At 36.7% G+C, this 576,668-nt stretch overlaps 4 protein-coding genes and 2 pseudogenes across 16 annotated transcripts in view; 5 read left to right on the plus strand and 1 right to left on the minus strand.

Annotated features, from left to right (window-relative positions):
- Positions 1–17,609, plus strand: part of EHBP1 (EH domain binding protein 1) — a 323,665-nt gene extending 306,056 nt beyond the window's left edge. For all 8 annotated transcript variants that reach the window (XM_045549705.1, XM_045549702.1, XM_045549704.1 and 5 more), the window contains 4 exons: positions 8,556–8,655; positions 9,791–9,864; positions 16,224–16,338; positions 16,561–17,609. In XM_045549705.1, the coding sequence (XP_045405661.1) occupies positions 8,556–8,655; positions 9,791–9,864; positions 16,224–16,338; positions 16,561–16,651 (380 nt within the window). In that variant the 3' untranslated portion in view covers positions 16,652–17,609. The remainder of the gene's footprint in view (positions 1–8,555; positions 8,656–9,790; positions 9,865–16,223; positions 16,339–16,560) is intronic.
- A 4,380-nt stretch (positions 17,610–21,989) lies between these two features.
- On the plus strand, positions 21,990–29,110 carry OTX1 (orthodenticle homeobox 1). 2 transcript variants are annotated; one of them, XM_045548876.1, is made up of 5 exons: positions 21,990–22,057; positions 22,410–22,478; positions 24,103–24,310; positions 25,216–25,367; positions 26,823–29,110. In XM_045548876.1, exons 3-5 carry the CDS (start codon positions 24,214–24,216, stop codon positions 27,639–27,641), a joined length of 1,068 nt encoding a protein of 355 aa, XP_045404832.1. In that variant the 5' UTR covers positions 21,990–22,057; positions 22,410–22,478; positions 24,103–24,213; the 3' UTR covers positions 27,642–29,110. The 2 variants fall into 2 exon arrangements, with proteins under 2 accessions (XP_045404832.1, XP_045404833.1); XM_045548877.1 differs by lacking the exons at positions 21,990–22,057; positions 22,410–22,478 and having other exon boundaries at positions 24,214–24,310; positions 26,823–26,998; positions 27,083–27,148; positions 27,179–27,641.
- Positions 29,111–81,830: 52,720 nt separating this feature from the next.
- Positions 81,831–397,949, minus strand: LOC123636962 (WD repeat containing planar cell polarity effector). 4 transcript variants are annotated; one of them, XM_045549710.1, is made up of 18 exons: positions 397,445–397,949; positions 320,769–320,853; positions 314,960–315,007; positions 314,066–314,110; positions 312,458–312,528; positions 312,146–312,205; positions 285,015–285,129; positions 282,545–282,678; positions 278,869–279,060; positions 264,053–264,662; positions 254,775–254,963; positions 251,229–251,352; positions 222,113–222,176; positions 183,908–184,010; positions 116,535–116,697; positions 94,351–94,430; positions 88,454–88,485; positions 81,831–82,437 (listed from the first exon to the last, which is right to left on the minus strand). In XM_045549710.1, the coding sequence occupies exons 2-18, from the start codon at positions 320,827–320,829 to the stop codon at positions 82,387–82,389; spliced, it is 2,142 nt and encodes a 713-aa protein (XP_045405666.1). In that variant the 5' UTR covers positions 320,830–320,853; positions 397,445–397,949; the 3' UTR covers positions 81,831–82,386. The 4 variants fall into 4 exon arrangements, with proteins under 4 accessions (XP_045405666.1, XP_045405665.1, XP_045405668.1 ...); XM_045549709.1 differs by lacking the exon at positions 397,445–397,949 and adding an exon at positions 373,024–373,102; XM_045549712.1 differs by lacking the exon at positions 397,445–397,949 and adding an exon at positions 322,386–322,394.
- LOC123636964 lies at positions 134,604–135,664 on the plus strand (annotated as a pseudogene). The gene has a single exon (XR_006734712.1). The product of XR_006734712.1 is annotated as a protein tyrosine phosphatase type IVA 1-like (transcript).
- On the plus strand, positions 397,861–415,527 carry MDH1 (malate dehydrogenase 1). Its single transcript, XM_045549714.1, has 9 exons — positions 397,861–398,297; positions 403,756–403,854; positions 404,668–404,764; positions 406,588–406,763; positions 408,579–408,701; positions 413,177–413,353; positions 413,840–413,953; positions 414,504–414,593; positions 415,190–415,527. The coding sequence occupies exons 1-9, from the start codon at positions 398,295–398,297 to the stop codon at positions 415,313–415,315; spliced, it is 1,005 nt and encodes a 334-aa protein (XP_045405670.1). The 5' UTR covers positions 397,861–398,294; the 3' UTR covers positions 415,316–415,527.
- Positions 415,528–479,228: 63,701 nt separating this feature from the next.
- Positions 479,229–480,009, plus strand: LOC123637433 (annotated as a pseudogene).
- Positions 480,010–576,668: the final 96,659 nt, after the last annotated feature.

Consider the following 576,668-nt stretch of genomic DNA (forward strand, 5'->3'; position numbering starts at 1 on the left):
CTGGCACAGAAAGACAAATACTGCATGATCTTACTTATATGTGGAATCCAAAAAAGTTGAACTCGTGGAAGTAGACAGTAGAATGGTAGTTACGAGGGGCTGGGGCAGTGGGAGTGGTCGTGGTAAGGTTGGGGAGATGTTGGTCAAAGTTTACAGAATTTCAGTTACATAGGAGGAATAAGTTCAAGAGCTGTATTGTGCAACATGGTGACTATAGTTTAAAATAATATATTGTACTCTTGAAAATTATAAAAAATTGATTTTAAATGTTCTCACAACAAAAAAAGATGAGAACATCTTTTGTGAGGTGATTCATTTGTTAATTAGCTCAGTGTAGACATTCCACAATGTATACATATTTCAAAACAACATGTTGTACATGGTAAATGTATATAATGTTTATTGGTCAATTTAAAGAAACATAAATGCATAAGAAGGATATATCCCAGTGTTATCTGGTTAACTGAACCCAAGCATGACCAAAGCAGGTATAGAGTAGAAGAGAAAGTTACTGTGCAGGTGGCACATTGGGAATTGAACTCATGAACTTGTCCTTTATTGGAAACTGGAGGCTCTGGAGATACCCTGGGTGTGATATTGTAAGGACTTTTAAAGACTTTATGCAACACTGGGGAGGGGGTTACCTAGAAGAGTAGCTGATTGACTGCATAATGCTTCTTTGGAGAAACTCTTTATTAGAAAGGAACCTATCTGGAGCACATTTAGAGTATATCTGCCTGAGTTTGTACTGCTATATTTTAAAAATTATTTGTATTTAATTTTCCATACTTTCAACAGAATCTAATCTCATTCACACTGGGCACTTAGTAAATCAGCTATTTCATCTACATTGACAATTTTGCAAGCTGATTTTAAAGGTGCTGTGCTTTTAACATCAAAATCTCTTCCTGTAAAAATCATGAAAACTTACTTTCCCAATGAAGCTTTTGCTTTATAAATATTTGATTTTTCCTGTTGAGGGCTTTCTTTTCTTCATATGACACAAATTTGTACTTCAAATTGTAATTTTCATTTTTTAACTATATTTTCATAACCAATAAACTTTTAGATGTGTTCCATTAACCCATAACCTGCAATTTTAAAATTTACCTTTCTGAGTCTTTGATATTAAGCGGTATTCCATGAATTGCTTTGTTCTTAAGTCTCTAAAACCCACTACCAATAACTAGACTGTCATTACTTGGAGTACACATTGTTGGGTCACCATAGCTATGGCTATCTTTTGTATGCAGCAGTGACACTGCTGACCCAGTAGGGCATTCACTTTGTTTTTCCAGCTACAGAGATGGGTTTGCACTGATTTACCCACATTTTTTACCTATCCTGCTTAGGGCCAATGACATACTAACTTATAGACTTTGTTATAATAGCAAAGATTAAAAATATAATTTATGTCCATGAAATCGTTTAGAAATTTACTCTCACTCCAGCTATCACTGGTTGTATGTTTGTGTCATACTAGATTATGGTCCCTTTTGAGGGGCGGCGATCACATCTTCATTATCTTTGTATCACCCGTTCCTGGCTCAGTGCTGTAGGCCCCATCATCACCCTCTTCAATATCATCTTCATAGCTTGCAGTTTGGGGTACTGTGTTAATTACTTTACATGGATTTCCTCATTTAATTCCTGTAACAACCATATGAAGTAAAAGTATTAGGATTAAATATCCTTATAGAGATGAAGAAACTGAGGTTTAGAGAGGTTCAGTAATTAGTCTAAGATCAAGGAGCTCAATTTTTTTTTAAACCAAACTGAACAAAAGCCATAATGGATGTGGATACAGCGTTCATCATATTTTCATCATATTCAAAATGACTGATCTAAACAGCCACAGAAATTATGGACAGTATATAATTATATATTATACTTGTCCCTGCTAGAATTTATAGCTTTATTCACAGAAGTTTCTCAGAATTAGTGTAAGTAAACATTCATAAAGGTGTTCCTTAATTTATAAGAGGTCTTTAAAGTTCATTTATGAGCCAAGTGATTTTCCATAAAATAGTTAAATTATGGATTGGGTTCTGAGGCCACCCTACAAAAAACTACCACATGTGCCCAAGTGACCTAAGATGAACCCCATCTCCCAATGAGAGTATCCCCCACAAATTTTGACCAACTTGAATATATAGAAGTTTGTGAATATCTCAATATTTAATTTAGCTGTATACACATACTTATTTAAAATCACATATCTTAAACTACATTAACCTAGAAATATTGCTTTTCTCCACTCTCACTTTTCAAGAAATAATTTTATTGAACTCTTTATGTTCATCTTGGACATTAATATCTCAGTTACTTCTAGAGCCACTTTTGTGTCATTCCTGTGACATGACTATGAGAATGCTAGAGGACAGGGAGTGAGTAGAAGGGAGTCTGGCAGGTGCAGTTCAAACAAAAGGGGCTCCAGGAGAAGGGAGAACTGTCGGGGAAGCTATCCATCCTTATGGGACTCTCACAATTCAAGTTTTCCCCTTGTTGGAGGGTGCTTAATTAATTCTCCAAGTAGACTACTATCTTTCTGGTGGAATGCTTTCTATAAAAGTGACTCATTGTATTTTATCCTATTTTACAAAATATGTTAAATGTACTTTAAAAAGTAAATACAGCTTCAGAGTTCTGAGTGTTTTAAGCCAAATGCCCATCTGTAAATAGCCAAGATAGTCATGCATAACCTGAAATGTGGGTCATATTAGTATCTTTAAAGGCTCTTAACTATGAAAAGTTATGGGTGCAACCCCATCCCATATGTAATATTTTTGAAATGCTAAACTTTAAGTAAATGTAAAGAATTTCATCAGCTATAATTTTTTCCATGATGACTATTTTGTTGCTTTTTTGTTTCTTTGTTTATTTCTGTCCTAAATTTATGCTTAGCTTATTACCTTTTGAGAAATCCAGTGCTGACCTTCAGCATAAAAAAAGGCTATTAAGGAGTAAGGAGTTACTTAATAATAATAAGACAGCTATTAATTTCCAACCTTTAGAAATAGCTTCTTTTATGTATAAATTTACTGAGGAAGAACTTTGGTGAAATTGTCCATGCCTCATCCTATAGAAAATCCATACATAGAAGTCTGAAGTCTGTCAGAAGTTGTGTGTAGAGAGATACTGCTGCAAATCTCTCCCCATATTCTATTTTACCAAGTAGGTAAATAAAAAGTGTGTTTATTTTGAGAGATTGTGTTAGTTTTTATTTTACTTCAGCAAAAGGAGACAGGCTTTTCTCCAGAGTTTATATTCTTAACACTATAACAAATATATCATGCTGAGCAAATAATTTTAAGACAATTACTGCTAAAAATATCAATAAAGATTATGAGATTCTTCTTTTATGTTGATGCTGTTTGAGGACATTCTTGGAGCAGAAACATTGGCTTATATGGTAAAATTTATTTTCATAATACAGCTCTATTTCCTAAGTTTAAATATTTTCTAAAACTGGGGCACTGGAGTCTTGTAATAATGTTGGCTTAGGAATTAATATTTCCATGATTCTACATAAATGCAGCAAATTCGTCTTTTTCATCCATTAAATAAACTATGTTTCTCCAGCACCACTTAGTTGGACACCTTCATGTCTCTCTCTTTCGAAGGTCATCATATTTTTGTAATGACCATCAGGACAATTTGTAATGGCAGCTTTTTTGTTTTTATGTTTGTTTTAGCTTTGCTGTGCTGTGTCCTTTAAGGGCTGTCACTAGTCAGGCATCCATCCCCACTATGGGGTATAGCAAGATTTCAGCATTCTTTAATGTTTTCATGGTGGAAAATCTTGAATTTGTACACATGTACAAGAGCAGCCAATATTTATGTGTATTTGCTCTTTCTCATTGAATTTATCTTCTATTTAGCTAAAATTATATTGTTCCTCACTTTGCATTTATGTAAGAATTCACTGCCTAAAAAATTCACTATCTTTCTAAATAGATAATAATTTTATGGTGAAATATTAATTAGGAAAAGTTAATTAGAAGATAGTTTTTAAAATTGATTCATAATTTCAGAGGTTTGGTATCACTTTTATTCATTTTAAAATTTACATTAAAACAAGTACTTCTGAAAAAATAAATAAAAACAACATACAAATTCTTTTTTCTTTTTTTTTTTTTTTGATATGGTCTCACTCTGTTGCCCTGACTAGAGTACAGTGGTGTCATCAGAGCTCACAGCAACCTCAAACTCCTAGGCTCAAGCGATCCTCCTACCTCAGCCTGCCAAGTAGCGAGGACTATAGGTGTGTGCAGAAAGATGCTGGGCAAAGTACAAATTCTTAAATGAATGAATGACTGAAATGTTAACTTTATATCATTGGCTGGGTGCAGTGTGTCACACCTGTAATCCTAACACTCTGGGAGGCTGAGGCAGGATTGCTTGAGGTAAGGAGTTCAAGACCAGCTGAGCAAGAGCAAGACCCCATCTCTACAAAAAATAGAAAAATTAGCAAGACCCTGTCTCTACGAAAAATAGAAAAAATTAGCTGAGAAACTAAAAATAGAAACAAAAAATTAGTCAGGCATGGTGGTGAGTGCCTGTAGTCCCAGCTACTTGGGAGGCTGAGGCAGAAGGATTGCTTGAACCCAGGAGTTTGAGGTTGCTGTGAGCTAGGCTGACACCAGGGCACTCTAGCCCATGCAACAGAGTGAGACTCTGTCTCAAACAAACAAACAAAGAAACAAACAAACAAACAAAAACTTTACATCATTTTTTTGGAGAAGATAGAATATAAAAGTCATTGATATAGTCAACTAACATTTAGGTATTTATACTACATGTCATGCTGTGCATTATATGCTATTTTCTATTAAGTAGTTTTTATTAACTGTGATAGGAAGAATGATTTGAAGTTATGTTTACAGGTAGTTGCTTTTCCTGCCATTATTATTATCCTTGATTATTTCATAATTTTTACAAATCATACTCTGTTTCAAAATAATTGATTAAAAAAACCCTGACGTTCAGAGATTGTGGTATCAGAAAAGATGTTACATTCCTGGAGCAAAATAAAAGGCAGAAGCCTTGAGGAAATGAAATAGAAAAAAATATTACCAGAGATTATATTCACTAGTCCAGTGCTTTAAAATGTTAAAGTAAAGCCACTTAAGTAGTTTTTATGATGTTTTTATTGGCAATGTGTTCTTAATAAACATGAGGTACTATGTTTTAAAATGTAGTGTAATAACTGAGCCATACTTTCACATTTTAGTAACCATATACTGAACTGTAATATATTGTCATATTTTATTTCAAAATGGCCTTCAATTGTATATACCTTGAATTTTTCAGGGCATGAAACTGAAAAGAAATTAAGATTTAAAAAAGTATTGGCTCTAAGATGACAAAAATGTGGTTGTAATTACAAATTAAGGATAATTTTGAAAAAGAGGTAGTTAACCAGGTGAGGTTAAACAGGATTAAATGATTTATGGCCATTTTATAAAATAATGACAGTCTTCATTTTAAGCTACAATGTAAAGTGCTTTATTCTGAGATTAGGTATTGTGGCAGAAGCTAAAACTGCCTTTTTTCTAACAGTGCCAGAATACAACCTCTTTTTCTTTTTGCACTAACAAGACTGCTTTACCACCACGGCCCACTCTAAGTAATTAAATCAATCCTTTGTACTTACCGTATTCTCCTCTAGTGACGGTACTAGATCTGATTATATGCTTCATGCATATTCAAAGTACCGCACTGACAGCTCTTTAATGAGCTCTTACTTAATCAGTATGAACAATGTTCATCTTGTTCTTTTTTTCCTCATGCATTAGAGCTAGGAACAGTTGGGAAAAATGAAACATCCAGCATTCATTTGAAAAATATATTGTACTTTGAAAAGTGTCTAAGCTGAGGAAGTTGCATTCTGCCCTTTAAAAGTCTGATGGACAAATTGGATTACTAGTATTGGATTAAATAACAAATGGTTAGAGGAGAAATGAGAAAAGCTCACTGTGATCACAGGCTTTAATATTTTTTGTTACTTATAAAGCTAAAGGGGTCTTTAACCAGTTATTAAAGTCAGGATTAATTTGTAATGGTTCAACTTACTGGCTTTTAAAAGCTTTTTAAATTTTAAAAATTTAAAATCCCTTAAAAACAATAGTGTAATGATGTATTAGAAGAAATTTTAATTTTTTATTCCTAGGCTAAGTATAGATTTCCATCATTGTGTACTATCTCAGATAAGGATTTAGTGATATAAAATGTTTTTTCAGTTAATTTAAATAATCTATGTAGCAATCTGTAATATGTCTTTAAATATTTCTTATTGTTAGGCTTATTTCCTTTTGAAACGTAAGATTCTTTTATTATTAGTCATTTCCTAACAATCAGGGGAGGAGGATCTTTTATTCTTACCCAGAAATCATAGGCATGAGTTAAACTGAAAATAACACAGTACCACATCAATATTGTTATTCTCAAGGAAGCAGTCTTCCATTGAAGAAAATAATGCTAATTTAAGAGTAGGCTGGTTGCTTCTAGTATTGCCTGAAAGCCTCAATTACAGGTTAAGTTAAACTCAAAGTTTTAATATGTCTATATTTTTAGAAGACATTTAGGTTATGAACACAAGAATTAAGTCTTTAATCAGAAAATAAAATATCATAAAATCTACACCTATTAATATTGCACACATGTGGCATTTCACTGATCAAAAAGGCCTTCACCAGGGTACAATTGGCCTTTTTCCAAATTGCAAGCTTTTTCTCAGCTTTTTCTTTTTACTCTTTCTTCTTTTGTTGCTGCCCAGGGATTTGTGCCTATCGCAGCCTATATCACATGACCAGTGTCAAGACATCACATGGTCCAAAGTGAATACAAAACCAGCTACCCTAAAAGAGAGATTAAAAATACTGTAAAACAATAAAGACTTTTGTTCAGACTCCAAAAGAATCTATCCTAAGTCGGCTTCATACCATTAGTTTTAACAACATTTAATGAAGGCATATGTCCTCCCTATTCTCCCTAATGATGAACAACAAATATCTATTTTACAAGGATGCTCCAAAAATACATGTTTAATCTTTTACACACAGATCAGCTTTTTATATTCTATTTTCATCCTAAAAATGTGTTTAAATTTATATTAAAGTGGAAATATTTAAATAAAATATGGTATGTCCATAATTTATGCAAGTATTAAAAAGAATGAGGTAGGTATTTGGACAGCATAACAAAACAAATCATAGGCTAGTACTTAATATGATCTCATTTATCATAAAGGAAAGAAACCTATAGTTGTCTATAGATAAAATATATACATGTGTGATAGACATAGCTATCTATGCAGTCTGGAAGGAGACAGGCTAAACTGTAATAGTACTTCTGGAGAGGGGGAAATGGGGAGTGTGGGGTTGGTGAAAGAGGACTAGACTTGACTTTTTACTCAATTATACCTTTGTATTGTTTGAATTTTTTAAGTGGACTTCTAGTGTGTTTAAAAGTTAAAAGGAAATATCTCATTTAAAATGAAAATAAAACTTAGGGATTAATAATCTTACCTGAGATATTTGATTTTTTATTAGTTATTTAAATTAACCCTATGAGTGCTGTACAGAAGTTGGACTGTATTAAATAGTAACTTAGCAAAGCAATAAACCAATCATGGGGGAAATTCAGGAAAAAAATCAAAAGTTGTAAATTTGACTAGGTATCCTGAGTATAATTGTGGCCTACTTCTACATGAATAATGCCAAATATGTACTGTGCCTTATTATAATCCTTAATATACTGGCCTTTGTTGGGGGGTATAAGAGTGGTATAGATGATAGAATGGGTATTAGGGATAGTGAATTTTAAATATCTCCTGTATGTAGTCAGTGACTTTGTAATCTAAAATGTTAGATTATCTCTGTGCTCAAATGTTTCCTGAACATTATGTTCATTGTAACCTTTTACTTTTTTGTAGCCTGGTCATTTACAATGTATTTAATAATTTATAAGTGGTTTACCCTACTAAGGATGATGCATTCCAGAATGGCAATTGTGTGTATATCTTTAGTTTACCTTTCGGGAGGTAAATAAGAAAAAAAGCAAGTGGTTACAGTGGAAGCTTTCACATAGTCTGTGGACTTCTCTGATCTTCCTGTTAGTCTTATGATTCTCATAATGATTTTTTAATGTTACAGGGTTCTTTTTTTTTTTTTTTCTCTTTATCATGACTATGTGTCTGTCAGCTCCATGAGTTCCTCACTGAAACATAAGAGCAAGTCAGCCTCTGGGGAGGATTTAAAAGGTGGAACATTTTGTTTACTGTACTTAGTGTTAATATGATCTATAGGTATGTTCAGGGGGACTAAAAATACACATGCCGAATAATATCGGCTTTAGAAGATTGGCTTGTGAGTTTTTAAATATTGATTTTGTTTTTTCAGGCCTTGGACTGTAATCTTATATTATTGTAAGTAGTTTAATATGTAGTATTGAAGTGGCTAAAATATTTTTCCATGTTAAAAAAAATCTTGTGCTAAACTATTATTTGGCTGTATAATGTCATATAATAAGAGGTAACTCTTCCTGGATTGTAGGAAGGAACACAGAAGAAGAAGAAGCTATGATGCAGGAATGGTTTATGTTAGTTAATAAGAAAAATGCCTTAATAAGGAGAATGAACCAGCTCTCTCTTCTGTAAGTACTCATGATTATGCTTGTTTTTCCTACAACATTGGTAAGTCTTAGGTTTTTGGTATTGCCTTCTTTGGAGTTTCATATTTATTAGGACTAATTTTTTTTCTTTCCTTAGAGATTACAGTAAGTTTTTATAAAAATTAAAAATAATATATAACAGTTTTTATTTGAATAATAAGACTTTCTAAATGGAATGATAGACACTGAAAAAAGGTGTTTATTATACAGAAGGCCAAGGAATAAAACAGTTTTCGTGTTTAAGAAATAAATCACTTGTGTGAAAAGGGAGATTTTGGTTTATATTGAGGGTTAGAGGGGAAGAGAAATAAAATTGAAGTTTATTTAATAACAAATTCTAAGGTAAAAAATAAAAATAAGCCTGAATAAGGACAAAAGCACATTTATAGTCTACAAGTGATGTTACTCTAAATTTTGGGATAAGAGATTAATTACTAAAACAGAAGTGACCTTTTAATGATTGCAAGTACAGTAAAATGGAGACTAAATTAAATGTAAGCATTCTTAGTCTTTAGCATTTAGTTCACTATAGGACTTAATGATTGTTCCTTTTTGCTCACTAGTAGTGTTCTTATAGTATGCCACCTAGTGTGGGAAGGAGCAGGCTTACATGTTTTATTTTAGTGAAAAACTCTAATTTTATAATTTCAGCTATGCCTAAACTTGAAAAAAGAATTATGATGAAGCACAAAATTTAAACTAATCCTGAATCTTTGTCTCTATGATATATTTGCACTGGTAGTACTTTCATGTTTCTTGTATTCTTTTCACATGGAGTTTTGGACAAAAGAATCTTCATTATGAACTGTGAAAAAAAATATGTTAGAAAGTAGCCTTATATCTGGTACTTAACACAAGAAGCATTAAAGAATGAAACCACTTATCCTCAGATTAAAATATACCTCTGTGCCTATTCAAAATTGAAAGAGGAAAATAATAGGACTAGTAAATAGTTGACTGAGGAAGGTTTTGGGTTTGTGTATCATTTGTTTAGAGTGGCTTAAAGTTAAAGAGAAAAGTCAGTTATGAGTCCTAAAATCAATGTAACCTAAAGGTTCTTTTAAGTGTTTAATGATTTAGTAATTAGCATATTGATGAACTTTTGCAACTTGCCTAGGGAAAAAGAACATGATTTAGAACGAAGGTATGAGCTGCTGAACCGGGAATTGCGGGCAATGCTAGCCATTGAAGGTAAGAAATGTTGTGGTGTGGTGAGGTATGGGAGATGTCAGTTGTCAAAAATATTTAAAGAGTGTGATACACATCTGGTCTTACTAGGTCTGGTCTACTAGGGACCTGCAGGAATTGCAAATAAATGCCTTAGAGGCAGAAAGCAGTATCCATATAAACCCAAGGACTCTAATTCAGATAGATAATCATTATGTTTGCTATTAATAATAGTAGAAAAATATCTTAACTTTTGATCCATTAAGCTTAAACATCCATAAAATAGAAAATATAAGGAGTTAGTTGATTTAATTACATTTTACTTATGTGCAATTTAAAGTTGTTTCCACAGGGGAGGTTTGGAAAAGATTTATCATTTTGATTGTTCACAGACTCTAAATTTTACCTTAATATTTAATTGATGTCAACACTGAAATATGTCATTGTCCAGTTTACTGTAGTTCTTAAGATTCCAACTTCTATTAAGTAAATGTTCAGGCAAAGATTGGCGTAAGAGATAAATAAAACACTTCCACACTTTTCATAAAGCTTTTAAATGAATTATATAGTAATTCTACACATGGTTCATTATATCAGCAAACATCAGCTAGCTTAACTATGGCATTTACTATAAATGATTAATTTAAAAAATTTTTAGGTTTTTTATAACGCTGTTCTCCTTATACCTCTCAGTTGAAAATGTCTTATAGTTCAAAGATGTCTGCTTAAAAGCTAATCCTTTGGGCTCGGTAAAATGGACCTTTTGTCTAATCAATGCAAATTGATTTTCCTATTCTATATTGACCTCTTAACCCATTGACTGTCCATGGTAATTTCATTCTTCACCTGATAAGGTACCTGATCCATAATAAGTCAATTCTAATTAGTTTAGAAACTAGAAATTTAAGTTTGTAAGGGAAAGCCAATTGAAACCTTATATTCTTAAACTATTTTAATAGCTATTAAAATGTATGCTGTCTATCTAAATAATATCATATATTTTTATAGAAGTTTTATTTTTAATTACTTTTATATCCATAATCTCATTTAATAAATATCACTGGCGACATTTGTATATCATCATTTAGAAATCTGATTTGCTTTATTTTAAAAGGTTTCAGTTTTCCAACTTCCTTCAACTGGCTATTCAAATGTATCAAATTATACCATTGATAATGACAGTAAAATTTGTCAAAATTATTTAAAAGTTGTATGAAATTTGCCATTGAAATAAAGTATGTAAGTATACTAAATGATATTTTTCCTCTCAATATAATTTTTGTAGTCATGGTATAATAGTTATTAAAAGAGACTGGAAAGCTGATCAGTTGAAAGGCAGGTATAGCAAATACTATTTATATAGTGTGTATATATATGTGTGTGTAATATATACTATGTATAATATATAACCCATTATACAGTTTGTTCTTTATAGATTTATTTTATATTACACTCAACACAGAGTATTCTTTACTTTTTTTAATCTACCCTTTCATATGCAGAAAGATAAATTGTCCCTGAAATATAGCTTGATACAATGCAGTTGACTTTCAATATAGATAATTGGTTCTATCCCCCAAACCAGTATTATTACCAAATATCCATCTTAAAAAGAGAGCCATGACACATATAAATAATCCCAGTTTCATTGGCAGTCCTATCCCTGCATACCAGATTTACAATCTTAAACAATCTAACATTTTATCTGTCTGACTTTTCTTAGACATAAGAGAAAACCAGTAGAAAGTCATATTTTTTAAGCAGAGAGAAAAATAATATTTTGCTTTTTAAAATACTTTAATACAATTGTTAGTTTTTTGAGTTATCATTCTGTTTTGATTTTTAATGACATTGTTCCATATCTCACTGTGCCTTGACTCTCTCCTCCAGTTTCCCTTGCTGGTTGAGGGAAAAAAGAGACTTGAAGAAAGGAACAGCCTGTTGATTACAAATAAAGATACTTTCTTAGAGAGAGGCCTGTCCCACTTGCCTGGGCTGAGCTGTCCTAGAAAGGTTCTGATCATGGTAAAGATCAGCTCTGTGAAGACAATGTCCTCTGAGCTAACCCTTAAAATGGACACACATGCAGTTCCATAGCCTTTTTGCGTGTTAAAACACCATGGAAAACCATATGAATAGGCAACATTAGTTGTTTTTGTTTTGCTTTCCTTTGTTTTAAAGTTCATTCCTCTTTTTTCCCCCATCTCTTCTACTTAGTAACCTTAAGATAGTTTAAGTAATAAATAAACTAAAATCTTTTGAAATAAATTTGCTGAAACCATTTACTGGGAGAAAAGCACAGAATAATAATAGCCATAGCACATTGAAAGAAATATTAACAGCTTGGTTTGAGAGCAAAAAAATAATATTCAATATGTCTATTCTTCTGAGAATACATAATCACTTTGGCCTGTTTTTTTACCCTTTTGTCCTGAGGTGTTTTTCATAGCAGGAGTTTCACTCTACTGAGCTAAGTTGTAGGATCCCTCAAGCTAACAAACATCTTTTAGATACTTTTCCTATAGTTTTTTTTTTCTTTGTTCCAGATTATTTAATGCCCCCTCAGGAAAGATAAATTCATTTCTGCACACATTGGGGTGGGCTTTTAGAAAGTGGTATGTTCATTTTCTGCACAAGAAATGGATCTTCTCTAGGATTTTGTACATCTTGATTTATTCTTGGCTTAGAGTTTGAAGTGGGTGCTCTTCTAAAGGGATTTATGCATAGGTTCACTATTTTTGTAGTTATGGTTTATATGATAAGCTTTTTATATTTAAAATCAATATGTAATCCCGTGGAGGAGCTTATCCCCTAAAACCCCATTTGTAAATCTATTTTAGCTTTGTTACACAGCACAGCCACAGTCTTCCATAGATTGATTAGGTACAGCGGTAGAATCCTATCAAATGGCCTGTTCTGATGATGATGCAAACTCTTTCAGGATTGCTAGTTGACTGGAACTAAAGATAAGACTTGACTGCAATCCCCCAATGTGCTCTTTACAAAACTAGTGTTAATTTTCATCAAAGTGCCAGGCTTATTTATAGTGGCAAGGTTGAAGGTTTACTACAAGAACTTTAGGTCCTTTCTGTTAAAGTGTTTATAGGTATTTCTCTTGCCTGTTTTCAAGGTAATTATCAACTTCAGCAAATAAACTGAATCGGGGAATGAATAATTGGCCCTATATATAAAAAAGAGTTTTTTAAATTAACAAAACAGTTCAGTGCAGATGGACATAAACAGAATCTCTTTATTTCAACACTTTGGCTCAAATGCAGCATCAAAACTTAATCCTATTTGTTGTGAGAGGATATGGCTTTTGTAGCAAAAGTGCACTGGAATCTTTAAATTAATCAGAACCCACATTGTAGTCTGTCCAAGCCAAAGTCAGTGCAGCTAGCTAGCTGTGACTGGTGTTATAGGTGAGTAATCCTTTCTTAAAATGCATAACAGGTAACAGATAAACTTACATGCAGGCTTTTTAAACATAACATGTCTAGGTGAAGCTATTTAAAATGGGATTTTAAAAAATTTAAGCTTGAACATACAAATGTGAATCTTGATCAATTTTAAATGTAATATTAAATTTTTAAAAAATGATCAAAATAGTTTACGTAATTTCTCAAATGAGCATTCAAATATATATGTATGTATAAACATATGTATGTGTATGTTTGCATTTGTGTACATATGTAATTTATTCCCATTATGAGAAAGTAAATGCAAAGTAAAAGTATAGTTTTGTTAATGTAAAATCTATTTACTGCACATAGCTATTTCTCTACAATTGACAAATATCTTGTAGATAGATATCAAGGTAGTATTCTAATGACAGATTTAATATAAAAAACCCTATAAATTTATGCTGGGATATTTAAAACTCTTATATCAGTTGAATTTGACTTAGAAATGATGAAAATTATTTAACTATTCTTAAGTTTAAAATACTTTTATTATAATTATGGGAAATGCCATTATTGACCTAGGAAAAAGTTAAGATTTTAAAAATTACTCAATACTTCAGGTGTTAAAATTTTTTTACAAATTCTTCTTTTATCCTTAAAAGTCCTAACTTTTTCAATATTAAAAGAAATCCTGATGTTTTTAATTACTAATTAAAGCCTTAAAAATTACTGATCAAGTTCAGAGAGGGAATAATTAAGAAAATAATGTGTGTTGTTAAAATTTTTTTTTGTTTAAAACAATTTTTTAATTTTTAATTTAATTCTATTTTTTGTGTATGGCAGAGAAAATTTTCCAGTTGTAAAGCTCTTATCAAAATGTTTTAGAAGAATTATAAATCAAAGTGTATAATCAGAATGATTTATTGAGGTTGGAAATAGATATAGTATTCATCAAACCTAGTAATCTTAATAATTACAAAGTAGTTCCAGGTCTTTTACAAATTTAGCAGATTTTTTTTCTGGAATTAATATTTCTAGAACTACAGTTACCTCAAATTAGACTAGATGGATGACCTTTAAGATCTTTCCAGCCTGGAGAGTCTATTAATTTACCTGCTGTGTAGAATAAGACTGATTCAAGAACAAGAACCAGATTAGAAAATTTTCCAACATTCCTGTTCCTCAGTTGCATTTAAATCCAAAGGCTAAAATTGTGATAGATATGGCTTCTCTTCAATTTTGTTGTTTATTATTTTTAAAATTCTCATATTTAGAAAAAAGCTTTCCATAATAGTTTCTTTATTCCTCTCTATGCTATAGAATATTTCACTTTTTTATAAGACTATAATAGTGATCACTTATTTAATGAATTTATTTGTGTGATATTTTGTATTGAATGTGGATAATTAACATATAGCATGTTTCTCATATATATGTATGTATGTGTTTGAGCTTATAATGAAAAGAATAGTGATAAAATTGAATAGGCCGTTCTAGCTTTTTGCTGCTATTCTAACCTTTATTGCATGATGATGCATCTAATTTTTAATTTGTAAATACAAGATAGAATTCCCTCTAGCACCATTTGCTTTCATAAAGCTGCTGAGCAGTTTGCTGTCTTGAATAAATTTTGCTTTGGAGGGGGTCGGGGGGATTTGAACCAGCACATTCTTGTGTGGTTTGTGAAGATTCACATGGTAACCAGCGGTGTGCATTGTTAGGTTTATCTGAATAAGCACCAGCCATGTGAGTTTTAACATGATTGCCCAGGGCAATGGAGAGAGAAGAGAGAAACCCGAAAGGATTGCACTCCTCTGTTTTTTGGAAAGTGCATTCGTTGGGGGAAGGGGGCTGCAGGAGTCAGTGGCCATGGTTTTTTTTTTTCCCCCCCTTTTTTTTTAAGCTGGTGTCCTGTTTCCCTATAGGTCCTCATTTGTTCTGCTATCTGCCTCATCATCTACTTCTTCTTTTCATTGTTTACCTTCCTAATGAGGGAGGCGGGGTAGACTGGGGGTTGATTGACAGCTACAAGCCCTTACAGTCTGGCCAGAGAGCAGTTGGCTTTGGTTTCAAAAGTGTTTTAAATGTTCGATTTGGTCCTGTTTTTATTAAATGAAACTGCTGCTCATCTTAGGGAAACTATCAGAGCAGCAAAAATTAGGAACTATATTATTGGGACCCAAAACCTTAAAAAAACCCGCTCCTACCCATGGAAAGAGCACTGCCCATCGGATTTTCCAGCCTTTAACATGGGATTTCAAAAAGAAATATGTAATTTTTCCTTTGCGAAAGTGCTTTGATTTGAAACCACCCAGCAAACATCTCCAAAAGAAAACTGGCTGTGATGCGATCGAGAGCTGCAGTGTAATATTGCAGAGCAAATTTATTTTTTACTTCAAAGAAAAATGCTAATTAGCCGATTCACTACTTTTAAAGTTATTGTGAAGCATATGGCGCCCAGTGTGAGATACATCCAACTGCTAAAATAGAGCGAGGAGGAAATTAGCGAAGAATGGGCTGTTTGGGGTGAGAGTGGGGGTGGGGGAAGAGGCTAGGTTCACAGGCAGATTCTCTAGCCTTTTCGGAATGATTTTATCGCCCATCGCTGTTTCCCGCCTCCTCTTTTACCCACTTCCCCCACCACCAACCCCAGGGCCAACCTCTTCTGGGCCTCCAGCTCCCCTCCCCCTCTTTGGCTGGATTCAGGTGCGCACCTCAGGCTAGCCAAGGGCTCACACCTGGTTTTAAGCAGGTTCCCACCCTGCCGTAGCTATCTCCATCTGCGGGAAATACTAACATTTGGAAAGCAGGGTTTTAGCAGTGAAACCCTCACCGCGATAGCCAACCCCTCCCCAGAAAACACTTAGTGGCTCTTTAACGTGGTTTGCCGAGAAATCTGAGGAAAAGGCGGGAAGGGGGGGGCGGGGGCCGGGTGTGCGGAGGCCCTGCCGGTGGTAACCAGCCTCCTGTCCCCTGCAGACTGGCAGAAGACCGAGGCCCAGAAGCGACGCGAACAGCTCCTGCTAGATGAGCTGGTGGCCCTGGTGAACAAGCGCGATGCGCTCGTCAGGGACTTGGACGCTCAGGAGAAGCAGTGAGTGGGCCGTGGGATCGGGGTCGAGGCCGGGCCACCTGCCGAGGTGCCGAGAAGTGTGCGGAAAGTTCAGTCCAGAGGTCGCTGCAGGGCCGGGGCAGCTTCCCACTGGCCCGGTGCTCCCCACTCCTGCTGGGGAGCCAAAATACCGGGCAAGAGGCGAGTGCTGCTCTACCCTCCACGAAGAAAAATAATTTTGTTTCCTGTTTGTCTGATATCCAGGGCCGAAGAAGAAGATGAGCATTTGGAGCGAACTCTGGAGCAAAACAAAGGCAAGATGGCCAAGAAAGAGGAGAAATGTGTTCTTCAGTAGCCGTCAGACCAGAATCTCTCCCAACATTTTAGAGTCTTGGTTCCCCAGACCAGAAAAAGTCAGACTCATCGATTTAAAACTTTTAACATTTTGTTTGACTGGATTGTACTTCTTTACCACCACCACCCTTTTTCTTCCCTCATTTCCAGATAATATACAGAACTCCAGAATAGCTTTAAGGATTTTTTTGTGAGTTAATCATTTCCTTGAAATCATGTGAAATAGATTTGCACAAACACCTTGTGAGTGATTGGTATTGGAGGTGTTCAAGAAGCTGTTCAAAAAAAAAAAAGCTTGTCATTATTTTCCCTCATTTTTTGATGGAAGGAAAATTTAAAACATTTTTGTTGTTGTTGGTAATAGCATAATGACAGTGGGAGGGGGGTAACAAGGGGATAAGAAAAATGTCATGATTTTTTTTCCGGTCCTGCCATATGTAACATTTACTCTGTTACCTAAATTTTATAGTTAGATCATATTCAGTCTGCTTATTAACCTGTGTTCTATTTACCAGTGGAGTTTTCTGCAGTTGTTTACGTTTCACTGTAAGGATAATAGAGTTCCTCTTCTCCCTCTGCTTTCCTCAGAGGATGGCCCTTTAACATAGCCAGAGACAAGCCCTGTGGTTTGAAGGTGAGCTGTGAGGATGGGACTAATTGACATGCATCAGTTTATAAAGGCAGTCCTTATCTGAGAATGCACCATCTTTTTCTCTGGATAATTATTTATTACATCTTGCTTGGTTCCTACATTTTGTTGCGTCTCAACATTGACTCAAGAATGCTGTTAATATTTATTCTGTATTGATAATAGTCTGTCTTGCCACTACAAGTAAATCCCCTCATTTAATATTTTCTTCTCTAGCATAGCACTGTCATTCTTTTTGTGAAAATGGTTGTTTATTTATTACAATACTGAGTCATAAATTTTCAATAAAAGCAAAAACTTTCTTACCTTAGACACTGCTGCTACTTTCTTGCAATAAAACTGGACATTGGTTTGAGTGGAAGTTTGTGTATCCATAGACTTTTCACGTAGAAAATGGTCCTGTGGAACGCAGGGCAGAATACAGGGCTGTATTTGGAGCTGAATAGGTTTACACCATCCCAGAGGGGCCCTGCTGACACACAAATGCGAATTGAAAAGTAATTAGTCATATTCTTAGACAGTGTAATTATCATCTTTATTGTAAAGGGTCATCTTTCTTAAAGATTTGAGGAAATTTGTGATTCTACACCACTGGAAAAATTCTAATATCTTGATGAATTTTCCATGTCATTGCTTTTAATTGTTATAGTTTTGCAGTCATATGAGGGAGAACTGTGTATTCTGATAACCAGCAAGTGTATAGGTACTGAAGTGAAAGAAGGGGGTTATTGTTGGGGGAGAGGGGAGTGTGTGCAGGTATGTGAGTATGAGATGAGGGAAAGAGGGTTTTTAACAAGAAGTTCTAGGCTACAGAAAACACTGGTGATACTATGGTAGTTTCCTTCACTCCTCTACAGGAGTGTCCAAACAAAGAAAGCTTGTTCAACAAGTCCGGAAATTTAGAGGAAACAGTCAACTAGCATTTATACTTTAGTCTAGATCATACATACATATGCGCGCGTATACACACACACACAACACACCGATTTCGTTCAGAAAGCATGCAAGCCACCTCCAGCTGCCACTCTTTCAAAATGATAAACACTTGCTATGGTAGAATTCCTTCATGACAAGGGGTTTTGTTTTTTTTTTCCTTAAGTTATTGAAAAGTTGCTAAAACTCATTGAAATCGGGTATTTGCCCTCTTTATTCGAGCAGGAGAGCAGAGAGAGCTGCTGTTCTCTGGGGAGAGCTCTCAGAATCCTGTTCTAACCCCCGGGAAACCGGCAGACGGAAATCGCCTGCCCCAAGCAGCCGGGGGCTTCGGCGGCCAGCAGCACCCACTACATTTATGCTGGATTCGAGGAACCTTCCCTTCCGAGGGGCTTCGCCCAGAGGCTGCTCTCCTCCGCCCTCCAAGCCGCTCCCCTTCTGCCAAGTGACAAACCTTCCCTTGCCCCAGATTTACCAGGGTGTTTAGGGGCCGCCGGCCGGCCCCTCTACCTGCCCCTCTAGATTCAGTCTCGAGCCTCTCAGGGTTTCAATTTGGGCTGCTGGGTGGCGCCCGAACGCCCCTCAGCGGCAGTGGAACGTGGACCTGGGGGACTGGCGGGGTCAGGCCTGAGGTTAGAGTGCTGCGTCCCGACTTCGCTGGGTGGTGCCCAGGGGCTAGCTCCCAAGAGCGGGGGCGAACCCAGCACGCCTGGGGACCCGGCACCCGAAAGCCGCGCTGCCGAAAAAGAGGCTATGGGCCTGGGGGTCGCGAAAGATCAAGAGCGTTGGCGGCAGGCTAGCTTGGGCAAAGTCTGCGGGCCAGTGCAGAACTTCCGGCCCTGGCCAGGATCCCTAATCCCCGGAGCCAAACCCCTCCCCCTGTTCCAAGTGTCCTCCAGAGTCTGGCCCGGCCTTGAGGTCACCTGGATGCTGGATCCGGGTCTCGGGGCCCATTTCCCTCGCTCCCTCCCCGGCTCGGGGGCCTTAAGCTGGGAAAGCTTCACCTCCTCCGGCGCTGTCCCCACTTTCCCTCCTAGCGCTGCGGCGGAGGCTGGAACGGTCGCGGCTTCTGGCCCAGCGTCTCCCACCTGGACATTTGCCTAGCGACGGCCGCCTCAGTCCTCTGCGCCGCTTTCAAGAAACTTTCATCCCAGTGTCTCTCCCTCTCTACTCTCCTCCCTCTCCCCCTCTCCTCTCTTTTTCTTCTCTTAATCCCGGGGTTTTATGGGCTGAGCATTAAGAAAATTCGCTTGCAATTTGGGATTAGATAAATACTCTCATTAGGGAAAAAAAAAAATCCGTGCTACTTGATACCTCCCGACTTCCCCGAGACTGGTGGCAGCATCTGGAGCCGAGAGCGCCGAACTCCCGTGCGGCGGGCCCTGGGGACCGCGCGGGCACATTCCAATGCGCACGGCCGTCCCACCTCGCTGCGCCGGACCCAGGACGGGTGCTGCGGCTGCAAGCGAAACTGGGCCTGGAGGAGGCAGGAATGCGTGAGGCTCACGGACGGGGCAAGGGCACGCGCCCGGGCACTGGAGGGCCAACCCAGGCACACAGGGCGCTGGCCAGGACTCTAGCAGCGCGGGCTTACGGACGCCGACGTCCTGGACGCGCACCCTAGAACGTCCACATACTCTTCCCCCACAAACTAGTGCGCTCCCGCCGGCGCCTTTTCCCAGAACCCGGGGTGGGCGTATATTTCGTTTCTTTCTTTAAACCTCAGTACCAGCACTGTGGCTCCGAGCCGCGGGCGGCTAAATCGCGGGCCTCGCGGGCTGTTCGCTCTGCCCCAGCATAAGGTGCGTCCCGCCTGGGTTAGTGCTGCGCTCTGCGCTGTTTCTTTTCCTCTTAAAGCTTCTCTCACTTTTTCTCTCCCTCCCTTCTTCTCTTTCATTTTTTCCCCCTTTTCTCTCGTTCTTTTATTCTGCTTTCTCTTTTTCTCTCCCTTTTGTGAATGGGCCGCGGTGTCTTTGTTCTGGAGAGAAGCGCCCGTGTCTCTGACTTTTGTGAACCAGAGAAGGATCTTGTAAAACCTCCTTTTCTCCTTCGTACTCCCCCATTCCCACCCCTCCTTCCCTGCCCCTTTGATTAGATGTTCCTTCATCGTCCAAAAAAAAAAAATGTAATTTCGTTGGTCTGGCGGCCACTTTCTTTGAACATTAGCTCGCTTTCAGCTCCAACTTCAATTAGAAGGAGTTGATTTTGAGAGATCAACAAAAGAACCGACCAAAGCCTTATTAAAGGTCCTAAGAAGATCTCCCGGGTCCTTTGAGAAGCAGTTAAGGAAACAGTGTGCCCTCCATCATATTCTGTTACCGTATTTTATTCGGACTCCAAAGGAAAGTGTCGCTTGGGGGAGGGGGAAGCACTTTGATGAGCGGCGGCCGCGGCCCCTTTTCACTCAGCGGGCTCCCCCTTCCTTCTCCTCCTCCTCCTCGCCCCTCGCCCGGTCCTCTCCCGGCGCCGGGCCCCGCAGCCGGGGCAGAGCGGGCGCTCCCCGCCGAGATGCGCCTGGCGGCTCCTTGACTCGCACTTACACTTACTTTTGTGCAAACTTTTTACTCCGCCTGTTGGGATGAGGGTGAGGGGAGATTAGATAGAAGGGGTAGGAATTCTTCGAAAGGGAGTAAAGTGCCTAATTTTCAGGAGGTGCCATTTAAAAGAATTGCCTTGCTCAGCGTTGGAACGAAAATACTTTTTTTGCGCTTTCCAAAGTCCCAGGTATAAGTGTTTGGGAAGTTTGTTCTGCTGGGAAAGGCTGCGTCAGTACGAACAATCCGGGGAAATCGCCCTAAGGCCCCTCCGCAGCCTGTGGAGAAATTGCAAGCAGGGGTCTGTGGCCACATTTTCCAGCAGACTGTCCCTGGTAGATGGAGACCGGGAAGGAGAGAGAGAAGAAAGAGAGACAGAGAGAGAGAGCGAGAGAGAGAAAGTTTCCTATCAAAATGTTTGAATTGAGAAGTAGGGTGTACGTGTGAGGGGAAAGGGATGCTGGACTCCAACGTTTTAGAAGAATCGCTTAAGACTTGCAAACACTTTTGGTGGGGACCGGGAACCCCAGGAGACGCCGAAAGAACAGGTAAGCGGCGGCGCCTCCCCTGCGGGCGCTCTTCTCAGGCGCAGAAGTCTGGAGGCGCCGAAGAGAGATCCGCGCGCCCGGAGCTGCCCCCGCCCGACACAGTAGCCTGCGCCGGCACGAGCCGCCCGCGGCGGCGGGCTCAGGTGGCAGCACAGAGGAAGGAAATGCTGGGGCCCGCGGAGCCGCATGAGGGGCCGGGGCCCGGGCTCCTCCCGCGGGCCGCCCCGAGTCCTCACGCTCTCAGCCGGGCACCTGAGCCCGCTGGCGCGCGGGAGAGCGAAGGAACCGGTTCTCCAGCACCTCGCCTCCTCTCTGCCACTCCCTTGGGAGCGCCGAGAGCGCGGGAGAAGGGCGGGGGGCCCCGGGTCAGGCTTAAGGACTCGCGGCCCCCTCCGCAGCCGGGACTAGGGCGCTCTGTTCGCCTCCCTTGCCCAGTTCTGCGCCGCGTTTGCCAGCCGAGCCCCAGAGTTAGCGCGCGACCGGGGCGGGGCAGGCAGGCGGGGAGGGCGGGGTGGAGGGGCGGGGGAGGGCGGGGGCGCGCGGAGGTAACCCCCAGCTCGCGCTGCCATTGCCCGGCTCCCTGTCACTCAGCCCTCGCGGGGCCCCCGATTGGCGGCCTAGCCCGGTTACGCACTCGCCTTGCGTTCACATACCCAGGGAGGGCAGTAGAAAGGTGATCAATCTTCATCAGGCTACATTTCCAATCACCTAAACAACCGAGCAAGACAAGCCACTCCGACAAGGTAAATCGCTTGATTTATTTAGTTTGCAAAGTGACTCTGCAGGACTTCCCAGTCCCCACCGCCTCCACGTTACACCCGGAGGGCTGAGGCAACGGCGAGCCACCTCCCAACTCTGTCCCCTCGAATTCCCCCCGTTGCGGCCCCTTGGCGCGATCCCGGGCAAGACAATGTCCTGAGAGAGTGTGGGGCTTTGCAAACAAAGTGTCTGTGCAATAAAAGTGAAACCTAGAGGGACACTCACAAAGCCACTGGAAAAAAGATAGAGACGGGAGGGAGGAAGTTGGAAAAAGAAAGAAACCCGGGGGTCCTAGACCAGCCGCCCGGGTAATTCTTGTGCCGCTCTGTTTTGCAGGTTGGCTGCCCGGCGGGGCTCTGTGGGGGCTCAAGGTAGATGGTGAGCGGCTCTGGCAGCTGAGGGCAGGTAAGGAGAAAGCCGCGGGGCCCGCTCGGGACTTCGGGAGCGCACTGGTTACTCTTGCCTCCCGCTACTCAAATGGATCCCCTCTTCCCGGGTCCTCGGCAGGTGGGCGGGGCTGGGGGAGAGGCCTGACTCCCCTCTTGAAGCGGGGAGGACCCCCGAGCGCTGCTGCGGCCGGGTGCCCCCTCCCCCGCCTCCTCCGAAGTAATCGAGCTGAAGTGCTAAGTTTGGAGAAAGTCTTTGAAAACTCGCGTTGCAGCCTAGCAGAACCGTCGCAGCTTGAGTTCCATTTTTTTTCGGCCCACGAGCCCTAGCTATTTCCTTTCTCATCCCCTTCTCTGCAAGCTGGGCTCTCCCAGGCCAGGCTTTGGGTCCCAGAGGACTGGAGCGGGAGCCGGGGATAGGAGAGCGTATATAGCTCTAACTTCTCTCCCTGAATTCCCTAGCCCGAGTTCCTGGCGTGTGGTACAGAGAACCGCTGAAGCCGGGTGTAGCGAAAGGCCCTCTGGGGCCCCAGTCCCACTCCCGGCTCCCCTTTCTGACTCCTGATAGTAGCAACTCGGGTTCGGGCATCCGCGGAAGCGAGGCTTCGACCTTCCAGCGCGGGTGTGCGTGGGCTGTGCTGCTGAGGCCTAGTTCTCTATTCTCGACCGGGACTTGCTTGGGGCTTAGCTAGTAGGTGTAGCTAGTTTAGCTGGGGTTTAGCTAGTGCAGGGAGCGCACGCGACTCGCTGCACTCAGGCTTTCCAAATCCCGGAGACTCCTTGGGGAGCTCGGCCGGTCACCCTTCACCCCCTGTCGGGACCCGCTTGTCCACAGTCCGGACTTGGGAGAAAGAAGGCCAGGACTGCTCGGGCGATGAAGGGCCCTGGCCCTGGCCGCCGCTGCGGCGCCCCTGACTTCAGGCTGAGACCTGGAACCACCACCTCTACAGTGGCCTCTTAGGCGTCCTTTGGCCGCCTCTGCGGGACTGCAATTGAGATTTGGGGGGATTCCGGGTAAGCGATCTTTCAGTGTCTGGGCACAGAGATCAGCTGGAATGGTGATTGTGGGCTCTGGGGCAGGGCACAGCCGTGGAGACCTTGGAAGGAACGCAGTCTCCTTAAGTAAGCAGTGCGTACCTGAGAGGCCAGGGTGAAGCTAGCCCTCCACATTGCCTCACCTTGGACCTCTGTAGTCTGTACCTTTTGTTACCTCTTTCAAAAACAGTTGAAACAATCCCTCATGTTCTGAACGCCGTCCGGGCACCAAGTGAACGTTTGCTTGGGCAACATGAAGCTGGCTTCCGCTGGGCTCACATTTTTGCCTAGACTTTGGAATCTTGCACACTCAGCGGTTCTGGCTCTGACTTCCCTGCCAGGCCCCTCTTTTAACTTCTCATTCCTAAAGACACCCTACGAGTGTCTTTAGCCCATTTCAAGCCCCCAAAGAGGCAGACGATCCAGAAAAGTTTACTTTTCAAAGAAACTGTGGTCTCTGGTCTAAGGCCTTGTGGAGCCGAGTTGACCGCCCTGCGCAGTTCTTTAGCATGTGCCCTCACCCCATCTAGGGCTCCATAACTCGGACAAGACCTGGAAGCCAACGGTGGCTCCGACTGACGGTTTCCGTGTGTCTCGTGTCTCCATAGGCCAGGCCCCCAGAGGCAACAGAACTTGAAGGACCGCGCGGTGGGAGCCCTGCACCGCTCCTGGCCCCAGGCCCCCTGGATCCGTCGGGGCGCCTCCACCCAGCTGTTAGCATGATGTCTTACCTCAAACAACCCCCATACGGCATGAACGGGCTGGGCCTGGCCGGGCCCGCCATGGACCTCCTGCACCCCTCCGTGGGCTATCCGGGTGAGCACCGGCCCTCTCGCCCATCCCCTCAGCCCCTGCAAATGTTGGGGACCCCCAGCGTCTTGGGTTTGAGTGCACGCTTTGTTGCCGAGCAGGCCCAGGGAGCCGGTTGCCTAGTCTGCTTACAACACAGGGCCACGCAGGCGCACGGGGCAGAGTCGCGGGTCGGAGAGGTGGTCAGGGCTGAGAAAACGTGCAATGTGCGCCTTACAGACCGGGTCACACCAGCAACCTTTATCCTGTTATGGTCCCACCGCGAGCGCGGAGTGCATTTACCTACGGTTTCGTTTCCCACGGGCGGCTATTAGTTTTTTGTGAATCTGCTCCTTTCCTCCCAACATTGAATAAGTAATCTGGACACTCGCTGGGCCCTGACATAATGAGCCAAACTTCCCTTGTGCGGCGGGCTGGACTGAAGAAGGAGGATTTTCCCTCCCTATTTAAATTATCCTCTAGATCAATGGCCAACACCAATTTTTGCACAGCTGTAGTGGACGACTTGAGCCAAACCCTGGGTTTCTTTTCTAGCTCCCACTCCTTCACCCCCATTCCCTTGGAGAGTATTTTCCAGGTCGTGTTTCTTATCCCCCACAGCCTGAAAGTGTGTGTGTGGGGGGGGCCGGGGGGTGATGTGGAGGAAGGGAGATGTATGACTTCCCTTAATCTCTGAAAGGCAGGTAGGGGGGCAGCCCCGAAGTCTTGGAGTCCTAGTGGCACACAGGCACTTTCTCCCACCTGTGGCCTCTCAGGCTCCCACCCCTCCGTCCCGGGGGAGTTTCTTTTGCTCCGGTTCCGCTTTCTCTAGCGACGGTCAGGCTCCGGGCCTACCAGGGCCCTGCGAGAGTCATATGGCGCTCGTCTGCGTGGCCACCGCTGACCCGAGACGCCCCCGCGTGTTCCCGCAGCTACCCCGCGGAAGCAGCGGCGGGAGCGCACCACCTTCACGCGCTCGCAGCTGGACGTGCTGGAGGCGCTCTTTGCCAAGACTCGCTACCCTGACATCTTTATGCGCGAGGAGGTGGCGCTTAAGATCAACCTGCCAGAGTCCAGAGTCCAGGTGCACACACTCGGGGCTCCAGGGTCGGTGTAAGGGGAGCTGCGGCGGGTCGGAGAAAGTATGGGAAGGGTGGATTGATGTGGGGGAGAGTTTATAGACTGGGCAGCCCCTCTCGGACTCCCTCTAGCGCTGGGCCTGGGCCAGGAAAAGGGGCAAAGTTAAAGGAAGTGGTTTAGAGCCCAGGATGCGGCCCTTGGCCCTGGGGCGCGATCGATACCGGTATAGAAAGTCCATTTGAGGAATTACAAGAGAATGAGCTAGGCTCCCGAAGATAAAGTGCCGTAAGAGCTCTACACTTGCCCCTGATTTTTTTGTTTTTGTTTTTTTTTTAAATTAGAGACGGGGTCTCACTATGTTTCCCAGGCTGGATTTGAATTCCTGGGTTCGAGTGATCCTCCCACCTCAGCCTCCCGAGTAGCTGGGACTGCATGCGCGCCCCTGCGCCCAGCGCCTCTGTTTCTTCAGCTTACCCAGGATTTGGCAATTTCCCTCAGAGGCCTGAATTCTCCTTCCACCCTGGTCTTACATTCCGGGGATCCTGGAAATGGAATGAGGGAGATTGCCTGGTGCTCTGCCTGGGAGTGCACTCCACCGGTGGTGCCAGTCTGATTAGACACTTCCTCTGCCTGGAGAGGACGCCAAGCTCAAAACGCGGCTGTTGGCTTTACTATTTCTGTTTTTGAGATGAAAGGGCTCCGAAAATACTGTTCCGATTCTAACTAAGAACTCTCCTCAAGAGCCTTTTGTCTCACCTTCTTTACAGGAAGGCTCGAGAAAGGACCAGGGTTGCAGTGCCAGGTGTCAGGGTCCTCCAAGAGGAGTTAGAACTTTATGACAGACCGTCTCATTTGGTTCCCTACCCAGAGCCAAGAGCCCAACGAAATCCCACCCAAGCTTCCTTCCCAAGTGCTCGAGTACTGCCTGTGTTCAGCCCCGGCTCTTGCTCCTGCTTCCAGCCAAACATTCACCCAGCCCAATTCTGGCCTCCAGGAGCCGACTTGGTGAAACGGCTGCGGCCCCAGACTTGGTGTCCCGCACTCCGTTGCTCTGTATCTCTCCTTTGTTGCCTGAGCTGTGTTCATAGAAAATAGGGCCTCCAAACATACATGTGGCTGTGGGGAAGCAGCCAACAGCAGCAATTTAGAGATGGCAGAACTTCTGGCTGGACAGACGCAAACGTTCCGCCCGAGGGCAGAGTTGCACCAAGGGTGGGGAGGTGCGCCTCTCTGCTCTGGAGCCAGCTGAGGAGGGCTTTGAGCAGGAGGGTGGAGGAGGGTAGAGGAGCTGGAAACGGAGGTGGGGGGCAGGGTCTGGCCTGGCCGGGAACCGGGAGGGGCGGAGGCCGCAGTGGGAAGGGATTCGAGATCCTGGGCGAGGAGGTGGGTCCAAGGGGCGGGGGAGCAGCAAGCTCCACTCGCCCTGCTGACCCGCTCTCCCCCATCCGGCCCACTGCAGGTCTGGTTCAAGAATCGCCGGGCCAAATGCCGCCAACAGCAGCAGAGCGGGAGCGGAACCAAGAGCCGCCCGGCCAAGAAGAAGTCGTCTCCCGTGCGGGAGAGCTCGGGCTCCGAAAGCAGCGGCCAATTCACGCCGCCAGCTGTGTCCAGCTCCGCCTCGTCCTCTAGCTCGGTGTCCAGCTCCTCAGCCAATCCAGCGGCTGCGGCCGCTGCAGGCCTAGGCGGGAACCCGGCGGTGGCAGCCGCGTCGTCTCTGAGTACACCGGCTGCCTCATCCATCTGGAGCCCTGCCTCCATCTCGCCAGGCTCCGCGCCCGCTTCGGTGTCAGTACCCGAGCCACTGGCCGCCCCGAGCAACGCCTCGTGTATGCAGCGCTCGGTAGCTGCAGGCGCCGCCACAGCGGCAGCCTCCTACCCCATGTCCTACGGCCAGGGTGGCAGCTATGGCCAGGGCTACCCCACGCCCTCCTCTTCCTACTTTGGCGGAGTGGACTGCAGTTCATACCTAGCGCCCATGCACTCGCATCACCACCCGCACCAGCTCAGTCCTATGGCACCCTCCTCCATGGCAGGCCACCATCACCACCACCCCCACGCGCACCACCCGTTGAGCCAGTCCTCAGGCCACCACCACCACCATCACCACCACCACCACCAAGGCTACGGTGGCTCGGGGCTTGCGTTCAATTCTGCCGACTGCTTGGATTACAAGGAGCCGGGCGCAGCCACTGCTTCCTCCGCCTGGAAACTCAACTTCAACTCCCCCGACTGTCTGGACTATAAGGACCAAGCCTCATGGCGGTTCCAGGTTTTGTGAGCCCAGGAGTGAAAGAGAAGAAACTCAACTACCTGCGCCCTCTCTGGTCCCCATCCTGTTGCTGCTGCTGCACCGCCCGCCTTTGCCTCGGCTTCTCCAAAACTGAATTTTCACACCCCCAAAAGATGCCCATTACCTGCACTGCCGCCCCCATTTTTGTGCCACTTGCTTGGGGGAATGTGCAAACCCTCCTACTCCTTGGATGGGGGTCCCGGTGCTTTGGCTTGGCCCACACATTCTATACAGGAGAGCTGTGTGTTCTTCTCCCAAACCCCACCAAACTTCTAAGTCACCCCGGTCTTTCAGGACAGCTATTATGCACTTGCAGCCTTCGGAGGCTCTTTGCTCTGACCCGCTGTTTGAGCCCAACACTTTTATTTATTCTTTCTGGACACTGGAGTCACTAACTGACGCGTTTCTGCCTATTGGAGTGCAGCCCCACACAACTCCAAATCAAAACAACCACTAAGTGTTTGTCCCGCACGGACTGCCGCCCCTTCAGCTGCCCTCGATCCCGCTCCACGCTTGCAGGCCAGAGTTTCCCGGCGTTCTTTCATCCCCAGAGGAGTGCGCTGGGGCGGGGTCCGCAGGAGGATCGCGCCCCCAGCCTCCCGCGCACAGAGTCGCGTCCTGTCCTACCCTGCGCTGGACTGGTTCAAGCTTCCGCCTCGGCGGGAATGCTGTACATAGTCAGGTCCGTTCGAAGGACCTCTTAAACTTTTTAGTTGCTGTTGGTTGAACTGAACATATCTCGTCTTAGCTCCCAGGAAACAGAACTTTAAGATATATACAGCACATATATATATATACACATATATATAAAACAAAAGCAAAAAATATTTCCCCTTTGTTCCCCTTCCTCTCTTCCTCAAACGATGGCGCTTTTTCTTTTTCAGTTGTTGCAAAGCTGTCCTGCCCTCTTCACATCGCCCTCTGTGTATTTATTAAAGAGAACCGCTTCATTCCAGGAAGCTGGGCGCGGAGGACCAGGAGTGTGGAGGAAACCGCCAAGTCAGGGTGCAGAGGTGGGGTTAGGCTGGACAGGGGCGCAGGACTGAGCCCCTCACCCCGTCTAAGCAGAGGGTCACAGTTCCGGTTTAGAGACCAAAAAACAAAACAAAACAAAACAAACCCCCAAAAACAAAAAACGGTTCAAAATACAGCATTACGGAAAAACAAACCCAGGCCCAAAACCTCAGTTCCAATTCCTCTGTCGACTTTTCTCTCTTTAAACATCCTTGTTTTGTCTAGTGAGTTTTTAGTGCACCTTCATTCTCCGAAATCTGCGGAGAGCCCGCGCGCCTGTGTATCAATTTTGGCTTTGGCCGCTTCGTCCAGTAGGTGGGAAAGTAATTTGTAAATTTGATTTGTCTGATGTGAAGATCACAAATTACTTGTTGAAATGTATGGCAGTCCCCCTCCTCCTCTTTATCTACATTATTTCCCGAAAATAAATGCAAATTAATGAACGACTTGTCAGTGTTGCTCTTCTGATTCCAGTCCCGGGTCCCAGTCTGGGGGGGGCGGTGCTAAAAGCGAGGGACACTCGGTGTCAATGACCCGCGTGTTAATGACCTGCGTGAAGCTGGAGGCCAAAGGATGGGGCGGGAAGATTTGGCAAGAGGAGCCCCCAGTAACTTGCTCTTAGGGAGTGTCTCCCCCTACCCCTATCCCTCCAAGTCTGCCTGGCCTCTTCCCCCAGGCGTTTTGACCCCGCATCCCCCCTCGCCATCCAGGACAGAGACAGGTGTCAGGACTCAATTCCCGAAGCAATTCCTTTCTCTTCAGAGGCAGGAGCCTGGCACTGATTTCTTCACCCTAATTGCCTGCACCAAAAAGAGGAGGGGGAGGGGAAGAGGGTCTGGAGGCGGGAAAGGATAGCTCTGTAATGCTCTCAGAGCTGAGCCAAAAAGGAAAAGAAAGCAAAACGACAAAAAACCGATCCGTGTCCTGCATGTTGACAGCAGACAACCTTCCTTTCTGCTGAGCTGTCCCGGGTGGCTTCACCGCAGCTGGGGGATCCGAGTCATTCCTGCCACGTGCTGAGAAGTCCCTCTAAACCCTCAGCCCCTACCAGAAGTAGCCCGATTATCTTTGTTCGTATTGTAAAGTTTCTTTAAAACATACAAACACATAACCTGGAAAAATGGACAAGCACGCGTTTCACTTTGGTAGGGGAGGAAGACGCCCGGCTTGCAGCTGGGGGTCGGGAAGGGCAATTCCATCTCCCTCTGAGGGAAGACGGGGGTCGGGGAGGTTGCTCTCCCAGGAAATCCAGAGCCTGCCACTGTCCGGACTGTTTGGCCTGAAACCTCCCGAGTGTAAGACCGAGAAGCTGCTCAACTTGTCCACAGGCGGGAAGGAACTAAGGAAACAACGAAAAGTTTCCTGCGAAGTGACCAACGCCCCCTATTCTTTAAATTCCGTGTGAGACCTGAGAACACACTGTGAGGCGGGGTTCCGAGAACGACCCCTCCCCCAGGGTCCGCGCCCAGCAAGGTCGCATGGCTGCAAGCCCTGGCTGTGGAAAAGCTTCCTTGGCCGCGTCCTCCCTCCGGATTCGGTAGGCCCAGCTGCGGCACAGCCTTCCCACGCCAACAAACCCAGCATCTTAGACTCCACAAAGGCCCACAGGAGGGCGCAAACGCCGCCCCGCCGCCCCCGGCCCAGCGGCGCCGCCCCCGGCACGCGGGCCCTGAAGGCAGGGCCGGCCCGCGCAGGCTCCCCCTTAGGCGGCGCCTCCCGCGGAACGCCGGGTCAAGCCCGACCTGCCCGGGTACGGGACCCGCACGTGCCGGGGAGGCCGGGCGGGCGGCAGGGGCGAGGAGGCTTTCAGCCTGCACCGCACCGGCCCGGGCACCCCGGCTGCCGAACCTCCTGGGCGTTCCCCTCAGCAGACCCTGTGCTGCCTCGGGGCCACTCTGGCTCGAGGAGCAGCTGCTGGTGCCGCTCGAGGCCCAGGTGCTGAGCTGCCTCCACCTGCAGCTCCCTGAGGCAAGTTCTGCGGGGCTCAGCGGTCCTCTAGGCCACTAGACGGAACGAAATCAGGAGACCCGGCTTTACACTCGCTTGGACAACCGTGTGGCCTCCGGAGCAAGGTACTCAAATCCCTGGGCCTCGGTTTCGTAGCAGTTTTTATTTGGCCCCACTTGGCCTGGGACTTGCCAGAACTTCACACTTTAGGCTGAAACTAGGGGCGGGAAGGTCAGACATCACCCCGTGACCTGGCAGGGCGTCTCGGGGGCGTCTAGAAGCTTCAGCGCCTGCGTACTAGGCAGGAGGCGGCCGGGCGGGAGTTCTCGCCCCAGGGACTAGGCTTCGAGAAGAGGCACGTGCTTCCCCCAGGGCCTCCCGGCTGGTGCCAAAGCCCTGTGGGCGCCGAGTGGCAATCAGGAGCGGGAAGGCGCCAGGGCCTCATGGGCCGCCGCGCCACCTCTGGGCTCCGGGACGTTGGCGCGTGGGGGATCGGGGTGAGTGCGTGGTCCGGCCCGGGGGAGGCGGGGGCGGCTGGAGGGGGCCCGGCAGGGCGAGGGCGCCTGCGCTGGCCGAAAGCCTCCGGGCAGCAGTGGCGGCGGGAACGCGGAAGGTCCCTCCCGGCCGGCCCGGCCACCTGTTAACAGACAGGTTGTCTGAGAACCGTCCTCAGCTTGTCTTCTGTCTGTGGAGGGAGGAAGTTTGGTCTGTTTGGGTTTTGGTGTTCCTGACATGAAGCAACTAGAACTGAAGCAACTTCAGGAGCTTTAGCAACCTCAGAAAATTTAGCAGCGGAAGATGTCAAGTTTTCTTTCTTTGAGTGCTCAACGAAATCTTCACGCTTTCTACTCATACCTTGTATTCTCTGCCCATACTGTGGGGGCAAAAATGTCTACCCTTAGATGAACGTGTGTGAGGTTCTTTAGGAGTAAAGGATAGGTCATATTTGTAATTTTTAAAGATTGTTTTTTAATCTCAAAACTGTCTCAAGGGCACTGCATTAATTTGCTGAAGCTATGAAAGGATTCGGAGGAGTAAACTCATTTGTTGAGCTTTTCTTTAATCTTTTATACCAGCTAGTGAGGGTATATAGAGACAACGTTTCTCTAAATCGTGGAATTTTTTTTTTTTTTGAGAGAAAAATCCTTAAAGCTATAGGGTATTAAACGTGAGGGGGATATATGATTGAGAAGAAAAATAGGTAAAAACTTACTGAATGTCAGCAAATGCTGGTCTGCCAAATTACGGCGACCAAAAAACTGAGTAGTCCCATTTCTTGGTCAAAAGAAAGTTACCAGTTTTTTCATGTATTTTGTGCAAAATAGCAATTACCACAACTAAATTGTGATTTTTGTAAATTGTGAAAATAAAAGATAAATTCACTACTCTGGCAGAATTAATTAATGTTAATTATGTCATTAGTGCCTGATGACAGGCACAAAGTTTTTCTTTAGAGGCACAGAAATAAAGTGTATCTGATATACAAATGTAGTTAATATATACATTATTGATAAAGAGAATCTGTATCATTACTATTCAAGACAGAAAAATCACTTGGCTTCTTATGCAGAATTAATTTAAGAACAGCAACAAGATATCTTTATAAAATTCCCCAATTAAAAACAGAATAAGTTCTCAACAAGTTATTCTATATTTTCTACACTTTCTCTCCCTTCCCCCATACATTTTAACATTTAAAATGAAAACATATCTCATTTAAACTAAAGAATATTTATATCCAACAATACTTTAATTAAAACCCACCAATTTAAAAATGAATACTAAATATAATAATAATGCATTGCTTATTTGACAACAAGAAAACATTTTCATTATCTTAAGGAATCTGTTTAAATAAATGTTTGGGTGTCTGGACTGTCCTTTTTGAAAACCAGAAGCTTTTAGGCTGTGTTAGTAGAGGGTTCCTGAGAAAGCAATTATGCCTTTTAATTATCCTGTTGATATTTACTGATATCTAAAAAAGAATTTTTTCATGAAGGAGGAGAACATCCCATTTTGATCTAATGATTCTTTAATCATGTGTTAAGACTAAGTTAGATTTTATTTACATTAGGTGCAGTTCTTCAAAAGTTTTAGAAAGTCAAAAATATTTGCTAAAAACTTCAGTAATTTAGGTGAAATGGCAGTTATACCACATAGCCAAAGTTGAAATTGCTTTTAAATATATCCAATTTTTTCTTAGGAAAAAAAAAAGCAAAGAAGTGTATGGTATGCTTGGAACTAAAATGCATATCACTCTAACTTATGAAATTATACACCTTATGTTTCTACAACTATTATTTGAAAGATAAGGATATGCCTAAAATAGTTTGGAATTCTTTCTAATCAAATAGGACTTAGGCTCCATTTAATCAATGATGAACCCATCAAAATTTAAACATTGAAAATCCATTGTGTTTACAAAAATTGTGCTGCTTTTCCCCCCTTTGGATCCCTTACTTGGTGGCTAATATAATCAAAGGGACAAAATTGCATTCCATTCCAAAGGTCACAAATACTTTTTTAAAAAGGTTAATCTTTATTGAATAGCTTATGAAAAGGATTTTAGAAAATTTTAGAAATTCTTTTAAAGTGGATTCTAAAACTAGGATTTAAGGAAATTGCGTCAAAAAATTTGGGGGGATTGAAGTGGAGTATAAATAAATCACAACTACTTTAGACACTTGGGGTAAAAACTAAAATGTAAGAATAAATGGTCTCTGATTGAACAGCTTGGTGTCTAAAGAGTCTATAAAATATTTTTAGTACACAAATATTCTTATGTATGTTCAAAGCTGTAAATGCTTGTTAAGATATACCATCATCTGTCATAGCTATTTCAATATGGGAATCATAATATCTTTTGAAAATTTATTTTAAATAAATTATAAAAAGAAATTATGAAACAGATTTATACACTTTAAAGAATAACAAAATATACATGGAGCAACAAGTTTTTAACAAATACTGAAAAGTAGATTTGCAGTTGGTTACAATATCAGTGTTTAAATTTGATGTTGCATAAAATGTATCTATTTATATTTCAGGGATTTTGTTAAATCCTTTAGTAACTATTACTATATAGGGATACTTTTTAAGGGAGAAAAACACTTTAAATCATGGGATATAAAAGATCTGTAGGCCTTTGTAAATTCATAGGGTTTCTTTCTTGGTGGAAGAAATGTGCTCTATTTCTGTTTATGTTTTTAATGAAAGGAAATCAAGAGAAACTGTCTTCTTGTTTCTCAAGGATGAATATTAGACCTCATCTAAAGCTAAAGCTTCAATCTCAGTTTCATTGCTGGTGGCTCCCAAATTCATATTTGTAGCCTTCGACTTCTCTGTTGGACTTCATATACCATACCTGCACATCCACTGAAAAGAGGCCATTGGATTTTAGCCCTTAGAAAGTTAATGTTATGATGTCTGTAACTTGCTTCAAAATAATCAAGGAGAGAGAGAGGGTCGAGTATAGATAAAACAAGGTTAGCTTTGAGTTGATAATGGTTGAAACTGAGGGAAAGTGTATAAGACTTTATTATACTCTTACAGCTTTACATTTTTTCCATAATAAGTGAATTAAAAAGGTATTTATTAGTTTATAGAAAGTAGTCTTTGCAATGGGTTAAGGAAATTGAGTTTCCCATGATTTGGAGTTTATACGGTAGTATTCACATCTGTTGTTTTCTTTAATTTGCTCAAGTCTTGTGAAAATGGTGGTGGTAAAGTGAGGCTGAGTGGTTTGGTTACTTATTCAAGGTTATATAGTTGACAAGTAGCAGATCTTAATACTCAGTCTTCAGATTTCATGTTCTTTTGCTATAAGAGCTACCTAAATTTCTTAGTTTGTTCACAAATATTAATTTAAAAATACATACCATATCATTTGAGAATCATCTTACCAGAGCAACATCAACAAAACATGCTTTAACTAAACTCAAGCTGTAAAATTTGAGTTTTGGTAATTGAAATTTACTTGCTGGGGCGTTCTTACTTTTTTGTTTCTGGGCATGACTTAAGTCTCATTTTAATGAGTTGTCAGATATTAATAGAGCATTAAATGAGGGGACTAGTCTGATACCAAGTCTCGTCTTTCCATTTGCTTTATTAATTCCTTATCAATATTAATTCCTTACTAATTTTAATTTGTAACTAATTAAAAAATTCCTTATTGGTTGGTTCATGTTTATGAATAGTGTGTCCTGTTCCTGATTGAGCATTTTTGTTCTTTAGAACATTGCTTTGCTACATTATAGGAGTTCTAATTCAGGGAAAATTTTGTAAATCAGAAATGGAGTTCGGATTAGATTAATGGGTCTGTATATGAGGCTTAATTTATTTGTAAGCAAACACTGAGAATTTTTTTCTAACTACACTCAGCTGGAAACTACTCTTTTTGAGTTTTGAAGCTTGTAGCTTAATTTAAAAAAAAAAATCACTGATGGCAAATCCTTGTCTTTTTAGGATAAATTTTATATTTCAGATCTAAGTTTGGAAATTTAAAAATGGGTTAACAAGTCGGTTAATAGAAATTACACCACTTCATAGGTTTCCTTTATTGACATGCAAAGAGAAGAAATCTTGTTTAAATTACACCTTTATTTCTTCAGGTTTTTAAATCCTCATTTCAGGATTTCATCCTGTTAGTGACCTCTTCAATCTTCCTCTTACCTGATGTAAAAAATAAAGGTTGTCTGTTCATGTTTATTATGTTTGGAGAAAACAAGTAGCACCTATTTTCTCCCTGTATTTTCTCAGTGAGGCATAAACTTTATCATGTTCTCAGATCAGCACTTGATAATCTTGCATACCTTTTTATTTGAACTTTTTATTAGGAACTGAGGTTTTTCTTTACCCTGAGATTGTATTATAATCAATAAGTTAGCTAAATCTTTTATCCCAAGAGAGACTGGAAATCAGTGGGGGTCCTAATGCTAGGAGAAGTGTAAGAGGTTAGACTAAGTTTTTCTGTATTCTCAGCTCTTGGCACAGTGCCAGACACAAGGTAGGACTCAACAGCATTTGTTGAGTGAATTAAAGAAGTCCATCATCACCCTTGACATAGATTTATATGTAATTCTTCTCAGATACAGAATTACCTTTTTTCTTTGTGGTATTCAAAGTTAGTTTTGAATGGATTCGATAACATGCTTTCTTAATCTCTTTTAATCATCCTTAGAATCAAAACTTTTTGATTACTTCCCCACTGTCACATCTCTAATTAAATGTAAAACCTTTCCAAAAATTTAGTTCATTAAAGTTTTGAGTTATAAAATTATTTAAAAGTTCATAAAATTTATATGTACATTTTATCCAATCTTAACGACATGTAATCACTACCCCTAGGTCTAGAAATAGAATATTATTGGGACCACAGACTTTCCCTAGGTATCTCTTACCCATCATAATCTCTTCTGTTTCCCCAGAGGTAACTGCTATCCTCAGATGCTTCTCAACTTGTCATGGGGGTTATGTCTTGATAAACCCCTCATAAGTTGAAAATATTGTAAGTCTAAAACATACTTAATACACCTAACCTACTGAGCATCATAGCTTAGCCTAGCCTACCTTAAACATGCTCCAAACACTTACATTAGCCCACAGTTTGGCAAAATCATCTAAGACAAAGCCTATTATATACTAAACTGTTGTATGTCTCATGTAATTTATTGCATGCTGTACTGAAAGTGAAAAACAGAATGATTGTATGGGTGCTTGAAGTATGGTTTCTACTGAATGTGTATTGCTTTTGCATGATCATCAAATCCAAGAATCCTAAGTTGAACCATTCATTATAAGTTGGGGACCATTTATAATTGTTTTCTTGCATTTCTTTTCTAACTCAACCACCTGTGTATGTATTCCTAAACAATATGGATTGATTTGCCTGTTTTGAATCTTATACAAATAAAATTATGTTGTATTTTTCAACTGTTTTCACTTAGATTATGTTTATGCTATTTAAAATTACATATCTGTAGCATGTTCATTTTTATTGTCATACACTGTATAGTATTCCATTGCATGACTATACCACAATTTTCTGTTTTACTGTTGCTAGGCATTTGGGTTATTTCCAGTTTGGGACAATTAGAATGGTGCCTCTCTGAACATTCTTTCATATATATCCTGATTGTACATAAGAATGAAAATCTGTAGGGTATATTCTGGGAGTAAAATTTTTGAGCCATAAGAGGTGTGTGTTTTCAACTTGACTAGAGACTGGCATAATTTTCCAAATTAGTTCTGTTAGTTTACATTCTCAAATAGTGAATGAGAATTCTAGTTGCTCCATGTCTTTGCCAAAGCTTAGTATTGTTAGACTTTTAAAATTTTGTCAATCTGTTGGATGTGTAGGGATATCTCATTGTGGTTTTAGTTTGTATTTTCTTGATTACTGGTGAGATTGAACCCTTTTTCTTACATTCATTGTCTATTTGTATTTTCTTCTGTGAAGAGCCTATTCTTATATTTGCCTTCTTTATATTAGATTGTCTGCCTTTTCTCCGATTTATAAGAGCTCCTAATATATTCTGCATACCATTCTTTTGTCAGTTATATGTGTTACAGATATTTTTCCCATGTTGTGGATTATACTTTCATTCTCAGCTGAATTTGTTTAACTTTTTCTGATTGATGTTTTTTGTGTCTTGTTTAGAAAGTCCTTTCTTACCTCTTAATCATGGAAATATTTCCCCATATTTTCCTATAAAGGGTTTCTTTTAAAAGTTTTGCCTTAAATATTTATCATCTGACTTTTTTGTGTGTGCAATATTTGGCAGTGGTTCCTCCTCTTCTTAAAATTTCATCTCTAATGACTGCGAATGTTATCTTTATGTTGCTAATTCCAAAAGTCTATATTTTTGGTATTGACTGCACTCCTTAGCTGAGACCCTTATTTCCAGCTGCCTCCTGGATCTCTCCACTTGAATGTAGAGATTGAAAATATCTGCTCCTTTTTATCCTTATTTTATTTTTAGATTAAATCATCATGTAAACCCAAATATATAGTAGATTCTCTCTTTTCCTCTTTCCTTCTCCGTCTGAACAGCCATTGTGTCCAGGTGATTCTACTTCTAACATGCGTCTCAAATCCATTCTTTCCCTTATTTCTAGTCCTACAATTACTATTCAGAATTCCACCTTATCTGGTACAATAGTTTTCTAATTGGTTTTCCTGCCTTCCTTCTATCCCCCTTCTGTAGTCAGTCATTCACACTGCCACAGAACTTTCTTTCTAAGACATAAATCCTATCTCTTTCTTGCTTTTATGGCTTTTCACTGACTTCATTATAAAAAAAAAAAGTTTAAATCTTTCACATGGCTTCTACCATTACTCTGCAGGAATCTCATGTTTTAGCCACACCAGGCTACTTATTGTTTCCTAAAGAAACTATGTTGTTTCATTGTGCCTTTTTACATGTTGTTCCCTCTGTTTGGAAAATAGTTTTCCTTCCACCTCTTCCCACTGGGAAAATCCTATTTCTTCCACCACTATTCCCAGACGGAATTAATCCTTCCTGCTTCTGAGCTTCCCTAGCACTTTGTTCATACTTTTATTGCAGTACTTATCATACTGCTTTATGGTCATTAGTTTATGTACCTGTCTTCCATGCTAGATTATGAGGTCTTTGAAGACAGAAAGTGTTTTATTAATCTTTTCATTCTTAATACCTAACAGTGCTCGATACTTAATAGTACTCAAAAATATGTGAATTAAATTTAAAAATTGTGCTAACCTTAGAAAGTGAAATGTATGCATTGACTAAAAAGCCATGAGAAGGGAAAAATGCTGATGAAAGAGTACAATATCAATATTTCTAAACTGTTTTAGAAAAGATTCATATCTATTACCTATCCTGAAATCAAGTGAAGCTGTTGTGTTTTGCTATACCGTAATCACAGCTTAATTAGTTATCTGGGCTGTTTCATGTCTAATCTAAAAAGATTAGAGCGTACTGCTCTGGCTCAATGCTAACTGAAGTGGCAAAAATAATCTTAAAAAATAAAATTGAACTCTATTTTTAAAAGGGTGACTTTTATTTCAGACAGACTTACAATAAAAAGTTAGATAAAATTAGTTTTAAAAAAGTAAGAAATTCACAATACTGCTGAAGAAAAGTGTACATTGCAGAGAAGACTTTAATGAGCATAGTCTAACAAGTTTCATAATACTGATGGATATATCTGTTTTGATAGTGCTTGATAACTTCTAGTCTGGAAGGTGCTGGTGAATCAGGTACCCCTTAGGTTTAATCAGAACAGTGATAGGTTAACAGTTTCTGCATATTTTCTGCTAATTTTGCATACTCTCATAAAAAATAAAACCTCTGGTGACTGGAGACCAAATATTTACTTAAAGCTCACAAAGCATATGTACAACACAATCAAATTATGGCTAGATGATTTTTTGCAGTTCATCTGAAGGAAGCAGAGTTAGTGTTCAATAACATTATGTTTCTCTTTTTTCATGTTAACTTATTAATCATTGCACAAGAGTATTCAGAATACAAAATGTTCTTAACAGAAAATTTAAGAGCAAATTGATTTTTCATTAAGATATAATATTTATATTTAGAATTCTGATTGAAGTAAATCTTTACAGAAGCTTGGAAAGGTTTATCTAGTATGTTTGCAGATAAGTTATCTTCTGATGATAAATTTATAGATTTTGAAATAAATCAGCCCCTAATCATAAAAGCAACTTCTAGATAAACATGGTCAATTGAATACATATGTTTATTTTTATTCTCTCTCAAAAACCAGTAAAATGAAAGTCAAGAATAAAAAAGGCATAAACTCTATAAGAACAATAAGAACACGAGAGGAGATAGCAGATTTTTGAAGCTGGAATGTTGGTGGATGAGTAATAACTGGCTTCATAAAGAAAGCTGAACCCCAACCAGAGTAGCTGCCTTCTACCTGTTGCAACTATCCAGTACAACGTCAGCCCATGCCTAGCAGATATCAGCCAATGGCTGTGCAGATATTGATGGTTCCCAAGCAAGTGGTCAGCATGAACTCTGTGGGGAACCCGAGCTCTGTCTTGGGATGATCTTATTGCACTATATATGTCTTGACTTTTGAGCCTGGGAATAACTGAACATCATAGATGAAATATGTTATGCAAGCATGTATTATGAATTATTTTTGATTACAGGAGTAGGATGATGGTGTCTAAGGAAGAACCTCAGTGGCTCTGTTAATTCAGCAAGGGTGACTATAGAAACAGAACATCTGGAGCTACACTGTCAGTATGGCAGCCACTAGCCACATGTGGCTTTTGAGCACTTGAAACGTGACTAGTCTGGATTGAGATGTAATATAAGTATAAAGTTCATCCTGGTTTTTAAAGACAGTATAAAAAAAGAATGTGAAATATCTCATTAGTACTTTTGTATTTCTTATTAAAATATTTTGGATTATTGGTTAAACCATATATCTTATTAAAAATAATTGTACCAGTTTTTTAGTTTTCTAATGTATATTCTAGAAAATTTTAAATTACATATGTGGATCCCATTATTTTTCTTTAACTCAGCTCCAAATTAGAGGTTTTGATCCCTAGGGATGGCTGATATGGCTCTCTGGTCTGTCTCTTATGGGGATTATTTAGAAAGAAGGAAGTCTAAATGGGGATGTCATCCATACTCTGTGATACCTCTCAGTAACACCTAAAGTACTGCAATATATACCTCTGGTGAACTGCAAAACTAATAGCATTGTAAGTTGGGAGTCTGTTCAGTGAATAAAAGGGACTTGCCTAAAGTACTCAATAGACCTCTTGCTAAAATTTTCTTGAGTGTTATCTATCCATCATGCCTCTTCAGCACAAACTTCTCCCCTGAATCTATACAACTTCCATACCTGATTACTGAATGCCATAAGAGAAAACCACACAACTAAGCTGATTGAGAATGCAATAGAGTCATGGTTGCCAACCTGGCCTTGGGTTCGCAAGCTTTTTAATAATCTTTCTGTGTTTTCCTAATCATCTCTTTAACCTAGTCTTCATAGTGGCCATTTAAAACCTCATTTACTCTTCTCATACCTTCTATCCTTGTTCTCAGCAGATGACCTTACCTCCTTCTTTACTGAGAAAACAGAATGCATAAGAGAGGAATGCCCTTTACTCTCAGTTACCATATCTACAGTCTTACACTCACAATCATTCCTTTACTTCTGTCCTGTACTAGACATAGTGATTCTCTTCTGTCTGAGGCTAATCTCTGTTTATGTGTTCTTGATCTTATTATCCCCTTAGGTTTCCTCAGAGGCCTCTTTTGGCAAACTCAGTTTCTTTCTTGTTTCATATTGGCTTCATCCCAACAGTACTTAAATATGCACTAACCTCTGCCATCTTAAAAAGTCCTCGCTTGTACCTTTGTCCTCCTATACCTACCATTAGGTCTTCCTCTTCTTAACAATTGAGATTCTTGAAGAAATTGTCTACTCATTGTTTCTAATATCATCACTTTCTATTTACTTCCTAATTCACTGCAATAAAGCTTCTACCCCTGAGATTGCTTTTGCCAAAATCATGTATGTGTCTAAGATCCAAGGGGACAATTTTTAGTCTTAATCATGTTTAACCTCTCTATAGCATTTGATACTAGTAGTCATTTTGTCTTCTATTAAACAATTTTTCTCCTGGTTTTGGTGATATTCTGCTCTTTGAGCTTTTCCTCATAGTCTCATTAGTGAATACTCCTTTTCTGCTTACCCATTAAATACTGGTTTTCCTCAAGACTCTTGTCTTCTCACTTTACATATTCTCCATGGGTAATTCATGTGCTGCTGTGTTTTCAGTTGCTCTAAATATTATTTTCAGCCTCAATCTCTAGACCCTTCTATCTGCCTGGTTCACATATCACAGTACCTATGCTGTTCCTCATACTTTATGTCCAGGAATAACAACTGTCAACCCCTCAGCCCAAGAAGAAAACCAGAGTCATCTACATTCCATCCACCTTGGTCATTCCTCAATTCCCATTGTCAGTTACTTACCACATTCAGTTTATTTCATTACTTTACAGTTCTTACTTCTATATACCTGCCTATATTCCAAATAAAATGCAAAATACCACTATAATATCTTATCTAGTCTACTCCAATAATTTCCTAACTGGCAGCTCTTTCCTCAGTCTTGCTCCTGTACATAAAACCTGTGGTAGTTAGTTACCAAAGATGTTTCCCCAATGAACCATATGTCCCAGGATTTATGCCCTTCTGTAGTCTCCTCCCATATTAAGTTTGAGCTGACCCTGTCACTCACTTTAATGAAATGTGTCAGAAGTGATGCTGTTCCAGTTCCGGACCTCAGCCTTAAAAATGCCTTATAGCGCACCTAAAGTGCCTCATAATAAGTCCAGCTACCCTGCTGGAGGACTACATGGAAAGAGAGTGCCTGAGACTAAATGGAGAGAGAAAGGTCCAGACATCTCAGCATCCCAGGTGAATTCAGCCTTCCAGATGTCCTTGATAAGGTGCCATACTTATGAGAGGGCCATCTTTGATGTTTCAAATCAGGAAAATCCCCAGATTACTTCAGCCCCAGGCAGCATCAGATGGAGCTATAGAACTGTCTAACTGAGCCTGGTCAATCCACAGAACAATGAGAGATAACAAAATGATAATTGTTGTAAACCACTAAACTTTGTGGTGGTTTATTTCACAGTAGATAAAGTCTAAACAAAGCCTCCATCTGTTCTACTTACTACTCCAGTCTCTTCTCTGACAACTCATCTTTGACACTTTAAGGTCCACCTCCACTAAGCTGGTTGAAGTTCCTCAGATGCCCTCTGCTTTTTCTTCTAGGCTTTTTGCTCCCATTGTTAGAAACATTTTCTTCTTTAACTTATAACCGTTCTCCTACCAAATTCCTATTCAACTTTTAGGTCTCGGCTTAGACATCCCTAAAATCCTGGATGACTAAGTTAATTGTATTGCTTATGTACTCTCATAGTAGCAAATATACCTACTGGCAGAATAATGTTTGAGATTATAGAGTTGAGCAGTGTGATCTTTTGCAAGTTGCTTATTCTCTGTAAGCCTCTGTTTCTTTATCAGTATAATGAGGAAAACAATTACCTCATAGATTTGTTAGGAGCATGTAGGAGTATGTAAAAGCTGTTAGCTGTTACTAATGTTATTAAAATATTATTGTAAGTGTCTGTTTACCACTTTATGCCTAGAATCTAGCAAAGTACCTGGCATATAGTATGTGCTATATAAAAAGTCAATGAGTGACTGAATGGATGAATGAATTCAGATCATTTGGATTTTATCATATCAATCCAAATAAAAGCCTAATTTCATGTGTATTTTTTTATTTTTCTGTTGTGAAATGTACATAACATAAATTCACTATTGTAACCATTTTAAAGTGTAGAATTCAGTGGCATTAATTCCATTCACAATGTTATACAACCATCACCACTGTCTATTTCCAACATTTTTTCATCACTCCAAATAGAACTTCTGTTTCATTAATAAATTCCCATTCCCCCCCCCAATCTAGTAAACTTCTAATCTACTTTCTCTATGAATTTGCCTATTTTAGATTCTCATGTAAGTGAAATCATATAATATTTGTCTTTTTGTGTCTGGTTTATTTCTCTTAGCATGATGTCTTCAAGGTTCATTCATGTTGCAGCCTATATCAAAATTTTCTTCCTTTTTAAGGCCGAATATTCCGTTGTATGTATATACCACATTTTGTTTATTCATTCATCCTTTGTTGGACACTTTGGTTGTTTCTACCTTTTGGCTATTGTGAATAATGTTGCTATGAACATGGGTATACAAATGTCTGTTTAAATCCCTGGTTTGAATTCTTTTGGGTATGTACCCAGAAGTGGAATTGCTGGATCATATGGTAGTTCCGTTTTTAATTTTTCGAGGGACCATCATATTGTTTTCCATAGCAACTGTACCATTTTACAGCAGTAATGCATGTGTTCCAATTTCTCCATATCCTTGCTAACCCTTGTAATTTTCTGTTTTTTTTGTTTTTGTTTTTGTTTTAAATAATAGTCATTCTAATGGGTAGGAAGTGGCAGCTCATTGTGATTTTGGTTTGCATCTCCTTTAGTGAGATGCAAATGATAGTGATGGTGAGCATCTTTTCATATGCCTGTTGGCCATTTGTATATCTTCTTTGGAGAAATGTCTATTTAAGTCCTGTGCCCATTTTTAAAATCAGGTTGGTTGTTTTTTGTTGTTGAGTTGTAGGAATTCTTTATATATTCTGGATACTAAGTCTTTATCAGATACATGATTTGCAGATATCTTCTCCCATTCTGTAGGTTGCCTTTTTACTCTGCTGATAGTGTCTTTTGATATATAGAAGTTTTTAATTTTGATGAAGCCCAATTTATTTTTTTTTGTTGTCTGTGCTTTTGGTATCATAGCCAAGAAATCATTGCTAAATTTAGTATCATGAAGATTTCCCTGTTTTTTATAGTTTTAGGTCTTATGTTTAGGTCTTTGATCCATTTTGAGTTAATTTTTGTATATGGTGTAAGATAAGGATCTAACTTCATTCTTTTGGATGTGGTTATTGTAGCTTTTTAAAAAATATTTTTGTTGTATATATTTACGGTATACTTGTAGCTTTGTAGCAGATTTTGAAATTGAATGTGTGAGTCCTCCAATTTTGAATGTTCTTTTTCAAGATTGTTTTTGCACTTCTAGATCCCTTGGAATTTCATATGAATTTTGGAATGGACTTTTCTATATCTGCAAAAAATGATGTTGGGATTTTGTACTGAATCTGTATATTGCTTTGGGTCGTATTATCATATTAACAATATTAAGTCTTCCAACTCATGAACAGGGGATATCTTTCCATTTATTTATGTTTTCCTTAATTTCTTTCAGTGATGTTTTGTAGTTTTCAGTGTATAAGTCTTAGACCTCCTTGGCTAAATTCATACCCAAGTATTTTATTCTTTTAAAACAAATATTAATTATGGTAAAATATATATAACATTTACCATCCTAACCATATTTAAGTGTATAGTTAGTATTAAGTACATTCATAGTGTTGTACAACCGATCTCTAGTACTCTTTTCATCTGGCAAAACAAACTATACCCATTAAGCAACAACTCATTTTCCATCCCCCCAGCCTGTGGCAACCACCTTTGTACTTTCTGTCTCAAGCATTTCACTACTCTAATTACCTTATATAAGTGGGATCATACAATATTTGTCTTTTTGTGATGGGCTTATTTCACTTAGCGTAACTTACCTCAAGGTTCATCTGTGTAGTAGCATGTGTCAGAATTTTATTCTTTTAAAGCTGAATAATATTCCATTGTATATGTAGCATATTTTGTTTATCTTTTCATCTATCAGCAGACACTTGGGCTGTTTTTACCTTTCAGCTATTCTGAATAATCCTCCTCTGAGCATGAATGTACATATGTACTAGTTTGCTAGGAATGCCATAACAAAATGCCACAGTCTGGGTGGCTTAAACAACAGTAATTTATTTTCTCACAGTTCTAGAAGTTAGATGTCCAAGATCAAGGTGTTGGCAGGGTTGTTCTTTCCTGATTCCTCTCTCCTTGGCTTGCAAATGGCCAGCTTCTCACTGTGTGGCCTGTGTGTACACATGCCTGGTGTCTCTTCCTCTTCTTATAAGGGCCCCAGTCATATTGGATTAGATGCCACCCATGTGACCTCATTTAACCTTAATTACCTTTTAAAATGTACTGTCTCCAAATATATTCATATTCTAAGGTACACTGGGGGGTTAGGACTTCAACATATGACTTTCATGGGGGGCACAATTAAGTCTATAACAATGAATATCTGTGCAATACTCTGCCTTTAGTTTTTTTGTGTATGTATCGAGAATTAGAATTGCTGGATCATATGTAATAGTAATTTAATATTTTTTTGAGGAAGCACTATATTGTTACCTGTAGCAGCTATACCATTTTACATTCCCACCAACAGTGCACAGGGTTCTAGTTTCTCCACATCCTTTCCAATACTTGTTATTTTCTGGTTTTTTTATAATAACCATCCTAATGGTTGTATTTTATTTTACTCTTTTTAATAGTATTATAAATGAAATTGTTTTCTTCTTTCTTGGATTGTTCATTGCTGATGTATAGAAATACAACTGATTTTTTTTCTGTGTTGATTTTGTATCCTACAACTTTGCAGAATTTGTTTATTTTAACAGTTTTTATGTGGATTCTTTATACAGTTTTTCACATACATGATCATGTCATCTGTGAATAGAGATAATGTTACTTCTTCCTTTCTAATTTGAATACATTTTATTTTCTTTTTCTTCCCTAACTGCTCTGGCTAGTGCTTCCAGTATGTTGAACTTCCAGTACTATGTTGAATAGAAGTGGCAAGAGTAGGAACTCTTGTCTTGTTCTTGATCTTAAGGGAAATCAAACCTGTTTTTTCTGTACAGTAAAGTTTTCTATATATGGAGAATAGTCTTTCATATTTGGAATACACTTCTCATTAGCTTGATTTGAATGAGGAAACACAAGAGCTTATTAAGCACAAGAAGAAAAAGTATGGGATGGAAAGAGTGGGATGAAGCTGATAGGTAGGTAAGGGAGAATGTCACCAGGCTTGACAAGTTGTTTAAAACAGAGGTGGAGTCTGGAACATCCAAGAATCACCCCACCACTAGGAGGCAGTCACTAGCTATCTCAGGGCTAGATCCTGAAAGTATGAGCATGATTCTGCAAGTTATTAGCAACTATAATGGATGTAGAATATGACGTATGTTTATGAAATAGGAATAAACATAAAATAGAAAATAAGCATAGTTTATAAAAGTTTCCTATGTGTTTGGCTTTATTGATATTGGGCCCATTTTAATTTATCATCCACACTTTAAGAATTAAAGAAGGTGCTATTAATGATCCTGCCTGAAAAGCAGGTATAAACTGACTGTCCCAAGCAAACTGGGACATAGGTTATCCTATTCGTAGACTTCTTCATGTTCATAGATGGCAACTGTAGTCTGCATTTAATCTTGGGAATCTTTAGGCATGATGGCATATTAATTAATTTCTGTGAAGAATAAACTAGTAAAACAATCTAGAGATGGATTCATAAGGTTGGGAAATTTAATGTAAATAGCTTCAGTTTACACATAAATATAGATAATAAAGGATAATTTATGAGCAATGTAGAGATCTCTGCTGCTGTTACCTCTACTATTGCATATAACTAAATTTATTCTCAAAGCTGGACTACCCTTTAGGCAACTTCTTTGCTTATTAGATTGAGTCAGAGTAATCTGTATGGTAATGCAACTTTCTGTGATGATTGATGATGAGTTTATAGCTCAATTCTGCTTACTGTTATTTTCTGAAAGTTTATAATAGCATCTGAATCGGTTGACTCATCTGTATATAAGTGAATCTGTATTCTGTAAGTAGTATGTCTGTCTTTTAGAATGGCCTTTTTCGTGGAAGAATGTATATGTTACTTATATACAGGGATGTAATCTTTCCTAGCAACATAAAAGTTTAAGAATTTCTGTCATAACATATTAGTCAACTCTTATGACTCTGTTGTCCATACATAAACTTTCTTAAATCTTAAAAATAATTGGTTTATATTTTTCACTTCTGCCACCCACATGGTAAGAGTAAAGCTTTCCATAGTTTTATTATTTGAATGTAAAGTAATAATCTTTTTCTTTGGCTCTTTGCTGGCTCTTCTGGTCCTCTAACCTGTGGGTGTTTCCCAAGTCCGTGTCATCCACCTCTTGTCTTCTCTATATTCATTCTCTCCATGAGTTCTTTCATTCTGGTGATGAGAGATTCAGCTATTACTTATGTGTTGACTTTTAAAGCTGTCTGTTCAGACTGATCATCTCAATGCTCCTTTTCCCAACTAGCTGAGGTCATTTATGTTGATCTTTCTCTCCATAAGTCTATCTGTCCAGCCTGTTTTTTCTATAAAGTAAAATTTTCCATATATGGAGAATAGTCTTTCATATTTGGGATGCACTTCTCATTAGCTTGATTTGAATGAGGAAACACAAGACCTTATTAAGCACAAGAAGAAAAAGTATGGGATGGAAAGAGTGGGATGAAGCTGATAGGTAGGAAAGGGAGAACATCACCAGGCTTGACAAGATGTTTGAAACAGAGGTGGGGTCAGGAACATCCAAGAAGTGATCCCCAACCTTTTTGGCACCAAGAACTGGTTTCATGGAAGACAAATTTTCCACGGATGGGGGTAAGAGGAGAGTGGATGTGGAGCTCAGGCAGTGAAGCAAGCGATGGGGAGCTGCTTGCCCCTGCTCACTTCCTGCTGTGTGACCCCCAAGTTCCTAAGTTTCATGGAAGACAATTTTGCCATGGATGGGGGCTGGGCGGTGGTGGCAGAGCTCTGCAGCCCAGTCCCTAACAGGCCACGGATCGGTCGATACCAGTCCGCAGTCTGGGGATTGGGGACTGCAACTCTGTATTACTATCAGTCTTATCATCCTAAGTAATTAATCTTTACTACTTTCTCTAGGAGATTATAGAGGCTTCATTTTGTCCGTTGCTTTAAGTACAGGCTCCTATGCCTTTTAAGGCTTTTTATAATCTAATTCCATGATATCTCTCTCGCTGGCCTTTCCCAGGATCTAACCTTGCCCTTCCCCAGTCCCCTTGGCAGTTAGGCTAGTCTCCTCTTTGTCATGGTGAACACACCTTGCTGATGCTGTTCAGTTAATTTTGGAATGCACAGCTGAAGGTCCACCTTATCCTGAGCCTTTCTTGACTACCCCAGGATGCTAAGACTATTGTGTAATTATGAATATTTGTTTCACAAGTGTTCAGAAAGTGAGTGACATTTAGCTCCTTAATTGTTTCTCTTGTTGTTTTGTTTTCCTCACTTTCCTGTAAGTTCCATGAAGGCCGTCAGACCTATGTTATACCTCTTTGTGCTTCAGTGTAATTAAATGCTAGGCACATAGTAGGGGTTTGCTGATAAATTATATTATCTTAAACATACCATATCTTCCAATATATACCTTAACCATACCATTTTTATGGTTTGATTTAATTTAATTGTGTTTTTTGTTCAGTTATAAGTTGTCCTACTTCAAATCCTCATCTTTAGGGACCCAAACCTTATAAAACAGTGGTTCTCAGTTTCAAGGAACTAAACAACCCCCCCTTTAAAAAATAAATATTTTCTAACATCCACTTTTTTATCCTGAAAAAAATGTGTAGCCTATTTATACATCTAATATAAAAAGGCAATATAATAATGTCTGAAATTATATCAAGATGCAATAAAGGAAATTGATTTATAATAAAATATTAGATATTTCACTATGTAAATGCTTAGGTATGACGACACTGGAAGTCCTGATGAAGTAGTCAGATGCTTGTATTTATACACAAAATCACTGTGAAATAGACAACTATGTCTTCAAACTGATTGAGGTGAATTGTATTGATGTTTAAAATACCATGAGTGGTGTTTCTTTCTGTAATGTGCTTTTCTGAAATGATGAACAACTCTTGACAAAGTTCCAAACTTTGCATTCCTGAAAAATTCAGTACCTGTCAATACTATGTGAGAATATGTTGTGTTTATATGTAATATGCGGTTAGAGTCTAGGCTCACATAATTATAAACAAGTTTTTCCTTTATGGGACTATTCATCAGGAGTTGAAAGTATGAGAAAATTCTTTGTTCTGTGTAACTGTCCTACTTCCTGCCCACTTGCTTCCTGCCTGCTAAATATCAGTAGCACCGTACCCACCCCAATAATTACAGTAACCAGCAGTGCCCCCACCAAATTTCTAATACAATTTAAAACTTTTTGAATTTCCACAAATTAAAAAAACTCTTAGGGGACGTTGCCCCATTGAGAATAATGTTAAAAATGATTTTGGGCCTAGCTTGGTGGCTCACGCCTATAATCCCAGCATTTTGGGAGGCTAAGGTATGAGGATCACTTGAGGCCAGGAGTTCAAAACCAGACTGGGCAACATAGAAAGACCCTGTCTCTACAAAAAAAATCTAAAAATTAGCTGAGCATAGTGGCGAGCACCTGTAGTCCTAGCTGCTCAGGAGGCTGAGGCAGGAGGATCACTTGAGCCTACCATTTCAGTGTTGCAGTGAGCTGTGATGATGCCACTGCACTCCTGCCTGGGCAACAGAGTGAGACCCTTTCTCTTAAAAAAATTTTTTTTTTTTTTGCTTTTCAAATAAAATCATCACTTCCCCGATTGTGTTTTGTGATAAACTAGTTTTAGACATGTTAACAGAATACCCATGGTGGGGGAAAATAGTCTAAGGTCAAAGTAAAGTAGTTTTTTTTTTTTTCCCCTGAAACTACCTGAGTTTTTATAGCCTTTAATGTGTCAATGGGTATTGTCAATCTACTAGAGGAAGATGGCATTATTTCCTCCAAATTATTCCATTGTGGAGCCCTTTGGAAATTACTAAATTCAATTGTTTAAAAATATAGCCCTTTTAGGCCAGGCATGGTGGCTCATGCTTGTAATCCTAGCAGTCTGGGAGGCCAAGGCGGGAAGATCGCTTGAGGTCAGCAGTTTGAGACCAGCCTGAGCAAGAGCGAGACCCTGTCTCTACTAAAAATAGAAAAAAATTAGCCGGGCCTGGTGGTGCATGCCTGTAGTCCCAGCTATTTGGGAGGCTAAGGCAGGAGGACTGCTTAAGCCCAGGAGTTGGAGGTTGCAGTAAGCTATGATGATGCTACTGTACTCTAACCCAGGTGACAGAGCAAGACTCTGTCTCAAAAAACAAAAAAGAAAAAAAATAGCCCCTTTAGCCATATTAGACTCTGTGGGTGGCACTTTGAAGATAAAGACAAGAATGTCCTACATTTTCTTCTAGAATTCTAATCGTTTCCCATTTAAGGTTTAAATCTGTTATCCACCGTGATTTGATTTTTGTGAGAGGTGAAATCTGTGGGTCCTGTTTCAGTCTTCCACATGTGGCTATCCAGTTTTCCCAGCACCATTTATTGAATAGGGATTTTTGTCCCCAGAGTATGTTTTTGTCTATTTTGTCAAAGATTAGATGGCTATATGAGGATGGTTTTGTATTTGGATTTTCTGTTCTGTTCCACTGGTCTGTGTCCCTGCCCTTGTGCCAATACCAGGCAGTTTTAAGAACCACAGCCTTGTAGTATAGTTTGAATTCTGGCAAATTAATACCTCCCATTTTGTTTTTATTACTTAAAATTGCTTTTGCTATACGGGGTCTTCTCTGATTCCACACAGACATTGGTCTAGGCAAAGAATTTATGAAGAAAACCCCTAAGGCAATCACAGCAACAACAAAAATAAACGAATGGGACCTGATTAAATTAAAAAGCTTCTGCACAGCCAAAGAAACAGTCACGAAAATAAACAGACAGCCTACAGAATGGGAAAAAATTTTCGCATACTACACATCAGATAAAGGACTGATAACGAGAATCTATTTAGAACTCAGGAAAATCAGCAAGAAAAAAATCAAACAACCCTATCAAAAAGTGGGCAAACGACATGAATAGAAATTTTTCAAAAGAAGATATAAGAATGGCTAACAAACATAGGAAAAAATGCTCAACATCCCTAATCATCAGGGAAATGCAAATCAAAACCACAATGAGATACCACTTAACTCCGGTGAGAATGGCCTTTATCAAAAAGTCCCAAAACAACACATGTTGGAATGGATGCGGAGAGACAGGAACACTCATACACTGCTGGTGGGACTGCAAACTAGTGCAACCCCTGTGGAAAGCATTATGGAGATACCTTAAACAGATTCAAGTAGATCTACCATTCGATCCAGCAATCCCATTATTGGGCATCTACCCAGAAGAACAAAAGTCATTCTATAACAAAGACACCTGTACCCGAATGTTTATAGCAGCACAATTCACAATTGCAAAGATGTGGAAACAACCCAAATGCCCATCAATCCACGAATGGATTAGTAAACTGTGGTATATGTATACCATGGAGTATTACTCAGCTATAAGAAATAACGGTGATACGACATCTCTTTGGTTCTCCTGGAGAGAGTTGGAACCCATTATATTAAGTGATGTATCCAAAGAATGGAAAAACAAGCATCACATGTACTCACCAGAAAATTGATTTCCCTGATCATCACCTAAATGCACATCGGGGAAGGATACCAATTGGATATCAGACTGAGACGGGGGGTGGGGGGAGGGGATGGGTGTATGCCTACATGATGAGTGCGTTGCGCACCGTCTGGGGAATGGTCATGCTTGAAGGTGCTGACTCTGGGAGGTCGGGGGGTGGGGGAAGGGGATGGAGGTATGACTACATGGTGAGTGCCAGGCACACTGTCTGGAGAATGGACACGCTTGAGGCTCTGACTCAGGGGGATGGGCGGGACATGGACAATGTATATAACCTGAGCTTTTGTACCCCCATGAAGAGCTGAAATAATAATAAAAAAAAAGACAAGAATGTCTATAATATGCTCTATTTATAGTAGGATTTAGGCAGCCTTTGTCCATCTAGAGAACTTTGAGTTGTGTATGTCTGCTACATGTAAGCACTTGTATTCTACCAGAATATTATGGAACAATTCAGTCCTGAGCTGTGAAATTTAATAAACACAGGAAAAGTTATGAAAAAAATTATAAAAAACTATTACTTCACAACAGTGTCTGACATCAACCTACAAGTGGCAGAAAGATGGAGTGGCCAAAATTGGAGTGGCCAAAATAGGTCAACACCGGGTCTCCTATGTCAATTATACTGGTCTGAAATCTGGTATAGATTGTTAAAAGTTTGTCTTTGTTAATAGCTCAAAAAAATTTATGAAAGGGTTACATGAAAATTAGAGGAGACAGCATTCAATGTAAGATAATATGAATGCATCTTTCTTTGCCCAAACTGGACAAAGAAATAAGTTAGATTTGTGGAAAATTCTGGCACAAAATTGAAGTCCACGTGGAAAAGTTGAAGAGAATGAAATGCACAAGAGAATACAAAGAGCACAAATAAATTATGTGGAAACTGTTACTGCTTGCTCAAGTGAAGTCTAGAAGTTTATTACAGAAGTTTTCAAAGAGGCTGTACTTGAAGAGAACAGGTGATTCTGTGTTTTGGCTGACAAACGTTGCAATTTTATAAAGTATATACATTATTATCACACAAGTGTGCAATGCAGAATTACTTAATTTTAAAGTGCCTAGGTGGCATAAAATCTGTGGCGATGGTACCAAAGTATCAGAGAAAATATTGAATATGATAGAAGAAATATAGACTCCAGTCTCTATCTCAAAATCTGGAACACCTCAGCTTTCGTCAATGATAGAAGCAACGTGGTTAGATCAAAAAGTGGACTACACATTTGAGTCCACCCCACCTCTCCATTAAAATGCCCCTAGCTCCTTTAGCCAGAACATGTACCAGCCCTTTGATTGATATTTTGAATAGAACATTAACAGTTCCAGAGAGTTGAGGTAGGATAAATAATCCATAAATACTTCAGATGGTCCTAGGTGACAACAATTGGTTTCTGTTGTAAGTAGACTGAACACAATGAAAAAGAAAACCAAAAACTATTTTTACACATACTGCTGACAAGATCTTACTTAACTTATATAGGGAGACATCATCATCACACTTTCCCTGAGGAAAAAGGGGGCTGACTTTGTGGAGAACTTTGACACCAAAACATAGGGGTTGGTTACCATAGTCATATACAAATTTGATGGAAGAAAATGAAGAGGAAACAGTGTCTACAGCAACTCCATGCCCTGCACCCATTAGCATGGTGAATTTATTTGAGAAAAGTAGAGTTGTTTGCCTCATTGAATTATTTGGAATGTTTGTCAATAAGAGCAGCTGCAGATATGATAGTAGATGTTTCTGAAGATGCTTGTACTTTTAAAGCACCAGTATCCAAACTAAAAATCATATCTCCTAATGATATAAATGTAGCAAAACTGCCTAAGTGGAAAAAACTCCTAGTTTGCTACTATGAAATTCTGATAATCAATGGCAAATGATCCACAACACCAATAATATGGTGGAAAAGAAATCCTTGAAGTTTATCAAGATCAAATGCAGGTAAAGCAGTGTGAGTGTGAACATTTCAGGCTGTTGGTCCTAGGATCTTTTTTTTTTTAATTCAGGATATTATGGGGGTACAAACATTTTGGTTACATGAAATACATTTGCCTCACCCATGCCAGAGCTATAAGCATGTCCTTCCCCAATACAGTGTGCCCCATTTCCATTAACTGTGGGTTTACCCTCCATCCCTGCCACCTGACCAGTGTCCAGTGAGTATTACTACCATGTGAGCACCTTAGTGTTGATCAGTTATTACCCATTTGATGGTGACTACATGTGGTGCTTATTTTTCCATCTTTGTGATACCTCACTTCAAAGGATGGGCTCAATCTCTATCCAGTATATCAGAGGTGCTAGATCACCATTGTTTTTTGTAGTTAAGTAGTATTCCATGGTATACATATACCACAATTTATTAATCCACTCATGTATTGGTGGGCATTTGGGTTGTTTCCACATCTTTGCAATTGTGAATTGTGCTGCTATAAACATTCGAGTACAAATGTCTTTATTATAGAATGCCTTTTTTTCCTTTGGATAGATGCCTAGTAGTGGGATTGCTGGATCAAATGGTATTTCTATTTTTAGCTCTTTGAAGTATCTCCAAATTACTTTCCACAGAGGTTGTACTAATTTGCAGTCCCACCAGCAGTGTAAGAGTGTTCCAATCTCTCCACATCCACGCCAGCATTTGTTATTTTGGGACTTTTTGATAGAGGCCATTCTCACTGGAGTTAGGTGATATCTCATTGTTGTTTTGATTTGCATTTCCCTAATGATTAGAGATGTTGAGCACTTTTCTATGTTTGCTGGCCATTAGTTTGTCTTCTTTTGAAAAGTTTCTGTTCATGTCCTTTGCCCATTTATTGATGGGGGTGTTTAATTTTTTCTTGTTGATTTTCTTAAGTTCTATATAGATTCTTGTTAGATCTTTCCTTCTGGATATAGCAAAGTCATAGCTTGTCTCCCCTAGGATGGCAAAGTAGGTGACTCTACCAAGTGTTAATGACAGGACTATGTTATTACTACTCCAGGACCCACAAAGGGGAGTACAAGGTTTGATCTATCTTAAATTCAATTGTCACGGAGCATCACCTGTTTTGAGGGGAGATGCTCCAGCCAGGAAAGGAACTGCAAATGTGTTTATTTAAATGGCTAAATGCATCTCTCACTGTTTAAGAGTTGAGGAATCTTTGTTTTCTTAAGACAAAACAGAAATCCCAAAGGGAGACAGGAAGATGGATAGGAAGGTGCCCACGTTGTTAAAAGAATCTTCCAAAACCCTCATTCTGTCTGATCAGGACCAGCACTGGAGATGAAGACCTGACATGGTGTCCCATTGTGCTAGATGACTCGGAACCCTTTCTCTCACACCAAAGAAGTAATTTGCTTACCTACCCTTGGACTAAAAGGAACAAGTGGTGAGTCAGGGTGAACAGTTTACAATTACACACAGATACCTGGCAATTTATAGTGCAGTATTGCTTGAAAAAGCAGTCTTTGTCCCTCCCTCAGTAACAGAATTCCTCCACTTAAGGAGAACCGCAAGAATTCTGTTTGCATTTGTCAGTTTACAAAGTGAATGGTGTACTACTGATATTTAATTGCTACATATAAAATTGGAAGAAAAAATTTCAGAAAGAGAGGAAGAAGATAAATTACTTGAGTGGTATCATTTATGACTTAAAAAGGCAAGTGTATAAACATTCAGTTGTCATGCAGTCTGCCTTATATTTTCTCCCAGGTTACCTAAGGTACAAAATTAAGGAGGAACAAGAAATAAATGCTAGTTACCATAAAAATTCCTGCATCTCTATAAATCCAAGTTGGGCTCCCAACTAAAATGTGGTCAAATGCTTTTAGGGTATTTCTTTCAATATTGATATGTAAGTATTCACTTCCAAATAAAAAGGGAAAAGTTTTAGATTTTCTTCCCTCCCCCATGGGGAAATTCTAATAAAGTAATAAACCGGAGATTTAGAGTTTTGTTTGGGTCTTTTTTATTTGTTGAAAATTTTAGTGAAAGACATATGTTTATATCAGCTGTGTTCATATTATGTCTAGAAAGCCACCTGTCTTGGGAAATTTAATCTCAAAGCTGTTGCTTCAAAATGAAAGCATCAAATAAAAGTATATGTAGCACTCACCAGAAAACTGGTTTCCCTGATCATCACCTAAATGTACATCGGGGAAGGATACCAATTGGATATCAGACTGGGATGGGGGGGTGGGGGGAGGGGATGGGTGTATGCCTACATGACGAGTGCGTTGCGCACCCTCTGGGGAATGGTCATGCTTGAAGGTGCAGACCCGGGGAGGTGGTGGGGGGAGGGGATGGAGGTATGAATACATGATGAGTGCCAGGCGCACTGTCTGGAGAATGAGAATGGACGCGCTTGGGACTCTGACTCGGGGGGATGGGCAGGACAAGGACAATGTATATGACCTGAACTTATGTACCCCCATGATGAGCTGAAATAAAAAATAAATAAATAAATAAAAAAATAAAAGTATATGTAGTCCCTTTTAATGTGATGCTAATATAGATATCTTATTAAAGTGCGTGAGTCATTAAACTGTAAACCATAAATTGTTCTCATTTAAGCTAGTATGACTTTTTCTTTTTCCTCTTGAGTATCCTAGACACTGGAGCTAGTAGAATTTAGTTCTTAAGGCAAGGCAACCTGAGAAGTACTCTTAGGGCTGCAAGGCAATGCATCTAACCCTTATTAAATGTCCATATGTTCTAGGCACTGAGATAGATTCTTTATATTTAATTTACTTAACCCCCATATGAGTTTATGTATTTTTATTCTTCTTTTACAAATAATAGAAATCGAGATCAACAGAAGTTAAATAACTTGTCCAAGATCATTCAACTGTTAAGTACTTGAACTCAGGTATTAATCCTAGTCAATCTGATACCAAACCAGTAATTTTACATAGTCTAAAAAGCAGTGTTAATACAAATTATTTCTATTTGTCAAAAGGCAAAACACTTTTTTTTTAACTGGGTAGGTCATTTTTTGAAAGTGACTATACATTCCATTCCCAAGTTTTGCTCAGAACCCTTCATTTTGGCATTCTCTTTCACTCATTGTAGAGCCAGTGTTTCTGTAGTGGCCTACAAATCCCTACTTAAGCCCTACTCCACCCCTCTCTCATATTGTCTCTCTAACCTCCTTTTCTACTATTTTTCTTCTTGATCATTATGCTCTAGCCACTCTGTCATTCTTGCTATTTCTTGAATATATGAGGCAGAGTTCTGCCTCAGGCCTGTTGCACTGGCTGTCCTCTCTGTCTGGAATATTCTTCCTCCAGATATCCACAGGCCTTTCTTTTCTCTTCAAGTCTTTGCTCAGATGTCATCTTCTCAGAAAGGGCCACCCTGAAAACCTTACTTAAAATTGCCACATCTCCTACTTCGATGCTGTACCTTGCTGTATTTTTTCAATAGCACTTATCACTTTCCAATATACTATATAATTTATTTATTTTTATTATCTGTTTACTCCATCCCCACTACACTGTAAACTCTATAGGGATTTTTAGCTGTTTTATTTACTGATGCAACCCCAGTACTTAGAACAGTGCCATGCACAGAGTAAGTGCTTAATAAATTGTTTTTGAATAGTGAGCTCTTCCTCATTTCTTCAGAGGTTTTCTGACATCTACAGCAAGAAGACAGTAGAGGCTGGGCGCGGTGGCTCACACTTCTAATCCTAGCACTCTGGGAGGCCGAGCAGGGTGGATTGTTTGAGCTCAGGAGTTCGAGACCAGCCTGAGCAAGAGCGAGACCCCGTCTCTACTAAAAAAATAGAAAGAAATTATTTGGATAGCTAAAAAAATATATATAGAAAAAATTTGCTGGGCATGGTGGCACATGCCTGTAGTCCCAGCTACTTGGGAGGCTGAGGCAAAAGGATTGCTTGAGCCCAGGAGTTTGAGGTTGCTGTGAGCTAGGCTGACGTCATGGCACTCTAGCCCGGGCAACAGAGTGAGACTCTGTCTCAAAAAAAAAAAAAAAAAAGAAGACAGTAGAATCCCTCAGTGTTTTATCATTGGGTGGTGGCCCTGGTAGATAGTGGATAGATCCTGGTTTATATGAGTGACAATACAGTCAGTCTATTTTGGATAGTGTGACTTCACTATGGTGATTTTTGAATTAAGAGATATGAAAAATAAGCCTTGATTTTTCTGTTTCAGCTTGTATATTTTTAGATTTTGGGGTAAATTTTTCTTTTCATTCTAGAGATTTTTAGATATAAACTGAAGTGGAGAAATATTATAATGAATCCTCATATACCCATCATACAGCTTCAATAGTTATCAACACATGGCTAACTTTACTCATCATTGCTCATGGCCCTGTCCCCAAGATTATTTTGAGGCAAAATACTATGATGGGAAGATAACATATCATTTCATTTGTAAATTATCTGAAAGATTTTTGATAAAGTTGAATATTATTAAAACTCTTAACATGGCAGCTCATGATTTGTTTCAAAATATAATTAAATCCTGCTAACACAAGTCACTCATATTCTAGAATTTTACTATGTATTTTTTTCCATCTAAGATCTGAACCAATTTTCCAGTTTACATTTGATTTAAATGTGATTTCTTCCCTTTCAGCTATAAGGTTCAATGTATTTTTTTTTTTTTTCCTTTTGGTCTCACTGTGTGGCCCATTATGGACTCTAATTGCTGGGCTCAAGCCATCCTCCTGCCTCAGCCTCCTGAGTAGCTGTCAATGTATTTTTTAAAAAAACTTCCCCTAAGGTATCTGCTTTTCATAGAGACAGCCTTTTATATAAAGTGATTGGATACTTAAAAAGAAGAACTAGGCCGGGCACGGTGGCTCACGCCTGTAATCCTAGCACTCTGGGAGGCCAAGGCGGGTGGATCGCTCGAGGTCAGGAGTTCGAGACCAGCCTGAGCAAGAGCGAGACCCTCGTCTCTACTAAAAATAGAAAGAAATTATCTGGCCAACTAAACTATATATAGAAAAAAAAAATGAGCCGGGCATGGTGGCACATGCCTGTAGTCCCAGCTACTCGGGAGGCTGAGGCAGTAGGATTGCTTAAGCCCAGGAGTTTGAGGTTGCTGTGAGCTAGGCTGACGCCACGGCACTCACTCTAGCCCGGGCAACAAAGCAAGACTCTGCCTCAAAAAAAAAAAAGAAGAGCTATTTGTTTTTAGGGTAGTAGGATTATGGGTAATATCTAATTTTTCCAAAATTGGACTATCTTTACTATTAAAAATAAAAAACATTTTGTAATTGAGGGTTCTCTACTTATCTTTAGAATATGAGATGACCAAAGCAGTGATGCACGAGAAGGGTCAATTTTGTTGAACAAAAGGCTGAAGAAGAGCTGGATAAAACACTTTGTTCAGAGCAAATGAGCTGTGATTTTTATCTGGAAGGCCATTGCTTATTTTTCAAGCCTAAATTCTCTCTCTGCTATGGGGTTGCTTCAGGTAGTCTCAAAGCATGACCAAAGTCAAAGTGTTTAATTTGCTGAAAATTGTTACAGGCCCCTATAATCTGTAAATATTTTTTTGGATTGGGGAGAGAAAGGGAAGCAAGCAATTTATATGACTATCACAATTTGTGCATTATTAAAACAATAAAAATGCCCTAAATAAGAGAATACATCTTAAATGTGAATTTTAATATCTTATTAGACCATTAAATTTAGTCTTAATTGTTGTCTTTGGTTACCAGTTGTGAAGGTGTAATAAAAAATTGGCCATTTGCTGTTACTAAATTATATAGTCCATGTGAAAGAACCTATTCTGCTTAGAAACATTTGAAAGTTTTAAGTGCTGACTAGGAAATTTTAAAATGTTATATTATCTTAAAAAGATTTTCTTGACAGACAAATCAGCATCTCTGCCAGTTTTTGCATCATTATTTTTGGCAGGATAATTAGCTGTAATGCCAGGATTCAGATATATGGTAGTTGGAGTTAAAGATGATCCAAAAATTCATTCTCAAACTGTGATATATCTCACACCCATAGGAAGTAGGGTGTAGATTACAAATAACTAGGTGTATATATGTTTTTAAAGTACCCAAATAAAAATAAGTGGTTTCTAATAAAGGGATGAGAGCTTTTGAACTATTATAACTTTGATTATTTATTTCAAGTTAACAAAACATTCAAAGCCTTAGCACTCTGTCAGGCTTTTGGCAGTACATAATGGTAGATACACAGTACAGTAATGCTCAGCATTTCTCGAAGGGAAAGGCATAACTTTGGACCATTTCTGACATATATGCCCTTTACCCATGAGGGAGTAGTTGAAGTTATATCAGAAAGGGGTTAATTGATGGAATTAGGATTTCTGAGGAGGTGGTTGGTAAGGCCATCTTAAATGGTTGTGTGTAAGGAAGTTGGGCCAAGTGGGTGAGGAGGGACTGAAATCTTGTGCTTTGTCTGCTGAGCTTGTGCCCTCGTGCACAGATTGTATACCTAGAGTTGATGCTTTTCCCTTACACAGTGTAACTGCATGAGCTATCAGAGGCTCTGGTGAGCAGAGATGAGTTCCAGAGGCCACAAGTGATTCTTATTCCTTAATGACAGGAATGTGGAAAGGAAAACCTAAACAGAGACTCCTTCAAACATTTGTTCAATATTTTATTCAGGATAGGAATATATTAACTTTCTAGTAAAAAAATTACATACCTCTTTATGTTCATAATAAAAGTTTTACTACTTGCATAGAACATAGCTTAACATTTTAACTTGTATTTAAAAATTCACTGTTTTCCTATCACTTAAAATTAGGTAGCATTGTGTATTTTATGCTCATTAAGGATTTGAGGTAGTGGCTCATACTTGATCTGACTCCTCCCTACCTTTCTGAAGTCTCTTTGTATGGGGACTACAATGGAGAAATTTTGTAATGAATATTTTTTACAAAAAAGGTGTGTTTAGCTACAATTTCCCATTTTTCCTATGCATGGCGACTTTTGGGACATACTGTATTTCAGCCACAGAGAAGTCTTTTTTTCCGTTCTTCAAAGGCCAGGCTTGTTTCTGTTTTAGGGACTTGTTATTCCCTCTGCTCAGAATGTTCTGTTCTCCACATTGCCCTATCTTTGCATGGCTGGTTCCTTTTTACACTTTAGGTCTTTTGTGCCTCCGTGTGGCTTTTCCTTACTTTCAATCTATATTAGCAGCTTCTTCAGCCCCAGTCTTCTCTATTATATCACCCTGGCTTTTAAAAACATAATATTTATAACTATATAACATCTTCATTTATATGTTTAGTATCTGATCCTCCTAGAATGTAAATCCCCCAAGAGCAGGCGCCTTGTCTTTACCATTGTGTCCTTTGTTTCCCAGAACAGTACCTGGCGCATAATTGGTACTCAATAATGTTGTTGAATAAATTATTAAAGTCAGAAGTCTCGTTCAAAATATGTTTTCAAGTTATTTTTCTGGTTTTTATATTGGTAACATGCTTCTCATTTTTCTTTATTTTGTTCTATAATCAGCTTTCTTGTGCTGTTTTCTGAACCAGGGAGCTTCCTGTGAGGCATATTAAAGGTTTCAAGTTTAAATTAAAAAAGATAAATTACTTGTTCCTAGTAAATAGCACCATGCAATGCATGGTTTCATTTCAAATTTTCTGCAGATTGTGACAGTCAGTTTCAAGTGCCTGTTAGCCATCTGGATCAGGATTGGTGGTATAACCTTCAGTAGCACTGTACAATCTAGTAAGTAGATACAATTTGCAAAAATATTTGATGGAGATAGGTTGGTGTTGGCAAGAAGTATTTTAAATTTTTTTTTGTCAAATGCTGTCAATTTTGGGGACTTGGGGGCTTAGGGACCAGTGCACATTTGCCCAGTTATGAAGCAGTTGCGTTAAACGGTCCCTTATTATCAATTTATTCCAGTGATGGTATAGTGCCTCTTGAAGACAGGCACTCAGGCAGCTATTTAATATTTGGGCAGTCCACCCTTTAATCTAGCTCTGGGAAATGGATAGGAATGGGTATAGGTCAGTTGAAGTGTGGTAGCAAGAATGTGACAAGTTCTTGACTGATGCCTTTTTTTTTTATTCAGTGAATTAGGAGGCAAGATCATTTGCTGAGACTAAGGGGAGAAATAGCAGGATGGGAGGTTTGAGGAAAGTAATGATGAGTGGGAGGGAACTGACTAGGGAAGTGAAGAAGGATTATTGGGTAGAGCTGAGGAGCAAACTGAGATTGGTACCATTGAAAATGCATAGTTACCTATCTGTTCTTTTCTGTGAACAGCTAGAATGGTAAATAGGTAAATAGACAATTCTTTATTTTTTTTTTGAGTTCTCTAGTGTATATTTGACACTTGAAATAAAAAATAATACCATCTAATGGGGTTCTCAATGTATGTATAGATGTACTATATGAGATAACTACAACATAAAGGGGTAAAATAAAAGGACATATACGATGGTAATGTTTCTGTAGTCTGCTTGGATTGTTAAAATAGTGATTCTAAGAAGACTATTAAAAGTTTATTGTAATCCCTAGAGCAACCATTAAAAAAAGATACAAAGTATATAATAGTAACATAATAGATAAATTAAAATGGAATATTAAAAAATATTCTAATTATCAAAAAGGCTGGAAATGGGAAACAGGAAAACAGGAGACAAACAGAAAACAATAAAATGGTAGTCCTAAATCCAAACACATCTCTCTCTATATACAAAAAGTAAATGGTCTAAATACAATAATAAAAAGACAGCAATTATCAGATTCAATAATCATAAAAAAAGACCCCATTATATCTGTCTATGGGAAACTCTAAGTATAATGATACAAGAAGGATAAAAGGATGGAAAAAGATATGCCATGTAAATACTAATCAAAAAATATTTGAAGTAGCTATATTAATATCATACAAAATAGACTTCAGAGCAAGGAAAATTTCTAGGAACATTACGTAATGATAAAGAGGTCTATTCTCCAAGAACACTTACCATTTTTAAATATCTATGCACCTAACAACATAGCTTCAAAATACATGAAATTGCTAGAGGCGAAAGGAAAACTGGAAAAATACACTTGAAGGTGGAGATTTCCACACTCCTCTCAGTAAATAATAAAGAAGAGAGACAATCAATGATTGACTAACACCAACAACCAACTGGATCTAACTGAATTTAGAGAACACACCACTCAACAGATTAAAATATGTATTCTATTCAAATGTTTGTGAAACATACACCAAGATCAGGGGTCATCGAACATTTTGTGTAAAGGGCCAGATAGTAAATATTTTAGACATTGTAAACCAAATGGTCTCTGTCACAACTACTCAGTTCTGTTATTGTAGTGCAAAAGCAACCTTAGAAAATTCATAGATAAATGAATATGGCTATGTTCCAATAAGTTTATCTATGGACACGAAATTTGAATTTCACGTGATTTTTCATGTTATGAAATATCTTTTGGTATTTACAGCCATTTAAAATATAAAATTAATTCCTATAATAGTTCATAGGCAAAAATAGTTCATACAAAAATCAATAGGGGCTGACTTGGTGCAAAAGGCAGTTTGCTCTCCTCTGATCAAGATAAATCATATCCTAGGCTACGTGTGGTGGCTCACAACTATAATTCTAGTACTTTGGGAGGCCTGGAGGATTGCTTGAGGCCACAAGTTTGAGACTGCCTGAGCAACGTAGTGAGACCCTATCTCTATAAAAATTAAAAAATTAGCCAGGTGTGGTAGCATGTGCCTGTAGTCCCAGCTACTCAGGAAGCTAAGGTGGGAGGATCTCTTGAGCTCATGCAGTTGAGGTTGCAATGAGCTATGATCATGCCACTGCACTCCAGCCTGGGCGAAAGAGTATGAGACCCTGTCTCCAAAAAACAAAAACCAGGAAATTGACATTGGTACGTTGCTATTCTTTATTACTGTCTCAAAAACAAGACAAAAGCATATCTTGGTTCATAAAACAAACCTTAACACATTTTAAAAAATTAAAATCATACAAAATCTTTTATCTGACAATAATGGAATTAAACTAGACACAGTATCAAAAAGGTATCTGGAAGTCCACAAATACTTGGAAATTATGCAACATAGGTCTAAATAACCCATGGGTCAAAAAAGTCTCAAGGGAAATTATAACATAGTTTGAATTGAATGGAAATGAAAATACAACATATCAGAATTTGTGGGATACAGAAATAGAAGGAAATTGTAGCACTAAAAATAGAAGGACATTTGTAGCACTAAATACTTAGAAAAGAAGAAAGATCTCAACTCAATAATCTAAGCTTCTAGTTTTGGATTTTCTATATAGATAATTTTTTTCATTATGCTGTTATTTGATTTTCTAGTTGACTAGGTATTTCTTTTATCTTGCCCATACTTAAGGTCTGGATCCATGCCCCTGACTTTCTATTTGTTCTAATCTAATCTGAGTGAATTCTCCTAGACTTCTTTGTGACCAGTTTGTCTTCTCTGAGCTAGTTTGGTGGTTGAGTCATGCCTTATACCTGCTATCTATACCCCTACACTGGGGAGTGTGAGGGGACTCTAGGGAGGGTAATTCAGCTGGGGTTTGTGTAGCCTTTTCCAAAGGATATGGGTTTTGTTTTCTCTTTGAGAGTTTATTAAGTGTCCTGGACCAGGGTTCATTCCTCCTAACCAAGGGGGTGTCCTTTTCCTGTGTAGTACACTTTCAGGGTTGAGATGGTTTCCTTCAACTTAATGTGTGATCCTAGTGCCTCTTCTTCCACTAGGGAAAAACATCCTACCCCATTTTACTTTACTTAGTCATTTCCAGTTCAACACTTAGAGTTTGTAATAGTTCACATTCCTTTTAGTTTTTGGTTTTTGCTACATTCCTGTTTATTGTTGTGGATAGTTAGCTCTGCTTGTGCTTTAAATGATGGGCCTGAGGGTTCATTTCCTCACTGGAATCTAGCTACTTTATGTAGAGTTTGTCTGCTCTGAAGATCTTTTCAGATTCTTTTCCCTGAGCCACCTGCTCACTTCCTTAGTCTGTTTTTTTCAAAATTGGGGCACTAGTGAGAAACCTCATGATTTTTCTGAAGCCACTTCTTTCCTTAAGAACCTCTTCTTTGGGGTGAGGATTTGGGGGAAGGGGAAAGATTATAGCTCTTCCACACAATTCCTTAGTTACCGATTTTTGAATATTTCTGGCATATGGCTGTTCCTCTTTTATTATTTGGTTTCTTTGGCCTTTAAAGTATTTTTAAGTTGCCTTTGTTAGGTTTTGACAAAGAGAATCTGTGATATGCTTTTACTCTGCCTTCCACTCAGCACTCAGAAGACCTGTAATTTTTGTAGTCAGCAAGATTAATAAAGATATTTACATTTTAGAGACAGTTTACATTCTGAAGCCCTGTTCTCTTGAAAAAAAAAAAAGGAATCAATTTATAACACAAGAAGTGAAATGGTCAGACATATTTGAGAAATTATTCAAAATATAAGAAGTTCAATGAAAGCAACTTGTCAAATTCACAAAAACTAAACCAATATATTTGAGGATGCACTAAAAAAAGAAATATCAGATTCAAATATGTTTTCCTGAGAATTCATTAAACTTTGTGGAAAACAATGTGGTAGTATGTTTCACAATTGTTTTCTTTTACACAACATTCCAATTTGTCCTAAGGAAATAATCAGAATATGTATATAAAAATAATATAAAGATATTAAAGATATTTCCTAAACTGGAAACTGATCTAAGTATTGATCAATAGATAAATGTTTATGTATGAATAGAAAATGCTCGTTAAAAAAAGGATACTAAACTATATATGTTATGTGATTCTAATTTTGTAAGAAAAATATGTTTATAGAAAAGAATGAAAGGAAATACACATTTAAAATTTTATTCTTTATAATTTTTTCATATTTTTTCAAATATTCCATAATGAATATATATTCTTAAATTCACAGGAAAAATAAATAAGGTTAAGAGAAACCTATTCTGTGATGGGTTACCAGAAGCTGGGAAGCAGGGGAGGTTAAAGAGAGATTGATTAATGGGTACAAAAATACATTTAGAGTTTGAGAGAATAAGTTCTAGTGTTCTATAGCACAGTATTGTGACTATAGTTAACAAGAATCTTCTTTAGAGAAGATTTTTAATGTTCCCAACACAAAGAAATGATAAACGTTTGAGGTGACAGATATTCCAGTTACCCTGATTTGATCATTATATCTTGTATGCATGTATCAAAATATCACATGTACCCCATAAGTATGCACAGTTATTATGCATCAAATTTAAAAAGGTGGCTATTCTAGATGAAAAAAATATAAAGAAAATACTTGAATGCAAATTTATGAAGTATTAAATATGTAAGAGGATAATAATGAGTTTCAAGTGATAAGATGGCAAAAATGGTAAGATAATATTTGGAATAATAAATAACAGTAGTAAGACAATAAAGCTAAGAATAATCAATATAAACCAAGTAAAACCAGAAGGTAAAAGATTAAATAATAAAATGATAAAATATGCTTAAATGATACAATGAATAAAATAATCTGATTAATGAATTTTTTTTTCATATAATATGGTTTTTCTAACAGTTCATTTTTTATTTATTTTTTTCATTTCAGCTCATGATGGGGGTACAAAAGTTCAGGTTATATACATTGTCTATGTCCCGCCCATCCCCCTGAGTCAGAGCCTCAAGCGTGTCCATTCTCCAGACAGTGCGCCTGGCACTCACCATGTAGTCATACCTCCATCCCCTCCCCCCCACCCCCCGACCTCCCAGAGTCAGCACCTTCAAGCATGACCATTCCCCAGACAGTGCGCAACGCACTCATCATATAGGCATACACCCATCCCCTCCCCCCACCCCCCGTCTCAGTCTGATATCCAATTGGTATCCTTCCCCGATGTGCATTTAGGTGATGATCAGGGAAACCAATTTTCTGGTGAGTACATGTGATGCTTGTTTTTCCATTCTTTGGATACATCACTTAATATAATGGGTTCCAACTCTCTCCAGGAGAACCAAAGAGATGTCGTATCACCGTTATTTCTTATAGCTGAGTAATACTCCATGGTATACATATACCACAGTTTACTAATCCATTCGTGGATTGATGGGCATTTGGGTTGTTTCCACATCTTTGCAATTGTGAATTGTGCTGCTATAAACATTCGGGTACAGGTGTCTTTGTTATAGAATGACTTTTGTTCTTCTGGGTAGATGGCCAATAATGGGATTGCTGGATCGAATGGTAGGTCTACTTGAATCTGTTTGAGGTATCTCCATAATGCTTTCCACAGGGGTTGCACTAGTTTGCAGTCCCACCAGCAGTGTATGAGTGTTCCTGTCTCTCCGCATCCACGCCAACATGTGTTGTTTTGGGACTTTTTGATAAAGGCCATTCTCACCGGAGTTAAGTGGTATCTCATTGTGGTTTTGATTTGCATTTCCCTGATGATTAGGGATGTTGAGCATTTTTTCCTATGTTTGTTAGCCATTCTTATATCTTCTTTTGAAAAATTTCTATTCATGTCGTTTGGCCACTTTTTGATAGGGTTGTTTGATTTTTTTCTTGCTGATTTTCCTGAGTTCTAAATAGATTCTCGTTATCAGTCCTTTATCTGATGTGTAGTATGCGAAAATTTTTTCCCATTCTGTAGGCTGTCTGTTTATTTTCGTGACTGTTTCTTTGGCTGTGCAGAAGCTTTTTAATTTAATCAGGTCCCATTCGTTTATTTTTGTTGTTGCTGTGATTGCCTTAGAGGTTTTCTTCATAAATTCTTTGCCTAGACCAATGTCTGTAAGAGTCTTTCCTACATTTTCTTCTAGAATTCTAATAGTTTTCCACCTCAGATTTAAGTCTGTTATCCACCGTGATTTGATTTTTGTGAGAGGTGAAAGCTGTGGGTCCTGTTTCAGTCTTCTACATGTGGCTATCCAGTTTTCCCAGCACCATTTATTAAATAAGGAATCTTTTCCCCAGAGTATGTTTTTGTCTGCTTTGTCAAAGATTAGATGGCTATATGAGGATGGTTTTATATTTGGATTTTCTGTGCTGTTCCATTGGTCTGTGTCCCTGCACTTGTGCCAATACCAAGCCGTTTAAATAATCACAGCTTTGTAGTATAGTTTGAAGTCTGGCAAATTAATACCTCCCATTTTGTTTTTGTTGCTTAAAATTGCTTTTGCTAAACGGGGTCTTCTCTGGTTCCACACAAAGCATAAAATTATTCTTTCTATATCTGTGAAAAATGATGTTGGTAATTTAATAGGGATTGCATTGAATCTGTAGATAACTTTGGGCAGTATAGTCATTTTAACAGTGTTGATTCTTCTGATCCATGAGCATGGTATGGTTTTCCACCTATTTACATGTTCTGCGATTGATTTCCTTCCTCAGTGTTTCGTAGTTCTCCCTATAGAGGTCCTTTACCTCCTTAGTTAAATATATTCCTAGGTATTTTATTTTCTTTGTTGCTATTTTGAAGGGTATTGAGTCCTTAATTTGGTTCTCCGTTTGACTGTTATTGGCATATATGAATGCCTCTGATTTGTGTGTATTGATTTTGTGTCCCGAGACTTTACTGAATTCATTGATCAATTCCAGGGGTCTCTTGGTTGAATCCTTGGGGTTTTCTAGATATAACATCATATCATCAGCAAAGATTAAGAGTTTGATCTCTTCTTTCCCTATTTGGACTCCCTTGATTCTGCTCTCTTGCCTGATAGCTCTCGCAAGGACTTCCAATACTATGTTGAAAAGTAATGGGGACAGTGGGCAGCCTTGTCTGGTTCCAGTTCAAAGTGGGAATGCTTTCAATTTTTCCCCATTCAGTATGATGGTGGCTGTGGGTTTGTCATATATGGCTTGTATCATTTTTAGATAGGCCCCGTCTATGCCTATTTTGTTAAGTGTTCTTGTCATAAAAGGGTGTTGAATTTTGTCAAATGCTTTTTCTGCATCTATTGAGAGGATCATATGATCTTTATTTTTGCTTCTATTTATGTGGTGAATTACATTTATAGATATGCGTATGTTAAACCATCCCTGCATCTCTGGGATGAAGCCCACTTGGTCGTGATGGATTATTTTTTTGATAAGCACTTGGATTCGATTTGCTAGGATTTTATTGAGAATTTTTGCATCTATATTCATAAGGGATATTGGTTTGTAGTTTTCTTTTTTTGTTGCATCCTTTCCTGGTTTTGGTATTAAAATTATGTTGGCTTGGTAAAATATGTTGGGGAGAATTCCATCCTTCTTGATATTGGAGAATAGTTTATGTAGGATGGGCACCAGTTCTTCTTTGTAGGTGTGGTAAAATTCAGGTGTGAACCCCTTTGGTCCAGGGCTTTTCTTTTTGGGAAGGTTTTTTATTGCTGTTTCAATTTCAGATCTAGATATTGGTCTATTCAGGAATTCTGTTTCTTCCTGGTTGAGCCTGGGAAGGCTGTGTGTTTCTAAAAATTTGTCCGTTTCCTCCTCATTTTCTAATTTGTGTGCATAAAGATTTTTGTAAAATTCATAGATGATGTCATGTATCTCTGTGGCATCGGTCGTGATTTCTCCTTTCATGTTCCTGATGGAGGTTATTAGAGTTTTTTCTTTTCTGCTCTTGGTTAGCCTAGCCAGAGGTGTGTCAATCTTGTTTATATTTTCAAAGAATCAACTTTTTGTTTTATTAATCTCCCTTATAGTTTGTTTGTTGTCCTTTTCATTCAGTTCTGATTTGATCTTAATAATTTCTCTCCTTCTGCTGGGTTTGGGGTCAGTCTGTTCTTCCTCCTCCAGCTCTTTGAGTCTATTCATTAGATTGTCTATTTGTAAGTTTTCTGTCTTTTTGATATCGGCATTTATGGAAATAAATTTTCCTCTCAGGACTGCTTTAGCTGTATCCCACAGATTTTGATAAGTTGTGTCTCCATTGTCGTTTAATTCGAAGAATCTTTTGATTTCCGTCTTGATTTCTTCATTTATAAAATAATCGTTCAGGAGAAGGTTGTTTAGCTCCCATGACTTTGAGTAGGAATGAGAATTTCTGTTAGGGTTCATTATTACTTTTATTCTGCTGAAGATGCATGGTATAATTTCTATTTTTTTAAATTTTTTAAGACATGTTTTATATCCTAGGATATGGTCAATCTTGGAGAATGTCCCATGGGCTGATGAGAAGAAAGTATATTCAGTGGATTTGGGGTAGAATGCCCTGTACCAGTCAGGCCCATTTGTTCTAGCATTCTCTTTAAGTCCATTATTTCTTTGTTTATTTTTTGTTTGGAGGACCTGTCCTGTACTGTCAGAGGTGTGTTAAAGTCTCCGACTATCAACGTGCTGTTATCTATCATTTTGTTCAAATCAAGTAGGGTTTGCTTTATGAATCTGGGTGCACCTAAGTTGGGTGCATATATATTATGTATAGTTATGTCTTCTTGTTGAGTTGTACCCTTCACCAGTATATAGTAACCATCTTTATCTTTCATTACTTTTATTGATTTAAAAACTAAGTTATTGGAGATTAAAACTGCCACGCCAGCTTTCTTTTGGCTTCCATTTGCTTGAAATATCGATTTCCACCCTTTTATTTTCAGTCTAAATGCATCCTTGCAGGTTAGATGAGTTTCCTGAAGACAGCAGATACTTGGCTTGTATTTTTTTAACCATTGGGCCAGTCTATGTCTCTTGAGTGGGGAATTCAATCCATTCACATTTAATGAGAGAATTGATAAGTGAGACTGATTTCTGTTCCTCATGTTGGCTTGAATTTCATTATTATGTTTTCTCACTTGAGCCATTGTGATAACTGAGTTTTTATCTTCTCTTGAGTAGTTTTATATTCATGGGTCTTTCTTTTGCTGGTCCATGTGTAGCCCTGTTTTGAGTACTTCTTGGAGAGCTGGTCTTGTCTTGAATTCTCTGAGTTTTTGTTTATCTGAGAATATCTTAATTTCACCTTCATATATAAAGCTGAGCTTAGCTGGGTATAAGATTCTAGGCTGGCCATTATTTTGTTTCAGAAGAGTGAGAATGGGGCCCCAGTCTCTTTTTGCTTGTAAGGTTTCAGTTGAGAAATCTGGTGTAATTTGGATGGATTTTCCTTTGTATGTAACTTGCTTCTTTCTCCTAACAGCTCATAGAGTGGCCTCTTTAGTGGAAGTTTTGGTCAGTCTGATAACTGCATGATGTGGTGTCTTCCTATTTGGTATGAATCTCCCAGGGGTTCTTTGAGCTTCTTGAACCTGTATATCTAGGGTTTTGGAAAGGCCTGGGAAATTTTCCTCAATTATGTCTTCAAATAGCTTATCTAACTCTTGCTTATTGTCTTCTTCACCCTCAGGAATGCCGATAACTCTCACATTAGGCTTCTTCACATAATCCCACATTTCTTGTAGACTCTGGTCTTTACTCTTATTTCTTTGCTCCATCTCTGTGACTGACTTATTTAATTGGAAAGTGTTATCTTTGATTTCTGAGATTCTTTCTTCTGTTTGATCTACCCTGCTCTTGAGACTTTCCACTGTGTTTTGTAGCTCCCTGAATAAATTCTTCATTTCCAGGAGTTCAGTTTGATTTTTCTTCAATATTTTGATTTCTTAAGTGAATTTTTCTTCCAAGTCCTGGATCTTTTTTGTGGTATCTTTGTTTTGGTTATCCATTTTTTCTTGCATAATATTCAGCTTATTTATGATCCATGATTGAAATTCTTCCTGTGACATATTGCTATTTCGAGTTTGGTTTGTGTCAATTGGTGGAGAATTAGTAATCTTCTTTGAAGGCAAGGTTTCAGCTTGATTCTTTATACTCCCAGAGTTCTTTCGCTGAAGCCTTCCCATCTGGATCAATCCTTAGGTCCCTTCTTTCAGCTAGCTTTAGGCTGGACAGAGGCTCTCCGTGCGTGCTGATCTTGGGCTGTGCAGCAGCCCAGGTGAGCTGCCTCCTCTGTCACTAGGGGAAGCCCTTCGCGTGTTGTTCAGGATTTTGCAGCCTCAGCTGGGGGGCTGCTTCTGTTGGGTCCAGCCCCAGAGAATTAATTTGGCCCGAAACTGATTTGAGAGTCCCGTCACTGGGCTGATTTAATTGCAGATGGAAAGCGACTTTTTCCTTGCCTCTTCCTCTCCCGAGGTGGTTTCTGCCTCTCTCTGCGCAAAAGCCAGCGGCTGAGGGGAGGGATGTGCCCGCGTTCGCCCAGTGCCCCGGCTGCTGCAGCTCCTGGGGGCGATGTTCCTGCCACCCCAATGTCTGCAAGGTCCACGCTCTGCTCCCTCGCGACTGGGGAAGCACTCAGTGTTCACGCAAATGCGGAACCCCTAGTGGGGGACTGTGGACTAGGGGATGGAGCCGCCCGGTTCCCAATTGTTCCACAGCGGCTAGGCTGTGGACCCCGACAATGGCGGCCGCCCACCCACCGGTCGCTGGCGCTGGGGGTGAATGTTCAGGGTCCGGCAGGGGCCGGAGGAGCCGGGCATTGAGGGAACCCAGCCCCCCGCGTAAAGGAGCCAGTTCGGCGTTCCCCCCCCCCCGGGGGGGGGTGTCTTTTGCTGCAGCCCCACGTGAACCCTCTCCCACGGGTTGCAGTCCACCCACAGGGCTCCGGGGTCCGAAATGCCTCCCGCTATTGTCTCCTCTCCACAGAGCCCCGTGTCTCGTGCGGTGATTCTGCATCGGCTTCAGGCAGATCCCTAACTGAGTGGGAGTGGGTGAGGCGGGTACAGCCGTCCCACGCTCCCCTCTCTATTGTCCGTCCGGCACTCTCCAGATTTTCACGATCTGATTTCCCGTTCACCTCAGTCTTTTCTTGCTCTCTGTGTCCCACGCTGATTCTCCGTGGATTCACACCACTGTTTTTGTGGGGCAGCGATCCTCTAGAGTTGTGGCAGACTGAGATCCATGCCTTCCTCTCCAGGAGCACGAATCCAGGAGGTCACCACCACTCCGCCATCTTTCAGTGCCGGAGGATTAATGAATTTTAAAAATAAAATCACACTAAGCTGGAAGAAGTAGATGAAGTAGATACCCAAATTGAATCTTGATGTTAACATCCTGTAAAATGAGACTAAAAAGGGTTTTCTGGGCTGAGGAAGTTCGCCATTTGAGTACCTTCTGCAGATTGGTAAGGGATAGAAGACAATATCTATTTAATGGTGCCTTTTCCTCACCTTTCTTCTCGTGTTTGAAAAAGCAGCAGTTCTTAGAAATTTTAAAGGAGATATGAAAGAGTTTTGTTTGTTTCTTTATTCTGTCATGTTTTTGGAAGTCCTTAGTTATTTGGTGAAACTCTCTGTGTGAAATGTTTTACAAATAAATCATTGTCATAATCAAGAAGTGTTTGGTTGTAAAAGAAGAAAGCCATTCAAAAAGGCTCAAGTAAAAGGGTAGGAGATATCTTACAAGGACATTTTACTTCAATTCATTGCCAGCAGCCTTATGGAAACAGCTCCTGGAACCAGCTGGTTTGTTGACATTTCTCTGCATGTTTGCTGCTTTCTTTTCATTCATTTTAATCTCACTTTCCTGCTCACACATTCACTTGCACATGGCCTCATCGTGACCATCTCAAAGTGACAGACTCAGACCTAGAATCTACATGACTTCTGGGTCTTCTGTGCACAAGTGTTCATGTTCTAATTCCAAATCCCCAGAAGAGAGTCTTTTTTTTTTTTTTTTTTTGAGACAGAGTCTCACTCTGTTCCCTGGGGTAGAGTGCCATGGGATTAGCCTAGCTCACAGCAACCTCAAACTCCTGGGTTCCAGTGATCCTACTGCCTCAGCCTCCCAAGTAGCTGGGACTACAGGCATGTGCCACCATGCCCAGCTAATTTTTTTTTAAATATATTTTTAGTTGTCCAGATCATTTATTGCTATTTATTTTAGTAAAGACGGGGTCGCTCTTGCTCAGGCTGGTCTCGAACTCCTGACCTCAAATGAACGATCCACCCACCTTGGCCTCCCAGAGTGCTAGGATTACAGGTGTGAGCCACTGCGCCCAGCCCAGAAGAGAGTATCTAATTGCTTCAATCATTTGTGTTCTGAGACTAGGGTTGGGAGTAAAGGAACAGGGTCCAATAGTACAAAGGATCTGTCCCTTACAGGGTTATGAGCCGGGCAGGTTCTCAAAGAAGAAATTATTGGTAACTCTGGTGTACATTGTGAATAATTTAATTTTTATAAATAATGTGAATAATTACAGAGTAAAGCAATCTTTTTTTTTTGGTCTGATAGTGTCTTCCACTCTCACATAATTCACTTCCATGTGAGTTATATGAGCCCATTGCTTTTGTTAGTAGCTTCATAGAGTGACTATGAGAACATGCCAACTTCTAGATAGAACTCCCTTAAATGAATCTCTGTATGTAAGATTTCATTTTTTATTTTATGTAAAACGTTATCAAATGATGACTTTAATTCTATCCCTTAACAATTAAATAAATATTATATTTCACATTTTAAAATAAGTCCATTCATGCTATATAGACATTAAAAACTAATATTTTAGGAAAATTGCTCTTATTCTATATATATTTATAACATCACTTCCTGTATAATTTTAAAATCTGAAATCCTTTTAGCATGCAGAGTAAATAGATTATGATATACTGAAGGATTAAACTTCACTGTCTTGTGTCAGATTAATCCCTCATATATAGCGCATCACTTGACCTGACAGAAATATGGCTGCCATTCAGCAAAACTCAAAGTAACACATTTCATTATTTTATGTAGGATGAATGCTATGCTTCTTGACTGGTTGTTTTAAAGTCCTCCAAATTAAATTTAAATAAACCTAAAAAACACATTTTTCTCAGTTTCATAGGAATTCTTGGGAAAGGTATCTTGGTTTATGTGGTGAAATAGAACAATTAAATATTCAGTGATGATTCTTCCCACTTTATTGGGGTAATGAGCTAAAGGTAATTTTTTATTTTTATATAAATGTTTTTACATTATTTTAAACTTTAATTTTCTCATCATGCAAATACAGATAAATTTCTGCATTTAAACAAAATAGTCCTATGAGAACATTGTTCCACTTACATGTTTTGAATGAAATAGGTAAAATTATATGCATATAGATGAGTGTTAAAATGGAGTGTGAAAAATGAAGATAGCTGTGGGGATTATGGTTTGAAATTAATGTATATTTAAGAAATAGTTAAAGGAAATTTAAATAAATTAAAGCATAGGTTTTTTTTTTCCCCTAACAGGAGGTTGTATGAAAGAATTTAAATGTATCACTTCAGTCAAATAGTTCAGTAAGTACAGCAGAAATATTGACTTTAAATTTATCTTAATAAAAAAATAAAAAGTTAAAAAACAGAAGTTTTAGTAAACATTTACATAACACATGAGAAATATTTATGTGTAATTTTTTTTTAAAGAGACAGGGTCTTGCTATGTTGCCCAGGCTGGTCTTGAACTCCTGGGCTTAAGCAATCCTCCCACCTCAGCCTCCCCAAATTTTGGGATCATAGGCATGAGCCACTGCACCTGGCCTATTTATGTGTAATTTATGTTAGAATAATTGTAAAGGAATAATGCTTTCTTTGAAGGGTTGAGAACAGAAGTAGAATATTGAAGTAGATTATTAGCAGAACAAAATTAAAATCTGGATTTTTTATGAATTGTATTTTAAGTTCTGTGACTTTTTTTCAATAAGATTTTATATTTATATATAAACAGTTTTAGGTTCACTACAAAATTGAGAGGAAAGCACAGAGCTTTCCCATATACTTCCTGTTCTTACACGTGTAATAGCCTCTCCTGCTATTAACATCTCCCACCAGAGTGGTACATTTGTTACGGCTGATGACTCTACTACATTGACACATCATCCACCCAAAGTCCATAGTTTATATTAGGGTTCATTCTTGGTGTATATTCTATGGGTTTTGACAAATGTACAATGACATATATCTACTATTACAGTATCATACACAATACTTTCACTGCCCTAAAAATCTGTGCTCCACCTGTTCATCCCTCCTCTTCCCCAAACCCTTGTAAACCACTGATCTTTTTACTGTGTCTATAGTTTGCTTTTTCCAGAATGTCATACAGTTGGAATCATACAGTAATTAGCCTTTTAATATTGGCTTCTTTCAGTTAGTAATAGATATTTAAGATTCTTCCATGTCTTTTCATGGCTTAATAGCTCATTTATTTTTAGTGTTGAATAATATTCCATTATCTGATGTACCACAACTTATCCGTTCTTCTACTGAAGGCATCTTGATTGCTTCCCAGGTTTGGTGATTATGAATTAAGTTGTGATAAACATCTGTGTGCAGATTTTTGTGTGGACATAAATTTTCAGTTCTTTTGGATAAATACCAAGGAGCTCAACTGCAGGATCATATGGTAAGAGTATGTCTAGTTTTTTAAGAAACTGCCAAAGTTTCTTCCAAAGTGGCTGTACCATTTTGTATTCCCACATACAATGAGTGAGGGTTCTTGTTCCACATCCTTTTCAGCATTTGGTGCAATCAGTGTCCTGGATTTTGGCCATTCTAATAGTTGTGTAATGGTATTTGATAACTTTAATTTGCATTTCCCTGATGACAAATGATGTGGAGCATCTTTTTTTATGGTTCTTTTCATTGGTATATCTTGTTTGGTGAAGTGTCTATTAAGGTATTTGTCCCATTTTTTAGTTGGGTTGTTTAATTTATTGTTGAGTTTTAGGAATTCTTTGTATATTTTGGGTAACAGTCCTTTATGAGATATGCAAATATTTTCTCTTAGTCAATAGCTGGTGTTTTCATTCTCTTGAACAGTGTCTTTTGTAGAGCAAAAATTCTTAATGTTGATGATGAAAATCAGCTTAATGATTTTTTTCTTTTGGGAGTCATGCCTTTGGTATCTAAAAGTCATCACCAAACCCAAGGTCACCTAGATTTTCTCCTATGTTATTGTCTAGGAGTTTTGTAGTTTTGTGTTTTACATTTAGGTCTGTGATCCATTTTGAGTTAATTTTTGTGGAGAGTATAAGGTCTTTGGATTAATTTTTCTTGCATGTAGATGTCCAATTGTTCCACCATCACTTATTGAAAAGACTATCTTTTTCTCCAGTGTATTTCCTTTGCTCCTTTGTTAAAGATCAGTTGACTATATTTAGTGGGTCTATTTCTGTGCCTCCATTCTGTTCCATTGATTAAGTTGTTATTCCTTCACCACCAACACACTATCTTGATTATTGTAGCTTTATATTAAGTCTTGAAGTTGGGTAGTGTCAGTTCTTCTCCTTCAATATGGTGTTGGTTGTTCTGGGTCTTTTGCCTCTCCAAACATTAATATCAGTTTGTTGATATTTACAAAATAATTTGCTGGGATTTTGATTGGGATGACATTGAATCTATAGATCAAGTTGGGAAGAATTGATATCTTGACAATATTGAGTTTTCCTATCCACGAACATGAAATATCTTTCATTTATTTAGTTCATTGATCAGAGTTTTATAGTTTTCCTCATATAGATCTTATAAATATTTTGTTAGATTTATACCTAAGTATTTCAGTTTTGGGGGTGCTAATATAATGTGTTTTTAATTTCACTTGGAATTAAAGGCCGAGAAGCAATGTGTTTTTAATATCAAACTCCTCTTGTTCATTGCTGGTATATAGGAAAGTTATTAACCTTGGTATATTAGCCTTGTATCCTGCAACCTTGCTATAATTGCTTATTAGTTCCAGGAATTTTCTTGTCAATTCTTTCACATTTTTTTCCCATGACTTTTAAAAAAAAAGCAAATTGGTAGTTATTTAACTAGGGTTATAGTTTTTAGATTATCAACGTATAGAAATATGCTTAGCAAAATCTTGTTACTTCTGAAAGTCAGCTCTTTTTTGGAGTTATTTTAGGAGATAGCAGATCTCAATGAATTTTTTTCATCATATAATAAGGCAAAACTAAAATCGTTGTAAATACACATAACATAAAATTTACCATCTTACTACTATTTTTAAGTGTGCCGTTCAGTAGGCTTAAGTATATTCACATTGTTGTACAACCAACCTCCAGAACTTTTTATTATGTAAAACTGAAACTATATATCCATTAAATAACAACTCCCAATGCTTTCCTCCCCTCAGCCTCAGGTGACCACCATTCTTTCTGTTTCTATGAATTTGACTACTTTAGCCAGATCATATAAGTGGAATCATTCAATATTTGTCTTTTTGTGACTAACTTATTTCACTCAGTATAATGTCTTCAAGCTTCATCTATGTTGTAGCATTGTCAAATTTTGTTCCTTTTTAAGGCTAAATGTTCCATTGTGTATATATATATGCACCATGTTTTGTTTAATTGATTTACCTGTCAATAGACATTTGGGTTTTTTCACTTTTTGGCTATTGTGAGTAATACTGCTACTAATATGAGTATACACATGTCTGTTTGAGTCACTGCTTTCAATTCTTTTGGGTATTCTGAAGTGCAATGGCTGGATCCATATGACAATTCTGTTTTCAATTTTTTGAGTAGCCACCATACTGTTTTTCACTGGGGCTGTACCATTTTACATTTCCACTGACAGTATACAATTTCTTCACATTGCCAACACTGTTTTCTTTTGAGACAGGGTCTTGCTCTGTCACCCAGGCTGGAGTGCAATAACATCATCATAGCTCACTGCAACCTCAAACTCCAGGGCTCAAGCGATCCTCCTGTGTCATCCTCCCAAGTAGCTGGGGCTACAGGTGCATGCCACCACATTGAGCCAAATTTTTCTATTTTTCATAGAGATGAGGTCTCGCTGTGTTGCTCGGGCTAATCTTGAACTCCTGGCTTCAAGCAGTCCTCCAGCCTTGGCCTCACAAAGTGCTAAGACTACAGGTGTGAGCAATTGTGCCCAGTCCCAATGCTTATTTTCTTTCTTTCTTTCTTTTTTTTTTTTTAATGTAATGGACATCCTAATGTGTGTAAAGTGGTATGTCATTGTGGTTTTGATTTTTATTTCCCTAATAATTATTGATGTTGAGCATGATTTCATGTGCTCGTTGGCCATTTGTATATCTTCTGTAGAGAAATGCTTATAGTCAATTTCTTTGCCCATTTTTTGATTCATTACTTTTGTTGTTGAGTTGTAGGAGTTCTTTATATATTCTAGCTATTAAGTCCTTATCAGATATGATTTGCAAATGTTTCTCCCATTCCATAGGTTGCTTATTTCCCCGTTTTTCCTATTTATTTATTCATTTATTAGTTCAAAGAGACAAAGTCTCACTTTGTCGCCCAAGCTAGAGTGCAGTGGCATGATCATAGTTCACTGTAGTCTTTAATTCCTGGGCTCAAGCAATCCTGCTGCCTCAGCTTCCTGAGTAAGTGGGCGTACAGATGTGCACCACCATGCCTGGCTAATTTTTAAATTTCTTGTAGAGATGGGATCTTGCTTTGTTGTTCAGGCTGGTCTTGAACTCTTGGCCTCAAGCAGTCCTCCTGCCTTGGCCTCTCAAAGTGCTGGGATTACAGGCATGAGCCACCACTCCTGGCTTTATAGTTCCTTTTTCACTGTGATGATAGTGTCCTTTGATGTATAGAAATTTTCAATTTTAATTTATCTATTTTTATATCTGTTGCTGTGCTTTGTGTCATATCTAAGAAATCATTGCCAAGTCTAATGTAATGAAGCTTTCCCCATGTTTTCTTCTGAGAGTTTTATAGTTTTAGGTCTTACATGGGAGTTTTTGATCAATTTTGAGTTAATTTTTGTATATGGTATAACATAAGGGTCCCATTTTATTCTTTTAAAAAATGTTATTTATTTATTTAAGAGACAGCTTCTTGCTCTTTTGCCTGGGCTAGAGTGCAGTGGTGTGATCACAGCTCACTGCAGCCTTGAACTCCTGGGCTCAAGCAGTCCTCCTGCTTCAACCTCCCAAGTAGCTGGGGTCATAGGCATGTGCCACCATGCCTGGTTAATTTTTTAAAAAATGTTTTTGGTAGAGATGGGGTCTTGCTATGTTGTCCTGGCTTGTCTTGAACTCCTGGCCTCAAGTGATCCTTCCACCTCGGCCTCCCAAGGTGTTGGGATTACAGGGGTGAGCCACTGTGCCTGGCCACATGCATACAATATTTTTAAAGAATGTAATTGGTATGGTTTTAAAGTAAAACTGTAGTTGTAAGTTTGATAGCCTTAGTCTTTACTAATGGAGGGGTACAAAACTTCATGTCCATCCTCTTAAGATCCTGGTTGGGCCCAAGAATTAAAGTGACATAAGAGAGATAAACAGGAGAGAAGTATACACTTTTATTTGATACAAGTTTTATGTGTTAGGGAAGTCCTCAAAGAAATGAAGACCTAAAGAAGCAGTTAGAGTCACTTATTTACTGGATTGGACAAAGAATAGTAAATTGGGAAAATGGGATAAGGTAAAATGAGATTGGGATAGACTAGAATAGTTAACTGGGTAGAGAAGAAGCTAAGAAGATAAGGGTTAGTAAAACTAGATTTGTTTGTACAACTTTGGCTTCAACTTTTTGACTTTTATGGTAAGAATGTTGCATCTTTTATATGGAAATTTCATTTCTTTTAAGAAACAGCGGGAAGGTCATAGTGATCTTTTTTTTACCTGCTGTTTTTCAAGTGCCTTTAACTTAATTAGTCAATATGCCAGAGTGGCATAATTTTAACTCCTTCATTAACATTTAGATACTTGGTAAGAAAAAAAGTATATCATAGTTTTGATTGGCCTTCTAATGAATGAAAAACATTTAGATCTTAGCATTCCAAACACAGTTTATTCCAGTAGTAAGGCACAGTAAAATAGCTAATATGAATTATTGTGGAAATAAGTTCAGATCTAAGAATTTTCAAGAATAGTTGAAAAAGCTCATGGATCTATTCCTGAAGGACAAGCTGTGAACCTGTCAGTCCTAGCACAGATGCTACCTAGCTGTTCCTGCCCATACCACTCCTCTTTCTTTAGAGCTGTGGTAACCCATTCATAATCCTTCCAGGATCTAACAGAGCAGGAACATCAATTTACAATTTAATAAACATCCTTAGAGTCACAGCATTTGAAAAATATAGCATTTATTAATCATGGAAATTATAGAAGATCTCATTCATAATATATTCTTATTGCTGTCTAAATTTGGATTTCTATACATTTGAGTTAATGTTTTAGAGGCATGTAAAGTGGGGAAAATGGGAAATTTGCCTAAGAGCCAAGATTTGTTTAATTTTCACCTAGATAACTGGCAAACTTATCATTATGAATATTATCATCACTATATAGAAAAACATAGATGTATTAATATCCATATTTTATCTTTAACATTTCATTTAAATTTTACTTTTTAACATAGACTATGGTCTTCTCACATAGAACTAGAAGCAGTATTGAACTTTTCTACCAGCCTCTCATCTAGTTGCAAAGACAGTGGTCAAATGAGTAAAAGGATATGGTAGATCAGGAAATGTGGTTTGTATTTTTGAGTTAGTGACTATTTACCAGAAAATTTGGAGAAAATGTTGTAATAATCTTTTCAATACATTTTTTCCTTAAAATATTAGTTGACTTTTGATTATCTGTGTGATAAACAAGGATGGGAATAGTAAAATGAAAATTTGCTGGTAACTCTCTCTTCTTAGTATGGCTCACATATTTGTTACTAAAATTTCAGTGCAGTAGCAAAAGGAAAAATCTAATTTGAGTTTCACCTTTTTTCTTTGTCATATCCTCTGGTACAGGTACAGATGAATAGGAAGTAGAAAGAAAAATTTGAAGTATAAAAGCCTTCAGTCTAATTAAGTTTTACTATAAGATTTAATTATATAATTTGTATACAGTATTTCAGAAAAATGTTGATTATTATAGTGATCTGCAGTTGTAAAATATCTACTATCTGCTAACAAAAGAGTGTTAAGAACTGTGAAAAGTCTGAGATTTTACCCTACTTACAAGCTAACAAGTTATTGAACTACAGTTTTATGGATGCAGGTAGAAGACGTGAGACTCCTAGGTCAGAGACAAAGGATAGTTTTTACTCACAGCAATAGTAGCCAAAGTATGAGCATTTTTTTCTTTCTTTTTTTTTTTTTTTTTTGCGTTTGATTTCCTGAACCTTATTCCCATAGGACAATGTGAAGAGGGCCAGATGACACCTCCACACTTCATGGGCTGTGTAAAGGAGAGGAACCATGAACTTAAAGAACTCAAATCTTTTATTAATATAATGGGTAGTAAGTATGCCTGCCCTTTGCTCTAGAAGGGAGACAGTATCTCTGTGTTCCAAGGGGCAGTCAGGGGAAAAAAGTCATAGCAGTAATTTGAGAGATCCATGAAGAATTGTCTACCAACAGTGGGTCTGGCTGAATTTTTTGCTTACTAAATACTTTATTTGTAATGTAAATTAATGATGTATATAAGATCAAAAGAGGATAAATACTTGGGAGAATAAAGTTTATATTTTCTACCGAATGTACAATTTAAGTTACTTTCAAAATTTGTACATCATTGAAAATGAATAGGTTAAAGATTTTTTATAACATTTAGGATCACTTTGCTGTTGTTATGCTACATATTTTTGAAACTAATAAAACTTTATTTTGAAAACACTCTGAATTTAAACCTCTTAACTAATTCAGATTGTCTTTCGTTTTTAAAAATTCATACAGAGAGATTTTAATCTGTATCAGGCCATGAAAAAGAGTAGATGAGAAAAAGGCAGCTTTCTTTTTGAAGTTAAAAAAAAGTTTCTAATTACACCAAACCGAAGTGAATCATTCGGAGAGAACCACCATCTCCAATTTCCTGCAAATAAATAAATAAAAATAATTAAAATCATGTTTAAACAGAGTAAAAAGTAATTGACTTAACATTTATATTTTTAATATTTTAAACTTAAGTATTCAAATATAGTGAAACAAAATAAAATAGTTTAAAATGCACTGTACATATGTAAATGAGAGAACTGTATATTTATCATATTTAATTATTAAAATTTTGATATAGTATTCATAAAAATTAGTTGAGAGGTAATATATGAAAAATAAAAAGGCAAAGAAATAAAGAGAGGATATTAGTTGAAATTTCAAAGCATTTCAGGGCTCCTACAATGAAACATTACAAACTGTGGGTCATCATTTGTATTCTACCTATTTGATTTTAAAATACTGTGTGTTCTAAAAGGTGTTCTATATAATGCAAATTTCTTAATTGTGGTGTTTTACTGAGTGAGAGTGACTCTTGAGGTAATGCTTCACAAAATAGAAAAGATCATGGTTTAATAAGCCTTTTATAAAATTTTAAGAAGCTGCAAAGAAATATTAACAAGAACTTCATCTATTAATATTTCCATTTGTTACTCTTTCCATCATTCTTTCACCCCCTCCCCACCTCCTGCCAACCCCATCAGGTACAGAAACACAAAAGATTTTATGGGATTCTGAAATTGGAGGATGTTTGAAGATAAGACTAAAGATGAGTGTTATTATTTGAAAAATAATACAGTGGGGGCATTTTTGAGAACTTGAAGATAACCTACTTCGAGTTGAAAGGGTAAAGGTGAAAGATAGAGTAGGGATGACAGCACAGACACTACTGTGTCATAATTGGAGACAGTTTTCTTAAAGTGTAGGTGAAAATAATTTATTTAAAAATAATTTAGTTTAAGGTTATTCCTTAAGTTATATCTTAAAATTTCTTTTTACTAAGAGAAGCCTTTCAGAAAGCCTGCATTTACATTATTTTAAGTAGTCACATCTCAAAGAAAACAGGTATGAGGCTGGAAAGTAAGAGCAACATATGTATGTATGAATGTGCCTGTGGATCCTGATATATACAAAATTAAAAAAAAAAACAACAAAAAACCAAACCTGGAAAAACAGGTAACAAGAAGAATGAGTAATTTAATACTGCCTGAGGCGTGTTTGTGTGTGTATGTGTGTGTGTGTGGGGGGGAGTTCCAAGATTTTAGGTAGCTTTCAATTTAAAAACAAAATATAAGCACTGTAATTTTTAAAATGTAAGCTTCAACTCTTGGCTTATAAACTACCATGCCAAAATCTATTTTCTACACCACTAGAATGGTCATTGAGAAACCTGGAGTTAGGTTTTTGATCTCATTCACTAACTGGCAGAGATCCTAGGTAAATTATTTTATTGTCCTAATATTTGGATATACTTGTTGCTAGAAGGCCAGACTGCATACCAAAGAAGTATCATGTATTTCAGCCATTTTCCTGATGTTCTGTAGTGTTTTTATTCTAGGCCTTAATACCTCTCTTATATTAGGAATTACATTTTAAAAAATAGGAATCATAGGATCAACTTCTCAAGGATCTCCTAGGATTTAAAAAAAACAAAACTCTTCCTCTGAAAGATTTCCTTTAAAATCTATTGTGTTTTCAAAAGACTTACTTCAGGGCATTTCCAAGGTTTCAAGGATATCTTATTCTATGCTAAATAACCTTGACTTGTACCCTATTTCTCTTAGATGAGTATTTTGAAGACTAATGAAATAATGTATTTTATATTCAGTATATAATCATTATTAAAAGTAAAGCATATTCATTAAATAAAATTTAGAAAACAGAAAAGTATAAAAATTTACCCACAGTCCCACTAGTCATATAAAACTATGGTTAACATGTATTTGCTTCCTGTCTTTTCCCCCACATGTTTTATTTATTTATTTTAAACGTAGCTGAAATCATATGGTACATACAATTCTGTATCTTTTCTTTGGCCTCAATTTGAACACTTTTCAATGCTCTCACACAGTCTGTTTTTAATGGCTAAATTTTATTTCATTAAATGCTACAGCTTTATTTAACCATTCCTTTTTTTGCTTAAATTTATGTTTTTCCAGTTTCTTCCTCTTCTTTTTTTTTTCTATAAATAACCCTATGATGGACATTCTTAGGCATGAAGTTTTTTTTCCTGTATATAGGATTATTTCCTTGATATACAACTATAGAAATAGAAGTATTAGACCAAAGTTTATGAAATTTTAGGCATCTGGATACACTGTAGAATTGGTAGTTTTGCTTTGTTTCTTTCCTAGTTTGGGAGGAGGTGATTTTGTTAGGTAATAGGAAGTTGTGATTCTAAGGGAGACTGATCTTCATTTTTTTGTGTGCTGTAATTGTGCTCACCCTTTACTGACGCTACATGTTAATTCCCGTGGTAATTTACAGCAACAAAAGGGTTTTCCCCAATCCCTCATTTGATTTCTACATGTGGTTAAGTGCATTTTCCGAGCCACACCCTATTGCTGTTACCTAACATTGGGTGATACCAGGTCACTTTATTTTAAAGGTACACAGACTTTTGTAAGCAAATTCAGCAGACAAGTTAAGGTGTGCTTTGCTACAAACTGGATTTTGGCCTCTTGCTCACTTAATACAGATTGTTTTTTTTTAAAAAAAATATACTAATTGATTATCTCATTATTTTATGTTAGGTTTCCTCTGTGGTACCAATGGTCTCTCATGCAGTTTCTGATGTAACAATAATTAAATCATAGAAGTGTAATAGTTTAGAGATAGAAGAAACTGTAAAACCTAATCTGAAATCCTTTTATTTTATAGATGAACAATTTGAGGCTCATATGGGTTAAATGTTTTGTCAAAAGTGACTTAGTGGCAGAGTTGAGATTAGAATTTATTTCTCCGTGAGGTGTTTTTTCCACTTACGTTTTTTTTGTTTTTTGTTTTTACTAACAACATGTGTTCCACAGGCTTCGTGATTAACTCCTGTGACTCCCTATTCCTGTCATTTAAGACCATTGCTTATAAGCATGCCAGTAGCCCACTCTCTGTAGCAGGGGGTTTCTTGAGCAAATTAACCAGCTATTTAAGTTTCACTATTAAATATTAATTCTGCTTCTTACATATTTGGTATCATACAGAGATTTCTTTTTAATCAACAATACAGAGTTTTGGTGCTTGATGTTTTTTGTAGAAAATGCAAACTGATTATACTTTAGACCTTGCCGAAGATTGGCTTAAGGCTTCCAGTGCTTATGAGAGGTTAATTGATAAGCTAACTTTTTTTTTTGCTTTTTTGAACTGAGTGTATTCACTTGGGTCCTTGTCCACAATTCCTTTTTTTTTTTTTTATTTCAGCATATTATGGGGCTACAAAAGTTTAAGTTACATATATTGCCCTTGCCCCCCCCCAATCAGAGCTTCAAGTGTGTCCATTCCCTAGACGGTGTGCATCGCACTCATTATGTATGTATACACCCACCCCCTCACTCTCCCCCATATCTGCCCAATACCCGATTAATGTTATTCCTAAATGTGCTCTTAGGTGATGATCAGTGAAACCAATTTGATGGTGAGTACATGTGGTGCTTATTTTTTCATTCTTGGGATGCTTCACTTAGTAGAATGGGTTCCAGCTCTATCCAGGAAAATACAAGAGGTGATAAGCTAACTTTCTATTTAACATTCTAACTTCTGTGTTAAGTATACCATCAGAAAGGAATGTACTTAGAACATGTCATGTCACCTTTTCACAGAAATGCCTTCACTGAATTATGATTTAATATAATTCCTTTAGGTTTTATAGAAGAGTTATAAGAAGCATCTTTGTGAATAGGATTTCTGTCTTTTTCTTCTCCTTTTTTTTTTTTTTTCTTGAGACAGGGTCTCACTCTGTAACCTGGGCTAGAGTGCAGTGGCATCATCATAGTTCACTGCAACCTAAAACTCCTGGGCTCAAGTGATCCTCCTGCCTCAGCCTCCCAAGTAACTAGGAGTATAGGCACATGCCACCATGACCAGCTGATTTTTCATATTTTTTTTCATAGAGATGGGTCTCACTGTGTTGCCCAGGCTGGTCTTAAACTCCTGGCCTCAAGTGATTCTCTCGCCTTAGCCTCCCAAAGTGTTTGGACTATATACATGAGCCACTGCACCCGGTATTTACAAACTGATGTTTCCCTTATTCTGTATAAAAACCCTTCCAGAAAGATCTTTGGGAAGTGAGTTTCTTGATTAGATCTCATGTACACATGTTTCTCTAAATGAATATGTCTGTAAAGTTTTGATAGGATGCTATTGTTTATTTTTAACAAGTATTAAAAAAAGCTATTTAAAATATATAAAATTTAAGGTAAAGTTTCCATAAGCTTTAGAAAATTAAATGAAAATTATTATGCATGTATATTCAATTGAATATGGAATATTTGCTGCCAAGACAATCAAGATTATTATTTTTATTTTCAATAGAGATATGTCCATAAAGAAGTTGATTAAAGCAATGATGCTGATAATTAGTATAATTAGTATAGTTCCATATAAAAGTTCCATATGAAGTCCTACCACATTCATGTTTACAACAGAGCTTTATAAAAATCCTTTGGGATACGTGGAATTATCTCTCTTTTACAGATGAAGAAGTTGAGGCTAAAAGAGATGAAATGATTTGTTCAAAGTTGTAATGGTAGTAATTGTGGAACTGTCATTCAAACTCAAGTCTCATAAGAAATCAGTTTCTATGGTAATCCACTGTGGGCTATATGGGCGATTAATAAAATTATGGGGATTCTCTGATTTATACCTAACCTTTTTGAAATTGGTATAATAGGGAAATTTTTGTTTGTTTGTTTTGTTTTTGAGACAGAGTTTCACTCTGTTGCCTGGGCTAGAGTGCCGTGGCGTCAGCCTAGCTCACAGTAACCTCAAACTCCTGGGCTCAAGCAATCCTTCTGCCTCAGCCTCCTGAGTAGCTGGGACTACAGGCATGTGCCATGATGTCTGGCTAATTTTTTTTATATATATATTTTTAGTTGTCCAGCTAATTTCTTCCTATTTTTTAGTAGAGACGGGGTCTCGCTCTTGCTCAGGCTGGTCTTGAACTCCTGAGCTCAAACGATCTACCCGCCTTGGCCTCCCAGAGAGCTAGGATTACAAGTGTGAGCCACCATGCCCGCCTATAATAGGGAATTGATATCTCTTCTCAGAAACTAGGAACTTAGATGTGATGTCTCTCTGGGAACTTAAATGTGATGTCAGGGACAGAATATAAAGAGGGGTTCATCAGATGTGACTCTTTTTTTTAAGAGATGGGGTCTCACTGGCACCTAGGATGGCATGCAGTGGTGTGATCATAGCTCACTGTAACATCAAACTACTGGCCTCAGGAGATCCTCCCACCTCCACCTCCTGAAAGCTGAGACTGCTGGTGTGTGCCACCTTGTCCAGCTAATTCTTTCTATTAATATTTTTTGTAGAGATAGGGTTTTGCTATGTTGCTCAGGTTGGTCTCAAACTCCTGGCTTCAAGCAGTCCTCTCACCTTGGCCTCCCAAAGTACTGGGATTACAGGCATAAGCCCAGATGTGATTTTTTAAAATATGTATTAATTATAAAAATTATACCTAAATGTAACAAAAATGTATTGGATTATTTCATCATTATTACAAACCTTTTATTTTAAATTTTTTATTTTGGATAATTTCAAATATATACCAAAGAGAGAATGATAATTGTAAATTGTTATATTTCCGGGTTCATCAATTATCAATTCCTGGTGATGCTTAATTCATCTATATCCCTTCTACTTCCTCTCCACTGGATTATTTTGAATCTAATTCAAGATACATAGTTTTATCTGCACATATTCCATTAGGAATAATTTTATATTAAAAATAACTATTTTAATACCACTTGGAAATACCAAAAAGCAAAATAGTTTTCTAGAAACTATTAATGTAGTTAATGTAGACCAATATGCAGCATTTCCTGAGTTCAAAATAATCAAAACATACATATAGTATTTAAATTCTAAGAGAAAAACAGTAAGAGAAAGTGTTTTACCTGTCCTCTGCAGTCTTCTCTCTGTTCTGCTTCTACAATAAAAGATGACAACGTTAATTATCTTAAACCCTAATAAAGGACTGTAATAAAAATTAACAAAACTTTTAAGTTTCCTCACTAAAAAGATAAATACCTAAAATAATCATAAATTAAATAAATTAAAATGTTGAAAACTCTAGAGAAAATAAAAACCAAACCTTAACATAGTTTGAAAATACCAGTTATTCTCATACATACACATATGGCTAATATCTGCACTGAAATCAAGTGAGTAGACTATGCCTATATTGTTCTTTGTGCTTTTAAAATGATACCTTAAAACTAGCATGGCAAGTAAGTTCCATCTAAATGCCAATTCTGGTTGATTAGTGGTGGTTACCTAGGGAACTGTGTAGAGTTTTATGAGGCTTTTGGTTTTCTTGGCTCAGTGGGAAAGAAAGCTGTAATTGATTAGTTGTTATCTGCTCTAATAGAAGCACTGTACCTGCTGACTTTGGCTTATTTAGCACATCAAAATGATTCTTTTAAAAGAGGTATTCTTACTTAACTTTATATGCTGAGAGAAAAGAACTGTCATAACTGCCACAATCTAATTTTTCATTATTGGTGGATATTAATAGGTAAACATTAATTTACATATTCTCATCCGTGAAACAAGTAATTGTGTGTAATTGATGGTATTTATAAATCCCAATTATGTTTCTCTTATAGCACTTAGTGCTTACATATACCACTCATTTGGCACTACTAGGCTTATGCTAACTTATTAATTTCCTTTAGTTAGTTCACCTTCCCAAGTAGATTATATTAATATATTTACTGAAGCTTATTGGCAGCATCTAATTCCTCCTTATAGTCCTAATACTAATTAATGCCTTGATGATGATTTATATATACATACATATGTATGTATATATAAATAAAAAACTTATATGTCATTGACTCAAAATTACTTGGCTATTGGGGGGTATTTTTTGTATAGTTTGGGATGTTTTGTTTAGCTATAGTTCAAAAATTTCATAACATTTCTAACATGATGTGGCTCCATGCCATAAAATCTGGATTGTAATGTTTTCATAGGACATTGGAATTTTTTAAAAAAATGGATTGGCTCTTGCTTTCAGGTAGATAAATGTTTAAATCCTACAATAAGATAGTTATCTCTTCTTGAAGATCTCTAGGAGTACAAAATTAATAATCTCTCTTAGAAACTGGTTCAACATTTTGTCTTTTCAGTGGTCAATAAGTTCTTCTTATGACTAAACAAAACTACACTGTTTTAATTTGGTATGTTTTTAAAAGTCTTCCATAAACCATAAAACAATGCAGTGTAGTTTGTATAATTTTACACAATAATTATTACTTCTGTAATGCTGACATTTTTGAGCTAAACAACTTCATTTTTAAAAACTTTTTAAAAACATAAGTTTTTTCATGTTAGTCATTGTCAATCTTCCTTGAATCCATGCCAATTTTTTTTCATATAAAGGAAAATTAACTTTCACAGCAGAAGTTTTAAGATCTGTAATCTAGATTCTAGATGGACATGTAAAGAGATTGGTATAGCAAAGTGATTACTTCTAACTCTGGTATGTTATAGACTGTTAAATATATACCAATTCTGTTTATTTTTCTCATAAAAGCCAGTGTTAACTGCTTCATTTAGTTTCTTGTTGACTATGACAGTCCTCATCCCTTAACTATATTTGTCTTAGTCTAGACAAGGGGCCCACATCATGTAAAGGGCCAGACTGTAAATATTTTAGGCTTTGTGGGGTCGGAGGCAAAATTGAAGATACTATTATAGTACTTACATAACAAGACAGAAACATTCCACAAAATTGTTATTGAGAAAATTCAAAGTATAATAATAATAACTGAGTATAATTTTTTAAAAAAAATCTTTAATGAGAATAGGAAAATAGCATTTAATTTAATTAGGGTTCAATTTAGTGTTCTTTCTCATCAAACTCAACTGCAAATGTTTATGTTAATGCTTATCTGATGAGATTTTTATGTATTTCATCTCTGAAAATGCCTTTCCAAATAGTTAAGTACTACCAAATACTGATAACAATCCATGAACAGCATCTTATTTTATAGAACTCTATTAGATTCTTCTCTTGATATTTGTTTTATAGCATGTCATTACATTGCAGAGTAATCACTTCCAATTGAAGGTTAGATAGAAGCTCCTCAGTAGCACAGCTGATGGATTTTGAAATATGGAAATTTCCTTTGCACTTTAATCCAGGTCAAAAACACGATGCCAGAATTAGGGAGACTAGTTGTTCTGGTTTTCTGGGACTAAGTGGTTTCTCAGGACTTGGGGACTTTTAAGTGCTAAAACTGGGATAGTTTCTTCTTCTTCTTTTTTTTTTTTGAGACAGAGTCTCATTCTGTTGCCTGGGCTAGAGTGCTGTGGCGTCAGCCTAGCTCACAGTAACCTCGGACCCCTGGGCTCAAGTAATCCTCTTGCCCCAGCCTTCTGAGTAGCTGGGACTACAGGCATGCACCACCGCACTCCACCCAGCTAATTTTTACTATTTTTAGTAGAGACAGAGTTCACACTCTTGCTCAGGCTGGTCTCAAACTCTTGGCCTCAAGCAATCCTCCCCTCTTGGCCTTCCAGAGTGCTAGGATTACAGGCATAAGCCACTGTGCCCGGCCAACAGTTTCTTTTTCTTTTTTTTTTTTTACCTTAGCTGGAACCACAGTCTCAGCTCAGAAAATATATCTACTTCAAATTTGTGTGGGAAAATATAGATATTATTTCTTGTTTTTACTCTTGATAGCACAACGTTGACATTACTTATGATTCAGACAACCTCAATCAACATTAACATAGCTTTACTTCAGTATATATTTCACATATAAGCAGTGTTTTAGGTTAAAATCATTAAGAAATATTATCAATTTTGCAGCAAAAACTAATTTCCAAAGCCATTCAGTTTGATAATACTGGTTAATGGTGCTGCCTCTCATTCAGAAAAATTTCAGTCTCAGCATGGAAATTATAACCTTGACTAATACAACCTATATTCATTAATTTGCTCTTACTGCATTCATCTTTTGGTACTTAAGTTTTGCAGCTTACACATAGGCAGAAAGAGAGGACCTAATGTGTTACCTAGCCACCTATATTAGAATAGGTAGTTTAAAAAATTCTTTTTAACTTGTTTATTATTTCTAAAATGTTTATTGGAGTTGGATCAAGATCTAAATAGGTAAAAAGAGGATTCAATGGGCTAGAATACAAAGAATGCAAAGATAAGAGTATTTCAAGGGAGAGTAGTCAGTAATGTCAAATGCTACTAGGGGTCATGTGGAGGAAATCTGGACAATGATCATTAAAATAAGTCAGTAGGAAACTATTAATCATTTCTAAAGTGAATATTTTTAGAATTTTGGGTGGAAGGAATCATACAGGTATTGGGCAATGAGGAAGTAGATGCAGTTAAAAATTGTGGAGTAGTGGAAAATAAGATTGGGTAGAGATGGTGTGGACAGATTATAAAAATGTCTAAACAGTTTAAGGTTGGTCACTGTCTTAGTCTATTTCCTGTTGCTTATAATGGAATATCTTACAGTTATGGAGGCTTAGAAATCCAAGGTTGAGGGGCCACGTCTGGCAAAAGCCTTCTTGCTGGTTGGGACTCTGAAGAGTACACGGTGGCACAGGGTATCACATGGCAAAGCGGCTGAGTATGCTGATGCTCAGATCTCTCTTCCTCTTCTTATAAAGCCACTAGTTCCCTTAGCATATAACCTATTAATCCATTAACCCCACTATTCCATGAATGTATTAATGGTCCTCTCTTAGACCCACCTGTCAATACTGCCACATTGGGAATTAAATTTCAGCATGAATTTTGGAGGGGATAGATACTCAAACCACAGCAGTCACTTTAATGGCAGGTTGGAGAATGCATCAAAGTATTTGGCTATACTTCTACCACAGTTCTTTACTATGAATACCTTATAAGCATGATTATGTCTTTTGCTTCTATTTCTGCTGCTAACATAGTTTCTGGCATGTAACAGCACTTTATAAATATTTGTTTGCTTGCCGGATAAAGGAATCCAAGTCATGTTAAGTTTTTTTTTTTATCATAAGGTCTCTCAAATTTATCTTTTTCTTTTCCCACTATCAATATTTTCACTCAGGCTTACTTAACTCTCAAATTACTATAATCTTGCTATTTGGTGTTTCCCGTGTCATTTCTCCTTTTTGGATGAGGCCACCAGATTAATATTCTTACACCATGCTTTTAATTATCTCACTCACCTGCTTGACTACTTTCAAAGCCATACCATTACCAACTGAAATAAATGTAAACTCCTTACACTGAAGTCTGTCCATAATCTGGCTGATACCTACCTTTCAATCCTTACCCTCCACTACTCTTTACACCTTAGCATCATTGGCCTTATGAAGCATATAAAGCCATGATCTACTACTTTAGTGCAATCACTGTCACTGTCAAAATGACAAACGTAGTTTAGAAATAACTCAAGTTCTTCAATTACATTTCTTAAAATACCATCAAGGAAACTATATCATCCGCAGGGATACTTTTTTCTTTGAAAGTAGTAATTTTTGTTTTATTTGTAATAACCATTACTTTTAATTTCAACTTTCCTTCTGGCCTTGTTGAATACTGTTAACTCCATATTTTCCTCCAAATTCAAGGGAAAACAGAAACTTAGAGGAAAATGCCATTTTTTTCTCCACTAAGAATCATGTGTTTTTAAACTATTAATACCAAAAGAATTGTTTTAATTGTTTATTCACCTGCTTGTCCTGTGTGAGAATCATTTTATTAAAATTTTTATTGCATAGGAGAGGACAACCAAAGAGTCGAAGTGATAGTATTTTGGATCAGCGCTGGCACTATATTAAAATATGTAGGCTTTCTGACATACAGTCAGTTGAACTCAGTTTAACAACAACAAAAAAATTATATGCTTGGTACTATGTGATACTTCTTAAAAATTCATTTTCTCTGCTATCCACCTTTATCACATGTTGAAGTTGCTCTCACGCATTTCCTTCTCTAAGCTCTCCAGAAGAAAAATTCCATTTAAAGGCTCTTTACTTGCCTCTCTGTCTTTACCTTTCTTCTACATTTTGCATTTTAGAGTCTCAAAGGCATTTCAGGAGAATTGACCTCTTCTCAGAGGGAAAGGGAATAGAATGAGTGGGCCAAGTTAGATTCATCTTTAGAAGAGAGTGAGAAGGGGACATAGTGAGAACACTCAAATGTTAATTACTTTTGTCCCTTCACAGACAGTCATCTGTATTATTTGTGCTTTCTATATTTGGAATTTCTTCTGTGTGGTGAAAGTCTACTTATCTTTGCAGGCTACCTGTTCAGCTGGGCATCTTGGCTGGCAGTGATTTCTATTACTTTGTCATGCTATTTTTTTGGTACCACTTTTAGGGAGTATATTATGTGGCTGCCCTGTGTTATGGTACTTACTATGTACATTTCTTTCTTTTCTACTAAACTGGGCAAGATTTATAGCATTTTTCTCAGTGACCCTCAGAGCTTGGCTACTCAAAGTGTAGTCTCCAAGATAGCAGCTTATCAATTGAGAACTTGTTAGAAATGCAGAATCATGGGTCCTACCCCAGACCTACTGAATCAGAATCAATATTTTAACAAGATCCCCAAATTTATCTGTATTTATTTATATGATCATTAAAATTTAGCCTTATTATAATCAGGTGACTTGATATTTTACATTACATCAACCAAGAACAGTTTCATAACACATCAATTAGAAATGCTCAGGGTTTTCTAATTTTTATTCATTTGCTGAAAGTTCTTGAAAGCTATAGCATTGTTTTTCTGTTTTACTTTGAATACTTTGGGTACCTTGAATACCATTACCTTCTGCATTACAGGTATTAGTTGTCAAAGATCCAGCACAGATGTCTTTTTCAGGCTCATTTCTTCTGTCAATTACTTGTCTGTAGTGTATGAGTTTTTTAATTGGGAAGAGGATGAAAAAAAAATTTTAAGGTTAGGCATAAGTTACAGATTTTAAAGTATTGAATATTTTCAAATTTCAGAGTTTTTAAAAAATATAATTTAAAGAAATTTCTCTGGACACTTTCAACAACATAATCATTTAAATACAACATAAAAATGATGCATTTTACATACACAGTTTTTGTTTTTTACTTTCTTTCTTTATTTGTTTTTAAGAGACAGGATCTCACTCTGTTGCCCAGGCTGGAGTGCAGAGGTGTAATGATAGCTCACTGCAGCCTTGAACTCTTGGCCTCAAGCATTCCTCCCTCCTCAGCATCAGCCTCCTGAGTAGCTGAGACTACAGGAATGAGCCACGATGCTTGGTTAATTTTTAAAAAATTTTTTGTAGAGACGGGTCTCACTGTGTTGCCCAGGCTGCTTGCAAACCATATACAGTATTTAGGAGAAATAATCATGGAAAGCAAATGTGATGTGCTGAACTCCTGGTTATTACAAAAATAAAATGAATGGTAAAAATGTGATATTAAATAGACCGTATTTTCCTAATTTTAAAAGTAATCCACTATTAGTACAGAAAAACCCCCCAAAGCATAGAAAAAGAATACTAACATAATCCATATCTCCTTTGGATATTTAGCTCCTGTACTTAATATTTATGCATCTTTTAAAAAAATAAAGCTGAGATAATATAAAGTTTTACGTCCTCTTTCACTTACTATATATTTTTGTTTTACAGTTTTTATTGTTTAAATTATTATATATTAAAATTGACTTTCTTCAGATGTAGAGTTCTATGAATTTTAACAAATGTTTAGATTTATGCTATTACCACCATGATCAGAATGCAGAACAGTTTCATCAGCCAAAAAAAACTCCCTTATATGTTTTATAATCATACTGTCCCTTACCCATAATCCCTGGCATCACTGAAATCTCCATCACTATATAGTTTTTACTTCAAGAATGTCATATGATTGGAATCATATGCTATGAACTTCTATGACTGGCTTTTGTCTCTGAATATATGCCTTGATATTCATATCAAATTGTTATGTGTATCAGTAGTTTGTTATTTTTTATTGTTGAGCAGTATTCCATTGTATAGATGTACTAATTTACTTATTCACCTGTTGAAAGATATTTCTTTTCTCAGTTTTTGAAAATTGTGACTAAAATAGCTATAAGCATTCACATACAAGTTCTTGTGTGAACATGTTTTCATTTCTCTAGGATAAATACTTAAGAATAGAATTGCTGGATTATATGGTAAATATGTTTAACTTTATAAAACTGCCAAACTGTTTCCCAGAATAGCTGTACCATTTTGTATTCTCACCAACAATGCATGAAAGTTCCAATTATTTTGCAACCTTACTAGCTTGGGATTTGTCAGTATTTTTAAAAATTATAGACATTCTGATAGGTATGCAGGGATATCTCATCATGGCTTTAATTGTCATCTCCCTAATGGCCAATGATGTTGAATATTTTTGTGTGCTTATTTGCCATTCATACATTTTCTTATTGAAGTTTCTGTTCAGGTCTTTTGCTCATTTTTAAAATTTGTATAAATTTAAGTGGTACAAGTACAATTTTATTACATGGATATATTGCATAGTCTGGGCTTTTAGTGTATCCATCATTCAAATAATGTACATTGTACACATTAAGTAATTTCTTATCATCCACTCCCTCCCAACCCACCTAAGTGTCCAGTGTCTATCATTCTACACTCAAATGTCCATGTGTACACATTATTTAGCTCTCACTTATAAGTGAGAACATGCAATATTTGACTTTCTGTGGACTGTTTTCTTATTATTGAACTTGGAGAGGTTATTTTTTGTTTTGTTTTGTTTTGCGGCAGAGTCTCACTCTGTTGCCTGGGCTAGAATACAGTGGTGTCATCATAGCTCACTGCAACCTCAAACTCCCGGGCTCAGGCGATCCTCCTACCTCAGCCCTCCAAGTAGCTGGGACTACAGACACGCACCACTACACCCAGCTAAGTTTTTTTTTTTTCTTCTTCAAAACATTAAGGAGGTACAAATGTTTTAGGTTATATGGATTGTTTTTGTAATGCTTGAATCTTGGCTATAGGCATGCCCGTCACCCAAATAGTGTTCATAGCACCCATTAGGTTTGTTTATTCCCCTTCCCTGCCCCCCAGTTGCTTTCCACTGAGTTTTACTTCCCTCTGTGCACTTCTGTGCTTATCAGTTCCAGTTTAATAGTGAGAACATGTGATGTTTATTTTTCCATTCTTGTGACACTTCACTTATGAGAATGGTCTCCAGTTCCATCCAGATTGTTGCAAAAGGCCTTAATTCATCTTATTAAGGCTGTGTAGTGCTCCATGTTATACATATACCACATTTTATTAACCCATTCATGAATTGATGGGCACTTGGGTTGATTCCACATCTTTGCAATTGTGAATTATGCTGCAATAAACATTCAGGTGCAGGTGTCTTTCTGATGAAATGACTTCTTTTCCTTTGGGTAAATACCCAGTAGTGGAATTGATGGATCGAATGGTAGGTTTACTTTTTTGGTTCTTTGAGTAACCTCCATACTGTTTTCCATAGAGGTTGTACTAATTTGCATTCCCACTGATGGTATATAAGCATTCTTTTCTCTCTGCATCCATACCAGCATCTACTGTGTTTGGACATTTTAATAAAAGCCATTCTGATTGGGGTAAGGTGATATCTCATTGTGGTTTTAATTTGCATTTCCCTGATGATTAGTGACATTGAGCATTTTTTCATTTTCTTGGCCATTTGTCTTTCTTCTTTTGAGAAGCAGCTATTCATGTCTTTTGGCCACTTTTTAATGGAGTTGTTTTTTTATTGCTGATTTGCCTGAGTTCTTTGTAGATTCTGGTTATTAACCCTTTATTGGATGTGTAGCTTGCAAAAATTTTCTCCCATTGTGTAGGTTGTGTATTTGCTCTGTTGATTATTTCTTTAGCTATGCAGAAGCTTTTTAGTTTAATGAAATACCATTTATTAATTTTTGTTGTTGCCATGATTGCCTTTGGGTTCTTTTTCATGAATTGTTTGCCTAGGCCAATATGTAGAAGAGTTTGCCCTACATTTTCCTCTAGAATTATTATAGTTTCATGCCTTATCTTTAAGTTTTTTTATCCATCCTGAATTAATTTTTGTGAGTGGTGAGAGGTAGGGGTCCTGTTTCATTCTTCTGCATGTTTTTATCTGATTTTCCCAGCACCATTTATTGAATAGGTTTTCCCCAGTGTATGTTGTCTGCTTTGTCAAAGATCAGTTGGTTGTAGGTAGATGGTTTTATATCTGGGCTCTCTGTTCTGTTCCATTGGTCTATGTCTCTTTTTTTTGTACCAGTAACATGCTGTTTTGGTTACTATAGCCTTGTAGTATCTTTTATTTTATTTTATTTATTTATTTATTTATTTATTATTTATTTATTTTTTATTTATTTTTTATTTATTTATTTATTTATTTATTTAGAGACAGAGTCTCGCTTTGTTGCCTGGGCTAGAGTGAGTGCCGTGGCGTCAGCCTAGCTCACAGCAACCTCAAACTCCTGGGCTTAAACGATCCTACTGCCTCAGCCTCCCGAGTAGCTGGGACTACAGGCATGCGCCACCATGCCTGGCTAATTTTTTCTATATATATATTTTAGTTGGCCAGATAATTTCTTTCTATTTTTAGTAGAGATGGGGTCTTACTCTTGCTCAGGCTGGTCTTGAACTCCTGAGCTCAAACAATCCACCCGCCTCAGCCTCCCAGAGTGCTAGGATTACAGGCATGAGCCACCGTGCCCAGCCTATCATTTAAATTCTGATAATACAATGTCTCCAGATTTGTTCTTTTTGTTTAATGTTGCTTTGGGCTATCCGGGCTTTTTTCTGGTTCTAAATGAAGTGTAGAATTATTTTTTCTAGATCTGTGAAGTATGACTTTGGTAACTTGATTGTGTTGAATTTGTAAATCACTTTGAGTAGGATGGACATTTTAACAATGTTGATTCTACCTATCAATGAGCATGATATGTTTTTCCATTTGTTTGTATCCTCTGCAATGTCTTTCCCCAGAGTTTTGTAGTTCTTGGAGAGATCCTTTATTTTCCTGGTTAAGTAGATTCCTAGGTATTTTATTTTCTTTGTAGCTATTGTGAAATGGTATTGAGTCTTTGATTTGACTCTTGGCTTGATTGTTATTAGTATATAAAAATGCTACTGATTTATGTACACTGATTTTGTATCCTGAGACTTTGCTGAATTTATTTATTAATTTCAGGAAACTCTTGGAATCTTTGTGTTTTTCTAGATGTAAGATCATATCGTCAGTGAAGAGTGATAGTTTGACCTCCTCATTCCTGATTTGGATGCCCTATATTGCTTTCTTTTGCTTGATTGCCCTGGCTAGGACTTCCAGCACTATGTTGAATAGGAGTGGTGACAGTGGGCCTCCTTGTCTTGTTCCAGCTCTTAAGTGGAATGCTTTCAACTTTTATTCATTTACTATGATGTTGGCTGTGTGTGCATCATATATGGCTTTTATAATTCTGAGATATGTTCCTCCTATGCCTAGTTTATTGAGGGTTTTTATCATGATAAAGTGCTGCATTTTGTGGAATGCTTTTTCTGTATCAATTGACATGACCATATGGTCTTTGTTTTTGCTTTTGTTTATGTGGTGAATCACATTTATTGATTTACATATGTTGAACCATCCTTGCATCCCTGGGATGAAGCCCATTTGGTTATGGTGGATTATTTTTTTGATGTGCTGTTGAATTTGGTTTGCTAGTAGTTTATTGAGGATTTTTGCATCTATGTCCATAGGGGATATTGGAGTGTAGTTATTTTTTTTTTGTGTGTGTGTATGTGTGTGTGTGTATCCTTTCCTGGCTTTGGTATCAAAGTGATGCTGGCTTCATAGAATGAGTTGGGGAGGATTCCCTCCTTCTTAATATTATGGAATAATTTCAGTATTATGGGTATCAGTTCTTCTTTGTAGGTCTGTTAGGATTTGGCTGTGAATCCATCTGGTCCAGGGGATTTTTTTTTTTATTGGGATTATTACTGATTCAATCTTATTGATTGTTATTGGTATGTTCAGGAGTTCTGGTTTTTCCTGGTTGGGTCTTCGGAGGTTGTGTAAGTTTTGTATTTTTTTGTAGAGACTGGGCCTTGCTATGTTGCTCAGGCTGTTCTTAAACTTCTGGCCTCAAGCAGTCCTCCCACATTGGCCTCCCAAAGTGCTGCGATTAGAAGTATAAACCACCACGCCCAGCTGCTAAGTTTTTTTTAAAACCAGGAATGGGTATTAAATTTTGTCAAGTGTCCTTTTTGTAGCAGTTGATCTGATCAACTGATTTTTCTTCTTTAGACTGTTAAAATAGTAGCTTACATTAATTTCTGAATATTGAATGAGCCTTGCTTTCCCAAGATAAACCCCACTTGATTGTGGCATATTGTTCTTTTTATAGATTATCAAATTCGATTTTATAATCTTTTGTTGAGGATTTTTGCTTCTGTAGCTATGAGAGATGCTGGTCTATAGTTTTCTTTTTTGTGTTGTTGTTTTTGGGGTAATGGTAACCTCAGAAAATGAGCTGGGATATGTTGCTTTATCTTTTATTTTCTGGAGGAGATGGGCACAGTTGATGGTATTTTTTTCTTTGTTAGCATTCACCCATTCACCAGTGAAATCATTTGGACCTGGAGATATCTTTTTCAGAGTTGGTTTTTAAAAGTATATATTTAATTCCTTTACTAGTCATAGGAGTATTGAGGTTATCTGGTTCATTTTCGGCAAGTTTGGTAGTTTGTGATTTTTAAGGAATTATTCCATAAAAACTATGTTGTCAAACTTATTTGCATAGAGTAGTTCACAACATTATTACATATTTAATGTCTGTGAGGTTTATTATGATATCCTCTTTTTCACTCCTTATATCAATAACCCATGTCTTCTTTCTTTTTATTTTTTTGACTAGCTTTATCAATTTTATTGGTCTTTTCAAACAACAAGCTTTTGATTTCCTTAATTGTCTTTATTGTTTTTCTATTTTCAACTTCAGTGATGTTTGCACTTATTTTTATTATTTCCTTTCTTCTGCTTGCTTTGAGTTTATTTTGCATTTCTTTTTCTAGTTTCTTGAGATGAAAGCTTAGATTATTGATTATGACATTTCTTCTTTTCTAATATAAGCATTTAATGACAAAATTTCTACTACTGTTTAAGCTACATTGGACAAATGATATGTTGTAATTTATTTTTTAGTTTATAATGTTTTCTGATTTCCTTGAGACTGTCTCTTTGATCTATGGATTATTTGGAAGTGTGTTGTCTTAATTTCCAAGTATTTCTATATTTTTCTATTACTCGTTCTTACTTTAATTCCATTATGGTCAAAGAACCACTTTGTATGTTCTTTTAAATTTTAGGTTTGTTTTATGACCCAGGATATGGTCTGTCTTGGTGAATGTTCTTGTGTACTATAAAAGAATGTGTGTTCTGTTGTTGGGTGGAATGATTTTCTATCTATTAGTTCTGTCAGTTTTTGAGAGGAGTGATGCAGTCTCTAACTATGAGTGTGGATTTGTCTATTCCTATTGTGACTTCTATAATTTTTTGCTTCATGTATTATGACATTCTGTTGTCAGATACATGCACATTTAGGACTGTTATGCCTTCTTGATAAACTGACTCCTTTATCATCATTTAATGTCCTCCTTTATTTCTAGTAATTTTCTTTGCTCTGAAATCTACTTTGTCTGATATTAATGTGGTCATTTCAGTTTTCTTTTGATTAGGGTTTTCATAATACATCTTTTTCCATCTTTTAACTTTTAACCTAGGAATATCATTATATTTGAAGTGAGTTCCTTGTGGACAGCATGTAGTTGGATCATGAGTTTTTAAATCTCTTCTGACAGTCTCTTTCAATTAATCGGTATGTTTAGACCATTTATATTTAACGCAAGAGTTAACCTGTTGGATTGGAATCTATTTTATTATTTGTTTTCTTTTGCTCCATATTTTTCTTCTGTTTCCTCTTTGCTGCCTTCTTTTGGGCTGTTAGAACTTTTTTTAATATTCTAATTTATCTGTTGTGTTTTTTATGTTTGTGTAGTTTTTTAAAATGGTTGATCTAGGGATTACAATATATATACTTAACTTTTACAGTCTATTTAGAATTAGTATTTTATCACCTCAAGTGGAATGTAGCATCCTTTCCATCACTTCTGTCCCTTTATCCTTTGTACTTTTTGTTGTAGCATTTTTAATATATATTAAATTTACATACATTGAAAAATCCCACCAGACAATGTTATTCATTTTTGCATTCAACCTCCACACATAAAGGACTCAAGAAAAATAGTCTATTTTATTTTTATTTATTTATGTATATATATATATATATATATACACACACACACATATATATATATATATACACATATATATATATATATTTTATTAGAGATGGAGTCTCACTCTGCGGCCCAGGCTGGAATCATAGTTCACTGCAGTCTAGAACTCCTGGGCTCATACAATCCTCCTGCCTCATGCTCTCAAGTATTTGCGACTACAGTTGCATGCCATTGTGCTCAGCTTGTTTCAAGAGTTTTAATGATTGTTGGAGCTCCTTAAAGTTTTGTCAGATAATTCCAACATCTCTCATCTCAGTGTTGTCTTTTGATTATCTTTTCTCACACAAGTTGAGCTTTTCCTGCTTCTTTCTATACCAAGTAATTTTAGGTATCTTGGACATTTTGAATATTATTAAGACTTGATTTTTCTTTTTAGCAATCAGACAAATGTTTATTAAAATCACAAAGAAATACTATTCACACCCATTAGATTACTAAATTAAAAATTTGGAAAATATCAAGGGCTGGTGAGGATATAGTAAAAAAAACCCAAAAACTCATATACTGTTAGTGGAGGAGTAAATTAGGAAAATTACTTGGGAGCACAATTTGACAATATCAAGTAAATTTAAAAATGCCATACCCTATGACTCAGAAATTCCATTTCTAGGAATATTCCTTAGAGAAATCTTCAGATATCTACATGAAGAAATATGTACAAGAATGATCACTATGACAGAGTTAATAAGACTAAAGTTGGGGTAATTACATCCTTCAAAGGAAACTGGATATATAAACAGTGAAATTCTAGGTGGCAACTAAATAAATGAACTTTATCTTCATGTAAGACTTGATCTTGTTGAAATCCTGTGATGAATGTTGATATTTTTGTATTAGCAGGCAATTAACTTATTAGCTTTAGGCTTCAAGTTGCAGTGCACCTCTGTGAGCTGTGGGCTGTGGTTTTAGTGTCAGTTCAGTTTTCAAAGTCTTTGCAGGCCTGTTTGTAGTGCTATTAGGTGCTATTTGGAGTGCCATCAGTGTGTGCACTGCTCAGTGGCCTATATGTGACCTGGCTGATAGTTTATCTGTTAAAACATCTCAGTCTTTTATATCCTGGTTAGGATCATATCCACACATGCATAGCTTGGGGTAAGCCCTGGAATTTATGAACAACTTCATGGGATTACTTTCTTAAGCTCCTTCCTGTCTCCAATCTCCTATGATTCTTTCTGGATCCAGGAAACTGTGGCTTTAGTTACTCCATGCTGCCATATACCTCTATGGCTGCACCTGCCTCCAGGCCCAAGTGGTGGTGAACTGAAGGAAAAACACTGGTAAACTCACCACAAGTTCAGAGTTACTTCAAATTCTGGTCTTTTTACTCAATTCATCTGCCATTGTTTACTTTTCAGAGTTATCAAATAGCTGTTCCAATGCATTGTGTCTAGGAATTTTAGCTTCATTCAATGGGAAAGACAGGGAGGAATATGCTTATTCCATCTTACCTGGAACCAGAACCTGATAATCATGATTTTAAGTGAGTTTATAGTATTCATTATTTGGATATACTGTAGTTTACTCAGTAATTTCCCAAATAGATATTTAGGTTCACTTTTATTATAACAATGTGATGAACATTTCTATGTATATATTACAAAAATGAAATTTAAAGTTATGGCATTTTTAGGTTTTTGATATATGCTGGTAAAATTACTTTCTGAAAATTTATGCTGATTTACAAAACTTGAACATCATAAAGAATATTGATCACAATAGATTGAAACACATCAAATGTCATATAAAAATCCATGTGATCTTCCCCTACCCCATTCCCTTCCCCTAAATAGTGGCAACTACTGGAAGTTGATGGGTAAGTTTATTACTCTGAAAACTAATAAATCTAAGGAAATTAACAGGAATTTACTCTTTCAGGGTAATTGATAGTTGATAGGCAAACTCTTTTTTTCCTGTATAGAAGAATTCTAGCTTATAAATGCAGAAAGAATAACAGAAAATCATCATTTCATAACCCCTAATAAAATAATAATATAGACAACTTTTATCAGTGAATTCCAAAACATTAGGTATAATGTTGATGGGGGAACTTTATAGTGGAGAATTCCATTCATCAGTCTTTGCCTCATAAAAGATATTATGTACCTCATGTTATGATGTGTAATAGGAAGTCCACAGCACCATCTACTATGCATTATTTGGGACCAAAGCAACAATTTCCCCAAATTTGCTTATAAGAACATATGTAAGAAAAGTGAAATGATAGTAATTTATAAATATAGGGGATTTGCAAATTATATGTGCAAACTATATGCAAATGATATGCAGCTTATCTCTGGAAAGAGGAATACAAGTTTGGTGTATCTTGAACCGTAGTTAATAGATACGGTCTGTAAGGAAAAAGTATTACTTGGTGGTGTCAGGCTGTCTCAGGCCCCATTTAAAGGATCTTTCTGGGGATCTGCCGTATCTACAAAAGGCAAATCAGCACCCTTGTCCAGCTCTGTTTTCAGTTGTGCATGAAACAGCAATGCCAAAGCATCTATTATTTAGTGATAATTTTTGTGTGTATATATAAATGGCCCCATGTTTCTTAGGTTGTTTTCTGCTTTCCAAAATTCCTTCCCTGAAAGTTTTAATTTCTTAACTTTTTCCTCTCTCTTTGTTGATGCAGAAAGGTATGTGAACCTAGATTCAAAGAATGTAGCCTACAGATAAAAATGAGACACAAAGAAATAATGAAGAACAGTAAAGGCAGATAGACATTTTGCCTGATCCACAATAGCAGCATTTCATGATTTTGAAACTGCACATTACAGTATTTTAACAAAGCTACAGGAGGGCCATATCTGAGGAAAATTGCTTTTAGAAAGAAAAAAAAAATCCCCTTAAAGTGAATCCATTTAAAATGGGGTTGAAAATCATAGTAAATACTGATAATATAATTTTTACTAAAAAATAAAAGGTAAAAACATATAGAGAAGCTTATTTTATCTTATATTAATAAAATATATGTTATCATTTCAACTCTGCACAAATTCTTACCTGGGACAAAGAGTAAGTCAATTTGATTTGGAAGGAACAGTTCTAGTTTTTCTGACCAAATTTTCTTACAGTATGATATGGCATCTTTAATTTTCACAGCATACATGATCAGAAAGAGGGCCATATTTTCAAAAAATATTCAAGGACTTCATCATTTTTCCTGAGAACTTCTATTAATATTTTGATAATAAACTCATTTGTACTTCTTTTTGTTATCCTTATTGAATCTCTCTTTTTCAGTTAATGGGTTTAAGTGCCATTTCCTCATTTATCAGTGGTTTTACATGAGATCTGAACATATCTCCAACATCTCTTTCGTTGACTTCATGAAATATTCTTTTTGAAAGATTTTTAGTTTTGAAATATGCTTATATTGCTCTGTTGGGTGTTTAAGTAGCTGACAATCAGTGAAAATAGTGATGAACTAACACTTCATAGGTGGAGATAAATGCTAGTATTCACTGGGTATCCATCTCAGATTTGATGGGAAGGAACTGAGTTTATGACTAGTTAACTCATTATTAAATATTTCATGTTAGAAGAACTATTATTATATGTATACTTATAACTGCAGGGTCTCAGATAATGAATATTTGGATAATAAGAACCACATGTAACTGAAATTTTATATCTTTGGATGCAACTTATGAAGTTCAAATGCTCTGAGCTTTGTGGAAGAAAAGTGCTATGCAAACAGTAAATGTCACATGAAGTTCACTAATAAAGGTTAAGAGTTTCAAAATATATAAATAAGGCTTTATACATGAAATTATACTTTCATGGCTTTCATTTGACTTAATTAATAAAAAGAAAACAAAGTGTTCCAAGCCAAAACACTACTCTTTAAAATACATAAATTTTGGAGCAGTAGATTTTCTAAGATTTTTGTTTTTCTAGTTCAGGTACTGGAGAACTAACTGCAATTCCATAAAAGTGGTATGAATCTGTAAAGCAGCTCATTTCTTCAACAGCTTTTCTTGAGACATACTAAAGCCACAATAAAATGTAACTTCTCGTTCATAGTACTGTGGGTCAGAAAAAGAAATTAATAGACCAGATTAAGCTGGAGAGAAGATGGGACTATCCTTTTTGTTCTTCAACTCACATTGTCTTTCTCATATTATCAGCTTTCTTAAACATAGCTACAGAGCCAGTGAAAACCTGTAAACACCTTTCAGTTGCCAAATTGCTGATACCCTTTCATTTTAATGTTTTAAAGAGCTTAAGATTGTTTTCTTTGGAAATATGTTTAAAATTAGTCAGTTTTTGTCATATACTGAGGCTTAGAAAAAGGTCTCTCTTGAGAGTTCCGAGTTTTTACAGGCAGCAAACATAAAACACCTGGTGGGCATAGTATGAACTTAACCAGTTTTATCTAATATACATTAAAGCTACCTTAAGAGCCCAACACAGTGGAAATGCTTAGAATAGTCTACATTTATTTCAGTTTAAGATGCAGAAATGGACTTCATAGACATATGCCATATGTTCTCCTCTCATGCCAAGTTAACAAGAATTAAAAGACGGAGATGAATAAACAAGGTCAACTTAGGCTGAGCCAAATTAGACAACGGAATAATTGTCAGATTTTCTGTTGGCAGGGACACTTTGTTTTGAGCCAATCTTCATGAATTATAGGCTGTAATTTTTTTTTTCCTGGTAAGTCTACTGCCAGGCATTCTGTTGACAATTTCTTTGTTTTGTAAACACTGAAAATTTTCATCAGTTATATTGTTTATAGGCACACACCAGGATTCTGAATAGATGGGTATTTTTTGGTTTGTTCCAACTTAAAGGAAAACTGCTTAGATATGAATCAAATAAAATCAAGCCAAAATTTAACAACTTTTAACAGGATAGATTGCATTTGGAATTTCTTAGGTATGAATTCAGATTTAATAAATAGCAGGAAACTAACCAGTACTTCAATTAATTTGTAACATTAAATATCAAAGTAGATAAATTTGCTGCAAATACAAGGCTTATGTGTTCTACAATACATAATTTTAGACCTTGAAAGGGATAATCTAATATAAATGAGAAAATTGAGGCAGCCAGAGAAGTTGACTTATTTGAAATACAAAACTAGTTTGGGGCAGTACCAAATCTAAAGTTAATTATTTTTAGTTTAGTTCTAGGATCATTTACTTTAATTATACACTGCCCTTCTCACCCTATATGACTTTTTTCCCTTCTAAACTGTTATTTCTTGGAGTTGTGTAATTCTTTTTTAGTTGCCAGGTCAAAAATATGAAAAAAACCCAACCATATGAATAGTCTTAGCCAGGTCAAAAAAAGATGAAAACCAACCATTTGAATACTAGTCTTGATAACATTAAAAACATAAAGTATAAAAGTATGAAGTCTCAGTCAATTCACATAATGGTGATTGTTTTAAAAAAAAACTCATTTATACCTAAGATGTTCAAACTGCTTTAATTTGGAAGCTCCTAATTCTTTTGTATATCTAAAATGCCTACTTTACCCACTAGAAAATCCGTTTCCTTGCCTTTTCGAATTCCTAGAGGCTGCCTGCATTCTTTGGCTCATGGCCTGCTTCCTCCATTTTCAAAGCCAGCAATGGAAGGTTGAGTCCTTCTCATGTTGCATCACTCTGACACTGACTCTTCTCCTCCCTCTTCCACATTGAAGGATTACCTTAGGCCTCTCTGGATAATCCAGGATAATATTCCTATTTTAAAGCCATATGATTAGCAACCTTAATTCTTTCTGCTGCCTTAAAGCCCATCTGTCATGTAATTTAATATATTCACAAATTCTAGAGATTAGAACATGGACATTTTTGGGAGACCATTATTCTGTCTGCTATACACTCTAATATCCTACAATGGCTTCTCACTGCAATTAGAATGAAGACCTAATTGCTTGGTCTACAGAGGTCCTAAATAATTTATCATCTTCTGCCTACTTTTACACTATAGCTATACTGGCTCTATGTTACTCAAACCCCTCAAACTTGTTTCTACCCTAAGTCCTTTGCATGTGTTGTTTCCTTTCCCTGGAATGCTCTGTCACCTCACCACATCTTTAGATAGATAACTCCATGTCACTCAGGTCTTAACTCAAATATAACTTATGAGTGAAGATTTCCCTGATCACCAATTCATTGTATTTTTTCCTAGTGCTTACCATTAATTGTAAGATTTTTACTTACATATTTTTGCTTGTTTCTTATCTATATAATTCTTCTTTCCAATACATCTGAGTGAGAACTCCAAGACAGAAGTGGGCCTGGTACAAATATATTGCTTACCTACTATGTGCCAACTATGTACCAGCCATTGTGTGGTATGGTTTGGGGAAATTATAATGTCTAAGACAGTCATGGTGGTTCCTGCCTTTGTGGACCCTTTGGGTTAATGAGGAAGCAGGTATTAACCTAATAATCACACGAGAGAATAAAATTACAAATGTGACAGTGTTAGAAGGCTGTAGAGGGTGTTTTAATACCTGGTAGGACTAGTTCTGCCTCATGGTTTTTCTTTTTTGGTGTTTGTCTGGATATTTTTGTATGCTTGTTTTTCCACATGAACTTTAATATTAACTTATCTAATTCCACAACAAGTTTGTTAGTATTTTTATTTGGATTACATTAGATTTATAAATTAATTTAGGGAGAATTAACATCTTTATTATGTTTAGTCATCCTATCCAAGACGAGGGGATATCTTTCTATTTGTTGACTATTTTTATGTCTTTTAGTGTGTTATAAAGTTTCCCTCATGTAGAATTTGTACATTTAAGTTTATTACTAAGTATTTAATTTTCTTCACTGGTACTGTAAATGGGGTTTTCTCTCCCATTATGTCCTCTAACTCTGTGGTCCCCAACCCCCTGGGTCTTGGATGGGTACTGGTCCACGGCCTGTTAGGAAATGGGCTGCACAGCAGGAGGTGAGCAGCAGGCAAGTGAGCAAAGCTTCATCTGTATTTATAGCCGATCTCCATGGCTTGCATCACTGTCTGAGTTCCACCTCCTGTCAGATCAGCTGTGGCATTAGATTCTGCACTATGATGAATTGTATAATTATTTCATTATACATTACAGTGTATTAATAATAGAAATAAAGTGCACAAGAAATGTAATGTGCTTGAATCATCCTGAAACCAGTACTGCCCACCGCCCCATCCGTGGAAAAATTGTGTTTCATGAAACCGGTCTCTAGTGCCCAAAAAGTTGGGGACAACTCCTCTAACTGGTTATTGGTTGTATATATGCAAACTGTTGATTTCTGTGTGTCAATTTTATATCCTCTACCTTACTGAATTTTTTAACTATTTGATTTAGTTTTATCATTGATTCTCTAGGACTTATCAATTACATTGTCATATCATTGTAAATAGAGATGGTTTTACTTCCTTACCAAGTCTTATGCCTCTAGTTCAGGGATCAGCAAAATTTTTCTGCAAAGGGCTGGACAGGAAATATTTTAGGCTTTGTAGGCCACATGATCTGTCTCAACTACTAAACCATAGACAATAATTTAAAAAATGGGCATGGCTATATTCCAATAATATTGTATTTACAAAAACAGGTAGCAGATTAGATTTTGCCTGGGGGCCACAGTTTGCTAACGCTTGCTCTAGCTGATTTATCCAATTGTATTGGCTAATATTAATATTGCTAGTACAGTGTTGAAAAGTAGCAGAGATAGTGGGCATCCTTGCCTTGTTTCTGATCTTAGTGGAAATGTCCCCAATTCCCCATTAAGATACTGGCATTAGGGCTAAGTTATATATATTTTCTTATGTTAAGAAAGTATCCCTCAATTCCTATTGAGTGTTTTCATCAGGAGTGGGATTTAAATTTTGTCAGAGGCTTTCTCATCACCTATAGAGGTAACCATATGATTTTTTTTAACTGTTCATCTATTAATATGGTGTATAATATTAATGGATTTGGTAACATTAAGACAACTTTGTATTCCCAGGATAGATCTAGGTGTTGATTTTGTTTGCTGATATTTTATTTAATATTTTTATATTGGTATTCATGAATGACATTGGTTTGTAATTTTTCTGTACTGTGGAAAGTTTTTCTTTATTTTCAATGCTTTGGAAGGATTTGTAGAGCATTGGGAATATCTGATCTTTGATAGTTTGATAGAATTCTCCTAACCTCTGGGCCTGTTGCTCTTTCACGTAGTAGTTCCCTAATTTATCTGTTTCTTTTATGGAAATTGGTGTGCTTCAGATTTCCAAATTCAATGGTGGACACTTTTGACAATCTGTATTTATCTAGGACATTATTTCTTTCTAGGTTTTCAAATTCATTTGCATAGAAATCTGCAAAGTACTCTGGAGATTTTTAAGAAAACTCTCCTGTTTAAATGGGTAGTTTCTCCCTCTACCATTTCTTTGCATATTTTTGTTTTCTCTTCTTTTTCTTGATCAAATTGATCTTTTTTGTTAATTTTTTCAAAAACATCTGGATTGGCTATCTTAGGTCCTCAGTTTTTTTTGTCTTCTACCTAAGGTGTCAGTATTCTGTGACCTGCTGGGCTGGTTGTCTGTTTTTGTAAATAAAGTTTTATTGGACCACAGCCATGTCCATTCATTTGTATATTGTCTGTGGGTGCTTTTGTGCCACAACAAGAGTTGAATAGTTGCAGCAGCAGAGAACATATGGTTCACAGTCTAATATATTTACATTGTAGCCATTTAGGAAAAAGATTGCCAATCCCTGCTCTGCCTCATTAATTTCTTCATTAATTTCTGCTTTTATTTTTATTATTTATTTTGGTTTAGTGTCTTGTTACTTTTTAAAATTTTTTAGTTGGATTTAGTTAATTTATTTTATTCTTTTATTTTTCTCTGATAAAAGTGTTTATTGCTATCAGTTTTCCTCTGGTCATTACTTTAAATTCATCTCATAGATTCTAATACATAGTGTTTTTATTATAATTACTTTTTAGAAATTTCATGTTGTATTTCTTCTTTCAACCAAGAGTTATTTAATAGAAATTTTTTTTTTTGAGACAGAGTGTCACTTTGTTGCCCTGGCTAGAGTGAGTGCCGTGGCATCAGCCTAGCTCACAGCAACCTCAAACTCCTGGGCTTCAGCGATCCTACTGCCTCAGCCTCCCGAGTAGCTGGGACTACAGGCATGTGCCACCATGCCCGGCTAATTTTTTCTATATATATTTTAGTTGGCCAGCTAATTTGTTTCTATTTTTAGTAGAGACGGGGGTCTCACTCTTGCTCAGGCTGGTCTCGAACTCCTGACCTCGAGCGATCCACCCGCCTCGGCCTCCCAGAGTGCTAGGATTACAGGCGTGAGCCACCGTTAATAGAAAAATTTTAAATTTCCAGGGGGAAGGGCATTTTGGTTCTTATCAAAAATTTCTAGTTGTATTGAATTGTGATTGGAAAGTGTTTGTCATGTTTAATGGAACTTAATGATATCTTTTGGCAACTAGTATATCATTTTTCTGCGAATATTCCATGGATTCTTGGGAAGAAGATTTACCCTGTAGTATCAGGGTATAGAGTTTGATAAATATCCATAATATTTACATTATTGGTTATATTGTTTAGGTATTCTTTCTCCTTATTTTATGCCCACTTGATCTATTTTGTAAAAAGAATAGTAAGTTCAAATCTCCAGCAATTAGTGTTCCTTGGATCTCTTGTAGATTTTCCTTCATAAAAGTGGTTTCTGTCTTATTTGGTGCATAAATATTCATAAGTGTTATATCTGTGTTATAAAATTTGCATTAAAAAAAGGTCTTTCTTGGTCAGAGAAAACAGCTCACACCTTTAATCCTAGCACTTTGGGAGGTTGAGGTGGGAGGATAGTTTGAGACCAGGAGTTTGAGACCAGCCTGAGCAATGTAGTGAGACTTCATCTCTAATAAAAAAAAAAATTAGCTGGGCACATGGTGCATACCTATAGTCTCAGCTATGTGGGAGGCTGAGGCAGGAAGATCACTTGAGCGCAGGAGTTTGAAAAGCTATGCACTGCACTCTGGCCCGGGTGACAGAGCCAGAGTTTGTCTCAAAAAAAAAAAAAAAAAAAAGAAAAAGAAAAAGTCTGCATTTTATGCTTTTGGGCTTGAATCCTATTCTCTCTGTAATCAGGATTGTTACTATTGGTTTCTTATTATTTTCATTTGCCTAGAATACCTTTTTACATCCCTTTATTTTTAGGTTTCCGGAATTATTTCATTTTATATGTATCTCTTATATATCATATATAGCTGAATCTTGCTTTGTGAGCAAATTGAAAAAACTTTTTCTTTTAATAGGTAAGGTAAGTCCACTTACATTAGTTGATATGACTGATATGCTTGGTTTCAGTGCTGTCCTAATATTTATAATTATGTGAATTTTGTTATATTTGCTATGTTTCTCTCTGAGAGGTATGTGTTTCTCGTTTGCTCTAATTTGTTTTACAAAATGGTAATTAGAAAGGTTTGTGATTTTGGTCTGATGGTTACTAAGTACTTTGTACTTACATCTTTTCTAATGCACTTAGTTAACACTTCTTAGTTAACCCTTTATTATCTGGTGTATCAGAGTTTATTGGCATCTTTTAACTCCTACTTAATTGCCTATACAACAATCAGTGAGCTTATTCTACCAATCTCTTTCACTCTCTGTTCTCCCATTTTTTTAGCTATATTTTTCCTACTTAATCACAACATACAGTATTTTATAATAGTCTTTCACCCCCACCTCCATTTTCATCTACATTTATCTGTATTAAAACACTCACAGTCAGTCCTTTTGCTGATGCATTCTCAGTCATCTCCTGGTTGGATGAAGCTCTTCCTTTATTTAGTACATTCCTCAAGAAGGACTCATGCGTACAGAATTCCCTATATAGAAAAAAAGGTGTTTTTTTTTTTTTTTTTGCCTTGATATTTGAAGGAGAGCTTGGATGGCTTTAAAATTCTTGTTTCACGCTTTGAGTCATTCAGTTTTTAAAAATTGTAGTTCTGCTTTTGGCTGGCATTTTATTTTTGAAAAGTCTGATGTTAGTTTAATTCTTTTGCTTTTGTAAGTTATTTGATCTTTTTACCAGAAGGCCTTAAATTTTTTTAAAATTAATCATTGAAATGTGTCAGAGTTTAGTTAGGATATATCTTGGAGCCAATTGTTCTGACAGAATTTTTCTCAGACATTCAGAGTGCCCTTTCAGAAAAAAAAAAAAAGTACTTGAATCTGCATACTGCAACATTTTCTTGGATTTTATTTTTAAATATTAATTCTGTTACTTTGTTTTATTTTTCTTCTTCAAGGAATCCAGTTACACAGATGCTGTTGCTGCTTTGCCTTCTCTCCCATTCCATTACTTTTTCTTTGACTTTTTTCTTCTTTATCTCATTTCATTCTCTTGTTTTCTGCCATTTTCAATCCCTTTTGTTAAATTTTAGTTTGAGTTTATTCTCATTTGGATACCTTGTAATTTATTTTTCATTTCTGAGGTAATATTATGTCTTTCATTTCTTGAGTTCAACGAACTTTCTTGATTTTTTCCTGTTTTTTCTTCCCTTCCTCTCCTTCCATTCTTTTCCCTTTTCCTGTCTATTTCTCTTTTTCTTTTTAGTCTTTCTAATTCAAGGTGAATCTCCATATTTAATTCTGCTTGGAGTGTTGCTGCAGTTTTCTTCTACTTCATGATTTTTGAGGTGAGAGTTTTCCTCAAGTGATGTGTGGTTTTCTCATTTGGGTACCTTGTAACTGTTTCCTTCTATTTCTTTGAAGTAACTCTGTATGGAACTGTTTATCTTTTTCCTGTTTATTTTTGTGGTAGTGGGGTATGTTTTTTGAAATCTCAGTTCAGTGGAGCCCTCAGTACAGCAAAGTCTAGGTACTTTTTGGTGTAAGGACATATAGATCAATGGAACAGAATGTCAGATCCAGAAATAAACCCTTAATGCTAATGGTCAGTTGATTTTTGATGAAGGTGCTAAGGCAATTCAGTGGGGGAAAGGATATTTGGTTATCTATGAGCTGGTGTGTGGATAAACAAAATGTGGTATATCCATGCAATAGGATACTATTCAGCAGTTAAAAAGAAATAAACTACGGATTACACCATAAGCCTGCATGACATAATGCTAAGTGAAAGAAGCCTGACACAAATGACAGCATATCATATGACTTAATTTATATGAATTTTCCAGATTGCATGATTTATTAGGAAAAAAAAAACCTATAAAGCAGAGCAATGGTTGCTTCAGGCTAGGGTGGGAGAATCAAAATTGGGCAAAAGGGAACTATTTGGAGTTCTAAAACTAAACTGTGATAAACGAAATTTACCAAACATCATTGACTTGGATACTTACAATGGGTGAATTTTAGGATACATATAAGTTATCATGCCTGAATAAAATTGTTTTTAAAGAAGTAAATAAAGAAGTAAGACTTCAAGGTAGCTGTAGATAATAGTGGTTGCCTATGTTCCTGTCTACCAATACTTTGTCTATAAACAGAACATAATAAAGGGAAAAACAGAACTACATGATAACCATGTTCTCACCATGACTTGAAGAGAGAGAATGTCCAAACTTTGAAATAATTGTAAATAAAATGGAAAAAATGCCAAATCCCATTGTATGATCTGATCTCTCTGGCTCTTGGTATTCCTGTAGATCAGAGCATGGACTACAACGAAGGTGCTTGCAGTGGGCCCCAACCTTTTTGGCACCAGGCGGTGATGCAAGCGATGGGGAAGGGCTGTAAATACAGATGAAGCTTTGTTGGCTCACCCACCGCTCACCTCCTGCTCCCGCCCCGCCTCCTGTTCCTGAGTTTCAAGGAAGACAGTTTTTCCATGGGTGGGGTAGGGAGTGAGGTGAGGAGTGGCGGTGTGGCAGAGCTCTGCTACCACGTCCCTAACGAGCTTTGGACCGGACCAGGGGTTGGGGACCACAGTTTTAAAGTACCATGCCATTTGAAGAGGCAGTTTTCAAAATGATTAGCCTGGGGGTTGCGGGGAGGTGGGAAGCGGGGCGTGATGAGTGGGTGATATAAGGCAAAAAGAGAGGGGCACCTTTTGCCAATTGAGTGTGAAAGAGGAAAGAAGTATAAGGGGGAATACTTAGAGTCTGTGGTCCCCATCCCCGGACTGTAGACCGGTACCAGTGGGTGGCCTGTTAGGGACCAGGCTGCAGAGCTCTGCAGTCCCTGTCCATGGAAAAACTGTCTTCCATGAAACCAGTCCTAGTGCCATAAAGGTTGGGGATCACTGCTTAGAGTCCAAATGAGAGTTACACAACCCCATCAGGAAATTGTGGAGAGCTTAATTAGACCATCTTTAGTTCTCTCATTTCCAGGGTCTGTCTGTTAAATTTTGGCTAGTTTGCCATTCTGTCACCCACTCTAATGAGGAGAGCAGAACTGTAGCTTTCCCTGTTCATTTCCTGTCAAGTTTGTCACCTTTAATGACAATGATTTTGCTACTTTTTCTTGACAATGCTGCTGCTGGGTAGGGTTTTTTCCATGCTTACCTCCATATCAAGTCAGCATTCGTTTTCAAAGCCAGTCCCACCCTGATAGAACTAGGTTAGGAGTGGGGAGGAGGATGGGAGCAACTTCAGGCAAGAAAAACACAGACTAGCAATTATTACTAGAAGTACAGCAATTTTTCATGAATAAAAGTTTCTTAATTTGTTGTTTGCCTTTGGTTTCCAGAGCCCTGAAATGGTAGTTTTTGTCTAGTTTTATAATTGTTTCTTGGATTTGCTGACATCTAAATAAACTGTCATACTTGGAAATCCTGCCCCTCTTTATTTACAGTTAATCTATGTAGTTTCAGGCATTTTTCTTGAGGATATTATAGGTGTGTATTTATAATACATGTGAATTTTTAAAATGTGGCCTCTTCATAATTATTGCATATATTCAGGATCCTCAAGAATAGGAGCATAAACTACAGACCAGCCAAATCTGGCCTGCTGTCTGTTTTTGTAAATAAAGTTTTATTGTAACAGCCACTTTCATTCATTTACATGGCCACTTTCATACTTCAATAGCAGGATTGAGGAGTTGCTAAAAAGTCTGTATGGCTTGCAAAGCCTAAAATATTTGCTGTCTGACCTTTTACACAATAAGCTTGCTGACCCTTGTTTGAGAGCATTATTATCATCTTAATTAACATAATTACCACTGTAAATAACACTATTATTTTGTCTTATATTTTAAATTTCACATTCTTTATCTCCTCAATAACCTCACATGGCAAGCTGGATAGATATTTAAGTTATTTATCAGATTTCAAAAGCTAATGGTAATATTACATTAAAGAAGTATGATCATATAAGCTATAATTCAGACAATGTATTCTAAAGTTTAATATTTATTCAAGATAATCCAACAATCCTAGAATTTAACAATGGTATAAAAATAGAATTAAATGTGTTATAATTTCATTTTGTCCTAGAATAATGTTGATTCTAACAATATTGTTTTTATATTTACTTCTGCCTCCATTATGCCTGCTGTTGAATGACTAAACTACTGCCAAATCTTAGACATGAGAAAATGCACATTTTTTCCCTTGACATTTTGAAATATTCTTACTTAGCTATTAGTTTGCCATTTGAACAGGTAATATTTAAATTGTTCAGTACTAAATACTTTCCTTTATGGAGCGGTTTCTTCAGTTCAACATTTCTTACCTGTTAGAAGAGCCATTCAGTATTCTTTGTTGAATAATATGTCTGTGGGTTGAACCAAAGGGAGGAAAGTTGTCTGGAAATGAGTCTTCCCTTTGAGATGCTAAAGATAGACCGTCAAAAGCTTCATTTAGCATATCACCTCTGTCCAAGGGCCCCAAGAGTTCTGTTGAAAAATGATTAATATATGAGTGAAATACAAATATAATTTCTACTAACTCCCTCATAAGTAAGATTACAGAACTTTCACATGTCCCAATGGAACTTTTTCTTTATTTTGTCAATTTAGTATGTAGCACACAATGGAAATCTTGTAGTCCCAGTCCCCTGTGACTTAGCAGAAAAATGAATGTTTTCAAGTTCAGATTTTGAAAAACTAATTTTTATCTTGCCTATTCATAGTGTATTTATCAACATTTTATTAATCAGATATTCTTGTTAGTCAATTAACAGAATATTTTATCTTGGAATATTGTAAGAAGTGATTATTTTAATCTTTCCAATGTAACACATAATTTGAAAAGGAAAGGAAAATAACTTTTCCAATATTTGATTTCCATTAGCATTTTAAAGTATATAGGGAGATGTATAGAGAAATAATGGCAACTTTGACAAGGCATCATTTAAAAAATTATTTGAAACATAATGAAGTGAAAAAACATATTTGTTATAAGAAACATAAATCTTATTAAAAACCAAAAAATTTGTAGGACCACTGTGTGGGTGTGTATTTTTAAAAACTTTTAATTGTGGCAAAAACCCATAATTTTTACCATCTTAATCATTTTAAGTATACAGTTCAGTAGTATTAACTATATTCACATTATTGTACACCAGATTTCTAGAACTGTTTCATCTTGCAAAATGATGAAACTGAAAAATGCAAAATTGAAACTGTACTCATTAAACAACAATTCCATATTTCCCCTCCCTCCAGCCCTTGATAACCACATTTTATTTTCTGTTTATGAGAATCTGATCACTTTAGATACTTTGTATAAGTGGTGTCACACAGTATTTGTGTTTTGAGGACTGGCTTATTTCATTTAGCATAATTTGTTCAAGGTTTATCCATGTTGTAGTATATTAGAGGATTTCTTCCTTTTTAAGGCTGAACAATATTCCATTGTATGTATACATAACATTTGATTTATTCATCTGTCTGTGGACATTTGTGTTGCTTCCACTTCCTGGATATTGTGAATGCTGCTATAAATATGGATGTGCAAATATCTCTTTGAGACCCTGCTTTCAGTTCTTTTGGATATGTACTTAGAAATGGGATTCCCAATTATACAGTAGTTCTATTTTTAATTTTTTAAGGAAACACTATACCATTTTCATTGTGGCTGCACCATTTTACTATCCCACTAACAGTGTACAAGGATTCTAATTTCTCCACATCCTCTTTTCTGATTTGGATGCCTTTTATGTCTCTTACATAATTGTTCTGAGTAGGACATTCTAGTACTATGTTAAATAGAAGTGGAAGAGCAGGCATCTTTGTCTTATTCCTGATCCTAAAGGAGAGGTTTTCAGTTTTTCCTCATTCAGTATGATATTAGCAGTGGTCTTTTCATATACAGTCTTCATTATGTTGAGGTAGTTTCCTTATATCCTAGTTTGTTGAGTGTGTTTTTTAAATCATGAAACAATGTTAAATTTTGTCAAATGCTTTTCTGTGTACTAATAGAGATGATTATGTAGTTCTTGTCTTTCATTCTGTTAATGTGGTATATTACATTGATTTTCATATGTTGAACCATCCTTGCTTTCCAGGAATAAATCCTGCTTGATTATGGTATATAATTCTTTTACTATGCTGCTGAATTTGGTTTGCTAGTATTTTGTTAAGGAATTTTGCATCATTATTTATCAGGAATGTTGGTCTGTAGTTTTCTATGTCTGGCTTTGTTATTAGGGTGATACTGGCCTTATTGAATCAATTTGGGATATTCTTTCCTTTTCAATTTTTGGGAAGAGTGTGAGGAGGATTGGTGTTAATTGTTCTTTAAATGTTTGGTAAATTTTTCCAGTAAAGCCTTCAGGTCCTGGGCTTTTCCTTGTGTGATGTTTTGGTTATTGATTCAATCTCCTTAATAGCTGTAGGTCTGTTCAGATTTTCTATTTCTTCATGATCGAGCCTTGGTAGGTTATATGTTTATAAGATTTTGTCCATTTATGTAAGTTTTCCAGTTTGTTGGCATATAATTGTTTGCAGTACTTTCTTACAACTCTCTTTATTTATGTGGTATCAGTTTTTATGTTCCCTCTTTCATTTCTGATGTTAGTTATTTGAGTCTTTCTCTTAATCTAGCTAATGGTTTGTCAATTTTGTTGATATTTTTCAAAAATAATCTCTTAAATTTTGTTGATTTTTTTCCTATTGTTTTTCAATTCTCTATTTCATTTATTTCTGCCCCAATATTTATTATTTTCTTCCTTTTGCTAGCTTTGAGTTTAGTTTGTTCTTTTACTAGTTTCTGAAGGTGTAAAGTTAGGTTGTTGATTTGAGATTTTCTTCTTTATTAATGTAAGCACTTACAGCCTTAAACTTCTGAGTACTATTTTCGCTACATTCCACAAATTTAGGTACGTTGTGTTTTCACTTTTACATATTTGTCTCAAAAGAGGTTCTAATTTCCCTTGTGATTTCTTTTTTGATCCATTGGTTAAGAATGTGTTGCTTAATTCTCCTGTATTTGTGGATTTTTGAGCTTTGCTTCTGTTGTTGATTTCTAGTGGCATTCCATTTTAGTTAGAAAGGATATTTTCTATAATTTCAATCTAAAATTTGTTAAGACTTGTTTTGTGGCCTTCATGTGGTCTATCCTGGAGATATTCCATGTGCAGTTGGTAAGAATGTGTATTCTGTAGTTGCTGGGTGATTCTTCTGTGTATGTCTGTCATGTCCAGTCTGTCTATAGTGCTGTTGGAGTCCTCTATTTCTTTATTGATCTTTTGTCTGATGGTTCTATCCACTATTGAAAGCGAGCTACTGAAGTTTCCTACTATTGTTGTGTTGCTTTCCTTCAATTGTTAGTGTTTGCTTGTATTTAAGAGCTCTGATGTTTGAACAAATATTTATAATTACTATATCTTCCTGGTGAATTGACCCTTTAGTTATTATATAGTACCCTTCTCAGTCTCTTGTGACAGTTTTTGACTTAAAGTCTATTTTGCCTGACACTAATACAGGTACTTCTGCTCTCTTGTGGTTACCATTGCATGGAATATCTTTTTTCATCCTTCACTTTTGTATTATATGTGTTGTCATATCTGAAGTGATTGTATGCAGTATATCATTGGATCCTGTTTTTTAAGTCCATTTTGCCAATATGTCTTTTCACTAAGGAGTTCAGTTGTTTACATTTAATGTTATTACTCATGTGGAAGGATTTACTATTGCCATTTTGTTACCAGTTTCCTGTATATCTTAGGGCTTTTGGGCCCCTCATTTCTTCTCTTACGGTCTTCCTTTGTGTTTTATTGATTTTTGTAGTGACATACTGATTCCATTCTCATTTTCTTTTGTGTGCATTGTATAGATATTTTCTTTGTGGTTACCATTGCAATTACAGAAAGTATCTTAAAGTTATAACAGCATTTTGGACTGATAACAAGTTAACTTCAGTTGAATATAAAAATTCTCCTTTATAACTCTTCACCCCTTTATGTTATTGCTGTCATAAATTACATCTTTATATAGTGTATAACCATTACATAGATTGTTATTTTGTGTGTGTGCTTTATTCTTTTAGAGTCTATACAAAAATTAAAAGTGGATTTATGCACCAGAATTACAATAATATAGGATTCTATATTTGTCTATATGTTTACTGGAGAACTTTATGCTTTCATATAACTTTTTGTTGCTGTCTAGCATCCTTTTGTTTCAATTTGAACGGCTCTCTTTAATGTAGGGCAGGTCTAGTGGTATTCAGTAAACAGCTTTTGTTTATCTGGAAAGATCTTAATTTCTTCAATTTTGAAGGACAGTTATGCCAGATAGAGTATTCCTGGTTGATAGCTTTTTCTTTCATTACTATAACATCCCTTTCCTTTTGGCCTACACATTTTATACTGAGAAATCTGGTGATAATCTTATTAGGCTCACTTGTATATGATGTGTTGTTTTTCTCCTGTGACTTGCAAGATTCTCTCTTTGACTTTCAGCAGTTTGATTATGTGTCTTGGTTTCTTGGTATGTAGGTCTCCTTAGGTTTATCATAAGGTAGAGTTCATTGAGCTTCTTGAATTTGTATGTCCATTTCTTTTCTCAGACTTAGGAAGTTTGTGGGCATTCTTTTTTCAAGTAAGTTCTTTGTCCCTTTCTCTCTCTCTTCTCCTTTTAAGACTCCCATATGCATATATTGTCCTGCTTGATGGTGTCCCATAAATCTCTTAGGTTCTATTAACTTTCTTCATTTTTTTCTTTTTACTCCTCAGACTACATAATTTCAAATGTGCTATCTTTAAGTTTGTTGATTTTTCTGTTGCTTAAGTCTTCTGTTGAAGCCTCATAATGAATTTTTTAGTTCAGTTGTATTTTTTAAGTTTATAATTTGTTTTTCAAAAAATAGTTTCTTTTTGTTGATAGTCTTATTTTGTTCATGCATTGTCTCCCCGATTTTGTGTAGTTCTCTATGTTATCTTTTCGGTCATTGAGCATCTTTAAGACAGTTATTGTAAATTCTTTGTCAGGCAGCTTATAGATCTATATTTCTTTATGGTCAGTTTCAGGACCTTAATTTTGTTCCTTTGGTCAAGCCATGGTTCCCTGTTTCTTTGTATGCCTTGTGGTCTTTTGTTGAGATTTGGGCAATTCAAGAAACAGCCACTTTTCTCAGTCTTTATAGAATGATTTTGTTCAGGGAAAGATTTTTACCAATCAGCCTGGATAGAGGTTCTGGAACCTCTAAGACTTTTTCTGGGGATGCATCTTCTTTGAGGTTGTGCATTCGCTTTTAGTATATCTGGGTGCTTTACTGTCTTATTTTCCTGAATCATCTCAGGAGTTTTCTGTTTCTGTTGTATTCTTCTGCCCTTAATCTCTTGCTTTCCCTGGAGCCTGTTTGCAGAACTGCAGTGTCGTCGTTGCTCCAGTGTGCTAATGCACTCACCTCTGTTTTCAGTGTTCTCCAATCTTGTACCCAAACTATGCCACTGCCATTCTTACCAGTGCCCTGAGCCAGGCAAGAAAGATACCAGTCCCTCAGGCAGCCCCCAGACAAGATAGAATGCTTGAATTAAGTTTCACTTTATTCCTTCTGTCCTAAGGGAGGAGCTAGGCAAGCAAAATGCAATTAACTCTCCTCCCTTTTCTTGTTTTTATACTTGCCTGAGAACTATAGCCGCTTAACTAGTTTCTAGATTTATCACAACTATCTGTAATAAATTCTGGTTGGATATATTAGTACTATTTTAAGGATGAAAAATGTAGCATCAGCATACTTATTTTCCAGAATACCATTACATGGGCCAATTGTTTTCTTTGCTATTCATGAAAGAAAAATGATAATGTATGAATCTTTATCAGTAAATGGAGTTTTCAGATGGTTTCATTTTTAAATGTGAATATTAGGTTTGATTGTTCATTTATAAAAGCAAACATTTATTGAAGGTCTGCTCTGTGCAGACTGCTCTACTGATTGGGGTATATAGAAATGAAGAAGACGTAATCCCTGTCCTCAGTGAGCTTACAGTTTGATAGCAGGGCAGGGAGAGGAGGGAAGAAGAAATAAGCAAATAGTAATATCACAGCAGTAGAGAAGAAAAGTTATTGGAAGATACGAAGGGACTTATTTTTGCTACTTTATACCTGTAAATATGCCTATATTGTGTTTTATTGAGGATAAAATGAAGGTAAGATCCACAGTAGCAGCAATTTAATGTGGTTGTAATTTTGGGAAATGTCATCAGAAGAAGAGTTATCAAAAAAGAATAATTTATGTTAACTATTTTAAATTTGGTAGTCTTAGGTTATAGCTATAATTTTGTGATTTTATTTACAAAATATAATATTGAGCTTACTGAATTCCAGGGAAGGTCCTGGACATGACTAGTATTTTGGTGTCATCTATTAAAGTTTAATGTCTTAAACTACAAAGTAGCAGAATTTTGGTGGGAGTAGGGTCGAGGATGGAGTACAGAGTAGATTATAGCCTGAGTGACCTATTACATTTTAGTCAACTTTGTGTTCAGTTGGTGAATAGGGTAAGGATTTGGGCTGAAAGATACTCACTTGGGAAAATTTAAGTGCCTGCTAGAAAGCATGAATTAGCTAGAATTTTGCTTTGTTTTCCTAGAACAAATATTTTTAAACTGGTCGTCCATGTATCAAATTAATTTTACAGATGTTTGACCTACAGCATTTAAAATTATTTTGAATTATTTTAGAACACTTAGAAATTGGGAGATTTAACATAAAAACCCAGAGCTCTGGCTTCTTTTTGAAAAGTCAGAAGATTTGGCAATATTTGGCCTCTATTTCCTAAGAGCAACAATCTCCTAAACCATAATGGGTATTTCCCACTTTGGTGGGGTAGGCACACTCCACTGCATCCCAGTGCCCATCAAACCCTATTATTTATTTGGGACCAAGGCTGAGTATCTGTCCTACTTATCATTAGGCTTATACTCCCAGAAGTATTTGAGTTTGCTCTAGAACAAAGTCATCAAACTACAGCCTGTGGGCCAAATACAGCACTGTATCTGGTTTTGTATGATTCACAATCTAAGAACGATTTTTACATTTTCAAATGGTTGGAAAAAATCAAAAGAAAACATCGTTTAGATGTGAAAAATATATGAAATTCAAAATTTCCATCTCCAAATAAAGTTTTATTGGAACACAGTCACACTTTTTTTTTTTTTTTTTTTTCACATATTGTCTAAGGCTGCTTTTGTGTTCCGGTGTCAGAGCTGAGTAGCTAAGATAAAGACTATAGGATTTGCAAAGCCTAAAATATTTATTCTCTGGTCCTTTACAAAATGTGCTGAGCCCTGCCCTAGAACACAAGGGAAAAGCTCTCCCTCCCCCTTTTTCTTTAATCTTTTTTCTTTTCTTGTCTCTTGAACTACTTTTTTGCTATCTTATCTTATATATGCTCCTTCAGTCTCAGGATAGAATTGCCTTATCAAATTCCATTCCACAGAAAGAAGTGAAACAGTGAAAAACTTAGGAGAACAGGATTTTGATCTTCATTTTTAACTATCTGTGATCTTGGACAAGTCATTTAATCTCTCTGAGCTTCTATTTCCTCATTTGTTCAACAAAAGCGCTAAATTAGATCATCTCTAAAATATTTCTTACTTTGAATTCCATGAAGTAGACTAAAAAGAAAGAAGAGATAAGCTGAGTGAATAAAAATGTAAAGGACAAAGACTAAAGAATGATTGGGAGATTCCTGGTTGCTAGGTAGGTGGGATAGAATAATAATTGCCACCTTTATTCAGTTAGGTCATTTACATATATTATCTCTAATTCTCATAATGACCCTGTAAGGTAGGTATCATTACCCCATTTGCAGATACAGAAACTGAGGGTCAAAGAGGTTAATTGGCTTGCTCTAAACCAATATCTATTAAGTGGCAAAAGAATCAAGGTTCATACCTGAAATGTCTGGCACAAAGCCAGTGCTGTTCCATTTCAACAAATCGCCTGAGTCAAAAGAAGAGAAATGAGCTAAGAGAACTTATTGCTGTTACTATTTGTCTTCTAAAATAAATGGCACTATTTCTCTGGTGATCTTATACATTATTCTTTAAGTCTATCTATTCATTTGTTGGCTTTGTTCCTTCAAAGGAGATATCCTTTCCAGTCTAAAATCTCCAAAGGATTTTCAAGGTAAAACACATTTCAAGATGTGCAGTCACATGGAAGAATGAAAATCTTTTATAATATTGTTTGTTAAACTGACAGCTCTACTTAAGAGAAACCATTAAAATATTTACAAAGTAGCAGCTGTTCTTGTAAAAAAATACAGCTTTTTGGAGGTATAAAAATAAACAAGTTGATAAGTACAAGATAAGCCATTTGACGACTTCTTTGTGTATATTGCACAAGATATGGAAAATTCTGATATTTACAGAGCAATTATATTATAAAGCCTTTTTAAGTTAAAAGGACATAGGCCCAGTAAGAACTTAACTGTTTACAAGAATTTTTCATATTGATCTTTTAAACAATTTAGGAAGCCCCCAAACATAATCCTTTAAGAAGTGTTAGGTTTTTGGTGTTTTAAAAAAAGCTTTGTTCTTAGAGGATAGTTATATGAATGAATCTCTGTTGAACTCACTTGAATTCTATATTATACTAGAATTTCATCACTTGAATTTCTATATTATACTAGAATTACACTAGAATTTCATTCTTACGAAAATAATTACAATGGCAAATAGACCAAGAAAGCAAACTAATATATGTCAACAAAAATGTTAAAAGGAACTGAACATTTACATTTTATGCCTTTATCTACTAATTTGACATTTTATATATAAGCTTAGTGATTTTTGTCTTTTAAAAAAAGTAAACATTAATGAAAAGTCTGCATTTTGGGGTAATTTTATTAGTTTTCTCATAAGAGGTCAGTGATGTGTTACTTTTACAACCCAAGATTATTTATGAGTAAAGGAAAAAATATATATATGAAGATGGGTCTTGGCAAAATCTTGAAGTTACATGGAAGAGTGATACTGGTATCATAAGCTTGCTAGTTTATTTAATGACTTCTACTTACTGGTAAAAGCACTAGACTGAAAAGAAAATCTTTTGGTAGTGATTTTTAAATCCATGATATACTAATAGTTTGAGAAAACCACATACTTTCATCATTAAATATTTATATAAATTATGGAATTATTCCAAACCTTAAAAATTTTTGATATCATTATTCTTTTTGTAGCTTCAAGTTCACTTAGCTGGATTTTCCATGCTGTTCTTAAAATATTTTTCCATTTTTAGAACTAGACAAAGGCAGGAGACTAAGATAATGATGGGGTAATAGGATCCTCAATAAGTGTCAACAGCTTATCAAATGTAAGAAAGAGCAGGAAAGAAGATTGTTACCCTGACCCAAAAGGGTGAGCACAGGCAACTTATCTTTTACGGTAAATGTTATGAGGCCCCACACTGTTGGTCTCAGCTACTTCAAAGTGCTGATGTGATGTCTGGAAGTCATGCCTTTCAGTGTAAGAAATACCAGCATATATTTTGTTGACAGTTTTGTTTTCATTACAAAAATAAGTAAGCAAAGTAGGTAAAATATACAACTAATAATAATGTGTTATCCTATTACTTTATGCATGCCAATTTATCTTAACATTGGTTTTGCCTTGTCCTCTTAGTGACTTTTGATCTGAGTTCATGTGTATAAATGTAAAGAAAAACCCTCATCTTTTGGGGAGATATAAATATATTGAGATTAAAGTATTTTATAAAGGTTTCATTTTCAGTTATCATTACTATGTATTGATATGCTGAGTTTCAGTGTCCACATGTTATAGAACATTATAGGAAAAAGCAGATATTTGAATCAGTCTATTTTAGCATAACTAGGTAGGAAAAGAAATCTTATTAAACAAGATCAGATTTCAATTTTCATTGCTTGTTCCCAGGTCAGAAAATGTAGTGAATATCAAGAATCACTACCTCATTTTATTTTATTTCAGTGGTAATCAGTTGGTTTTCTACAACTGAAATGTAGCGGTAAGATACCAGTTATCCTATAATTCTAGCACTTTGGAACGCTGAGGTGGGAGGATTGCTTGAGCCTAAGAGTTTGAGACCAACCTGGGCAACCATAGCAAGACCTTGTCGCTACAAAAATCAAAAAAACTTAGCCTGACATGGTGGCATGCACCTGTAGTCCCAGTTACTTGAAGCCTGAGGCAGGAGGATCACAAGAGCCCACGAGTTTGACGTTACAGTGAACTAAAATCGTGACACTGCACTCTAGCTTGGGTGACAAAGTGAGACCCTGACTCTAAAACAACAACAACAAAACAACCCCCCCCAAACTAGTTATCAGTTTGTTCCTATATATTTCCTCAAAAATGTATGATAATTTTATAGTTAAAGGTGATAGGTTTAGGAAATATGTAAAGTTGAAATCTTGATTAAATGACTTAATAGTCTTTAAATTTCAAGGATATTTTTACTCTTATTTTTGAGTTGATATTTAACTTTATTTTCATTTAAGTACTTTGCATTTATTCTTTAAACTTTGACTCAACAAGGAGGAATTTTTTCCTTTATAAAGAATTTTAATAGGTTTAGGGGGTACAAGTTGAATCCTGTTACATAGATAATTCTTCATCCTTCACACAGAATTTTTTTTTAATTGAGTAAAAGGCTGATGGCCTTTTATTCAGAATTTTGTAAGTACAGATTTACAAACTATTAAACTTTACGTAGGCAATATGATAATTACTGATAATTATCTGAAATTTATTCTAGGCTCTGGCATGTGATCTTGAGCAGGTTACTTAATATCTGAGATTGTTGGTAATGGTGTTTAGATATAGGCACCTTATGTACTGCTGATTGTATATTGTTAGTGTATCAATTTACAGTTTACCCTTGAACAATGTGAGTTTGAAATGCACAGGTCCACTTATGCATGAATTTTTATCAATAAACATATTGAAATTTTTTTTGCAGATTTGTGACAATTTGAAAAAACTCATGAGCCACATAATGTAGAAATTTCTAAGAAATTAAGAAAAAGTTGGGTATGTCATGAATACACAAAATTTATGTAGATATTAGTCTGTCTTATTTACCAGCATGAAATATACATAAAACTATGATAAAAAGTTAAAACTTTTCAAAACTTATGTAAACAGAGACCGTACATGGCACCATTCGCAATTGGGAGAAATGTAAACAAACACAAAGATGCAGTATTAAATCTTAACGGCACAAAATTAACTAGTATATACTGTAGCATTGTAATAAAATAAAATTATTTTCTTTTTAGAGATAGTGTCTTGCTGTGTTGCCCAGGCCAGAGTGCAATGGCATGATCATAATTGACTGCAGCCTCAAACTTCTAGGCTCAAGTGATGCTCTTGCCTGAGCCCCCCAAGTAGCTAGGACTACAGGCACATGCCATCATGCCTGGCAAATTTTTTCAATTTTTTTTGTAGAGACGAGGCCTTGCTATGTTGCCCAATTTGATCTTGATTTCCTGGCCTCAAGCAGTCCTCCACCTCGGCCTCCCAAAGTGCTGGGATTACAGGCATGAGCCACCATGCCCAGCCCTACTGTAATAATTTTGTAGCCACCTCCTGTTGCTATTGTAATGAGCTCAAGTGTTGCAAGTATCCACTTAAAGTGCTACGTGACACTAATCATCTCTGTGTGAACAGTTCTGAGCAGTTCGTTTCTCCAGTAAATTGTGTGCTACAGTAAAAAGTGATCTCTTGCAGTTCTTGTGTATTTTTATCATGCTTAGTGCAATACCAAGATAAATGAATCCAGCGTAAGGACCATTGTGGGGGAAAAAAAAAAGGAAATTCATGAAGTCATTGCTTAAGCTATTCCAGCTGGCATGAAAACCTTACACTTTTTGCAAAATAACTTTTTATCTTGTGTTGAAAATGCAGCTTTTATGTGGGTGCAGGGTTGTTACAAGAAAGGCATACTTACAGACTCTAATATGATTTGAGAAAAAGTGAAGTCATTATATGACAGCTTAAAGCAGAAAGAAGGTGAAGGATCAAAGCTGGGGAATTTAATGTGAACAAAGGATTGTTTGATAATTTTAGAAAGAGGTTTGGCTTATAAAATGTCAACAAGAGAAGCAGCTTCTGCCAACCAAGAGGCAGTAGATGAGTTGCCAGATGCCACTAAATTCATCCATGTTACAAAAAACCACTTATACCCCCTAAATTTATTGGAATAAAAAAAATCATTGAGGAGAAAGAAGATCTGCCTGAACAGGACTTTATTTATTTATTATTTGCACAAATTTATGGGGTATGTGTGCAATTTTGTTATATGCATAGACTGGGTAGTGGTTAAGTCAGAGCTTTTAGAGTACCCATCACCCAAATAGCATACATTGTGCCCATTAACTAATTTCTCATCATCCACCCCCATATACCCTTTTAGGTCTCCACTGTCTATTATTCTACTCTCTATATCCATTTGTACACATTTTTTAGCATCCACTTGGGAGGTAGAACATGTGATATTTGACTTTCTGTGCCTGGATCAGTTTACTTAAGACAAGGACTTCCAGTTCCATCCATGTTACTGCAAAAGAAATAATTTCATTCTTTTTTGTGGCTGAATAGTATTCCATTGTATACATACACCAAATTTTCTGTATCCATTCATCCACTGATAGACATTTAAATTGATCCCATGTCTTTGCTATTGTGAATAGTGCTGTGATAAACACGTGAGTGCAAGTATCTTTTTTTTTTTTTTTTGAGACAGAGTCTCGCTCTGTTGCCCGGCTAGAGTGAGTGCCGTGGCATCAGCCTAGCTCACAGCAACCTCAAACTCCTGGGCTCAAGCGATCCTACTGCCTCAGCCTCCCGAGCAGCTGGGACTACAGGCATGCGCCACCATGCCTGGCTAATTTTTTCTATATATATTTTCAGTTGGCCAGACAATTTCTTTCTATTTTTAGTAGAGACAGGGTCTCGCTCTTGCTCAGGCTGGTCTCGAACTCCTGAGCTCAAACAATCCGCCCGCCTCGGCCTCCCAGATTTTTAGGATTACAGGCGTGAGTCACTGCGCCCAGCCCGCAAGTATCTTTTTGATATATTGATTTCTTTTTCTTTGGGTAGATACCCCATAGTGCGATTGCTTGATCAAATGGTAGTTCCATTTTTAGTTCTTTGAGAAATCTCCATGCTGTTTTCCTTGGAGGCTGAACTAATTTACATTCCCACCAACGGTGTACAAGCCTTCCCTTTTCTCTGCATACTCGCCAATATCTGTTGTTTTTTGTCTTTTTAAGTATAGCCATTTGGACGGGAGTAAGATATCTCATTGTGGTTTTGATTTGCATTTCTCTGATGATTAGTGATATTGAGCATTTTTTCAAATACCTTTTGTCCATTTGCATGTCTTTTGAAAACTGTCTATTCATATCTATTCATTTTTAGTGGGATTATTTGTTGTTGAGTTCCTCATATATTCTGTATATTAATCCTCTGTCAGATGATATTTTCTCCAACTATACAGGTTGTCTTTTCACTCTATTGATTAGTTCTTTTGCAGAGCAGAAGCATTTTAGTTTAAGTCCCATTTGTCTATTTTTGTTTTTGTTCCCTGTGCTTTTGAAGTCTTAGTCATAAATTCTTCCTAGACCAATGCCCAGGAGAGTTTTTCCTATATTTTTCTTCCAGTATTTTTATAGTTTTAGGTTTTATGTTTAAGTCTTTAATCCATCTTGAGTTGATTTTTGCATATGGTGAGAAATAGGGATCCAGTTTCATTCTTCTGTATACAGCAATCCAGTTTTTCCACACCATTTATTGAAGAGGATGTCCTTTCTCCAGTGTATGTTTTTGTCAGCTTTGTCAAAGATCAGTTAGCTGTAAACATGTGACTTTATTTCTGGGTTTTCTATTCTGCTCCATTGATCTGTGTGTCTATTTTGATACCAGTATGCTGTTTTGGTTACTATGGAGCCTTATAATTTAAAGTCAAGCAATGTGATGCCACCAGGTTTATTCTTTTTTGCTCAGGATGGCTTTGGTTATTCTGGCTCTTTTCTGGTTCCATATCAATTTTAGGATTGTTTTTTCTAATTCTGTAAAAAGTGACATTCATATTTTGGTAGGGATTGCATTGAATCTTTAGATTTCTTTGGGCAGTGTAGTCACTTTAATGTTACCAATTCTGCTGATCCATGAGCACGGGATGTTTTTCCATTTGCTTTGTGTCATATACAGTTTCTTTCATTGGTGTTTTATAGTTGTCCTTTCACCTCCATGGTTAAATTTACTCCCAGGTTTTTTTGTTTTAATCTATTTATTTTTCCTCAGACAGGGTCTTGCTTTGTTGCCAAGGCTAGAATACAGTGGCATCATCATAGCTTCTTGCAACCTCCAACTTCTAGGCTCAAGTGGCCCTCCTGTGTCAGTCTCCTGAGTCAGCCTCCTGAGTAGCTAGGACTACAGGCAGTGCTAATTATTTTTTGTTTTGTTATTGTAGAGGTGGGGTTTTGCTGTTGCCCAGGCTGGTCTTGAACTCCTGGCTTCAAGTGATCCTCCTACCTCAGTCTCTCCAAAGTGCTAGGACTTCAGGTGTGAGCCACTGGACCCAGCCTGTAGCTATTTTAATGGGATTGCCTTCTTGACTTCTTTCTCGGCTTTATTATTATTGGTGTACAGAAATGCTACTGAGTTTTGCATGTTGATTTTGTATCTTGCAACTTTACTGAATTCATTTAACAAATCTGAGTTTTTTTTTTTTTTTGGTGGAATCTTTAGGTTTTTCTATACGTAACATCATATAATTAGCAAACAGGGATAATTTGACTTCCTCTTTTCCAGCTTGGATACCTTTTACTTCTTTCTCTTGCCTGATAGCTCTGGCTAGGACTTCTAGCATTATGTTGAATAGGAGTGGTGAAACAGGGCATCTTTGTCTTATTCCGATTCTTAGGGGAAATGCTTTTAACTTTTCCCCATTCAGTAGGATATTAGCTGTGGGTTTCTCATATATAGCTTTTCTCATGTTGGGATATGTTCCTTCTGTGTCTAGTTTTTTGAAGGTTTTTATCATGACGGGATGCTGAATTTTATCAAGTGGCTTATCTGTGTCTATCGAGATGATTATGTATTTTGTCCTTGATTCAGTTTATGTGATGTATCACATTTATTGATTTTCATATGTTGAACTATCCTTGCATCCCTCGTATAAAACCTACTTGATCATGCTGAGTTATCTTTTTGATATGCTACTGGATTTGATTTGCCAGTATTTTGTTGAATATTTTTTATGTCTGTATTCATCAGAGATATTAGTCTGTAGTTTTCTTTTTTGTTGTGTCCTTGTTTGGTTTTGGTGTCTGGGTGATACTGGCCTCATAGAATGAATTACAGAGAATTCCATCCTCCTCAATTTTTTTCAATTTCAGGAGGACTGGCGCCAGTTCTTCTTTGTATATGTGGTAGAATTTGTGGCTGCATCTAGTCTGGGGTTTGGTTGGGAGATTTTTTTTATTACTGATTCAATCTTTCTACTTGTTATAGTTTGTTCAGGTTTTCTCTTTCATCCTAGTTTCAGGAATTTATCCATTTCCTTTAGATATTCTAGTTTGTGTGCATATAACTATTTGTAATAGTCTCTGACGATCTTTTGTGTTTCTGTGCTATAAGTTGTAATGTCTTCATTTTCATTTCTGATTTTGTTTATTTGGGTCTACTGTCTTTTCTTGGTTAGCTAGCAGTTTATTTTGTTTTTCAAAGAACCAACTTTTCATTTCATTGATCCTTTGTATTTTTTTAAAATCTGTATATTTCATTTAATTCTGCTCTAGTCTTTGTTAGTTTTTTTCTTTTGCTAATTTTAGGTTTTGATTGTTTTGATTTTTCTAATTCCTATGGGGTATGTTGTTAGCTTGCTAACTTGTAATCTTTCTACTTTTTTGATGCAGACATTTAATGCTATAAACTTCCTTCTTAGAACTGCTTTTACTGTATCCCACAGTTTTTGGTATGTTGTGTTTCAATTTTCATTTGTTTCCAGAATTTTAAAAAATATTCCATCTTAATTTCTTTGTTGAGCCAATGCTCATTCAGGATCATGTTTAATTTCCATATATTTGTACAGTTTCCAAAGTTCCTCTTAGTATTGACTTCTAGTTTTATTCAATGTGGTCTGATAACATACTTGATATAATTTTGATTTTTAAATTTGTTGATTTGTTTTGTGGCCTAACACATGGTCTCTCCTAGTTAATGTTTCATATGCTGATGAAAAGAATGTATATTCTGCAGTTGGTGGGTAGAATGTTCTATAAATATATGTCAGGACCATTTGATCTAAAGTTCACTTTAAGTACAATGTACTAATTCTGTGAATGGAGTGTTTAAGTTGTCCACTATTACTGTATTGGAGTGTCTGTCTCTCTCTCTCTCTGTACATCTAGTAATATTTTGTGAATCTGGGTGATATAGTGTTAGGTGCATATATATGAGGTCTGTCCAGAAAGTATCCAGCCATGTAATATAAAAAATAGAGACATTTATTGAAGAAGATACAAGATACAAGAAACACTGTACATAGGACAGTGACACCACAGTCCCCTTCAAAGTAGACACTTTGGGACCTCACTTTGGGAACTCATACATGTTCAACATTCTCAGGTGTTCTGCTTTTTGCAGGCCTTCCAAAATGTGGATCATTTTCAACAGATGCTTGATCATCTTTGAAGTGTTTGTGCCACACTTTTATTTGCACTGCACTCATTGCATTGTCCCTGAAAGCCTTCTGAATCATCTGGGTAGTTCTGTGGAGGAATGTTCAAGCTTAACACAAAATTTGATGCAGATTCATTGCTCTACTCAGTCATTTCAAATGCAACGGTCACACACACTCAGTGGTGTCTAGCACTCCACTGACTAGTACTGTGAAGTCATCATTGTTTATGCATGCTCATTACAGTCTACTCTCCTTGGCTGCCAGCTTACATCCATGTCAGGCAAACTGTTCTTGTTATATTAACAATGGCTGGATACTTTCTAGACAGACCTCGTATTTAGAATTGTTATATACTCTTGTTGAACTAATATCTTTATGTCACCATAAAATGATGTTCTTTGTCTTTTCTTACTGTTTTTTTACTTAAAATTCTGTTTTATGTGATATGAATATAGCTACTCCTGCTCACTTCTGGTTTCCATTTGCATGGAATAATCAGAACCCCCCAGATTGACTGGCACAATTAGAACATTAGTAAGCCATAAGGGTTAACTTGACAGCTGCTAAGTTCATGATTTAGTTCTAACTTCCCCTGCCTGACTGGCACCACTACTGCACGAGGCTGATTGGCAAGGGTTTATGGGGATTGAGTACGCAGTCTGTTATCAGCTCTTGACAACAGTGCACTGTGTTTTTGTTTGAAGTGGAATTTGTGGATAGTTGCACAACTCGACAATATTTTTTAATTCTGCTTAACAGCCAATCATGTCAACAAAGACGGAGAGAATGCTGAAGGAAGAAAACAGATTTTTAAATGGGGATTAGGAATTGCAGTATTATCTTGTTTCTGCTAAATAAGATGACTTTTTGCTTTGTAATACTGTAATATCAAGATTAAAGAAATTCAATGATCATCAATATTATAACACTCATAAAGACCATGCATATTTTAAATTAGAGGGAGAGGCATGAAAAGTCATATTGCAGAAATTAAACAATGAAAAGCAAAAGAAAGACAATGCTTTTAAGCAGCAATAAGACCTGAAAATAATGCCACTGAAGCAACTTATAAAGTAGCTTTATACTTGGGAAAAAAGGAAAGCCATTCAGTGATGTAGAAATTGTGGAAGAATGCATTGCTGAAGTTGTAGGATGCTTAGACCCTCATAACCTTTCAAAGTACAAAAACTGCCTCTTTCAAGGAGAAGCGTAACTGATTGGCAGAACAAGTTCATGCAATACTTCAAAAGGAAAATATATACTGTTCAATTGCTTTGGATAAATCAGCTGATACTACTGACTTGGCACAGGTTTTATACTTCATTCCAGTCATAACAGAAGATTGCTATGAAGGGTTACTCACTTTGGGCACTCTTGCGAATGGAACATGGGGCATAAATACCTTTAACAACTTTCAAGATAAATGTCATGAAGTTGGATTAAATTTGGTAAATTTAGTCAGTGTACGTACAGAAGGTGCACCTTCCATGACAGGAAAACATGAAGGGTTTTTTGCACAGATTAAAAAAAAGTATTAACAGATCCAGATTGGCTCCTTCGGCTGCCAGCTGGCTCGGCTATGTGTTCTCCTCCCAGCCGCTCACTGCATGGTAGAGATTGGTGTCCCTGCTGCTGCCTGCATCGCCACTGCCCTGTGACGACCACCGTGGCCCCCTGCCCTGCAGTCTCCACCACCGCTGCTGCCTCGGGACCAGCTGCATGATTAGGCCACAATCTTTGATGAGTAAACATATTTCTTTCTGTGGTGTTCTTGGTCACACATTTATGTAGTTTCTGAAGGGCAGTGGAGATTACTGCCAGGCACAGCACGACCTCTGTGCAGACAAGTGAACTGTAGAAATTCATTACTACTCCACCAAGAAGCCCCCATAAGAGTGGTTAACCTGGGCACAGAAGTGTTGAATTGAAATCCACAGAGCATTTTACAAGAGTTCTGACCTGGATGGGGTAAACCTCAGTGCACTTTCTTTTTGTTGCCTCAGTATTACTGGATTGAAGAATTGCTGCTTGTTGTTAGGAGATTCATTTCATTTACCATTACTTCCAACTTCATACTCAAAGCACTGAGAATTTCAAGTGGAGTATATTGAAGTAGACTTCAGTTTCTTTGCATCATTTCTGTATTCAATTTTTTAAATTCTTTCATAACCCTATTGAGTTTTTTTTTTAACTAAATTAACATGGCTCGAATGAACTGCCCAGCTCCTGTGGAAGTCATATACAAGAACATGAGATTTCTTATTACACACAATCCAACCAATGCAACCTTAAACAAATTTATAGAGGAACTTAAGAAGTATGGAGTTACCACAATAGTAAGAGTACGTGAAGCAACTTACGACACTACTCTTGTGGAGAAAGAAGGCATCCATGTTCTTGACTGGCATTTTGATAATGGTACACCACCATCTAACCAGATTGTTGATGACTGGTTAAGTCTTGTAAAAATCAAGTTTCGTGAAGAACCTGGTTGTTGTATTGCTGTTCATTGTGTTGCAGGCCTTGGGAGAGCTCCAGTGCTTGTTGACTCACATTAGTCAAAGGTGAAATGAAATACGAAGATGCAGTACAGTTCATAAGACAAAAGCAGCATAGAGCTTTTAACAGCAAGCAACTTTTGTATTTGGAGAAGTATCATCCTAAGATGCGGCTGTGCTTCAAAGACTCCAATGGTCATAGAAACAACTGTTACATTCAATAAAACTGGGGTGCCTGATGCTATTGCCTTGGAAATAAAATTTGACACAGGACTTAATATGTCCCATGTATTAGCCAACATGTTGGCTTGGTGAATAAGTCTAAGGAAGCTTCCATGAGAGTATTAGAAAGCAGTTTTAACAGGCCGCAAGTTTAATAGAATTGCAACCTATGTGTCTGGGTTACAGTTAGCCTTTTTTTGGACACTTAGCAAAAGATTCTTGCTGTTCAGCATTTAAAATGTGCTTATCATTTGTACCAATTGACCTTCCCTGAAATCATGTGGTATTGAGTTATGTCTTGTTTAAATCTATTCCCATGCCAGAATCTTATTAATATGTAAGAAATTTAGAAAGATTAGGTGCCAGAATACCCAGCACAACACTTGTATATTTTTAGTGTCATACAGAACTAAAATCCCAAGAACTATGAACACTCTAGACCTCATATGGTTTATCCATTTCAGACATTGAAAGTATGGCCTACATGGTTATTTGCCTGCTCACTTTATGTTTACATCTCCCACATTTATACCAGTATGCATCAGGTTTGCTTAACCATTGATTTTTTTTATTTTTACCAAGTCTTACAGTGATTATTTAATATCTTTCTGTAAATCTCATTTTGTGCTGTTATGAAAAAAACCTCCATTTTAAAAATCTACATTGTACAGAAGCACATGTCTTTAATGTCTTCAGACAAAAAAGCCTTACAGTTAATTTAATGTTTGCACTCTGAGGTGCAACTTAACAGGGAGGGCCTGAAAAAAGAATGGGAGGGGGCTATTAAATATTTTGAGCAAAATGTTGCCTTTGTCTTGTGCAGAACATGTAGAAATATGCTCTTTAATTTAGTAAATATTTTTTAAAAGGTAGAGATGGCTTTGTTAATTGTAGCTAAAATAATTCTTAATCATAAAATTTCTGAAATTCTTGTAATTTTTTTCCCATGCTTATCAGAAGTTGTTTACGAACTTATTTTTGCTTGAAGTGTGATTTTTTCCTTTTCTTCTCAACCTCTCTTGCAAAAAAGAAGTGAGTTTCTGCTAATGAATTGAGCAGACATCTAATATTTTATATGCCTTTGAGCTGTGTAACTTAATATTTGGATACTTGATAATTTGTTTTATTATGCAATTGATAAAATGGTGATGTGTATTAATGTTAGTTCAATCATATATTTATACTGTGTGGGAATGTGTGGTTATAGTTCTGTGGGAGAAATAATTTGTCAGTGTTCACCAGCTTGTAAAAACTTAGTGCAGGAGCTTAAACATCTAAAGAAATAATGAAATGCAAAAACAACAGTATTAACAGATCCAGATGCTCTCATTTCTTTTAATTGTATCTTGCATCAGCAAAATCTCTGTGCTAAAGCTACCATTTTCAGTGACACTTTGCAACAAGGTCTAAGTATGCTTAACTATATTAATGCAAATGCAACCCAGCACCGTCAGTTTCATAACATGTGAAAGTTGAAGGATGAGGTATTCAGTGTGGCTATGCCTTATTCTAAAATGCATTGGCTAGGGCAGGGACAAGTGTTAGCCAAAATTTTATCTCTGCAAGACCAGATAGTTAATTTTATGAAGAACAGAATCAGCAATGTGAATTATCAAAACAAGATTTCTATAGGAATGCGGCATTTCTGTGTGAAATGTCAAATCAAAATGACTTGAATATTTCTTTGCAAGGTAAAACTAAATCTACATATGAGAAGTGGCAAAAAATCCAAGCATTTCGGAAAAACCTATCTTTTTTCAAAACACTTCTTTAAAAGGAAATTTCAGGTGAACATTTTCCCCAGTTAGCAAAGGTCATTCATGAGCAGGATGATATATGCAAATCATTTGAAGAATATGAAGCTGTTATAGACCTATTAGTTGGAGAATACAATGAAAGATTCACTGACTTTAAGAATCACAACATCACACTCCAATTAGCATTTCAGCCTCACCTTGTTGACATAACCAAGGCACCTAAAGAACTACAGATGGAATTGATTAAGCTCTCAGTAGATGACATTTTAAAGTTATTGTTTGATGCTAAGAAAGATTCAATTGAAATAAAAATGCATAGAATACCCATGCCTTTGGCAACATGCCCAAAAAATGCTTTCTTGCTTTTCAGCCACTTATTGCTGCGAATCTACATTCTCTTATGTGACCCAAATCAAGATGCCCTTAAAGTCACAAATCACTGATACCCATCTAGAGGATCAACGGAAAAACTGTGGACCTACATGGGGCAACCAAATATTCACATGCTTACCAACAAGAAGCAGACAAAACAAAGTCATTAAAAGGTTAGTTAACTTTAAAATTAACAAACACTTTTCATTTTTTGGAATTATTAAGTACATAGTAGTTAGATTTTTACAAAATAATGTACATTTTTAAGTATATCTAATTGAAGTTTCTTGAATTCAGCCTTATTTGATTACAACTAAATCAATACAGCCTTCCAACATGAAGATTCTCCACCCCTGATCTAGGACTTCCAGTACTATGTTAAATAGGAGTGGTGACAGTGGATGCCGTTGTCTTCCATTTCTTAGGGGGAATGCTTTCAACTTTTTCCCCATTCAGTATGACGTTGCCTTGTGGTTTGTTATATATGGCTTTTATAATTTTAAGGTATATTCCTTCTATGCCTAGTTTTTTGAAGGTTTTATCCTGAAAGGGTATTGGATTTTATCAAATGCTTTTTCTGCATCTATTGAGATGATCTTATGGTCTTTGTTTTTGCTTCTGTTTATGTGGTGAATCTCATTTACTGATTTCTGTATGTTGAACAATCCTTGCATCCCTGGGATGAAAGCCACTTGATCATCGTGGATTATCTTTTTGATGTGCTGTTGAATTAGGTTTGTGAGTATCTTATGGATATTTACGCCAGTGTTCATAAGGGATATTGATCTGTAGTTTTCTTTTTTGTTGTTGTTGTGTCCTTTCTTAGCTTTGGTATTAAGGTGATATTGGCTTCATAGAATGAGTTAAGGAGGATTCCCTCCTCCAGGAATAATTTCTATGAGATAGGTGCCAGTTTTACTTTGTAGGTCTGGTAGAATTCGGCTGGGAATCTATCTGGTCCGGGGCATTTTTTGTTGTTGTTGTAGGAGATGTTTTATTACTGCCTCAGTCTCACTGCTTGTTATTGGTCTGTTTAGGATTTCTCTTTCTTTCTGATTCAGGCTTGGGAGGTTGTGTGTTTCTAGGAATTTATCTATATCCTCTAGGTTTTCTAGTTTATGTATGTACATGGAGGTTTTCATAGTATTCATGGATGATATTTTGTATTTCTGTGGTATCAGTTTTTAATATCTCCTTTTTTATTTCTGATTGAGTTGATCTGAGTCCTTCTCTTCTATTTCTGGTTAATCTGGCTAGTGGTTTATCGATTTTGTTTATCTTTCCAAAGAACCAACTCTTTGTTTTGTTGATCCTTTGCATCATCATTATTATTGTTTTTTGGATTCTATTTCATTTATTTCTGCTCTTAGTTTTGCTATTTCTTTTCTTCCGTTGGCTTTGCATTTGGTATCTTCTTCTTTTTCTAGTTCCTTGAGATGGGACAGCAGGTTGATAATTTGTGATCTTTCTGTCTTTTTGATGTGAGCATTTGAGGCTATCAACTTTCCCCTTAACACTATTTTTTCTGTATCCCATAGATTTTTGTGTCCTCTTTGTCATTCAGATTGAAGAATCTTCTGATTTCCATCTTAATTTTATCATTGACCCAAGGATCATTGAGCAGCAGGTTGTTCATTTCCATGACTTTTTGTGGATTTGAGAGTTACTCTTGGAATTGATTTCTAGTTTTATTCCACTATGGTTTGAGAAGATACATGGTGTGATTTTGATTTTTCTGAACTTCCTGAGATTTGTTTTATTGCCTAAGATATAATCAATCTTGGAAAATGTGCCATGTGCTAATGAGAAAAATGTATATTCTGTAATTTGGGGGTAGAGTGTCCTGTAAATGTCTGTTAGGTCCATTTGTTCTAGATCCCCATTTAGGTCTCATATTTCTTTGTTGATTTTCTGCTTCAGTGATATGTCCAGTTTTGTCAGTAGGGTGTTGAAGCTCCCAGTGATTATAATGCTACTGTTTATTTTCTTGCTTAGATATAGTAGCATTTGTTTTATGAATCCAAGAGCTCCTGTGTTGGGCATACATATGTAGGATTGTTATGTCTTCTTGCTGAATTACCCCCCTTTATCATTATAAATGACTGATTCACTTTAATATGAGTATGGCTACACCTGCTTGCTTTTGGCTTCCATGAGCATAGAATATTTTTTTCCATCCCTTTATCTTGAGTCTGTGAGTCCTTGCAAATTAGATGGGTACTGATTTCTAGTTTTATTCCATTGTGGTCTGAGAAGATAATTGATATGATTTTGATTTTTTAAAAATTTGTTGAGCATTGTGTTGTGTCCTAATATATGGTCTATCCTGGAGAGAATGTTGATGGGCTGATGAAAAGAATGCATATTTTGTAATTGTTGAATAAAACATACTATAAATGTCTGTTAGGTCCATTTGAAATAATGTCCAGTTTAAATACAATGTTTCTTTACAGATTTTCTATCTAGATGATCTGTCTAATGCTGAGAGTGGGGTGTTGAAGTCCTCCACTGTTATTGTATTGGAGTCTTTCTCTTTAGATCTAGAAATATTTGCTTTAGGAATTGAGGTGCTCCAGTGTTGGGTACATATATAGCATTGGTATATCCTCTTGCTGGATTGATCCCTTTTTCATTAAATGGTGACCTTCTTTGTGTTCTCTTTTATTGTTGTTTTTGACTTAATGTCTGTTTTGTCTGATGTAAGTACAACTGCTCATGCTCACTTGTGGTTTCTGTTTGCATGGAGCATCTTATTCCATCTTTTTACTTTGAGTCTGTGTATGTCTTTACAGGTAAAGTGCATTTCTTGTAGGCAGCATATATTTGTTCATGTTTCTTTATCCATTCAGCCAATTTGCATCATTTAAATGGAGCATTTAATCCATTTACATTCAAGGTTATTATTGATATGTGAGGTTTTGTTCCTGTCATAGTGCTAATTTTCTGCTTGTTTTGTATATTTGTTATTCGTTTTTTTTCACTTATATTGTTTATCATGTGGTTTGGTTGTTTTCTGTAGTGGTATTATTTGAGTCCTCTTTCTTGTTTGTGTGTTTGGTTACATTAAAATCTCTTTTTACAGTGTAGTTATCTTTATCTCTCCTTGCATGTCTTATAACTTCTGCATAAAGAAACTATTGCTGTGTTATGGGGAGTTTGCATAATTATTTCATCTTCACTGTGAATTATATCATTTAGCATTATGGGGGAAGTGTCCTTTGTTTCCATTTTTGGTCTGAATTCTACCTTATGAGATATCAAGATAGGAAATTTTTCTTTAGAGATTTTCAGTATTTATTCTGTTGTATTGCATTGGTTTTTCTTCTCTAGGAAGTCATATTTTATATATGTTGGATCTTCCTTGCCTATCATCTTTGTCTAGTAGTTCTTCATGAATCTTTTATTTTTCTCTTCATTTATTTTTTATTTTTAAGTGTTTCTTCCTTTAACTTCTTTATTTATCATTAGTCATAGTGGTTACTTGGTCATGTGATCCTTCTAAGTTAATCTTCATTTCTGAAATGTTTTTTTCTTTTATTGCTATTTTCTTACTCTTTTATCCTCTAAAAAATCTTTTCTAATCACCTTTGAGTTTCTGTAATCCTGACTTATGTTATTCTTTCATAACTTCTATCTTTATATTAATTAAGCTTATTTAAAAATATTAGGGTCAATTTTCATCTATTTGTGGGCATGTCTTTCTGGAGTGCTTTCATCGTTGGTAAGAAAATTATTCCCCTGTGGGTGTGTGTGTGTGTGTGTGTGTGTGTGTGTATCACCCAGATAGTATGCATTGTACCTGTTAGGTGTGATTTTAACTATCCCCTTGTCCCCTTCCCACCTGCTTGATTTCTGTTGAGTTTTACTTCCACATGTGTACATAAGTGTTGATCAATTACTTCCAATTTAGTATTGAGCACAATTGGTATTTGTTTTTCCATTCTTGCAGTATTTCACTTAGAAGAATGGTCTCCAATTCCATCCAGGTTGTTACAAAAAGTATTGGTTCACCATTTTTTTTATGGTTGAGTAGTACTGCATGGTATACATATACACATTTTATTAATCTACTCATGTATGGATGGGCACTTGGGTTGTTTCCACATCTTTGTGATTGTGAATTGTGCTGCTATAAACATTTGGTTGCAGGTGTCTTTTTTATAAAATGTCTTTTTTTACTTTGGATAAATATCCAGTAGTGAGATTGCTGGGTAAAATTGTAGATCTATTTTAGTTCTTTAAGGTAACTCCATACTACTTTCCATATAGGTTGTACTAGTTTGCAGTCCCACCAACAGTGTATGTGTTCCTTTCTCTCTGTATCCACACCAGGATCTGTTGTTTTGGGACTTTTTGATCCGAGCCATTCTCACTGGAGTTAGGTGATATCTCATTGTGATTTTGATTTGCATTTCCCTGCTGATTAGAGATGTTGAGCATTTTTTATATGTTTTTTGGCTATTAGTCTATCTTCATTTGAAAAGTTTCTGTTCGTGTCTTCTTGTCCACTTTTTAACAGGGCTGTTTGATTTTTTCTGAGCTGATTTGCTTGAATTCTTTGTAGATTCTGGTTATCAGCCCTTTATCACATGTATAGCATGCAAATATTTTCTCCCATTCTGTAGGTTGTCTGTTCACTCTATTGATTATTTCCTTGGCTGTGCAAAAGCTTTTTCATTTGATCAAGTCCCATTTATTTATTTTTGTTGTTGTTATGATTGCTTTTGGGGTCTTCTTCATAAATTCTTTGCCTAGGTTGATATTTATAAGAATTTTTCCAACATTTTCTGCTAGAATTCTTACAGTTTCATGCCTTAGGTTTGAGTCTGTTATCTGTCATGAATGAATTTTTGTGCGTGGTGAGAGGTGCGGGTCATGTTTCAGTCTTCTACACGTGGCTATCCAATTTTCCTTGCACCATTTATTGAATAGGGATTCTTTTCCCCAGTGTATGTTTCTGTCTGCTTTGTTAAAGATCAGGTGGCAATATGAGGATGGTTTTATACACTTATATTGCTGTTCTGATCAGGACGGTTCTCCGTTCTGAACCACTGGTGTATGCCTCTGTTCTTGTGCCAGTACCATGCTGTTTTAGTTACTATAGCCTTATAGTGTAGCCAGAAGTCTGGTAAATTGATGCCTCCCAATTTGTTCTTTTTGCTTAAGGGTGCTTTGGCTACATAGGGTCCTTTCTGGTTCCAAACAAAGTGTAAAATTATTCTTTCTGGATCCGCAAAAAGTGACATTGGTATTTAAATGGGGATTGCATTGAATCTGCAAATCACTTTGGGTGGTACAGACATTTTAACAATGTTGATTCTGCTAATCCATAAGCATGATATGTTTTTCCATTTGTTTACACCCTCTGCTACTTCTTTCCTCAGTGTTTGGTAGTTCTCCCTGTAGAGGTCTTTCACCTCCCTGGTTAAATATATTCCTAGGTATTTTGTTTTCTTTGTTGCTGTTGTGAAAGGTATTGAGTCTTTGATTCTCAGCTTGACTGTTGTTGGCATATATGAATGCTACTGATTTGTGTACATCAATTTTGTAACCTGTGTTTTTTTAAAAATAATTTTGTATGGATTTTGATTGCAATTCTTTACTGTTGTTCATTTTTATGGGAAACTAGTTTTTCTATACTTTTAAGAGGATGGAGTAGGCCTAGAGAGCTTTATTATTTTCATAGGTCTGGAGCTCCTGAGTCTGTTGTGTTCATCAAGTAGTCAAAAGCATGGTCTGCTATTTTCCTCCCTTTCATTTATACCTTTTTAATCCTTTGTCTCTGTTGTGCCTGTTATGACCAACTGTATATCTTCAGTTTGGGGATTTACCTATAAATATTATTTTGATTTGCTAATTTTAAGCATTTATAGGACCCAGAATCTAGACCATTCTAGCACTTCCATGCCTTTCCACAGTTTCCTTGTATCCACAAATTGGAATTTACAAAATCCTGTGTAGTTTCTGCTGCTATTCTGAGAATGGCCTTGCAAAATATTCCAGTTAGTACTTGAATTCTCCATCTCATGGCCATAATAAGTCTCCTTACCTTCCTTCTGCTTCTCCCATGAAGGTGTTAGGGTGTGTGTGTGTGTGTGTGTGTGTGTGTGTGTGTGTGGCCCTGCTTTCATAGTGTATATTCATAACCAAAATCATGTTCAAGTAAGTTTTTGCCCTTGTGCTCCATAGGTTTCTGCCCTCCCTGAGTATGCTGTAGGGCACTTGCATTACTGTTGCACAGGTATACCACCTGAGACTGACTCCCACCTGGCACTGTCTCTGGAGAGGATTGTGTCTGGCTGGTGTTGCTGGGTTCTTAGAGCCAGAAGCGAGAGCCCCCTTGGGGCTTGTCCTTTCCTCCTCCCTTACTGGGACAGTGAAAAAATGGTAAGTGTAGTGGCATTTCATAATTATCCCGAAAGGCTGTCCCTACCCCATCTCCTCACAGGGGTGCCTCTCACTTATTGTATACCTTTCAGGTCTGTTCAAAGTGCCAGAATAGAGTCAAGGTCAATAGTGTCTTCTTTCATAGCTGTTTCTGCTATATCCATTCCCTTGGCTGAGGTTTCACTGGATAGTAGATAGGGGCAGTGGGAATCTTGGTCATCCATTTATGCATGTCATTAATTAAATGACCAGGCATTTGGTTACCTTAAGAGACTTACAGTTAGTTATTCCTGCCATTTACCCAAGCTTCACTGATTTTTTTCACATTGACATTCAGAGCGCTGTGCAGAAATCACCTTGTATCAATTCCCCCTGTGGGCCATCTAGATTTCATGACGTTTTTAGTGGGCCTTATAGCTGTTAGTGATTTCTCCCTATTCACTTCTGCTTGGGGTTTGTAAAAATTTGTTGTCACTAAAGTTTGTGGTAGATGCTGTCCATGGATTTGGGGACTCACTATCCTAGTTGCTCTTTCTATTATGAGAGGTTTCAGGGAGATTCAAATACTACAATGATGCCATCTTTTCAGAATTCTTTGGCAGCACTGATTTTAGTGAAAACAAGGAACAACCCAAACACTCATCAATAGGATACTGGTTAAACAAATTATAATATATCCATAAAACTGAATAATATAGTTGTAAAACAGAAGGTGCTTAATCTACATATACTGACATATAGCTTTCTGAATTATTTTGTTACATTTTTTAAATGGCATTTTGCAAAATAGTGATGATTATATTTTGTTAAAAATACATGAAAATTCAGAAAAAAGCTAGAAAATATGTAATATGTTAAGATTCCTTTTCTGATGGATGGCATTATACAGAACTCTTATTTTCCAAATTAAGCATTTTATCAATGTTTGAATTTTGTATAATGCATATGTATTAACTTGTCATTAGAAAGAAGAATGTATTTTAGAAACAACAGTTATATTATAAAATAAAGTTAACATACATATATAATTGTAAACCTAATACATATCTGTATAAATGGTAACATTGCTTGCCTCTGCAATGGAAACTTGGTATCTACAGAACAAGCTTTGGATTAGAACTTTTCACTAGAAACTATTTTGTACATTTTGAATTCTAAACCATGTGTGTATTCATTATTCAAAAAAAAATATAATTTCAAATTTTACATAGAATAAAACTTCTTTGATGTAAATAATTTACACAGATTAAAATTTATTGAAAATAAAAATTTGTGTAAAATTAACTTTACACAAATTAAAAAATCATCTAAATGAGTTCTAATTTAGAAAATGGTCAAAGAATTGCTTCTTTTCCTAAAAATTTATTAGCATAGGAAAATTTTTAATGGAATTAATAGAATCAAAAAATTTTTACTGAAAACTAATGTTTTCTACCAGAGACTACTATAACAATAATGTGGCATAAGGCCATTGAATTGGGTTCACTTGGGAGAAATATTTTAAATAGCATTAATTCCACTTAATTATTCTGGCAATTGATAGGCTTTTTGAACCCATCACATACTTTAAATAAAAATTTAAAAAGAATCGGTATCTCTGTGACAGTTTTTCATTCAAAGCACAGGTGTAGTCTTTAAAACAAGAAACAAAATAATCTTCTAGGACAGGGGTCACCAAATTATGGTCAGGCAAAATCCAGCCTGCTGCCTGTTTTTCTGTAACCTGTGAGCTAAGAATGGTTTTTACATTTTTAACGGTTGGAAGAACATTAAAGGAAGAGTATTCTGTGATCTGTCAATAGTATATGAAATTTATATTTGTGTTCATAAAGTTTTATTGAACTCACTCTTGATTATTCATTTACATATTATCTATGGCTGCTTTCGTACTACAAGGGCATAGTACAGTAGTTGTGACAGAAAACTGTATGGCCCACAAAGCCTAAAATATTTACCATCTGGCAAGTAAATACACTGCTTTGGAGTATTTCATTAACCTGGAAAAGCTGGGTCCATTAGAATCATAGGTTTTAAATCCTCTCGCCAGTTTTACTTTGGTTCTAACAGTGATCAAAGAAACAACTGGTTTGATCCACAATTAGTAAATTTTTTCATTTTCATTCATGACTTAGGTAAATTCTTGAGACCAACAAATGAAGTATTTGAAATAGCTTTCTTTCTCCTGAACTAAAAAATCTTACCTCACAGCTGTCATCTCAGAGTAAAAGGGAAGACTAACATATCATTTTGTGCTGGACCACATAATTAATGGACCAGTGCACACATTGATGGGTTTAGATGAAAAGTGACTGAAATTTGAACTATTAGCTTTCCCTTTCTTGTTACTTCAAAACTAGTTTAGGCTTTAAACATCAACTTACAGGTGTTTATCCTTTCTTACTTGTCAGATAAATAGGCTTGCTGAGACTTACATAGTTTTGTGGTTTGGTTCGCCTCAAAAAGAAAAACCCAAGAATTCCATAATTGAACCCACAGATAAAAACTAGACTATCTAGTGTCCCCTAAGGTTGCCTCCATGGACATATCCTTCAGAAATGAAAAATTAGAAGCGTCACTATTGAGTACTGATTTACTGAGCAGTTACATAGAATGGTCTTTACCTTAAAGTTTGAGCACTAAGCAGAATTCAATCTGATAATTCATGGGAAAAAGGATTAAAACCTTTAATATTTATCTAAAAGATAGACATTTTAATTATGACCTTATTGAAATAAAGACCACAAAAATTATTTTGTTGCAAGTAAGGCTTTTAGAGAAAAAGGCGGGGATCGTGAGGGATTTTCATTGACTATATTGTACTTTTCGGTGCAGTTTGAATTTTTTTGATGAGTTCATATTTTATTAAGAATAGTTAGGATTAAGCAATCTTATATTCATGAGGGAATATTTAGAATATTAATAAAAAGTAAACTGTAACATTTGTTTTTATGTCTTATTTCAGTTTAAAATTGTACAGTCAGAAAAGTATGTGAATATATCTTTGTGGATTTAATATTTTAAAGTGAAATTACGCATTTTGAAGACAATGCAACATGCTTTAAAACATAGATTGTTCTATAGTTCTTTATAAAGATAGTTAAGGTTTCCAGTGAAATTTTGGGCACTAATAGCAATTTTAATTCAGTATTTATTGTTAATAGTATGTTTTACAATATTGGTTTAAAACTTGCCACAAAACAATTAATAGAATGATTTTGTCCTCAGTCTGAAATAGTTGCTGCACTATAATGAAGGCTAAATTAGATAATTGTGATGTTTAAACATACAATTTAAATGTATGCATAGTGTCATAAATCTTCTTTGCATTGCTCTTCACTATTGGGGTTTGTTATTTAGTTTCTTCCAGATGGATGCTTTTATGAGCCAAAACATAGGAGCATTTTCTGAATTTACCTCTAGGCATTAAGACAAAAGAAGTAGGGGTATTATAACCTGACTTGTTTAAAACATCACTATGCTACTTTGGATGACAGTTTACAATTTACAAGTAGGGTGTGGCTTATAAAGTCACTGAAGCAGACATAGCATAGATTTTCCCTTATATACACTCCTGGCCTATCAATCATGCATACCCAATGCTTTGTTGCACAGGCATGCCAATAACTAAAACCACATTTTATCAGTTTTGTGCCCAAAGGCTTTTAAAAGGCCATGCAACCATACCAATGTTTGAAAACCCCAGATTAAAGTCCTGAAACAGAGACTTTTATTTCACCTAAAAGAGTAAAATAGTCCTGAATTTTCTTATAAAGTAATGATATAAGAATGATAAAAATTATACTTTAACAAAATTCTCAAAACTTTGCTTTTTAAGTATGTTTTGTTTTTAATATTTTATATATAGTAACTCTTATACGTCTAGAAAATATTAATATGAATGACTTAATATATCATTTTCAGTGATTTTATGCATATTTATGTATATTAATGCATAATAAAAACAAAACCAACAACAACAAACACCTACGGCTATGCTGACTATACCACCTTCCCCTGGTATCCCAAATATGGCATCCTTAGTAATTTTTATTTATATATTATCTATCTGTATTCTAGTATGTACTAATTTAGTTCACAGTTTTAACTTAAAGGCATAGATTTTGACGGTTAAAGCAGGGTTTAAGCCAATAAAAGTTGCATATGTATTTTAATACTTTCCAGTTTTAGAAAACTGGTTCCTCTCATAGTAGATTTCACAGCTGGACATGGAGTTGTTGGGAAGGATCAGCAGAAAAACAAGGGGTGAATCTGACTGAACATAAACTCTAGGCTGAATATGAGATGGTTGGTTACATCTATGACTGAATGGATCTAGGAAATTTTTAGCTAAAATGGATAGGAGGGATATGTCCTTGGGGAAAATGGTGTCTCCAACTTGGATTATGTCTCCTGATGACTGTTGTCTATTGTTTGCAATATTAGAAGGTTTACTCTAAGACTTTTTAGGTTTCTTTGTCGGAATTTCTTCCTGGCTATTGATTGGTGAGGATTTGTGAAATTACCCAGTGGTGCCCAGAAAAGGCAGGCATGGAAGTCAAAATTACTATGCAGTGATATTTTGTATAAATAGACATAGTAAATTATTATATGTACATTTTTCAATGATGAGATAAGGGAACCAGGAGTATTGTCTATATCATATGTAGTTCTACAGATATTTCCCCAGGATTCATGTAATACTAATTTTCTCTTTCCTTCATTTGAATTGTGAATAAGAGAATAACAATTTTCCTTTCAGCTATAAGAAGACTTTAAGCAGTACTTTCCACAATTGTGAATATGAACCGTGGGGTTTAAAACCTGCCACAAAACAATAGAATAATTTTCTTTGGGATGAGGTTGTAGGGAAGTTAATGGTGACAGAAAATTCTGATGAATATGCCAGTAGTACTGAAGAGGCCAATAGGCCCAATGAAGGGAATAGAGCCATTTTGGTAAGTACATGTACCACTATCAAGATTAAATGCCATCCTCAAGGAAGGAAGTTTATTTTGATTTGTTTAGCAGTGGTTTCCTAAAGGTATTTAGGAGGCAGTTCAGATGTAGCAACCTTTGGGATGTTCTGGGTCTTTGCAGGTTGTACATGTGTTATTGGAAGTACATGTATTACTGGAAGTACGTGTATCACAAAAGAAAAACTTTGCTGGAGCCTTTCTTTTAGATACACAGAACCAGGTGTTTGGCAGGTGACTTCCCCCTTTCCTGGCCTGTACCCTTTATCTTTAGCAGCTTGCCTCTAAAACTGCAGCCCCCAACACTTGGGCTGTGAACGATACCAGTCCGTAGCCTGTTAGGAACCAGGCCACACAGCAGGAGGTGAGCGGTGGGAGAGCCAGCGAAGCTTCATCTGTATTTACAGCCATTCCCCACCACTCGCATCACTGCATAAGCTCCACCTCCTGTCAGATCAGCAGCAGCATTAGATTCTCATAGGAGTGCAAACCCTATTGTAAACTGCACATGTGAGGGATCTCAGTTGCACGTTTGTTACAAGAATCTGACGCCTGATGATCTAAGATGGAGCTGAGGTGGTAATGCTAGTGCTGGGGAGCAGCTGCAAATACAGATTATCATTGGTAGAGAGGTTTGACTGCACAATAATGTAATGCACTTGAATCATCCTGAAACCATCCATATACCCCCTCACCCTGCTGACCCCCAGTCCATGGAAAAATTGTCTTCCATGAAACTGGTCCCTGGTGCCAAAAAGGTTGGGGACAGCTGCTCTAAAAGGTTCTTGATTAGGTCAGATATTGCTGTGTGTAGGTGGCCACTTGTTTTTTTCCTAATCATCTCAGTTAATTAAAACTATGTGAAGAATTTATGACCAGAACTCAAGCAAAACCTTATACTTTTTTGAGAAGGGTCATTAAGCAGGGCAATGGCATTGGAAAAACGGGAGATAAAATAACCTTTGAATCCAAGGACTGTTTAAATATCTTTTATGAGGGGTGTGGGTTGTACCCCTCTGGGTTGGATTCTTTCTGATAGTAGGAGAGAACATTGCTTAGGAGAGTCACTTCTAGGCTTTCAAAGATGCATTTTTAGCAATTTGTCTAATCCCTGCAAGGTGGTACTCTTACAGGCAATTCAGCTTTGCTTGGACAGAGACTCATGTGATGTTGAAAGCTAAAGAGAAAAATCAAAGTTTCATCCATATATGTGATTACTCCTACAGATCAAACTTTGGAATTTGGCTATAGCATTTCATGGATTTAAGAACATCACAAGTTACTTTGAGCTTAAGAGTGTCTTGTCTGGGAGGCTTCTGCACTTAGAGTTCTGCTGTGTAAGTCCAGCTTCTTTAAGACCTAGACCATAGAGTTTTGGCATGATAGGAGTCCTCCCCCGCCTCCCCTCCCCCCTTTAAAATAAGACATTGAGAAAAATTGAAAATCTCAGGTACCAGGGCCATAGATCAGGAATGTAGGAGAAAGAGCCTCTGGTTTGGATAGTAAATACATTATGTATCATGCCAAGCACCAAGTCTTTTACTTGCAGTTCTGGCAACAAGGTAAATTCTTTGTTTCCTGGTCTGAGAAGACCTCACAGGAGGCAGTATATCTGGTCAGAATTCTAAGTGTGGATAAAGCAGATGGCACACCTCGGTTAGTGGTTTGTAGACTATGCTTAAGATAGTGCCTGGAGATGAAGATTATAGTATTTAAGTCAGCAATACAACATAGCTGTATCAGGCTGCAGTTATAGCTGTTAATTTACAGTGATTCTATGTACAAGTATAAGCAACTAAATAATTCATTATATCTTTCAGAAGTGTCACAAGGATCTATATTTTTAAATTATTTTCCATTTCTTCTCTGTAAAGTTATGACATTGCACCATCATTAATATTATGTGTGTGCATGTTCATTATTCTAAGAGTTTGATTAGAAGAAAGTAAAATTAATGTATATGAGATATTTGTCATAAAACGACGAAAAAGTCTAACTTGGTTAAGAACAGCTGATTGAACCTATAAAACATAAGAAAAAAATGGAGAAGTGACCTCAACAAAACAATTATCTACACCCAGACAAGATAAAATGGATATAGTCTTTAATTCTTTTAGTCACTAATTAAACAAAACCAAGAAATGATGATATCAATACTAAATAAATATAAATATGTCTCAGTAGAGGAGGCCTTAAATCTTAAGTGAGAAAACTAGGCATTCCTGTTTGAGGGTAACAACTCACCTGCTATGGGTAATGTTCATGAATTCTATTCATACCTGAATGTTGGGTCAGTTTTGACTATATCACACAATACATTTACAGCTATTCAGATAATTTCTGATAAATGACAATCAGCAAAGACCTAGATTTTTCATTAACATAATGACATTATCAGAGAATGTTTTACCACCCTCCTATGTAAGAATCCCCTGATAGCATATTGTTTAGTTTTGAAAATCTGATTAGCATTCACAAATCTAGCTATGTAAAGAAAAGAAAATATTGCTACAGTTACACAAAGGCTGTCTGGAAAAGAAAAGCTAAACAATTATAGTCTAATTTCTGTTCTTCTACAGAGTTTATAAGAAGCCTCATTCCAAGGAAGTCAGTGGGCAAGATAGGGTGAATTCTGTGAAACACAGACTCATGACAGTTGTGGCTTATGATGGCAGGGGTATAACATGGCCAGGTAATGTCTAGCAGCAGTATGGTCTGGGAGATTGGTCCCCTCTATATTTTTTGCTTTTAAACTCACTCTTTATATATCTCTAAGCAACTACGATAAATATGAAAACTTCTGTGGGGGCTACGTGAATGTTGTCAGCTAATCTGAACAACAGGACATGGAAGATCACATGATCTTTATAATAATAAGGTAAAGACAAGGCAAAAACAGCTAAGAATCTGAGCTAGCCTTACCCTGGTATGTGTCCTCTAGTTATTAGTAAAGGGATGTTTCAGGGCAATGGACATCTTAATGATGATAAGTTTCAACATACCTGTCTCTTGAGACACACTGTTGCAATCCTGATTGGTTAGCCTTATGGCTATCATCCTGAGATTTTTCCCTTTCACCATCCTCCTGGGGATATCCTCTCTGTCTCTCCTATGTTGTGTTTCTTTGCATGTCTGAAAACGACTTCATTCTAACTGTATTTTAAATAATAATTTGACTAGGTACAGAATTTTAGTAGAAAATTATTTCCTTATGAATTTTGAAGGTACTGCTCCACCACTATCTTGTTCCAAATTTGTTCTTGAGAAGTCCAATGCCATTTTGATCCTCTGAAGTTTGTAGAGTCTTATCTTTGTTCCTAGAGTTCTGATACTTAATAATAATATGCATTCGTTGGGTGTTCTATTTTCTCTCTCTTGCTGAGGCTTCAGAGAGCCCTTTCAATCTTCCAACTCTTGCACTTCACTTTTGGAAATTTTGTTTAATAATATTGCTGATTATATCTTCCCCTTTATTTTCTCTTTATTTTTTTATGGGTCTGATTTAAATGTTAGACCTCCTGAAATGGTTCTCTTATTTTCTTTATTGTATTTTTCCATCTCTCCCTTTTTGATCTACTTTCTGGGAGATTTAATCAATTTTATTGTAACATTCTTTTATTCAATTTATTTCTACTATCGTATTTTCATTTCTAAAAACTCCTTTTAGTCTTCAGTCTTTTTATAGCTTCCTGTTCTTGTTTCATGGATACATTATCTTCTATTACACTCTGAGACTATTAACCATAGTCCTTTTTTTTTTTTCCTCTTCATGCATGGCCTCAGTTCCTCTGTCATGCTGTTGTTGTTTTTACTCTATTAAAGACTTTTCTAAAGTATCTTTATTTTTGGTTATCTGCTAATGCTTAAAGTAGTAAACTAAAAAGGTGAATTGGAAACTCAGGGTCTGTGTGCAGATTTAAGCTTCACATAGGGTAATTCAGGGTCCCAGGAGAGAGTGTGTGTTTAGGAGCTGATCTGTAGATGTTAGAAGTGTTTACTACTAGTCTGATCAGTTTTGAAATTTCTTGCCTGGAAGTCATGCCCTGATTTTCAGTGTTCTGGAAGCCAAGTAGGGAAAAGAAGGCCAGGGATCTTAGCATTTCCTATTTAGATATACAGTCACTTAATTCCCCTGTTTGCAAAATGGTACTCACCCTGGGCTCTATATCTTTTACTGTCTCCAAAAAACCATCTCCCAGAGAATTAAACTCCAAGAATAAACTTCCACTCTTATGCCGGGGTGGATAAGACCATCATCCAGTATATTGTGCATCTTAAAGAACTTTCCTCTATTTTCCTTTTTTATCCACTCCTTTTTCTACCCTGATTTCATAGTTATCTGTTACTGCCATTTCTGTAACCTTTTAAGGAGTTTCCTTTATAATTTGAGAATTTTAATGAGTACATTTTTCTTATGAATTTTGAAGGCATTGTTCTGTTGTTTTGCTTCCAGTGTTGACATTGAAAAGTCCAAAGTTAATCTTATCCTTTGGATTTGTATAATTTGGCTTGGTTCTCAACCTTCCTCACTGCTAGGTTCTTTCCTGGATTTGTCAGTTACCCATTCTTCCCTTCTCTTCCTCCTCCTCCTTGTAGTTTTCAAAGAGAGCAAAATTAGATGAATATAGTCTGCCATTTTCCCAGGAGCTTTCAAAAAAATACTTAGGTGAGCCTGTTCTCAATGGTCTTCTTTTTTGACCTGCCAGCAGCATTTAAAATACTTGATAATCTCCTGTTCTTGTGAGTATTTTCTTCATTTGGCTTTAGAAATACCACTTAACTGACAGCTCTTTGTTAATCTCCTTTGCTGGTTTCACCACATTTTCTTACCTCTAAATGGAAGGCTTTAGGGCTTAGTCTTCAGACATATTCTCTATTTACATTTACTTTCTAGGTGTTCTCATTTGCTCTTATGGCTTTAACTGCCATTTATATGCTGACATTTCTCACATTTATACTTTATGCATAGACCCTTATCCTAAATTCTTGATTCATATATTCTGCCTTCTTGATACTATGTTTGTATATCCCATAACATCTCAAACATAACATACCCCAAACTGAAAACTAACTTTCCTCCTCTAATGCTGCTTCTCTCTCATCTTCCCCTCCAGCAGGTCAAGCCAAAAATGTTCACTCCTCTTTGACTCTTCCCTTTCTCATTCATCCCATTGCAATCCATCAGCAAACCTTGTCTGGACCTACAAGCAGAATCTGACCTGACCACTTCCTACCACTTCCACAATTACCACCTTGAATGAAGCCACCATCACATCTTGCCTAGATTGTTGTAGAAGATTCCTAACTAGTCTCCCTGTTTCTGCCATTAGCTTCCCCACCCCAAGTATATTCTCAACATACTATGTTGAGAATATCTAGAGACATCTTTTTAACATGCAATCAGAAAAACATAACTTCTCCACTTAAATCTTCCAATGGCTCCCAAAGCTAAGATCCTTAAATAAGCTTCCAATTCCCTACATGATCTGAGTTTTTCAATACTTGTCCAGTTTCATCCCCTACGTTTCTCCCTCTTGCTCATTCCAGCCATATTGACCTCCTTATTTTTCATCAACACATCAAGCAGCTCCCATATCAGAGCCTTTGCTTTTGCTGTTAAGTCCTCTTTTACTTTAGGTTTCTTTTGGATGCTGCCTTATAAAGAGAGTTTCACTGACATTCATATAAAAAATAACTTCTCTTCATACTCTTCTCCAAGTACCCCCTTCTCTGCTTCTTTGTTCTCTGTAGCAGTTATTCTCCATCTGATATAATATTTGTTGTCTCTCTCCTTCCATTTGAATGTGAGTTCTATGTTTTTCTTCTTTGCTATTTCTGTGGTGCTCAGTATTTGGTAGAAGTAGAACTTGATAAATGTTTGTTAAATAAACAAAGAAGTTAATTAATGATGGTCACTACTGGGTTATAGCAGAATAATAATAACAGTAACCACCATCACTTATTTAGCACTTACTCTGTGCCAGGTACTATTCTAAGCACTTTAAATATATTAATCCATTTAATCAGCACAACAACCCTGTGAGATAAGTACTGTTATTACCCCCAGTTTATGGATGAGGAAACTCAAGCACAGAGAGATTAAGTGATTTACCCAACGTTACATAGGTAGGAAGTAGCAGAGATGGGATTTGAACCCAGGTAGTCTGGCTCCTAATAGGACTGTTCTCCTAATGACTAAGCAATATTGACCCTTGTTAGGAGTCATAGCCAGACTTCACAGGAGTTCTGGATATCAGGAGGTACCATGGTAGGTCCACAGTAGCCATGGACAGTCAGTGGGTTTGACAAAACCAAGTGAGAAACAAAACTAAAAATTATGCTAGCCCAGATTTCAACTACAAATGCAGAGCAAACAATAGTAACCAGGGACATTGCCTCAGACATATGTGAAGCAAATAGGCACCATTCTTAAAAGCTCCATCTCTCTTGTGCTGTGAGACTGTATTAACTCCTCTATTTCCTACATATCCAGATGCCCAAATATGGAGAGAAACCAGGAATAGGAAAGGGGCTTAAATGTGAGAAATACAAGAGACTAAGAATTAGAGACGAAGCATTAGCTATAGACTATTTTAATGTTCAGATTGAAATAAATGTATAACTGGATAGGACTGAAAATTAATCCTTACCCTGTCTTCCACTAACCAGCAGGCAGGAGCTTGGGAGAATTTCCTCATTAAATATAGACATACAACTGTGTTACAGTGAATGAATTGTAGGATCTTGTTGTATATGCTTAATGTGATATCTGTCAACTGCAATATTCATTTTATTTACATAACATTTTCATTTTAGCTGACTGATGGGATAAATTTTGTTTTTGCATTTAAAGGGATGGGAAACGGCCGGGCGCAGTGGCTCACGCCTGTAATCCTAGCACTCTGGGAGGCCGAGGCGGGTGGATCACTCGAGGTCAGGAGTTCGAGACCAGCCTGAGCAATAGTGAGACCCCGTCTCTACTAAAAAATAGAAATTATCTGGCCAACTAAAAAAATATATATATAGAAAAAAATTAGCTGGGCATGGTGGCGCATGCCTGTAGTCCCAGCTACTCGGGAGGGAGGCTGAGGCAGTAGGATTGCTTAAGCCCAGGAGTTTGAGGTTGCTGTGAGCTAGGCTGACGCCAGAGCACTCACTCTAGCCCGGGCAACGGAGCAAGACTCTGTCTCAAAAAAAAAAAAAAAAAAAGAAAGGTATCACTGGAGTTTACCAATATCTCATTCTTCTGTCCTTTCCCAGACATACGGAAGACTATCTTCAGCTGTGTTGCAGTTAGGTGGGACTGTGTGACAGTTCTGGCAGTGGGCCATCTGAGGCAAAATTTTCCGTGATCTATTCCCTAGCAAGAGTATCTGAAGAGGGCAATAGAGGTAATTATAACATGACAGAGCCTCAGTATCCTGAGCCCCTGAATAGGACAGAGTAACTTCCTGTCCCCTTCAGCCAACTTATGTGGGATATATCATGAGAGAAAAATAAACTTGTTTGGGAAGCCATTGAGATTTTTTGGGATTATTACTAAAGCATAAGGTGGGTAGCCTGTATACAAAAATCAATCCCAGATGGATTAAAGATCTAAGTGTGAAAGGTAAAACAAAGATCTTAAAGTAAACACAGGAAATCTCTTCATGATTTTGGAACTTGGCAAGCTTTCTCAAACACAAAATATAATGAAACATAATTCAATGGGTAATTATCAAGTAGAAGGTTTGTAAAGCTTCACAATATTATTGTGAGACCAAATAGAAAGAATCTTCTTCACTGGACTTTCTTTGATTTAACACAAAACAACAGAGACCTTGAGTATTTGATTGGAATTGTGTTTAATTATAGATAATTGAGGAATAGATTGCATATAATTTTGTTGTTAGGGCTTACTGAATTGTGCCATACTTTATGATTTTTTTATATTTTTCAAATTTTTTCTCTCTTTCCTGACGTAGGCTTTTTCTACTTGTTATTTCTTATAACAGCTCTTTCTGCTGTGTTCAGAAAAATCAGGTTTGTAAGCTTTTTACTCTTAGTAAATAAGTTCTACATGAATAAAGCACATAAGATCTAGTTTATTGGGTGGACTTTATGACATCTGTTTTGGCTATTTCCAGTTTTTCCTTGTTTTTTATTTTCAACCATGTTTAGTTTAAGTGGCTAGATAAATGATCATTAGAAAAAATAAGTTATTGCTGTATATTATGCTCATATTATTTTAATTATAGATTTTATTTATTGCTTGTTAAAATACAATAGCTACAGAATTTCTAAATCACATATGGTATCATCTAAGGATAATTATAATCTTGCATGAAATGTCACTGACCCATGTACTAAAAACCAGTGAATTATAAACTTTAAAATGGTGAATCTTATGATATATAAATTTATATCAACAAAAATGTCACTGACTCTATGTTTAACACAAGTAATTTTTCAAATAAATTCAAAAATAAAAAAGAATCTAAGGAGAAAAAGCAATATTTTAAAGGTAAATTTTGCTTTCACATAGGATGGAGGAGTTTACAGTATACCAGTGCTCCCTTTGAGAACAAAGAGGAATTTGTATTTTAAAACATTTTAAACTATTCAATTTGAAAATACATATGGATTATATATATTTTGTGTGATATATATATCATCATATGTATGTATACACACCCCCTAGGGAATAGGGGAAGGTCAGCGGGAGCCTGAATTATGCCAATACACCAACTTATTAATTTAGCTATCTGGGATTGAATTAAGGTGATCATCCCTAGTACTTTCTGCTTAGCAGGGAAAAAGGTGAATGAGCTGCTATAATTTTTTGTGTTCAAGGTAAAGAATCCAATCAAAAATCACTGGGAAAGCTAAGCAATGATGATATCATCCCACTGAAAAGGAAACAGACAATAGAAACTCACAGGTGGTCCATGTATGGGGCACTGGTTGACAAGGACTGCTGTGGTTTGGTTAATTTTTTTTTGTTTGTTTTTTGGATTCAAGGAACACAGAATCTCTCAAGTAAGCTCAGGAAATAGGCTACTATGAGGACTCTTAGAATTGAGATTTAATTTCTCTCAGATTCTCTCTCTCAAACATATATAAGATGAAACTCAAAATATACCACTTACAATAGCATAAATATCCTAAATACCTAGAAATGAATTTAAGAAAAGATATTCAAGACCTCTACATGGAAAATTATGAAACATTATTAAGAAAAATTAAAGAAGACTTAAATGGAAGGATACATAACATGAAAAATTCCATGTTGTGAAGATAACCAAGTCTCTACAGATTGATTTATAGATTCAGTGCAAACCCAATGTTCTAACAGTATTTTTTTCATTCCCAAATATCTTTATATTATTATTATTATTTTAGAGACTAGGTCTCACTCTGTTGCCCAGGGTGGCATGCAATGGTATGATCATAGCTCACTACAGCCTCGTACTCCTGGGCTCAAGCAATCCTCCCACCTCAGCCTGCCACGTAGCTGGGACTACAGGTGTGCACCATCATGCCCAGATAATTTTTTTATTTCTTGTAGAGACAGGGTCTCATTCTGTTGCCCAGGCTAGTCTGGAACTCCTAGGCTCAAGTGATCCTCCTGCGTTGGCCTCCCAAAGTGCTGGGATTATAGGCATGAGACACTGTTTCTGGTCCTGAAATTATTTTTAAATAGACTATTTTTTAGAGTCATTTTAGTTTCACAGGAAAATTAAGCTAAAGGTACAGAGATTTCCCATATACCCCCGGCTTACACACATGTATAGCCTGCCCTACCCACTAGAGTGGTACATTGGTTCAACTGGTGAACCTACATTTACACATCATTACCCAGAATCATAGTTTACATTAGGGTTTGTTCTTTGTGTTGTATATTCTATGGGTTTGGACAAATGTACTGACGTGTATCCATCATTACTATAGAGTAGTTTCACTGTGGTAAGAATCCTCTGTGCTCCATATATTCATCCCCATCTCCAACCTAACCCCTGGAAATCACTGATCTTTTTATTGTCTCTATAGTTTTGCCTTTTCCAGAATGTCATATAGGTGGAATCATAAAGTATTTAGCCTTTTCAGATTGACTTCTTTCACTTAATAATATACATTTTTTGAATGATATTCCATTTTCTAGATGTACGATAGTTTATCCATTCATCTACTAAAGGATAACTTGATTACTTCCATCCATACTTTGGCAATTATGAATAAAGCTATGATAAACATCGATGTGCAGGTTTAAGAACCTGTACATGGATATTTATAAGTTTTCATCTCCTTTGAGTAATACTAAGCAGTTAAATTTCTGGATCATATACTAAGAGTATGTATAGTTAGAAATATATAGAGTATGTATAGTTTTGTTGGAAACTACCAAACTGTTCTTCAAAGTGGCTTTGCCATTTCATGTTTCCACCATCAGTGAATGAGAGTTCCTGTTGCTTCACATCCTCACCAGAATTTGGTGTTGTCAACCTTCTGGATTTTGGCCATTCTAATAGGTGTAGAGTGGTATCTCATTGTTGTTTTAATTTGCATTTCCCCAGTGACATATGATATGGATCATATTTTCACATGCTTATTTGCCATCTGTATATCTTCTTTGGTGAGGTATCTGTTTAGTCTTATAAGAATTTTTTTTGTGTAAATTGACAACTAATTATGAAATGAAAATGGAAACACAAAAGAGCAAGAACAGCCAAGGAAATTCTGGAAGGCAAAGGTGGAAGACTTAGAGCAATAGAAGTCAAGAACTTTTATGAATCTATAATAATTGAAATAGTGATACTGGTGGAAGAATAGCCAAATAAATCAATGGAACCAAATAAAGAAGCCAGAAACAAATCCCACTTATGATATGGCCACCTGATTTATGACAAAGGTAACAGTATAGTACAGAAGGGAAAGGATAATCTTTTAAGTAAATGGGCTGGGTCATTTGGATATCCATGTGGTAAAAACATACATTTTTAAAACCCTGCCTCACAGTATGTACAAAAATCAATTCCAGGTGGATTAAAGATCTAAATGTGAACGGTAAAACAACGATCTTAGAGAAAATGCAGGAAATCTCTTTATGACCTTGGAGTTCGGCAAACTTTCTTAAACACAAAATATAATTAAACATAATTGAAAAAATGGGTAAACTGAAGTATATTAATTCTAAAAACATCTGTTCAATAGAAGACAATATTAAAAAGGCAAAAAAGATAATCCAAAAGAGGGAAGAAATACTTGCAGTACATACATCCAACACAGGATTTGTGTAAGGGCCAGGCTGGTCTTGGTCTGGTCCCCCAAGGATTCACGCATGCCATCCAGGTGTTTGGCAACTGGGAATTACTTAACCTAGGCCTCCACCAGCTGACACCTGAACACTATCCTGGGGTCTGAGGCCCAGCTAACCCAAATTGTCAACAATACTATTGTGGGTATTCACTTGCATGAGCTAAAAGGTGGTGTACCTCTCCCTCAATGACAACCTATGGTGTGTTATATGATCATTTCATTATATACTACAACGTAATAATAATAGAAATGAAGTGCACAGTAATGTACTGTGCTTGAATCATCCCAAAACCATCACCCCCCTACCCCTGTCCCTGAGAAAATTATCTTCCATGAAAACAGTCCCTGGTGCCAAAAAGTTTGGGGACCACTACTCAATGAGATTCATGAGAAAGTTGAAAACCAACACAAAGAAACCAAAAGAATAATTCAGGACATGAGTGAAAAATTCACTAAAGAGATATAGATACTTTTTAAAACAATTAACAGAACTTCTAGAAATGAAAGAGTCATTTAGAGAATTTCAAAATATGGTGGAAAGTTTTAACAACAGACTAGACCAAGCAGAAGAAAGAATTTCAGAACTTGAAGACAAGGCTTTTGAATTAATTCAGTCACAAATTTTAAAAAAAGCAAATCAAAAGAAATGGATATGGTCTTCGAAAAATATGGGATTATGTAAAATGCCTGGACATTAGAATCATAGGTATCCCTTAGGAAGAGGAAAAAGCAAAAGCATGGAAAACCTCTTTGAGAGAATAATGAAGGAAAACTTCCTTGGTCTTGCTATAGATTTAGACATCCAGATATAAGAAACTCAGCAAACTCCTGGAAGATTCATTAACAATGAGCCTTGGTGATGTTCTTTTTTCATCAGACTGGCCAAAGTCAATGTGAAAGAGAAAATACTATGAGCTGTAAGAAAAAAGCCTCAAACTTACAAAGGAAAACTCATCAGACTAACAACAGGCTTCTCAACGAAATCTTACAAGCCAGAAGGGATTGGTGTCCTATCTATCCTTAATCCTCTCAATAAGAATAACTGTCAGCCAAAAATTTTGTATCTTGCACAGCTAAGTTTCATAAATGAAGGAGAAATAAAGTCTTTCCCAGATAAGCAGATGATGAGGGAATTTGTCACCACCAGGTCAGCCCTTCAAGAAATGCTTAAAGGAGTTTTATACATTGAAATGAAAGGCCAGTTCTGACCAGTAAGAAAACACCCTAAAGTAAAAACAAACAAACAAACAAAAGTTCACAGCTTTCATAAAACAGTAACACAAGGGAGAATAAAGCAACTAACAATCAAAATAATGTCTGGAACAGATCTCACATATCAATATTAACATTAAATGTAAATGGTCAAATGTCCCACTTAAAAGATACAGACTGGGAGAATAGATAAAAAAAACAAAGCCCAAATATCTGCTGTTTCCAAGAGGTCCACTTAACTTGCAAAGATTCTCACACACTCAAAGTAAATGGAAGGAAAAATATTCTTAGCAGATGGAAACCAAAAGTGAACAGGAGTAGTCATTCTTAGATAAAACACTTTAAATCAACAATAGTAAAAAAAAAAAAAGACAATGAAGGTCATTATATAATGATAAAGGTATCTATTCAATAAGAAGACTTAATAATCCTAAATATAATGCACCTAACCTTGGAGCTCCCAGATTCATAAATAAACACTACTAGAACTAAGAAAAGACATAAAGAGCAATGTATTAATTGTGGGAGATTTCAACCACTACACAGATCACAAAGGCAAAAAATCAACAAAGAAATACTACACTTAAACAGGACTTTAGAACAAATGGACCTAACAGACATTTACAGAATATTCTAGAACAAATGGACCTAGCAGACATTTACAGCACATTCTATCCAAAGTATGCAAAAGACACATTATTCTCATCAGCATGAGGAACATTTTCCAAGATGGACCATGTATTAGGCCACAAAATAAGTCTTAACAAATTTGAACAAAAAATTGAAATCATACCAATTCTCAGAACACAGTGGAATAAAACTAAAAATTCCATGAGGAACTCTCAAAACTATACAAATACATGAGTCATCAGGGAAATACAAATTACATCTACAATGTGATATCACTCTACACCCTCCGGAATGAGTACAATGGTGGTGGTGGCTGGAGGGATGGGGATACCAAGTGTTGGCAAGTACAGGGATGAAATGGAATTCTCATTGGTAGTGAGAATATAAATTGCTGCCATTACTCTGGAAGAATCTTTAAAGGTATCTACTAAAACCCTCAGACTCAGCAATTCAAGTCCTAGATATTATACCCAAAGAAATGGGTACAGAAATTCACAAAGGACATGTAGAAGAATATTTACAATAGCCCCAAACAGGAAACAACTCAATGTCAATGACAAAATGAATAAACAAATTGTGGTATACAATGGAATACTATATGTAATAATATGGATGCATTTCACTGACAGCATTAAGTGAAATCAATCAGACCTCCCTCCCCAAGGACCCAAATAGTCATCTTTATATATTATCATAGTACAGTATATATATTTATCTATATCTAGATAAGGAAGCATGATTCTCTTCCAAAATCAGGTAAAACTGACTTATTATATAAGATGGAAGGAGCATTTAGAGGTATGAGAAGGTGGGACAAAGGAGCCTTTTGTCCCATCTGGTGTGCTGGCTAAATTTAGTTTCATGGTCTGGATGCCAGTTATAAGAGTATGTTCACTTAGTTAAAATTCTTTGAGTTGAACATTTAACAATATGTACACTCTTTCAAGTGTATGTTATACTTTAATATTTACTTTAATAAGTACTCATTTTCCTATGAATGAATAACAAAATTTGGCCTTCAGAAGCAAATCTTATGATCAGCTCATCTGCCCACACTCTTTTTTTGAAACCCCATGCTTTGGGACAGGAGTTTGTGATGACAGCTAACGTACTGCAGAGGCATTAGAAACAAAAGGAAAAGTAGATAGGAAAAACCTAATTTGAATCGTTTGGTCAACTAGTAGATGTGTAAACTCTAACTAAATAGCTATAACTGCTGGAAGGCACTCTTACCCACAGGAACCTAGGGATTTGTCCTGTACCTCAATTGACATATATTTCCTTTTTTTCTGAGTAAAAGACTTTCCTAAGCATTTAAACATTTGAACTCAGTTCTTTGATAGATAACAGGAAAAAGAGAGACTATACACACTATAAATCTTTAAAAGACTATTTAACATTCTTTTTAAAGGTATTGTTTTCAAGACGATTTCTTGAAATTCCTCACCTGAGTCATCTTGTGATATGTCACACTCTGTCACATCAAGTTACTTTACACTGAATAAACAGAAGAAAGGTTGTAAGAACTTAGCATGACATTTGCTAGCTATTTTTTCTGCTTAAATGAATGTGTTCCAAATATTTAGATTATTAGCTTGGAAAAGCTATACATCTTACAAAATAATGAAATAGTCCTTTCTATATATCACTATAGTACCTACATGTATGAGTACACCTAATTCTAGATAAGGACAGAGTTTTACTAGAAACAGCATGCTCCTATTTTACATTTTGTCTTCTCTCTTGTCTTTGCATATGAATGTACCTGTACAAACTTGTTTTACTTCCTTCTTAGAAGCACTTTTTATGCAGAACATGGTAGCTATCTAGCACAAGTGAAATTTGGCCAGAAAATAAAGAAAAAAGAACTAATTGAAATTTAATAGAAAATTTACCCAGGGAGTATTTATGGAACTGAAGTTAACATACCATTTGTTACAAAAAGCCTTATGAAGATCTAAATGACCTAAAATAGCTCCCACCATTTTTATTTCTGATTAATAAGGCAACATATAAGTGAGAAGCTCAGAAGAATATTCAGGTAATGTAGGAAAAAATATTTGATAGCACTGTTTAAGAGGATTTAATTTAAAAGTATCTTTTAAATAAAGCAATTCTTCCCCCAAGGAAATCCTCTAAAAGAATATTCAAACTTATTATTTATTTTAGTGTGGGTTTGTTTGTACTGTTACATTAGGTGGATATGAATAAATTATTTTTTTCACAGAGTTTACCAGTGTCTTAGTTTGGGTTCTGTCCTGTAGTATCTAATCATATGTATAAAATTTCAGTGCTGGAAAAGACAAACAAACAAAAGACCCAGAAAAGTGACTGCTAAAGTGTTATGTGGCTAGTCTTTACAGTAGTTTAACCAAGACTCAGCTTTCCTGACTATCACTTTAGTATTCTTAAAGTTTGTACCATATTACTACATGAATCCTTTTGTCCATCCACATTTGGGGATTATTGATGGTAGATACTTTTGTTATATGCCACACTAGCCACATTGACTTCTATTCTATTCTATTCTATTCTATTCTATTCTATTCTATTCTATTCTATTCTATTCTATTCTATTTGAGACAGGGTCTCACACTGTTGCCTGGGCTAGAGTGCAGTGCTATCAGCATAGCTCACTACAACCTCAAATTCCTGGGCCCAAGTGATCTTTCTGCTCCAGCCTCCCAAGTAGCCGGGGCTACAGGTGCATGCCAACACACCCAGATAATTTTTCCATTTTTTTGTAGAGATGGGATCTTGCTCTTGCTCAGGCTGGTCTCAAACCCCCGGCCTCCCAAAGTGCTAGGATTATAGGCATGAGCCACTGCACCCAGCCCTATTAATTTTTTTAACTTCATGTTTTCATAAGTTATTCTTAATATTATATACCACTTTTCAGGCAAAATTTCTTCATTATTTACTTGCAGAAAATTTAAATGTTGGTTATTTTGCCCTGGATCAGCATAATTTACTAGTCTAACTAGTAAGTACAGTACAGAAGTTTGAGATATTTGACTCTTTTCTCAAAAGGAAAAAAATTAGGATCACAGCCCAAATTGTTTAACATTTCCACCTTTCTCCATAGGAAAAGACTATTATCTTTTGCTTAGAAACTTAATTTATGACTAGGTTAAGTTCTGAAAAATTGATACCTTGTTTCAGAATATAATAATCTAGTATTTCAGAGTTCAAAAATGTTAAATAATATTTAAATGGTGAAAAGTTTCCACCTAAATAGCTAATTTAGAGAAAAATCTATACTTAATGTAATTAAGAATTGGTATTATTTAATATCTCACATTCTGTGATTGACAATATTATGTCACCACAAAGGAACAAAATTTTGATAATTATGGCATTCTTAGGAACTTTATTGAAAACTGTACATCTCTTAAATTATACAAGTAATATAGTATTGTATAGATCTCTACAGTCAAGCAAACCAGTTAGTCTTTGATGTGCTTGTAGTCATGAATGGTTTAAGATTATGTCTTTAGGGAAAGATGCTTATAGGTAGGAAGGTATAGATAAAAACTGACATCATGACATAATAAAGAAGGAAGGGTGAAGTGAAGCTAAAAGTAGGTTGGCAAGAATATACCTCCTAAGTTAAACAAGTAAAATAATGTAACCTCTCATGCACAATATAGGAAGTTAAACAGGTAGCCACAGTTTAAGTTGTTCGTAGAATTAAAAAATTCTTTTCTAGCTTAATTTTAGAAGAATTTTATATAATAAGACATTTTAAGTATAAAAGTAAATCTTGGCTGGGCATGGTAGCTCACATCTGTAACCCCAGCAATTTGAGATGCTGAGGCAGGAGGATTGCTTGAGCCCAGGAGTTCAAGATCAGCCTGGGCAACATAGTGAGACCCCATCTCTACAAAAAATTTAAAATATTACCTGGGCATAGTGGCACATGGCTGTAGTCCCAACTACTCAGGAGGTTGAGTGGGAGAATTACTTGAACACAGGAGTTTGAGGCTGCAGTGAGTTGTTATCACACCACTCCACTCCAGGCTAGGTAACAATACAGCAAGATCCTCTCTCTTAAAAAAAAAAAAAAAGCAGCAGCAGCAGATCTTTACTGTCATCCACCTATTGGATATAATTCTTACACACTTTACAATGGTTCCATTATTTTACAGTAAAATCCAAAAGGCATTTTAGGAAGAAGATAACCTATTAAAAACAAAGCTTTTGAATGATTTTTTTTTAAGGACATGGGAATGCAGTGATGACATATCATTGGCTAACAATAAGGAAGATAAAGATACCAATTTTGTTAAATATAAGCATAGAAGAAAAGTAAATACACTAATTTTATCAGTTATCCCTAAGTAATAATCAGTTATTACTGGGTAATAGTATGAGTAATCTTTATCATCTTGATACTATGTTCTCTATATTGTGTTCTCTTAAGTTCTCCATTAAGCACAAATAAGCTTTTATATCAGATTTTTAAAATACATTTTAAAAGGAGATGGCAAACTTACAAAGTTACAGCTTTTTATAGCATAGTATCTGAAAGATCATATATGATAAATATATTTAGAAATATAATGCATTTGGAAGAATTTCATAATATGCAAATGGTAGACAGCCACATTAAGTACAGCTGGGATATCTTTGAATAAGGTTTTTAAAATATATTCATTTCTCTGCATATAAGGGTTATATAAGTTGCTTCCCCATTTTTCTTTGTTTCTAAGTACTATTTTTTGAATCTCATTGTAACACATGAATTGCTAACTGTCCCCCCGAATGGCTTTGCTTTTATAGTAACAGGTGTTTTGCTGGTGCATGATCACCCATTAAAGATATTTTCAGACTTTCTTACAGTAGTGTAGCCTTATGACCAGCTTCTGTCTAAGGGGATATGAACATAAATGATGTATAACAACTCTTGGGTTGTAGTCTAAACAAGAAAAGAGTATGTCCTCCTCCTTTTTCCTCCTTCCTGTAGGCTGGAATGCAAATCTTCAGTGATGTAGATGAAGGCTATTACCCTAGAAAAGATAAAGCTATACCATAGATAAAGCCTGGTAATCTATTAATAATACCAGCATGCTTTACCAGTCTTGGAACATATCCCAAGATTGTTATGTGAGAAGGAAATAAAATTCTTGTTAAATTATGGGGGGTTATGGTCTCTTGTTTTATAGCACCCTAGATTATTCCATACCGAATACATCATTGGCATTAGATAGAAGAGTAAGTTATAAAAAACACTTTCTTGAGCAGCATGCTAGCAGCATTGAACAGAGGCACGAGGTGGAAGGTTTTCAAAAGGAGTTTAGGATGAAGGATGCCGTGTATGTTGTTGCTAATACTTTGAACACGGTGATTAAAGACAGCTGTGCATACCTGGCACGTTCTCTGGCCTGTGACTATGTTCAGTGATGATGATGAACAACATGGTAACTTTGAAGGTTTCTGTATGTCAAGTGAAAAGAAAATGATGTCTGGTCTCCTTACATGTGTAAAAGACACACATTTAGAGTTCATTAGTAAGTTCGAAGAAGTAGATATTGAAGAGGTTTTTAACACTGATAATGAAACTCCAATTGTTCATTCATTGACCAGTGGTGAAATAGCCAAAGTGGTTCTGGATCAAGGCAATCGAGATAATGATGATGAAGATGATGATGTTAACACTGCGGAAAAAATGCCTATAGATAACATGGTGAAAATATTTAATACATGATAGGCTTGTTGAAGGACTAGACTAGCATGCATTCATAATAGAACAAGAAATCGTGTCAGTTTATATCAAAGAGAGACTTCCAAGACAAAAACCATTATTAATGAGATAGATGACTCTAGAGGAAACATTTAAAAAAGCCATCCAACAGAATGCCTACTCATCCCTAGAGGACCAGTTCCTGTTTGCTCAACTATTTCTGATATTTCTCCTCACCTAGAAAAACAAAATGCAAAGTATATAGTAACCTTTTAATCAAAACACAGCATTGCAGGTGGAGACTGAAAGCTTGCCATTGTTTGTTGTTGCTGTTGTTAAAGTTGATATAATGCTACTAAGTTACCCGGAACACATTATTTTTTCACTGCATTGATGGCATGTCATTTTGTTCTGTTAAGCAATAATTTTCATAAACACTCATAAGTACTTATCAGTGGCATATAAATTCAGTCAAGAATGATGGTGATGCCAAACAACCTCAGATTGTCCATATGGGTGGCCAAGGTAGTGACACGTTTGCTTTCTAATGGTTCATGTATACAAACATTGTTTCATGCATAAAATTATTTACCTTCAGGCTATGTGTGTAAGGTATATATGAAACATAAGTGAATTTCATGATTAGACTTGGGTCCCATCCTCAAGATATCTCATTATGTATGCCTAAATATTCCAAAATCCAAAAACCCTTGAAAACAGAAACATTTCTGGTCCCAAGCATTTCAGATAAGGGATACTCAACCCATAATTACTGATAGGGAAGGATTTACTTTTCCCATATTACTTCATTCGCTGTATGTATTAGAGCCTTTTGGGTTTGGTTTTTATTTTTCAGGATAGCCTTTTTGTTACTCATTTCCTCCATTACTGCTTTCTTTTATATTAGTTGATTTTTTGTAGTGACATGTTTTGATTCCCTTCTCATATCCTTTTGTGTACATTCTAGTGTTATTTTCTTTGTGGTTATTGTGGGGATTACATATAACATTCTAAAGTTATAAAATATTACTTGAACTGATACTAAGTTAACTTCAGTTGCATACAAAAAAACTCTATTGTTATACAGCTTTGTCCCTGTCCTCCTACCCTATGAAGATGTAATTTGTGACATCAATAATGTACATTATGTACCTACTAAATAACTTTATATTTTATGCATTTGTATTTTAATTCAGGTTGAAAAGGAGAGTTACAAACCAAAGTAACAATAATACTGGTTTTTATATTTGACCATGTATTTCCTTTTATTGGAGATCTTAACATCTTTATATGACTTTGACTTAGCATCTGTCATCCTCTCATTTCAAACTTCAGGACTCTCTTAGCTTTTCTTGTAGGGCAGACCTACTGGTAATAATCTCCCTCAACTTTTATTTATCTGAGAATATCCTAATTGCTCCCTCATTTTTGATAGACAGTCTTGCTATTCATAAAATTCTTGGTTGGCTTTGTTTTTCTTTTAGCAGTTTAATTATAACATCCCACAGCCTTCTTGCCTCCAAAGTTTCTGCTGAGAAATCAGCTCATAATCTTATCGAGAATTCCTTGCATATGATGAGTTGCTTCTCTCTTTCTGCTTTCAGATTCTCTCTTTGTCTTTCAACAGTTTGGTTATAGTGTTTGGGTTGATTCTACTTGAAGTTCATTGGGCTTCTTGGATTTATAGACACATGTCTTTCCTCAAATTTGGGAGGTTTCTGACCCTTATTTCTTCAAATAATCTTTCTGCCCCATTCTGTCTTCTCCTTCTGGGATATTCATGTGTATACCAGAATACCTGATGGTGTCCTATAAATCCCTTAGGTTCTATTCATTTTTCTTAATCCTTATTGGTCCTCAGACTTGATAATTTCAAGTATCTTAAAGTTGGCTGATTCTTCTGCCTGCTCAAACTTGCTGTTGTATCTCTCTAATGAATTTTTAAATTCAGTTATTGCATTTGTATTTGCTCTAGAATATGGTTCCTTTTTATAATTTCTATCTCTTTGTTGATATTCTCATTTTGTTCATATGTTGTTTTCCTCATGTCTTTTAGTTCTTTGTGTTTTCCTTTAGCACTTTGAGCACATTAAAGGCAGCTGTTTTAAAGTCTTTGTCTAATCAGTAAGATGGCCATACTTTCTCAGGGATAGTTTCTGCCAATTAATTTTGGTCCTTTGAATGCGCTATATTTTCCTGTTTCTTTATATGCCTTGTGATGTTTTTGGGGGCAGGGGGGAGTGAAATTGGGCACTTGAAAAAGCCTTCTATCCCAGTCTTGGCAGACTGGCTCTGTGCTGGGGCAGTCCCTTCAATAGCTGGGCTTGCTCTAAACCTAGGGATTGGCCTGAAGTAAAAGCTTATGGTCTTCTTAGGTCTTTTCTGTGCATGTATCTTACACTGTGGCTTTCTAAGTTATCCTGTATACATGGATACTTTTGAATCTCTTCATTTCTGTAGGAAAATAGCCTGCTGCATGGCAAGAGTGACACGATCTTGAATGAAACCACATGATGACCAATGTTTGGCTCCTGCATACCAAGGTGTTCTGCAGTAAGGTCTTTAAACAATGCCTATAGCACAGATTTCCCCAGTGGTCACAAGTTTTGGCAAGAAAGTCTGCGACATGAGTAGCTACACATGTCTTTACCCAAAAAGTTTGCTATATAAAGGATACTTTGTGGAGGATGGGTGCAGGGATCCACCATCTTGTGATCACTCAAGACATAGCTTCTGTTTGTAAGTCCCTATTAAATATTTATTTCTGAGACACTGGATTTGTCAGCTTCTTTCTTTGGCTTCTAAGCTCCTTCAGGCTTTGGTGGTAGGTTTGTATATACACTTGCTCACTGGTAAACAATGTCTCATAGAGTCACTCCAGCTTCTTCTCAGGACCTTAGATGGTCTACCGTATGTCTCCATCTTAATCTCTTGCCCCAGGAATCTGCAAGTCTGTGGACCCTGCATCTTTCATGAGGAATGCTTGCTGCTGCTGTTCTTCACCTGAGATCCAAGTTAGGCAAAACAGAGATCAGCCCTTCAGGCAGCACCCAGTTAGGTGAGAACATTGCAAATGATGCTTGCTCTGCTCTCTCTAGTTCAAGGGAGGAGACTCGGAACTCAGTTGTCACCTCCTTCAGACCAAGACTGTGCAACGCTGGGAGAAGGTAGGGCAAGAGTGAGTAAAAAAAAGCCATGGAATTTTCTATTGTTTTTAAAGGTGGCTTTTTATTAATTAGGTTGTCAACCTGGTTGCTGCAGACCTCTGACTGTTCCCAGAGCTCCCATAAGACTAGGTTGGCCAGTTTCTGATTTTTTTTTCTTTTTTCTTTTTTTGAGACAGAATCTCACTTTGTTGCCCAGGCTAGTGTGAGTGCTGTGGCATCAGCCTAGCTCACAGCAACCTCAAACTCCAGGGCTTAAGTGATCCTACTGCCTCAGCCTCCCGAGTAGCTGGGACTACAGGCATGCACCACCATGCCCAGCTAATTTTTTTCTATATATATTTTTAGTTGGCCTGATAATTTCTTTCTATTTTTAGTAGAGATGGGGTTTCGCTCAGGCTGGTCTCAAACTCCTGACCTCGAGTGATCCACCCGCCTCGGCCTCCCAGAGGGCTAGGATTACAGGCATGAGCCACCGCGCCTGGCCCAGTTTCTGATTTTTTGATGTAACTGTTAGGGAACAAAGGCATAGAGCTTCCTATTCAATTTTGCTGATGTCATTCTGAGTGTGGAATTGAAAGATGGAAAAGGTTAATGGCACAATTTTCTGTGTATAATAGTCCCCCCTTTTAGTCCATGGGGGATATGTTCAAAGACCCACAGTGGATTTATGAAACAGTGGATATTACCAAACCTGACTGCTGTCAGTCTGAACCTGTTTCTGTTTATGTCTTACACCCACAAACTTAATGCCTTTTCCATCTTTTTTTTTTAATTTTTTAAAATTTTATTTCAGCATACTACGGGAGTACAGATGTTTAGGTTACATATGCTGCCTTTGCCCAACCTGAGTCAGAGCTTCAAGCATATCCATCCCCCAGATGGTGCACAGCACATCCGTTAGGTGTGTATATACCCATCCCCTCCTCCCTCTCCCATCTGCCCAACACCAATGAATGTTATTACTATATGTGCACTTAAGTATTGATCAGTTAATACCAATTTGATGGTTAGTACATGTGGTGCTTATTTTTTCCATTCTTGGGATACTTCATTTAGTAGAATGGGCTCTAGCTCTATCCGGGATAATACAAGAGGTGCTATATCACCATTGTTTTTTTGTGGCCGAGTAGAACTCCATGGTATACATATACCACATTTTATTAATCCACTCATGTATTGATGGACACTTGGGTTGTTTCCACATCTTTGCAATTGTGAATTGTGCTGCTATAAACATTCAAGTGCAGGTATCTTTTTTATAGGATGTCTTTTGTTCTTTTGGGTAGATGCCCAATAATGGGATTGCTGGATCAAATGGTAGTTCTAATTGTAGCTCTTTCAGGTACCTCCATATTACTTTCCACAGAGTTTGCAGTCCCATCAGCAGTGTATGAGGGTTCCTATCTCTCTGCATCCACATCAACATTTACTGTTTGGGGACTTTTTGATAAAGGCCATTCTCACTGGAAATAAGTGATATCTCATTGTGGATTTGATTTGCATTTCCCTGATGATTAGAGATGCTGGGCCTTTTTTCATATGTTTGTTGGTCATTGTTCTGTCTTGGCCCACTTTTTGATAGGATTGTTTGATGTTTTTTTGCTGATTTTCCAGAGTTCTAGATTCTAGTTATCAGCCCTTTATCAGATGTGTAACATGTGAATACTTTCTCCCATTCTGTAGGTTATCTGTTTGCTCTCGTGATATTTTCCTTGGCTGTGCAGAAGCCTTTTAATTTTATCAGGTCTCATTTATTTATTTTTGTTGTTGCTGTGATGGCCTTTGGGGTCTTCTTCATAAATTCTTTGCCTAGGCCAATGTCTAAGAGTTTTTTCAACATTTTCTTATAGAATTCTTATAGTTTCACACCTTAGGTTTAAGTCTGTTACCCACTGTGAGTAGATTTTTGTGAGAGGTAAAAGGTGTGGATCCTGTTTCAGTCTTCTACATGTGTCTATCCAGTTTTCCCAGCACCATTCATTGAATAAGGATTCTTTTCCCCAGTGTATGTTTTTTTCTCCTTTGTCAAAGATTAGATGGCCATATGAGGATGGTTTTATATCTGGGTTCTCAGTTCTGTTCTGTTCATCTATGTCTCTGTTCTTGTGCCAGTACCATGCTGTTTTAGTTACTATAGCCTCAAAGTATAGCTTGAAGTCTGGTAAATTGATGCCTTCCAGTTTGTTCTTTTTGCTTAAGATTGCTTTTGCTATACAGGGTTGTCTTGGTTCCATACGAAGCATAGAATTATTTTTTCTAGGTCTGCAAAAGATGATGTGGGTATTTTAACAGGGTTTGCATTGAATCCGTGGATCACTTTGGGTAGTGTAGACATTTTAGCAATGTTGATTCTGCCGACCCATGAGCATGGTATGGGTTTCCACCTCTTTACATCCTTTGCTCTTTTCTTCCTCAGTGTTTCGTAGTTCTCCCTGAAGAGATCTTTTACCTCCTTAGTTAAATATATTCCTAGGTATTTTATTTTCTTTGTTGCTATTGTGAAGGGTATTGAGTCTTTGATTTGGTTCTTAGTTTGACTGTTGTTGGCATATAGGAATGCTATTGATTTCTGTACATTGATTTTGTAACCTGAGACTTTGCTGAATTTGTTTATCAATTCCAGTAGTCTCATGGCAGAATCTTGGGGGTTTTCTAGATATAGGATCATATCGCCAGCAAAGAGTGATAGTTTGACCTCTTCTGCCCTCATTTGGATGCCCCTGATTTCCTTCTCTTGTGTGATTGCTCTGGCTAGGACTTCCAGTACTATGTTGAATAAAAGCAGTGATAGAGGGCAACCTTTTATGGTTCCAGTTCTAAGCGGGAATGCTTTCAATTTTTCCCATTCAGTATGATATTGGCTGTGGGTTTGTCATACATGGCTTGTATCATTTTTAAGTAAGTCCCATCTATGCCTATTTTGTTAAGTGTTTATATCAGAAAAGGGTGCAGAATTTGTTGAATACTTTTTCTGTGTCTATTAAAAGGATCATGTGGTCTTTGTTTTGGCTTCTATTTGTGTTGTGAATTACATTTACAGATTTGCATATTAAACCATCCTTGCATTCTCTGGGATGAAGCCCATTTGCTCGTGATAGATTATTTTTTTTAATAAGCACCTGAATTCAGTTTGCTAGGATTTTGTTGAGAATTTTTGCATCTATATTCATAAGGGATATTGGTCTGTAGTTTTTGTTTTTGTTGCGTCCTTTTCTGGTTTTGGCATTAGGGTGACGTTGGCTTCATAAATTGTGTTTGGGAGGATTCCTTCCTTCTCAATGTTGTGGAATAATTTCTGCAGGATAGGCACCAGTTCTTCTTTGTAGGTCTGGTAAAATTTGGGTGTGAAACCATCCAGTGCAGGACTTTTCTTTTTAGGAAGGTTTTTTATTGCTGTTTCAATTTCAGTAGTTGATATTGGTCTGTTCAGGAATTCTATTTTTTCCTGATTGGGCCTAGGGAGAATGTGTATTTCTAAGAATTTGTCCATTTCCTCTGCATTTTCAAGTTTATGTGCATGGAGTTTTTTATAATATTCATAAATGATATTTTGTATGTCTTTGGCGTCAGTTGTAATTTCTCCATTTTAATTCCTGATTTAGCTTCTTGGAGTCCTTCCTTTTCTGCTTCTCGTTAATCTAGCAAGAGGCATGCTGATTTTATTTTTTCAAAGAGCCAACTTTTCGTTTTATTAATCTTCTGTATAGTTTTTTGTTATCAATTTCATTTAGTTCTGCTCCAATCCTTATATTTCTTTTCTTCTGCTGGGTTTGGGGTCGATTTGCTCATCCTTTTCCAGTTTTGTGATCTTTCTGTCTCTTAGATGTAGGCATTTATGGATATAAATTTTCCTCTCAGGACTGCTTTAGCTGTGTCCTACAGATTTTGATAACTTGTGTCTCCTTTATCATTTAGTTCAAATAATCTTTTGATTTCCACCTTGCTTTCCTCCCCAATGCAATAATCGTTCAGCAGAAGGTTGTTTAGTTTCTATGACTTTGTGCAGAGATGAGAGTTTCTGTTGGAGCTAATTTCTAATTTTATTCCACTGTGGTTTAAGAAGATGCATGGTATAATTTCTTTTTTTGAAGTTTGTTGAGACATGCTTTGTGGCCTAGGATATGGTCAATCTTAGAGAATGTCCCATGAGCTGATGAGAAAAACATATATTCAGTGTTTTGGGGGTAGAATGTTCTGTAAATGTCAGTCAGACCCATTTGTTCTAGAGTTCTGGTTAAGTCCATTGTATCTTTGTTTATTTTCTGTTTGGAGGGTCTGTCCTGTTCTGTCAGAGGGGTGTGGAAGTCCCCACCTATTATGGTGTTGCTGTTTATCATTTTGTTTAGATCAAGTAGGATTTGCTTTATAAATCTGGTTGTACCTGAGTTAGGTGCATAAATATTGAGAATTGTTATGTCTTCTTGTTGAATTGTGCCCTTCACTATTATATAGTGACCATCTTTGTCTTTCATTACTTTGTTGATTTGAAGACTATGGTATCTGAAATCAGAACTGCCATGCTAGCTTTCTTTTGCTTTCCGTTTGCTTGAGAAATTGTTTTCAATATCTTCACCTTCAGTCTGAATGCATCCTTATGGATTAGATGTGTTTCCTGAAGACAGCAGATACTGGGCTTGTGTATATTTATCCATTTGGGCAGCCTATGTCTTTAGTGGACAGTTCAAGCCATTCACATTTATTGAGAGAATTGGTAAGTGGGGCAGATTTCTGTTCTTCCTGTTGAGTTGAACTTTATTACTTTGTTTTCTCTCTTGACCCACTGTGGTATCTGGCCTTTGACCTTTAGCTTTTGGATGATTTTACAGTGATGAGTATTTATTGTGCTGATCTGTGTGTAACCTTGTTCTGAATACTTCCTGGAGGGCAGGTCTTGTCTTGATGAATTCCCTCAGTCTTTGCTTATCTGAGAAGGTCTTTATTTCTCCTTCATATAAGAAATTTAGTTTTGCAGGGTACAAGATTCTAGGCTGGGCATTATTCTGTTTGAAAAGAGTGAGAATGGGGCCCCAGTCTCTTCTCACTTGTAAGGTCTTAGTTGAGAAGTCTTCCATTATTCTCATGGATTTTCCTTTGTAGGTTCCCTGCTTCTTTTGCCTTATAGCTCATAGGAGGACCTCTTTAGTGGTTATCTTGGTCAGTCTGATGACTGTGTGTCCTGGTGTCTTCCTGTTTGCGATGAATCTCCCAGGAGTCCTTTGAGCTTCTCGCACCTGGATATCTAGATTTTTAACAAGGCTTAAGAAATTCTCCTCTACTATATCCTCAAATAGGTTATCCAATGCTTGTATATTTTCTTCCTCACCCTCAGAGATACCCTATGATTCTCACATTAAAACTGTTCACATAATCCCACACTTCTTGTAGGCTCTTTTCTCTTATTTCTCTGCTCTATCTCTGCAACTGAGTTATTTAATTGAAAGGTGTTATCTGCAATCCCTGAGATGCTTTCTTCTGTTTGATCTACCCTATTCTCAAGGCTTTCCACTTCTTTTTTTTTTTTTTTTTTTTTTTTTTTTTTGAGACAGAGTGTCACTTTGTTGCCCGGGCTAGAGTGAGTGCCGTGGCATCAGCCTAGCTCACAGCAACCTCAAACTCCTGGGCTTAAGCGATCCTACTGCCTCAGCCTCCCTAGTAGCTGGGACTACAGGCATGAGCCACCATGCCCGGCTAATTTTTTTTTTTTTGTATATATATTTTTTAGTTGGCCAGATAATTTCTTTCTATTTTTAGTAGAGACGGGGTCTCACTCTTGCTCAGGCTGGTCTCGAACTCCTGACCTCGAGCGATCCACCCGCCTCGGCCTCCCAGAGCTAGGATTACAGGCGTGAGCCACCGCGCCCGGCTCCACTTCTTTATAATTCCTTGAATAAATTCTTCATTTCCAGAAGTTCTGTTTGACTTTTAATATTTCAATTTCTTTAGTGAATTTTTCTTACAAGCCCTGGATTTTTATTGTGGTCTCTTTGTGTTGGTTATCCATTTCTCTTGCATATCATTGAGTTTTCTTACAATCCATGTTTGAAATTCATCTTCTGTCACTTTAGTTGTTCTGAATTTGGTTGATGTCCATTGCCAGAGAGCTGGTGTTCCCCTTTGGGCATGTGCTTTCCATTTGATTCTTCATTGTTTCAGAGTTCTTTCACTGATTCCTTCCCATCTGGATCAGCTGTTGCTTCTTACCTTTAGATTTTTGTGTAGATAATAACATGCCCAGTTTAGTCTCTAAGCCAGTAGGTGGTGTTTGTGGGTGAGATTTGACCACACCCTGTATGATGAGTCAGTAGATGCAGTAAAAAGGTGTGCAGAACAACCTCCCTGTCAGTAAGTGGTGCTTGCTGGGAGGAGCAAGCTGCAGTGTTGTTTTTGGGTCCTGCAACCAGCTCTTGTTCCTCTGGAGAGGCACCCTAGTGTTTCACGTGGTGGGTGGGGCCCTGGGACTTCCAGGTGTGTCTTTATTCTCCACCTCAGCAGGGGAAGGTTGGGGAGTGAGCCTGCCCTCAAGTTCCATAAATGCTGTTAGCAGGGGGTCAAAGGTCTATTCTCTGCTTCTGGGCAAAGCTGCCAGGGAGGGGCTGTCTGAGACCTGTATCCTGGAACAGGCCTTGCTGCTTTCCACCCTGCCCTATTCCGTGGTTTCTCCCAGGACTCTGCCAGTAGCCAGGCCCTCAAGCCAGCAGATCTCCCATGACTGTGATGCAGGCCAAGAGGTTTCCTGCCCAGGATCACAGGCAGAGCTGGGAGTGTGGCCCTTCCGTGGGAGGATGGTTACACCTCAAGCACACTGATCGGCCCCTGAAGGCACACACACCTCAGAATGCTCGTTCACAAATATCCCTTCTGTGCCCCCGGGCAATGCAATCGAGACCTGGGTGTATGGTGTCTGGTCTGCAGGCCTGTCCCCTGGATCAATGCCTCTCCACCTCAGGATATGCCCTATTCTCCTGCAGTCACCAGGCAGACAGCACCTAAGATGGCTGGCAGGTAGGAGCTCACAGTCTGAGTATCCCTCAGTCCACTGTAGGGCCCCAAAAGGAAAGGTCTCATTCCCTGCAGATGCCTCCGAGTGGGGGCTAAATTGTCTCTCAGTAGCTGCGGGTTGGGAGGGGGAGAATGAAGGAATATGGCACCTGCTGATCAGCTCGGGTATGCAGGGCGAGAGGTGGGAGCCCGGTGCCCTGTCTGAAAGAGGCTCACTGGCAGCAGTCATCTCTGGGCTGGTGTTGGCAGGTGTCTCCAGCATCTCAGGAGCACACCAGTAGTCTGAGATGCAAGAGAGGGGAAATTGAACCAATCCCCCTATCTTTGTCGCTGGGCTCCAAGCCTCTAATGGGGCCTTTTTCCTTCCAGTTGTCTGCAACTTCTTTCTGTGGAGTCTCCTGTAGTTTCAGGCACCCTTCCTTTCGACCACCTTCTGATCTGTGTTTGTCTGCCTGTTTATTTTTTTTAAGTTTCTTCTGAAATCTTTCTCATCTGACATCTTGCCCCTCCCCTTCAAACTGTCCCTTTTCCATGTTAACTAAGTAGTTATCATGCACTGTGGCCATAACTTTTGCAATTTGAGGTAGATCAGCAAAAGTAGCATGAATTTCTTTTTCCTTCACAATTTCACGGATAGAAGATTCATTTTTACCATCTTAGAAAGCTCTGCATATGATTTTTTTTATTTCCTTATTGAGTACTTTCACCTTTTCAGATAAGAAAGCACGTTATAGTTTCTCTTTGGTATATATCTGAATTGCCAGCATCACTAATCTTGTGCTTTGGAGCCATTATTAAGTAAAATAAGGGTTACTTGAACACAAGCACTGCAATACTACAACAGTCAATCTGATGATGACTGAGATGGCTACTGAGTGGCTCACAAGCAGGTAGTGTATACAGTGTGGATATGCTGGACAAAGGGATGATTCACATCTTGGGCAGGATAGAATGGGATGATATTGTGAGATTTTTATTACACTACTCAGAACAGCATGCAATTGAAAGCTTATGAACTGTTTAGAAGTTTCCACTTACTATTTGTGGACTGTCGTTGACTGCAGGTAACTAAAACCACAGAAAGTGAAATAACGGATACAGGGGGACTATTTATTATAATAAAAGTATAAATATCTGTATTATTTACTACTGTGAATGGTTATTATTATTTTAATAGTGCTATTGATAAGCCCTTTAACAAGGATAAAGATTTGTAACAGTGCAATTTTGCTGTCAGTTGCACCAAGTGAATTCCAAGAAACCCTATTTTCATGACAAGTTACAGCTATTGTATGAAATGGGGAGCATAATGAGGGTTCTAGAGTCAAAAATTTTTGCAAATGCTATAAATAGTTTACTTTGGGACTTCTCAAAATATTTTATGTGTATCAGAAATTTCCTAAGAAATTACTTTGTATTAATATTTCCTTTATGTATTTGGCCACACATCTTTTATTTTGTTGAATATCTCATGGAGCTATTGTATTGAGGAATCCAAGGTGAGAATTGTAGGAATAGCAAATTGATTAAAATTGCTCAAGGGCAGTGGCTCTCAATTTTTTGAAATTTATGGAGCATTTCCACTGCCAACCCATTCCATTGTGTATACCTAAAGAAACCTCTCAAAAATTCACCAGTTGAGTAGTTTCTACTTCAGAGATAAGTTGTGAGGACCAAGTAAGATAAGGGCTATCACAGTACTTAACATAGGTGACTATGTTAATGTAAATTTTTAAAATTAACTTTATTTTGAGATAATTATAGATTTGTATGCAGTTATGAGGAATTCCATGTATCTTTCCCCAGTTACCTCCTATGAAATATTGCAAAAGTTTAGTACAATACCAAAACCAAATATTGATAATGATACAGTCAAGATAAATGTAAAATTTTTAAGTTGTAGGAATAGTGTTTTACGTGCAATACATAATAACTGGATTATAAGTATTACATATTCAAATATATCCTATCTAGAACTTTACACATCAAAAATTAAACTAAAAGAAGATTATGGACCAATCCCTCATGAACATAAATGCCAAAATTTTAAAGTAATAGCAAATCAAATCCAGCAATGTTTAAAAATACATTACAAGTTGTGTTTATTCTAAGAATGCAAGGGTACTTTATCATTTGAAAAAAAATCAATGAAATTTACCATCTATTGAACAAATCATATGATCATCTTGATAAATCCAGAAAAAGATTCAATAAAACTCTACACCTATTGATAGAAACCCTGAGCAAGCTAGTTATGTATGATTAACAGGTTTATACATTTAAAAAACCTGAGGAGAACCTTACGCCAAATGGTAAATTATTGAAGGCTTTCCCTAAGAATCAAGAAGCAGAAAATGATGCCTGTTATAACTTCTATTCAAGATTATACTGTGGCTTCTAGCCAGTGCATTACATAAAAAGAAAAAAAAAGGCATAAGAATTGGAAAGGAGGAATCAATCAAACTGTCCTCATATGCAGATGACACGTCTGGGATGTAGAAAATTCAAAAGAATTTAAAAACTATTAGCATTAGCACTGCTGTTGGCTATAAGTTCAATATATTTAATAATAGTAGTCAATTGTTTATGTACCAGAAATAAACAGAAAATGAAATTTTTAAGTAAGGTTACTATAAACTAAGCAAAAAAAGAAATACTTTTAAGATAAATCTAAGGGAAGATATGAAAGACCACTACAGTGGAAACCACAAAACATTTCTAAGAAAAAATAGAGAAGACACAAAGAAATCAATTCAGCTCAAATTTGTCTATAAATTTATGAAATTCCAACCAGAATTTCTGCCCCTTTTCCCTTTTTTCCCCTTGGGTTGGGGTGCAAGCTGATTCTGAGATTTATATGGAAAGATAACTAAAGTCATCTTGAACAAACCTGGGCAACTTGTACTATCTAAGATTTAAAGCCAGAGTTGCTTAAAGCAGTGAGATATTTGTGCAAGTATAGACAAACACACTAATGAAATAGAACAGAGTCCAGAAACAGTCTATATACTGCCACATATACAAAAATACAATGCCTTTTGGCACCAGAATGGCTAAAAGACAGACAATACCAAGCATCAGTGAAGATAGACAAAACTGGAACTCTTATGCACTGCTGGTAAGGAGGTATATTGTTGTAACTACTTTGGAAAACTAGAAGTAGCTACTACAGCTGCATATCCTGTGTCACAGGAATTCTGCTTCTTAAGCACAAGCGCAACAGATCTACATACCTAAGTCTCTTAAAAGACATACACAAGAATGTTCATAGCAACACTATTTACAATAGTCCCAAACTTGAAAGAACCCTAATGTCCATCAAAAGTAGAATGAATAAAACTGTAGTATATTCATACATTGGAATACTGTTATATAGCAAAAAGAGTAGAAGGATTACAACTACATGCAACAATATAAAAGATTTTCAGATTCATAATGTTGAATAGAAGGAGCCAAATAATAAAGAATATATGTAAAAATCCATTTATATAAACTTTGAAAAGGGCGAAATCAATGCACTGGGCTGTAAGTCTAGATAGTTGGGCTGAGGGTGTAGTATCTTGAAGGGTGTACAGTAGGGCTTCTGAGGTCCTGGTATAATATATTGCTTGGTCTGGATACTGGTTACAAGAATGTGTCTACTTAGTGAAAAAATTCATTTTGTCATACACTTAGGTTTTGTGCACTTTGTATGTATATGTCAATAAAGTTTTTTAAAAATTGCCATATTGTACACTTTATCATCATCATTCAACTTTTCCTTTGGCAAAGCTTACTTTTAACTGTGTTGACAGTTATTATGTCTGATACTTTTTTTTTTTTTTTAACAGACTCTCCCATTTAGATGGAACTACTCATTATATCTTACATAGTTTGGCCGCCTGCTTGCATCAGAAAACTACTTTGAAAGCCAAAAATTTAATAACTTTCTGCTTTGGGGTAAACTTTAAGAGAATAGTGGAATTAAATTGAGGGAATTTGAGAGAATATTAGCATTCCCTGGCATGATGCAGGCTTCAGCAAAGAGCCGAGCAGAGACCATGATGACGAAACCAGAGATTCTTCCCTAACTCCACTTGGAATTGTGAGTACAGTACCCAGTTTTATGAACAAAAGTGGATTAGAACATTCATCTAAGACATTAGCCTCTTGAAAGTTACTTATGTTATTGAATGGTATGTTTAGCAAAAGATAGGAATCTAGGTCAAAGGCCTAAAACAAGGCTGAGAAAAGGGGAGTCACAGGGCTTCAGTGAAAAGATATTTGCTAGACATGAGGCAGAGGCTCAAAGAGGGTACCCAGATTTCTGGCTAGGAATTATCAGCTGGCCACAGTAATCTGATCAGAGAATACATAGGGCACAAGATGCATTTTGGTGAATAGTGGAGTTTCTTCATTTTTCTGAAATTTTATGGTAATCTCATCATATTCCCTTTCACCCTTAGTAATTTAAATAGCTTTAAAATGCAAAGATATCATTCATTACATCTGATACCCTGGGTGGAAGAGGCAGGATAGAAGACAACTAAGGAAAATTGGCTATGAATTAACATCCTGCTGTTTTCCTAAACGACTAGAGGGATCGGGATGGAGGATATTTGTATCCTCATTATATATTGTCATAATTCCTGTTAACATGCTATGGTTTCATCATTTAGTTAGAAGTGACTTCACATAACAAATATAAATTGAACCTACCTCACAGAGTTGTGGTAAAAATTAAATTAGCTAGTATCTGTAACTGAGAATAGTGTCTGGCCCATAGTGAGCATTCAATAAATATTACCTATTACTATTATTAGGAGGTACATCAGCATCCTTAGCAAGTAACAAGATATAATGATAGGTCAACCTATCTCATATTGTATTAATAGTATTCCTTATGGAGATTTGAAAGTGGTCTATGCACCTTTGGATTCAGTCAGTTTGGAACTCTCTCGGGGTGGGGAAGAGAGAATGATATCTTGTTGGTAAGTAATTGTCAGCCCTGGTATTCAGGTTTAAAGCTATCATGGTAGAATGGAGCTATAATATTTTCAGGTACTTACAAAGTGGAAAACTTTTTAAAACTTCTGTTTTATAGGAGTTCCTCAGAGAAATCACTTATATTACAGGGTCTTTTGTCTAATCTAGAAATAATAAATGCCAGGAAGAATAGGAAATGGATTTCCAAGTATTAATACTGCCATTAGATGAACTGAGTCTAAAAAAAGGAAGTTAGTGTTGATATTATAATACTCTTTTAAAACTTTCTTTTTTATATTATAAAGTTTAAGTGGACTTTTAGATTCAATCTAAGGCTTCTGATCTGTCTTCTTTAGAATACTCCACTGAAAAATGACTAACAGCTTCTACATGAAAACAAATCACTCATCAAATTTAAAATACCATATGAAATACGTTGCCTAATATAGGACAGAATTCTTCTGAAATATGACATATCTGTGTATAAATAAAGGATTATATGAATTTCTGTGTTGGTTAATTTTAGTAACAGCACTGATAATGATAATAAATTCTTTTCCCCAAAATCTTATGAAAAGAATAATGTCCTTTTTACTAAATGACTTATAGTAATCACTGATTATCAATTTCACATTTATACAATTCTAACTTGTATTTCAATATTGTACTATTTGTCAAGGCTTAATTCTTCTTTCTTTAAAGGCACTGTCTTTATAAATAAAGTAATTCAAATTAACCAACCATGCCCTACAAACATAAATAGAAATGATATGAGTATTGATTAAAACAAAAAGCACTTTAAAAAACCAGCATTAATTCTTACCAACTCCAGAGGTTATTGTTTCTGCATCAATGTCACTAGCTCTTTTTCTTGCCACTTCAGCTAGTGCCAATTCACCCTTATCTAGTGCAAGGTAATGGATATCCTTTGGAAATAAAGCAAAATAAAAGATTAATCCAAAATGAATCTTGCTCAAGTTACAAAGGAGAGTTTGAAAGAAACTTATTGTTCAGATTACAAAATAGAAACGGCTGATGAATATTCTTTTTTGTATTTTAAATTCTTTTTAGTTTTCCAGTACAAGCAAATTTTTCTGAATTGGAGATCACAGCTATAACTAAAGGCAATTATTTAAAGTGTTTGACATACTCTGTTTTGTCAGGGAATAAAAATCTAACTGCTATTTTCTTTGGTGAAACTTTAATAGCTGAGGGAGCGTCTTCAGATTTTAATTAAATATTACATTCTAAGCACTCTAAAAGAAATACTAAACAATCTGATTTTACATGTTTGGCATATATTTGTTATTATTACTACTACTATTATTTTGAGCTTATTCAGTTAATAAATAATTACTATCTAGCAAGTACTGGGCACTGTTCTGGAGTATAGAGATCAGTTACAATACCATGTCTCAAATAGCTTTGAGCCCAGTTAGAGACCACTGTAAATCAACAGTTAACCACATAAAAGTATGATAGATTTTATGGCAGATATTTGTACAGAATACTATAGAGCCAAAGAGGAGGAAATGATCTTTGATCTGAGTCTTGAAGGATGAATAAGAATTACACTAGCATGGAAAATGGAGAAAAGGTGACAATGACACCTGATGTATATATACAAAGAAGCTTGAGAAAACACAGCTCTTTCAGGCAATGGCAGATCTTTTAATAAATACGGAATGAGTGTTGGATATGTGGGAGAAAGCAGTGGAAAGTAAAAGTAAACAAGTAGATAGAGACTACAAAGGATTTAGAACTCTTTTTGGTATACAGAATGATTATTGGAATGAAAACTTTACTACATAAAGATGGAAAAAATATGGTTAGTTTATAATGAAGAAATATAAATGGCCTACAATCAGGAAAAAATATTTCACCTTATTCAAATAAATGCAAATTAAAAAAATGTAATTTAAAATTATATACATTTTTAAAAAATTAATAACCTCAAGTTGCAAAGTTTTGGGAAAACAGGCACTTAACATTTACTGGTTAAGACTTTATAGAGCAAGGGTCAGTTAACTATGGCCCAGGGGCCAAATCTAGCCTGCCTTTTGTACCGTCCTCAAGTAAAAAATGGTTTTTACATTCTTAATGGTTTGAAGAACCATGCTCAACCACTGTTATTGAACTCTGAATGGCTTTCGAATTAGCTTCTGAGGCAGACTTGAAAATGTTTCAAACTAAAATTACAAAGCAAAATAGTGCTTATCTGTGAAACTGTGATAATGAGAACATTATTTGAGTTGCAAGTAATGTCAGACTACAGTATATACTTCTTGCACTGTCAAAGTTTTTAAAAAAAGGCTGGGGACAGTATCTAATGCCTGTAATCCCACCGCTTTGGGAGGCCAAGACATGAAGATTGCTTGAGGCTGGGAGTTTTGCACTCCAGCCTGGGCAACACAGCAAGACCTCATCCCTGCAAAAAATTAAAAAATTTGCAGGGCACGGTGGCACATGACTGTCATTCTAGCTACTGGGGAGGCTGAGGTGGGAGGATTGCTTGAGGCCAGGAGTTTGAGGTTACAGTGAGCTATGATCACACCACTGCACTCCAGCCTGGGCAATAGATTCTGTCTCTTAAAAGAAAAAAAAAAGTGATATCTCCATTCCTACACAAATTTCCAGAGACATATTTTCTGATTTCAAACTGCAGCAGTGTTTTTCAAACCTTGATCCAAGTGCAAAAGAAATTTCCATATTCCAAAATCCATTTAACTGTGCAATTGAGAAACTTTAATTAGAAGTGATTTGCAATGTAATGACAAGCTAAAAGGCTAGAATGCCTTTTAGCTGATAGAATTCTAAAAATGTCTTCCAGTCTGTGAATATACTCAATTAAAACCATATACTCATGAATTGATATCAGTATTTGGCAGTACCTATCTATGTGGAAAGACATTTTCAAAGGTTAAATATGTAAACTCTCATTGTAGATCAGAATTAACAGATTAATGTTTGCAAAAGATGCTGAAGATAGGAAACACCAGCTTTCAACCCCAATTAAGTGAACTGTTATCCCTCTCCAAAAAAGAATTCCATTTTTCACATATACAGACCTGTATTATAAAAATTATACTCAAGTATTATAATATTTTTAATTTTGTCAATAAAGATTTATGGACATTTGGTTTTTTTCTTGTTATATAAGTACCTACATAATAACCTCAGTTTTGCCTCTCGGCCCACAGCCTATCATATTTTCTATCTGGCCATTTCCAGAAAAGGTTTGCTGGCCCTATGTTTTAGCAATATATCATAATTTTAAATTCACTTGCACTTTGGGGAAATTTTCCTGCGGAAATGGTGGGACAATGTCCAAGATTGGTCATTAAAGCATTGTTTATAACAATGAAAAATTAGAAGCAACTTAAATGTAGATCAATTAAAATAATCATGGTTTTTATCTTTTCATCTAGGAGTTCAATGATACTTTCATAATAGATCCTTATATTCAGTGAAGAAATTCGTTATTTAAAAATACTACTATATCCAACTTGCTGATATTTAAGAATTTTGCATCTATGTTACCAATTAAGAATAGTCCGTGACTGACTTGACTTGGCCTTCCCTTGACTAGTATCAAGGTTATATCTTACAAAATGAGTTAGGTGGCTTTCTCTAATTTCTGTTCTCTGTTGAAATTTGTATTTGATTCTTCACTAAAAGTAAGCAAAAAATATGCAATACATTTGAGAAGAAATTACCAAGTATTACTGAAGGACATAAATAAATACCTGATTAAAATTTAGACATATATCTGCTTAGGTCTGTGAAGACTACACATCATAAAGATATCAATTTTGACCCCAAATAATCTGTAAAATTCGGTGGAATTCCAATAAACATCTTCTCAAAGTTTCTCATGGAATTTGACAAGTTGATCTTAAAATTCGCATTTCAAAACAAATGGTCAAGAATATTCAAGTATTCTAGTTGATTTTAAGACTATATAGTACTGGTATACAGGCATATAAACCAAAGAAAAAGAAACATAACCATACATATATGCTTTTATTTGTGGATTACCAGTGTGAGCTCTTTATGTTGAGCAGTGTTGTAAGTGTTGGCTGTAAGATCTGTGGTCCACAAATTATTTCTGGAATATTTTCTGTCTTTCTCATTCTTCCTTAATTATCTAATTTGTCCTCTGTACTTTGTCAATTGTTAGGGGGAACTAGAGTCATTAATTTGAAGAGGGTAAACCTCAACAATTCTTAAACTGATATTGTATCTCTACTCTGAATGTCTTCATTTCATAGTCTGTTTGGAAACATTATATTTACTGATACACTTGTAGGCCTCTTCACTATTCATATATCTGAATGTGGCCTTTAGCAAAATACAGTAAGTAGAAAGTGTATCTGTATAATTCCATGCTCTCAGTATGACAGACTTCATTAAATCTTTAGGTTCTTGTAAAAGATATATCTAGTATCTATATCACCCCGCAAATGGCTATCTTCTGGATTCATTTGTTTTATAATTTTAGACAGTTTTAGCTTTGGAACTTAGTTTAAATGTATTTATACAATTAAATGTATTCCCAAATACTATGACTTAAGTGTCCTTGCCAAAAACTCTCATGCTGCAACTTACTTGCCAATGTAATGGCATTGGAGGGGGTGGGGTCTTTAAGAGGTGATTAGGCCATGAGGGCTTGGTCCTTATCAATGGATTAATGCTGTCATGGAGGGAGTAGGTTAGTAATCAAGAGACTGGGTTTGTTATAAAAGCAAGTTTGGCCTGATTTCCTCTCTCTTGTGTGCTCACTTCTACCTTCTACCGTTTTGCCATGAGATGACTCTCGCCAGATGCTGGCAACCATGCTCTTGGATTTCTCAGCCTCCAGAACTATCAGCCAAATACACCTATTTTCTTTCTAAATTACCCAGTCTGTGGTATTCTGTTATAGCAGCAGAAAATTAGCTAAGACAACAAAACTTTTGGAAATGGTCATATTCTAAATGAATCAAGAAAATAAAATCCACTCAGCTATTTATTTCATTTTCATGTCCTTTACTGGAGTAGGCTAGCACATATAGGAATAAAGGACATGCACTAAAGCTGGTTGAGATTAATTAAGGCTCAGGTACTGTTAAGTCATACTACATTAAAGAAGTTGCAAGCAAGAGGCCACATCCAAACTTCAGATTTAATCAATAGCTATTAACTAATCAAAAATTATTCAATAAATTATTATGGAATATTTACTTTGTACCAGATGCAGAGGTGAATTTTACATGAAGCTAATGAAGCTTAAGCTTTTTACCTCTTACTTGTGTAAGTCCTTTCTGGTACCTAATTTTGTATTTAAATATTTAAATTCTTTTCCTTAAGTAGTATTCTTCAAATTGTAAAAGCTTCAAGCCCTATACAACATGAATCTACCCCAGGCCAGATACCTAGCCATTAAGATTCTCACAGACTAGTGGACTGTGTTATCACTAGTTGTTCAGAATCATGTGTCTGGAAAACCCAACTACATACTGCCTAGAAGAGACTAACTTCCCCTCTAAGGACACACATAGACTGAAAGTGATGGGATGGAAGAAGTCCATTCAGATGGAAACCAAAAGAGTGCTGGGATAGCTATTCTTATAGCACACAAAACAGACTTTAAGGCAAAAACTGTAAAAAGAGACAAAGAAGGTCATTATGTAATGTTAAAGGGGTAATTTCATCAAGAAGTTTTAATAATTGTAGATGTACCTGCATCCAACATTGGAGCACTTAAATATATGAAGGAAATATTAATAGATCTGAAGATCTATCTGCAAATATAATAGTAGGAGACTTCATTACCCCACTTTGAACACTGGACAGATAATATAGACAGAAAATCAATGAGGAAATATTAGACTTAAACCATACTTTAGACCAAATGGACCTAACATATATACAGAACATCCTACCCAATAGCAACAGAATTCTTTTCAGGTACACATGGAACATTCTCCAGGATATATCCTATGTTAGGCCACAAAACAAGTCTTAACAAATTTATGAAGACTGAAATTATATCGGGTATCTTTTCTGACCACAATGGCATGAAACTAAAAATCAGTAACAGGAGGAATCTTGGAAAACTCACAGATATGTGGAAATTAAACAATAACCAATGGGTCAAAAAAGAAATTAAAAGGGAAACAAATATCTTACTCTGGGCCCCTAGCACTTTGGGAGCCTGAGGCAGGAGGATTGCTGGAGCTCAAAACCAGCCTGGACAACATGGCAAGACCCTATCTCTACAAAAAATAAAAATTAAATTAGCCAGGCATGGTGTGGTGTGCCTATGGTCCCAGCTTCTTGGGAGACTGAGGTGGTAGAATTAATTGAACCCAGGAGTTTGGGGTTACAGTGAGCTATGATCATGCCACTGCACTGCAGCCTGGGCACCAAAGTGAGACACTGTCTCTAAAAAAAAAAAAAATTTTTTTTTTAAGTATCTTGAGATAAATGAAAATGGAAACACAATATACCAAAACTTATGAGATGGATGCAGTCCCCCTCAGGACTGAGAGGGAAGTTTACACCAATAAATGCCTACATCACAAAAGAAGATCTCAAACAACCTACCTTTACACCTTAAGGAACTAGAAAAAGAAGACCAAGGTAATCCCAAACATATAAGGAAGGAACTAACAAAGATCAGAGAAAAATAAAATTAGAAAAACAATGGGCCAGGCGCAGTGGCTCACGCCTGTAATCCTAGCTCTCTGGGAGGCCAAGGCAGGAGGATCTCTTGAGCTCAGGAGTTTAAGACTAGCCTGAGCAAGAGTGAGACCCCATCTCTATTAAAAGTAGAAAAAATTAGCTGGGCATGGTGATGTGTGCCTGCTGTCCCAGCTACTTGGGAGGCTGAGGCAGGAGGATCACCTGAGCCCAGGAGTTTGAGGTTGCTGTGAGCTAGACTGACGCCACAGCACTCTAGCCTGGGCAACAGAGTAAGACTCTGTCTCAAAAATAACAAATTAAATTAAAAAAATATATATAAGGAATGCAAACAACTCAATAATAAGAACACAAATAACCTGATTAAAATATGGGCAAAGGATCTGAAGAGACATTTCTCAAAAGTAGAGATATGAATGGCCAATAGATATATGAAAAATGCTCAACATTTCTATTATTGTCAGGGAAATGCAAATTAAAACTATAATAAAATATCACCTCATATCTGTTAAAATGGCTACTGTCAAAAATATGAATAAGTTTTGACGAGGATATGGAGAAATGAGAACACTTGTATGCTGTCGGTGGGAGTGTAAATTAGTACCATCATTTTGGAAAATAGTGTAGAGGGTCCTCAAAAAACTAAAAACAGAAATGCCATATGATCCAGCAATCTCACTTTGGGGTATATATCCAAAGGAACTGAAATCAGTATGTCAAAGAGATACCTGTAATAACATGTTCGTTTTCAAGATCATTCACAATAGCCACGATATGGAAGCAACCTAATTGTCTATCAGTAGATGAATGGATAAAGAAAATGTGGTATATATACACAATGAGATACTATATGGTCCCTAAAAAGAAGGAAATTCTGTCATTTGTGATAACATAGATGGAACTAGAGAACACTATGCTAAGTGAAATAAGGCAGGTACAAAAAGACAAATACTGTGTGAACTCACTTATATGTAGAATCTATAAAGAGTTGCTCCTCATATAAAAAGGCTAGAAAGTAGTTATAGAGCATGGGGTGGGATAAGTGGGAAAGGCTTGGGGAAAGGGAAGATGTTGTTCAAAGGGTACAAAATTTCATTAAGACTTGAGGAGTAAGTTTTAATGATCTCTTGTACTGCATGGTGACCGCAATTAATAATAATGTATTGTACATTTCAAAATTGCTAAACAAATAGATTTTTAATGTTTTGATCACAAAAAAATGGTAAGTTGATGAAGCAGTAATGTGTTAATTAGTTCAAATGAATCTTTCTACAATGTATACATAAGATTAAAACATCACATTGTACCCCATAAATATACATAATTGTCAATTTGTTTTAAATCATGTGTATGGGAGACAGGCACAAGAAAACACTGGTAAGATGTACCATCTTTTATTTTTTGTTTTGCTGGTCCCTTTTGGGTGTCATTGTATAAGATTAAAATGGTATATAATAAGTCTACTTGGACAATTTAGATGGCAAGAGATGGCCACCCAATCAGGGTTACCTAGCTGGTGGATGGTTAGATTATAAAAGTGTTACTAACTTGGAAGCAATTTTTTAGAAAAATATTCAGAAAAATGAACCACTTATATCTGTCAATCTCAATTACAATTTTATTATTTACCATTTGACAGTTTGACTTATATTAGTATCATTATTTAGCTCTATTAAGTGAAATTGGCTTCCATCCACCAAAAGATAAACTGAAAGTCTTTGGCCATGATCCGGCTTTCAAAATTTACACATAATTCTGTATCATCTATGATCTACAATTAAAGACTTGCTGTTCCTGGGTTCTCGTTGCTTTTCACAGAGGAATTTGAATGTGCTAGCAGAATGAATATGCAAATTTATAGTAAAAAGTATTTGAAGCTAAATAAATCTTGAATAGAGTTTCATCTGTGGAACATACTTTGGACCAGTTATTGACAAGTATTTATAACTACCATGATGTACTGATATTGTTATAACATTTTCTGGATTGATAGTTTTATGAGATACGGAACAGCTTATACATATTTAAGATTACTTTGTTCTCATCCTGTGAGATAACTTTCTCAGTTCAAATCAACTGATAATTGAACAATTTTATTCATATTCTATAGTTTTACAGGTTTAAACCTTATCCATAATTGCCTTCAGAACATTCAAATTCATGCTGCTCTATGTCACTTAAACATAAAAGTGTAAAATGTTGATACAATTCTTTTTCTACATATTTAAAAATAACATTTCTCTTCACAGGACAAATCTGATCAATAAGGAGTGATCAGGAATATTAAGAATCAGGAATATTGTTTATTATACTGTGTTAATATTTTAGAAGTTTTATATTTTGTAGAAGTGAGGAGAATGCAACTTTTAATATGAGGAAGTAATGTTAAATAACTTATATTAATAGAAATATAAATTGCAGAAATCAGTTCTCAATGTCTACATAAATGTTTTATAGTCTTTCTTATGTCAAAATGATGAATAGTCATTTTAAAAATGAAAATAGCTTATATTTTATGTTACCAAATAAAGAATGTACTTGGGCTGTCACATATTTTCATGTTAGAATATGTTTTGAGGAATTATGTGTTTTTGAAGGTTTTGTAGAACCAATAAATAAAACCAACTGCTTCCTTTCAGGAGTTAAATTTTTGACTACTGTTTGAATTTTGTCTATAGGATAAATGGAGAGTTTGTTTATTCCTTATGTCAATTTTAACCATTTATATTTTTCTAGAAAATTACTTATGGTGGGGAAGGGGCTTCAAGATAGCTGACTAGAGGCACCTAGCACTCACCTCCTCTACAAAGAAGGACCGAAACAGCAAGTAGAAAATCACACGCAGAATAGAGGGTCTAAGAAGAACACTGGCATTCATCAGGTAAGGGACAGGAAACCTTTGAGACTTGGAAGTAGAGGAGAACAAAGCTGCTAGACTGGCCACTGATGGCAGCCTCGCACCCCCAGCAACAGAGCTGCCACATACTTACACATACCTTCAGGGAGACGAGGGACCAGCTTGCCTCAGCACCATCATGGGGCCTGAGGACAGGCCTGCCCTGCCCTGCCCTGGCCTGCCCACTATTGCCCAACTGTGCCTTCCAGGGGTCTGGGGATTGATGCACCCTATCCACCACAGCCAGTGCTTGCACACACCATCGAGGAGCTTCAGAATAGGCCTGTATGCCTGCTGCCACAGGTGCCTGCACACACCGCTGGGGGGCCGAGATCAGGCTGGCCCTGGCCACCATCACCAGTGCCTGAGCACACTGTCTGGGACCTGGGTATTGACCCAGCCTGCCACTGCTGCCAGTGCCCACATGCATCATTGTGGGACCTGACAATAGGCTGCCTGCCCATTGCCAATGCCTCGTGTGCCATCAGGAAACCATAGAAAAGGTTCAACTTGCCCATTACCACCACTGCTGCCACCCAAGCAGACCATCCAGAGGCTTAGTGATTGACTCATCCTACCCATCACTACTAGCACCTGTGCATGCTTTCCAGGAGCCTGTAGTGACGATGGCCCAGCCTGCTGCCATCACCACCACAAGTACCCACCCACAGGCACCACCTGGGACTCTAGGGACAGGCCCACCTAGCCCATTACCACCATTGGTGCCAGTACATGCTACTTGGGGGCCTGAGGGTTAGTCCCCCACTTCTACTGCCATTGCAGATGCCATGCATGCTGCCCAAAGGTCTAAGGACATACCCACCCACATGGCCTACCACTGCCACTGCTGGCATATGCACAAGCCACCTAGAGGTCCAAGGATCAGCTTGCCAGGACCTATGACCCGTGCCCACTATGCTGCCCAGAGGCCTAAGGACTGGTGCACCACTGGTGCTTGAGGACCAGCCTACCTGGGATCTCTAGCCCCAGGAAAGCCTCATCATAGCCTCCACTGACAACCATAGCCTAAGCCACAAAGGAGCTCACAGAAACCACTGATTATAGTCAAAGGAATAATACAGAGACTACACTACTATGCCCAACTAGAATCAAAGCCAAAGTTCTCAACCAATGCTATAACTAGATCTATAGTAAAATATCTTTCCCCATGAAAGTCAATCCATAAAATTGGTAGAAGTAGCTGGTACACTGGATGTGCAGGTATCACCGTATGGACATAAGAAACACCTCCAAAGGAATATAATAATTTTCCAGCCACAGATTCTATAAAATAGCTGAAAAAGAATTTAAAATAATCTCAATGAGATACAAGAGAACACAGAAAACAATACAAAAAAATCGGGAAAACAAATTCATGATCTGAATGAAAAATTCAACAAAGACATAAATATAAAAACGAACCAAACAGAAACCTTGAAATTGAAGAATTCAATGAATGAAATAAAAAAAATATAATAGAGAACTTCAACAATAGACTAGATGAAGCAGAAAAAAGAATTTCAGAAATCGAAGACAAATTTTTTAAAATAACTCAAAGAGAATAAAAAAAAGCCTATATTAAATATGGGATACCAAAAGCAACCAAATATTCAAATTTTGAGAGTTCCAGAGGGAGAAAGCAGTGGGAAAAGGCAAAGAAAACCTTTTTAACACAACAAAAGCTGAAATGTTCCCAAGTCTTATAAGAGATATAGCCATCCAGATACAGGAAGCTCAAAGATAACCAAATTAGATTCAACCCAAAAAGGTCTTTTTTAAGGCACATTACTAAATGACAAAAACAGTATTAAAAACAGCATGAGGAAAGCATCAATTCACATGTAAGAGAATCCTCATCAGACTAACAGCAGATTTCTCAGCAGAAACTTTATGGGCCTGGAGAGAATGGTATTATATATTCAAAGTGCTGAAAGAAAAAAACTTCCACCCAACCATACTATAACCAGCAAAGCTATGCTATAAAAATAAAGGAGAAATAAATTATTTCTCAGACAAAAGAAAAAACTGGGAATTCATCACTACTAGACTGGCCATACAAAAAATGTTTGAGGGAATCCTAGATCTGGAAGCAAAGGATGATATCTACCATCATGAAAACAAAAGAAAGTATAAAACTCACCAGTAGAGCAGACACACAATGAGAAAGAGAAAGGAGCCACAAACCACATTATAAATAAGAGAGGAAGACAGGAATAAAGGATTTACAAAACAATGTGAAAATAAATAGCAAAATAATAGGAATAAGATAACCTTGAATGTAAATGGATTAAATTCCCCACTTAAAAGATACAGATTGGCTGAATGGATTTTTTTAAATGACCCAACTATATACTGCCTATAAGACACTCACTTCACCTATAAACTGAAATGAAAAAATGGAAAAAGATATTCCACACAAACAAAAACCAAAAGTGAGCAGGAGTAGCTGTATTTATATCAGGTAAAACAGAATTTAAGCCTAAAGCTGTAAAAAGAGACAAAAAAGGTCATTAAATAATGATAAAGGGAACAATTCAGCAAAAGGACATAAAAATTTTATATATATATATATGTGTGTGTGTGTGTATATATGCATGTATTTATACACACTCACACACACACACAACACCACAGGACCCACATTCAGAAAGCAAGTATTACCAGACCTGAAGAAAAATGGACTCTAATACAATAATAGTAGGGGACTTCAACATCCACTCTCAGCATTAGATCATCTAGACAGAAAATAAATAAACATTGGATTTAAACCTGACTTTAGACCAAATGCACCTAAATAGACATTTACAGAACATTTCATCTAACAGCTACAGAATACATATTTTTCTCATCAGCACATGGAACCTTCTTAAGATAGACAATATGCTAGGCCACAAAAAAGTCTTAACAAATTTAAAAATGAAAATCATATAACGTATCTTCTCAAACCACAATGGAATAAAACTAGCAATCAATACCAAGAGGTACTGTGGAAACTATAAAAATACATGTTAATTAAAAAAACATGCTCCTGGCTTAATGAAGAAATTAAGAAGGAAATGAAATGGAAAACACAACATACTAAAACCTATGGAATATAGCCAAAGCAGTGTTAAGAAGGAAGTTCATGGCAATAAATGCCTACATAAAAAAGTAGAAAGATTTCAAATAAACAACCTAATATAACACTTCAAGGAACTAGAAAAGCAAGAACAAACCAAGCCCAAAATTAGTACAAAGAAAGAAATAATAAAGATCATAGTAGAACTAAATGAAATAGAGACTGGAAAAAATACAAAAGATCAACAAGATAAAAAAGTTGGCTTGTTCAAAGATAAAAATCGAGAAACTGCTAGCTAGGCTAACAAACAAATAAACAGAGAAAACTCAATAAAATCAGAAACAACTAAGTTGATTTAAAACTGATAACACAGAAATACAAAGGATCATTAGGAACTACTGTGACTAATGCACCAAGTTGAAAAAACTAGAGAAAATGAATAAATTCCTGGACACGTACATTCTACAAAAATTATTTCAGGATGAAATAGAAAACCTGAAGGTACCAATAATGAGTAACAAGGCTGAGTCAGTAATAAGAAGTTTTCCAACAAAGAAAGCCCAGGATCAATGGCTTTACTGCTGAGTTCTATCAAACTTATAAAAAGAGCACACACTAATTCTTCTCAAACTAATCCAAAATATTGAAGAGGAGGGAATTCTTTCTGTCTACAAGGCCAGTATTACCCTGATAACAAAACCAGATAAGAGTACAACAAAGAAAGAAAACTATAGATCAATATCTCTAATGAACATAGATGCAAAAATCCTCAACAAAATACTAGCAAATTTAATCTCACAACACATCAAAAAGATAATACATCACAGTCAAGTGGGATTTATCCCAGGGATGCAAGGATGACTCAACACATGTAAATTAGTGTGATACATCATATTAACAGAATAAAGGGCAAAAACCATATGATCATGCCAATGGACACCGAAAAAGCATGTGATAAAATGCAACATCCCTTCATGATAAAAACTCAACAAATTATGCATAAGTGGAATATACCTCAACATAATAAAGGCCATATATGACAAATCCACAGCTAACATCACACTGAATGGGGAAAAGCTGAAAGCCTTTCATCTAAGAACTGAAACAAGACAGGAATGCCCATTTTCACCATTCCTAATGAACAGAGTACTGGAAGTTCTAGACCAAACAATCAGCCAAGAGAAAGAAATAAAAGATATCCAAATTGGAAGAGAGGAAGTCACATTGTCCCTCTTTGCAGATGACATGATTTTATGTATGGAAAAACCTAAAGCTTCTACGAAAAACTCTTGAATTTGATAAATGAATTCAGTAAGGTTTCAGGACACAAAATCAACAAACATATTCCTAGGTAAAAGACCTCTACAGGGAGATGTGGAATAATAGTTACTAGAGGCTGAGAAGAGTTCAGGGAGTGGGGTGGATGAAGAGATGTCAGTCACTGAATACAAATAGTCAGTTGGATAGAAGGAATAAGTTGTAGTGTTTGATAGCACAGTAGGGTGGCTATAGTTAACAATATGTTGTATATTTCAAAATAAGTAGACATTTGAAATGTTCCCAGCCAAAAGAAATGATAAATGTTCAAGGTGATGGATATCCTAAATATATTGATTTGATTATTACATACTACAGGAATGTATCAAAATGTCACATGTACCTCATAAATATGTACATTAGGTATCAATAAAAAAGAAAAAACATTATTTGGTAACTAAGTTTTCATGTTTATTAAACTTAGTGGCATAAATTATTCTAATAATGTAAAAATTATTTTGATATTTCTATATGTTGCTATGGAGTGATAATCAGGATATATTAAATTAAAAAAATCAAGTTGCCAGTTTGTTTAGTATGCTACATTTTATCTAAAAATGGTGATATAGATGTGTATATATAGGTATATTTAGTTATATATATTTTCTGTAAAGGAAAGATAGACCAAAAGCAAAGGTGACAACCTAAAAGAGAAGAAAAGGAGCACTGTGAATAAAACATAGATTGAAACTAGAACTCTCTGAATTTTTTAAAGATCTGACTTTAGAGCCATACACATTTTTACATAATTATAAAATAAAATTAAAGATAAAAAGTAGTTCCCAAACATCAAAATCAAAATTAAATAAATGAATTAAATAGTAAAGTTGTCCCTTGGAATCCATGTGGGATTGGTTTCAGGATCCACCCCCCCATGGATACCAAAATCTGCAGATATTGAAATCCCTTATATGAAATGGTGTATTTGAGTATAACCTACGCTCATCCTCCCCATATACTTTAAGTCATCTCTTGAATACATATAATACCTAATAGAATGCCTACACATCACTCCATTAATGTGAATTCAATAGAGTACTTGGCCCTTGGCAAATTCAAGTTTTGCTTTTTGGAACTTTGTGTAAATTTTTTTGCCTTTTTATTTTTGATCTGTTCTTGGTTGAATCCATGGATGCAAACTCAGGGATATGGTAGACTGTCTGCATATCAAGTTGGTGGCATAACTATATGAAAAGAATTATTTCAAGTCACTTTAAAATATACGTGCATTTTATCCCTTGTGGGATGTATTTATGAACAAAGGAATTGCAAAGAAATCTTAGAATGTTTTCATAATTTTACTAGTAGTAATAATGTTTGTAGAATTATGCTAAAACCATTTCTATAAACATTGTCTAATAAAGGTCAGCAAAGTACAGGCCTGTGAGCCAAATCCACCCTGCAACCGGTGTTTATTAGAATACAGCCATACTCACTTGTTTACATATTGCCTATGACTGTTTTGAGCTACAATAGCAATGTTAAATAGTTGTGACAGGGACTGTGTGGCCTGCAAAACCACTGTGTGGCTATCTGGCCCTTTGCAAAAAAAAGTTTGGCAACCCCTGTTCTCTATTTCCCCTGGATTATAATTACAAACTCAGGACAGGTTTAACATCCCAAATCTGAAAATCTAAAATCCAAAATGTGCCAAAATCTGGAACATATTGAGCAACAACCTGATGCTCAAAGGCAATGCTTATTGGAGCATTTGGATTTCAGATTTTTAGATTTGGGATGCTCAACCAGTAAGTATGAAGCAAATATTCCAAAATTAAAAAAAAAAAACAAAAAAACCTAAAATTCAAATAAATTCTGGTCCCAAGCATTTCAAGTGAGGGATACTCAACTTTTACGCACTCAAGCCCCTAATCTGTGAACTCTGGTAACCATTTGCTACTAAAAGAAACCATAAATATTAATATGTGGAGATATGGATGATTCCAGGTTTGGGGTACCTTTTGAAACCAGAAGGCAAGGAAACTGTCAGTAATGCTGCCATCATTCCAATAGGACTCAAGAGCAAGTTTAAAGGAGCTTCCATGACCAAAGATGGGTGCCAAACTATGTCATCAGTATGCTACATAAAGGAATACAACAAAATCCAGCACTAAATACAAAATTCATAAAATTCAGCTTCCAATAAGGATATACTAGATACAACAAAAATTAAGAAATTGTAATCCTAACCAGGAGAAAAACTGAACAATTGAAATAGATCCAGAAATAGCAGAGATCACAGAATTAGCAGAAAAGAACTTTTAAAAGCTATCGTAAGTTACATATATATACCTACAAATAAACACATATATATACAGATATACACATATGCATACACACATACAAGGATTAAAAAGGAAAACATGAACATAATGATGACAGAATTGAAAGATATATAAAAAAAAGCAAATGAAACTAGAGCTTGAAAATACAATATCTGAAATGAAAAATTCACTGGATGGGACTAAGTGCATATTAGACACTACAGAATAAAAGATCAATGAACTTAAAGACAAAACTATAAACAATCCAAAATGAAACTCACAAAGAAAAAGAGATTGAAAAGGAAATGAACAGAGCCTCAATGACCAGTGGGAAGCTGAGGTGAGAGGATCGCTTGAGCCCAAGAGTTGGAGGTGAGCTATGATTGTACCACCACACCTCAGCCTGGGCAACAGAGCAAGATTCCATCTCAAAAAAAGAAAAAATTTAAGTGCTAGCTGTTTAAGCATAAACATTAAAATATTATGGCATGTATTACCAATAGAAATAAGCAACAATAGCACAGAAGATAGGAGGAATGAATATATATTGTTATGTTGTACTATACATGAAGTGATGTAGTATTATTTGAAAAGCAGATGGTCATAACATAGATGCATCCAGTAGTCTTCCCCTTATCTGAGGGGAATACATTACAAGACTCCCAGTGGATGCCTGAAACCACAGATAGTACTGAACTGTATGTACTGTGCACAAATTTCTTTTTCCTTCTTCACAATTTCATGGATAAGAGATCTGTTCTAACCACAGATCTTATCAACCTCAGCATATCTTTGCTCCTTTTCTTTTTATGTCAAGAACTTTCACGTTTTCACTTAAAGGAAGCCCTTTAAAACGGCTTCTCTTTGGCAAATCTGAATTTCCAGCATCACTACACTTGTGCTTAGGGTTATTTGAAACAAGCACCATGATACTGTGACAGCTGACCTCATAACTGAGATGGCTACTAAGTGACTTATGGGCAGGTAGTATATACAGCATGGATACACTGGACAAAGGAATGATTTATGTCCTTGGCAGGATGGAGCAGTACAATGTGAGATTTCATCATGATACTTAGAATGGCATGCAATTTAAAATTTACAAATTGTTTATTTCTGGAACATTCCATTTAATATTTTTGGACTATAGTTGACTGGATGACTGAAACTGTGGAAAGTGAAACTGCTGATAAGAGGAGACTACTGTATTGTAAAGCTTAGAATAAGCTTGTGCACATGGACACAAAACAATGAAGTATAGCTAATAAGGCAAGACAGGAAATAAATTGGAATACAAAAAAAATCCTTAATTAATTCAAAGGAAGAATGAAAAGATGAAAAAATGGACAAAGAACAAATATGATAAAAAGGATATAAGAGATTTAAATCTAAGTATATAAATATACTAAATGAAAATGGTCTAAAGAGTAAAATTAAAAAACATTGTCACACTAGCTGAAAAAGCAGAAATCAACCACATTTTGTCTGTGAGAAACTTACTTTAAAGACACATAGGTTAGAAATAATAACATGGAAAAAGATATATATGTGTGTGTGTGTGTGTGTGTGTGTGTGTGTGTAAAACACTATATATTAAAAACACTAATCAAAAGAAAGCTGGGAGAGAGAGCAGAGCAAGATGGCCAAACAGAAACAAACAGCAATTGTCCCTCTGCATGAAAACCAAATTCAACAACTACCCATGCAAGGAAGCACCTTCAGAAGAACCAAAAATCAGGTGAGTGGTCAGCGTACCTGGTTTTAACATTATATCAAGTAAAGAGGCACTGAAAATAGCAGAAAAGACAGTCTTGCATTGCATACATCACCCCTACCCCATCCCACAGCAGTGTCATACCAGCACACTGAGTGGAGAGTGAATCCTCGTGCCAGGGGAGGGACAGGAAAGTAATTGTGGAACTTTGCATTAGAACTCAGGGCTGCCCTGTCATGGGGGAGCATGGCACAGGGCAGAATTCTGCCAGTACCCACGGAGGAGTATTTAGAGCAGCCCAGCTAGAGGCAAATCCTCTGCTCCAGTGGTAGAAACCTGAGTTCTGCCACCCCTACCACTAGCTGACAAAAACCAACATGGCTCTTAGAATAAATTCATAAGGCAGTCAGGCCATAAAGGTTGCAGTCCTTGCACAATCCCTGCAGCTGTGCTGGCTTGGAGCTAGTGGACTTGAGTGCATATGACCCAGCAAGACAACAGCAGTGGTGGTCAAGCCAGTGCCTGTGTCACACCTCTGCCAACTCCAGGCAGCAGCTCAAGGAGAGTCTTCTTTTTCATTTGTTTGTTTTTTAAAGATAAAGTCTCTATCACCCCAGCTAGAGTGCCATCATAGCTCACTGCCACTTCAAACTCCTGGGCTCAAGTGATCCTCTTACCCCAGACTCCCAAGTAGCTGGGACTACAGGCATACACAACCACATGCGGCTAATTTTCCTACTATTAGTAGAGTTGGGGTCTTTCTTTTGCTCAGGCTGGTCTCCAACTCCTGAGCTCAAGCAACCCTCCCGCCTTGGCTTTCCAGAGTGCTAGGATTACAGGCGTGAGCCACCGCGCCTGGCCCAAGAGTCATCTTCAACTTGGGGAAAGGAAAGGGAAGAGTTCAGAGGACTTTGTCTTATAACCTGGGTACCAGCTAAGCCACAGTAAGATAAGGTACCAAGCAGACTCCTGAAGTCCCTAATTACAGGATTTTGTCCCTAGACAGCATGTCTAGACCCACTCTGGGCCGGAAGGAATCATGCTGCCTTCAAGGGAAGGACCCAGTCCTGGCAGGATTCACCACCTGCTGACTCAAGAGCCCATGGGCTTTGAATAAGCATCAGAGGCAGCCAGGCAGCAGTAACCATGGGTTTTGGGTGATACTGGGCTGGTTTCAGGTGTGACCTGGTACAGTCCAAGCTGTGGTGGCCACAAGGGAGTACCCATGTAACTCCTCCCTCAACTCCAGAAGCCCAGTGCAGAGAGTAAGAGGCTTTGCATGGTAATCCAAGGAATTCTCCCATATCTTACCCAAGTCCACCAAAGTGGTGCTACCAGGAGTCTGCAAGAGTCATAGCATTACTGGGCTTGGAGAGCCCCCCAGGCTGATATGGCTGAAGTGACCAACGGCTTAGATCACAACACTCAATTCCATTTGAATATCGGGAAAGTGTTCTCAAGAAGGACAGGTTCAAACAAGCCCAGACTACAATGATTAGAATAAATTCTTCAATGCCCAGACATCAATGAACATCCACAAGCGTCAGGAACATCCAGTAAAACATGACCTCACCAAACAAACTAAATAAGGCACCAGTGACCGATCTCAGAGTGATGGACCTATGTGACCTTTCAGACAAAAGATTCAGAATAGCTGTTCTGAAGAAGCTTGATGCACTTCAACACAACATAGAGAGAAGCCCATCAGAGAAATTTAACAAAAAACATAAAAATAATAAAAAAAAAATCAAGCAGTAATTCTGGAGTTGCAAAATTGCATTGACAAAGTGAAAAATGCTTCAGAGTCTCTAAATAGCAGAACTGATCAAGCAAAAGAAAGAATCAGTGAGCCTGAAGATGGGCTATTTCAAAATACGCAGGCAGAAAAGAAAAAAGAACAAAGAATTTTTAAAAATGAAGCATACATACAAGATCTAGGAAATAGCCTCAAAAAGGCAAATCTAAGAGTTATTGGCCTTAAAGAGGAGGCAGAGAGAGATTGGGGTAGAAAGTTTATTCAAATAAATAATAACAGAGAACTTTCCAAATCTAGAGAAAAATACAATATTCAGGTACAAAAAAAATCATAGACCACCACAGAGATTTAACCCAAACAGAGCTACCTCAAGACATATAATAATTAAGCTTCCAAAGGTCACAGATAAGGAAAAGTTCCTAAGGGAAGCAAGAAAAAAGAAAAAATAACATATAAAGGAGCTCTAATACATCTGACAGCAGACTTCTCAGTGGAAACCTTACAGGCCAGGAAAGAGGGGCATGACATATTCAAAGTACTGAAGGAAAAAAACCTTAACCCTAAAATATTATATCATGCAAAAATATCCTTCAAACATAAAGGAGAAATAAAGACTTTCCAAGACACACAAAAGCTGAAGGATTTTATCAACACCGGAACTATCATTCTTCAATCTGAAAGAAAAGGACATTAACCTACAATAAAAAATCATCTTAAGATATAAAATTCACTGGTGACAGTAAGTGTACAAATATAGATTACTCTATAGCTGTAACTGCAGTGTATAAACCACTTATATCTTGAGTAGGAAGACTAAAACCTATCAAAATGGTATATAAAGATATTAATGGAAACAAAGTAAAAAAGAAAGGGATGGAGTTAGTGTAGAACTTCTTTTAGATCTCTTTCCTTGTTTGTTTGTAAGCAGAGTTAAGTTGTCATATGTTTAAAATAATCGGTTATAAGATTTTTTTATAAGCCTCATAGTAACCTCAAATAGAAAAACCTACAACAGATACAAAAAAAATAAAAAGCAAGAAATTAAAACACACTACCAGCAAATCACTTGTACACAAAGGAAGTCAGGAAGAAAGTAAGAAAGAGAGGACCACAAAATAACAAGAAATCAAACAACATGGCAATAGTAAGTCCTAATATAGCAATAATAACATTGAATGTAAATGGACTAAACTCTCCAATCAAAAGACATAGATAGACTGGCTGAATGGATTAAAATAAAAACAAAAAACAAGACCTAACTATAATATATGTTGTCTGCAAGAAACCCTTCACCTATAAAGACACACAGAGACTGAAAATAAAGAAATGTAAATAGATATTACATGAAATGGAAACCAAAAAAGAGCAGGAGTAGATACACTTCTATCAGATAAAATAGATGTCAAGACAAAAACTGTAAAAAGAGACAAAGAAGGTCATTATATAATGACAAAGTGGTCAATTCAGCAAAGGATGTAACAATTCTAAACATACATCCAGCTAACACTGGAGCACCCTCATATATAAAACAAATAAAGAGATAAAGAGAGAGATATACTCCAATGATCATTGCAGACCTCAACACCTGACTTTCAGCACTGGACAGATCATCCAGACACAAAGTCAACAAGATACATCAGACTTAATCTGTACTACAGACCAAATGGACCTAATAGGTATTTACAAATATTTTCATCCAACAGCTGCATAATACATGTTCTTCTTAGTACCCAGATCATTCTCAAGGATAGACCATATATTAGGCCATGAAGTAAGTCTTAAAATTTTTTTTAAAAAACTGAAATAATTTGAAGTATTTTCTCTGACCACAATGGAATAAAACTAGAAATCAATAACAAAAGGAACACTGGAAACTATACAAACACATGGAAATTAAACAATGTGCTCCTGAATGACCAGTGGGTAAATGAAATGTTTAAGAAGGAAATAAAAAAATTTTCTTGAAACAAATGAAAACACAACATACAAAAACCTATGGGACATAGAAAAAGCAGTATTAAAAGGAAAGTTTATAGCAATAAGTTCCTACATCACAAAAGCAGAAACATTTCAAATAAACAACCTAACAATGCATCTCAAAGAACTTGAAAAACAAGAGCAAACCAAACCCAAAATTAGTGGAAGGAAACAAATAATAAATATCAGGAAAGATATAAATGAAATTGAAACCAAAAACACAATTAAAACACCAACAAAACAAAAACTTGTTTTTTTAAAAAGATAAACAAAATTAGCAAACCTTTACCTAGACTAAGAAAATAGAAGACCCAAATAAACAAAATCAGAGATGAAAAATGAGGCATCACAACTGACACTGCAGAAGTTCAGAGGATCATTAGAGGCTACTATGAGCAACTATAGGCTAATAAATTAAAAAACCTAGAAGAAATATATAAATTTCTAGACACATGCAACCTACTAAGATTGGACCAGGAAGAAATCCAAAAACTGAATAGACCAATAACAAGTAACGAGATAGAAGCAGAAAAAAAAGTCTCTCATCAAAGAAAAGCCCAGGACCAATGGCTTCACTACTAAATTCTATGAAACATTTAAAGAAGAACTGATACCAATCCTACTCAAACTTTTCCAAAAAATTGAGGAGGAAATACTACAAAACTGATTCTATAAGGCCAGTATTACCCTGATACCAAAACCAGACAAAGACACAACAAAAAAAGAAAAATACAGGCCAATATCTCTGATGAACATACATGCAAAACTCCTCAAAAATACTATTAATAGCAAACCAAATTCAACAACACATTAAAAAGATTATTCATCATGATCAAGTGATGATCTTTCACCACTGTTATTCAACATACTACTGGAAGTTCTAGCTAGAGCAATCAGACAAGAGAAAGAAATAAAGGGCATCCAGACTAGAAAGGAAGAAGTACAATTACCTTTCTTTGTGGATGATCTGATCTTACATTTAGAGCAATATAAAGACTCAAGACTCCACCAAAAACTATTAGAACTGATAAACAAATTCAGTAAAGCTTCAGGATATAAAATCAACATACCAACATCAGTAGCATTTCTATATGCCAACAGCAAACAATCTGAATAAGAAACCAAGAAAGTAATCCCATTTACAATAGCTACAAATAAAATAACATACCTAGGAATAAACTTAACCAAAGAAGTGAACGATCTCTACAATTAAAACTATAAAACACTGATGAAAGAAATTGAAGAGAGCACAAAAAAAAAAAAAAAAAAAAAGGAAAGATACTCCATGCTCATGGATTGGAAGAATTAATATTATTAAAATGTCCATACTACCCAAGGCAATCTAAAGATTCAATGCAATCCCCACCAAAATACCAAGGATACTCTTCATAAAAATAGAAAAAATAACCCTAAAATTTATATGGAACCACAGAAGACCCATAATAGCCAAAGCCATCCTGAGAAAAAAATACAAAACTGGAGGAATCACATTACCTAACTTCAAATTATACTACAGAGCTGTAGTAACCAAAACAGTATGGTGCTGGCATAAAAACAGGCATAAAGTCCAATGGAACAAAATAGAGAACCCATAAATAAATCTACACGTGTATCGTTGAACTTATGTTCAATGAAGGTGCCAAGGATATACATTGGGGAAAGGACAGTCTCTTCAGTAAATGGTGCTGGGAAAACTGGCTATCCATATGCAGAAGAATTAAACTAGACCCCTATCCTTTGCCATATATAAAAATCAAATCAAAATGGATTACAGACTTAAATTTAGGACCTGAAATTATGAAATTACTTAAAAGAAAACATTGGGGAAACACTTTAGGATATTGTTTCGGGCAAGGACTTCTTGAGTAATAACCCCAAAACAAAGGCAACAAAGCAAAATTGGACAAATGGGATCACATCAAGCTAAAAAGCTTCTGCACAGCAAAGGAAACAACTGACAAAGTGAGGAGAAAACCCACAGCATGAGAAAAAAATATTTGCAAACTACCCATCTGACAAAAGATTAATAACTAGAATGTATAAGTAGCTCCAAAACCTCAACAGGAAAAAAATCAAATAATCCAGTCAGAAATGGGTATAAGATCTGAACAGACATTTCTCAAAACAAGATATACAAAGGCCAACAGGTATACGAAAGAATGTTCAACATCATTAGTCATCAGAGAAATGCAAATCAAAACTGCAATGAGATATCTTCTCACCCCAATTAAAATGGCTTTTATCAAAAAGATAGGCAATAATGAATGCTGCTAAAGATGTGGAGAAAGGGGAACACTCATACACTGTTGGTGGGAATGTAAATTAGCACAACCACGTTGGAGGTTCCTCAAAAAAAATAAAAATAGAACTACATATGACCCAGCAATCCCACTGCTGGGTATATATCCAAAAGGAAGGAAATCAATATATCAAAAAGGTATCTGCACTCCCATGTTTATCATGAACATATTTTGCATACAAAGAAGTTAAATTGGAAATCAACTTATAAAGAATCTAAAAAATCCACAAATATTTGCTGTTAAACAATACACTTGATTTTCAACAGATGCAATTAATTCATTCACATTTATTGTAATTACTGATGTTTAGACATTCCTGCTTCCTTATTTTGTGTTTTCTATTTATCGTACCTTTAATTATTTCCTTTTGATTATTTCCAATTTGCTTTTTAAAAATTTATCCAAGTTTCTTTGTTGTGTTTTTTCCATTTACTGGTTCTAAAGTTATACATTTGTATTAGTCAGCTGAGGCTGTCGTAACAAAATACCACAGACTAGCTGGCTTAAAAAACAGAAATTTATTTTCTCACCATTCCAGAAGCTAAAAGTCCACCATCAAGCTGTTGGCAGGTTTAGTTTCTCCCAAAACCTCACTCATTGGCTTGCAGATGGCTACCTTCTTGCTGTGTCCTCACATGGCCCTCCCTCTGTCCACACACATCCCTGGTGTCTCTTCTACTTCTTTTAAGGACACCAGTCATATTGGATAAGGGACCCTAGACTCTAATGGCCTCATTTTACTGTAACCACCTCTTTAAAGGTTCTGTCTCCAAATATAGTCACATAGAAGATTCAACATGTGAACTGGGAGGAAGGGGATGGATATAATTCAGTCCCTAACACCAGCCATTCCTATTCTTTTGTTGAATATCCTTAAATTCTTAACATATTCATATTAAATTATTTTTCTATAAATACCTAGAGCTTAATAAGTATCTACTTATTCTGACTTTTCTCCATGCACTCACCCTACTCTTCCTGTTGTAGCATCCCAATTTTTCATCCTTGCTTAACCAGGAACACTTTTTCCCATTCCTAGTATCCCTTTCTCAGGGCATGGAGAACTTTTGGGGCTCCTCCCAACTTTGACAGCAGACTTTTCCTCTAGACATTTTGGTTTTAGCTTTGTTTTTTCAATCGTACTTTGTTTTACAATTTTCAGTAGATTCCTCACAGCCTCTGGTCTGTCAAGCATTCTTCTTTTGAATTCCAGTTACAAATCTTAAACATACATACATATACACATGTGTCTTCCATCATTTCTAGAGATTTACACAAGAGGGAGAGAGATTTATGTGTATACTCCACGTAGTATCTTAAAACAGAAGAGGTACATTTCATTTGGTAGTTAATTCTTCTGACTAGAGAGTTCTGAATGGGAGAATTTAAACTTGGAACTCCAAGCTAGGTTTGAATCAATAGAGGCCAAAAAAATCTATATTCAAAATATTCAACATTGCAATTATAATGTATGTAATAAATGGTAAGTCTTGTTTCAGAAGTTAGCAGGTATAAAACTCCTCTATATAAAAAACAGTGCCAAGGAAGCAATTCTATGTCAACTTGATCACCAAGCAAGTGCTTAGGAGTGGCAGATGTAAGCTACCCTACAAAAATCATGCCAATGAAAGACAAACTACCCAACAGTATCATGCCAAGGGAAGGCACAGATGGCTGGAGAGCAGCAGCTATAGGTCTTTTTATAGCATTATCAGATGGCACAGTTGACATTCCAACTGGCCCTGTGCCAATGGCCAAGGTAATTAGGGATGCCAACATGAGAATATTCAGAAGGCATACTCATCCTCACACCATCCAACATGAAGCCAGAGAACAATCTTGGGTGGCTTTTAAGCCACAATGAGCAAAGCAAAATGAATAGCTCTTATGCCACGGTAATAATTAGTTTGGAGAGGTTACCTGAATTTTCCAAAGCTGAATAATGTCCTAAAGACAAGGAATTAACAGCAGCATTTCTGTGACCAAAGAAATAGACTTCCAAACCATACACCTTCTACCTAGAGAATGCACAGACAGTAAAAAGTCTAGGTCTGTAACAATAAGTGACATTTTATATTTTTAAAATAATCTCAAAGTTACATAAGTCTCAAGTACAGTACAAAGATCATTTTTTTTCTGAACCATTTAAGAGTAAAGTGCCAACATACCTTTGACTACTTTAGCATTTATTTCCTATAAATTAGGCCATTCTCCTATATAACTGTAATCAAAACATCAAAATCATGAAATTAACACTGATATCATTACTCCTACTTAATCACTGAATGTCACCAATCGTTCCAATAATGCTTTTCTTATCACAAATTTCCATTTCTAGATGCATTTAGTTTTATGTCTCTTTAATTTCCTTTAGTCTGGAATAGTTCTTTGGTCTTTCTTATTCTTACATGAACTTGACATTTTTGAGGAGTATAAGCTAGTTATTAGAATGTCCCTCAATTTGGGTTCAACTGATGCTTTCTCATGACTAGATTCAGGTTATGCACTTTTTTGCAGGATTGCCACAGAAATGCCAGCCCCTCCTGTGATGTGTTCCTACTGCAATATATAAAGTGACAAATTATTTTGATTTGTTCCATTATCGATGATAGTCATTTTGGTTACTTGATTAACAAGGTGACTGCCAGCCTTCTTCACTGCAAAGTTACTCTTTTCCTCTTTGTACATCATACATATCTTGCAGGGAAATATTTTGAGGCTATGTAAATATCCTGTTTCTCACCAAACTTCCCCTCACTAGTTATAGCAGGCATTATTGATTCTTGCCTTACTCAGTTGTTAATATTACTATGACGTTTGCCAAATTGAGACTTTTCTAAATCTATCATTAATTTTACATTTATTAGTTGGCTTTATTTACTTACTTGTACTATTATGGACTCATGGCGTCTTATTTTATATTATGTGTTATAATCATTCCACACATTTTAATATATTGTTTCTCATTAAAATTCAACTCAAAATATTTCCTAATTTCTTTTATGATTTCTTTTTTAATTCATGAGATTTTTAGAGATGTGTTGTTAATTTGCAAATATTTGGGAACTTCACAGATATCTGGATGTTACTGACTTGTAATTTGATTCCTTTGGTACCATATTTCAATCTTCTATAATGTATTAAACTTTATTTTATGGACCAGTATATAGTTTTTGTTTAGTGAATATGCCACGTACATTTGAAAAGACTGTGTATTCTGCAATTGTTGTATATAGGTTCTAAAATGTCAATTAGTTCAAGTTGGTCCACATATTTTATATATTCATGATTTTTTGACTACTTGTTTTATGTATATTATTGTACACTAGACATTGTAGATGTTACATTGTGAGGAATGTGGATTATAATGTCTTTTTTTAAAGGGTATTATTGAGTTTTGTCCTAACAGAGCATTAAGTTAGTGGTGAGTCATTTTGATCCAGTCAAGCTTGGCTTTACACTTTTTAAAGACAGATCTATTTCAGTTTTGTAAATGGTCTTAGGATGTGGCCCTTATTCTTAATGCATTTCTGGATTTCATATAAATGTTCAGTACAGTTGCTTAAGTTTGGCTGAATCAGAATTCCAATATTTCTCAGAACGGTGAAAGCTTTAGCATCCCCATTCAGCTCTCAGTCTCACAGCAGTGGCTTTTTGCTAGGCGTTGTCAACCTGCAGTCTAGTCCACAATCAATGAGGACCCAAGGGGAACCACCATGAAGATTTCTGGGTCTCACCTCTTTACCGAGATTCCCTCTTTCTGGTATCCTGCCTCACAAATTCTGGATGCTTTATCACCCCTGAATTCTGAACACCGATCTCTAGCTCTTTAGCTGAGTGACATCACTGGTCTCTGCTTTTAAATTGTATGGAGCTCACCTGTGTACTTCCTTTTTTTTTTTTTTTTGAGGATCACAGTCATGCACTGCTTGTTGTCCATTGCTTAAATATAGATGTCTCGTGTGTTTTATCCAGTTTTATAGCAGTTTACTGTTGAAGGGCAAGTCTGAAACCAAATTTTCCATTAGCTGGAAGAGGACTATCCCCATTCCCTCACCAGTAATATTTTAAAACAGTTGAGCACTGTTAATTGTATTATCACTTCTCTTTTCTTGGGTCTTAGCAGAAAACAACCTTGAGTTCATAGGGAACCAATGAGAAGCAGATACTTTTCTAAAGGACAGAAGCTTGAGGATAGACATTTAAAAATGTTACATCTCTCTAGTTCATATAACACCTTAAGACTCAACTGTCCTTTGTGTTTCCCAAGATGGTGATTGGTTCTCAAAGAGCAAACTCATGGTCCTAGAAGATATATCAATCCATCAATGTCTGGTGTAAGCCACATCTATCTTAAATAAAATCATACTTAAACATGTGAAAGCATTCTTCCCTAGAGTCAGGAGTAAGGAAATGGAAAAATGGGCAACTGGCACTACTATTTTGTGTTCCTTTTTATTGTCACTGCACACAATAGACTTCTTTTGGTTTTAATATGGACTAATATTAAGAGTGCTTAATTTGGATGAATTATCTTAATAAATTAGGGGTCTTTAAATAATTTAAGTTAGATATCATTTAGCAATAAGCAGTCTTACTGAAATCTTTGTGAATTTCAGGGAAAAAAAGAAAAACAATAGCTTTCTGGGACTCATGGGTGGTCAATAAGTCATACATCACAAAGCTTTAGGGAACTTCCAAATCCGTAGTTTATTTAAGAAAGCAATTTGGTATAATGGGAAATGACATAAAATTTAGAGTCAAACACAACTGGTTTTGAATCATAACTGTTCAGTTTTCCTTATAGTCAGTTTTATCAACTATAAAATGGGTGTACTGGTCAGGATTATAAAAATTACGTAAAGCCTCTAGTATAATGCCTGGCATATAGCAGATAATCAATAAAAGTCAGCTTCTTTAATTTTGTGAGATGTAATGATTTTGTTGTTAATAACCATAAAGCATGTCCTCGAGCAAGACCGTTAGGCATGCATGTAAATTTAAGCAGGCATGAATGTAAATATCTTCTACTAATAATAATAATACTTCTAATATTATTAGAAGGAAAGACTTGCATTATTAATCTTATAGGATTAAAACCATTCTTTAACTTGAAGAGCTAAAAAATTTTTTTTACATCCTTGGAAATAAGTTAAAATCTGAAGAAAACTCAGTTTTCTCTCTAGTGCTTTTACTATAATTGAGCGATAAACTCTAGTATATACAACATTTTATATTTCATTTAATTTTGGGTATAAAACTGATAGCATGTCATCCTTAAAAGTAGAAATATGTGACATTCAAAGCTCTTTGTTATTAATAGTTCAGACACAATAGTGTATCCAGAATGGGAAAGCAGCTAGCACCAAGTTTAACACTTCACTCACCTTCCAAAAATATGCTACAGAATGTCTGTTTCCAGTTATGACAGATAAGGTTATAACAGACCAATACTCTTGCTGAGAACAACTAGGAAATCTGGATGAAATATTTTTTTAAAATTTTGCCTGAGGACATGGATAACTTCCAAGGAGGTATTTGAGGGACCAAGATACTAGACAATCCTGGTACAGTAGTGCATGTCTGTAATCTCAGCTACTCAGGAGGCTGAGGTAGGAGGATCACTTAAGCCCAGGAGTTCAAGACAAGCCTGGGCAACATAGTGAAACTCCATCTCAAAAAAAAAAAAAAAAAAAAAAAAAGAGAGAGATAGTAGACAGAATAGACACAAATGAAGCCCAGAGAGGTAGAGAGGTAAGCCTGACATCTGGTGCTTTTCCCTTTCAAAGTATTTGCTAATTTATAATTGGTGGCTAAGACTCTGTGAAACTTAACAGAAAGTAGTGACTGAGAAGTTGAGAAGCTGCACAGAGCTTTACTGGGCAAAGGGTACAAAGATATACTTCAGGGAATGCTGAGGAGGAAGGGCTTTCAACTGGGACTTCTGAGGGGCTATCCTCTTGAAAGAAAGTGGAAATAAACCAGCTCTCAGACTGAAATGAAGATTCAAATAAACTGAATCCTAGAAGAAATTATGGTGTTATAAACTTTACCCTAACTACCTGCCAGAAGCAAAAGTAAATTTTTTTCCAGAGGAAAATAACACAGCTTCAAATTATCATTACATTTTTCAAATGTTATACCCAATATTTAATTGAAAAAAATAAGGAATGAAATAAGACTAAATGACAAAAAAAACCCAACAATAACATTAACAAAATACTCACCAAAAGGCCAGAAATAAAGAGAAAAAAATTAGAGGAAAAAAATGTAACTAAGCCCACAGAAGGGGAAAATGAAACAAAATAAGTAATTTTCAAAAGGAAGGAGAAGATTGTGGGAATATGGCAGAGTAGGAGGAACCTGTATCCTAATCTAGATAACAATTCCACTGGCACATCTGATATAATTATTTTGGAATTCTGGAGTCCATTGAGGTTTACAGCTTCTAGGGAAAGGCTTGGATGGTAAACTTAAGTTAACATTGGTCAATTTCAGCCCTTAGCACAGTAAAAGCTACTCATCTTAGCTCTGTGGAGGGCAACTGTGCATACCTCTCAGAGAGGCTTGCACACAGCTAGCTGGAACAAGGGTGGACAAAACTTTGGGTGCCCTCCACATACAGGGGATCTATGCTCTGACTGTGAATTCGTACTTCTGATTACAAAGGTGCAGACAAACAGGCAAGGGGCCATTGTTGCTGCACCTCCTTAATTGTTGCAAGCCCTTGGCTGAAGCGATTTCCAGGAGATTTAAAGAGCTGTACCCTTTTTCTCCCCTTCATTTTTCTTTTTCCTCCTTCTGGGAACAAAACATTAAAGACTAGTACACTCAAAAGCAACTGCACATATGGGAAAAATTAGAAAGTGGTCACACATCCCAAGTGAAAGAAACGTACGGGTTTGGAAAGGGCCTGAGAAGACCTTAAATTTACAACTCAGTATGACCCTTGGCCCACAGTCATCCTAAAACAATAATTAAAAAAAACAAAACCCTAAAACCGGAACAAAAAATAGCAAACCCTGGGTAAGGAGGAGAATCTGATTCTGAGAGTTACCACAGTATTAGATTCGAATGTCCAGTTTCCCACAACAAAAATATCACAAGACATGTAATGAAATAGGAAAAGTATGGCCAATTCAAAGGGGGAAAAATAAGTCAACAGAAACTGTCCCTAAAAAAAAGACCTAATGGCAGATCTATTAGACAAAGACTTTACAAAAGGGTTCTTAAATATGCCCAAGAGACTAATGGAAAATGTGGAGCAAGTCAAGAAAAATATGAATGAACAAAATGGAATTATCTATAAGGAGATAGAAAGCCTAAAAGCAAACCAAAAAGGAACTCTCTAGCTGAAAAGTACAAAAATGGAAATTAAAAATTCACTAGAATGTTTCAAAGGCAGATTTGAGCAGACAGAAACAAGAAGCAACTAACTATAGGACAATAACAATTATCAACATAAGGAACTGAAAGAAAAAAAGGTTGAAGAAAAGTGAATAGTACCTAAGGGACCTGTGGGACATCATCAAGCTGATCAACATATGCACTGCGGTAGCTCCAGAAGGAGCAAAGATAGAAAGAGCCAGAGAAAATATTTGAACAAATAATGGCAGAAAACTCCCCAAATCTGATGAAAGATGACATAAACATCCATGAAGCTCAATGAACTCTAAGCAAGATGAATTCAAACTCAGACTGAAACATATTATAAACAAACTTTCAAAAGACAAGCAGAATTTTGAAAGCAACAAAAGTGATTATTTTTCTTATTTAGCATCTCATACAAGAGACCCTAAATAAGATTCTCAGCATATTATTTTTTTATCAAAAACTTTGGAGACCAGAAGCTACTGGGATGATATATTCTAAGTGTCAAAAGAAAAAAAAAATTGTCAACCAAGAACCCTGCATCTGGCAAAACTGCCCTTCAAAAGTAGAAGAAATACACCTGTAATCCCAGCACCTTGGAAGGCCAAGGCAGGAGAATCACTTGAGCCCAAGAGTTCAAAACTAGCCTGTAAAACAAAGCAAGACCATGTCTCTACAAAGTGTTTTTTAAAAAATCAGCCAGGCTCTGTAGCTGATGCCTGTAATGCCAACACTTTCTAAGGCCAAGGTGGGAGGATCACTTCAGGCCAAAACTTTGAGACCAGCCTGAGCAAGTGAAATTCTGTCTCTACAAAAAGTAGAAAAATTAGTCAAGTTTGGTGGTGCACATCTGTAGTCCCAGCTACTTGGGAGGCAGAGGCAGCAGAATAACTTGAGCCCAGGAGTTTGAGGTTGCAGTGAGTTAGGATGATGCCACTGGAAGACAGAGCAAAACCTTGTCTCAAAAAAAAAAAAAAAAAAATAGCCCAAACAATTGGGTGGGTGAGGCAGGAGGATGCTTCAATCCAGGAGTTTAAGGCTGAAAAGTAAGCTATGATTGTATCGACTGCACTCCAGCCTGGATGACAGTGAGACCCTGTCTCAAAAAAAAAAGAAAAAGTGAAGGAGAAATTAAGACATTCCCAGATAAACCTAAGGTGAGGGACTTTATTACCACTACACCTGCCCTACAAGAAATGCACAAAGGAGTCCTGTAGGGTGAAATGAAAGGGTACTAAACAGTAACTCAAAACCATATATAGAAAAAAAAATCTCAATAAAAGTAACTACATGACAATTATAAAAGCTAGCATTATTGTAACAATGGTTTGTAACTCCACTTTTTTTTTTTTTTTAATGAGTGCGTTGCACCGTCTGGGGAATGGTCATGCTTGAAGGTGCTAACTCGGGGAGGTGGGAGGGGGAGGGAATGGAGGTATGACTATGTGGTGAGTGCCAGGCGCACTGTCTGGAGAATGGACACGCTTGAGGCTGTGACTCAGGGGGATGGGCGGGACATGGACAATGTATATAACCTGAACTTATGTACCCCCATGATGAGCTGAAATAAAAAAAAAAAAAAAGAGACTAATACATTTTTTAAATTATTACTCAAAAAGCTAGTGTTGTTATAATTTTGGTTTGTAACCCTGTATTTTGTTGCTTACACAAGAAACTAATGCATTTAAAAGAATTATTAGTTTATGTTTTGGGGCACACAATGTATAATGAGGTAGAAATGCCTGGGGACAGAGCTGTGAAGGAACAGAATTTTTGTTTGGGATTGAAATTAAGCTGGTATAAATCCAAATTAGAGTGTTATAACTTTATGGTGTTAAATGTGACACCCATCATAACCACAAAGAAAATAACTACAGAATATATTAATACACAAAATGAAAGGAGAAAGGGATTTAAACATTTCACTATAAAAAAATCAACTAGGCCAGGCACAGTGGCTCATGTCTATAATCTCAGCACTTTGGGAAGCCAAGGCAAGAGGATTGCTTGAGGCCAGGAGTTTGAGACTAGCCTGAGCAAGAGACCCTGTCTTTACAAAAAGTAGAAAAACTAGCAAGGTGTGGTGGCACATGCCTGTAAGTCCCAGCTACTCAGGGGGCTGAGGCAGGAGAATCGCTTGAGACCAGGGGTTTGAGGTTGCAGTGAGCTACAATGACGCCACTGCATCCTAGCCTAGGAAACAGAGCGAGACCCTGTCTCAAAAAATAAGTAAATAATAAAAAATAATTAAAGAGCATCAAAGTTATAAGAAAAGAAGCAAAATTATCTCTGTTGACAGATATGATCTTATATGTAGAAAATGCTAAAGATTCCACAATAAATCTATTAGAAGTAATAAAGGAATTCAGCAAAGTAGCAAGAAACAAAATCAACACACAAAATCAGTTGCATTTTTATACACTAACAATGAACAATCTGGAAAAAAAAAAACTGTGAAAACAATTCTATTTACAATAGCATCAAAAAGAATAAAATATTGGGAGTTAACTTTCCCAAAAAGGTGAAAGACTTGTACAATGAAAACTATAAAACTTTGGTGAAAGAAATTAAAGAAGATATAAATAAATGGAAAGACATCTCATATTCATGGATTGGAAGATTTAATACTGTTAGGATGCCAATACTATCCAAAATGATCAATATATTCAATACAATTCTATCAAAATTCCAATGACTTTTTGCAGAAATAGAAAACCTATCCTAAAATTCATATGGAATCCCAAGGTACCCTGGGCACCCAAAACAATCTTGAAAAACAACAAGTTTGAAGGCTCACACCTCCTGATTTCAAAACTTACTTCAAAGCTACTGTAAACTAAACAGTGTATAGTCTGACACAAAGACAGATATATATATATATATATATATATATATATATATATATATATATATATATATATACCACTGGAACAGACTAGAAAGTCCAAAAATAAACCCTTCCATATATGGTCAAATTATTTTTGAGAAGGCTTCCAAGAAAAGCTTACCCATTGTACATGGCTGCTAACTGCTTAAGATTCCTGTTTCTGGATACCTTAGCCCAAAGTATTCTTTCACTAACAGAGAAAGAGACTGAACATTTGACTGTGTGTTTATTGGTCATTTGTATTTCTTATGTTGTGACTTGCTTGATTGTGACTTTTGCTAGCTTTTTATTGGGATATTTTACTTCTTACTGGTTGTCAGTTTTGTATATCAGGTCCATTAATCCTTTGTAGAGCATATGCTGTGAATGGTGAGCCCATTGGACTAACACAATTTATTGAAACTTCCCCAGTGATTTTAAATGCTACCTTTACTGTACACTAAATTCACATATATGCAATAAATCTATTTCTAGGCAATATACCATAGTAGTTAATCGTATAGACTCTGAAAGTAGGCTGCCTTCAGTTTCAAGCTCTCAGGTAGAGACAACATTTTTAACACCCAAATCTCAATAGTTATCTAAATTCCAGCATTATTAAAATATGAGAAAAATATATATAATATAAAGTACTTCTAAAAGATTTGAAATTGAGTAATATGAAATACCGACTAGAAACTCTAGTTACTAAGTCATTAAAATATGCCAGGTTACTTCATATATATTAACTCTATTTGATACTTAAACTGGTGATTTATCCTTTATTATCACCACTTCACAAGTAACAAAACGGAGGCAAACAGAGTTAGGTAAATTATACAGAATCATATAATTGAGAGAGCTTAGAATTGAATCAACTGGCTTTGAATATTAAAAAAATATCAATATGAAGGTGCCATGCCTGATGCAATGGGCCTAAAAGGACCCACCTATTTGTTTACTTTATATTTTTACCCGAGAGCCTTGTCTCTTTTCAGTTTATTCTCTACACTGCAGCCTATGTGATCATACTCTAAACAAGGAATCAGCAAACTATGGTCTGCTGTCCAAATCTGACCCAAGCAAAGAATGATTTTTTTTCACAGTTTTACATTATTAAAAAAAAAATCACAAGAATAGTATTATATGATACTTGAAAATTATATTTAAATTTCAGTACCTGTAAGTGAAGTTTTATTGGAACACGGGCAAACTTATTTGTTTATGCATTGCCTATGGCTGCTTTTGCTCTATAATAGCTGAGTTGAATAGCTACAACAAAGCCCATATGGCTTGTAAAGTCTAAAATATTTATTACCTGGCCCTTTACAGAAAAAATTTCCTGCTCAAAACAATGATATCACTCCTCTGTTTAAAATGATTTAGCAGTTTCTTATTGAATTTGAGATAAATTCTAACTCCTTTTTATGGCGTGTAAGTTCCCTCTCCTCTCACCTCTCTGCTTTCCATCTATATCAACTTTCTTGTCATATTGTGTATCATGTAACTCTACCACTCATAGATGCTAATGCAAAAAAGGACTATTTTAAGGTTAACTTTTTTTGTGACTCCTTTGTGACTCATATACTATTATTTTTAGCCTTTTAGGAAGGGATATTTTAGGGGTAGAAAATCATTTATAAGTAGTGATAATCTTGTTTATTTTACAAACTTTTAATTTCAAAATAAGTAATATTTCTTGGCATATAGGCTACAGACCTCTGGTAGATGAAATTTAAATAATAAGAATCAGGCCAGGTGTGGTGGCTCATGCCTGTAATCCCAGCACTTTGTGACGCTGAGACAGGAGGATAGCTTGAGGCAAGGAGTTTGAGACCAGCCTAGGCAACATAGCAAGACCCTATCTCTAAAAAAAAAAATTAAAAAATTAGCCGAGTGTGATGATGCACACCTGTAGTCTCAGCTATTCAGGAAGCTGAGGCAGGAGGATCGCCTGAGCCCAAGAGTTTGAGACCAGCCTGAGTATGTTTTAGCTATGATCCTGCCATTGCACTCTAGACTGGGCAGCAGAGTGAGACCCTGTCTCTAATAAAAAACAAAAAGAATCAATCTATTAGAGAACATGATAAATTCTTTTAGGTAATTTCAACACGGAGCCTAAAATGTGTATGTTAGGTTCATCGACTTAAATAGAACTCTGAAGCCTTAATGCACTCAATATTGTATACTTCTTCCATAAAGCAGACCTTGGGCTAAAAGTGAAGTTATATATAAAGAGTTAGGATGCAGCATTCTAAATGACTGTTTCTTTTGCAATTAAAAAGGAAAGTAACACTTCTTTTCTCCTTACCTTATTTTAGGTTTTGTCTTTTATATGTAAAAATCCTCATGGGTTAGAGTTAGCCTATCAGTAGAAGGGCTATTCGGATTAAGAAAACTTCAACTAACACAGAGGCTTTCTTTATATTGTTACTGGCTAAACAGAGACTAAAAGCTAAAATAGATATGATTTGAAAAAAGTTTAGAAGGTGGCTTTAATAATGTTTGTTAATTAATAACCAGAGCAGTAGAAATTACAGAACGACACAATATTAATATCTTGAGAGAGAAATTTTGCCCATTTAAATACTCATCTCTTTAGTTCTTATCTTGGCTAGAAAAAAGATCTGGACTACAGACATAAAAAATAAGAAAATATGAAGAAAAATCTACCTTTATTGGAGTTAGTAAGTGGCAGAGATGAGGAAGAGGAGATAAAGAGGGAAAGTCAATGGGGTAATAAAATCTAAAAGGTGTTGTAATTAAAGTTCTGACATTGTGATGGCTGCATGTATAGATTTTGATGAAAATAATCAAATCTTCCCTCAACATGCTAATATGATACAGGTGTGGTGGCTCATGCCTGTAATACTAGCACTCTGGAAGACCAAGGCGGGAGTATCTCTTGAGCTCAAGAGTTTGAGACCAGCCTGAGTAAGAGCGAGACCCTATCTCTACTAAAAACAGAAAATTAGCCAGGCATCGTGGCGCACACCTGTAGTCCCAGCTACTCGGGAGGTTGAGGCAGGAGGATTGCTGAGCCCAGGACATTGAGGTTGCTGTGACCCAGGCTGATGTCACAGCACTCTAGCTCACATGACACAGTTAGACACTGTATCAAAAAAAAAAAAAAAAAAAAGAACAAAAAAAACCAAAACTAATATGTCTGTGAGACATAACAAAATACAGATGACAAACAACAGAATGTTTATACTTTTGAAAGTAATTGGAAAGATTTTTTCATGATCAATGAAAGCATAATTTAATGATATATATTTATAATTTAAATATCAAACTCAAAAGACATCAATCCAAAGACAAGCGACTTAATGTGATGAATCCATAATAACATCTAAAACATCAAAGCTTAATTTAAACTACAAAATGTCTTCATTGTGTAAGAGATTTAGGTAAAAGACCCTTTTAAAAGTTTTTCTTGCATTTAAGATTTTGCTTTATTGTTTCTGGATTTGTATTGTTCAGGATTTCTGAATGCCCTGGTTTCCCAGCATATTCAGCTTATTTAACAGAATATGCTGGGAAACCAGGAAAGAACCCTACCTTTATTCATCTGACCTCATTGTGGCATTATGGTGCAAGATCTTATACAACAAGAACCTGACAGAAGCACAGGGATATGTAAGGAACTGATCAATTTTATTGTTCCGAAGCTAATAAGTGGTAAGACTAGATAGAATGTCCATGAATTTAGCCTTTTGGATCCACTTTGTGCTGTGATTACTTTAAAAATACATGTGATTTGGGATGGAACTGGAGACCATTATCCTAAGTGAAGTATCTCAAGAATGAAAAAACAAACACCACCTTTACTCTCTAATAAGTTGGAACTGATGGGCATGCCTGGGCACAGAGGGAAGTCAAAGTCACTGGAAATTAAGAATGGAGGGTAGAGGGGTAGGAGGGGAGGGGAAAAAACCTACCTAATGGGTATAATGAATACTGTTTGGGTGGTGAGCACACAAATTGCCCTGACTGAAGCATTACAAAAGCTATCCATGTAATAAAAACATTTGTACCCCCATTAATATTTTGAAATAAAAAAAATTAAAAAATAAAAATACACACGTGACTTGGGAGGCTGAGGCGGGAGGATCACTAGAGGCCAGGAGTTCAAGACCAGCCTGGGCAACACAGGGAGACCCCATCTCTACAAAAAACTAAAAAATTAGCTGAACACAGTGGCGTGCGCCTGTAGTCCCAACTACTCGGGAGGCTGAGATGGGAAGATCACTTGAGCCCAGGAGTTCAAGGTTACAGGGAGCTCTGATCATGCCACTGCACTCTAGGCCAGGTGACAAAGTGAGACCCTGTCTCTAAATAAATACATACATACGTAAATTAAAAAAAATACATGTGAGTGAGTACATGGTTGATTTGTTACTGCTCACTAAAATCCAAGGGACAAACTGAGCTCATTCAGAATCTGTGGGACATGTTTTGCCCTATGTCCTGGCTTCTGTAGCTGTACAGAGAATAGATTAGAGAGACATTTAAGCTTATTAGATAGAAAGGTGTCATACTCACACATCAAGGTACGTGAGGAGAAAAGTTCAAGAATTATAAATTGTTAGAAAACATAAAGATCCTTTCGGCCCTGGCAAGGAAAATGTCAACAAGTCAAAGAATAGTAGATGGCTATTGACCAGTTTCACGAAGGCAAAGCTGAAAGCCAAGATGGAATAATGCTTTCTCACCATGTGTTTAAGGCTGCAAATGACACTAATCCTTTTTAATGGTCACAAAAGCTGACAACTTACTCAGCCTTAGAACTGAAGGCACAAAATCATCTCTGGAAATGACTCACCATAAACAGGTCACGAGCACCAATGTCAACAGCTAAGAGAAATGCCTTTTCAAATCTCTGGTACCTATAAGGAAGAAAAGAAATTTCTGTTAGTTGTGAACAAAACTATATAAAAGGAGAGAGCTGTCTGTTTAATGTATTTATGTGATATTGTTTTTGTTTTTCTGATGGGAAAAATATTTTCAAACAAGGGATTTGGCCTGCTAGGATCTTCCATATATGAAATGTGATATACCTAGGAGGAACTGAGGCACACAGCCTATGGAGGCCTTAAGTGTAAGTTTCAAGAACAAGCATAACCCCAAGTAGACACTGCTGAATGTGGGGAAATGATAGCTTATAAAATATGTTTCTCATAATTTTCACTTTATTATGTTCTATAAGAGAAAAGTATGATAATAAATATGGAGAATGTAGCAGGATAAGAAGATTAATAAACCAAATTAATAGATATCCTTTTTTGTTTCTTAGGTAAAATTTGAGAAGTCAAATGTTGCATTATTATAAAAGTTTCATATTTGTGAGTTTTGAAAAAAAATACATTCCAGGTGGTTGTAAAATGACAATATAAATGATTTTCAAATTTCTGTAAAAACATCACTTTTCTACTCTTTCATAATCATATTCTCTTTCCTAAAGTATTATTTTGACAATTTTTTGTGAAAGTTTAATTGTAGGCTAAGATACATCAGAACAAGCTGCAGTTTAAATCAATTACCTTTATAGAAAGTTTAAGATCATAAGAGAATAGCATGTCATGCAGATATACTTAACATAGGTTTCTGGAATGAAAGGTGATCTTTATTTTATCTGAGTTCTAAGTATAGATTTAACGGTCAGTTTTTCTCTCTAGAAACAAGCAGGTAAATAAAATTATTTTCCATTCTCTATTTAATATTGTAAAATATGGTGGTAGAGATATAATGAGGTTTCAAATTAAAAAATAACAGAAGTATAGGATATTATTAACAGATTACATATATTAGTGAAATAGCTAAAATAATTAAAATCCTAACAAACAAGGCTTGTTAATGTATATGAGCTGTTAGGTTCAGAATTTGAAACACTTGCACAAATTCCATATTATGTTTGATGACTATTAACCCATATCTCTTCCTTGCCCCTTCTTACTAGTACCTTCAGTATTTGCCTGAATCCCTCTCAGCTATGAAGTCATAAGGCAACTGTGTATTTTTGCGGATGAAAAGTGAAGGAAGCGTACTGATTCATTATATATTCAGTGGAGGTGGGATACACAGAGGAAGAGGTCAGATGATTAGCAAGTTGTACTACTTGTTCATGCATTTACTGCAATTACATTTGTCCCCACTCCGTCATAACTATTCTGGCAATAGTAATCAGCCATCTTCTGATGATCAATCTTAAAGATAAGTTCTCATCTTATGTGCCCTTTTGGCCACATCTAATCCTATAAACTGCCCCTCCTTGAAACCTTCTCCTTCCTTGTCTTTCCTTCATTCTTTGTTTTCTCAATTCTTAGATTGCATCTTCTTAGTCTTCTTGGCTAATTAATTTTTATCTGCCTTCCTATGAAATTGGTATTCTATGGTTCTATATTATTTCTACTTATTCCCTCCAATCTCCTCAATAACCTTATCACTCCTATGACATTGATAATCAATTATATCAATGACTCACAAATCTACATCTCTAGGATCCATCTCTCTACCAAGCTCCAGACTCTTATTTTCAGGCACCCCAAAGTTAACATGTCTAACATGTCCGTATAGGACAACCATATAGGACCAACTGAAATCACAGAGAGTCAAATTAAGGGGGATAACTTAGGCTGTGCTCTTCTTTCTACATGAGAGGTAATGATAGATGATAGAAGGTAGGTTGTAAAAATGAAAGAAGTGGCATTGGCATTTGGCAGCATAGTGAACCAGAAAGAGTAAAAGGAACTCCAACTAGATTGGTTATAAAATATACTTTAAACTACATCACAGGACTCTAAAAAGAAAATACCCAGTCGTATCATATCCTCAACCAACCAAAATCCCTTGATAGAAACCAGAATTAAGATCAATGAGCAGACAACAAATAAGGAGGTGGGGGTGAAGCAGAACTACTTAGACGACCACCACCCTCAGGAGAGTAAGCCCTGAGTAAGTCTCAAGGTAAAGGTGGTAAGCTCAAGACTTCTGATGAAGGTAGGTACAGGCACCAACCCCAAGACTTCTCATTAAGCCAAGAGCTAAAAAAGACCCAGGTTAGTAATGCCCCTAACTTTGGCAGAAACAATAAAAAGAATTCATGTCTGGATTAAAGCCCTTCTCACAGAAGGCTCTCAAGAATCATAATAAATTGAGATCAAACAAATATGAGTTCACAATCAAAGATTGTCAAAAACACAAGAAAACAAGCCACTATCACTGAAAATTGGAAAAATAAATAAATTTAAATCTCCATGGATGTCAGATAATTGAGTTATTAAAGTTAGAATATAAAATAATTCAGTATAAAATATTTAAAGAAATAAATGATTGAATCATGAAAATAAGCATGTAATGTAATATAATAAAAAAATTACTGGGTCCATTTTTTAAAGAATAAAATAGAACTTTTAGAAATGTCAATTACTAAAGTTAAATAACTTGACACTACTGGAGACAGAATTAAGAACTAAAAGCACGTAAGTGATGTATAAGTTAGGAATTAAACTGAATGTTGCAAAGAGAGAAATAAGATTAAAAATATAAAGAGAGGTTCAGGAATACAGAGAACATGAGAAAGTTTAACGTGTCTACTCAGGGAATTAAGTTAATCGCTGAGAATTTCTAGAGCTGATAAATGATATAAATCAATAGACACAAGAGAAACTATATCAAGCAGAATAAAAAGGAATTTATAACTATGCACATTTGTAATGGAAATGCAGAACTCAACAAGAAGGAAAGATCTTAAAAACCACCAGAGACTAACACTAGACAACAGCAACCATGATAGGTAGAAGATAGTGAGAAAATATCTTCCTGGTTGCCACGCTGATAACTAGGGTTAAATCTTGGCACAATTCATCCGTGGACATGCTGAACCCGATAAGGTAAGAGACTATACACCTAAAGAGTTGCAAGAATTAGACAATATGTGCCAGCAAAAATAGGGAAGCACTCCTAGGACTGGATTTTGAGGATGCTTGAACACAGGAGCTGGAATGGAAAATTGATAAGAATTCCCCAACGTGGGGGGTACTTTCTCAGGACACAGAATTTAACACCCTATCAAGGACCCCAGGGATGGGGAAAATTGCTGCTGGAACAGTTCTTAGAAGCCTGGGAAAAGCAATGGCCAATACTCAATGAAGTGGAAATGCCTGAGTTGCCATGGAAAACAATGTAAGAAGAAAAAATGGATAGTAGATGAGGGAGAGAATGAGTATCATCTGAAGTCAAGAGATGAGCTGCAGTGACAGTGGATGCAGTTTATATCATTTACTTCCCCTTTTGTCTCCCCTTAATAACCATGGATTAGCTGTGCCCTGAACCTGTGTGGAAAAGTAGACCTATGCAGCCAACAGGTGGAGAGTGGAAATTATAAGAATGCATCTCTCAGATTTCTGACTTCAGGGGAAAAAACAGACCAATAGCCCTGGCTGCTATGATCTGAAATCCATTACTGCATCTGCACTGAGGATATACTTCCCACAGGCTGCTCCCAGCCAATGAATAATGCAGCAGGGATCCTAAGGCAAGTCCATTCCTGAGAGACATGGAACTGTCCTGTCTTTGTTCTTTGTCCAGCCTCATGGAATCTCGCTCTATGCATGTGTAGCTTAGAGTTCAGCCACAGACTCAAGGTGACTCTTATTTAGGCTTCTGCAGCTGTTTCTCTGCATAGCACCTGCCTCTCTAGTATACAAACCCACAAATTCCAACTGCCTCGGCTTTCCTGAATTCCGACTAACTCAACAAACTGTTATGCTCTACTTGGGTTCCCTCTCATTGCCGTCTGTTCTAGAAAGCACCTCCCATCACAAAACCGGAACACCATGAGGTTGACCTCATTTGTTTTTCATTCTCAGGGATGAGAGTCCTACATTCCCAATCATTTAATCTCTAAAAACAAATTGTAAATGCATTTTGTCCAGTTTAATAGTTGTCTATGCCAATAGGGTCACTCTGTTACCAGTTAATCAAAATAGCTGACAGCAGAAAGTCTCAGAAATAATATCTTCAATAAATATTATAACCCTACCAACAACACCCAGAGTAGTAATAATAATAGTAGGTAACAATTATTAAAATCTTCTGTGTACGGGTACTATTCTAAGTACTTTACATATATTAATTCATTCAACTTTTTTTTTAAGGCAAGCATGAAAATGAGGTTTATTGAAGAGAAAAAGATAGGATTCTAGGGCAAGAATACAGGTTTACAGAGCATGAAACATAGGCCACAGATGATGACCAGACCCACTGTCGCAACAAAGGAGAGCAAAAAGAAGGGTGCAAAAGAACTCATTTAATCTTTACAACAACCCTATTAAGTTGGTACTACTATTTTTCCCATTCAACTGATAAGAAAACTCAAGTCCAGAGAGGTTAAGTAGTGGTTGTCAGATAAAATACAGGACACCCAGTTATATTTGAATTTCAGATAAATAATTAAAAATTTTAGTATAAGTATATCCCATGCAATATTTGGGACATACAAAACAATTCTTTGTTATCTGACATTCAGACTTAATGGGACATCCTGTACTGCTAAATCTGGCAATGCTAAACTTGCCCAGGATTCCATAGCTATTCATTTGTATAGCAGGACTTGGAAGCCAGCAGTCTCACTCTACAACTTACACCCTTTACCATACTGCTGTTTTACAGTCACTAAAAAGAGTTAACTATTTGTTGTAGGCTTACAGATCTTTCTTCAGATCTGGTTCTTAGGTTTTCTGAATTCAAGATTAGAAATGCCATGTTGCAGTCGTTGAAAAGGCATGATCAAGTGGCTCCCATCTTGGACTATTATACCAGAGAAGAGATGAGCCAGCCCCCTCTTTGGCTTCTACAGTCTGTTAGGGACCCAAAATTCCATCATTTTGGACCCTGAAAGTTTTAAAATTAGTATCATTCAAAAGTTATTGTCAGCTAGACTATCAGCTTTAACTACATTTACCTTTATGGGATACTTTCAAAATCCTCTAATGCTTGAGGTCCTATGTTAGGATTAAAAAGGCTAGAAAAACTAATGACATATGTCTTTGACACTAAGCAACTCATAGTTGAGTAGGAGAGACAGCCATAAACACAATGAAAATAGCTAATAATTATTAAGTACTTAATATATGCTAGTCACTTCATATTTATTATCTATAATCTTGACATTCTAAATAAAGTTTGGTAAGCTCTTCATCTGAAAAATAGAAATAATAATAAGAGCTTAAGTAACTTTCCCAAAGTTACCCACTCAATAAATCGTGAAGCTGGGATTCAAACTTTTCTGTTTGACTCTAAAGCTTAGCCTTTTCAAAAATTATTGCATGTTACCTCCACAACTGACTTAAACTGCAGACAATACATGCTACAGCAGAGCTGTCAATGAAGAGTTAGGGGAGTATTCATAACTAGTGCTTCCTCCTCAATACTTAACAGAGGGGCTATTCATAATTGTAATTGCTGTTGATTACTGAGATGGCATGTAGTAATGAATCCTATTGTTGGTGTTATAGTATTTATAAAGATATTATTTATAAGACCTTCTGACAACTATGATGAGTAAACTGGTAATAGACTGACTCTAACACCATAAAATAATGGTAGAAATCATGTATTTTTAATTGCACTGATATTGGTATTGATGATAGTACAATATGACCATTGTCATTATAATTACAGAAAAAATTTACTAAGTTGAAGAGTAATTCTATGCCAGTAAATCAGTTCAAAACAAACTGAAAGAGAAAACTGCAAATTAGTGGCAGTGGGCATGCTTTTAAAATGAGAGTACAAGTGAAAAGATAGGGCCTGACAAAGGAGAGTTTCAACAGTTTAACCAAGGATTTAACCAAGGATACCCTCTAGAAAGAATTGTTCAGTAAGAATTTCTGAGAATAACAAGTACGTGAATGTATTCTGGCTCTACAGACATCAGGGCTTTCCATAAAAGGTGAGTTGATGAAATGCCAGTATAAACCGTGGCCCTGAAAACGGGTTTAGAGAGGAGGATGTCTATAGGAGTATTGAGAACTGTTTCTCACAGCCACTTCATGGAAACAACTGAGTTCTCCTGTTGAGTAAGCAGGAGAGGTCTGTATACCTATATGTTGAGTGTAAGGATAAAAATTTGTGATTAATCAGTCTTTTAGAAACTTAAATGCATTGGTTGTTAATGTTAAATTCTGTCTGTGAAGTATGAATAGAAGTAACAATCTAACTAAAAGTTCCTAATTTATTGTAGAACCATGAGTTTGTTAGAAGTGCCTGCTACAATGGAAATTATAACATGATTTTTGCATAGGGCATAAATTTCAAAAATAAAATAATTTAATCTTAGTTTAAATGTATATAAGTGTAATTTTATTACTTCTAAATCATATAGTAAAAATTTATTTTACTATAATTTTATTTTAGCTAACTTGAAACCCAACTAAAATTTCCCTCTATTCTATAGTATATCATATACCACTGATATGACTATTTTCTACCACTAGACTATCGTGTTCTACATGGATTGTTTTCAAAGATAAACTATCTCATTAAATTATAACAATGCAAATAAAGGATCATGCAAAAATTAAAGATTCATTAGCATTTTTCATTAATTAGTAAATACTGAATTGTAGTCAGAATTCCTCTAAAAAGAAAACCCTAAGTTGGTTTCTTTCCTTTTTATCATGCATAAAAAAAGGTATATAAACCTTCATTAAAATGACACATGAATTTGGAACTAATTGATGGGTACACGTGGGCACAGAAAGAAGTAAAAATCATTGGAAATCAAGAAGGGAGAGGGGGAGGAGGGGAAGAGTAAAAACCTACCTAATAGGTGCAATGAGCACTGTTCGGGTGATGGGCACGCTTACAGCCCTGACTAAAGCATTATAAAAGCTATCCATGTAACAAAAACATTTGCACCCCCTTAATATTTTGAAGTTTTTAAAAAATGACACGTTTGAAGTCATTTGGCTTAGGAACAGTCTTATTTTCATCCTTTGAGGAGAAAAGTACATTTAGGAAGAGGGAGGCCTATAAAAACTGCCACTGACTAGACCACCTGTGCCCTTGTGGTTTCTCACTCAACAGCAGTGCTCATCTCTGCTTAACGAGAAAATAGCAGGATCGTTCCATTTTAGTTGCAGGGTCTCCTGGATCACATTCAGAGAACAGGCGAGATCCCAGCCCTTCTTTTCCAAAAGACCGGAATGGATGAATTTATGGGGTAGAGGATTTCCTCCTCTTAATACGGTGTCCTTCTCTCTTGCACACACCCTCCCCTCTTTAACAGCTGTATCTGAACCAACCCCTCATCAGTCCCAGGTAGGTGTGAGCTTAAGGCTTACACTGTGGGCAGCTGAGGCTACTGTCCATCTGCTCTGAGATCTAAATTGTTTCTCTGCGGAGCATAGGAGAGGGTATGCTGAAGAGGAGGGATTGTGGTGGAATGGATATTACTGCCTGCCTGCTCCATTTTGGCACTAAATTGGACTCTTGCTTTGTATAGGGATTTATGTAAGACTTCAGAAGTCTCTTCGCAATTTGTAGCTGTTTTTGCAGCCACAGCAAGGCAAGTGATAAGCTTATCTATGATGCTTTGTTTACCTACATAAATGCAAATAGCCAATTTATATCTATATTTTTAGACCATTCCTCTCTCACTTGCTCTTTAGCCTGAAATTTGGTTAAATAATAAAATGTTTTTGAAACAATGGAAATTACTAAATATCTATTTAGTTAAAAAGATATTAAAAGAATGTTATTTAACACTTTCATGTTCTTATTTCTTAAAAGATGAGAGCAACATTTCTTTTCCCCCAACCAACTTTATAGGCTTACAGTGATAAGTTAATATATGGCAATAAATATGCTTCAGAAATCAATGTGAAACCATTTTTCAATGTTTAGCGCTGATACCTTTTAATATTATTATAACTTGGTAGTACAACAAATAGATATTTAATTATATCATGGGAGGAATAAATGTGGAGAATTATAGAAAGTTATACTTGAAAAGACAACCGCTGGAAGCCTGAACAGAGTTCACTGTTCTTGATTCATTCTGGGTTCAAAAGCAAAGAGGAGAAGAGTGTGGAGTCAGAGTCTCCTATAGTGGAAAGACGGCTGTTGAGCATATGACCTCTGGTGCCAGACTCCTTCCCTGGCCTCCGTTAAGTCCAGGGACACATATAAAGGGATGACACAATCTCTAGCTTGAGGGTGCTAGCTCTTTGCCTTGGAAGCTGGTATTCATTCCTCACAAATAAGGTGAATCTTACATGAATTTACTGATTCCTGCCACACCCTAGTTGGTGTGCAATGATGGTTATGCTAGTGAAAAACTAGCAATATTAATAATAGTTTGTTTTAATTAAAATTAGTGAAGTATCTCTTTTTTAAAAATCATGGTTGTATTTGCATTTGTGTAATATTTCAGTCCTGCTCCTATATTGCATGGTTTTTTAAAATTAGTAATCACAACTTTCATTTGCAGAACACCTTACAGATGTAAAAGATGTAAAATACTCCAGAGGTTAGAGAAGCAGGTGATTTGATTTCCCAGTATAAACAGCTTGCCAAAAGTCTTCTAGTCTTTAGTAGAACTGGGATTAAAAATTATATCCCCTGAGTTCGATGCTCTTTCAACTCTACCACTAACAATCAGCTCAGATGCAATTTAAAAGAAGTCAATCTCTTCTTTTCAGGTTATAAATTCTGCAGGTTAAAAATCCTAAAAACTTCTACATAGACTACCTGGTCTCCACTGCCCATTAGTCCTGGAAGTACTTTCTAATCCCTGATAAAAGCCCTTGTCCCTTAGGGTGTACTTATCCTCTTTATTCATTCTTCCTACTCTATCCCTCTCTTCTTCCCTGCCCTTGCATTCTCTCTCTTTCCACTTCCTTCTTCTTTCCACTTCCCCTCGTTCCCCTCCTTCCCTTTTCTTCCTTCTCCCTTCCTTTTATGCTCATATCTAAATACTATTTTGCCAATGTTAGAGTTTTAGCATAATCCAATCACATCCTTCTGGTTCCTACATCTACATTTAAACGTCCAGAGTATCATCAAATCAAATGGTCTTACAGGATTTCTCTCAAGCTTGCATTTCCAAAGCAAATACATAGCCTTTTTAGAAATGTATGTTCAAATAATCCGATTAGGAAAATAGGCAAAGGACATGAAGAGATATTTCACCAAAGGGTATACAGATAGAAAATAAACACATGGAAAGATGTTCAGTATCATTAGCCACTAAGAAAACGCAAATGAATACCCTAATGAGATATCATTACACATTTATTATAATAGCTAAAATAAAAAATAATAACAATGCTGGAAGAAACCAGATCCCTCAAACATTGTTGATGGGAATGCAAAAATAACATGGCCACTCTGGAAACAGTATGGCAGTTTCCTATAGAACTAAACAGACAATGACCTAGTACACAACTTAGCAATCACACTCCTGGTCCTTTATCCCAGAGAAATGAATTCACATCCACATGAAAATCTGTTCACAAGTGTTCTTAGAAGCTTTATTTGTAAGAGCCCCAAACTGGAAGCAACCAAAATGTCCTTTGATAAGTGAATTCCATGATTTTTAAAAATTGTACTTTATAAAATAACATTTCTTGGGAGAGTCAGACTGGCACGTGTGTGTGTGTGTGTGTGTGTAAAAGTAATATTCATTAGAACATTTCTAAGAACGCTTTCTTCCCTTCTCCCCCTCCCAACAACACAACACAAACCAAACCTAGTTTTGAATTAGACTATAGGCCAAATAATGGAAGTCTGTGTCTTGGTGTAACTTTAGTTATACACGGATTATTCAGAGAAATTTAAGCACTTGTTATCTCAGAGTTAGTTTCAACTATTAGATGACACTAGTGAATGTTTTTCTATCTGACAAAAGCTTATCAAGAAAGCTACTTTTATTTACTCTCTTTCACAAACCCTTGTTGACTTTACTTTTTTTAATTCTCTGAATTATTTCAATTTTTTCCAACATGAAAAGTTCTTAAATTGCCACCCTTTCTTATGCAAAACATACAGTTTTAATGAAGATTTCCCTTAGAGTTCTATATCCAGTGAGTAGCCTCCATTATTCTTTACTCCCAAGGAAAACTTTTATGTTTTACTAACCTCTTACTACTTAGCAGCTCCTCAATAGTCTGTGTTTATCTCCGAATACAGGCACGTAGCAAATTCTTTGCAAAATGCTTCAGGCTAAAAATAGATGTTAATTGTTTTTTTTTTTTTTTTGTATTTTCGGGACATTACGGGGGTACAAACATTTTGGTTACAAGTAAAGGCTTTGTCTTGCCCAAGCCTGGGCTAGAGGCGTGCCCTTCCCCATACAGTGCATGCCGCATCTATTAGTTGTGAGTTTACCGCCCCCACCTGACCAACACCAATGAATATTACTACCAGGTGAGCACCTTAGTGTTGATCAGGTAGTACCAATTTGATGGCGAGCACATGTGGTGCTTATTTTCCATTCCTGTGGTATCTCACTTGGAAGGATGGGCTCAAGCTCTATCCAGGATAACGTAAGAGGAGCAGATCACCACTGTTTTTTGTAATTGAGTAGAACTCCATAGTATCCATGTACCACATTTTATTAATCCACTCAAGTATTGAAGGGCACTTGGATTGTTTCTACATCTTTGTAATTGTGAATTGTGCTGCCATAAACATTCAAGTGCTGATGTCTTTATTATAGAATGTCTTTTTTTCCTTTGGATAGATGCCTAGTAGTGCGACTGCTGGTTCAAATGGCACTTCTATTTTTAGCTCTTTGAGGTATCTCCGAATTATTTTCCACAGGGGTTGTACTAATTTGCCAATAACAGGCCATGGAACCTGTAGTTTCACATTTCTTTTGCTCAAGCCCTAGTCTGCCAAATCCCATCCTTTATTTCAATAATTCTCTGCAGCTTTTCTTCCATTCCAGATGTAGGTCTTTCACTGTGGTGATCATTTAAATTTAACAGGAAAGCCATGTTTTACTACGCAAAACTATCAGGAGGACTATACCCAGGCAGGGCAGGCACCCCAAAGTCACAGCTCTAATTAAGAATAAACCATGAAGCCAAGTGCGGTGGCTCACGCCTGTAATCCTAGCACTCTGGGAGGGCGAGGCAGGAGGATCACTTGAGGTGAGGAGTTCGAGACCAGCCTGAGCAAGAGTGACACTCCCCCCCAACCCCGTCTCTACTAAAAAATAGAAAGAAATTATCTGGACAACTAAAAATATATAGAAAAAATTAGCTGGGCATGGTGGCACATGCCTGTAGTCCCAGCTACTTGGGAGGCTGAGGCAGAAGGATTGCTTGAGCCCAGGAGTTTGAGGTTGCTGTGAGCTGGGCTGATGCCACTGGACTCTAGGCTAGGCAGCAGAGCAAGACTCTGTCTCAAAAAAAATAAAAAAGTAAAATAAACTATGTTCTAATGATAGATGTCAATTGTGCAGATGTGATATATCAATAATTTTAACTACAAGAACAGAAACTTAGTAAATTAATGAAATATATGTCCTCTTCCCAGCTTGCTTGTAGATCTTAGTAGAGTGTTTCATGACAGGACAAGATGGAGGGAAGGAAGGAAATATATCTAGCACTGAGAAAAACCAGATCAGAATTGAGAGTGACATTAATCACCTAGACATGTAGTTAGAAAAGAGTAAAATTCTTTAAAAGTAACTATAGGTAACTCACTGAAAAGGAAATAAAATACATAAAATTGATAAGATGGGGGACAAAGTGAGAATGTCAGAAATATTTACATAGTGGATCATTAAAAGTAATCAAGACTAATCAATGTAATATTGTGGCCAAAATTGCTAGTGAGATAATAAATATATAAATTAAAATATTCTGATACTGATCACTGGCCACTAATCGTGAATTATACTAAGCATGGGGTTACAGCCTCAGTAGCTAGATAACAAGATAGAGATTTGAGCTCTATTCCTACTCCTGGCATAGTGCATGGCACATAGTAAACAAATATTTGTTGAGTAAATGAATAGTATTCACAAAAACAAGAAAAATTTGGAGAAGATGTTGTGGAGAGCAAAAATAAAGAAGGGGGCTTGAAAATAAAGTTGCCTAAGTCTAGTTTACACTAAATCACATACATGTGTGATCATTTAGGGTAAAAAACTCTTCCCGCATAGTTTTATCTTGGTACCACATTACCTGCTCCAAACAGCAGCCTAATTCTTTCTTTTTTGCAAACAGTGCAAGGGAGGGGAGTAAAAAGAGGAGCAGTGAGCACAAGACTGACAAAGATTAAAGCTGTACTTCTCAGAGGGAGAGGGGGTAAGGCAACAAATCTCGAAGATTCACCACATTGCAGGGTATGGCAACTTCACTTGAAAATTTGGCGTGGGGGAGGAAGGTTTTAACTTTTTCTTTTTCCATTTTTTAAATTGGTATAGTTGTACATCGGGGTACATGTAATATTTTGATACCTGTGTACTATGCATAAGATCAAATCAGGGTAATTAAGATACCCATCACCTCAAACATTTAACTTTGTGTTGGGAACATTACAATTCTTCTACCTATTTTGAAATATACAATCAATTATTGATTTCTCTACTGTACTATTGAATAGTAAAACTTGTTCCATCTATCTAATTGTACTTTTGTACTCCAATTTTTTCCTCTTTAGTGAGGTATTGTCACATGCATATCCTGGTAAAATCAGTAGACTCACATTTCTCTATGTCAATCGTGTGTGTGTGTGTGTGTGTGTGTGTGTGTGTGTGTAAGAGGGAAGGAAGAAAGGAAGAGAGAGGGGTAGAAGGGGAGAGGGAGAGAAGGAGGTGAGAGGTGGAGGGAGGGAGAGAATGAATACCTGGAAAAAGAAAAGAAATAATATTCTGCTCAGAGAATGATCAGAAAATTTGTCATTATTACCTGGGTCATCAGTGGTATTTTTAATATTGCAGCCCAAGACTATGAATAGAAGTACCCAGTACTAAAGGAGAACAAGTTATGCTAATAACACTGGTCTTCTTGGCTTTGTCTGCTGGAGTCTATGAGTGAGCCTGAAAGTGTGAAATCTCCAAAATGTTCTTATAGATTGGAAAAATGAGGTGGTCCCTGCAGAAATTAGCTCTTTTGTTTATTTACTTTAAATGAACACAAAAATTTTGCTTCAGAATTAAATATATATTCTTACCAACTGTGACTGAATATTTTATTTACAAACTAGGCTACTCTGAGGCATGTTCAGATTCACCGTAACATGAAAGTCTCTAAGATTATGGCTGGGGTACAATTTTAGTACTGTTCTTTATTTATAATAAAAAACTTTAGCCTGGGCGTGATAGCTCTCATCTGTAATACTAGGACTCTGGGAGGCCGAGTTAAGAGGATTGCTTAAGGTCAGGAGTTCGAGACCAGCCTGAGCAAGAGCGAGACCCCGTCTCTACTAAAAATAGAAAAAATTTGCCAAGTGTGGTGGCACATGCCTGTAGTCCCAGCTACTCAGGAGGCTGAGGCAGAAGGATTGCTTGAGCCCAGGAGTTTGAGGTTGCTGTGAGCTAGGCTGATGGTACAGCTGTCTAGCCCAGGTAACAGAGCAAGACTCTGTCTCAAAAAAGAGAAAACTTTAAAGATTAGAAAGTTTAAAAAATACAAAGAAGAACATAATTACTACTGTTAACATGTTGATATATATACTTCTACCTTATTTAGTTAGATGTTTTTTAATATGGACAAAATAATCACTCTTATTACTGTATAATTCCATTTATATAACATTCTTGAAATGACAAAACTATAAAAATGGAGAACAAATTGGTGGTTGCCATGGATTTGGGAACAGGTGAGGTGGGAGGAAGGTGGATGGGCAAATGAGAAATCTTCATGGTAATAGAGAAATATTCTGTATCTTGACTCTTTTTTTTTTTTTAATTTCACCTCATCATGGGGGTACAAAAGCTCAGGTTATATACATTGTCCATGTCTCGCCCATCCCCCTGAGTCACAGCCTCAAGCGTGTCCATTCTCCAGACAGTGCGCCTGGCACTCACCATGTAGTCATACTTCCATCCCCTCCCCCCAACCCCCACCTCCCCAAGTCAGCACCTTCAAGCATGACCATTCCCCAGATGGTGCGCAACACACTCATCATGTAGGCCTTGACTCTTTTAATGTCAATAAGCTGGATGTGATATTGTACTATACTTTTGCAAGATACTACCATTGTGGGAAATGGTTTGGGGTACTAGGATCTTTTGTAATATCACTTATATTTGCATGTGAGTCTATAATTTTCTCGAAATTAAGAAAGTTTAATTAAGAAAAAGCTGTTATAACCTTGAGGGTTGCTGCTACTCAAAAAATAACCTAGAGCCTGGGAGACAAAGATATCTTTTTGGCATCTTTTGTATGATGCTGGGAGCTATTTATTCCCTGTCACCTTTCCCATGTCTTCCCCTACTGATAGACAGGAGCTCGGTGCTACCATATGTGGACTGAAACCCACCACTGTGATGGCACACCTAGGTTGGTCTCGTCTCTATTGTATTTGGTGTGTCAAAATTACCTTGACCCTCTCCCATATAGTAAAACTCTCAACTTCTTAGTGTTAGGATTTATGAAGTCCTTTTACTCAACAAACTCTCACCTCTGAAGCATTTAACACAATATTACAAATGGAACTCATATTTTCCTTCCCTTTTGTTTTGTACTCAGTCTACATGCTCCAAACAATTATAGGTTATCTCCTGCTATTTAGTTTATAACAGGAGTTAGCAAACTTTTTCTGTAAAGGGCCAGATAGTAAATACACTTTGAAGGATATACAACTCTGTCACAACTAAACTGCCAGTGTAGCATAAAAGCAGCCATAGACAATACATAAGCCAATGGGCTTGGCTGTGTTCCAATAGAACTGTGTTTACAAAAATGGGAGGCAGGTTATAGTTAGTGGAACCCTGTTTCAAACAATCAACTTTGGCATTTGCAGTCAAAGTAAAGGTCCAAAGACGTGTAGTGACTTAAAATGGTGGTGGTGGCAATGGGGGAAATGCCTAGTTAAACAGCGTTGTCATAAGCATTAAATGAATAGCCAGCTAGCACAATTTGAACTCAGCACCTCATGACTGATGTGGAGGAATGAGTCAATGTAGGTAATGTGCTGACCTAGCAAAGTCTCCCCAGAACCAGCAATCTAATCAGTGGTATGCTCTAGCAAGGAGATTTAGGAAGCTCTCCTGCTTGCTCTATGTAACCCCAAGGAATAGTAGGAACCTACTATGGCTATAACAAAAATGGTAATAATAATCAGTTACCTTTTGTCAAGAGCTTTTAAATATTTCATTTGAGCTTGACAACAACCAAGGTGTACATGGTAGGTGTTATCTCCATGAAAAAGTTGAAAAAAGTGATAACTAGAAAAAATTTTAAATTCCCATTCCTATAGCATATTAGGAGTAAACCAGGACCTAAAACCATAACCTTTTGATTTCTTAGGATTGGCATTCTTTATTCCTAAATGGCATGACTAATCAGAGAACCAACATTTTTGATGTTCTTAGAGCTCCTGGCTATAGGTTCACTCAGCCCAAAGTAAGACCAAATTGCCCCTGGCAGGCATTAGACAACTGCAGCAATGGCTTTAATGCAGAGAAGCACCCTAAACTGACATAAAGATACCCCCATTCGCCTACCCACTCCCAGAAATAAGTTTCACTACAAAAACATAAGTTCATTTATACCTAGTATGAAGCTAGACTATGGTTATAAATATTGTAAGATGCCTCAGATAAACACTATTGTAAAAGGTATCTGAATCTACACTAAACTATTAAATATTTGTGTGCCATTCTTCAAGACTTATTACTGATATGCCACTTATATTCCCATATAACTTGGAAAAAGCAGCCACTAAGTAGGAAAAGATTAGCTTAGGGAACTGAGATGACTTTTCTACTCAAAAGAGCCTGAAAAATAGGATCATAGAATCTCAGGGTTCAAATGAACCTTAAAAGTATAAGGCCCAATCTCACATGCTCTCACTTACTCTCCTAAACCTAGGATGTCTCTCCTACTAGTTTGACAGTTTTGGGTTTTGTTCAATTTTTAAAAGGAGGCATTTCCTTCTGAAACTGCATTCTGAACAGGAGCAATATTACCTTCAATGGAGCAAAAGTTGGTTCTTAGAGATAGAAAAAAAATCTTAGCTAATGATTTTTAGCCCTCCAAAACTCAACCCTACCTGACAAATCTTATTCTTTAGTATTTATCTTGTTAGAAAGAAATTAAATTCATTTAACTTAAATTTTATTTAAATATATTTTTTCTTTGGGGTTGCAATAATGAAAAAAAGGTTGAGAAATACTGTTCCAAAAGATCATTTAGTTCACCTTCACATCCAATCCATAAATCTCTACAGTACCATAATCAATAATAGTTAGCAGTCATGTGCCCTCACTGTGTGCCACGCTGTATCTTAAGCTCTTGTTACATGGATTATTATATTAATCCTCACATCGCAAGGTAACAGGTCCCATGATTGTCCTTATTTACAAATCAAGAAACTGAAGCTAAGGAATATTAAGAATGTGCCCATATTCCAACTTCTCACTGTTATCCTCTATCTATACTATCCCTCCACAGCAGTATCTCCTTTCTTATCCAATACCTCTAGAAAAGAACTCCCTATCTCCTGAAGCAGTTAATTTCACAGTATGATGGTGAAGGGCATGGACTTTGAAGTCAGAAGAACCCAAGTTAGAATTCTGGTCTGCTATAAATGGTATGTGATTACTGAGCAAGTTACCTAATCTAAGTGTCTTCATTTATAAAACATAGATAATATAAGCTTACATACTGGGATGTGAGGATTAAATATGATCATGTTCATAAAGCCCTTAGGTTTTTTTTTTTTTAATTTCAGCTCATTATGGGGGTACAAAAGTTCAGGTTATATATATTGCCCATGCCCCCCCATCCCCCCGAGTCTGAGCTTCAAGCATGTCCATTCCCCAGACAGTGCACATCGCACTCATCACGTAGGTATGCACCCATCCCCTCCCCCCACCCCCATCCCCCCCAGTCAGAACTTCAAGCGTGTCCATTCCCCAGACAGTGCGCATCGCACTCATCATGTAGTTATACACCCATCCCTTCCCCCCAGCCCCCACCTCTGTCTGATACCCAATTGGTGTTATTCCCAAATGTGCGCTTAGGTGATGATCAGGGAAACCAGTTTGCTGGTGAGTACATGTGGTGCTTATTTTTCCATTCTTGGGATACTTCACTTAATAGAATGGGTTCCAACTCTCTCCAGGAGAACCAAAGAGATGCCATATCACCGTTATTTCTTATAGCTGAGTAATATTCCATGGTATACATATACCACATTTTGCTAATCCATTCATGAATTGATGGGCATTTGGGTTGTTTCCACATCTTTGCAATTGTGAATTGTGCTGCTATAAACATTCGGGTGCAGGTGTCTTTTTTATAGAATGACTTTTGTTCTTCTGGGTAGATGCCCAATAATGGGATTGCTGGATCGAATCATAAAGCCCTTAGCTTTAAGCAGCATATATTAAATAGTAGCCACTCACATAATAAAAATACCTCATATATATGTGTGTATATATATACATATAAGAATGCATGTAATCATCATTAGGTAAAAAAGAAATTAAAATCAAAGTAGATGGGGACAGAATATATGAGAACTCTCTGTACTTTCTGCTTAATTTTGCTGTGAACCTAAAACTGCTCTAAAAATAAAGCTTATTAATTATAAAAAAATGAACAAAGAATTAACCAAGAATTTCATACATTAAAAAATTTAAGCAACAAGGTACCAAATTTCACCTATTTGTCAGTGCTTTAAGAATTGATTATTTCTACTATAGGTATACTGAGATGAATAATTTCACAAAAATAGTGACAGAAATATTAGATACTACATATTAAGCTTCTTTAAAATTTTAATAACTTCTGACTCAGTAATTACACTTACAGGAATTTATTATCAGGAAATACTCAGATAAATGTGCAAAAGTATGAAATATATATGTATGTGATACACATATCATATATATGTGTTTATTGCAGTATTGTTTGTAGTACCAAAAAATTGGCAATAGTCCATATGGATATATAGGAGGATGGTTGAATAAATTATGTGGTACATCCTTATAATGCATGATGTAGATCTATGTTTATTAACATGAAAAGAGGGCCATGATATTTATGTTGTGAAAATACCATGTGTTACCTCTACAATCAGAAAGCTATTTTTGTTTTGGAAAAAATACAGCTTAGTATTCTAAAAAACTATAACGGCTGTGTACAGTCTGTGGATCAGGAAAACTTGAATTAATGGGAGGGGGACTTTAGGTTTAAACAATTTTTATTTATAAAGCCTACAAACCAAAAGACAAATACACATCCTTGCATTGAAATAACCACATGATCAGAATGTTCATTAAAGAATTTACCAAAGTAAGTTCTTTTTTTCAACCATCTGAACACTGCTGAGGCCCATAAACAATGTGATCTCTGAGAAAAGCTAATATTTGTTACCTCCCTATGATTTAGACAGATGATCCTCAGTTCTCCAGGTACTGACAAAACTCAAATACCTTTTTCTATAAAATGTAGTGAGATAGATAATAAGGATGAGAATCTACAGCAAGCTGAATATTTTATTATTTGACCATGCTTATCTGTGGGGAGGAAAAAGGAAGAGGGGAGAATTCAAAACATAAGAAATTAGTGGTGCTTATCCTTGTCTCCTCTAGAAGACAGATGCCTGAGAGCACTTACTATAATTAGAGACAAGGTTATATCATATATTCATGGTTTTTTGAGTTCTGTTAAGTTTAAATATGTAGTAAAAGTGTAAAGGATTATTAAGGTTGTGTCTACACTGTATCAAACACAATATAATGAAACACAAATATATTTCACATAAGGTAGATAAATTCTGCAGCTTACTTGACATTCATATTTTACATATTATGATATTTCCTTGAGCTATGAGATCCACAGATGTAATAAATCTGCCTAATAAAGTCTTGATTATATTTTCCCTTTATGTTTCTTTTCAGACCTCAGCAAAGGAGAATATCTAACAAAACAGAATTTCTCCTAAATTTTATGAAGTATTCATGAGTGTCAACAGCCAAGAATCATTATCTCTCTTAATAGCTGCAATTTATACACACTATGTATCTGCTACATGGTGAAACATCTTTGATTTTTATCATGTTGGTAAAGGCTGTCTTTGTCCCACAGTTTTAATACAGCTATGGCTTTGTAACAGAAGTGTCTATGGTCATCTCTAGTACATGCCAATTTCTGCCAGGTGCTATGCTCAAATGTACTTAAAGGACAGTTATTTAATACAGTGAATTTAAGCACGTCTTAGTGTCTTTTAATACCTCTCATCTGCCAAACTAAAGAGAGCCAGACTCTCTGACAAGAGGCATGATGAGGCTATCAGCAGGGGGCTGTCTGGGGTTTGAGATCAACTGTCCTGATCAGGAGTCTGTTGGGTCTGCAGACACAGCTCACTCACTTATAAAAGTGGTCTTTTACCCAGGCCTAATTCACTCAGTGAATAAGAGTGACAGAGAAGACAGTGAGAGTAACAAACAGTTCTGAACAGACCACTCAACAAGAATTTAGGTAGAAAATAAATTTTGTACAGCATAAATGAAAGGAATAACTAATGACTAGGGTGAAGAAAAGTTTTAAGATTCATCCATTCAATGTCATGCCTAGTAAGCAGACTACCCTCACTCTTACCTCCATCCCTTCAATGAATCCCATCTGTTTCTCTCACATTAGACAAAAGACAGTTGTTAAGGCCAGCACAGCTTTGCAAATGGAACACAGTGGGTATTAGGGTAGTTTTTCAAATAATCATGATTTTCCTTTTAACACTGTAGTTTTTACGCATTTTGATTTTTAGACAGAATATCATTTAGAACATGAGCAACATAAGCAAAATCTGAGGACTTATTTCACTGGTATTATTATTATCTATAGGGAGGCATCCAGATTGCCAGATGTAACAGTTTGGATGCTCTGGGCCATTAGAAATATTGAGCATTTTTTTCTTATGTTCATTGGCCATTTGGTCTATCTTCTTGTGAACAGTTTCTGTCCATCTCTTTTGTCCACTCCTTAATGGACAAAATGTTTGATGTTTAATGCTTAATGTTTGATTTTTTTTCTTGCTGATTTGCTTGAATTTTTGTAGATTCTGGTTATTATCCCTTTATTAGATGCATAGCACGCAACTATTTTCTCCCATTCTGTATGTTGTCTATGCACTCTATTGATTGTTTCCTTGGCTGTGCAAAAGCTTTTTAATTTAATCAGGTCCCATTGATTTGTTTTTGTTTTTGCTGTGATTGCCTTTGGGGTCTTCTTCATAAATTCTTTGCCTAAGCTGATATCTATAAGTTTTTCCAACATTTTCTTCTAGAATATTTATAGTTTCATGCCTTAGGTTTAAGTCTGGTATCCATCTTCAATTAATTTTTGTGAGTGGTGAGAGGTAAGGATCCTGTTTCAGTCTTTTATATATGGCCATCCAATTTTCCCACCACCATTTATTGAATAGGAATTTTTCCCCCCCTGTATGTTTTTGTCTGCTTTGTCAAAGATCAGATGGCAATATGACGATGATTTTATATCTGGGTTCTCTGTTCTAATCCATAGATCTATATCTTTGTTCTTGTGCAAGTACCATGCTGTTTTGGTTACTATAGGCTTGTAGTATAGCCTAAAGTCTGGTAAATTGATGCCTCCCAATTTGCTCTTTTTTGCTTAAAGTTGTTTTGGCTATTCGGGCTCTTTTGTGGTTCCATACACAGCATAGAATTATGTTTTCTAGATCTGCAAAAATGACATTGGCATTTTAATGAGGATTGCATTGAATCTGTAAATCACTTTGGATAGTATAGACATTTTAATAATGTTGATTCTGCTGATCCATGAGCATGATATGTTTTTCCATTTGTTCACACCTTCTGCGATTTCTTTCCTCAGTGTTTGCTAGTTCATCCTGTAGAAGTCTTTCACCTCCTTGATTAAATATATTACTAGGTATATTATTTTCTTTGTTGGTACTGTGAAAGGTATTGAGTCTTTGATTCAATTCTCAGTTTCACTGTTGTTGGTATACAGGAATGCTACTGATTTGTGCCCATTGATTTTATAACCTAGACTTTGCTGAATTTATTTATCAACTCCAGGAGTCTCTTGGTGGAGTCTTTGGGGTTTTCTAGATATAAATAAGATTATATTATCAGCAAAGAGTGAGAGTTTGACCTTTCCTTTCCCCAGGTACCCTTGATTTCGTTCCCTTGTCTGATTGCTCTGACTAGGAGTTCTTGCACTATGCTGAACAAGAGTGGTGACAGTAGGCAACCTTGTCTGGTTCCAGTTCTGAGCAGAAATGCTTTCATTTCTTCCCCATTCAGTTGGATGCTGGCTGTGGGTTTGTCATATATGGCTTTTATCATTTTGAGGTATGTTCCACCTATGCCTATTTTGTTAAGAGTTCTTATCATAAGAGTGCAGATTGCTTGGAAAACAATCATAAGCCAAAAAAAAAAGGGGGGGGCAGAATTTTGTCAAATGCTTTTTCTGCATCTATTGAGAGGATCACAAGGTCTTTGTTTTTGCTTCTATTTATGTGGTGAATCACATTTATAGATTTGTGTATGGTGAACCATCCTTGCATCTCTGGGATGAAGCCTCCTTGGTTGGGGTGGATTATTTGTTTGATGTGCAGCTGAATTCAGTTTGCTAGGATTTTACTGAGAATTTTCGCATCTATACTCATAAGGGATATTGGTCTGTAGTTTTCTTTTTTGTTGTTGTTGTTGTTGTAACCTGTCCTGGCTTTGGTATCAATGTAATATTGGCTTCATATAAAAAGTCAGGGAGGATTCCTTCCTTCTCGATGTTATGAAATAATTCAAGCAGTATAGGTACCAGTTCTTTATAGGTCTGGTAAAATTTGCACGTGAAACCATCTGGTTCAGGACTTTTCTTTGTTGGAATATTTTTACTGCTGCTTGAATTTCAGTCCTTGATATTGGTCTGCTCAGGAGTTCTCTTTCTTCTTGATTTAGCCTAGGGAGGTTCTGTGTTTCCAAGAATTTATATACTTCCTCAATGTTTTCAAGTTTATGTACATAGAGATTTTTATAGTATCCACAGATGATATTTTGTATTTCCATGGTATCAGTTGTAATATTTCCTTTTTCCTTTCTGATTGAGCTTATTAGGGTCCTTTCTTTTCTGTTTGTGGTTAATCTAGCAAGAGGTCTATCAATTTTGTTTACCTTTTCAGAGAACCAACTTTTTGTTTCATTAATCTTCTGCATAATTCTTTTATTCTCAATTTCATTTAGTTCTGCTTTGATGTTGGTTATCTTCTGCTGGGTTTGGGATTGGTTTACTCCTCTTTTTCCAGTTCCTTGAGATGATTCATTAGATTGTTGATTTGTGATTTTTCTGTCTTTTGGATGTGGGCATTTAAGGCTATAAGTTTTCCTCTCAGGATTGCTTTTGCTGTATCCCTAGATTTTGATAACTTGTATCCCCATTATCATGTAGTTCAAAGAATTTTTCATTTTCCATCTTTATCTCCTCCTTGATCCAACTATTATTCAGCAATGGGTTGTTTAGTTTCCACAACTTTGTGTAGAGAAGAGTGTTTCTGTTGGAATTGATTTCTAATTTTATTCCACTGTGGTCTGAGAAGGTACATGGTATAATTTCTATTTTTTTTAATTTGTTGAGGCATGTTTTGTGGCCTAAGATGTGATCAGTCTTAGAGAATGTTCCATGAACTGATGAGAAAAATGTATATATATTCAGTAGTTTGGGGGCAAATGTTCTAGAAATGTCTGTTAGGCCCATTTGTTCTAGAGTTCTGTTTCAGTCCACTGTTTCTTTGTTTATTTTCTGTTTGGAGGATCTATCCAGTTCTGTCAGTGGAGTGTTAAAGTCCCTGGCTATTATGGTGCTGCTGTTTATCATTTTGTTTAGATAGAGTACGATTTGCTTTATAAATCTGGATACTCCTGTGTTAGGTGCATAAATATTTAGCATTGTTAAGTCTTCTTGTTGAATTGTTCCTTTCACCATTATACAGTGATGAGCTTTGTCTTTCTTTTTTTTTTGTCGATTTGAAGTCTACATTATCTGATATCGGAATGGCTACACCAGCTTTCTTTTGGTTTCCATTTGCATGGAATATGTTTTCCATCCTTTAACCTTGAGTGTAAATGAGTCCTTGTGGGTTAGATGTGTTTCCTGGAGACAAACGATATTTGGCTTGTATTTTTTTTTTATATGCTCAGCAAGCTATGTCTCTGCCATTAACATTTATTGAAAAAATTGATATGTGGGGTGGATTTCTATTCATGCTGTTGGGTAGACCCCTATTGGTTTTTTGTTTGTTTGTTTGTTTGTTTGTTTGTTTTTTACCTCGAGCTATTATGGTATCTAGGCTCTGAACTTTAGCTCTGGATAAAATTACACTGGTGGGTGCCTATCATCTATTGTACTGATCAGCGTATAATGCAGTTTTGAGTCTTTCCTGCAGGGTAGGTCTGATCTTTGCAAATTCCCTCAGCAAGTGCTTGTCTGAGAAAGTCTTTATTTCTCCCTCATACAAGAAACTTAGTTTTGCAGGATACAAAATTCTAGGCTGGCCATTATTCTGTTTTAGAAGACTGAAGATGGGTTCCCAGTTCCTTCTGGTTTGTAAGGTTTCAGTTGAGAAGTCTGTAGTCAGTCTGACAGGTTTTCTTTTATAAGTTACCTGCTGTTTTCACCTTACTGCTAGTAGGAGTGCCTCTTTCATGTTTATTTTGGTAAGCCAGCTGACTATGTCATGGTGATTGCCTCTTTACGATGAATCTCCTAGGGGTCCTATGTACTTCTTGTACCTGGATATCCAGATTTCTAGCAAGGCCATGGAAATTTTCCTCAATTATTCCCTCAAATAAATTATCCAACTCTTGTGTATTTTCTTCTTCACTCTGAGGGATGCCTATGATTCTTATGTTTGGCCTCTACATAATTCCATGGCTCTTGTAGGTTTTGTTTGTTCCTCTTAGTTGTCTGTACTTTCTCTTTGACTGACTTGTTTAATCCCAAGGTGTCGTCAAGCTCTGAGATTCTTTCTTCTGCCTGATCTAGCCTATTCTTAAGGCTCTCCACTGTGTTTTGTATTTCCTTGAATGAATTTTTCATTTCTGGAAGTTCTGTTTGATTTTCTTTAATAATTTAATTTCTTTAGTGAATTTTTCATTCATTTCCTGCATTGCTTTTGTGCTTTCTTTGTGTTTGGTTTCTATTTTCTCTTGTATTTCATCGAGCTTCCTTACAATCCATATTTGAAATTCTTCATCTGTCATTTCACTCTTTTCATTTTGGTTGGTATCCATTGGTAAGGAGTTATTGTTTTCTTGTGAGGGTGTCCTTCCACTCTGATTTTTCATGTTTCCACAGTTCTTTTACTGGTTCCTTCTCACCCAGCCTCTCAGTTGAGATCTGGGGGGACTAGGGCTGTCTTATGGGCCTGTCTCCAGCTCCCCAAAGATCAATCCCTGAGCATACCAGGAAGAGAGGTGCTGGTCCTGAGTTGCCTATGGGGTGTTCCAGCAGGTTTGATGAAACTCTCAGGTTACATCTGACCTGCTATCTTCACTTCTTCCCAACTTGTGTAGTGAGTTAAGTTCCCTAGCTTAATCTCCAAGATGATGGGTGGTACTTATAAGTATAAATCAGCTGCTCCCTGTTTACTTGAGTTGGAAGGCGCTATGCTTAGCTATGGTTGGTTTACCCTGTCACTGACTGAAGTTTGTGTGGAAAACCCAGCTGCTCAGATGGTCTTTTGTGCCCGTGGTAAGCTCTGGTCCCCCACGTGGAGCACACAAATGCCCCAAGCTTTAGGAGGCACCCTGTAGCTCCCAGGTGGTTGCTTAATCTCTACTCCTGGTGAGGGGAGGAGCAAGTCAAATTGCGGCTGGATTGTGAGAGCCTGAGAGGCTTTGCAAAGCGTCAGTGGGGCTCAGAGGTTGCTTATCTGGCCACTAGGGGGAACCACTGGCATGAAGTTCAGGGTAATCTCTCCAAGCTGGGAAGGCTTTTCCTGAGGGAAGGGCCTAATTGCTTGAGTCCTAAGGCCTCGGACCAGGCTCTTTCTGGCTTTGTCCACTAGTGTAGGCTTCTCTGTGGGGTGGGGTGAGATTCTTATCTCCCTGAAACCCCACAGCACTCTTCAATCAGAAGAGTCCACGTGGGTTTCCTCACCACCTGAGACCAGCCTGGAACTACCCCTCAGTCCATGTGTCTGACCCACTAGCATGCATCTGCATGGAGCACTGGCAGGTAGGGAGGTCCTCAATTGTGCATGCTATTCTACCAGAAGACCCCAAGGACAGAGAGGTAGGTCTCTCTGTCTGCCAGGGGTATGCTCCTGCCAGGGAGAAGCGGCTGTTCATGAGTTTCAGGGCTCAAGCTGCCCTGAAACTCCCTATTGTAATGATTGGGGGAAGGGGCTGCTGCTCCCATTCAGCGGGCACACCTGGGGGCATTCGGTTGTCATGGGAACCAGGGGCTAGGCTAATTCACTCTGAATGCCATGCCCCTATCCAATATGGCAATCCTCCAGCAGGGGTGGGAGCTGGGCACGTTCACAGATCCTTGTTCCTCAGTGCCCCTCCACACTCTCCCATTGGATATGTCCATGAGGACTTCCTTGCTACCCACCTCTGGGACCAGGATCTCTCCCCTGTGTCTCCCTGCACCACTCTTGTGTCCAGGAGGCACTGGGTCCAACCCACTTGTCTAAACCATCAGTGCATGATCCTGCCAAATGCCAGTAGCAGGAAGGTCACAAATTGCATGGCCTGCTCTCAGTGGGGGGCTCAGCTGGGAGTGCACACCCGCTGCAGAGAAGTAGCCATTCATGTGCTTTTCGGTTCAGAGTATTCTCAGGGTTGCGATGGTGGAGAGGGGCCACAACTACTAGCCAGCCTGAGCTAAAATTACTTTCTCTGATACCGTGACTGGAGGAGGTGCAGAGGAGGCAGTGTTTAGGTGTAAGAAAGCTGGCACTCTGGTCCCTCTTGGCACTCTCCTGTGAGATGTCCCTTTTTAACACCCGAACTCCTGGTTTGCTGGTTCACCTCACTGTTCCTATTTAGCCACTGTGCCTCGGCTCATGGAGGGCAGAAGCACCTCCAATATGTTTTGTGTCCCATTTTTTACCTACATTACCTAGGTGGGGGAGGAGACGCCCCCCCTTACCCTTTCACTGGGCTCCAGGCCTCTCTGGGTTTGGTCTGCACTGCTATCTTCTCTCTATCTTCTTCTTTCTCAGCTTCATCGTTTTTCTCAGTTGGGTCCCTGGATGTCTCTGTTGTCTCTCCCTGTAATCCACGCCTGGGCTGCAACTGCCCACTCTCCTCAGTCCAATATACTACCTTCCAGCCAGGACGATCTGACAGGTGATATCTCTAGTCAGCCATCTTGGCTGCTCCCTTCTTCATCTTTAATTTTAAAATTCCCTATGATGATCTTTACTGTTTAGGACTTATCCCATTGTCTAATAACTTTTTTTAGTATTAAAATAATGACTATCCAAAGGACAGGTAGTAATGCAATTCTAGTATGTCACAAATACAAAAAGGTCTTTGGCCTGTTTCTCTTCCCCTGAGCAGGAGAATTACTTGGCAGCAGATTAAACAAAAGAACGGTTCTAACTTAAGCTATCTCATTTAATTTTTTCTAAACTTATCTTTCTTCATAATGCCATCAAAAGAAGAATTAATAAGTACTCATTATAACTGAAATAGTAGCAAAGCATGCAAAAAAAGAAACATGAAAAAACTAGTGTATCCCAAGGGAAAACATCTAATTCCAGATTTAACCACACAGAAAAGCTACAGTCTAATAATAATGCTAACAATAATAATAGTTACCTCATCAAAGTACCTCCAAAAAATAATTATAAAACTGTATTTGAGGAAAACCAATGAACAAAAACATTACATACTAGTAGAATATGGGCATATGAAGGCCAGCAGGATGGTTACAAAGTATAATGCTTAAACAAAAACTGAATCACTGCATAAAGTCAGAGGCCAGAGACATAGTGAGACCACTAAGAATATGCTCCCAAAACTTGTTTCAGTCACATTCATCTTTTTGTGTTCTTCAGGGAGAAGGTGAATTCATTAATTTTTCCCAGAAACAAGGAAAGCAAAATAGTAGCAAGAAAGCAAAGAACAAAGTTCTAAGTCCAAATAAATGTAACATCAACCCCAACCCTTTTGGCACATGTACATTCATAGAAGACAACCTCATTCATGTGAACAGTCTTAGAATATGCTAACATCATTCAGGTAAAAAGGCAAGATTCAATTACAGATCATAATCCTTGAAATATTTTAATGTTTCTCAGCTTCTAAAAATACTGTTTTCCAAAGGCTTCACTGCTGGGTAGAGTTCAAAATGCCATCCGATATATAGAAACCTAATTATAGAACATGAATATCTATACAACACGACCTCTCAAATCTTCACCAATCAGAAATTGCCCCCCTCTTTTTGGGCAGTCAAGAATATTTATCAATCAGTCTACTCTTAAGTGGATGACACTTTCCAGTTATTTTGCAAGACAGCATCAAAAACACACATCAAATGACAGACAAATAGTCTTAAGGAAGGAGTAAAGGACAGGGAATCAAGAAAACCACTTCAAGATATAATACCACCAATAACTTGTTATTTGATCTAAGCAAGTCACTAAGCTATGCCTCAGTTTACTCATTTGTAAAATGATAATACTACCTTAACAGGGCTGTTCTGAGAAAAAAAGGAGAGACTATACATCAAAGTCCTTGAAAGAATGAATAGTACTGTAATAGATTATATTATTAGTAAAATTATAACGAAACTCTAAAATCAACTCCTTGATGTAATACTTCCTTTTGGTACATGGAGTTGAACATTCTATTACAAAACATATCATACACAAAAGTATACAAAAATTATATATATACACATACAGCTAAAAAATAATTTTCATGGACCCTGATATATATCACTAATGTGAAGAAACAGAACGTGACTAATACCTTGGAGGCTCCTATGTGCCCGTTCTATCATATTTCTTTTCACTCATTCCAGACTATTCTAAATTTTATGCTAATCAGTTCCTTGCTTTTATTTATAGTACTGCCATAGTTACATGTATCCTGAAACTATCTATGCACCCATTTATCTGCCTTCCTTCCATCCATCCATTCATCTTTTTTACCTTTATATATATGGAATATATATCCTTCAACTTCTATAATATTTTTCTCAGAGTAATTTCTTGACATTATCTAATTTTTCCCATAATCCCTAAGGTAAAGGAATGTATGATATCCATCTGAAGTAGGGAAAACGAGCTACAGTGAAGCTAGAAACTTGCCACATAATATAAGAAGACAATAAACAAATCTTTCTACAGTAATTCTGAAAGTAAAGTAAACCAATGACTGTCTCACAGCTTTATAACACATTCATATTTTTAGCTTCAATTAAAACAAGAACATTTCTCTAGTGCTAGGAGCACAACTCAGTTAATATTTTTATACTGATTTCACATGGCTAGTATTTTTTTCTTTCATATTAAAAGGGAAGAGATATATTAAAAAGTACTGATGATGTAAAAGCCCTAAGTAATATTCAAATATTTCCTTAAAAGGAAAAAAAGAACAAATTAAATAAATAATATAAAAAGATTATTCTTTTAGGAGACGAGCTATTTGGAACTAGCCATATATATTATAGAATATTCTAATTAAAGAAGATGGCTCCTGAAATATGTAATTAGTCTGACACTAATCAATCCAAGATATCATTCACCTGAGCAAGTGGTGGAAGAATCTCCTTGTATATTTGCTGATTTGGTCTCTGTATTCCAATATAGTTGTATCCAGAAGTGGTCTTGTTGGAGCATAGAAGGTTCCAAGGCTTGCCTCAAGCTGTGCTGTGGAATTCAAACATAGCAGCACTAAAACAAGTGAAACTCTTTCAACTACAACAGAGTACTCATGTTTACAGTCAGTCAGGTTTTGCAAACTTGGATGAAATGTGAGCTTGTTGCAGGAAAGATGAAATTAAAATATGACAGCTGGTACAAAAACAAACCTGTGTATAAACTTTCACTTGAGGCAAAGCTGACAATGACTCTGAGCAACAAAAAGCTGTCAAAACTGAAGAAATCCATAATGAACCAACCTCTCACCACAAATGGGTAATTAAAACAGTGACTCATCAAAGTAGCACAGTTTGAACTAGTACTTCCAGTAAAATCAACTCACAGTGTGCTCAACATTTACTTTTTAGCTAAAAGGAGAAAACTAACCTTTTCACATTGGGAATTGAAACCAGTATAGTAGAAACAGTTTTAAAAATAATACAAATAAACATAGCCTTATTGGAGTAAGAATATGTCTATGTTACAATTTTAACAGAACAGTAAAAGTCCCTATATCTTCCCTAAGTCCTGTCCTAAACATCAAGATTCTTGGTTTTATCCACCTGTGAAAGCTAACTCCCTGGGAGAGGAAAGAAGGCTTGGAGAGCAGGTTTTGATAAATTAGAGGAGTAGAAATTGGGGGAAAGGGCACATTTTGCCTATTTCACAGTTTTACCAACACATGCTTATGGAGCTATATTTCTTCCCAGAAAAACCCAGAAGTTAAGTAATTACCATAATGGTGAGCGTATGAGTATGTATGAGAACACTACCGTTCACAGTAAGGCTCCTCTGATTTTTATGCTACTAGCACTGGGTTGAATAAACAATTCCTCATTTAGCAAAACTCTTTAGTTTTAGGCATATGTGGGTTTGAAAGTATTAAATACCTCATCAGCGTAATTGCTATGGACTTGGCTAAGCTGTTAGTAATTTCTTATTTTAATCTCAAATCTAGACACTAAAGTAAGATGAACTTTAGGGGTATTTTCTTTCAAAGCAGCAGTCAATTTAGATTAAAATTGAATACAGCAATGCTATTGTGAAAACAAGCCAGATTGTCTTGCCATTGCTTGTTTTCTTGACAGCATGTTTCGTACATCTGAAATATTCGAACCTACATGGAATACTCCTAACTCCCAGCACAGTTATAGATTCATTAGATAGCCCAGCTTGATGTTTAAGGCAGAAATGAAGATCTCAAAGATAACTACAACACGGCTACAAATAGAAGGACTCACTGGGTTCCACTAATAAAAAGAAAACAAATTACCATGTCAAATTTGTTAGATTCAGATAGAATAAATCTCAACAGAGAAGAACTCTGAATGTTTTAGAAATGTGTTTTGCAGTTACTTGGGGGAAAATGCACATCCTACTTAAAATGTACATATTCTGATAACCCAGCATCATGCAAGCATTTTATTTTAATAGCCTAGCCATACAAGCTTTTTACTTTACAACTCCCCAATATGGTTCCTTGAAAATATCCTTTATTAAGGCAAGAATCTGATAATGCCCATTTGTATGTTCCCTAATAATCTTTCTTATAAAACAATATTTACAACACAAATTCACTAAGGTGCTAGCAATTTTTCAGTGTTCTAAATGAGACACTTATCTTCTCCATTATTTCTTCTTTAAGAGTAAATTTAGGAACTCTGTTGTAGATTGGATATATCATAATGAGCTTTCTTTAGGAACCCTACTTTTTATAATTTTTTTCTTTTAATTTTTTAACATATGTACTGAATCTTGAGAGTATATCAGTACTAAGAAATAATTATTATACTTCAGATAACTCTGCAGGCAGCAATATTTTTAATACCTTATACACTAAAATCTTGGAGTTATACTTTTTTTTTTTTTTTTTTTTGAGACAGAGTCACTTTGTTGCCCGGGCTAGAGTGAGTGCCGTGGCGTCAGCCTAGCTCACAGCAACCTCAGACTCCTGGGCTTAAGCGATCCTACTGCCTCAGCCTCCCTAGTAGCTGGGACTACAGGCATGAGCCACCATGCCCAGCTAATTTTTTTGTATATATATTTTTAGTTGGCCAGATAATTTCTTTCTATTTTTAGTAGAGACGGGGTCTCACTCTTGCTCAGGCTGGTCTCGAACTCCTGACCTCGAGCGATCCACCCGCCTCGGCCTCCCAGAGCTAGGATTACAGGCGTGAGCCACCGCGCCCGGCCTATACTTTTGTTTTTAACACACATTCACTGAATACCTACTGATAGCCAAGCACTGTCACAGGCATTTTTCTTATTGTAGAAATACTGGAATTTCCATAAATAAGTTTGGACTACCTCCAAAAGCACATTCAATTAATATTAAATAAATATTGTGGGCCTACTGTAACTTGTGCCAAGACTCATGATACAGACTTCCTGGAAGGAGCATGTTCTTACTGATTATTATTCTCTAAAATTACTAAAAGGAAAGTTACCTATAGAATTCTTCCAAAGAACTTATTTTGGAAACGTAATAAATTAGAATAAGAAAATCTGTAAAAATACAGGGAAAATAGTAGGAAAGAAAAATTTCCCCAGTAAGACCTTTTGACATACTGCCTATTTTCCTTATCTTATAAATTACCTAGTGACAGTTTCTCACTGGCCATGATTTCTCACCATTAATGTCATTGCTTACCACAAATATGTAAAATAAAGATGCAAATGTTAGAACGTTCAGGTGCATTTTACATTAAGTAAATAAATAATAAAAAATACTAGATAACTGGCAAATATAAAGATTTACTTCATTGTATGTGACATCTTTTTTTCCTTCTTTTTTTTTTTCAAATAGCATTTTACTTCTCTTTTGACAATAAACATCTGAGATCCGTATGGGCAAAATTACTTACTAAGCAAAGGCAGGGAAATCCAAGCAGGCAAAAGGGAAGGGGTATCAGAACTACAAGTGAGAAGAATGGAAACAAGAAGGAGGAGCAGCTCGGGCTACAATTCTGACACATACAAAAAGAGTGAGTGTTAAGAACTATTATCTGGACAGAGGACTTGGGTGTGAGAAAAAAATACTGATGTCTCACATCGGGGAGGGGTAAGGACCTTTGTTTGGAGCCCTTTGTCTACCAGACTCAAGAGAGTATGTGAAATTCTTGATCAAAGTTTGAAATCTGAGCATGTTCCATACATGAGCTTAGACCGAACTGTACAATGACTGCATTGTGAGTTCTAACATAAGCATATACAGAAAAGTTGTTCTTTATGTTGACAAATACTATACAGTAAGTCCCATATGGGAGCAATTATTTGACATCTGATCCTATCAGTTTTAATAGAGAATTAACATTTTTGTCTTTTAATCTCTCACAGCATAACTCAAAAACATCCTCAAAATATAAGTGACTCAATAATATGTATTTCATGTACATACAAAACCTATTTATGAAATATATTTCAAGTCTGACCTTCTGTCTCTGGAGTGAGCTTTTGTCTAAGAAGATGGTTTACAATAGCACTCATGCTGAGAAAGCACTGGGGGCCCAGAGTGTCCCAGTTCATGCTGCTCAGGATGTTTATCGCCTCATAGATCTCATCACAGTGAATGTGCTGGAAGATGATGTCTACCAGGCCCAGCTGTCCTTGAGTGAAGATACCTGTCACAATACATATATGACCAGGTAAATCTTTTAAGATAAAAAGTAAAATAACAGAGAGTTAACTTTTCCATAAACAAAAAAAACAGTAATCATTTCTTGCATAAGTGCTGGAAATGTGGGACCAATACCCTTCTCAAGTAAAATTTGCTGTATCTTGGTACAAAAAACTCACATTTGTTCATCCTTTTATAAAAGAAAATTCACTTTTAATCTTAGAGGACCAAGAGCATAAAACAAAGGTGCAGTGGTGGCATTCTGTTCTGGTTTTATGGTCTTTTAAATATGGCTGATCTCATTTGAAACTAACAACTTCTGTGTATTAAATGACAATAAGCACTAGGGATTTTAAGCAGGGTTTTTTTTTTTTGTTTGTTTTGTTTTTTAATCCTTTAAAAATGGCTGGCTATAAAATCTTTTTTTCAGCCAAAGTTTACTGATTTAAGCATGTCTATAAAAACTTCTCAGTACAAATAACCATAAAAGTAAATGAGAAAATACAACTGAAATTACTTTGTAAGCTATAAAGTATTATAAAATATTACTGTAATTCTTCTATTTAGTACTATCATCATCATCACCTTCATCATTATTTAATTGGAATAGTTACAGACTTCAGGATTTTAAAAAACATATTAATTCATGAGAAAGATGCTAAAATTCTTCATACTAACTTCAAGTCACATCAAAATGAATACTTGCGCTATATCTAACAGGACTGAACATGACAGGGAATCTAGGGAATTGCCCTGACTATACTAAGCAGTAAAACTTTACTATTCCTTTTGTGTTGGTAGAATCAAAGAATGTGACAGTCCAAAAGCCTTCATGAGCCTGCAGTCAAGCCCTGGAAGTCCTCATAAATCAGGGTGGCTCCCTGGCAGTAGATATTAATGCATAGAAACTTTGCAGGAAACCAAAAATATCTCATTCTATCTATACCCCAAGCAACACTTCTACTAGTAGCAAGAGAAAGAACTGATCTATTGAGAAGAAAAGCTAACATATAATCATAATCAAATAGTTCAAATGTGATAAAGAGAAAACCTTAAAAAGCAACCATAGGAAAAAAAGATACAGGATATACACAGAAACCAAGATATAAATGATTGCAGATTCTGCATGTGAAATTATGTAAGGCAGATAGAAACAACAAGATATTTTTTAAGTGTTGAAAGATAAAAATAAATTAACCTAGAATTCTAAATCCTTATAATAAAGGGTCCAAAACTCACGAAGAAACATACCAATCCTTAAATGTATCTAATAACAGAGCTCTGAAACAAAAAAGCAGAAACTGACAGAAGTAGGAGAAAAAGTCAAATCTATAATTATAGTTGGAGATTTCAGCACTTTTTTTTCCCTAATCAAGATAGCATGTAAGCAGAAAATCAATAAAAATAGGAAATACTTGAAAAACATTATCAATAAATATGACCTAATTGACATTTATAAAACACTTCCCCCAACAACAGCAGAATACACATTCTTTTTAAGCGCACATATAACATTAGCCAAGATAGAGCATATTGTGGGTAATAAAAATAAGCCTCAATATATTTAAAAGTTTTGAAATCATACAGAGTAGGGTCTCTGACCACAATGGAATTAAATTAGATATCAATAACGAAAGAGTATCTGGAAAATACCAAAATATTTGGAAGTTAAGCAACATTCTTCTAAATAACCTACAGGTCAAAGAAAATTATCACAAAATATATTAGAAAACACTTTGAATTAAATTAAAATAATATAACACATCAAAATTTGTGAGTATAAGCAGTGCTTAGAGGAAAATTTCTAGCTTTAAATGTTTTAATTAGAAAAGAAAAAAAAAAGAAAAGAAAAGAAGAAAGGTCTAAAATCAACAATCCAGTCTTCCATATTAAGAACCTATGGCACTCTAGCCCAGGCAACAGAGTGAGACTTTGTCTAAAAAAAAAAAGAACCTAGGGAAAGAAGATCAAATTAGACCCAAAGTAAATAGAATGAAGGAAAAACTAAAGATAATGAATACGAAATAAACAAAAAATACAGAAAACCAATGAACTCAAAAGCTGGTTATTTGAAAAGATCAGTAAAATTGGCAAGCCTTTGCCTAAACTGAGAAAAAAAAGAAAGATGTCCAATTACCAATATCAAGAGTAATCACTACAGAACTATAGACAATTAAAAATGAGTGAATAATATGAGTTTAACTTTTTACAAATAAATATAACTTGAATGAAATAGATTCCCTGAAAGACCCAAACTATCAAAGCTCACTCAGAAAGGAATAGATAATGTGAATGACCCTATATTATTTAGATTTGCAGTTTCTGTTAAAAAACATTTACATACCCACATACATGCATGTGCACACACACACATATGCATGCGCATGCACACACATATACATGCAGCCTTCATGTCCAGATGCCTTCATTGGTGAATTATATCAAATATTAAAAGAAAAAATAATAAAGCCAGGTGTGGTGGTGCATGCCTGTAGTCCCAGCTACTAAGGATCGCTTAAGCCCAGGAGTTTGAGTCCAGCCTGGGCAACATAGCAAGGCTGTCTCTAAAAAATAAATGCATAATTTGAAAAAGAAGAAATAATATAAACTCTATATAATCTAAAATGTAAGAGGAGGGAACACTTCCCATTTCGTGAAGCTAGCATTACAGACACCAAAAATAACAAATAAAAGAAAAAGAAATCTATGAATCAATATTCCCATAAACAAATACAAAAACCCTTAACAAAATATTAGCCAATCCAGCAATGTATTAAAAAGATAATACAGTATGAACAAGTGAGATTTATCCCACAAATGCAAGGTCATTTAAACATCTGAAAGCCAATCAATATAATTCACCTTACAATGAGAAAAAAAGGAGAAAAAAACATATAATCATTTCAATTTATGCAGAAAAAACACTTGAAAAAATTCAGCATCCACTCAAGGTAATATAACTCAGCAGACTAGAAGTGGAAGGAGACTTCTTCAACCTAACAACATGATACTTACAGTGAAAGACTGAATGCTTTCTACCTAAGATTGGAAACAAAGCAAGGATATCCTCTCACATCATTTCTATTTAATACTGTACTGGATGTCTTAGCTAGTGTAAAACGGGAAGAAAATGAAACAAAAGGCATACAAGTTGAATAAGAAGATGTAAAACCATTTTTAATCCAATTGTCATGATCATTTATGTAGAAAATCCTAAGGAATCTACAAAAAAGTTATAACTAAGAACGAGTTTAAGAGGGTTGCAGGATACATGGTCAATATTTTTAAAATTTATTTCTATATAATCCCAATGAACATTTAAAAAGTATATATCAAAATATTATTTACAATACAAAAATACTTAGGGATAGAAGTAAACAAATAATCTAATTAAATTTGGGCAAAAGATTTGAAGATACACTTCACCAAAGAAGATATGTGGCAAAGAAGCACATGTAAAGATACTTAAGTCCAATAGACACGAGGGAAATGCAAATTAACACCACTACACACTCACTAGAATGGCTAAAATCAAAAAGACCATTAATGTCAAGTGTTAGTGAGGATGTGGGACAACTGGAACTCCTATAAATTGTTGATGTATGTGCTAAATGGTACAATCACTTTAGAAACACTTTCTTCTAAATTTAAACACATACTTAGCATATGGCCCAACTATTGTTTACTCCTAGGTTTCTCCCAAGAGAAATGAAAAAGGTTTCTCCCAAGAGAAATGAAAATACGTGTTCATACAAAGACTTGTACATGAAAGTACACAGTACTTTTAGTCATATTAGCTTAACCTGGAAACAACCCAAATGTCCATCAGCATGTGAAATGATAAAAAAAATTGTGGTATATAATGGAATTCCATATAATGGAATATTACTCAGTAATATAAAGAAAAAAATTATAGATACACACACTCATATGGAATAATATCCCACAGAATAATGCTGAGTGAAAATACCAAGACACAAAAAAGTACCTCCTATATGATCCCATTTCTATGAAATTCTAGGAAAAGCAAATCTAATCAATAATAACTGAAAATAGATCAACACTCATCAGCTTTGAGAGAGGTGGGAATTAACTGCAAACGGCCTTGAGAGAATTTTTTGGGGTGATGGAAATGTTCTATAGGGTCTTGGTTGTGGTGGTAATCATAAGGGGATACACATTTGTGAAAACTCATTGAACTGTGCACTTAAAATAGATGTATTTCATTTCTGTAAACTATGCCTCATTAAATTTGATTTAAAAATCCATCATCACTCTAATTTGAAGAAAGAATACTATCTGGAGTAACAGTTCATTTCAAATGACATGAGATCCAATTTTAGGATGACTAGGCATCTAACAAAGTATCTGACATTTCTTTCCAGCAGTAAATTACCAGTTACCACTTAGGTAAAGTATAAAAATATTGAAATAACTCGTTAAAAGTAACCCCTTTGGGAAAAAGACTCTTTTGAAGAAAATATATTTCTTACAAAATTTCTAAGAGAAAAATCTTACTAGTTTTTTAGAAAGAGTGACAGACATTTACACATACATGTCACCTGTGGTTTTTAAAATTCTATGAGAGGGAGGATGTTAGTTTAATTATCTCTTGTTTAACATTACCACTTACATATTTAACCTTTTCCCAACTTTGCAGGCTCTATGAGGGAACTGTGGGGACACTCCAGGCAGATGGACTACTGTCAATGTCATCATGGAAGGAGTGAGCGTAAGAGCACATGCCATGGCTGGGAAGCTACACGAGTGTAGCACAGCTGGGGAGATGATACCCAAGTCAAAAACAGAGCTTATTAACCACTGCAGTCTTTCAAACTGGAGAATCCATGACCAAATCTGCACTGTTAGAAAGATCACTTGGATGGCACTTGGGATTAGCTGAGGAGTAGGATGGGAAGACTGGAAGACAGAACAGCACAGGTGGAGGGCCTTTGCTTGATCATGATAAAATAGAGAAAGTCTAGATTAGAGCAATGACAGTGAGGCTGAACTGAATTAGATGTTTTTGACAGTATTTAGAAGGCAGAGTTGATGGGATTTGGTCACTGATTAGATATGGCCTTAGTGGGGAGGCAGGGAGAATTCTAGAATGACTTTTGACTTTATGTTCTATGTGAATAATTGTACCATCCACCAAAATGAAGAATACTGAGGAAAAGCAGGTTTGGGGAGAGAGATGATGACTTCATGTCTGCACGTAATGAGTCTGAGGCACTTGTGTACATCCAAGAAAAAGTATCCAGCACACCAGGTGAATATGTGGATGTGGAGTCAGGAGTGGTCTGGGCTAGAGTCAGAGACAGGATAACTAAATTAAAAATATACTTCAATCTGTAAAAAATGAGATAAGAGCTAAAAATGGAACCCTGGAGAGCCCCAACATTTTCACAAGTAGGCAGAAGAGTATAAAGAAGTGATGGAAAGTTGCATTCAAGGTCACAGGAAGCAAGTACAATGAGAGTTCTATGACAGTTGACACGGTCAGCAACCATCAAATGCTGAAAAGTCATCAAGCAACATAAGAGAAATATATGTGTCAAGTATAAAGCCACTGGTGCCTTTCCCAAGAGCAGTTCATGAGAACACTGAAGACATAGAACACAGTGCTCTGAGGAGTAAGAATTGAAGAAGCAGAGAAGACAGTGCTCACTATTATTTCAATTAGTTTGGCTATAAAAGGAAGGTGAACATTTGATTAATAACAAAGGGGAAACAATTTTAAGGAAGAGTTTTGTTGGTTTTTATGGTGTGGCTCGGGCCTACTTATCAATGCTGACATAGCAAGATTAATGGTATGGGGAGGGTGACAAAGTAAAGGTGTCAAAGGGAATGTTACAGGATCCACAGTGGAAGCAGTGGTGGAACTACTCTTGGACAGGAAGCAGGGCTTCTTTTTCACTGAATTGAAAGGGAAAGACTCCAGTCCATATATTTAACAGATGAGTGGTTGGGTGGGTGGGAGGGAGGTGGTAAGGAGTAGATAAACTTAATGAAGTGCCAATTAAAAGGTGAGATCCTATGGTGAGAGGTTAGGAAGCTGACTATGTGAATTTAAAGAGAGCAGTGAAGGTTGGAAAAGGTACTGATGAGACTGGAAGAGCTTTAATATCTCAGTAGCATAATTAGGGCCTCTTTTTAAAATTAATGTCAGTCTATGTATGTGGAAATATGTGATAATTGTCACATAAAGAAATTCTGAATACATATTGCTTTATATAAAACAATATGTCTTGGGTTCCACGTGGGAATATGCCACCTCTAGTTGCCTCTTGAAGAAGACATAATCTTTGAATGCTTCTAATAACAGTGGTGATAGCCTTTTAATGCCCAACACATTTCTGCAATCATTCTAAGGATTAAGAATGGAAGCTCTAGCCTTGAAGCAATTTTCCTTCAACGTTATACTAACTGACCTAATCTAAGAGTGAAACTCCAAAAATCTTAGCATATTGGCATTAGCCACTGCTACGTTTACATATGACAGCTTTCTATTTTAAACTACGATCTATGATCTATCTTTACAATTTTAAATTGTAAGCTACACCTTTCATGTCAAATTTTCCAAAGGCTTGCATAACAAGCATCTGAAAAAAAATCTCATAAATGCTCCCTAGTGGGGAAACTGCACATGCAACTACCTGTTTATATATGCAGTAACTTGAATTATACATGAAAATTCCACATGGATGCCCAGAATCAGCACTGTGTTAATTCAAGAAGTATATTAATTTTTTTGGATGTATTTAGTAGCAGATCATAAGAAAAATCTGTTCTTTAAACTGAGTTTTCTTTAAAAAAATCTGCTAGTTGGAATCTTCTATTTCAAGGAATCTACTCTTCCCAGGAAAAATAATTTGTAATAAATATTAATCTTATAATACATTAAAAATGAAAAAAGCTTTTAAAAATCCTTGGAAATTCCATGTTTAGATCTTTTAAAGAGTCTATAAGACCGTATAATTTCTCTATCCTATAACTTAAAAGTCATATTGAAGACAAAATTTAAATGATAAATGTCAGTTGAAAAGTTATCACCTTTTCATTTGAATGCTTACTTCTATAGAATAATTCTCTTCCAAGAGACTTTCTTGGGGAAAAAGAGGTGACAGCCAACTCATTGCCTAATTGATTTAGGAACAGTGCCCAGGGAGACAGTCCAATTAAGTTTACAAGCTGGCAATTAGCAGGAAGCCCTCTAAATCCCTACAATGAGAGCCTGTTTACTTTAGTAAGAAGGCAAATGTGCTAGAGATAGGAAGAGAAAGCTGTGCTTTTTGCAAAGCTGTTGTGAGTAGGCCCACAGGGAGGGCTGAAGAAAAGCTAGGTGTATGTGGGCAGACAGCCTTCTGTTTGACAGGTAACTGAGTAATTCAGAGGGTGAAAAGGAGAGACTGAGAGAGAGAGACTGAGGAAGAGAGAGAGAGAGGGAGTATGTGTGCGTGTGTGTGTTTTAACAGACATGCAAAACATCAAACATCCACTTTAATTAGTGTTGTGTATGGAGACATACAACTGTTAAACATGTAGTTAGGCAAAGAATAACTGGATTATCTCATAATAAATGAGATTCCAAACATTTTCTTCTTGACAATATTAACATTATGAATAGAATGCATTTTATTATGTGGAAAGAACACAGACCTCACATTATATGCCTTGTATCTTTCAGGTTAATCAAGTCATTTTCACTAGATTTATTTAGTGTGTTCAATTGCAGAGATAAGTAGATCCATTTTTTAAAAAAATAAATTGAAAGCTATTTAACAAACATTACAACATCTTTAAAAATTTAACTTTGTACCATAGAGCCAAATCTTGTAGCAGCGGTCCCCAACCTTTTTGGTACCAGGGACCAGTTTCATCGAAGACAATTTTTCCACAGACTGAGGGGGTGGAGGGGGATGGTTTTGGGATGATTTAAGTGCATTACATTTATTGTGCAGTCAAACCTCTCTGCTAATGATAATCTGTATTTGCAGCTGCTCCCCAGCACTACTAGCACTACCGCCTCAGCTCCACCTCAGATCATGAGGCACTAGATTCTCATAAGGAACATGCAACCTAGATCCCTCACATGTGCGGTTTACAATAGGGTTTGCACTCCTATGAGAATCTAATGCCACCACTGATCTGACAGGAGGTGGAGCTTATGCAGTCATATGAGCCATGGGGAGCAGCTGTAAATACAGATGAAGCTTCACTGGCTCACCCACCGCTCACCTCCTGCTGTGTGGCCCAGTTCCTAACAGGCCACAGTCTGGTACTGGTCCCAGGGGTTGGGGACTGAAGGTGTAAGGGGTTTTAAAATGTATTCACATTTCTATGTTCTCAAGTAGACATAATATACATTAATTAAAATTTGTTTTTTTAAACCTAAGGTTCTCACAAGAATGTTAAACTACAGAAAACTACCTGAAGTGTATCATATATTTCAGGGCATAACTGTTAAAGCAAAACTACAAAAGGCAAATGAATCATCAAAATAAAATTTCACTTCAAGGTCTCTTGGTTGAAATGGATTACATTAACATCATTTTGATATATTGATAAATCCTTTTGAATACTTTTATTCAAAAGGGAAGCAAAAACAAAAAGTTATACAAATATCTTTAGCAATTTCTAAATAAACATCTGTTATTTTAAATTTTAAGATACTTGCCTCACACAATTCCAATCTGGAAAGCAACAAACACCAATAACCTAATTTTTATAGAAAAAGTATTACATTCCTACAACACAGAATTATTCAATGGACATAGTAAGTACTTTTTAAATACTCACATATTCTTGAGTAGGACAGTTTATTTTAGAGAGTATCAAATGTGAAAGTTAAGACTTTTTAAACATCATGACTGACAATTAGTAAAATTTCCAAATTCTTAAATATCTAACATTCCTTTGAAAGTTAGAAAATGATACACAGAACATTTTTAAGAAAACTATATGAAATGTTTGAAAGGCAAACATATTCATGGGAAGACAAATCTACATTCCAAGAATAGTTTTATTGCCTTAATTATGTTAGCATCATAACCACTTTTATTTTCTTACTCACCAACTTCCTTGACTTACCAAGTTTAAACAAAAGCACACCCAAAGGTCCTCTGTCAAACCTGAGGAAGAGGAGGTCACAGATGTCACCACTTTCATGCTTCTGTGAAACAACCTGAGGAGCTATCCACTGCATTTGAACAAGACTGCTGGGAACATCAAAGAACTTATTGAACTGCAGAGTCTCCCTGGGTAAGCGGTCTTCAGCCAAGAGCTGGATGTTAATAGGGGAGAGAGCCATATCAAAAATTTGCAGGTCCCCTTGGTTGCTGCCAACTAGCAGAATGGCGCCACTTGGGTGGCAGCTTATTAATGAAGGCAAAAGTTCAGCCTGAGCTAAGAGAGTCACTCTACGGTGAGTTTCATAAAGAATTACTGAAGAATCTTCACAGCCCAGAATTAGTTTGTCTTCAGTAACATTCCTGCAGCAGCTGATGGCCTTCGATTTTAGTGGTATTCTGGTGACTGACACACACTGGATTTTGTTCCAAACACATTCATAGATGCAGCTGTCAGCCATGGGCTCTTTGTCTACACTAATGGAGCGCTCCACTGTGAACACCTGATAAGGCTGTTTGGTGCCAAAGCAAACATCCAGTGGGTCCCATTCTGTGCGGACAGAACTCAGAACCTGTAAGAAATATACCAAATACATTCAGACAGACCTTGATTTTTCTTCAGCTGTCAGTCATAGGCAGGCATATCACTCCAATTCAGAAACCTATTAAAGACCATCAATTACTACCTTAAACATCAGCAACATATAAGTATATAATAGTACATATAGCAATCTAGCTCATATAGAGCACATATATAAATATATGTAGCACAGCTGTAGGAATTAAACTATAAGATTTAAACTTTAACACTTTGTTTTGGAAAGCCCATAAATCACTTAAATATGTCCCACAATATATAAGAACTAATATGGTCAGGTTTTGGTAAAATAATACGGTTAGCAAACCATCTAAAAAAGTTAGAAGTTAGAAACAATGAATAAAAGACTTTAAACAATTAGTTAATCTGTCTCTACCCATCACCCTTTCAATTCTGAAATTGCTGGGAAATTACTTACCAGAAATATATTTCTAATTAGTAGGTCTGTATAGGCAAAAAAAAAAAACCCAAACATAAAAAACTTCAGAACCCTGTTAACAGTCTTATAGAAATATTTTACTGTCAGAAAGGATATTAAGGATTGCTGAGTAGACAAATGATCAATAGAAATAATACAATGTACTGTTTTTTTAAATTTTTAAAAATTAAGACCTAGTAAATACTGGGTCTTAGAACAACATGGGTTTGAACTGCACGGGTCCACTTGTACTGAATTTTTTTCAACCAAACATGGATTGAAAATACAGTATCCTCAGGATGTAAAACCTGAGTATGTATACAGAGTGTTAGTTTTTGTACTCTGTTCTACAGGGCCCAGTATGTGCAGATTTTGGTGTAGGAGTGGAAGGTGGGGAGGGAGTGTCCTGGAACCAATCTCCTGGATGTACCTATGGATGACTATAATATGATTTGACTGGGATATGATTTGTCAATACTGGTGAATTAAAATTTAAAAAGTATCTTTGGTATAGAAAGGAAAGGCTGCCTACCTATAAGAAACACCAAAGCAGAACATTGAAATAAAACAACAGGCCATTCCCTTTATTCATGTGTAAATGATGACAAGCCAAGAACCAGGAGAATGGTATTAAAGAGGATACTCCAATGCTTACTTTGTCAAAAACCTCAGAGACCTAGAAACATTAAATAATACATATCTACACGTGACAAAATTTTATAGAACTATACACACACAAAAAGGGTGCATGTACAATCTGATGAAATCCAACTAAAGTCTGTACCCGAGTTTAATAGGATTGTACCAAGGTCATTTTCCTGTATTTGACAATGTATTGCAGTAATGTAAGATATTATCGTTGGGAGAAAGTCGGGCGAAAGTACACAAAGAGCATTCACTGTACTATTTTAGCAATTTCTTATGAGTCAAACTATTTTAAAATTAAAAGTTGGGTTTTTGGGTTTTTTTAGAAAAGAACATACAGGTATATTACAGAGTGCTGGACTGGGGAGGGGAAGAGAAGTTGATGAGACTTTTTAAAAAAAAAATCCATACTATACATCATCACCAAATTACTCTTCCTAAATTAAATGCTTTTGCTTTCACCCCCCTGTTCAAACCCTTCAATGGCTACCCACAGACTAATGAGTTAATTTTTTATTCCCTTGCCTGGAATACAAAATCCTATAGGACTTACAATCAACTCCCTCCCTCCCTCATACCCTTTTTCCTGCTCTCATTTTCTTTTTTGTCCAGTAAATATTTGAGTATGAGCTATGTGCCAGGCACTGGTCTGGGGATACAACAATAAGTAAATTCTCTCCCTCAGGGAACATACACTAGTAGGGGAGAAAAAGTAGTATCTTTTCCTCACCCATCACAAGGTTCATAGCTGACATCCCTAAAGCAAAAGACAGATTAACAAGAAAAAAGCATAACAAGTTTAACCAAAGTTTTACATGACATGGAAGCTTTCAGAAATGAAGACCCAAAGACCCAGGGAAAACTGTCTATTTTATGTTGAGGTTTGATGAAGAACGGACAGTCCTGTAGAAGCGTGACTGGACAAAAACCAGGTATGACCTAATGGTACTGAGGCGAACTCAGCAAGGCCTGTTTGTTCAGATTTTTCTCTGTTTCTCTCTGTGTCTTCATTCCTTTCCTCCAGGTATATAGGGCAGGAGACTTGTCACATAAGGGTCTTATGACCTACTTTCAGGGATGGCAGGTCAAAGAATACTTTTCATGGCCTCAGGGAAGAAAATTAGGGGAAGGTCAGGGAAAGATAAAAAGATCAGAGAGATATGTCTGCTTCTTTGGTTTTCTTAGTTTCTTTCAGCTTAAAATAGTATGCCAAGGTGCCATATTTTGGGGTGGCATTTCCTGTATCCCATGACACCCTAATAGCAAACTATAGTAATTAACAAGTAAACATATATAGATATCCTATATACGTACTTCCTAAGTACTATTAAGTAAAATAAAGCAAAGTAAGGGGAGTGTGGAGTGGGGAGGAAGGGTTGTGACATAGAGGTCAGAACAGGCCTCTGTGATAAAGGTGGCCTGAAAGAGGAGTGAGCCATGTGGTCAGGAGGGAGAAGAGAGCTTTAGGCAGAGGAAAGGGGCCCTGAAGTATAAGCCCTATTGGCCAGATCAAGGAGACCAATATGGCTAGAGAAGTGGGAACAAGGCAGAGAGTCTGGGGAATAGGGAATCGGAATTGGGAGGCGGAGGAGAATACTGTATAGTAGCTTGTAGGCCAATAGGTACTCTGACTTTTTCTCTAAATGAGATGAGAAGCTATAAGTTTGGAAGGGGAAATTCTTAATAAGCTGACTTCTTTTAAAGATGCTTCATTCTTGGATTTATTTATACTGAAAATAAAGAGAATGCTTTGTCAATGTAAATGGAAAAACATCCCTAAAATGAACCAAATAAAAACTAAACTATCTGCTCAAAAAAAAATTACACAAGTACAAAATATTGTTGTTAGTTTTGCATCTGTTTATATAGAACATAAAAAGGAAAACTAAGTTTCTTCTATGTTATTGCATGGAGTCTTTCAAAATATAATGTTAAGAACAGACAGAGTCAAGTTTATATGACTCTTATAATGATATGACATTAGCATTAACATCCAAAATACTCATATGTTTAAAGTATTTTATATACTTGGGTTCAGAATTTAATTCCAAATTGGACCTGACTTCCACAAACAACACTGCACATTTTTTAGAAAAGCAAATACAGGTCCTGATCCTTGTTTTGGCAATACAGAATGCTGAGATCTTGAGCAAGATCACCTTTTAGAACTGGAGTTTTTTCATCTGCAAAATAAGGATTTATTCACCTGTGTTTCAGGATTGTTATAAGAATTAAAAATAATGTAACGAACATGCAAAGGACAGAAGAGCCCTCAATAAATAGTGGCCATTACTGTTGTTCCTGAAGAAAAAGCCCTGAATTCTTTGGCAATGATAGTAGATAACTAAAAGAATGAAAAACATTGACACTAAATAAAATCCATATTTGGTTATTTAGAATTTATGGCTGATATTTATATAGTGCAAACTATAAATGTGTAAGATAATTTTAAACATAGCAAAGATGTGGCTTGGAAGTTAATATTAAACTGATTTAATTGATTTATGATATTTAGCAGTGTACTTGGCACATGAAGGTGGCTCAATAAACACTATTCATGGAATACATTCAAAAAAGACATAAATTTCATATTTAATTTCATGAGTACAAATTTATTTTAAATCATACTTATGTGATTTTTAAAGATAACCAATATTATTAAAATGAAAGAAACATTTCTATGTTTCTATAAAATAATGAAAATGTCTATGAAAATAATAAATTTGTATACTGCCCTGATATAGGTTATCATGTACTATAATAAAATAAACAAGAAGCAACAATAAATATGTAGAAGCTGGGCATGGTGGCACACATCTGTAGTCCCAGCTACTCAGAAGGCTGAGGTGGGAGGACTGCTTGAGGCCAGAAGTTTGAGACCAGCCTGGGTGATATAGTGAGGCTCTGTCTCAAAAATATAATAATAAAAAAAGTACATAGATACAGTAAATCTGCACAGGGAAATGTTTATAAAATAATTTGGCTGATACAGCACAAGCCCTTAGTGAAAAAGTTTAGATCAAGAAGAGCAAAATGATACTTGTATATTACTTAAATGTGGTATTAATATTTTAATTTGAAGGAAAAGACTGAAATTTCAATTAGAATTCTGAAGGAAGACATTTTGTATTTAAAAGATAGGGAGAAACAGATAATCATCGATAAAAATGGGCTCAGATAAAATATGGCAATAAAATGCCGCAGAAAAAAATTCCATCATTCTGTTCTAGGAAAATGCTAATGTGATAGACCAAGATAATGAAAATGAAGTACAAACACCTGCATTTTCAGCAGCCTTCTGAAGTTATTTAAGTATTATATATCCTATTGACTGAAGAACTATATGAAAGAAAAAATATGTAAATATATTTTCTAGCTGTAAGACATTCTGTTAGCAGATTCTTGCAAATAAGAAGTTGGAAATACCAAATAGAATTATGTAGTTATTGCAAAATACCTAGAAAAAAATGCAGACTTTTAAAAATCTAAACTTGCACATACTAAGACAGCTCTCATCTTACATTTATGCAGCTAGTGTTTCTCCCCAAATGAACTTAGAATGAAGTACTAGTCAGGAGATGATCAAGGCCAAGATATGATCAAGGAATGAAAAATATGGTGTGTAGTGAAGGGAGAAATGCTAAATGACAATGCCCTGAAGAAAAGCACAACAGAGAGAGAATAATTCAAAAAGGAGATTGTGGTTGGTGACACTTATGTAACCTATCAAGATTAATTTGAAGTCTACTTCCACCTTCCATGAGGCGTGCTCATTGTTATCGCCTACAAACTTCATGATCAAGAATTCCCTTCTCTCATTGAGTTCTTGGTCTTAATCCTGTCTTCAGGTACTTCTCAGACTTGGTGAATTTTGAAATCTATTAACCCTTTAAAGATTCTTAAAATATATATCAGAGGTTTCAGGAACTGGTCATTAGAATTCAAGTGGGAATGCCTATGATAACAAACAGTACAAAGTTCTAACAAAGGCATAGTGAATAGGCAAACAATGAGAAGGGGAAGAACAGCATAGATAATTAAAGGATGAAAAAAATAAAAACTTTTATAAGGCGAAAAATCTGCTGAAAGTCTGAAAATCTAAAGGAAAAGAGCTCTGCTTTAATTTGAAAGCAAGAGGGAGGTAAAAAGAAGAAAAACACAGAAACACAGGCAGTGTGTTAGCTATACTACAGGCTATGTGATGTTAGAAGTGGCAATGAGGGAAGATTGTCTTACAAGAGATGGACGGCCATGACTCAATGTTTTTTGTTGTTGTTGTTTGTTGCTGTTTTTTAAAGAAAACGTATGGTAAAGAAATAAATGGTAAGAACTGAAAAATTGAAGCTAGGAAAGAGTAGAAGAGATAGAGAGTCCTAAAGGTTCTGGAATTTCCCAATTTCAAGGATAAACAGATTGGTAGTATCAATCCTAAAGTAAATTGTTTTAGCCAAGTTTAAATCAATCAGCTTTAAGGTTGATACCAGTTAAAAAACGCATTACTGAGATGATTCATTTTTATTCTTAAAAAAGCTAAATTTGAAAAAGTAGATAGAATTGATTCAACAGTCATCAAAGAAGGAAAAGTACAGAGAATAGAAGGCATGATAAGGCAATATGATTGATACCACCTCTGGAAGATATTTTAAAATTAGGAAAGCACAAAAAACAGAAAAGCAATCACAGCGAGTTAGAGATAGGCTCAAGATTCTCATGTTTCATGTTTCAGTTAGAGAGAGTCTCTATTAAGACTCTTAAGTCACACATATGTAAATCAGGAAAAACATTTAAAGAGTGGCCTTTACTGAAATTGAATAGCTTCACTAGTAGGTAATTTAAAAGATTATGCAGCAACCAAAAGTTCTTAGCTTGTCAGTAGAATTTATTCTGATATCTACATTTCCCTCCTCACTTCATGGAAATTTTTAGGAACAGAAGTTAAAGGTACATTTTATTTTTACTTCTTTGTTATGAAACATTGAAAACACACATAAAAGTAGAGAGAATAATATGATATATGTGAAAACAGCTTTATGAAATACTATCCTTTTGTTTTAATTTTTTTAAAGACATAAAATATCACACATGCATTTGAAGCCTGCCAGATCCCTTTCCCTTCTCTCATTCCTCAGAGGCAACACTACTATGAATTTGGTATTTATTCCTATGTATTACTATTATTTCATCAATCCAGAACAACTCTGTAGAACCCACATTATTTTGAATGTTCTAAATTTTTATGTAAATGTTATTATATTGTGTCATGCTGTAATGTCTTTTTGCTCAACTTATTCTTTTGAGATTTCACATAATCGCATAGCTCTAGTTCAGTCATTTAAACTGCTGTATAGCATTCCACCCTCTGAATGCACCACAAAATATGTTTTCATTTTCCTCTTAATAGACATTTAAATTTTTCCAAATTTCTTTACTATCATAAACAATGATGCTAAGAACACTATTGTACATGTCTCCTTAACGCACATGAGACTGTTCTTCTTAGTGCAGGAGAGTCATCTTCAATCATATTCGTGATTGCTAAATTGCTCTCTACCATAGTTTATTAATTCACTATTCAATAAGTAGTGAATAAGAGTTCCTATTGCTCTACATTTTTACTTATTTAAATATATAAATTAAAAACAAAATAGTAACAATCATTTTCAAATGGATACATCTCTTATTTTTAATAGCTTTCAATGAACTCTGACATTTATATTCAGGATAAATATATAAATGTCTTACAAGCATAAAAAGAAAAGTTTAGGAAGATGTACATATTTACTAGGAAGCATAAGTATTCCCTTATACATTTGGGAAAGTTATAAATTTATATGTTCATATTAATAAAATCCTCCAATCCATAGAACTACTTGTTATAACAGTCAATAAATATATTAAAAACTTATTTCATGAAAGAGTAGGCAAACAGATCAACGGACCAGACTGGAGAGCCCAGACATAGACCCACACAGATACAGTCAATGGATATTTGACAAAGAAGCAAAGGCAATTCAATGGAGAAAGGATAGTCTTTGCAACAAGTAGTGTTGAAACAACTGTACCTTCACATGCAAAAACGTGAATCTAAACATAGACTTTAACCTTTTACAAAAAGTTGTTCAAACTAAAGGTGTTTATCATAACCATGAACACAGAATCCCTGATTCTGGAAAGGTGGTGGTGGTGGTACCATAGATTTTTACCTCTCTAAATCCCCACATAAAACAGACAGTTAGTTCAATTAAATAGCAAAACCAAAAACCCATGGACAACTAGATGAGGATTAAAAGAGAGAGGGCATTTTATGTAATAAATATATGATCCAATAATATAAAATACAACTATTTAAAAATGGAAGGGAGATAAATGAGGAAAACATAGGCAAAATTTTTTTGAATGTTCTCAGTAATTTATACTAATAGTGGTAAAATTAGCATGATTATCTTGAGACTGTCAGGTATGTACTGTGGAATACAGTAAATGAGTAATTATGGGATAGTCTACAATAATTCATCCCCTGTACCCCTACAAGCTAGGATTTTTGATATGGAACATGAGAGGAAATACAAATATAATACAAAAGAGATTAAATTAAATACCCTGAATTTAAGTTAGAAGTATCAACGAACTCTATACGTGTGTGTATGTATATGTATGTGTGTGTATATATATATATATATAATCTCTAACTTTTTCTACTTGAGGAAACCTAAAAACAATGACCAACTCAAAAACAATAACCTAATATCCTTAACACCTTGACTTCGGCTTAAAATACTGTTTTCCATTAAAAGGAAAAATAAAAGTGTCTTGGAGAAATTACTAACTCCAGGTCTGCAGCAGGAAATATACAAGATGAGCATAGAACATGTTGTCATACCAGGTAGCAGAGAAGATATCCAAGACTGGTGAGGTCATAACAAAAAGAGGAGCCAATTTCAAGAGGTTCTCACTGGCCAAAGATAGGACAATCTGAGCTTCCAAAAGGATAACAAATTATAATTTATGAGCCCCATAAAATTAAGTATTTTAAATTCATGAATTAATAATACTATTTAAAAAGTAAAAACTAATTGGTCACCTTCAGAGAGTGGTAGGGAATCAATTAATTCTCTTGAAAATCAGTAAACAGAAAAGAATCAGACATTTATCTTGCTTATCCTATGTGAATACAATATTGGGAAAACAAATAGGAGTTGACTGGAAGTGTCTCTATAAAAGTATCCCAAGTAATAAATGAAAAAGAAACAATATAATTAGAATATTATCATTTTACCATCCTAATGAATTAATAGATCTAGGCACTTAACACCAAAGCTGCTAACATCAAAAAGAGAAACGACAGGCTGGGTGTGGTGGTACAGGCCTATAATCCTAACACTTTGGGAGGCTGAGGTAGGAGGATCACTTGAGTCCAGGAGTTTGAGACCAGCCTGGGCAATAGTGAGACCCCATCTCTACAAAATGTAGAAAAATTAGCCGGACGTGGTGGCAAGCACCTATATCCCGGCTACGTGGGAGGCTGAGGCAGAAGGATTGTTTGAGCATAGGAGTTGGAGGCTGCAGTGAGCTATGATAACTCCATTGCACTCTATCCTGGGCAATAGAGTGAGATGCTCTCTCTCAAAAACAACAAAGAGAGAACCTAAAATTTTGTGCCTCTTGATGAAAGAACAAATCATCCCATACAGTCTTGCCAAAACTGACTACTAACTTGCAGAATTCTCAAAGGACAGAGAAACATGTCAAACCATGTAGGAATATGCAAACAACAAAATCCAGACTATGGGACACTGTAGTGTCAATAGAAAAATTTTAAGGAAAAGAAAGGGATGGATGGAGAACTTATAGATTAAAAGAGATTTAAGATATACATTAAAATGTTTTAAATAGCTAATATTAAACTATGGTTTCTAGGGATGTAGACTCAGGTGATAAAAACTATATGAGGGCCGGGCGCAGTGGCTCACGCCTGTAATCCTAGCACTCTGGGAGGCCGAGGCGGGTGGATTGCTCAAGGTCAGGAGTTCGAGACCAGCCTGAGCAAGAGTGAGACCCCGTCTCTACTAAAAATAGAAAGAAATTATCTGGCCAACTAAAATATATATAGAAAAAATTAGCCCGGCATGGTGGCGCATGCCTGTAGCCCCAGCTACCTGGGAGGCTGAGGCAGGAGGATCGCTTAAGCTCAGGAGTTTGAGGTTGCTGTGAGCTAGGCTGATGCCATGGCACTCACTCGAGCCCAGGCAACAAAGGGAGATTCTGTCTCAAAAAAAAAAAAAAAAACTATATGAGTATACAACAGAGTGATTAAAAGTCATTATAGTGGTTACTTTTGGGGACAGGGAAGGGGTTAGGATTGTGACAGAGCACATGGGGTTACTTTTGGTGTGTGCACAGTTCTATTTCTTGACTTGAGTGGTGGTTCCAGTGGTTTTTTCCTTATTATAGCTCAATAAACTATACATTTATTTTGTGTGGTTTTCTTTGTGTGTTTTATTTTATGATAAAGAGATTTTTTCAAAAACCAGCATCCCTAAAATAGAATATCTTTGTTATTTGGCTGAAAGCTAATACAGTACATGCATTTCTTTGGAAGAGATGTTTCTTAAATATGTTGGCTGTTCAGCTGAATATATTTATAATGTTTTCTGAATGCCTATTTTGTCAAATTATAATATATTAATAGTTGGTCAGATTATTACTTTCCCATTAGTTACTGTTCTTGAAAAATCACTGCAAAAATAGTTTTTAATTCTTATGGGAAAAAATAATCTTTGTAAGGTTATAATTCCCTAAAAATATATTTTATGCAAATATATAAAATATATTACCCTAGCCCTGGCAATATATTTTCAGGTTTAATAGCTCTGCTTATGTATTTTTGATTAATTTGGTAAACAAATTCAGGTGACCTTTTCTGAGTAAGATATCATGAAATTAACACCATACTCAGAAAGTATTATCAAATCCAAACATCTAAAAAGTTAGAATATCTGCTTAAATATAAAAGTAAGGGAAGAATAAGTTTTTGTCATCACATTATTGACAAAGTGAATGAGTAAAATACTAGTTTTAGGAAGATGATAGTAACTTTCCAAAAGGAAATATAAAGACTATGTGGAAATTTAAATGAAAACAACTACCAAATTATTTATGCTAATCCACATATATACAATTAAAAGGCATTTTAATGAATTTACCAATAAAAACTTCTTTTTCTGCACTATTATATATTTTTCAAAAGAAATTTTTTTTCTTAGACTACATAATTCTCTCTGCTCTGTGCTCCTAATTAAGATATAGACTGTTGTTTAGAACTCTGTGGTATGAAATTAGACCAGCAGTTTTCTAATATCCATAAAATAAATTTTAAAATGTTTCCCCTCTGAAAGGCAGATAATTCAGTCACAGAGAGCTTATTTCTATGTTTCTTGGTTTTGTTTTGTTTTTTAGGTGCTTGGTAAGCCAATTTTCTACTTAGAATCTACTGTTAAAACTCTCATTTCATTCAGTATGTGGGCTTTCTCCTTTCCATGGTCTGTTAATGCAAAAAAAGATGGCTTAAAAAAAATTTTTTTTTAATTTGCTATAAAGCAGTGGTTCTCAATTTGGATGCACACGAGAATCACCTAGGGAACTCGTAAAAGATTACTGATGCTCCCTTCCCTCCAGAGATTTTGATGTAACTGGTCTGGGTGGGCCCCTTTTTAAAAGCTCTGCAGGTGATTGTAATGTGTTGCCAAAGCTAGGAACTATTGCTCTAGGATCCTGCCACTGTTCAAATATAAGCTTATTATCTTTTCTAACTGAACCTGGATGGGAAATGCTTTTTAAAAATTCTACGGTTTAGTAGATCCAAAAATTAAATTTCTTCTCTACAAGGCAGCTATTTTTTTAGTTTGAATTTTAGGGTTAAAGAGCACATTGTATCTTTATTCTGATAATTAGTTCAAGAAGTCCCTTGGCTGCTAGTGAAAAAAAATTTAAAGGGATATACCTGAATACTACTTTAATAGACTGGTGGTTTTAGTTCATGATAGTCTAAAAAAATCTTTTACACTTCATAGTTAAAGATTATGTCTTCACACACACAAAAAGAAAAATAATCACTGCCCTAGACATTTTTTCCAAAAGATGTTCACCTTTTGTGCATTGAATTTCACATGAGGTTCTGAAAAAGAAAACTTTACAAATTTTTCCAACAAGTTAATATTGATAGAACAACTAAAAGTGCCAAATCCTAAAAGAAAAGCTCTTGTCAAAAAATTAATTATATATCTTAATATATAGGGATCAAAGGACCAAAAAGGGGGACATTATGTAATCAGTGGTGAATAAAAAATCATGTGCAAATATCATATGCAACTTTATAAAAGTATATTCAAATACATAAAATGGATAATTTTCTAGAAATACAAATTATGGAAAACAAAAAGAAAAAACAAAATTTCCAAAAAACAAAAAAACCTTTAAAAATGGAATCAGTAATGAAACATCTATCCTCCTTGAAAGACACCACACCCAGGCAATTTTATAGGTAAGTATTACCAAACTTTCAAGTATCAGATAATTTCTTTTGGTACTGTTTCAGAGAGGAAAAAAAGTAAAACCTAGCCAAATCACTCTGACATCAAACCTAGAAAGGATAAGAAAAGAAAGTAAAATTGTGCACCAATCTCGTATTTGAGCACATTGTGAAGCCTCTTCAATCTTCTCTCCTTAACATCTCTCTAAATAGAATCAATCACCACTCCCCACTGGCTCCCACTATAGCTTACCCATACTTGACCCACAGCACCATTACCACTTTAATGACTTACACATTTTCCTACTTGTCTCTCATTGGTAGACACTAAGGTCTTTGCAGGCAGGGACAGTTTCTTACTCATACCCCCCGGTATGAAATACAGTGCTTACTCCATGGTCATGCTCAATAGTTGCTGAATGACATGGCTATTTCAGGTAGAAATACCATTAATGTGTACATCCAGGAGGGAAATAATGAGTTAGTGTGTAAATTCATTTGGCTAGAACATAGGTTTATATAAGTAAATAACACTGGAAAGGTGGGTCGAGGTCAGTCAGGGTGGGTTTCCCAGTGCTGAGGCTGAGTTTGGTTTTAGCATCTCCTGAAGACTTTTGAGCAGGCAATGCTAAATCATATCTGTGCTTCAAGATCCAGATAAGCACTTTTTAGAGATCTCAGGGGCCTGGAGGTGACCTACCTGGATTAAATCCATCCTTTTAAAAATAAAAAAACTAAAGCTAGACAGGGTAGATCTACCCAAGGCCACAGAACATAAAATTAGCTAGAAGTAGATAGAACTTAGAGGAAGTAAACTTGATTAAGGTCACACGGTTAATATGTGCTGCAACTAACAGGCAAACCCAGGGTTGTTCAGCTGCAAAGTTTATCATCTAGATGACACCAAGCAAAGAGGTGTACAGACCATATGTACAACCTTTTTAGGACAGTCCTAATTTCATTTAATATACTCACTTCAAATAAAAGAGTAAAATGTATAACTAAAAGCTGATTTCATTTAATAGAATACTAATTAGCTTAATCACTTTAAGTCATTTTGATGAAGTCTACCACTCAATGAGCTTCAGGACTCAAGATCAATAAAATGGTGGGCATGAACTGGAAGTGATCAGGAACACAGCATTTCTTTAGCCTCACAAAATCCATACCTAAATGCTACAAGTGATATTAGTCACTGCAACAGAATTGGAAAAGTTCCAGAAAGAGGAAACTAGAAAAATCTATAGGCAATTGAGAAGACTCCTAAGGAAGACATACATATAAACATACATACAATATTAGGACTTTTCAGTCTTAAAAGACAGCCTGAAAGTTAATAAAACCAAAAGAGGTAGATAGGGATAGAGAAAACTTAAACTTGTTCATTTTATCTCGGAATATTAATTCTGAGAAATACTCCTTAAAGACTAAAAGATGACAGATTTAGAGGAAAATATAAAAACATACTATTTTACCCAGGTAAAAACTTTAAAAGGTGGGGTGGGGGGGACAGCTCTTTTTTTTTATTATAAAAAACACAAATAGAGAATTTCATACTCAAAGTACTAGCACAAACTGAAAATACACATAGGTTCACACATGAATGATTGATCAAACCATCGTCAGGAACAGAGAGAGTGAGGATATTATCCTCACCTCACAGATTAACCCTTTTGGTGCTCCTGTCTGAGACAGGATACTAGACTGAGAAGGCCATTGCTCTATTTCTCTCCTGCCCCAGCTATGGTTTGGCACCACAGGGACTTGCACAAAATAGGCATTTGACTAATGTTTGTTAATTGACTGACATTTGAAGAGGGTAATTGGTAACATAGCTTTCACAGGCATGAAATCATGAGCAAACAGTAATGACAGTACTAATAATGTTAATAACAAGAATCACAATAGTGAACAGTGATTCAGAGTTTACTATACGTTGGTATTGCTCTGCGGTCCCCAACCGCTGGGCCACGTACCAGTACCATTAGGGATCAATCGGGCCACAGAGCTCCACTGCTGCCAGCCCCGCTCCACCCCTCCATGGAAAAATTGTCTTCCATGAAACTTAGGAACCAGAGCCCATACAGCAGGAAGCTAGTGGTAGGTGAGCAAGCAAAGCTTCATCTGTATTTATAGCCACTCCCCATTGCTCACATTACCACCTGAACTCCCCCTTACCCTATCAGTGGAAAAACTGTCTTCTATGAAACCAATCCCTGGTGCCAAAAAGGGTGGGGACTGCTGCTTCATCAGTCTTCATTAACTCTATTTTTCAACTAATGAAACTATAGCACATAGAAGTCAGCAATTTGGTCAAGGACAGAGAGCTAGGGCGTGGCACAGCCAGCATTTTAACCCAGAAGTCTCTGCTTTTAATCACTACACTGTTCCAGCCAGCTCTGGAATTGTCAGGGTATCCTCTAGATATGATAATTCTTAGGATCTCATTTCATATATAATTTCCTTTTTTGAATATTTGGAAAAAATTGTAAGTTAAAAAAATTATTCACATTCATTTGAGAATAGAAAAACCAATAATCCTACTTTATTTGTACTTTACTAGAATGTATATATTTGTTTTAGATTTACCTCTAGTCTTCCTTGAGCATAACCCAGGAGCAGCAGATTGGCTCTGTCCTTCTCAGAAGAAATAGGGGTCCACGGCCAAGCATCATCACTGACGAGTGGCCACCAGCAAACAATTATATCCTGAACACAATTAATAGCTAGATGACGCTCTGTTGTCCTGTTTACTGGGCCAGGTATTTCATAATAGGAAATCTAATGATAAAAAAAAGCATACAAGAAATATTTCTTTTGAAAGATGCAAAACCCTCAAAGTATTACAAAAATTAAAGCATCTGGAAATGTAGATACATGCAAGTAAATATGCATGTTAAATATGTGCTTAAGAAGGTGTCAGAATTTACCAAATTCTTTTGACACATATATAAAAAAGACATATGTTCAAAATTCTCCCCATTTTTAGCAGGAAGGAAAAGGAGAAATGTGAGTTAGGGAGGAATTGGATGTAGCAATTCCAATCAATAGCAAAATGTACAGTCATGGTTGCTTGACAGCATCGACCTACACATAAGGTTTAAGACTAGCTGTATTAAATGACAAGTTCAGTACTGCTGACCAAGAGTGTCTGACTACTGTTTAAGACATAACACGTTAACAATGACTGACAACAATAAAAGGAAAAACAACTTGAGGCAAATATCTCTTTAAAGAATATATGAGACATATACACATATATTCTGCATAAAAGGGATAAGCCACAGCATCATGCGTAAAAGTTTATGCAGCTTCTGAGAATTATGCTTCTCTTTCTTAGGAAGGATTTGTAGAATTTATTATTCAAACTATGTTATTTTGGAACATGGTTATTTGAAAACATAAGCACGGCACCATCTGGGTGACACATGCCAAGGAAATATAGATTGCACCGTATTTCTGCTTAAAGAATTAATGGAAGGTTGATAGCTTGGAAGAAAAAAAAAACTATCTTGCCATTGCTGGTCAGCAATAATCGAACCACTTTCTGGGGATTAAGCGCATGGCTAAGCCTACTGGACCAGACACTAGCAAAGGGCAGGGGGTCTTCTTATCAGAGAAATGCTTCTGGAGCCAGTCTCACTACATGACAGATTGCTTTCATATTCCTGTCTGCAAGGCAACAAAGGATGGCAGTAATGCGATAATGCCAGAGTGCAATGGGTGTTAAGAACCCGTTGCATTTATGTATTGTATTTAGTAAATAATCAGGCTCATCCAAATTGTGATCTCACCACTCAACCAAGGCCATTAAAATCAAGGTTAATGCTTTAATAATCCTCTGCTATTTTTTTTCAATATGGTCAAAAGGAACCCTTTTCTATTTGCATGGCCATAATATTATTGACCTCTTCATCCTCTGAATGCACATCAAAAGGAACTGAAATCAAAGTAATTACCAGTGTTGTTCTCTCATGGTAAACATTTAACTCCTTGCACTGTCCCTTCACTGTTAAATAAATTGAACTGGATTTTTAAAATGTAGACAGGAAAACTTGATAAAGGTCAATAGTTTTAGGATATTTACTCTGCAATTTTCTTTGCCAAAATTACGTCAATCTGAAAGAATTAAATTATGATACCGCTATAACAAAAAGCATAAGTACAATACTCTATACCACTTCCTTATTTTAAAATCCAAATGGGTAATGACAGACAACATAGATGTACTTAATGCTTTTAAGTGCAAATTCTTATATTTAAGCTCTCAATATCATTATCTTAACTATTTTCTTATTTGAAAGAAATATCACAATGAAATTACTAAGTGCTTAAAAACACACATACATTTTTTTGATGTCTGACTTGCCACATAAGCATATTACCTATGAATTTCTCAATGAGGAAATAGTTTAAAAAGAGCGATTGAAATTTTCAGTTCTTACATAATGCAAATCATTTACGTTATTTGAAATTTCATGTTTCCTATGAGTTTTAATGTTATCAGTATTCTGTCATGATGATCAAGAGAGCAAGTAAAATGAACAAATTTCTTAAAATATCCTTCTAATGGACAAATGGAAGATTTAAGTAAGTATTAAATATCTATATTTTAAATATTAAACCAGGAAATGAAATTCATGGACTTTCCAAAAGGAAACAGATTACTTTTCTAATGTATAAAAATGAAGTGGAGTGCCCATGTTCCTAATTTCCAAAATCTAAAGGCAGAAAAAATAAGCAAGCAATTCCCTTACATAAGGTATAAGGACCCAAATACTAGATTTTCCATATCTTTTCATAAGAAAAGATGACATCCTGACAGTTTTTCTCTGGTCTCATTAACAGGTAGCTACTGTCCTTCAGTTGAGAAGACTTCACCAAGCTATCCATCACATTTAAGATGAAAAAAGTAGTCATACAACATTTTATATATTAGCATTAACAACATTTACTTTAAATGATTTGAGTTAATGCATATTGGTACATTTTAAAAAACAATATCAGTAAATAAACAATATTCCAAGTAAACCTACAGTTAGCCATTCTGGAAAATAACAACCCTGTAAGAATGCTAACACCAGTTTTTTTTTTTTGCTAACCCAATATAATACACGAGTACCTCTAATTTCTAGTTCAAGAAAATCAATATTTATAGAAGTTCCACAAAGCTGGCAAATAAACTAGATTGTAGTTTATTACCACAATGAAAAACTCATTTAATATATTTTATTCCATGTTAAGATGTTTCTACTAAATTAAACTAAATCCTCCCCACACCACTACTACCTTATTCATAATAAGTAATAATCCCAAAGGGTAAAAGTTTAAGTACTATTTTTCCCAACACACATACAAGTTTCAAGCCACAAAGGTGGCTTCTAAAACTCCTTGCCCTTGCTATAGATGCTCTAGGGATGGCATAAGTGTGCATCTTTTTTAAGGAAGCTGTATATCAGCTCTGTTCCCAGTGAACAGTGAACTGTCTCAAATCCACGTCACAGAGGCTGGATCAATCTTGCAAACACAAGTCATTGCTGAAAAGAGGCCTTGAACTGAAACAGCCTGGAAAATGTATTAGATACTCATTCTAGCAGAGAGTATGCTTTCCCAGCAGTTAAAATGTAATGTGGCAAAACTTAAATTAAACACATAATTTAAAATAAAAATCCTGCCTTAACAGATGTAAAGTCCCTGATATAGTAAGGAAACAAATTACCTGGAGTTAGTGAAGGGAAGAGATGCTAACACATGAAGGAGATTTCTTTTTGCAGTTTCTCCAGTTATATTGGGGGGAGGGGTTCTTCCCACTCCTTATTTATTACACTTTTCTATTAAACTTTGAAAGTGCCTTTTTCCTTCTTTCTTTTCTTGTGAAGTGGAAACCAGAGCAGCTATCCTAGCCTAAAAAGATGTTATGGGGTCTCAGGGGAAAATGAGAATGGTATATATATACTATCATCAGCAAGAAAACCATTTTTTTAAAAGTGTAACTTGCCTCTATTATCTGTCTTTGACTTCTGTAAGTACTATATAAATTGCTCCAAACATGCCATTGTAACACTGCCCCCAACCCTGCATGGTGAGAATGAAAGAGAACACTTACAATGGCCACTGTTAGCAGTGAAGCAAGCTTAATCCTATAATAATTCTGGTTTTTCTGAAATCCAGAAATGTTCAGGAATAATGAGCATAACATCAACTCATGTGATATCTAATATTCCTTAATAATTAATAATATGACAATATAAATTGAAATTTCTACCTTATAATCCAAGGCTGAGAGTTTTTCCAGTCTTTTGTTTACATCAGGAGAATCCATCTTCTTTGTAAACTGAATAAAACATAGTTTGTTTTGTGCCAAAAATGATAAGATGATAAAACTGTCTGTGAGAAGAGCTAAAAAACATGATTTGGTAATACCAGGTTAGAATAATAATAAATGAATAGATTTTTTTCCACTGAAATATTATAAAAAGTTACTTTCAGAAGATACATATTAATTGAAATTGCTAAAGTTTCCTAAATATCATGACATTTTACAAAAATATTAAAGATATTAGGAATAAGCAATAATCATCAATCTAATCAGACATGGATTTGATATATATATATTTTTTTTTGCCTACGACTATTTCAATATACACTGATATTTGGGGACAACCACCAAATAAGATGTATTTGGAACCAGGGCTAGAAAAGTATCAAAGAAAGACTATCCACACATGAATATAAAAATGAAAAGATTTATTTTTATTTGTGCCTAGACTTTAATCCTCTGCTTCTATGACATAAACCATCTGAGAATACAGTAGATTAGGGGTTACTGATTAGTGTTTTCTACCAATCTCAATTTTTCTTATTTTAAAACTTTTCATCAATAACTCTTTTTTGAGAATAAACAAGCTAAATGAAATAAAGCATATTATTCCCAAGATGTATATTATATAAATTGATATTTAACAATGAAGATTAGCAAAAAATTTCTATAGCCTTGTTTCTAAAGTATACATGTATGTAGATAATTAATATTTGTGGATTACATAAAAGGTTATTAATGTTACATAAAATTATTGATAAAAACATAGGAATTTGAGAAACCATTTGTATTCTTCCTAGCATAAAGAAATTATTAAATGATTTATACATTATTCTTTACTTCCACACCCCTGGCTGTGCAAGCAGTGACCAACAGTGGAACTACACAATTACAGGAGAATCTGGACAACTGCCAAGAAATCACATTGTTATCATGTTCCCAGGAGAGTGCATTATTTGGGGTACAAATAAAAGAAGTGAAAAAAGATAACTCAGAGACACAAATGGTGTGAGAAGTCTCCTTTTAATTCTTATCGAGGAGCATCAATATGACAAAATCATCACAGCCACTATTTTATTTGCAATGTTAATGAAGGGGTCACTTATTAGACACATGAAAACGAAAACCTCTTCCACAGGGAAGCTTCCTTAGCACCATATTCCTATAAGGAAGGGGGCATATAGCAGGCTTATAATCTTACCCCAGCTTATTATTATCAATAATGTTGCTAATTATAGCCATGCTACAGAGTACTTCTCTTTAAGATAACGTGATTATGTCTCATTTATTCAGAGGTAGCTAGTGAGAGCACACAGCAAAAAGATTTCTTTATTCTCACCTCTGTCCTGTCCACTAAACCATATTTTCCTTTGATTATTCATTTTAAGATACTGACCATTTTCAATCTTTCTTGGTAATGCAATGTTTCTAGACCTTTTTACCTTGAATGAAAGAACATAATCTCAAAAATTCAGGAGTCAGCATGGTATAGTGAAAAGAAAATGGGCTTTGCAGCCAGAACCTGTGTTCAAATCTCAGCTCAGTCACTTTCTAGCTATATGACTCTGGGCATATTCCTTAGTAGCTCAGCTTCAGTTTCTTTAGGTATAAAAATGGAAATAACTATACCTTATACAACTGTTTTCTTGAATTAAATGAAATAGGTAGGTTGGCACCCAGCATAGAGCCTTTGTGGCTCAATAAATGTCAGTATCCTTCCTATTCAATGATTGGCTTAAAATCTTTTTCTTATGTGCTTTATACCAATTATACACTGATTGTAGTGTCACTTAATAGAACTATATTTATCCAGTATTTTTGGCACTAAGTTTTGATATTTAAAAAATGTACCCCCAAATCTCTCAAAAGTTAATGTTCATAAGACTTTAGTAAGAAAGAGGGCCAGGCGTGGTGGCTCATGTCTGTAATCCTAGCACTTCGGGAGGGCAAGGCTGGAGGATTGGTTAAGGCCAAGAGTTCGAGAAGACTTTAGCAAGAAAGAATCTTCCTGTAGGAGCCAAAGCACAATTTTTTTTTGTACCGGTGGCCCTGTTGACATATTTGTGTTATTTATTCAAAATTCATTTGGAAATGAAATATATTTGAAATGTCAATAATAGAGGACTAATTTTGAAAGAATCAGAACAAAACCCTATTTAAAAAATATATTCACATTTTATAAGGAAAGGTGAAACATACTCAGAATATAAGCCTAACACTTGACAAGACAAAAACTTTGATATTAAATATTTGTCAAAACTTGTATTGGTCTCAGGAGTTGTAAGTATGCTATTACAAGCAATTACTTGTTGTGTTTGCAAGTCCCCAGTGGTAATAATTAGTCTACCTGTTGACACACTATTTCTCCTGTCCCACTGTTAATGTAAGCAATTGATTTGCACATGGGGGTAATTACCATCACTGATGGTGTCTGAGATGAGCTTCCCCACTAGGCTTCTGTCAATCACCACTTTCTCCAGCTGCGGCCCAGAAAGGCTTAAGGACACCAGCACACCTGAACCAAAGAGGAGCTAAAACCAGGTAAGGGAGGTGAGGGGGAGGAAAACATGATGAGAACTACAATTTTTAAAAAATCTCTCTCCAAATGTACAACTTATATAGATATTTACACATACATCTACACCACGAAATTATAAAGAGTTTTTCTTCATTGAAAAACAATCACTGACATTCTGAGTAAAACGAGACAGGTGGCTAAATGATGCAACGCAGTAAGTGCATTGATTAAAGCTACATGCAGAAACCTAATTTAGTCCATGTTTATTAGTAGGCTAATATTCTAAATACTTAGAAAGTGCCAATGCAGAAATATTGCTTTGTTTTACATTCAGAAAATGTATTAATGTTCTATTAAAATATTTTGAAAGATTACTATTTATATCAGAAATGAAAATATTTCTTGAAGTTTGAATAGTCATTGCTACACATTAAATATAGAAGAGATGCCGCCATTACAATATAAACAACTAATGTTATGATTTATAAACCCTACTTACTTCTAAAACTAAAGGTCTTGTCAGTCTAAAATATTAAAATATATGTAAATCAAGGCAATTAAGTAAAATGTTAAATTTTTAAAGCCATAAATAAATAACACACCAGAAACAATTTCACAAGGAGAGATAAAGAAATATAGTAAAGCATCCAGGCTTTATCAATATCAGTGTTCACATAACCACCCAACAAAAGATGATTAGATATCACCATTATAATTTTATACTACTCCTTTCCATTTGTGGCAGCATAATTCATTCATCTCCAAATGTTTAAAACTTCTAAAAGGGCTACGCATATGCGTATGCTTGTTATCTATGAGATTATGAAATATCAACATTGGAAGAAATTGTTTCACCTTCAAGGCAACAGACTCAACGCTGATGAATCATGGAATAGCATATGGTATAAGAAGAAAAAACCAATTGTCAGTAAACTAATCAGGAATATGCTAGCCAAACTCAAAGACAACTATGATGTTAAACAAAACAGGGGAATCCCCCACCCACCTAGGCATCATGTCTCAGCTAGAAAGGATGATTCTATGTTAAGACGTATCTGGACGTGTGAAAGATAAGCAGCATGAGGGACCAGGGTAATAAAAAGACAGACCACCATTCCTCCACTGCTTAACAGATTCCAGACACATGAATCCGAAAAACACCCTGAAGGGTCCCTTTGTATACACTGTTAGTACCCTTGTCCTAGTCACTAGAAAGCTTACTTTTACTTGCCTTAATGGACTGTTTCATTTCACATTAATGTCTCTAAAGGCATAGGGGCGGAGGTGGGACTTAATCATCTTTATGAGTTTTGGAGACTAATAATAGAAGGCACCCTGGTAGTACCCTTTTGGGAATTCCCCCATTGCAACGTGGCACGTGGTCTTTACTCCCCCAATTCTCCCTTATTCAATAGGAAATTTTGGGGTCATTTTTAATATCTATTTCTCTCCTTTATGATAGGTACTCTGCCTTTCCTCCATTATTTAAAACATTTCTAAAATCTGTCCTTTTCTATTTATTTTTGTCTACCAAAACTTTACACCTATACTCTTAAGCCCCTCTTTCTTAATTACCCACTGACTATTAGCTCCATACAGATATTGGCTAGGCCACATTTATCTTTGTATCTTCAGGACCTAGAACAATGCCAGGTGCTCAACAATAGGATTCTTTTGGAGAAAGAATCATAACTAACTCATCATAGGATCAGATAATTAATAGTTAGGAAAAAAACTGGTCTAATCTTCCATATCCACATGACATGGATGTTCCTTCTGCAGCATTCCTTCAAACATCCAGCCCATGCTTGAATACTGCCAGTGACCAGGAGCTCACTACTTCACAGGAAAGCTATCCCATAGTTCTAATTGATTTAAAGATCATTCATGCATTTTTATTCAGCAAAACTTGAATGTTGATTATATACCAAGCACTAAACTAAATTTAATGTTTCAAAAAGGAATGAAATATAATTCTTAAAATAGGTTAATAAAAAGACGTAGAGATAAAAGCAAATAAATGTTATAAAATGCTATTGCCAGTCCTAATATAAAAGTACATACTGGGTAGACTGAGAAGGAAGTAGTGACTCTCAAGCTTGAGGTTAAGGCTAAAGCTGCCTTCTTAAAACTTCCACAGTAGCCTCGTTTTTTCTTCAATAGTACCATCTTCAAATATTCAAAGATTAATAACATAGTGGTTAAGAGCACAGACTCTGAAATCAGAATAAAATCAGCAATGGCTCTACCTCTTACTAGCTGTGTAACATTTAGGGAGTTATTTAACCTCTCTGTCCTTTCACTTCCTCATTTGAAAGGAGACATGATAATATCTGCTTTTTAGGATGAGGATTAAATAACTTTTTACCAACAGCATTTAGAATAATGCCTGACATACTATGTTTGCAATTATCATTATCATTCAACCATTACTCATATGATGGGTTCTCACTATACTGTTAACCATCTCTGGGCACATTCTTTTGTCTTTTTAAAAACATTATAACCCAGGTTGGACTCAATATTAGACATGGAACACCAGACTCCAGGTGAGTTCTAACCAGTAAAAAGTATAATCTTTTGTCACCTTTCCCATTTACTATGATTTCACAAGGACATTGTCTCCAAGATATATGCAAGTTGCTTCAGAACTCCGGAACCTGGATTTTCTAAGCCTCCAATTTCTTTTCCCTTATTTTTTGTTCTCACCAGCACAATCATGAAATAACCTTCATCTCCTAATAAAATCTTTTTCTATATATGAGCATTTGTCATGTTATAAAATTCTAAACAACACTTTTGTGGGATGGAGAAAGGAAGTCCAACCAGTGGGAAAAGGTAAAAGAAGCAACTGATGCTGGGAAGGATTCAAAGGGGTGAGTGTCATGGAGTCAAAAGCATGCAAAATCAAGCAGATAACTGATTTATGCATGAGGACAGAAGTGATCTGGGGGACTATGGATTCTGCCCAGTGAGCCTGGGCATTCCTTCAGAATCTTTCTCAAAGGATAGATGCAGCCACTTATTCATACATTCACTCATTCATCCCACAGTAATAATCCTATTTAGTATGCTGTATGAGCCAGGCACTGTTCTAGGTGCTGAGAATACAGCAGTGAACAAAACACACCCTTGCCTTTTCTTCCCTCATGGAGCTTGAATTCAAGTGTGGACAACAGACAATAAACAAATAGTTTCAATATAATGTCAGATAGTGATAAGAACTATAGAGAAAAAATAAAGCATAGTAAAGATATGGATTTCAGGAGGGTGCTATTTTAAGTAGGATGACTAATAAAGAAATAAAAAGGCCTCTCTGAGGAAAGGACATTTGAGTATAGACCCAAATGAAGTGAAGGAACAAACCACATAAATATCTAGAGAAAGGGAATACAAAGAGTTCAGAGAGAACAGCAAATGCAAAAACTCTGAGGTCAGAATGTGCCTAGGATGATTGAAGAAAGTGAAGTCAGTGTAGCTGGAGGGGAGTGAGGGGAACGTTCATAGAGGAAGAAGTTAGAAAGGTAGTCAAGGGTTAGGTTAGGTTGGACCTAGTTGAAGACAAATCACTGAGTGGTTTTAAGCAGCAGAGAACTATAATATAATTTATGTTTTAAGGCAGGTGGAGAGTGTTAGGGCAAGACTGAAAGCAAGGAGACCATTAGAAGGCTACTGTAGTGGTTCAGGTGAGAGAAAATGATGGCTTGGACTAGAATGGTAATACTAGAAGAAATGATATGTGGACACATTTGAGCAGTATTTTAAAGAGAATCTACTAGAACTTGCTGAAGAATTGGACATGGCATATAAGAGAGACTCAAGAGATTCTAGCCTGAGTAACTGGGTTTATTGAGATTGAGAATGCTAGAGGAAAAGCAAATTTAAATTATGGGGAATCAAGAGTTTGGTTCTGGACATGTTAGGTTTAAAGTGTCTATGGACATACAAGTGGAGATATCTAGTAGATAATTGAAAATGAGTCCAAAATTCAGGGGGAGTTGGGCTTGTGATATATATTTGGGAGACATCAATGATATGAAGGTAGTATTTAAAGTCATGGAACTAGACAAGCTCTCCTTAAAAAAAATGAGTGAAAAGACAGAAAAAGGTCTAAGATCTGAGCTCTGGGGCATTTCAATCCAAAAGATCAGTTTAGTGCTCTTATTGAAACCAAGTTTGCATACTTGATAGGATCAAGGTATGTCCATCATTTCAGATTTCTAAATGTCCTGTGGGCTACAGGCAACACTGACACCATATTTTGGAATAAGAACGTATAAATAAATTAATAAGCTAATTAATTCATTTTTATAAAACAGCCTGTGGGGAAGCACAAAGTTTCCAAGTACTGGTGCCAAAGATACTATTGGATATGTTTAAGGAGATAACTAGAGTTAGGAAAAATAGTCTGAAACTCAGAGAAAGAATATTCCAGCCCAGACAGGAAAGTGCTATTCTCACCTCTGCCAGTTTCCTCAAAGTGGTTAGTCCTCAAGCCCTCCAAAAGGCAAACGCCTTGCCTGTGTAAGATTTAGTAGAGTAAGAAGGAAAAAGGGCACCAAGACAGTGTGCTATTCCCTTGCAAGGGATTGGAGGATCCTGGTAGCTCAAAAAACAAAAAAGAGGAGGCAAGGTAGCAAAGGGAGGTACCTCGGAAGCAGATCTGATCTAGAGAAGAGACCCACAGGATGAACCAATGAGAAGCCCAGTTGGATCTCCCAACACTGTCCCAATTTGAATGTTGCTCTTCGTGCAAGAGACAAAGGTACAAAATGGAAACTGAGACAAAATAGAGACTGAAACTCTTCCTTTTCTCTAATACTCCTCCAAACAGAAGGAGTATTATTCTTGCTCTGACCATGTCTCTTTCTGTTGTCATCATTTTCGCCTTCTCATTTTCTTCAATAAACTCAACCAGAGAGGTGTGCTTTCGCTTTAAGAAACTTGGAAATGACTTTCACGATCCTCAGATGGCTCTTCAAATTGGTTTCTCTTAATCCTAGATCTACGGTACTTAGATTGAGTACTTAATTGGAAGTGAAACAGTACTTTGAAAAGGAAGAGAAAATTATGTAACAGGTTATAGTAATCAAAATGAAACATAACATTCAGTAGGTCATAAAATATGTGAGTACCTCCTATATCTCAGGAATATAGATGGAGATATGGTGGTGAACAAGGCAGACATGTATTGGTAGAATATATGTAGAATACGGTAGAAGAGTATCTCTGAGAGAGGTGGAGGTTTTGGTTAGAATAAATGACTGCTTCCTAAAAGAGGTAGTTTAAAACCTATAAAGAAAAGAAATATACTCTACCGTGGTCTCAAGTATTGAAGAAGAACTGGTACAATAAGTAACAGCGAGTGAGCAATTTTATAATAGTGACCAAAAACAATTCCATTGAATTCAACATTCTCATTAGTTAAGAAAACTCCCCCCAAATCCATGATTATTATTGTTCCTGAGAAGAAATAAAAAGTAAAGGCATGCAGGGTCAGTAATAAAAATCAACAATGGAGGATAGGTTCAATCCATGATGGGCAGGCAGCCAAGACTGATCCCATGAGAGCATTAAGAGATGCGTGGGAGATAGCAAGTACTAAATACTACAGTCCAGAAAGGCAACAAGGTATCAGTACCCTTGGAATAAATTCTAGGACTTGAGCAAATACTGAAAATATTGCAGAGCTACTCTCCTGGAAGCCTACTGAATCTGCATCATGATGGTACCCAACATCCCCTACAAAGCACCCTCAAAATCCAAATCATAGGATGAGTTCTGGAGAAACTCAGGGAACTATAAATAGTCAAACAATTTCACATTAGGGAAATCTATAATGAAGAATAGGGTCACTGATCATTTTAGCAGATAACCTGCTAGAAGAGAGACAACATATTTTCTGTAATTTATTCCTTCATTCAGCAAACATTTATTGAGTATAGAGGGAAACCATGCTTGACTAATCCATTAAAGTACAGAGACAAAAGTGAATGTGGTTAAGGCAAGGATAAAAAAAAATTTAATTGACTTACTATAGGGAATTGACTTAAGGAGAGGAAACAAAAGGACAAGAAATAAACAAGTATATTTCTGGATAGAGAAGTGGGGTTCCCTACTGGGATCCCCCAGTGGGGTTTCCCAAAGACTTTCATGATGTTATTTAATATGCAGAATAGATACATGCCTGAAAATCTATCTGCTAAGTCTATTTCAATTTAAGAATTCTCATTTGCTCACTTATTCTCATTATTAAACAAATGACATTACATTTTAATCCCTAATATAATTTTAAAATCCAGCTAATTATATTTACATAAAGGAAAGGTGATCAGTCCTAGAAAATATTTATAATCATGGTCAAATTCACAATTAAAAAAAAAACAAGGTCCAAAGGTAAATTTTATATTTTCCAGTAGTTTTAAAGATCTAAAGGGATAAAAGCAGTGGTAAGAAGTGAATAAGAAGAAATATCAGATAATATAATACATTATTTTTATATAGTATTTTATAATTTACAGAACACTTTTACATACATGTAATGCATGTAAAATGCCAGTGTAACTCTGGTACATAATAATTAGGCAAGTTTAAAAAATCATAGTAATAAGGTTAATCCTCATACTAATTCCCAATCAGAAGGGTAAAAGCAACTAACCAAAGGTCTCATAATTAGTGGGAAAATACAGACCAAGACAGGTCTACTAATGACAAATCTATACTCTTTCCCTGACACTGAGAAACTAATATTCTTATCTCTCACTTCTAAGTTGACTTCCATGAGTATTCCATCTGGTTTTCCTCTATCTCTTTTCTTCACTCTAAACTAGTCTCCTCTAAACCAGTGGTTCTCAACTGAGGGTGATTTTGGCCACCAAGGGACATGACACCTGGCAATGTCTGGAGATATTTGTGGTTGTCATCACCTCTCTATCTTAGCCACCTCCACAGAGCCTCACCTAAAAGTGAGTGCTTGTAAATGAGTTGTTGTGGAGGTGAATGTATTTTCCATGTCTCTATCAGGAAGGTCTGGAAGCTCCTCAAATTCTAATCAACAGTTTTCTCACATAAAAAAGGGTAATGTGGTAAGTGGTCCCCTCTCATGCATGAAGACCTAGTCAGATATCTCAAATGGAGTGGTGGGCAGTGCACAGTTCAGATCAGGAGTCCAGAGGAAACGTGCTCTGTGTGTCTCTAACCGTGTTCAGGGCTATAATTCTGATGACTAATGCCAGTTTTCAAGACAGAAAGAGCCCAAAGGCAAGTCATAGAGCTACCTTAGCTTGACAGTAATATCCTGTTAGAACACCTCCTTGTTTTTGCTCTAATTTTCTGCTCACCAATCAGCTTTATTATCTATTCTTTAGTCTCTTGAATAATTCATCCATCAGGTGGGAATGCCTCAAGCAAATAAGCAATGTCTAAGATGCCAGATATTAATAAACCTCACATTATAAATTAATAAACTGCCATTCCAGTTAATAAATCAATAACTTTTGAGTTTGGCTATTGTGAATGTTGTTAGTACAGGAAAATAAATGGGAGATAACATAAAAGGTAAGTAAGTTTAATCAGAAATTTTCTGCCCAAGTCCATGATACATTGTTGAAGTGGGAAGGAAATTTTTAAAAGTTATAGACCTACACAAGTAGCATCATCCCATTTTACTAGGGAAAAAACCAAGAGTGGTATGTGTATACATATGCATACAAAAATTGTATAAACACAAGAAAATATCATAAAAAATATACCCAAAACTGTTGATAGTAGGCACCTCACAGGGATGGAATTGGGACCTGGAGGGCATGAACTTTAACTTCTTGCCTTATAAATTTTTTTAAAAATTGATATTAGAGATTTTTTTAACTTTTTGCAGGTTATTTTTCATTTTTCTATAAAATCTTTCAAAAATAAAAGAAGCTCTTAAAATATCTGGCCAAAAATATATTTCTTATTTTATGGTTTTAAAGAGATGCTACCTATGTGTTTCTGAAAAGTCAGATTACTGAAAATGTACTAAGAGTGGTTCTTTACTAAAAGGATCAAATAGGAAACTAAATAAGTCCCTCTCCTCTGCAATTTAACTTATTAAAAATTCTTAAGACAATCTTATTCTTAATACACTGCCTTGATTGTTGTCTATGTCCAATTTCCACATTTACTAAAAAAATTACCAGTAGCAATTATAAAGTATGGGACATCCAAACTATGGGTTAATATGTATCTATTAAAAATAAGGAGGTAGGTGCATATCATTGACAGGTGTATTATACATTGCTATATAAAGAAAGTTACAGAATGATATATATAGAGTGATTCCATTTACTTGAAAAAATATGTGTGTATACATACACGTATACAGATGAGTGTCTGAAGAAGGATAGAAGCCAAACTATTAAGTACAGTTATCACTGGAGAAAGGAATGAGTTTGGGGGATGAGGGGACTTTTATTTTTTACTACGTATCTGTTTGTATTGTATGCCATTTTGTGATTATCAGGACTCATCATTATTATTTTAAATTTAAAAACTTTACAAGGGGAATAAAGGTCAAATGCGGTGGCTCACGCCTGTAATTCTAGCACTCTGGGAGGCCGAGAGGGGAAGATTACTGGAAGTCAGGAGTTCCAGGCCAGCCTGAGAAAGAGCAAGACCCTGTCTCTATTAAAAAATAGAAAAAAAAAAAATTAGCTGGCAACTAAAAAAAAATAGAAAAAAATAGCTGGGCATAGTGGCACGTCCCTGTAGTCTCAGACACTCAGGAGGATGAGGCAGGAGGATCGCTTGAGCTCAGGAGTTTGAGGTTGCTGTGAGCAAGGCTGATACCATGGCACTTTAGTCCAGGTAACAGAGTGAGGTGAGACTCTGTCTCAAAGAAAATTTTTTTAATTAAAAAATAAAATAAAAGGAGAATAAAGATCATCACTAAATCTTTCTTCAGTTCCTTTGGTTTGAGACTGCTCTTTTTAATCACTTACTTTTACCTAACAAGCTTCAAATTCACCAGTAAATTCTGCTGCTTCTCTTTCTTCCATCTATCTCAGTCTACAATTTTTAATATACCTCTTTGTCCATTCTCTTTTACTAAGACCATACTCAACAGTTGCACTTTACACCTCCAATTCGCCTTCTCTGTAATTCATACTAATGTAGTTTAACACATTAACTGCCATGTGAGTTGTATTTAACTTGTGTTAGTTTTCAGTCTGGGGCCTCGTGAAGCAAAACCTGGGCAAAACCCTGCAGTTGGTTCACGAAAATCTTTCTTGTTGATGTTCTTATTGTTACAATTAATACTGACAAATTAATTCTGAAAACATGGATTAAATGAATAGAAGTCAATAAAGTTCATTTTTCATTAAATTAGAAAGGATCATTTTGTTTTTGAAGTTTTCTTTTTTTTTTTATTCAGGCTATTACGGGGGTAGAAATATTTGGGTTACATGAAATGCATCTGCCTTGCTCAAGCTAGGGCCACAAGCGTGTCCTTCCCCCATGCAGTGCTCCCTGTCTCCATTAGCTGTGGGTTTACTCACCCCACCCGCTCTAGCCCCTGCCCCCCACCCCCCTACCTGACCAGCATCCAGTGAGTATTACTACCATGTGAGCACCTTAGTGTTGATCAATTAGTACCAGTTTGATGGTGAGTACATGTGGCATGTTTTTCCATCCTTGTGATACCTCACTTCAAAGGATGGGCTCAATCTCTATCCAGGATAATATAAGAGGCACTAGATCACCATTGTTTTTTGTAGTTGAGTAGTATTCCATGGTTACATATACCACATTTTATTAATCTGCTCATGTATTGATGGGCATTTGGGTTGTTTCCATATCTTTGCAATTGTAAATTGTGCTGTTCTAAACATTTGAGTGCAGATGTCTTTATTATAGAATGTCTTTTTTTCCTTTGGGTAGATGCCAAGTAGTGGGATTGCTGGATCAAACGGTATTTCTATTTTTAGCTCTTTGAGGTATCTCCAAATTACTTTCCACAGGGGTTGCACTAATTTGCAGTCCCACCAGCAGTGCAAGAGTGTTCCAATCTCTCCACATCCACGCCAGTATTTGCTATTTTGGGACTTTTTGATAAAGGCCATTCTCACTGGAGTTAGGTGATATCTCATTGTAGTTTTTTTTTTTTTTTTTTTTTTTTTGAGACAGAGTCTCGCTCTGTTACCCGGGCTAGAGTGAGTGCTGTGGCGTCAGCCTAGCTCACAGCAACCTCAAACTCCTGGGCTTAAGCGATCCTACTGCCTCAGCCTCCCAAGAAGCTGGGACTACAGGCATGCACCACCATGCCCAGCTAATTTTTTTCTATATATATTTTAGTTGGCCAGATAATTTCTTTCTATTTTTAGTAGAGACGGGGTCTCACTCTTGCTCAGGCTGGTCTCAAACTCCTGACCTCGAGCGATCCACCCGCCTCGGCCTCCCAGAGTGCTAGGATTACAGGCGTGAGCCACCGTGCCCGGCCTCATTGCAGTTTTGATTTGCATTTCCCTAGTGATTAGAGATGTTGAGCTTTTTTTTTTATATGTTTTTTATATGTTTGTCTTCTTTTGAAAAGTTTCTGTTCATGTCCTTTACTGATTTATTGATGGGGTTGTTTTTCTTATTGATTTTCTTAAGTTCTATGTAGATTCTTGTTATCAGCCCTTTATCGGATGTGTAGAAAGCAAATATTTTCTCCCATTCTGTAGGCTGTCTATTCTCTCTAAGGACAGTTTCCTTGGCTGTGCAGAAGCTTTTTAATTTGATCAGGTCCCATTTGTTTATTTTTGTTGCTGCTGTGATTGCTTTGGGGGTCTTCTTCATAAATTCTTTACCTAGCCCGATGTCTAAAAGAGTCTTCCCCACATTTTCTTCTAGAATTCTTAAGGTTTCACATCTTAGGTTTAAGTGTGTTATCCAACGTGAGTTGATTTTTGTGAGAGATGAGCAGTGGAGATCCAGTTTCAATCTTCTGCCTGTGGATATCCAGTTTTCTCCCAGCACCACTTATTGAATAAACATTCTTTTCCCCAATGTATATTTTTGTCTGCTTGTCAAAGATTAGATGACAATATGAGGATGGTTTTATATCTGGTATCTCCATCCTATTCCAAAAGTCTGTACCTCTGTTCTTGTGCCAGTACCATGCTGTTTTGGTTACTATAGCCTTGTAGTAAAGATTGAAGTCTGGCAGACTGATGCCTCCCAATTTTTTGTTTGTTTGTTTGCTTAGGATTGCTTTGGCTATATGAAGTCTTCTCTGGTTCCAGATTAAGCATAGAATTATTTTTTCTAAATCTGTAAAGAATGATGGTGGAATTTTGATAGGGATTGCATTAATTCTGTAGATCACTTTAGATGGAATGGACATTTTAACAATATTGATTCTACCAATCCATGAGCATGGTAGGGATTTCCATCTGTGCACATCATCTACAATTTCTTTTCTCAGTGATTTGTAGTTCTCCCTGTAAATATCTCTCACCTCCTTCATTAAATATATTCCTAAATGTTTAAATGTCTTTGATGCTATTGTGAAAGGTATTGCGTCTTTGATTTGATTTTTGGCTTGACTGTCATTGGCGTATATGAGTGCCACTGACTTGTGTGCATTCATTTTGTATCCTGAGACTTTACTGAATTTGTTTATTAATTCCAGGAGTCTCCTGGCTGAATCCTTGGGATTTCCTAGGTATAATAGCATATAATCAGCAAAGAGTGACAGTTTGACCTCTTCTGCCCCCATTCAGACACCCTTAATTCCCTTCTCTTGTCTGATTGCTCTGGCAAGGACTTCCAGCTCTATGTGGAATAGAAGTGGGGATAGTGGCCAGCCTTGTCTGGTTCCAGTTCTAAGCGGGAATGCTTTCAATTTTTCCCCATTCAATATGATATTGGCTGTGGGTTTGTCACATTTAGCTTTAATAATTTTAAGAAATGTCCCATCTATGCCTATTTTGTTGAGGGTTTTAATCATAGAAGTGTGCTGAATTTTATCAAATGCTTTTTCTGCATCTGTTGAGAGAATCACATGGTCTTTGTTCTTGCTTTTATTTACATGGTGAATTACATTTATAGACTTGTGTATGTTGACCCAGCCTTGCATCCCTGGGATGAAGCCCACCTGGTCGTGGTGAATTATTTTTTTGATGTGCTATTGGACTCAGTTTGCTAAAATTTTGTTGAGAATTTTTGCGTTTATATTCATGAGGGATATTGGTCTGTAGTTTTCTTTTATTGCTACATTCTTTCTTGGCTTGGGTATCAAGGTGATACTGGCTTTGTAGAATGAGTTGGGGAGGATACCACCCTTCTCAATGTTTTGGAATAATTTCTGTAGTATAGGTATGAGTTCTTCTTTGTATGTTTGGTAAAATTTGGGAGTGAACCCATCTGGTCCAGGACTTTTTTTTTTTTTTTTTTTTGGAAGATTTTTTTATTGCTGCTCCAATTTTTGCGCTTAATAGTGGTCTGTTCAGGAGTTCTATTTCCTCCTGATTGAGCTGAGGGAGGTTGTGTTTCTAGGAATTTGTCCATTTTATCCATATTTTGTAGCTTTGGGGCATATACATTTTTATAGTATTCAAAGATAAAGTTTTGTATTTCCATGATATCTGTAGTGACTTCTTTTTCATTTCTGATTGAGTTTACTAAAGTCCTTTCCTTTCTAGTTCTTGTCAATCTAGCAAGAAGGCTATCAATTTTGTTTATTTTTTCAAAAAAAAACAGCTTTGGGTTTTATTGATATTCTGTATAGTTCTTTTATTCTCAATTTCATTTAGTTCTGCTTTAATCTTAGTTATTTCCTTTCTTCTGCTAGGTTTAGAACTAATTTGCTCTTCCTTTTCCAGTTCCTTGATGCGGTTTATAAGTTTGTTACTTTGTGAGCTTTCTGTCTTTTGGATGTGAGCATTTAATGCTATTAGTTTTCCTCTCAGGAATGCTTTTGCTGTATCCCACAGGTTTTGATAGCTTGTGTCCCCATTATCATTTAATTCAAAGAATTTTTGGATCTCCATCTGAATCTCTTCCTTCACCCAGCATTCATTTAGCAATAGATTGTTTAATTTCCATGACTTTGTGAAGTGGGGAGCATTTCTATTGGAATTGATCTCTAGTTTTATACCACTATGGTCTGAGAAGATACATAGTACAATTTCTATTTTTTTAAAAATTGTTGAGGTCTGATTTGTGGCCTAGGATGTGGTCGATTGTGGAGAAAGTTTCATGAGCTGATGAGAAGAACGCATATTTGGCTTTATTTGGCTGGAATGTCCTATAGATGTCTGTTAGACCCATTTGTTCTAGAGCTCTGTTTAAGTCCATTATTTCTTTGCTTATTTTTTGTTTGGAGTATCTGTCCATTTCAGACAGTGGGGTGTTGAAATTCCCCACTACTATGGCATTACTGTTTATCATGCTATTTAGATCATACAGGGTTTGCTTTATATATCTGGGTGCTCCTGTGTTGGGTGCATAGATATTAAGAATTGTTAAGTCTTCTTGTTGGACTTTTCCTTTCACCATTATACAGTGACCATCTTTGTCTTTCTTTACTTCTGCTATTTTAAAATTTATGCTGTCTGAAATCAGAATCGCTACCCTCTCTTTTGGTTTCCATTTGCCTGAAAGTTTGCTTTACAACCCTTGACCTTGAGTCTGAAAGCGTCTTTGTGGCTTAGATGCATTCCCTGGAGACAGCAGATACTTGGTTTATAATGTTTTATCCACTCAGCCAGTTTATGTCTCTTCAAAGGACAATTCAAGCCATTCACATTTATTGAGAGGATTGATACTTGGGGTAGATTTCTGTTCATATTGTTGGGTAAGTTCTTATTGTTTTGTTTTACCTCTTGAGCCATTGTGGAATCCAGATTCTGGGCTTTAACTCTTGAGTGTTTTTAATTTGGTGGGTGTCTATTACGCTAATGCAGGTCTAAGTACTTCCTGCAGAGCGGGTCTGGTCTTTGCAAATTCCATCAGTGATTGCTTGTCTGGGATATTCTTTATTTCTCCTTCATAGATGAAACTCAGTTTTGCCAGGTAAAGAATTCTAGGTTGGCCATTGTTCTGTTTAAGAAGATTGAGGATGGGACCCCAGTCCCTTCTTGCTTGTAGGGTTTCATTTGAGAAGTCTGCAGTTAGTCTGATAGGTTTTCCTTCGTAGGTTATCTGTTGTTTTTGCCTTACTGTGCGAAGAATTTTCTCTTTCGTGCTTACTTTGGCCAGTCTGATAATTATGTGATGTGGTGTTTGCCTCTTCACGTTGAGTCTCCCAGGAGTGCTGTGTGCTTCTTGTATCTGGATATCTAGGTTTCTGGCCAGGCCAGGCATATTTTCCTCCAGTGTTCCAAGAAATAGATTTTCCAGCCCTTGTGTATTTTCTTCTTCTCTCTCCGGGATGCCTATAATTCTTATATTTGGTTTTTTTACATACTCCCACATTTCTTGTATGTGCTGCTCTTGTCTCTTGCTTTGGTGTTCTTTTTCTTCATCTGATTTGTTTAGCACATAGGCATTATTTTCAAGCTCTGAGATTCTCTCCTCTGCATGATCCATTCTATTTTTAAGGCTTTCCACTGTGTTTTGAAGTTCCTTGAAAGCCTCCTTCATTTCCAAGACTTCTGTTTGGTTTTTTCATAACATTTCAATTTCTTTAGGTAATTTTTTGCTCATTTCCTGAATTATTCTCGTGGTTTCTTTGTGTTGGGTTCCTATTTTCTCTTCAATTCCATTGAGTTTCCTTACGATCCATATTCGGAATTCTTCCTCCATCAATTTAATCATTTTATTTAGTATCTGATTTTGAGGGTCTTATGATTTCTTTCTGGGGTAACTTTTCACTCTGCTCTTTCATATTCCCTGTGTTCTTTCTCTGGTTCTTTCCTATCAGGGTAATTGATTGAGAACTGGGAGTGCTAGGACTGGTTTGTGCCCTTAACTTCAAGCCCCCAAGAGATGTTCCTTAACAGCAGGGGGAAGAGGTACGCTGCTATTGTATTGCCTTAGAATATTTTGGCAAGTTGGGTTACCTCTGAACTATTGTCTTCACCTCTTGCCAATGGAGATTAGTGAGTTTGGTCCCCCAGCTTAAGCTCCCATGTGGTGAATCGCACCTGTGTGTATAACTCCGCTGCCCTCTAGTAGCTTGAGATGGAGGGCACTGTGTTGAGCTGTCGAGTCACCCTCTCTGTCATCGGTTGTAGATTGTGTGGAAGAGCCAATTATCGAAGTAATCGGATGCCTCTGTGTTGGTTTCTGGTCCCCGGGTGAGGAATACTAATGGCCCAATCTTTAGGAAGGATCTTGCCACTCCCAAGGGTTACTTGGACCCTATACCCCCTTAAAGTGGTGGTAGGAGCAAGGCAGATTGCAGCTGCTGCCTACCAGCCTGGATGTGTGTGCTTCTATGTTTGCTTGATGTGCCACTAGGGGGAGCCGCTAACGTGTTATTCAGGGTTCTTCCACCACACTTGGGAGGCTCCTTCTGCTGGGAGGGGTTACCTGGTGCACCTGCTGTGGCCTCTGGCCAGGATTTTCCTTCCCTGACAGCAAACACCACTGTTGGCAGCCTCCCGGATGCGGAGATCAGGCCCCAGAGTTATGATCCTACTGGATGACCTAAGCCTGTCTGAGAGGCCAAGTCACTGGGCTGTCGACTATCCATCTGCGCCAAAGCCCCACAGATTCACACCAGTCACACAGAGAAATTGGTTTTTCTTTCCTCTCCCTACCTCCAGGAGTGGAGCCTACCACTTTCGGTGAGAAAATCGCAGCGCTAGAGGGAGGGGTGATGCCTGAGTCTGCCCAGTGCCCCAGCACCTGTGAATCCCTCAGATGCCAGCCTCCCACGACTGGGGAAACACTCAAAAGTCGCCCATTAAAACGGGCCAGCTAGTTTGACAACAGGTCACGCAAGGGTGGAGCCTGTCGCGAGCGTCCCCAGGCTGGAGGAAGGGTGCAGCCCCAAACCGTAGCACACCACAGCGCCTGGGTTGCGGACCCCAAAAATGGCGGCCACCCACCTGCACAGCGCTAGCGCTGAGGGCAACTGTTCAGGAGTTGGCGGATGCTGGATTGGGGAGCTGAGTCAACAGGACACCTGCTGTCTCTTGTGTGTCACCCTTCTGCAATCTTGCGGCTATCCGACAGGAGGTCTTGTACTTTCTGACCTGCCCTGAGCCGGCCTAATTGTCCGCAGTGGTTTCCAGGGTAGAGTCCCCTTTTCAGTGTTCACCTCCATTGTTCTGGTCCCCCGCCCAGGGCAGTCCTAGCACAGAGCTCTGAGGAGTTCAAGATGCTTCCTGCTATCATCTCCTCTCTACAGAGCCCAGCATCTCCTGCTGAGATTTTGTACCAATTTCAGGCAGGTCCCTGTCTGAGTGGGTGTGGAGGTCAGTGGGGAAGCAGGACGTTCTCCTGTGGGTCAGATTCCACCGCATTCGCTAGCCAGGCAGGTGCAGCAGTCCCATGCTCTATTCTCTATTGTTTATCTCGCATTCTCCAGACTTTGCAATTCTATCTCTCATTCACCTTTTTTTTTTCCCTGTGTTTTGTGCCCCACACTGTTTATCTGCAGTTTCACAACACTGTTCTTGTGGGGGAGCAATCCACTCGTGCATAGAAGACCGAGTTCTTCACCTCTTTCTCCGGGAGCAGGGAGCCAGGAAGTCACCTTTACTCCACCATTTTTCCCTGTTTTGTTTTCTAAGTTTTTATTCTATTTCCGTAATAAAACACCATGGCCCCAAGGAAAAAAATTTTTTTTCTAGTGTGGCAGTCAATGTGTTAAATGCAAAAGAGCATTTCTCAGAGCACAGTCCATGAAATAATCTTTTAAGATGTTTCAAGAAAGTAAGCTTGGAAACTTTTCATATAGTAGGCCCCTCTTGAAAACTGACACCACCACTTCTTGAGTTAATTTAAATACACACACACACACACACACACACTCACCCTTAATATGCAAAGGGATACATTCCTAATTTATCAGCATAGACTATTATGGTGGGTTTAAGCACACCAGAAATTTTTTAGGATGAGTATTATTAAATTGCTACTACTGTTCTTTGTTTAATTAGAAATACAAAACTCCAAAATCTTTAAGAATAAAAATTTTCACACCTCAGTGAAAGATTTCTCAGTGTAATAATCAGAAGAAAAGCATGATTAAAGTTGGTTGAATGCTGAATAATAAATAAGGAAATGGAAACTCTAAATACAGACAACTCTGTTGAGAAATCTGATTTTGAAGGCCAGGAATAAGACATGGTGATACCTGGAGGGGAATGTGGAATTGAGTAAGAGTTGGGTTTATTTTTTAAATGGAAACAATTGAGCCTATTTAAAAGCTGACTAGGAATCTCAAGGGATCCCAAATAGCCAAAATAATTTTGAAAAAGAAGAACAAAGTTGGAGTTCACATTTCCTGAAATCACATTTCCTGATTTCAAAACATATTACAAAGCTACAGAAATCAAAAACAGTGTGGTACTGGCATAAAGGCAGACACATAAACCAATGGAAGAGAAAAGAGAGCCCAGAAATAAATCTTCATATACACAGTCAAATGATCTTCAACAAGGGTGCCAAGACAACTCAATGGGAGAAAGAACAATCTCTTCAACAAATGGTGCTGGGAAAACTGGATATCCACATGCACAAAAATGAAGCTGGACCTTCACCTTACACAATATGCAAAAATTAACTCAAAATGGATTAAAGACATAAACATAAGACCTAAAACTATAAAACTTCCAGAAGAAAACATAGAGGAAAAACTTCTTGACATTGGGGTTGGCAATGATTTCTTCGATATGACACCAAAAGCACAGGCAACAAAAGCAAAAATAGACAAATGGGACTACATCAAACTTAAAAACTTCTGTGTATCAAAGGACACAATCAATAGAATGAAAAGACAACCTACTGAATGAGAGAACATATTTGAAAATCATCTCTTGGAAAAGGGAGATATCTCCAAACCATATAAAAAACTCTTACAACTCAACAACAAAAAAATCAGATAATCTAGGTTAAAAATGAGCAAAGGACTTAAATAGACATTTCTCCAAAGATGATATACAAATGGCAACAAGCATAAGAAACGATGCTTAACATCACTAATCATTAGAAAAACCATATTGAGACGTTACTTTACATCCATTAGAACAGCTACTATCAAAAAAAAAAAATAAACAGAAAATAACTAGTGTTGGCAAGGATGTGGAGAAATTAGAATCCTTGGACACTGTTGGTGGGATTGTAAAATGGTGCAACAACTATGGAAAACAGTATGGTGTTTCCTCAAAAAATTAAAAATAGAACTACCATATGATCTAGCATTCCCACTTCTGAGTATAGATACAAAAGAACTGAAAGCAGGGTCTTGAAGAGATACTAATATTTGCACACCCATGTTCTTAGCAGCACTATTCACAAGAACCAAGAGGTGAAGCAACCCAAATGTCCACTGATGGATGAATGGAGAAACAAAATGTGCTAAATACATACAATGGAATATTATTCAGCCTTAAAAAGAAAGGAAATTCTGACATATGCTACAACATGGATGAACCTTGAGGACATTATGCTAAGTAAAATAAGCCCATCACAGACAAAACTGAATTAATCTACTTATAAGGGGTATCTAAAGTCATCAAATTCATAAAAATAGAAAATAGAATGGTGGTTACCAGGGGCTACGGGGAGGGGGAAAGGGAGTTGTTTAATGGGTAAGAGTTTCAGTTTTGCAAGATGAAAAAGTTCTGGAAATCTGTTTCACAACAATGTCAATATACTTAATACTACTGAACTATACTCTTAAAAATAGTTATGATGGCAAATTTTATGTTATGCATTTTTTATCACAATAACAAAATTTTGATTTAAAAAATTTTTGAAAAAAAATGATTAGAAAGATTAAATTGACCGAAAGATCAAATTTATTTTTCACAAAGCAGGTATCTGTGCCAGACATTGTTCTAAATATTTCACATGTGTTAACTTAATAAATTCAAATAATAAATCTATGAGTTAGGTATTTTTATTTTCATTTTATAGCTAAATAATAAGCGGCACAGATAGGAGAAGTAACTACTCCAAAGTCACACATCTGTGAAAGACAAGATTTGATACTCAGAAAATGGATCAGTCTGTGCTTTCTACCACTATGCTGCACATCAGAGAAGTGACAATCATGTAAGCTTCTGAGAAGACCAGATAAAATGGGATCCACAGCCTGGATTAGGCCAGAGGCTCCTCAACTTTCATAGCACCTTTTGTGTCTCAGTAATTTTTTACAGTGCCCTTAGGCCAAAAGAAATACCAACAGATATATTTATTAAATAGATTCAAACTTATTAAGTATGCATATCCTAACAACTTATTAGCCATTTGGAAACATAATACACGGATTGAAAGAAAAAGATTTTTATTTCATTCCTAAATAACTACAATTAGTTACTAATAGGCTGTGTGTGCTAATGGAAGTTTGGACACAACTTCTCAAACTTTAGAATCAGATTGGATACCCTCACCCTCATTCCTGTTCTATGTTATTTATTGTGTGGTAGTTGCTTTTATCACAGCAACCCCTGAAAACCCAGCTTCATATAGACATGACAACCCCAAAAGGAAATGAGTTTGATCTAATGTTGATACTCTGAACTACCTGGAGCTAGCTGTTCATGTAGCAATTGACAGAAGTCTCTGTTTCCCTTGAGATTTTTAAATATCCTACGGCACTCTTGTGAACTCACTGCAGTACCTGGGGTACCTCGGTACACAGTTTGGGAACACTAGGTCTAGGTGGAAGGCTTAGCCTCAGATAAAATGAGGGACTGTTCTACTACAGCAGAAGGATGGCTACAAAAATAGGGCCATTTATATGCTTGGTGGGGCCTCACAATTCAACCTAGGATTCTACTTAGACCAATGAGACTACCAAATAACAGGTATTTCACCGTGGAGAGCCACTGTGAATATTTATGTATAATACTATTTTATGAAAAGTATAGTTATAACTGCTTTTCATTTCACAATCATTAAGTGATTTATTTGCTAATAGTTTTTTAAAAAACTGCTTTAAGTTCAAATGAAATGCTTTAAATGCCCCCCCCCCCAAAAAAAACTGCTTTAGGCTTTTTTGTTATGACAAGAGGCCGGTTAGCTGTTCTGTAGCAAACATATCTTGCTCTTACTCTGTAAACCTATCTTGTCCTTCCTCAATAAACTTTGTTTTATGCTTGGGAAAAAAAACTACTTTATTGAAAAAACTAAGGGGCATAAATTACAATTTTACAAAAATACTTGATGTGTTTTCTCTATCAGTTACATTGGCATATATATTAATATAACATAATATTCTCAAATATCATGAATATAAAGTTGCTGGGTTCCCACACACCCAACCTTAGATGCTTAGTTCATACATACATTTCTATCACATTCCAACTTGTGCATTTAATATAAAGTTATAAATTTAAAATGTCATATTTTAAGCTTTTATATAAAAAAATCAGCCCAGGTATTCAAATATAATGTATTAAAGTCTTCTTATTTGCTAGCTATGGAAGTACAACTTAACCCTCCATTTAAAAACTAGATATATGTTTGGTATATGCTTGTTCTACTTTGTAAAATACACATGAAAATCAACAGGAGAGGAATTAGACTATTCAGATTTTGAACTCATTTAGCTTTACACATATTTACTATTAACTATAACTAAATATATGAGGGAAACTCATAGTCCTGAATTGGCTTCCTTTTGTAGCAAAATCTCTTGAAGCTTCCAAAATGTTATTAGACACAAATGCCAAGGGGAGCCAGGAAATTAGGGTTTCTTTAAAGAAATACTTTAAAATGAAAACAGTAAGAGAGAAGAAAGAACCATTTATAAAGAGAACAGGAAAGAAATGTTGATTGATGATACAAAAATACATTATTATAAAGAAAACCAAATTTTTCTTTGTGTCATAACCATGTTCCAAAACCGGGTTCCTATTTTACAGTATCCTTAAGTATAAACGATTAATGTATCAGTGAATTATCTTAAGTCATCAAATTTTGCATTGAAGTAGTCAAGATACAGTGTAAATTTTCTTTTTCTTTTTCCTGGAAAGGAATGAATTTTTTTCCCTAAGAAAGAGTAATTATTAGGGCTTGATATTAAACTTGCTAGCTGAACATTAAGATTCAGAGAAACTGCCAAATATCAGTATTGATACGCTTTGTTCTGGAAGAGTAATCAGTTTTTCCATAGAAGAGTCCTCTAAACAAGTTACATGGACACATGAACCTAGCTGCTGGGAGCAGGGAAGAAGCTAGGGAAAATCTCACTATTCCAGACACAGACTCACTTAATCCCCTTATTTTCAGTCTAGCCACCTCATTTCTACTCTTAATTGTGCTGTCTTCAAATCCAGATACCCTCTGGTTTGGTGTGTCCTCAAAATTATCCCATCTCATTTGCTCTTTATACAAACTTTCAACATACCCCCTCATTTTCAGTTCCACCTTCTAATGTACTTGATGCTTCCAAAACTTGTGCCTTTCTGGAGTTCTATAGCAGTGGGGTTCACGTTTATTTTATAATATATAAAAAATATATATATATTAATATAAGTTAAAATATTATGTATTAAAAATATTTAGACCATAGGTAAAGTATATGTATGTTAAGTATGTAATCTTTTAAGCAAATATTTATAAGTACATATATGTATAGTAAAAGGACAAACATCAAATAGTAAATAGTGGGTAATACTGAGTGATTGAATTACATGATTTATGCTCATTTGGGCTTTTCTGTGTTTTCCAAATTTTCAGCCTTAAGCATGTCTGTTATTTTTGAAATTTTAAGAAAAAACCTCTAAATACTTTTTTTTTAAAGTGGCAAAATATGAAGTTATACTAAGCTGCCACATACTGGCTAAGTTTTGCTGATCCTAAAGGCCTTCTAGACAGTGTTATTCATTTGTTTATCATAATAGTGAAACTATCCCAACTCTGTAGCAAGTAATATATTCAGTATATGTCAAAAGAGGTCATCAAATAAACATCTATGGAGCAATCTTTTCAGGCTACCTTTCTAGACCTTGATTTGTAATTATCTGAATATTTTTTCTTTGGCGATACAATTCCCCATAAGTAGAAATGTCTTCCTTTCCCTTTTTGTTTGCCTAAATTATGTCCTTCCTTCAAAGTCCAGCTTAAGTCCAGTCTCTTCTGTGAAATCTTAACCAACTACTTTAATCAGCAACAATCCCTAAACTTTAAATGTGTTTAGATACTGAACCAAGAAATAGAACATTTAAATTCAAATTATTCTTTAATCCTGTACATTAGTTTTGTTTCCCAAATATATCCTAAATTATTTGAAAGTAAGGATTCCATCTAATATTTACAACAGTCCCTAATATAAAAATGGGTTTTTTGTTGAGCCTCCAGAAGTGCCTGTTGATAGACAGTTTAATAAAAACAATATGGAGACTTCTAAGTAGCTAAATATTAAAACAGGAACTAAAATATGATTTAAGCCTTTTTTCAGGTCCTCTGACTTCTAACCCTTTAATTTTTAGGGCAACAAACTTCTCTATAGATCCTCATTACCCTGATTGCTCTGTTTCTTTTGTTGGCTTAATTTGTCTCTTCTGTCTCCTAAATGAGAAGATCCTTGGCTCTTAGCTCTTTTTCCAAGATATTCACCTCCCCTCATGACAGCACCCATTTGGATGGTTTTAATATCATCTCTTTAGCTGTCTGCTCCCAAATTTTCAACTCCAACCTTCCACTTAAGTTCCATACCAGTTCCATATTTCCAATAATATAATCATTTGATTATCTTTAGTTCCTTCACATGTAAAAGGGCCAAAACTAAATTTTTTACCTATCATTCTAAATTTCTCTTCTGGCTTTCAGAACTCTCTGCATCTTAGCCTTACTGCACTTATCATTTGAAATGATTTTGCTACCTCTGGTTCTCATGTTTTATCCTGTCAGGCTAATCCTTCCATAAGTCCAATTTTAATATGTATGGTACTACCCTGATGTAAAAGTGTTACAGGGCAATGTATCAATACTTCAACATACCATTCAATGTCCCTGACAAGGAAGTTCCAAGTTGCTTTTCAAACTTACTACGTTGTTCTTCAACATGAATCATTTCTTTCCACATGGGCCTACCTCTTGACTACCTTGTAAACACCCCATTTAATTCTCAATTAATCTAATTCCCTTTTTCTGAAATGCTTTTCCTTTCAGTGTAACCAAATTTTACATGTCCTTTTAAGTCTAAGTTATAAATTCTCCACAAAATTTTTCTTAAATTACGCTGATGTCTATGCTTTCTCTAAACTATCTTTTTACTCAGTGTAATACAAGTTAGCACTCATTAGTGTCCTAGTGATTTCATGTGTCTATTTTCCTTGACTAGGTTATGCTGGGGACTCAGCCCATGACTTACACTTCCTTAGTGATTCTCACAGTTCTTCATCACAATAAATACTGTGTGATGGGTTTTGTATAAATAGTATGCTATTATTAATACTTGTTAACTTAAAACCATGGTTTGTCTATTATTATTTTATAAGGAAATCAAATTGATTTTCACACAATTTGATGAAAAGAAAGATCAGGTTCTACAATTAAGGAAGTTGTGATCAAATGAGTTCCATAAGGTCATAATTTATCTGTGATAGGCTTGGAAAATAATTTTTACTCTTGCACAGCCTGTCAAATAATTCATTACAGGAATTAAAAAAGGAAACTAACTTTCCTTGACATTTTAAGATTGTGCCTGAAAATGTAGAATTGTTATGGACAGAAACCAGGGTACAGCTAACTATATTATACCCTTTTATAGTTAAATTTACATATACAATTCAAATAATTTAATATAAAATCAATACATGTGAAGTTAAATTTATGCTTAATGATAATATTGTTTTAAACGAATTATGTAATAATCTGCAAACATTAATGTGACTTAAAGCACAATACTTTATGGAATTCAAAAATACCACCAGAGTGATACATTTAATAGTGTTTTAATGCTGAAACTATTATTCCCTAAGGACAGTTGGTATAATGGTTTAAGAAATTCAAAGTAGGAAATTATTAAACACTTTCTTTTAATGAAATAATTTTAGGAGACCAAAAAAATTAAAGTGAGAAATATATTTAATAGCTGGTAAAACTAAAACTCTACATCTCATAACTTTAATAAATCTCAAACTAGTATTAGGCATAGTCTGAAATTTTTATACTGAAAACATATATATATACACACACACATATGTAAGTCTTGATTTGTAAAGTGTTCTGAATTTATGAGGGGAAATATTTTTTAAATGGTACTATTCACAGCTCATTGATTTGTAAAGTGTTCTGAATTTATGAGGGGAAATATTTTTTAAATGGTACTATTCACAGCTCATTGGACTGACAATATTAACTAAGCTTTGGTAATGATGACAACCTATAAATCCTCATTAGGCACAGGGAAAGGTCCAAACTCAGATTGCATCCTCTGAAATCCTTTATGTTGTCATAGTTGCCTCACTCATTTCTAAACAGTTGGACCTTTTAAAGAAATAAATTTCCCTAAAGAGACGACAACTAAATTAAATTTGTAAATCTTAAATTTACCATTTCTTGGGGGTAAAACGTTTACATTAGTAGAGGAGTAGCCAAATTCAAAGACTGAGAGTCCAAATGTGTTAGCACCAAGATGTTGAGAAACTTTTTTCACTCCTTTTCTAAGAGTTATAGAACATTATGTTGTGCTCGGCTACTGCCATTTTAGGGCTAAAATATGGGGAAATCACTAATAAAATATTAAAGCATTTGCTATCTTTGGAACCACCATAATGGACATGTGCACAAAAGGAGGACTTTTGGGGAGCCTGTGGAGGTGGTTTACTTATTTTATAACTAAGTAAAATTTAACAAAAAGGTTAAGGGGATCCTTTCCTTAAGCTAAAAATTTATCTTGAGTATCAAAATTTTAATTATTGTAATACTAGAGATCTTTTGGAATAGAACACAAACACATTTTTAGAAGACCTAACTAACAGTCCTGCCCAGAAACTGAAGAAGTGTCAGGAGGATAATGTCAGGAGGTCTCTCAAAAGCCCTAAAGATGTGCAGACTGAACTAGACCTGTGGGCAGGGTGAAGGTGAAATTTTCTTGTTAAAATATATCACATCAAGAATGTGCTGGGAGTAAAAGGTCTATTTGAGAAATATCTTATTCATCATATAAATAAAGTACAAAATATGACAGAACATAAAAAGAGATAAGTCCTATTGGAAATGTTAAAAGCAGACTCATTGGTACATCCGCTTAATTAACCAGTATTGTCAGATTGCTGTAAATTACAAAAGTAATTTTATATATTCTATCATGAAAATTCCTTTTCTGAGTTTAATTCAATAGTGAGGGACATGCTTCTCCAAATGCCCCCACCCCAGACACACACATACACACACACACAAACTTACTATTACATTAAAATGCAATAAAGTCTATCTAAAAAGGATTGTCTATTGGGATGCTCCACTGCATATTTTAAGATGCCCGACATGTTCCAACTTACCCTGTGTAATGGGTAAGGGTGGGGCCATGAGACACGCCTCTTACTATAGGTGGCAGGCTTGCCCTCCAGTCAAATAATTTTGAGCCTGTTTTTAAGGTGAGTAATGGCATTAAGAATTACAAGTTTGAGCTGTACTAAGTTTGAAACTTTCTGGAGCATATTTTGTATTCAAGTTTTAAAGTATGATTAAAACTATTATGCAAATACAGTTTTTTAAAATTCCATCCTTTTTATTAGTATCCTAATGCAAATTTAAGAAGCATTATGGTTCTAAAAATATTAATTCAGCCTTGTAAACAGTCTCTGGAAGGTAAAAACTTATGCCAGTTGAGGAGATAATTAAACAGTACCTCCATGAGTAAAGGTAGACTAGTTTAGGAAAAAATAAGGAAAAACTAGAATCCATTGAAATGGTAGTCTGTATTCAAATGGTAGATTAAAATTTTATAACTACCACAAATTTGATGTTGGAGATTTATGAATAGAACCATGTGCCTAAACTGCAAACAAGAATGGTTAAACATGAAATAAATTAACAATGTAAATAAGAATTTAAATGGATACAGGATATTTGATTGCAAAATCAGTTATAATTAGTAGTTTTAATGTTAACTTCAATTCCATGAATGACTAATAATTATCCTTTTAGCAAGAGCATGTAAGATTTTCCTCAAAAAAAGGTATTTTTTAAGCCTATTGGCAAAGCTAAGGCATTTGTGTCCTGATTATGTTCTGACTCTGGCCCCATTCAATATTTAGACCACTTCATGAAGGCCCTACTAGTGCTGTGCAATAGAAATTTCTGAGATGGAAATGTTCTATGTCTGCATTGTCTAATATGATAACATGTGGCTACTGAGCACTTAAAATGTGGATAGTGCAACTGAGGAACTAAATTTTTAATTTTACTTTATTATTCAAATAGCCACATATGACTAATGGTTACCACAGTAAACAGCAGCACAGCTTAAAGGGTTCAAAAAGTAGTAAGACCAAATGTCTTGTTATATTAGGTCTAACTCTAGACTGCTTGTTGATTTCCTTAAGATGGTATTTAAAAACACAAGAGTGGTATGCCAAAAAGCCTTTTGTCCTGTGATTTCATCTTCATTCAAAAATATGATTAAATCTCTGCCAGCAAACATCTAATACAACATTCAGACAAATCCCAACAAAAAATACAATATGAAAAGATTTTTGTTAGTGTTTATAATATGTTAGTACAATTATACCCATTAATATTGCTTAATGAGCCTGGTGGCCTGTGTCAATTTGTCTAGTTTTAGCTCTAGAATAACTAGAATTCAAACTACGAAATATCCACTCCTAAAAAGTTTTTGTCCACTACCTATCATAACACAAGAATACCAATTACTACGTAGTTTTCAGCTCCATTGGTTATAAACACTGCAAAAGTTTCTCAAATCATTTTACCTGACAGACATATTTGTTCTTCCATTTGCTCAGCACACACTGACTGTTTTGCATCAGCTCCTGAAGTACAACAGAAAAAGAGAGAGTGCAGTTGGCTACACATATTGTCATTATCAGTTAAAGTGCTTCTGATTTGCAAGCAAAAAAAGATCAACATGCCACACAAAGATGCAACTGTTTTGGAACTCCTCACTGGACAAAAGCAAAGCTATCATCACCATGAGAGTTGATCCTTTATGAAAATTAAAGCTGTTGAAAGATGTTTTAAAACAGATTTGTTTGTTGCCATTTTTGAAACTTTTTAAAAGATACCTCCAACTCTTTGAGTGAGTCTCGGAGTTTTTCTGGGCGTCTGTTTTTAAGCGTCCAAGGATAATCTCGTGCTGGCAAATAAAACATGTACTACAGTTAGTTAAACAAGATTTAAAAAAGGAAACTCTGCTTAGCACTGTGCCTTAGGAAGATTAAAATAAAACACCTCCATAATTGAGAGGAAGTGGGCTTCATTTCTATCATCAAATGACAGCCTTTTGAAAGGCTTTGTCATAGGAACAGGATTTTTACCGCAAAACAATCTCCCTAATCATAATTTTATGATGACAACCAACAACGCTTACAGAATTCCTGGGAAAGGGTGCTAGGACCGCGAATTTAGTATTTAATGGTAAATGACCCCTCTTTACCACTGAAGTAACTTTTTCATGTAAATAATTAAATGTTCAATCCAAAAGAAATTTCAAATTCTGCAAATGACATACTCAGACCTAAAAATTCTTGCGAGTAAATGAACATAGTAAGGAAAGAAATGAAATACAAAAATGATACACAGAAAATGAACTTAAAATTAAGCATTTTTTAGTACTAAGGAAAGAAATCTGAGGGAAATCCAAGTTTTAATAACTTAGGCACTAATAGTGCTCTTTTTAATTTAAAACAGTCCTTTCTAAAATCTACAGAATTCAATAATGATAAGCCTTTGTTTTGTTTTAAATAAATTTAATTGAAAGCCAAAATTATTTAGTAGAGTCACAATGTTAGCCTAAAACTAAAAATAAAGTTCTCTTTAAAAGAATTAATAAAATGTTAAGCTCATATCTATTTTATCATAAAAATAAACTCATCTTTGGATTCTCCTAATTAATAATTCTAAATATGAGCTGTATTTATGTTTGCATATATGTGTGTATATATACATATAATATATATAATATATATAGATACTTAAATTTGAGAGTAGAATCGTGATACATATTATTTCAGCAAACTTACTTGGTTCTATAAATATAATTTTGATGTGTAGAGCATATGTGCAAATTTTAAAATCTGTGTTGCAGCTACTAATACAGTATTTCTAAAAATTAAATGTCAGTTCAACCATTTAAAACAAGAGAACAAGTGAGATTTTCAGTTCCAGCTATACTCCAAATAAAATCTTAAATTATATTTAATTTTAAGTCATTAAAACTATATCACATTGTAGCCATATTGTATATGTAACAATATTTGAGAACAGAAAAGATTAAATAAAATGCTAAGATTGATATTACAAATCTTATTTTCTTAAAATGAGTAAACCACGTTAATAATTTAGGCAAAGTATGAGTAATTAAATGTTACCATGAGAATTTAAACCTGGTACGTTTATTTTAAACATATTAAATAATATAAATATAGCTCATTAAGAAAGTTTATGTTTACATAAGCATATATCTTATCAAAGTTGAATAAAGATTTCAATGGTCTAAATTCAAAAGGCCCTACAAATATAATTCTCATATGTTTATGTACTTGAACAGTGGGAATTTGTAATTATAAGAAATTTGGAGGGAATAATGTTTCTTATTTGTGTAGAATGAATATTTTACAATATTGAAATTTTCAGTTTTATAATAATTCCAAAATTATATAAAGTAAGCTTACACTCTGCCAGCTTCTGCTTTTCTTCTAAGTTACCATGCTCTGTCGCTGGAATTGTGGCAGAGGAGAGATGAAAAGAAGAAAAAAACAGGAATTTATTTTTATTATAATACCTTATGTTTTTAATATGTATATATGATGTATTATTATATACATTGCAATTCATAAATTATGCTAAAGTTAAAAAAAGGATAGTTGAAAAAAATGCCACAATTTAGATGCTTTCATTTCAGAGATATTTCTTAAATTTGCAAGTGAAAAGGCACAACAGGTGGGCCAATATCCTGAGCTTCCAATCTCATCAGATAGGGAAGGGAACTGCAACGGAGCCCAGAACAGAAGCTGCTTCAGTCTGTCATCAGAACCATGAAGTCAGCCTATTAACCACCAAGCTAAGCACACAGGATACTCACACAAGCCCACTTCAACAGAGACCGAAACAGGAAGTAACTCTAGCTAGAAAGACCTTTTGGCCTATCATAAAACTTCTGGGATTAACAGGATTAATCAGATAAAGAAAATTGATCATTCACTCAGAAATGCCTATTTCAGATATCAGGAAAGGATCCAGGGAGGCCAGCATCAGTGGGACCCATGCATTAACAATGCCCTCTACTGGGACACGGATAAATAAATGTGAATAGACTGTCTTGTTATCAGCCTGATCAGCAGTAAAATGAGAATTTTCATGTTCTTCTATAGCATTTTCTCAATATTACTTTATTTTATATAGAACAGATAGATATCAACCTCGGCATTTTTCTAAAGAACTGAAGTGACTTTTCTTAAAATTCTAAAATTTATCTAAAGCTCATAAAAACCATTTTTAATGGTCAGTATTTCATAGTTTAGAATATTTAGTTTATAAAAATTAGTTTAGTAGAATAGGTACTTTACCTGCTGGATCTTTCTTGTCATAATACTGGTAGATCCCGATGTCTCTGTCTATAGAAAGGAAGAAATAACATTAAATGATGTAGTAAGTCCCAGAGAATGAGAAGCCAAACCATACTATACTGGGCGGGGGAGGGGGAGGAGGCGAGCAGAAAGAGTCTCGTATGTTACTAGAAATAAAATGGCTCAAAAGCATCTGGAGATGGGTTCATCTATCTATTCTAGGGATATGCAGAAACTGGAAAGTTTATCAATCTAATGAGAAAAGATGTATACAAAACTAGAATGGCATGAGGAAAAGATTAGTAAAGAACTGAAATCAAGAAAGACCAAGTTTTCTCTTTCACACTTCCTCTGATATTTTTCACAGGGCGCTACCAAGAGGAACTGCCACTGAGTAATGCCAAATGAAATCAGTGGATGGAAGAAAATGCCCTAACTGTTGGATTCCAAGCTGTGGCTTTCTTTTCTCCAATTTAGCTCAAGAGTCTAGTTCCCATTTAGGGGGAAATCTGTAGGAAAGAAAGGGAGGATTAGAGGAAGGTATGGATAAATTATTATCTGAAACTTGTTTAAATTCAAAAAGCCTTCCAAACCCGTTCAAATTTGGATACTTTGCTGGGGCTACCTAAGAAGCAAAGCTACACTTCCCAGATGTTGAGATTCATTTAACCAAGGACTCTGTTCTGCTCTTTAAATACAGGAGAACAAAATAATTTTGTCCTTTTTATTTATATCTATGAATAATGAAATATTTCTTTCACTGAAGGAACATTTGTTTTCTTCCATGCAAAATAATTCTCAGTTACTAACGTAAGGCGTACACAACTGTCTCTAAAGAAGTAGAAGCAGTACAGTCTGCCCCCTAGTGACTGACTGCTCCAAACTTTCTCAAACTGAATAAAACTTCAGAAAAATGTATTACTGCTATAATTAACTTTTCAAATACAGTTTTTCAAAATAATCAATCATGTGTATTTATTTTATTCATCATTCCATTAGTTGACAACACATAATTTTAAAGAATGAAGTTTATTTCTACTAGTCAGATTGAAAATATCTAATAAGGATTGATTGGGAAAAATCATGAGCAGGACTTCATGATTGCTAATAATATTTTATTTCTTGACCTGGGCGGTGATTTTATATGTGTGTTCACCTTTTGATAGTTCACAACATACTCTTATGATCTGTACTCGTTTCAGTATGCATGTTATACTTTAATAAAAAGGGTTTTTTAAATCTAAGAACCACAGGCATCATGGACTCAGGCAATATCCTCTATTAAAATATTCCATCCTGTAATTATGCCCGTCATTCCATACAACCAAATATGTACCACAACTCTAGAATACAACTATGAAGATCATAAAAAACCCTGAATTATGTGCACAAGTCTCACCTACTGCATCTAGCTCAGAGTGGAACTGTCAAAACCCAAGCAGGATAAGGAAGGTATCTAGATAAGGAGAAATGCCCTATAATGGGTGCCAGAGCTGGACAAGGAAGGCATCTACACAGGGAGTCAGCCTGGCTGGTGTGTTAGAACCCTAGCAGGGTAAGGATATTCACATGGGGCAATGGCCTGGTGAGGGGTATTAGAAGCTGAATAAGGTGAGGAGAACATTCACATATAGGGACAGCCAATGTGGTGTGTCAAAACTCACACAGGCGGCTGGGTACGGTGGCTCACGCCTGTAATCCTAGCACTCTGGGAGGCCGAGGCGGGTGGATCTTCTGAGCTCAGGAGTTCGAGACCAGCCTAAGCAAGAGCAAGAACCCGTCTCTACTAAAAAATAGAAAGAAATTATCTGGCCAACTAAAATATATATAGAAAAAATTAGCCAGGCATGGTGGCACATGCCTGTAGTCCCAGCTACTCGGGAGGCTAAGGCAGTAGGATCATTTAAGCCCAGGAGTTTGAGGTTGCTGTGAGCTAGGCTGATGGCACGGCACTCACTCTAGCCCAGGCAACAAAGTGAGACTCTGTCTCAAAAAAAAAAAAAAACTCACACAGGGTAAGAAGGATATCCACGCAGGGCAGGCAGTGGCCACATATATAGGGAACTGATTACATACAGGGTGACGAATTAAGTAAATCAATTAAAAATAGGAGAGCCCCAGGTTTCCCACTGAGAAGAAAAGTACAAACATGGAAAGGGATAAAATTAGAATGAACCCTGTGGTGGTAGATTGAAAGTACCAGAGCGAACTCATAGTTTCAATATATAGAGATCGATAGAGAAATGAATGTGGATGCAAATATGTGTGTATATGGAGCCAGGTGTGGTGGATCGCACCTGTAATCCCAGCTACTTAGGAGACTGAGGCAGGAGGATTGTTTGAGCCCACAAGTTTGAGGCCAGCCTGGGCAACACAGCAAGATCCTGTCTCAAAACAAGTATGTATGTATACATACAAACATACATTCCCTAAACTCTGTCCACTGAGGGGACCTGGGAGCAGCAATGCTTCAATAGCAATGAATGCACCTAAAGCACAACATGGCTTCTAGACACCCTTCTCCTCTAAAAAGAACGAAGCTCCTTAGAGAAGTGGCTGATTCCAAGGCTGGGGAAAGGAAAGTACAATATAAGTCTGGAATACCTTTTGTGCCAAAAAGAATGGAAACGCTCAAATGTTGACAGGGAAATGTCAAAAAGACACAGAAGCCAGCTTGAAGGGGGTCCCTCTGGCCACATCAGGGACAATTTAAACATCAAAATAAATAGTTATAGTAATAGATTATAACAACTAAATAAAATAGGAAACTTGAGTCCATAGAGATAAGATAAATAGAAAATAAATATATTTGAAGTGTCATGAGGAATAGGATATTTACATAATTTCAAGGTACCCCTCTATAAAACACTTATTAATCACAAAGGAGAAAGTAACTTTGTGGTGGAGAAGCCTAGCAGACACCATCTTAATCAAGTAATCACAAATATCAGGAAAGGGACATATTGAAAATGTGCATCACCTGATAGGATGCATTGAGAACACAGCATTACTTCTGGGATATTCCCATCACACATGCATAATCTGAATCTAACTGTGAGGAAACTTCAAATATAACCAAATTTAGGAACATCCTATATAATAACTGGTCTAAAATAAAATCTTCAAAAGTGTTAAGGTCATGAAAGTTTAAAAAAAAAGGGGGTGGGATGGGGAGGATGAAGATCTGTCCCAGAATGAAGGAGACTAAAGAGACATGACAACTAAACACAATGTGTGACTGTGAAAAAATTCCTCTGCTAAAATAGGACGCTGGTGGGACAACTGATGAATTGGTCAATTTAGATTGAAGTACGTCATTGCTAATTTCCTGATTTTGATGGCTATATAGTGGTGATACAGGACAAAATCCCTTTTGCAAGAAATACAAACTAATGTATTTAGGGGTGACAGGCATCAGGTTACAACTTATTTTCAAATGGTTCAAGAAAAAAATTCTCTGTACTGACAATTTTTCTGTTAAATTTGTGATTATTTCAAAAACTAAAAAAATACTTTAAATGTCAAACATAGTAAGAGCACATTAACCAGGTTACTAACTTAGTCTAGATGGCAGGGAAGGCTTCTTTGAGTGACTTATTAAAGCTGAGTCATAAAGAAGAAGTAGGATTTTATATGGGTTCAAAGAGAAGAATATTCCTAACAGAGAATGGACAGGCCTTGTTGAAGATCCAGAGAGGCTGAAGTCATAACTTCCCCGTGGGGCCACTATGCATCACTGTAGGATCCTTCTCTAAAAACCATTCACTGCCTCAGAATAGAAGCAGCAGGAACAGAAAACTCTAGGACAGACAGAGGGGCAGAGAAGGTGTCTGCTGGGCACGTAACAGAAGACGAGGGGTAAAAGGGAATCAAGATTCCAGATCAGATTTCCAATTATGGGGTCCAAGCTGGGTAGGAAGGTAAGTGAAGAGTAGCCCAGTGGACTAGGAAAGTATCAAAGGTTTAAAACATTGATGATCTCAAAGGAGCACAAAACCTAGATGTAAGAGGATAAGGGAATAAGATGGAAAATAGACAATTATGATTACAGAAGAAAATACTTCAATTAAAGATCCCCACCAGCAGTGAAATAAGCTCCCTTTCTTTGTGGATTGTTTTTCTATTTTCTAAGAAATTTCTTTTACACTTTTGAGTTTTGAAGTTTTTTCTGCAATATGTTTTTAGTTTTCCAAAAGATCTATATAACTTCATATGGTTTTTGAAGCTTCTGTGTTTTGTTTCTTGCTGCATGGATTTAGTATCTTTCTTTAGGTCTCTGTTGCACTTTTTCCCTCTTCCTACATTATCTCTGTCTCTTCAGCAATCTTTTCACCTATTTGTTTGTTTTGTTTTCTTTCCTGTTGAAGGCATTCCTCAAATATCTGGTGATCTTTAGCTTTCTGTTCATATTACAAGTGAGGCACTAAAAAACTGATTGGAACCTCTGAGTACAAAAATAGGGATTGCCAACTGGTGGGCTTCATTGATCAGCCAGGGACCAGGGTATTCCACTGGCAGACCACCTCAAATGTCAATGCAAATAGGTCTTCTATTTGGGCCATGCAACTGCTCCAGAGAGGAATCTCTCAAGCTCCTTCTTTCTTGGAAATTGTACAAATGGGCATGACATCCTCAGAACCAAGTGGGATTAAGAGGACCTCACCCATCAGCATGTAGGTTTCCATTTCATCCCTGTTTTCAGTTCAGCAGGTTTTCTTCCACTGGTCCTCGTTTCCCCAAGTTTAGAGCCTCCTTAATTAAATATTTCCACAGCACGAGAGGTGTCTCACAACTTCTTATGCAGACTTTCAAGTCCCTTTGTTGTCACTCTCATGCCACATCCTCATCTTCTGTAGTATCTGGCTCTTCAAATTTCTGTATGGTTCCAGAGCTTTGAGATACAAATTGGCTGTCACTGAATTCTCCTCCGTAGTCAATTGATATTCAGATTTTTCAGTTCTGCTAATTCTTCCATCCCTTCCATCTTCCAAAAATTATCCAATTGCAGTTGTCCCCTCTCCTTTTCTCTTAGTCCTTGTGGGTTTATGCCTTCTTTATTTTAATTCATTTACTCTCATTTTAGAAGAGTTTTGGGAGGAAGCAAATGTGTGTTACTCTACTTTGTTTAACTGGAAGTTTTGTCCTTATATATTTTTTAAAGTAGATAACAATGAAAATATGACATTCATCTGTAATTATATATTTGATATAAAGAAATAGTACTTTGTAAGGTAAACTATTTCCTTAGTAATGATGCTAAAAGGTATAAAAATAATAGTACCCTCCTGAGTTGCTTTGGATAATTAAAGAAGAAAGATTTTTTTTAAAAATGTTTCCTAATGAAATATACTTTATCCTATATTAATAAACACTGTTAAAACATATTTATATTACTCCCTCTCAAGAAATGTGAAATACAAAGAACATGAAAATAATTACTATATGTTTGAAATGTTATTTTAATATATAATAGAAATGCCTTTACCATTAGCTAGTCTGTAAATATATAAATGTTAATCTGTTATAATGAACAATCCCAGAAAAAAAATTGAACATGTGTGTATCTTAAGAGGAAACAAATATTATATCATTAAAATTATTTTCCAAAACTAAAAATCTAACTAAGCTGAAAAAAAAATAAGTGAATAAGAATAATTAAAAGAAATTTTTTCCATTAACCAATCTTTTATTAAGAATAGAAAAGAATGCAACTCCAGGTAGAAAATCTAGGCTCTAACCTTTGCTAGTACTTACTTATAATGGTGTAACATATTTGAAAAATATTGAAATTAATCCAGAGCTCATTTACCCCCAATGTGTAAGGTATTCTTCAAAGACCACAGGTGCAGTTCAGTCAAGCAGAAAGACATCTGATGGCAGAAGGAATCTATGTCCTGTTTAAAAAATAATTAAAAAGAGGTGCCGATTAATTATCTTCTATTGCCAGTAAAACCAAGACCCCTTAGAAATAGTAAAAAGAATCATTTGCCATTACTGATATTTGAGATATAGTCCATTAGAATAAACATACTTTAATGTATCCTTGGTTAACCATCCAAAAATAAACCCTAGAAAAAGGAAAAATACACTTCTTTTCCTGGATTTAGTATGTCATCACATTGAGAAATGTGGTAAGAAGAATATATTTAGTATTTGGGTTTTCAATAGCATATGTTTGGTTAAGGCTCTGAGTATATTTAGAATTATTTAGTATTTAAGCATTTTTTTTAAGTTTTATTTTTAAGGAAAGGAAATGTCTGTTATATAGTTATTAAGTACAAACACATTTTGTGGTACATTTTTAATATAACGCAAATATTTATAATCTCCCACATATAAACAGGCTAATTAAAGTGGAATTTGCAAGGTAAATGGTATACAGTTACTATTATAAGAAACACAATTACTTCAAAGTAAACTGTATGAAACCATGTTAGCATTCAGATTAGTTTGTTAATCTGCATGTTATGATGGATCAAGATATTCTATTCTAACTGCATTTAAAAAAAACAAGATAGTAAAAATATACATCCTATATTTCCTCCCATTTTAATAGCAGGAGCTAGTGATGGACACTATTAATATTTTTTATCATGTATTATAAAACCTCATCAATCTAGATTGATTGGGAGGTCAGTCTGCATAAGAAAAAGGTCAATATTTTAGAAATATCTGAAAGGAATTTTTATAATTTTCAAATGTTTGCTTAGAAATACATATAGTACTATATTATATGTATGCTGTACTATATATTAGAAATACATATAGTAACTTAAACCGTGGACACTTTATTTATGAAAATCATAAAAGAAATGTTCTTTCCAATAAACTTCTGAATAACAAAAAAAGTTTGAAAAGTATTTTAAGACATCTTTTAATGGAGGAAAAAGCTCTCAGCTTCTTTAACCTCAGGAATGACTAAAATTATTTCCCATGCTATCCATATGGGTGACAATTCAAAATAATTTCAGACATAGTACAAACTTCCTTGGCCCTCCCATCACCTTTACATTTGACCTCAATGCACATACAAACATCAAGAAACAGATGCATGTTCAACTAACAAGATACAATGTTTTAAGCATCAAATGGCACAGAGTGAAAAATGTAGCAGCACAGAAGTTCAGGGCAAGCCTGCCTGAACAGCTGGGCTATGAGAAAGCTACAGAGAAGTAGTGAAATGTTAATGGGCCCTCAAATTAAGCATACGATTTCACCAGTTAGATGATGATTGATGATGATGATGATGATGATAAAGATGAAGAAAATCAGCCGGGCAGCAGTGGCTGACACCTATAATTCTAACACTCTGGGAGGCTGGGGCAGGAGGATTGCTTGAGCACAGGAGTTCGAGACCAGCCTGAGCAAGAGCAAGACCTCATCTCTACTAAAAATAGAAAAACTAGCTGGGCATTGTGGTACGCACCTGTAGTCCCAGCTACTAGTGAGGGTGAGGCTGAGGCAGGAGGATTGCTTGAGCTCAGGAGTTTGAGGTTGCAATGAGCTATGATCACACCACTCATGCCACTGCACCCTAGCCAGGGTGATTGAGCAAGACTCTTGTCTCAAAAAAAAAAAAGAAGAAGAAGAAGAAGAAAATGATGATGATGATAATAACAGATAATGCTAAACACTTGTTCTAAACATTTTATATGTATTAATTCTTTTCAGGGGGTGCAGGGAGACAGGTCTTTCTCTGTCACCCAGACTGGAGTGGTGTAGTGGCATGATCACACTTCACTGTAACCTCCAACACTTAGGCTCAGCTCAGGTGATCCTCCTGGCTCAGCCTCCTGAGTAGGTAGGACTACAGGTGCACACCACCATGCCCGGCTAATTCTCTTAATATTTTGTAGAGATTAGGGTCTTGCTGTGTTGCCCAGGCTAGTCCTGAACACTAGGGCTCAAGTGATCCTCCCACCTTGGCCTCCAAAAGTGCTGAGATTACAGGCATGAGCCACCACACCCATGTGTGGTGATTAACTCATTTAATCTTCATAGCTACTCTTTGAAGTAGTACCATCATTATTCCTATAAAGAGGAATTGAGGCACAAAGAGGTCACACAGCCTGCAAGTAATAGAGGCAGGCTTTGAATCTATGCATACTAGCTCCAGAGTCTGCTCACAACCACAGTACTCTACTGCAGGGGGGTATAGAGATGTGGCAGCAAGCCTACACAGTTGTTTGAGTAAAAGGATGGCATGCCCCAAGGATAGTGGTAGATCAAGGTGCATGGTGGTTAATGTTAGAAAGATGAAGTTGAAAAGAGTAAGAAGGAAATAAGCCACACCAATCATAAATTTTGGATTGCTCTGAATCCATTCTCTTCCTTGCATTAAAATACTTTAGATAGTAAGAGATAAAACAAAGGACCCCTTGATCCCTGGATCTGCTCTGCTATAACCAGATGCTGGCTCCTGGCTGCTACTATAGACAGGTCTGGATTAGAAGAGTTAGTGGACTGCATTACTAGGAAAGAGGGTGTAGTTCATTGTCAGCTAGCAGTAAAGGGGGTATTAAGCTAGTTACTAATTTTTCAATTCAATTGAGTATTATCTTTCAGAGTTGTCACCTTGGAAGTGACTCTAGTGAGCCCAACACTACTCAAAATGTTTCCAAATTCTCTGGAATTACTTTGTTAGTCTTATGAGGCTTATTTCAGAACTGTCACCTTATACTTTTTTAAAACTAAAATACTTAACTGTATTAGGGTAAGTAAATTCAGCCTTCTCATTTGGATGGGTGAGGTCTAGATTGTTTATTTAAAATAATTAGTTAATGAATTAAATATTTATTTTAGCTTAATGTGTGGATTCTAGAATCTGATTTTGCCTGTTTTCTTATTCTGACTTCTCAGCTTACTAGCTAACTTGGACAAATTACCTACCTTCTCTAAGATTCCCCCAGATATAAAATGGGTACAATAATGTACCTACATTAGGAACGTGTTTTGGTACATTTATTTAATTATTTTACCATTGCTGTTGTTGCTGCTTCTGCTATTACTCGTATGTTTATCATTATGCAAATTTATACAGAAAAAAACCAAATGAAGTAATAAACATGATCTCTGACCTTCTATGGTAATTTCACAGTGTGAAATTAATGAATAAGTACAATAGATGGTCTATGAAGGAAAAAACATCCACATGTGGAAAAGTTTCTACACAAGAAAAGGTATTTGAATTAGGACATGCAAATGGGTTAATATTTCATTGGAAATGAAGAAAACATGTGATGAAACAAGTGTATACTTCCTCTGATATTGAGCATCAAAATTCACCAACTTCTAGACTATACTAGAAAATAAAAAAATAACATTCCACAATTTAGCGTTTATTCAGACACCAATAATTTTAATAATTATTTACAATAATTTGCATAGAGACAAAGCTGAAGTTTAGCTGTTTGTAGCTACATAAATATTTTATCATGTAAATTAAACATAAAATTTCATAGATGAAACTAAAAGGCTACACATTCACTTACATTCAAAAGAGGGCAATACATGAAATTCTATCTTTCAGTTTAAGTCAATTCAATAATAATTTGTCAAAACTTTCTCCTGGTAACAGAAATGAAGAGTGGAGTATAGTTTTCTTTATAATCCACATTGGTTATTTCTAAGAGACAGAAAAATGCCTTTAATTTGAAAAACTGACAGGTCCACCCCCCATATCTTTACTAAGTTTGAAAGTCCCACACTAATCAGAAATTTCGGTGTTCTGAGAGAATAAGCAAGATGAATTCTGTGGAGAACTTCAAATGCCAAGAGTAAAGCTGTTAATCCTCCATTTGGACACGGGAAATTCTGAGAATAGAAAAGTATAGAGTCTATAACCTGGAGTTGTCTTCCAGCTCGGCACCCAGGGATTTATATCTAGTTCCAATGGGGGTGGGAGGACTAAGAAAAATGTACAAGATGTTTCCCAAAATGCTCTGATGTACAAACAACACTGCTCTAGTTTCCCATTAAAAAGCACAGGACAAAAGAGAGAGAAAGACATTTTCCTCCTATTTTATAAAGGATCTCTGGATGGTGTAAGAAGTGGCTGCAGGGGGTGACACCAAGCAGAAAGTTAGCAGGACTGATAGCCCATTGGATTAATGTACTCATGAGAGTGGTGGTATCCAGACAAAACAGGATCTGAACCCAGCAAAAGCAGACATGGTGGCCAAGGAGTGGTCTCTATGACCTAGAGAAATGACAGCAACAGTCAGTTGATGGAGCAGGCCTCACAAGTAGTCGGTAAGGCAGATGAGAAGAAAATGGCCAACATCCATAGTAAATGACTGGACTTGTTTATAAACACATATCATAACTCCTACGGACTTCTCAAAATATGTGTGATTAAGAAGGGGGCTTTGCAAAAGGATCAGGCATTAGCAGGGGGGCAAAAGATAATCAAATGTGAGTTATTCATCCTTTTTTTTCCTGAACTTCAAATATCTGCCAGGAAGACCACATAAACCTAAAGAGAATTAATGGAGTAAATGAAATAAATTTGTAAAACTCTGTAAGAATAACTAGATGGGCGGGGGGGAGGGGATCAAATCAATATCCTTTTTGGTCCTCAAGATGTTTTGCCATTTTATACACTGTGCAGGTTTTGTAGAAGACACAGATTTTTTAAAGACCTTTAAACATCTTGAATCTTACTCAAATGTGCCACCAGTTAAAAAGAATGCTGGTAATTTCCTGTTTTGAAAAATCTGCCTGGAGAAAGTAGTCAAGACTGAGCTTGCATTGTTCAAATATTGTATTAGTGCATAAATAGTTGTTTTGAAGAAGGGAAGAAAAGAATTTCAGAAGAATGCTGGATTCTGCACTTTGGGAAGAGGGTGCGGGCAGGGATTAAAAAGATAGTGACGTAGTTAGGGGGCATCTGCCAAAGTAAACTGAGAAATGCTGCCCCATTTAGTGCACTTGTGCATTTTTCTGAACAATAAAATCCAATGCACATGACATAGAACTGGAACAAAAATAGCTGTATGGGAGAAAATGAATGAAAGATTGAATAAAAATATAGCAAGTTGTCTTATTATTGAATAGGAAAAAAAATTATCCAAATGAAAAGAATAGCAGAATGAAAAATCCATTCACCCATAATTCAATTTTCATTTATTTTTAAGAATCTTTTTTAACTTTTACAATTTTCTGTTTAATTATATAAGATAGTTGATAACAGTATCAGATATCTCAGAAGGCCATTTTGAATCCAAACTTCCAATCTCCATGAGAGAATAAACAGCATGATTTAAATTGAGCTTGACCTAAATTTAGGATGACTATTCTCTTATATAGGGGAGAATCTATTATGGCGCAAATTTTGAAGACAAAAAGATGTGAGAATCCTAGAAAGCCCCTTTTTACTTTCTACTTACATTCTCACAAAGTTTCAATGTTTAAAGCCTTCCCTCCAACTTGGGTTACACTGGAGTAAATTAATATTTATTTGCCTTATGAATAATTGTTACCATATAGACTAAATTTTGAGAAAATATAATTTTCTCAAATTTTGCAAAATATAAATAGTTTCACTAATATTCTGTTGATAATCTTCTTTTGAAATCTAAAAACTATGTTTTAGAAGTAGAGATTAATTGCCACTAAATAAATCTGCAAAAATCTTATCTTCTGCTATGGTAGTTAACTATGCAGCTCCCTGGTTTCTAAAGTCAGCTATTTTGACTGCTAGGGGAAGTCACATGGCTCCACTGAGCAGGCATGCCTCCATCATTACATGCCCAGTAAACGGGTACCAGTGCATCCCATCTGTTCACAATGACTGCCTCAACTACTCAACCCACGTACCTCAAATCTCCTAGCCATTGACCTGGCTACTTGATCTCCTGTTATGCTTTTTGCCTTGCTCCTCAGTTATAACTCAGGGTCTTCATCTTAGAGTGTGATTCAGCTTCTTCAACCTGTCAAAGGACCCATAAATACCATTCTTGGGCATACCTGGTTCCCAGAAACCCCTTACCCAGACTGGTTCCCACTTAGTTTATCCTAGTTTCAAGGGCAGGACTTGGATTGAAACATAAATAGAAACAGGTTAGTCTAGAAGAGGAGCGGTTTTGTTAATGTTAATAAGTTGAATTTTAGACACAGTGGGAATTTAAGGTACAAGGGAATCTTCTGGGTAGATATGTCTAGCTGATAGAAAAGGGGCCAGGACTATATAAAAACTACTTCAGGATTTTCTAAAGGAGAAGAAGGTTAAAGCCACTGAATAAGATCCCACAAGAAAAATTAAGTCAAGGATAGATTATTTTGGTAATTCTCCAACAGAGAGACAATAAAAAAGACAGACTAAGATAATATAGTATAAAGCCTTGGAAGAGAAAATGTGTGTGTGTGTGTTTTAAGTAGTTATATAGTGATCAAACTTGTTGGTTTTGAATTTTAATGTAGAGATGACCTCAGTATGGTTTAATGAGAAGTAATGTTTTATCAAGGACAAAGAGATTAAGTTTATTCAAGAAGGTGTGGTTCTAATGTTCTGAATACTGGGCTCTAAGCCAAAAATGCCTTCATTCTAATCCTGCTATGACAAACTTACCCCAAATCATTTAACTTCTCTGCCTCAATTTCCCCACCTGCAAAAATAGGGATAATGATATTGACCTACATTTGTTAGGGTGTTGTAAGGATTAATTAATGTTGCATGATGCTTTGAAGACGAAAAGTGCTGGGAATTATTGGTGGGTATTGCATAACTAATTGTCTGTAATACTAAAAATTTTATCCTTTAATTTTATTCAAATAGCAGTTATCAAATAAGCATTCTAGCTCCCTTAGTGACATTTACCTTCTAATGTTATTTTTATTTTAAATGTATATAGATCTTTCTTATAAGTGTTATATCACAGCATATAAAGTTCTAGATCAGTTTGGAAATCTAGAATACTTTTTCAACCTAATATTGAGTATAAATATTCAGGACATATTTATTTGATAATGAGCATCACAGCAAGTATTCAATAAATGCCAAGAGGTAATACCTTTAATTACAAAATTTTAGATTTAACACATAACACTAAGCAAGTAAATGACAGAAGCAAAATGCAAAAGCACAAGGCATTGTGTTAAAAATACTATCATGTCCTTATTTTTTAAACAAGCTTTAGAATCTAAAAGTGTACAAAAAAAATGATAGAAACTTTTAAATCCCTCCGTGTAGTCTTTTGTTTCTTCTTGGGTTTTAAAATTGCAATAGTAATACATACTTATTGTTTTTAAAAATGCAAACAACGGAAGTATTTGACGTAAAAATGAATGTGTTCCTCTCCCACCTTCCCACTCTGAAGGGAGCCACTGCACAGTGTGTGACACGTGGCCTTCCAGACTTTCTCAATATACTTGCACTATGTCCACAGCCATGCTGACTTGTTTTGTATTTTTGTAGAGATGAAAATATTTTACTGTACATACAACTTGCTTTTTTTTTCACTGAACAACACAGCATGGTTATTCTGTTAGCATATACAAATCTACCTTGCTGTTTTTTAATAGCTTCAAGATGTTCCATTGAATAGTGACCATAATTGACTTAACCATTCTCTTAATAAACAACAACCTGTTTCTATTAATAATTTTTACCTTGCAATTAATATTACCATGAAAATATACATGCACACTTTATATTTTCATAGCTGCCATTAAATTAGCCTTCAAAATGACTGTTAAATTTACATTTCCATGCATAACATGACTGCCCTTTTTCTTATACCGTTAACAGCCTGGAGCATTATATATAAGTTTTAAATTGTTGCCAATATGATAGGTGAAAAATAGATTCTTGTAATTTTAAGTTTCATTCATTAACAAGATAAAACATCTTTTAATGTATTTTTTAAACAATTTTGTTTCCCCTATAAATTACTTCTTCCTATCTTTTGTTCATCTTTATAGTAAGTGCTTTATCCCTTTGTGTATTAATGATATTAATCTTTTGTTATATACATTGGACAGCTTTACTCATTTAAAAAATTTTTCATCAACCTTATATTAATATATGAAGAAAATAAGATAATATAGAATTCACATTTTTAAAAACAAAAACTGGGCATAATATAACAGAAAGCTCTTTGAACTCAATTCAGCTAGTGCTGTGCAAAGTGCCAAAGAGATTTAGACCCCATGACCAGAGGGTGGTTCTTCACAGCTGCTAACAATTGGTCAGATGATGCTATTTCTGGATAAAGCAAAAGGGGACAGATTTCTATGTTTCAAGAGAACCTGTGAATCATTCTTACTAAAAGAGGTTAGAAGAAATTGTATGCCTAGCAAGAAAAGCAAGAATCCTTCACTTACCTGAAATTGTGGCAAAAAATCTTTATAAATCTCGTTATACTTAAATTTGGAAAATATTTCTCTAGGGCATTGTTCAAACTGTTTAATTCACTTAGTTAAATCTTGTCAATTTAACATTTTCCGTATTGTAAGCAGTTTTGACATTTAGACAATTTATCAATGGCTTCTTCATTATGGCCTGCTTCATCTTCTCCTTTCTACTCATTACATGCATCAAATTAAATTTCACTAATATTTAAAGATCAGTGCTGACCTTTGCATAGCCATTTTCTAGGTTCCTGTTAATACAAACATCTTGTTTGCTGATGCTCATTTTAAATATTTTGCTGCACACGATTTTCCATTACTCCAAAGAGACTTGTATCTAGTTCAAGTGCATTTTTTCCATGACTTCATAAAATAATTGCAATAGGTCACATCAGGCACTTGGGGGGATATGCTGGCATAAGCAAATAATAATAACAATAATAATTATTTCTCACCAGCACCTCCAACACAGGTACCTACTTTTCTGATCTTCAAAAATACCTACTTAAATCTTTCTAAGATGTACCTGAATCACAACAATAAGACAAGGAAAATAGAAATGTTAGCAATGTGATAATGATAATTAATTCTAGATTATAACTCTCTCTATATAATTTTATGCTATACTTGAATAGATAGAAAAAAATGCAACTTTGAAGAGAAAATAAATTGAATTTCAGGAACAATTCCTAAATCACTGAGTTAAAGACAAGAGAACACTGAAATGCTCTTATCTAAACCAATGCTTAAATACCAAAATAATTTGTCAATTTAGAGTTACTGTGTTAAATAGCATATAAATCAAAGACTGTTGTGAAGTGAGCAAGAACGAAAAAAGAGAGAGAAATCCTTTCTCTACAAATAGGAAAGACTGAAAAATTCTGAAGTGGCCTGCAGCTATACCACCTCAACCTTGTCAGATTTCACTTGTCAACACTTTGATGACAGATTGTCACCCCCTCCTCTAAAAAACAAACTCTAGTAACTGTTGAAAGAAATGGCTTCTTATAAAAAGTAAAATATCTCATGCAACTTGATAGTTGTATACTTTAAATCTCTCTTTTCCAAAAGAGGCTTGAAAAAATGTTTTTCTGTGACTTCTAACAAAACTTAGAAGATAAAGAACCCTCCTAACATAGGGAAGTAAAGGATGGATAACATTTTTAAACATCTATTAAATGCATTTTATATTCATTTAACTCTCACAGGAGCACTCTGAAATTATGTACTAAATTGTGTGTGTGGTATGTATTTTGTGTGTGTACACATAAAAGCATTTTTCTGGGTAGGGGATAGCAGTTTCTCCAGAGAGTCCATGTGCTTCCTCTCCCACCAAATCAACTCTGACAGACCCTAACTCCCTTAATTTACAAAAATGGAAACGGAGATGGAGGGAGGTAAAGTAATTTGCACAAATTTAATCAGCTTGTTAGGGAAACAATTAGTACTGGAATTCTTTTCCACAGATTATCTGTGCAGTGCTCCTTCTGCTCTACCTTCCCTCTGCCTAAAAACACTGTGCTAAATAGAGCCTTTTGACACCTGAGATAAATGTCAGTTTAGACTTGTATAATAATCCATGGCAAAAGATATCAATGGAAATTATTTTCTAGCCAACTTTTACTTTAACTTATTTTCCTTAAAAAGTGCTTGGAGACAGAAACAGGGTGGTGGGGCAAGAAAAAAAAAAGAAAAAAAAGAAAGTGCTTGGAGAAAGTTAATTGAATGACTATTTAAGATTATTTTTAATTAGTATATTAATAGTTTGTAAGTAAATTGAAATATCTAAAAATCTGATTAAAATTGGTATTTCTTAGGCACTAAAGAATTTTCCCACTATTTGCTTAGCAAACTTCATAGATGATATAAAAATGAGCTACATTATGAATTATTACTGTTTTATGACTGATTGGCAAATAAATTAATGTCTTTCTTTTAAGTTATTCTGTTATATCAGAGAAGCTTTATTTCTATTTTGACTACCTTTATTTAGTAGTGACTCATATTAAGTTCTTAGCCCTTCAGTCTAAAAACAGTCTATGACATATTCTTAATGAAATGTAAACAAGCCCTAAATGCTCATGGTTTATAAGAATTCTGTAGCAAATATTCAATATCGTGATTGGATCTTCCTTCATACTTTTTCTTCCCTGATTGTTTTTTTTCACCTTTACTAATGGTTTGTCACAGTGTTCTCACTTATATAAAACTTTTAGTAAGTTGTTTCAATGGTTGAATGGAGACCCAAAGTAGATAATTTAGAAAAGAACAGCCTTTTCTTATTGAAATGAAAGTCTGTGAATAACCACCAAGGTTCCCTGAGAAGGGATCAATTTCACCTTAATATATTTAACACAGACATACATCATCAAGGCTTAAAATGTTAATAATTCCCTAATGTAGTAGGAAATTATTACCTGATACTTAAAAATCAGTAGGATAAAACAAGGAAGATTCTAGATTATGATCATGTTTTGCCCTAAAGCCCAAAGCATGGATTAATAAAAAATGTTTCCTATGCTTTTAAAATCGCATTCTATGTTATTGAGGAGTAAACGGAAAAACATATTTGAAAATTTGTGGCAAATGATAATAGTCCAATAAATATCAGTTTCCCTTTCAATATTTAATATCCATAATATAATGAGTCTGATTTCAATAATACCCAAAGAAAAAAATTCTCTAATTATTTTAGAGTTTCACTGGATATCACTTCATCTTCTGATTATTTTTAGTTTGGTTCAACCTACATTTATAAAGCATCTATTTAGTGACAATCATTGATCCAGGCACTATGCTAGGCATTCAGGACACGAAAAGAAATACCCCCCAAGAACTTGTCCTTGAGGAGGTCATAACTTAGTGGGCGCAGTGGGGAGGAGAAAAACAATGAATATAATTACATCAGAGTATGACAAATAAAATAGAACCATGTCCAGGAAGACAGTACAAAGAAGAGCTATTATTTCTAGCATCTAACACAATTTTAATCACAATAAGAATAGAAATCATATACACATTTTCAGAACCCAAAACTTCTTAAAAGAAAATGAACACCAAGCATATGATCCACATGAATTTCCTGTAATACCCAATTCTAAAGTCACTGTTATTCACACTTGATGGTTTTGGAAATTGCATGTATTTTATAATCCATGTGTACATTTAATATAGTGTTGCTTTTTTTCATCAGAACTTGCTACTAAAAAAAATAAGAATATAAAAAAAAGAACTTGCTACTAAATCAACAATACCTTATAATCAATGGTAAATTAGAGTCAAGGAAACATGATATATGTCAATGCTGTCAATGCTTCATTCCCCTTGGTAGCAAAACCAGCTCCAAGTGAGTTGGCAACATACACAAAGTCCCACATAGAGGACTATCCCAATAAAAATGAGGGATTGAGCGTAAGTAGTTACTTTTACTCCCTTCCAAACTCTTACTAAAATGATAATAAAGCAATAAAAAAAAAAAGCCCACAAGGCAAAGGAATCAGAGGCAAGATAACAACAAAATAGATGTCATCAAAATTTAGTAGGGTAAATAGCAGATGGGCAAGAGGTAACTGACAATAGATTTGAGAAAGCAGAAAGCTAAGTGCCAATGGGAGGTGAATGGCTGAGAGCCGAAAAGCACATGTGTTAGAACCCTAGAAAAGCTCAGAAACTGGAAGCACCAAGTACTACTGGAAGGAAGCACCAAGTATTTTGGAAAGAATGGCTGTGCTTAAAACTGAAAACAAGAGAACTGTTTCAAAGTCTAAATAATACTTAGACTTCTAGGTGTTCTTCCCTGCCAATACAGCTGGCCTGTGATCTCTCCCAACCATAGAAGACTAAAAATGGACTCCTTTGAGAGGCTATACCAGAACAACATTTTAAGAAACAAAACATTATCGACAGTGGGAGAGTAAAAGCGGGAGAAAAGGAACTCTTGGAAATAAATATATGACAGCTAAAACAAAAACTTCATAATAAAATTTGGAAGATACTTTTGAGGAAGTCTCCCAAAAAGAAAAAAGAAACACAGAGAGACGAGACAGAGAGAGAGAGAGAGAAAGAGAGAGAAGGAATTTGGAAGATAGTCAGACTGATCCTTAGACATCTAACTAAGAAAGATAACAGAGATAGATAGTGGAAGGGAAGAAATTATCATAGAAATAATACAAGAAAATTTCCCAGAACTGAAGTACATGACTTTTCAGGTTGAAAGAAATCACTAAAGACCCAGTACAATAAATTATACAAGACTCAACCCCTAGGCATATCTATGAAAACACTGGAGATAAACAAAATATCCTAAAAGTTTCCAGAGAAGAAAAAAAAAAAAAAACAGGTCACATAAAAAGGATCAAGGGGCCGGGCGTGGTGGCTCACGCCTGTAATCATAGCACTCTGGGAGGCGGAGGCGGGTAGATCGCTCGAGGTCAGGAGTTCGAGACCAGCCTGAACAAGAGTGAGACCCCGTCTCTACTAAAAATAGAAAGAAATTATCTGGACAACTAAAAAAATAGAGAGAGAAAAAATTAGCTGGGCATGGTGGCACATGCCTGTAGTCCCAGCTACTCAGAAGGCTGAGGCAGTAGGATGGCTTAAGCCCAGGAGTTTGAGGTTGCTGTGAGCTAGGCTGATGCCACGGCACTCACTCTAGCCCAAGCAACAGAGCGAGACTCTGTCTCAAAAAAAAAAAAAAAAAAAAAAAATAAGGATCAAGGGCTCAGATTTCTCAACAGCAACACTGGAAGTTAGAAGACAAGGGAGTTATGCTTTCAACTTCTTAAGGAAAATTATTTCCTACCTAAAATTCTGTATCTACCCAAACTATCATTTCAGTGTGAGATTAGGGGAAAAAAAATTCAGAGAAGCAAAGTATCAAAAATTAACTATCATGCATTGCTTTTCAGGAAGTTACTGGAGGATGTGTCCCACCATAGGATGGAATAAACCAAGAAAGAGGATGATATGGGATCCAGGAAATAAGGGATCTAACACAAGAACAGAGAATTTCCAGAATAATGATGAAAGAAAATACTTCAAGGATATCTGTGTCAGCCGGGCGCGGTGGCTCACACCTGTAATCCTAGCACTCTGGGAGGCCGAGGCGGGCAGATCGCTGGAGCTCAGGAGTTCGAGACCAGCCTGAGCAAGAGTGAGACCCCGTCTCTACTAAAATATAGAAAGAAATTATCTGGCCAAATAAAAATATATATAGAAAAAATTAGCCGGGCATGGTGGCACATGCCTGTAGTCCCAGCTACTCAGGAGGCTGAGGTAGTAGGATCGCTTAAGCCCAGGAGTTTGAGGTTGCTGTGAGCTGGGCTGATGCCACGGCACTCACTCTAGCCCGGGCAATAGAGCGAGACTCTGTCACAAAAAAAAAAAAAAAAAAAAGGATATCTGTGTCTCATGTGGACAGTAAGTCCAGATTTAAGAAGGACAGCAAAGAATTCCAGGAGAGAAATCTCCAAGAAAAAATAAAATTGACAGAGTAATAGAGGCCTGAGACTTTTGAACGTAAAGAAGACTGACACTTCTGGGAAAGCTGAGAATGAAGAAATAATCGGTCTATAAAAATTAAGCAAATAAAAAAAGTAAAGGCAATTTTTAACTGTAGAGAAAACAAAAAGTTGTACAAAAAAATGTAATCATAGTGTGCTACATAATCAGATAAAATTTGCTTTGAATATTTACATATAAAAATATAAACACGCAATATTGATTACCCAAAACTTATGGTGTAACTATGTTGGAGAGGAGAAAGGAAGCATGAGGATGAGAGGATGAGTGCTGAGGTAGGGGCTGTCGGGGCTCAGATTATAATAGCCGAAAGTATGATACTTTGGTATGCTGAATACTTTAAACTAAAGGAGACTGGAAGGCCCTCAGAAACAAGGTCTCTCTGACGTTCTACTGTCTTCCTCTTTCTCGCCCCTCTTTTTCCCTCAAAGTGAGTCTTAGAAACCAAGACTTGTCTTCCTCAAGGCGGGTCACAGACACCAGAACTCCTCTCCCTCACAGCCAGCCACAAAACCTACAAAGTTTACCCTCTCCTTTATTCCTTGAATACTCTCATTCCAGAGTGGTCCTGCCCCATATACCCAGGGGGAAGGAATGCTACACAGACAGGCCTTGCTGGGTTTCCCCCGGACAGTCTGTTCTCTATTACTATTAAATCATACCCTTTTGTCCAATCACATTTCTACAAGGCTGTCCATTCTACATCAAACCTAAGCATAAAAATAGACAGTTTTCCCAGGATCTTTGAGTCTTCATTTCTGGAGACTCCTTCATCACATAAAACTTTGGTCAAATAAATTTGTTATGCTTTTCTCTTCTTAACCTGTCTTTTATTAAAGGAGTATCAGCCATAACCCTTATGATGGGTAAGGAAATGTATAACCTCTTTCTGTCTCTATAGGGTTAAGTTCTCCTCTTCCAATGTAAAAAGGTAATAGGTTAAAAACTAAAATTTTTAAAATGAAGAAATAAGTAGATACATGTTCTTTATAAATATGGAGGTAAATAAAAGAAGAGATAACTAAAGAATTGAAAGTGGTTGCCTCTGAAGAGAGCTGAGGAAGATGAATACAGTTGTTAGTTATGAACCTTGTAGAACTATTTGACTTTTTATACTATGTATGTGTGTTATGCGGACTTAAAGAAAAAGTTTCCCACCTCCTACCAAGTTCATTCAGAATACATGTGCAGATGGAAATAGCAGTAAACACTGAACAAATGCCTCATCCCAGGCGCTTTGCCCTCTCCTGTGCTAATGCTTTTAATGTCTTGGTGGGCATCCTTTATTCCTCTTCAAATTGATGGTCTGTTTAACCACATAGGTTGCACCATTGATAGAACCAATGATATTACCTTGACAGGCACCTTCCATGAAAGAATATTTTCTATTAGAAGTACAACTAATAATTTTCCAGGATAATTCACCACTTTGGTTTTGCAACATTCCATGATGACACCTGGCATTTAAAAAAAGATGTAAAACTGCCGGGCTTCCCAGAGTTAGCATTTATTATTTAGGAGATACATATTCTGTGGAATGTTAGGACAACTTACAACTTTAGGTAGACATTAAACAAGTAAATACAGATATAGAGTAGAGGAGTTAGATCTAGAAAGAAAATATAGGTTTAGAAGGCAACCGTGTAATTGAAGCCATAGCTGTGGATGGAGAGAAAGTGGTAGCTAGAGGATTCTGAAGATGGAGAGATGGTTTATATTTTAAGAAAGAATAGACATGAACTATCAATTATTCTTATCACTCCTGTATTTGTAACCTCTCTTCCCATCTCCTCCTTTCAAGAAAAATTAGCCAAGGACAGAGCTGCAAAGAGCACAGCATCAGTAATTGATTTTGGTGCCAACTCAGGCTGCAGCTCTGTGCCTGTAAACCGTCAAAGATGGTGCCAGCCAATGGGATAGTGCCTAGGTATTCAAATATTGTATGTCAGTTATTTTGTAATGAAAAATTAGATGATATATATATTTTAACTGAAATTTTTTTATGTATACCTTAATAGACATGTGTGTATAGTAGACTCAGCATCCTCTTTTGATGAACATTCCAGTTTACATTTATGTAAAATAACTAATTTTAAAAATTGATATTTGCACATGATTTAGTTATTTTAAGTATTAATTTTATTATATAACTTTGTTGCAAATTGTTCAATATTTGGCACACTCAAAAGTACTAAAGATATTCAATAAAATATTTAACACTGTTACAGAGAAATGGTCAAATCCTAAAAACTACATTTGTGTTGGGTGTTGTTAACCTCCTAATTATAATTTAAATCACTGATTATGCTAATAAGGAAGCAGGCAATTTGCCTTTGGAAATTGCATTTACTTTTTTCCAGACCTCAGCAAATTTGGAAAATCTCTAAAGGTTTTATTCATTTTATGTCTGATCAAGAAGAAAGTTCTCTTCTCAGCTAATTATAGACTGCCTACTATGTGCTGAGTGCTATATGCATTTTCTCACTTAGATTTTACAACTACCGTATGAGACAGTATTTCCCTACTTTATAAGTAGAAAAGTGATGGAGCTATAATTTTAACACAAATCTAATTCCAAAGTCCATCACTTTGTCACTACCTGGTTATTTCATTGTAGGGTATTTTAAATACTTTTATTGATGCATAATAGATGTGTATATTTTGGGGGTACATGTGATATTTTCATACATTCATATAATTTATAATACTCAAATCAGGGTAATTGAGGTATCTATCACCTTAAACATTTATCTTTTCTTTATGCTGGGAACATCCAAATTATTCTCTGCTAGTTATTTTAAATATATGATAGATTATTGTTTAGTTACTCTACTGATTTATTGAACACTAGGTCTTATTTCTTCTATGTACATTTTAAATTCTGATTGCTCCCTTGGTGAGGGTTAGGGCCTTCACTTGAAGATGCCTGTCACCTCCAGCCAGAGTAAGAGGGGGTAGCCTGCCACCATGTTGTGAAGACATTCAAACAGCCCATAGGGAAGCCCATGTGAAGAGAAAGGGGCACTGGCCTATTGCCAACAACCGGCACACACCTGTCAGCTATGTGAGTGAGCCACCTTGGACTTAAATCTATCAGCTCCAGGCCAGCTTTCAGATGATTTCAATCTCGTGAGAAATCCTGAGCAGAACAGCCTATTTAACCCATCCACAAATACCTGATGCACATAAACTATGATAATAAGCATTTAAGTTCAGATATTCTTTTATTAGATTAAAAATATGAGTAATGCATTTTGAATGTGAGCAATCTTTCCAATCTAACACCAACTCAACTCTTTTCCCTTTCCCAACAACATGGAGTATACTGTGACTACAAAGAAATGCTCACTGCTTTATTAAGGGGAGGGGAAGAAAGAGAGAGGGAGGAAGGGAGAGAAAGAGGTAAGGAAAAAAGAGAAAACAAAAACAAAAACCTCACCCTTTAGAGTCTTTCTTATTTTCAGTCACCACTTCCTGTCCTCTTTTCCCTCTTGGCTTTGCTTCTTCTAAAATATGTCCTGATCTTTCTATTTCTTTCCATCTCTACTATTACCACTCAAGTTTAGTCCACCATCTTATCTTGCCTGGAGCACTTCAATAACCTTCTGATTGGTCTCCCATTTTGACTTTTGAGGCCCTATAACCCATATCTTATAGAGATATAAAACAGTTTTTAAAATGTTAATATATTATGTATAATATTTAATATAAAATATATTTGAAACATAATTAGGTCATTTTATTTGCCTAAAGCTCTTCAAAATCTTCTCATTGCCTACATTTTAAAGTCCTTATACTGGCTTATATACTCCTGTGTGAGGTGGCCTCTGCCTATCTCTGCTATATAATCTCCCTTCATTCCCCTAAGACAAATTGGGGTGAAATTGTAAAGAGCCTTGGTAAAATGCAACAAGCCTGAGCTTTATCCCATAGGCCAATAGTTTTCAAACTTTTTTCTGGCAGAATACTTTTTCCTTAAATAAAATATTGTACAATATATAAATATATAAAACTCATAAAAGCAGGGATAGTCTGGTTGAAGCAAGGTCCAGGGGCCCCATTCCAACCACTAACACCAATGAACTTAAATGCTTATTATCATAGTTTGTGTGCATCAGGTATTTGTAGATGGGTTAGATAGGCTGTTCTGCTCAGGATTTCTCACAAGATTGCAGTCATCTGAAAGCTGGCCTGGAGCTGGTAGATTAAGTCCAAGGTGGCTCACTCACATAGCTGACAAGTATGTGCCGGTTGTTGGCGAGAGGCCAGTGCCCCTTCCTCTTTACAGGGGCTTCCCCATGGGCTGTTTGAGTGTCTTCACAACATGGTAGCTGGCTACCCCCTCTTACTCTGGCTGGAGATGACAGGCATCTGCAAGTGAAGTCCTCAAGCCTCACCAAGCGAACAGTCAGAACTTAGAAATATGACCTAGTGTTCAATAAATCAGTAGAGTTACTAAACAATAGTCTATCATATATTTAAAATAGCTAGCAGAGAATAATTTGAATGTTCCCAGCATAAAGAAAAGATAAATGTTTAAGGTGACAGATATTCTGAGGCCAGATGGTTAGCTGTGGGGGCTGCCCTTTGCCTCTCAATCTCTAGTTGTATTTCATGAACTGGATTGACCTTCCACGCTTCAACTTTCCTCTCACATTCTGTCTTCTAGCTCTAAATCCTATAAATATTTCTCTAATTTTATCTTTCCTATTACTATTTCAGTCTGTAGCTAGATCTATTACGTTGTTTTGATAACTCTCTCTCTATATATATGTATGTATGTATATATATACACACATACAAATCTAGCATTATTTTTAATTATATATTTTTTAAAATTACATTTTTAATTTCAAAGAACTCTTTATCTCATTGCTTCTTTTGGATAGTGCTCTGTTCTTATTCCATTATCTTCTGGAATCTCTCAAAGGTTATTGATTAGAATATATTTCATGTGCTCTTCTGTTCAATGTTTCATCCAAATCAGTTATCTGTTCATCTTGGCTCTTTTTTCTGCTGTTGGTTTTCTTAAGTGTCTGAGGATCCTGGGCTATCTATACATATTGGTAAATGAAGTTCTAAGTTGATGAGTACATGTACCTGGCCCAGGTTTTCTCTGTAGGGCATAGTTCTGTTTCCTCCATCTGGTCTCTTCCTTGGACAGAAGGGCTGATTAGTGGTATGTTAGTGGCAATGGCCACATTAAGATGTGTGGGCCCAGGGAGGCAAACAGAGGGCACATCAACTGGCAAAAAAAAAAAGAGTTTTACTCTTGTGATGGAGTACTTTAATGCATTTCCTCCGTGGGCAGGGCTGCCTTTCCTTTTCATTTTTTTTTTTTTCCATCCATATCTGTAATACAGGGAAGTCCTAAGTCACTTTAGGTTTTCCTCTTTCCTCATGCCATGAAGGCTACACTGGAAGCCTTTCCCAGACAGGTGGCTTACCTTATGTATGTATGGCGCTTGAATTTCAGGAAAGAACAAATACTGCCACTGCCTGCTGTTGCTACACTGTGTATGTGTATTTGTGTGTGTGCCCTCACATATGCATGCATGCACATTTTGAGAAGAGAAGAACTGGGAAAGAAAACATACCATCCCTTCTCTTTAAGCACAGACCATTAAATAACTACCCCTACACCCAAGAACATGTAGTTTTTTTCTCTTGTGTAATATTATAGGTGGTCATATTCCAGCCTTCTGTCTCTCAGCAATCTCTCACAATTTCTGATGACAACATTTCTTGTTGCCCAACAATGTTATGTTTATCTTTTCATTCTTCTTCCATTTTAAAAGATTTAGAAAAGAGAGAAGAAATATTTGTAAAGGGATTTAGAAAGGGAATAGGCCTACAATATTTGTAAATTAAAAAGAAAGATACAATGAAGTAACAAAGGTTAAAGATATCAGAATAAAATTCAAATCTCTTGCCATGACCTATCTCTCAAATTCACCCTTTACCATTATCCTCCTTGGCTCACTACCCTCCAGAAATATGGGCTTTTCTTTCTAGTCCTCCAAAAATATCAAGCTCATTCCTGCTTCAGAGCCTTTGTATTTGCTGTTCTTTTATGTGGAAATCTCTTCCTTGTGGTCTTTCCATGGCTGGCTGCTTCTCATGATTAGCTCTCTGTGCAAATGTCATTTCTTCCTGAAAGTCTTCCCAATGGCCCCTATATGAAATACGTCCATCCTAGTTTTTGTCATGTCAGTCTGTTTCGGTTTTAACTTTATTGTGCTTATCCTATTCGAAGATTATCTTGATTATTCTTTGCTTACTTGTCTGAGTATCTGGACTCAGTACCATATAAACCTGCTCACTAATATTCCCCAAAGAAACATAATAAGTATTCAATAAATATTTGATGAATGAAGATTTGGGGAGAGAAGACATATCCAATGTAACAAGGTTTGAAAAACCAAGAGAGCATAGCATCAACATCAAAGTTAGAGTGCTAGCCCAGAAAAGAAGTAATTTTTATTTTTGAGACTGATAGGAATGAAAGAAGGATAAAAATTGTTTTCAAGTGTTAGAGGACAATTCTCTAAAGGTCTCTCACATTTCTGCCAGCAAGGCACTGCTTTGTTCTAGACTCTCTCTTCAAGAATACCAAATAGCCTTGGAAAATAGAAATAATGTCTTTTATGGAACAGAAGGCAGTCATGCTTATTGTCCAGTATAATTTGTTCCTCCAGAGCAAACAGCAAGGATACTTACCACCTATTATAAAAGATTTGGGTTCGTAAGCTCAGGGTTCCTCTCCTGTAATGGAACCCACTGTACATGTATGTCATCTGGCCCTCTTCACATCACCCTAAGGGAAGTGAGGTTCTGGGAATCAATGCAATAGTATTCACCTTCAGCTACTTCAGCTTCTCTACTGCTGTAAAAAACTAGCCTTTACCTCTAACCCAGGAATCTCAAGTTTTCTACCAGCATCTGTGAAACTGTGGCAGGCTAACTTATTAGTTTGAAAACAGGGTAAAGTCTCAGACTCCTCATGTTTCTTGATGTAAAACAGAGAGGTAAAAAAATGAGCCAGAGCTCAATGACTTGTTTTTTTTCTAATGAAGACTGAAGAGAGACTTTCTGCTGAGGCTGGGAAAAAAGTAGGAGGCTTAACATGAATGGTTTTGGAAACAGTCATGGTGAGAAAAAGGCAAGAAAACAAACTGGAAATGAAGACCTCATCTTCACCTTGTACCTTCTACCAACTGAAAAATTCTCTTGATTTTTGTCTGATTGATGTTAATTTTCTGCCCTCTTCAGCTCTATAGTTTGATTTGGTTCAAGCCCTCTGTTCCTTTCCTGGGCTGTTTCAGTAATCTGTCCAAGGAAACTATCTCTGCCCCAACCCATTACTGATAGATAATCTTACCAAAGAACAAGTATCATCATATCATATCATTAAAATTCTGCTATGGTTTCCTACTGCCAAGAGAATAGAGCTTTAGCGTGACAATCAAGGCCTTCATAATCTTTTCCTTCTACAACCTTTCTAGTCCTAACTCCAACACAAACCCTACAGCTGTCACTAGGTGATGCACAACTTGTTACCTCTATGGCGTTTTAATTACCTACCTTTTACCATACTGTCCCCTTTACCTGGACTATATCTCCCATCATTCAGTAGCTTTTTTCACGTGCTTTTCAGATGCCACCTCCTCTATGAAGTATTCCTGTTCACTAGTCAGACAGAATGTTTCCTTCATCAGAAATCATATTTTATCCGTATTTCCCACATAGTATACATTTTCTAGTCTAATTACGTTTCTACTTTAACTGCCTGATACCTTTTGAATCACTCTCATCCTTTGGTTTCAGTGATGCTGTACTCTCATTTTCCTTCTATCTCTCTCGAGCTGCTACTTCTTAGTGTTTTTAACTGGTACTTCTTCCTCTGTCCATCTCTTAAATGTTGGGTTTCTCAGGGTCCTATCTAGGATCTTTCTGTCTTCTCTTTACTCCCTCCCTCCCAAACATCTCATTCACTCCAGTTACCACCTACACACTGATGCTTCCCAGTCACCAGTCCCCATCTCTCTCCTGAGGATTTGGCGTATATGCACAACTGCCTACTGTCCATCTCCATAAAATATTAAACATTAACTTCAAGTTCACCTCAGCCTCCCAAATAGCTGGGACTGAAGGACCACACCACTACACTCAACTCACCATTTCTAAAACTGAATTCATATTTTTTGCTTTCAGACTGCTTCCATGGTTCTAATCATATTGAATGGAAGCACCATCCACCTAGTTATCTAAGCAAAAAACTTGAGTGTCACCTTCACTACTATTTCTTCCACAAACCTCCATATTCAATAAATCACCAATGTTGTTGCTACTACTAGTTAAATATTTCACAAATTCATCTAGTTTTTTTTTCATCCCTACTGCTACCATCACAGTTTACACCCCCAATACCTCTCAGCCTCACAATGTCCTCACTTTGTATCTCTGCCTCTAATCTGACTCCTTCCAATCATTCCCCACACTGCTGCCAAGGCAATTTTTCCAAATAACAATGATAATTATGTCACTTCTCTGAAAAGCCTTAATTACTATGCATGAAGTGGTCCTTACAGCTCCAGCTCCATCTCTGAACACTGAAGTCTTAGAGTCCTAAGAGTCATGCCATGCTCCCTAGTCTCTTTGTCTTTTTACATATCATTTCATCTGAAATACACTTCCTATCCCTACTTCCTTTTCCCTTCTAACCCTTCACCTACCCAACCCTTACACATGCTAGACCTCAGATTTGCCAAAATTTTCTCCAGGTAGCTTTCCTCAACACAAGGCCACACTAGGATTAGGTTAGATGGCCAAACCAAATTACACTCCACAGGTACTTTCAAAGTATCTTTGTGCTTTCCTCAATAATAGCATTCATCAACTTACGTAAGATTTTAATTACTGACTTACTTGTTTGTCTCCTCCACAAGACAGTAAGCAACTTGTGCCATGATAGGTAACTTACTATTATATACCAATGTTCTTGAATACAGCAGATGTTCTATAAATATCTGTAGTCATATGAATGAATTAATGAATGAATGTCTTACCTCTGCTGACCAAGAATGTAAGTCCCTAATGGCAAAATATGAATCTGATAAATTTGCAGTCACCACATACTATATTCAAAAAAAACAAGGTTTTGGGTTGTTTTTTTTTTTTTTTTAATTTCAGATGAGTTGAAATAAGGCCTAAATTTCAAAGAACATGATCTGCAGTAGGAAAGTACACCCAAAATGCTGGGAAAAGGACCTCAAGAGTCACACAGTTCAGGCCCCTGCCTTTTAACAAGTAAAATATAATAAATCCCTCAATTGTATATAACTAAGTTCTTGTCAGTAACATTATTAAAAATAACATACAAAATTATAAAATTAGATGTATAGAATCTCAAATAAGATATTAAAATAAAAATTGATTTGCTATGTATGAATTCATTCATTAATATGCTAGTGTAGAAAAAGAAACACTGAGAAATGTATGTATCCTGTAGAATTAGAATGCTGTAAGCTATAGGTCATTAAATATGACATGTCCAATTTCAAATCCAAAGTATAGTTTAATATACCTCAAACAAGAAGTAGTACAATTAATCAAAGTATATGCTTAAAACTATCAACATGGGTTTGCCATTCTAATGGTAGCTTGTTTATGCCAGCAGCAAAGAAGGCTAGAGAGTGAGTAGCAATGAAATCACCAAAGGCATTTTCCACAGCTTGTTGAGAATTGAACATTTTTCCTTGTGAGAAGTGGTCCAAAGCCTGGAAGAAGCAGTAGTCAGTTGGTGCAAGGTCTGGTGAATATGGTGGATGACAGAGAGTTTCCAAGTCCAGCCTCTGTCGTTTGAGCAGCATTGTTTGTGCAACATGTGGCCAAATGTCTTCTTGCAAGAGGATTGGCCTGTCTCTACTGACCAATCTTGGCTACTTAATTGCAAGCATCATCATCATTTTGTCCAACTGGTTGCAGCAGACATCCGCTGTAATTGATTGACCAGGGTTCATGAAGCTGCAGTGGATAATACCAGTGCTGGACCACCAAACAGGCACCATTTAGGTTTTTTGGATGAATATTCAGTTTTGGACTGTGTTTCAGCACTCTATCTTTATCCAACCATTGTGCCAAACACTTGCAATTGTCAAAAAGAATCCATTTTCCATCCCATGTAACAATACAGTGTAGAAATGGTTCACCTTTATGTCGTGACAGCAAAGAAAGGCAAGCTTTGAGATGATTTCTCTTCTGCCGCTTGTTTAATTCATGTGGAACCCATCTATCCAGCTTCTTTATCTTGCCCAGTTATTTCAAATGGTCCAATATTGTTGGAACAGTAATGTCAAACCTTGCTGCTAATTCACACATTAGTTGAGATGGATTCACTTCCACTACTGCCTTCAGGTCATCATTATATATCTTGGTCTCAGGTCATCCATGTGGCTCATTTTCAAGATTAAAATCACCAAAATGGAACTTCTCAAACCATTGACATACTGTGCATTCATTAGCCACATCCTTCCCAAACATTGCATTGATATTTCAAGCTGTCTGCACTGCACTGGTTCCACACGGAACTCATATTGGAAAATAACATGAATTTTTCACTTAACCATGGTTTCACAAAAATTGCTCTAAAAAAATTTTTGAAAGATAATCACAAGCCAAAACATGCATTTGAAAGACTGAGGATGTACCTTCACGATAAAAATAAAAAAAGAAATGTCAGAGTGAAATGTCAGAGATATCAACTGTCAAACTTAGTACTTAATGAAATCGGACATTTCATACTTAATAATCTAATACTTGAGTTTAGAACTTCTGTTATTTTAAAATATTTTAAGCCATCACTTTACAATAAAATATTTGCATTTGACAAATTGCTCCAGACATTCTAAGGGAGAGAAATTCATATAAACAGGGTTGCCCAGCTATGATCTCCATACCCCCAAAATTTTAGCATATATTACTAAGATAAGTCTGCTTTAAATATATTACATCACCCTGTATATTTTCTTTATAGCTTAATATCAACCATCGAAATCGCTAGTGTCAACACCTCCTTTAAAAACATTCATTCATGTATTATTCAAGCAAAATATTTTTAAAGTATATATTATTTTGACATGTATTTTCAAACTGACAAGAACTCAGCAGTTATAAGGGTTTATATTTTTAAAAGCAATAAAGTAGCAGAAAAGATGAAACTAACCTAATAGAATTTCACTGTCTAATACTTCTAAGAGTCAGAATCCTATCACTTCTAAGGAAGCAACATTTTTTAAAAAATAAACTATTTATTCATGGAAATAAGTCACTTTTATTTCGTTCTGAAAAATCACATGGGTTGAGTTGCAAAATAACTCTACAGTTAGTGAAAATATTTTCAAAACAATCCAGTGCCACTTATTAGAATTAATGGCTGTTGTCTACTTGTCAGACTTTTCTCAATTTTCCCTTTTGTAATTCTTGAACCCAAGTCTCCTAAAACTTTGACATACTGTTAAAAAATATTGTTTCAATTTCTGTTGCTAAAATATTTACAGGAAACATATTGTAGCAAAAATAGCATTTGATGAAAAGTGAAACTTTCCCCCAAAATGCAATTAATTTTTTTTAATTAATTTGTATTTTCTACTAAGACAGTTAACCCACAATTTATACTTATATGAAAGACTGCATTATCTCATTGCAATCTGGCTAACTTTTTGATATCTAAAGCCCTCCTATTTATTTGAAGTAAAAACTGTACAGCTATTACAAGGTAAAAGCAGACAGAATTCTTTTGCACTGCCAAAGTGTCTATAACACATATTTAGAGTAAACTGAGTATACTGAATAAAGGCTGCTCCACAACTGATGGTAAAAAAAAAAAAATTCAGGTAAAATTTTGATTACTCTATATATCAAATTATTTTAATAATGTATTTCTTTCCAGTTATTGAATTATTTTATTATCTACAGACAATCAGAGGATGTGAACCAATAATTCTAGTTAAGTTGTCACTTATTTATAGACGGATGGGTAGATAGATAATAACTAGTCATTTCTTGAGTTACTCAGGACATGTTTTATATATTTTAGTATTTAAATAGTTTAGTAATGTCACCATTCCTATTGGTATTCTAAATAAAAGCAGGATATTCTATTAAAAGGTTATGTTCCAAGATCTATGTAATAAATATTGAGAACTAAGTTCTAAAAACAATTAGACTCTTACAAACTACACAGAAACTGTTTTCTGTATCACTATTTAAAAGTGACTTAAAGATGGTATAGTATATTCAAGACAAAAACAAGTTTTTTATATTAAGAAATGGTGTTTAATTTACTAATTATTTTACAAACAACAAATATGTATTTAGCCTCTGTTAATATTCTTCTAAAACATCAAAATATTTTTTTCTTTTAAAACTAGGTTATTTAACCTCCTATAAAGTCAGTGTATAAACAACTAGTGAAAACAAAATTATTCTAATGAATTAAAAGAGCTATGGAATTTAGAAAATTCATTACACAAAATGTTCACCTTCAGAGAAGATAGTTATGTACACACTGTTCAAACAGAACAGCTTGTTGGTATAGAGGCCCCCTCTTATTGTTGGCTAAGGATGGACTCCGTGCTCACCAAGAGGCACCTATAACTCTTCAGACATAAAGAAATGCTAATAGTGCACCAGACAGTGCATCAGAGTGTTTTGTATTATATATGCCTATAATGTCTCTGTATGTAACTGCTAAATGTTACATATGAAATGCCAAAAAGCAGTAAACTAGAACTATATTATATATTTTTCTAATTAAAACATGATTAAATTCAAATTTGTCTTTAATTGGCCCCATTTTGATTTAATAAGCATTTTAATCCAAATTGGTTTCAGTGATACTTTGTGATTTTTCAAAACTGCATGCAAATAGTTCTTACTTCCAGGATTTATAATGCAATATAGTATATAATAAAGTTACAATAATATATGGTTTTTCATTTTGCATTATTCTTAAGTGTGTAATGCTGAAAAAGAAATTTATTTCAAATTACTTTCATAAATAATGTTTTTTCCACCATAACATCCTTTCTTGTTTTTTTTCAAAACCATTTATCATTATGAAAAATAGAACAGCAAATACTACAATATCTAGCAAATGTTTTGATTTTACCTCAGTTGTTACTAAAGCAACAAATGCTAGATTTCTGCCCTTATTTCTCCCCTTGTCTGATCAACAAATGCACTATTCATTGTTAAAGGGAAGAGTATAAGAGTCATGTAAAAGCCAGTGGCATACAGACTACTTAATAACTTCAAACTAATAAGACCATGGACCAATTTGCTTTTTTGACATCACTTTCAAAGCTCTTTGGGCTAAATTTTCAGTCAGCATGTGAGAATTAGCCATAGCAATCCCATTACCTTAATGAGTATTCTATGTGTAACTCCCTATGCACCAGACATAAGGCTTGCACGGTTTATCTTTCAAATATCTAAATAATTTGTACATTTATAAAATCCAAATTCTTTATGAAGCCTAAACAAACTTAAATCATGTGTATGTACATGTATTTATACATCAATTTTATATACATATATACAGAGATATATACACTCTACCAGTCCTCTACATAGCTAAGAAGTTGAGTTATAGTCATTAAAAGGATTATCCAAAATAAGCGTCTGCATAGCAGTATCTTGGACGGGATTTGAATTAGACATATATTTAACAGAGCATGTCAAATGTGAGGATTCCCATTCTTGAGACTATATGTATTACCTAAATGAAACTATCTGAAGCCTGAATACCGCACAGAATAATACAGGCCCGGGAAGGAGGCATTATGTTTTTCTTCCTGAAGTGAATTTGATGCTTCCGAAAGACTGACAGATTTGGAAGAAAAAGTATAGCTCTAAACTAAATTAAGTATTCACAGAACAAACACTGCCGCTGCAAGAGCAATTCAAATTTCCTATCACCAATGTTTCAATCCTCTTTTAAAAGAACGATTTCTAAGGTCAAAGGTTACTCCCATTTTCATGGCTATTCAGCCCCCTGGCTGATGTAGCTACCATGGGTGCCATTAAATAGTGGCAATTGCGATAATGGATATATCTGCAAGAGCAGCAAGTCATTTTATAAAGGCTGCCAACTACCATAAAAATAGTGATTTTTCAATTCCACAAATTGTTTCTATAATATTTTATCTAAAACTGGCTTACATGACTCAAATACTAAACCTATATTTTTAAAATAAAATATTAATTACATGTTACATTCTAAAAGTTTCAAAGGGGACTTAAAATAAATTTTAAATGAAAATATATATCATCAAATAAGCCATGAGTAATGGCCCAACCACCTGGACTTAATTGCAAACAGTCTCTGATGTGTGTATGTATCTGTGAGTCTGTGCACACATGTATCTGTTTCACAAATAGAAGAAAAATAACTGCCCTTCGAACCTCCTCTGCTAATTATTAGCAATAATCTAACTAGTATTATATATTATAAAGAAGCTTGAACATATTCTGAAATAAATGTATAGTATATAATTTATTCATGAAACAGTATTACCTCAATATAAAAATACCAAAGATTCAAAAGAAAAACACTAAAGGTGGTAGTCTTGAAGTATTATAACATTAGAGGGAAAGGATTTCATTAAACATAAATCTAAATTTCTAAAAATGCTATAATTTTTAAATTAATTATTTATACATGGAAAATAAGTTTTAAAAGAAAATAATTTAAAATCCTATGTTGTTTCATTGCATCAGTGAAGCATACAATCAGTTTTGTATGATTCTGTGTCTGATGGGGATATCTGATTCACAGAAAAATTACAAAAAATACACATATAATTTGTATAATTCTGTCAATTATGATAGTATACTGTAGTACTTAAATTGATACTGATTTTTCTGTCATTACCAGTGAATGCTTTAAAATAGTAAGATAGCCTCATTTTCAGCTTCCAAAAAATCAAAAAACATTTAAATAGGAATGTCACGAGAACATTATTCACAAAAAGATGTAAATGACTTTTCTTTTTAAATTCTGAAAAGAACTGTATCTCAAATTGGAAAAGAACTTAAGGGGAGCGGGGACCCTTTTGGAATTAAGACTTAAGGTTTTAAATTATTATCCATATAGAAATTTTCCTTTCTTCTCCTTATTTCAATATACAAGTAAACCAACAGTAATTATTTTTCATTTCAAAAACTGACTCTTCAATTTAACAATTTAATGACCTGAACTTACATAGGAATGCAAGGTTTTTTTTACTGGATAAAAGAAGAGCAAATATGCCAACAAGAAAGCTACTTTTCAAGTTTTAACTGATCAACAATTATTTGATAAAATGAAATAAAATATTAAAGATAATTACTCAAATCCTAGGGCATTTTAGAATGATTTGAAATAGCAGAGGGGAAACATCTTTAATAGTAATAATAGAGCAATTCAGCATTTAAATTTTACAGAAAACCAAATTGAACCAGTTTTTTTAATTGTTTTTTGGTTTTTGTTGGGAAGGGGAGTGTGGTTAGTTGAGCTTAAAATGCAATGTAAACAATATACAAATACCTTGAGACTTCTGTGGTCTAAATCACAAGATAGGTTCCCATTTAAATCCCAGACCAATTAATAGAAAAGCAAGATTTATTCATTCTATTTTAATAATTTAAGAATTATTATTTCCAAAGAGTGTCTTCACACCATAATTTTAATTTTATCCTAACACCTTTAAAAAAATGTATACTTCATTATATGCTCCTTGCGCAATTGCACCACCTAGTGTTAACTGGGCAAAAATTCTACAAATTTAATAAAGTTTTCTCACTATTAAAAACAAAACAAAAACCACTATTCTTACCACCATGACACCACCACACTACATCAATAACCCAAACTTGAACTTGTTACTTTTGTTTGACTTATAAACGTTTGATTTTATTTAACTTATAAAAGACTTATAAACTATTAAGTTTGGAATAAATTAAAATTTTAGATTTGTGATCTATTTAAAGTAGTCTAAATGTGCACTGAAACACATATTTCAAATGTGTTCAAACTGATTACATATACATTGTTTCAAAAAGATTCACTTTTAAAAATTTAAAATGTGTTTCAATGAAAAAAATTAACAGAGAATATGAGAACAGTGGGTGGCCTCATCATGGGCAGAAGCAATGGCATATCTCCCCTTCTCCCTCCTCCTTTGGCTTCCTGAAGGCAAAAGAGTAGGCTCTTGCTCCTGTTCTCCACACGATATCATGTTTTAAAAGCTATTTAGCTGTGTATAAGGAAAGGTATACTACATAGTTTCCTCAATAAATAGTTATTAGATTTTTAAAAAATCAATGCTCCTGTTACGGTATTGAGCAAAAACTTCTTTAAACATACATCCACGAATGATAAACTACCATAATTATATTAAATTCACAATATTAACCTGACACTTATTTAATAATGTACACTATGATTACAAGTCATTATGCTGTTCTACATGGTAATCAGGCATAAGTGATAAACTGTTCACATGAATTACCATAATCAACATTGCCTTTATACAGTTAAAACTTCATAAAGTAAGCTGGAGGGAGAAAGCGGAAAACTCAAGTGGAACAGAAAGGTACTCTAAGGCCTTTCCAAAGACTTACGATCCATTACCTACACTTGGGAGAGCCAATCCTATTCCTTTTCTAGCAGCAGGGTGCCATGGCCATGGATTACAGAATTCCCTGGCTGGTAAGTATACCAGTTCTCCAACTTGCCAACCTCCAGTGTTGAAAGCCAGGAGAGAGCCAAATACAATTTGGCTTAGAATAGTAGTCCTAAGTGTTAAAAGTGTGCGTGTGTGTGTGTGTGTGTGTGTGTGTGTGAGAGAGAGAGAGAGAGAGAGAGAGAGAGAGAGAGAGAGACAGAGAGAGGAAGAGTGTGTGTGAGATGGGGATTGGGAGAGAGAAAAAGAGAGAGAGAGAGATGAAAATGAAGGGCTTCAATACAAATTGAAAACTAGTCTAGGCTCCCCACTTAAACAGCAGAGGTATGCAATCAAATCTTCTTTGGAAAGTGTCTATTTCTCCAGCACTGGCTCTCTACCACCATGCATTTTCTTACCTACCCTGTGTAAGTCTACCCTTGACATTTTATTTTTCATCCTCCCACTAGATGAGGTATGATTTATATAATTTGTTTATTTGTCTAAAGCTAGACATAAGGAACAATCCAAGTGATATTCTTGGTGCCATGATGTCAAGTATAGCTCAGATCCACCTAGAAACACTGAAATGTTCATGGACCACTGTGTATTCCCTAGAGGCTAAAGGTATACAATAAAACACCTTGGCAAAAGAAAAAAAAAGGGATGATGATCTACAAAACCTTGCTCTTCTAGCCCCTCTTGTCTCTTCTGACAGGTTCCTATTACTTGTCATGAGAAATGAGCTTTAGAGTTATATGAGGGGCTGAGATGGGAAAGTATGAAATGTGCTGTGGTTTGAAAACTTTTTCTCACTTATATAAAACTTACCAAAAACTTTCCCTTTACTAAACTGATGCGGTCTTGCTCCTATGATCCTAGAGGCTGACTGTGATAATAAAATCTCCTAAGATCTCAGAGCCATGTCTCTCAGGATTCTCAGCCTAACCCAGGACCACAAGGGACTATGAAATGCTAAAATGTTGTGGGATACTGTGTGCGAGTAATACTTGGAAGAGGGTTAGCCTGTAATTACTCCTTTAATCTGCAAAGGGGCAAGATGGGGATACCATTCATTCTTGTTCTCCTGAAGAAGAAAAGCAAAGTGGAAAATGCTAAAAGGAGCTATTTTATGTATAAACTATGTGGAAAGAGATAACTGAGAGCCTTGAACATGAACTCAGAGCAAAACAGTAATGTAGCTTTTAAATTAAAGACAAAGTTCAGGCCTGCCCAAGGTCGGGAATCTAAAAGACAATTCACCTTCACCATCAAGCTTGACTTCTCAACATAGAAGAGAAAGAAAAATAAGCCCACTCAATCTCTCCTACCCCTAGAGGACTTCAATGAAAGTTGCCTAGGCACTGAAAAGGGGCCACGGGATCCTGTTCCTGAGAAACTGTAGCCTGAAGCCAGCCACTGCATACAGTTGCAATTCAAATTCTCTTGACTTGAGTATTCAAAACATTTTAAGTCTTGAAGTTAGCCCAAAGTGTTCCCAGACTGATAAGTGATCTCAAATGCACAGCAGAAGCAAACACAATCCCTCTTGGAAGAATATATACACTATCATTCCACAACCCAGACTTCCCTATTTAATTTTTCAAATAAAAAATGACATAATGAAGTAAGGTATCATGAGAAAGAATCAGTAAAAGAAATAGAAAGCAGAAAACAAAAACTTCAAAAACAATATATTAGAATTATCAGGCACAGATAATAAAATAACTTTACTTAAAAACATAAAAAACAGGTTTGAAAGTACTAAAGGGAACAATAAACTATTAAAAAAAGACAACAGATTTTAGAGAAGTACATAAAACCAAAAATAAAAAACATAATAATTGAAATTAAAAGCTACATAGAAAGAATACCAGATTACAGAACTGGAAAATATGAGTGAGTTTAAAAGATAGTTTAACAAGTAATCCCATTAAAAAGTAGGCAAAGGATTTGAACAGACATTTCTCAAAAGATGACATACAAATGGCCAACATCTATATGAAAAAATGCTCAATATCACTAGTCATCAGGGAAATGCAAATTGCAGCCACAAAGAGACATCATCTACCTCAGTTAGAATGGCTATTATCAGAAAGACAAAAAATAAGAGACACCACCAAGGATGTGGAGAAAAGGGAACTCTAATACACTGTCACTGGGAATGTAAATGAGTACAGCCACAATGGAAAATGGTATGGAGATTTCTCAAAAAACTAAAAATAGGACTACCACAAGATCCAGCAATTCCAACACTGGGTATATATCCAAAAGAAAGAAAATCAATATATTAAACAGATATCTGCACTCCCATGTTTATTGCAGCACTATTCACAATAGTCAAAATATGGAATTAACCTAAGTGCCCATTAATAGCTGAATGGATAAAGAAAATGTGGTATGTATACACACAAAATGGAATATTATTCAGCCATAAAAAGAATGAAATCCTGTCATTTGCAGCAACACTGATGGAACTGGAGGTCATTACATTAAATGAAACAAGCTAAGCACAAAAATACAAGTATTGCATGTTCTCACTCATATGTGGAAGCTAAAAAAGTGGATCTCATGAAGATAGAGAGTAGACTGGTGGTTACCAGAGGCAGGAAGGAGGATGAAGAGAGGTTGATTAATGGGAACAAATAAACAGTTAGATAGAAGAAAGAAAACCTGGTGTTCTATTGATCAGTAGGGTGACTATAGTTAACATTAATCTACTGTACATTTCAAAATAGTCAGAAAAGAATAATTCAAATGTTCCTAGAATAAAGAAAAGATAAATATTTAAGGTGATAGATATCCCAATTACCCTGATTGGATTATATGAATGTATGAAATTATCACATGTACTCTGAAAATATGTACATCTATTATGTATCAATAAAATATAAAATTCCCAGTAAAAAAACAAAAACACAAAAAAATTAGAGGCAATTCCAAATCAAATTTAAAAAATAGGCCGGGCGCGGTGGCTCACGCCTGTAATCCTAGCACTCTGGGAGGCCGAGGCGGGTGGATTGCTGGAGGTCAGGAGTTCAAGAACAGCCTCTGCAAGAGCAAGACCCCGTCTCTACTAAAAATAGAAAGAAATTATCTGGCCAACTAAAATATATATATAGAAAAAAAAATTAGCTGGGCATGGTGGCACATGCCTGTAGTCCCAGCTACTGGGGAGGCTGAGGCAGGAGAATCTCTTGAGCCCAGGAGTCTGAGGTTGCTGTGAGCTAGGCTGACGCCACGGCACTCACTCTAGCCCGGGCAACACAGCGAGACTCTGTCTCAAAAAAAAAAAAAAACAAAAAACAAAAAAAACAAGCATGTGATACCTAAAATAGACACAACTAAAATATACACGAAGATTCAAAGTAAAAAGAAGAAAAATAGATTTACCATGCAAATACTAACAAAAAGATGCCCAATGCAGTTGTATTAATATCAAGTAAAAATTTAAAAAGCCTTTAAGATAAAAAATATTTCTAGAGATAAAGAGGATTAGTTCACAATGACAGAGGTTCAACTCACCATGAAAAATATAATTTCTAATAAATATGCATCCAATAATATAGCTTCAAAACATATAAAACAAAAATTAACAGAACTAAATCTACTCTTAGTTTCTTGATCAGCAACCAGGAAAAAAATCAATTCTGTATCAAAAGAACTGATACAGAAGATTTAAAAACACCATTAACAAACTTGTCCAAATGAGCATACAGAGAACACTACACTCAAAAGCTGCAGAATATACACTCTTTTCAAACTCAGTTTGGAATTTTAAAAATCAAAGGGCCACCTGGGCACAATGGCTCACACCTGTAATCCTAGTACTCTGGGAGATTGAGGTAGGAGAATAGCTTGATGTTAGGAGTTCAAGACCAGCCTGAGCGAGAGCATAACACCGTCTCTACTAAAAATCAGCCGAGCATGGTAGTGCACACCTGTAGTCCAGGCTACTCAGGAGGCTGAGGCAAGAGGACCGCTCAGGCCCAGGAGTTTGAGGTTGCTGTGAGCTAGGCTGACACCACGGCACTCTAGCCTGAGTGACAGAGCAAGATTTTGTCTCCAAAAAAAAAAAAATAATAATAATAATAAAAGTCAAATGGGCCATAAAAATCTTAAAAGTCTTGACAAATGTTAAGGTACTTAGATCATACAGAACATGTTTTCTAACCAATTTAGCTAGAAATCAACAACAAAAATAGAATTAATATAAAAGTCCATATGTTAAAAATCAAGAAACACACTTCTAAATAACCACAGGTGAAAGAATAACATCAATAAATGTTTCAGGTACATGTTTTGAATTAAACAATAATGAAAATGCTATTTGTGCTACACAACCACCTAAAGTTAAAAAAAAAAGAGCTGCAAAATAAATTGAAAGTAATTAGAAGAAAATATCAAAATTAGAAATTAACGAATTCAGAAACAAAAACACCATTGAGTCAAAAAAGTATTTTATACTTTAATGGAAACTAAAAAAAAAAAAAAAAAAAAACCTAGATCATTAGCATGAAAAGTCTTTTAAAACTATTTCTCATAAACAAGAATTAGGTAGACAAACAAAAGAAGACACCTACCGAGGAAGCTACTTTCACCCAAGGTTCTGATCTTGTAATTCCAAATAGTAAGGACAGGAGATCTGAAATATAGTTGCTAATTATGCAGTAAAGATGTAATCACTCACTCTCTTTCCTGTGTAATCTCCTACTGCTTCCCTCTGTGCCAGACCTTTCTGCAGTACCCTCTGAACCTTCATTCTGTCTTAAGTATCTTCAAATGAATCAACAAGTGCTTTCTCTCCTTGTCTTCTGTAAAACGTGGTTCTACCATAGTTATTACACTGGTTTCTATATCCTCATGGGCAGGTTCTTTCTCTATCTCACATATCCCCAAGAGCATTAACTACATTTCAGTGTCTCCCATCTTAAGAAGAAAAATGAAACAACAAAAAAACCTTCCTCTACACCCAATTACCACTACTCTCCTCAGTTTAAAAACCAACTCTTGAAAGTTTTCTTCACATCTTCATTTCATACACACAATCCTCATCCCCCCACCAATTTCCCCTAGGAAATTGCTTTCTCTAAAGTCACGAATGATCTCCTTGTTCCTAAAGCTAACGGACCTTTCTCAGGCCTTATCTTACTAGGTTGAGGTTTCTCCTACTATCTGACACTGTTATCCATTCCCTCTTCCTGGAAATACTCTCTTTCTGGAAACATTTTCCTCAAACTAGTTTACTTAGTATCTCTCTGACCACTCTTTCTTAACCAACCTTTTGCTCATGTCTAGTACTCCTCAGAATTCTATCCTAGGTCCTCTTCTCACTTTACCCACTATCCCTGTGTGACCTTATCTTCTTCCACAGCTTCAATTTCTATTTACAAAATTAAATCTGAAGCCTACACCCATAGGAAAGTATGCTGTCTCCCCTTCACCTATCTCAACTCCTAAAATAAGAATTCCTAAATATAATGTTACTATCAACGACCAGAATTGAACTCATCTTCACCAAGCAAGCCTATTGTGCTGTTTCCACTCAACTGCTCAAGGCAGAAACCTACACATAAGCCTTTACTCCTCCTTCTCCCTTGCTGCTCACATCCAATCACTATCCACTAACGTCTGCTTTATAAATGTCTTTCAAACTGATTTAAACCTCTTCTCTAAAATAACAGCATTAATTCTGAGATTTCAAAAACCAAGACTAAAATTCATTGTTTCTTATATATACTCTTTTCCTAATTCCATAAGAAAAATCAACTTAGCTTTCATTTATTTATACATACATCTATACACACTTAACTATGTTTAAGTGTCTCCTATATTACAAAAAGGAAACAAAATAACAAAAAACTTGCCCACTATTCTCAACTACTTCCTTCTACTCCCAACTGAATGAATTCATTCATTCACTAAATTCATCATTCATGATTTCTTGAACACCATATATATTCCAGGCACTATACTAGGAAAAATAGAATCTCTACCCTAAATAATTATCCAGATGGTTGCACATATACACACCCTTAATTTTTAACATTTTTAGCATAGGAAAAATAAATCCAGTAGATTTTACTCCTTCAAAAAGAGGGCACTGGGATATCAGAGATCAAGGGTGTCCTTAATATATTGCAGGTAAAAGTGCAACATATGATTGCACAATCAAAACAGTCCTAGGTAAAGAGAACAGTTTGGTAGAATTCACACTGCCCTGTGACTTGAACCCAAGTCTCTGTGGGATCTAGAGTTTTGAGCCACAGAACCAAACTTTCCTGGATAACACATGAAATCACACAATGGAGAACCCTTCTGACAGCATCTGCAGAACCTCTACCTATGAAACCTCAAACCCTAGTCTGCCAGACATTTCATATTTTCCTCTGATAAGTCTTCACACTTTAGAAATATCTGGTTCTAAAGGTTGTGATTTCATATTCCAATTGTCTTCCATTTCAGAAGGGCCCCATTCAATAAAAACCCATTTGCACCCCAGCCAGCCAACCCAAGCAATGAAGTAAGATACACGTACCATGCTTCATACCTACCTAAGGGGCAACTGAGTTACCAAGCCTCCCACAAGGAGTTCTAATAACTAGAGATTCTCAACTGAGGAGGTACAGAGGCATGTAGAATCACCAAAGGGGCTTTGTCAAACTATACCCTAAAGATTATGGTATGAAATAGACATTTACCCTCAGACCAGCAATTCTTCTTCTTGGAATGTCAAAAACACAAAGACATATACCCAATGCAATTCACTGTAGCACTATTTGTAGCAACAAAGGAATAGAAATAACCCAAATATCCATCAACAGGGAACTGGTTGAATAAACTATAGTACATCTACATAATGGTGGTCTATGCAGCTGTAAAAAAAAAAAAAGAAAGAAAGAAAATATTTCTATGTATTCTTATGGCATGATCTCCAGAATGAAGTGATCAGTGAAAAATCACAGTGTATATTATCCTACTTTTTATGTAAGAAAGAGATACACACATTTTTTTAAATGGAAGAATAAGTCAAAAGTGAGAAAAATGGTTATAGAGACAGACAGAGAGACCAATGGAGAGGGAAAAGGTAAGAAAGCTAGGGTTCTCTCAATGTGTCTTGCTTTGTAGATTTGATTTTGGAAACATAATAGTTTACAAAATTATGTGAGATTAAATAAAAATGAGGCAAGAAAAACCATCCTAAAAACCAAAAGCAAAATGAAATCCAATTATACCAAGAACTACTTCACGTGACTTTAAAGAACAGCAATTTGCTGTTCATCTCTACTGGAATTTGGGAGAGAGGGAGTGAAGAGTCAGAAGAAATGCCAAAAATTTACTAGTTTTGGTAATCATATGCTAGTAAAGACATTGATACTGTTATTCTAAACTGTATTTGTCTTAGTATAATAAGTTTAAATAATTATGTTGATATTTAGAACCAAAATTTTCAGCATGAGAAAAGAGACACAAAAAATAAAATCAAAGAAGTAAAAACTCTGTATTATTCAACTGAGTCATTTGAACCATAAATATCAGTAAGAACTCATCGTGCATTTTCTCTTTAAAAAAATACATATGTCCTAGCTCTGTCCACTGAAAAGGCCTAGAAACACTGACCAATCAAATAATAGTCAAATTGTATCCAAATTATGCCATCTACATACATTTCCCAAAGAACCAGGGCTCCTTGGAGAAATGGCTGATTCCAAGCCTAAAACAGGAAATGTACATGCTAAGCCTCAGACACCCTGTCATGCTAGAAATACATGGCAACTCTCAAAAGCTACTGGGATTGTGTCAAAAGGACTCAGGAGCCAACTCGAAGGGACTCACAATTTTGAAAAACATTTGGTTTGGGCATCATCTTCTAAAACTGAACATTCATATACTACATGACCCAGCATTTCTAATTATAGTTATACATTCCCCCCAAAATCTGCACATGTATAAGAGATGATATGTATAAGAATGTATGTGTCTTCAGAATATTAAAAATCTGGAAAAAAACCAAATGTTCATCAACAGGACAATAAATGAATAAATCATGGACTATTCAAACAAAATAACAGCAGATAAAACAAATGAATCACAGTAACATGGAATGATGGATGAACCTTAGCAATATAATATTAATATTATAAAAAAAAGATATGAGTTGTTGCCAAAGTCATTGCTTTAAACTATTAAACTGCTATTAAAATGTAAGTTTAATAAGAATAGTTTAACAGGAATGCTTATTACATTTCAAAAAGTAATTAATAGTTAAAAGAGAAAAAAGAAGGTTCTCATACTGAAACTTTATGTATTTTAAAAAGCTATCTGGTCAAAAATATAACTCCTAAAATGGCAAGTACATGTTGGTCATGCTGGTCTTAGGTAACATGATGGCAATTAAAACCCAAAATACTTTAAAAGCAAAATGCCATAATGTTATTTTGTTTCCTAAAACCAAATAAACAGATGTGAATTATTTGTTCAAACAAAAAGCACTCATTTAAAAATGGCAATATTTTTAATAGTATTCTAGGTTTCTAGTTGCCCTTTATTAACCTATCTCCAACATAGTATTTCCTTCTTAAATCTTAAGATACACTTAAGCACGAGGAGTACTCTTTTTTGCTTTTTTTATGAATTGGGATAGTGTGCACGCTACAAAATAGAATTAAACCCTCCCTGCTTTATTTCAAACAATACTTCATATTCTATATTCTATTAAAAAGACAAATGCTCCATTATAGTACCCAAAGAAAGTTGTGAAAAGTTATTTCACTAGTATCAATATTTAATATGTACTTGAGTATTCTTAAATTGAAGAAAATGTTGAGATGTAAGTTCCTTTATAATAAAAGATAAATTGTCTCTATTAGTTGTCTTTTATGTTGTTTTTCCACTTATTCCCAGGGAAAGAAATATGCCTATTCCAATGCATTAAAAATTTTTTACTTTCAATAGATTTCAGAGCACAATAAAATGCTAATTTTAAAAGATTTATATCCATATTAGGTAGCAAGTGTTTAACACATTGACTGGCACACTAGAAAAAAAAAATTTCCCTGGGGCCATGATGTTTTATTATGAAAAGAATAAAAACTTGGAAAAAAAACTATCCTTTCTAATTTAATGAAAAATTTGTTATTTTTTATTATTTTCTATGCATGAGTTATATGTAACTCACACAGCACTTGAATCAATTTTTATGCTGTACACCAATTGAGTTGTATGTGACTCATGACATACTTATTGAATTTTTTTCAGAAAATTGAGACTTCATATGCTTCACAAGGGTCCAGGTTCAAAACTAGCGTGAGTCAAATACAACTCACACTGCAGTTAATGCATTAAAATATGCCTGTAGGGAATAAAGTGGGGCTGGTTAGTGGATACAAACATATAGTTAGATAGATAGAAGGAACAACATTTGATAGCACAACAAACTGAGTGTAATCAACAATAACTTAGGGTATACTCGAAAACAAATAAAAGAATAGAATTGGAATATTCCTAACACAAAGAAATGTTAAATGCCTGAGGTGATGGATACCCCAATTACCCTGATTTGATTAATTCACATTGTATGCCCATTACCAAAACATCACATGTACCTTATAAAGATATACAACCATTATGTACCCATAATAATTAAAAATTAAAAAATTAAAAAGTTTTTTAAAGATACATAAAAGGTAATTCAATCAAAAAAGACATTGTCAGGAAAATTATGAGGTATAAACATAGTATTTCCTCTTTTAGAGTTTACAAATTAGTTGAGAAGACAAAGGATACAAACAGTAGGAAATTTGTGACTAAATGTCAAATAAAAGGCACTAACAAAAAAGCTATGAGATTACATACAGAGGAATCACCATGGACAAAGAATGATTAGAAACAGCTTCCCAGAAGAAACTGAACCCACAATGCATTTGTCAGATAAGTAGCAAACATTCAGAAAATAATAGAGGTGAGAGAATCACACATAGTAAGAATCCAAAATTTTTTCCAGCATAAAATAAATATGAGCCTGTCTAAAGATGATTCCTATTACACAATAAAATTAAGAACAGTTAGAAAGATAGGTTACCAGTAAACTATAGAGGACCATCAATGCCAAACTAAGGGTTATAAAATGAAACTTAACCTGTCTAAGCCTATGGGCATTGAAATAAAAGCATCCAACAGACTTTCGCTGACACACAGAGAAAGCAATAGTATTTTAAAAGCATTTGGTTCTCGCCACACCACTGAAAGGGAGGAATGGGAGAAGAATGGATATAAAAATAGGCTTGATTTAATTTTACCAGCTTTTGCCAAGTAATAATAAAATCACAAATGAATAATGTGAACTCTTTGTTAAATTTCATTTACAAAATATGATGCTACTTTTTCTTTTGTTCTCTTTAAAGGCTAATCACTTATTTCAAGGTTGTGGGAAGTATTTCCCCCCATCTTGGTACATGTCAGAGCCAGTTATTTTTGTAGCTTTGAAGTTCCTACAATATCTGTCATTTAGTTAGGTCAGGAGATAAATGCCTGGGGTATTTTGTCCTCCAGTATGCTATTTTTCCTCAATTCATCTCTGTTTAGAAATGATTTATTCATTTTTGAAGTGTAGGATATTTTTTTAAAGATTAAAAAAATCAACAAGTCCCATGTCGACCTTATGATAGCTAAAGGCATAATTTTCCATTCATCTATTTTGTGTAAATATTTAAACTCACCTTTACAGTAATCTGATGCTTTAAAAAAATTTTTTTCTTGTTAAGTATGGCATTCAATGTGAATTGGGTCACATGGAACTCAATTTTGAAGGAAAACTTTTCTAACTTTACTGTGAAATAATTTCAAACTAACAGAAAAGTTATAAAAAAAAATACAAAGAACTCCTGTATACCCTTGACCTAGCTTCCCCAATTGTTAACATTTTACTTCATTAAATTTAACATTCTCTCATATCCACAAACATACAAATTGTCCCTGAACCATTTGAAGTAAAGTTGCAGACACGATGCCCTGTTACCCCTTGATACTTCAGCATATATCTCCTAAAACTAAGAACACTCTCCTACATAACCACGGTATCACCATCAAAACCAACAAATTAATATCAACATACTTTTATTATTTAAACCAGAGACCAATTCAAATTTCATCCATTGTTCCAATAATGTTCAGGATTCAATTCAGGATGCAATCCAGGATACTGCTTTGCATTTCACTGTCATGTCTCTTTGGTCCACTTCAATTTGGAACACTTCCTGTCTTTTCTTGACTTTGATATTTCTGAAGCATAAAGGCTGGTTACTTTATAGGAGTTTTCTCAATGTGGATTTTTCTGATGTTTTCTTGGGATTAGATGTGGCTTATGTACTTTTGGCAAGAATATCACAGAACTGATGCTACACTCTTCTAGGTTCAGTCTATCAGGAGGCACGCAATGTCAATTTTTTCCATTATAGGGATTGGTAATTTCTGTCACTTGGTTATGATGGTATCTGCCATGATTTCCCTCAGTTCACAAGTATTTTATACTTATTAAAGAGTAAATAATATTTTGTTGGCAGATACTTTGAAAGTATGCAAATATCCTGCTTCTCATTGAATTTTCACCTACTAGTTACAGAACCCATTGATGATTTTGCCCAAATCAATTATTACTCTGAGGTTTGCCAAAGGTGATTCTCTAATTTCTATATCAGGTGGTATTCTACTATAAGGTAGAGCTTTCTGTTCAACCTCTTTTACTTATTTATTTATATCAGTACATACTCATGGATTTCAATTAATCAATGAGTTAAGTCTATCGTTATTTATTTTGACATTCAAAATGTCCCAGATTTGGCCCAGGGAGTTCCTTCAAGCTTGGTCCTGTATGCTTTTGACGTGGTTTTATCATTCTTTCAACACTTCATTGTTTTCTGACACAGGAAGTCATTTCCCTAAGAAGCCCTGATTCCTTTTAATGGAAAATGATAGTTAGAAACAGAGTTCTGGGCACTAATGTGCTCATTGCTACTAGATTGTCATGGCTTCTAGGCCCCCTCAGGGATCAAAGCTAGGAAATATATGGAGGTACACATATATACATACATGCATATAATATACATGGCCCACTGCTGGTTCAATAACTGAAAGGACTGCATTTCTAATTCTAGTCTTAAGATTATCCAAAGTACAAGGCTTTGATATATATACAACAGTTTTGACATAACCCCACACAAAAGTCTAATGGAAACAGAACAGATGAGACAGAGAAGAGCAAGCAAGGAGATCTCTTCTATTAATCCACTAGTCTGAGAAAGTGTTATTCAGAAACTGTCACACCCCCAACCCATAATAACAAGTATTCTGCCTTGTTGAATAATGGTATTATTTAATAAAGTAACCACTATAGTGTGGAAATGAAAAAATTCTGAAGCACTGCTAAGTAAGATTCATCACAGATTGTAGGTTCTTCAAAAAGAAAAAGCCAACAAATATAAAAGGCTTGTATAATTCCATATATATGAAATATGCAGATGGGTCAAATTCATAGAAACAAAAAGGAGATTAGTTGTCAGTGGCTGGAAAGAGGTGGAAACGGGGAATGAGTGCTAATGCATATGGGATTTCTCTTTGGGGTGACGAAAATACTATGAATTATATAGTGGTTGCTATGATTTGAATGTATCCCCCAAAAGTTCATGTGTTAGAAATATAATCCCCAATGGGATTATATCTAGAGATAGGTTTTTAAGAGGTAATTAAGGTCAAATGAGGTCATAAGGGTGGGGCCCTAATCTAATAGGACTGCAGCCTCATAAGAAATGAAAGAAAAAGCTCTCTGAAACGCTCCTTGGCTCTTGGCATGAGATGCCTTCTGCCACACAGCAAGAAAAACCACCAGACACTGCCCCTCAATCTTGGACTTGCCAGCTTCCAGGACTGTAAGAAATAAATTTCTTCTCTTTATAAATCACCCAGTCTTAGATATTCTGTTATAGCAACAGAAAATGAAGTAAGGCAGTGGTAAGGTGGAAAACTTTTTAGTATACTAAAAACGACAAAATTGTACACTTTAAAAGGGTGAATTTTATAATATGTGAATTATATCTCAATAAGAAAGGGAGAGCCAATACTGCAAGACTCCCTACTGGCCAACCAAACATTAACTTTTGAGGATTCTTGTGTTGCCAAGCTTTTGTGGCTTTTCTGTACACCAAGCACAGCAATTCTGATAGACAGAAAACATTGCCACTTAGGTGGAAAGGCACTTCATCAGAAAAGGTCAACATGCCAAGGATATCATTGAGATTTTCAGTTTTTCACTTCATTAATTGTCACAAGACAAACTTATCATGGTTAGCTTTCTGTAGCATTTGAACATATAGGTATGCTTTGGAATTTCACTGTTAGAATCCTGTAATCTCTGGATTTAGAATATTCAATTCAGCAAATGTGTGGTGCATGGTTTTGGGACTATATGTGAATATCATCTCAATTCAGCCACAGTTTGTCCACTTGCTGGCATCTCCCAGATCTAGGCTTGCTGTGAACTTTTCATCCAGTTGTTAATGAAATGTCTGTAGGGAACCTCCTTATAATAGGAAGTGAATTCTCTTCTTACTGTCATCATGAACTTGAGTTTGGCTAACCAGAGAGCACAGTTAACTTTTTCTTCAATGCTTGCTGGCTTCAATCAAAAGGACTGAAATGAAGGAATTAAAGTAAAAATTTTGTTATTCAAAATTCACAAAAATAAATGAATATAAAACAAATTTAAATAATTATGCTTTCAAATGATGTTTTTCTAAATCTATAGCACTTATACTTGTGAAGTTATTGAAGCTTAAAACTGCACTAAGAATTTTGAGATACTCTGTATTTTTACAGAAAATCTCAAATTTAGTCATAGTTATTTAAGAAGAAATAGTAGCTGGGAAATTCAATACCATAACCTACACAACTTATACCCCCTAATGATAGAGATTATTTCCTTTTTCAAAAAAAAAAAAAAAAAAAGAATTGGAAAAAGAAACAAGAAGTGTAATAATTGCTTGGGTAGAAAAGCAAGTACAAATGAGCTAGGGCCTCATTAAGGATTACTTAACTGATCATTTTTAAACCTAAAGGTTCAATGAAAGGCATCCTGCATGCTAAAAGAACTGAATTAATAGTCATCATTCTAAAAAATTCATTGAAAAAAGCTTGAAGAAGTACCCAAAGATTAGAAAAATTCCATTGAGATATAAAATGTAGAAGCTGGCAAGGACATTAGATTTGATGATTCTAAAAATTATAAACTCATAAACCTAACTTTTACCTCTAGGAAAATAAATGGAAAAAAAATGCTAAAAACAATAGGATACTAGGCAACATATTTTTTTTGATACCCTGATCAAGGAATGAAAGAGAAAGTTTAGAAAGTCTTTTAGGTTTCCTGTAACATACACCCCTTTAGGTGGATACAAACTGACTAAACATTTCTTTTTTTTTTTTTTTCTGTGCCAAGGGTAACTCAACGAAGCATTCATTTCTAAGTGTTATCAATAGATAAGAACTATCCCATCCAAAGGGAAATAATAAACTAAGAACTAGTTTTAGGTCCAATGTTAGCTAAGTATTTTCTGCCATGACATAGACAACTCCTGGAAGTGACCACCAAGTATCTAATAAACTAAGAAGGAAACAACAGACCTGGTCAAGGTCCCTTTAAGAGCAGCTAAAACAATCAAGAGTAAGTGCACTTACAAAAATATAGACCAAAAAGACAAGACTAATTCCAGAATGACAAATGCAAAATGGGACAGGATTTATTGTAACACATGAAGGTCATAAACAGGCTAAGCATAGAATGATTATCAAATCCCAGAATATTACAATTAAAAACTGCAACCTTCAAAGCTTTCAGGAGATTATTTTAAGACAGAAAAAAAGGGGTTAGTATTATGTTATATTTCACAAAACTTATGAATACGTTACTGAAAATTCAGTTAGATTCAACAGGATTTGAATAAATGTATGGATGATCATTGGTCAGAATCAACAGAGAAGAAACTAAAGATATAAGCCTGGAAAATGTATAGTAAATATATATTTTAAGTAGCCTCAGAAAATTAAAGAAATATTTTATACCTACAGGATATGAATTATAGTAAAACATCAAGGAGGCACTGAGGAAAATAAGGTGTCAGTAGTTTAGCCTTGTGCCTACATTCAATTCACTTCTGAATCACTCTGTCTAATCAGTCAGTAACTGTAAATTCTCAAAGATTTAATAAATTACTATATCACTAGGTAATCTGAAAAGCAAGCAGGAAATCTGTATATATAACCCAGAATCCCACATTAGTTAAGCTCTATTTTTTAAAAATACTGTAATTCCTTTACAGGTTATACAACTGAGGAGAAAAGTTGTAAACCTGGGCATACTGATTAAAAAACTACTAAAATAATTTAAAAGTTTGCAAAGAAGGTTGATTAGTCAAATATCTGAGTTAGCCTTGACATCTCCCCCTCTCTCACCACATGCAGGTATGTATACAACCCTTCAATCCTGTCTATTCTATATGCTACATATTTCTGAATAACTAGTTCTCTCCATTTCCACTGCTACCATCATCTGCCACCTCAACAACCTATTATATTCAGTACCTTCTCTATGCTGCAGCCAGATCCTTTAAGATATTAAATGGATCCTTCCCCTCTACAACCTCAACTCCATTGAAAATTCCCATTCATTGTCCTTTACTTGGCTTTCAAGGCCTTGCATGTACCACTCTGGTCTGTTTTTACTCGTAACATTTCTGACTCTGAATATGTGGGGGTTTTCCACACCATGCAATCCTCCAACTCTCTGGACACCAACTGGGTGTCCTACAATTCAATTTAATCCTGACAGTATTCAGAATTAGTGTCAGACTCTACAGGTTTAAGAGCTCAGTCCCACAAGACCGAGATGCTGGTCCAACTCCCAGTTGTTGCTAGTGTTGCTAGTACTTTTTTTTTTTGTAGACTAGAGTCTCGCTCCATTGCCCAGGCTAGAGTGCTGTGGCATCAGCCTAGCTCACAGCAACCTCAAACTCCTGGGCTCAAATGACTCTCATGCCTCAGCCTCCCAAGTAGTCAAGTAGCTGGAACTACAGGCACATGCCACCACGCCCGGCTAATTTTTTCTATTATTAGTAGAGACGGAGGGGGGGGGCTCACTCTTGCTCAGGCTGGTCTTGAATTCCTGAGCTCAAGCTATCCTCCCACCTCAGCCTCCCAGAGTGCTAGGATTACAGTCGTAAGCCACCGTGCCCCACCGGTTGCTAGCACTTCTGACTGACCAGCTATAAATTCAAGGGTTCCCATGACCTCCTCCTTAGGTACAACAATTTGTTAGAATAGCTCACATAACTCAGGAAGGTACTCTCCTTACAGTTACCGGTTTAACATAAAGGATAAAACTCAAGAACAGCCAAATGCAAGGGATACACAGTGCAAATGGGTTTAGGGGAAGGCAGGGCAGAGCTTCCATGCCCTCTCCTGGCATACCACCCCCCCAGCACCTCAATGTGTTCACCAACTCCATAAGCTCTCCGAACTCTGTTGTTTAGAGGCTTTTATGAAGATCTCATTAGTAGGCATGAATGATAAATCACTAGCCATTTAGTGAGGGACTCAACCACCAGTCTTTCTCCTACTCCTGGAGGTCAGGGAGTGGGGCTGAAAAAATTCCAACCTTCTTATCCCTCCCTTGGTCTTTCTGAGGACCAGCCCCCATCCTGAAGCTGTCTAGGGACCTCCAGCCACTCTAGAGATTCCAAAGTTCTTAGGAGCTGTGTGCCAGGAACCACGGACAAAGACCAAGAATCTATTTCCCATTACGTAACACTCTGAACTTTACTTCATGCAGCTCCCACTTTGTTAACTAAACTCTAGCCTTTCTGGCTTCTCTGGGACCCCTAAGACACCAGGCTCTTTCCCACCCAAAGAGCTGGGCACATGCTAACCCCTCTGTAGGGAGCACTCTTCCCCTCCTTAGCTTTTGCTGTACCTTAAATACCAGTTGCTAAAAGAGGCTATCCCCGATCCTTCCATCTAAAATAGAAATCCTTTGTATTTCCCCCCTCATACTCTTTCCTTTCACAGCACTAATAGCAATTTGAAATTCCATATTTGTGTATTTGCTTTACATCTTTACCCCCTACTAGACTCTAAAGTTTCTCAAGGGCAGAAACCATGTCAGTTTAGTTGACCATTCTTTGCCCAGTGCCTTGAATAATGCCAGGCATCTAGCAGATGTTTAATTCATTGAATAAACAAAAGCATAAATAAAATTTTTATGTACTTCATTTTGATATAATTTGAATGAAAATTCTGATAAGTAACCCTTGAAAAGGATAGAGTTGAGGAGTACTGAATTTAACTGTTTAAATGGGCATACCATAAAAGATAATGACAGCTTTTTCCATTTCCATTATGAGTAGAATAAGAATAATGGTAGCTAATATTTACTGAAACTTTACCATGTTTCAGGCACTTTACATGTATTAACTCATTGATCCTTAGGATAACCATGTGGGGTAGTTTGCAGGTGAAGACTTAAGGCCAGAGAGGTTAAATAACTTGCCCTAGATTAAACAGACATGAGAGAGCTGAGAGTTTAGAACCCAGGTGATCTGGTTCAACCATGTATGTCTTTTAGAATAAAAGGAAGCAAGTTTAATGTAATATAATTCATTTAGAAAAAAGAAATAAATCTGACTATCAAAACAGTAAATTTCTAAAGAAATTCCTTCTCTGAACAGCTTAAAAAATTTCATCACAGTCTCTCATTTGTAACGGAAGAAATTTATAAAAATGTACATAGCAGCAATGTTTGAAATAGTTAAAAACTGGAAACAACCTAAAGTTCATTAATACAGTGAATAGAGAACAAAAATTTTTTTTTTTTTTTTTTTTTTTGAGACAGAGTCTCACTTTGTTGCCCCGGCTAGAGTGAGTGCCGTGGCATCAGCCTAGCTCACAGCAACCTCAGACTCCTGGGCTTAAGCGATCCTACTGTCTCAGCCTCCCGAGTAGCTGGGACTACAGGCATGAGCCACCATGCCCGGCTAATTTTTTTTGTATATATATTTTTAGTTGGCCAGATAATTTCTTTCTATTTTTAGTAGAGACGGGGTCTCACTCTTGCTCAGGCTGGTCTCGAACTCCTGACCTCGAGCGATCCACCCGCCTCGGCCTCCCAGAGCTAGGATTACAGGCGTGAGCCACTGCGCCCGGCCGAGAACAAAAATTTTAAAGTAAAAAACAACATGGATGAATCTCAAAAACTGTGTTAAAGAAACAAGCTGCAGAAAAATGTTTATAATATTATTTATATAAAATTCAAAAACGAACAAAACTAAACATACTATTTAGAATATAAATGAAAAATCTATGAAGAAAAGCAAGAGAATGATTAACTCAAAACTTGGGACAACGGGGAAGAAGAGGAATGCAAATGGGAAGGAACCTATAAGTGGTTTCAAAAGCATTGGTAATGTATTCTATGTCTTAAACTGGAGAGCAGGTACACTCCCATAATTTTTTTTTCCTTTATGCTTCATAGATGTGATGTGTTTTTTTTTTTTCACATATGTCAAGCTACAGCTATACTATGTCATCAATCCAGAAGGAAAGACCCAGGTGGATAGGGAAAGCACAAGGAAGCAATATCATATGGTAAAAATCTGATAAGAGGGAGGCCAGGTGTGGTGGTTCACACCTGTAATCCTAGCACTTTGGGAGGCCAAGGCAGTAGGATCGCTTGAGGCCAGGAGTTTGAGATCAGCCTGAGCAAGAGCAAGATCCTGTGTCTACAAAAAGAATAGAAAAATTAGTTGGACACAGTGGTGCCTGCCTATAGTCCCAGCTACTCAGGAGGCTGAAGCAGGAGAATCACTTGAGTCCAGGAATTTGAGGTTGCAGTGAGCTATGATAACACCACTGCATTCCAGCTCAGGTGACAGAGACATTGTATCAAAAAAAAAAAAAAAAAACCTGATGAGAGGGTCCAAAAATTATAAGTGCTATGCTGATACTGAACACCTGGCTTTCTTCTTTCCATATCTTTAGTGCTTGGTGCCTGTACTCAATTTCCTGACTACAAACATTTGGTAATTCATGTGAGGAAGGGATAAGTGGGTCAGAGCTACCACTGACATACAGAAACAAAAAGCCACTTTTAAAAAAACTAACAGTATACTGATGACTCCTGTCACCAAAACTCCCTGCCTCCATGGAATTTGCTATATACTGGTAGATGGGGCTAACAAGCATATTTTCAGTTTAGGCTGAAGTCCCTCAGAGAGGACTGACCTGACTATAGCAGAAGTAGTACCCCTAATGGACAGTTTTAAAAGATCTTTCAGACTCTCTTATATGTCTTGAAATCCAAGTGTCTATTGTTATAACCACAAAAGACAGCTTAAGGAAAGGGGTTGAGGATATGGTTGAATGACTGACTCCCTGCCCCTCTGTTAATAGGTCATTTTCATCACTTATCTCCATACTGAGTAACTAAAACTACCTAAATGACTAAGTGCTGAGACAACGATCACATTGTCATCTGTAATACAACTCTCAGTTTCAAATTTTCCTTTTATCAAAACATGATTGATCTTACTGGAAGTAAACATAAATGTAAAATTACAAAAGCATTTGTGTAAGTAAAATGTCACTTTTACACACTGAAATAAAATGAAATTTTTAACTTGGAAAAAAGGTTCTTTTCTATAAAAGAAAAAGTCTGAAAACATAACTATATCATGGATCTTCAAACAGAAACGGCAGAGGACAGAAATATGGAGCATTTTTATGAACCTGATGAATGTTTATGTCCTTCCCCACCAAAGAGTAGACTGATTTTCCCTTCCTTCCCTTAGCCTTCATGTCACCAACTTTTCCCTTGACTTTCCTACTCTATGCTGTAAGCTCTTGTTTTCCAGTTAAATACATTAAGAGAGGGGCTGTGTGAGCAAAGGAAGGGCTAAGTGATAAAATAAAGCCAAGGGATGATGAACTTGGGATAGGAATTACCTAGGTAGGTGACCATTATCATGTGTAAACATGATAGGAGAAAGTGAAGTGTATGTATTATATGTGGGGAAAAACAGAACGCTAAGAACATTAGAAATGGGAACTAAAGGTTTCTCATATTTCACAATTTTAACAAATACTTTACTTTTAATTTAGTTAATTCATATACTGTACTTTATTCACAACATGCTAGTCATGAAACTTAATTCAGGCTTCATTTTCTGAGGTGGTATAATACAGTCGTTTGAAGCATAAGCTCTGAAGTCAGGCACCCTGGGTTCAAATCCTTGCTCTGTCATTTATTTAACATCACCACGCCTTGTTTTTGTCACATGTAAAATGGGAATAATAATAGCAACTATACTTTAAGGTTGTTGTAATAAAAAAATGTGTTAGTGTACGTAAAGAACTTAACACAATGCTTGACACAGAGTAGGCACTGAATAAGTGTAAGCTACTGTCATTATTATTTACCAGAGCGTTTCTGCATTGTTTCAGTACTTTTACAGGCTGCTGGTGTTGACTACTCTACCACTTAAAAATTATCTTCTGTGGAAACAACCCAAATGCCCATCAATCCACGAATGGATTAGTAAACTGTGGTATATGTATACCATGGAGTATTACTCAGCTATAAGAAATAACGGTGATATGACATCTCTTTGGTTCTCCTGGAAAGAGTTGGAACCCATTATATTAAGTGATGTACCCAAAGAATGGAAAAACAAGCATCACATGTACTCACCAGAAAATTGGTTTCCCTGATCATCACCTAAATGCACATCGGGGAAGGGTACCAATTGGATATCAGACTGAGACAGGGGGGTGGGGGATGGATGTATGCCTACATGATGAGTGCTTTGCGCACCGTCTGGGGAATGGTCATGCTTGAAGGTGCTGACTCGGGGAGGTGAGGGGTGGGGGGAGGGGATGGAGGTATGACTACATGGTGAGTGCCAGGCGCACTGTCTGGTGAATGGACACGCTTGAGGATGTGACTCAGGAGGATGGGTGGGACATGGACAATGTATATAACCTGAACTTATGTACCTCCATGATGAGCTTAAATAAAAAAAATAAAAAAAAATGACCTTCTATTTGAATATCTAATCATTTTAATTTGTAATTATTCTTTGAAATCTGGATTCAGCTACATGCCAGCATATTGAAAACTGCTAACCTCATATTTTAACAATACTTCTTTGCACTATTTTTTTAGTGGTCTCTCTAGGGATAACAACATACATCCTTCTCTCTTCACAGTCTACTGAGAGTTAATATTGTACCACTTCATGTAAAATGTAGGAACCTTCCAGTCAACTTTCCTGAACTTTATGCTATAATCAGTATATTATTTACAAATGCTACAAACTTCATGATATAATGTAATTTTTACCTTAGAGTCAGATGTATTTTAAAGAAAATGAGAGAAATAAGTATATTTACCTATATATTTACCATCTCTGGTGCTCTTCATTCCTTGTAAGATCCATTTCTTTCCTGAAGAATTCCCTTTAGCATTTCTTCCAGTGCAGGTCTGCTGGCAACAAAATCTCATTTGCGTTTATGCAGTGTTATTCCCTCTTTCCAAGTATTGACTCCCTTTCAATTTCTGCTTGTTTATGGTCACTCTCCAGTGCCTTCAGAGAGTTGTAGGTTTTTTTGTATTTTGTCCAGAATTTATAATGGTTTTTTGCAGGAGGATTAGTTCAATATGAGCTATTCCCCCATTACTGGAAGTGGCTCGTATTTTAAGATGCCAGAAAAGTTTTAAATATTCAAACATTATTCTCAGACATGTGATCATAGGTGAAAGATGGATTACAATGCTTAAAAATGATATATTCATAGTTAATCATTATTATTCCATAAATTAATATATGTGGTCTATTAGATTATAATTCAGCAACCTAAATTATTTCAGCATTCTATTTTCCCACATATAATATATATACTTTCTCCTGTGTAAACTCAGTAAAGATCATCTACCTAAACATAATCATGTACTTGGTTGTCTCTCCTACTACAGTTTTGTTTTGCTTTTGCTTTTTGTTTGTTTAATAAGCAACAGAAACCAGCTCTGGTTAACTTTACCAGAAAAGAAATTTATTGCAAGGAAATTATGTAAATCACAGAATCAATGGAAGCCTAGAGAATCAGGCTCCAGAGGAAACCAAAGGAGGCAAGGCATGGGAAAAATCCTCAACCACAGACTCAGGTCCCGTATCCCCTGGAACCTACTGAACACTCACTCTCACTCCCCACCTGCATACTGCTGGACTCCCAACTACTCCACAGCTGCTTCATCTAATTAACCTAAAACCAGTACTTCCCTTAAAAATCAGTGCCCTGGACAGAACTATCTGACTGGTTCACTGTCTAACTACCAGGATAGACAAGTGAAGCCTACCTCATCATACATGCTGTCATCCAGAAAATAAGAAAGGCATGTAGCTTTAAATTATTTCTAATATGTTATCATTAATTATAAATTGGAAACTATAATACAAATTATTGGCAAGAGAGCAAACAGGGCAAAATCATACACTATAAGGATTTGGTAAAAATAACTTGTCATGCTTGATCCTTTCTTGGCTCAGTGCTTCTAATTATTTTGGAGTTAAAAGTTATACCCAACTTAAAATCTGGTGTACAAAGCTCTCTCATTTATAAAACAAATGAGGAAGAATAACTTCAGCTGGAAGAAGATTCCTGCTTTTCAAAAGTACTCATTGCTAGATTCCTTCAAATAACTGTTTCCCCCATTATAATTAAAATAAAATTAGATTTTAAAAAAAACTCCATTTTTTCCCACTTTCTGAATCAGGACACAGGTTTTAACCAATTATTTTCTGCATTTATACCAAGAACATCATTTTATTCATTCACAGATTCATGCACTTTAAGATGCCTGACCTCACAGAATTTACATCACTAAACTGAAATAACTGAGTACATATGAAACAACTTCTCTCCTGCAACTACTAAAATCAAGCTAATATAAAGTACCAGAGGTACCAGTATTGAACAGTAAGGAAAAACTGTGAAAGATTGAAATTTAATGGGTGCCTTGGCAAGCTCTTCTATTTGTCTGTCATTGACTAGGCTATTTCATAACTCTGTAGAAAAAGAAATTATATAAAATTGGCCAGGCATGGTGGCTCACACCTATAATCCTAACATTCTGGGAAGCTGAGGTGGGAGGACTGCTTGAGGCTAGGAGTTGGAGACCAGCCTGAACAAGAGCGAGACCCTGTCTCTACAAAAATTAGAAAAATTAGCCGGGCATGGTGGCACGTGCCTGCAGTCCCAGTTACTTGGGAGGCTGAGGCAGGTGGATCATGTGAACCCAGGAGTTTGAGGTTGCTGTGAGCTAGGCTGGTGCCACTGAACTCTAGCTCAGGCGACAGAGCAACACTCTGTCTCCAAAAAGAACAAAAGAAAGAAAGAAAAAGAAGTCATAGAAAATTGACACTAATACAAATGATTCCTGCCCATAGAAATGCAAATTGTGTCCTGTAGAAAGCAACTGATTACTGTCCAGTGGATATCTATCACTTTCACATTCATTTCAGCATTCCTTATTTGACTATAAACACACACTACATACATACTATATATATATACACTATATAGTATACACTTGATACACTGCTACTATAGATTTTTTTTTTTTTTTTTTTTTTGCAGAGTCTTGCTCTGTTGCCTAGGCTAGAGTGCAGTAGCATCATCACTGCAACCTCAAACTCCTGGGCTCAAGCGATCCTCCTGCCTCAGGCTCCCAAGTTGCTTGGACTACAGGTGCATACCACTGCACCTAGATAATTTTTTCTGTTTTTAGTAGAGACAGGGTCTCACTCTTGCTCAGGCTCATCTTGAACTTCTGACCTTAAGTGATCCTCCTGTTTTGGCCTCCCAGAGTGCTAGGATTACAGGTGTGAGCCACCACGCCCAGCCTACTATAGATATTTATTATACAGTATAAAAACTTATACTACTATACATATACATAATTATACAGCATTCAGTATAAACATACACATGCGTATACATATATATTTAATATTATAGACAGTATAGAAAATAAGAACTGTCCTAATATTTACATGGGAGATCATTTCTATCACTTAAAATAAGAATCTAGTAAATAACTATGAATCCTAGACTGACTCCTGCATTTTAACTCTTCACCTAATTTTATAGTATAATGAGGAACTGTGAACTAAAATAAAATCTTAAGGGTCCTTCCAACTGGCTGACTGAATGGACCCCCTCTTGGCCAAGGGGATACCCTAAAACTAAATTGCCTGCCACAAGGAGGGAGGTCAGACATGCCTCATCATGTTCCCCCATTCTTGGAGACATCCCTTATAATCCACTAACAGGCCTAAGGCTATACAAGACAAACCTGCAAGTCTTCAATTTATATACAACAAATATATGACTTCTGGCTTGTCTCTGATTAACAGCTCTTTATCTCAAAACATTCCAAGCCTTTACACAAAGCTTCAAGTCTTTAACCAATTACAAGTCAAACAATCTTTAAACCCACTTACAAGCTGTAAGCCCGCCCCCCTTGAGACGGCCCACTTTTTCAGGCCAAACCAACGTATGCATTCCACGTACTGATTTATGACTTTACCTGTAACCCCCGTCTCCCTGAAATGTATAAAACCGAACTATAACCCAACCACAGTGAGTCTACTTGCTCAAGGCTTCTTGGGCGTGGCTCCAGGTCATGGTCCTCAAATTTGGCTCAGAATAAATCTCTTTAAAATTATTTTACAGAGTTTGGCTTCTTTTCCGTTAATAGAACACAATTCACAATTTGGCTTCAAGAGTGTTTCTTTTCATAGGCACACGGTTAAGTAATTTTATCTTCTCAATTAGACACAGGACAAACCAAAGTGTTTTTCCTACTCTCATACACCACTCAACATAACACTTTGACACTAGATATGTGTAGGTTTCTCCTGACACAACAAGCAATTCTCTAGCATATACCAACTAAGTGCCCCATGTCAATTCTGACACTAACTGGAGATAGCCACAGATCCCACAGGTTAAGGGCTCAGTCCCATAACCCTCCCCTCACTTCTGATGCCAATCACAAGCCCCAGGTTCTGACCAAATGGCTATAAATCATGGTTCATATGACCCCCTCCTGGGTTTAGTTAATTTGCTAGAGTGGCTCACAGAACTCAGGAAAACACTTAAGTTTACCCATTTATTATAAAGAATATTACAAAGGATACAGATGAACCCCCAAATGGAAGAGAAGCAAGGCATGTAGGAAGAGACATGGAGTTCCATGCCCTCTCTGGGCATGCTACCCTCCAGGAACCTCCACGTGTTCAGCTATCTGGAAGTTCTCTGAACCCAATCCTTTTGGATTTTTATGGAGGTTTTCTAATGTAGGCATGTTACATTCTATCAATGACCATGGGTAATCAAATCAACCTTTAGCCCCTCTCCCCTTCCCAGAGACTGTGGGTGCGGCTGAAAGATCTAATCACATAGTTGGTTCCTTTGGCAATCAGCCCCTCAGGAGACTCCAGCTACCAATAATCTCATTAGCATTCAAAAACCACTTATCACTTTGGAGATTTCAAGGATTTTGGATATTGTATGCAGGAACCAGGGGCAAAGACCAAATATATATCTTATTATATCACAATTCACATATAGGTTAAATATCCACTAGTTAACAGCTTTCTCATAATCAATTTTTAATAATAAAATCAGTTTCACAGCCAGAAAAGACCATTTTCTTTTGAAGTCTTCACTACAACGGAATTCCACAATTCAGTTGCAAATATTCTTAATGTAATTTCAAGTAATAACAATTATTAGTATAAGAATTAGTTATAATAAAATGATTTTTAAAAATCCATTGGCAATGAGTTCTACGCAGTATGGTAGCAGTTCATTTTAGATGCATATTTCAAATTTTTACATTTAATCCTACCTACGGAGTAATTTCCAAAGTGATATTTCCTGAAGTCAAAACCCAGACTTCATGTCTCTAGAGTAATCTTGCCTTATAGTAGTTATAACTTCAGTAAGTCTATATTCCCTCCCCAAAGTAGTTCTGGCTGGCCTGGGCTTGTTGTAAATAGTTGGTTCAATCACACAGCTTTTTAAATGTCAACACCCTTAACAATTCACACAATGTACAAGGAAAGTATTGTACTTTAAAGATGGGTTTCCTCTTGTGAAATAAATTTTATTGTTTGAAAGAGTCTGCTTAAAGGAAATAGGATAGTTTCATGTTCTCTGGAAAAGAACGGAGAAGGCATCTCACTTTTCGCTTCCTTTATCCCATTTCAAGCATGACTCAGATTAAATGCTTTATGTATAACACAAAAAGTAACATATTAAAGAACACAAACATGTAAAATCTAATAATTATGTAAGCCTGTGAGATTCTCAAAAACTGTTCTGCATTTTTAATACCTGAAAATAATCAAATAATTTTATGTCAAATATAAATTTTCCAAGCTCTTCAGCATATCCCCTCTAAAATTTTAAACAAATATACTTGATATGAAAAATAGCATTTTATCCAAATATCAAATATTATACTGAGTATTTGGATAGCAAACACAAACAGTCCTAATGCCAATCATAGACTATGTTGTGAAATGTTAATGTATTTAAATTTTTTAATTATACATGGAATTAAATACTGCACTTTAAACAATTAGTTATTAATATTTCATTCATATTAAATAACAAGAACACATGAACAAGTGATACCCAATGCAGGATATTTTCAAAGGCAAATTGTACATTGTGGGAAGTCTAGTCTTGGCTTCTTAGAAAATGTCAACTGCAAACAGTTTACAGTCTACACAGATACTCACAGAAGTGCTGAATAGCTCTTCTAAGGAAAATACTAAATAATGATGCTATAATAACAGAAAAGTAAAAAAAAAAAGTACACTGAATTATATTTATACCTCTTAATCAGGCCTAATTAATAAGGCAGGCTTAATTCAACCGTCATGGTTTTGTAATAGAGGTAAAGGCCTGAAAAAGGTCAAAATGTTTTAAGATTTGTCTCTTTAAAACCCCTACCATTTTTGGGAATTAAAACCAGCATTCCTGAGGCCAACGGGGCAGGAAAATGTTTTTTGCTGTTTATTTTCTAGTATCTTAAACCAAAGGAGATGGCTCAACAGAATTGTCTGGACAAAGGTCACAAGATCATCCTCAACCAAGACCAAAACCACCAAATATAGCTGAACAATAGCCAGAAGCCATGACATGTGACTCGAGCCCAGCCACCGAACCTCCCCTCCATTTAAAAAGCTCTGTATTTCTGCTTAAAGGCAAGATGGTGGTCTTTTGAGACACCAGTCTTCTGTCCTCCTCATTTGCCGGCAAATTAATAAACTTCTCTTTCCTTTTCCTCAAACCACTTGTCCTTTGTCTTCCTTCTCACTGATTCAGCCTCAGGTACAAGTACCAAACTTTCAGTAACAGTTTCACAATAAGTTTAGTAAATAATAAAAGGTATCAAATTACTGAAAAATCCTTGTCCCAGTTTTAAACCAATTTTCAGCACAATTTAAAATAAATTTAAATAAATATCACAGTACTAATATTCTGAAAATAACCCAGAAAATAAATCATTTAGCTTATATTGCCTGCAGAGTAGGTTCTGTTCTGGCAGAATGAAGAACAGGATGTAGACATATATTGCCAACTGTATCCACAGTAGATACTTAGAGAAACTGTCCTCTCCACCAACCCTACTACAAGAGAAGCCACAGGATAATCCATGAAAAGAAATATGTGTTAAACATCTTGATTCCTCTCCAATTGTGCCCCACACATACACCTGAATGGGCTGAGAATGGGCACCTAAGATAGTCTGGCAGTTGGTAAGCAAAATACGAGAGACTTGGTAGAAGAAGTTCTGCCCAAACAGCAGCAGAACCAATCTAACACCCTTAGGCCAATCTAACTCTGTCTCTTTCTAAGGAACTATGGATACCCAGACAGTTACAGCAAGAAGAAAAGCAGATAGATTTAAAGAAGTAGCTAAGTTATCAAAAGAACACTAGGACTAAGATCCGTGAACTCCTGAAGCTATTAGATAACCCAGAATCCATAACTTTCTCAGATTCTAGAATAGCCTAACAATTCTACTCTCCATGAGGCTCTCTGTTCTCCATGAGGTTCACATAATTGCCCTATTTGTTTCTGTTCAGGAGAGGGGAGTGTGAAATTGGAATCTCACAGTTTGACTTTTCCTGAGTTCCCCTGAGGTCTTGCCAAGTGACCAAAATTTGTCTTATCATCATGTATATCCTTATAGCTTCCTATGATAAAGCATCTGAGGTGGTCTCTGTTCCTAAAAACCAAGAGTGCTAAATAAAAGATCACCTGTCTTGATTTTTAGCTCATTTTCTCTTATTAAGTCATGCCAAATTAGAAAACAGTCATCAACATTCACTTAAAAACCCTTTAAACTGATGTAATCCACTGAATAAAATAAGAAGCTGTGAGTCCATACTCATTAGATATATGGATTAAGCAGCTGATGGGCAGATAGTTGAATGGTCTATGGTTTGAATGTCTCCACCAAAGCTCATGTTGAAATTTAGTTGTTTTGTAACATTATTAAAAGGTGGGGCATTTAAGAGGTGATTAGGTCATGAGGACTCTGCCCTTATGAATTGGTTAATGCTCTTATAATGGGAGTGGGTTAGTTATCAAGGGAATGGGCTCTTGATTAAGTTCAGCCCCCTTCCTTTCTCTGTCTCTCATGCTCACTTGCTATGTGATGCCTTTCATCATGGGATCACCCTCACCAGATGCCAGAGCCATGTCTCTTGGACTTCCCAGCTTCCAGAACCATGAGCTAAATAAATTTCTATCATTTATAAATGATCCAGTCTATGGTATTCTGTTATATGGATGTGGAAGGAAAACTCAAACTTACAGAAGAATGCCATCTAATAAGTGCTGCAGAAATGACAGACTTTGAAAATCATTTTATAACCACAGTAATCACTGATTCAAGCAAAATCACTGGTGAGGGCTTAAACCCTGGGTAAAAGTTTTATAAGAAATAGGATATTAGGCCAGGCACAGTGGCTCACACCTGTAATACTAGAACTTTGGGAGATCAAAGCAGGATTCCTTGAGACCAAGAGTTCAAGGCCAGCCTGAAAAAGAGCAAGAGCAAGACCCTGTGTCTACAAAAAAATAGAAAAATTAGCCAGTGGTGGTGGCATGTACCTGTAGTCCCAGCTATCAGGAGGCTGAGGCAGGAGGATCACTTGAGCCCAGGAGTTTGAGGTTGCAGTGAGCTATGATCACGCAATTGACCTCATGCCCAGACAACAAAGCAAGACCCTATCTCCAAAAAAAAAAAAACAAAAACAAAAAAACAAAAAAGTCCTCATAAAAGACAAAGAGGGCTGATTAACTGTTCCATCTTACAAGAGATTAAAGACACATGACATCTAAATTCAATGCATGATCCTATATTGGGGAAAACTGTTACTGGACATTACTGAGACAACTGGCTGAATGTGAACATGAGAATATACCAGATAGTAGTATACATCAAGGTCAAGTTTCCTGAATTTTATAATTATATGTTGGTTATATAAAAGAATGCCCTTGTTCTTAGAAAATATTCACTGAAAAATATGGGGGAATAAGAGGGCATGACTGCAAATTAAAAACAAAGTATGGCAAGGGGAGGGTGGGAGCATGTATGAAAGCAAATGTGACAGGATGTTAACAATTGGTAAAATGGCTGAGGGGGCATTAGAAGTCTTTGTACTATCCTTACAATCCCTTAGTAAATTTGAAATTATTTCAAAATAAAAAGATTTTTTAAAATAGCTGAGCTTACAAAAAAGAGAGAACGCTCCTGTTTATCAAAAAGTAGGAACCAAAACCAAAGCGGTAGGCATTTGAAGCTGTGTTAGAAGAGAAAAGGTAAAGTATAGGGAAAGGGAAAGCAGGAGTACCCCAGTATACATCTTGAGTTGATGAGACAGAACTAAAACACTAGGAGGAGCAGGGTGGTTAGTGTTCTCTAGGGAGGAGAGAAGTTCAGAGAGAGAACTCCAGAGGGTTCTCCTTGAGAATTTAGCTGAGAACTGACAGCACATACAAATGATAAAACCATAAGGCTGGAGAAAGAACTAGAAATTATTACAGATAACAGTGCTTGGCACTCATACAGAGCTAGGAATGGCGCCTGTTCTGACTGGCCCAACAGAAAAACTTTGTGATTCACAGTCATTGGGTAAAGTATACAGAAAAGTCTTGGCTCAGGAGTAGGAAATTATTAGCCCTAGACTGAGCACTACTCAGACCCTGACTAATAAATCTTAAAGTTCTGAAGGGATCAAACTATTTTCAAACCATTTAACTGCATCCCAGAATAAAGCCCAAAATTATTTATAAAAGATAAAAATGTATCTAAAAATGTAATAATCACAATGTCTGGCATTTAATCAAAAATTACCAGGCATCCAAAGAAGCACAAAAATATGACCCATAAGGAGAAAAAAATTCATCAAAACCAACCCAACACTGACAGAGATGTTATAATTAGGAGATGAGAATATTAAAACAATTATTATAACTATATTCAATATGTTAAACAAATATAGTAAACATGAAAGAAATAAAGACCCAAATCAAACTTCTACAGATAAAAACAATATATGATATGAAGAATACTCTGGATAGAACTAACAGCATATTAGACACTACAAAATAAAAGATTAGTGGCCTTGAAGACATAGCAATAGCAACTTCACAAAATGAAACCTAGAAGGAAAAGAGATTTTTTTTTAAAAAAAACAGAGCATAAATGAACTATGGGACAACTTCAGCCAGCCTACTGTACGTATAATTGAAATCCCTAAAACAGTGGTAGGATGCGGGGCACACAGAAAAAATATTTGAAGAAATAATGGCCAAAACTTCCCCAAATTTGTTAAAAACTATGAACCCATGGAACCAGGAAGCTCAATGAACCCCAAGCACAAGAAATATGAAAAAGACCTATGCCAACCCACATCATAATCAAATTACTCAAAATCAGTGATGAAAAGTATTAAAAGCATCCAGAGAAAAGCAGACACAAGTACAAAGGAAGAAGGATAAAGATGATAGCAGATTTCTCATTCAGAAACAAGGCAAATGAAAAGAGAGTGGACCAACATCTTTAAAGTAATGAAAGAAAAAATTCCCAATCTGGAAATCTATACCCAGTGAAAATATCTTTCAAAATCAAAGACAAAACAAAGACATTTTTGGATATATTATACAAAAGGTGAGAGAACTTTTCAGCAGCCAATCCACACCATAAGAAATATTTTTTAAAAGTGCTTTAGGCAGAAAAAAAAAAATCACACCATATTAGAAATATGGATCTACAAAGAGAAATGAAAGGACTGAAAATAGTAATGATAATGGATGAATATTTAAAATATTTCTTCTCATTATTTAAATCTCTTTACTGAAAAGATAATTGACTATTTAAACAAAAATAACAATATGGTATGGAGCTCATAACTTATAGAAAAGTAAAATGGATGACAACCATAGCAGAATGATCACAAGGGGAGAAATGGAAGTAATTTATTAGAAGGTTCTTATACATGAAGTGGTATAATATCACTTGAAAGTACACTGTGATAAAGGATATATGTTATAAATCCCAAAGCAGTCACTGTAATAACCAGTTTTTACTAATAAGCCAACAAAGAAGATAAAATGGGATTGTAAAAAAATTTCAATTAATCAAAAAGAAGGAAGAAAAGAAGGAAACAGAGAACAAAGAACAAATGGGACAAACAGAAAACAACCAGAAGATGAATTTAAATCTAACCTTGAAGCCTGTAATCCTAGCACTCTGGGAGGCCAAGGCAAGAGGATCGCACAAGGTCAGGAGTTCGAGACCAGCCTGAGCAAGAGCAAGACCCCATCTCTACTAAAAATAGAAAGAAATTATCTGGATAACTAAAAATATATATAGAAAAAATTAGCCGGGCATGGTGGCACATGCCTGTAGTCCCAGCTACTCGGGAGGCTGAGGCAGAAGGATTGCTTGAGCCCAGGAGTTTGAGGTTGCTGTGAGCTAGGAGGACGCCACGGCACTCTAGCCCAGGCAACAGAGCAAGACTCTGTCTCACAAAAATAAATAAATAAATAAATAAATCTAACCTTGAAAACTTGAATGGGATTTGCAAAAATGAAAATTCTTCTGTTAGGGTAGAAGATTTATGAGTGACTTTTTATTCTTTCTCAAATTTGCTGTTTAATAATAAAAGATAAAACTCTAAGCCACTATGATTTTTTTTTAATAAAACATCATAAAGAGTGGTCAGACATATATTTTAATATGTAATAAATATATATTTTAAATTTTTAAAATACCCACATACATACACAGCTTAAGAAGAAGCAGATTACTAACATTTTGAAGACCCCAGTGTACCCTTTGCACCCTAGGCAACCACTATTCTGAATTCTGAATTAATCACTTCCCTGCTCTTCTTTATGATTTTACCAGAGGTATATGAAATCCTGAATAATAGTATTTGTTGTAAATTTTTAATTTTTGTAAATATAGAATCATATTGTATATATTCCTATGTGATGTGCTTTTTTCACTCAACACTATATTTATGATATTTACCCATGTTGGCATGTGTAGCTATGGTCCATTTGCAGTATATTTATTCATTCTATTGATAGACATACGGGTTATTTCCAGAGTTTTGCTCTTAGAAACAGTGCTTATCAACATTTTGTACGTCTCTTAATTTAAATGGATATGTGTCAGAGTAGAATCACTATATTATGTTTCTAGATTTTATGGTCGCTCTGTGTCATTATCCCCATTAATAAATTGAAACTTACAGAGCCCAAGAAACTTGTTAAGGTCACATAGCTAGGTAGTAGAGTTAAAAACAAATAAATTCTACTTCTTCATGTAAAAGAAAAAACTCAAAGTTAGGTACCTCATACTCCTGGAAACATGTAATTATCAAAAAGAATCCTGATCAATAATGTTTTGTCTCATTTTAACAAAAGGTGAAAGAGGAGGTCTTAGCAATGACTCCACTCAATTCTACTGCTGGATCACTGACAGCAACTTCATAACGATAAGACCACAGGACTAAAACTTTTATCCCGTTAAAATATATTGTACTTCATCATGCCTGAAAATTGAGGTCAAACATGCTATAGGTAAATATGCATGTAAATTGTGTATGTATAAAATTATAAAAAGTAGTAATAAAGTGGTAATAAATTGTGACTACAATTTTAAGTTAAATTACAAGCACTTTTATTTTTGCCATGACTAAATTTGGAATTAAAGTTTAAAACTCACTAAAGTGAGTGTAATAATCATTTTTGAAATACTACATTATTCATTTTAGAATGAGAATACTTTCAAAAATGTTGCGCATGTCATCTAAAGCAACCAAATAATTTTCAAGATACCTAACATTATTCTTATGTTTAAAAAAGAGCACAAAGCCAAACTTTTTTTAGCTAAGTCAACTATTTAGCCTTGTATAATCTTTCATTTTAAAAATATTCATAATAATTTGTTCTCTGATTTATTTCACAAGTCTTCATCTTGCTTTTTAAATGATTCTTTTTTTGTGACCAATGCCAGGCTGATAAATGATCCTGTTTTTAATCATACTCCATTACCTAACATGGCTATTGACTAATTACATGATGCTATAGTAAAGCAGATATTTCTAAAAATGCAGCTAGTTAGACCAACACCAAAGGCATCTTTACATTACAGCACTCTCAATATAACACTGCTACTTTGAATGAAAGGGTATCAGATTACAGCAAAAGTGTTACATGAAAGAGCTTAAAAGTTTAATTGTACTTCACTAAAGTATGCATTAAAATGAATGCTTTTTAAACTAGATGTGCATATCAATTTTATATATACTACAGATAAAATTAATATGAGGTTAAATAGTTTTATACTATAAAGGCATAAGATCTTGAGAACTCCAAAATGCCTAGGGTATCAAGAGCCAACATTCTATTTCAGGGATTTAAAACTTAACACTCCTTTAATGTCACTGCTGAATGTTGTTAGAATAGTATTTCAAGTTTTTTCTGCAATTTGAATTAAATATTACCTAAATAATGCTTAAGCTGAGCCAAAAAAAAAATGTTAAGTACATTTCCAAATCTAGCATAACTCTTTAATGCTCTATTGTTTGTTGTTGCCTTAACCAAAAAAACAAATGTTTACAACGCATTCAGAAACCACACGGAGATTCAAATTCACAATGAAATTGCAATGACACATTGTGCTACTCGACATTATTACCAAAGACAGTTCTCCAAGAATACAAAGAACTCAGACAATTTTATTATTAGTATAACTGAAAATGTGCTGATACACCCACCTGACCAAAAATCCCCTCTTGCAATGTATTATATTACCTGTGAAAGGTAACTTAAAATCAGTGCTAATGTGCTCCTTAATCTGATTTACAAGGGCAACCAAGTCTGAAGAGAACAAAGCCCATGAGCTACCACACAGGTGATTTTGATTCTGTGTGTTTGAATTGGGTGGGAGTATGGGAGCTTACATGTTTGTGGCCTTCTTGGAGTATAGGAATGTCTTGTTCTACCGTAGGATTGCAGTGAGAATTCTGGTTATGAAAACTCTCCTTTCCAAAAATCATTGTAAATCAAGGACAAAAACCACGAAAATTTAAGAATAATAACAAGAATACAGAAAAGCCGCTTTCTTTTATCAGCTAGTAGAATTCATTTCGGAGGATAATGGGAAAAATTTCTGGTAAGTGCTCAGCGTAAAAGGTAAGACTCCAAGAACCTAGGCTTTGAGAATAATGCACACCTACTCTATATGACAAAAGGAGAGCAGTCTGTTTTGCTCCACAGAGAGAGGCAGGAAAGGGGGAGAGCCAAAGGAAGCAAAGGATTAAGTACAAGTCACGTATTTTTAAGCAAGTTAGAAAAAGAAGTATTTATGGAATTATGATCAATCCTGGTCTTAGAATTTTTTTTAATTTTTCACTTCCTATTAACAAAAAATAAAATGATATGCTAATTGTCAAACCAACTCATTTTTAGCAATTCAAACTTTCTTCCTTCATTGATTGAATACATAGGAAAAGTATGTTTGTGAGGTAGAAGTCTAAAAAAATTAATTTATTTCTAATTTAAATATATGATACAATTCTCAAAAATGCAATATCTTTAAGTTTCATAGCCATTACTAAAAGAATGCCATATTTTTTACCATATTCCTCACTTTATAAATCACTTATTATTTTTGGCCCACTTTATATCACTTTATTATAAACTAAGCAATAAGAAATAGCATTATGGTCATTTTAATAAGTTATTTTAAAAACTGACAATTTTATTATCCCTGCATCATTTTTTTTGACACAGAGTCTCATTCTGTTTCCCAGGCTGGAGTGCAGTGGTGGTGTCAAAGTCACTTCAGTCACAAACTTGTGGGCTCAAGCAATCCTCCCACCTGTAGCTGAAACTACAGGCAAGTGCCACCACGCCTGGCTATTTTTTTTATTTTTTGTAGAAGTGGGTCTTGCTTTTTGCTCAGGCTGGTCTTGAACTCCCAGCCTCAAACGATCTTTCCGCACTGGGCTCCCAAAGTGCTGGGATCACAGGCATGAGCCACTGCGCCCAGCCCTATGTGTCATTTTAATCTTGACTTATTGTCTTAATAATCTCTCTTATAAGTGTGTTTCGTAATTTATCAGTGGCTTTATAATATTCCTCTAAATGAGTATTAATAATTTAATTTAAAAATGAAGTCATACTGTTTTTCTGACAGAAACGATGTCAATCTTATTTGACTGACTAGTTTCACCAATTAATGGCAATATTTTATCCAAAATTGAAAATTCAATGAGCAAATAAGCCACCTCAAGGTTTGATAAAAACATGCTTAAAGCATATAAAATGAAAGCATTTTTCATTAAAAATATTGTTTTAGTATTAAAGTATTTCAATTTTTTCTTGTGTTTTCAGAGCATATCGAATTAATTAAGGGAACTCTAAAGGAAAGAGAACTATATAACCTAAGAGAAATTTTAGTAAAACTTTGAATGACTAATGAACGGGTAATAAATCCTTTTGCAAGTCAGGTGTTTTTCAATTCTTTGCATTCAGTCAAATTGAAGGTGGTCCTAAATGAGTTACCAGTTGACAGATCACTGAAAACAATTTTTGATGATAGCTCACCATATGATTTTGTTTTGTAAATGACATGAAAGGGCTTCAAAAAACTCCCATCTTCTTATTTATGTGAATAAAGTTTTTAAGCACTTACATCTCTAACTGAAAAACAGGAGTAAATCTGAAGCTGAATCCAGTCTCACTCTAACCATATGTAACATTCATCCACAGATATATGAATTGGGGGTGGACGAGGAGGTCCTATCTATTAAGAAATATGTTTCCAGTCAAATTTTACTTTTAATTTTTAATATTTATCTATATTTGTAATATATTTGTTTTTCTCAAATGTGTACTATTAATCATTGCAATGATAAGTTTATTACACTACAACCATAGGGACAGGTGAAAAACGCAAAATATCATTTCAATTTATAGTCATATTTTTGTGATAAAGAAGTATGATGAACCAAAGCAAAATTGGACAAATGGAATCACATCAAGCTAAAAAGCTTCTGCACAGCAAAGGAAACAATCAACAAAGTGAAGAGACAACCCACAGAATGGGGGAAAATATTTGCAAACTACCCACCTAACAAGGGATTAATAACTAGAATATATTCCAAGTCTGGCCACTTGGGAAAAAAAAAAGAGAGAGAGAGAAAGAATATAGAAAGAGCTCCAATAAATAGGAAAAAAGCAAATAATCCAATTTAAAAATGGGCAAAGGATCTGGATAGACATTTCTCAAAAAAAGACATACAAATGGCCAACAGGTATATGAAAAAATGTTCAACATCATCAGTCATCAGAGAAATGCAAATCAAAACTACAATGAGATATCATCTCACCTCAATTAAAATGGCTTTTATCAAAAACAGCAGCAATAACGAACACTGGCGAGGATGTGGAGAAAGGGGAACCCTAGTGCACTGTTGGTGGGACATGTAAATTAGTGCAACCACTATGGAGAACAGTATGGTGGTTCCTCAAAAAACTAAAAATAGAACTACCATATGACCCAGCAATCCCACTGCTAGGTATATACTCCAAAGAAGGGAATTCAGTATACCAAATAGATATCTGTACTCCCATGTTTATCATAGCATTATTCACAATAGCCAAGATTTAGAATCAACCTAAGTGTCAATCAATGGATGGATGGATTAAAGAAATTGTGGCACATATACACAATGGAATATATATAGCCATAAAAAAGAATGAAATCCTGCCATTTGCACAACATGGATAGAACTGGAGAACACTAAGTGAAATAAGCCAAGCACAAAAATACAAATCTCGCATGTTCTCACCCATATTGGGAGCTCAGTATTAAAAACAATTGATCTCTAGATGCTTGCAGATAGAGCTTCCTACCTATTGCAATACTTCCCCTCCTCCTATTGCAATAGACAACCCCCTTTGCAATAATTTTTTCAAATAAAGTCTCTCTCTCCTTATTAAAAATAAAAAAATGAATAGTAAAAAAATATAAAAACAATTGATCTCACGGAGACAGAGGGTAGAATGATGGTTACCAGAGGCTGAGAAGGGTATCCAAGGTGGGTGGGGAATAAGGTAGGAATGGTTCATGGCTATAAAAATTTAGTTAGATAGAGTGAACAATAAATATTTGATAGCACAACAAAGTGACTATAATCAGCAATAAGTTAGGGTATACTTTAAAATAATAAAGAGTGGAATTGGAATGTTTCTAACACAAAGAAATGATAAATGCCTAAGGTGGTGGATACCTCAATTACTGTAATTTGATTAATTTGCATTGTATGCCTGTATCAAAACATTATCACATGTACCCTATAAATATACACAACCTTTATGTACCCATCATAATTAAAAATAAAAAAGTAAAAAAGAAGTATGATGAACTGGGCATGGTGACACACACCTGTATAGTTCCAGCTACTTCGGTGGCTGAAGTGGGAGAATCGATTAAGTCCAGAAGTTTGAGGCCAGCCTGGGCAACACAGTGAGACTCCAACTCTTAAAAAAAAAAGAAAGAAAAAAGAAAAAGAAAAGAAGAAGTATGATGATAGTGTGATCATTAGAAGACTTTTAAGCATTAAAATACATTAAAGTAAGATAAATTATGTCAGGGAAGTGTGTTGTTAATTTAAAATTAAGGACACAGAGGGCCAGGCACAGTGACTCATGCCTATAATCCTAGCATTCTGGGAGGCCAAGGCCTCCCAGAAGATTGCTTGAGACCAGGAGTTCAAGACCAGCCTGAGCAAGAGCAAGACCCTGTCTCTACAAAAAACAGAAAAGTTAGCAGGGTGAGGTGGAGGGCGCCTATAGTCCCAGCCACTCAGGAGGCTGAGGCAGGAGAAACACTTGAGCCCAGGAGTTCAAGGTTGCAGTAAGCTGTGATGAGGTCACTGCATCCCAGCCTGGGCAACAGAGGGAGACTCTGTTTAAAAAAAAAAAAAAAGATATTTTTTTCCAATTAGATTTTGATAAAACCAGTTGATAATGTGAGTTCACATTTTGTAAGTCACTTTTGTGTTCACTCAGCATATTGCAGAAGATAAACCTGAACTTTCAAATGTCAAAGAAGAGTTATTTACCTATCTTTTAAATGGACGATGGTAAGTGTCAAATTGCTACAGTATTTGGATTCCACTGGATATATTTGGAAGAGTGACATAACAGTTTTGTGTAAAAAGTCAATATTTATAATATATTAGAAATCACAGCTTTTACAAGTGTATAAACACGATAGTTTAGATGTTACTTTTTAAGTGTGCAAGGCGATATGAAGTTTTTCAAAAAAATATTATGAATAAGAAGATCTTAGTTTTATAAACATGGCTAGAAGACCTTGGACAAGTCACAGTCTTTGAAATTCAGTTTCCTAAACTGTAAAATGAGAATAATATTCACTCTACCTCAGGATTAAATTATATATATAATACATGATATGTGATTACATATTATATATTATATACACTTATTGTCTATTATATATAATGTTACTTACATAGTAAAACAATATAAGTTGTACCATACAGCATAGCAACCTCCATCAAGGAAATATTAAATTTATGAGGGACTGAAAAAATAATACCTCCCTTAATTTTAAGTCCTTTTACTTTTACATGCACTGGACAAAGGAAGATATTACATGACAAATCCCAGTTGTAAGTCATGAAAACTTGATTCATTTCCAGGAGCTGTAGGTTAAATGGGACATATAAATAACTAAATTCTTCATGTGCCACAGTCTTTATAATTAAACTTAGCCAAATACTGGAGGGTATTACAGAACTAGATTTGGGAACTAAAACATTACAATGTTTGATATAAAAAGGAATAGGTGACTTAGATTTATAGAAATTCTATGGAGAGCCATCTTTACCCAGTTAGTCTTACCTTTTGAGGACAGTTGGTTTACAAATTCCTACCTTCATGATGAACATTCAGCAACATAAATTATAAGGTCTGAAGCAAGGTTATGAAACTAATAAGAGTAACATACACCCATTTCCTGGGTCTACTATACTCCATCTATAGTTCTTAGCAGTTCCATTCAAATGGTGCCAACTATATTCTCCAGGCAAACTAAGTAAGCATACTAGATTATAAACACATCATATTCAAACAAAAGATAACTTTGCTAAGTATATATTTTATAATCTAAATTGTTCATAATTCTATCAATAGGTTAAGCTTGATCACTTAGCAAAATGATTTGGTAAACAAGCTAATAATAAGCTATTTATACTAAAATTGATTATACATAATTTTTTATTAAAGTATCAAACTACATCTGTGAAATTTCTGATATACTCATTATTTCACAACTTCTTCCAATTGTTTTCCTAACATAATTAGCATATACAAAAATTCTGCTTAACTAGAAAAGTTTGAAACTGATTAGGTTCATTAAGCCAAGATCAGTCTTCCAGCTTCCACAATGGCAATTTCAAAGATTGTTGCTTGTACATAATGTAAGGAAGATGTCATGTTGGGTTTTATGACACATACACAGAGGTACAAGACACAGTCCCTGAACTCTAGGAAATTATTGGTCTAATAACTGATAGAGCAAGGCTGATAGAGAAAAGTTGAAAGCATTTTATAGTGACTACCACCTAAATTCTATAATTAACATTTTATTATACAGTATTTCCTCACTTTACTTTGTCTTATCCATATTTTAACTTTTTATGGACAAAATTATTCATTCACCTATACGTCCATCAATCCATCTCATTTTTTTGATGTATTTTAGAGACTTACAGGCTTTACCCCTAAATATTCTAGTGTACATATCATTAACTAAAGTTTAATAATTTTTACAGATTTTTTTTTAGGTAAAATTACATAACATGAAATCCACAAATCTTAAGTGTACCAATTGTGGATTTTTACAAACGCATGTACCTCTGAAACCAAAACCCTTATCAAGGCAGGGCGCAGTGGCTCACGCCTGTAATCCTAGCACTCTGGGAGGCCAAGGCAGGAGGATTGCTTAAGCTTAGGAGTTCAAAACCAGCCTGAGCAAGAGCAAGATCCCGTCTCTACTAAAAATAGAAAAATTAGTCTGGCACAGTGGTGTGTGCACATAGTCCCTGCTACTTGGGAGGCTGAGGCAGGAGGCTCACTTGAGCCCAGGAGTTTGAGGTTGCTGTGAGCTAGGCTGACGCCACGGACTCTACTCAGGGCAACAGCATGAGACACTGTCTCAAAAAAAAAAAAAAAACCTTATCAAGATACAGAACATTACCATCACTCCAGAAAGTCCCCTCCCTCATGCCCATTCCCAGTCAATGCCCACCCCCACTCTCACCTCTAGAGGGAACCACTGTTAGTGATTTTTTTCCTACCATAGATTAGTTTTACAGATTATCATTTTTAAATACAAATTTTAAAACAGAGTGATCATCAGGCTGAGGAACCCAAAAAGACTTCATGTGGATGGATAGATGCATATACAAAATAAACATAGCAAAACGCTTTACAATTGTAGAAATTAGGCAGTGAGCATATAGGTATGCCAGTTATCAATTTATTATCTCTCATTTACAAACCCACTTTTCTTTGCCCTGCTTTGTGACACTGGAACTAGACCCCATAAACATTTCTCCTCGGTCAGCTGGTGGAATGTTAAGCTTTAATAAGACAAGCCAATAGAGTGACACTGCAACCTGACAGAAGCAGGGAGACACTTCCCTTTTGGATTCTAGTCATCGATTATTATTATTATTATTATTTATGGAAGCCCAATATCCTTGTTAAGGAGACAAGCTCCAGCTCTGGCCTCAGACCCCAGTGTTCCCACTGACAACGGGCACTTCTAAAGACCACACAACCATGGCAGGCATGTCCTTTTTGAAGAGGTATGGATCCAAGCCTTGGGAAGGGAGGCCCTCTGCTACTCTTTCTTCCTCATCCTAGAAGCAGTAGCTGTTCTTTTACACCTGCTACTTCTGGGCCCTTCAGACTCAGAGTGCTCCAGTTTAAGATTTATAATATTAAAGTTTCATATAACTGGTATAGTTCTTTCCTCCTGACTGAACTCAAACTACTGTAAAGGGTATTCACTGCATAGCTTGGGAAGGCAGATTTAAAAAGATAAGCCAAATGTTAATAATTGTTAAAGTTGGATGATGGACCAAGAAAATTATATTATCTCATTTTGTGTATGTTTGAAATTTTCCAAAATACGGAGTTTTTTGAAAAAAAGGAAAAAAAGGCTTCATAAAGGCCAAAGCAGTTGAAGAGAGCCTGTAGAATGGATTACAACAGGAATAAATAGAGGATGAGATGGTAGTTAAGGAAAATGCCCAGGTAAAATATGGAGGCAGAAAACTGCAGGACATGTCTGAGCAACAGCAAGTAGTTTACTAAAGTTTAAGATGTGCAATGCAAATGAATATGTGTTGAAGTTTTTTTCCTCCCCTTTGTTAAACAAAACTTATGGGAAGCCTTTGTTTTGGACTGAACTATCGAACTAGGCCCCAGCAGACCAGACCAGACCAAACCAAAATCCAGTCACTCAGTCTAAATGCTACATAATCAAATTGAAACTTTAAGGAAACAGGTAGATCTCAAAACAGACCAGTTTTTCCTGAAAACAGGAGATTCCAGTCTACCTGAGTCAGCATAAGGAAACCCCAGCCTCTGCTTTAACCCTTACAAAAAAAGTAACCAAAACACACAAACATACACACCCCCACCCCACAAACCCCCACAACCCACTTTTCTTTAATAGAAGAAAGGGCATACAAAATTTATTTTAACATGGATATCATGGGGTAATTGCAGGAGAATGATTACCCAATAACCCAATGGCATACAGATGCTTATATACCCTTCTTCAGAGGAAAAAGGGAGATGGGAAAATGTGGATGATTTTAAGGGGATAGTAATTGATTTTTATGGGGATTCAATTAGCTTGGAGAACATACAATGGCCTGGGACAAAGTATGTTAGGGCCCAGAGTAGTGTGACAAAAGTCTGCCCAGGTATTGACAGACTTTCAGTCCTCCTTCCTGCAATATGAGTTAAATTAATGAAAACTCAGATTTTTTCCTATTGTTCTATTTCCCTGTTCCCACCTTACAAAACCCACAGTTCTGCCATTGCCCAATGGAAGCTCTCATTCCATTTTGTAAAATAAAGGGTGTCCCCATTCATGAATCGTAAATAAAAGCCAATTAGATTTATAACTAAATTTGCTGTAATTTTGTCTCATGACAACCTTTAGCCATCATTTCAGTATGTTAGCTCTTACACTGAACAGTTTTCTTTTTTTCTCCTACCCTATTATTCCTATCCCAGCCCATCATTATGTTACTGGCTAAGATCTAGCTCTTTCCTCTTTACCTCTCATTAACCATAAATTGATCCATTTCAGATTCTTTTTGTGCATCTTAATTTTTTTAAGCAGTGGGCATAGTCTTTGGACACATTTATAGGAAAATGATAGACATATTTGTGCTTATATAGCAGTATTTTTTACATGTGAAGCAATCAGTATTAAAATAAAACAAGTTTTCATAATGTCTAGTTTAGCAGGGGATAAGAAAAAGCATTGACTTTTTATTGTTATTTAATAACTCACGTGACTTTCTGTTTATAATCACAAAATATATCTATACACACAAAGGTGAGTGTAATATTGTGTGTCTGTCAGCACAGTATCTCTAGGAGAGGACTGGTAAGATTCTTTCTTAAACTGGGTGGTGAGTACAGTTGAACAAATAATAAAATGAATATGTGTATTTTCTCTGCCCACCAATATATTTAAATCCTCCTGAGGCCCCTTTCCAGTGAAATCTTTTTCCTATTTCCTCAGAAATGACAATTACTGTGAAATTTGATTTACAAAGTAAGTAAGTGTTTAATACCAATTGAAAATATAAATTCTAAAACCAGCCAAACATTTAAGAGAATTTATAATAGAGATAAGGATATATAGACCAAATATATCAAAATAAAACATAGTGTCATGCACTGAATGTTTTCATCCCCCAAAAATTCATATGTTGAGGATACAGAGAAAAGACCAGTGAACCAGGAAGGGTGCCCTCACCAAAAAGCAAATCTGTTGGCATCCTTACATTGGACTCCCTAGACTCCAGAACTGTAAGAATAAATGTCTGTTGTTTAACCCACTCAGTCTATAGTGTTTTGTTATAGTAGCCTGTAACTATGACAGAAATGTTGTGACAATGCATAATTAGGAACTTAAATCATGTATGTATGCATGTTTAAATTAGGAAGCATGTATATATGTTTTCTTACTGCCAATCCAAGCCCTATCTGCAACATTGCAAATGTGGTTCTACCTTTTACTTTAGCTGCCTGGCAGAAATATCCCTTTGTTTTCATTCAGGCAGCACCAACCGGTAGCCCAAAGTTACTAACTCTTTCACTATTACTACTCAGGTCATGCTATGTTGTCATTATAAATTTATATTATGTGTTCCACTCTATACTGGGGGCTCTAAAAAGGCAGCAACTGTATCCTGTTCATTCCCTAGAACCTAATGGAGCGCCACATTCTGAAACCCTTGCCCCACATTTCCCCTAGCCAATTTATTAAACCAGTCTCCATCTAACTAGTCCCAGCTCTTTACTACTCTACAGCAGTTTGAAATCTCATAACCTTACCCACAACCAACATCTTGGAACTGGGTGGTCGTGTTATTTGTATTACAGAGTGTTATACTTCTATATATAATTGTTCAATAGAAAACACTGTAGGCCGAGCGCGGTGGCTCACGCCTGTAATCCTAACACTCTGGGAGGCCGAGGCGGGTGGATCGCTCGAGGTCAGGAGTTTGAGACCAGCCTGAGCAAGAGCGAGACCCCGTCTCTACGAAAAATAGAGACAAATTAGCTGGCCAACTAAAATATATATATAGAAAAAATTAGCTGGGCATGGTGGCGCATGCCTGTAGTCCCAGCTACTCGGGAGGCTGAGGCAGTAGGATCGCTTAAGCCCAGGAGTTTGAGGTTGCTGTGAGCTAGGCTGACGCCACACGGTACTCACTCTAGCCTGGGCAACAAAGCAAGACTCTGTCTCAAATAAAAAAAACAAAAAAGAAAACACTGTAAAATAGTGTAAATGATGCTTATTAGAAAATCACGTGGAAATAACAAGTAGTTAGACATAGGAGTCTGGAATTCAGGACTAGATGCATGAATTTGGGAGTTTGGGGCACAGAGGTAGCATTTGAAGCGCTGCAACTATGAATGAGGTCATTTAGGGATTGAGTGTAAGCAGAAGAATACAGGCACCCCAATGTTAAGAGATTAGAGCTTTAAAAAAAAACAAAAAATCTTGAAAGGACTGAGAAGGGACAACCAGTGACAAAAGAGGAAAACCAGGAAACCATGTTGTCTGAGCGCCAAATGAACAGAGTGATTCAAGAGTCATCCAGGTATGATACATGCTTTTGATACATCAAGTAGGAAAGTAAGATGTTATATTTCTTTCCCAAAATAGTAAATCCTCCAAAACTGAAATAGAGAAAAACAGAAAGATACCAGTTGGCATTCACTTGTCAGTGATAGAGTAAAACCAGAAGTTATAACAATATTATCTAATATAAGTATTTTATTGATTTTCATTACGTGTATGCTATTCCAGAGCATCACATCTTCCTTTTAATACCCACATGAAACAATCTTTCAGAGAACACAGCAATTCTCTTGGGCAGCATTAATTTTAAATGAAAACCTATTAAGTTGTCTTACCAAGCTGAGACTGCCTGAAACAACCAGTGTCTCCCATTCAGCTGCCACCCTTTTCTCAAAAATGCAAGTCTGGCATAATTTTAAGAGTAAAGATGGTTTAAAGCGCATCCAATTTCCAAAATAGAATGGGCACAAGTGCCAACGTTCACGGAGGGCTTAGAGAAAGTTAGATCCGTGGACTGTGAGCTCCGGGAAGGGAAAGGCTCACCTACCACAAAGTAGACGCTCAACAAATACTTTTGACTTAACTTTGGAAGAGCTGCGTTTTACAACGGGGCAAAGGCGAACTCCAGGGCACTGCGCCCTCCAGGACGCTGTTGCATTCCCACGCAATACCGCACGCCGAGAAGGGATCCCGCCCGTTAGGTCGCACCCGGGTAGGTAAAGGCAATGCGGGTCGCGGCACACCGCATTCCGAACCCTAAGGGCTCACCTGCCTCCGGAGTGGGGAAGAAGCGCGTCTGCGGCCGCCTCAGAGTAAGCGTCCCCGCACAGCCCTCGCCTCGCCACCGGACACTACCTGAAGCAGAGGGTTCCCTGCGCTGGGGAAGGAGGACCCGGGAAGGAGCGGCGCTCTCACTGGGTGTCTTCGGTCTCGGAGTCGCAGCCGCCACAGTTCTCTCAGGTGCTCCCCAGCGGACTGGGTGTGCGCACGCTCCCGCCTCGTCGCTTAGCAACCTGCGAAGCTGTCCTGTCCTCCCGGCATATCAATTTTCCCCGCCCCTCCAGAGCGTGAATAGGTTTTTTTAAAAAAGATTTTGTTTCCGGGTCGACCCAGCTTTACGCAGCGGAAGATCTTTTTACCTCCTACGTTTACCCTTGGGGGAGCATAAAGTCTCAGTGGTCCGCGTGTGGGTGGTGTCGCTAAGGGGTTGGTCTCTCCTCCCTCGACTACACACGCCGTTCCTCCCGCCAATTGCAGGGCGCCAACAGGCAAGTCTTTTCCTCCCGAACCCAAACCATCCGCTTGCAATCGTCCTCCAATCCGAGCGTCTCGTCCTCCGGGACTACTTTGCAATCGCCGAAGAGTGCCGGGAGAGGGCCGTGAGAAGACACTCTGATCTCGGGAAGTGTAGTTCGACGTTTGAAGGAAACGCTTTAGAGATTGCGCCAGAACCGGGGCAACGTAGACTACACTTCCCAGAGGGCGCCGCGGTCGGGAGCGGAGCCTTTTCTAGCGGACACCTGCGCTCGTCCTCCCCGAGTCTGGTCCTCGGTAGAGGTGACCTGACTCCCTGACGCTCGTTTTGCAGGTGCTGCAATTGTCTGCGCAGTTCTCAATCATGGTGAGTGTGGGCCCCAGACCCCTGCTCACCTCCGGCCTTCGCTCCCTTGTGTGGGGTTTCTTGGCCCATGAGGGACTTTTGGGAGGCAGCTGTGCAAGGCGCTGTCCTTGGCGCCCCGACTCATCTTAAGGGGATTGTGGCAGTAACCCGGTGATGGAGAAGTCACTGACCTTGGAGAGGCACGATCTCAGTCCTGCTGCATGGCGGGGAGACAAAGTACGAGACTGCGGGTTTTTTCCGAAGGACAATGGGGTTTGAAAAGGATGATAAGGTTTGATATGGGAGGGTAAGGTTGTGTCCTAAACCCTTTTTCTCCTCATACGCCCACAGTGTTTTTAAGGGCTTTTGTCATAAAGCCCTTGAAAGCAAAAGGCCATTGATTATAATGGTAATATTCACCAGGTGCTCCAGATTACGATCTACGTTTTCAGGAGACGTGTTTCCGCCATATCTAATTTCACAATATGTTCTTTAAAACCTGTCCATTGACCTCCTTTTGTAACGCCAGGACATGTTGAAGTGGTGGCATCATTAGCCAAATAACTACTGCAGATATTCTTTACTGATCTGTATGTTATGAATTCCAGAAGCACTACTTGTAACTGTAATACAATGTAACCATCTTGTTATGGAAGACCTGGATACCTGGATCTCCATATCTTGTCTCTGCTAAAAGGGAGAGGGTGCTGAGGGAACTCTGACGTAGGAATAATCTAGGCACTATTTGAAGGTGACATTAGCCATCAGACTGAGAGAAATCACTTCGTTACTTGTGTTACAGTTGAGACTGTTTTTTCTTCTCTATCTCCAAAATAGTAAAATGGATGGGTAGTATATGGGGACATGTTTGAACGAATTGGAAATTTTCCAGAACCTGAAAAGAGATGCTTTCAAGGCAAGGACATTACTCCTTCTGCCTTTTTAGGGGTGACAATGGGGACAACTACTAATTCCCAGTAAGTAGTAAACCTAGGTTTCCTACTTATTTTGTCAGATAACATAGTCATTGAAATTATGGTTTCAGTGGTTTCTGTTGTAATAATCTTAGCAAGAAAGCAAGGTAGTTATTATCAGAGAACCTTGGACTTTATAATTTTGGAATAAGATGGGACCTTTTTACAGATCATCTTGACAAACTCCCCCACTTCAAATCTTAAAATTGAGTTTATTTAGACCCAGAGAGAATGAATATTACTTGCTTAAGGTCACACAACAGTTTGCTCCAAGAGTCTCACAGTCTTTCCATTTTGCCATATTGTGTCTTAATACTTACCAGGTCATTCTGAAAATTTATTTTTAGTAGCTGAGATTCTGGATGAGCATACCAGCTCATACTGCGTGTACAAACAACTATTTTATCAGCATGTAGATTCGTGATAACTTTATTCCTTGTAATCCAAAATATTAGAATTCTAGAATTAGAAGGGAAGTTGGAGATTATTTTATCTACTCTTCAAATATACCTGGTGAGGTCAAATGATTTTTCCAAAATCACAGAGAGCTCCTGGGCCCCAGATTTTTGTATTGTTTTTGCTACACGGCAGCCCAAGCCAGGCCTCACACTGGGAAGGTCACTGGGGTGCCAGATAACACAGAGAAAGTCCTTGAGGAAGAATCCTTCTGTCATTTTGCTGGAACTGACAGCAAACTCAGACATGACTCAGAACCTCCCAACCTCAGGAGAGTGCGTGAACAATCACTGAGTTAGAAAAAAGCCATTTTTTGTAAGCCAATTCAAAGTAATTTTTTAAAGGAGGGAATGTTTTGCTTGTGTCCATAGGGAGTGACAGCAGAATAAACTGTATGAAAGAATCAGAATGATACTACTTGTCTTTTTATAGTATAAAAATACATATAAATTATAAAGTACAAAAGAAACACATAGGTCTGTCTGTGGAATAATAGAGGGAACACTTAAATTCAGTCTTTACAATGGAGAAGTTAGCACATTTGCAAGGCAGAGTCTGCATCTGCAGGAAGGTTATTAGTGCCCTGTCAAGAGCAAAGACATTCCTTCTTTGGATCTTGGCTGACTGCCCAGATATCTGAGCAAAGAATAGTAAGCTGTGTTCGCACTGTAACATTGTGAAAAATCAGCAGGACTCTCCCACCCTCCTGCTTTTCAACTGCAATATTGCAAAAGAGCAGAAAGAACCAAATGTGCACTTTTCTTTCCCTTTTCATCATCAAGCATTCGGACACTAGGCTTCATACTGCCCTTCACAAGATAGAATTACCTACCAGTGGAAGTAATTTCCCCAGAAATACAGAGAGAAACTGCCAAGGTGGAATTAGTAGCTGTTCATTAGTTGGCCACAACCCCTTCACTAAGGACTGTGATACTGTGAACACATTTTTTAGCAGCTAAAATTGACTGCATGATTCTAACCATCTACACGTGACTTTATGGGAAGGTAAGCTTTATGGTGATATTCGGTCTCCCCCATTTCTTATCCCTGCTTGCTGTATATTGAAGTAGTATGTGTTTATATTTTTCTTTACCCTGACCTTCACTCATTCAACAAATATTTGTTGAACACTATGTGGGAGTGCAAATTTGAGTCAAAGGCAGACTGCTCTCAAGGGGGCCTCACAGTCTAGTAGAAAGTAACAAATAATGTATTTTAAATAGAAAACCACAGGCTACTAGAGTCCTTAGAGGAAAATTCTGTAGTGATAATTATAATACTTGCTACATACTGTTCTTAGTGCTTTGTATGTTAACTCTCAATCCTTAAAATTTGTTAGGTAAGCTGCTATTTTTATCTCCATTTTACCATGGGAAACCAATCAGAGGTTATGTAACTTGTCCAAGAGCATACAGTTGATGAGTTGTGGAACTGGGACTTAAACCCAGAAAGAGTGGCTCCTAGGGCTATCTCTTCAATTTCTACTCTCTACTGCCTCTCTAGCCCCGTTTTAGAGAATTGGTTTATCCCCTTGTTTCCTTCAGGTGGTTCACTAATGGATTCCCTGGCCTAAAACAGTACCAAGTATAAGATAAGGATTCAATGGTGTATTGTTTAATGAATGAATTAAATGAGAACAGTTCGTCAGTTGATTTATAAGACAAAATTATTAGAACTAGAGGCAAATAATTTTGCAAACTATTGCTGGAACTATTGTGGTCAGTAAGTTTCCAACCTCAATACAAGTATATATGAATAAAATATTTTAAAATGTTTTTTACAGCATGTTAGTTGTCCTTCCAAACAGTTCTTACTGTTCAAACATTTCCATCTTTGTGGTAGTAGTTTTTACAAGATCCAGCTATTTTTTCAAGCAAATATTTGTGCTCCAACTATGTGCCAGGCATTGTTCTAGGCAGTTGGGATACCACAGTAAATAAAATAGACAAAGGCATGGCACCTTAAGGAGTTTGCATTTTAAAGAGAGAGAGAGGAATAATTTCTTCCTCTATTTCCTTTTTCTCACCTACTCTATTTGGCCTCAAGGGAAGAGGGTAAAATGACAGAATAAAAAACATGTATAGGCCATTAAAGATTTTTCTATAAATATTAATGACTCGTAATAATGGCAGATCAGAACACAAATATTGTATAGTTTTATATATGATAGAAAATAATCATGTACAATAACTTCTAGTGTTTTTATGAATCTAAAGCCTGTTTTGGAACATAAATGTATTTTATTTAAATTGACTTATTTGGGAATTTATCATATTTTGTTTAAATTATTTAGAGAAAAGAAGGCCTGGGGGAAAAGTTGGTGAAGAAAATGGGGAAGAAACCCAGAAGGTCAGGGAGAAACTCTCCATAGTTCCTCCCGCCCCCATTCCCATCCTGGTCACATCTCTGTGAAGAAGAAACATACATAGTCTGCTATGATCAGATTCATTTCTCTACAATAGTTGACACTTCTTTTTTAGTTTTTTCTTTTTTCCCTTTGACTTCTGTGGGTATCAAACTGCTGAATACTGCTGACCTTCAGAGCTTATGGTTAGAAGGTTAAAAGGACACTTCGAGATCATCCATCCTCCTTCCTTCTCAGAAGCATGACATTCATCTGAGAGAATTCTAAATAAAAAAAAAACAAACAAAAAACGTCCATCCCCAGTCAATTCAGCGGGCCATTTCTCCATGTGGGTAGGGATCGAGGTGACACAGTGGACATTTACCCAGCATTGTCGGAGAAAGGAACAGTTCACCTTGATTAAATTTTTCTGTCTGACTAAAATTACCCATTAAATTTCTAAACATTATTGTTTTGTGCTTTTTAACAGAAATATTTCTACTTTTTAAATTCTCTAAGCCCAATTTAACCTTTTTTTCAGTGACTCATGGTTATTATTATACTTTGAATATCAGTTATTTTTGTCCATGTGTCTGTATTTTGTTCAAGGTCTGTTAAAATCTATAGGGCTGCTTCTCTATTATAACTATTGTGCTCTTTGTATTTATTCCCCCTCCTCCCTTTTAAAAATAATTTTCCCTTGGTAGGCACAGTGGCTCATGTCTGTAATCCCAGCACTTTGGGAGGCTGAGGCCAAAGGATCACTTGAGTCCAAGAGTTCAAGAACAGACTAGGCAACACAGTGAGACCCCATCTCTACAAAATTTTAATTTTTAATTAGCCAGGCATGGTGGCATGCACCTATAATTCCAGCTACACAGGAGGCTGAGGCTGGAGGATTGCTTAACCCTGGGAGTTGGAGGCTACTCTGAGTTATGATTGCGCCTCTGTACTCCAGGCTGGGCAACAGAATGAGATCTTGTCTCAAAAAAAAAAGAAAAGAAAAGAAAAATAATTTTCCCTTGGAATCTGGTTGTCAACTGTCATTACATATTGCTGTTGTTATTTATCATTTAATACTAAAATTTATTATAATCCAGATATTATCATTTTCTTATTTTTCTTTCTTCCTAAATAAAAACTAACGGCTATCTTTCCTCTTCCAGGTAGTTAATGTGAAACATGATTAATTATTTTATTAACATGTTTTGGCTCAATGTAAATGGAAAGTTTTAACCACTGTTACTCCTCTTCTTGGGTGTGAAGGGTCCTGTTGAGCAGATAGAAATGGGGGATTTGCATAACAAGGATTTATGAGGCTCTAGTGGCCACCAGGGTTTGGATCAATGTATACCCAGCACATCAACATATTAGGCCTATTTTAGTGGTAAAATATCTCGAAAAAGGTGGGTAAGATTATGTAAGTAACTCCAGGATAACACTTTTAGCTCCCTATACAATGAGAGTTAAATAATACACTGCCAATGGACACATGTTCCATAAGTTGCTTAGTTGATTTGTGCACGCTATATTTACTAGAACAAGTCAATAAGTTAGTTTTCTCCTAATCCAGATGCAAAGAGACTTTAAAATTTTACATTCACTTTTAAAGTGTGTAGTTGTCTTATTAGAGATAAAATCCTAAATATTTTTAGGATAAAGTAGTACTTTTTAATAAGATTTTAAAGGGTCTTTTTCATTTCAGTCTGAACCAATCAGAGTCCTTGTGACTGGAGCAGCTGGTCAAATTGCATATTCACTGCTGTACAGTATTGGAAATGGATCTGTCTTTGGTAAAGACCAGGTAGGGGCAAGTGTTAATAAATCTTAAGTCATTAAAGTAAGAATATTATTAACAAAACCCTGTATTTAGTTGCAGACAAATTAGAAAATGGTGAAAGAATGGGTAATCCCAATAAATGTAATAGACACATTGGTATATATGGAAGCTAGTAAAGTATTTATATGCACCCTTCCTGGCATTGAAAACACTGCAAATCAGAACTATTCCATGTGCTGTATTTAGTTGACTTGGTGCAACCAGCAAGGGTCAGTCAATGGAAGATGTCACTAAGACAGTAACTGTTAAGAGTCATGTGAGAAAGTTGCTTCATCAAAACTTCCTTGTTCATAAATGGTCTTTAGAACCAAAATAGACAGGAAATCTGCTTCTCGGTTGGAAGCAGACATTCCTACTTCCAGCAAGTCTGATTAATGCATACTAATATCCTTTTCTAAAGTATTCATTAATTCAATCTCTTGACCCATGGACACTGTACTTAGCTTTCCATGAGCTGAAATTGACTATACAGCTATTAACAATAAGAACAAGCTGTGGTATATGGCATGTCACTTCAATTTGATGTTTTATCCAGGTACTCATTTAAAATTCAGTAATGATGATTCCTCTCACTGTGTCGATTAGCAAACCATTGCTGGTTTTGTAGCATTCCTTTTTCTGAAAGTGGCATAGTGTTAGATCCTTGATCTCCTAAAGTGATTATTACTATGACTAATTAATAGGAATCGTATACATACCAAATAAAAGCTATGTGAGATTTTTTGTGACTAAATGACATAACCTACACTGACAGATGCTGTCTTTGCTATTTGGCAGCCTATAATTCTTGTGCTGTTGGATATCACCCCCATGATGGGTGTCCTGGACGGTGTCCTGATGGAACTGCAAGACTGTGCCCTTCCTCTCCTAAAAGGTGAGCTAGAGACTAGAGAAGAAGGGGTTTTATAGTATTTTACACCTTACAAAAAATAGGTTTTACATTTTTGTTAAAGGCTCTCAATTAGAAGTTATTTTATTAAAGTATTTATTTTTGTTTTTGGAACTACAACTAATTATTAAGAGGTATACCAACAATAAATACAGGTAAAAGCAAGAAATAACCAATGTCAGGTAGGTAAAAGACTATACTTTTCTCCCCCAACATGTCTATATATAATTTATTATACTAATTAAGTATAATATTACAAAAGGGTTATACACCTAAGATTGTCTACACAGTCTCACACATTGTAAACAATGGAGACACAATTGTCTATATTGTGTTGTTATTTATAGTCTGTTTAAGTGGTAATAATAGCATCGTGTAATGGAAAACTTGCTCAATTTTGAAGGGTGTCCTCCAGAACCATACACTGCTCTGCAAGTTGATCCCTCATATACGGTCCCATTCCATCTGCCAGTCATCAGGTTGAGACGTGTAAATTATCCTAATCATACTGTATGGTTTGAAAAAACCCACAAAAGTTCAGCTAAGTGCCTTTGAGAATCATTGAACTGTTACACAAATGTAAGGCATAAGTCTTAAATTTCATTGAAAGTTTCATTAAAATATAAACTAATTTGAATATTTATATTTAGCTATACTTTCATTGTGGTCTTTTTCTTTTGGTAAGGATTAATTAATGATACTCTCCTGGAAGTTTGCACACAGCAAAATGCATATACATCCCAAGGAAAACCTTCCTCAAAATTCTCATATCTTCCTGTCTGAAGTTGTGAATGAAATAAAATAAATTCTCATCTCTGTCCAATAAACATTTACTACAAGGATACTCTATCATCTAACTCATTTAAAAAAAAAAAAAAAAAGAATACATGGCCCTGCCCAAGCTATTCAGTTGATTACAGTTAGCTTGTCTTCTGGCAGATGTGACTATGACAGGAAAGGTAAGGTTCAGCAAATAAGGATGTGTGGCTGGAAAGATGAAGATGGATTTTTTTCCCCCTCCAATTGGTGCTCCTGCATATGCCCTTTTGGGGGCTCATAGCAGCCTGACTATGCTACAACTTCACTGGCCTACGAATTTACCACTGAAAATGCTAAATCTTGTTCATGGCCTTTTTAATACAGTCAACAAAAGAAAGCAATGATATACATTCTTTTGTCAAATAGCAAGTGGTGTGTGCTTATTGGATTAACACTGTATCATAGTGGTTGAACTCTGGACTGACCTAGGCTAGAATTACAGCCCCACTATCTTTTGATGGCAGCTAGTTAATCCCTAAACCTCAGCATCTCTGTCTTTAAAATGTGAAGAGTAAATTTGCTAATAATATAAATCTCTTAGCATTATCCCTGGCATAAAACTTTTAAAAAATATTTATTATTTTTTAATTTATGATTGGTATCTTAGACTTTAAAGTAATTGTAATTTAAAGGTTAGATGACTTAGTTGTGTTATCTGTGGTAATTAGTGTAATAATTGTTACTTCAAAAGTTATACCTTGTATCACATATAATTATAAAAGATAAAAGCTGTGTAATATTTGTAATGAAGATTATTGAAATAGGAAAAGCAAAATTAATTTATCAATATTTCTGCTGATGTTATGATTGTTAAATTAATATCATATATTATCTTTCTTTTCTTAGGCCCCTGAAATGTATATCAATGTGATATGTAAAAGTGAGCACTTGCTATGAGTAAAAGAATTAACGGGTAGATTCATTATGAAAAAGAAAACTTCAGACTTTGATGTTTAAGTAGTTCTGCATATTTATTGCCATGTCCACAGATGTTATCGCAACAGATAAAGAAGAGGTTGCCTTCAAAGACCTGGATGTGGCCATTCTCGTGGGCTCCATGCCAAGAAGGGAAGGCATGGAGAGGAAAGATTTACTGAAAGCAAATGTGAAAATCTTCAAATCCCAGGGTGCAGCCTTGGAGAAATATGCCAAGAAGTCAGTGAAGGTGACCACTGCTTTATTTTATGGGGTTTTTCCTTATTAGCATTTGAAACTTAGGCTTTCAGTATCTATAGGTGAAAATAAAATTGTTTGCCCTCTTTTTTCCAGTTCCGTGCAATCATCAGTAAACACAGATAGTGAGTTTTGCTTGATAAGCTCTCCCTTTCTGGGCTTTTTTTCTTAGAGTTTAGAAATTGGTATTTAGAGTGCTGAAAAATATTTTGCCTATTACTATGACATGGAAATTTAATATTCTTTCTTAAACGTATAAAGAAGGGGCAGAACTTTTTGCTGTGTGTGGGAGTATTTGTTCAGACACTTGGATTTGTGTGTGATTGTGGAGGGAGACAGCTATAGGATGTGTTTATTCTCAGCAGTAGGAGATGGTGGCCTCTGAATGGTCAGATTTTCTCAATGCAGAGAAATTTTAATATGCTTGTCTCTTGAGGAATTAAGTCAGTATGACTTCCTTTTCTATCTCTTTGTGTTGAAGCTATTTTGTTTCTATATCTTAATATTACTGTAAGCCTTCTTTTACCAATCAACTATCAATTAATTAGAACTTATTGTCACAGCAAAAAGGCTTGCTGGTTAGGGGTTTTACTGATGTCCATACACTTTCCTATCCTGACTTCAAAAAAAGGTAAAAGAAAATTTTATAAGATTTTTAAAGTTGCCAGTTATAGCGTTCTATCTATGACGCTTCATAGATGTCTGCATTTTTGCTTTCTGTGGACTTCATTTTAAATAGTTAACTTGTATTTTCTGTAATCACTAACAGAAAATAATAGAAATGAGTTCAATAGAAATCCATAGGTCTTTTAGTAAAAGATTACAAAGTTGTTCAGACTGCTAAAATTCAGGCTGTTTAGAGTTGTAGTACTGCTAGCACTGGGGAAATTTGGGGGGGGGAAATATTCACTAACCCTGTAGGACTTAGAGGCGGTGGACTACCTTGTCTGCAGCTTGCTCAGATGAAGCAAAAAAGACTAAAGATACTATGTGCATGTGGATAGAGGAGAGAGAGAGGGAGCCAATTGGAGAATCTGGGTAAAGAAGGTATAGGAATTGGTCTTTATAATATGCTTGCAGCTTTTCTATAAATTTGATATTTCAAAATAATTTTTTAAAAGATTGTTATATTTTCAAAAGGCCATGTATACATTTTCCTATGCTGTATTGTATTTGATGTTTCCCACACCTCTCCAATGCAAAAAATAGCCTGAAATGTTTTATCCCAAAGATTGATTGAGTAGATGAGGGGCTAGTAATCTATATTTTAGCAAATAGCCCAGGTAATTCTTAGGATTAGACAGGCTTGAGAAACATTTTTAATTCACAGAGACAAATCATTGTCTAAAATAAACTATTCAATTAGAATTTCTTTTCTTAGACTACTTTTATAAGAAGGAAAATTTGATGAATAAATCAAACCAAGATAGAGCCTTAGATTACTTGGGGTTTTTTTAATGTGCGTATGTGGCAAGTAGATAAATGCTCTGTCTCTGTTTTGGCACAAAAACAAAATAGAAATGCCTTAGGTCTTAGATATTGCTACCTGGACAGTGACTTACGAACATAATGGTGGCTCTATTAAAGAAATGTTTTCAGTAGTCACACCAAACACTAACAAGGAAAAAAAGTTTAGAAAGGAGGATAGAAACCTACTACAAACTACAGTAGTAACTATACTGTGTATATTTAGCTCATACAAACTTGATACAAAGGCAATTTGTTCACATTTTTCAGTCAAATTCTAAGATAGTTGAATTAATAAGTATATAGTCTGTAACTCTTCTGTGCCTCCCACCCATCCCAGGTGATTGTTGTGGGTAACCCAGCCAATACCAACTGCCTGACTGCCTCCAAGTCAGCTCCATCCATCCCCAAGGAGAACTTCAGTTGCTTGACTCGTTTGGATCACAACCGAGCTAAATCTCAAGTAAGAAAAAATGCGTTTTAAATCTTATGAATGTTCAACTTGAAAACCTTATTTTCTCACTTTTAAAATAAATGAATCTTAGTTTGTGCTTTTGTATTGTTATTTTTGTTTAGGAGGAAACTATTTTATTGAATTAAAAGTAAATTATTATTAAATTTCTTAGGGAGTCTTTAAATCTATTCTCTTGAAGACTCAGAGGCTGGACTTCCCACTTAATTTTATCTTCAACCATATCTCAATTGCTAACTATAATTAAATGCAATTGCTAATGTTCTGCTACACTAGTTAAAAATTAGCTACTAGTGTAAATCATTCACATAATGGTACATAACTTAATTTTGCCTGATATATAGATGATCATAAAACCAAAGGCTTGGGCTTTGTATGTTTGTGTGGTTCTGCTTCCTTTTTCTCTGCAGCTAAGAAATCAAATTCAGATTTTAGTTTTCAATTTTATATTTAATTTCATTTTCAGTTTTCTGTCCTTTTAATATTCTATGGGTGTCCATAAAATTTCCTACTTTCACTACGTAGGAGCTAAACTTTAATTGTTGTTAATTTCCCTTACCCCTTGGAGCCTTAGCTAAATATGCCAAGGAACTAGTGACCAGGGAATTAACAATAGCTTTTCAAAAAATTAGAAGCCAAGCCACTCATCTGAGCCAGCTTCCTAGGCTTCCACAGATGTAACTGGTCTTGGTTCCCCTAGAAATCATGATAAATTTCTACTTCTCAGACATAACCTCTTTCCTTTGTCCTAGCACTTTTGTAGACATCCCTCCTCATCCATGGGTCATCACTGCTAGATGTGTGGGAGTTAGTGCTTTTTCTTCTAGAGAATAGAATTTTGTTTAGTTTCAAGAAAATTATATTTAACCAGAAGATGGGTGTGAGGTCTAAGTTGAAAAACCATGCCTTAAACTGAGAATTGATGATCTTTCAGCTCTAGAATGCCTAGTGAAAGAGCAAAGAATTTACATTTGGTAAGCTTCTACTATAGGTTGAACACTTCACATGTAATTTTTTCATTTAATTTTTATAGTAACTATATGAGGTACCTCTTATTAATAATCCCTATTTTACAAGTAAGAAACTTGAGGCACAAAGAAGTCAGGGAACCTGCTCAGAGTCATACAGCTAGTAAATGATGGAGCCACCTAGATTTGCCTGACTCCAAATCCTTATATATGTTCTTACCTAATGGTATCAAGTGACCTAAGTCTACTTATTATCTCTGATACCTTGAGAAAGTCTATTCAAACTATAAAATGGATTAATAATTATATCTACCTCAGAGAGTTGTTATGAGAATTAGATAAGATCTATTTCAAGCCCTTAGCATGGTGCCTGCACATAGTAAAATGCAATAAAGGTTGGCTGCTATTATTATTGATTTTGTTTTTATTATTAAGAGGGATATAGCCTAAACATTCCAGTTAACTTAGAGGGTCAGTGGATAACAAGCTTAAAATGCTGAGAGGCGCTTTGAACTATGAGCTGGGTCTGGTGGCTGGGAAGGAATGAGAGTTTGTTTGAATGATTGGAGATTTGGGTACTATGGGGCCCTTAAAAAGGAAAAGATACCATACATGTTGCAGTTGTAAACTCTGGATTACCAAATGGTTACTTACTTAGTTCCTAGGGAGAAAGAGGTAAAATGAGGACTCTGACAAACCTCCTTCTTTGCTGCTTCACCTGAGGCCTTGGTGAAGGCAGGCTTTGGAAAATTCTGCTTCCAGAGATACCACTAAGTGACAGTTTGTTCCACTGCCTGAAACTGCTTTCCTTATGGGGGCAAAAGTCTGAATAAGCAAAGCGAGGAGAAAGAAGCAGTCTCATCAAACTTTAACCATCACATTTGGCACATGTTCTTTGTTTCTTACAGGCCCTTGGTTAGATACTTTTTCAGCAGGTCAATCTGACACAGAGCTTTTAGGAAGTTTTCAAAGCAGTTTCTTCCTCTAACAGAAGTTGTTTATCCAGTGAGAAAAATAACAAGCCCAAAGATAAGTTGTCTTACATGAAAGGTCACTAGTCTTACATAATTTGTTGAAATTCAGAGACCTTAGTTACTTAGTAACTGTTTTATCATCTGTAGAACTCCCCTGTACATTTGTAAACCAAACCTGTGTATATGTCTACTGACAAGGTAATTTGACAATACCAGTTAGCTGATACCAGGGGGAGGAAAATTACTGAGGGAAGAAACTTTAACAGATCAAATGACAGATATGAGTATCTAAGGGAGCAAGGAACTATTATACCAGGTATGTGTTAATTTAGACTAGCTATGACATGAATGATATTTAGAAATTACATCTGCTGAGTGCAAAGTACCTGGCCTTTGCTATTCAGACAGAAGTAGATTAGCTCAAGAGATCAAAGGAGCAAGAGGTAGGCAAAAAGAACAAAGGAAGTAAAAGGAGCCAAGGAGGCCTGAAGGAGGAGAGGCCTGGAGGCATTTTGTCTTCATTGTACTTTGGAGCAATTGAAGCTGACATTCAGAAGAGTTATTGGCTCTAAATTCTTTGTAATATATATCTTGGGTTATTTGCCCAAGGTATAAGTTTTCTTTTTTCTCTACAATGGTAGCTAAATACATATAAGTGTAAATGTAAGTATAAGTGCAGTTTTTCCCAAGTCCTTTCAGATAAGAAAATGGTATGCATTGAACAGCATGCCACTCTATCTACCCCATAGGCTGAGCAGATTAACAGCTGGATACCCCAGAAACCAACCATCTGATATTATAGTTAATAGTCCCAATACTTGCAAGACTCTATATGAAACAGGGATTAAGTCAGAGGTGATTTAAAAACGTCACAAACAAATAATTTTTTTAATTAATTTTTTAGATCATCTGTTTTAGGATTTAAGAAATGAATCTCAACTGGTTTAAGGGTCAGAGTGAAAGTAAAGACAACTTACTCCTTACTTAACTGAATAAATTAGTGTGAAGGCCAGTCAAGTCATTGCAAACACTTTAGCAGCCTTTTTTCCATCTTTATCCTTTTTGATTAGTTGGTTGGCTGGTTGGTTAATTGTTTTGTTTTGTTTTTTACTTTTTATTTTGGAATAATTATAGACTCAGAAGAAGGTGCAAACATAGCACAGGAGGAGTCCCATGTACCCATCCCCACCTTCTTCCATTGGTGGCATCTTATAAAACTATAGAGCATTATCAAAACCAGGGTTGATTTTGACTAAACTATACACAATGCTATTAACTAAACTTACTCAGATTTGACCAGTTTTTATATTCATCGTTTTTTATATATCTTTGTGAATGATTCTATGACATTTAATCACATTTATAGATTCCTATAACTACCGTCATAATCAAGGTACAGATTTTCTCCACCACCCACAAAAGAACTCTTTCATAACTCTCCCTTTATAGTCGCACCTCCCTGTCCTTCCCTAAGCCCTGACAACCATCTGTCTGCTTCCCTCCTATAATTTTGTCATTTTGAGAACATTACAAAAATGGAATCATGCAGTAAGGAACCTTTTGAGATTGGCTTTTTAAAATTCAGTTTAAGACCTGTAATATACATCTAAGTCATTATATGGTAAATGTTCACATAGAACTTTGGTGTAGTGCTGCTTTTATTTATTTGTGCTAAAGCTGTGGACTCTGGCACAACTAATTTTTTCTCCCATTCTTACTGTTACACAAAGAAAAGAAAAATTACCCACATTGTCACTGACTAATCAACTTCTTAAAATTTTTTCCCACATTCCCTTCCACATCATAAATTCTGCTTTCTACTTAGGAAAAAATTATATGTATACCAAACTGTAATTTATTTCTTTTCTGCACAGAAACTTACAGACAAATAACAGAATAGACAAGCTGATTTTATTTTAAATATTTCGAGAGATAACTTTCTAACTCTTTTTGTGGCTACTGTACTACATGTGATGACAAGGTATTGCAGGATCGTAAAGTGCTTTCTGAACCTACAGCTAGAGATGGTTACATCTGTTATATTTGTGTGTGTGTGTGTGTGTGTGTATATACACCTCTTTCCTTTAGTTCCCTAATCTATAAAATGAGAACACTCATACTTTGGTAATCTGAGTCCCATGCAACTCCAAAATTTCATATGTAGAATTATTTGAAAATTAATTTGTATATGGTACATAATAAAAATTTCACCTAAATATGGAGAAAGTACCTAAATACCTGATTGCTCAGAAGTACTGAGGAAACATCTCCAAGTAAGCATGAGTACTGAAACAAAGATCGTATTTATGTCTTCAAGTAATATTAATCTCTTGGTTGATGTTTTACATTGGATAACCTACTGTACTAATAAGTTAATCAAACTATAGGATGCTCTCTATAACTCTTGTGTTCTCTTGAAGTTTCAGAAGCTTTTTATCTTTACTTAAGGACATTTGTTAAATAGGTCACAATTGGAAATAAAAAGCATTTGTCTAAGTAATGTATTTGTTTTAAATTTAACTAGATTGCTCTTAAACTTGGTGTGACTGCTGATGATGTAAAGAACGTCATTATCTGGGGAAACCATTCCTCGACTCAGTATCCAGATGTCAACCATGCCAAGGTGAAGTTGCAAGGAAAGGAAGTTGGTGTTTATGAAGCTCTGAAAGACGACAGCTGGCTCAAAGGAGAATTCATCACAGTAAGAAAAATCTGTGAGCCCCCTTACCAGCCAAGCATAAAGAACTCTTGTGAGACACATAACGTTTTCTGATCTGTGTGTCTTTCCCAGGGGTGTGAGGGGAAACCTCAAGAAGAGCAGGCCTCTCCCAATCTCTCTGATGGTTGTGTACTTTCTTCTGGGATCGTACTAAGCCAGTCATGATCCCATCTGATCAGTAGTTGAGATTGATTGTCAAAGTGGGAAAAACTAGAGTACCCTCTAGTCATCTGGTTATCTTTATAGCAAGGTCCATTTCTTTGTGTGAAGTGTGGAGAATGCTCTATGGGGTTGTGTAGTTTTCTCTTTTCAAAAAGACTGGTGCTTATAACTGAATTAGGTGAGTGGGGCCAGCACTGGGTACACATTAAGTGGTAGCAGCCATTCACCCTGGGGTCAACTTGGAATCGATGAAAATTTTGCTGTCATAATCAAGTAATACTGCTACCTTTGCCTGCCCCATCCCAGACTGTGCAGCAGCGTGGTGCTGCTGTCATCAAGGCTCGAAAACTATCCAGTGCAATGTCTGCTGCGAAAGCTATCGCTGACCACGTCAGAGACATCTGGTTTGGAACCCCAGAGGTAAGGACTCAGTAATTTACAGGTCACTCTTTTTGATTTTTGTCCCCTGATGCTATAATGTAAAAAGAGCATAGCCTTAACAGTTGGGTTAGGTTCATTTCCCAGTTCAGCTGCCTACTAGTTGAGTGACTTTGGCAGTTTCTAACCTTTTTGAGCTATTGTCATCTTTTACATGACATTTACCACACAGGGTTGTTGAAGGTTAAATGAGATTATGTATGGAAATATACAATATAATGCCTGACACATGGTGGGGGTGACCTTTTTTCTTCTTAAGACTAATATTGGGCCACAGCTTCCTCATTTTAAAATGAGAATTAAGTTTCTCTGGCCTATTTCACATATGATTTGGAACAATGGAATGAAATAATATCCATTAAAGTTATCTTGTCATGGAAGTGCCTGGTGCTGGTGACAATTCCTTATACAGTAATGAAGTTGTGCACATAGTAAGAAAATGTCAACCTGGTTTGATTTTTGTCAGTTCATGTGTTGGTTGTATAAAGCAATCCCTCTGCACCATAACAATGTTAAACATTGTTATTTTTAGGGAGAGTTTGTGTCCATGGGTGTTATCTCTGATGGCAACTCCTATGGTGTTCCCGATGATCTGCTCTACTCATTCCCTGTTGTAATCAAGGTAAGGTATTTTGGAGTTATTTCGCTTCTGTGGGAAAGTAGTTATATGTTCTTCTTAAGAATGGTATATGTAGTCTAGAAGGATGTTCCTTTACTAAATTAGACCTTTTTTTCAAGCTTTAAAATTGTGTGTATTACAACTTCATATCATTAAAAGATTGAAATTAATTTGGAAAGGAAGATTCAACTCTTCCCACTAGACACTTTATGTTTTTATGCTGCTAGTATCAGAGACCTATAAATACTATCTTATTTCCAAATAAAGCAATGGTTCTTGGTATTTTTGCTCTTTTTTAGTAAAAGGCTAAAGATTTATATGATCTGAAGAGAAACCAGAGTATATTGTTGCTCTTTTTTTATAACTGTGCTGAAGTTAATAGCTTTTAAAGATTTTTTTCAGATTTAGTGGGTTTCAAGTTCAAGGGTTAAGTTTTTAATCAGAATTATTTGTTAATTAAGATCTGGATTTTGATTTACTTCTTTAGAATCAGACTTAAAACAGGTATACTTCTAGATACAAGTTCAAGCTAAGTTGCTTACTGGAAGATCAGTTCTAGTTTAATTGTAAATCTCTTATTTGCAATTATTTTCAAACAGAATAAGACCTGGAAGTTTGTTGAAGGTCTCCCTATTAATGATTTCTCACGTGAGAAGATGGATCTTACTGCAAAGGAACTGGCAGAAGAAAAAGAAACTGCTTTTGAGTTTCTTTCCTCTGCCTGACTAGACAATCATTCTGATGTTACTAAATGCTCCAAAGCTGAAGAATCTAAATGTCGTCTTTAAATATAGTACCAAATAATAATAATGCTATACTTAAATTACATGTGAAAAACACCACATTTTAAGATTGTGTGCTTCTTGGTATAGATTTGTGATAGTTCATCATCATGCTGTTAGTGCTGCATTCTAAATAAATATATAATCAAATGAAAGTGACTCAGACTCTAATTTCTAACTGATATTTAGTGTCTATTCAGAAAATGAACTTGTGTGTTTCCCAGCCTACCTAAGGGGTTTTGATTTTTTTTTTTTGTTTTAACCAGAGAAAGGCAGTAAAGCCAGAAAATGTTACAAAAGTAATGCATAAATTTCTTATATTTAAATAGAATAGGGAAACCCACCTTATGATAATGAATGAATCTGTTTCAGGATATATTTTTAAGTATTGCCTGCATTAGGCAAATATTTATTGATATCATATTTTTTAAATCTTAAAGGTTAGTTTATACTTTGTAGATAATTTGATTTTAAGATTAGCTGTTGAGTAAGTAGGTTGCAGATAATACTCTGTTAACAGTTTCATTGGATGAAATTAGAACATATTCATAATAGGAAAAAATGGCAGTAAGTCTTCCCTTGAGTATTACTCTTTAACAGAAAAGGAATCATTTACATTTCATAACCAGTAAATGCCCCAGATATGTATGTTAGTGTTAATAGTTCCCAATCTAAGGTTATTACTAGAAACGTAATGTTATTTTAAAAAATAGCCTTTTATTATGCTGCTAGTATTAGAAACCTATAAATTCTATTTTACTTTAAATAAAGAAGTGGTTCTCAGTATTGTTGCTTTTTTAGTGAAAAGCTAAAGATTTATACCATCTGAAGAGAAACCAGAGTATATCATTGTACTTTCTTATAACCATACTGAAGTTAATAGCTTTTAAAGGTTTTTTTAAGATTCAGTGGGTTTTAAGTGTTGAGTTTTTAATCAGAATTATGTGTTAATTAGATCTGGATTTTGATTTTCAGGGACAGTGTCTAGAGAGAAAAAAATAGCCTTTTTTCCCCAAAATCCATGAGGGCAGAAGGCATTGTCTGACTTTTCATCCTGTGTTTAACACATTGTTCACACATAATAGACTTGTAGTATCATAAATTTCTCAGAGCCTAAGGTACTCTTCATGGATGCTCCCATACTTATTGGTTAGATTTGTTATTTAAAATTACCTATCTCACATTGCATATGATCTAGAAAAAACAAGAGTTCCTTTAGAACCATTAATACTATTAGAAGCATAAAAATAGGATTTCATATGGAATTAATAAAATTTTGTGTAAAGAAAGTATGAATGTTACTATTTGTTAAGTTATCCTCTTTCAGTTCCAAACAGATCCTCCTATATTCTTGTGACACTGGGCCTGGAATTCTGCAAACTACATTTCTTTACTGGCTGTTCCTTGTTAAAAATCTGCTAATAAAGGATACTAGAGGGAGACAGGAAGTCTGAAGAGGAAGAAAACATGCTTTTGCTCCTTCCTCTTGGCTTCCTCTATCATGACCTTCTCTGTACTTTATATGAGCCAGAAAAGAAGAATCAAACATATCTTTAGAAGGGAATTAATTGGAAACATGAAAACTAATTTCATGTAGTTTTTGTTGGTTTTTTTTTTTTTTTTTTTTTTTTTTTTTTTTGAGACAGGGTCTCACTCTGTCACCCAGGCTGGAGTGCAGTGGCCTAATCATAGCTCACTTCAACCTGGAACTCAAGCATTCCTCCCACCCTATCCTCTCAAGTAGCTAGAACTACAGGCATACACCACTGCAGCCAGCTAACTTATTTTTATTTCTTTTTTTTTTTTTTTTTTTGAGACAGCGTCTCGCTTTGTTGCCCGGGCTAGAGTGAGTGCTCTGGCGTCAGCCTAGCTCACAGTAACCTCAAACTCCTGGGCTTAAGCAATTCTACTGCCTCAGCCTCCTGAGTAGCTGGGACTACAGGCATGCGCCACCATGCCCGGCTAATTTTTTTGCTATATATATTTTAGTTGGCCAGATAATTTCTTTCTATATTTTTAGTAGAGACGGGGTCTCGCTCTTGCTCAGGCTGGTCTCGAACTCCTGACCTTGAGCGATCCACCCGCCTCGGCCTCCCAGAGTGCTAGGATTACAGGCGTGAGCCACCGCGCCCGGCCTATTTTTATTTCTGTAGAGGCAGGGTCTCACTATGTTGCCCAGGCTGGTCTCAAACTCCTGGCCTCAAGCAATCCTCCTGCCTTGGCCTCCCAAAGTGCTGGGATTACAGGCATGAGCCATTGCACCCAGCCTCATGTAAAACTAAAAAGAAAATGTTATGTGAAGAAAGTATGTCTGTATAAAAGTGCATAGATTTAGATTACTTGTAGAAACAAGTAATTTCTTACCAACTGTTCCTTTGAAGCATGGATTTGTGTTTCAATATTCACATTGTGAAATTGATTCACTCTTCATGCCATTTCTTCACACTGTTCACTCCTGGCACCTTTACTGAGTAAACAAAGCATTTTGTTGCCTCGTCTCATAATGGACAGTCAGGGCCCAGGAAATTGTATCTTTAAGCAGCCAGTATGATAATTTGTGAAAAGACTATGCCTTTCCTAAGCATTTTACTAGAACTTGAGGAAATGACATGTGAGGGTATTACAAGGCAAAAGGCATTACATTTAAGCCACTAAAATTGGATTTAAAAGCTTTCCAAAAGAGGTACACTCTGCATAAATCTAAATCTTAGTGGAATGTTGGCTTCTACAGATAATGACCCTGGTAGTGTTTCCTGAACAACAGAGAATGATGGCTAGCACAGTTGTTGTTTTTTTTTTAAAGAAAAAAGATTAGTTTTAAGAAAGCATAAAGAGAAAAAAATTTTCTATAATTCCACTGCCAGTTAAATCATATTTTAAATAAAACTAACACATACATGTTAGACAATCAATGAAATGGTGTTAAATGAAAATCAAAAGCCCTTTCCTTCCCCAAGGATAAATACTCTTGAAAAAAGTTTTTGTTTATCCTTCCAGGAAAAAAAAAAAAATACACATTTATTTTGAGAGTTAATAAAAGAAAAAAGCAAACGGATTATAGAGTGAAAAGAAATGTCTTTTTCCCATCTGACTCCCATTTAAACACCATTTTTGTTCCATAATTCAGAAATATTCAGTGCATTACCTAAGTATGTATAAATACATATATATAAATATGTATGTGTGCATGTAATCATCTTTTTGTACATAAATTATAACACTGTTCTGTACTTTGTGTTTTTCCTTCAATATTAGAGCTATATTGATACCTGTAGGGCCACCTCATTCATTTTAACAACTATGTAGCAGTCCACTGAATGGATAAACAAAATGTATACTTAGCCAGTCCCCTATTGACAAACTTGTAGATTCTTTTCAATCTTTACTACTGTAAAGATACTGCACTATTTTTGTAAGTATGTTATTTCATACATGTGCAAGTATATATGTGGGATAAATTCCGTGAAAGCACAGCAGCATTTTTGGAGGGGTTTTTTTTTATTTTGTTTTTGAGACAAGGTCTTGCTCTCTTGCCCAGGTAAACCTGTAGTGGTTTCATCATAGCTCACAGCAACCTCAAACTACTGGGCTTAAGCAATGTTCCTGCCCCAGCATCCCGAGTAGCTGGGACTACCGGTACATGTCACCCCACCTGGCTAAATTTTCTGGTTTTTGTAGATATGGAGCCTTGCTATGTTGCCCAGGCTGGTCTCTTCCTGGGCTCAAGCTGATCCTCCCACCTTGGCTTCCCAAAGTGCTAGGATTACAGGCATGAGCCACTGCCCCCAGCCAGTGGTGGTGTGTGTTTGTTTTGTTTTAACACTATTGAATCTGGTTTGTTTTGAAAGCCACAATCTTCTGGATCCTATAGTAATAGGTACATTAAATACATTTTTAATTGGTTTTCTTCTAAACCCTTTTTTAAAATAACACTTTGATTAAGCCAGCCACAATATTTCTAAAGGAATGTTGACCAGGGACAAAGTTTATTAGAAGGTACCTTTTTGGTATATAAGCTTAAGAACTTGACTATGAAAAACAAAAAGCAACAAAGATGCACCTTTCTCCCACTGCAGCTCTCAGCTTCAGTGTCTGGCTTTACTGCACTGGGTGGCCAGACCTCAGTTCGGTTTGGTGACACTATTAATCCATCCCCAGTTCATTTCGGCAAACCTTCAGAGGGCAAAAGGAAAATTTTTACCCCTATTTCCACCCACTCAGTCTTACTGACTCCTAATGAAGCCTAGATAAACTCTTATCATTTTATGCTCAAAGGGAGATGGCATTGTTAGGGCTCAGAACGTGATAGCCCAAAGTATGGCAGTTTAGCATGCTCGATATTTTGAACTGAAGAAGATTGAAAGAACCTCAGAAGCAAAGTCTCTCTCTGGCCTTCTCCCATCTTCCTATCTCCTGCCCTTCTTGTTCCCTCAAAACAGTCACGGAAACCAGAATTCTTCCCCAAGGTGGGTCATAGAAACTAAAACCCCTTTCCCGAAAGCAAGCTATAAAACCTAGAAAGGTCACTCTCTCCCTTCTCCCTTCTCCTTGAAGACCCTCATTCCAGAGGGGTTCTGCCCCATACCTGGGAGAAAGAAATGCTCCACAGAGAAGCCAAGAAGAATCTAAACAGACAAGCCTTGCTGGGTTTCTGCCCCCTCAGTCTCTTACCATTAGATCATACCCTATGTTTTCTACACAGCTGTCTGTTCTTCATCTAACCTAAGCATAAAAATAGTTTTCCCTGGGACTTTCTTCGTTTCTGAAGGCTCTCATGTCACATAAAACTTTGATTAAATAAATTTGATATGCTTTTTGTCTTGTTAACCTATCTTTGTTATAGGAGTATCTTCCACGCCCCCATGATGGGTGTTAGGGTGGAGACCTCACGAGAAGTTCATGGTGTGGGTTGGAGAAAGATTTTTTACACAGTGATTAGGATATACAGAAATAAAAGTTTATTTCTCAGAGAGAGAGAAAGAGAGAGAATGAAAGAAAAGGGAGGGAGTGGCCACGGCACACTAATGAAAGAGTCAAAGTGTCAGGCAGCTGAGAAAAAGCTGCTTGGAGTTTTAAAGTGTAAAAATAGCCTTTTTCTCCTCCGTTTTAGTAGACTGATAACAAGCTGCAGCAAAGCTGTTGCAGGTGTTCTTTATGTTCTCTCTGTGAGGCTACTTTATCTGAGTCTTTGGAATCTGGTGCTGGTGAGAACTGAAGTGGGGAATTTGCACCCCTGCTTTCCTCTTGGGGCTCTTCAAGGTGAGCAACTCTTGGAGATAATGAGTTAGGCCACAGGTGTTTTAATTAAACACAGGGTAGTTGTGGTGTGAGTTTTTTCTTTAAAGGGACAATTATGTGTTGTGAGTTTATTTCTCTTACTTTCTGTTAGATAGGTTATTTTCCTCTTAGGTTATTAGTAAGGCCACCTTTCAATGGGTGAAGAAAGGTACCATACCTTTCCACCTCTACAGCATTAAGCCTGGGTTCTGCACATGATTTTTGTCTACATGATTTTCCACTCATGTTTTTTCTCTTATTTTGTGGCCCTGAGAATAAGCTTCCTTGTTTCACCATAGAGCCAAATTTATGGCACTAACTTCATATTCCGGCTTGAAGCTGTCTTGGTAATAATAATATTCTCAGGCTTAAGCTGTGGCATTTCCTGAATAAAATTGCTCAGAATGAATGTTCTCTCATTCCTTTTTTTATTCAACAGGGATATCACTTTGCCAAGGCAATGTCCTAGTCCCAGATAGACTGATGAATTCTGTCTTTATGGAACATACTATAAACAACACAGATAAGTTACAATAAGTTCTTTGGAGGAAATAATGCAATGTTAAGAAACTAACAGGGGCTAGAAACCACTTAGACAGAGAGTATTCTCTATATCTTTCTGAGGAGTTGATTATTTAAGGCTAAAGACCTAAAGTATAAGAAGGTGGAGGGGAAGTTCCTTCCTCATCCACCAAAGGGAATACTAAATGAAAAAGTCCTAAGCCTGGAAAAAGCTCCTCCTTCTCTAAGAAAGAAAAGGCCAGTAGGTCTAAACACAAACTGGGGAGGTGGGGAGATGGGTAGGAGGAGGGTGGGATGAAAGCTCAAAATGGAACTGGAGAGTTAGGCAGGAGCTAGTCCATGCTGGACCCTCACCTTAGCCTGATACAGGTTAGATTTCTTTTTAACATGCAAAAGTAAGTCTAATGTGCACATTTGAGTCCTCTTTACAGTTTATAATAAGAAATATAAAAAAAATGGAGATAATTTTAAGATTCTGGTGGCTTTGGTATTGCCAGTAATGTTGATTAGTGGGCAGTTTTGCTTATCTTGAGTAGACAGAGGCCATATAACTCTACTCCCTTCCTCCTGTATTAGAACGCAAATATGGTGGAATTCCTTAAACACAGCATCCCATGTGTAGAAGAAAAAGTGATCATAAAGAAAAAATGCAAATAAGGATATTAGTGATAATGTGGAAAGACCTAAATAAAATTAAAATCTGTGGAAAAATTTTAACGCTGGAAGAAACCTTCGAGATTATCCAGTAAAATACTTGTGCGTTTATTTATTTTGAAGAATTGAGCTAATGACAAAGATCGTTAAATTTAAATTTTTTTTTTTTTTTGTAGAAACAAAATGCCTTTCCCCAATTTCCCCCAAAGAAAAACAGGGCTGGAAAAACAAATAAGTTTAGAAATGATGCAAACCAGGAGCTTTTGCCTTGTTTCTGCTCTGGCAACAGGTCTTCTGGGCCAGAACTGAGGTAATTAACCCCTCAACAGAGAAGAAATTTGTATCAAGACATAGAACAAGTTCTTGTATATTAGGGGGGAAAATACCTACGTTGGCCATGCTCTTGCAATCCCAAGAGCTAATAATTAACCATGTTTAAATATATTTGTTGAAGTGACAATATAGACCGGCTGCCTTTCAATTCAGCTATAAAACTCAAAATAAAATTTTTCAGAATTATCTTGAATTTAGAAATGAGTTGAAGATTAAAATGATAAAAGGTTGTCAACCTCTGCAGATAAGAGTTTCTCAGGTGATAAAAGTTGCCTCCAGCAGTGGCTCTCTTCCTCACATAAATACCTTTACTAATGAAAATTTCCTTAATAAATGTAAATTTCCTTTACCAAAGGGGAAATATATATTTTAGGCAGTTGAGGTAAAGAAGAGGTTCTCAATTTCCTTTAGCTCAAAAAAATCAATATGCCAAAGCAACATATTTGGGGTGGCATGTTCTGAAGCCCTTCATATGTACATAAGTACAAATTTTTACTTCAACTTTCTATTAGGAAAACACAAACAAATATCTTGAACCACACTGCTTTTAGTTGAGACATATATCTTGAAAATAAAAATGAAAGATGATTTGTTAAAATTCTTCATCTGTACTCTTTGCTTTCTCTTCAGTTTTTTTTCCATTTATAAGAAATTCATTTTGCATTTGAACTAAATCCTTGAGGATTAAGACAGATTTAAATGAAAGAGGAGCTTATGTAAATACACCACCTTTGAGTTAGAAATGGGAACAATTTTCTTTTCTGTTCAAATACCAATGCCCTGTTGAGAAGAAGATTCTCCAAGATGCTCAAGCAAGCGCTTAGAATGAAAACTCAGCCAGCACAGAGTGGAATGGAGAACTGGGAAAGCTTTATCTGGAAGGTTTTATTTCCTGGGGGGAAACTGCGTCTTTGAACTTAATAGCTTAAGAGGAGGTACAATCTGCAACTAAGGTAGAAACCAACATAATTGTCTTCCTTCAACACAGACAGTACAGTTGAGTGTGATCACAAATTTATTATTAATTTAATTGCCCAGGTGTTAGGCTTTTTTTTTCTTTCCTGAATCTATTTACTACAATTGTCAAATGGTTAGTGATTATTTCCTATCTTCATCCCTTAGATGCTGATACCCACACATTGGAGCAATTTCTCATTCAACACCCTTGGGTTCTAGTTACAATTCCTGTATGCCCTTGGTTCACTTTTTGAACCATGAGTACTGCAGCCCTTTTAAAATGTGTACTCTTGATAGAAGAAGGATAATCATTTTGTTATAAATTGGTTGCAAATTGTATGGTGTGTGAAGGGTCTGTTTCATCCTGATCCATATTAAAATGCAAAATTAAATACAACCACTATCAGGTCTCCCAGGAGGATTTTCTCTGTTCTCTGATCCTCTTTCATTTCTTGACCACCACTCCCTTTCCCCAACCCTGTCAGTTGGCTGGCCATTTAGGAAGCAAGAAAAAATAATGAAGAACAGAGAAGAGTTTTAAGCTGGTATCAGTATGTTGGGTCATGGTAACTCAGCTCATCCAAGAAAATTACCCAAACACCTTCTTTAAAAAGATTCTAACAGAGGGAATTTCAAGGCTTGGAATACCCATCCTTCTTCACCTCCATCTATCCACATTCCACCCTCCTTTGACTCCATTCATTTGTCACCATCTCTATAAAGCTCAATCTGAAGTGATTCTTCGTCTTCAAAACTTCATAGAAATGTTTGGTACAATTAACTCATTTGGCCACTAATCATGTGCTGCCCTATAGCATTGCTTCCCTTCAAAACTAAACTGCTATTACCATTTCCTTTCCATGGATCTATGTCCTATTTCACTAGATTGTAAGCACCAGAAGAGCAGGATCTACATCTTATATTTTCTAACAGTGCCCTGCACCACAATTTCTTCTGGAAAATAAAAGAGGAACACTTCTCAATTCATTTTATGAAGGTAGTATTACTCAATAGCGAAACTAGACAAATACAGAAAAAAAATCAAAAAGAAAACTAGGGACCAGCATGACTATAGAAGCAAGAATACTTTAAAAAATATTAGCAACTAGAATTCAACAATATTTAAAAAGAAGTATACACTATGACCAAGTAGAGCTTATTTCAGGGATGCAAGGCTGTTTCAATATTTGAATATCAATGTAATCTATCATATTAACAAACTAAAGATGAAAAACCAATAATCATATCAACTGGTATAGATAAGGCATTTGACAAAATTCAACACTTTTTCACAATAAACTGTCGGGAAAATAGGGACACTTTCCCAATTTTATAAAGAACAAATACAAAAAACCTACAGCTACATTATACTCAATGGTGAAAGAATGAATATTTTCTGTTATGGGCTGAATTCCCCCCACCCACATTCATATGTTGAAGGCGTAACTCCCAGTACCTCAGAATGTGACTGTATTTGGAGACAAGGCCTTTAAAGAGGTAAATAAATTAAAACGTTAAAGTTAGCCCTAATCCAATCTGACTTGTGTTCTCTTAAGCAGAGGAGATTGGGACACACAGAGAGATATCAGGGGCAGAGGAAAGACCGTGTGAAGAGGCCACAGATGGCAGCCATCTGCAAGCCAAGGATGGAGGCTTCAAATGAAACCAAACCTGCCAACACCTTAATCTTGGCCTTCCAGCCTCTAGAACTGTGAGAAAGCAAATTTCTTTTGTTTAAGCCACTCAGGCTGTGGTATTTTGTTATGGCAGCCCTAACAAACTAATACACTTTTCCTCTAAGATCAGGAACAAGGTAAAAATGTCTGTTCTCTCCACTCTTACTCAGTACAATTCTGGAAGTTATATCTAGTGCAATAAAGGAAGAAAAGGAAATAGAATGCATACAGATTGGAAAGGAAGATATTAAATCTCCTTGTTTGCAGATGACATGAATGTATGTATAGACAATCCTAAAGGATCTACAAAAACTCCTCTAGAATTAATAGTTGATTTCAATAAAGTTTTAGCATACAAAGTCAAGGTACAAAAATTAGTTGTATTTATATAGACTAGCAGTGAACACATAGGTGCCAAAATTAAAAATATTACTATCCATAAAAAAGATACTTAAGTATAAATCTAACTTAGGTGTAAATCTAACAAAACACATATAGGACATGAATGCTAAAAACTACACAATGCTGATGAAAGAACTCAAAGAAGATCTAAATAAATAGAGAACTATACCATGCCATGGATTGGAAGGTATGAAATAATAAAGGTGTTGATTCTCCCTAAATTGGAAAACAGATTTAATACAATTCCTATCAAAATCCCAGCATGATTTTTGTAGATATAGACAAGATTATTCTAAAATTTATAAAGAAAGCCAAAAGAACTAGAATAACTAACAAGAATAAAATGGGAGGAATCATTCTACATGATTTCAAGACTTGTTATACAACTGCAGTAATCAAGGCTGAGTAGTATTAGCAGAGGGTAAACACAAAGAAAAATGAAACAGAACAGACGTGATGAGAAATAAACGTCACACAAGTATGTTCAACTGATTTTTAACAAAATCTCAAAAGCAATTCAATGGAGGAAAGATAGCCTTTCAACAAATGGTGCTGAAGCAATTAGATGTCCAGAAGCAACAAAATGAACCTCAGCCTAAACCTCATACCTATGCAAAAATTAACTCATAATGGATCACAGAATTAAATGTAAGACACAGAAACATAAAAGTTTTAGAAAAAAATAGAAATAAAAATCTTCAGAATCTAGAGCAAGGCAAAGTACATAGACTTGACATCAAAAGCATGATCCATAAGAGGAAAAATTGACAAATTGGACTTTATCAAAATTGAAAATTTTTTCTCTATGAAAAAATCTTAAGAGGACGAAAAGACAAGCCACAGACTAAGAGAAAATATTTGCAAACTACATATTCAACAAAAGACTAGTATCTAGAATTTATAAAGAACTCTCAGTTGGGAATGTTGGTATGTGCTTCTGTCCTAGATATGCAGGAGGATTGCTTGAGCCCAGAAGCTCAAGACCAGCACAAGAACTCTCAAAACACAACAGCAAAAACCAACAATCCAAACCCAATTAGAAAGTGGGCAAAAACCATGAATAGACATTTAACCAAAGAGGATGTCTTAGTCCATTTTCTGTATCTATAACAATATTTGAGATTGGGTAACTTACAAAAAATAGAAGTTTATTCCTCACAGTTCTGGAGGCTGGGAAGTAGAAGATTGGGTAGACAGCATCATAGGATGAGAAGGGCACACTGAGAGACAAACTGACTTTTATAATAGGCCCACTCTTGGATCTAACTAACGCACTCTCATAATAATCCATTAATCCATAAATATATTAATCCATTCATGAGGTCATGAGGGCAGAGCCCTCTTGACCCAATCACTTCCTAGAGGCCTCACCTCTCACTTAGCATTATTACTTTGGGGATTAAGTTTCAGCATGAGTTTCAGAAGGGACAAACATTCAAACCATAGCAGAGGATATACAGATGTCAAGTAAGAAGATAAAAAGATATTCAACAGCATTAGCCACTAGAGAAATACAAATTAAAACCATGATGAGTTATTATTAATACTACATATCTAACAAAATGGCTTAAATTAAAAATAGTGACAAAACCAAATGCTGGTAAGAATGTGGAGAAACTAGGTCATTCACACATTGCTGGTAGGAATGTAAAATGGCACAGTCATTATGGAAACAATATTGTAGTTTCTTAAAAAACATGCAACTACTGTATGACCCAGCAGTTTCACTCCCAGAGAAATCCAAACTTAACGTTTACATAGAAACTTTCACATTAGTGTTTATAGCAGTTTTATTCAGAATAGTCCCAAACTGAAAACAACCTAGATATACTTCACCAAGTGAATGATTGGTTAAACATACTAGGGCACACCCATGCGGTGGAATACTAGTTGGCAATAAAAAGGCATGAACTACTGATGCATGCAACAACCTGGATGAATCTCCAGAAAATTATACTGAGTAAAAGAATGCTAATATCAAAAGGTTACACACTGTAAGATTTCATTTATACAACATTCTTAAAATGAAGACATTATAGACATGGAGTATAGATTAGTGGTTTCTAGGGATTAAGGAGTGGGTGAGAGTGAGAGAGAAGTGGGTGTGGCTATAGAAGGGCAACTCCAGGTATCCTTTGGTGATAGAAACTTTTTGTATTTTGACTGTATCAATGTCAATACTCTGATTGTGACATTGTACCACAGTTTTGTAAGATGTAACCATTGGGGAAAACTGGGTAAAGGGTACAAGGCTCTCTCCGTATTATTTTTTACAACTGCATGTGAATCTGTAATTATCTCAAAATAAAAAATTCAATTAAAAAAGAAAAAAATTCTTAATTCTTGGGCTCTATCTGAAACCTGGCCAATTAAGATCTCTAGGAATGAGGTTCAAGAATCTATATTTCTAACAACTTCCTTGGCTCTGAAGACTGCCATTTGAGAACCAATGATGTAACCCAGCTTCTTATTGATACATGAGTGCCTTCTGAAAACCTCTCCAACAGTGAGCCCTGTATAGCTGCTTGAATATTTTCAGGGAAATAGACCCACTGCTGGTCAAAGCAGCCCATCTACTTATAGGAGAGTATCATGGAGGGGATGTTCTTGAGTTTTGAGCCAAAATCTGACTCTCTGTATGATGTAGCCACTAGATCCAGGGATTCCCTATGGGCCCACCTGTCATTCATGTGACAATTCTTTAGTCTTGTCCCCCTAAGTTTTTCTCATTACACATGGTTTCAAGCTCCCTCACTATCCTAGCCACTCTAACTCCAATATACTTGGTGCTGATGGGTTTCCCAGGAAGGCAATCTCAGCAGTCAGATTGCAAAGTTGTCTCATTTAGGATACAGTCAACTAAAACTCCCAAGTCATTTTCACATGGATTGCTGTTCAGCAATTGCCAAAACTCAGCTGATGTTTGGGATGCAAGTTTAGTACTTAACACTTAAGGGTTTTTTTTTTCATTTTTAGCATTTAAAAAATTGAGATACATTTCATATAACATAAAATTCACCATTTTAAAGTGTACATTTCGGTATATTCACTATGCTGGGCAATTATCACCACTATCTCATTCTAGAACATTTCCATCATCCCAAAAGGAACCTCTATACCTATTAGCAGTTAGTCCCTATTCTCCCCTCCCCAATCCCTTGGTAACTACTGATCTACTTTCTGTATCTATGGATTTGCCTATTCTGGACATTTCATTTAGATGGAATCACACAATATGTGGTCTTTGTGTCTGGCTTCTTTCACTTAGAATATGTTTTCAGGGTTCATCCATGTTGGTACATGTGACAGTACTTCATTCCTTGTTATGGCTGAATGATATTCCAGTGTATGTATATGCCACATTTTGTTTATCCATTCATCAGTTGATGGAAATTTAGTTTTTTTCCACCTTTTGGCTATTGTAAATAGTGCTGCTATAAATATTTGTGTGTGTTTTTGTGGGAATATATGTTTCAGTCATCTCAGGTATATATAGGAGTAGAATTGTTGGGTCACATGATAACTTGATGTTTAATTTTCTAAGGAACTGCCTAACCGTTTTCCATAGAAATACTTAACATTTGTCCTTCTTAAACTTTATCATTCATTAAATATCATTCCCCTGATCAGGCAGCCTAGTGTCTTGATTTTAAAAAAAATAATAAAAAGGGGAAAAATTAATCTGGTATTCCAACTCCCTTTCCCAAAAAGCGTAGGATCTGGAGTGGAGCAGAGACAGTAAAGAGTTATAGGGCTTGGAGCAAAAGGGAAACAGACAGGGTCCAAGGGAGAGGCTGGTTCAGAAACCAAAGAGACAGACCAGACAAGTCAACAGATACAGAGAGTGTTTGGCCAGAGAGGCCCAAATCAAGTATGAGACAGAGAGGCTCTGACCGGGGTCAGGAAGGAAAAGCAAAGGGAATAAGAGAAGGAAACCAGTAGGTATGATTCAGAGAGATTCCCTGAGACACTGATAAATACAGCCAAGACCCCAGCAGAGGCTGTTGCTTCTTCTATGGGTCTGGAATGAAGTCTTGGGGTAACCAGTTTGGATGGTTTCTCCAAGACCTTTGCTCAAGGTGGAATGGGATGGAGTTTCCCCAAATTTGTTCAGTACAGTAGTTCTCAAACTTTAGTTTAAGTTAGTCACCTGGAGGGCTTGTTGAAACACAGATTGCTGGGCCCCACTACCTGAGTTTATAATTCAGTAAGTCTGTGCTGGGGCCTGAGCACTAGCATTTCTAACAAGTTCCTCAGTGATGCTTATGCTGCTGGTCCAGGGGCCACACATACTTTGAGCCAAGATGGATCATGGAGAACTGGCAGTAGCCCAGTGGACTTGGACATACGGGGCTTTGGAAATTTGTCTCCCTCAAATACCAAGAAAAAAACTTGAGATTCTCATGAGATAAAGACAGAAATCTTGGAGGTGACAGAACAACAGTATGGATCCTGGGTTGCTTTCTGACCATGTGGAGCAGAGCCACCCTGTCGGCCTCAATGGCTTACCCAAATGTTCAGAGGGACAAATTCTTTTTTTTAAAGGACACCATACTTTTAAATCTCTTAATTATAGCAGTTTACTCTGTCCTTTAACAAGTATGGATATGTTACAAATACATACCATAAATATTTGGGGATAGAAGACATGAAATCATAAAAATAAAGGTAGTACATGGTAAGTGCTAAGTCAGGAGGAAAGAGAAATCACTTCGGGCTAGAGATGTCAGAAAAGGCTTCTGTTTCACTCAGGGTTTTCCAAAGAACCAAACTCTCAAATTCTATTATATATACATACATGCACACACACACACATATATGCACAGAGAGACTTATTTTGGGAAACTGGCTCATGCTATGTGTGATGTGGGGGCTGACAAGTCTGAAATCCATAGGGCAGGCAGGCTGGAAACTTAATTAAGAGTTAATGTTGCAGGCTTGAGACAGAATTTCTTCTCCAAGAAACCTCAGTTTTTGCTCTTAAGGCCTTCAACTGATTTAATGAGGTCAACGCACATTATTGAAGATAATCTTTACTTAAAGTCAACTGATTGTAGATGTTAACCACACCTACAAAATAACCTTCACAGCAACGTCTAGATTAGTGCTTGATTAAATAACTCAGTACTATAGCCTAATTCCAGTAACATGTAAAACCAACCATCACAACTTTCCATAGGAAGTGGTATTTGAGTTCAGCCTTGAAGAATGGATAAGATTTCAAGAAGCACAGGGCTTACATCAGGCTGATTTTCATATGCTTATTATCTTGCCATGTGTTCCTGAAGCTATAATAACTTTCTTCAAGGATATAAACTGCCTAATTTAAGCATTGGCTCCATATGGAGTAAAAGATAATTTAAACCCACAGTCTGGTTCAGTCAGTGAGTTAAATGCTGCAATTCTAAGGGGCCATTTGTTCAGATAGTGCCATACTGAATGGTGCAAGTGGCCTGATGGTTTCACACATGGACACTGGCATGACATTTGCTGAGTTGCTTCTGGGAAGTTCTGGCAAGAGCAGAACGTTAGCCCAGTAGAAGTTCTCCTGCCACACACACACACACATACACACGTGCACACTATGTCCAGCTAACTTTGGAGGCTTGAATGTGGCATCCAGCAACTTGGATGGCACAACTTCCGGGTGAAGGTGGGTCATAAGACTTAGGCAATTCATAAATCTTTGTGAAATTCAAGTACTTGAACTTTTACTGAGAAACAATAAAGCCCTCAACTGAAGCAGATCTCAATTCAAGCAATGGTATGTTTTTATTTGAAAAGAGAAGGAAAAAATTAATTTGCTTGAAATCAGGACTGTCACTGGTCTACAAGTAGGCAACTGTGTGGAAGGATCCCAACAGATGGCTTCCCCGCCTGCCTCAAAGTCTCTACCATCTGCTGAAATTTATCCGCACTGAAGCTTCATTTTCTTCTGTTAAGGCTTGATCACTTCTAAAATATTTTAGACTTCCTGAGAAAAAGACTTGATAGGCCGGGCACGATGGCTCATGCCTGTAATCTTAGCACTCTGCGAGGCCGAGGCAGGCGAATTGTTTGAGCTCAGGAGTTCGAGACCAGCCTGAGCAAGAGCAAGACCCTGTCTCCTCTAAAAATAGAAAGAAATTATATGGACAACTAAAAATATATACAGAAAAATTAGCCAGGCATGATGGCGCATGCCTGTAGTCCCAGCTACTGGAGAGGCTGAGGCAGGAAGATCGCTTGACCCCAGGAGTTTGAGGTTGCTGTGAGTTAGGCTGATGCCATGGCACTCTAGCCCAGACAACAGAGCAAGACTCTGTCTCAAAAAAAAAAAACAAAACCAAAACAGAAAAAGATTTGATAGAAAGAATACAGACTGCAGGAACCTGAGGATAAAAGGATTCACAAGTGGAATGCAGTTGGGTCTGAAGATAAATTTTACCAAATTTACTGCAAGCTAAACTGCTCTTGGTACTTGGTTAGAAAACATACGTCCAATTCAATGTAAGCTCTCAATCTTGGTCCCATTTGCTCTCAACCAAATATAGAGTATACAAATGGATATGATCCCTGATAAGGGAGTTTGAATGTCAGACCCTGGCCCTTAAAGGAGTAACTACCACAAGTCTGCACTCTCCCCTAATCCCCATAAAAACTGAGATAACTAGACAAACAAGAAACAACTGTTTTCAGATATTGGATAGTGCACCACTATGATGTCCAAGAGAAGGGAACAAAACAAGATGAACACTATGGTTGCTCTGGCTTTCTTCATGAAAGCAATTTCCTGGCAGCAGCTTAGGAAGGGGGAACCAAAATAGAGCCTGGTGGTTTGGCTGAGTGGAAACAGAGATCATAACGAGTGGACAGGAGGGAGCTTTATAGAGAAAAGAAATCTAGAAATTTGTATAGAGGTTCTTCTGAGACTTTGGCTGGCTATCAATTTGTGCATGCAAACGGTGAAACTCCATGAGGCTGGACAAAGAACTGGGAAAGAGCAATTATTAGGACACTGTAGGCCAAATGTTTCTCAAAACTTACACAGGGTAGGGACTGAATCAGGTTCCCACCAGCCAGAGTGAAGAGACTTTGCTGAATACATGGAGAAATCAGTAGAGACCCCAGATAGATCAAACTTTAATAGTGAGGCTAAATCAGACATAGAGTAAGGCTACTCCAGATATACTCCCCCCAAGGAAACTCTTAAAAGCAAGCCTAAAAAAATATTAAGTTAATCTGAAAATAACTTTCTGCCAGAACAAAGTCAAACAGTTTTTAAAGGAATACAACAATATCCAGCACTAAGTAATGTGAAATTTAAGTCCAACATCCAGTAAGAATCACTAGACATACAAAGACAAAAGAAAGTGTAACCCATACCCAGAGAAAAAAAATCAGTCGATAGAAAGAGACCTAGAAGTGACAGATGATGAAATTAGTTAGACAAGAACTTTAACAGAAGTATCAGAAATCACACAAATATGCTCAAAGATTTAAAAGAGTACATGAACACAATGAAGAAATAAATGGAAAACAAAAATCTTGGGGGGGGAACTAAAAGAAATTTCTAGAAATGAAAAATATTATATCTGAAATGAAAATTTCACTGGGCAGAATAAATATCTGGTTAGACACTGAAAAGAAAGGATCTGTGAACCTGAAGACAAGGCAATAGAAACTGTCTAAAATGAGGCACAGAGAAAAAAGACTGTAAGATTATAGTACAAACAGTGGCAGAATAGAGGTCCTTGGTGCTAGAATAGGTACAGTTCTTTCTTTCCACTTGAAAAATGATCATGGGACTAGATGGGCAGAGAAGTTGCTATTGGAGGCATTTGTCAGTGATTAGTAGATAAAAATGTGGACAATCAGTGTGAGACAGCCACTGATCAGAGGATGGATTTTTTCATGTTGCAGGTATGGATGCCTTTTTCCTTCCTCACTCCCTCGTATATCTATTCCTTTCAGAAGAGGAGCTTGGTCTGAAAGGACAGATTTTCCACAATAAGGAACATGTTCTTTAGCCATGTATTTATGGTCATCCCCCAGTATCTGCAGGAGATTGGTTCCAGGACCCCCTGAGGATGCCAAAATCCATGGATGGTTGAGTCTGTTATATAAAATGGTGTAGTATCTGCATATAACCTATGCGCATCCTCCTATATACTTTTTTAAATTTATTTTTTATTTTTTTAGAGACAGTGTTTCGCTCCATTGCCCAGGCTGAAGTGCAGTGATATAATCATAGCTCACTGTAGCCTCCAACTCCTGGGCTCAAGCAATCCTCCTGCCTCAGCCTCCTGAGTAGCTGGGACTCCAGGTGCATGCCACCATGCCTGGCTAAATTTTCTTATTTTTTGTAGATATGGGGTCTTGCTATGTTGCCCAGGCTAGTCTCAAACTCCTGGCCTTAAGTGATTCTTCCACCCTGACCTCCCAAAGTGCTGGGATTACAGGCATGAGCCACTGTGCCAAGCAGTGCCTATATACTTTAAGTCATCTGTAGATTACTTATAGTACCTAATACAATGTAAATAGTATTAATACATAAACAGTTGTTATACTATATTGGATTCTTAATTTGTATATTTATTATTTTTTTATTTTTTTCAAATATTTTCCATCCACAGTTGGTTGAATGTGTAAATGTGAAACTCACAGATACAGAGCGCTGACTGTGCTGGTATTAGGCCTAACCTTTGCTCTCAGCCCCTTATGCCTGAGCCCACTCATCTCCTACAGAATATTCAGCCTTATTCTAGTTTTCAGACAAAGTCAGGGGAGAGAGACTAGAGAATCACTCATGGAATTTTTATCAGTTCAGCTGAGAAGTGGCACATGTTATTTGTACTCACATTTCCTCAGCCCCAAACTGAGCATATGGTCCTGCCCAATTACGAAGTGGCCAGGAAATGTTAAGAAGCAAGTGGGACATTGGTAAGTACTGCTGTCCCTTCATATTCTCCCTTCCTTGTCTCCAGCCATCTGATTTTCCTTTCCAGAAGTAAGCCTATTACCATTATCTTCTGCCACAGAAATTCGATTGTTACAAATACACACATACATACATGCTACATATATGTGTGTGTATATATACATATGTGTATATATTTAAATGATAACACATGCTTCACATTCTTCCATACTTTTTTCATTTAATTATATGTCTCAGAGACCTTTCTATATCAGTACATGACCATTTTATGTTTCTTTTTTTTAAAGATGAGTTAATTTTTAAAGTATGAAATACATTCACATGATTCAAAAGAGAATTGAAAAGTATGCAGTGAGAGGTCTCCACTACCTCTGTCCTCTATCTGGTCACATACCCTTACTCTTAGGTGATCATTGTTATTAGTTTTCATGCATCCTTCCAGAGATTCTTTGTTTTTGTTTTTGTTTTTGTTTTTTTGAGACAGAGTCTCACTCTGACACCCCTGCTAGAGTGCAGCAGTGTAATCACAGCTCACTGCAGCCTCAAACTCTTGGGCTCAAGTGAGCCTCCTGCCTCAGCCTCTGGCATATCTTGGACTACAGGTGCACGCCACCATGCTTGGCTAACTTTTTCTATTTTTAGTACAGACGGAGTCTTGCTCTTGTCCAGGGTAGTCTCTGAACTCCTGAGTTCAAATGATCCTCCCGCCTCAGCCTTCCAGAGTGCTAGAATTACAGGTATGAGCTACCATGCCTGGCCCTTCCAGAGATTCTTGATGCATATAGAAGCAAACTCTATAAAAGTCCTTGTTTTCCACCTTTTTACACGAAAGTATCATACTACATATGTTCTAAGACTTTTTAAAAATTTAACAATATATCTTGGTGATATTTCTCTATTAATACATGGAGAGCTTTCTCATTGTTTCTTTACAGTTGTACAGTATTCCATTGTATGTATGTACCATAATTTATTTACCCAGTTTCTTATGAACTTCAATGAGTAACCTTGTATATACATTGACTCACATGGGTGCAAGTGACTCTGTAGCCTGTATTCTCAGAGATGGAAATTCTTACCCTTTTATATAAGTTAGTCTGACAGAGGACAGGCGATTATTGCGTGGGTTCTGCTGAAAAGAACCTCTTAGAAAGCCTTGTAGGGAACTGACTGGCACCACAAATCTTATTTCTCTGAACTTAGAATGTGAGTATTTGGTGCCCTTTGTCCTCTACTCTAAGTTCCAATTGCCATTTCTGGGAAAACAGAAAGATTCCAAGTGGCACCTTTGACCACTGTGCCTCACTATTCCAAGATCTTGCTCCAACAACCTGTCTACTTCCCCAGCTTCACTGAGAAGTGAGGTCATGTCCTGCTTTCCTCCCTCCCCAGACCTGGAACCCTACAGTGGACCAGGTTTGGTTAGCCCCAGATGCAGGCTGGCTTGGGGGCTTGGAAGTAACAGAAATGAAAAACCCTTGAGATTCATGGAGAATGAATAGTCCCAGCACCAGAAAGTGCCAACGCCAAATACCTAGGTTACTGGAGGGCTGAGAGGGCCATGGAACCTGACTGGAAGCCGGAAATGGCCCAAAGCTAAGGAAATACACAGACACTGAGAGGTACTTCAGGAGCTCAGAGTGGCTAGCCAGAAATGACTCGGAAGCCTGTGACCAGACCTAGAATGAAGCCTGAGAGGACAAAGTCAGGATCAAAAGCTGACTTGAGCAATAATAACAACAACATCAAAAGAAATTTCCTGAGTACCTGCTATGTGCCCAGCATTATTCAGGTGCTGAAGATACAGCAATAAACGAAACAGACTCTGTATTGTCCTCATGCCCTCATTGCCTTACATTCAAGGTGGGGACAGACAATAAAACAGTAAACAAAGACCACCAGGTAGTATAAGTTCAGTAAGGGAAAGTGAAACAGAGTAAGGGGGTAGAGCAATGAAAAGTATGGGCTATTTAAGACAGAGTGGTCAGGGAAAGCTTCTGTTATTGCCCTCATTGCCTTCCATTTGTAGACAAAGACTACCAGGTAGTTCAGTAAGGGAAAGTGAAGCAGAGTAAGGGGGTGGAGTGATGAAAGGTATGGGTTATTTATGACAGAGCGGTCAGGAAAGGCTTCTACAAGAAGATGGCATTTGGTGAAATGAGTGAAGTAAGGGAATAACCATGAGACTATCTCGGGAAAGGAATTCCAAGTAAGTGCCAAAGACCTGATGTCGAAGCTTCACGAAATAAAGAAAACACTAGGGCCAGGGTGGCTGGAGTGGAGTCCCTCAGTGTGGTTCACTGCCTAGTGCAGCTGGCCTCTGCTTGGCAGGGACCTGTTCACCCTTACCATCTACAACACCCAGGTGCCTCTAGGTTCGTGGAGCACAAACCTTACTTTAGATCTACTTAATTAAAAGGGTCCATCAGGTCGGGCATGGTGGCTCACGCCTGTAATCCTAGCACTCTGGAAGGCCAAGGCGGGAGGACTGTTTGAGCTCAGGAGTTCAAGACCAACCTGAGCAAGAGCGAGACCCATCTCTACTAAAAATAGAAAGAAATTAGCTGGACAACTAAAAATATATATTAAAAAAATTAGCCGGGCATGGTGGCACATGCCTGTAGTCCCAGCTACTGGGGAGACTGAGGCAGAAGGATTGCTTGAGCCCAGGAGTTCGAAGTTGCTGTGAGCTAGGCTGACACCACAGCACTCTAGCCCGGACAACAGAATGAGGCTGTGTCTCAAAAAAAAAAAAAGAAAAGAAAAGAAAAGGAAAGAAAAAAAAAAGGGTCCATTAAAGTTGCCTTCCTAAGTGGTGTGCCCCAAAGACAAAGTCTAGCTTCCATTCTAAAAGATAAAAGAAAATTTATAATTTTTTTTGAGATAGGGTCTTGCTCTGTTGCCCAGGCTAGAGTGCAGTGGCATCATCATAGTTCACTGCAACCTCAAACTTCTGGGCTCAAGTGCTTCTCCTGCCTCAGCCTCCTGAGAAGTTGGGACCATGGGTGGGTGCCACCATGCCTGGCTAATTTTTCTATTTTTAGTAGAGACTGGGTCTCATTCTTGTTCAGGCTGGCCTCAAGCAATTCTCTGCCCTCAGCCTCCCAAAGTGCTAGGATTATAGGCATGAGACACCTCGCCCAGCCACAACTTACCATTTTTTAAATGGCAAATTTTTCAACTTCAAAAAACTTAAGGTCCAGCCTTCATAGGCATCCCATTGTTCTCTACAGAATGTTCTACAACTCCATTGCCCCAACTTTACTTCGCATTAAAACTCTGTTTCTGATTTTTGGTTAAAAAAAACAATCCCAGTGTGTGTTTTAAATGATTTAAATAGAGTTGCTTCATAAATATCTTGCAATAGTGCAAGAAGAGTACACAAGGTCCAGATAATCTCTGTCCTGGATAATCTCTGTCCCACTTCAAAATGCATTCCTGGAAAAAGAGTGAATGGTTTAAGAAAGTCCTTCCTGGGATGTGTCAGCTGTTTTGCCGCCATGTACTTTTCCACTTCATTTCTGTGATGGGGTAATCAGCCCTATGAATCAACTATGTAGAAAGGTCACTTGGATCTAGTAGTGATCTAGTAGTGAGTGAAAATATTAATAGCGTGTAGGATGGATAACAGAGAATACAAAAGAGGAAATTATTCAAAAAAGAATTGAGTGTGGTATTTCAATCAAATGAGACCTTAAAAATAATGCTTATCCTTATTTACTATAAAATCAAAACATTATGGAAAATTTAGGAAATACATGTAAACTAGTAGTTTCCAAAGTCAGGGGTTATCCCAATTCTTAATAACAAAATATCAATAGTTTGCATCCCCATCCTATGTAATGGCTGGAAGTCCAGTGATTTATTGAGTTCCCTGATCCAGGTGTTCTGGGAATGCCTGGGAAATGCTAGCATGTTCCACAAGTCGGAACCACTTTTTGTTGATCATCTCAGCTGGCTAGCTCACTCTGGTCCACTGCTTTCATCTCCTTAGGTCTCCTGTCACTAACTTCAGCATTCACCTGGACTGCTGCTGACAACTTCATCTCAAGTGGACAATCCCCTCTGCCAAAACAAGACTAGGTCTAACTATACACTTAACTGAAAATTTCAAAATACCAGAAATAAAATATAATGCTCAAGAGAAAAAAATTAATACTAGATATAGTGGACTGCAGGGTGGCCTCCCAAAAGACATGTCCTAATCTTCAGAATTTGTGAATGTGAGAAGGGGTCTTTATAGATATGATTTTAATTAAGGATCTTGAAAGGAAGAGTTTATCCTGGATTATCTAGGTGGGTCCTAAATGCAATCCCATGTATCCTTATGAGAGAAAGGGAGATCACACCCAAAAAACACGGGGGGAGATGGACACACAAAGAGGAGGAGGCAATGTGACCATGGAGGCAGAGGTTAGAGTATTGCAGCTATGAAGCAAAGAAGGCCTGTAGCCCCTAGAAGTAGGAAGAGGCAAGCTACAGATTCTCCTCTAGAGCCTTGGGAGGCAGGACAGCTTGGGGTTGGACTTCTGGCCTCCAGAACTGTGAGAGAAGACATTTCTGTGTTTTAAGTCACCTGGTTTGTGGTAATTTGTTATAGCAGCCCTAGGAAAGGAACACAGTGCATGGTACTGAATATGGGCCCATGAACTTCCACAGTGACCTCTAATGGCCACTTCCATCCTCAGCCTCTGGTCTGTGGCTAGGTTGTAGGACCAGCTTATTTTCTCATCATCTAGTTGTTGTCTAGGACCCCGATTTCTCTTTGGCTCTGAAGAACAGAGAAAACCCTCCGTTTTATTAATCCAATCACTTAAATAATATCTTCAAAGATACAACTCTGGCTACAATAAAAATAGCTTTTAAATAATGCACTGCACACACTAAATTTACCATTGACTCTTTTTAGGTTTACAAAAGTCCTAGATCAATTTCTAAGTTAGGGTTCAAGGTCAAAGTCCCTGGGACACCCCTACCTCCACACTGGTAAATCTGAGTTGCATTCTTACAATGCACAAACCAAAGAGAAAGAAAAGAAATCCCCTTCCCAGCTTGAGGATGAAGAATTCCAAGGAAGGGCCCTGATAAGCCTAGCTTGAAGTGTGCCCTGAGAGTAAGGAAATAGGGTTTTGTGACTGGTAGCTGCAGCACAATTGCAGGGAGTAGGAGAAGAGTAGTTCTACCAAGAACGTGGATGTGAAGCCATTGTGAGAAAAGGGAAGGGATGTAAGCAGAGGAAAGCAACAGTGCCTATTCCAACAGGCTTCCTGCCTCCTAGTTCAGTTTCTCTTCTCTGCCCTATATTGTTATTCTGGTACCTCAAAAACGAAATCTCCTTGAATAATCCCCAAATGAAATATCAAATTCTAAACTATGCTCAGCTTGTGTGTTTCATTGACATATTTGTGTTATCAGACAATGAAAAGTTCAGAGGCATAAAAATATGTTTGATTTTGAATAACATTTTAGCAACATAGTATTATTTTTTAAAAGGTTTAGTAGTTGAATTTAATGAGAACTCTTCACATAAGAATATATTCAAGTATAAATTATTATGGCCAGGCTCACGTCTGTAATTCTAGCACTTTGGGAAGCTAAGGCAGGAGGATAGCTTGAGGCCAGGATTTTGAGACCAGCCTGAGCAACATAGTGAGATTCTGTTTCTACAAAAAATAAATAATTAGCCAGGTACGATGGCTTGTGCCTGAAGTCCCAGCTACTTGGGAGGCTGAGGTAGGAGGATCCCTTCAGCCCAGGAGTTTGAGGTTACCGTGACCTATGACGATGCCACTGCACTCTAGCCCCAGACAATAGAGACCTTGTCTCAAAAACAACAACAACAACAACAACAAAAAAAAACAATTGAATCACTAAATTCCACCCACACACAAGACAAGGGGATTACACAAGGGCCTGAGCATCAGGAAGGAGGGGTTCTCAGGGGCTGTCTTAGAGACCTGTCTTCTACAGTGAGCATTTAGTTACTGTCTATCCTCCCTACCTCCTCATTAGACTAAACTTTTTGAAGGCCAGGACCACATCTATTTTTCATGAGTATTTTCCTGGCATCTAGGACAATCCATGGCAAAAATTGGGACTTAATATATGCTTGTCAAAATAATGATAGAATGAACATCCTTACTGGCTACAGTTATTAATGCTTAAACAAGACAAAGAGATATTTCTATTATCATTCATGATGTGTATTGCTTGATCATCTTTTATACACACACACACACACTTTCTTTCTGTTACAACTTTGTGTTGTCAACCTAAGTACCTATTCAAATCCAAGATGCCATGGAGATAAATAGCTACACTGATGTTGTATTTTGAAGTTACCTAAGAAACAAACAAAATTAATAGTAAGTGAAATAATAGATGCCAAATACAATACAGGCCAAAAGAATATTGCAGACAGTGGGTGCTATGGAGAGAGCCGTCACCAAGGCTCCCTTAATGATTCCTGTCCCTTGACGGATGGACAGAACCTTGATGAGTAAAAGTAAGGAGAGCTTTCAGGTGGAAAAAAAACACCTGGAGAAAGACTTGAGGGCAAAGGTGTATATGTTATGCACGGGGATCCATAGTAGGACAGCTGTCAAGAGAGAAAGGGGCTTCTAGGGAAAACTTGGAGACAAAGATCCAAGTTCCAAGTTCCAAGTTTTATGCTTGAAAAAGCATAAAATCTCAAAATGATAGAATTGGAATGGATTGTAGTGGTCCTATAATCTAATACTTTCATGTTAAATATGCAGAAACTGAGGCATAAAGAGGTCAAATGACTCTGCCTGTGTGTCACAATAAGTCAATAACAGAGTAGGAAGTATTATAGTACAAAAATCACGTATCTTAGTGTTAAATAGCTGAATTTAAAACCCAGTTTTGTCACCAAGCAGATTAACAGCTACCTCTCTAAACTTTAGTTTCCCGTCTGTAAAATGGTAGTAATACCACTTGAAGTTTTTTTGAGGATTAAATTAGATAGTGCTAGGTTTGCCACCTAGTCTGTGTGTTTGTGTGTGTGTGTATGTGTGTGTGTGTGTAGCCTGTCTGAAAGTATCCAGCCATTGTTAATAAAAGGAGAATGATTTTCAAGACATCAATGTAACCTGGCAGCCAAGGAGAGTGGATTGGGATGTGCATGCGTGAACAATGGTGACTTCACTGCACCAGTCAGTGGGGCGCTAGACGCCGTTGAATGAGCATGTGTACTGTGTGGCTGTTGCATTCAGAATGACTCAGTGAGTAAAGCAATGAATCTGCATTAAATTTTGCGTTAAGCTTGAACAATCCTCCGCAGAAACAATTTGGATGATTCAGAAGGTTTTCAGGGATGACGCAATGAGTGCAGCGCAAATAAAAGTGTGGGGCAAATGCTTCAAAGATGGTCCACAATGTGTTGAAAGTGACCCACATTCTGGAAGGCCTGCAACAAGCAGAACACATGAGAATGTTGAACGTGTACGGGTTAGGTTAAGAGACTCTGGGAGAACTGTGTGAGGTCCCAAGGTGCCTACTTTGAAGGGGACTGAAGCATCATTGTCCTGTGTACAATGTTTCTTGTATCTTGTATCTTCTTCAATAAATGTCTCTATTTTTCATATTACATGGCTGGATACTTTCAGGACAGACCTTTTTTATATTTATATTCACATTCTGACAGAAAACATGAGATCCGGATCAGAGAACACACCATTTATTACTCACAGAGCATCTTAGCACTGGCTCCCCAAGCCCCCAGCCCCACAGAGCAACATGGTAAGAGCCTAATACTATACTGCACATGTAACAGAGTTGCAGCACAGGAGAAGAACAACAAAATTATGAAACTTGAGCTTACGGCATATCTTCCCATCATCCCTTCCAGAGAAAGAAAGAGAGAGAGAGACCTTACCTTTATTCTGGAATGTATGCAAATATGTCCTGGAGAGAGGGGCAAATGGCTCCAGGGAAGACAAGTCTCTAAATCCCTCCAGAGCAATACTGTGTTTCTAATTTCCTAGGCATGTTTGCCTTTCAATAATCCTTTAACCACGTTTGCCAGTATTCTTTGTCGAGAACACTGAGATTATGCAGAAATGTGAAAATATTCATGGAGAATTACATCCCAACATTAGGTACTCAATAAATGTTATCTCCTTTCATGAGTCCTAAAAACAGTGCTCTTTACTTTCAAATCTCTCCCCTACAGATACCACTGTTGTTGAGAGACCAAAGGCTCACTGCCTATGAGATACCCCAAGGCGAATAACCCCACTGACTGTATTATGTCATGCACGCTTCCATTTGGTCATTTCCTGGCTTATGACTCAGCTCAGCAATCTGTTGGCTGCTTTTCTGGGCTTTTTTCACACATGCAATTTCTGCAGATGAAAGATTCTGGGGAGTATCTTGTGTGTAGCAGGCTATGAATTTTAACTGCCCTCCCTCAACCTTGGCAGCAACAACACAAGATCATTATTATTTGGGAAAATTTTATTATAAAGGAACCAGAGAACAAAGATGCCAAATGCTTTAAGAGCTCTGGCTCAGACTTGAAACACATATTTGGAAACTACACAATCTTATAAAACCAGTTCCATAAAGTACTCCTTCCCTATCCTAGGACTAGATACAGATAACTGGAAGAGAATGTAGGGGAAGAAGGCAATAGTGAATGCTGGTATGGGTCAGCTCCCAGCTTGGCTTGGACTGAGGGAGTAGGGAGGAAGCAGAAATAGAATCTCCTATAAAGTGGACAGATGAGAGATGATTGAACCATAGCGATAAAAACAGAGAAAGGACACGGGTGTGAACTTGGGAGGTTATAAGATTTTATAGATGAGATTTATAAGACTTGGTGACTAATAGAGTTTGAGAAAGAAGGTGGAGTTCAGGGTGACGGATTTCTAAGTTGAATGTTGTGTGAGTAAAACATTTGGAGAGAGGTTATAAATTAATTGGATGTTGTAATCATGGGCTTTTACTTTATATACTTTTTACCACCAACACTGTCAACACGTGACACTAGATGCTTCCATCAGCTCTGCTGGTAATTTTAGATACTAAGGACCTTTACATATATCCCTCCTCAATGTTAATGTTATTCAAATGAATAATAGAACACCTCAGACGCTTTTTCCTTCCTTGGTACTGGAGCCACTGCTTCCACTTGTGGCAGAAGGACTCTGGTTTAAACAGAATGTTTATGCTATGTTATTTCCTATGTGTGAAGGCAAATCTTTTGGAATTGTGATTTAAAGTCAACTACTGGCTTGGGCCAGACATCTGCACAACATGTGGTGGTGTTGCCATAGTGATTGTCACCCTAAGGAATTCAGGGTAGGATATTTGCGCTGAAGCTTCTATGTTTCAAAATGAAGACATAATTTTAGATACTAAGGGCCTTTACGTATATCCTTCCTGAATGTTAATATTATTCAAATGAGTAATAGAACACTTCAGACAGTTTTCATTCCTTGAAAATCAAATGCCTTTCATTTCCTGAAAATGAAATATCTCCTCTGTCTGGAGATACTCTTCTAAAATGCAAAGCTCAAATAACTGAAATTCAAATAGAGGTTTTGAGCCGTACAGCAGGAAGGAGTTAGGATTTAGAAGGCTGGTTTCAGTGCCTGCTGTGTGTTTTCATTTCTCTTTGCTAGGGCCAGTTGCTGTATTTCAGAAACAGAGGAGCTCTGAAAACAGAAATGCATGACTGAGAACATGGAGTTGTTTCCCTGTGTATGTTTTTGAAAGAAATGCTTTATTCCTTTTCAAACTTCCCTACTGTTTTGGTGAATTCATTTCTTGAATGATTCTGCAGGACTGAATTTTGTGCTCCCGCCTTAAGGCTAGAAACAGTTTAATCCTGTGTGCTAATGACTGATTCTCCCAAACTGTGACCACCTGGCTGCCAGGGTCTTTTGAATTTCCTGCTATAGCCAAGCTTGCTCAGTGCTGGGCATTTTTCACTTCCTTCTGTTTCTACCCCACCACTTTCATCTGCTTAACATGTGAGTGCCCATGCTGAGCATGTTGGAACCTTACCCTGAATCCTACCGCACGTGAGTATGTCCGCACTCAATTTCACAAACATTCTCTCCTGGAGAATCAAGGAAATCAACATTGGAATCTTGTCAAATTTCCCACAGATAGAGCTCAACAAACCCATAAAAAGAGCAGCTTAGATAGTCACAATGCAGATGCTTTTTGTTAAAAAATTTTTAGGAAGTTTATTTCATTTGATGAGATACGTGGCTAAAAGAAACCATCTTCTGCAAATATCCATAAATGTTTATTAAAGTGGTGGGCCCCTATCTTGAGTGTAGTGATGATTTCAAGAGTGCATATGTATGTTAAAACTTAAATTGTATGCATTAAATAAGTGCAGTTTATGTCAAGTGTGTATCAGGAAAGTTGTTAGGAAAATGTGCGGGCCCCTGAGCAAACTTGTCTGTTTGTTTTTTTTTGTGTGTGGTCTCTCACTGGCATGGTTGTATCTCAGAATTTGGCCAGTGACATTCACATACCTATGTATTCACCATAGTGTGAGGATGGCATGGACTTTCCCTCTGGGGCAGAACAGAACTGGCAGAGGTGCTGGGGAGAGGCATGTACTTCACACTACAAGCAAAGTCACTGGAAAAACCTGAACAAATAATCCAGCAATTTCTGGATGTGAAACTGCCCTTTATAAAATTAATAAAAGGCCACAAGTTGGGAACTGTGGCAGGGGCCTAAACTCTGCAAAGGTATAGGCATAGTTAAAAAGATACATATAACCAGCCATTGTTCCATAGCTTGCTTTATGATCATAAAATTCATAGCTTTCTTAATTACTCCCATAGATAACATCATCATTGTGAAACCTAAGACTGGTCTTTGAGATATTTTCCAGACTCTGCATTCCAGTGGACTGACTGACCCCAACCAGACCAGTGGCCATACTTAGGAATTGACTTAATGGGTCCCATTACCCTCTACCTGGGAACTGAGTCAATGCAAGAAGACAATTTCTGCTTCCCAACCCTATGAGTTTGTCCCCAGCCAATCAGCAGGCCTACCCCTTTGCCTACCAAACTATCTTTAAAAACCCTGGCCCAAAAATTCTTTGGGAGATGGATTTGAGACATTTCTCTCATCTCCTCACTTGGCACCCTGTGATATCAAACTCTTTGTCTACTGCAACCCCTACTGTCTCAGTGTATTGGCTTCCTCTTAAGCAGCAGGCAATGAACCTGGTTGGGTGGAAACAGGTGGAACTCTGAAATGATATTTTGCTAACATTTTAACAGTAATAGATAATTGTTTGTGAGTTCAGTTGTTTCATTGCTGTTTCTGTTTGGATTTTTTTGGGGGGGCACTTTTCAAGGGTTAGTTAGATTATGCACACCCAAAAGCTGTTCAGAAACTTTCTGGTGTTTTTCTCCATTGTATCCATGGCTGGACACTTTCCGGACAGCCCTCGTGTATATACCACATTTTCTTTATCCATTTATCAATTGATGGGGACTTAGGTTGATTCCATATCATCACAATTATGAATTGTGCTGTGATAAACATACCAATACAGATACTTTTTTGATATAATGATTTTTTTTCCTCTGGGTAGATACCCAATAGTGGGGTTGCAGGATTGAATTGTAGGTCTACTTTTAGTCCTTTGAGGAATCTCCATACTGATATACATAGAGGTGTAATGTACATTCCCACCAACAGTGTATAAGTGTTTCCTTTTCACCAACATCTATTGTTTTTGACTTTTTAGAAATGACTGTTCTAATTAGAGTAAGATGGCATCTCTTTATGATTTTATTTGCATCCTTCCTTTAATATTCAAATAAAGTAACTCCAGCCCCATGCTCCAGTTCCTTCCTGCATATTTCTTAGGGCTTCCAGGGGATGTTCACACACCCTGGACTCCTTCCTACTCCCCACTTTTCTCTATCTGATTAGTGCTTCTCCAGGGTGCTGGGCCCTTTTTCTGATTCCCTTTTTTCCAAAACATGAATTCCCTGAGGCAGTGAGTACTAATCCAAGTCTGACACTAAATTGTAATGATTTTAAAAGTCTCTTAAAGGGTTTTGGTAGTTGAGGTGGCAACAGATAGGTGGCCATTATAAGCAGAACAAGACACAAAGTGAGATGTCAGATATCTCTGTTTCTAGAGCCTACTGGCTACCCACTTTGCGGGGATCCCTGGCTGTCCCTGGCCATCTCTTCTTATCTGAGGCCACCTTCCACTCTCTCCTGCAACCCCCTTCCCAGTATTCCCCAAGTCTCAAAATTGCCGTTTCAGTGTTCCCAGAAAAACTGAAAAGATAACATGAAACTGATCCTTTTTTTTTTTTTTTGGAGACACAGTCTCACTCTTTTATCTCGGTTGAAGTGCAGTGGTATGATCACAGCTCACTGCAACCTTCAATCTGAGCTCAAGGGATCCTCCTGTCTCAGCCTCCCGAGTAGCTAGGACTACAGGCACACACCACCACACTCAGCTAATTTTTTTTAATTGTAGAGAAAAGGTCTTGCTGTGTTGCCCAGGCTGGTTTCAAACTACTGGCCTCAAGCAACCCACCTGCTTCAGCCTCCCCAAATGCTGGGATTACAGCTGTGAGCCATCAAGCCAGCCCCAGAAACCCATTATTTTACAATAACCAGCAGGAAAGTTTTAGCTTGCATTGCTCTGTACCTGGTTTTTCTGGATTTGGCTTTAGCACAACTCTAAAGAACCATTCAATGTACCCCTTCCCTAACCTCAAAGGAACAACTGTCTACCCTAGAAGAAAATCCAAATCTGTATGTTTAGAAATAACAGGGTGTTGATCAAAACTGTGAAATTACATTTTTATTTATACTGTAAATGTATATTCATGGACAGGATTCAAGATCAAGGTATCTGTGCCTCCCTCCCCCATTGGCAATCACACAGATGAGGTGAGGATGGGGTGGTAGAAGATTTATCACACACTTTACCCCCACTGCCTTTCCAGGGCAAACTGAGGAGTTTGATTCTTTCTTTCCTCTTCACTTTCTATACCTCTTCCTCCTTCTTCTCCTCCTTCTTTCTATACCCTCCTGTTTCTCTCCTGTGTTTACATCTTTTCTTATTCTGTGGCAGACTCTAATAGGTAGGAATTAGATCTAAATCTGATTTTGGCATAGCACCCATAAATCAGTGCTTGGTGTAATTTTAAGGACACTAATTGCTTTCTATAATAACCCTCCTTTCCCGGGAGAAAAAGCACAGGCTTTGGGAATTGCTGCCAACATGCTTTTGGCTAGACCCTGGTCAACAGCACCTAGTTACCCCCAAAGCTCTAAACTTGGCAGTAGTTAGGTAAATTCCAGGATGCATAGGTCAGCAACACATTTGCTCTTTTTTGATATGAAGTATATAACAGTGTTCCAAGATCCATACTAAGGTACAATATTAGGGGGAAAGATTCGACATTAGCCTCTCTGAAATCTACCCATTCCCTTTAGAGCTCCAGAAGATAAAAATCTGGCAGGATATAAATAGCAGCTAAAGTCTGCACAGTGCAAAGTAGTAAAAAGTCTACATGGATATGTGCTTAAATGCAATCTAAGCAATCTGATTCTACTACAGTGTTCAATTTTTAATTTAAAGAGTACATTCTCTTGTTACATACATTTAAGAAGCTCTTCTGTTGTTACAAACATTTGATCAGAAGCCCAGTGCTGTGCTTAAGCATTCTGGCTTTGTCAGGGCTCCTGCACTATACAACTCCAGGGATCACCATTTACATCATGGTCTGTGAATAGTTATCCCAGGAGTTGCCCAGTGCAGAGCTTGCATGACAGTATATGGAACTCCTGGTTTGAATCCTGATTTGTTACTAGCTGTGTGAACTCAAGGAAGATTTTGTCTTCTCTAAGTCTCATGTTCCTCAACTTTAAAAAGGGGATGATAACAGTATCTATATCTTAGGGTTGCTGTGAGGATTAAATGAGGCAAAGTAATTAAGGAAATGATAATAAATGTTATGTGTTATTGACAAAAATTACAAATTGGTACCCTAAGGTTCCCACTTCTCTGCTATCTCAGCCACAGAGAGCACAATCTGTAATGGTGGTGAAATGAGCATTTGCACAGGGCTCATTGCTATCTCCCACAGGAACATAGTTTTAAAAGGCCTCTAACTTGATGTAATTTTATGAATCTTGACTCCCAGAGAGCTCTTTCAGGGTGCCAGGCTTTTATGTTATCAGATATTCCCCTTTAGTTCTGCTGCAGACCTGGTGTCACTGCACACCCAGTGCTGTTTGGCCTGCTTGGCTCGGGCCACATGGCTCCTTTCCCTCTGCTCACCCATTAAAATGATGGCCCACCATGGAGAATTTACATGATTCTTGAACAGAGTTGGAACATAGGGAAAGTGGGATACTGGGGCGTATTATAGGGAGCTGTAAGTACCAGGACCAAGTACACTGGGAAGGGTGGCTTCTGGATTTTTTTCCTTCTTGCCCTTGAATGACAGGTTGGGTTCCACAGGGAGAAGCTACAGAGACAGCAAAACAGCAATACAGCAATACAGGAATGTAAGTACCCAAGGGTGAGTGTGTGCAGGGGGAAGGGTGCAGGGGAAGTGGTATAGAAAACAGGGAAGAAGAAAGAAAATGAGATGGAGAAAAGAAGCGAATGAGAGCATATAGTTGCTGGAGACCATGTTTCCATCTTCCATTTGTCAATCTATGTCAAGGTCTGGGAGTTGGTCATAAATGGCACCTGAGATTATTAATCACACTCAACTTTGGATGAATTAACACCACTGTAAGTAACAAAGGTCAGCAATCTCTTATTACCTGGGGTAGTGGGAGCAAATCTAAGGCACAAGTGTGAAATGAGAGAGAGAGAGAGAGAGTTAAAAAAAAAAAAAAAAGGAAAAGAGAAGACTAGACGAAAGAAAAGAGAAAAAGGAAGACTAAAACAAAAAGTTTCAGCTCTTGGAGAACCAGTAACAGGCATGGTTGCCACTGCTATACATACAGTATTATGCAGAGAAGGGCGTGAAAGAGGCGAAGCCCAGTGCACAGTTTGGACCCTTAATCCTGTCCCCACTCAGGCTGAGCTTTGAGATTTTTAGAGAAACTAAAGTAGTTCCTCAGAGTGCCCCGGTGGGCAATTAGGATCCTCTTCCTTCTGCTGGCATAAATCTCTCCTATCCCCATGACTGCCATGAGAATGTGTCTACCAGACCTCCAACTACAGGGAGTGTAATTGACGGAGGGTCCAGTTCCTGTGCTCTGAAATCCACCATCGCATTTTTTCCAAAGCCATGCTTTCCACAAGCTTCTCCTAGTCAATGCCAGGGTGAAGTAGGAATACTAAAGCAGTTCCATTTCTGGGAGACATAGGAATCTTCTGATGGTGACTTTGCCTTAAGGATTCCTCAACAGTCTGGCTGAACCTTTCTTAGACTCCAGCAGTCTAGGATGCTTCCATCCAACCTTTCTTCCCTCTCTCCTTCACCCAGGGTCAGACTTGCTTAGTGAACTGACGGCTCTCCCAGACTTGTCTGGCTCACTCCTCATTTTTTGTCACAGGTGGATCCCCCTAATATAGTCCTTGCATATTTAATCCCAAACTGGTGCCTTCTTCCCAGACTAACATAATCTCCAAGCACTACTAAAAACATGAAATCCCCACTCTCAATACTCATCATACACAATGCAATGCCCCAAATCAATATGCTCGCTCAGTGATACTTAGAGAATCTTCACTGTGCCCTTGGTGGATGTAAAAACTTTGGTGACTCAGCTAGTCATTCTCATGCTAAAATAAATGCAGTTTTCTGGGAAGAAGTTCTAGCTCTGTCTGTGCGCACTCAGTCCATCTCTATGGGGAGGTGGGATGTCCACTTTTCCTGGCAAAAGGATTGTTTTTACTCCTCCAGTTCCATTAGAAAGAAGTCAACTGCACCATCAACTTGTTTGATTGCTACATTATAGGGAGTCTAACCTAAGCAAGACATGGAGTACCTGCTCTCTAGTGCTTCTTGGAGGCCTTCACATTGAACTGCCCTGTCCAAGAGAAGAAGCCTATTTGGAGGACATTGGATAGTCTTGTTTGTCCAGCCTTTCCTGCAGATTCTGAACTTTATCATTAGATTCATTATAAAGCTGAACACTTGTTCAGCTCATCTTGGACAAAGAAAAAACTGAGTTCAGTCTAAGTATATGTCCTAAGTTTTGTTTTGTTTTTATGAAAAGTATTACTTTAATGAGCTTATAATTTCTACATAAATTAGAGCATGTGAACACAATGAACACATATTTGGGGATGTTGACATAGGAATATTTGGCATAGGAAACGTGCAAACTATAGTATGTTCTCTTGTTTAGAGAAGCTTACCAAAGATGTAGACTCTAAACAAGAAGACTTATTTTATTTCCTTGAGAGACTAAGATTTTCTAATTTTATTTTTGTGATAAAATACATACAACTTAAAATTTACCATTATAAACTGTACACTTCTTTGCAAGAATTAAGTAAAATTATGGCTGAATTAATTAGCATAGCTACAGGCACACAATAAGTGCTTGATATATGTACAAATATGTAGATGTGGGTGGGTGGGGGTAGGGTGCAGAGATATTAAGTTACCAAACCACTTGGACAATTGTGTCATAATGAGTCCTCTAAGCAGAGGCCAAGATGGGATTACAATGTGCAAGAGATTTATTGTAAAAATGCCTGTTAAGGATAAGTAGAAGGGAGCAGGGGTAGTTAGGAATCCCCTTCAGACCTCAATGTAGGTCTGACACACTTGAAAGGAGAGAGGGAAAGAAGAAAGATTGGGTAGGAACAGCCTCAGATACTGCACTTCTGAGCAAGTTGTGGCCAGGCTGATGGGGAGTCCCTGAGCCAAAGTTGCCCATTAAAGGAATCCCCATGGGGCAAGAGTGGCCTGACTTGAGTACCCCCACCATGCCCAGTCATTGGATGGGAGGAGCTGGAGACTATTGGTCAGCTATGCTCTCCACAAAAGGAAGAAGAGCACAGCTCCACGCCCCGCTCCCCAGTGATAGCCTATAAAAACCCATTACTCATTGACTGAATTTGCTGTGAGGATAAGGAAACACTTTCTACCACATATCTGTACCTCCTATAGAAAGCCTTATTTGAGAAATTCCTCCTGAGTGCCTCAACAAACTTAGTCCCTGTAACAACTTCTTCCCCAAACACAGGTGAAGCTCCTTAAGGGCCTGGAACTCTGAATCCCCATCTATGGTAATCTCACCAACCTTCCTTCCAATTGCCCTTATGAATCTGTTCCATTTTTCCAATTCCAGTTGCAGCAGGATTTGCCTTTCTACCTAGTTCCTGTTGGATGTGAGGCTGGGTCTGCTTTATTTGTTCCCAGGTCTGACTTTCCTCCAGAATGTTGTCCTTTTTTCTCTGTTTGTTTTGTGTTCCCAAAGCCTCAGGCCAGCCCTACCCTATTCCTGATCCCAGGTTTGGTTTCCCAGAAACCAAACATGCACAAGAGTCCCAGGGCCCCATTGGTCTGAATCCAGTTACTAAGAAGCAAATGTTTTCTCCTCATGGATAAAAATAACAATGTGATTGATTATATATATTTCCTTTTCTCTTTGGCTGCAACTTTAACAGGTTAAAAATTTTCTTGTTTTCTTTAAAAAAAATTTTCTCCTAGATTACTATATAGACATATATAATAATTGAAACTTCACAGAGGTTTTTGGGAAATTTGACAAAGTAGTTCAAAGTTCATCAGGTGGGATGAAAAAGGCAGAAAAGTCAAAACATTCCTAAAAAAAAAAAAAAAAGCTACAGAGGGGCACTTCCCTACATGACATAAACATGTATTGTAAATAGTGCTACTTCTACCACCCAGGCGGTGAGTTTCTCAGAATCCTGGCTGAACTTACTGAACCCCAGTCTTCCCTGTAAGTTCTACAGTCTTCTTGGCTGGGATTCCCTCAAAGATCTCTGGGTGTTTCTATTACACTGTCTCCATCTGGGCTTTATTTAACTCCAATTGGGTGGCATGTATATCGTGGAGCAGGTTGGGGGGATGATTCAAAAGTGAAGAGTCTATACTTTCTTTGGTTCCAAAATATCCTCTCTCTATGGATAAAGAAAATGTGGTGTATAACATACAATGGAATATCGTTCAGCCTTAAAAAAGAAGGAAATCCTGCCATATGCAACAACATGGATGAACCTTGAGGATGTTATGCTAAGTGAAATCAGCCAGTCACAGAAGGCCACATACTGCAAGATTCCACTTATATGAGGTATCTAAAATAGTTAAACTCATAAGAAGCAGAGAGTGGAATAGTAGTGGCCAGGGGTAGGGAAAAGGGAAAATGGGGAGTTGCTGTTCAACCAGTATAAGTGAAGAAGTTCCAGAGATCTGCTGTACAACAACAACAAAAAGAAAGTACTCCAATAGTTTAAAATTTACAGGAAAGTTGTGTTTTAACTTAATTAAATTTAGCTTTTGCACTCTAATTTTACTTGATGGTGAAAAATAAACTTGCCTCTTCATTTTAACTCAATTGTGTTTAAAATGTCGTTCTTTATAAAGTAAATATTTGATCAATTCTAAGATCTGAGGCAGCCCACCTTCTTGACAGGTATGTGTGTGAGATCTAAGTTACCCTGGGGACTTATCCAATGTCCTGCCATGGGGCAGTGGCATCTTGTTCTTGTGCCAGCCTCCATCTACCTGAGAGTATGACATTCTCACCTGCCCTAGTCTTGGGTATCCTTTTGAACCCCACTCCAAGCTTCCTTTTGTCCTCTGGCTCTCTCATCACTATTTAATTGCCATTGGGAACTCAGGAACTTTCAGTGCCTTCTGGAACTACCCAGGATTGTGAGACTTTGCCAAGTGCCTTGTAGGCCCATCTGCCTACACACCTCCCTCAGTGGGGCTCTTCTACCACCCAGGCAGTGAGTTTCTCAGAATGCTGGCTGAACTTACTGAACTCCAGGCTTCCCTGTGAGTTCTACAGTATTTTTGGTTGAGATTCCCTCAAAGATCTCTGGGTGTTTCTATCACACTCTCTCTATCTGGTCTTTATTTAACTCCAGTTGGGTGGCATGTATATAGTGGAACAGGTTGGAGGGATGGTTCAAAAGTAAAGAGTCTACACTTTCTTCAGTTCCAAAATATCTTCTCTATAACTGCTTCTGTTCAAACTCTCTCATTTCCCTTTTTTAGGGGGAGGGGTGGCGAGGGCAGAAAAATAGCTACTATATAGTGTCATGCACTTCTTTCTACTTTGGTTTTTAGTATAAACTATGTTTAGTCTTCCAAATTTGGCATTTTATACTTAAATCTAGGTAGAATTATAAGAAAATCTTTTTCTCTTTTAACAAAGACTGAGTCTTGCAAATCAAAAGTTTCTTAAGCCTATTGTTTCTACTATCCATTTAAGAATTCATTTAGGAATTCAGTTGCCACTTTTTGTCTTAGAACATAGCCATCTTCCTCTTGAAGACCAGATATATAAAATGATATCACTTGTTTAAGTGTAGGTTAGTGAAAAAATGAATGGAAACTATAGTTTAATATCAGAGCATTGACCAATACAACACAGATAAATTTATGGTTCAGTTATAGCAAATATTAAAACCTTATGACTAGATACTCTGCAATCAATTTTCCCCCGCACTTTACAACCGTTAGACCATTCCGTTTGGTCTATATATTTTCCCTAGGTTCAGTGTTTTACATTTACTTAAATATTATTCAGTAGAGTTCTACCTCCAACAATAGCTGGCTAGGTTATTTTTAACTAATTCTAGCATTGATAAGAATTACACAAAATGGACAAAATATAAATTAACCACGTGTTCAAAGCCATCAGCAAGCCACGGAGACAGTGAGAATTTACAGGTCCAAGAATCCAAAAGAAGAAAGAAGAAAGGGAGCTCAGCATTTGGTCCTCTTTTTTCTCAAGGCAATTGCTGTTTCTAAAAATGAAACGTGTGGCTGAGTGCATGAGAAATTGAGCAGAATTTTTGGCACTATCCTTGGGCTGGGAAAAGCTCACCAAGGAGTGACCTTGAGAAATACCTCATACTTTTGTTTGAGACTTTGCAAGGCTATGCTCTAGGAGTAATAGTGAACCAGAAACATACCAGCCCTCATAGCAATGGTTCACAGTCACAGATGCACATTAGAATTAACTAGGAAGATTTTAAAAGATATTAATGCCCCATAGTTTAAAGAATATCTACAAAATTATGCTGAATGAGAAGAACCAATCTCAAAGGATACATACTAATGATTCCTTTTATATAATAATAATGGAACAATTATAAGGATGGAGAACAAATCAGTGGCTGCTAGGGTTAGGAATAGAAGGGAGAGGTTGGGTGTGGCTATTAAGGAATCACCTTGGGAATGATGGTACAGTTGAGTATCTCAATTGTGGTGGCTGTTATGGAAGGCTACAGATGTGACAAAAGTGCATAGAGCTACATACACTCTCACACAGACACACATACGCATATACCCCTACAAAAGTCCACGTATAACCAGGAAAATCTTAATAAGCTCTATGGATTGCACCAATGTCAATTTCTTGGTTTTGGTACTGTACTATAGTTGTGTGGAATGTTTGCATTCTGTGGAGACCAGGTACATGAACTCTTTAGTATATTTGTTTGCAACCTCCTGTGAATCTACAATTATTTCAAAATAAAAGTACTTAAAACTACCCCCCAACAATCAATGCCTCACTTCAGACCAATTGAATCAGATCTCTGAAATGAAGTCCAGGCATATGTATATTTTTAAATCTTCCTATGTAATTCTAATGTGTACTCAGGGTTGAGAATCACTGCTTTAGGGACTGAATCCACTTGTAATAATTCCAAGACTTGGTTAAATTAAGGTTATCTACTGCTAGCCAAATTCCCTCCAGACAAAAGTAAATCTGCTATGGAAGAAGATAACATCATTCAGGGTCACAAATTATTGCTATTATTTTTCATACTCAACATTCATCAAGAAGGCAAGACTTGATCCAAAATTAAGAATAAAGAATATAATAGAAACCTATCCACTGAAGATCCAGATACTGAAGTTATGAGCCAAAGATTTAAAAATAACCATACTTAAAATAGCTCTACAAACAGAAAAACCAGAAAGAAAAAAATTCAAAGCAGAAAAAAATACAAAGAAAATCATGCCTGTGTACATAACAAAACAAAAGTAGTAAAAATCAAAGACAAAAAAGACTTAAAAGCAGCCAAAGAATAAAAGCTATGAAGGAACAGCAATAAGATTAAACTGACAGCTGAATTCTCAACAGAAAAATGAAAGTCAGAATAAATGCAGTAATATCTTCAAAATGCCAACGTAGAATTCTATACCCAGTGAAGATACCCCTCAAAATGAAGTAAACTAAGGGCATGTTTAGACTACTAGAAAAATTGAGAGAATTTGTCACTAAAGGAAATATGAAAGGTTGTTCTCCAGTGGAAGGAAAATAATCCCAGATAGAAATTGGGCAAGCAAGGATTGAAAAGCAATAGTTAGGGTAAATATGTTCATAAATCTACAATCTACATGACTATTGCCAGTATATATTTTATTGAAAATATTTCTTGGTAGATGCTTCAAAATAGATGTTTATATAACTTTTTTGTTTTTTTTGAGACAGAGCCTTGCTCTGTCGTCCAGGTTAAACTGCAGTGGCGTCATCATAGCTCACTGCAACCTTAAACTCCTGGACTCAAGTGATCCTTCCTGCCTCAGCCTCCTGAGTAGCTGGCACTAAAGGCACGTGCCACCGAGCCTGGCTAATTTTTTCTATTTTTAGTAGAGATGGGGTCTTGGTCTTGCTCTTGCTGAGGCTGGTCTCAAACTCCTGAGCTCAAGCGATCCTTCTACCTTGGCCTCCCAGAATGCTAAGATTACAGGTGTTAGCCACTACGTTCAGCCTGTTTATATAACATTCAACACTTTAAAAATTATTCTCACACAAGGCTTATCATTTGATTTTTATAACTTTTCTATGGCAGGAAAGTCTGTGTATCATTTAGGAATGTTTGGTTGCAAGTATTTGAAAACTTAATAAAGTTTAAACAAATAGGGATTTATTTTTCTAACGTAACAAGAAATTTAAGGTAGGCAATCTATGGTATTTGCTGTTGCTGAACGTAATCAAGGACTCAGGATTTTTCTTTCTGCTCCATCATTCTTAGTTTTTTGCTTTCAATCTTATGTTCAACAGATGGCTGTGCCTCCAGGTATCACATTCCCATTTTAGGCAGTAAGAAAAGGGAAGGGCAAAAGGCTGCATCAGCTACTTTGTTCTCCACTTACAGGGAACACAACACTTTCCCAAAACCACTTACCAAGCTTCTGCTTACATCCTATTGGCCAGAACTATTTTACAAGGGCACCTCCAGTTGTAAAAGAGGATAGGGAATTGATTAAGCCTTTACCTTTCCAGTTTCTAATGTAGAAGAAGGCAAAATGGAAGGGAGCTGAAAATTAGTGTGAAGTAAACCAACCTATAGTACCTGCATGGTGGATAAAGTAAACTGGCTCACTGAACAGTCACTTTACCCTCCTTTTAGTGTACTTTTCTGTACCACAGAGGCTAGAAGGCTAAAACTACTTTTACCAACTAGGATCCTGTATGATTTAGCAAAAGGATCCTGTATGATTTCGCTTTTGCTAATCAGAAGCACTTGTGCAAGATTTGGGACGAGGAAGTGATGGAGGTGAAAGCCATTCTGCTGTTTCTTTTGATTCTTTCTGCTGGCAAGCACAGTTAGGCAGGGAAGCACTAGCTTTTTCTGTGCCAGCATTTCAGTGGCACGTTGCTAGCTTCATGGGTAGGGATGGGCCTGATGTAGAGCATGAACATCTAAGAGATTCAGCCTGGGTCTGGAGCTAGCAGTGGTGGTGGTGGCAGCAGCTACCTGATCCCTGGTGATGGTCTCCTGCTGGTTGCAGAAGTGACATATTCTCTGGTGGCCACTTCTGCAGAGCCACCCTGGGAGTTATTTTTGAAAGCCTAGCCTAGAGCTTGCCCCTACCTAAGATTTTGTAAGTTTCTAATTGCATGTATTAAATACCTGTGCTTAAAATAGCCAGTTTCTGTTTTCTGCAGTTGACCCTGACATATAGTCTGTCTAAATCCACTCTTTAGGTTTCCAATATCGATACTCAATCTTTTCGCCAGATATATCTTAACACTTGGTTTGGAGGGAGTCATTTCTTCCATCAGATCCCATCCAGTTCTTGCGTTCAGCTTGGGTAATTTTTAGTCCTCTCTGTCAGGTTCATGCGTGTCTCCCCATGGAGCCATGGAGTTAATCTGCCTTCAACATTCCCAGTGTACATGCGTGGAGAAGAAGCAGGATGACTACACTATGGACATGACACATGGAGCTGTCAGTGGTCATGGCACATACAGAATCCTGTTGGGCAGGAATGGTGAGGACCCCATGCTGACAGTGGAGTCACTTCCTTGGTTAAGCTATCTGTCTGTCAGTCATGGTTCTGCCCTCTGGGGCGATCTTCTCATTATTCTCCATAGCTACATCTTATTTGGGCAGTAGAGAGCATTCCATTCCTGCACAGATTTTGCAAACCACTTCCTTTTGAAGGGGATTCAGGAGCCCAAGAATTGCCTTAGGGGCTGACTAGTCAGTCACTGGCTGTTGGCCAGCCAGGGCCAGCATTTCTTTGCAGCTTCCATGAACCTCCTTAGTAGATTTCTAGTCAGTTGGAGTTTTGTCAATCCCAGATATAAGTAACCATAGCCAAAGGCTTGTTTTGAAATAGACTTTAAGCTTGAATTTTTTTTTTTTTTTTACCTCCAGGCCTGCATTCTCTGTTCTCTGTAGCCCTAAGCTTCATGGCCACTGCCACAGGGCACTTTGAATAAATAGCCTTCGTGGGAAGACACCATCTTTAATCTAATTTTTTCCCTAGGAGTTAGCCCTCTCCCTCTTCTCTCTGGTAGAGAACTTTTAAGGGAAAATGCTTTTGAGAAAGGTCTAAAGCCCTAATTTTGTCTCTGACTAAAGATGCTCCTTCCTTGTACCTTGGATTAGTTTCCATATCAGTTATAGAAATTGGCTTTATTTTTTAACCCCACAAGATTCCAATTGTGACATCTGCAGGCAATTTAGAGTGCAGGCAGCAGGTAGAGAACACCTCTCCCAGCAAAGCTGTGTTTTCTTCCATCTCTTTTATACTGGCTACTTCTAGGCCAAGTTCATCCTTACTGTGGTTTGAATGTTCCCACCAAAACTAATGTTGAAATTTAATTGTCAATATGACAACATTGGGAGGTGGGAGCCTTTAAAAGGTGATTAGGTCATGAGGGCTCTGCCCTTATGAATGGATTAGTGCTATTATCGTGGGAATAGGTTAGTTATTGCAGGATCGTGGGAATAGGTTAGTTACTGGCCCCCTTTTCTTCTCTGTCTCAAGCACTCTCCCCTTCTCGCTCTCGCCCTCTTTAACCATGAGATGGCTTCTGTCATAGGATGACCCTCGCCAGATGTTGGTGCCATGTTCTTGGAATTGCCAGCTGCCAGAACCATGGGCCAAATAAACTTCTATTCTTTATAAATTACCAAGGTGTGGTATTCTGTTATAGCAAAATAAAATGGACTAAGATATCCCTCTTGCGGGACTTTGTGGAAAGTGGCAAAGCCTTCTAAAGGGGTGCGTGTTGGGATGGGGAAGGGGAATATAATTTGAATGGATCAAATTGTTTTGTAAAAACTATTCGCAGTATTCTGAAAACTGGTTGATTTTTCTCTATAAATTTTTCAAAAAGCAGAAGCATGCACAGAATTTAGATAATCCACTAAAACTCTCTAACTTCGGACAAGAAACTAAACATCAGAGTCAGTGATGCTGTTTTCTCCACTGAAAAGCATTTTTAAAAATAAGGCCTGACCCAACATTTTCCCCGTCTTTCTCTCTTATTTCTTCTCTGAAGAAGAAATAAATTTCATTCTTATTTATTCCAAGTCAATAATTCAACTACTCAATATCATACAAAATAAAGACCTTCAGAAATTGCCAGGTTCTAGCCAACCTTCCTTGCCAAGGGGTCAAGTGGATGTTATTAGCACACTACCACACAGGAGCAATGATAAAAGTCATACAGCAACATTGCAAGGCAACTAGCACAGACTTAAAAGACGAGCTAAGACAGATGTGAGCAATATCCTATTACTGTATGTACCTATCACCTTTGCATTTAGACAGCAGTGGATACCCCAGAATGAGTGTTTAAAGAGGTCAAGCATGCGGCCCTGAGGACAAATCAGGTGGCTTAGGCTGACTGGTGCCATGCACAGAGGACAGTCAAGAGGTGGAACATCTGTTCCTCCCATTTGTACAGCCTGTTCTACCCTGTACAAAGCACTTCTAATAGGTTATTTTAATTGATCTGTAAAATAATTTCCTGTGAAATAGATTTGAGAGAAATTATTATAAAAGCTTATTTAAAACTACTAAGTTCAGCTGCAAAGGCTAATTATCATCATTATCACACTTTTACAAATGAAGAAACTGAGACACAATGAGGTTAAGTGATTTGTGCAGAGCTGGGTATTTAATCCCTATTTAACTCCTGGCTCTCTTTTCACACCATTCCAGTAAGTACTTCTCAGCAACACCCTGGCCTTCTGCATTTCAGTAGTACACATCAAGAACTTCAAGCAGATTGCTCTGAAGTAATAATTATGGATATGTGTAAAATTTACCTACAATGGTTCCATTGCACAGTTGTTAAAAACAAAATTGGAATTAATATAAACATCTACCAAAGATGTCAAATGAAATTACAGAGGGGAATGGGGAATACCATAGTGACAAGAAAAAAACTCATATAATTCAAGAAAAGGAGGGTATAGAAAGTAATACTGTATGTCAATGGGGGAATATAAATGTACATACATAACATTAAACCATATATTTCTCCAGCTCTGTTGTAAGCAACAGTAACATCAACAATAGCATTTTGCCCACAACTATATCTCATGTGGGCACCCTAAGCACCCAGCTTTTAGTCTCTAATACTTAATCACACTGAAGTGAACTAGGATGCTTGGAGGGTAGTTGACTCCATAATTTGGGGGATCTGAAACATCAGGTTGTTTGGACGGGATGCAAGGATACAAGTGCTTAGAGGACAAAAGACATTACACAATGGAGCTTCCCCTGAATAGACTGTGAACATCTGAGCATCAAAAAATAAGTTGTAATAACAATAATTATGGACAATTGAAACAAGCTGGGACTGTAAAAGGCTATGAGTTCATACTGATGCTGAAGGAGAAATGGTAATTACAAGTGACAAAAATGTAGTTGGCAATAACTACACCGGCAACATTAATACAGTAACCAAAACTTTGTTTATCCTTCTTGATAAACAAAGTTTTGGTTTACTATATTAATTTTAATAAGTAAAAAGGTATTGATCTATACAAATTTTTAAAAAATATATGCTAAAAACATGTGTGTATTTTTCTATCCTATTAACAGGAAGAAGTTTACAAAAATTTGTCAAATGAATGAAACAATTCTCCAAAATATAGGACATATTATTTTCTCCATTATAATCTATTACCAAGTTACTGTCATTAATTATTTCTGGAAGTATATTTTCTTCAGGTTTTTTTTGGGCCACTAATTCCCAGCTATAACCCTTATGGAGAGTACCTGATCTTATTAGATTCTGACTTTACACATTCAGGGAAAAACTTTGTTTTTAAATTTCAGAATATTATGGTGCAACAAACGCTTTAGTTACATATATTGATCGCCTTTGCACCGCCCAAGTCAGAGCTGCAAGGGTACCCATCCCCTAGAAAGTGTGCACCGCACCCATTAGGTGTGAATTTACCCATCTCCTCCTCCCCAGCTCACCTGCCTGACACCGGATGAATGTTATTATACTTCCATATGTGCACATAAGTGTTGATCAATTAATGCCAATTTAATGGTGAGTACATGTGGTGTTTGTTTTTCCATTCTCGTGACATTTCACTTTGAAGAATGGGCTCCAGCTTCATCCAGGTTAATACAAGTGGTATGAGTTCACCATTGTTTTTTATGGCTGAGTAGTACTCCATGGTATACATATACTGCATTTTGTTAATCCACTCATGTATTGATGGGCACTTGGGTTGATTCCACATCTTTGCAATTGTGAATTGTGCTGCTGTAAACATTCAAGTGCAGATGTCTTTTTTATAGAATGTCTTTTATATTTATATATAAAACAAACCCTTGACCAGCAGATGTCTCCACAGAGCAACAAAATAAAATCACTTGAAATGATTTGAGGTTTACCTACGTGTAAATCATTACTATGGGAAATTTTTTTTTCTCTCTCTCTCTCTCCCCCCTCCCACACACCCCCCTCTCTCTCTGTGTATGGGACAGTAAGAGTGTGAGAGAGAATTGTTTTTATAATCATAATAAACTTGAATAGTAGAAAAGAAAACATTTAACTTGCTAAATTAACTTAGGCAAGCTAAAGTTTTGATAAAATTTTAGAAGCAAATATTTTTCAAGAAGTTCATCATGAAGTTGTTATTGTCACCTTCTACTTCAAAATTTACCCATATACATACAAAAGTAGTTCAACACAGACATCAAGAGTATATTGTCTGGAATTAATCGCCACTTTTAAGGACTATCTTCTAAACAATGTAAACTGAGGTCAGAAATATTCATCAATTATTATTAATTCAGATGTAAAAGTAACATGATATCTAGAAAAATGAGTGTACTAAAATCTCTTTTAGATAGGCCTTATATCATTTTGACCTTAAAAATACAAATTAAATAATACAGAATATAAACTTCATTCTGAAAGATATCTCTAGGAATAGATACACACATAATGGCTTATATCTCAAAGAGATATACTAATTTCCCTTAACATTCTTATGTACTACATATTATCTAATTATCACAGTTCCATGGATAAGAAAATATAACATTGTTTTTTCTAGATTTTAGATGAAATTCATTCTGTCTCATTCATTCAACTAGCTTTTATTGAGCACTTGCTATGTGCTAAGCAAGCTGTTTTAGACAATGTACAAGCATGAATTCATTCAATGCTCAAAGCAACCCTATGAAATAGATACCATTATTACCCCCACTCTACAGAGAAAGAAACTGAGGCAAGGGATTAAATAACTAGTCCAGAGTCAGACAGATGACAAGCAAGCAGCAAATGCAAATTCTGGTGGTTGAGCTCCAATTCCAGTAGTCTTCCATGCATTCATTCATCGGAAAATACTTATTGAGGGACCATAGAGTACACATTGCTCTCCGAGATGTCACACAATAATGTATGCACCATCCTCATCTCAGGGGGCTATAATCTAGTTAATGAAGACAATAATATATTTACATTGGTGGGATGTGTTATAGTTTATAAAAGTATGTTCATATACCCATGAATATTAAATAACTCTTTAAGAAAACAGTACAAAAGATGGTATAAGCTGGTATGTCATAAAATACCACATTAGTGGTACAGACAGTAATTTAGTAATATAGCCAAGAAAAAGAAAAAATGGCTATTGACTACAGTAGGCAGACAGAATTTAATGGAGGTGGTGAGAGTTGAGTTGAGCTAGACCTGGACAGCGGGGAAGATTTGGGGGAGCAGGGAGGAAGGAGGAAAGGTGCTATTTAGGCAGCCCCAGGGATATAGAGACAGACCCCCAGGTAGGTTGAAAAAGTAGGTGGGAACAGATATTAGAAACCTCTGAATGGTAGCAATGTTAGGGATTACAAGTGCAAGTAATTCGTAAGTAATTACTAACAACCCAGCACATTCCTGGGAGCTTATTTAGCTGTTAAAGGTCACTATTGCATTTGCCAGCCAGAGAACATTAGAGTTGAAAATACAATTAGAAGGTTCTGCAATTGTATAAATCATTTATTGATTAATGGACCTTTCCCTAATGCTTATGAGGTGTTATGAAAAATCCAGAGCTACTTGATTTATGTATCTATGCTAATGCTGTTTCATAAAAATTAATGCTGTTTTTCTGCCCCACTTACGATGCTTTTATACTAATTTGTCTTTGTCTATTTTTAAATTTCCCTCTGTACATATTAAGACTTTATCATTCTTCCCTCCTCTTCTCTCTCTCTGTCTCTGAGCAAAGGTATTTTAACAGTAAAACTTATTAATACAGGGGTTAAGGTTATATGTGTCTCTTTTATGGTAAGAAAAGGAGTTGTCTCCATGACAAGATAACCAGTGAATTCAATCAATCGTGTGAAAGATAATTACGAAAAAGTATTGCCTGAAGTCATTTAGAGTAGATCAATGATTGGTGAAGCGACTCAATCAGAAATATACTTTAGTTGACAACACTGTAGAAGACCCACTAACTTGAAAAGATTAGAGTGGTCAGCCTTTAGAGCAGTGGTTCCCAATGTGGGTTGCTGAGAGACACCTCATAATCATTCTTTTAGGTGGATGTAACTTCCTTCTCTTCCCCTTCTTCCTCTTCTGAAGTATTGTTTAAATGAAAGTCTATTTAAAAATCATTCTTGACTTGAGAATTTTACTCTAAATAAAGTAGGAGACACTCTTAGTGACAAAATCATGACTTAGAAGCCTTTGGAAAAGTAGGAAATAATTTCATTTTATTACCAGCCATCTCTGTGCTGTAAATGTGTCAAAGTACAAAACCTTGGGGACTTGATTCTATGTACAGACAGAACCTCGTTGCACTAAATAATTTGTATCAGAATTTCTTCATGTTTAAGAGGGAGAAGGGGAAGCATAGAACAAGAAGTGAGATAGAATTCTGAAGCTTTGGTTCAAATCTGCCAATTATTTAAGAAATACGGTTGAAATGCAGCACGTACATACTAGTTAGCATTGTTGGAAAGGGAAAAGTGACCTTTCTGAGATCAATAACAAATAGACTTTTCAAGTTTAGCCTATGAAACCTAATGACAAGAAAAGGTAGGAAAAACACCGATTATCCTGAAGAGGGTTCAACTTCCATCTGGTCAAGGGTTACATGCCAACTTCTGAAAGAGACTACAACAGAGAGGAAATAATTCAGTGAAAAATAAGAAACACATAGACAAATATAAAAGCAACATTTCCAGAAACACTAACCAACAGAGTTGCAGATTCAAACTTACTAAAGTGTAAAGTATTTTTGTGCTACCTTATTTCTTTTATTTATTTTATTCCCCCTCTTTTCATTGATACGAATGTGGGAATGAGAAACCAAGGAACAACAGAAGACAAGTATGAAATGAATGAAGAATGGAGAAAGGGAAAACTAGAACATTTATTTTTTCATTTCTCTGTCTTCTATACTTTATTTACACATTTAGTATTCACTTCTAAGACTATATGTCCTTAATATATATTAAATAGATATCCTTTTTTCACTTTGTTATATTGATGATGAGACATACTTAGAAGAATTAAGATTAGAGTTGCCAGATCAAGTCTTGCCATATAGGATGACCAGTTATATTTGAATTTCAGATAAGCAATGAATACTTTTTTAGTATAACCATGTCCCATATATTGCATGTGACAAATTCAAATTTAACTGCCTGTTTTGTATTTTTATTGGCTAAATGTAGTAGTCTTACTAGGAAAGAGCTACTAGTCTTAACAGAGGTGACTGTACTTTGTCTTTTTATTTTAATGCATTTAATCTGGTTAATCAATATCCCCCACTTGAAAAAGAATTTTATTGATGTACAACACATACAAAAAAGTACAGTTATCATGAGTGTATAGTTCATTGAAATTTCACAAACTGAACACACTTATGTAACCAGCACCCAGGTCAAAGCCCAGAATGTTATCAGCTCCCTAGAAGCTTCCCTTGTACCCTCTTCCACTCACCAAGGGTAACCACTGTCCTAACTTCTAACAATATAGACTAGTTTTGCCCATTTCACCACTATTTTAATTTAGTGTCAGTGGCCTCATCCTTATATTCTAAAAGAATATCCACCTACTTGGCAGAAACACCGACCCTGGCACCAAGTTAAATGACCAGTTGACTGGAGATGGTTGAGGTTGGGGGAGAGCTCTCTTGCTTCCACACATTAAGTGAATTCTCTAAGTAGTATATTTATCCAGAACCCCATAGCAGGTAGCAGGTGGGTAAAACCTTTCAGGAGATCTACAAGATAATAAAAGCAGAAATCTGGACGTTGTGGTTCTAGCAGGATATGGTCAGGTTATGGACTTTTGTCTAGGAAGGGCTGAAAACCAAGCACGTGGTTTAGTCAGTGGCAATAAGAACTAGGCATTTGGCACACTCCCCCATGCACAGCCTCCTGAAGGTGGTCTGCTGTTCCCCCAGCAAGGGTTTCGTATTGGCAGTGTTCATCTGCAGTGGCACAGCTTTGTTGAATAAAGCTATTCCATGAAGCCACAAAATTTCTCTAAGGCTATCAGTCCCTCAAATTGTACATAGGGTACCACTCCCATTGCACCAGAATGCATCATAACTGTTCCCATAACTAAAGACAGGGTTTCAGAACCCAGAAGGCCCCTTCATTTTCTCCCTAGTAGTGTTGAAGAGAAGAACCACATCCCTAAGAGAGAGCACAGCATCTCCAACAGGACCTTCATCCCCACCAGCCTGGAAAAGATGGAGGCTCCAGGGACTCATTACAGTTCCCTGAATATCCACCAATGCTTCCCTGGAGCTAGGCCCACAGGGCTGAGTCATTCTATGACAGCAATTGGGTAAAGAACCAGAAGTATCTGGCTTTGCTGGTCAAGGATCCTTCTCTGACCAGAATCTGAGGATAGGATTAACGATGGTTCAATTTAGAAAGGACATTTGGCTGGGTGGTGCCAGAAGGTCTGAGTAGTTTCTGAGCAGTAGCCTTCCAGGCAAAAGTGAGACACTGACAGCCTCTCTGCCTATCTAACCAAGCCTAAAACCAAGAAGGCAAAACACAGGTCTTAAATCTCCCATCACTGTATTCTTCCCCTACCTGGTGCATAGTCTGTTCTGTTCCAAATGCAATAGAAGAAGGATGTCTGTTGCAGTATTGTTCATAATACCAAGAAAGTAGAACACTCTAATTATCCAATAATGAGACCTTGACTAAATACATTATGCTACATCTGAACAATGTAATCCTATCCAGTCCTTAAAACAATGCTGTAGAAGAAAATGTATTAGTAGTCACAGTAGCTGTAGGTAGCCCTGTAAAGCCCTTACTACCTGCCAGCACTATTCTAAGTGTTGACTCACTGAAATATTCACAACAACTCTGTGAAGTGGGAATCATTATTATCTCCATTTTACAGATGAGAATCTGAAGTAACTATTTCAGTTAAAGGACATGCCCAAGGTCACACAGTGACACAGCCAAGATTCAAATTCACACAGGCTATCTCCAAAGTCCATTCTGTGAACTGTTACATAACGACAAAGGAAAATGTTAATCATTTATCATGACAGGAGAAAAGCAGGCTAAAAACAGTTTGAAAAGTGTGATTCCAATTCTATATCAAACATTTAAAAAATCATTTGACTATATATCCAAATAAATATTACTATTAATATAAGCATATATGCCATGGTGTTAACAATGCTACCTCTGTCTGAGAGGTTGCATTTAAGTGATTCTTATTTCCTTTTTAAAAATTTTTTGTGTAGTCTACATTTTCTATAATAAACATTTATAACTTTTTTTTTTTTTTTTTAGACAGAGTCTCGCTCTGTTGCCCGGGCTAGGGTGCCATGGCATCAGCCTAGCTCACAGCAACCTCAAACTCCTGGGCTCAAGCAATCCTTCTGCCTCAGCCTCCTGAGTAGCTGGGATTACAGGCATGTGCCACCATGCCCGGCTAATTTTTTCTATATATTTTTAGTTGTCCAGCTAGTTTCTTTCTATTTTTAGTAGAGACGGGGTCTCGCTCTTGCTCAGGCTGGTCTCGAACTCCTGAGTTCAAACGATCCACCCGCCTCGGCCTCCCAGAGTGCTAGGATTACAGGCATGAGCCACTGCGCCCGGCCTATAACTTTTTTAATGAGGAAAAAATTCTAAGGCAAAACAATTTCTTTTGGCAAAATCACCTCAACAATTGTGACCTTTATGAAGTTCTGGGGTGAAGCCATGGAGAGAAGTCACATTCTGTGGAAAGCTTTCAAGGGACATGCCCAGATCACATCACGTTGACCATTTTGCCTCAGAGGAAAATGAATTTAAAACTCATTAATGCATAAACTCCGTGCCTGAGAGGCGAGCTATGTTGAGCACCAAGCAGATGTTAGAATGTCGAAGCTGTCAGGACCTCAAGCTTCTCAAATTTAACCCCTCAGCTGGTACAGACTGACGCTGGAGGGGTTACCTACAGAAAGTCAAATCAGATAGTCAAGTCAGGGAGGCCCTGACTTGGGAGGCCCTTATAGGAAATGGCATTTGCTCTAGGATGAGGAACTAAGCAGGAAATTTCACAAGTTGTTTCAAATTTAGTCACAGAATATCCTCACAATAGCAAGAGGGCATTTGCGTTTTTATCTTCTTGTGGTCACAGAAGTTTTCCGAGAAAAAAAAGGAAAGAAAGCTCTATGAATGTATTGCAGTAAAGATTCATGTGTATAGCTTAGGAGAGTGCAGAATTAGCTGTGACAGAGAAGAATCTGTTGCAGACGATGACATGGACATGTAGCCCTCTTTTCTCAGACTACACCCTCTGACGGGGCTGGGTTACATTCAGAGTCTTCCCGTAAGTGCCTGTGGAGGTGACCCAGAGTTCTTGGACTTCCAGCCCAGTCTGGATTTCCTGGGAGAAGCTGTTATGTTGCTTGGTCCAGCTCCACCCTCTCAAGACATCACAATGACTCATCTGGGGATAGTGGAAGGTTGGCAATCTCTAAGCAACACGGTTGCTCAGAGCTTGACCTTTCCAGTGGCTTCTCCCTGCCTATAGAGCAGCCCCTCTCGGCAGCTCCCCATTCCCGCCGGTGTCTTCCAGGATCTCTCATTGATCCAGGGTCTTAGGTCTCTCTATGGCTCACTCATAATATATTACCTCTAGAGGGCAGTTCAAAGTAGGGCTCTTGCTGAGTTCTGGAATCCTAGTACTTCACCAATTTTAAAGAAAACTCTTTGAGATGTCCTGGATTTGCATTAGTGAAACAAACCTACGTTCTTTCACAGACTGTCACAATTTTAGCTTTCCTCTCAAGCAATTTTCAGGACTCTAGGAGGGCAATATGGACACAAGTATTTAAATTAAAAAAGAAAAACTACGTGATAACAGTTGCTAGAGGTAGAAAGAAAAAACTGAGAGGATTCAAAGGCATGGTTGTTCCATTTGAGGTGGTGAATAAAACATTCTTTGAGGCAGTGGACTTTGAGGTATGCCTTAAAGATGGGCTGGATTTTTATAGGCTGATATAGGAAGGGAAGCAAGGGGAGAGGGACACCCAGACCGAAGAAAATATCTAAACAAAAGTTTGGAGCTGTGAAAGAATGAGTCATAGGATAGCAAAGTGAGAAGTCCTGTTTTCTATTAACAGAATAGAGGTATCCTGGAGCCAAGGCAAACTAGGAAAAAAAAAACATCAAATCTAAGATGCTATGACTTCCATTAACTGTAAGATGCCCTCTGATTTCACAGACATTTCAAATGTTTTTTCCAAAAAATGTGTTTTAAAATTCATGAAACAGTTAACAGGGGTCATATTATAGAAGGTCTGAAAAGCCAGGTAAGAGGGTAGATGGTAAGAAATGGAGAGCCCCTGAAGGCTTTTGAGCAGGGTGTGATGTCATGCTTTATGAAGATTGCTCTAGTTGCTGTGCGTAAAGGCTGAGGTATTTATTGAACACACTGTGCTAGAGCTACAGAATTAGTACAGGCCCCAGGGAACTAGAGGAGCTAGAGCAGTGGTAGTGGGAATGAAAAGTGTCAGACACAGGAGATTTTTTCAAGGAAAAATCAAGTGAGTCAACTGCACAGACATGGTGAGTGAGAGAGGAGTCAAAGATGAATTACAGATGTATAAAGAATGTGTTATGTCTGTTGTTGTAATTTATGTTTCCTACTTATTATGCTGTCTGGTTACAGATTTTTTTCCTTTCCTAATTATTTCTATTAATAGATGGAAGAGTTTTTGTAATTGCTTTTCTCCATATCTAATGTTTTAAAAGTTTTAATTCCCACCAGGGCACTGGCATAAAAACAGACACATAGACCAATGGAACAGAATAGATAACCCAGATATAAATCCATGCATTTACAGCCAACTCATTTTTGACAGAAATATCAAGAACATACAACAAGGAAAAGACAGCCTCTTCAATAAATGGTGCTGGGAAAACTAGATAACCATATGCATAAGAATGAAACTAGATCCTTATCCCTCATCATATACAAAAATCAAATCAAAACAGGTAAAAGACTTAAATATAATTCCTGAAACTATTAAACTACTAGAAGAAAACATTGGGAAAATGCTCTAAGATATTGGTCTGGGCAAAGATGTTTCATGTACAACTTCAAAGGTACAGGCAACCAAAGCAAAAATAGATAAATGGTATTACATCAAACTAAAAAGCTTCTACACAGCAAAGGAAACAAATAACAAAGTGAAGAGACAACCCAAAGAATGGAAGAAAATATTTGCAAACTATCCATCTGACAAAGGATTAATAACAAGAATGTATAAGGAGCTCAAATAACAGCATGAAAACAATCTGATTTTTAAAATGGGCAAAAGATATGAATAGACATTTCTCAAAAGAAGACATACAAATGGCCAACAGGTATATGAAAAAATTCTCCACTTCCCTGGTCATCAGAGAAATGCAACTTAAAACCACAATGAGATATCATCTCACCCCATTTAAAATGGCTTTTATCAAAAAGACAGGGAATAACAGATGTTGGTGAGGATTTATAGAAAGGGGAACCCCCATACACCGTTGGTGGGAATGTAAATTAGTACAGCAACTGTGGAAAACTGTATGGAGTTTCCTCAAAAAAACTAAAAATAGAACTACCATATGATCCAGCAATTCCAGTACTGGATATATATGCAAAAGAAAGGAAATCAATATATTGAAGAGATATTTGCACTCCCATGTTTTTTGCAGCACAATTCACAATAGCCAAAATATGGACCCAACCATCAGTGGATGAATGCATAAAGAAAAAGTAGCATATATACACATAGAATATTATTCATCTATAAAAATCCTGTCATTTGCAGCAACATGCGTGGAACTGGAGGTTAAGTGAAACAAGCCAAGCACAGAAAGATAAACGTCTCATGTTCTCACTCATCTGTGGGAGCTAAAAAACTGGATCTCATGAAGATAGAGAATAGATTGATGGTTACCAGAGGCTGGGAAGAGAGAAAATGAAGAAAGACTGATTAATGGGTACAAATGTGCATTTTGATAGAAGAAATATGACCTACAGTTTGATTGATCAGTATAGTTTACAATAATCTATTATATATCTCAAAATAGTTAGAAGAGAATAATTTTAATGTTTCTAGCATAGAGAAAAGACAAATATTTAAGGTGATGGACATCCCAGCTACCTTGATTTGATCTTTACAAATTATATGAATGTATTAAATTATCAATGGAGCACCAAAATATTTATATCTATTATGTAGCAATAAAAAATAGAATTACAAAAAGTTTTGATTCCCATCTTTATAGTGCTAACAGGTGCCCTTACATACTTAAGCCTACATTTTCATATTAACATTAAAAAATTAATTATTATCCATTCCCAAAAAGAATGGAAGATTTAGCTGCCTTTTCCTTCCTCCACCCTCACCCCCACCACTTTTATCATATTTGGAATTTTATTTAGGGGCTAGATTCATGCACATATCTACTCATGTGTACTATTTGATTATGCCATGCAAAATATTCCCAATAAATAGCGTCAATTTCAAGCTACCAAAAATATATTAAAATTTGTGTAAACGTTTCCCCCAAGGCCTGCTATGAATTTCAAGTTTATGGTCCATGTTGTGCTAATTCCTAATAATTCCTAACTAACTCTAAACTGTTTCCATTTTCAACACTGCTGCAACTTCTATTTCTCTAAATTTTATTTTAACTTTATTGTTCTTAAAGTTCTCATGATTAAATTAGCATACCTTCTATTCTTATCTTAGGATGCATGCTTCTAGAATATATAGTTTTGGTTGCTGCGCCTGAAGAAAATCATGAAAGATATTCAGAAGGAGCAGAGAGGCACAATAAAATGTTTGAAAAGAAAGGGCTGCTGCTGAATAGGCACCAAAATAAAAATGATAAGGGCTCTTGAGTTTGGAAACGCAATGACTTAGAGGGCACATGCTTAAACCTTTTAAAATCAAGAGGCAACAACGAGGTGAATTTACTGGTAGAATCCTTACACTAACATAAGAACATTTCTTACAACTTTTAGGAAATAAATTTAGAGAAAAAAATTAAAACTGTTGAGGTTCACAGTAGCTAATTTTGCTAGATACTTTTCTCCCCTCCAGACATACTTTGTACCATTCTCTGCCCTGCTCTGGCTGGAGGAAGCTGATCTATTAGGACTGCATCAACAAGTGCCCTTGCCTTCTGGCTTAGGGTTGGGTTTGGCAAATGGGGTGGGGGTGGGAGGCACTGTTGCAGGAGAGTTGAAGGTGGAGGAAGGTGAGGTTGGGGTACTTACCCCCCAGCTCCCGCCCAGCCAGGGTGCCCAGGGGGCTGAGCGTATCTACCGAAGGCTAGCACTCTTGTCAGACGGCTCTGTCCATGTTCTTTCTAAGTTCTGGTAAGTGCATCTTCCCCTTCCCATTTCAGACTGGGCAGAAATGGCTCCTCCTTGTTGCTAACTCCAGATACTACACTCTATTGCTGATTTCTTGTAAATGTGCCTATGCTTGTATACATTGCTTTCACTAGCTTCTCTCAATTGCCTAGGTGGAGTATGCCATCTGTTTCCCGACCTATGCTGAACTCTAACTGACACACTAATGGACCTAGAGATCCCTGTAACTAAGAAATAGTAAGGGTAGAAAATACAAATGTTAAAAAAGTGACCATGGATAAAATAGACTAACACTCACTTTGGGAAATGGGTCAATATTAGACAATGTTGAGATTGCATTACTGGGGCCAAGGAGCACCCATTGGGATGGATGGATGGCTGTGTGGAAGTAGGCTTTTCTTTTCATAGTGTGGATGTTTCCACTATCCATCTCCCTGGGAAGTGGATAATCCCCATGTGGGAAATAAACTGAAACTATGGACTGTAGAAGGAGAGACTTCCACCTCTCTTGGGACTAGGGATCCATTTGGTCCTGGACTTTGAGGTATGGAAAGACCGAAAGCAGTCTCCTGCTGGTGGTGAGCTGTCCCCAGAGTAGCAGCAACACCAAGCCTCTGTTTTTGTCAGGAATGGCAGCAGGGACAACAACAGTTCACAGAAGAAAATAACCTGTATATCTTGGTAAGGAACTCCAGGTAAGGAAATCCTAGGCCCAAAAGGTATTGTGTCTGTGTTCCAGCCCCACTAAAAAGCAGGAAGCATTATCAGGATGTCCTCTTTGTACCAAACAAAAAAGTTTCTCTTTCCTGAGGCTGAAGTAGGGAGAACTGTTCCCATGATATCAGAGCTTTCCTGGAGGTCAAACCAGTGAGTTGAGAAACACAGAGGGAAGCATGGGAGAGCTCTGTTTTAGAGCATACATAAGGGAGTACCAGTAAAGTTTCAGATACAGTTAAAAGCACTTTGAGAGAGGGGAATTTCCAGCCAGTGGACTGATAGGCGAGAATATTATGATATTTTTGGTATAAAATGGAAGGATACTTTCCACTATAGTCATAGACTGAGAAGCTGGGAGTACGTGGGTTACAGAAATAGCTTCTAAATGGTTAGATAAACCCTAGGTCTGGTGAATTGATAGTAGGTTTACTGATGGAAGCTGAAACACGTTCCAGACCTTTTGAGATTGATACTGGAGAAACCAGGCTTCCCTTCCACAAACTCCCTTGGTATTGCTGCTGGTGTCAGAATGTGGGAATACATGGGTATGGCAACATTTATGGATTTTTGTTTTCATTGAGGTTCTGCAATTCATTTTCCCTATATTAGAGACGGAAATAGTTCTTGGGGCTTTCACAAGGTTGATGTGATGCCCTGATTCCTATTTTGGTTTAATGGGATTTAGAATTTCATTAGCAGCCAAACCAACTCTCTCATTAGTCATATGAGCCTTGCACGTTTACCAAGAACTTGCCCTGTGCTCTGGCAAGAGGAGGAAGGGCCCTGTGTGCCAGCTGAAAGGATATCACCTGATAATCTCTAATATAATGTGGAGCCTGGGCAGTGAACCCAGGCATCATCCAAAAATATTGCTGTGACTTATTAACTTGGACCAGATGCATTTCCCAAGATTTTTTTGAAAATATCAAAAGTAATTTAAGTGTTTTATGATAGCTCAAGAAGATAAATTACCAAAAGATGAATATCAACTCTCATACAAAGAATAATTTCTACTGTCCTTGGAAAATGTTAATCAAACTTTAGGGAGTCTAACCAGCCTAGTATCTTAAAGTTATAACCTGGGATAAAGAGAGATTGAGACTTAAGATTTAAATATAAATTCTTCTGTGAACCGAATATTCCCGAATATGTTTGCATCCTGAAGTGTTGGGCTTTCTCCTCTCTGTACAACCAATTATGTATAACTGGGTTCAAAAATTCCACTTCAGGGACATTTTGTTTCTTCACAGGCATAATCATTACTCTCTTCTCATTAATTTTGGAGTCTTTCTCAAGGAGAAGTCTTTTTCTCTATGAAGACAGTGAGATCCCACATAGTCTGTTGTGCCTAATCTGTTCCTATGCTGTCTGACCGAAGAGTACATCTGCCTAGCCTCAAGCTGCCCTGCCTCCCTGTCCTCTTTTAACCTTTCTACTTAAACCTAACATCATCTTCTCCAAGAGCATGTGACTCAGGCAGCATAATGTCAGGGATCAGAACTATTATAGACACAGTGGATTAGCAGCCAAGGAGCAGTTCCTCTGACGGGCTAGCTGGGGTTCTGTGAGGATTCATTCCCTGGCAAACATGCTACTTGGACTATAACATAGTTGTAATTCTGAGGAGTAATTCTAAATTACAACAGGGCAGGATCTACCAAAGATGAGCTCATTTTCTGGGTGTGCTATTTGGGAACATTACCTCAATTATACTGACTTGAACAAAACTTTCAAGAAAGAATAAAGTTTTTGTTTCTAATTTATTCCATCTTAACTATGTTATGGTTATAATTCCATCACATACCATGACCAACAAAGCTTAATCAAGCATGGAGTTATAGCAATGGTGAACTGTGTCCTACAGCCCTTTACTGGTACTCTAGGATAAGGTGTGAGTATGTATCATTCAAGGCTCCACTGCATCTTCAATATCAATGTCATAAAAGGCAATATCTATGTGAACATTCTGAAAACTGAACATAAGACATGAATTTTTAAAAAGTCCAGTCTGTTTCTACAATAGGCAAATTAGATTAGTCTTTATACCAATTTACCCATAACAGATTAGCTGTGTCTGGGAAAATAGGCAGATGTCTTTCTACATGATAATTAAATAGTACTTAATTTGCTAAAATTAGTTAAACACTCAAAGTACGGATCCTTATGTCAACAGGAAGAAAGGGGAATAAACCTGACTTCTGCCAACCTTAGACTGTTTTTCAGGTTTTCCTCAGACTAAATCCCCTCAGAATTGGCTTCTTCATTTAAAGCAATTTTCTTCATTGAGTTTGAGGTTAATTGTAGTAGGAACATGGGCAATAGATCTGTTCTGATTGAAGCATCTCAGAGAAACAACGTAGCAAAAACTTAACTGGATTTTGGAGCTGATTTGAGATTTCTTCCCCTGGTATTTTATGGAGTTTGGGATTATTGTTATTGTTGTTCAGAGTGTACTTTGGTTCTGTTTGTCCAGGTGCAGGGGTCAGTTAGCTAAAATGCTTTTGTTGCGAACAACTATATGCCCTTGATTCTTCAGAAAATTCTCAGGTTCGGAGGCTGTACTTCTCTTACTAAGAAAAATTCATTTCATTAATGCTGTGGGTTTTCTCTTTCAAAAAGAAATATGGGAAAACAGTTTAGGAGTTTCTCAAAGGTTAAACATAAAACTACCATATGACCCAGCAAGTCCACTCTGTATACCCAAAAGAATTGAAAACAGGTATTCAAATAAATACTAGTACGTAAATGTTTATAGCAGCGCTATTCCTGATAGTCAAAAGGTGGAAAAAACCCACATGTCCATCAATGGATGAATAGATAAACAAATTGTGGTGTAAAAAAAGAATGCTACTACATGAATGAAACTTGAAAAAATTATGCTATAGTGGAAAGAAGCCAGACACAAAGGTCACGTATTGAATGATTCCATTTATACGAAATATCCAGAATAGGTAAATTCATAGAGACAGAAAGCAGATAGATGGTTACTAGGGCCTTGTGGTAGGTAGGTATGGTATTTCTTTATGGGGCAATAAAAATATTTTGGAATTTGAGATAGTGTTGCACAACATTATAAATGTACTAAATGCCACTGAATTGCTCACTTTAAAATGGTTAATTTCATGTTATGTGAATTTCACCTCAATAAAATAATTTGCAAATAAGTATAAAACATCACTTTATTCAATTCTCTGCATTAAGTACTATGCAACTCAGAATATTCTTCAGACCTAGGCAATAGGACTATAAGCCATAGGTAGAGAAACAACAGTTTGCACTAGTTCCTGAAAATGAGAAACTACTTCAGCCACCTGGAACATGCCAGATTCATAAAGAGAAGCTTGACAGTTCACCAAGGAGAGAAATGATACCCAGTCCTCATATTTGTTGACAGTCATTTCAAAATAGAAGAGCCATTCATTTCTCTGACAGCTACAGACCTCAGGATTAAATTTTTTCATGCTTCACAAAAATGTACTTTCAATAGAGAATTGATATACTGGTTTTTATGAAATGAAATCTTGCAATTGGTGTTCTGCAGAAGAAAAATGACCTATTTCTGCTCATACATTCCATTGCATTTAAATTCTTAATACAAAGATAAAGCCAAGAATTCTCTAGTTCTCGGGGTCAGGAGGTGTCAGGATTACCATTCACCATAACACCAGAGGGGCAAGAACAGTAATTAAGGCTTTGGGAAATAGACCCAGTGAGAGCTAAGGAAAAAAAGAAAGAAAAGAAAGACAATGGTATAGGATTTTAGTACTTTAGGGGTGTTACACGGGGTGGTGATCATCTGTCCTCCCTTCCCAGAGGAAACAGGAAATGAGCCCAACTGCACAGTGGGTTTCTAGTCCACAATAAATGTTCTTGCTGCAAGAATTTAAAAAGACCAAAATAAGACACTAAGGGAGGCTACAATGTTTCTTCAGGAGATATTTAAGACTCAGATGAGTAAGCTTTTCTCTGGGATGCTGGTGGTCTTGATGAGCTTTGAAGGGACAGTCCAGTTCTCTGACTCTGAGATAGCTGTAACATCAGGACAGATCAGAACAGCGAGGGCAACTCCCTTTCTAGCATCTTAATAGACTTCTCTGCCTATATCTAACATAATTAATTTCCTCATGACTACTTTCTTCTTCTAACCTTAGTGGGACAGGGATCAAAGTTGCTATCCTCTATAAAATAATCTTTCCAACAGTTGAAGCTGGTTGCAATAACGTCATCCTTACCCCAAATAAATTTTCCATTCTCTGGGAAAAAGAATCTTTGTTCTTAAATTTTTTCTCATGAATCCATTTGGTCACCTCTGTGGCATTCTTATCACTACTTTAAAGCTCTTTATTGTCCTCTGAAATCATCTGTATGGTTGGGCAGCCTAACTTGAGAAAAGACGTGTAGGTACTATTTGAATAAATATGCAAAAATAACAGAATATTTGAGTGATCCCCTTGTGTGGTTCCAAGGATAGCTGCTATTGTTCTAAGGGACCCAGAAAAACCCTTGTTTGGGAGACCTTGGGGCCACATGTGGCCTTCTGGATCCTTGAGTGTGGCCTTTTGATTGAATCCAAATTTTACTGAACAAATCCTTTTTTTTTTTTTTGAGACAGAGTGTCACTCTGTTGCCCGGGCTAGAATGAGTGCCGTGGCATCAGCCTAGCTCACAGCAACCTCAAACTCCTGGGCTTAAGCTGATCCTACTGCCTCAGCCTCCTGAGTAGCTGGGACTACAGGCATGCGCCACCATGCCTGGCTAATTTTTTCTATATATATTTTTAGCTGGCCAGATAATTTCTTTCTATTTTTAGTAGAGACAAGGTCTTGCTCAGGCTGGTCTCGAACTCCTGACCTCAAGCGATCCACCTGCCTCGGCCTCCCAGAGTGCTAGGATTACAGGTGTGAGCCACCGCGCCCGGCCTAACAAATCCTTTTACAAAATGGATTCGTTATGTGAAATTTGGATTCAGTCGAGGGGCCACACTTGGGGATCTGGAGGGCCACATGTGTCCTTGAGGCTGCAGGTTCCCCACCCCCGATTGGCTGTACAGTGTGATGCCAAGGGGAGGGCAGGGAGCAAGGAGGAAATACTATTTGCTGCACTGCCCCAGGAGGGCTTTATGATTAAGTAAACACTGGCCCTGGAGCCACGAATTCCTCAAATTAAACAGTAAGGACTTGTCTGGCCATGTAGAACCCTTGTTCTGCTTTTATATTTTACAAGGCCAAAGGGTTGAGTGAGGCAAAGAAACAAATGGTTTACTCGCCACACACAGCCAATCAGTAGCATAACTGAACTTGGAATTTGGGAGCACTTTATTGCCAATCTAGTGCCCCATCTACTGAACTAGGCTGCCTACATTTGGAAGCCCAGTCAATATAAAATAAAAAGGTGGATAATGATAAGCTGACAGCTGTAGTGGGAGTGAATCCATCTCAACCTACGTGTGAATGAACAGCAAGGTTTGACGTTACTATTCCAACAATATTGGACCATTTGAAACAAATGGGCAAGGTAAAGAAGCTGGATAGATGGGTTCTGCATGAATTAAACAAGAGTCAGAAGAGAAATCATCTCGAAGGTTGCCTTTCTTTGCTATCATGACATAAAGGTGAACCACTTCTACACTGTATTGTTACATGTGATGAAAAATGGATTCTTTTTGATAATAACAAGCACTCAGCACAATGGTTGGATAAAGATGAAGTGCTGAAACACAGTCCAAAACTGAATATTCATCAAAAAAACCTAATTGTATCCATTTGGTGGTCCAGCGTTGGTGTTATCCACTACAGCTTCATGAACCCTGGTCAATTAATTACAGCGGACGTCTAATGCAACCAACTGGATGAAATGATGAGGATGCTTGCGATTAAGCAGTTGAGATTGGTCAACAGAGACAGGCCAATCCTCTTGCAAGACAATGCTGGACCACATGTCATACAAACAACACTGCTCAAACAACAGAAGCTGGACTTGGAAACTCTCTGTCATCCACTCTATTCACCAGACCTTGCACCAACTGACTACCACTTCTTCCAGGCTTTGGACCACTTCTTGCAAGGAAAAATACTCAATTCTCAACAAGTTGTGGAAAACGACTTTGGCGATTTCATCACCATTTGCTCTCCAGGGTTCTTTGCTGCTGGCATAAACAAGCTACCGTTAAGATGGCAAAACAGTGTCGATAGTTTAGACACATACTTTGATTAATTGTACTGCTTCTTGTTTGAGATATATTAAACTACACTTTTGATTAGAAATTGGACATTTCATATTTAATGACCTAATATATTGTGAACTGCCTCCTTTCAACCTTGTCCACTGGTTGGTGCAGCAGCTCCCGTTCTATGGCAGCTCTCTCCCCTCCTCCCCTCCCCATCAGATCCCAGAGTTGGCCTGCCACGGCTTTACTAACTGTGGCTGCCTGACTCTTGGGAGCGAAGAATGCATCTTTTCTTGTTCTTGCTGCCTGGCATGCCAGTGCTTCCTCCATGAAGTTGAAAGACATATTGGCTGACCTAATACCTAAGGAGCAGAACAGAATTAAGAACTTCAGGCAGCAACATGGCATGGTGGTGGTGGACCAAATCACTGTGGACATAAATGTATCACTATGAGAGGCATGAAGTGATCAGGATATGAAACATCAGTTTGGGTCCTGATGAGGGCATCTGTTTCCAAGGCCATAGTATCCCTGAATGCCAGAAACTGTTGCCCAGTGCTAAGGGTGGGGAAGAACCCCTCCCCAAGGGCTTATTTTGGCTGCTAGTAACTGAATGAATCCCACAAGAGGAACAGTTATATTGGCTCTCAAAGGAGTGGGCAAAGAGGGCAGCTCTGCCTTCTCATATGGTCACTATACTAGGACAATTTTCCCACCAATCTATACCTCATGTCTCAGCTCAGAGCAGCCATTACAGCCGTCAATGGTGAAAGTAACTTTGACCAAGCATATGCAGAGGGTATCAACCAAAGCAAGTGCTGAGAGTTGATTTATGAAGCCTATATGGATCTGATTGCAAAGCTACCTTGTGTTGGAGCAAAGATATACCAGAATTTACTGGGAGGGCAGCAGGATTAGGGCCGTTGGACTGGTCCCACAATGTCACCAGCATGTTAGGCTATCCTGATACTCAGTTTACTGAACTAATGCACATGTACCTCATCATCCACAGTGACCAAGATGGTGGCAACATTAGTGCCCGAACCAGCCACTTAGTGGGCAGTGCCTTTTTGCACCCTTACCTGTGCTTTGCAGCAGCCAATAATGGGCTAGCAGGGCCTCTACATTGACTAGCAAGTTGGGAAGTGCTTGTCTGGCTAACACAACTACAGAAAAGTTAGCAAAGATGTGTCAGACAAGACTCATCTGGAATACACTCAACTCAGGATAGGTTTTGTCAGGGTATAGCCGTGAAGTACTAAGGAAAACTGACCCACGATATACCTGTCAGTGAGAGTTTGCTCTGAAACACCTGCCTAATGACCCCATGTTTAAGTTTGTTGCTCAACTGTACTAGTTATACCCAATATCTCCTTGAAGCACGTCAGTGCTCACAGTGGGGTGCTGCTCTGGTACTATGGCATGATGGACATGAATTACTACATAGTCCTGTTTGGGGTGTCACAGGCACTGGGCATAATGACACAGCTCATATGGAACTGAGCCCTTGGCTTCGCTCTTGAGAGGCCCAAGTCCATAAGCACTGATGGTCTGATGAAGTTTGTGGACTCCAAGTCAGGGTAAAACTGGAGACTGGGGTGGGTGCCCAGGAACTGACTACCAAAAAGTGATTAAGTTTAAAATAAGTTATACTCTTGTTTTGTTTCAGGGGACCTTTAAATACTCAAGATTAAATTTTGTCTGAGGCACTGATAATACATTTGAGGTCTTCCCTTACCAGTTTCCTTCCCTTGCCTGGTGTGAGTTGCCCATCAACCTTAGGCTGACCAGGACTAATGCACATGGTATGGGTTAGCCACCCCCCACCCACCTTCTCTAGAGTAAGAATTTGGCTCCTCTTTCCCTGGGTCAAAGCTGGTTACAGAGAATCTGCAGTCACTTAGAAGCCTTTGCTTCTACTCTGCTCAGTTCTTAACAGGCCAGCAAGCCAGGACTCTACCCTTTCTGTTTCCATAGGAATTATGTTGGATTGTCAGCTGTCCCAAGCCCCTTGGCACTCTCCCATGCACAAAAACACCTCCTAACAAGACCTATTGGTTAGCTGGAAATGCTCTTGCAATGTTCTTATACTACCAGGTGACCATAAAGGCACAGCATTTGTTGTGACTGGCACTCAGTGTTTGATTTGATTTTTTTTTTTAATTATCCTATTAAAACTAAGGTCTGAGAGTGTTCTGCTTCTCACTACTTTAATACTTACCTCCTTCCAGACTTTCTATATCTTCTGTGCCTCAAGATGCTCTGAACCTTCCCCTCTTGGTCCCTACTAGAGACCTTTTCTGGCAGGTCTGTCTGAGCTGTGGTCTTTCCCAGCCATTGGGTTTTATCAGTGCCTAATGTGAACTAAGCTTTCTACTTCCACAGAATACAAGCCACTACCCTCTGACCTTCCTCCCACCCCTTTTAATATGCTGTGGGGCATAGAACAGGGACTCAGGAATGACAAGTATGATATCTTCTTGATCTGGTTCCAGGGTACTAGCACCTCTTTTTGAAATGGGAAATGATTCAAATGGTCTCCTTTGAATATCAGGTCCTGAGGCTGAGGGAATTAAAAATAATAAGACTCCCTCCTCATTCCCTGCCTCAAGAAAATGCTCCCTTATTTATCAATGTCTTTTTCCTGCCCTTTCCCCAAGAGCTCACAGTACAGTATTTGTTTCAGAAGCCCCATTTGCACAGGTTTTCAGTGACTCAGAATGCTCTACTTCCTTTTCTTTGAGAAAGGACTGAGACACACTCCTGCTGTGCACCCTTCTTCCCTCAGAACTCCTGCCTGTGTGTGGGTGGGGGTCTCAATCCCCAGAACCACACTGTTGAGGTGGACACCCTGTAAACCCCTAAGTAACTGTCAAGTCTTGATGCAGATTTCAGGTTGTTCTGTGTAAAATGCAAAGTAAATGTTTTTATTAACAATGAAAAAAAAAATAAAATATATTGTGATAATATTCATGCATGCACTCAGTTAAAAAAAATCTTCTAATGTCATTCTGGTAGTAATTTGATATGTTGATGAAATTGACATCTCCATACCTCCATAGTTAATGAGATGCCTTTTTAAAAATAAAGCAACCGTGCAAAAACAAGACTGTGAGCTTATATCTAAATATTTCAATAACAAGTAATTCTTATGGCACTTGCCTTTATTGCTTTTCTGTGTCTTTAAGTTCCAGAGGTTGTGGTGATTGACACATGAAGTCTCTGGATACCTCTTTGGTGGAAGAAAAGGTCAGCATGTAGATCAGTCAAAATCACATGATACACTCAATTTTTAGGATTCTAGTGTAAAAGCCTCAGGCCAAAGGATGAACTTGGTCCTATACTTTTTGCTTTTCACCTTCAAGGAAAATTATACTGCATCATGCTTTGGAGCTGCTAACAAAATTCTAAGTGAGATCTTGAGTTATTTAGAAAAATGAATGACCTAGTAAACAGGGAATAATGTCTGACAAAATTTATTTTCACATGGAAAATTGTAATTGGCTCATTCTTAAGGGAGAAAAAAAGAGCATCATTGCCTAGAGAGCAAAAAAGACAAAAAAAAAATGACATGCAGAATTTAGACAAGAAAGAAACAAGATGGGTCTTTGTCAAGCCATATGTAAAAACCAATTTTTTTATAGGATATTATATGTCCTAAGCACTTAGAATCAGTCTTTTGGAGGTAAAAAGAACTTCAAGATAAAAGGGAGCCATGGAATATGGAGGCTTTGGCAAGCACTTGCTTCCTATTGCTATAAGGGAATACAGTGTTATATATCGTTATAGGAACAACTTTGCGGAGGCAGTGATTTCTAGCTCCACTTGGCCATTTGGAGCACCCTTTGGAGCTCACTGGGTCATGCCCTTATGCACCAGGACCTGGCCAACTGAAACACTATGGGTTCATCCTGTTGGTAACAAGACCAGAGGGCATAAGTCATGGTTATACTGAGCATGGAAAGTGGCATTGTGAATGGACTGCAGAGCCAATTGAAGATATTCATGCAGGGATATACCAAGAACTATTCCAGGAATTAAGCCAAGATGAGAACCAAAATGAGGAGCCAAATCACAGAGCCAAGTCCAGTGGCCACATTCAGTTGGGAGCTGAGGCAGTAGCCAGATACTGCAGGCCAGATACTGCATACAAGAACAAGGTATGGGATGTTGGAGGAGGGAGAATTTTAAAAACTTCACCTACTGCTTTAATTTTTAGCTTCGATGGATTTGTTTTTTTTCTGCCTACTCAAGTGTAATAGGTTGAATGGTAGCCACCTGAAAGATGCATACTCCCAGAACTTGTGGATGAGACCTTATTTGGAAAAAGAGTCTTTGCAGATGTAATTAAGTTAAGGATATTGAGATAAAATCACCCTGGATTATCTGGGTGGATCCTAAATCCAAAGTCAAGTGTCCTTATAAAACACAGAAGAAAAGAAAATACAGATGGAGAGGAGAAGCCCATGTGAAGTTGGAGGCAGAGGCTAGAGTCATGCAGCCACAAGCCAAGGAACACCGGGAGCTACCAGAAGCTGAAAGAGGCAAGAAAAGTTTCTCCCCCAGAGCCTTTGGAGAGAGCATGGTCCTGCCTATGTCTTGATTTCACACATCTGGCTTCCAGAACTGTGAAAAAATAAATTTTTGTGGTTTTAAGCCACCAAGTTTGTAGTCATTTGTTGCAGAAGCCCTAGGAGACTAATACACTGATTCTCATGCCAGAGGTATTTTAAAAGCCCCGTATGACTTTTAACACCACCAGCTGCCTTTGTAGCACTATCCTCTCCCCCATGTGTGTGTGCATGTGTGTGCGTGAGCGCACTTCAACAAGGGTTCAAGGTGTGACAGATCAGACATAAGTATCAGGGTAGTAAGCAGGATTACGCCTCTGCTCACATCTATTCTTGAGGTCTGTGTCCCACCTGGATGCCTGGTTGCTGGGGTATTTCTTGTACCCACAGGAGTAGCAGAAATGACAGACACAGAGGAAAGCAAATCCATTATTATTTAGTAAGTGTGATTTGCTTAAAGCATTACCATTTTCAAAACATGGCATATAAAATTAAAAAGAGTTCTTGGTAATAAAAACATTTAAAGACACAGTTCTGACTAACTTGGCTTCTTAAAGATCTCTGGGGTGCTGACAAAATCTCCCAAGACTAGGTTCAAATTGTCCCAAGTAGTGCCATTCTGTTGAATTTAACTTGATTTACCTGGCTGAACTTTTGAGAACAAAAAGCACCTGGTAATTTAGAACTGTGCTAAAAACTTATGAGTTACTCTGGTATATCAATCAGGTTTCAACTGATAAATTTATTAATACCAAAACCACTGAGTAGTTACTCTAAAGTTAGAATGTGAGGTCTGAGTCTCTACAGGTTGGGATCTTTATTTTGCTCACTGATGTATCCTGAGAACCAAGAATAGTGCCTGGCACATAGTAGGTACCCAATATTTGTTGAATGGTTTTGAACATACTCAAAGCCTCATTTTAATGAAATAAAAATATCTAGTATATAACCAAATGTGCTTTATTTTAAAATCACAATTTAAAAGTATTAGTGTTATTAAAATTAAGTATATGTTTCTATATTATGAATATATTTTAAATCTTCAGTTATTGAGTGGATTGTCTATGGCCTTTTCCCTTCTGCTATGCAATGAAGCTTCAAACTGTCATCATTCAGGTCAAGACTGCTGGTGACAAGTGGGTGGAGTCTCTGATTATATTTTAAAGTCACAAAATACAATATCTGGGTAATTTGTCATTTTGGGTTATTGCTGCCTCTTCTCGTTTTCATTAGCACCAATAGCTGAAAGTCATGGGGTTAGAGATGAGGTTGGGAATATGGCCTGGTATTTTCATAAGATTAAAAAAAATCCTGATAAGGCCTTACCCAGGAAAATAATAAATCACTTCCCCTTTTTTCTCAAAAGCAACTGACAGTGATAGAATCAAAACAGTGATTCTTCATATTTTCTGATGGGGATCGCTTTAGATGCTCATTCTAATTTTAGCTAATTAGTTTTGTGAATGTACCTATGACTATTTCTCCATAGGTGATCAGGCATGCCCACACTCTCTAAAAGACTTACGGTTTGGCTGTCAGAAAGCAGAAAGAAAGAAGCATTATTCTAGGGTAATCGAGCAGTGGATATGGTGTTGGAATTCCCCTCACAAAAGAAGGGAGCTGAAGACTAACAGCAAGAAGATGGGTGTTTTTTGAGCTCCCTTGTGCCTGATAATATACCAAGAATAGGACAGTGGTTAAGAGCATGAAAACTAGAGTCAAACTGTCTGGGTTCAAACCTTTGTTCCGTCTCTGATTAGCTGCATGTCCTTAGGTGTGTTAGTTAACTTCTCTGTGCCACTTACAATAATATTATTATTACAAGGAGAAGCAGAAAAGAAGTTGCGACATAAATAGAAAGAGACTAGGCTGAAGAGAAAGGAGAAATGTTGTACAGGTTTGACAGGATCACTTCATGTTGGCCTACTTATATGGCCCTCACATAGTCAGATACATATTTATTAAATACCTTCTTTGTGCCACTTTAGTATTCTGCTAAAGTTTTTGAAGGATACAAAAATGAATCTGGCATGATTCCTTGATTTCCTCAAGGGATTTATAGACTAGAGGGGCCACAAACTGTGGAACTGTGCTAAAAAGTTATGAGTTACTCATATATATCAATCAGGCTTCAGTTGATAAATTTATCAATACAAAACCACTGAGTAGTTACTCTAAAGTTAGAATGTAAGGTCTCGGTCTCTATTTATCTTTAAATATACAGTCATCTTTAAAAATACCACCAGAGGGGTAGAGATAAAATCATGAGCTCAGGGAACAGTATGCTTACTTCTAATTGGTTGAGGTCCAGATTCAGCATGACCCAGTATTAACTCCATCCCCACACCTGAATCTGCAACCTCTTAAATCAGACCAATTCACTCAGATCACTGTCCACTGCCCCCAGATGAAGGAAAAGTCACTCTACCAGAACCAACAATTGGGAGGACCCAGATTAGGCCAGGTAAGGGGCTAGGGTGGGTATATCACCACCACCCCAAGGATTAGAAGGAGATCTGAAACCTTTTCCAAAGAGCTTATTATATTGTTTGACTGAAGCAAATATTATTTGTTTTGCTCTAACCTCATTAGGACAGTATGCTAAACACATGAAAATAAGAGAAAATTATCAGTCTGAGTCAATTGTTCATAACCAAAATAATCATCTTGTTTTTCGGTTTTCTAAATAATTAAATAAGATTAACAGTGGGAAGCTCCTACTTGTGACATTCTCAGCAGATAAAAAGGGTCTACCAATTAATTGAACAAATATATTAGAGAAGGTTAAAAGTAAATGAATTATGTTTTTAAAGGTCTGCACTTAGATTTTTCTCTTGAGCTCCTTCAAGAGGACCAGTTATAACATATAATATTAATCAAATGTTCTTTCATATGTCTGAGTTATGTGCCAACCTGGGTGTTAACACATGTATCATATGATTATCTTCCTGCTCCCTTTTCCCTCCAAATAAACTGAGAGCGACAAAACAGTCATCCCCAGCCACTCCAACTATTATACCTATAGAAAACATCACATATTTTGACACTTGAATATTATTCTTTCTTATAATTTGAAAATTGTTTTATGTACATATGTAAGTCTTATCTCACTTAGGAAATTATAAGCTTCTTAAAGAGAGGGATACATTTTTGTGAGTGTTCTCTGCTACTCCCAACAAAAATTTTGGGATTTAATTTGCAGTCAAGAAAGCAGTGTAAATTTACACTTTGAGGGACCCTGGAACAACCCATGGCAATAATAGATAAAATGTAAAAAGAGAACATTTTGAATATCCAGTTGTACTTCAATATATGATAAACATTTCCACATTCCAGAAATGGGCTAGAAACACAAAGTAGTCACTCTGGGAGCAACACAGGCAGAGTTGTTCAGAATTCAAGGGAGGAAACCAGGGCAGGAATGAAGCTCTTCCACCCATGAAGTTGCCATACTTGTTGCTGTCTGGAGTCACAGCTTGTATGAAGCCGCTTGCCTCAGAAGGCAATAGCAATGGCCTTGCAGCAAGGACTTGACCAACCACCAGCTTGCTTAGGGACTAGATTTGCAGTATCTTCACATCACTGCAGGACTAGGATATTGAGCTGTGACCACAGAACTGATAAAACATGTTAGCAAATGCATTTTAACCACTGAGTATAATGAAGAAATCTATTTGATGCTGTAGTATAGTAAGAAATATATTTCATCTTTGTGCCATGCTGGGTTGCTTTCACAAAGCTCCTAAAACCCTTGAAATTTCCTGAGTGATAGGAGTGTTAGTCACAATAAGCCCCTTTCAATATTACCTGAATTCATGTTAATGAGGTGACTTAGAGTGGGAGCCCTAGACAGCCTCAGGATGAAGCCAGTCACCAGAGAGACCAGAAAGTGATTAGACAATTATAGTGTTAGAAGTTTCAGCCCAACCACTAACCTCCAGGAACTGGGAAGAGAGGTGGGGATGGCTGGAGATTAAGCTCTATAAAAATTTTTGAATGATGAGATTTGATGAACTTTTGGGTTGGTGAACATATGAAGGTGCCAGGAGGGAGGTACACCTATACAAGACACAGAGGCTCCATGCCCCTCACCCCACACCTTGCCCTGTGCACCTCTTCATCTGGCATTCTCTATAATATTAAGCAAGATGGGGACAGGTGTTCAATGGGGAGTTAAAATGTGCTAAAGTCCATTTCTTTTCAGGGAGGAGGACAGAGATATTAAACAACTTCACACTTTAGGGAAAATCACAGTGAAGCATATTATAACAAAGAACAGAAATATAATCTATGTCCAAACTAGAAGAGAGGGTAAACTGAAATCAAAGTAAGATGGCAAAAAAAGGCTCAAATATATCAGTAATCACAATAAATGTGGATGGATAAGACTCACTTGTTTTATCAGGTTGAATTAAACAATCAAATTGTAAACTTTCTAACAGATACATACTTCAAAACAAAACAATACAAAAAGGTTAAAAAACGAGGTGAAAAGAAAAAATGATACCAGTTAAATACAAAATAAGACTGGTTTATCAGTTATTATTAGACAAAATAATATTTTTAAAACAATGTACAAAGGTACAATCCACCAAGGAAATACATCAATCATAATCATATATACACTTGACAATATAGCACTGTAATTTATAAGATATAAACTGACTGAATTATAAGAAGAAATAAAAAATTTAGTCAGAGTCTTGACAAGAAAACAGACGTCATGCTCAGGAGGTTAACTGAAGAGAATTTAATGAATGGACTATTTACAGAGGTGTATACAGGGTTGAAGGAACAAGATGGGCTGGTGAGGCCCCAAAGAACTAGCAGCAGTGGCAAGCCACCACTCCCCCAGGTATGACAGAACAAGGGGAGGGGGCAGTACTACTGGAGCCAGAGCCCTGGATCTGTTGGGGGGGGGGGTGCTGCCCAGAGTGAGTTACAGCCTGAGAGGATGGCAGCCAGAACCTGGTGGAGCAGGGAGGAAAACTGAAGCAGGGGGAAGAGCAATAGAAGTGAGGGGTTGGCCGGGCGCGGTGGCTCATGCCTGTAATCCTAGCCCTCTGGGAGGCTGAGGCGGGTGGATCGCTCGAGGTCAGGAGTTCGAGACTAGCCTGAGTGAGACCCCGTCTCTACTAAAAATAGAAATAAAAATTATCTGGACAACTAAAAATATATATAGAAAAAAAAAAATTAGCCGGGCATGGTGGCGCATGCCTGTAGTCCCAGCTACTCGGGAGGCTGAGGCAGTAGGATCCCTTAAGCCCAGGAGTTTGAGGTTGCTGTGAGCTAGGCTGACGCCACGGCACTCACTCTAGCCCGGGCAACACAGCAAGACTCTGTCTCAAAAAAAAAAAAAGAAGTGAGGGGTTAAATCGCCTCACCTCTTTTTCTGCCTGCCCTCTTATCTGCTGGTGCCAAACGTATCAACCAAACCTAACTGGAAACCAGAAGGCAAAAGTGTAGAGCTGAGAAGGGCCAAGAATGGATCAGATAAGACAAAAGGAGAATAACTGGCACAGCAATCATAGTAAGAAATTTGTGGCGGGGGAGGGGATGGGTGCATACCCACATAATGAGTGCGAAGCGCACTGTCTGGGGAATGGACACGCTTGAAGCTCTGACTCTGGGCGGGGGGGAGGGAATGGGCAATATACATAACCTAAACTTTTATACCCCCATTATAAGCTGAAATAATAAAAAAAAATTTTTTTAACATAACTTCATCAGAAACTGATAGATAAGGTGACCAAAAATTAGTCAAATATAGAAGATTTTTTCAATACCATTGACAAGCTTGATTTAATAGACATGGTGGGGTATATGTGCAGGGAGGGAGAGAGAGAGAGAAAGAGAGAACATGCTTCCAACAGAGAGTATACATTCTTTCTGAGCATATTTGCAGTGGAATAGTTATACAAGTTTACAATATACTAGGTCACAAGAGAATAAAATGCTAAAGAATTAATATTCCATAGAACACAATGTAACTAAATTAGAAATCAGCCTTAAAAGATAGATTTATAGGTACTGATATGAAAGATCTTCAAGATATATTTTCTAAGTGAAAATAACAAAGTGTGTAATGCTATCTATATTATACTAATATTTGCATAAAATCATCTATTTCTACTTATATATGCAGAAAAAATATCTAGATACCCAAGAGTATTAATAGTGGTTGCTTCTGGGATGGAACGGCAATTTACCTTTTTTTTCTTTTTTGGTATTCTGAATCTTTCACACTATTTGTACTATTACTAAAAAACAAAACAAAACAAAAAAACCCAAAAACAAAACCCTAGTTTAAAAAAGGCTGAATTGAATTGAAATATGCTATCTGCAATTTTTTTGGCCCATTCTCAAGGCAGATTCCCTAGCTAATTTTTTAGCATGTAGGATTTTAACCAGATGAAATAGCTGCCATGGCTTACCCAGTGCTGTGCCAAATTTCTACTTTCCCTCCCCATTGATTTTTTTCCTACATAGAAGACAATATCATAAATTCAATGTGTCTCTTTCCATTGACCCCTAAGTTGAGGTGATTTCTGAAAAAATAAAAGCTGAGCCCTTGAACACAAACGGCATTCCTGAGACCTCTGAATACACATGCTATACTGTTCTTTGGGAATTCCTCCAAGGGATGGCAGTCATTTATAAGGCAGTTAAACAGAATCAATACAAAGGGCAAATAAAATCATCAGAATGAGGAACTAAATATTAACACAACCCACTGAGATGAATGTCAAGAATAGAACATCTAAATTATCTTATACATTTTTAAGTTGAATTCCCCTGAGTCAGAAACAGTTAACAGTTCTGTGAGTATAGTCCCATACCTGACAGACAGTCATTAACTTGGAGCCCGAAATGTCAACAGCAAAGTAATATCTCATCTGACATTTCAAGTGCTAATAGGGACATTTGAACAGAAAACCTTGAAGCAAACAAGAGTTCTTTAACAGGCTTCCTTATACAAGGAAGAACCTATGTTGACAATCACTGTTTCCATAATTCAAACACTGATTCAGAAACACAGTCAAGGAGAATTAGCATTACAGCATAAATGGAGCTTCCACTAGATTTCCTGATTTATTTATTTGCAAACCTATATAATGACAATGAGTGTTCCTGATCTGCCCACTTAGGAGGGGCATCATGAGGGGTGGTGTCCTGGCTGTCTGTGTAAGCCAGCTAATGGGAGTCATCCTTGACAACTTCCTATCTCCCATAACCAACCAGGCAGCAATTCTCCTTAATTGTACCTCCTTTGCTATCTCTGGAACTTGTCTATTATGCCCCAAGCCTAATGCCCCAACTGTCACACAGACCACCATTCTCTCCCAACTGGACCACTGCAAGGGCTCCCTGAGCCCCCTCTAGTCCACAATCTATGGAGCAGTCAGAGTGGGGTTTTTTGGTTTGGTTTTGTTTGGGACAGGGTTTCCCTCTGTTACCTAGGTTGGAATGCAGTGGCGTGATCCTAGCTCACTGCGATGACCTCAAACTTGTGGGTTCAGGCCATCTTCCTGCCTTAGCCTCCCAAAGTGGTGGGACTACAGGCATGAGCCACTGTGCCCAGCCGAGGGTGTTTTGTTTTTTTTTTTTAATGTAAATAAATTTAAAAACCTCACAACCAATAACTCCCCCACTCTCCCAGCTCCAGCCACGATGGCCTTCCAGTTTCTTGACCTTGACAGGCTTTTTCCTATTTCTGGGCCTTCTGGCAAGCCATTCCCTCTACTTAGAATGTTCCCTTTCCTAGACCTTCATGCTTGGCTAATTCTTGCTCACCCCTCAGATTTCACACTATATGTCACCTCCTCACAGCTGCCTTCCACAGTCACTCCACCCTTTGACCTGGTCAGGTTCAGCTATTATAAACTCTCTGAGAATCTTGTAGTTTCTTTGTGGAAATTATCATAATGCTAACTAAAGAAATCTCCCAGAACAGAAGCTCCATGTTGAAGTTTGTTGTTGGCTGCCTAGACCCTCACACAAAGCTTTGCACAAAGTTGGCATTCTATAAATAGTTGCTGAATGACGGGTGAGTGAAAGCATATTAATGCCAGTTTGGACAGCACCCAAGTTTTCCAACACCCAGTTTGAAGGTGGCGAGCAGCCCTACTCGATGCTGGTTTGACTCACCCCTGAGATCCCAGCAAACCTCCAACAAAGCTGAGGCAACATGAATTATAACATTCGTATTTTTCCCTACTCTTATCTTGTTTGTTTACTTGATCATAAAAGTAAGTGTGCTCACTAAGAAAATCTGGCAAAGTTCAGAAACATAAAAAAAGGAGAAAAAAATCTCTTATAACTTCAATATCCAGGACACTGTCCATTTTAAACTTCTGGCAAATTTGTGTGATATTTCAACAATTTGCTATCTATGTTTCAATTTGAAATTCCTTCATCTTTAATTAACAATTTGCACATCTAGCACATAGCTTGTTATCTCCTGCTCGATTTGAGACATTTCTGAGAGAGAAATTATAAACCCCAAAATACAGAATGCTGAGTAATAAAGGAAAAACACCTGAATGATGCATTTAGTTTGATGTATGTAGTTGTTCATTGCTATGCTGCAATTCTTGCCCATAAACTATCTACTTTTCATAACAGAAAAGAAGAAATAGGCTGAAAGTACCACATTTCCTCTATATTCTAAATTTCTATTAAACTAATAGACTTAAAAATGGTCTTAAGCCTTTTTTTCTTCCTCTTCTTAACTACTAAAGGGCAAAAAATACACTCTTTGAAAGAATCTCATCAATACTCGGCACTGTTGGTCACATTTTCTGAGGAATACCTCTATTCGCCAGTTCTCCTTCATCTACAGATTTTACTAGTCATTGAGCCTGACTATATTTTCACATCTTTTTTTTTTTAAAAAAAAATCACAATTTCTCTGTGACAGATTTAGCTTCAAAATATCACTAAGTAAAATAATACCAATGCTTATGGGAGCATGAGAGACAAATATAAAAATGCGAGTATTTGCAAATATTTAGAAGACACCTGTGGGGTATTATGAGGCAAAATTTAAGAGTGGGTCAAACTTTTTAATAGTTGCATGAGGAAACCCAAATGGAAAAGTGGGCAACAAATTTAAAACTTTACTAGCAAGTAGTTTTAGAAAGCTCTAAAACTGTAACCAGTAACACTAACCTCTCTTGTTTAAAGAGCTCACTGAGAAATTTATCACCGAACTGTTACCCTGAAAAGCCTGTCTTCACCAGATACACGTGAGCATGTGAACAGTTTATGAAAAATCTGTTTGTGCAGAGGGACAACTCATTTTTTTTTTCCTAGAACACTGGCTCTGAGCCTGGAAGAATTGTTTTCATACCCATTCTCCTCTGGAATTTTTTTTAATGATAAACTTTTTATTTGGCAGGTAAATTTCTTCCACCTTGAAAGCAAGCAATTTAAAGAAGTTGAAGGTAAAAGACCCTTCCCCTCGGTACTACAAATTTCAGAATATAATAACACAGACATGGTACAATTTAGCAATACGGCATAATGAAACACTACCTCCAGGAGAATATCTGAAGATAAAATGAATGCATCTTGTAATATTTAACTATGCACAGAGATATAAGTAGCATAACAAGGGAACAGAAAGGAAGGAAGGAAAATAGAAAGATAAGACAGAAAGAGAGAGGAAGGAAGGAAGGAAGAAAGTTAAAGATTATTTCATCCAAGCAGCAGCTTTATAGATTTGGAAACTAGAGGAAAAAGTTTCTCCTGCCATACTAAGTTGTATGTGAGCAAAAAATAGTCTTTTAAAAACTGGATCGACATCTGGAACTATATGGCTCCCATTCACTGGAACTGGCTTGGCCAAACATCACGGCCTGGCAGAGAGTAAGAGGAGTGAGGAGCTGGGTTCTAAATTTAAGGAGGCACTCCCTCTCAGGGCTGACTTTGCACTTGCATGATCCTGAGTGAGATCATCCTTAAAGTCTGAGCCCTAAGTTGCCTCATCTCACCCTAGTTCTGTCAAATGCTACATGGTAATAACAAATGCCCATATGATGTTTTTTCAAAGTAATATTATATACTTAATTTTATTTAAGTCTTACAACAACCCTAGGAAGTAGATATATAATTATCCTCATTTTACAGATAAGTTCAAAGTTAAGCGATTTGCTCAGTTATTCCACTGCAAGTTGGGTACCAAGACTTGAACATGGGCCTTGTGACTTCGCCTTGGCATCCTTACACTCAGTGCTCTGCTCCTATGCCACTCACAGACAGCTTCTCTCTGAATTCTACAGGGTGCTTTCCAGCAAGCACCATGGAAATTTTCAATATACAGTCTCTTAAACACAAACTGAAAATACTTTGGAAGTTACAATAAATCCATTCTCCATCTAACTATTCATCCCATCTCTGTTTAGAACTAGCATTAAGAATTGTATATTTCTACCAAAAAAAAAACCCTTAATCCATATTTTATAAGAACATACAGTGACATACTTCGTATGACTTTTGAACAAGCCTTCATTATACTCCTCAAAGAGTCCACTCCATATTATCCAAACTCATGATATTCTCTTCAATATGATGGTCCAAGTGAAAATCAATCAATCATAGTGCTATCTTGTACTAAATAACATTTTTCTTTCGAAAAATATGTTCTGAATAAAACATTGAATTGGAGATAATATAATTCTGTGTTTTCTAACCCAGTGTTGTCACAAAAGGAAATAAAGGATTCTGATTATATAGTAATGACTTAATTAAAATTATGTTAAGATATTTTTTATTAAAATACTGATCTAAAATGTTTTTTTAACCTAAAACCATTTCATAATGTATCACACAAAATGATAAATATTTTAAAAATTCCTGGGGAGTGAAGTTGTTCTGTGAAAAGGAGTTCTTAAGTAAAAAATTACAAAATGGAGGATGAGGGAGTGTAGATTCAGTGCTTGCATTTTTCAGGTAAATAAATAGACCCAGCTAGGAAAAGTAGCCTGCTAAAGGTCACTCAGTTAGTGTCAGGTCCAGGACCTGTGTCTTCTGATCCCCACTTCAGACCTCTTTCTCTGAACCCTGCTGCCTCCTGATAGCAAATCAGGTGATTTCACTTTTGTGCTAAAAACAAATCAGAAATATTGTATAACTCAGCCTTCTATTTTCTTATTCAACAGGCAGAATAACTTTCATCTATAGTTCAAGGCTTCCCCCTCCCCAGACTAAAGGGATATAGCAGTTTTAACCAAATTTCTGCACAAACATTAGGTTTCCTATGCTACTTTGTGAAATGACTAAAATTTAGCAGTCAATAATAAAGATCACAGAGAGGAATTACAATTTTTTTCATATGAAGGTTGTTTTTTCTTCTTGTGCCCGATACTACTCCTGTGTTATTTTCTTATAAGGTTGAAATTCATCAAATATGGTCCATGCTCACTTTTCCACCTGGTGCTTCCTTGACTGACATTTATTTATGCACAGTGGGCATGGGAGAAAGAACCATTCTCCCAGGCAGGGAGAACAAGTAGCTCAATGTTTGCAGTCAAGAAGGTAAGGAGTAGTTTCAGATGTTAGGGAAGAACTAGAAAAAGACTAAGTGTGCACAGAGACGCTCGTACACGAGCATGTGTATGAATATCCCAAAGGGACATCATATAAATTATCTCATTCAATCTTCACAAGGACCTTAGGGTACTATTGTTAATCCCATTTTTTACATGAAGAAATTGACTTGCCACATGGCTGACCCAAGACCACACAGCTAGTATGTGACAGAACCAGGATCTGAACTGAAGTTGCCTAAATTCAGAAACCAACAGGGATAAAAATGTTCTGCCTTCTGTTTTTGAGGGCTAATTTTCTACCCCTTTCCATGAAAATAGAAAGGAGTAGGAAAGGTTTGGTCTGCATCAGGCACAAGCACTGCCTTAATGACTTTCTCTAGAAGTACTGTCTTCTTGATAAAGTCTCCAGCAGACAGGCAGGAGACCACCACGGTAAGGCAAAGTTCTATTCAAGAGCAAGAAAATGTGCTGAGAAAAGGAAAGAGAAAGGATGGGCATTAATAGGAGAGTACTGTTAAAAGTTTGAAAAGATAATAATTTATTATCTTTTATAGATTTATTATCTTTTATAGCTAAAAACATAGGAATTATAGCTAAAAAATAAACTGTGACTAAATGTTGAAGGCCTCAATATGGAGTACCACAAAACCTTTAGACAGTAGCCTTGGACTCACTCTTCACTGTTGTTTTCAATGGTGTGTGGGAGAAAGGTGAAATAGCAAAGTCCATGAAAGAAAAGTACCAGAAGTATTTTAAAGGACAAGAATGAGACTATTTATAAACTGGAGGTTTTTTTGCATTACTAACTCAGAGGAATGCAGTTTTTAAAATTGAGGTAAACTTCACATACCATTAATTAACCCATAACCATTTTATTTTATTTTTGAGACAGGGTCTCACTCTGTTGCCCAGGCTACAGTCTAGTTGCATGATCATAGTTCACTGCAACCTCAAACTCTTGGGCTCAAGTGATCCTCCTGTCTCAGCCTCTGGAGTAGCTGGGACTACAGGCTTGCACCACCATGCTCGGCTACTTTTTAAATTTTTTCTAGAGACCAGGTCTTGCTATTGCCCAGGCTGATCTCAAACTGCTGGCCTCAAGAGATCCTCCTGCCTGGCCTCCCAAACTGCTAGGATTACAAGCCTGAACCACCACACCCGGCCCCATTAACTGTTTTAAAACGTACAATTCAGTGGCATTTAGTATATTCTCTATGTTGTGCAACTATCACCTCTAACTAGCTCCCAGACATTTTCATCATCTGACAAGGCAACCCTGTGCCCGCAGTAATGCAGCTTTGCAGAAATACTATTAGGAAGGCTTACAAAATAGAGGAAGGTAAGACACAAAAGTTCCAGTGGTATGGCAACAAGTGAGAAGTAGCTAACTGACGAACTTAAAAGAAGCAAATGCTTTAAAAATCTTATTTAACAAATATTTTGCTGAAACATTATAACGTATAATGTACTGTGCTGAGTGTTGAATGCTATGGTTGTGGGAGGATATGGAAGGTAGCAAAAATGAATACAATCTGGTTTTTGTCTTCAAAAGAGCTTGTAATTTAAAGAATTCAGACATATCATCATATGGTACAGGGGAAACAAAAGAAAAGGGACCAGAGAAAGGATAAGATACCAAAGGAAGGTGGTAGGAAGTATGTTTGTTCTGTTTAGATCAAGAAAAGTCTATTGCTTGGACCAATGATGATTTTCTTTTTAAAACTAAGAAAAGCAAAGAAGTGACAGATAAGCTGCTGAAATCAAGGAGGCTATTATAACACATGGGCATGTGAACGGAATCCCACTCTCCAGGAGTAAATGAGGAAAGAGGGGAGATAGTTAAAGCTTCACGTGGTGTTAAAGCTTTATGGTGTTGTGGTGTGTGGGCCTGCTCACAAGACAGTATAGGCCAAATCAGACATGTAGGGGGGACATGAAAACGGTGCTATGGAATTACAGTTTTCATGGCATCATTTGGCCATAAAAGGAATGTGAGCATTAAAACATACAAAGAATGAGTGAGACAAGCTGGTATGAATGCAAACAAAATAAAAATGGGACATAAAGAGGATTACAATAGCACTGAAGATATAAAGTATAGACTAGGCATACACTCTGAAATGGGAGAAAATGCAACTATTAGAGATCAAGCTTCAAATTCCACCTGTCCAAGATAAATAGCAAATTGTGCTAAAGAAAGATGATTTGTAAATATAGAAGAGGGGTATCTTTCCAGAAGATAAGATAAAGATCATCAATGGAATGTAAAGATTGAGACCTAAAAAGTATGATGTAAAATTTATCAAACAGGCCAGGCATGGTGGCTCACACCTGTAAGCCTAGCACTCTAGGAGGCTGAGGTGGGAGGATTGCTTGAGGTCTGAAGTTCAAGACCAGTCTGAGCAAGAACAAGACTCCATCTACTAAAAATAGAAAAAAATTAGCTGGACATGGTGGCACATTCCTGTAGTCCCAGATACTTGGGAGACTGAGGCAGGAGGATCACCTGAGTCCAGGAATTTGAGGTTGCAGTGAGCTATCATGAGGCCACTGCACTATAGCTGGGGCAAAAGAACAAGACTCTGTTTAAAAAAAGATTTTTTTATCAAAGAACTCTTAAAAGAGATGTTTACTTATAAAAGAATAAATAATAAATCTGAGTACTTTATTAAAATAATCTTTAAGAGGCTACAAGAAATAAAATAATAAATATAACTAGTTTATAATAAATATAATATAAAACAGAAGTATCTTACAAAATGTTTTATTTAACAAATGATGATTCTACAATAAAACTATTCAGGATAAGGACAGCAACTACCATTGCATGGGCTATGACCAAATATTTTTGGAATCACTTAACCAAGATTAGGGGAAAGAAAGTAGTGAATTATAGTTTCAAAGAAAAAGCTTATGGGTCTTATTCAGAGGAAGGGAGAAAGACGAAGAACAAACCATCAATTTGAAAATAAAGAGTCAGACAGCAGAAACATGAAGAACTGATATGTACAAAGTCAGGAGAACTGGACAAACTATATTACAAGAAAGAGGAGAGTGAAAAAAATAAAGGTCAGCAAAGACGTCCAAGAGAAATCCATTGCATTTATAAGAAATGGAATTTTTGTTTTCATGGTAGATGAACAATTATGAATAGATATAAAATATAAATATGCTTGGCAATAAAACATGAGAATCAAATGAGTTAATAGGAGTTAAAGTGCTTTAAAAATTAGAAGCTAATATACAAATAAAAGGTCTTATTTCACTGGAGCATAGCAGCTGTGGGCTTTCACACTCAGCCCAGACAAGGGGGAAGAAGCATTTAGCTGGTCTCTGCTCAGTTACCATAAAACACAGTGACCAGCAAGGGGAAGTATGTTGAAGACCGTAATTCTCAATGACTACCATCTCTCTACTCTTCAGTGCTGGCTGGAAAGAACCTCTGGAAAACTTTCTTTTTCATCTTTTTTTTTTTTTTTTTTTGAGACAGAGTTTCACTCTGTTGCCCGGGCTAGAGTGCCGTGGCGTCAGTCTAGCTCACAGCAACCTCAAACTCCTGGGCTTAAGCAATCCTTCTGCCTCAGCCTCCCAAGTAGCTGGGACTACAGGCATGTGACACCATGCCCGGCTAATTTTTTTCTACATATATTTTTAGTTGTCCAGATTATTTCTTTCTATTTTTAGTAGAGACAGGGTCTCACTCTTGCTCAGGCTGGTCTCGAACTCCTGACCTCAAGGGATCCTCCCGCCTTGGCTTCCCGGAGTGCTAGGATTATAGGTGTGAGCCATTGCATCCGGCCTGGAAAACTTTCTTGCCATGCAGAATATGGTATTTTTAAAAATTGAGATTTAATTCACATACCATAATATTCACCCTTTTAAAGTGTACAATTTGGTGGCTTTTAGTATATTCACAAAGTTGTGCAATCATCATCACTATCTAACATCAAATATTTTCATCACCCTAAAAGCATTCTGTACCCATTAGCAGTCACTCTCATTCCTTTCTCTTCCCAGCCCCTAGCAACCAAAAATCTACTTTCTATTTCTATGAATTTGCCTATTCTGGAAATTTCATATAAATGTACTAATATATACCTGTAACATTTTGTGTCTGGCTTCTTTCACTTAACATGTTTTCAAGGTTCATCCATGTTGTAGCAGGTGTCAGTACTCATTCCTTTTTATGGCTAAACAATATTCCATTGTATAGATACACCACATTTTGTTTATTCATTCACCGGTTAATGGACATTTCCAATTACTATTTTTTTTCCTTTAATTTTTCAAGTGTGCAAATGTTTGCAAATTACTTTTACATTCAAATAGATATATTTCAAGTATGTGATGTGAGGTTCTTAAAATTAATTTTAAGATAAAGACTTTGTATAAAAATTGTCAAACATCACAAAAAGTCTAGAAATGAATAAAGTGGTTTTAAATATATATTTACATATATCACCACCTGATTATATATTAATATATGTATATAAATGTATATATAATGAGCCCTATCTTGTGACCAGTCATCTACATCTAACTGTTCCCATTTAGGTGCACATTTTCCATTGAATTGATTCTCCTTGCACCACCCCTCAGCTCCCGCACAAAAGCCATGACTTTTTCACATGAAGCAATGCCCTGAGTAAATTTTTCACCTCACTGGATTAAACCTTGTATAATATCTTCCATTCACAGAGTTAGTGTTGAACTTTCTCAGAGTTGCATCAGCTTTAACAAACATTTGAACATCACACTATGCAAATATATGTGAACCTAAACCACTGTTGAAAGCTGACTACAGCACAATGCTTGAAGGAGAGGAACCGGATATCACCCACTTGCTAAATCCACAGTTTAAGTTATTGTACCTTTCTCATTTTTGTTTTTTTCCTAATTTACCTCACTGAAACCAGATATAGGCTGAGAAATTATTAGATAGATATGTAGATACAAAGAGAGAGAGAGAGAGAGACGGAGATGAAGGAAGGAATTTCCCACTTTAAAAACATGCCCTGTGAGTGTTTCTAATTTGGTTGAAGGAGTTTGTGTAAGTTCAGATTTCCATGGTAACTCTGATATCATTTGTTCATTGAACAAACATTTGTGGAGGGACTACTATGTGCCAGGCACATTGGGGGCTACAAATATGAAACAATATTGCTTCTGATCTTATGAAACCGATTATCTAGTGAGGAAGATCAGACACAAACACAAATATCTATCACACAAAAGTGAAGTGGAAAGTGATAACTGCTGTGATAGAGACGCAGATAAATTGGCACATGAGTTCAGAGAAAAGATAGGTCGCTTGCAGTTGAGAGACACCAAGGAAAGCTGAGCAGGGGCGGAAAGGCGGTGTCAGAACCCTGGCCTTAAACATTAAGGATAGGTAGAATCTGAACAGGTGGGAACAGGGAGCAAGAACCAGTGGGACAAAGACACAGAGTCAGAGCATTTCTGGTCACACAGAGGAAGAGCAGGAAGCTCAGAAGGCTGTGGTCCAAGGAGTAATGGGCCACATGATGGGAAGCAGGATTGGGTCAGACAGTGCAGGGCCTTGTAAGTCACGAGGAGTTTATATTTTATATTGTAATCAACAGACAGCTATTGAAGTTTTTGAGCAGGAAAGTAATATGAGAAGAGCTGTACTTGGGAAAGAATTAATGTGATAATCCAAGTACAAAAGCAGGTGTAAAAAGGATTGGAGGAAGAGACCTCAGGTGAGAAACCAATTAGGAGGCCATTACAATGATCCAGGAAAGAGAGATAGGGTCAGAACCAGGGGCATAGATGAAGGAAATATTATGGAAAAACAGAATTGAATAAATGTTTCATATTCCTGTTTTAATTTGTACTCCAGGAAGCTCAATTTTGTTAAGTTAATATGGAAACAAGCCTTTGGTTGACTGGTGACAATATTGGTCACCTGTACCCAAAGATACACAGAAAGTTATCCTAGCTCTCTATAAAAAAAGAAATTAGTTTATGAGAGTCCTCTCAAGGGGAATTTTTCTTTTTCAAATACTTAATCCATCATTAGGATTAAGGGAGAGTTCTCATAATCTAAGAGTTAAAGAATGCAGAATGCTAGTCAGAACTCTGGGCCAATTTGCCCCACCCCCCATTTTACCAGTAGTGACATCTAGCCCCACAGAGGAACTGACTTGTCCAGGGAAACATTGCTGGTTATAGCTCAAATCTCCTGATTTCTGCCTCTATTCCTTTGACTCATATTCTGCTATGGATATCCTGGGTTGGCTAGAACTGGGATATCAAAATAAAATGACTATTTTAGTTCACTTGGGCTTAAAAAGTTGGTTTCAAATAAATAACAATCAAGAAAAAAATACGGCTCCACCAGAAAATTGGAAATCTGCAAGGTATTGCTTTCTGGATGGAATACTGACATACCACATGCCTTGCTCATCAGATATCATAAAACACTGAGTTAAACACTTTGTTGCAACCACTTGATTCTTTGTGGAAAATTCTGGCTACTTAGGGGAATTCCTTGGGTCTTAGAAACTTGTGGTCTCCAAACTCCCAAACATTTTTTTATTGAGAACAACAAATACGTTTTTAATAGAATTCAATTTAGGATTTTAGGAAGTAACTGAAAATCTGCAGCCTATAGGCATTGCAGAAACAAAGGAAAAGGGCATCAATCTCTCAAAATTCTGGCAGGAAAGGAGTGGCTGTTTCCAAAATTCTTTTTCCTTTGCAATCAGCTGCTTGCTGGTGCCAAAGAACAGCTCATCAGCAATGTTGTTTGATTTTATAGGGGAGTTTTGAGAGAGAAAAAAATTAGGAATGTGAGCTGCGATTTTTTAAACCTCATGTCCCAAAGCCTATAATAATCTTGTTGCCTTTTATTTTTAAAAAATGAAACCAAATGTTTGAGATTTGATCTTTGAGTCTCCCATGTTCACTCCAGGTACATTACGTTAATCTTATCACAAGAAGCAACATGTAGTTTCTTTAAATGTTGCCAAGGCAAAAAAAAAAAATTCCTTTAAAGACTGAAATTTAAGAACTCCTTTTTTTTTTTCTTAAAAAAGAAAAAACGTTCTATGTGTAACTCATAGAAGAGTAACAACCACAGCTATAAAAGAGCATTTGTCTACCTCTCCTGGAGGGCTCTCATCCTTTACACTACAGCCAGGAATGCCCAGGGGTGTCTCATGTGTGCTCTGAGAACAGGTCTCGTGGCTGCCATGTGGTTCCCAATTCTCCTTGCCTGAAATAAGCAACTGCTGCCAATCCTCCAAGCCATGTTCCACTGCTCACCAGAGGCACTGCCACCACTGTTGCAGCTGCTGACGTGTGCAAGGAGGCCTCCAAGGCTCAAAGCCCAAGTTCAAGGGCATCAATGATGTTGATGGTCCTGCAGCCAAAGCTACTGCCTCTGGCATCAATACTTACACCACAGAAAAGCTGCACTGTCCATGTCCTAAGATTAGCTAAAAACAACTCCTGTAGCTTCTACTAGGTCTTATATTATAGCCACCCTGGGGTCACAGGACACAAGGACGGACTAGGTAGGTGTTTAATAACTATTTGTTGAAAGAATGAATTAATCCTCCAGGCTGGGGTGGAAACAATCTGAGTGGGAGACATCATGATATACTCGGACATGTTCAACCCCATCCGCTGTCTTCATACCATCTCTGTACCTTCATTCTTTCTTCCACTGGGATTAGTTCTTTCCTGGAGGCTACTTGAGTTGTCTTATAAATAGAATTCCAGAAGGCCCACCCCAGCAGATACCAGGCAAGTCCAGATATACCTGAATCCTGGGGAGAATAAAATTTAGGCTCAACCTTTACCACATACTATCTTTCTTCATCTTAGAAAAGGAAAATACAGAATTGACATAATTATACAAATAATTCAAATATTTGCTTTTTTGTTTGATTCTCATTAGAAGTTACAAAGTGGCAGACTGCAGGCCAAATCTGGCCAGATGACTTTTTTTTTTTAAGCCCACATAACTTTAAAAAAAAAATCTTGAATTTGTATACATCTATTAATAGATTAGTGGTTCTCACACTTGAGTGTGCATCAGAATTAAGCTTGTTACAGCTCGAGGGCTTGTGAAAACTCAGACTGCTGGGCCCCACCCCTAAGAGTTTCTGATTCAGTAGATCTGGGTTGGGGGCCAGATAATTTGAATTTCTACCATGTTCCCGATGCAGATGTTCTAGAGACATACTATCAGAACCTCTGCTTAGGTGCTCTGTGGTTTTCCCACACCCCAGCACCAGTCTACACTGTATGTCATCTGGCCTACTTTATTCATTTATATTTTGTGCCTGGTCATTGAGTTTGAAAGCTCTGTGAGTCTCAATATTTCAGGTGAAAACCCTTTTATAGCCTGACTTGTGGAGAAGATTGTATTATCCATTTTATTTCACTTGTGATACATGGTTTATCTATATGCTCCCACAACAAAATGTTCAGTAAATGGTGTTTCTATTACTCAGGTTCTTATTTTTTATTATGGCTACTACTGATACTTGATCATTCTTGAGAATGATCCGTCCCTTCCCGTGTATGCATAGATCTGCTTGACAGCAGCTCAATCCAGAAGTGGAAAATGAGAAAGATGAGAATGCATTTGACAAATGAGAAAGCAATTTCATTTTTGTCTGTTTTATCATGTCACTTTTAGAAATAAATGGTGATTTTTCAAGTATATGTTTATTTGAATTTTTAATCTACACCTTGATAAGAGACCAAATATTGCCTGAACACCAAATACTGATATATAGCTATAGGCTTAGTAATAACTGAGGGTAATTGAATTTTCGCAAACTGAGCACACCCACATCACCAGTACCCAGAGCAAGAAACAGTATGTTACCAGCACCCGCCTCTTCCCACCAAACCCCCCTCATGATCCTTTCAAATATTAACCTCCAGAGTAACCATTATGCTGACTTCTAACATCATAGATCATTTTTGCCTGCTATTACATAACATTTTCCTGTGTGATTTTACCACAATTTATCCATTCTACTGTTGATGGGGATTTGGATTGTTTACATTTTGCAGGTGTTACAAAAAGTGCTGCTACAAACATTTTATACATGTCTTTACTGCATCTATGTGTATATTTCTATTAATATTAAGCACATACCTATAAGTAGAATTGCTAAGTCATAGGATATGTGTATATTCAGCTTTAGGGGATACTGCCAAAAAGTTTTCCAAAGTGGTTGTACCAATTTATATTCCCACTGGAAGTGTATCAAAGCTCTAGTTTCTCCACATTGCCACCAATATTTTGGATTTCACTTATCACTTTAAAGAAAGATAGGCCTGCCTGGATTTAAGTCATGTGTCTTCATCTGATTTTCATACATCTTAGGTGTGCTGCACAACTTCCATCACTTTCAACCAATCAAGGCATAAATCTTTCTTTAAGAAATTAGGCTTCACAACCAACTTTTAAGTAGATACCTTAGTCAATTTGCTAAGTGAATATCCCTCCTGCTGTGTATTATCTACTGTTTGTTTTTAAGCCAGGAAGTATATTCTGTATGGGAAGATATGATTATTCTCTGTGTTTGCAGCTATAGTCTAAATGTGTAATCAACAGCACTTTGCATTTGGTGACTGGCCGCTGTTGTTTGTAGCAACTTTTCCTGCAGGTGGCACTCTTCCTGAACCACAATTGCCATAATTCAGTAAGAAGTTCAAGACCACTCTAGTCTTACTGAACAAGAAGGTAATAATATGTCCCTCTGCTGCTGCTATTTCCTACAGCCCAGAGCCATGCTCAACACATGAGAAGCTAATTGTCTTTTGGTTTAAGAAATAGTTCTTTCTCCCATCCATGAGGGACATATAATTCCTTTACTTCCAATTATTTCTGTTCATACATTCTTGGCACATCTATTTTGTAAAATTCTGTCCTGATCAGTATTAGCCAAAATTGTGGTATTTGGAAAGTTATTGCTGAGAAATTTTATATTCTTAACAGGAAATCTAGGAAGTCAGAGGTTTCTGGATAACATCTGTCCACAGGGAAGTTGACATTTTCTGGCCAAAGGTTGACTCTTTTCAGCAACAAATGTCTGATATATGCAACCCCTCTTACTTTACTATAAGCTGATCCTTCAAAAATACTGAGACAAAGCATTTAATAGGAACATCTTTTGTGGTGCCATCAAGGACTAGCTAGGGAGCCAGTTTCAGGCCCCTGGGACCTTGTTTTGTTTTCAGGCTCATTTATCTGCTTTACACTTGAGTTAAGGTACCTTCTCAGAGCTGGTTTTCACCCCATCTTTGGTAACCAGGTGTTATAAACACACATTTTATTTAATTGTTTAATTGAGCAGGAAATGACCTTAGCAGAATTGAAGGCTTTTGTATGTCACTATGTATAATGTTTATTTATTTTCTTTGCTTGCTTTCTTTGAATGATTTCTGGCTTTGATACACTGCATCTTAAATTTGTTGGTTCACCTAAATAATTACAATATTTACATTTTTTTCTCTTAAGATTTAATGGCTTAACAATGTAACTAATTCCTTATTTGTCACATTTAATCAGAAACTGGGTAAGTAAAAAATCATTTTTTGGATGATTTTATTTTTAATAAAATTTAATAAAAGCTTTTTTAAATACCATAAGCTGCTTAAAGGTAAAAATCAATAGTCTATGTGATATTTTTATATTTCTGAAAATTTTAATAACATAGAGAATTAAGTAAAAAATCTACTCATGGCTTATCACTCTTTGTAATTTTAAAATCTCTAAAAAAATACTTGGGTAGAAATCATATAACTTAAAGTAAGGAACAGAGGGTAGTGTTGATTAAAGTGTAATAAACCATTTGATTGCAGGGACAACTTCTATACATCATGTTCTTGAAAAAATATTAATTTTGTTATTTGTAATAACAACTTTGATTTCTCTAAAGAAATCATTCTAAAAATCCAAGCAATTAAGAAAAGCACAATAAAGTGAAAAATTACCCCCCATCACCACTCAAAAATTAACTATTGCTAACCTTAGGTGAATATTATTCCAGACATATCTATGTCTATATGCAGATAAAAGGTTGGATAAATAGATAATGTTATTAGAATTGTATCATACTAGTGGTTAACAAAAACATTATCCGAGTTCATTTTAATTTAACAAAAGAAAAGAAAACTGAATGACATGGAATAGCAGAACTTCAAATATATTTTTCCTCACATTTCAGGCATATTGTAGAGATTTCAATCATGTGTGCTTGGGCTTGACTCAGTCTGATCTCTAGCTCTCTGCATAAACTGAGAGGAATTTCTTGATTGCATGCCTAGCATTTTTAGTCTCCTCAATCTGTAATAGTTCATGTTATTGCAGTATGTGTGTTTTTGTCAGAAACCTGTTATTCTTTATGTAAAAAGATAAAATGGAAAGAAAGAATCAAGAAGGGGAGGAAAGGAAGGAAGGAAGAAAGGGAGGGAAAGAGATAAAGAAAAGTTTCTATTTCAATGTTTACATTCCAGTTTGTCATTTTAGTGCTCTTAATTAAAGTGCCATGTAACTTGTAAATGATACTCACTGAGCATTATGGGGAAAACTAGTGCTTTGTTAAATAGGTCTGGTACTTCATTATGGAATAGGTGCAAAGGACTTTATGGGATGGTCACATCAGAGTTTATGGTGCCCTGCCTGCTCCATATCCTCTCACTGATGAGGTGGGTTGCACTAAAAGCCTAGTCTTGTTCAATCTATTTCATGCAGCCTGCAATTGCTATGAGCCTTCTTTTATTTTCCTACAAAATTCAAATGAAATTATCTTTAGATTATCAACATTAAATTCTAGAGCAGCGGTAACTAAAAAAAAAAGATCCATAGACAATGACATAAAAATGTTGATGGATTGTTTATTGTATGTTCTGCACAATGCCACTGACCAAGACCTTGTAGAATATCTGGGTAATGTACCAAGCAGCACCAGTCCTTTCACCAAAAACACAGAGCCCAATGTTATCAATTGCATCTCATTAACTACACTGTAAATAATCTAAAGATGCCAAAATTGAAAATGAACTGAAAATTTAATATGAAATGCTCATATGACCCAGGTGAATGAGGAGGAAAACTAACATTACTTGAGCCTCTATTTTTTATGCTAAATAGGATTTTTACATCCTTTTAATCCCCAAACAACCCTGAAAAATTGATATTTGTATTTTTAGGTTATAGAGGAGTAAGCAAGGCTTGGACGGGTGGATTTTGTAAGCGATGAGCTGGAATTTGAATCCAGATCTGGCCAACTCCTGTGCTCTTTCCCAGAGTTGTTCTCTCTTCCTACAAGTTGTTATTCCAATAAAATTTCAAACTACATGAAGCTTCCTGGTAGGGTGGTATGTGCAGCCTGCTATATAGCTCCCCTACTTAATCATTCTTCAGAGCATCAGATCCAGCTATTTCAGTGAGGTCATCAGTGTTTAGAGTCACGCCTAACACTAAATGGATTTGGTTACTGCCTGTCCTTGCCACCTGATGCTGCCAGGGAAAATGGAAAAACAGCTGCTGGAAAGACTTACTAATTCCTTTGAATAGTTTGTGACATTACCTAAACTTCAGATTCTAAAGGAGATTTGTTGATTCTACAGTTTTTAAGAAAATATATCAAGACATACCTGAAAATAAGATAAATCTTTTAGAAAATTATTTTGTTGATATTATGTAGACTTTTCAAATAATGTATATGAAATTTAATCCCAAATTATGAATACTTGCATGACAGTTCACAGCACTAAGAGAAGGAATTCTATTTGAAAGGTCATGTGCACAGTTGAGCAACTTGATATCAAGTGATTTCATTAGGAAGATTACATTGTAGACCTTGTGATACTAAAAGCTTTTTTTTTTAATACCATAAGCTGCTTAAAGGTAAAAATTGATAGTCTATGTGATATTGTTATATTTCTTAAAATTTTAATAACATGGAGAATTAAGTAAAAAATCTATTCATGGCTTATCATTCTTTGTAATTTTAAAATCTCTAAAAAAATACTTGGGTAGAAATCACATAAGGTAAGGAACAGAGGGTAGTGTTGATTAAAGTGTAATAAACCATTTGATTGCAGGGACAACTTCTATACATCATGTTCTTGAAAAAATATTAATTTCTCTAATCTGTAGTCACAATATTTACCAGATGTGTGAAGGGTGGGATGTAGAAGGATATTGGAAAGAGGAAGTTATTTCTCATTTTATTTTATACATGGAGAAACTGAAATAGAGAAGTGATCAGCTGAGGTCATAGTGTTCTTGGATGCACAACACACTTTTAGCTGCGTTGTACTTTCTCTTTGAGCAGAACACTAGTATTTTATAGATTCAGATTAAGGTAATGGTGCTTTCTTCTTTTGTTTCTAATTTGCTCTAATCTGAAAGCTGCAACAACCATGCAACCCTCTCCTTTTGCTCCCTGACCTTCTTTTATGCTGGCCTTTGGTTTAGAATGACACATGATTTCTTCTTAGGCTTCAGTAAATGGTATAAAACTCTCAGAACACAACAAAGACTCTCAGAACAGAACCACCTTAATGTCACTCTCATCAAAGGAATTTGAATTGTTTTAAGTTTTGCTTTTAGTATCACAAGGCCTACAATGTAATCTCCCTAATAAGATCACTTGATATCAAGTTGCTCAACTGTATATTTAATTGATAAGGTTCTTCCATTGTTACACTTTTCATACTTTTCTCGATGTTGAAATCAAACAAATTTGTCAGACCAAGGCACACAGGACTCAGACTGATCCTGGAAAACTGTTAGCCTCTCTCCTATACTGATGTAAATCACTAAATTGCAATTGCTTTAGAAAAACAATGAAAGAAACAAAGAAAAAGAAAGCAGTTTACATCCTAAAGGGAAATTAATTTATAATGACATTTTTCTAATTATAGTCCTTTCAGTTTTTTTGCCCCTTGAGAAGTCTTCTGTATGATTCTCCCTTTTGGCTCTACAGCCAGGAACCCAGAGAAAACCCTCTGATTATAGAAACTTTCCATGTGGTGAGATTTTAGGTCCCCCTTTCCCCTACCCACCCCCACCTCCTGCACAAATAGTTTCACCATCTGTCTATAACACTGCCTGAAATTCCATCATTAAATATATTCCTTCAGATTAAATATGTACCCACTTATTTTAAAAATCATAATCACTTCACTGAACATTCCCCTAAACCTAACACAACTATTTATATTAACTTTCTCAGATATTTTCAATGCTTCTACAGATATTTTTAATCATACAAACAACATGTGAATATATGTTTAGCTCTAGTTGTTCCTTTGATGTTATTTAATATATCTACCAACGAAGGTAGATATTTATGTTAGTTTCATTATTAATGTGTTCTACACTGAGAATTTATAAAGGATAAGGAATTTGAATTGTTTTAAGTTTTGCTTTTATAAATATTTCTGCCTTAAACATTATTTTACACATTGGCTTGATTCTGACCTTTAAAAATTATTTTCTTAAATAACCTTAAACTTTCCAAAGTAGAATTCTGAGTCAAAAAATGGCAATGTTTTGCTATCTCATTTCATTTTTCTAATATGGCTAAAACTACTCCACTGAATGATTATATCAATTTGCAATGCTACCAGCAGCATATGAGTACTAGTTTCTGTACACTGCTGGTTGATTACTATCATTTTTAAATTTAAAAACATACACATGGTATTTACATGTATAACTAGAACTCATAATTGTTGGTTTTATAGTTTTTTTATTATATGAGGTAATGATTTTTCAGTTGTTGTTTTATGATAGGACTTTCATCTGGAAAGCCTACAATTTAGGTATTGATCTTACAGGTCTGCATTATGACTAGGATCATAAAGAAGGGAGTGACAGAATTTAAGATGTGAATTTAGGTTAGTCTGACTTCAAGTCCACCATAAGGAGGGGGAGATTGGGCTGAAGGGGAAGCTGGTGATAAACATAGGAATGATCTTTGTATATTTTATAAATTAAATCGGTTTTAATATTATATCTTTATTGTGAAATGTATAGTATAATACAGAAAGTTATTATTTAAGTATATATATTTAAACAATAATTATAAAGTGAACTTCAATTATGAAATAGAACATTGTTAATATCTTAGAATCTCTATGTGGGCCTGTACTGTCTTCCAGAAGTAACCCACTCTATCTTTTGTGATTGTTTCCCTTTGCTTTTCTTTATAATTTTAACCTTAATATGCCTCTCTAAATTGCATATTGCTTGAATTGCATGGGAATGGAATCAGACTGTCTGCATGACTTGTACACTCTATGACTTGCTTCTTTTGCTCAGCATTATGTTGATTCATCTGTAACTGTATAGTTGATTCAACTATAGCTGTAATACATACAGCTATAGTTGACTTTTATTTCTGTATGGTTGTATTTGTTTTCTATGCTGTGTAACAAATTATCACAAATTAATGGCTTAAAACATCACACATTTATTATGCTTTCTATGGGTCAAGAGTCTAAGCATGACTAAACTGGTTCTGCTCAGGGTGTCACAAGGCTGTAATCAAGGTGTCAGCCAGGCTGCATTGTCTCCTCTGGAGGCATAATTGGGGAAGGATCTGCTTCTAAACTCTTTCAGGTTGTTGCCAGAATTCATTTTTTTACAGCTTTAGAACTCATGGCAACCTGCCTCTTCAAGGCCAGCAGGAGAGACAAGTCTGCTCAGATATATATACATATGCATAACATGTATATATGAGAGAGAGAGACATAATTGGGGTGACACCCCACACTTTTGCCATATAATGTAACCTAATCAAGATAGTAACAATCCATGACCTTTGCCATACTCTACTGGTTAGAAGCAAGTCACAGGTTCTGCCTGCATTCAAGGGGAGGGGATTATACAGAGTATAACACCTGGGGTGAAGATCATGGGGGCCAGTTTAGAATTTTGCTTACCACAATAGCAATTTAATATTTCATTATATGTAAAAGTCACACTTTATTTATCCAGTCTGCCACTGATGGACATTTAGACTTTTTCTAGTTTGGGTTGTGATGTTTAATTGTGTATCAATTGGCTAGGCCATGGTGCCCATATATTTGATCCAGTATTATTCTGGATATTTCTGTGAGGATTTTTAAAAATAAGATTTAAATTTAAATTGGTGGACTCTGAGTAAAGCAGATTGCCCTCCATAATGTGGGTGGGCCTCATCAGTCAGTTGAAGGCCAGATAGTCCAACAGACTGTCTTTAGACTTCATCTGCAATATTGGCTGTTCTTGCTTTGCCAGCAGACTGCTTTTGGACTTGAAGTACAACTCTTTTTGTCTCTCCAGCCTACTGGTCTCCCCCATCAGATTTTGGATTTGCTGAGCCTCCACAGTTGTATTAGTCAATTCCTTAAAATAAATCTACCTACCTATCTATCTATCTCCATCCATCCTATTGGTTCTGTTTCTCCAGAGAATCTTGTCTAATACAGAGGCCACTATTAACGATGCTTCCAGCTGACTTCCCTCAGAGAAAGTGATCTGAGAGAACAAAATGAAAGCCTCAACGTCTTTTGTGACTTTGACTTAAAAATCATATTCCATCATTTCTGCAATATCCTATTAATTGCATGGGTCTGCCATATTTAGTGGAAGAGGGAATTACACAGGGACATAAATACCAGGAGCCAACAATCACTGAGAGCCATCTCAGAGGTGGGCTATCATCTTAGAGGTGCAAGTGTGAGAGGTTTTAAGGGCTAATCCTACTTGCATTCCATTGGAGCATAATTACTCACATGACTACACCTAATAGCAGGAGAAGTAAGAATACTTAACAAAGCTGGCTAGCCATGTGTCTTTTATTATAGTGGAAGAAGGGAGGAAGTACTTAAATGCACATCTGGCAGACTCTGCTACAATTAGGAAAATGAATCAGGAAGAAAAAATCTCCAAGAGATGAATAACTAAAATAAAAACAACAAAAGTTGATCTTATTGAGCAAATTTACAACTGTATGTACCCAAACCTACATAAAGCTTAATTTTTTTTTCTGATTTCATGAAATTATTCTTGTCAACACCATCTCACAAGCAAAAACTCTGAAATTCCAATGGCTTGTTTAAAAAAAATCAACATCTTAGTTCTGGCTTTAACAGATGTTTAGAATTTATTTTAAGTAAATAACTTTTTAAAAATAGTACAAAAATTACTAATGTCCATTAGTGAAATCCAAGACACATATGCAGCAAGGAAAATATAATTTGTCTACACACTCACTATCTGGAAAACTAGTAACTAAGGAGCAAAATATCCTGCCCCTTCTTTGAGAATCTCCCTTGGGCAAATGCTTCCTATGCACTGATTTAGGTCAGAGACCAGATAATTCTCACTGCATTTCCTATTAACAGTAAAACCTCAGATAGAATATTAAATATTGAATCAAAAGGTGTTTTTAATTAGTTTTGCTTAATGAGGAAGAGAGAATCTCATTTGTAACATGAACCTCAATCGGAAGATACTTTTCTTCCTAATTTGTCCCAAACATTCTGCTTTGGCTTTGAGTTATATTCTGTACCAATGAACTGGAATTCAGAATGTTATTGATTAGCCCTAAATATTTAACAACTCATAGGTTTTGCCCATATTTCCACTGAGAATAGTATATATTCATCTTTTTTAAAGTAAGTTTGCTTGACTATACTTGGTTGAAATGATAAGTAGCAGACTGAAAAAATTCTGTATTATATGAGTTGTTGCATGCTGCTTTGCTATGATAAAGATTAAAGAAGGCTATAGCTCCATTTCAAGGTCTGTCAGTTCTTTTTTTTTTTTTTTTTTTTTGAGACAGAGTCTCGCTTTGTTGCCCGGGCTAGAGTGAGTGCCATGGCGTCAGCCTAGCTCACAGCAACCTCAAACTCCTGGGCTTCAGCGATCCTACTGCCTCAGCCTCCCAGGTAGCTGGGACTACAGGCATGCGCCACCATGCCCGGCTAATTTTTCCTATATATACTTTAGTTGGCCAGATTATTTCTTTCTATTTTTAGTAGAGACGGGGTCTCGCTCTTGGTCAGGCTGGTCTCGAACTCCTGACCTTGAGCAATCCACCCGCCTCGGCTTCCCAGAGTGCTAGGATTACAGGCGTGAGCCACCGCGCCCGGCCTGTCAGTTCTTTATAATGGAGAAATATGTGTATTAGATAGCAAAATTCTTGTCACTGAATAGGATCACTCTGTGACATCTTGGTTCATGATAAAAAAATACAAATATACATTATATATTTTCTATATAATTTAATAATTTTGACCCCAAAACAAAGAGCAGCTATGGCAGGAGTAGAAGGTACACAGGACATTAAGTTAGAAATCTTAACTCTGTCATTCATTAGCTGGGAAATCTTGGGCAAGTCATCTAGTCTATTTGAGTTCTAGTTTCCTCACATAATATATCAATAACCTTCCTTCTAAGGTTTTATGTGGATTAAAGGAGGGGAAATATGTGAAAGCACTTAGCAAACATTTATATGGTACATGAAGTTTTTGTTCATTTGTCCTTTTGTTGATTTGTCCTGTTACTCAAAAAATAGAATTTCATATGGGAAAATTCAGACAGAGAACTCAAGTAATATGCTTAAGATCATATATCCAAGAACATTTTCTAGTGTACTTATCACTACACTGGGCTCCCCTAAAGTCTCTTGCAGGGGATATAAGAACCAATTAACTGCAAGAGGATGAGTATGGGACCTAACTGGTTATACATGTGTCACAGGAGTTGGGAGTACTACAATATGGACTATTTTGTGCTTAGCTCAGTATAAAGAGGAAAAGGTTAGTCCAAATTGGTTATATTAATATATGTGAAAGCTGCTTAGTCCTGAAAGAAGGCATATTTCTCAATGACCACTTTAGATTTGGCCAAAAGGGAAAATGGAAAAAGGATAAAACTTTCAGAGGGCAGAGCCTGGGGCCACAGAAAACAGTTAGCAAAAGGTAACATTTCTCACCCACAGGGAGGGGGCCCTGAAAAATTGTCCCCAACAGGATTTCAGAATTTCTACAGACCTGTATTTGCTGTGTGTTTTCCATTCTCCCCAAGGAGAATATTACAATTATCCAGTTCCTACATCAATCATTATGTATTGGGTGAGAGAAGGCAGGTAATTTTTTTTTTAATTTCATAGGTACAGGTAGGATCTAGAGAAGCAGTATCATGATTAGAAACTACCACACCTTACCCTGAGATCACAGATTATTAAATTGATGCTATGTTTGCATGGGATTTGGGGGCTTTCTCCCTTGGGGAATGGGTGAGTATATTTTGCATTTCAGAAATAGAGAAAATCAAATATTTAGTGACCAAAAGGGATGTAACCATTATAGCTGTCCTAAATATTCTAGTTCTTCTTTCAGGGATATTATGAGATTGTATTTCCCTGCCCCTTGAAATTACACATGGACAGGTAATTCACTTTGGCCAATGAAATAGGAGTATACATGATATGTATCACTTCCAGGCAAAATTCTTTAAGAGCCAGTGTATTATTCACGTGTTTCTCTTCTCTCCTACTGCAGTGATCATAGTAACACACATTGAGATGGAACCTCTTTCAGCCTGGGTCCCTGAGTCACTAAGATTAACAGAGACCCTCCTTGCTGACCTGGGTTCTGCATGCAGAGTGAGCAAGAAATAAGTACTTGTTGTGATCCAGCTTCTGTGATAAAGGGGTTTTTTGTTACTACAATAAAAGGCAGTAGACTTTTAGGTAAAAATTTTATTAATTAATTGAAATCACTTCCTTCGCAAAGGAGCTTCACAAGTGAGATCAATGTCAAACAACCTGAGATAAAGTGTTGTTTTTTAAACCAACCCAATAAATTGTATTTCCCAATAGTAGGTGAAATTGTTTGCCAAAAAATCGATAGAGTCAGCAATCTAATCTCTTATCATCTATGCCTGACTATTTCATTATGGAGTTAGGCTAGAATCTGTGCCATATGGTGTGGAATAAGAGGCAATTACCTGGTGAATTTTGCCAGGTTAGATGACTGTGTATACGTGTGTGTGTGTGTGTGTGTGTGTATAATATTATATTTTTGTGTATTTTTGAAAAATCTCTATTCTTATTTTGTAATGAATTATTATATTTATTTGTGTTTTTAGTTTGTATAGAACCACATAGTTTTTCAAATAGGGATGAAATCAATTAAGGAGAGACTGGAGGAATTGGAGCAAGAGGAGGCTTTTTCTTCCTTGTAGAATGTGACTTAAAGCAGAGCTCAGCAGTCCAGCATCATTCAGTTGGCAAGAGTTTTCAAAAAGAAAGGAGTCTAGGGTTGGTTCAAAAGAAGATTCATCCCAGGGGGGCCACAAGTGACCCCTCTGTGGCAGAAAAGAAGAGTGAAAGGGGAGGGAGAAAAATACCACAATTGTGAGGGTCTCAATGAAAGTTCACCCTTTCCCTTGTCAAAAAAAAAAATATATATGACTGATAAGCTTATAATTTGCAGGTTTCAGGGTAAACAAGAGAAGTTCTGGAATCTTCAAGAAACCTTCAGATTCTTCAAACGGACCCAGGAGTGGGTGGAAGGCAGGCTGTGAAGGCAGGGGTGGAGTTGCCATGAAGCTAATGAGGAATAACCTTTAGGACTCTTCACTTGCACAACCCCCTTCCAAGGTCCTGTGAGGGGACGTAGCAATTTCGTATCTGCAATTTTTTTAAGAGTGCCTCCTAAACTGTATGAGCTTCAGGTTCATGCAACCTGTACCTGCCTTCTGTGTGGAGGCAGCAAGCCAGAGTCACAGCCTCAGGCACTGGGAGCCAGGTGGAGGACACTCCATAATGGGAAATTAATCCTTCCCTGGGGAAAGGAGGCTTAAGAGCAGGAACAGTGACATCGTTGCAGGGCTGGCTACAAAACAAAAATGTTGGGCTCTTTGTTCAGAAAGCAGGAAAGGTGTGTTGTTAAAGGGACTGAAATACAAATCTTTTTCCTTTCTGCCACTTTCTCTCTCTCAACCTGTCATGGTATTTCTAATATGCTATTTAATGTTATGCTCCCTCAGGCTTGAGGAGACTTTTGGGGTAAATGTAGATTTTCTCAAGCAGCCTGGTGAGGTCCACCAACTGCTGAGTTCCTCCTCCTATCAGCCCCTAGACCAGTGCTTCACTCCACAGTCAGGAATGAGAAAGTTAAGTCAGGCATTTCCTCTTCTCACTGGCCCGCTGCCACAATCCACAATGGATAGGAGAACCTCCAGATGTACTAGCTACCTGGCTCAGGGGTAGGCTAGAGGCTCATTTGACCAAGTCCTTGCCCAACATGCTGTGGCACTGTCAGTCCAGGATGGAGGTGGCACAGCCTATGTCCACCTGACCCCAACTCTCCCCATGCCCACACCCAGGGTGTGAAGGGTGGTAGCTGTCAATGGGTGGGGATGGTGAGGGGGAGGCTGGATGGGGCTCTGGGCATTAGGGAACAGGGGAGTGAGCAGTGGAGAACCTATCCCATGAGGTGTTGGCAGGACTGTGCATGAGCCCGGGCTCCAAACCGCAGGTATATGCTTCGTTGTCCTATCAGACTTCACTTACCAAACACAAATGTGAAGATAAAGTATTAAGAACTTTAAGATGGTGACCACAGAACATTAAACCCCAAGTGTGAGCCCCCTTCTGAGCACAGGACCCTGTGAGGCTGCATCCATAAGGTGGCCTTGCTTGAGGGTTTAATATATGCCAGCCAAAGTTAATGATGACATTCATTATTAAGTATCAATTGATACAACTCTGTTTTTGGAGGGCTAGATTAAACACAGAGAGTTTAAACATGAAAAGGATTTATTTTTCTCCAATTCTCGCTTTCAACAGGAGATCTGTGGCATCTCCCTTTCTTGCCCCTAAGAACTTCTAGATAACTTAGATTCCTAACTATCAGATTCTATAACTGCTCATTTTGGTATTAAAATTCAATCTATTTAAAGACTTTAATCTCATTCTCAACTGAAATTTCATTTCCCCTCTTCCTAGGGCAAAACTGACCTAGGGTCCTGATTATTAGAGAGCCTGGTTCTGAGACATTTTGTCTCCTCTCTACACCTCTTCCAAAGCTGAACTCTCCAGTGTCAGGCAGGACAAAGGCGAAGGACAGGGACAAGGATCTCTTTTTCTCTTGGTGGGTTGTCACTTTTCTCTGGTTAACACAGTGGTTCTGAAGATGCCCTCTGTGTGACAGTCCCCCAATTCTGCCTTTCTTGCATGGTGAATGTATGAGTTGTTCAAAGACAAAGCCTGCCCACTGCAGGAATCCCCCATGTAGGAGATGTCACCCCTTCCATGGCCACCTCTCAACCCCTCAGTAGTGCATCTCACATTTCTCTTATTACTGGGTTCTCCTGCTCCTCCCCTGCCTACTTAGCTTGAGGTGGGAAGTAAAGGCTCCCTCTTTCTCTCAAGGGAGGTTTGGTATGGTATGGTTTGAATGTGTCCCCCAAAGTTCATGTGTTGGAAACTTAATCCCAATGTAACAGTGTTAACCTTTACGGGGTGATTTGGTAATGAGGGCTCTGTCCTCATGAATGGATTAATGCCATTATCTCAAGAGTGGTTAGTTATTGCTGGACTGGGTTCCTGATAAAAGGATGAGTTTGGCTTCCTTCCTCTCACTCTCTCATGCTCTCTTGCCCTTCCACCTTCTGCCATGGGATAACACAGCAAGAAGGTCCTTGCCAAATGTCAGCACCTTGATATTGGACACCCAGCCTCCAAAACTGTGAGAAATAAATTTCTTTTCTTTATAAATTATACAGTCTATGGTATTTTGTTATAGCAACACAAAATGGACTAAGACAAACCATAAACCTGATATTCTTCCTTTTTCTACTATCTTCTTAGTAGCCCAAGGGTGGGACAGGTGGGTGAGGCAATGATTGAGGATAATTCAGCTGGTTCAGCCTGCTTTAGGAATCCTGGAAAAGATGTTTTTGTTTTTTCCCCACTCTGCTTCCCTTTTAATTATAAAGTCTGTCTTTAATTATTTCTTCTCTCCCAACTCTCACTGTAAGTAGCCAAAAGTGACCAATCATCTCTTTCTATATTTTGCCTAGAATTTTCTTCTGCCAGGTACCCTAGTTCATCATTCTCAAATTCCACAAAGCCCTTGGGCATGGATGCAGTTCAGCCAAGTTCCCTGACAATTTATAACAAGGATGGCCTTTACTCCAGTTTCCAATACCTTGTTCCTCAGTTCCATTTGAAATCTCAACAAAATGGCCTTTACTGTGCATATTTCTATCAGCATTCTGGTCACTACCACTTAACCAATCTCCAAGGAGTTCCAAACTTTCCCTGGTCTTCTTGTTTTCTAATCCCTCACCAGAATCTAGGCTTTTTCTAGCCTGCTCCTTCAAATTCTTCCCGCCTCTGCTCGTTATCCAGCACCAAAGCTGCTTCCACGTTTTCAGGTATTCATTATCAACAACACCCCATTTTCAGTATCAATTTCCTACCTTAGTCCGTTTTCTGTTATTTATAACAGAATACCCAAACTGGGTAATTTATAAAGAAATTTATTTCTTACAGTTATGGAGGCTGAGAAGTCCCAGGTTAAGGGCCACATCTAGGGAGAGCCTTCTTGCTGGTGGGTTCTCGCTTAAGAGTCCTCAGACAAAGCAAGGTATCACATAGTGAGGGGGCTGAGCATGCTAACATGTTAGCTCAGGTCTCTCTTCCTCTTCTTATAAAGCCACCAGTTTCCCTCTCATGGTAACCCATTAATCAGTGAATGAATTAATCTGCCCTCATGATCCAATTACTTCTTAAAAGCCCCACCTCTCAATGCTGCCACATTGGGGGATTAAGTTTCAACATGAATTTTAGAGAAGACATTCAAATCATAGCAATATAAGAACCACATAAAACAGTGAGGATAGTATATAATTGTGGAAAGCTTCATTCATTTATCCAAAAATATTTGCTAATGTTCTCCAATGTTCCAGACCTGTTTTGTGTGCTGGAGATACAGCAGTGACATGACAAATAGGATCTTGATAACCTGAAGCTCACTTTTATCTTCTGATATACTTCTTTCTATATCTGAAACATGATCATCTATACATTTAATGTGATTATTAGACCATAAATATTTGAGTGGGGGGTATGGCTTATTCATCTCTATATTCCTACCACCTAATACCCTGATTGACACATAGAAAGTATTAAAAAAATTGTTGATGGAAAATGAATTCATCTGTAGTGAGAATAGCTCATGAAATTCATTTAAAATGCACATGTTGTTAATTTAGTATTACCAAAACTTCATGAAACCAGAATCCATCTTACATATTCTGAAATATAACACCAAAAAAGTATTTCGATTAATGAAATTATGTATAAAAATATCCTTACTAAAAAGGATATATTCAGAGATTAGTCAGGAGTTATTTTCATTTTCTTCCATTATGACTATTTGTTTGTACCAACAATTTACTGCCAGAAGTTGTTTTTAAAAATAGAATCTTTAAGTAGTAGAATAAATCCAGCTGGCTTCAAATGGTACCTGGGGGTGGGTCACAGATGGCCAGATCTCTAGGGAATTCTATGACCTCAATGACGTATAACAAAAATTCCTGGACTTTTCTTGTGAGAGAAATTCTATGTTCCCCGAGATTATTGTTATTATGTTTTTATTGAGGTAAAATTCACATAACATAAAATTAATCATTTTAAAGTGTGCAATTCAGTTGCTTTGAGTACATTCACAATGTTGTCCAACCATCACCTCTATCTAGTTTCAAAACATTTTCGTCACCCCAAAAGGAAACCTCATAGCCATTAAGCAGTCACCCTGAGAATTATTTAATCTTTGGCTCTATTGTAATAAGCTCCAATTCTATCAGCTCTCTATTAGAGAAATTACATGAAAAGTATTTTCCTCCAAAAAGTGTAAAAATAGTAATTTAATAATAAGGTTTCCAGGACCAGCCAGCTGCAGGCCTGTGATCCTCAGAGTGATGCCCTGGTGACCTCTGTTTCTGAACATGTGGGCTTGGTCTGTGCTCCAGAGGGGCAGCAGGTATATCTCTGCATAGTCCTTACAGCCTCTGAGAAAACAGCCTGGGTGATCCTAGAAGACCAATATGTCAACTGAGTTTTGAAGCATATTTAAGGTTTTCAGAGTTAAGTGATTGTGAATTATCAAAAACCGGGTAATCAGCAGATGTGGTAAGTGGTTAAAAAGAAAAGTGCTGATTCAAAGTTTATAAATAGATTTGAAAGTGAAAAAAGCCACAAATACTACACACTAACAGGCTCCAGGAATTGTCTCTTCACAACCTTGACATTTTTGATGAGGAATATGTGCTGGGGAAGGGGCTTAAGTTTATTCAGGGGAAGGACCAAGAGGCCATCTTGGGGAGAAAATCTATTTTAAGGGAAGAACCTGAAGGAAGAGTTTGGGTTGGAAATGAAGGCCAAGTCACCAGAGGGGTGTGATCTTTGGATTCCAGTGTTATATTTGTCATTCAGATTCCTTTCCTAGCTCAGATTCTCTTGGGGCTCACGTCTGGATGGGATGAGGTAGAGACATAGTGAATAAAATATTAAAAATTGAAAGAGCCACTCAGCTAAGAAGGAAGAATCCCGAACTAGCCTACGGCAGCTCATTCATTCAACAAAGATGTGTGGGAAACACTAAGTGCTGGGCCTTTGTTAGACATGGATGATATAACTGTAAACAAGGTAAATATAGTCCCTGTCCCCAAGAATTGTACATCCTAAAGTAGATATTTAAAGTAGGACTACTAAATATTGGTTACAATAAAGGCTACAAAGGAATAGTTCAGTAGGCAATGGCAGTGTTTAATGGGGGAATCTAGTGAGGACTGGAAGGACAGGGAAGGCTTCCTTGAGGAAACAAAATGTCAGCTGAGATCTGAAGAATAAGGACTTGGGAAGGCAGGAGGGTAGGAGCAGAAGGCACAACATGTGTAAATGTTTTGAGGTGGTGGGAGGAGCTTGAGTTTGAGGCCAGTAAGGAGCTGGCTACTTCCTGGCTTGAGGAATGTCCTGCCAGCAAGCACATCCAGCCACAGGAGAGGCAGTGTCCCTCCCAAATGTAAGGTTGTGAGGTATGAACTGAACTGGGGCCTGGAGGGGCTTAGTAAATGGATTAGGCAGATGTCTAGTTTTCCCTTTAGCTAAATGTATTAGGTTTTTAGTGTGGCCAGGTCACATACTTCAGGCTTCTATGCAATATTATCCTGAAGACATAGATTCAATCCCTTCCAGAAACTCCAGAATTATTCTAGAATCTAGATCAAGCCTCACACAAGGAACCAAAACTAAGGCATGTGGTGCTGGCAGGGCTGGTGTACTGCTTGGTAAACACTTTTGGCTCAATTCAGGAGCACATGTGTCTGTTCATCTACATGGGAAACCCCTCAAGACATTAACTCCTCTGTTGTAGGAAGGTGCAGCCATGTTTGTGTTTTCCCTAGCAGAACAGCTTCACCAGGAATGAATAGCTTGGAGAGTCGTAAATCTCTCAGTTACATCAGGGCCAGGTTTCCTATCAGATATTTGGGCAGAACTACTATGGGTGTGGACAGCACCTCCAGCCATCCTCCAGGCCCAAGAAACCTCAAAAGTTGTCCACCTTGTTTATGGCAGTATCCCAGCATGCTGCATGATAGGAAATCAATAAATATCATTGTAATGAATGAGTGGAGGCAGGGCACAGAGCAGGCAGTTCTGCCAAAGCAGTTCCCATCTAACCCAAAAGATTAGCATTCTTTGCTTGCAGAGATGTGAGAAGCCAGCAGCTAAATCAGTGCTTCTCATCCCTGCCTGTACATATACATATACAGTTTTATTTCAGATATGTTTTTAAAAGTATATTTGTAAAGATATTAGGCAAATATTAACTTTTCGACAGTAGAATTAAGCATAGGTATCTTAACTCTGTTGTACTTCTGTATTCCAAGGTAGGAATGTTACTAAAAAAACAGCTTTACTGAGGAATAACTGGCATACAATAAATTGCATATGTTTAAAGTGTCAATATGATAAATTTTAACACATGAATACACCTGTGAAACCATCACCACAATCAAGACAGTGAACATACGGATCACCTACAAAGTCTCTTCTTGTCCTCCCTTTATCTTTCAAATTTTTTAATGTGGTAAAATATGCATAGCATAAAATTTCCATCTTAACCATTTTAAGTGTATAGTTCAGTGGTATTAAATACATTCATAATGTTTTGCAACCATCACCACCATCTGTCTCCACAACTCTTTTCATCTTGTAAAACTGAAGCTCTGTACCCATTAAACAATAATTCCCCATTCCCCCTACTCACAGCCCCTGGCCACCACCATTCTACTTTCTGTTGCTATGATTGTGACTACTCGCTTTTTAATACCAGCCTCCTGTCCCACCTCCACCTCTTCCACTGATAATGACTGATCTGTTTTCTGTCACTATAAATTAATTTGTGTTCCCTAGAATTTTATATAAATGGACTTACAAAGTATGTGCTCTTTCTATCTGACTTCTTTCATGCAACACAATTATTTTGAGATTTCTCCATTTTGTGGTGTCTATCAATAATTCATTCCTTTTTATTGCCAAGTAATATCACATTGTATATATACTTAATTTGTTTATCCATTCACCTGTTCATGGACATTTGGGTTGGTTCCAATTTGGGGCTTTACAAATAAAGCTGCTATGAACATTCACATTCAAGTCTTTGTGTGGATGTATGTTTTCATTTATCTTGGGCAAATAAATACCTAGGAGTTGAGTGGGTCATTTGGTGGATGTATGGCTTAACTTTTTAAGAAGCTGCTAAACTGTTTCCAAAACAACTGTAACATTTTACATTTTTATCAGCAGTTGTTCTATATCCTCTCCAACACTTGGTATGATTAGTCTTTTTCATTTTAAACACACTAGTAGGTATGTAGGTATATCAATGTGGTTTTAATTTGCATTTTCTAATGACTAATGATGTTGATCTTTTCACATGCTTATTTGCTATCTCAAAATCTTCTTTGGTAAAATGTTCAAATATTTTATCTATATGTTTATTTTCTTGTATGTATTCCTATTATTGAGTTTCAAGAATTCTTTATGTATTCTAGATATGTGTCCATTATCTGATATGTGATTTGCAAATATTTTCTCTCAGTCTGTGGCTTGTCTTGCCTTTTCATTCTTTTCAGTGTCTTCCTATGAGCAAAATTTCTCAAATTTGTTAAGCCTAATTTATCAAATTTTTAAAATGGATCATCTGTTTGGTATGGCATCTAAGGAATCTTTGCTTAACCCAAGATCCTTAAGATTTTCTCCTATTTTTTCGTTATAGAAGTTTTATAGTTTTAGATTTTATATTCAGGACTATGATCCATTTTGAGTTAGTTTTATATATGGTAGGAGATATGGATTGAAGTTCATTTCTTTGCATATAAATGTCCTATTGTTCCAGCATCTTGTTATTGAATTGAACTATACTTTTTTTCTTGAATTGGCTTTGTACTTTTGTTGAAAATCAATGAACCTTGTCCCGGCAGAGTCGCCAAAAACAAAAAACAGAAAAAAAAAAAAAAAAGAAAGAAAATCAATGAACCATACACTTGTAGGGCTGCTTCTGGATTCTCCTTTCTGTACCATTGAACTATTTGACTCTTTTCACACTTAAAGACTATCTTTATGTCTTTAAGTCAGATAATAGAAGTACTCCACTTTTGTTCTTTTAATTTTTTTTTCCAAATTGTTTTGGCTATTCTAGGTCCTCTGTATTTTCATGAGTTTTAGAATCAATTTGTAAACTTAAAAAAAAGTCTGCTGAGATTTTGATAGGGGTTGTATTGAATCTATAGATTAAGGGGAATTAACATCTTTAAAATATCAAGTCTTTAATCACTTGGGTATTTTTTTCAAAAAATACTGATGCCTGGATACTCCAGACCAATTGATGGAGAATCTCTGGGGATGGGACAGGGTATCATGTTTTCTTAGAAATTCTCTAGATGATTTTAATGTGCAGCCAGAGTGGTGAACACTGAGCCCTGGCATCTCTTTTAGTGGGGCTCTGCCTGCTTAATGCTCCCAAAGGAAATGAGCCATGATGAATAACACAAAGAATGATTGAAGGAACTGGTGACAATGAGCTTAGAGAAAAGCTTTCAAGGAGACAAGGATTTGAAGGGTATCATGTAGGAGAAGAATTAGATTCTTCCTAATCAAACAGACAGAAAGTTTAGGGAGTCAGACAACATCTTAGCCCAAAGAGGACCTTTTAACAGTCAGTGATGTCCTCAGAAACAATGTGCTGCCTGGGAGAGGAGATAGCTTTCGTCTTACAGACTAGTGGTATTCATTCACCTAACATGTGCCAGGTCTCTATTACATACTAATAAGTAGGTTGCAGAGGCTTTTCAGCATCACAGGAGTTCTGGAAAAACTACCCTGAGTTCTGTAACTACTCTGAGTTTCTCATTCTATGAAATACTTCTTTAAAATTTTTCAAGAAACTTTTGTGAATGGCTAAATTGTACTGTTGAGTCACAACTGTAGACTTTGTTTTAATTCATATCTCAGGGTTGATAGGGAAGAAGTGAAATACATTGCTGGTAGGTAACTAATTCTGTGTGAAGGGTAAGAATACACAGGGGCATATAGCATCACATAGGAGAGAGAATAAAAATAATAGTAATGGGACAATCTCACTGGGAAAAGGAAGCTCAGAATCATAAATCTTCCCTAGGTAGGGAAGTCCAGTAACATAAAAATATATGGAATGAATCTGTTGTGTTGATCAAATATCATGATAATGATACTGTGCTATAAATTTTATATGGAGTTAAAGTAGCAGCTACAATATTTGACAGATTTAAAAATATAAATAGTTTTCTCAAAGGCATACAGAATGTTGACCAAAATGGACCATACTCTGGGCCATAGAGTCTAAACAAATTTCACATGATTGAAATCATACAGAGCATATTTCAGATCACAGTAGAATTAAGCTAGGAATCAATAATAAAAAGATAATTAGAAAATCACTGTTTGTAAATTACATAATACTCTTCCAAATAATGTATGGGCCTAAGAAGAAACTTCAACAAAAACTGGAAACTATTTTGAACTGAAAATAATATTTTGTTTCATATTATGAAAATACAACATATTGAAACTAGGGTGTAACTTAAGTTGTGCTCAGAAGAATATATTAATATGCTGCCTTAAATGAACACAGAAAAGAAGAAAAGGGAAAATCATTTGAAGAAGTTAGGAAAAGAGTACCAAATTAAACTTAAAGGAAGTACCTGAAATTTTCTGTATTCAACCATTTTTTTGGCTGATGAAAATAGCAATTTCATTTTGTTAAATCTAATGAAAGAAGGAAATAATAAACAGCAGATTTTAACAAGCTGTAATGAAATAAAAAACAAAGTTGTAATAGTGAGAATCAAAACCAAAAGTTGCTTCTTTATGAAGCAGTGGCTCTCAAAGTGTGATCTGAGGACTTTTAGCTGTCTCTGAGGTCCTTTCAAGGAGTCCAGGGGTCAAAATTATTTTTAAAACAGTAATAAAATGTTATTGTCCCTTTTTCATCCTTATTCTCTGACTATACAGTAGTGTTTTCCAGTAGCTATATGACAAGTAATATTTCAACAGATTGAAAACAAAAATAGATAGAAGACTTCCACTGTCTTCTATTAAGCCTATTAAAGGAGATTCAAAATGTAAAACGTCACTCACCTCAATTTCTTGTTTTAAAAAATATTTCTATTTTCATTAAACATTTTATCTCCATTATATTAGAAATAACATAAGCATGATGTTTATGTTAAAGTATAATGAGTGATTTAACAAATATTTTTAAATTTTCACAATTTTAACTTCTAACATGATGAATATTGATATGCGAAAAGCTCTTTAGGGTCCCCAATAATTTTTTTTTTTTTTTGAGGCAGAGTCTTGCTCTGTTGCCTGGACGGCTAGACTACAGTGGCATCATCATAGTTCACTGCAACCTCAAACTCCTGGGCTCAAGCGATTCTCCTGCCTCAGTCTCCCTAGTAGCTGGGACAACACTCAGTCTCCCTAGTTGCTAGGACAACAGGGGTGCCCTCCCATGCCAGGCCAATATTTCAGTTTTTTGTAGAGACGGGGTCTCGCTCTTGCTCAGGCTGCTCTTGAACTCCTGGCCTCAAGCAATCCTCCCACCTTAGCCTCCCAGAGTGCTAGGAGTACAGGCGTGAGCCACTGCGCCTTTCAGGTCCTCAATAATTTTTAAAAGTGCAAAGGATCCTGAGAATCACTGAGCTAATAAAATTGATTTACCGGTGATGACGTTGATCAAGGAAAAAATTAAAAAGGAGGCACGAATCTCCCATATCAGGAATGAAAAAAAGCTATCACTATATATTCTATGGACATTAAAAGATGAGATATTATAAACATATTTATGTTAATTGATTTAAAATTTTAATGAATTGACAAATTCCTAAAAATATAAAACTTACTCAAACTGACACAAAAAGAAGTCAAAGATATGAATAGTTTTATATCTATTTAAACATTTACTCTATAAATTAAAACCTTTCTCTGGCATACACAAAATCTCTAGGCCCAGATGATTTTGCCAGTGAATTCTAACAAAGAAAAAACACCAATCTTACGCAAACTCTTCAAGAGAATAGACTACAAAGGGAAACTTGCCAACTTGTTTAATGAGACCATGTAATCTGGTGCCAAAACCTCACAAGGACAATACAAGAAAGAAACAGGACAATCTCTTCCATGACCAGTGCAAAAATCGTAAACAAAATATTAGCAAACTTAATCCAATGACGCACAATAGGATAATATATTACAACCAAGTACGGTTTATTCCAGGAATGCAATGTTGGTTTAATATTTGAAAATCAATGTAATTCATGAAATTAATAGAATAAAGGATATCAACTATATGCTCAACTCAATAGATGCAGAAAAAGCATCAACAATAAAATAATTCAACAATTATAACATAAAATATAAGACAACAGCAATCTCTTAACAAATTAGATATAAAAGGGAACTTCATTAAACTGATAAAGGATAGTTACAAAATACCTACAGCAAATGTCATGCTTACTTTGAACTATTGAAAGTTTTCCTCCTGAAATTGGGAAAAAGGCAAGGAGGCCCACTGTCACCACTGTTATTCATTATTTTTCTGAAGGTCCTATCCACTACAATGAGTCAAGAAACACATATAATAAATATAAGTATTAGAATAAAAGAAAAATGAGGAAACTATCATTATTCACAGATTATATGATCATATATGTATAAAATCCAAAAGAATCTTTAGAGAAACTTTTAGCTTTGTATTTCTTTATGTAATTTCACTCCTGCATATGTATCCAATAACATGTGTGCCAAAAGACATTTACAAATGTTTACAGCAGCATTTATAATAATCATAAATTAGAAATAATCCAAATGCCCATGACAGTATAATGGAAAAATAAATTGAGATATATTAATGCAATGGAATACTACATAGCAACAAAAGGGACAAACTAATGATAGATGCAAGAATTTGGAGAATCCCATGAGCATTATGTTGAAGGCAAGAAGCCAGACACAAGAAGTCCACATTGTATGATAACATTTATATGACACTTGGAAACAGGCAAAATTAATTTATAGGATTAGAAGTCAGGAGGCCAATGGTCATTTAGAAAACAGGGAGGGAGACTGAGAGGGATACAAGGGGGGATTTCTGAGGTGTTAGTTGTGCTTTATTTCTTGATCTAAGTAGAGATTATATGGATACATTCATCCATGTAAAACATGATGTATAAAATGTATAAAAATTCATCAAGCTGAGAATTTATAAATTTTATACTTTTCTGTATATATATTATACTTTAATAAAATGATTCATAAAGATACTTGTACAGGATACTGAAGAACAGAGTTATTTTACTTGTACATTCAAATGAATGACTGTTGAATAAAAAGGCTTAAAGAAATTCTAGAGCCAATGCAAAAATATTTTTGAGATAAATCAAACTTTGCCAAAAGAGCTGTAATTTAATGATGTAATTCAGTCCAATATTATTTTGGAATCCCATAATTTTGTTTTAGTGTTGGAAACTTTGATAAAAATGTGAGCATTGTTAGGAAATAATGGTACGGGGAATTACAAATGTAGTAAATCACTGTGTATTATAGGGACTATATAAAATATCATGTTAGAAGTCTGGGAAAAAGTTGAACCTCAGATTAAAAAGACTTCTTATTTTAATAAAAATATGTCATTGCTAAATGCAAAGTATTAATAAACCAGGCATTATTTTAAATGATATAAGTGAAGCCCAAGAAATGGTAGGTCAGAAATTACCTAGGGCAAAAAAATTACCAAAATATCTTTCAAGGGCCACAAAGTCCAATAACAAAAGTTTATGACCAAAATGTTCAAAATCAGACTGAGAACCAATGGGACTAGGTCATCATTATGGGGAAAATGTAAAATGAAGGAATAGCTGCAGAAAGAACCATTTTTTCTTTCTGTTTTGCTGAAGAATATTTTAGAAAATGTCTTACATCTCATTCCCTATTCTCAGCATTCTAACTTCACTCTCTTCTGTTCCCTCTCTACAAAATCTCCCCAGGTAATCTCATCTATTCCTAAGATTTCAACTCACCATCTATGTGTGCGTATTTGTCCCCAAATCTTTATATCCAGGCCATCCCTCTCTTCTGAGCTGAAGAGCTTTATTTTTAATGTTCTGCTGCTATTTTCACGTGGATAGCTCAAAGACATAACCTCCAAATGTCAAAAGCCACTCATGATCATTTTTGGCACACCTGTTATTCCTTTGTTCTAAACTGCAGTGAGTGGTACCCCTTCCTCCTAGTTGACCAATCTGGAATAATCTCAGTCATTTTCAATTCCTTTTTCTTTCTCAATCCCTATATCAAACTATCACTCCATCTGCTGCTTCTACTGCTGAAATCACTCTTGAATCCCCACCTCTCAGTTTCCACTACAATGGCCTCAGAGCAGGCCCCTCATTACCATTTGCCTAGACTATTTCAATAGTCTCCCGCCTCCCTAGCTTCTCCGCCCATTTCAACACATTCTACCCACTGCTACCAAAATCATCTTTCTAAAATACAAGTCACATTAATCCCATGCTTTAAAACTTCCAATGGGTTCTTGGCCTTACCTATGAGATTCTCTTGATATCCTGGCAGAGGTGGGATGGCTCTAGTAGGCAATAGTCTTTGCAAAGGGATGCTAACCCCTAACTCAACTGTCTCCCTTACCATACAGGTATGTATTTAACAAACAGCATAGAAAAGTGGAGAATATAATCTTGGGCTCTTCTTTACAGCCCCCAATCAATATTTTCAAAATCCCATCTAAGAGAAAATATGGATCATTGCCTGAAATGAAGATTATTTACCCTTTCTTATAATCCCCATAGTCTAAACTGCACTCTTGCATAGATTTAGATCAGTAGAGAGCTAGGTATCTGCTCTTTGTTGTATTTACCATCTTAAAGAATAGCTTTTATTGAATTGCATCTAATTGTAATGTGATCAGCCCATACTAAATGTTACTATTTAAAAAATGCCCAGCCAGGCGTGGTGGCTCACGCCTATAATCCTAGCAGTCTGGGAGGCCAAGGTCAGAGGATCCCTTGAGCTCAGGAGTTCGAGACCAGACTGAGCAAAAGTGAGACCCCATCTCTACTAAAAAAAATAGAAAGAAATTAGCCGGACAACTAAAAATATATGGAAAAAAAATTAGCCAGGCATGGTGGCACATGCCTGTAGTCCCAGCTACTCGGGAGGCTGAGGCAGTAGGATTGCTTGAGCCCAGGAGTTTGAGGTTGCTGTGAGCTAGGCTGACGCCACAGCACTCTAGCCCGGGCAACAGAGTGAGACTTGTTGTTGTCTAGAACACTTTGAAACTTCCTGTTGTTGTCTATAACACTGTCCCTCCCTCTTTATGAGGTTCTTTTGGAGAAATTCATGTGTAGTCTCAGTACTAGCATGTCTCCTAAGCAGTTGGATTGTTTATATCTTATACACATTGAAATATTAGAGACAAATTTGTGGCTTGCTCAGAGTCCATGTGTAGATTATTATATTAATAGTATGCATTTTTAGTGTAATTAATTGTCTTCAGTCCCACTTTGCTTTTATTTCTTCTACCTACTTTCATCTAAGTTATGCTATCTTGGATCCCTGTAAACTATCTTAGAGTCTTTCTGGAATAAGCTGAATTAAAAGGCAATAACTAAACAAATACACAAACATTCAAATAAATAAATACAATGTCATACCACTCTCTCTTGTTTTATGCAGTATTTTCAGCAGTAGCTGATATCAAAATCACCTTTGAAGTTTTATAAATACACAGATGCTGAGGCCTCTTTTAAGACTTACTGAATGAGGATCTTAAGGGGAAAGGGCTGGGAGTGGTGGCTCACACCGTAATTCTGGCACTGTGGGAGTCTGAGGCAGGAGGATCACTTGAGGCCAGGTGTTCAAGACCACCGTGAGCATGAGAAAGACCTTTTCTCTACAAAAAATAGGAAAATTAGCAAGATGTGGCTGTGCACACCTGTAGTCCCAGCTATTTGGGAGGCTGAGGCAGGAGGATTGCTCAAGCCCAGGAGTTTGAGGTTACAATGAGCTATGATGACTTAGCCTGGGAGAGAGCAAGAACCTGTCTCAAAAAAAAAAAAAAAAAAAGAAAAGGCCACAGCATTAGTATTAAAAAATAAAAACAAAAACCCACAGGTTGTTCTACAGGTGAAACAACTGATAAATTAGATTTCATAAAAATTAAGAACTTTTAAAGGATACTGTTAAGAGAATGAAAACATAAGACACAGACACGGAAAAAAATTGGCAAATCACATGTCAGATAAAGGACTTGTATCCAGAATACATAAAGAACTCTTGAAACTCAATAATAAGAACACAAACAACCCAATACACACATGGAGAGAAGATTTGAACTACCATCTCACCAAAGAAGATCAACTGTTTCACAAATGGAAAATAAGCACATGAAAAGACGTTCAACACCACTAGTTGTTAGGAAATGCAAATTAAAATCATAATGCAATGGAATACTATTCAGTCATAAAAAGAATGAAATCCTGTTATTTGTGACAACGTAGATGAACCTAAAAGATGTTAAGTGAAATAAGCCAGACACAGAAAAACAAATATCACATGATCTCACTCATATGTAAAATCTAAAAAAGTTGATCTCATGGAAGTAGTGAATAGAACAGTGGTTACCAGACACTGGAGAGGCTAAGGGGAAGAGGGAATGGAGAGAGGCTGGTCAATGGGTACAAAGTTACAATTAGAAAGGAAGAATAAGTTCTGATGTCCTATTGCACAGTGGGATGACTATAGTTAACAATATGGTGTTGTATATCTCAAAATAGCCGGAAGTAAGGATTTTGAATGTTCCCACCACAAAGAAATGACAAATGTTGATGTGATGAATATGCTAATTATCCTGATTTGATCATTACACAATGTCCATATATCTGAAACATAACACTATATCCCATAAATATTTACACTTACTATGTGTCAATTAAAAATTTTAAAAAACCACAGTGCATGTTAAAACCATACCTATTAGAATGTCTAAAATTCAAAAACTGACCATACCAAGAATTGGTGAAGATGTGGAGTCACTGGAACTCTCATATACTGCTGGTGGGAATGTAAAATGTTATAGCCATTTTGGAAAACAGTTTGGCAGCTTCTTAAAAAATTAAATATACATCTACCATGTTGAAAGCATACATCCATACAAAGACTTATAGCTGGATCTTCATAGCAGCTTTATTTGTAATGGCCTCAGGCAACCTAAATGTCCATCAACAGGTGACTGAATAGACAAATTGTGTACATCCATACAATGGAATATCACTCAGCTATAAAAGGAATAAACTTTTTATGCATGTAACAACATGAACTGTCACAATTATTATGCTGAGTAAAAGAATCTAGAAAAAAAAGGGTACATGTGTGAACACAAACTAATCTATAGTGACAAAGGCAGATCAGTGGTTGCCTAAAAATTGGGGGAATAAGAAGTGAGAAGGAGGAATTATAAAGGGACATAAGGAACTTTTGGAGATGATGGAGATGCTCATTATCTTGACTGTGGTGATGATTTTACATCTGTAAACATATGTCAAAGCCTCAAATTATATGCTTGAAATATGTGAACTTTATTGTATGTAATTATACCTCAATAAAGCTGTTTCTAAAAACTATAGAGATGATTCTGACAAGCAGCTGAGATTGAGAGCCATTGGTCTTCAGGATAAAAACTGAATGAGTTTTCAATGCCTTTTACACTGTTTCTACCCTATTTCCTTCAATTCCTCCTGACCCATCCAATGCTGCAGCCACACAGAACTGCTTACACCCTCTGGTATGTCTTTCCTTCACATCTCTGAGTCTTTGAACATGGTGTTTTCTCTACCAACCATCTCCTCTCCTTTCTTTATGCGTTCAATTTCTGCCCATCCTTCAAAAGCCAGCTAAAATGCCTCTACCTCTGGGATGGCCTCCTAACTTCCTACTCTTAGTCTCTGTGTCTTATAGAGCTCCTGTTACACATTGCATAAACACTATTCTTAAACTCACAAGGCATTGATTCTCTGTTCTCTTTATATATTAGGCTCTACCACTAGGCAGAGCAGCATTTCTCAGCTTTTTAAAAATCCATGCTCTCTTTTGATAAACATAAGTATTTCAACCCTCAACCTCCCCCTTGATTCTGAGAATCTCTGCATCTTCTGCACATTATTACTAGTCCCAAATTTTTGTTCAAACTTTCCTTTTTGTGATTTATGTTATAAAATAATGAATTTTTTTCCAAATAAAATATATTTGTAATATTGAATATGCTTTTTTCAAGTTATGTGTGTTTTCTGCCTCTCTTCCACTGCCCGGGAGATTTTGTCATACATCCCTCTCTCTCCCAGTAGAGAAACACCACATCAAGGAAAGGGAATATGTCTTTTTCTTCTTTGAATCTCACCGTTGGTCACACAGTAAACTCTCAATGAAGATTTGTAAAATTTAGTTGAATTGAAACTATCTTTTGAGGAGTAGAGAAAGACTCATTAGGATAAATAATAGTAAATTCACAAGAAGGTTCAGAACTAAGTGACAAAAAACTTTTAGATAAATCACTAGGATTAAGCAGGCAACCTCTCAAGAATTTGGAAGACCTGTAGGAACTGTGAAAATGCCAGAACTGTTTTCCAAATTGTGTAACCTATTGTATAAATGGCTACTTTATGGTAGGATGAATTGCTATGGCCTCCAACCATAAGACATACTTTTGCAGGAGACTCAAGGAAGAGTAAGTGTTAGATTGTTTCATTCCTACAGTAAAAGGTAGGATGTTAGAGTATTTGTGGAATTATATTCAAGTTGGGAAGGAGCCAAAATAAAATTTCAGAGAAATATGGCATGTGCTTGTCCTGGCATATTCTGATTCCACATGAGCCTCAACACGAGCAACAACACATTGCTGCTATGATTGAGCAAGCCTGCTCAGCCTCTGTCTGGCAGGGAGGGGGACCCACCCCTCCCTCCTAAGGACAAACCATTATCTACAAGTGTGTATTTCCTTAGGGCAGAGAATAGGGCTTGATGTTGATTAAATACCTTGTGAGGAATAAATAGTAAATGCTTTCCATTTCTGAGTGCAAAAAGAGGAGGCAGTTTTACAAGAGTCTTTCAAATCACTTTCTCAGATGGGCTGAAAATATTGTTGAAAAAACCTTAAACCCTATTCAGCTTCAAATTCTAAACCACTGTGTGAGCAAAGGACATCAAAGCTTAGTCTAGTTTTGTGATAAGACCTATGCATCTAAATTATCCTTTCATTTCTTTTTCCAAAAATATTCCAAGAACTAGTTCTTAGAATCAAGATATCATCCTCACCTTTGACATATTTTCTTAATAATTTATCCAATAGTTAGGGTTCTTGGTATACAAAGATGGATACCACAGAGTTCCTGCTCTCAAGATGCCCCACATGCCTACAATACCGCCACAGCTGTTTTCTAGGCTCCAAATAATCTAGGAACTTTGTCTTTTATTCTTATTTCTAGTTCTGTGCCTCTGAACCCACATTTTCAGCTATGCACAGCTGTTTGTGTCTGTCTTGCATAAGTCGCAAACGTGTAGTGCCAAACAGTGATTGGCAGTCAATGATCTTCCCGGTCCTAGGTATAGTACATAGGAGGCTTGGCTCAATACTGTTAGGGTGGAAAGCCTAGTAGGTGTTCACGGCATGGGTGGAGAAAGGTTTCTCACACAGAGATTAAGATATATAAAAGGAAAATTTATTTTATCTTCTTAGGGGAGAGGAGAGAGAGGGGAAAAGTAGGTGGGAATCCAGGGAGTGGCATGGCATCCCAACGAAAGAGAACGGGATGCCAGCAGTGAGGCCAAGTGTCTTGCTGATTTTAAGGGGGACCAAGAGAAAAAAAATAGTCATGACAGTTGATAACAAAAGTGGCAGGAGGTACCCTGAGAGGAAGTTCCAACCACCAAAACAAGCTAGTGGAAAAAGTTGTCTTATGAGTCATGGGAGGACAGTGGCTGCCAGAATACAATCTGGGAGAAGGATTATTTTGCTCTTTACCAGAAGGATACCCTATTGGTGAACGAAGCTGAACATTATTATCCTCAATTATAGAGAAGTAGATGTTTTTTCTGTTACATATTTTTTCTTCTAAGCACAGAACTCCCAAGGACATACTTGGCCTAATCAGAAGTAAGGGCTGAAGTGTAACAAATGAAAGGCAAAACCAGGAGAATCACAATGTTTTAATCAGCCCACAAGTTCTGATTCAAGACACCTGCTGCTTTGTTTAACAACAGCACTCTTCTCATGACAACACATCCCTAGCACTGATGGATAATATATGCACAGCTTGGAGAACAACATTTATTATGGTAACTAACTTCAGGCAGAATGGAAGCAGTAAAGAAAATAAATGGGTAGTTAGACTTCAGTGTAATGAAGCCCTTTTAGACTCTAAAAAAAAAACCCACAAAATAAAACAAAATAAAAACCAAACAACATGTGGGACCTGAAAACCAGGCCAAGTAGTCATTTTATATTCCTCCCTCACCAAAGAAAACCGCTTCAGAAACGGATGAAATCTCTACACACAGTTAGAATTGAGCCAACGTTAGAAAACTGGAAAACCAGGTCTATTACAGAATTGGTTTGAGAAAAGGTATTGCTCTTTGAGCCATTCAGTTAATTAGTGCTATTTCCCCCTGTATTATTACTTCAAAGCTGCAGTGGTGGTGAGCACCATAGGATCCCACTGTTTATTTCCTATAGCATTTCCATACTCAATCCCAGTCCAAATGCCCAGACTTGGACTGGCCCTAAAATGCCACATAGGTATTTGGTGAGCAGGGGCATCCTATCACTGGCATATATTCACCATCATTGCATGTCTGTTCCTGTAGTATACATCACATGTGCCAAATATGTGTACCCGGAAATGTTAAATGGGACAGATGTGGGATGAGTTGGGAAGAGAAAGAGAAGGAAGGGATAGGAAGTTATATTTAAGTGCCTATGACATGTTAGGCTCTATGCAAGATACTTTATACACTTTAGCCAAGAGCTTGTCTCTCTCCTCTCCCTTTCCCACCTAAGATTTTTCATTTAATAGTAGTGTTAGTCTTTTTTTTTTTTTTTTTTTTTGAGACAGAGTCTCACTTTGTTGCCTGGGCTAGAGTGAGTGCCGTGGCATCAGCCTAGCTCACAGCAACCTCAAATTCCTGGGCTTAAGCGATCCTATTGCCTCAGCCTCCCGAGTAGCTGGGACTACAGGCATGCGCCACCATGCCCAGCTAATTTTTTCTATATATATTTTTAGTTGTCCAGATAATTTTTATTTCTATTTTTAGTAGAGACAGAGTCTCGCTCAGGCTGATCTCGAACTCCTGACCTTGAGCGATCCACCCGCCTCGGCCTCCCAGAGGGCTAGGATTACAGGCGTGAGCCACCGTGCCCGGCCTGGAGTAGTGTTACTCTTGATGGAACCATGCCCCAAGTATCACCAGGCCATAATTGGGGCAATGCCCTAGCCCTGCCCAAGGAGGAAATTGTAAAGAGAAGACAAGCACAATGTCCAAGGAGAGGTACATTTAACTTCCTCAGTAGTAGTAAGAACTCTCTTGTTCTTTATTTTATTCATTCTTGAAAAGTACTACAGTGGTAGTTTATTTCATTCATTCATTCATTCAGCATCACTTATTGAGTGCTCACTCTAGGCACTGTGCAGTCATTATGCTAGGTTCTAGGAAAACAGAGGCAAACAAGACATATTCTCTAGTCCCAAGAAATACAGTCTACTTGGGAGGCTGATAGACATGTAAATAGCAGGAACTAAACAATCTGTGGAATAAGTATAACCGACTAGCAAAAACGCATACAAGATATAAGACGACAATAGAGAATAGAGAAATCACTCATCTGGGGGAACTAGAGGCAGTGGCATGTTGCCAACATGAATTACTACAGCCATAATTCTGGTAAGTGAAATTGTCACTTGCTGCTGAGGAGACATCCTGGCGGGTCCCAGGACCCTGTGCTCTCTCACCCAGTCACAGCTCTCTGGACCAAAGGTGGGCACCTAACCCAAAGCAGTCAGTTCACAGGAAACCTATGGTGTGTGTGTGTGTGTGTGTGTGTGTGTGTGTGTGTGTGTGTGTGTGTGTGTGTGTGTGTGTGAAAGGATAACCCGGGGCAATCACATTCCCTCACGCTGGATGCTCAGTGAGAATTGGATCGTTAGCCCAGAAAGCTCCTCCTTCCCCTCTTTCTTGTGTTAATCCATCCTTCAAACTGCAGCTGAGTATCACTTCCTTACAAAAAAGTCTGACTTAATTTCCCTAAACCAAACCGCAGTACCAAATCCCCAGCACCATTTCACATTTGCAGCATTGCTTTTGTTTATACAGCTTTTGTTAGTACCTAACTTCCCTTCACACCATTAACTCCATGAGGGCAGCAGCACGTCTTTTCCCTCAGCATTGTATGTCCAGCACCTGGGACTATACTTGAGACATGGTATATGGTCAATAAATATTTGTTGCATGAATGATCAAAGGCATTTTAATGAGGGTAAGCAGGGAAAAGTCAAGGCAGAGTGGACACGCACAGTGCTCTGCATAGGCAGGGGTTAGCAAGAAGGTCCCAGGAAAGGCTCTCTGAAACAGAAGGGCACTCACAGGAAGGTAGACAGAGTTCAAAAGACAAACTTTGGACCAAGACTAAATGATGTTGTCTTAGGTCAACTGGCATATGAAATTCCTTTTGAAAATAATGAAATGTGCCTGCACTTAATAGCAGAATTTGGTCATAAGAGAATGTGGGCCCAAAAACATTCTTACTTTTTCTATAATGCTACTAGTATAGATTGAAGATATAAGTGACCAACATGTGAAAGACAACTCTTCTAAGGTGATTTTAAAAAAAATTCTGAACTTTTGAAAAAAAAAATCTCTATTTTTTTTTCTTTAATATGCAGCTTCTAGAATCTAGAGCAGTGGTGGGGAATCTGCAGCCTTAAGGCCAAATGTGGCCTTCTAGGTCCTTAAGTGTGGCCTTTTGACTAAATCCAAATTTTACAGAACAAATCATTTTATTTTTATTAATACATTTTTGTTTTTCTTCCATATTTTTATTTTATTTTAAAAATGAATGTATTTAAAATACCAAAGAATAAAATAAGAATAAAATAAGTTTCAACAAAATAATCCTCCCAGATTGACCAGCACAATTAGAACATTAGTCAGTTATAGGGCTAAACTGACGGCTGCTACACTCACGATTTTGTTCTATTATAACTTCCCCTGCCTGACTGGTGCCACTACCACAGGAGGCTGGTTGGTGAGAGTTTATGGGGGTCAAGTACGCCAGTCTATTATCAGCTTTTGACAATGGTGCACTGTGTTTCTGTTTGAAGTGGAATTTGTGATTAGTTGCACAGCTCAACGGTACTTTTTAATTCTGCCTGCTTAACAGTCATGTCAAAGAAGGCCAAGAGATCACTGAAGGAAGAAAATGGATTTTTTAATGAGGATTGGGAATTGTGATATTATCTTGTTTCTGCTAAAGATAAGATGATTTGCTTGCTTTGTGATACTGCAATATCCACATTACAGAAATTCATGCTCATCAGCATTATAATACTCATAATGACCACAAATATTTTAAATTAGAGGGAGAGGCATAAAAGGTTGTATTGAAGAAATTAAAAGATGAAAAGCAAAAGCAAAGACAATTCTTTCAAGCAGCAATAAGACCTGGAAATAATGCCACTGAAGCAAATTATAAAGCAGCTTATATACCTGGGAAAAAAGGAAAGCCATTCAGTGATACAGAAATTGTGAAAGAATGCATTGTCAAAGTTGTAGGATGCTTAGACCCCAATAATGTTTCAAGGCACAAACAACTGCCTCTTTCAAGGAGAACTAGGATTGATTGGCAGCATGACTTAGCCTTCAACTTAACAGAACAACTTCATGAAATACTTCAAGAGGAAAATATATATTATTCAATCACTTTGAATGAATCAACTGATACCACTTACTCAGCACAGGTTTTATACTTCATTCAGGTCATAATAGCAGATTTTCTTTGCTGCAAAGAGTTACTCACTTTGAGCACTCTTGCCAACAGAACAGGGTGAATAGGTATCTTCAACAACTTTCAAGATAAACATAGTGGAGTTGGACTGAATTTGGTATATTTAGTGAGCATATGTACAGACAGCACACCTTCCATGACAGGAAAACATGAAGGGTTTATTGCACAGATTTAAAACAGTATTAACAGATCCAGATGTCCTGGTCAGGAGTTCGAGACCAGCCTAAGCAAGAGCGAGACCCCGTCTCTACTAAAAAATAGAAAGAAATTAGCCAGACAACTAAAAAATAAATAGAAAACATTAGCCAGGCATGGTGGTTCATGCCAATAGTCCCAGCTACTTGGGAGGCTGAGGCAAAAGGATTGCTTGAGCCCAGGAGTTTGAGGTTGCTGTGAGCTAGGCTGACGCCACGGCACTTTAGCCCGGGCAACAGAGCGAGACTTTGTCTCAAAAAAAAAAAAAAAAAAAAAAAGCAAAGGTCATTGATGAGCAGGATGATATATGTGAATTAGTTGAAGAATACACAGCTGTTATAGACCTATTAATTGGAGAATACAATGAAAATTTCACTGACTTTAAGAATCATGACATCACACTCCAATTAGCATTTCAGCTTCACCTAGTTGATATCACCAAGGCATCTAAAGAACTACAGATGGAACTGATTGAGCTCTCAGTGGATGACATTTTAAAGTCATTGTTTGATGCTAAGAAAGATCCAATGAAAATATGGAAAAATGAAGTAGAATACCCATGCCTTTGGCAACATGCCCCAAAAATGCTTTCTTCTTTTCAACCACTGTTGCTGCTAATCTACATTCTCCTACGTAATCCAAATCAAGATGCCCTTAAGGTAAAAAATGACTGATACCCATCTAGAGGATCAACTTAAACTGGACCTCCATGCGGCAACCAAATATTCAAATGCTTTCCAACAAAAAGCAGACATAACAAAGTCATTAAAAGGTTAGTTAACTTTAAAATTAACAAATAGTTTTCATTTTTTGAAATTATTAAGTACATAGCAGTTAGATTTTTGCAAAATAATGTACATTTATAAGTGTATCTAACTGAAGTTTCTTGAATGCAGCCTTATATGGTTACAGTTAAATTAATCTGGACTTCCAACAAGAAAATGTTCCCCACCCCTGGTCTACAGGGAAACCCTGACAAAGATCTTGCTGCAATAAGTGAAGACAGTAAAGAAACAATTAAATCAAAATTTAAGCCCAATTAGCCAACAGAAATTTTATCAATCTGAGATGTTTTAAGATTATTATATTCTTATAAATTTAGAATCATAACTCATGTATACAAATGTATTGTAGTACTTGAATTCAAATCTCAGTACTGAAACTGTATAAGAAACCAATGTTATATTTAGGACATAGGCCCTAAAATTGGCAAACCTGGGTGTGAACCAGATGCTTTGGATGGGTTTTTTAATCTCTGAAAACCTCACTGTCTTAATATGGACCATGAAAATAATTATGCTGTGTCACAAAATTATAAAGATTAAGTGAGACAATGGATACAGAGTTTGGCTATGCTTATAATATGAGGGGTCAGTAAATGATACTTATTGTTAAATGAATGAAATTATCTCCTCTAACCATTTAAAAATATTTCTTAAAAATTGATTTCTCCATCAGGTTTGTTCTTTAACTTCATTTAGCTGGGTTTTTTTTCTCATCCATAAGAATATTTAAATATATTTTTATTCTTCCCAGTCAAAGCTAGTGAAAATGTTTTCTGTAGGGACAGAGGAGAGAAAATGTCTTTTTTTGTTTCCAGGTTCTTTTCACACCAGAGGAGTTATTTCCTCCTTCTTCCTTTCTCCCCCGTTTATTTTGTACACACCTAGGCTGGGTACTTGGCATGAGTTCACACTCATTGCTTTTCCCTCTCTCAGGTGTGGAGAGCTGAGCTCATTCATTATTGAAGAAGGGTAGAGTGTCATTTTTTTTTTAGTCAGTACTTTGAAAGGATACTAAATTGGCATTTATAAATTAAGATTTCATAAATATTATATTATATACATTTGCTTTTCTATTTTAATATTTATAAAGTTCTCAATGTAACACTCGTGCAGATAATTTTTTTCCTAGAGTGGTATATTTTAGGAGAGGTTTATCATACTCATCTATTCTTCTCCTTATCCTATTCTATTTTGTGGTTGTTGTTTAGCCAAAAATCAGGCATCTTCTAGATGTATGCACTCTTCAACTTAACTGAAACAGAAGGACCACTAGTATCTTCTTAGATTCATTTTCTGTCCCCTACTCTGAGCCTTGTAAGTTTTAAATTAGGTCATATGGAGGAACTTGATTTAACACTAAATTTTTATGATTGTAAGACAAAGACATTTTTTAAAAAAGAATACATCAAAATTGAATGATTATGATAACAATATATACATTTTTGTTAGGAAACACAGGGCGCACATTTGGTAGCACAGCTTTATGTTTTGAAAACAAGATTAACCACACTAACCTGGCTTTAGCTAAACTTTTAAAAAATATATGTGGTTTCCATATATAAATTCCTAATTCAAAATATTTATGCTCCTATTTTATTTTGTTTCTCTGTGTGATATTCAATTAAGCAGAAAGTGAAACATTTGAATTTAAAAAAAGTACCATTATAGGAAATATCTTTAGGAGAATGGCTCTGTTCAGTTTTGAAGAAGGCACCTAAGTAACCATTTAACTCAAAGCTACAGGAGTCCTGGAGAAATTTTAACACCTAAGATTTGCTCATGATACTGCCAGTGCCATGTGTGTGTTGAGCACAATCTCATTAAATTCTGACCTACATCCTCACCTCCATGAAAATGGTTATTACCTTTAAGTGTCAGCCTCTCACTTTGTTTTCAACATGGTGAGAAATATGTCTGTCATTGACTGGCTACTTACATGGCCACATCAGAGACAGATGCTAAATTGTATTTCATCAAGTAATACAGACATGACATAAAGCATGATCAACAGAAACAGACTGCAAAAAAAATAAAAATTCAAATTACATGCACTGATGTTATAACTTACAAAATGAAAAAGAATGATTCATACTCTCCAGAGATATAAACTTGTAGAAATGTGAGCACTACAAACACAGGGAATTTTATGTTTTGTTACTTAATGCATTCCAAGTGCTTTGGACATTTCTGGCACACAATACGCACTCAATAACTATATGTCAAGTGAAAGAATGATCAAGACAATATGGATGAGGAAAGAGCACCAGTTCCAGTAAATTCTTACAGTCCCTGACCATGATTATTCTAGCCCTCTCCTATGAGTATATGTGTCTTCACTTTTTTTTTTAATTATATGAACTAGCATATCCTCGGATCCTAAGGAAAATAAACACAGAACAGGTAAATTTCAACTGGGGAAAAATGATGGTACTCATGATCTTACAGAATGAGGTACTGGGAAATGAAAAGAAAAATCTAGAGGGATAAAGTGCCTGACATGGGCCCCTGTGAGCAAGGATGCCTTCAGGAAAGAAGAGACAGGCAACCAAGACAAATGTTACCTTCTTTGTAATTTCACCCAGATTCCTACACCACAAGCAAGCAGAGTGGAAAAATAGACAGAAAGTTTCTCTACCTATACCTGTTGGGAAAACTATTGGACAAAAAGATGAAATATGAATTTTAGGGGGAGGATTTGTTTTAATCTTAGACCAAAGTAACTTTGACTTTAAAAAAATTTAGGGGCATTATTAATTCAGGGCACTGAAATTATAAAAAATCAATGTGACATTTTCATTGGCTGTTCCAGAACAGATTACATTAAAAGATGTATTTATAACAAACACATATCATAGCAACAGTATCTAAAATTAGAGGTAAATTTGAACACTGAACATAATCCACCTTTTGTCAATTAAAATGATAGTAAATATAAATAATTACTAAACTATGGAACCAAAATCATAAGTCAATTTGATTAGTAAAATTGAGAACAATACCATATTATCTCTTTTTCTTTCAATCTTAAAAAGAACTCATGATATCTAGCACATCTACAGTTGTATGTTGCAACATTTTGTGGCTAGAATGACTATGCAGCCCTTCAAGACACATGTACAAACAAGTAGTATAATTTTCCAGACCATGGTGTTCCAGTACAGTCAAGTACTATAAAAAACAAATATGAGCAATATGTCATTGACGGGTATGACTCGTAGGGCATTAGGCAATGCACTTTTCCAATAAGGAGTCTGCTCAACAGATATAATGATAAACAGGAGAAGTTTTCTTAGTAAAATTTCCAACTTCATATTTTTACACTTGAGAGAAACATATGGTTCAATACTTACAGACTTAGCAGTAGTGGGAGGCCTGTGAAAACTGTTTGCAGCCACAACCTGGAGCACATCTTTAGGGTTTCTCTCAGAACTCTTTTAAGGACTTCCTCTTTTTCTAATGCTAAATACAGATCTAGTTCTATTTTATTTACTTGTATCACTATTCATTATGATAAATGTGAATATTTTCTAAAGGATATTTTTATTTTCACCAAGAGAAACAAACTTCCATAATTCAATTGCGCAGGTGATTTTGAAAAAAGAAAGAAAACAAGGAAAAGAAACACCTTGCCTTCTTACTTTTTGTTGTACCAATCCTGCAAATGATTAGGTGCACATAAATTCTGCCTTGGCTGCCCTCACATTTTCAAAACTCTTTTCTTTCTTTGACTATCCAACCATATTGACTTCTGCTCCTGGCATCGCCAGATTTTAGTATTACATACCTCTGTCTGTAAGTATGCCTATAATTCTGACTATTCAGACCCTAAACACAGATCTTCATACAAGAACTACAACAACAAATAGACAAATAAAGACAAAGACAAAAAAACCAACAACAACAACAACAACAAAAACCAAAAGGAGTAAGGGGAGGGAAGGGGGTATGTTGGGAAGGACAGGAAATGCCAATCTGGGCATGACACAGGAGCCCAGATGTTGGCATTGGGACAGCATCCCACACTAGGGTTGATGCAAGGACAAGTCACGGCATATGGAAGCCTATTTCCTCAAAAGTATTGCCTCATGCATCCCCTACTCTTGGAAAAAGGTGGGACAGACATGGGAGAGAGACTATTATCTGTTTTACAGTTTTATCTCTAGTGAGAGAAGTAAATTTCCTGTGAAACTAATGAAGTTTAAGCTTTGGGGCCCTTCACTTACATAGGCCTAAGGAGGGCCCTAGCAATGTGCTCACATGGTCAAGTGCTTTTGACAAATTTGCAAAAATAAGATATTTTTACTGCAATCACAACCCAAGTAAAAGTATCCCCGCTATAGCTTCTCATACTTCCCTTTGTGGTGCAGTGTTGGAGTAGCTGCAGGTAGATTCAGCTAAGGGACAGTTGAGTTATAGATACATCTAGTTTGGGTTTAGTGGGAATTTCATGTGCTTTTTAGTCACTTCTGAGTATACTTCAGTTTTTCTTAGCCAGCTTAATGTAGGAATGGCTCCCAGGAATGCCCCTAATTCATCCATGACATTGAGTAAGTTGTGACCCAAAGGTGAAGAGGCCAGAGGTTGTATCATGATGTGAACAGGTCCTATAGTGACAAGCACAGAAGTATACAGGTAGTGGAGGACAGTCTAAAAGTTTGAAATGTATGGAACCAGAAGACAGACTGGTCATTAGATACGTATAATTACAAATAAAAGATTTAGTTCTCATCAAAGTTAAACAAAATAGAAGTTTTCTTCTGCATGAAATGAACTTGACAATGTCTTTTACAATTATGAATGCACTGTACCCTTTCCTACCTTTTAAATGAGAATTACGTGAAATATTAATAGAATGATCATAATCTCTGTGGGGAACATACCTGTAGCAGTATTACAGTCAGTGAAGTTGATATTGTGAGAACACTGATAAAAGATTGAAATCGCTTCCTGACTTGATATGAAATACTTAATCATTAAAGATAATATAAGACTTGTAATACATCACTAAAATGAGAACATCAATGGCAATTCAGATTATTAAGACTAGATTCTGTATAAAAAGAGTTAAAATTCCTCAAATATTATCGCTTATATTAGAAGAAACTTGATAGAGTTTTTCTCACATCTTAAAACTTACATGACATTACTAATAATGAGTGATGAGGCTTAAAGAAACTTTTCCAAACTCTCAACTAAAAAACTTATTTTTGATTATCCATTCTAGAGAGCTCTCCTTTATTTTATTTCTACAGAAAAAAATTTATAAAATTATTATTATATGAAAAGATGATCAAAGAATATGCAGACAAAAATACAGGGGAAAATGTTAGAGGGTGTGCCAGATAATAAATTAATAAAAATGTTACATCATTATTCTGGATCTTGTAATTTTAGTGGTATTTGTCAGCTTTTAAACATTTAAATTTGTGATAATTTCTTTTCTCTATTCACTTTCAGGCCCACTTTTGATTTTTAATGAAGGATTTTTGTTTTTCTTTTCTTTTTTTTTTAAATTTCAGAATATTATGGGGATACATGGTTTGGTTACATAATTTGCTTTCATACAGTTTGAGTCAATGTTGTAAGTGTGCCCTTCACCCAGATAGTGTGCATTGTACCCTTTAGGTGTAAATTTACCCATCCCCTCTGCCCTCCTCCCACCTACTTGATTTCTGTTGAGTTTTACTTCCATATGTGGACATAAGTGTTGATTGATTAGTTCCAATTTAGTACTGAGTACATGTGGTGTTTGTTTTTCCATTCTTGCAATACTTCACTTAGAAGAATGGTCTCCAGTTCCCTTGAGGTTGTTACAAAAGATACTAGTTCATCATTTTTTATGGCTGAGTAATACTCCATAATATACACATAACACATTTTATTAATCCACTCATGTATTGATGGGCACTTGGGTTGTTTCCACGTTTGCTATTGTGAATTGTGCTGCTATAAACACTCAAATGCAGGTGTCTTTTTTATAAAATGTCTTTTTTTCCTTTGGGTAAATACCTACGAGTGGGATTGCTGGATCAAATGGTAGGTTTACTTTTTGTTCTTTGAGATATCTCCATACTACTTTCCATAGAGGTAGTACTAGTTTGCAGTACTTACACCAACAGTGTATAGTACTAGTTTGCAGTACTATACACCAACAGTGTATAAGTGTTACTTTCCTCATCCCTGCCAGTATCTGATGTTTTGGGACTTTTTGATAAAAGCCATTCTCACTGGAGTTGGGTGATATTTCATTGTGGTTTTGATTTGCATTTCCCTGATGATTAGAGACAAAGAGCATTTTTTTCATGTGTTTGTTGGCCATTAGCCTATCTTCACGTGAAAAGTTTCTGTTCATGTCTTTTGACCACTTTTTAATGGGGTTTTTTGACCTTTTTTTTCCTGATTTGCTTTAGTTTTTTGTAGCTTCAGGTTATCAGCCCTTGATCAGATATATAGTATGCAAATATTTTCTCCCATTCTGTAGGTTGTCTATTTGCTCTATTGATTGTGTCCTTGGATGTGAAGAAACTTGTTAATTTAATCAGGTCTCATTTATTTATTTATTTTTGTTGTTGCTATGATTGCTTTTGGGATCTTCTTCATAAATTCTTTGCTTAGGCTGATATTTATAACAGTTTTTCCAACATTTTCTTCTAGAATTCTTATAGTTTCATGCCTTAGGTGTAAGTCTGTTGTCCAATCATGAAATAATTTTTGTGAGTGGTGAGAGCTGTGGATCCTATTTCAGTCTTCTACATGTGGATATCCAATTTTCCTAGCAACATTTATTGAATAGGGATTCTTTACCCCAGTGTATGTTTTTGTCTGTTTTGTCAAAGATCAGATGGCAATGTAAACATGGTGTCATATCTGGGTTCTCTGTTCTGATGCATAGATCTATGTCTCTGTTTTTGTGCCAGTACCATGCTATTTTGGTTACCATAGCCTTGTAGTTAGTAGCTTGAAGTCTGGTAAAGTGATGCCTCCCAATTTGTTCTTACTACGTAAAGTTGCATTGGGTATTGGTCTTTTCTGGTTCCATATGAAGCATAGAACTATTTTTTCTAGATCTGCAAAAAATGACATTGGTATTTTCATCAGGATTGCACTGAATCTGTAAATCACTTTGGGTAGTATAGACATTTTAACAATGTGGATTCTACCCATCCATGAGTAAGATATGTTTTTCCATCTGTTTACATCCTCTGCAATTTCTTTCCTCAGTGTTTTGAAGTTCTCCCGATAGAGGTCTTTCACCTCCTTAGTTAAATATATTCCTAGGTATTTTATTTTCTTTGTTCCTGTTGTGAAAGGTATTGTGTCTTTGATTTGATTCTCAGCTTGATTGTTGTTGGTGTATATGAAAACTACTGATTTGATAAATAAATTCAGCAAAGTCTCAGGTTATAAAATCAACATACACAAATCGGTAGCTTTCACATACGCCAACAACAGTCAAGTTGAGGATTTTTTACTTTACAAAGGCCCCCAAATTATGTAATGTGCAGGTCACACAAAACCTGGATCTGCCTCTGCCTAGTGCCTGGCTCAGAACCTGGCACATTAGGTGTTTGTTGAAAGAATCACTCTGTTCCTGTCAACCCAAGAATAATGACTTGACATTCAGCTTAGTGAAGGAACAGCCAGCCTGTGCTGAGTGTTCTTTAGCATATCCAGCCACTAGGCTTGACCAATTTGGGAAGCATGGTAGTACCACACCTGTCAGCAGAGATCCTAAACTCAGCTAGTGGGAAGCCGGGATAGCAGAGGCAAGAAAAATGAGGCTAGAGACTGTCATATTGTTTTACAGTCAAGACACAATATTTTCCTTGTGCTTTCATTCTTGAAGGATACTGAAATTAATCAAAAGAAACTCTTCCTGTCTCCAAAGAGGATGCAAATTTATTTTTACGTGTTTGGAAATTTATTCCTTTGAGTTATGTTTTGCATTTGAAGAAAATGGTTACTCTTCCTTCCCTTTACACTGTATAATGTGAAACATATGTGAGTAAGATTACATCAAGTCCCAAGATATCAATGTTTGGAAGTGACTAAAGTCTTCCACACAGAGTTTCAAGTTAAAATACTTTACTTGAATTAACATGCAAATTGTGACCTGATACTGTTACTCTATTTATGTTCCTACTTAACAATATTTGTACCCTAAAATAATGTTTAACCTCAAAATGTCTAGATTGCTTCATTTCCATCAAGTGCTAGAAGTCTAGGAGGTTCTCCAAGCTAAAGACAAAGTCAAATCTAGATACAGGGTTGGGTTAACTGTTTCTTGATGGGGCTGCTTCTGAGGCACCAGCACCTAGAACTAGACCCACCCATGAAAACTGGCAGAGCTTGATAGGAGGGATCAGGGTAGGTAGTACTTGCTCAAGGGGCTGGAGGAAAGCAGAAGGCAGCATGATACCTAACGGATATGGCAATAGATAGATTTACCCAGTTGATATCATGGGTTCTGATACTCAGAATGGGGCACTCCCAAAGGGAGAAAATATGAAACCCTGAGAAAAGCAGTTTGGAAGTTCAAATAGGCAGAGAGTCAGAATCAGAGATGCCCAGCAGTGGCAGGTAACAGAACTTTAGCAACCTGGCTGGAGTTCAGGGACAGACTCCAGTCCCTGGAAAGGGTTAATGGTAGAGATTGATAACAAAAAAATAAGATTCTGATTGTTGAGGACATGAAGTCAGATGCCAGCACAGGGAAGCAAGACCTTAGAAATAGTTAAATAAACTGAAGCATAAGCAAGTGGACAAGTGGGTCTTGGAAAATATGACAGAGACTTGAAATCAGAACTTGGGCAGGTAGTCAGAGATGGACTAGCAATAAAGGTGACTTGATGCTGAATTCTATAGTATTGGGCCATAGCCCCTTATATCTCTTCTGTTCAAGGTCTGGATCAGACAATAGGATAAGCTGAGCTCGTGGTTAGGACCAAGTAGCCTTTGCTGACAGAAGAAAGGAAATGCAGAGACGTGGGACCAGGTAAGACCTGCCTGATGATAAAGTAAGGAAGGTCCTACCTATGCACAGGACTTTTGACATAAGTCATCAAAAGCAAACATATAATGTAAAACTTAACAACAAAAGGAAGATAACTTGAATATTTTATGCTATTTCAAAGAAAGAGAAGACCTCATAGGAAGGTGAAATATTTTTTAGTGGGAGAAAGAAATAATCAGATTTTTAAAACATACATTCTTTAGCTTTCCTGTACATATAATAAGGCAAGAAAGAAAGTGTCAATAAAGACTGTAATTAAGGAATCTTTCTTTTTTGTAAATTCAGAAAGGATTAAGTTAGGACAAAGACAGCTGCTTTCTAAACACTGACTTAGCAACTATTTGACATGAATTCCTCACCTAGGATGCTGCTCAGCACACTTTTTCTCTCGACTCACTCACTGCTTGACGCACCAGGGAGATTGGCTGTGTCAATTCTGGATGTCACTGGGGTCCATCATTTACCCCCACATATCATTGCTCAACTCCTGGGTCTAGGGTAGGGAATACAATAGAAGATTCAGTATATCATAAGTGGAATTTAGAATTAGCCTTGTCATAGACCTGGTATTTGACAAGGCCTGGATGACCGTATATTGGTTCCTAACCCTGCTATGTTGCCTAAGGTTCTATCACAGGGCTTCAACCTCAGTTCCTCACTTAGTATTTCAATTCCTTGTGGGATAGAGACTTACACTGAGCCCCAGTCTAATTGGCTGGGCATCTGATGCATTTCTAGCTTTGGATCTTGTTTCCTAACAGACTGAATCATATTTCTTATATGCACAGCATCTGCCTAGGGTTCTTCTCTGAAGGTGAATGATATCCCTAAAACCATGGAAATGATGCCTGCCTATCTTAGAGCCTTGCTTCCTGCCTGAATACATGCCTGGAATAACACTGAGATTGGCACCCTCCCACACTTACACAGTTAATAGAACCACTAGGATTGATCCTGAAGGCCATCATCTAATAAGGCCAGAATCCCCAGTCCTTTTTTTCACCTAGAGTATTAGGGAGGATCTCCACAATGTGTTGCATTGAGAAGAAAGGCAAAGATTTCGAACCTGACAGACTGGGAGTTGCTCCCACCTGTGCCACTTAATTTTAGATACATTACTGAATTTCTCTAAGTCTATTTCCTCTATTTCCTGCAAAAATGAGAATAATGATTCCTACCCAGATGACAACTGTGAAAATTACATGAGATAAATAATGTAAAGCATCTACTATAATGCCTGCATGTAAAAGCTGCTTAACAAATGATTGCTATTGTAATTACTAGCAAATGTAAGGAAAAAACTAAATTCATTCATCCAACAAATGTTTAGGAAGTGCCTATTTGTTGCCAAGTATTGTACTGAGTTCAGGAACTACAAAGACAAAGATGACATGGTCCTCTAGCGGGTAAAAAGGATCAGTACATAGACATCTTCAACACAGTAGGCTGTGAATAGTGCAATGACACATGTCAACCCAGGTGATATGCATATACATAGGAGGGGCATCTAAACTGGAAGAGATGATCCTGGAAGAGTAACCCAAAGAAAAGAGATGGTTAGGAGGAAAGAGGGGTAACAAGTGCTCCTGGCAGAGCATGCAAAGAGCTTGGTGGATTTGGGAAATTGCAAGTAGTCTATCAGTATGGCTGGAATATAGCCTGGGAGAAGGAAGGTGAGTCAGAGAGGGAAATGGACAATAAGTAGTGGTCTCTCTTTGGCTGGGCTAAGGGGTCTGGGATCAAACTTGAGGGCTGTGAGTGGCTGGTGGTGGGTTTTAAGCAGAGGAGCCACATACATGATCAGATTTGTGTTTTAGAAAAATCACTCCAAAGCCCTCATGAATGACATCATGGATTCAAATAACACTAAAACAAAGGCAGAACCACCAAGTAGCCCATACCACTCAAGAAGTATGCTCTTCTCTTCTTAATTTTGTAATGTAAATGTCATGACAGAATAATTTCAAAGGCATTAGGATAATGAAGAGAAAACATTTTTAGAATAAAAATCTTCTCGTTTGAGCTTCTTGATTTTTTTCTTAAGACACAAGTGCAGTAGCTATTCACAGGCATGACCATAGCACAATATAGCCCTGAACTCCTGGCCAACATGGCAAGACCTTGTTTCTAAAATAAATAAATAAAATAAAATAAAAAGAAATTTTTTAAATTCTCATATTTGTAAAATACTTTGTACTTGCATAGTATATATATATGTGTGTGTGTCATACTGCCATTTTTAGGGTGTTGGCAGGAAGTTTAATTTTTGAGAAATGATTCCCAAAGAACTTAAAGGAACTGAATTATAATTAAAGGCAACTGCTGAATTATACATACAGATGAACTATTAGGTCAAAGATGTTAGGTATTTGTTGTTGAAGCCTCTATTTCTGTGTAGTCAGACTGGCTAGACCATGCAAAAAAAGGCATGCTCCAGCTAAAGCCCAGCTCTTAATTGCCCTGTTTCATGTTTGTTTTTTGCCATTTCTCCTTTATTCTTTACCACTGGCTTTCACTCTTGTAGTAGACACTGAGATCATCTCAACAACTATCCCACCCCTCCCACATTGTGCAGCAACCATATGGTTTAAGGGATTGACCTTGGCAACTAAGAAAGCCTGATAAGTCTGACTCAATCAAGAAAATCAGATCCTCTTTGCCTGTAACTGGTTTAGGAACCCAGGCTTAATTAAACCAAATAGCACATGGCTTTCCATTAGAAACAGGCTAGTTTAGGAATAGGCATGTGACTGTATCTAAGCCAACGAAACACGCCAAAAAGATTGCTGGAGGCTTCTGGGAAGTTGTTTCACTTTTAAGTAACAGTCATTAGAAAAGATGGCGTTTCCCCCACTGCTGGCATGAACAAAGAGGCAAGTACCTCCAACTGATGCTACCATTGTATGACCACAAGGAAACCACCTTAGGATAAAACTGACAATATCCTGCATTCTTGATGACATTGTTGAATTGCATTTCAATCAAACCTGAAGCATAGTCTACTTCTAGGCTTCCAGCTGTGTGAACCAATAAATTTCTTTACTGTTTAAGCCACCACTTTGAGTTGTGTTTTCCATTACTTGCAGCTGAAAGCATTCTTAGTCATGAGATTTCCTACCACTTTTGTCCACTACCTTTGCTTCCAACTGATGTATCAGTTGGCTATCTTTCTTAGTTCTAACCAACAATACTCTTCTATCTAATCATTTATAGTGAACACTGTTTGTTGTCTACCCAGTATTTGTTCCTAGCTTCTTTCACTAGACATTGTCATGCAGGATAGGTTGTATAAACCTGGTGCAGCCAAGAGAGAAGCTAGCCTGAGAACAAAGTTAATATGCTGAAAATGATGAAACAGAAAAGTGGAAAAAAACCCTTGATATCAAGAGTCCTTGATAATGTAATTTAAAAGAATACTTTACTCCCAGCCTTCTTCTTATCTGATTAACAAATATTCTCATTGTTTAAGACTATTTGAGTTTGGGAATTCTATTGTTTGTACTTGAAAACAACCTAACTGATAAAGAATTTGCTATCAGAATGTGGAATTGTAGAGTTGGATGAGTGGAAGTGGTAGGTTAGAGGACTGAAGGATCTCACTATTTTAGGTTGAGAAGACAGTCACTCTTCTTCTGTGGTTAAATAGCATTTCATTGAACTATCACTTTTTACCTAAGACACAGCCTTCTAGGAAAGACTCTAGTATTAGGGAAAATGGTAGTAAGAATGAGAATGTTGGTGTGTATTGACTACTTCTTATGGCTCTCACTAAAAACCTATAATAAAGAGGGAAGTTTAGGCTGAAAGCAGAGAAGGACATGAAAGGCAATAGTAGGAGATAAACTTAGCTGCCAAAGTTTCTCCTAAGGATCTGCTATTAAATAATCCACATTAAACAAAGTCAACTAGTTTTGTACAAAGTATTACAGATGGGGCCTCTCCATCTAAATCCATTGTTTCCAATTGTGCTGGGGTAGAGGTCATCAAAACATGGATCAGAGGAATGGGTAGATCTCAGAAAGACATCTGTGGCTAGAAGACTGGCATTCGCAGACCCAAAGACTATGTCTAGATGAACTCTCTGGCTACACTTACTGGTTTGTGGAATTGACTGAAAGAAAAGAAATTGGAACTCACTAAGTTTTTAAGAGAATTGACTACCAAAGAATTCTAAGACTGGCCAATCCACAACAATGAACCATCCTGTGATAGTTCATTCTCTAAGGTACACTCCCAGTCCCCCAAACTCACATTAACAGGAAGTGCTGCTAAACTCTGCCATACCTGTCTCTAATGTGGCCAAAGAACAAGGAAGATATTCCTAGAGGTCAGAACTAAAGGCCACAGAGGGTAATGGATCCTCTGAAAACAGAATCAGAGGCTACCAGATTGGCTGTCCAAGGAACTTATCACTATCAGGGCTGGCAGTCCTCTCTTCTTTCTAATAAGATATGATATCAGCTATGGATAAATGTCCATGGATGTCATTTCCCATCCTCCCCTTTTCAAATGAAGAGTGTCAACTATAGTTATCTTGTCCTTCTACATTATTGTATTTTTGAATATGTTTAGGATAGAAAACTTATCTTTAAGTGATGGGTCCCTGTCTCACAAGGAGCCATGTCCAAAGCTGGCAGAGAGATCCTAGACTTGGAGCTGGCTGTGGTTGCTGGCTGAGACTTTGAGTTGTTTCCCACTGGGGAGGGAATGAATGTGTCTTATGTAGGTATGGATATTTTTTAGATTATATGTGTGGAAAGTATGAAAATGACTAATCATATATGATATGGTTGGCTCCAGTACATATCTATTCCTCCTTCTTCCTTATTAAAAAAAAAAAAAAACACTTTTGTTCAGGTACTCAACCCTTTCTGTGTGTCCATGTGCACTAGGAGAAATTGGTCTCTTCCTAAAGGTAAATCCTGACTGGTCTAGGCCAATCTTGATTCTCCCATTCTCCTTGCTGGTAATTATTTTAGACATGGGTGTGCTGAGCAATGAGACATGAGAACTCTGCTGCAAGACTTCTGGTAAAGGTTTCTCTACTTTTAAATAAGATACAAGAAAGTTATAGCTTCTCCTTGTGCAATGTATATTTACTCCTTGTTCTCAAAGATCTCAGTAAAGTATCTTACTGTGTAGTTGCATTTAAACTAATTAAGAGAAAGAATTATTATTAAAAACTTTAGAAGGAAGGATTTATAATTCAATAAGCCATATGCCAATTGCAGATCATTCTTGTACATACCTGAAAGCACATTTCTGTAATAGATGCTTGTGATAAACAAAGATGTTCATGGGAGGAATAGAGTTGTATTCATCTTAAAATATATGATAATCAATTCAGATTGACTTTTCAATGATCAGCCTTAGTGAGGCTTTATCCAAAAGATCTGCAATAATTTTTACAAGTTGCTCAAGATTATCAACAAAGTTCCTAAAATGTGGAGATTATCAAGGAAAAGGGGTAGTAAGAAATTATTTAAAATGTGGTCCTTGTCCACACTTAACATATGATTAATAGAGTACCAACACAATGAAAAAAAGATATAATTACACCCACAGAGTAAGGAGTCGGGAAAAGAAAATCTAAGTAAAATCAGTCAGACATGGTGGCACGTGCCTGTAGTTCTAGCTACTCAGGAGGCTGAGGTGGGAGGATAGCTTGAGCCCAGGAGTTTGTGACTGCAGTGAGCTGTGATAGTGGCACTGTACTTCAACCTGGGGCAACAGAGTGAGACTTCATCTCTTAAAAAAAAAAAAAGAAAAAAAAAATCTAAGTGATGAAAGGAAACTAGCACTAGGAATGGTTAGTCTTGGAAAGCTTTCTGTGTAGAAAGTGATAACTCTTACGCTGGGTTTTAAATGAGAGGAGGATATTTCATACAGACATCATTGGATACTGTTTTATTTCTCTTCCCTGCTCGGAGCCAGGAATTAGATCAACATTAACTTTGCCAAGGATACACCAGGCTCTCTTTACTAACGAGACTTAACAGCCAGTCTCCTCTCCCTGCCAACTCACCTTGGGGAGAACTATGGCAAACTATAAAATTCTTTCAGTCCAGTTGATTTCAGCCGCTTTTTCAAAAAATTATGCAACTGTTACCAAAGTAATAAGTGGCTATAGTACAATAAGTGTTTAAATTTTATTTGAAGTCTAACTATCCTGAGCTTTTCTAAGTTTGACTTAATAGTATAATCTGTTATCTATTTGCAAGAAGCCATAGAGTAATTCTTTAACATTTGAGGCTTTTTTAAAGAAACAGAATTAATAATAAGTAAATAACATGTCTTACCTTAAATGAGTATGCTGTTTTTATCCTTTTATCCTTTTATTAAGCTTCTTTGTAAAAGGATAAATATTTAAAAATGCCATTTTAATTATCCAAATGTTTCTTTTATTCTAAAAGAGATTTCTCTCTAGGAGAATTAAGCAAGAACAAATATCTTTATTTAGGCTTATAATTAGATGACATCTACCATAATTAGTTATTGAATTGAAATCTAGGGTCTCTTTCTTCTGATCAAGTAGGGTGATAATACCATATTCAATATGCCTAAAATGTTACATTTCTCAGTTAAAAGACACCAACCTTAAAATTACTTATTTTCAATTTTGGTAGGTTATCAATGTTCCTAGATCTAAGATCTATTCATGATCTGAAATGTTTTAAAAGTGAGCAAATGTGTGTTTCTTACTTCTGCTTAATTACCATACCTACTAAGAATGTTTCACACTTTAGAGTCTGCCAGTACAACTAATAGTTTCCTATTCCTGGAATTTTCCCTATTATGTAAATAAACTGCATTTTTTTAAAGCTATCTTGTTCAAAATAAACAGAGGAGTCCAAGAAATCTATCTTTTGAGGAAATTAAGTAAGAAGACTCACAAATATCTCATTAGTTGTTGAATTCAAGGGGAAAAATTGAATATAAAGGAGGGTAAACCATGGAAGATTGCTGGTATCCTAGAAACAGATTTTTAGATTGGAAGTGACTTCAAGCAAGTTACAAATGAGATAACTGAGGCTCACTGAGGTCTCACAGATTTAATGAAAGTTTTTTTTTTGGTCCGTATAAGTATTTTTATTGGTATGTAAATGAAATGCATTTGGGTAGATTAGCACATGACAGATTATTATTTAAAGGTTTTCCTCCTCTAAGAAATAAAGTAAATTCTAAATAGATTCTTGTTATCAGTCTTTTATCTAATGTGTAGTACGCGAAAATTTTTTCCCATTCTGTTGTAGGCTGTCTGTTTATTTTCGTGACTGTTTCTTTGGCTGTGCAGAAGCTTTTTAATTTAATCAGGTCCCATTCGTTTATTTTTGTTGTTGCTGTGATTGCCTTAGGGGTTTTCTTCATAAATTCTTTGCCTAGACCAATGTCTGTAAGAGTCTTTCCTACATTTTCTTCTAGAATTCTAATCGTTTCCCATTTAAGGTTTAAATCTGTTATCCACCGTGATTTGATTTTTGTGAGAGGTGAAATCTGTGGGTCCTGTTTCAGTCTTCCACATGTGGCTATCCAGTTTTCCCAGCACCATTTATTGAATAGGGATTCTTGTCCCCAGAGTATGTTTTTGTCTATTTTGTCAAAGATTAAATGGCTATATGAGGATGGTTTTATATTTGGATTTTCTGTTCTGTTCCACTGGTCTGTGTCCCTGCCCTTGTGCCAATACCAGGCAGTTTTAAGAACCACAGCCTTGCAGTATAGTTTGAAGTCTGGCAAATCAATACCTCCCATTTTGTTTTTATTGCTTAAAATTGCTTTTGCTATACGGGGTCTTCTCTGATTCCATACAAAGTGTATAATTCAGGAAAATCAGCAAGAAAAAATCAAACAATCCTATCAAAAAGAGGGCAAATGACATGAATAGAAATTTTTCAAAAGAAGATATAAGAATGGCTAACAAACATATGAAAAAATGCTCAACATCCCTAATAATCAGGGAAATGCAAATCAAAACCACAATGAGATACCACTTAACTCCGGTGAGAATGGCCTTTATCAAAAAATCCCAAAACAACACATGTTGGCGTGGATGCGGAGAGACAGGAACACTCATACACTGCTGGTGGGAATGCAAACTAGTGCAACCCCTGTGGAAAGCATTATGGAGATACCTTAAACAGATTCAAGTAGACCTACCATTCGATCCAGCAATCCCATTATTGGGCATCTACCCAAAAGAACAAAAGTCATTCTATAACAAAGACACCTGTACCCAAATGTTTATAGCAGCACAATTCACAATCGCAAAGATGTGGAAACAACCCAAGTGCCCATCAATCCAGGAATGGATTAGTAAACTGTGGTATATGTATACCATGGAGTATTACTCAGCTATAAGAAATAACGATGATACGACATCTCTTTGGTTCTCCTGGAGAGAGTTGGAACCCATTATATTAAGTGAAGTATCCAAACAATGGAAAAACAAGCATCACATGTACTCACCAGAAAATTGGTTTCCCTGATCATCACCTAAATGCACATCGGGGAAGGATACCAACTGGATATCAGACTGAGACGGGGGTGGGGGTGGGGGGAGGGGATGGATGCATGCCTGCATGATGAGTGCATTGCGCACCGTCTGGGGAATGGTCATGCTTGAAGGTGCTGACTCAGGGAGGTGGGGGGGAGGGGATGGAGGTATGACTGCATGGTGTATGCCAGGCGCACTGTCTGGAGAGTGGACGTGCCTGGGGCTCTGACTCAAGGGGATTGGCGGGACATGGACAATGTATGTAACCTGAGGTTTTGTACCCCCCTGAAGAGCTGAAATTAAAAAAAAAAAAAAAATTGGATTGATCCTAAAATAAATTATAAAAACCAAAAAAAAAAAAAAGAAATAAAGACTTTAAAATAACAGTTTATTAACCTAAATCTCTTGAGGATTAAGCATATGTTTAATCTTTCATTTAAAATTATATGCAAATATATTGTAATTTTAATGAAATAGTTTATTACTTCAGGAATGAAATACTTTTTCTGCTTGCTCTTCCCGACCCTGTAGGGTCTGAAGAAGTTGAAGAAAAACAAGATAGTGAAAAGCCACTTTTAGAGCTCTGAATACTACTTTAGTTACAGTAAGTTTTTTTTTGTTTGTTTGTTTTTGTTTGTTATATAGAATCCCTTTTGTTCTCCTGGAGAGAGTTGGAACCCATTCTATTAAGTGAAGTATCCCAAGAATGGAAAAATAAGCACCACATATACTCACCAGCAAATTGGTTTCCCTGATCATCACCTACGTGCATATTTGGGAATAACACCAATTGGGTATTAGACTGAGGTGGGGGTTAGGAGGAGGGGATGGGTGTATACCTACACGATAAGTGCATTGTACACTGTCTGGGGAATGGACATGCTTGAATGTTCTGACTCAGGGGGGATGGGTGGGACATGGGCAATATATATAACCTGAACTTTTGTACCCCATGATAAGCTGATTTAGTGAAAGTTTTAGGAATATACCAAAGTAGCCTTGACTCCTGTCTTTCCTTAACACTAACACTGATGGTGACAACCACTCAGTAGTAAACTTGATGGTTTGCATTAGCATCAGAGTCTTTTCTAAAGGGATCTAATTTTAGGGTGATATAGGCAAGAGGTTGGTAAACTTATTCTGAAAAGGTATGGGTAGTAAATATTTCAGGCCTAGTGGGCCACAGTCTTTCTCTCATATTCTTCTTTTTTCTTACTTGTAATCTTTTACAAATATAAAAACCATTCTTAGCTTGAGTTCCAGCTGAAGGCCAGATCTGGCCCTCGGTCCAGTAGTTTGTCAATTCCTGTTGTAAGTCAGAGAGTGTTGATCAGTAAAGTTTTCATTGGCCCAGGGCAAAATGAAAAAAATAAGGGCAATGTAGTGAACTAAATTCATTCAATTTAAAGGACTGTCCTCTGTTCTGAAATCATGCCCTTCCACCATTTTGGAGGAGGGAGAGCCATTAAAATATAAGTATAAAATAATGATGATATGGATAGTAAGTTCTTGTTTGTTCTGTTTATTATGTTCTTCCTTGCTATGAAAAAATTAGTTACCTATGTCCCTAATTAAAAACTATCTCTCTCTCTCTCTCTCTCTCTCTCTCTCTCTCTCTCTCTATATATATATATATATATATATATTGGTCCCTGAAATCCCAAAGTCTAAAAGAGTCTTAGTGAATATGCACTGCTCCCAAGTAAGGAATCTTAGTCTCTTAGAATGTATCCAAATGGCATTCCCAGCTGAATGCAACATATAACTTAATCCTAAGAAATCCCAATTGAGGTTTGGCAATTATTTCAGAGCCATTGACAAGCTCTTGTGTTCCTTTTATTTGGATGATAGAATGTACAGCGAGTCATGGAGCTGATTACAGTTGCATTTCTGGTTCTCGCATAGTAGAAACAGCCTTTCTCTAGACCTATCTATCCTGTTATGGTATCACTTAAGAAAAGAGATTGTAAATTCTTTAAAGACAGAAACCATATTTTGTCCATGTTTTTATCTTCCCACAGCATCAAACATGGTAATGAGAACTATATATTTTTCCTGATTGAATAAATTAAATAAATGAACAAAATAAAACAATCAAAAGTTCAGAAGTATGTTGGAAGGATTACTGCCCATAGCAGGTATAAATAGGGAGGAATTTGGGAGACAGTTCAGGGAAAAATATGTGGGTCCCCCAGGCAAACTAATAATTTCTCATCTTTTCAAAGCAATATCTAAAAAATAAATGTTCCCCATTTATTTAGAAGCAAGGCTAAGTGCTTCATGGAGAAAAAGTGTATTAGTTATCTATTGCTGCATAACAAATTACCCCAATACTTAGCAATTTAAAATAACAAACATTTATCATCTAAAGATTTCTGTGGATCAAGAATTAATGACCAGCTTATCTGGGTGATTGGTTCTAGCTCAGGATCTCTCATGACTTTGCAGTCAAGCTGTCAGCTTGGGCAGTAGTCATATGAAACCTTGACTAGGGTTGGAGGATCCACTTCGAAGATGGTTCACTAAAAGGAGAACTCAGTTCCTAACTATGTGAGTCCCTCCATAGTGCTGCATCAGTGTCCTCATGACATGGCAGCTAGCTTCCCACAGAGCAAGTTATCTAAGAGAAAGATCAAGGAGGAAATCACAATGATCTAGTCTTAGAGGTCATACACTATCACATACGCCATATTCTATCTGTAGGAAGTAAGTCACAAAGTCCAGTCCATAAAGTCAAGCAGGGGAAAGAGGGAGAACAGTAAGTACCACCTTGTCAAGGAAGGAGCATAAAAGAAATTATGGACATATCTTAACCACAACCATTAGCTAGGAACAAGCACATTGCCTCTCCTCTATTGTTCTGAACAACTCAGCTTTAACGTCAAACTTGCACATTCTGTAATCATGATTAAACATGGTTTTTTATTCTCAGCATGCCCTATGGGATGGCAGTCCCACTTGCCAGCCCCAAGTAGTTTACCAAAATATTTCTTTCAACCCTCATACACCAAAGACCATTCACACAATTTTCTCTACATAACAATATTTCCAGTGATATTGCAGTCTCACAGTGACATATAGATGTCTGAGGTAATGTCCTAAAGAACTAAAGAACTACCTACCAGACTTACCTAGCTGTGATTGAAGGTATTAAATTGTGAAGAATATTGGACTGAGTTTCTTAGAGGAACATTTCTTATAGAGGATGATTTTTTTAAATTATGCAATATTCACAATATCTCACCTAAGAATTTTGCTCCATTGTACTTAGTCCAGCAAAAGCCTATTAGAAAATTTTCTGTATTACTGTGAGCCTGTACAATAGAGCTTTAAAAAAGGTAGATAAAAAAAGACACATGAAGATATATTATGGTTCTTCCATCTAAAAGAGAAACAGCAAGAGTTTTGAAAAATTCTAATTCTTAGATTTCTTTAGCATATTTTAAACTAATTATTGGAAGTAGCTTGGGACTTTATTCTAAAGATGTAGCTTGGGGCATTACTTAAACTCTATCCAACTGAAAAACTAGATTTCATTCCCTCAATTGTTCAGGAAGTGGACTCTTTTCAGATGGTAATAGCGCAAAAGGTTCAAGGTTTTTGCTTTGTAGTTAGCTCCTTTATAGCATTTCTAGAGACCCTGACATTTCAAAGGCCCAAACCTTGAAAGCTATAGATGGAGTAACACAGATACTTCGAGTGATGAGAAGAGGCTGTACCTGCCCACCAGCATTTATTTTCAATCTATAGATGTTTATCATTATCATTAGAAATTTATCATTAAGCTTCTATGAAATTGTCTCATGAGATTTCAGACATTTTCCCCTTGGCAGAGATAATAACCTGATAAGCAGACAATGCTATGTGACCTGTGAATTTCAAACACACAAAGAAAAATAGTTTCTGATTTAATACTGAAAAAAATAACAAATTTGGTCATTAGATTTATTGCTTGCAATAACTACGTGGAATAGTTGCTAAAAATGTCATTGTATTTCTTTTTGGCCGAATTGGTATAATATAAACCAGAAAAGTGCCATCTTTTCATAGTATATTGTTGAATAATATAGAACTAGCATATACCAAATGTAGAAAATTTTGACTGTCTGCCTAAGTAACTTTGAGTAGTGAGTTACATAATTTGCCAGCACTTACAATCTGCTGTAACCCCTACCTCTTTTTTTTCTAGCTTTTTTAGGGGGGTACTTTTTAAACAGCTCTTAATATAGAAATCGCTATTAAAATATTACATTTATTTATTATGTTTCATTATTTTTACAAAACAGACAAAAAGAAAAAGATGTTACTTCCTAGTAGCTTACCTATTTAATATTACCAAGGAGGTTACAGCTGGGGCCCAAGCTTTCCTTAGTTTCACCCACTGTATACAAAACTCAGTGTTCCACTACACACAAGGGAATTTAATTAGATATGCTTTGGGAATTTAAATTATTGAACACAGATACACATAATTTCAGTGTTTGGTTTTAGATATTACTTAACTTTACTGACAATTAAATGCCATGCTTTTATATTTAATTTCACATTGTTCTTTCAGTCTTCTATTTCCACATATTTTCTATCACCAGAAAATTACATGTGACAGAGTGAGAAAAACTGACATTGAATGGAAATAGCTGCCTCTGGGAGGAGTTTTCATTCAAAAACAGGTTTATCCTAGATGATACATCACTTTGTAACACGATTATGACTAACTATGAAATTTTATCTGGCTCAATTCTCCCCTTCAATCCCAGAGCAGGGGTGGTACCACATTTTCCAAGCACATTAAGGAGAAGTGTTTTTCTCAATTCCTATTCTAGGCTTTTGGAGGCATAGAAATGTCCTGGAGAGAACGCCAGATGCTCACATTTTAACTCTATGTATGTGTCTTTCTTGTATTAATAGCTGCAAGGTGGCTGGATCCCACCTTTGCAAAATAATGTTGGTAAACAGCTAGAATGGCTTAGAAGAATTCTTGAGAGGTATGGTGCAATAGATCTCTTCCTCTAACCTCCTCTTTCTCAGGCCTATCTCCTGATAGTCCACCTTGTCATATAAAGAGTCCAAGCCAGGGTATCTCTGGCTAAAGATAAGAGCAAAAAGAAAACTACCCATTTCCTGCCAAATTTATGCAGTTTTATTCTCTTTTATAGAAAAGAAAGTGTCAGGGACAACAGTTTAAATCAAGAAATGGATGTACTTTTGACAATCACATTGCTTTCTATTGAGAATCTATATGGTCAGTGAGTATACCCACCTAATCCCATTTAGGATCATTGAATTTCAGAACTAGAAGGGATCTTAGTGACCCCAACTGGAGTCAGGCAGTTAGAAATCAAAATATCACTTTTATTATTGGTAAAGCTGTTTGTAGAATGAGGTTTGTAGAATTAGGGCTGAGGGCCAAATGAGCTTGCTAATGTTTTCTGACATATTCTGCCCTCCCCACTCCCCAAACCTGTCCCCAAATCAGAACCTGGATTAGAATTTGAAACTGACACAATTTGGTCCATGAAAAAAAACTTGTGTGCTTATGGTCTTTTTGATAGATTAGCTCCACCCAGTTACAATCTGTTACAATCTGTGGATTAATGGCTGTCATCTACCAACCAGGTGGGGTAAGGGGCTAGAGTGCTGCTACTCTGGGGAAGTCCCTCATGAAAACAGAAAGAGTAGGGAGAAGCACACCACCTTCCAACATTTATGGGGGCAGTGCCGTAGGAATTCTGGTGAATAAAATCCTCCATTTCATTTCAAAGTAACTTGAGAGCAGTCTGACAGGAATGTACCATAAATTATTAATACAGAACTCCACTCTATTCCTAATAATGTATCAAAGACTTTTGCTAATCTCTCACAAACATATTAGCAAAAAATTAAGAAATTTAAAGCCACTTTAAGTATGTTTTTCCTCTCTCAAAGTCTTATCACAACAATTTGCCCCACATCTCACATTGTAAATAATTTTAATAAACTTATTTTGAAGGAAGGGATACTAGAAATAAAACAGCTCTATATGAAAGAACTTGATGATCAAAACTAAGAAGATGAGTTTTGCTTACAATTTAATTCTAAATTGTAGTACTTTTAAAACCAAAAATTCAATGTGAGGAAGTGACATTATACATGATTGATGAAGTTCACAAATATCTTATGGAAGCCATCTATCAGAAAACAGTCAAACCAACAAAGGCAGTAACAGATCTATATACTAGGTATTCAATGTACTTGTTGAATTATTATTACTAAGAATGACTATATAAAACCTGAAGGAATTGAGCTTTTATCTATGAACATTAAGACCTTTAATTCACTCAGGGCTCATCATTTCAATAAAATACTTGAAGCTACAAGGCTGTGAGTTTATATGTTGTGGTTTATAATAGAAATACTAGTTAGGACAGGAATTTACTGAAGTTAAATTGGCAGGATACTGAGAAATTATTCAAGTTGCTCAAATTATAACACATGGAAAATATTTTATCTAAAGTCCCTTAAAATTAATTTCTTTTAAGAAATATACTTCCTTTAAATGAAATTTTTCATCTACAGTATATCTTATTTAAACTGCAGTGAGAATCCAAACTACAACATTTGGCTAATGTATTTATTCAAGAAAAAAAGTAACTTAAAAATAAGCGATATATAAATAGCACCCAAAGACCTGGGGAACTGCAAACAAAAGCTGGTTTTACCCTTCACTGAGTATCCAAATTAGAGGTTCAATCCTACTTTGATCTGTCCTCTTCTGTTCTCCTCTGGGTGATCTCACCCACTTCTATGACTTCGAACACCATCTTACATGTTAGTTACTTTCAAATATGTACTCTAGCCATCACCTCTCTCCTGCTATCTTGACCTGTATTTATCTCTATGATAGGATAACCTCTTCAGGAGATTTATAGTTTCATAAAAAGATACAGGCATGTAAACAAATCTATAGAAGTGTTATGATATTAGTATCAGTTCATGCAAGGTGCTATGAGTTTACAAAAGGGAAAGACAGAAAAAGCTTCATAGAGGAAATAATACTGCAGTAGATGTCTAGGGGAGGGAGAGACAAAAAGGGAGGAAGACTGGCATTATAGGGAGAAAGACTGGTAGGAGTTAAATTTCTAAATTATGAAGCAACCTGTAAAACAGTTCTTTAAAATTTGGGCCCTAGAATGCAAAGTGGGGAATGGCCAGAAACCAAGGAAGGGCCAAATCAGGGAAGGTATGATATGTCATACTTGAGAATTCAAATTTATTCCATATTTCTTATATGTGTTGTGTAGCAGTATGGAAGCATTACAGAGCTTTTTAAGCAAAGGAGAAACAGGATTAGATTTGGGTATAACGGGGAGGGGGGACGCCTTTCTATTTTAATCCCTACTGCCTTCTAAACAGTGTAGACTAAATTTGTTCCACTGAGGCCCTGAAGAGATTTGGCTGAATGAGTTTGTGAGTGGAAAGCTAGAAGAACTGAACTGCTGTGCTTTCTAGAAAGAGAAGGAATTTCTTAAGACAATTGTAGGGAAATGAGAGAGAAGTGAGAAAACCAGCAAAATGGCCAAAGGCAGTGCCCCTATATCTTCTGTAAAGTATGAATTCATACACACTTTGAGTGATTGGGCTTTTTTGTTTGTTTTTGGTAGAAATTTAGCTTCATTTTAAGATCAGTCCCAGGGACCGTACCCATAAAGCAGATGCCAAGGACAGAGAAGACTGAAAATGCTGTGACAAACACACTAGCTGGTGGCTCCCCAGGATCTTTGCCTCTTGGTGTTCACACCCCTCTGAGTGTGGGCAAGACCTGTAACTTGCTTATAGCTAATATAGCAAAGGTGATGGATGTCACTCCAATGATTACATTGCTCTGCCTTGTTAGCAGATTCAATCCAGAGACTCTCCTTGCTGATCTGATGAAGTAAGCCGCCATGCTGGAAAAGGCCACATGGTAAGGGATGATAGGTGGCCTCTAGGAACTATGGATGGCCTCTAGGTGCTAAGTGCAACCTCCAGACAGTAGCTAGGAAGAAGGTGGGACTCTTAGCCCTACAACTGCAGGAAAATGAATTTGCCAACAATCTGACTGAACTTGCAAGCAGATTCTTCCTCAGTCAAGCCTCCAGATGAGAAGAGAGCCCTGTCCACAGTTTGATTGCAGCCGAGACCATGAGCAGAGGACTAGGCTAAACTGTGCCTGGACTCCTGACCCACAGAAACTGTGAAATAATAAATGTGTGTTGTTTTAAGCCTCTAAATTTGTGGTAATATGTTATAAAAAAACTAACACAAATATAACAGCTCCCACTATAGCCCTCCATTTCCCAAGTTTACAGATATTTCATAATCTGTTTCTCCCATCTGACCTCTGGGTTACATAAGTTTTAGGAAAAATCACTTTCAAAGCAGCTGGAGATAATGGATGTGAGACTACAAGCAGGAGATAACAGCAGCAGATGGGAAATGGTGAGGGCCTAAACTAAGAAAACAGCAGTACCATTTACCAAGTTAGGAAATATAGGAGAAGAACACATTTCAGGAGAAATATAATGAGTCTATCTCAGACATAAGAAGTCCAAAGTGTCGTAGATTCTCTAAATGAATATCTAGTAAGCTTTAGCACTAACTTTGTGAGACACTAATTTTGATTTGGCAAAACTCATATTTTTCTGCTCACAACCCTTTACAACCTGACAGTAACCTGCCCTTTCAGTCCTCATCATGCATTTTATACTTCATGGTAGCTCCCTCAACATGACATGCGTATTCACAATTCCATATCTTCACTCAAGCTGTTCACTTAAAATGAAATGCATTCCTCTTCATATTTATTTATGAAAATCCTACTCATTCTTTAAAATGTCAACATGCTCAGTTTGATTGTTGGTTCCCTCAAGGGGGGCAGGGCTCTTTGTTTTATTCTCAGATATATCTCAAAAACCTAGAACAGTGTCTGTCACAGAGTAGGTACTCTAATTTCTTGAATGAATGAATGGGTATCTTGAATAAAGCCATTCATAATTCTTTCCCCAGTCACAGAATAAATACTAATGTAATCCATATCACAGGTGCTTAACAATGTTTGCTGATAAGTACAACTAAGAACTTCTGTTTCTGCACAAATGAGGACAAGAAAATGTAAATTTGACAGGAAAGATAATGAAAGGGTAAGTGTATATCTGAACTTTAGTTCTGTTTTACTATGGATCATTTGACATATAGTTACCAAGCACCCAGTTTATACAATATATGATTGGTTACCAAAAAGCCATCCCCAGCCCCTTCTGCCTTGCCTCCCTCTAATTACAGAGGTGAAAGTAGATAATAATTTTCTCAGCCTTCTTTACAGTTAGGGATAGTCATGTGATCATTCTGGTTAATGAAACACAAGGAGAAATCTACTAGATGGATGATTTGAGAAAGATATGTCTTTCCAGCATCACCAGGATGGCTGAGTGATTAAGGCATTGGACTTAAGAGAAGATATGTCTTTCCTGGTTAAAGAAAAAAAAAAAGAAGCAAGTAGAAAGCTCTGTACAGTGGTGCCTCCTACTTTCTCCCTTTGAAAACTGTTGTGATGTTTGGAGTTTTGCCTTCATCTCCAATTATGAAGAGAAGGCAAAGGATCACAGAGATATAAACCCAGAGCCCTGACATTCATCTACTAAACCAACGTCAGCAAGCACCTAATTCTTGTTATGTTAGACAAATAAATCCCTCTTGTTTAACATCTATTAATCTGTTAGTCTGCTATCTGTAGCTGAAAATATTCCCAAAGTACTAGAAGATGTTAAAAAAAATTCTGGCTAATAATACAATCTGGTAAATAATGCTACACATAAGATAACTTTAGATAACTTTAAAATGCCTATTTGATTTCTGAATCATGTTTTTGAAAGTAGCACTTGCGTGTCTATAAAAATATCTATCTTAAGTTACACTATCTAGCATGTGGCTGTGTTGTCATAGTCTTTATTGTCTCTTCTGTTAAACCTCATCCTGTGGATAATTGTGTCAAAAATGAAGAAATCATGGTTTCAATAGAGTATATTTGTCAACTCTAAATTCAGGCATAGAACTAATAAAATGAAAACTAAAGTACAGAATAGAGTAAAAATGGAAATTAAGATTAGTGAAAATTCCAAATTTATTTACCCAAAAGTTTCAGAGTAATTCTATTCCAAATAATAAAGCTGTATCTACACTTTTCAAAAAAAGTTAAGAAAGATTTTTGATCTATAGACGTTGCAAAAGACTGGGGTGGTAATGACAAAGCACATTACATAAGTCTGTGCTCATTAAAAAAGACTCCAAACCATTTACAGGACCATTTTTTAAAGCTGTCTAAAATGAGAACAAAAAAGCTGTCTAAAATAAGAACGCTATGCTTTTCTCTGTTAAACTTGCCAAATGTCAACAGGGCCTGAGTACTGTTTTAAATTGCTTTTATAAATTAGTAGTGTAGCCAATCACCAGTTCCTAGAATTTTTGAACAAAGGAAGCAAATATGCAATAAGAAACCATTAGTATCTTAAATAATAACTTGGAGACTTTCCAATACATTAACAAAGGAATAATTTATTAAAACTATTCCTAAGAAATTTCACTAACTGGAACTGTTCTTTCTACATTAGTGAAATTACTGTGAAGTAGATACTCTCTTCCTTCTTATTTTTTATTCACAGGCACTATTTAGTCAGGAAACTTGTAAGGTTAAGAAAGCATTGAGCTGGGCCTGGAGTGGGAGGATTCACAGATGAATAAGACAGAGATCCTGCTCTTTAAGAAACTTTCATTGCAGAGTGGCAGCCAAACACATACTCTTAAATACAAGTAGAAAGCCTCTAAACTATATCCCAGCAGTTCTACTAAAATTAGGCTTATCAGAATCTAAGGGTGGGAGGGCAGCCCAGATGAATGGCTTTATTTGTTTATTAAGAAGGTGCATTTCAATTTCATACCAGTGGAACCTCAGTATTAGTCATTCCTCTATGAGAACGTATTAGACCTAGCCTGGGTGATGGTTGCAAGCACTAATAAAGTATCATAACAAAAGAAATGACACAATGGTGTTAAGCTATCTTTTTGTTTTATTTTAAGGAGTTAAAGGCAATGGTTCCTGAAACTTATATGTTTCTTGACAGTGTCTTGAGAAACAAAAATCAAGAATTCTCTGTCTTATCTCTTGGCAGTATTATGTTTACAGTTATACAAAATACTTAAGTCAGATGTGTGCAGGTTGAATAATTCTTACAGAAATTCCTACCAAAATTAAAAATGTTATTGTGGGCAATTATCACTAAAAAGAAAATTAATCAGCCGAGCGCAGTGGCTCACGCCTGTAATCCTAGCACTCTGGGAGGCCGAGGCTGGTGGATCGCTCGAGGTCAGGAGTTCAAGACCAGCCTGAGCAAGAGCGAGACCCCGTCTCTACTAAAAATAGAAAGAAATTATCTGGACAACTAAAATATATATAGAAAAAATTAGCCGGGCCTAGTGGCACATACTTGTAGTCCCAGCTACTCAGGAGGCTGAGGCAGTAGGATCGCTTAAGCCCAGGAGTTTGAGGTTGCTGTGAGCTAGGCTGATGCCACGGCACTCACTCTAGCCCGGGCAACAGAGGAAGACTCTGTCTCAAAAAAAAAAAGAAAGAAAGAAAACTAATCACATTTTATATTAGTTAGAACTGGAACTCAAAAACTGCGAGGCTGAAAACACATCTACAAAAAGCCTCATCTGGGACTATATTCTCAGCAGCTTTATTCATAATAGCCAAAAAAAATAGAAATAGTTCAGATGTCTATTGTTAGGTAACTTGACAAACTGTGATACTGTAGTGATTGAATAGTGACTCTCTAAAAGATATGTCCACTCAGAGCTTCTGAATATGACTTTATTTGGAAAAAAATCTTTGCAGATGTAATTAAGGATCTTGAGATCATCCCCCATTAGGGTGGGCACCAAATCCAATGATGCCATTCAAGAAATAGAGGAGAACAAAGACACAGAGACACAAGGAAGAAGTCCATGTGAAGACAGAGGCAGAGAGTAGAGTTATGCTGCCACAAGACAAGGAATACCTGGAGCCACCAGAAGCTGGAAGAAGCAAGAAAGGATTATCCCCTAGAGTCTTTAGAAGGAGCATACGCCTGCCAACCACTTGATTTTGGGCTTCTGGCATCCAGAACTGTGAGTGAGTAACTCTCTGTTGTTTTAAACCACCAAGTTTGTGGTAATTTGTTAACACATCCCAGGAAACTAATACAGGCATATTAATAAAACTGTGTTAGTGTCATATAATGGAATACAACTCAGCAATAAAAAGAAATGAACTACTGATACCCTCAACAACATGGATGAATCTCACAAACAAGTTGAGTGAAAGATGCTATCCACTCACTGTGCAATTTATATGAAGTTCAAAAACAGGCAAAATTAATCTATGAGAATAGAAATCAGAACAGTGGTTAACCTCTGGGAGTGGGGGTGGGGATTGATGGAAAAGGGCATGAAGACACTTTCTGGGGCAATGGAAATGTTTTATATCTTGATTAGGATGGTGATTACACAGGTGAAGAATTTGTCAAAAACTCATCAGACACTGCACTTAAGACCTATCACATTTTACTGAGTGTAACTTAGATCTTAAAAAAAAAAAAAAAAACCTAAGGAATAAACCAAACAACAAATATCAATGAGGACCAAAGATATACATTAGGGCAGGGGTTGGCACACTATAGCCCATGGGCCAGATCTTGCCTACCATCAATAAAATTTTATTGGAACACAGACAGAACCAATCATTTACATATTATCTATGGCTGCTTTCAACCTACAAAAGTAGAGTTTTGTAGTTATGACTGAGAAATATAGCCTGCAATGCTCAAAATACTATCTGTCCCTTTACAGAAAAAGTTTGCAAACTCCTATGCTAAAATTCTTGTCTGTAACTGTCTATAGCTATAGAAGCCTCTTCTTGCTCTAACATTCGGTGATTCTCTTAATGGTATGAATCAGAGATATTTGTTAAAATACTTACAATGTCTTTACCCTAGGTACTTAGATGAAATATTGAGTTAAATCTTATGATTCTTAGTTCATTAGTTCATTTTTTTCTTTCATTTGCCATTTTTAGCATAATTAATACCTCACTATTTTTCTATCAAAAGTCATTGCATTTTATCCATAAATGCATTAACATATATGGCCTCCCCTGTGAGATATGTTGGGCACATAACAGTTGATTACAGAGAAATAAAAGAGCAAACTGGCAACCAATGGGGCCAGGGCTGAGAGAACTTAACCAGCAGCTGAAGTAATCCCAAGGGACTGTGGGCCAGCGCATAATCAGGGCCTGGCAAACTTGGTTGGATTCTTACAGGCATAAATTATCAAAGGGGTCCAATCTGATGGTCTAGATATTCTGGGGTAGGAGTCTCTGAACTTGGAAAGTCAAAGCTATCAGCCGGAAAGGGCTTTTCACTGCCCTTAGAATAAAAACCACAATCCTTAAAATGGTCTCCAATGCCCTGAACGATGTGGTTGCCGTCTACCTCCCAGCCTTTTTTCTTTTTCTCTTTCTACAACTTCTTTTAACAGGAAGGACATGATCAGTGTTGACCTTCAGAAAGATTCCTCTGGCAGCAGTCAGGGAGAGCCTGGAGATGAGGAGAACACTAAGGGGTCCCCAGGATAATTTAAATAATAAGAAATCATTTAATAAATGCTTGAATTAGGAGACTGACAGTTGGAATGAAGAAATGGATTCCAGCATAAATAAAATGTTTATTATTCACTCAGTAAAATACTATATAGCAATGAAAATGATCTATGGGTACCTACAACATGGATGAAATGTCACAAACATGATGTTGAGCAAGAGAAGCAGGACACAAAAGAATATAAATAGTTCAATTCCTTTCATATAAAGTTCAAAACAAGAAAAAAAAACCCTCAAACTATGTTGTTTGAGGATGCATATAGAGGTGATTTAATAAGGAAAAGCAAGGAAACAATTATGATGAGAGTCAAGTTAATAGTTACATCCAAGGGGAAGAGAGGGCCATACAGAGGCTCTGGGTACTGTAATGTACTATTTTTTTTTTTGCCCTGGGTGATGGTGATTATATGGGTGCTGGCTGTGTAACTACACAGACACAAATATTTCTCAATATATATTTATCTATAGACATAAACATATATATATAATATACATACACACATATGCACTTTTCTGTATGTGTTCTCTGTATATCAACATTTAAAGAGATAAAAAGACTCCATAGAAACAGTTGAGTGATACTTAATTAGGACTTAATTAGGATATGTAGGGCAAAGCAGAGGACTTAGAATGCTCTAGGTTCAAATCTTGATTCTGTTACTTATTAGTGGTATGACCTTGAAATTACCTCTCTAAGCTTCAATTTTTATTAGGGTAGCTAACAGTGCTATTATTAGGATTAAAGTTTTGCTCTGTCTCTGATTATTTTTCCATCAACTTTTCTGATTGACCAGCTGAGAGATCTCCCTCAAATTACTGTGCTCATTACATGCATTGTAATTTCCTGTGCTTTACTAATGGCTATGAGTGCCTCAACACCTTTACAGGTCAGGTGGCTTGGGTTTCGCTAATACTGATAAATAAGCAAGTGCAGGACAGTAAGCTTTCTGCTCTCCTAGCCCCAGTGGTTCTCAAACATGAGCATTTATCACAATCTCCTGGAGTGCTCACTGAAATACAGCTTGCTGGGCCCCACTTCCAGTTTCTAATTTATAGGCCTGCAGTAAGGCACTAAGGCTTCAGAATTTGCATTTCTAATAAGTTCTAACAAATTCCCAGGTAATGTCATTGATTCTGGTCCAGGCATAGCATTTTGAGAACCACTATTCTAGCCCAGAGTCAAAAAAGTTGGCAAATTGGGCCCTCTTCACTGAAAAGAGGGAGGAAGGAGCTTCTTTGCTCTCAGGCCCTGCAAGTACACGGGGGAGAGGGAGAGAGACACTCTTCGCAGACACTTGGAAAGAGAGTGACTCCATCTACCCATGCAGGCCCCTTTCTCCTCTCAGACAGGAGTAAGCTTTCCTGAGCTACAGACCTCATATGTCCTACACCTACCCTCTCCTACAGAGAATTTGTGAATGTTGTCAGAAGCACAGATTGCCTCTAGGAGTCTCTGGTGGTTGCTTTTAGTCCCTGAGTTGCTCCAGTAAAGAACCGGAGGAAGAGGGAGGTCAGGAACATGTGTTCAAGCCATTTTTTTCTCCCAGAAACTCCCATGAGAATTAAGAGCTTTTAGAAAAAACATAGTGTCTGGGACATTAAGAGCACTTAATAAATGTTAGCTATTATTGTTACAACTTCAACTTTTTAGAGGTGAGTGTTTGCAAAGATGGTTGCATCATGTAGAAACACTACATGAGATGAACAGGTTTGTCAGGAAGGGAATAGTTAAGAGAGGAGCATTTTAACATTTATAAATTTTGTTTATAAATTTTAATATCATGGCTCCAAGAGTTCACAAGTAATCTGAGAGACAGAGGAGACAGCAGAAAGTTTCTGGAGCTTCTTTTGGGAAACAGAGATGTGACCCAGATTGAGACCTAACTAGCTAGAGGGTATCCCAAATGCTAGCAGCTGGCTGGCTCATAGAGACTAGTTTTTGAGAGCAGGCAGTAAGCACACGTTAAGCTTGTGATGTGCTTTGGCAAAAAGTCTTGACAAACTTCTCTCATTCTTTAAACACATGGTTCCAAAGTTGCTAAACAAAGTTCAGTTTGAACCTTGACTTTGCCCCCCTGAGGGTGGAGGGCATATTTTGCAATGCCTCATTAAATATTTCAGGGTTTTGCTTTCTGCAAAAAATATGTGTTCTTTTGAGGCAACAGTTTTGGTGTTTTTTGGGAACACAATCTTATTCTTCAATATTTGTATCTCAGCTATCCATTCCAATATTATTTTTATCACATACATTTTCAAACTACCCTGAAATATTTACATAGATCCTAAATATTACACAAGCCTTACTAAAAGTAAAAAACAAAAAATCTATATAAATTAACTGAAATTTATTAAAAATTATAGGATATACATTTATTTGTAAAACTTTAGCAACCATTTTGTGGTTTGTTTTTTAAGGTCAAATTAGGAACCTTTAGAAAATCTACATAGTTAATATTCTTGAAGTAAAAATGCAAATATTAAATTCATTCCATATGATTCAGTTAAATTTAATTCAATATTTATTTATTGTGTGACTGGTAAGTACTGAGGACAAAGAAGTGAATAAATGATGAGGTGCTTATCCTTGAGTTCATAGTGTTTTTGGCCATGTATTTGACTATTTGTTTCCATGTCTCTCTCCTCCACTACTATGATTGTCTAGTCCCTAGAGAAGGAGGTGACTAACGCACTAGGGAATCTGAATTTGCAGGTGTCACTGAGGAGGTGAACTCTGAGTTGGCTCTTGAAGATTACTAAGAATTGAGATGAGGAGGTGAGGAGAGAAGGGCAGGACATTCTAAATGGAAATAACAGCACTGACATGGGAAATAATCGTTAAGATTGACAAGCACCTCTGGCTATTGCTCCTGTGTTCATTTTGAGTGAGGTGCAAATGAGGATGGTAGAAAGTTAGGTGAGGCCAGATGGTAAAAGGTTCTTTTTCTGCTCTAAGGAGTTTTGATTTTACCTGTAGGTGGCTGGGAGTCATAGAAGCTTTGTAAGCAGCAAAGTGACAAGATCAGATTTATGTATGTTTTGACAACAACTTCAATGTCAACAGTACAGAAAGTGGATCACAGTGAACTTCCTCAGACAAAAAGTCAAGTTAGGGTGCAAGTCAGAACAGCCCCCAGGAGGCAGAACTCTATCTACAGCTGTTTCCAAATATTTGATTCAACATAAGCCTTAAATTTTGTTTTTAAATTGTGATATAAAATGAAACAGTCACTGAAAACTAAAGACCCTATTCAAAGGCTTAAAGTTCAAAATAAAAGTTTAAAATTGAGGATATCAAAGGATTTCAGAAAAAAATACACACAATCACACGTACAAACAAACACACACATATTAGGTATCAGGTTAAGTAGTAAAGATAGGTTTCAGCACCTTTTCAGCAGCTCAACTAATTAATATAAAACAAAACACTGAACCACTTTTGTGTGAGAGCAGAGGGAGTATGATTGCTGGGATATACTGTGGAACAATTAACTAAATATTTTATGAAAGAAAGTAGCAAAGAAATTAGGTTTGTGAATCAATCAACGTGAACTTTGAAGGGAAAACATAAGGAATAATATTAATAGTTACATATGAAAGATGTCAATTTACATAGCACACAAAAGTGGTTAGGTAATGATTTTATACTATGGCAGTCACAGGAAATGCTATCAAAGCACTGGGCAATATGCTACTTATTTATCATTACAGAATTCAAGGAAGTTAGATTTTGTAGAACTTTCATATTAAAATTCAGCTTTAGAAAACTATTTAAAAATTTCCAAAGGTCAGTTGCATACACTAAATTTGGATTTCACTTCACTATGACAACATACAACTCACAGATTCGAAAAATCAAATATTAATTTAAAATTGTAGGCCAGGCATAGTGGCTCATGCCTGTAATCCTAGCACCTTGAGAGGCTGATGTGGGAGGATCACTTGAGCCCAGGAGTTCAAGACCAGCCTGAGTAACATAGTGAGACCTCCGTCTCTACAATAAATACAAAAAAAAAAAAAAAAAAAAATGGCCAGGCGTGGTGGCTCTCGCTTGTAGTTCCCAGCTACTTGGGAGTCTGAGGCAGGAGAATTGCTTGAGCCCTGGAGGTCGAGGTTGCAGTGAGCTATGATGTTGCCATGGCATTCTAGCTTAGGCAACAGGATGAGACCCTGTCTCAAAAAAAAAAAAAAAAAAATGCTCTTATTTTACACAAAAAATGAGTGATAGAGGAAAATTCTTTGATCAGATCTGCTTCTGTTATCATTAGCCTATCTTATGGAGTCTGTACAAAATACTTAAACAAATCCACAAACAAATTTGATTAAAATCTTTTTAAAAATGGCACAACATTCACCAGAAAAACTCTGACACCAAATTTTTTTGTCTTAAACATTAAACTAAACCCCAAGCCTCATTTAAAACGTATTGCTTTTATTTTCTCCCACTTTTATTTTGTAAAATTTCAAACCTACTTTACTGTATGTAAATTATACCTCAATTATTAAAATTTCATTAAGTCAAGGATAAAAAAAAGTTTCACCCTAAAAAAAAACCACAAAACTTTCCAAACCTTCATAAAAGTTAAAAGACTAGTACAAAGAACACTCGATTTACCAGATTAACATTTTGCTGTTTGCTTTCTCTTTATCTTTTCCAGAACCAATTGAAAGTAATTGCAGACATCATAGACATCGTGACTATGATGTCTAAACACATCAGTGAAACTTAGGGATATTTTGGTAACCAAATTGTGTTACACTCAATTGACTCTTTCAAAAGCCATCCTGGAATAAAGAAACAGAAAATGTGAAATGTAGAATGGATACACTTCATTATATTTGGTCAAAAATGATGCTGAAAAAGCACAGCAAATTTGTGGGAAAGGGGATTATTCCATAAAAGGACAGGACCATTGGCCAGCCATTTTGGAAAAAATAATCAATTAAATCTTCATCTTACATTGTATATCAAAATAAAATAGATTAAGAGTTATAGGCTTTAAAAAATCTTACAATTAAAAGGTAAAATAAGTTTGTTCATTTTTTTTGTATTTATAGTTTGCTTCAATTGATAAAAATGTTTTGTGCAAGATAAATGAGAATCAAATAGATCAGCAGTCCCCAGCCTTTTTGTCACCAGGGACTGGTTTCATGGAAGACAATTTTTCCATCGATGAGGGGCCAGGGGTAGGGTTTCAGGATGATTCAAGTGTATTGTATTTATTGTGTAGTCAGACCTCTCTGCTAATGATAATCCATATTTACAGTCGCTCCCCAGTGCTAGCATCACTGCCTCAGCTCCACCTCAGATCATCAGGCATTAGCTTCTCATAAGGAGTGTGCAACCTAAACCCCTCATATGTGCAGTTTACAGTAGGGTTCCTGCTCCTTCGAGATACCAGTGCCGCGGCCGATCTGACAGGAGGCAGATCTCAGGCAGTGATGCGAAAGATGGGGAGCAGCTGTAAATACAGATGAAGCTTCACTCCCTCACCGCTCACCTTCTGCTGTGTGGCCCAGTTCCTAACAGGCCATGGACCAGTATTGGTCCGTAGCCTGGGGGGTCGGGGACTGCAGAAAAAGATGACGAAGAGAGTAAAGGGAAAACTAAGTGAATGAATAACAATCTCTGCTTGGGTAAAACTTTCAGTCTTAGATACAATGGTGGACTAGTAAAGGAAAATACATACTATATAATTGATATAAACTACCAATGTAATAAAAATCTGAAAGCTGAAAGCAAATTGGGCAAATATTTGTGAAAAGTATTATAATATAAAAAGTTCATATAAACCCATATGAAACCTGTAAGACCCTAATAAATAAATG

The sequence above is a fragment of the Lemur catta genome, chromosome 4 (genome assembly GCF_020740605.2).
Source record: "Lemur catta isolate mLemCat1 chromosome 4, mLemCat1.pri, whole genome shotgun sequence".
NCBI classification, from domain to species: domain Eukaryota; kingdom Metazoa; phylum Chordata; class Mammalia; order Primates; family Lemuridae; genus Lemur; species Lemur catta.

Excerpts from the sequence above, each read along its gene's own strand:
- MDH1 (XM_045549714.1), top strand. Across the intron at positions 408,702-413,176 it reads ACAACCGAGCTAAATCTCAA|ATTGCTCTTAAACTTGGTGT; the intron begins GTAAGAAAAAAT and ends AAATTTAACTAG. Across the intron at positions 413,954-414,503 it reads TCTGGTTTGGAACCCCAGAG|GGAGAGTTTGTGTCCATGGG; the intron begins GTAAGGACTCAG and ends TGTTATTTTTAG.
- OTX1 (XM_045548876.1), top strand. The coding sequence starts at position 24,214 with ATGATGTCTTACCTCAAACAACCCCCATACGGCATGAACGGGCTGGGC. Across the intron at positions 24,311-25,215 it reads CCCCTCCGTGGGCTATCCGG|CTACCCCGCGGAAGCAGCGG; the intron begins GTGAGCACCGGC and ends GTGTTCCCGCAG. Across the intron at positions 25,368-26,822 it reads TGCCAGAGTCCAGAGTCCAG|GTCTGGTTCAAGAATCGCCG; the intron begins GTGCACACACTC and ends GGCCCACTGCAG.
- LOC123636962 (XM_045549710.1), bottom strand. The coding sequence starts at position 320,829 with ATGTCTTTCTGCTTGACTGAACTGCACCTGTGGTCTTTGAAGAATACC. Across the intron at positions 314,111-314,959 it reads TGACAAGAAAGATCCAGCAG|CGACAGAGCATGGTAACTTA; the intron begins GTAAAGTACCTA and ends CCACAATTCCAG. Across the intron at positions 285,130-312,145 it reads AGAACAAATATGTCTGTCAG|CTCCTCTTTGGTTCAGGTGT; the intron begins GTAAAATGATTT and ends ACCTGGTTTTAG.